This window comes from Arctopsyche grandis, chromosome 5 (genome assembly GCF_051622035.1).
Source record: "Arctopsyche grandis isolate Sample6627 chromosome 5, ASM5162203v2, whole genome shotgun sequence".
In the NCBI taxonomy this organism is placed as follows: Eukaryota; Metazoa; Arthropoda; class Insecta; order Trichoptera; family Hydropsychidae; genus Arctopsyche; species Arctopsyche grandis.
In genome coordinates, this window is record NC_135359.1 from 23,045,023 (window position 1) to 23,621,738 (window position 576,716).

At 35.0% G+C, this 576,716-nt stretch overlaps 2 protein-coding genes across 2 annotated transcripts; one reads left to right on the forward strand and one right to left on the reverse strand.

The window, feature by feature from the left end:
- Positions 1-13,146: 13,146 nt before the first annotated feature.
- LOC143912377 (uncharacterized) lies at positions 13,147-347,709 on the reverse strand. Its single transcript, XM_077431657.1, has 5 exons — positions 347,181-347,709; positions 124,820-124,879; positions 46,771-46,845; positions 21,230-22,360; positions 13,147-13,218 (listed from the first exon to the last, which is right to left on the reverse strand). The coding sequence occupies exons 1-5, from the start codon at positions 347,304-347,306 to the stop codon at positions 13,147-13,149; spliced, it is 1,464 nt and encodes a 487-aa protein (XP_077287783.1). The 5' UTR covers positions 347,307-347,709.
- Positions 347,710-493,290: 145,581 nt separating this feature from the next.
- Positions 493,291-494,140, forward strand: LOC143912378 (uncharacterized). The gene is made up of 2 exons (XM_077431658.1): positions 493,291-493,836; positions 494,033-494,140. Exons 1-2 carry the CDS (start codon positions 493,291-493,293, stop codon positions 494,138-494,140), a joined length of 654 nt encoding a protein of 217 aa, XP_077287784.1.
- The last annotated feature ends 82,576 nt before the right edge of the window (positions 494,141-576,716 follow it).

The following is a 576,716-nucleotide window of genomic DNA, read 5'->3' on the forward strand; positions in this document are numbered from 1 at the left end:
ACGTTTTTTTTAAATTTCAAAATTTTCATGTTTCATTTTAGTGAATAAAATGTTCAGTTTTAGTACATGTTTCTTTTAAACATAATTTTCAAAATAATTATCAATTTCGATACTTTGCAGTACAATTTATGAAATATGTACAATTTAAATATTAAACATTACCATTTAAAAATTATAAATTACAATTTAAACAATATATAGATTACAAAATAAATAATATAAAATAATAATTATTAAGAAATAGTACTGTGAGATAAATAATTTGAACATGTATCGTAAAAATGCTAATAATACAGGAATTACTTAAGGGATATATGTACATACATATGTATGTATGTGTAAATTAATAAAAGCATTGCTCGTATTGTATCCAAAAGAATGCAGAAGACAGCAAGTAAAGTCGAATGGACATTGAACAAATCTGATATTTGTATGTAGATTGATTAGAATGAAGTAAAAGCGGATTGAAGAAACATCCATCAGAATAATACGGAAAGCTGACTATGATGATGATTATTATTGAAAATAAATTTTGATTTAATATCATCTATACCTAGACAGCTATAGGCTATATCTGTGTAGGTATAGATAATGGTGAGGGTAATAATATTGAATTGACAATGGTTGGGTGAAGAAGTTATTAAAACGGACGATAGGTGGACGAAAGAAGTGTTCGAATGGTATTTTTACCCAAGAGAATGTAAAAGGGAGCAAGAGAGGCCATAGGAGAGATCATTATTCACAGCCATTCGCCATTTACTGCTAGATGAAAGCCTATCCAACATGTCTCCATTCGTCTCTGTTTTGGGCAACTATCATCTATTTCTATTAGCTATCAACTATCACACAATTTTTTTATGATTTCATCTACCCATCTCCTCTGTGGCCTTCCTTAGATTGTTTTACATTCTCTTGAGTACCGTTCGAGCACATCTTTCGTCCGTTTTACTAAATACCTGACCCGCCTATTGCCAATTAAATCTCTTTACTCTCCCAATTACATCAAACAGGAGAGATGGTTGGATGAAAGTAGAAAAAAAAGTGTGGGATGAGATGGATGAGAGCTGCCCAAAACAGAGATGAATGGAAGCGTGTTCAAGAAGTCTTTATCCAGCATTGGTTATCGAATGGCTGAATCCAGCAGATATGTACACACGTTACATATATCCATAATTGATAAACTTAAAATAAAAATAAAATGTTGTTGAGAAGTTGCGCTTTAGTACATAAGAAGTCATTGATATATTTAAACAGATGTTGTCCTCTTCTCCTATGCACAAGCATATCGCTAAATCTCCTTATGTAACTATTTCAGAATTCGACCTATTGACATCTTCCCGTTCATTTTTAGATGACAGGAAAGCTTTAAGTCTCAACGTTGATGCAACACACATGGTCTTTTCGTACACGTATCCCACATTTGTATATTTAAAACTAAAAATATAGAAAAATTAACAGAACACGCAGAAAATTCTTAGATTCGGATTAAATATGTTTATATGAGCAGGTTTCGCTTCCGCAAACTGCCTGTTACCAATTTATGAACGCTTTACACCGGCTGGTTATTATTGGGGAACGGGTGTGATAATACAATATTAAATATTATAATTAACGACCGGCGGGGAGGGGTATCGCGAGGATTATAATAGCGATCGTAAACTTCAATTTGAGCGCAATTACACGGGACGCACAAATTAAGAACTACATACATCTTTAATTATTACCCGCGCTAATACCGCCAAGCGGAATTTGGGAAACCGATTTTAATTACGTATTTGTTTAATGTCGTAATATGAAATTATATTTACACCTATTATTAAAATAATATTACGTATAGTATATACGCTATAATTCCTGTCTTTAGAATATACACATATTTTTGACAATATAATTTGCCAATATATGTATATGCAAATTGGTGGAGTTTAACTATCTATTTAATACTTAATTTTATGCCTGATATATTATCATTATCATTAGCAGTAATCACTGTTATCAAATAGGATTCCATATTTTCCAATCCTGTGCTTGATTAATTCAAGCGACTTTACATTTATATTTTATTACTAGAAATTGGCTCCACTTAATTTAGTTTTTACCTACCAACTCATTTTCATGTCACAATTTTAAAACTTAAAGAGCTCATTTTTATTAGTGTTACGACAAAACCTTCACGGACTTTGGGCCCAAATACTATAAGTCCACGGCAAAAAATTCAGCCAACAAAAAATCTAGCCGACTAAATCTCCAGACGACCATTGATCCAACGACATAAAGGCCACAAACACATTATATAATATAAAATAAAGATAGCATTGAATATTATTTTGCAAGCTCTATAATCATAATGTTCCTGTTAATAAAAAAAGTAATCTTTTGATGATAAATGGATGACGGCTGGAGCTTTAGTCGGTTAGATTTTTTGTAGGTCGGATTTTTTGTCGTGGACCAAAAGTCTGAGGAGCTTTTGTCGTTGAACCATTTTGATTATCTGTTAATGATTTTTTTATATATATATAAGATTCCATTCGAAAATTGCACCACTAATTTATTTATTTTTATATATTTCAGATATAATTTAAAAGTTAATTCAGAAAAGGTAGCATAATATTTGATTTTTAAATGATTTTTAGTATTACTAAATTATGTTCACAATACATCTTATATCTTTTTTATAGCTACTGATCTACTAAAATAGAAAATTTTTGAATTTTATTTTATTTTTTTAGTACATACATAATCATACTATTATATTATTCAAATGTTAATGTACAGCATAATAGAAATATAATTCAAACACCTATTTACAATTCTTATAAATTAATATTATGTATACGATGTATTATGAGCCATAAATTATGACTCACAATACATCTTATACATAATATTAACTTAAGATTCTTTAAAGTCGACGATCTAAAACAGATTGTATTTAGGTAATCTGTGTTTATACCTGACTCTTTACAAGTTTGTTAGTATGGTTATTAGTGATTATGTCATAGAATCTACTGGTTAGTTTGTTAGTAATATCTGTGACTAACGGAATGTTATTTATGGTATGCAGTTTTTTCAGGTTAGTATATGTATGTACATGGGTGTGTTATAAATAAGTTTAAGGGATTTATTTTGTATTATTTGGAGCTTGGAAAGGTTAGTATTGGAGGCGTTATTCCACACAAGTGCGGCATAGGTTAATAAAGGATAATGTGAGCGCGAGATATAATTTTATTTATAATAACAGCATAATATTTAGATTGAAGTATGTACAGTATATAATAATGTCGAAAGTATCAGAGTATGAAAGGTATGTTGTTTATTGATAGTCTTTATTTTTTTTCGTATTTAGCTCGTGCATATTTGCTGATTATTGATTATTTGACGTGTTGATCTTATCGAAAATGTACGCGGACGATGGGGGTGAGACGAGCATGAAAATCGCATTAGAGCAAGTTCGAGATTGGGCGAAAGCTTCCGCAGGTAATGTTCCAATATAATCGAGTCGGATAGAGCGAGAGGGAGGGCAGGAGAAGCGGAAAACGGGAGTGAGGGAGAGGATAAATGGAAATAGGCTCGCAATTTTATTAGCCATCAAAGCCTTACCTTTGCTCAGCGGGCCCTTCCGCTTCGCCGTACGAATATTATTAATCCCATAAAAATGTTTTGTTATTATAAACGTCGGAGAGGGCGCCCTCCCGAACCACCCCCATCGGCGCATTTATAACCCCGGGGTTGATAATCACACCGTGAAATAAAGGTCGGATTATTAAATGAATTATAACTTGAGGATTGCGACGGAAATTATCCTCGAATACATACGTACTACATACACACACAACATCATCCGCTGAAATATTCCAATTAATAATTAACCACAGCTATTCGCATACAACATACATACATATGTATATACATATAAGAGCATACGGTTTCATAATATACATACATACATATGTACTTCCATTGTGCAGTGGTCGGAAACCCACATCACCCGTGCCATAAGATCGTATGCTAATTTATATATAATATTTAAGAAATTACTATTGTCATATTGAAGTCTATGTTCACTTTTGGCGACCCTATGCTGTGTCACGTCAAAAGTTTTCTTCCATTCAATATGCTGGGATATTGACAGATTTTAAAATATAGAATTGAAATGTCATACATATTGAATATATGTACGTATTATATCATCATCTTCATCTATAGCCACTGCTGAAGAAGATCTCTCCAACACGCTTCCATTCGTCTTTTTTTTGTACAATTTACATTCATCATACCCCACACATTTTCATCATTTCACCTACCCATCCTTATAGTAACACTTCTTTTGTCAACCTTTCATCCATTCTTCTAGCTATATGATCCATGCATTGCCATTTAAATTTCTTCAACTCTCACTGCTGCACTGCACTATATCCACTATAGGTATTCCATTTTCTATATCTCCATGTTATGCCGAGCATACATTAAATAATGAGATCTTTAGATCTCATCATTTTTTTAATTATATTGTTGCGTAGGGGTGGATTAAGGTATCCAAATGATAGGCCAAAGTCGCTTCACAGCATTTATTCTATGACTCAGGATGTTTTCACGGAACCGACGCTCGCTCAAGAGTGCCCAGTCCATCGTGTGTTCTTCATTTTAAAGGCATTGTAAATAGGTTTTTGAGCTCTTTTTCCTATTATGCTGTAGATTAACATTAGAATAATATAATACTATGATTACTAACCAAATTAAATTAAATTATAAAATAGAAAATTATCAGTAGATCAGTATCTATTAAAATAGATATAAGATGTATTGTAAACATAATTTCGTAATAATAAAAAGCATTTAAAAATCAAATTTTAAAGATAGATATCCGAGTTTTCGGAAATGAAGTAGTCCGAACAGGGCCGGCATTCCCTATAAACATTATTCAATACAAACTTGGAATTTTCCACTTTGCATTTGGGCCGCAAATCCTACGTTTCAATATTTATCTTAATTCTAAGTACCTTTTTTATAATTCACATTTTTTTATAAATTGAATATGACAGGTACATCCTATGTAAAAAATCTAGATAGGCTTAATTCTTAGAATTTATCCGATACTAGAAGTACATACTCAAAATGAAGGTGAGAAAGTTAAAATGTGATTTTTAAATCGGGTTTTTGTAAGCTCACGAATGGTAGAAGTCAATTCTGAAAATATGATTTTATCTTGAAAATGTAATTTTATCCCAAAAATGTGAGTTGCATCGCAAAAATAATATCTTATGTCAAAAATATGATTTTTATTCCGAAAATGTGATTTTTTTAATATGGCGCCACTGCTTCGCTTCCGTTACGTTGTTTAATTTTCTACAGTCCACAAAGAAGTTTGCAATTTAGTTCACTCACAGGTGTAAAGTTTCGTCTCCAAATAAACAGAGTGCATTCCTGCGGAATTACCTGCAGCACAGGTGAGTTACTACGTTAACACTGACTAATAATGCAATTTCGTGGCATTCTGAAATGTTGAAACCCCGAAATTCACCACTGATCACCATTGAGAATGCTGAAATTTCTATAGATTCGTAATCGAGCGATTGCGTCGTTACTATGCCGCATATTATTATATATATAAAAGGGGTTTTAGAAGTGGAAGACCCACCCAGATCTCCCGAAAGGATATTTATGTCTGCCGAAACCCGTTAGTGGTTACACCTCTCGCTAAAGACCCTTTTAAGGTAAACGCTTCCGGTTCGTATAATTCACGCGTTCGTATGTGCGAAATGTGCGCGTCGAAAAAGTTAATTTGCACCGAATCGATTTTGATTATTCTTTTTTGTTTCGAACTCGACGCGTTGGTGTCTCTGGGGTGGATGCTTCGTTCGAGTTCGAGTTCGGGTGTATTTGATTAAACTTCAAGATTGACAATGTTTGAGCAAGATAAATAGGCGGTGGTCGCAGAGGTACCGCTCAGGATGCAACCGGATGTACGACACTTCTAGTAGATACATATGTAAATTTGCATAATCAAACAGCGACTGGGTTATCCAACTGAGTGTCAACATTGAACTTCGGTTGTTTTAATTAATTTTGTAGATTGTATCTCAATGGCGCACTTGGGAGGATGAAGCTATTTTTTTATTTGCAATAATAATAGTCGAATAAAAAAAATGTATGTAAAATCCAAACAAAATTAAACATTACACATAGAAGTAAGTATATGTATGTACATATGTAGTATATTTTATGCTTAGTCTTACCGTTAAAAGAACATTTTTTAATATCAAATTAGGTCATAATGACATTACAAGTCACCTATGACTATAAGTCGAATATTTATACAATAAAACGGGTAATTGGACTATTAGTCACATTGCGATCGCCCAAAAGACAATTTTTGGCATGAAAATCGCGAATACGGAATATTTGGAACTCGAGTTCTCGTTAGTATGATGGACTTTTTGACTGCCAGATGTTTCGTTATAGAGATTTTAGTGACTTTTGTTCGAGCGCTTTGTGACCAACAATCACCGAACCAATAAACCGCTTATCAATCAGTAGTCTGTAAATTGATTATTTTTAAGATTTTTTCTTATTTTGTTGAATATGTAACAGTTGAAGTGTATCTTCCAGTTGTAATATATATATTGATTAGTTGGAATATATTCCATCTAGCCTGGTATCAACTACCGTTATAGTTAAAGTTTATTTTCAGTTGTAATATATTTTGACTAGTTGGAATATATTCCTTCTAACCCACGTAATTTGATTCATATGGCGAATTAAGGTTTTCGTGAAAATGTCACTCGACTAGTAAATTGAATTGGAAAGTCACATTTTTGTTTTGAATACATTCTTAGAGCCATCGTAATAAGGTACTCATTACCTTTATTCAAAATGCCCAGCAAATATTATCGCTTTATTAATTAAATTGTAAAGCATTCGTAAAAACATCAGAGCTGTCAAAACTCAACTGTCATGTAATAACATTGTTAAAAGTTTATTTGTGCTTGTAGAGATATAATTTATTAGTTGAATTGTATTCGAATATGAATGGCCTATAACGCCAGTTGGAATATTTTACAACTGAAAATACACTTCGACTGTAGGATATACATACACTAACATTAAAATAGGATAATATTGTAGGATCTGATCACGGACAAGATGCATGTACATGTGTGTCTTCGTCTACGTGGGTTTCGTCAGAGTTCTCAACATAATGTCCTGCATTATTATAAACTTACTAGTGTTGTACCCGATGACATATCATTGCACGGGGTGTTGGCATATTAAGTCATTAAATAAAAAAAAATAAAAAAATGTGTCGTCGGTCATGTGTTCGATCCTCACGCGATCGAACTTTTTTTGAATACATTTTAAATATATTTAATTGTTTAATATGAAAAAAAAAATGGTAAAAACTACCTACCTATCTACGTATAAACAATATAAAACACAAAAATAAATTTTCAATAGATGGCGGTAAACTCTCTGCCAAGAGTAAACATTTGTAGCAAATAATATATATGTAGAAGTTTTTTTATTTTGTTATTGTATTCTTAAATACGTTTTGGCAGAGGTTTAGCTATTTCGTACACATGTATGTATGTCGAATCGTAACGAATATTATAGTACGGCGAGCGTTATCTCAGACAGACACACTGACAGAATAGCGATATTATGTATATGATATAATATATGAATAATTGTTATATTTATATTTTGAAGTCTTCATACTTTTCCACGCAAAAACACACACATTACATCCCTTCCGTTTATAATGAATATATGTATACATATGTATGTATAACAAGTATTTTTTGTTGGATATTCGAAGGCATTGCTTCTTGAAGCTTAAAATTAATTTATTTTTATATACAGTGGATAATTTAAATTGATTTTTTGGAAATGTAGCAAGCTCAGTGGGTTACTGGCACTAAAGACGGGTTCACATCAAGCATCCTCTTTGAATTTCATAACGAGCCGTGATTTAATTAAAAAAAAAAGATCAGGTGAAGTGGGGTTGTTGGTACGACCTACATACGAGGTAGTTGACGCGGTGGCGCCGAAAAACGCGTAAAAGCGTCGCTTTTTCTCGTGGGCCCGTTCCCGGGAGTTTTCCCGGGATGACAGCAGCTCGCCCTTTAGCCGCTCCTGGGAAAATTATGGTTTCCTTTTTACGATCGCACAAAAGAGCGTACCTAATTACAAAAATACATAAACACGTGCGTCGTTAAAGCGCGGGCCTCGCCGTAAAACTGCGTATGCAGATAAACCAAGCACCCGCCCCCCCCTCTCCCCCTCCCCTCACCCTTAAACCTATCCCACTTCAACCCCGCTGTCTCCTTAAAAACGGTAATGAACACGGCCTTTTTTCTATTTTTATTTTTATTTTATTTTCGCGCTACTGCGCGTTACGGCGTCCCGTGTTTTGTAATTCAGATAAGGCGAAAATATTCATTAAATTCATTCGCATTTTCTGCGAACACTTTTGTGTTTGCAACGCGACTATGTTGCCAATGACGCGCTTAATTTCATTTGTTAAATTTGCATTATCGTTTTTATTGCCGGCTGACGATGGGTTTCTATTATAAGACAGTCTATTACGGGTTCTGAGCACGTATTAAATTATAAAAGCAAAAAAATATTTATGTTTAAACAGAAATTAATCAAAATGTTATTTCATTCGAAATTGAAAACTAATATTTAAGTATCATTTGAGCCGTTATATTTGAAAATTTTAATCACTTTTTTTAATTTGTCCATAATAATTTTTATCACTTTTTTAAATATGTATGTCTAGAATCTCGGAAAAGCAGAATAAACGTATTACAGGCCACCAGTATTTTTAAATATTGTTAAACGCAAAATATTTTATTCAATGTTTTGCGGAATATTTCTTGAAATGAAGAAAAGTGGACTTATGCCACTTTAAAACATAACGGATCATATATGTACATATGTATGTATGTACATATTGTATATACATATTACGAAGGCTAACTCCAATGTGCCTTCCTGGCCAATTATAAAAATCGGTAAACAATTTAAAATCAATTTTAAATTTGATAAATTTGAGAAAAATTTTTGGATTTCTTTTATAAATTAGCAAATTTGAGATGATTCAAATTAGAATTTTGCTAGTAATAAAACGAGGTTGACAATTTTTTGGACACGTTTCAATGAAATAGGCAAAATCTGATGGGAAACGATCAACCTGGAGTCACATATCCGAGGTTTGGCCAGCAGCACCATTATATTAATCATTACATTTAATTTTTTGATTGATATTTCTAGAAATGAAGAAAAGTAGACTTTTGCCACTTTCAAATATGTCGGTTCAATTATCATTTAAGTCCTTTGTAATAAGTAAAACTCTGTTTAATTTCCTTATTGAATGTGTATCTGCATACATCCATTTTTATTATGTATGTAATTACTTAGTTTGTTAGATATTGGTGAATAACATACATATGTACATATGTTCTCCAGTTTCTACGTGATAATAAATACTGCGGTTGCTAGAAAAGTTGGAACTTTATGCCCCTAATAATTATATGCGTGGTAGACAGCATAATTTGATGGTTGTAGCTCTGCCCGCACAGTGCTTTATCGGATGGCTTCTATTCCAAGAGCTATCCGACTTCTCAATGAAATTGTTGCTGCTGTGCCTGAAAGTGATATTTTCCACCTCAGTAAGCGTAGGTTATTGGAGATTATTTTAACCTATCTGTCTGGTAGTCTGCGCTCATCGTTATTTTTAAAACTATATGTGATGTATGAGTGGAATCTTGATATTTTCTCTGCCATATGAGCCTCGCAGGGATGTTTTGTATTTACAGGTGTCGATGTAAGATGTTTTGTTTTATACATACATATATTGGTGCTGGCTGTGGATGTAAGACATTCCATTCTATTTATTCTGTTTATTTGATATTTTTACTTTACCTATTATTATTATAATGCTATTGTTTGTTTTATGATTATGTATAAATGTATTTTTGTATGTATAAATATATTTTTTTTCTCTTCTCTGTTATATTTTCGACCATTGTGGTCCATAAGGGATTCCTCTAATGACATAACTTAAATAAAATATGTGTAACTATCGAAGATGTGATGAGTTATGGTTAGAACAAATTCAAAATATGTGCCCGGACAAGTATGTGGACTCTAGCGATGAGATGCATATCTTCATGTCATTATTAATTCGTACGATTTTATTATTTTGACAAGTTTCTCCAACATTTCTTCAGATATGGGAATCACCGTTATCGATCAAACTCATGTCAATAAAATCATAAAATATTACGGAGAAAACTCCAGGAGGTAAGAGTTGCGACGGCACGCTACGGTACGGATTTGGCGTACCAGAGAACGTTAAGTGTTTTTATTGCATGTGCAAAACTATTTTTAAATAAACGAGTGCCGCGTACCTCTCAGTGTGTCTTTTACCTTAAGTGTCACGAAGGATTGGATCAGGAAATCGAATTGTACGTTGTTTGATTCTATGTACTTGCGTAATAGCTAAAGGCTGAAATTAGACGGAGATACAGACAAAGTCAGGAATGAAGTCTAAATTGGAGTCAATGTCCAAGATAGCATAAAAAAAAGAGTGGATACTGAGTCAGAGTTATAACCAAAATCAGAGTCCATTTTATTCATGTTGCTGGGTTGAGATATGCACACTTATGTATAATATCAAGACTTTATAAAGATAAATTTCTGCCTCATGTCGGAATTCAAATTGCAGAATTTTACGTTTTATATGCTTGTTTTATATTTTGAGATAATATTAACATGTATGCACATACACACTTACATATGTATGTATGTAATACAAACGAAAAAAAATGGAATTTCGTAATGTGAAGTCTCGTGCATAAAAATCACAAATATAAACATGTATTCAAGTGTGAACGTACTGAGGCTCTTCAAAGTCAAAGGGAATTTATACAGGGATGTTTTTAAAGTTAGACACCCAACCACCTACCCCTTTTCAGTAGTATTTAGAACGAAAATATTCGGCTCTCATTGTTTTTCTACGGACGAGAGAAAGAGAGAGAGAAAGGTTTCATCTGAAAGAGAATTCCTAAATATATCCATTAAGGTTGTACTGTTTGTTTTTAGCACTCCATCGTCCAGGGTTATTTCATTTGCGATGGGATGAAGATTCAGGTTTCAATATTATAATTGCCGAAAACGTATAAATTTATGGAAGAAAGGTACCGTTTCAAGTTTTTTTATCTTAATTTTTTTTTTAATAATTTAGTTGATCAGCGTCGATAAAGACAAGTTTTAAGTGCAAACCTTTGCTCGGTAATAACCGCCGCTTTTAAAACAGTGACTCACTTATAATTACCGAAGTCTTTTTTTCGGGCTCGGGAGATGTCTAATTTGCATTTATCGCTGTTCGATAAGTCAGCGCATCTAAAACATTTTATTTTTCTCACTCTATACTTGTATATATAGTCGGTAAAAGTTGTAAAAGTGGGGCATTTGTCGCACTTTACGTATGCGAGGCGCGTCAGCTGAACCCCTGCCTAGGTTTATCGCCACTTTTAAATTTGCAAATAAAGTGTTTTAGTGACCGTGTACGACCCGGTGTTGCATAATTTAAAATTCGCGAAGGGTGTGACTTTCACTGTAAAATTTTAAGGGAAAACACGTTTTTATAAAGATACGTATGTATTATATATGTATGTATATATGACAAAAAGTGCTTTTGAACAAATATAAAGGTAATAAAAGTTTGGAAAGCGATGAATGTCGGAGGAGGCTGGGCACCGAGTGCACTGAAGTTTATTTTACAATTATGCAAAATCAAAATTGTACCCGGTGGCGTTTGCATTAATTTGCAGCATTTTTATGCAGTGATCGAGCTTTCGAGTAATTTCTTGCTTCAGATAGGCTTTGCGCGATATCGCAACCCACAGCCAGCAATCGACAACATTTTGCTTATCGCAGAGTGAATATGCATGTACTTTTATGTTGTAAACTACATACATATTATAAACGTATGTAGCATTTGGTTTTCAACGTGCAGGGTGCATAGTACGGAGCATGTATGAGTGGTGTTTGTGTAATATGTAACTAGCTCGTGATCATAGACGAGACACTTGCCCTTTGGTAGGCCTGAAGTAAGACGTATAAAAAAACCGTCTGATCTAATCCACGTGCATCACTTGGAACCCCTTACATCCTGATCATACATGCATGTATCTAATATATAATTTCGAAAGATACTTTGGAAGGTTTAGTATATGCAAGTTTTAATGTAAGGTTTGTTTGATATTAATATTTTCTCTTGGAAAAAAATGCCACGAGCATTTAGCGCCATCTACTGAAAATTAATTTAATTAATAAATTCATTTTTATATTGTTTATATTATATGTAGGTAGGTAGTTAGTTTTTACTTATAATACACCCGATGAAATTTTCACCGGGTCTATCACTAGCGTATTATAATATTATGAGAATGGATTGAATATTACTAACCGTATCTTCATTTCAATACAAAGATTTAAAACAAGGACACTTACATATACAATCAAACACAATCAATGGTTAGCATGTAATGAATTGCATAATAATTAAGTGGTCACGGGTTCTATCCTTGATGTGTGCTGCTAGCCAAATCTTGGATATGTTACTCCAAGGTCGATTCTTTTCTATTGGAATTTACCGATTTTATCCGATTCCAGAAAAATTGACATCCATGTCCTAGTTTTTTTTTGCAAAATTCAGCATCTAGATTTTTGCTGATATGTAAAAAATGTTGCTAATTTGTCCATAGATGTCTTTGTGGATGTTAATCGTTGTTTGTATTTGCCTTGTAAATTACAATATTTCAGTAGAATGACTATAGATTTCGTGTTTAGTATAAAAATATAATTAACAATTTAATACCTTATATAAATAATTCTTAATCTCGTCGCATTGGAGTAATTGTTCACAAGTCGTCACATTGGAGTAATCTGTTAAGACGAGTGTGCATGATTGATTGAATAAAATATATAAATATATATAGTGCTAGGTAAGCCGGTTAGCGGTATATACTCGGCAAGTTATTAATCTTACCGGTTTATCAATACAACAAATTCGTTGCGTTTTATTACATTCCTCTCCTTTATTTTGTCTTCCGGCAATACTGACTCGACCCGATGCTACCATTTCACAAACTGCGCGCACAAATCAGCCCAAAATTCCCAACGAATAGTCCATTCAAATATACCATTCTAAAAAGTATTCAGTTTTCATCAATATTTAAACTGTTCATTGTATTTGTTTTTAATTTATGTATATTATTTAGATTTAACGACTGCTTTGATACAAAATTTATAAGCACGCATATTTCGTATTCAAAATTTTGAGCTTTCTTCATTTGTAAGACATCATTTTGTCGACATACATACATACATATGTATGTATGTATGTGTGTACATAAGATAAGGTCTCCGATCTCGCATTTACTGCGCGTGTGCAAAATTTTCCGAGACTCCTCAGGAGTTTTTCAATTTCTACGCGATCGTCTCAGCGGAATTTATTATTGAATAAAAATATCCAATAAACCCCAAAGTGCTTTGTAGACCTCTCACCCATTCCCCACCCCCACACACATCCATGCTTGCAAACATAGGGGGTGGGTTTTATATAGGTATAACAAATGGGCGCTACTTACGCGCGTATGTGCGCTCAGCCGGCGTCTCTTTGATCCTTCATCCCTCGAAATTTATGTGGCGGTCCTCTCGTCCTGCGAGCGCTGCACCGCAGTCCTGCAAGGGTCCTTAATCGATTCCATTTCTCAAATTAGTTTGGGAGTGAACCGCTTTCGAGTCGGCAATAAAATCGGAATCAAACGAGCAATAAAATCCACCATTTTGTTCGAAGACAGAACGGAAAATTGTTTTCTATTATGATCGGACAATGGATTTTGTTCGTCTTTGGTTTTATTTTCTAATTCGTATCTTGGTTATGTAAGTATATACAGGTGGGGTTATTCTGGAAGGTCGCAGATGATCGACGGAAATCTGACAATTAATAAAGTATGTCAATAAGATGGAGGACAAACAAATGGCCCCCCTTGCATAATGGGGGCCCGGCGCCCATTTGTATTCCGGCGGACGTTTTGTTTTGAGAAGGGTCTTCCCTGGCCCATTAATGTGTGCTCACGTACGTCGGCTGGACAAAGCAAATAGACGGTGGGGCCCACAGGGGCCCTTTTCGATATTTACGAATATAGTTTATGATGATTATGTGAAATCCTGCACCTTAATTAAAAACTCGATCGCATTCCGAGAGTTCCAAGCAGGATGATTCCAGATATGATTTTTCACACGAACACGTGTACTTATTAACCAGCGGCGTGGACTAGTGGTTAGCATATAATGCTTTCGAGCAGAGTGTCACCGCTTAGATTCCCACTAGAGTCCCAGATCTTGGTTTGTGACTCGAAGTCGATCGTTTCTCATTTGTTTTAAATTTTATTTTTAATTTATACCAGGAAGGCCTAACGGTAACCCCATTGCGCCTTCCCAGCCAGAAACATTGTACATCTGATACAAATATTATTAGTATTATACAAAGTACATAAATACATATCAATTAATATCCACAGAGACATCTATGGTCAAATTTGTAAATTTTCAGCATTTTACACAATTCAGTGAAATTCGAGATTGCTGAAAGACCGGGGTTTTGCTAGAAAATGGGTGAGGTTGCCAATTTGTTGAAACTTTTTCAGTGAAAATCGGATAAATTGGCAAACTCTGATAGGAAACGATCGACCTGGATTCACAAATCCAAGGTCTGGCCAGCAGAAACCAGTGAGGTTTGAACCCATGACCACTCTGTTCAAAGTATTGTTGCGTAGGGGTGGGTGGAGGATCCAAGTAAAAGACCTTAGTCGTTTCACAGCATTTATTGATGATTAATGAGATACACGCACTGGCAGTGCTCAGTCCAGAATGATATGATATCGCCTACGTACCGCCTTATAACGGGTAGATCTCTCAGGACGTCTAATCTGTTTACATATTGTATAGTCACAAATTCGGATATGTCTTCCCACGGTATGGGTCAGTTCTGCGAAGGGATTAGTAACGGTCATTGTTTAGCCTATATGCACTTAGAGTCTAGATATAATCGCTATCGCCTCTAAGTGCACGGTCACACAGTCTCTGGGATTCTATTCGCTTAATCCGTGGTGTACGTAAAAGTATTATATGCTACCCACTAGTCTATTCTGCTGGCTTAGAATTTGCCAATTTTTCTGATTTTCATTGAAAAGGTTCCTATAAAATTGGAATTCCCTCCCCTATTTCTCTTCCAAATCCTGAGTTATTCAAATCTCTCCATAGATATCTCTATGGATGGATGGAAAAAATACGTATTGTATAAATGCTTATTGATCGTGTTATATAAAAAAATGCTTGCAATGCACTTTGCTATGCTTGACCATAAATGTCACGTAGAATGTAAAAAAATATAATAATTATGTATTAATACATAATTTGGTATGTTTCTTGATCTGTATAGTGCACTCACATTGAAGCGATCTGTAAGACGAGTGTACATGATTAATTGAATATAAGCTATAGAGAGGGCAATAAAGACACAGAGGTACGCATGTGTGGTTTTTTTTTTTAATAGTTTGTACATGAAAAAAACTGCTGGTCCGCTAAAATTTTTCCCTTCGCAAACCTCACCACCTGATGTGTTTTCAGCGATATTTTATTCGTGTATTGACATGGGTTTAATAATAACATAAAAATACGTCTCTAACCACTGGAGAACACGTACACGTCCCGTGCCGCACTTTGGAGTGTTTTCTTACCATATGTATATAAGTTAATTCATGGGACTGGCCGTTTAACAATGTGTTACACAATGAAAAATACAGTAATTAACAAACAACCAGCGCTAGTGACTAGCGTAAAATTTTAATTTTATTATTATGTTTGTACAATTGTTCTTAAAGCAAACATGGAGATAAATAATTTATAAAGCCAGCAGGATAGCTTGGTGATTGCGTTAATGCTAACCACCAAGAGGTTGCCGGGTGGGTTGATCCGACTGCAACGAATTTATTTATTACTAGTTGTTTTAACCGGCTTCGCTCAGTATTTGTAATATAAACAGCTTAAACATAGCGAATATAATAGTAAATATTCATTTGTTTTTTTATTAAATTTATTTGAATCGAAAAAAATATATATCGGATCGTCGTCATAGAAACTATCATTTGTTTTCGATGTTACCAACCAATATTACATACCTGTCTCCGTGACGAGACAGAATGTTAAATTACAGAAAACGTAAATATCGGCAGGCAAAGATCGAAAATCGAAAGATCAAAGAAAATGGTGCATGGTAAACGGTACATACTCACTTAATTTGCGCGAGCAGGATACAACAGGAACAAGAGGAACAGGCTTTTCCTCCCGTATTAATGTGCGCGCGCAGAATATATGCACAAACATATGTATGTATGCACATACATATGTATATGCATATATGCACATACATATGTATGTATGTGCATATATGTATGTAGATTAATCGTGAATGTGTATGCTGAAATCGTGAAATATCTTGCCAACTTCTTAGCTAAATGATTTGTTTCGCACATCAGCATATTCATAAGAAATAAAAGGGTTCTTAAATTGTTAAAATATTTTCACCAGGCGTATTTGACTCATGTAATACATATATGTACGTGTGTATGAGTCACTTACATAGCTGCAACAGGTTGTGTGTGAGTTGTTTCTATCTCGAGAGGTAAATTTCAATAGCAATATTGCACAAATGCGGTACCGAAGCAGGTAAACTTTGGCAACTGTTTAAATTCAGATGGTTTTGCACTAAACGCGTAACATTTACAAGTTGAATCGTTTAATTAATGATGTTGAAGGTAGCAGTACCTAATCATAATTCCATACGTTAGATTTATCGACATAGAGTATTCACAGAGTATCGAATTACATATTGGAGGTTTCATGTTATTATTGGAGGAGTACTTTAATTAAATTAGCTTGATATGAATAAACGATATAGATATATTTCCGCTAGATATTATTTATTTTATGTTTTTATTTATCTATATCGGTGCTTGGGAATAGCGGTACAGTGGGACCTATTTTATATTTTCCTAAGATGTTGTCGAGCTGCCCCCGAGTGATATATATATGGTATTAAACTTGTACATATGTATGTATATACATACATTTATAGATTATTTTGAAATCATAGTGGGTAGGATGGGCTTTTGCCAATTCGATATGGAGCCGTTTCAACAACGAAATCAGATAAATTGGCAAACTCTGACAGGAAACGATCGATTTGTATTCACAAACATCCAGGTCTGACCAAATAAATCAATCACAAAATATATCTACAGATAAAACTCGGAATAAATTTTTTTAAATCGAGGTCAACCCACGAGATCGAACCTGGCAACCTTTTGGTGGTTAGTATTAACGCAACCACCAAGCTATGCTGCTAACTGATTATTTAATTGATAACTTTTATGATAACTTTAATGGATTCTTTTATGCATAAAAAATGCTTAACTATTATCAATAACTATTGTCCTACAAAGCAAGACAGCAAAAAAAAGTTTGATAATAGTGAACCATTTTACCCACAAAAAATGGTTCACTATTGTCAATATTGAACCATTTTTGTGGGTAAAAGCATCCTGGCCGCCTAAGTCTGTTCATCACACTGGTTATTCCTAGCAGTGCTGTGGAGTCGGAGTCGTGGATTCGGAGCATTTCAACTACAGTAGGAGTTGTAAAAAGTCAACCGACTCCGACTCCTGTTTATTATTTTCTTTATTTAATTAAATATATAACTAAGAGGTTTGGGCCGCCTTCATATCATTACATACGTACTTACGCGGCCCAAGCCTCTTAGTGATATATTTAATTACATTAGTTTAAGCCGGGATCATAATTTTGATTGAAATCCCAATCATTGAAATCTTTTTGATTGAAATCCTAATCATGAAATCCGACACATTTCATATATTTATAGTTTATATTGTCGTCCATTTTCTATGGAAATATTGTTTAAATTGTCTTTTTATTTATTTTATAATTATTTTTTATATTTCAGTACTTAGGTTGTTTATATATATTTATTTTTTATATATTGTCTTAATTTTATAAACAAAATATGGAAGAGGCTAGTTGTTAAAAAACATTTTGTTTTTACTATTTTTTTATCAAGTGCACTGGTTTCTGGTTATTTTATAATTCCTTGGTTAAATTTGTTGATGTTGGTTTTGGCATTTCATTGCCCGGAGCAGTTGATTCCAGTGCGCCGTTTTATTTTCTTCTTGATAATACACATGCATGTATGTACATGTGTACATACATACATACATATATAAACAAAATGAATCGAAATGCATAAATTAAAGACGTAATAAATTAGCTTGTGTTTGTGCGCTCAGGTCGGGACTCTAAATTATTCGCCCGGTGTGGACGGGTCATTAAAATTTATGGGGTCATTATTGTCGTGGATTCACAGAAAAAAAATATGTATCCGAAAGCCTAGGTGGTGGATCGTTTACGATGTGTCTGATTTACATAAAGCTTGTTTGTTTATAATTACTTTTGTTTAGAATAAATGGGTCCGGCTGGGAAACTGAAATGCTCCACGGTCCGAGACGCATTCTTGGAGTGAGCGCGTGCACCGATTAGACCTTTTGTTGAAACTTCACTATTTATGTGCACTATCTTTCAACTGTTAATTGTTTGTTTCGTTGTTGTCAATTGCGGTGTTTACTCGTGTGGGTGAAATGTTTTTGGGATCGGTTCAAGATGGGTGTGTGTGTGTCAAATGAAAGATGGCGTGCTACCACTGATATATTTAATTTATTCATTATTACTTTATTTGCAGCATTTTCGTTCATTCATGTAAAGGTTACATCTATATTTACAATGATACATTCTTCCTTTTTATTTGTTTACAATACACTTAACGTTTACAAATATTGTATGTATTTTCTATACTTCTTAAAAATCAAAAATATCGAATACATCACTTCTTCTCATCTTCAGCATTTTATTTATTTGTATTTATATCTATTTTATAATATAATTCGAAAATATAAAATAAAATGTGATTTTTAATATTTACATGTGTTTTTTTTAGTATTTTTTTTTCACGAATTTCATCTACTATTGTTTTACAAGTCGTCATAAAAAATGCTGAAGATGGGAACTTAATTATTTGCACAAATAAATTAAAAAAAATAATTAAGGAGTGAAATTATTAAATTTGTAAACCTATTAACTGTACAGCATTCTGACATAAATACTTTAAATGCAATAATTATAAAAATAATCCAGTCGGCATTCATACTTTAGTGGTAAGTTAGGTACAATTATATATATATGTATGTTTTAAACTACACTATACATTAATTTATTTATTAAAAAAAAACATGGAATCTAATTTTACGAAATTTTCACTAAAGACTCACAGCAAAGTCTACGTATGCAATTGTAGATTGAATTTTTTAAGTGCTGAAACTTTAAATGTTTGAAAAAATAAAGAAATTCGCGAACAGGCTATTTCTGTGTTTAGGCACATTTTTAAAATAAAAATGAGATTTGTTTTCATGAAATAATAAAACAAAAAAAAAAATTTAAAAAATGAGAGATTTCTTATTTGTTTTTAAAAGACTAGTTTCTTTTTTACATAAAATTTACATTCTTCTTGTGAAAAAAAAAGATCATAATTTAATTAAGATTATGGTAAGAAAGAGCCTATTTACATATCAATCGTATCGTTTTATTATCAGCATTCACATTTCAATAAGACGATGATTACAAAGTAGTCGTAATCGCCTTCTACATAATCATTGGTGTATCGACATTATCGCAACGTTAATTTTACGTGTAAAAATATATAGGGGTTAGACCATTTTCATCGATAAACAAATTCAAAAATCAAACGTCAATTCAGATATACATACATATATAGCAAGTTCGAATCAAAGCATATAATGTTCACATATGTAATGTACAATACATTAATCTTATTGACTATAATTACTAAATCCATTCACAAAAGCAAGCAGAAGAAATCGCTTTTTTCATAAATATTTGTTAAATACTTAAGGGATAGTAATTAAATCATTTTGTTCAATTACAAAACTTATGATTAACAGATTTTAATTTGAAGAATATATGTACTTGTTTTTTTACATTTATTTTTATTCTGTATATCATAATACAGAAGTCGATTAAATATAGGCCTATAATTCAGATATGATTTTAATTTTTTTTCATACATGACTTGAGCTATATTCAGGTATAAAGAAATTAAAAAATACAAATGACATTACTATACATACATATATGTAAGTTCTAATGCACAAATTAGAACAGGACAATGAGCAAAGTTAAGAATTTCATGTACATATATGTATGTATGTACATAAAGAAATTCTCATTGACTTTTGTAAAATATCAGGGACGGTTTATACATATGTATGAAATGATTGCGACCACGAAGTATATGTATATTACGAATGCTGAGAACGCACGCATTTAAAATAACGTTAAAATTTATACATGAATTATTTAGAAAATTAGAATATATTTTGGTTGTTATACGAAAAAAAAATATGATCTATATATCGTTTTCATAAGATGTTACAACGTCACATTTCACAACGAAAGTTCTTCACCACTAAAACTTGTTCACACTATTCGTCGAGTCCATACAAAAATTCAATTATTAATTTAAATATAAAACACAAGAGAGCATTCTAGCTCATCTTATTTGGTATTTAATTATTTATATTTATAGTTTAAATTTACATTTGACCCTTTACAAGGGATGGTTTCCCCAACACACATACCTAAAATTGGACAGATCACACTTTGACCATTCGAAGATGCGACAAATTGGTCCTAAATTTAACAGTCGATATCACTTAATATTTTGGCATCGCACACCAAACACTTGTGAGAATGATTTTATATTTTGAAATTTTGTTTAATTTTAATCATATAGATTTATATAATATTATCTGATTGGATGTGAAATTTTCCCCTTCACGTACATGTGATGGTCCATCATAAATTGCCACATACATTGCTAAGAACCATTCCTTAGTAAAATAAAATTAAACGAATCGAAATTAAAAATATCCTTTAGGAACTTTTCACTTTAAACCGTTACATCCTTGTCGTCGAAGAGCATCAGAGATCCCTGACTATGACGTCAGACCTGGACTTCAGGACGTCGCTCCTGTCGTGCCGGATGAGCAGGACTAGTCGATGCGGAGCAAACTCCTCGGGATTTGATTGGATCGTCCGACACCATGGTCAGGATGGGCTGGAAGCCATGGACGGGCAGGAAGTCCTCCACCAACTTCTTACTTCTGATGCTGGAATCGCCCACGTACACATTAGTACCGGGGAAAGTGCCTTGGCGCTTGAAACGCCAAATCAAAATCACCAACATGGCGACGAACATTACTACAGCCGTAGTACACCCAAGCATCAGCTCCATGTTCTGTCTTCCGTTGGACATGTGCTCTCCTCTCATGGAGCTGACGAACACGGAGTACAGGTGATCCACAGATTCCGCTTGGTCTTCAGTCGACCTTTTGTTTGAGTCTGGTAGTATCTTAACGTCTTCCATACTCTCGGTAGATACTTTCAAAGCCCGTCCCGTGTCTAAGGTCATCATTTCCGACTTTTCGTTGTCGATGCCTGGTCTCCTCGAGACTAGTTCCACTTGAATGTGATAAATTGTGTCGGGCCACAGAGATAGCGTGACGCAAGTGGAATCGGTGAAAAGATTTCCTTTCAAACCACCGCCATCCACCTCCCACGTCACTAAATATACACCTTTGCTTGTCCTCGGCTCCCATGCTATCTCACCTATGACGAGCACTTTTTGGTGGATGAGCGACACCTCCTTCAGAGTCCACAACTGGTCGACTGGATCCGTCATCATGGATTCAGGAGTAGTGGCTCTGATTTCAGTGTTGATCTTCTTCTTCTTTTTAAGCGATAAATCTTGTTTGTTGTATGACTCGTCCGGGCTGTATATGGTGACGAGGCCTTGAGGATCGACGACGAGAACTCTGAGGAGAGCGCCACCATTGTTGGCCGGTACCCTGGTGGCTAAGTCTATAGTCTGGATGATCTGCCTCCAAGGTCCGTTGGCTGATCGTCGCATCACTACATAGACGAGGGGTGCTCCAGGTTGGGTTGTGGGAGGAGGCCAGCGTGCCAAAGCACCTGACACACGCACAACTCCTTCTCCTTTAGTGTGGATGACAGGTTGAGATTGCTGCGCTCTAGTTGATGCTTCTGCGTGGAACCGACACGCCTCCTGACATCCAGGGAACTGAAAATAACAAAAATACCGCTATTAACATTCGGCTGCATTGTGGTAGTAATACATATAACATGTCGATACAAAAGAGATGAAAGGCAGTTTTAATGGCATTTCCTTTTGCATAATTGGCTTAATTATTCATAAACGCGCACTGAGAAGAGATAACTTTCCTCAGAAGCCGCTTTGTGCTCAGAATCCATTCTCTCCGGCATGCAATAGCGATATTGGTCTCGGTTCGAATCTGCCTTAAGGCTTTGCCAACGTTCGGTCGACGGTAATTGCAGCTACCATAAAAAAGAAGATTCAACACCTGACCAGTTTCGCATTAAAAAAAATGTAAATTGAAATTAAGCAAAGGTTTGTTATTGTGAAAAAAGAGTTAAGTGTATTGATTTAGTAGGAAAAAAGTACGGGAATAAATATCTTTATAGAGACACTGTTTGCTCGGGAAATAATGGCCAAACTTTTCTCGTTAACCTAGTCTAGACTTTCAAAGAACTCGGTTAAAATTTTTAGTTTCGGTTACACCTTGTAAAATTACATATAGCAATCGAATAATTGAAAGAAACAGAATATACATAGCAAAAATCCACATATAACATATGTATGTATGTATGTAGAAAGAAAACCATTTGAATAGGATTCGCGTGACTTATTTCTTTGTTCCGAGCCGCATGTTATTAGTTTGAACGCTTCAAAAATTCCACTATAAAATCGTACTTATTTACCCCATTCGTACGAAAAAACGCAGTCTTATTGTGGATTTAACCGCTAATTTTTAAATTATGGCATTTTATGCGGCAATTCTTCAAAGGAAACGAGTTCTATGCGATCGCGTTTTTATTTTGCGCAATTACGAATGTCGGCTTTATAATGCACATATTTTATACAACAGGGAATAAATTTTATGAGAATATACGTATATTATATTTTAATAAAAAGCAATTCAAATTATATCTTGCCGTGACCTCGCCGGCAATACGGAAAACTTATCGAGGATAGTGAAGGAATTCTCCCCAGAGAGAAAGAGTTAATCTTTATGTCAATAAAAAATCATAAGTTATAATACTGGGAATAAATCTTCTATTCTGCAGCATTGACATGAGGGTTTCCAAGCTCTAATAAAGAAAGGTCCAACTTGTGTGGCTTCATTGTGAAATATAAATTATCTGCCAATGAATCAATCCGCCTAGGAGAGAGGGGTGTGCCGCGAAAGTGGTTTCTTCTCACCCAAACCCTCCCCCTAAGCATCCCACACTTCCCCAACCCGTAGAGAGGAGCAATGCGCGTTTCCTTCTTCCTCGGAAGAAAAATGCCTCAATATAACAACTATCGAAAATAAATTACCCGCCATACTAGGATGAACTATTTATTTATATTGTGTTTTTTTTTACCAACTATTGTCGATTGTTATTGAAATTGAAGAAGGCGAATTCGTCATTGTGGTCCAAAATGAACACAACAACATGATACCTTAATATGGTACCATCCATTACGGCGTCAATCAATTTTATAACGGTATTCAAACGTCTCGGTGTGATTTTAGTTCGGTAAAGAATTCGCAACTTATCTATCGATAGCAAAATATTTAATGTATCGGAGACCAAACATAGCAAAAAAAAAACTTCAACGTCAAAACAAGCGACTTGGTCTTTTATGATGAATAATTTGGCTACCGAATCTTAATTTAATATCTTAATAACTTCACGTATGATTTGGCAACATGTTAATGGAACAAGTAATATTTGCAGAAAATTACATTTTCATTTTAGAATAGGAGCTCATGAATAGGAATTCCACAATCTTGTCGCACAATCAATAGCCAGCAGCATGGCTCGGTGGTTGCGTTTATGTTAAGCACCGAGAGGTTGCCCGGTTCCATCCTGTGCTAATCTTTAATGCTGCTGGTCAGATTTGGATAATTGTGACTCTAAGTCGATCGTTTACTATCATAGTTTGCTAATTTATCTGATGTCATTATTAAAACTGTTCCTCCATCAAATTGGCAAAAACAATTCTACCACTATCTGAATTTGATTTATGTACAATAAAATTAATGTACAAGTCTAAATCCACAGATGTTTCTATATATTGATTAATTAATTAGTTTTGAGTTTTTCAGCATCTCAAAATTCAGCGATTTATGTAGTAAAAAATGCTGCGATGTTTGTAATTGGTCAGGAAGGCGAATTGGGGTTTACCTGTTAGACCTTCTTGGTATATTATGTCAAAAATAAAATAAAATATGAAGTAACTATGTAAATACGAAACACAAAACAAACAACGTCAATATAAACTTCGCCTTCTATTGATAAAATATGATTCAACCATAAATGGACTATCGTAAAGAAGGCAATTTCTGAAGGATGATGGCATAAAATAATAAAATAAATCAGTTTTTAAAAACGCGTGGGGATTAAATGTTTATGATGTATGATTAGGTGATATCAATTTTGTTTAGTCATCATGAATAAAATTTGATTTAATTGATAATTTGTTTCATCAGGATTTTAGCACTATATCTTTTGGTGTAGAAGCATACGTTTTTGTGACTTGGAAGAGAACACCTTTTGTGAAGATGGAATAATCATACAATATTGCTAGTTCGTATCTTTGCGTTGTGATTTAATCAATAAAGATACATTCATTTATGGATCGACTTGTTTAAAATGAACTAATAAAATGCATAGTATAAAGCGCATCAAGTTGCACACAGTCAACTGGGCAACTTTGTTGCTCACTGCAGCGTCACAAAGTTGCACTCACGTGTGTTAGCCTTTACGACAATGAGATAAATAGGGGTTTTTATAGTCCAACCAGGGCGAGATTGAAGTTGTCGACCGCTGAGCGTGCAAGTGGACTCGTTGGGTATGTAAATCGGTAGCACCGCCCGAGGTAGCAAGAACTCTCTTTCGGAGGTGGACAGACATTCATTTGAGGTAAATTAAACAGAAGCAAGCCGGCGAGCAGCAGAACGGGTTCAAAATGAAATAATAGCGTTTTATTGAATTGAGACATAAATATTCTGGGTGCGCGAGCAAGGAGGGCCGCATCTTATTGTGTGTTGTGTGTGTGTGTGTACCTTTGGTTGTCCGACGAGCTCAACCTCTTAACGCATTCCGTTTGTTTCGTTCTTGTTCTGCGTTTGTTTCCTCTCTTTGGGATCCCTCCCCTCCTGGTATATGCCCATGGCATACATACGTGTGCATGCATATATGTATACTACGGTCGAGCTCTTATTATTTCGCCTCGACGGCCTATTTATGAATTCTGTTTACCCCCTCGCAAATAAATCAACACCGGTTAAGCGAAGCATTACGGCAGCTCCTAGGCGTCACATCAGCTCGCAGGCATCTCGGGAATACCGAGTTATTACGCCCATATACACAACCCCGCCGGTGAAACGTGTTAATTTATTCTCTTCAATAATTAATTATGTTGAATAATTCTAGATTTACATTCATTTTTTGGAGGTCTACGACGCGCGCTCACACCCATTCAATTTTCTAGTAGTACACCTCTCCGGAATGCACTATTGAAAAAGTTGATGAGCTTATTACGATAATTATGTACATATGTTCTGGGTGCTGGTGTTAAAAACGTCAAGTTGTATGTAGATCCCAAACTATTAAACGAGCTAATCTAGTATACATGTTTAGGTATATTTGTCAATTTTTTTGTAAAAATTTCAAACTAACCATATTTCCGTCCTGATAATTCAAATGATACTTTGAGATAATTCATTTTGACAATGAATTGCACAATTCAAACTCCATATGTGATGAAATCAGTTGACGGACATTTGGCCGAACAGACAGACATTCGACCGATTGACAATTGGTAGAATGAAGATATTAATTGAGCCGTTTTAATAAATAGTGGCATAAGTCCACTTTTCTTAATTTCGAAAAATATCTCGCAAAACATTTAATATAATGTTTTGCGTTTAACAATATTTAAAAATACTAGTGGCCTGTAATATGTATATTCTGCTGTTCCTAGATTCTGGACATATCGAATTAAAATAAGTGATTACAATTTGTGAATTAAGTCAAACAGAAATGGTGTTTTTGAAACTGAAAATTGGACTTCCGCCACTTTCAAATATAACGACTCAATTGTTTAAATTTATTTATAATATTATATGAAAAAAGGGATAAATAAAATAATTATCTCCACTGATATTTTCAATTAAATAAGTTTAAATAATTCATAATTTCACTCAAATGTCCGTTCGGCTTAATGTCCGTCAGTAAGTGTCCATTTGGCCAAATGTCCACGCGCGATTAAATCGTTGCCTAATCAACCCATAAAATAATTATTACCAACCTAATATAAAACGAACATATCTTACAAGTCAAATCAACACATTTTTTAAAATTGTGTATGTCCACTTCATTATTATGTAAAATATTAAAAATAAAAAATAAAAATGAATAGGTATATATCTTCTTTTTTAATAGATGTGTATGCTTGCTTGTTTGTTTCCGCTATGCAAATCTACAGTTTTCGATTTATAACTACTAAATTTGGTGGTGCCAAACTTGGGATGTCGAAGTTCAGGGTTAAGGGGCCCGGGCAAAAGCCGGGTAATTCGCTAGTGATTTATAAATACGTATGTATGTAGGTATATGTACATAGAGTATCTCCTGTAAAGTTTGCATTATTTGGATTATAATAATTGTTGGGAAGATTTCATATAAAATTGTGTTTTAAAAAAATATTAACTAAATTTATTGCCGCTTTACATTTTTCAAAACTTGGTAAGCGGTTTGATTTATGTTGTTATGTAACTATCTATGTATATTTGAAATCAACGATTCAATCGCTTATTGATAATGTATGTACATATATTCATAGAAGTAAGTTTGCCTACTAATTTATTTAGATGTTCGCTAATGTCTCAAAATTAGCGATATTATTTCATCCCGTATTTCAAACCGAGGCAAATATTATAATTGTATGTATGTATAATATAATTGTATGTATGTACGGCAAAGTCTGCCAATTACGTATTTATATTTCGATTTTATTATAAATCTGGAAATTCAGCTGGAAAAGCTTGTTGATTTGATGGCATTTGAATAGCCAAGGTATTATTATTTTCATGAATTTCCCTTATTGAAAAATAAAATTGTCGTCTTGTCGAAGTGAGTATGCTTTGCGCGCGTAGGTGTCGAGAATTCTAAGATACGCACAAAATAAAAAGGAAGGAAGGAAGGAAGGAACATCTAATTGCAATAAAATCGCTTTTAAAGTTATGAATTATTCATTGGATCCAGTGTAAAAACGAGTGCGCTCTTTTTCAACAGTGGAGTACGATTTTAACATAGGAGAGAAGCGTCTCAACTCCCCTCCACCTGTTTTTCGCAGTAAAAAATCCATTAATGAACCTTCCCTTTTATTGAATTTATTGGAGAAATTCCCCTCCCATACACTTTTCGTTGCTTTTCAATAATTTAATTTTACAGAGCGATTTCAGAGAGAAGTTACCCGCCCATCTTGCCCTTTTCTTCGGCATGGACAGCAGGGGAGAAAGTTGCAGTACTTTAAAAGCGACATCTTTTCTTTATTGGTTGAAAAGGCGAATTTCATTCAGCAATTCATTTGTAACGATAATAATATCTTTAAATTGCACTTCCTTTGATTGTGTTCTAAGTAATTAAGGAATGTGCAGAGCACATTACAGCAAGTGGCATGCATAGTCAGTCCTTCAAGGATTGCTTTCAAGTCATAAAAGATAATACGAAACTCCTCAGCGCGAGTGTTTCATCACCTATTTTATTACAGACGAAAACGTGTCCTACCAAAAGCCATCCCAACGTTCCAGTAACATAAAGCAAGGTCTTGAAATATGTACGTGTATCTGTACCATATTGAAATGTGAAGTAGAAGAGGGATGTTCTCAGTTCAAAATTTCCTCCCCTATTCGAAACTATTCGCGTGTTCGTTACTGAAACTATGTAACTTCTTCCTTCTTCTGGAGCAAAAACTGCAAACTGAAATAATTCAAAACTTATCCGTTCCGAAATCAATGGAGCACTTAATAAGAAATGAAGTTTTCCCATGGGGGTAGGATGGAGGGGAGTAACACGTTGGATACTTCGAAGTTGAGCAATATACCAAACTTACCCCTTGGTATTCGGGAGCACACGTGCGCTATAAAGTTGATACAACGGTGCATCATTCATTACGACCGTACAACATTCACAGGTGAAAAAAAAATAGCCGAAGAGATCGTTCACTCTGATCGACTTCAGTTTTCAAAATCCTTAGTGTGCAAAATATTGCAGTGGAGATTATAAGCAAGCACAAAGAGCAGGAGATGACAGAGGGGTGCACAATGATGTTTGCAGCATGAAAAGGTAAACTGTGATAGCTTCAAGCCGGTCACAATGCGATACTAAACTAACTTTGCCAAAGCGGAGCTTGGAAACCGTCGCATTGTTCTGGTCGCTTAAAATAAGACGTCTCGGTCAATTGTATGGACTGTTGGATGCATGGGAAGCTGCGGATTAAATAACCCTCTCTATATCTCTGTACTGTACATGTCGTTTGAAGTTTACTTTCTCATTGACGACACGTTGAATCACACAAAGAAGGATATTAGATGAAAAGTGAAGAGATGTGTAAATTTTTACTGATACATTTCCTGAAGAAGAATAGTGTTAAAATAGGTGTGATTTTTAAAAGCTTTTTGTTAGTTTCACTAGAAATTTGTTAGTGGATGGAAATTTTTGGTCTATTTTTGAACCACTACAACACTTTTGATCGATTTGAAACTATACAGACATACTTATTTGCTTTATTTCAGATGATGGAGAAGTAAATTGATCATTCAATTAATATTGCAAAAATAATAGCACAACTAAATTGGGAGTATTAAACTGAGTGTGCTTAACTGGATGCCTTAGCTAAAGGCGAGAAAAAAAGATAATGAGACTAAGAAAAAGACAATCAGACCAAGAATAAGATAAAACAATAGATAGATAGAAAAGGTGTATATGTATGCATTTGAAAAATAATAAGTTGGTAGACATAAGTCTACCAGAAGTCTTCCAGAAGGAATCAGAGCTTTTTACTTAGTATGGGGGATTTAAATGATTAAAAATTCGTAGCTACGAACGATAATTGGATCTCAGAGTTTACACAGAAGAAGTCGAAGAAGATATGTATGTATCGCGTTCTAAGAAGCATAATAGTGAAGGAAGTCCACAATTTAGTCAACTTCAGTTATGAATGCAGTTTTGGTAATATTAAAGAGTAATAAGTTTAAAAGCTTTCTGATTAACCGCAATCTTCAAAACATCGCCTTGAATAATTGGTACTTCGCATCCATTGCCCTCTGACGTAACGTGTATGTGGGGCTTGGTTCACTTTTGAGTTCAAAGTCGATGCTATCGTTCGAGTATTCAAAAATCAATTAAGGCAGTTGTATAAGGTGTTTGGCCTATATTAAAAGCGTTCGCCTAAGTGGAACGTTAAGCCTATACATTGGAGGGCGCCTCGCTAAGTCGACTCCCTTCTCACTTTTTGTCGAAGAAGGCGAATTGTAGGGAGGTACGCAGATAAGTAAGAGGGGGAGAGGTGGAAAATTTCCTCAGGAATGTTCATTTAATTTCGGCAGAAGAAAGTCAATTTAATTAATGCCGCGGCTGAGGTGAGCGAGTCAAACTTAATGGCGTTCCGATAGAAGCATACATTAATCGGGGGCGACATTGCCTTAAAAGTGAATTTCCAAGTGCGAAAACTAAACCGAAAGTGACGATCGATCAATGCCCGTTTGCAATTCGCTCCGTTTGAAAAGAAAATCGATGTTTACTCTTTTTTCTCTCTCTCTCGCTTCTGGTTGCGCAGTTGGTACATCGGCGATTAAGCGAGTGGAAAATTGGTGGAAGTGCGCGATCTAAACGAAAACGTAGACGGGAAAGAGGCGTCCGCAAGAAAAAATAAATGGAAATAAAAACAAAATAATATTTACAGGAAGTCAGGGTGAAATATGAGAAAATCGTGAGTTGATGTAGCGGAAACGGTTATCCGATGAAAAATAAATGATAGACTCTTCACCAACTTACATAAACAAGCCATAAATTTTCATTTTGCGTCAATCGTAGGGGAGGAAAACTTCTGAATTAGTCGGCGGAAAAGATTTTGATTTGACGTTCAAAAAAATGATCCCACATCCGACTTTGTACGATGATTTATCACTACTACCGTAGGTATATTGAAATTCTAAATATAATACGAAAAAAACACTATAAAATAAACAAACCAGGTCGATACATTTCTAAAGATTCAAAGATTACATTACATATAAATACTTTTTTTTAACTTTAATATATTATATTCTAATTACACACAATTTTGACTAATATTTATATAATAAAAAAATCCTATACAGTCTCTATACAAAATCACGGTCCCTTTTCCTTAATTTTTTTCTAGGAGGCTGAGGAAAATCATTTCAGAATTTCCTGACTAGACATACTACATACATATATGTATGTAGGTAGTTACGATCGAAAAACATTTGCAAAAATGTGTTCGAACATGTATGTATGTATGTAATATGTATGTATGTAGGTATGTGTATATAAAATCTTTCGTATACGTTTAATGTTTCGAATTTAGTTATATCTGATGGGTGTATGGGAGGTTTAGTGTGAATAATTTGGCATTTTCACACGTTAGCAGTCGGGTGAGGTATTGCCGCCATTACCGGACAAGAGAAACCTCACCAGCGGGCATCACTCTGATGGAAATCCGGGAAATTGCCGCATTTACATTGACTTAACGCCGTGATTTAGAATGCGAAGGAGGGAAAAAAATATAAAATAAACCGACCCCACTAGCTCCACCGCGACCGTGAAAGTAAAATAAAACGTTAATATATACCACGGAAAACTAGCGCAATAAAACCGGGGTGTTTGAAAAATGGCACACTGTTTAGCGCACTACTGCTCGTGATAGAATTTGTCGCGTAGCGAAGACGACGTGTCGTCAACGGCGATTTATCTGCGCGAAAATTGCGTGGTAGATTGGAAAATATTCGCAATTTTCGCACGCATTGTATTCTGCGCTCGTCTTCTAAGATGGCCGTCTCACCTCTGAAAATTTCCATTACGCACAACGGCCTGGGGAGTAGTTCAATTTTTTTAAAACATTCACTTGTATTCACATATGTACCTCTACATTCTCAAGGACCATCAAATCCAATCTATTAATTTTTACTATTATATAATAGTGTTGTGCCCGTTGATTTCAAAGGGTGGCTTCGGAAAGGAATTGATACACGAATTAAAATAAAGTTGTCATATGTGTTATATATAAATACAGTGTAAGTTAATTTATAGGCGCGCGCGCGTATTACATAATGCCCCTTTCGCCCGCATAAAAATGATGAATGAATGAATGTGTGTGTGTGGGCTCTACGTAGATGCTGACCCCACCCGTTCCAACTCGCTCAATATCAGGAGCACATGTCAGACGCTCAGATTCCCACTTCCCCCCTTATCCCGCGTCTCCTAGACACGATCGGGGGTCACGCCACACCCCTATGCATAACGAATACCCCTAGCATTCAAACTTTTTTTTAAAATCTCCATACTGGTCTACGTGTCCGCCACATACCCACATACATACATACATCGCGTTCGTTTTTATATATATTATTTCATACAATTATTAAATGCTGACTGTAAACATTTTGAATGACAAATTATGTATGTGTTTAAATGACATCTATATTATAATATAATAAATATTTCATTTCATTTATCCGTTATAATTGAAAGTCCATTATAAGACGAATCAAATCTGTTTTTAAATAAAAAAATGCCGCTTTGTATGAAGAAGAAATGTGTTTAAACAATGTTTATTGCCAGTAATGACGTATCGGGCCATTGAATGCCAAAATGTTCACTCAAAAAAACAATATTTGGTATAACGAGGATAAGATGACAAGAAATGCGTGGACAAAAAGTGTGACGGTGGTAGGCCGAAAGAAGAGATTGAAATGGCAATGGGCGGTCATATAGTTAGAAGAATGAACTAAATGATCAAATTGTATCCAAGAGGGTTGTAAAAGGTACGTACAAGGCTTAGATGTTGGGATTAGATGGTTGTGAATTGAGTATGCTCAGATCATATATGTACGATGATAATATTCTGATAAACACTGAAAACTTTGACTGTTCGGACTTTTTATTCCAATCTCATATTGTTAGATAAAAATGGGATGCTATCTTAGAGATATTTCTTACAATCCATCGTGGATGGAACGAGACGGGGTGTATCACACCCCACGGTGAGTTTCCAAGGACGTGATGAATCCGATAATGTGTGTGTGGAGACAGACAGAGAAGGGAACTCACACCAGTCAGCGTTTATTTATTGGCCGCGCTGTATCGTCAATACCTATTCGAGATATAAAAAGAATCCACGGATTTGGCTAGATCCCCCCCGTATCTCACTCGATAAGAGATTTCAGAATATTCGCGTGGACCATTCCCGGGAGGCTGAAAAGCGTGACGTCTCAATTCTTCATCAAATATTTATGACGACATATTTCGTAGGTTGTGCCCAGAGATAGAGGTGAGAGGTTGGATCAACATCGGTGACCTGCTTCCGGTGTCCGCGACACTAAGTGATGAGACGAGATTTGTTTACCTCGAAAGAAAAATACGACCTCCCCTCGCCGCTCTGGGGGTTGAAGCGGTCGCTCAAGACCTGAGTCAATATACTAGGGGGTTGAGTGGGCGGTCGGGCGATGGAAAAAGGGGGCAAACACAGCTCGCGGACCAGACAAATGCGAAAGTTTACGTGATCTCGTGTTTGAGAAGATCCGTTCGACACTTAAAGGTTATATTTGTCGCCCGCCACCACCCCCTGACAGCCACCCTTTATTCGATACGACCGGTTATAGTCGAACGCGCGTGCGCGTATTTGCGTCAACCCTCGACAGTTGTGTAAATACGTGTAAATTGTTAAATAAAACGAAAAACGCCCACGCGTCAAGAGTTGAATAAATAGATCGTTCGCGGAAAAAAACAGACCACTGATTTCCTATTTAATATCATACACACATCAATGTAAATAAACGGTGTGTGTGGGTGTGTATATTAAATTTCTGATTTTATCTGAATTCCGTTAGTATATAAATGTGAAGTTGATAATTTAAAATTTGATAGGATGATTTAATATGAATACGAATTTAGCCACCACTGCATTTCAGAAAAGAAAACGGTAAATAAATGTATGTATGTACATATGAGGTGCAATCAAATTTCTGACCACAGTTGAAATTGAACACAGTTGGTTAGTAAATTTCGAACTAAATTATAAATAACTACATATGTATGTGTATATTCGAATTTGTTGGATTTATCAGTGTCAATTCTATAAAATTAGAAAATAGCTCACGTACTTTCAGCTTTCAATTTGCGTAATAGAACAATAGATTTTCATATGTCAAATTACAATCGAACTGTCATTAAACTGATGATTTAATTAAAATACGCTATTATTATTATTATAGCTTTTAAATAGGCATATGAAGATATACTTTTTTGATAAAAATCTACTACATAATTCTACACTTGAAAGATAGTGAATAGATATAAGCTCGGCTTAATGTACAACTGATTTTATATAATAAAATAAACGCTCCAAAATTATTCTGTTAATTAATGCCACTATATGGCTGGGTGCATTCGTTGTCTGCAATGCTGCATGACGACGACTGCATTTGTCACAGTTTACCCAACGATGCATATTTTCATCGCTAACATTGAAATGCAAAACGCATCCACACACACACACACACCTACTTGTGCTCTTTTTCACCCTTAATAAAATATATCGTTCAACGAAGAAACCCGTATGGCATGATGTGTATATATAATACAAGGTCTATGATGATATCACGTAGTGTGGTCGTATATCAAAACCACCGGCGACGAGGCTAGGGACCTCGAGAGACTGGAGGGTTTTACGTGACCGGATTTATTTTACATGCAAATGACCGGTTATCTTTTATATCACTCAATTAACTGGAAAATTTATTTTTGAAAATATATACTTTCGCCCGGAGCGTGTGCGTGCCAGTGTGTGTGTGTGTGTGTGTGTGTGTGTGTGTGTGTGTGTGGAGTTTGGTAATTAACTTGAAAAGTAAACAACGTGAGAGATTCTCGAACAGGAGATTGGAAACTTTTCATGTGATGACTGGAACGTACTGGAAAACCGCAAGGAAACTTTAAACATGGCTAGGTAGTAATTTGGCGGGATAGAATGTGATTTTATGCAAACAATTACGGCCGCTGAAAGTTTAAGAAAGCCGAGACGTTGAAAGAGTGATTCGAATCGAATTGAATTTGAGAGAGAGCGCGCGCTCTTCTTCATTACTCAACGAACGGTTTTTGAGTATTCCCCGAACGAGATGGCAAAGTTGTAAGTTACTTTAACTCGGCAAATACTCGTGTATATCTTCAGAGCACTTTCCAGTCTGAATACATAATAAATTCATATGTGTGTGTGTGTGTGTGTGTGTGTGTGTGTGTGTGTGAATATGGTGATATTCGTAATAAGTAACCATTATTATTATTCGTCGGTATTTTTACTGAGTAATGGAAATATGCGAGTCGGAATAGATTTCCGTTTCCTTTCTTCGCTCGGCGAAAGTAAAAGCATCCCATCGGAATATCCCCCCATTCCATTTTCGTCTTATAAATATATTCCGCCGACTTATACATATATATTCTATTACATAGTAATGCATATTTCAAAACACATTATTATAATAGAGTTCCCGGTATTGGGTCTTGTCGTGGGTAACCTAATGGTAACGAGGCGGTAGTAATTTGGTCCTATTAAAATTCAAAGCGGCACTCCCCAAATGCTCTTCTCTTCCAAAGTGTATTTTTTTTCCTCGAATGTCGCCCCTTTTACGAAGGAAAACCTCTCGCAAAAGAAAAAGAAATACAGAACGGCGCAAAATTATCAGAAACAACTGTTTCAACAATTTTTTATATGTATATACTTTTATTATTGTATTAAACAAATTAAATTAATTTAAATTTATACTGTGTGCTAAAATGTGTTAAAAAGTGCTCATTGAACAAAAATACTTTGAGATAAAACCGGAGCGTAGAGTCGGAGTTCGAAGTTCATTTTAACATTTTACAGTTTGCTATGTAATAAAAGTCATGCTTTAAGTGTTTTTCTATTACTTAGGTCAAGATAAGAGGTAGGAATTAAATGCCTGAATTTTGTATAAAAACATTTTTGGTTTTGGTATATACAGAAATAGGATATTTTGAATTTGATTTTTTTTTAATTTGTTCAAAATTAATAATGATTTTTAGGTCATAAAATAAAGAGCTTCAAACTTCAATAATTTTATACGTTGGCAAGAAAAGTCCATCTTAATAAAATCATTCAAGTTGGAGGCGGAGTCGAATCATAAAATAAAGCCGGAGTTGGAGTCAGTAAATTTTGATCCGACTCCACAGCCCCGGATAAAATATTAATGCTTTTTTATGATTTTTTCTGCGTTACAATTCAGTATATTTTCAAGTTATTTTTTTCAGCGTCTACATTAATACAAGGTCAAACATTTCAGATGAATTCAATTCAAGTTGAAATACGAAAATGTAGGCTTTTACTGAAATCTGTATCACGTTTAAAAATTTCATACGAAGAATTGTTTAACATCAAAGCGCCGACGGTAAAAATCACAATATTCAATCAAGCGTATTTTTTGCATCACCGGTCTCCATATGAGATACAATACGCTGCCGTCGAGAGGATTTATATAATATGTATAAAAAATATTCGAGCGAAATGAGAAAGGATTTCTCGCATAAAAAGTCGGAATATTGTGGGTCACCCTGCCGCCCGTAGACCGAAAAGACGCGGTCGTCCAAAGGAAAGGAAACTTTTTGATTCATTCCTTTTATCCAATTTGCATTCACTTGAACAGTCACTCAGTCACTCGAAGGGTGGGGAGGGAGAGGGAGGAAATCGTGTCCCGCTGCCTTGTAGGGTCGCCTCTGAAATACCCTGGGAGGTAACGGTGGTCCCACTCGAGCGTGGAGCAAGAAAAATGTTTTCGATAGTGTTGTTAAGGGCGGTTGAAGGGGCTTCAGCCTCTCTTCAAGTGGTATCATGAGATTATAAAGTTTCACGGACGGAGGGCGAGAACAAGTCTGCGCCAGGAATAAGCAAGATATTCCCGATGACGAATCGCCTCCGTGACAAGAAAGCAAACGATATTATTTTTACATGCAAAACGGACGGGGTGGCAACGCACAAAACGGCCGCGTTGTAGATGTATTCGGTTGCATCGGCAGGAGGCTGGGCAGACTGCCGATTCAAATCACGTCCGACGGGGGGTCCAAATCCTCTTCCGTGCTCCTTCGACCGCAATAAAACCTGCATTTCCTCCGACCGAAATGATAACTGAGAGTGCGGAGGAGCCGCAGCGAGGGTGGGCTCGGGGGGATGAAGGACGAGGTTACGGGGGACGCCTTCGCCCCTGCCCGAGCCCCCATGGGGCAAAAAGAAACACCATTAAGCCGGCCCCTGAAGGAAGATAAATTCGCTGGTGTCAGATGGTGTTAAGTTGCCCGCCCCGATCACTGCTCTCCACCCCTACGTGTTTACGCACCGAAAGGTTTCCAGTAATGATCTGTCCGTAGCGAATTTTGTATCATCACTCCGTACTATTAAAATCGATAAACAATTTTCTAGAACGAATGAATACTCCTTTGGATTTGACAAAATCTATTGACCGATAGCTATACAATAAATTGCTACATTAAATAAGGTAATGCATAGTAATGAAGAATCAGATTGAACGCATTCATATGTTTCTTCACATATCTTTTACCAAATGATACTGCGTGGTACATTTCGACAACCTTTAGCTAACTTAACCTTTTGAATGCTAATCAACGCCGATCGGTGTTTTTCCAACAAGTCGATGGGCCTGAAAAACGCCGAGAGGCGTTGTATTTTGAGCATGTACAAAGTAAACAAGAATACTACCCGCTAAGCCTTTCCAGGTAGCATTGAACATGGGTCGTGTAATCGGTGTCATTCATTTGTCAACGTTTATTAAGACTGGTTTACACTGGAACTTCTGAATTTATAACCATAGCAGAATTTTCCGATGGAAATCTTATTTTAGATTGTGGCTTGTCATTCAACAATGAAGAAGATGGAACTAGTTTTGGAAAAATACATTCAATACATTAATAGACTTCTTTTGTTTATTTTATATTGTTGCAAGATATATTAGAGAGTCTAAACACACCTTTACAAAACTCGAAATCCTCGGCGGTAGTTATCTAGGGTAGTGATCTAGGGTTTGTTTGGATTAGCTACATTTTTATAACTGCTTTCTATTGAATTTCTAAATAATTCTAGTTGGAAATGTTGGCGAAATTTTCAGCGTGGCGGGCTTTCTATTATGCGGGTTAATCTATACCTCTCAATATAAATGGTGAGTGAATTAATTTATAGAGAAATATACAATTGTTGAAGTATGGAACATTGTATGCTTGGCATAATGACTAAAGATGGGAAACGGAATACGTGGGTGATCATAGCTATGTATACTGGAGTTGCCTGGCGTTAAACAAGCGGATAAATATTGAAAAAAATCCTTCAAATGACTGACCTCTTCCACAACCCGTCTAGGGTTAAGTATGTACAGTACAATGAGATCAATTTTTGTGGTCCTATGTTGTAAACTGTGGATTTGTATAGCGAAAAATCAAACATATGTATTGATATTAGATAAATAAATTTATGTCCATGGGTAGTTAATGGTATATATTGAATTTTCTTCTTATTCGACCTGTACGCAACCCGTATGTATGTACATATAATCGAATTTTTTAAATATATTAAGGCATCTTCCCGGGAATCAAATTCTCAAACAATAGAACGAATCCCTGTAACTGTTCATATAACCAGGAATATAGATTTTGTAAGTTATCAGAGAGGTACTTGGAAATTGACACTTCGCTTAGTTTGCAAATGACGGACAACAAAATTGCGCAAAGATTAGAAACTATTATATAATCTGCCGTTTCAAAGCGCCGAAGGCTTATAAAGGTTAAGTGAACAACTCGAGTTTAGATTCGAGAGTTTTTCAATGGAAACATCAACAACTGTAAAGGTAAATTTGAAAAGCGTTAATAACATAATGCGGGTAGCATTGCAAAGTGTAGAACGTTTGCTACAACTCGCTAGTTTCAACAACATCAAACTAAAATTAATATTACGAATAATGGCGTTGAAGTTTTGACGTTTTAACGTATTGCGGGTTGAACGTGTAAACCGACACAAGAAATAAAGTATTTCAACAATGTAGGCCTCTCGCTAGCTCGTCTTTTTATTATACCTATGTATGTACATATGTATGTACTATCTATCTGCATACTCCGAGTCTACAGTTGGGTTTTAATGGAAACGGCTCTCGGTTTCATTACACACTGCGAAATACTTCAGACGAAGAATTTTAATTCAGGAAGAGGCTCATTTTAATATGAAGAGATCTTATATCACGAATCGGTTGAAGACAATATATTTTTGTCATACCCCTCTCCAGTCAACTAATTAACAAATTATTTAAAATTTATTATGGAGAAACGGGCATACGACCGCGGTAATGTGAGTAGACGAAGGGGTGAATTCAAAAACCGCTTGATATATTTGAAACTGGATCCGGTATTCGTTCGCGGGGAAGCCTTCTGGGGGTTGTAAATTCCCCGTCCCCCCAATTAATTTGAAGGGCGTTTTGCCAACGCCTCCTGGTGTCTAATTAGGCGCGAGAACAGGAGAAGCAGAAGAAGGGCGGTTGATTATTATTGTTTTAAAGAAAGATGAAGGCGAGAAACGCCTGCGAGGGCTTAAATGGCCACCGACCCTCAAGTATTTCGCGACGCACTCGATTGAATTAGTAATTCGACGAAACTTTTGCGAGCAAATGGGCGAAACACGTAGGTGCTTTCGTTCCGAAAGAGAAGCTACTGCTCGTGAAGGTTGTTAATTAAAGCGATTACATTCCGGAGGCGTTGAATTAAACCGGAACCGGTTAATTTCTGGTTGTGTGTACGATGGAGATAGTTCATAGAAAATGAGACACTGCACAATATTCCAATGCTTTCGAGATTAATAAATTAGCAAACTAATAATTAGGGCTACCAGCTGCTGAAAATATCCCAAGAATTTTTATTCTTAAAATATAGCACATTGCTTCCCTACTACAAACATTTTATATGTAACTTGTGGAGGTGGATGAATGACATAAAGCCCCTTCGATGAGATGAACACATATCGAATTGAAGGTTCTACATACATATGTATATTGAAAACTGTGGATTGGAGCCCTTTCAAAACTCTTTTAGGGTCTAAGTTGGCGTAACATGAGATAGTATATCAAAATTGGTAGACCTAATATAAAAACTGAAGCTTTGCATAGAGGATAAACATACATACATACTTGCCCGGCATCACTCGAGCAATTTTAAATGGGAGTTCTTTGATTCAGGGCTCCGAGCGTTTTTGAAACCTGCTAAGGTTTTGAGTTCACCTTCAGACAGTATATACATACATATGTATGTACATAAAAACATTCATTTGTACATTTAAATATTGTATGATACATACACACGTACATGGATCAATAGCTATTAAAATATATGTAGTTAAAATATATTACGAACATAATATGTATGTATGTACATATGTATATGTGGAATAAAAAGCTTTTCAAAATCAAAAATATACAAATGTATAGCATTATGATTTATTAAAAATTGAGTAATAATTTGGTGATGACAGCTTTGTATGATGACAAAGACGATTTCAATGTGAGTAAGGTAAAATCAGATTCCAGCTGTGGCACAAGTCAGGTTCAACTGGAGCGATCTGTTTAATCGGTTAAGACTTTGACCTAATTCTTGAGTCTTTGAGTCAGAGGAACAGGAGGAAAAGAAGAAAGGATAATTGAAAAAATTCAAATAGCATTTTAGAATTTCACTATGAATTGAACCTTATTTTAAATTCAATACATCGAATCGCATACATTCGGTGGAAAAATGACTTCCTAACTATTATACCTATACATATGTATGTACCACACGTTTAATAATATTAATTATCTTTTTTTTAGATTTATAACAAAACATAAGTCTAAGAAAATGATTTTTTTTTGGAATTAAAGACGGTTGGCAGCCCCTTTCCATAGATATGTACTTACAATGCAAAGTCAATAAAACGTAGATTGTATACGTATGTATATGAGTTGAAAAAGGAGCCGGTTAATGAGAAACGCCATCATATTCGAAGCCGCGAAACATTAAGCAAGATTTAGCGATAGTATTCAGAGTTGTCCACACGTTCCGAAAACCGATACGAACGAGTGTAGCCCACGCCCACGCAGATTAAAACTCGAGCTCGAACTTGGCGCTGCGGTACACGAAAGATAACGAACTCGCAGCGCAATTTGTACATGTCGCAGCAATTACAACGGCGCTTATTACCCATCTGAAATGTGTAAAATCCTATTTCTAATGTCTGCGAGGAATTTCGCCTCGGCATCAATTACGGGGTGGGTTTTTACTTGTTCGGTTCCTAATTAAGGCAGACGGTGAATTTCTCACATTCCCTCAGCGCGCTGACAGTCTAATGGCATTCTGCGTCGGAGCAAAACGGGGGGATGCTGTGTGTGTAAGTGCGTTAAAACGCGCAATGGATAGATACGCCGGGAGATAAATCGACACGGCAAACCGACCGGTGGAAACAATTACGCAAAGTATTTAAATTTCGCAACATAGCCACAGAGATAGACCAGACGGAGAAAGACTCCGATTCAACGCCTTGAAACTGGTTAAAATAACAGTAGAAAAATATCCGGGTGAGATTTAAGGCAGAAACAGATAAAGCCGGTGTCAATGTCATTGACGAATCTGACGTAGTTACAGATATGTACATACATGCAAACATGGGACTAATGTATTACCGGAATCCATCAATGTCATCTACCTATAAATACGGTCGTAAAATATAACATATTGATTAAAACCGTCAACGCTCTCTATACAGCGAACAAAGATTATATACATATGTAATACATTCGCAAATCTATTGAAAATATGTAGTTATGTTGCTAAAAGTAATACCAGACGTAAAAAATTTAGTTTTTACTATGTACTCTATCGTTGATACGATTTTAGCTTGATTCATCATCATTATCACAGCCATTCACCATCCACTGCTGGATGAAGGCCTCTCCAACACGCTACCACTCGTCTCTGTTTTGCGCAACTCCCATTTTTACCATTTTGCATTCTCTCGGGCACCATTCTAGCACTATTTTGTTTACCTTTGGTCCATGACTTTTGTCCAATTTCGTCCAGTCAACGTGGCCCATCCATTGTAATTTAAATCTCTTCACTATATCCACAATGTACACTACCCTTGTCCTACTTCTCACCCACGTATTCCGCTTTCTGTCTTTCCTCGTTAGGCAAGCATATTAAAGACTAAAATATTCAATTAAATTCGTTGTCCTAACTTTATCTTTCTAGAGCCGGGCCAAACTGGGTGACTTGCGAAAATCTTGGTCGGTGACTTTGTTGCGCGTATGGAGCATGCCACACCGCGCAACTCACTGGTTATCCTGTTAATAACCTGACCAGCGAGATCGGTTTTTGACGTTAGGCCTAGTTTATTGCTTGGGAAAACATTACGATATGTCAAAATTTATAGAGTTACATAGTGAAAAAAACTATGAACATGTGTGACTGTAATGAGACCAAGTTGATTGCAAGTACAATTTTGTGGTCCGGCTCCAAGTAAATAGATACGAGATTTTGTGAGAACTTGCGAGACTAAGCTATCACATCAACCATGTGAGTCTCTTTAAAGTTGGCACATCGACCTTTGAACCTTTTGGCATTACGAGTGATACAGATTAGCAATCCTTGCAAGTCTGGTGTAAGACTTTAAAAAGTCTGAGTGGTGACCAGAATATAGGTGCGTCTCGAGTGAAATCCGCAGTATACTTTCTGTCTTTTTTGCTTGGCTAGGAAAGGCCGATGTTGGGCAACGTCTGCACATACCCCTAATGGGGAATAATAATTTAGTAAGAGAGGCTGGCGTACAATGAAAATGGCGCCGGGCTGGCCAATTCATTCAGGTTCAATGGGATTCCTAATGGAGCGTTGATGCCATTACCGCTGCTGTGGCAGAACATTGCCGCCGACCATTTTAATTTATTCCCATCACTTTAACACTTCCTAGGGGGGTGAGGGAATAGTGTTTAGGAGCCGGGTCTTCAGACCGGACTGACCATAAAGTGATGGTTTCACAACGACGTTCACCATTCGGTGTTTGTTTTCTGTAATTGCTCCCCCGAAGCGAAACGAAGAGCACGCCCCTCACTGTCCGCCCGCGTCAATGAAATGTTTTGTTTCATTTGCGAAATGGTCTAATATTAGTATGAGCAATTTAGCTTATTACACAGACTATTACTTTACACTCGTTTTCAATTTCCAAACTCATTATTTACATATATATCATATATTCATGTAGGTTTTACAGTCTGATTTGCATTTTTGATTTGATTTGTTACCAATTATATTATTTAGTGGCTTGCAGCTACATGTACATAGGTATATTTCCAGAAATATATTTATGATTTAATAAGTGTTGTACATAAAAGTAAGTACATATAGCTTAGATATATTTTATACTAAAGTTAAAGGGATAATAAGTGTATTTAATAAGTGTTGTACATAAAAGTAAGTACATATAGTTTAAATATATTTTATACTGAAGTTAACGGGAAAAGACATGCACGACTTGAAGTTTCCTGTTGGTCAAAGCTAAAGGCGAGGAGAGAAAGAAGTTATACCTTGGGATAATTAAGGACTTTTAAAGAAAGTTTTATGTGCTTTTTCAAAAAAAAAAAATGGTGGTCGCCACTCTTTGAGGTGAATTATTCAATTATTTAGACGTGTATTGTATCTATAGAAATAGTAAGATATTGGAGTAACTTGTTTATAGTTGGTGCTATAGAGGAACAAACATTGGTGCGATCTCTAATGCTCCCCATTGCATTGTATGGAGTCGAGACATGGACCCTGAAAAAGAAATAAAGGGACATGCTAGATGCATTCGAAATATACGGAGGGAGTATTGGAGACGGATGCTGTGCATCACATGGACCGCGAGACGCACAAACATTTTATTACTCAAAGAATTAGTAGTTTCAGAGAGACTTTCCATAATATGTAGGAAAAGGGTTATTTCCTACTTTGTCCATATTGTCAAGAATAATGTGGTCTGGTAGTCACCGGAACGCTAGATGGAAGGCGAGTGAGAGGACGATCTCCCATAAGATGGTCATACCAAATCAAAGAACTGACGGGATCGTCCCTTCAATGATTTGGCACAGAACCGGGAGGAATGGAGAAGGATCGTTCATCAAATTCCAGACGACATCAATGACCATGCTCAGCATAGAGCAAACAAGGAAGAATATAAAGGGAATAAGAAGAAGAGGTTCATACATAAATACATATATTTCTAGTCAAGTATTGGTAGATAATTCTAATCAAATGTCCACGATTGGCAAAATTATTTATATAGTTTTTTTTTAGATAAAGTCAACTATAAATTTCGTCAAATAATTGAATAGAATCCGAGAGTTTTATCTATATTTGAACCTGTGTATGAATGTAGGATGATACTTGTAATTGGTACAATACTCAATCAACCTGTTCAAGTCGGAAAGCGTCGCAATACTTGTAAACGAGTTGAAGGTAAAGTCCTATTTAAATTTAAACGAAACTTAGGTAACGAATAACATTGTGAATTATTTTCGGTGGCGTTTTATTATCGTGCATTTATATCGGCTTTGAAACGCGCGGAAGAGTTATTTTGCTAAAGTTTGCAATTTCAAACTCTCTCTACTTTCAGTCCCTTCACTGCCGAACCTTTCCCCTTCCGACCACCCACCCTTCTCTGCCTCGACATGCCGGCTGTAAATATTTGCCGGGAAGTTGTTCCGGCAAACACAATTTTCGAAGTTTTAAAATGTTTTGTTAATTCGCGCAAAGGCGAAGAAAGTGTTTGCCAAGACTGATGGTGGGGAAAATTTTCGAAATTCGCTTTGAACGGAAGTCATTTTCATCCCACGTTCACCCACCCAGCCCCCATCTTCGCACAACCTCCGAGATCAACTCCGCGGTCCAATTAAACCGTATATAAATAAGATTATTATATTATAATTAATACACGCGTGTAACAACAAAGTTCCGTAAGCAAATTTTCAATATACGCACACGCCCGAATCAATACATTGTTGCGTAAAACAATTTGCGAAAGGCTCGGTAATTAATCTTTGATTGATTTTCTAATTTAATTTGCTTCGAACGCTAGTTCCACCGAAGGCGTTCAATTATTGTTCGGATATCGGTTTATCAACATCAAAGGATAACTTACATCGTGTAATAAAATTAACCGAAAGCTCGCTTTCGCCCGTTAAGTGGAATACGTCACTTACGCCATAGCATAATATAATATATTCAAGCGAAAAGTGGCGACACACATGTACACATTGAATATATGTACACGTGATATATTTTGCATGCCGAAGAATCAACGAGGCCATCCACAGGTACTTGCTGATCTCGAGGTTTCGGCTTGAAGCGTGTTAATTTTTAATCAAAAGACAACATATGTATGTAGGTTAACGAGTGGGTTGGCGACCGCTGACACCTGAAGGGTTAAAGCCGTCTCGTTTTATCATGCAAATCCGGATGTATTCAATATCGATCGATGTAAAAGCTGGGCCATTTTTTGTTGTTGGGAACGTTGAAGGGTGTCGGATAAACATGTAAATTACTGTGCGTTGAATCAAAGATGCCGTCACTCTTGCCTACAAATACAATTAATTATTCAGGGCTCAAAGCCTTTTGTAAGACCTCCTTAGAGGGTCGTGAGGCTTTGCCGGATAGGTGGGGCTGTGATTTAATGTACCGAATATTCGTCATTAATTACTTAATCGTGATCCAAACACGCATATGCTAAAAAGGCTTTATTAAAATATGAATACTTCGATATATGTAGAATCTTAACATTCATTTGAAAGGGTTTGACCACTTTTGCATATATGTATGTAGGTAGTATAATACAATAGTCCTTATAAAGAATAGGGAAAAAGAAACAGGCGGCGATGCGCACTCAATGCACGGAATAACATTAGTTATCTCTTGCAACATTTCAATTAGCCTTAATTGAAATATTCATTTAAGGTACGAAGCAGTACCATTGTGCAACGAAACAATTACGATTGTCCTGCGTGAGCTTGAGAAGTGGTTGTATTCTTGTTGAATCTCATTTGGACTCAAACAGGTAATACAGCATTAACCCTTTCACCGCGCACCACTTGACATGTTCATATGTTAATTTTAACACTGAAAGCTCGCCGTATTGTTTAAAGTTATTTAATTAAAGTTCGAATATTGCGAGTCAAAGGCGAAAGATATTTTAGGGCGATAAATAAGAGGCAATATCAGAGGAAGAGATGCGTGAAAAATAGCAGTGAAAAAGGTCACAACGAATTTTCAGTAAGTGGTGCCTTTGGTAATTTAAAAGCGCGTGAAAAAAGTTTTTTTTGAAACGAAAAATAATAATAAAAAACGCTTTTTCTTACGCGCAGATATGCGAGAGAAAAGCGAAAAGAAAAAGCGGTTATTATAATATAAGCGGAAAAGAAAAGCGCGAACGAGTCACTAGTCAGTTAAACGAAAATTTTCATTCAAAATGCAAATAAATATACGTTGAAGGATTAAATGCATCTTTCGAAGATCTTTCGAAACAATAAACATAAAATATCACGGTGTAAGGATGACCCTTATGGGGTTCTTTGTTTGTCTAATCATTAAGTATACTGCGCACCGCCTAACGATAATGAACTGAGAGCATCAAGATTATACTACCCTAACGATAGTAAATTTGACCCTTGACAAAGGTCGTTCATGACCCAAAACGAAAACGTTCAGATAATTCGAAGATAGACTGTTATTTATAAGTGTCTATTCGTCTTATGTTTACTTTGGGAGAGGGTTCAAAGACAAAGCGCTTCAGCTAGACACTATCGGACCTCAAAGATCAAACAGGTGGCGATTGAATAATTAAAAATATACCATCAAGACTAGAACGATCTTATATTTATTTAAGGTAAGAAATGGAACAACTTCGCTAATGTACACAAGACGCATAAGACGGGATTTGTCGGTGGGAAAGATTTGAAACTGGATATAAATCAGCGAGAATTAGACCTAAATACCTCTAGGCGGATTTATAACGAAAGAATAATATAAATATTAATGTGTACTTACGCATATTTCTTTCTCTTGACACATTGAGCCCCACACTTGAAAATTGGATTGGAGCAGCTCGCAATTCTCCCAGCACTGCAAAGAAAAAAAAATCATGATTAAAATCGTAAACGGAAATCTGCTTCACGTATGATACACTCGCAGTAACAATTACGGTCAAAATGTTCTCTTTACTTTTTAGAGATCACGCTTATTAGTTACGAAGTGGCTTTTAAGCTTAATTATTTAGCGATACAAATTTGCGTCGACGCTCCACAGCCAATCCGAAATGAGAATGGCTGAGATTAAATTCACCCCGGTCGTAACCCTTCGCTTTAGGGCAGCATCGTTACAATATATTAGCAGATGAAATGCTCAAGAAGACGCGTGCATATATCATAGGGGTAATTTGAGCAAACGGCCTCTAATTTTCCGTATTCGACTCTATACGCGAAGGTAAAGATGCAATTTGCAAGAGCATCTACGGTCGACTCTATGGGGCATGGGGAGTTCAGAACCAGTCTAGCCGTGGCTCGCGAGCCTCGGGGTAGGCGTGATGATTTATTGAATTTAATTTTACGTTTATGACCGTTTGTGAAGTGAAATCCGTAGAGCAGGTGGCGTAAAACGGACGTGGCGGTCGACCGCCACGTTCTAAGTGATTTCCTATGGATAATATAGTGCGCAACTTGTGCATCGAAGGACTAAAGTTGCCTGGAAATTGGTGGGATAAATTTCTACTATGTGATAGTTTTACAATTCATTGTTAGATAACATTTGATAGAACATCAACCGTATAAATGTACAAATAAAATTCATCATGTGAAGAGGATTTTTATTATTATAATCTTAAGGTCTAGTTCTACCATCTGCTATACTGACTGACCAAAAGCATATACCATAACATATGTATGTATAGCATATGTAAAAAATTTCCAATGTCTTTGGACTGAATACGTTAGCTATGATCAATTTTCCTATGACCGTTATGCAACTACATAGTTCCAGAGTACCGCAAGGCTCAAACCTTGAGCTTCTTTTATTTAACCTCTTCATTAATGGTATTTCATATTCTATTAAACATTTAGTTATTATTATTCTATCTAAAGATTTAGTTCTACAATCGTTGACGGTGATCAGCGACCGCTACTGTGACTACTGTGCATACACATCTTCAAATTTTCTTAAAAGTGGTTTTTGAAAAAGTAAAAATTCAGTATGTTGTTTAGATCTATGTATGTACATATTCCGTAATATAATATTATTTAAGATGAATCTAATTTTAATTATATTTAATAAATTTAATTTAGTGAATCTTTTGATATTTAACGGTAATCGATTATTGAAAATCTCTTGAAGAATTTCATTTCTTAAACAGCGATGTCTGAGGTGATTTTTCCAATCCTAAAAAAACGAAAGGTATAGAGAGAAAGATAGTTTGAGCTACTATTAGTAGTAGAGTAATTTAGAGGGAAGAGGCAATTAATTAGTTATTCCACAAGCTGTGCTGGACCTAATCATATTTAGAATTGTATTCTGGTCAAATTGAAGTAAAAAAAATGAAGTATACTGAGAAAAATATTTTTAATAGTTCATTATTTTCTATTTTTTTCATAAAACTAAGTTTTATAATTGATCCACTTATGATATTAATTATAATGTAGAATAATTGTAGTCAAAGAATTGTTTTCGTACAATTTTCCCATAACAAGCAGAAGGACCTTTCTCGAGTCGTCGTCCACTGTAAACGTTGGTTAATTGCGAGATAAATTGCCAGCCGGAAAACGTTAAAACCGTGTGTATACATTATAAAACAATTACGAACGAGATGATCTTAATCGATTTTTAATACGCGCATAAAAAGTGCATCAATCTCCTCCGAGAATTTGACACCGTATGAAATAAGAGACGCAAGACGTTATTCAAACATTCCACAGTTACTCTTTGCATAAGCTTTATACCCAGTAATAGGTGAAAGTGGACAGGAATCGAGGAAAGAGGCGCCACGACTAGACCGGTTCGCAAATATAATTAACGACTACAACGGAAAATAACAACGCAGGGAAGCAAGTGATTGAGATTGAATTACCGGCCACCGAAGACCCGGCCCTAGAGCAACCGGGGTTATAAAGAAAAGTAGCAAAATAAAAGTGAGACAACCGGAGGATGCTGGAAGTGCGGGGAGAGCCACATAACGGTGAAGCACCTAGCAGGGATTATTGAATCGATTACTTGCACCTCGGGATCGGTTCGCATAACTCCCGTCGCTGTTAACTACGTGTGTAATTACAACAACCACTCCGGCCAAGTCGTTTTCTTATCGTTTAATCCCGTTTTAAATAGAAACTGCGGTCTGTGGAATCGCACAGTGCGGAATTCCAGTATCCAATTCCGCGAGAAAAACAAATAAATACATAGCTCGTATGTAATGTCAGACTGCTGCAATGCTACCAATGCTTAGCTCGGTGATTAATGATTGATCGATTTATGTACATACATACACCGGCTTACTTAAATAATGTATACGTATAATGCTGAGGACAATTATCATAATGACTAGCAATAAGGAAGACGAGACCATGAGTTGAACGAAACCAGGAAGGACGCTACTTTTTGTCCGGTGCCCTTTGTTTTACATGTGTTTTGTATATATGTATATACAAACTCGTCGACGAAAAACACCAAAAAAGTTGAGAAAACGAGCCTTGAGATATTGCTGGAACGAGGTAGATCCCTTTTTACAAGGTTTTTATTAGTTTCACTTGTACAACGTTAAGTGTTCCCTTCCTCAAACTCTTCCGATCGCTCTGAAACTTTGCCATTTTGCGAGGTTTGGCCCCCGATGGAGATTTAAATTGTGTCGGCTAAGTCGAGAGTGAAATATAATCGCAATGAATGTTTAAGATTAAAAAATTTTGGGGTCGGTGACAGCTCGCTCTTTGCTTAGAGCCCGTAGGCTTGTTTGTTTGACTTTTCGCGACCCACTCGTTTTGTCAGATTTTAATTGTTTAAATGCCCATAACTTCAACTTTTTCATACTATAACTTACAAAATTTGTATTATAGGCTCTCATTATCTCTCATGTACACATATATTTTTACTTCACTAATAGGTTATTGTCTAATTTGGACGCGGTTTAGAATTCAGTGCATTCTGAAAAGTGTGCGTAGTATTATAACTAGAAGAAATATATGGATAAAGAGTATGATGAATCGATTACAGATGAAGTTGGGACATTGGATGGGAGATGAATATATGAGTTATTTGAATTATATCCAAGAAGAATGTCTACTATTTGGGCTGATGAAGTTGGATCAATTGTGAAATGGAAAATGTCTTGACGACAACGGAAAAATTACCATGAATATATGTTGGTATGTTCCATTTAATTAAAAAATGAAAAGTGGGAGGGGACAGTGATATTAGGTAGTCAACTTTGCACCTACTTTTATATTCATTACTTCGCGACTTTTGATGTCCTATGAATAAATTACGTACACACAAGAGCCACACCTTTGTTCAATTATCCAAATACCTGTATATAGTTACTAGAGACACTGAAGGCCATTGCACAATGTGCAAAAACCGCAAGAGCCGAGGGACGACAAGGTGTAATTGTTGTTGTGCGTCTCGCATAATTGAAGGGTGCGGCAAGTGAACGCACAAGCGCACGTTTTAATCCGAACGAAGCTTTAATCGACAAAACAAACACGGCGAATTTATTAACTATTATAAGGGACGATAAGGCCTCGCAGGAGACGAGGGTACAGAGATATTTCCATCTCGCTCTAGGTCCGCCCTAGGAATCTGCGAGGGACCATAATAAATAATTATAATGAAAGAGTGCGATAGGTAAACGGGGAGGGTATAAATCATGAGGCGCGTACGTGAGCCGCTTCGAACGCCAACAATGAATGGTAGGCATTTTAAAAGACCACGCAAGGATGTATGGATTTATGCTCAATAGCCAATGGCCGCTATTTGCTTAAGCTTACCAATTCGACTATTCAATTAAGAAGATACGAGCGGGATGAGTGATTTATTGCAGGCTGTACACGCACGACCTGGGTACGAGTGCAAATTCGTTACATGTCGGTGGTTTTGTTTGAAAGAAAGTGAAAGAAATTAGAAAGAAATTCAAATTATTAATGATGAGTGCACGCGTTGGGATCAGCTACATAAGATTTGTCAAAAGTTTTACCAAAATGGATTGTATTCCTTCGCGAAGACAATTTTGTAATGAGCCTTTCACTTTCTACTATTCCTAGCACATCTTGTTATCTATTATGAATTCTCGTGGTTTATAAGCACTATCGTTTCAGTTATGATACTGAAAACCGCAATATCTCATCTTCGTCAAATGGCAAACATCTAGAAAGAGCAACCAACTGTTGAAATATATGTACATGTTTGAGATTTTTCTGGTTACAAATTTGATATAAGAAATATACTAAGATTTTATCTTATTTTTATTTTGCGAATTTATTCGAATACATATGAGCGGTTTTACTTAAAAGTGGCGGAAGTCCAATTTTCAGTTCCAAAAACACTATTTCTGTTTGGCTTAGTTCACAATTTGTTAACATTTATTTTAATTCGATATGTCCAGAATCTCGGAAAAGCAGAATAAACTTATTACCACCAGTATTTTTAAATATTGTTAAACGCAAAACATTACATTAAATGTTTTGCGGAATATTTCTCGAGATGAATAAAAGTGGCTTATGGCACTTTAAAATGTAACAGCTCGTATACATATGTACATATGTATGTATATACTACGAAGACCTTATAGTTATGTCCCAATGTGCCATACTGGTCAATGATAAACAATTTATAGAGCAATTTTGCAGGGCATTATAGACATCTATTGATAAATTTGACAAATATTTTGGGATTTATTTTATAAAGCACTGAATTTGAGATGATGAAAACTAGAATTTTGCGAGTAATAAGACATGGTTGCCGATTTGTTGCAACTTTTCAACGAAATCAGATAAATTGGCAAAATCTGATGGAAACCATCGACCTATATATACATATCCAAGGTTTGGCCGGCGGCATTGGACCAGGGATTGAACCCACTCAGTTGAAAGCATTTCACACTAACCACTTATCGAAAGCGAATAGTTAGAAAAAAAACTTGTTAAATATGTTGAATTATTGTATTTTTTGATTTCTATCATATTGGGTGTATCCAAGAATAGAATACGACGTCAAGGTGCTTTATAATGGGGTTTGAGGATTTTCAGTTCTGTCAAAAGTGACCCAGTGTAGTATAGGGTTAGGCGTTTTAACTAGATTTAATCGCCGAGTGACTTTGGGGGAGTAACGCGGGGGCGGGCCTTTATCAAATTTATTCAGATTAAATGTCACCGTCTTATCTGCAATCGAAATCTACTGGCGTCATGGTGATTAGTGTCTAAGATGACATTCTTCCATCAAGAAAAATTGACGCCGGAGATGATTAGTGTGACTGGGTGCGCGCATGCGTACAATCCGAAGCCCCATTTATTATTACACAACGAGAAAGGAAAACCTGAATCGTACATATTTAGGTAGGTAGGTAGGTACCCCTTTTTTTCGTTTATATATAAATCGATATCGAAGAGAATCTAACTAGCTACATATGTATGAATGTACAACATCTCGCATAATATCCGAGTCTGGAAAGCGGTACTCAAAGCAAATTGCACCTCACAAACCATTTATTATTTTTTACCTTTGTTATTATTAGTCGTACTCTTTTTCTTGCATCTCGAACCTCTTTGCAACGATATCTTAACTGTATTCGACGGTGGATTCATATTTAAATTTCCTATCAATATTCTTCTCAAACTATCTATAACTGAGTTGAACCTCACTATAAAAGCTTTCGATACGATTTAATTCAATTTCTGATATTGCAGTAATCGCCATAGTTGTTACATGAATGATGTCAATAAAATGTAAAATGTTTTTACTTTTGTTAAAATAATTAGCCAAAATATATGTCTTGTCAAAAAATTGAAACACGTCCAAAACACATACGTTATTTATGTCAGAAAGAAAAATACGTCTTAAATTTCAATAGACGTAAAAGATCAATTCTGACATAAAAATTTGATATTTATAAAGTCGGAGTAAGTGTATGCTTTCTAAGTAAAAGCTTTTACGTTGCGCTGTTATATACTTTTGTGTGTGTAAAATGTATGAGTTGAGTGGTTAATAATAAAAATAAATTTAATTAGGTTCGGAATGTGTTTTTTAAATCTCGATTGTGTCTTGACAAAAATGAATTATGGAATCATTTATGTAAAATATTGTGTTTATTTATGTAAAATTTTATAAAACTTTTATACACTTTTAAATACCAAATAAGTAGGAGTTTACGTTGAAGAAAAAAAAAGTTTGTTTGCAATGGCAACTGAACCAATAAATAAATAAAATTTAAAGAATATGTCTAAGATATTACCAAGACATAATAGATGTTCAAAAAGTTTCATCTTATAAATATTCCCAACTTTTTAACAGTCGGCATGACATGCAAGTATTTTATAAATATACATACTAAAATAGCACCGAATGATTAATATAATACATGGTCCGATAGGAGTCTGTGACACGTTGTCTACATTAGAAGGCATTCTGTTGGCAAAATAAGACCAATCTGTATTATTTGACGTGAATGCACGCTGATGGGTCGTTTCTTTTACAGATCCGATCAACGAAATCGGTTGTCAAGATACGTACCAGAGCAATATGTAAAAATTAAACGATATATTTTTTAAGGACACGTACATATACACAAGCATGGTGGAGCAGGTTCACAAAACAAGTTTGTACTAGCGGTTCCTAGAAAGGTATCAGTCGCTAAACAAATACCGAACCTCTTCCGAAGCTTATCTCCGACTCAGATCTGTCAACTGAAGTCGGAGGTGATTTGTTATTATTTTGTTAAATATTAATGCAACCGGAGAGATAACGTACCATTTTACATTACACAGATAAATGTACTACAGATGTAGTACATGCGACGCGAGACAAGGCTTGACATATTCGTCTTCGAGAGTCGTTACACCGGTACTTACATATTGCTTTTTTTTATTTCATTCTCAACTCATCTATTCTCCGAAAGGTCGAAGCTCTAAAAATAATGCGGGTAGGTCGGAACTCTAAATGTCACCTGAGCCGGATTATGTGCTTTGAAAGCCATGAAAAATGCGGTTCGAACGTGGTCACCATTATAGGGTAAAAGTTCAGACGAAACAACGCCTGTGCAAACAAAATAATGTAACAAATTGCATACACACATCTGTACTGTTCACAAGCGATTCACTTGACGCACGGTCATGACCGATTCTAATTAAACCATTAATCTCCGATGATTAATGACCAGCCTCGCGACCCACTACCGTACTCGATTTATTACCAAACCTGTTTTTATATTACGCCATATGAGCCCCATAGTACAGATTAGAAGTGCAAATAAAAAAAATATATACGCTTAGACCTTAGGAGAATTTAAATAAAAAAAAAATTGACGTGAGTTACCATTGACAAAGATAATGCGACACATTGTTCAACAGAGCGATATTCGTATATATCGAATACGAAAGAGACCGGAAAATTTGATCTGAGATTACGAAATCAGGTTTTTTTTTTAAATACGCATTATTATTATTATAATGGGAATGTTAATGAGACAGTGGAGGATTGAGGATTGCCCAACGATGCACACACAAATTATCGTAAAGTATGGGAAAAAGCACTACGAACCTCCCACAGAGACAATTTCAAATGAATAATATAATATGTGTATGAAACGCTATAAAATCATTCAAATTCGAACCTTACCAAAAGCGATAGAATTAATTTAAAGGCGGAATAAAAGACATTATCCACAATAACTAACAATAAAATAAAGTAAAAATTTTGTCACGACACGTACACCATGACGTTAAATACAGTCGAGACATGACATATGTATGTATATTATTCAAATGAACCCAAGTAGGATTTTAATTCGAAAAAAGATACGACGCATGTAATTGAATAATGTTTATAAAAATTTAGCGACAGTTTTAAGTATATGTATCAGTATATCAAGTACGTATAATATAATCAACATGTGTTACGCTTTTGTATAACAAGTCTTTAATATTAAAACTGGGTATACCGGTGTTACGCGTTATCTGTCTATTTTTTTTTGTATAAAAACGACAGGAAATTGCGTCCGTAAACCGAAAATAGATAAAGGGGATAAATGTCACCTTAATAAAGTAAGCCAAGCGTAATTTTACAGCCGCCTTGAAATAAAATGATATTATAATACAACAAAAAAAAAGGTTGATGATAACGTCACAGACGATAGTATGAGAGATAGTGGGAGTACTGTCAACTTCTGCTCTTAATTAAACCGGCGAGAAAGATAGCTGGTGTCTCGGGATTAATTTAATATGTTAAACGAACAGAACGATAAGGCAGAGAAAGCGAACCTTTTTTTTATATATATGTACCTACGTAGATAGGTATAAATTTGGAAAAGGCATAAATGTAAGTGGGACAGGTGAATCGATAAGGAATGAACTAAAGCGGCAGTCGACTTGTACGTATGATACATATATACGGATCTAGGGATCGGAAAGGAAGATAGGAGACAAAAGGAGAAGCCTGATGATAGGTCTGGTCTCGTTCATAGCCGTGGGGATTTGAAACCCACCCACTTCATCATAATAGCCCACTGCTGTGTGCACATTCAGCTACCATTCACTTGGCTTATTTCATCTACGTGCAAAGCGCGTTTATGCCAGAAATAAATTTAAAATATAATATATGCAGAGTCGTATTGTCTTATACATGTAGTATGTAGAACCAAGCTAAATGAATATTTTTTCAAATTGGGAACTTCAATATTATTTTTTGTATAGAAAGATAACATTTTAGTACAAAAATTGGTTTGATTTATTTTTAGTGCATGATTAGCTGTGAATAATTTTGCCCACTCTGTTGGTTGTACAAAGCGTTCATGCCTCATTCAAAATTGCAAGTGCACCTGTCAACGACAGGGATTACACGAATGTCATGTTAATTGGCGAATGCGGTGACAGCGTTAAATGTCCAGAGCAGATTTGCGATTGCGTTACCGAGAAGACGAATCGTAATTGTGGTAATTGGCTACTGTTGACAAATTTTTACGAAAGCCTACAAAACGTGAGAAATCTCGACGAAAAATATCCGACACAAAGGATATCGTGTCGACTCTCAATTATGAGTTGCAAATTACGACAAGCCACTGGCCATTGTCTAGTCTTGTTTAAATTGTGTGAATTCGACGAACGTTGCGTGGTTGGTTTGTTTTGTAATTATTTTTTTTTCGAAGATATATTAGGTACATACATACAACTAATTTTATTTTTTTTAAATAATTTTCCGAATTTGCATGAAGGATAGCGGCCGAAAGTAATTTAAACGCAAACAAAGCGGAAATAGTGTTCATTATACGAAATAGGATAAACATAATCTTGTCTCACTTAATGGGTTAATCTTCGTTTATGCGATGTTTCTCTATAATGGACAACGAAGTCGTAAAATGACAAAAGAATATCGTAAAAAGTAGCCTGCACTATAAAGGTGAAGATTTTATACAAAATTTTAACGAGATTACCAAGAACAACAATAAACTTACGCGAGTTAAAACCTTACTAAAACTTCATCCTCAGATTTATATCGCAGATAAGATTAATTCAACCATAAAGTAAGTTTAAACTACACGAACAACTAACACATTCGGAATGCAATTGCGTACTCAAACGTAAGCATGCAATCTATGTAGTATTGATTCTTATCGCGAAAGTACATATGTACATACATACATAGTATAAACAACCAAAGGATTTAATCTATATACATATGTTTAATCACCGAAATGAAAAACGTAAACTAAGAAAGACTTTTCTTAATCATATACATCATTTACAGCCATTCACCAACGATTCCAGGATGAAGGCTTCTCTAATACACTTCCACTCGTCTCTGGTTTGTGCAACTCTCATCCATCTCACCTCACACATTTCCTAATTTCGTCTACCCATCTTTCTCGTGGTCTTCCTTTTACCCCTTTACATTCTCTTAGGTACCATTCTAGCACTTATTTACTCCGCCTTTCGTCCATTATTCTAGCTACGTGACCCGCTTATTGCTATTTCAATCTCTTCACTCTCTCCACTATATCCACTAACATTGTCATACTTTTCACCCATGTATTCCGCTGCCTATATTTTCTTGATATGCCGAGCATACAGCGTTCCATATTTCTTTGAGAGCATTGGAATTTGTTCAATTTCCAAGTTTCACATCCATACGTCATCACTGGCAAAACACATTGATCGAAGATCATTTTTTCTCCAGGCAACCACAGATTGACTTTAAAAATATACCGAAATCGACTCTATGAAACTTCTTACTTCGTTATATTTTACACAAACTGATGAATTGAAATCGATTGTATGTAAATCCAAATACACACTAAACAATATGTCATTGTGTGACGAAATCAATAAAGACCGCATACAACAATAATAACAAAGAGTGTATGTGTATAGGTGGATTCAAAGCCAGACAGTTTTACTATCAATTTCAAAAATCTCTTTTGTATAACGTATTACATTATATTTGAAATTCTGATCGGATTATTTATTATGTGAACCAAAGGTATACTATTGCAGAGCTGGCCTTCGTCCAGGGTGCGTGCGAATGAATGAATGGGCGCGGATCAAAAGGGAAGCACATTGAAAAGAAGGGCTCGTATAAAAAAAGCCATCTGTACAAATATTCGCCCTTTATCCGGACACGATCTGGTGCTCCGGTAAATAACCGGTGACTGTGACGGACAGACGGACGGACGCGTCACAAAAATGCCGCCGATTCCCATTGTGTGGTCTCATTTCGACTGGAAAATAATAATATTAGCACCCCAACCACACGCACAGCCAATTCGAACGCACACACTAATAATTACAGAGCTTATTATACACAAATCGTAGAAAAAATAAATGCGTTGGTGGAAAATTGTATCGTCGTGAAAGCGCGTTGCGTTGAGTCACCATGGCCAAATTTATTAGATGATTGTGCGAAAAGTGTGCAGTGCCGATGTCATTATAACAATATAATAACTATAATAGTAATTGCTATTAGGCGACAAACACTGTGAATAATGAATATGTTTTACCCTCTTCAAATTTCTCTTTAGTCATTCGGCTTCATTAATTCAGTATAAATAATGAAAATGATATTTTCGTCACGATACATTCCATATTTATATCCAACTATGTATGTATGTACTATGACAAGTTCTCATTTATTATATTACATCATATTTGTTTTTGTCTGAATTTAACATTAACTAAACCCAATTTAAATTTCAATTCGGTAAAATTTTATGGAAATTTCATAGTCAGAATATGGTGTTCGTTAGATCACAATGAGCAACGCCATAATAGATTCACACATGCATTGTGCTCGGAACCCGTTAACTAATCAAAAGAAGCTTATTGAATTCAATATGTCCGGCTTTGGACGGACCGAAAAAAAAGAGAGCCAAGTCTTTATTTAGACACAAAAACCCCTTTTATCAAATAATGTAATCGTTTTTATTATTTAATGTATTCACAAGAGGGGCGAATGGTATCTTAATCTCGAATCGCACAGCGTGCAGTGTAATTGGGTGCATTCTTTTCATCATTCAAACGTATGTATGTACACACTTCACAGTATGAAAGTAAGTACGTATTATAGGATGCGAATATTTTTCGAGGTGACGACGGAAAATTTTCCGTGTTTTCCCGGAATCATAAGAAAATTGGAAAAGTTTTCCGACGCGCTCATCCGAATAAGAGTCTCAGTCGAGTCATACTCGAATGGAAAATCGCGTCGGATTTTGCCGAAATTAAACCTGCGAACTTTGCAAATCGCGTCTGTTGACCTTTGCAACGGTAAAAAATAATTAAAATCTGTTCCTTTTATATACGATACGAGTGTAAGTAGCATTAGAACGACCTTATTGTGTGTATCGCGCGCGATAACGACTTAGAGAGCCGGTGGGGTCGAGTCGAAAAGCCGGGAGAACAAAGCGAAGATTAACCCCGCGTAATCCCGAATCCAACCCCCTTACAACCCCTACGAAAAAAAGAGTACCTACATAGTTAATTTCATGCACAAAGCCTTCTGCGTGTGACGTCGGCGAATTGTAAATAAAGGATTGCTTTTTTTTTCTCGTTTAAACAAACCAAGTTTAAATAAACACCGTCGAACCGACGATACGTGTATCAACATATAAGATGTTTAAACGCCTTTCAAGCTATGATAAATGATCGTTTGAATGACGAATTGATTAAGAGGAGAGTTATTAATGAATCGACGGGAAGCGATGCTCGAATGTGATACCTTATTCATACAAAAGGTGGGAGAACAAAGCGCGTGTCCGGGATTATTCACTCTAGGGGAAAAATCGATGGTTCATTATTAGAAACGTATGCTCAAATCTATATAACATCTACTATACAAAGCTACGGTTTATAAATTTCATCAAAGTAACGACGAATAATTTAGCTGGTATTTTGTATAAACAACTCTCACATGTATGTACCATATGAGTAAAGCAATAACGCTTTGATATCGTTATAGTACAAAGTATCATTGAGAAGATAAATATATATCTGATCCATTAAATTGAATGTTGTTTTAATAAATATGACACACAGAACGTCGAGTGTGGGAAAAATGTTATAATCCTATTTGTGTAGTACTAGCACGGTTTCAAATCAATAAGATTAGTTTGTGTTGATGTTCTTCAAACAGTAAATTATCGTCTGTAGATAAAGAAGGGAATGTATCGATGTTTCAGGAATGTGCGATAAGACTATGGGTACGTATATGATATGGTATTATGTATATCTAGTTGGGTATCACAAAGCACAAAGTTCGTATGTGGGCGAGTCGATACCGTTTAACGGTTATTGTTTAAGCGGCGACCCAAAACGACCTCCAGCACTTTGATGAAATTGAAGGGGGTTGGTTCGATGGTCGGTGCACGTTATTTGAAATTCACCGTACACGAGTGGAAATTAGCCAGTATAGTACACAATGGGTCGTACCTTTATCTACCCCAAGCGGCGAAGGGTCGCTCGCTCGTGGCCCCTCATCAGACACACCCGACGCACAGTTTGAGAAACCGATCGGTCGCAATTACCATGTCAATACGTCAACGTGGATAGTAGCACTCGTATACATACATATGTATGTATGTATGGACTTATGTGAAAACAAAGTGAAATTGGAATTGTATTTTCGCGAGACGCCTTCAGCCTGTTATTCAATTTAACGGAAACAGACGGTTTGGTTTCGCCTTAATGAGTTCCGCTCACCGGCTTTCACAGGTGATGATTTATTGTCTACCTGATTGGTTCTAAAACTTTTGCAGTGATGAAACACTGCAAAGAGCTGTCACTAGAGCAACCTAATAGGCCGATTCAACGAATCAGAATCTACCTACTCTACATATTCAATATCTACTATGCAAAGTTGGAAAATTGACTTGAATTATTCCATTAGGTTCACAAGTATTGATTTGCTGCATCCAAGTCACCTGCCACCGAAACCAGCACCTTAAAGCAATCTAATCTTCATTTAAAAGTCTAAATTCATACTAACTACTTACAAGATGGATATTTAGATGTAGATGTAATTCAAATGGTATGTAACTTTATTCTGCCAAAATGATATCTTGTAATTAGTTAGCTATAATTCATATGAACGGATTATATTTATCCCAAGCGTAGTGCTCTGGTAGAGCTATTGCATATCAGTAGAGTGGTTGTGGGTTCAAGTCCTGGCCAAATACGCTGCTGGTGAGATCTTGTGTTTATAAAAAGATCGACCGTATCCTGTTAGAACTTAATTGATGTGACGGATCCAATAAACCAGTATTTTCCCCCTCAGTTTCTCGCAAATTAGAGTTATTAGCATTTCGAATTTGTTGAATCTTATAAAAATAAGCTACCTACATAATATATTTCTCGCAAATTTGCTGTGTATCAATTTTTTTTGTCTATTGTCCATAGATGTCTCTATTGTATTCTACAATGTACTGTTATGTTTGAAAATTTGTTAGCACTCATATATGTTCAAAAATAATCTCACCATATTTGTTGCCTTGAGGTAATTCCTATCATGGCACATATGATGTATGTATGTGTGCAAATATATATATATATATACATATATATATATATATATATATATATATATATATATATATATATATATATATATATATATATATATATATATATATATATATATATATAACACAGTACATACATTATTCGTCAAAATTTCTGAACAGTCCAACTGATATGTATAAGATGAAAATCAAACATTCATTTGAAATTCTGCATAATTCAATCACACTTGTGACCCAGTTAATCTGCAGACTTGCGTAAATCTACAATTCAAACATCACCAAATTGAAATTCATCCACCTGGTACTACAATAGGTATACAAAATTTGTCGTCGTTGCACCTTATCGTCATTGCTGATAAAATGATTAATCACACAATACCTACAAACGTCTTCATTCAACTGAATTATTAAGCGAGTCTGTCCAATCGAGATCATCAGGTGAAGAGGACTCCCTCGTCTATCTGATTGATTACGAGAGCCCGTCGCAACGTTGTCGGGTCATCATCGTAGATTTCAACACAACGCATCATCCATTATGCCCTATGGTAGGTCGTTTTAGTCCTATGACGATGGAGATCTGAAAATTCGATACCTAAACGATTATTACACTAATAGAATATCGTTATAAACTTATCGCAGCATCTAGTGTCGATATAATTGTACAATAACTATTAGACAACGAGTGTAGGCGTAATAATTTATGAATGTCAACTTGTACTACTACTAAATTTGACTCGGGTATTAGATTTCCTACTAGGGATAATGTCACATTGATATTCATACTTGCTAATTAAAGTTTATAAGACGCGATTGATGACTTACAGCTTATAGAGTGTGTGTTTTATGTAAACAATTCTATCCATTATAATATGTGTATAAAATTTGAAGGAGTTCTTTAATTAATAAAGATTTACATTTGAGCAAAAGGGTTTAGATCTCAATGATGAATTGAAATCTTAATTATAATCACATATTAAGACGTTTAGAGAGGTTTCCGAGATCTGAGTGAAAGACGCAGGAGTGTGATAGAGGTAGTTTATTGCTCTTGATCTGTCGGTATGCCAGCTCCGAATCAAGCACACACCGAAATCGCCTAATATTTATATCCATCGGGTATTCTTCGCATAGAGAGATTTTTTATTATTATTTTTATTATAAATTTATACCAGTAATCCCAACGGGCCTTCCTGGCCAGAAATATTGTACGTTTGATACAAATATTATAAGTGTAATTCAAAGTAAATATATATGTATCAATTAACATCCACGGAGACATTTATGGCAAAATTTGTAAATTTGCAGCATTTTATACAATTTAGCGAAAACTTGAGATTTGTGAGAAAATGGGTAAGGTTGCCAATTTGTTAGAACCGTTTCAATGAAAATCAGATAAACTGGCAAACTCTGATAGGAAAAGATCGACATGGAGTCAGAAATCCAAGGTCTGGCAAGCAGAAACCAGTGTGATTTGAACCCGTGACCACTTTATTCAAAGCATTATATGCTAACCACTAGTCTATTCTGCTGGTTAAATCATGAGACCTTAAGCTGGTCAATGGATCGTGAGACCTTATTATTTATTGTATACGGCTCAGGTGATCAGGGCTAGTAAACTAGTGGTCGACGAGTACCAATCAGCTAATTTCCACGTTACAATATCATAGTAGGCCGCTTAAAAAATTTTTAATACATCATCTGTAATATCGAAGTTAGGAAAAATGGGGAAGGGGAGGCAGATGTAGAGATTCGTCAAATGGTTCACAAAAACACACGATGGTCCACAAATAAAAGAGCAAATTTCGTTTCAATGTCACCATTCGAAGAAGCGTTCGTACGTGTAACCGTGAAACGACCGTGCGTTCGTTCACACATTTTTCACAATACACCCGAAATATCGGCGTCCTTTTGTAAACGACGGCAATTTGTCCCATTTTGTGTCAAATTATGGACAATGGCCGCGCACAAAAGGTAAACGATTTAAAACGGTACGAATTCCTTTTGTGACGGATCAAACGTGCACCAAAATGCCGGGGATAATAAGTCGTGCGTCGCAACTGAGACGAATCGCACCGAACGAGATGGTGAATTCGACACGTCAGATTCGCAGAGAGAGAGAGAGAGTAATCTGGATCCGGATAGGGTCCTTATGCGTAATTTGGTATGAAATTGAATCAATATTTTGCCAAGGACTTGCTTATCTCGAACGGGCCAAAACGGCTTCAATAAGCCGTCGACTTAGAGTGCGAAGGCATTTCGACGGTTAAGCCCTGCACTGTATATAATATATATATATATATATATATATATATATATATATATATATATATATATATATATATATATATATATATATACGTATAATATAAGCGAACACGGCAAATATAGAATATCATAATAATAGTATATAAGAGACTGAATGGGTGGGTGTTACAATGAACACGCCAGGTGTTTGGCGGAGATATCGAAAAAAGCTGACAGAATTAATAGTCCCTGCCCTTTCCCCGGTCTCGGAAAGCTTTAACATACCCTGAAAGCGGATAGGATGCTGTTTGCGATAAACTCTTGCATTGAATACAATATCGGCATATATTTTTACTGTTACTAAAATACTCGAGGAATATTAAAAAATATCTAGTAGTTGATTTTATACTTGGTAGTCATTATGACAAAAGTGAGTTTGTTTCCGTCAATAACAAAAATGTAATATTATATAAAAATATACATAAAGCAGCATAGCTCAATGGTTAGCTTGTAATGCTTTCAACTGAGTGGTCACAAGTTAATTTCCCGGCCCGGTGCTGCTGACCAAACTTTGGATATGTGACTGCTGGTTGATCATTTCCTAATAGAGTTTGCCAATTTATATGTGATCATTGAAACGGTTCCAATAAATTGGCAATCAGTCCTATCTCTTACCAAAACTCGAGATTTATAGCATCTCCAATTTGCTGATATATAAAATGCTGTAAAAATGTTTGTCGAATTTGTAGGTAATTGGTGCTCAGGGGCTCACCTTTTAGACCTTCCTGGTATATACTTACATATATTATATGTGTAAAATTTAAAATAAAATATATATGTACATACTTCAAATGTTAGGTTTTGTATTTTTGATAGTATTTTCTTTGCGAGGTATCGTGATAGACATTAGGTCTGTTCTTAGAGCTGTCAGTTAGTAAATCGGACTCAAGCTTCCGGTTGATTGTTCATCGTGTGTTCCGATTAGATGGTGTGACGTTGTAACACTTAAACTGAATGAGTAAGAAGGATGTTGGAAAACGATTTACAATAAGCTTTCATCTAGATTGGACTTGAATTTATTAGTCAATTGCTAACGTTGAATCTTTCTACTAGTTTATAGCTATTATGCGAGATAAAAAAACTTACCTTACAAAGAAAAATACAATGAGAAAACGAATGCCCAGTTACCAATAGCCAAATTGTTTGGAATTTAATTCGATTAAATTGAACCAAGTTTTGATTGAAATAAAATATATGTACATACATATCTAATCTATAATTTGGAAAGAGACTTTGTATGTATCCTTGGTCGTCGTTTTCGTCGTCGTCGTCCGTAGATCGGTGACGTCATCGAACACGTGATTCGATTTTTTTTTTTTCGATCCATGGGCGCCGATTTGTTTTTTTCGTTTCAATGGATTCACCCCCGCGGGGGCGCAAGGCGAGTAGCTTCATGGGGCCCCGCCAGGGGCGCCACAAGGGGCGCAGCCCCGTGGGGCCCCAGCCTCATGGGGCGCAGCCCCATGGGGCTCAAAAGGGGGCGCCACAAGGGGCGCAGCCCCGTGGGGCCCCAGGGGGGCCCAGCCTCATGGGGCGCAGCCCCATGGGGCTCAAAAGGGGGCGCCACATGGGGCGCAGCCCCATGGGGCTCAAAAGGGGGCGCCACAAGGGGCGCAGCCCCGTGGGGCCCCGAATGGGGGCCCGGGGGGCCCAGCCTTATGGGGCGCAGCCCCATGGGGCTCAAAAGGGGGCGCCACAAGGGGCGCAGCCCCGTGGGGCCCCGAAGGGGGCCCGGGGGGCCCAGCCTCATGGGGCGCAAGCCCTAATAGGCATTAACTAAGGGGGGCGAAGCCCTAGACGGCAATTAATCATGGGGGCGCGGAGGGGCGAAGCCCTAAAAGGCAACTGATCATGGGGGCGAAGCCTTAGACGGCATTTAATCATGGGGGCGCGGAGGGGCGAAGCCCTAAAAGGCATTAACTAAGGGGGGCGAAGCCCTAAACGGCAATTAATCTTGGGGGCGCGGGGGGCGAAGCCCTAAAAGGCATTAACTAGGGGGGGCGAAGCCCTAGACGGCATTTAATCATGGGGGTGCGGAGGGGCGAAGCCCTAAAAGGCATTAACTAAGGGGGGCGAAGCCCGAAACGGCAATTAATCTTGGGGGCGCGGGGGGCGAAGCCCTAAAAGGCATTAACTAAGGGGGGCGAAGCCCTAGACGGCTTTGAATCATGGGGGCGCGGAGGGGCGAAGCCCTAAAAGGCAACTGATCATGGGGGCGAAGCCCTAAACGGCAATTGCTCATGGGGCGTGGAGGGGCGAAGCCCTAGAAGGCAAAGGCTCAGGGGGGTGCCGAGGGCGAAGCCCTAGAAGGCAAAAAAAAAAAAATTGATTTTTTTTTTTTGATTTTTTTAAATTTTTTTTTTGATTTTTTTTTTAATTTTTTTTTTGATTTTTTTTTTTATTTTTTTTTAATTTTTCTTTTAATTTTTTTTTTAAATTTTTAAATTTTTTTTTTTTTTTTAATTAAATTAGCTTAGTCATGTTTAAGCGGTTTATATTATAAACACTGAGCGAAGCCGGGTAATACAGCTAGTGTATTATAAGCGAAGGAGATGATAATTTTGGACAGTTAAAAAAATTTTTTCAGATAAAAGTTAATGGTTGTTAAAGTTAAGAAAAACTAACAAATCTATCGATTTAAACGTGATTTAATTTAAAATCATTTATATGATTGAATTCACAAACATAATCAACTAATTGAAATAGGCTTTATATACAGCTGGGATATGTTTATGAAATAAGTAAATGTATTGAAATATCAAAACGTATAATGTAAGATTCCAAATGGTCTATTGATTGCGTCTTATGGGCAGCAAAGCGTGCGATTTAGAAATGGGATGGCGATATATTCGAGTTTATGTCGCTTTCAAAACGGATAACAATTATATATGGGGTGTATTAAGCCGTCGTAAAGCAGGATTTGGATAGGCAAAGATCGAGTCGAGGAGGGGTTAAAGCGCAACGCATTAAATACAAACGCAACTGAAAACATTTAAGTATTGTTTTGAGTTATAGTTAATGTTCCGAGGGGAAAACAAGAATAACGAGCGACGTAATATAAAATTACGACCATTGTGTGAGGGCGATGTTGAAAGTCGGAGACGAACTTTTCGATCATCCCTCCCAGCCGAGGAGCACGGAAGCTGGTGCACTCGCAGAAGCGAACGATGCTGAATCATCATTATCCGGTAAATGCATAATAATTGCACATTACTAACCGCGAGAGCATGTTAGGCCATGAGACTGGGATGTTATGGAAACGCTAATAACCGAGATTTATCTAGCCGACATCCGGGTGCGAGGGAAACAAAGAGAGCAAGCAGGTGCCAAGTTCAATGCGGGCGCATTAAATATCATTTTTCTGTGAATAAAGTGTGGTCGAGAAGTGTGAGCATTTTAGCCACTGTCGTTCCCAGTGTGTGGGAGTCCCGCGGGCCGTTATTTGTCACCCCTGTTAAATGTTGTGCAATAATTCAAAGATTTATGCGGTGTCCCTCCACGGGCAAGGAAGACCTCCTCCGGTTTTATGGGGGAACCTGACATGAAGCCGAGTGAGGTAAAACTCACATACGAACATTGCCCAAACACTGGAATGAATACCCTTTTAATGTCTATTGAATGAAATATTAGAATGGTATAAAAATTTTGCAACAAAAATCGAACTGTTGAAGTTTACGTTTTAATCGAAATACATGCCACTAAAAATACGAAAGGTGTGAAAAATTTATGGATTTAAACTTTATATAAATTAAAATGTTTTTTGAATTAACAATACCAAAATCAGAATCGTACCAAGGCATTGACAACGGGAAATTTATCAAACGCAAAAATCTGAAGAGCGCTCGGAGCGTTAAGCAAAACTTTCTTACGACGACAAATACAATATGAACAATACATTTATTAAAGGATAAGACTTAAAAGTATCATTAGGTACCCATTAAGGCAGGTCATTTTTTTCATACTATTTATCATATGGATATTTTGAATGTACTGAGCGAGTAGGATTTACAAGAATCTTATTCGAGTATTATACAAGCTGTACGCATATTTCTGACAATGCTAGCGACAAATAACCACGGTCGAAAGAAGTTTGAGCAAATTAAGAATGGTCAAAAATTATTTGAGATCTTTAAATAATCATGATTGCACTTCTGATTTCATTTGGGTCAATAGAACATTAGTGTGTGATTTAAAATTCGACAATATCATTAATGATTTTGTTAATTTAAAAGTGAGAAAAATAAAACTATACATGCGTTTTTTTATTTAAATATTAAGTATGAATAGTTAAATTAGTATCACGAATAAATATAATGTTTAATTATAAATTTGAGTTCTATGTACACGTCTATTGTTTTAAAAAATAGCTATATTTTGTATAACGTAATTTTAATACAATAAATAATTTTCATATAAAATTTATTTCTTCAATTATGTTTTTGCCAAGGGCGCCAAAATCATTGGTACGACTCTATCACAACTTATATAATATATTTGTAGAACTCGAAGGATATTCGTTTGATGTGAAACTTAAAAAATTAACAAAGTAAAGAAAGCCTCTTGTAGATTTATTTTGGAAAGTCAAGATTAAAAGTAGGTTAGAGCAATTCGTAATGTATTGTTATTTTTTATAGAATTATCTACATATATTTAGGTACATTTTTGTCAAGCTTTGCATATTGATTTCTTAAAGTCGATTATTTATTTATTTTATTTTAAACGCACAAACGAGAGCCTTTTAATTAGATTAATCTACACATGTTTGTATGTACTTTTGGAATTGAAATTTTATCGATTTTGTCAAAAGCCGTAGGATAAAAGTGGGTTTAACCTTTTATTTATTTTTTGCATTACTTTTGTAAATCTTTCAATATATCGTTTTGAGTGCAAGTATAGGTGTTTATATGAAGTTCTTTCATTGCGGTGTAAAGTGGTTTAAAGCGGTGTCTATTACGCTTCAAAGTCTGACGATGAATAAATCCACTGACACGAGAGGCTTTAAACTTGCTTAGCGATCAATCATTTTGCTGGAAAGCAATTTGTCTTTGCTTTGAAGCTTTCCCTTCGAATAAGTAACTTATATCATTCCGGATGGAGGGGGAGAAATCCGGCGAAATCCGGTCGCCGTTAATACGAAGGAAGATCCCTCTCAAAACCCTACATCGAGACAGGTCGCGGACTTGACATATTTTCTCCAAGTATTTATATACGATTAGATACGCCGAAAAAGGAACTGATAGAGATGCCGAACGACGTCAACAATAAAAGAGTTTGATTTCGTAATAAAATCGAACGATAAAATTAGGAAAAGCTTTGTATTGTATTTATCGTACAACGACCGAGAAACAATGTAGCACACGTAGAAACATTGTACGTATGATGTCACGTAGATTTTACTTTATTTTGAATGTATTTGATGTGATAAAATTGAAAACGGGCGGCGTATAAAAATTCAATTTATCGATCGTAAAATCGTAGTGTCATTAAGAAAAAATTTATATAAAAATTCAATATAATTTATTTTTTTACAACATCGTGTAGGAGTCATTCGTCGATGACGAATTACTATGAAAGTTTTCTTTTTGATAAAATTTTTAGTATGGCGGCTACGTCGAAAAGACAAAGGTTAACTCGAAGCGAAATGTCAACTAAATTTTAAAATAACATATAAACTTTTTTATATGCATTTTTTCATGGGAATAATATCAGCATAGTCATCTTGTACAGGTGACTAAAGTGGCGGTTACGGCGATTCGTCGTTTTTAGAGATGTCCGTACTAAACATTTTACGAGCGAAACATCGTGTTTCGATGATACGACGATAAAATGGCATAAAATTTATACAAGCGTAGGTATCCGAACATACATATGTAAGTGTGTATGGGTTCTATTTTTGGTTGATCTTTATGAGTTTGTGATCGAACTCGACGATAAACAAAAAGCGGGGTGATTTTAATTAAAACGAGCCAATTTCACCGCGTTAAAAATGCTCGTATACCGCGTAAAAAACACATTAAAATTTTGTCTTTTAATTAACGCGAAACTTAAAACGTCGTCAAACGCCGATGAAATGGAGACGTTAAAATTGGATATCTGCATATGAGATGTAGATTAGATGTGGATAAGGGAAAAATTTTACGAAACATGGGTGTCGAAAGGAACAAAACGAGAACCTTTCCGGTGTGATAAATTGAATAATAAAAACTGCAAATATTTCAACGCCGTAAAAACAAGAATTCAGCTCAAATTATGCGTGTATATCCTATATCTTGTACGGTGACATGAAATTTTTTCGAAAGTCAAAGAAATATTCTTGTTTTTTTCAATAAAGCAATGTGATCGTAAAAGCCGTATCATAAAAGTACGAAGCGAGAATAATATTAATTAAAGGTATATTTTGAGACTGTTAAAATGCACGTGTAATAAATATAAATGATTTTTCGCACTGCATGTATATACATACATATGTATATAATACTAATTAAAATATTATTCAGATCGTGAATATACCAGTTGATTATATTCACGATCTGAACATTCCATTGAAATTAATCTATAAATTTTAATGATCACAATAAACCAAACGTATTGAATTTCATAATATGTCAGACAAGCTGAACCGAACTTCACTAAATAGATTCATAAAATAAAAAAATTCGAGAATTTGAATTATTATTAAAAAAAAATAACGTTGGCATACATATGTATGTATGTATGTATATATGCATGTGTATATACATAAGTATACATATATGTGTGTATAGTATATACATATATACCGACAAACAATTGTTAAATGAAACGTAATGAAAATCTCTATAACCAATTGACTTGGTGACTTTGTAGCCAGTTCAGAAAATTGCTTCAAGTTTGTATGAAGACTCGTAGTAAATGAAAATATCGTAAATTCTGATGATTTTCACAACGTAAATAGGTATTTAAAAAAAATGTTTGTAAAACAGTTATATGTGTACAACTTCTGCCGTAAATACACATACGTCTAATCTACGTTAAATAAATAGCAACTCTAATTTTTTCTGATCCAATCAAATTCTGATATCTTATAAGTATGTATGTACATATGTATGTGTATTCTGATTTTGAATTGTCTATGTTGTAACGTGAAGATGAGGCGAATTGTGTATCACTGGTTTGTCCAGCATTGATCGCCTGATCGCGCGCTCGCACCAAAATGGCGTTGGCCTATGAGAGCGCTGCATGCAACAGCCAATAAGGTGTAGCGAGTATATCTGTAGTGCTGATGGTCAGGCCTGGATATTTGTGACTCCAGGTCGATCGTTTCATATCAGAGTTTGCCAATTTCTCTGATTTCATTGTTGAAACGATTCCCGATTAAAATTGGCTAAAAACCTTCCTACCTACTATGTCACCACTATTTGAGTATGATTATTATACATAGATGTTATAGAATTCATAGATGTCTCGTTAGTTTGGGAGTTTTTCAGTGTCACGTATTTCAGCGACTAGTGTAATTAAAATGATGCATTGTTTGTAATTGGCCAGGAAGGCGCATTGGGGTTTACCTATACGGCCTTAAATAAATAAAAAAGTCGATAAAGTACATATGTATGTACAATAAAAATAAATTAAATAAATTATTTCTTTATATTATATAATAACTTGTTTGGCGTCTGGAATAAAGTAATAAATTAAAATTCAAGATTTTATACAAACAACCTTTTGTATTTAAATGGCTAAGTCTGGGGGGCACATTAATTGCGGTCGGCCAATTAGGCCGTTGTCTTTTGCGACCCCTCTCGCTCGTTGCGTCGATGAATTTCACTTTTTCGCCGTGCGAATATCCGTCAAAGGAGGGCCGAGAACCACTGGCCGTAAAGTTAAGTTATATAATATTAACCCCGGGAGTTATTTTAGGGTTCAGTTGAGCGCATAAAGGTGAATGAGGTGAAGGTGCGGCCGCCCCGACTCTCGTGGCCGCATAATGGCCGAGGAGATGTGCCCAGGAGGCCGCAACGGCCAGCCCTCTACAAATGACGGGGTGTCGTCGCCGTGGGGGTGGCAAGGGGTTGGTGGCAAGGTGACAACCCCTCCTCCCCCAGCGCCCGCCCCCCCGGTCCATTGTTGCGAGCAACCGTGCTGGAAAATTCGTCGGGCAAGATTACGTGCTTGCGTGCTCACCGGTGGACATTTTTCCCAGAAGGATTCGACCGACGCGTGAAAAGCACTTGTGTGCTGTGGCTAAAAGCGACAATCCTTTTTTCACCCCCACCCCCTTCATTCTCCCTCTTTCGCTTTTATGCAATGTCTTATTTACTTTTATTGCTCGAATCTTATGGAATCGGTAGTTTGAAAAGACGCCGCCGCGTAAGATCACGCTAGAATAATCCCAATCGAGGATTTGAATTTTTTTTTAATATGAACATTCGAAATTGCGGTTGTTTCAAATTCATAAGATGGCTTGCATTAATTAAAAACCGACGGTTAACAATAGAAATACAAAGGAGAGAGATAGCTAGATGCAAAGCGTTGTAGAGTACGTTAGAATATTAAAAAGTCATACCTAACCACAAGCTTTTAGACTTGCACTATAAATTCAATTCAATAGAACAAAAGCATTGCATTTCATCTGTTTAAATATTTCAATATATTATTCTTTGACATCATAGCTACCTACCTGAAAAGTTTCATTGGAAAATTAGGAAGCAACTAAAACTATTGTCGCATTAAAATTTTGATTTGGTAACTTCCTTTCATTAAATAATAAAAACATGAAGTACCTAAGCTTGATACTGAGTACGCAATTTCGGCCAGGTATTTACTTTAATGTGTAACAATTTAACCTTCTAATCGGAAATTTTCAATAAGGAAAAGACTGAAAAATAGACTCAAATATACTACCAAAATATTTATTAAATAGACATTAAATGCAAACTTTATAGACACATCGGATGATTTACTATTAAATAATATTCACTTTGTATATACGCAAGCGTCTTGTAAATTGCATTCTTGTGTACATAAGCCGAGGAATGGAGGTGTGGGGAAGATGCAATTTCCACTTTGTGTACACAGACTTTAATCGGTAAATTAATACTTCCACCGTTCCCGAGCAGTACTTGTAAACATATTAGGTACTAAACATCCAGGTATGTAGATACGGGTAGATAAATCAACCCTCGGCACAAAATTAATACTCACCGTTTTGCATTCGAGAGCTCCGAGATTAAAACACTTACAATGAAAAAAAATACAACGAGAAGAAAAATTAAACAAGCGGATTCGAAGTGTAACCTTTTATTGGCACTTTAGAACAGTCGTAGACCCAGTTAGGACGGGTTTTACTGTGAGGGGGCAATTTATACAGACAAAGCCTTAAGATCGGTTAAAAAGGGGAGATGGGGGGGCTCAAGGCTGGCGTAAGGGATAATTATTTCCGAAATGAAAACTGAATTTAGTGACTGGCACAGCCGGGAGGGCTTTCTATCAAAACGGCGGGTCCTCACATCACAAAGGGTGCATCCGGAGTGATTTGAACCCATCGAAGCGTGAACCGAAAACGAGAGGGAGGCTCGCGTACATCTCCATTCCCACACACAAATACGCAAAATCCATAATACATTATCGGAACAGCTCTGAAAATGGGGTGGTACGTATCGGTGTTAAGTTCCAGTTGAGAAAACAGTTTGCTTTGTGTCATCACGGGAGTATACATAATTTGAGCATGTTATCATTCCGCAAGTACGTATAGTAAACTTTGCATTGTTCCCACGCAGTAATTTAAAATGATAAATAGCTTAAACAATGGAGCTAATTTTCTTGTTTTATGGGGATGGAAGATTGTAGGAATCGAACAAGACTTGGAACACTCGAACAGGCGTCCGTTTACGAGCGGTTCGAAGACCGGAAACACCACCCCTTTCCGTAATTAATTAGTGATTTTCTTCGAGGGTAGAGTTGGGGAGGCGCATGGAACAACTATTCAGAGGGCATAAAGTCTTCCGGAAAATTATTGAAGTTAATCGCCTAAGGAAATATTCCCTTTTGCCAACGAACATATAACTAAAATATCGAAAACTTGACCCGAACGATAAAAATAAACCAGCTTAACCGACAAAAGCTTTTCTGGTTTTTCACTAATGGATAAATATCAAAGAAAAATAAACTTTTAAACCCAGTTTTGAGCCATTAATTATATTTCTAGATATGAATCAGCGCTACATACTTTATTCAATTATAAAAAGTAACCCGCAGAGGCAACGTAATTCAAGCTTGCATTAAAACAAAATTAAAACATTCTACAGAAATATGCCTAATCTCTTGATCAAATGCAATATCAAACAATTAATTAAAAATTTAACAAACTTTTTATTTATTTTTTGAAAATATCCATAAATGAACTTTTCCTTCTAATAAAAAAGTCAAATTCTTAAATACTGCATCACATAGCGAGAATATCAAATATATGTACGTATACATGTATTTATTTAACCGCAGTGAAAATACAGATTGATCCAATGCGCCATTGTGCCTAAACATATTATATAATTATTTTAAATTAAATACGACATCTATGGTCAAACATTGCACAAACGTATTATATAAGCATTATATAAGGCAAATACAAATATCAATTAATATCCACATTTGCAGCATTTCAGCAAAAGTGTTTAGATCTCAATGATGACTTGAATCTTAATTATAAACACATATTTAGACGTTTAGAGAGGTTTCTGAGATCGGAGTGAAAGACGCAGGTGCGTGGTAGAGGTAGTTTATTGCTCTTGATTTGTCGGCATGCTAGCTTCCAATCAAGCACATACCAAAATCGTCTAATATTTATATCCATCGGGTACTCTTCGCATAGAGAGATTGTTTATTATTATAAATTTATACCAGGAAGGCCTAACAAGTAACATCAACGCACCTTCCTGGCCAGAAATATTGTACAAATATTATTAGTGTAATACTAAGTAAATATATATGTATCATTTTAAACAATTCAGCGAAATTGGAGATTGCTGAAAACTTGAGATTTGCGAGAAAATAGATAAGGTTGCCAATTTGTTAGAACCGTTTCATTGAAAATCAGATAAATTGGTAAACGCTGATAGGAAAAGATCGACATGGAGTCACAAATTCTGGCCGGCAGAAACCTGTGATTTGAACCTGTGACCACTTTCTTCAAAGCATTATATACTAACCACTAGTCTATGCTGTTATACAAATGTCTATATACATATATAAAATGGCCAATATCATAAATGAGATATTACACATTACAACTCCAATAATTCCAGTGATTGATAGTGTTATAAAATGGCAATAATTTCGATTATAAATCCGATGGCAAAAGCTGTAAATGCGTCGTGCCAAAAACACGAAATGGCCATAATTTCGCATTAATATTTTTGAACGATTATTTGGGGCAATATATCACGCAGATATATATACAGCGTTATATGTACATATGTATGTACGTTCGCATTCACATTTAACCAGCAGTGATATCGTTTTAATAATGCCGATACATATATCATAAAAGATAGCAAGCAGACATCCGCGTAGTACAGTAATAATAGCTAGTGTGTACACACACACACACACACACACGGAAACGTATATATACATAGAGCAAACACACTGACAATCTTCGGAAATTCCAATTTTCCCTCCCGGTGAAGATATTCACTTTGAAAGTCAATTTTAGCGAACAATGATAACGTAAGATGCCCCCGGGACAGATTTGAATAGGTCTGCCTTGCGATTCGGCTCCACAGACGCGCGCATAGCGAGCCCAAACAACAAATGATTCGTTATCTGCGAGTCGCGCGCGATATTCGATTTCGTTCGCTCGCAACTTCCGGATAAATATTGGCGAAGCTATCGGGGACAAAGCGAAAAGTAACGACGCCAGATCCGCAATACGGATAGAGAATGTGACAATGCACCGAAAACACAACGAATGAAACTATTATATGTACATCCATATGTAAACTGTATGCACATGTACAATGTGGGGCAAAACACAATAATTGTGACTAGGGATTGAAATAATATCGAAATTTACGATACTGGTATTACCGAAAGAAAAAAAGAACGATATTGATATTACCGGTACTTCCGTTTTTTTTAATTAATTAATTTTTGATAAACAAAATATTGCTTTTGATATCCTGAGCTCCGCTTGCATGTTTCAACATGTTTATACGCCAAACCCAAACATTCAAATACAGAATATTCGGGCACAAAACTGTGAAGTAAGTACGTCCCATGTATAATGGATTATAATGTTTCGTAGAAATAAGTATGTTTTCGTTTGATTTTTTTGTTTTGTTGTGCAATTCCGACTTAAGCTTATCAGATATCCAAACATCGCTCACTAGAGATGCAATAGTCAACCATCAGATGGGGAATGGGGAATAAATTATGAAAAAGACGCATATGGTCTATATTTTAAAATTTTAAGTAAAAAATTGCCACTTTAAAATATAATATAGTATTTTATCTCTATTTTAATTAATAAAACGTAATTTTGAAAAATCTGCATGTGACGGATTTTTCACTCGTTAATAAAAAAAAGTGCTAGACTGATACCTGAGAGAATGCAAAAGGGTAAAAGGAAGACCGCAGGGAAGATGGGTAGACGAAATTAGGATAATGTGTGGGGTGAGATGGATTAGTTGTGCAAAACAGAGTGGAAGTGTATTGGAGAGGCTTTCATCCAGCAGTGGATGGTAAGCGGCTGTAGCTGATGATTGGCATACTTATATAAAAGTTACGATTGTTTAGAATTTTTCTAGGAATAGAGTAATCCGCACCATATGATTGCGAAAAAAAGGGTAAAACTAGAGACTTTGTATGTAAGGTTTAATGTATGAAAGATTTGGGTGGTAGAATCCGTGACGTTACGTATGTACATACATATTGTACGAAACAATTTAAAACGAACAAAAAAACTCAGGAAACCCATTAACAAATCATCAAAGAGAGAGATGCAAATAATTAACCAACCAATTTCAATTATAAACGATGTATGTATTGAGGGTAGAGAATCCACTAATTAAAAATCTCATTAATAAACATATATTAATAGATTAATTACGAATATGAAGGGGTGAGTATACACGTATGTATCACATAATTTCATATGTTATATAAGATAGACGCTGAATTGCAAATTTCATTAAACTCAATTACGGATTATGTATCATACATAGTTCGGCAAGAGCGCTCGATATCTCAAGTTCGAACAAATTTATATAAATAAAATACGAATACGAAATTCGATAGCGTATAAAGTTAATCATATCTATATTGCAAATGTGATACTTCGTTATAAACGAACACCGTCTCCCCAGACTACGTATTTCGGTTTAGCGGAATCGACGAGGGGCGAAAAGGGCATCCGGAGAACGAGAACCCGTCGATATGGCGCGAATAGAATTTTACGTTCGTATAAAATGGAGATTTTGTATAGAAGTGGGAGAATCGTTACGGTATATAGGTTCTCCAGAGTTATGGTTATTAAAGAGGCGAATGCGAACGGCTTCACCCAGGAGTCGTCTCGACCTGCGCTCAATTTCGCCGATAAAAGGATTAAAGGAGCGAACACGTACGTACCGCCACAGGATACGTGCAAAGTCGGATAAAAATAATGTATTCATACGTATGCAAGTCGGCGGAGGGAAAAAAAAGATAAAACGTACGAATTTACGATGCTGGGATTCGCTCGCAGTGCGAGTTGTTAGGGAATAGTGTAGGTACCTTGCGGGCACTACACCTAAATATGTGATTAAGAGGATAGTCCAAGTACCCGAAGGGTGGTCCTCCCCCTCTCCCCTAAGCTCCACAAGGAGCTCTACATCAAAGAGGAACGTCTGGTAGCGACAGGCCGATGGATAAAGATCACTCGACGGCACATGCTTTATACCGAAACGTCCGACCAAGATTGGCCGAGGGTTCAACAGCCAAAGCAACTCGGTATAATATTTATTAATTCGATTTCGATCTATCTTAAAGGATGCTATTGTAGTTTTTTTGTTGTTGAGATTTTCGTCGGTCATTGAATAGTAATCGGTATCGTAAACATTTGTGACGGGTATAAGGTGCTTGCATAAGTTATCGAAATGTCGGTTTCGAATGTCCCAACTCTAGGGTTAACGATCCTGTTAAGTTTCCCATCACGAAGGTTCAACTGCCAACGATCGCACCGGAGGGACGTACTAAACATTTATTTTGAAGCAAAATTCGTTTTTATTTCGTAGCTTTTTGTTTTAATCGCACTGCAAATCGAAATTTTAGTCCAGAAATCAAAAAACAAGCAGCGTGGACTAGTGATTAGCACATTTCATTTCGAGCATAGTGGTCACGGGTTCAAGTCCTAATAGTTGCTGCTGGCCAGACCATGGTTTGTGACTCCAGGTCGATCGTTTCCTATCAGAGTTTGTCAATTTATCTGATTTTCATTGAAACGGTTCCAACAAATGTTCGGTTGTTGATACGGTTCCAACAAAATGACCCATTTCTCTCAATTTTTAAGTTTTCAGCATCTCGAATTTCGCTGAAATGTATAAAATGCTGCAAATTTGACCATATATGTCTCTGTGGATGTTAATTGATATTTTTATTTGCCTTATATAATGCTTACAATACTTCTGTGCAATATTTGACCATAGATTAAACTATCTTGGATTTAGCTGATTCATATAAAAATGCTGCAAATTTTTCCATAAATGCAAATTCCGAGTCATTCAGCAACTCAAAATTTGACGATTTATATTTAAAAAAAAAATGCTTAGGAAATGTAAGTTTATTAAAAATTTGGCAAAGTTTATCCATTGATGTTTCTATGATGCTTTGTTTAAATTACTCTAAAAATTGTAATTGGCCAGGAAGGCGCATTGGGGTTTACCCGGTAGGCCCTCATGGTATATACATATGTAAATGAATAAAATATATAAATATATTAGTATAGGATTTAAACAAACATAAATCTTTGAACGTTCAAACCTGTCCGTAGATGCTCATTATATAGGGTGAATTTTAGAACTGTTGATAGGTACATACCTGAAACAAAGAAAAAATAGCAATTAGTAAATAATAAATATAGAATGACGGTGCTTATATTATACTTGAATACATATTTGAATAATTTGAAGAGCGTAGCGGGGGATGAAAGAAAATTCGTGATACGTCCGTATAAATCACGGCAATGAATACGAGAGTGCGTACAATAATTGGCGGTTGTATGGCTGACCCAAAAACGAAACGCTCGACACAAGAGTAATTTTAAAAGGCTTTTCACGTGTGACTTATTAGGTGCGAAAGGCCGTTGAATACAGACGGTTAATTAAAGGCGAAAACATCATCAACTTTTACGTGTTTTCATTTCAAACCATACACACGCCCTTCTATTAGCTTAATTCGAAACAATTACAGCTTCGAATGAATACCTACAATATTTACGATACTGAAAAGAGCGCGAGACGGCATTTTCGCAGCGAATGCGGAGAAAGGAAAATGCGAATTTTTTCATCATAAATTGTATGTAAATTACTTCTCATACACTTTCCCTGTCTCCACCCTGCTGATATCACGGTTCTTTTAGTTGAAAACGTTTCGCTGAAAAAGCACATCATTATTGTTTGCGTCACGGAAATATGAAATGAAATTTTTCACTGACGTTTCGTGAAAGTGACGCTATTTTAATTAACACATTTTAAAATTTAATTGTGTCATATAAAACAGTATCTCTACCTCTTTTTGAAACTCAGTAGTGGATAAAAAAAGTAGTGATTTTTATAACATAGTATATTTTTATATATTATGTAAAAACAGTAAAAGTTTCGACATATATTTTTATCCATTACATATTAGCCCCAACCATAGGTGCCACTACAGGTTGCCCAAGGCGACATTTTTTATCAAAATTTTGTACATCAGTACCAAAACCATCATTTCACATAGATAATGATTGAAAACTATAATATATAAAATACCATAATTACACAAAATATGAGTTGAAAACACTGTGCGACTCGATTCTTCCACTGCGGAAGCCATTATAGCAGTTCCGTCATATGTAGGTGTTCCTCTTCCCAATTCATCAAGTAAAATGAAAGATTTAATTGCAGTGCGTCTTAATATTGCTACTGCTTCACTCAATTCAACCAGAAAAGTCAATTGTCCCGATATGACATATATTATCATGGGCATCCAAATGGGTCTTGCAAAAATTCCAACGATGACAGCCGAATTATATGTAATATAGTATTTTATATAGAATATATTAATAAAGAAATTTGTTTGAAAGTATACGGACAAAAAACGTGTGATAAGATACATTTTTATGAAAGTAAACGCCTGAGGGAGAGGAGGTCCATTTAGAGAGACAACTCATCCCAATGGTATATTTTTATCCTTGATCTTTCAGAAACATGGCGATGGCCACAGAGGGATCACATGACTACATATTGAAAGCCACGGTTTTAAAAAGTTCGATATAGGTCAATATGTATCGAAAAATTCATTTATTTAAGTAACATACATATATTCGAGTATTAGTGATTGAGTCTGTAATTTATGGACAGCGGACTAGCGGTCGTAATAGAAGTGGAGGAGAGGATTTTAGGAAAGGATCTATTTAATGGATGCGATCGGTGAGGAGAGGCATTAACGCAACGTTCGCTAAAAAGCCGGTTTGTCTTATTGAGAGATTTTCAGATACGCCAGAATAAATAGGCTTGCGTAATCTCACCCGGGTATTAAGACGGACGGGCGCGAATGAAACGGAAGAAAGCCAAAGGGAGGATAAGAGGTTTAGGACTAGATAGATGCAAGAAAGTTGCGAGGTTTAGCGAAACTATCACATACATACATATATGTATGTATTTTTTATAATTAGTTCCGGCGAATTTTTGATCTCCGTTTGAGTGGGTGGCAGGCAGGGAGCTACTGCGCCTTTCTTTCGTTTGAAGTAAACGCAAAAATTGCAATAAATCACTGCGGCGAGCTTCCCCGATTAAAGAATCGCCCGCTCTGAGGAATAAATACGATCGCTAGGTATGTCGAGGTTGGGGGTGGTCGGGTGTGCACTCCGGTCTGAAAAGAGGGGTGGTTTCGGGGTGAGTTTTTCCTTCTGGTCGAGAAAAAACTGCTGGCCGACTGATTTACTGCCACCCCCGGCGTTGCAGCCGAACGCTATTGCGACATCAACCCCTAACCGAAAACTATATATTTTCCGACACACCCAGAGACATTCCAAGTTTTCCGGGTGAATTAGATCGATGAGACGACGAATTTGACCGCATGCTTCAACACACGCGTTATTGATTCGTCTGCGACTAAAGAATAATATCAAAACCTGTCAAATAGTAAAAACCCTATTAATACATGTTTGCATTTGGCATAGATTATGTTTGAATACATGTATGTACATATGTATCGAATACAATGATATTGCTTGTATGGAGAAAATTCAACTCATATGAGTAATATTTTGAACACAACAAAATTAGCATCGTTTTGATAGAATTTTTCTATTTAACTCATAACAAATACATAGAATGGATGTATACATACGTAAATATGTACATACATCGTAATCATTGACAGCTATTCACCATAAATTGCTGAATGAAGAACTCTCCAACACGCTTACATTCATCTCTGTTTTGGAAAAATTTAACCATCTCATCCCACACATTTTTCTGATTTCATCCACCTATCTACCCTGTGCCTTCCTTGCACCCTTTTACATTCTCTCGGATATCATTCGAACACTTCTAGCTACCATCCATTCCCAATTCAAGATAAAAGCAATAATACAAAATCTTAAGGTTTTACTTTTGTATTGCAATCAAAAGATTTATGAAGTTGCTTTATATAGAGGGTACACTGCGTCATTGTTTTGACGTAAAGATACATTAATAAATTCGTGAAGGTACTAATTTGTAGTCATATACAAAAAAATCCTTACTCTTAATTCACTTTATTGAGATTACCTACGTATAGCATAGTAGTTGAAATATTTGAATAGAGAAATAACGACGTTATGTAACATAATGATTACTTAGTCAAATCGCACTGAATACCAGTCAAATAAACATAGGACGAAAAACTAAAGTTTGAGAAAGTTAGTTCAGTTGTGCATTCATAAAAATAGTGGAATCGGATAAATAGCATGCGATGGAATTCATTTCAGCTGAAAAACCCTTTGGTACAATAAAGTATCGATGGAAAAGGTGGCGCAGTCGCGACACGCCGGAAGGCCCTGTCTACCACCTCAGAACCAAGTTTTCCACCCCCCCCTCCCAAGTTTTCTACTATAAATATATATTTTATTTTCCTTATTGCTAACTGATCCTTTGTTGTAGAGCTTCAGCATTATGGGGCCGCGGTTTAAGCACAAAAGAAAATAAAGAAACAGTTTTTGTTTCCACGCGCATTTTATACGATTATATGAGAACGATTTTTTTCCCTACATAACAATCATACACATGAACATATATACAGAACGTTGATACAACATGGGGGAAATGCGCTAGAGAGAGAGAGAGAACGCCCTTCAACGAGTTACCTGTGAACATCCGTTACATTATCGGATGCATAATTCATAACGATTCTCAAGCGACTTATCCAATAACTTCCGCTACAGCATCCGATGCATAATTGAACGAAACTGGCATATTAAAAAACACTCAATAATATATATGTACATACATACGTGTATCGAAATTTCGTATGAAAAAATGTATATAGGATAGTTCTTTGGTCCGATTTAGCGTATTCGGTCTCGACGGGGTTTCCGTTTGATATTCGTTCGATTCGCAAAATACGTTTACGTTTTCCGCTTATTTTTCCAAAAAAGAGTGAAATAGATTTATGGCCGGGGGATAAGAAAAAGCGCCGTCATATAAGAAAGACAGCCGGGGAAAAGCGCGCCAGTACATTTTCACAATACAAGAAATACGGGAATATACCCCTCTTCTCATTCCTCTATGGTCTTGTACGTAAACGAATGCGAAAAAAGTACCAAGATTTTGTGTAAATTATTTTATTTTAAATACAATACGAGCACGTTCAATGCTTTTCCTATTGTATGGACAAATCAAAATTTTACGATAAATTTTCCAATATAACATCAGAAAGTTATGGTTGATGGTTATTTTTGTTTAAATCCTAATACTTTATGAATATAATACGCTTCCACTCTCTCGCATCGCATTAAAAATTTAGCGGATCATCGATCGTGTTCGTTTATTTATTTTAATTTTTCCATTAGAGTATCTTGTTGCCAAAACAAACCAAGCGCAAATGTTTGCATATTCAATAAACTTCTCAAGTCTGTATGAAGTTTCGCGAGCGAGCTTTTATTTCATACAAATTTATTATTCAGAGATGTAGACGCGTATTTATTTACGTATGATAATGGAATTGCAAGAAATGAAAACGGCGTTTAAGACACTTAAGAGCATTAGAAGACGCGTTAAACGGGAAAAATAAAATATCAGCGTGCTTTTTGTATACATATGTATGTATGTATAAAGCAAGAGGTGAAAATAAAAATAAAAAAGAACGAGGGTATGAGATAAGAAGCTTCTCGAGTGTACAATTTCTTATAGGCGAGGATTATGCATGTTACGATATACATTTCAGGGCATAAATATTAAGGATAAACCATAACACGTATCTTGACGACCTTTGTATGCAACAAAGGTTACGCAAGTCTTCTTATTTCGTACACTTTTTGAAGTACGCCACTTTAATTGACCATTGTTTCGGGGTCGGCCAACGGTATATATAAAAATCTTATCGTTAATGTGCTCTCGGGATAGGTGGAGTTCGCATCCAACGAGAAGGATTAATTACACGTTTTTCCACTATGTTTTCATTGAGGTCAATATTTCGAGGGCAACGAGAGATGTTAATTAAAAAAGAAACGTCCGCGAATTATTTGTGATTCGTCAAAAAATGAATTCAAAAGGGATTGATTTTGATTGCGATGTTTATCGCATAATAATGTGGGGGTTCAAGAATTTTTTATCGCTGAAAATTGTAGTGCCATCTTCGGAGTGCATCTTTTTGCTCCAGCATGCGCACAAAAAGTGCATGCTAAGGTAATCTTTTTGCAACGATAATTGCGATATAAATACGTATCCCATAATACTGAAAGATTTTTATATAAACATGCAAACTCGATGAAGATTGCTTCAAATTATTACACACCCAAGTGCTCCAAACTATTTTAGACGATTATAAATGGCAGGGTTATCACATGGTCTCACGGTCAAGGCGATAAATTAATCCTGTCGATAGCGAGTTAAACGTTTTTTAAAATTAAATTTACAATATATATGCCCAAGATCGACGAATTAGATATGCATTCGGTTTTGTCACCTGTGAGAGTTTAATTTTTATTACGACAAATAAGCGAAGGAGCGATATATCGTAAGGTGACAAAGTGTTAAATGTTTTTTAAAGCAAACTAGCAACTCGGAATAAATCACGTACGTAGATAGTAATCTGGTATTTTGTTTACTTTTTTGAAGAACCGGACTTTACTTATGGACGATGCTTTACAACACATATACAAATACTTTATTGCTGTATATTAAAATTCATACATGTATATTATATATGCGTATGTATATTATATAATAACGTACATATAGCAGAGGTGCAATCAAATAAATTTATATCCCATCACAAATAATAAAAAAAAGCGAAAAAGACAAAAAAGAAACGATGTGATTATTATCATCGACGTTCAAAAGTTGTTAACGAGTAGAAGTTTTTTTCATTTTTAAAGAATAGAACTTTTTTTAAAAAAGTTATTCTTAATGAAGGACTTTGGCAGACATTTCTTAAAATCAACGAAAAGCTAAAACCGCGATTTTAAAATTAAAAAAAAAAACGATTTTCACAAGATTCAATGACTTTCTTCAAGTTAGTTATAGGTACTAATGCACAAACGTTTATTATAATAGATCTGCCAAATATTAACGTATTGTTTAAAAAAAAAACATTAATTATATGCACATAAAAATTCGTGGCAACAACTAAAAAGTTTCATCCAGAATATGAAAATTTGTTTAAAAAAAAAAAAACACTAAAAGTGACACTTTCTACGAATGGGTAGAAAATCTCGTACCTGGCATAGTCGCCAGCAGAATATCTAATCCTTGCAGCTTTTTTACGATTTAATTGCCGTGTCGTAAAGTATGCAAATTTTAATGGGTTTCTCACCCCACCCCCCCTTGTGCTCGTCCTATTCTGCTTTTTTCTGACTGGCATAATTTATGTGCGGCTACTTTTAATGCGAACCGCTTCCTGCTCACCCTTTGAGCACTTTCTGCTTGTTTAATGAAAGATTGTCACGTCGTAAAGCTAACCCACACAATGAAAGTGCGACCCCCCGGTGTAAACAGTCCCCGTAGAACAATAAAAACGACACCCACATAAGTAGAAAATCCCATAAAGTAGCCTATAATCATTAATACGCGATTAAAATCTGACCGATATATAAATTTGTTCCTTGATATTTGGATTTGTATACAAGTGAATTTGGGATATATAGGCCAAAAGTTGCCATGTCCTTTCCGAGAAAATTTAAAGGTCACCGAAAAAAGATCATATATCAACGTCTCGTTAAGCTTCGATCCAAAACGATAAACGATTCTACCTGTTCAGTCTTGACGCACAGGTAAAACGGGGTCGTGATTCATACAATCGGAAATTTTGTAACGTATATGTATTTATCATAAAAAAATGGCACGATATAAAAGTAGGCATTTCCCGTTCGGGCCCAAGTAAATTATGACTATTCTAAGAATTCAGCCAAATGTATGAAAAACAGTGATGAATGGATTAAGATTCCGAATATTTATGGTTTTTGGTTAATTTCGACCACAATTAACTACGGATTATCATGCGATACGCTTGTCAAGATGACGTATATCTTTTGCACCTTTGAAGAATCCGATTCTATTCCAGGAACGGTCATCAAATTAGCTATTTCCTGGTGAATAATAGAATTAAACTAAGAAGACTATAAAAAAAATCATACTCAATATACTTAAATAATATGATAGCTGGTTTTCCGCCTGTCATATATGTATGTACATACATATATTATGCTAAGATATAATAATCCATATAAAGAATTAGAGCTTTTGTCTAGAATTTAAAATGATAATAAATAATTTATATACGTATGCAGACATGAAGATTATTGCTAAAATTAGTCTGATAAAATAAAAATAAAGTATTTCGGTCCTTATTAAAATATATGAAGAAAAGTTGAAGCGATTTTTTTTGTACTGCGAGGGACAATTCCGTGAATAAAGTGGGAAAAACTTTCCCCAGGCGACCGAGTTAAATCGGGAGTTATAATGTAAGGCGATTTTCCTTTTAGTTCTTCACAGTTTCCTACGCTTACGTATGTTTATTCTCGATAGTAAATTTTTGAAGTTATATTATTATAAAGTTATTTTAAAATAATTAATTTTATGAAAAGAAAGTAAACTTTCATACAAAAGTACACACAGATTACCTAAACAAAATCTGCTTTAGATTGTCAACTTTAGAGAATCTTTAGTAAATATTATGTACATATAAGATTGTGGGCATTTATAAGAATTGTAAATAGGTTTTTAAGCTCTTTTCCTATTATGCTGTACATACATTAACATTAGAATAATATAATATGTACCATAATTAGTAACAAAAATAAAATAAAATAGAAAATGATCAGTAGATAAGTAGCTATTAAAATAGATATATGTACATAAGATGTATTGTGAACATGATTTAGTAATAATAAATAGCATTTAAAAATCAAAATACCAAAGTACATACATAGGTATGTAAATAATCGAACATTTGAACCAACGAAATTAAAACCAGGGAAAGTATTCATGTATGTTAGGTATGACCGTAAAGTAAATACATCAACGTCACTTTTGGAATTTTAATCATTTAACACGCGTGATACTTTCACGCTAACGTTTTCCAAATAAAAATTCTTCAAATTCAATTGGAGACGTCTTTCTATTTTAATCTAGCAAAAAACATAATTAAATACAGATGTACTTGTGTAAAATATGATCTTTACATTCAGTGCCCATTTTAGAAACATGATATGTATATACATATGTACTTGCATATACTGAATATATGTTGTTTTATATTTAAAATTTAAATTAGCATCGTTCAACGAATCGAATAATAATTTGAGTCAGATGGGGCTATAAAGACGAGTCTTGGCTGTGACTTTCTATCGACTTTTTCATGTCAAATCTCTCTCCCCCAATGTAATTTCAATTTCAAACGCACACATTCCCCATTTCAACCCCCATTTGAAGGAACTCAATTTTATAATCCAACCGATAAATTACATATATGTGTGAGTAAAAGACGTCCAACTGATATTTATCAAAAGAATACCTCAAATACTGTTTTATGCAAATGACAAGACATAAACAAGTACCTATGTACATAACTATGTATATTTACATAGTATAATACAGAAAATTATATAATAATAAAAGTACATGGAATATTCATATTTTTTTAAAACTATTTTTAAGTGCATATTATAGCTATATTTATTATTAAAAAATAATAAATAAAATATAGCGTATCGGCGTCTCTGATTGATCTCTCTTTCAACGAAGTGTATCCGTCTATCTGCCTCTGAGCTATGTATCTCCCTACTATTGAATTTGCGTGTAATTTTATAGATCAGTGGTGCAAAATCTCATATTCAATCGAATTTTAAGTTGATTACGGCTCTTCTGTTGAAAAGCTGCCAATTAAATTTTGCGACGCGCAAAACAAAGGACCATAATTATGCATTCAATTTTGGCTATTATATTTATAAATAAATCTTCCAAGTCGAAGAGGAAATAACAAAATAAATTCGCTCAGTATCAAATTGGTTTCAGTCTCGGCTCGGAATGAATCCACTGTTTTACAATCGTTCATTCGGGAAACATCAAAGTGGCGTTAATTTCGCATTTGCAAGCGATTGAAGTCCCGATCGACGGGCAAAAAGGAGAAATCGCTCGAAACGCCAGATTCAGCATTACGAGCTCGGTTCATGGGTCGAGTTTGAGTAAAAATCGAAAAAAAGTTATGACCGCAAAATCATGTTCGTTAATTATGAAAAGTCGGGGACTTTGGGGATCACGGGAAAAGCTCAACAGAACGGAAACAGTAAAATCCCATTAAAATTGTCGGTTTATATTTATGTGGACGGTCATAGATCACGACAGAGCAGATCTCTCGGGAAGATAGTGTAACCAGTGTCTTCAGTGGATAGGCATTTTTATGTTTCCCGCGTGTGAATGTCGACATTTTCAGCTTGTTATGCGGAATTTATAAAGTCAAAAATGAAAACAAACATCACTTCAAAACATACCAATATAGGATTCAAAACATAGAAAGCTTCAGACGACACACACAAATTTACAAATAAACAAATAAATTAAGTATTCATATTTAAAACACATTTTGCAACGTTAATTAGTTGAATAATTTAAGATTGGGAGATGAAATATCACACGTGGCGCATTCTAGCATGTGTCGACTTTTATCACACGAAACGCATGTTGACTTTTTTAATGAAAAAAGTTTCTTGTTGAAAAATCGGAATGACATTTCAAATTAAATTTTCAATTCTTAAATTGATCAACGCTTTCGAAATACTGACAGTCGACAGGTCCAGACTTCAAAGAGAACTTCTTCAATTTGAAATGCAATTATTATTTGTCAATAGTTTTCAAGGAAAAAGCGAAGGATTGTCGTGCGAAAAATGGGAAAACTTTCACTCAAGTAAAAAAGGAGCAAATCAATAGCACACAGTTAATCACAAAATGACGCATTGTCTGTACATGTCAATTGCACATTTACATATATTTATTTGTGAGATTCGGTTCGGTGATTATTCCGCAGAAAGCGATCTCGCGTCACACGTCACTAAAATATCGATCACAGAATATCTGACACCCGAAAATTCCATCCACTGAGAGTTACACACGCGAACCATCATATTAATGCGAACTTGAGTGCCAGATATTTCGCATTCGCGATTTTTGTGGCAATGGATGTTGTGTGCCGACAAACATTTGATTTTCGAAAATGCATTCAATATGAATTATACCGAGCAACAAAAAAAATCACGTTTTTGAGTTACCAGAGCAGATACTAACCAATCTTTACTAAGTTTGACCCAATGAATTTGAATATGATAATGATTTTTGTTGTTTGGGTCTCCTTTACGAGATATGAGCGTTTAAAAATGCGCAATTTTTACAGTTTTTTGGCTTTTGGAGTCTTTAATTCAAAATCTAGTATTGCTGTGCTCATAGTGAGTATTGGAATCAACAGTCGGATGTTTTTTCTATTTATTGTGATTTTTTATTGTTTTAAAATACGTCACAACGACAACGACAAAATGATAAAGCAACATAATGTTCGCGGACAAAATGATTCCGCGACATACTAGATATTTGCATACACAAAACATTCATGAGTTAAGAAACGAGTTAAAAGGAAGTTAAATTCAAAACTTCTCAAAGGAATTAGTAAAAAAAGGACATTCGCGAGGTGAGGACAGGGGTGTCATTTCTAGAAATGGATGAGAAAACTTAAATAGTAATAGGAAAATAGTAAAATTTCAATTTATTTGAGAATGTATTTATAAGTTGACACAATCAAAAGCAAGTTACAAGTTATGAAAACCCGAAAATACAAGCATGACACGCCATCTTACAAAGGGTGAACAATGTCGGCGAGACGTTACGCGCGCCCTTTCGGAAGACTCATAGTTGGCGTTGATTAATAGAGAATGCGACCCCCCTGATAAAATCTCCACTTTCGAGACGACGGCGGATAACGAAGCCGCCGAATAAATTAATTTATGCGCATAAATTTATTTTCCCTTCGCCGTGAAAATTTTTAACCGAAATCTTCGAAATGAACGGCCGACGGATATAACTTCATATTTCGACGTGGGTGATTTACGACGCGATGGACACACAACATTATACGCAATTTTCCCGTATCATATAAATTCGCACGGATCGGTTTATAATTGTCGATCGAGGTGGGGAGGGGGGAGGGGGAGGATTTTTTCCTCTCATCTGCGGTAGTCACGAAACCGCTCCGGTCGAAAAAATGACCGGAACGAATCGGTCGATTGATTTGATCGATTCGCAACGTGCATCGCGTTAACGGTACTCGCATACACGTCTGCGGTTTCGTTTAATTGACCATTTTGAGGCAAGAATTTCGCCAAAATTGGAATGAGAGGGACAAGTTGAGTGCATGTATTAACGTCATAACCAAATTCCTGACTGCACGATTCAAATCGGTCGAATACTCGATATATATATATATATATATATATATATATATATATATATCATCATCATCATTTACAGCCATTCGCCATCCACTGCTGGATGAAGGCCTCTCCAACACGCTTCCACTCGTCTCTGTTTTGCGCAACACTCATCCATCTCATTCCGCACATTTTCCTAATTTCGTTCACCCATCTTCCTTGCGGTCTTCCTTTTACTCTTTTGCCTTCTCTCGGGTACCATTCAAGCACTTCTTTTGTCCACCTTTCGTCCATCCTCCTAGCTACGTGACCCGCCCATTGCCATTTCAATCTCTTCACTCTATCCACTATGTCCACTACCCTTGTCATATTTCTCACCCACGTGTTCCGCTTCCTGTCTTTCCTCGTTATGCCAAGCATACAGCGTTCCATACTTCTTTGAGTGCATTGGATTTTATTTTGCATCTTGGCGTTCAGTGTCCAAGTTTCACATCCATACGTCATCACTGGCAAAACGCATTGATCAAAGATCCTTTTCTTCAGGCAGAGTGGCATTTTTGATTTAAAAACAGCATTCATCCGTCCAAATGCACTCCACCCCAATTTCATACGTCTCTTTATCTCTTCATTTTTACTACCAGACATGTCAATTATTTGACCTAAATATAAATAATTATTTACTACTTCTACTGGTTTATCATCTAAGGGGATGCTATCAGGCATGCAATAACTATTGAACATTAGTTTAGTCTTATCTACGTTAATTTTTAATCCTACTTTTCTACTTTCCCTGTCCAGCTGTGTTAGTCTGATAAGTAGGTCAGCTGAATCACGAGCTACTAAAACTATATCGTCTGCGAACCGAAGGTGACTCAAAAAGCGACCATTGATGCTTACTCCGGCTGTATCCCAATCCAATTTCCTGAAAACTCCCTCAAGCACCGCATTGAATAACTTGGGCGAGATTGTATCTCCTTGTCTTACTCCTTTTCCTATGCTAAATCTATCTGTACCTGAAAAAATTTTAACTGAAGCTGTGGCATTCTTATATATTGTAGCTAACAGTCCCACATAGGGTTCCGGCACTCCCTGTGTTTTTAGAGCGTTAAGTACTGCATTATGACTAACTGTATCGAAGGCTTTCTCATAATCGACGAAACCTAGGCACAGTGGCCGTTGATATTCGTTGGCGCGCTCGATTAGTTCGCCAACTACTTGGAGGTGGTCCATTGTGCTGAAATTTGCCCTAAACCCTGCCTGCTCTATAGGTTGGTTCTCGTCGAGGATATTCTTCAGCCTTTCTGTAATAACCTTCGTGAAGAGCTTGTAGACCGCTGAAAGTAGACTAATGGGTCGGTAGTTCTTGATATCGCTTTTGTCGCCTTTTTTGTGTATTAAAATGATAGTTGCGTTATTCCATCCTTCTGGTATAGCTTGGTTCTGGATGCATTTGCTGAAAAGCCTAGCTAAGATATTAATTAGGGGGGGGCCGCCACATTTTAGTAAGTCGATGGGAATATTATCTTCCCCTGGGGTTTTACCATTCTTCTATATATATATATATGTACATACATATGTACTTGGGCATTTCATTATTTCATTTATATATATAGCCAGCAGCGTGGCTCGGTCGTTAAGCTTCTGCTTAACACTGAGAGGCGCCGAGTTCGATCCCTTGAGCTGACCTCGATTGAAAAGAATTTTTCTGAGTATATCTGTAATGCTGCTGGTCAGACCAGGATTTGTGACTCCTGGTTGATCGTTTCCTATCAGAGTTTGCCAATTTTCTCTGATTTCATTGTTGAAACGATTCCCGATTAAAAATTGGCTAAAAATCCTTCCTACCCACTATGTCACCACTATTTGAGTATGATTAATGTAAATATTACAATAAAAATGTATGTACAATTCATAGATGTCTCGTTAATTGTCGAGTTTAAGTCAGTGTCTCGTAATTTAGCGACTTATAATAAAAAATGCTGTATTGTTTGTAATTTGGCCAGGAAGGCGCATTGGGGTTTACCTGTAATGCCTTCCTGGTATGAAATAAATAAAAAAATAAAATTATATTATATAAAAGACTAAGCGTTCGTAAGTGCATCAGACCATTATAATACATTATAAGAATTGAAATCGACTTCAGGATAGTATTGTACTGAGTTAGGATTATTAATCAGGCTTATATCGCATTGCAAAGCATTGTTTGTTCAACCTACATAGTCGTTGTTGATTTTTAGTAACCTCTTCTTATTCATTCAAATGCAAATAAAGTAAACTAACCCAAATTATATACAATGTAGGTACAAAAAATTTCGCATATTATTACTGTTTGCTTTGGATGACGATGTCTTCTAAAATTATTATGTTGCGTGAATTTGTACAAATAAATAAACGTCTGTCGGGATTGTGTCCTGGGCTGTCAAGCAGCATCTGGAATACTTAGAGGATCATAAATAAAAATAAAAACAAATGTGAAGACACTGACAGAATAGTCTCGTTGTGTTGGTTGGACATTGGCGTTTCGTGGTGAGATAAAATAACTCAATAAAGATATCATCGCAAACGAAAGTAAAAGCAAAATAAGACAAAGAAATCAACTTATAAATAGAGAAGTCTACCATTATGAAATGAGATTTCGTAGCAGTGGCATTTCAGCGTTCACGCTCAGTCCCATTTTTCTCTCTGATAAATAAATAAATAAATAAATTAAGTGAAAACTCGAGAAAAAAATGCGACAAACATGACAAACGACGGTATTTTCGAAAATCTTGTTCACAAACGTGCCATCATAACAAACGAGTCGCGTCATAAATACGCGTGAAAAATGTACAATATTTTTGAATCCGGAGACAATTACTCGAGTCCCAAACAATAAAACTCAACGAGGAATAATAAATACTGTGTTATTTTGCGTGCACACACACTTCGGAAATAAACATGCCGAAATGGTAACGTAAATAGAGGGATAAATATTTTGTTACGTATGAGAGGCGGTCGGGAGGCGTCGTCGTTCGTTCTAATTTATTTCCGAAACGAGTGAAGGGCCCGAGGGGGCCGAAACGGGAGACAAATTGCCGTGAATAATGTAAGACCTAATCACGGCACAGAGACAAATGTCTCGCGTCCGTCTGTCCATCCGTGGAGTCAAAAATGCAACACAGAGGGCGAATCCCCTCTCCCCATACTCTGTGGGTTGTAAACAGACGCGAGATTCTGAAATAGCTACAACGAGCGTGTTCGACGATGACGATGACAAGTTACAAGCTCTTGAAGAGTGTAGTTTTTCAGCTGAACTACGCCCCTGTCACATTGACACCTTTGAACGAGTCAATTTCTGACTGCTTTGAATTCTGTAAACAAATCAACAGTTCACGCACTACATAAAGTCACCCAAGACTAGTTATCTCATAATACATATGAGCCAGTTCAAAACAATGAAAAAACACTTCATTGGCCATAATAAGCCAGTGTTTCTATGAAAATGCTATCTGAAACAAACAAAACACTTTTCTTGATTTAAAAGCAGAAAAGTTTCCTAGTCTGTAATTAGCTTTTAACATTAATTATTCGCTTGAAATAAGTGTATATTTTGAAGTGTGCCTTCCAGTTGTAATATATTTTGAGTAGTTAGAATATATTCCGTTTAACCGTTAACCTGGTACCAACTGAAGTTATAGTTGAAGAGTATTTTCAGTTGTAATATATTTTAACTAGTTGGAATATATTCCATCTGACCCACGTAAGTTGATTCATATGGCAAATTACATTCCAACTGATCAAAATATATTACAACTGAAAATACACTTCAACTATAAATTGGTACCAGGTTAGATGGAGAGGTTAGGTTTTCGTGAAAACATAACTCGAATAGTAAATTGAGTTGGAAAGTCACATTTTTGTTTTGGACAAATTCTAATACAATGCTCATTATCATACCTAGCAAATATTTACGCATTATTGAATTCTAAAGCACTCGTAACAACATTAGATCCACCAAAACTCAACTGTCAAAGATATTATATTATAGAGCTATAATTTACTAGTTGATTTGTATTCGAATATGAATTACTACGACAGTTGGAAAAAATCTATATTTCAAACTGAAAATACACTTTGACTGTAACACATATGTGTATATGTAGCTAATTACAGTCAAAGTTTTACAGACAGATTGATTAAAAAGGGCTAAATGAAATTGTTCATTATGTACGAAGTAAATATCTAATTTATTATTATTTTTTACAATTATGACCCACACGAGCAACGCTGGGTAATTCAACTACTATGTTAATAATGTGTATAGCATTATGGTTAGAACTCTTCCATGGTATCTAATCGTCTACGAACCTTTTAATATGCATTTTTGATTAATGAAAACACCTTTTGCAAATGCTAATAATATACATTTAGATGTCATTATTGGCTTGGCAATGTTTTTAATGATATTTTTTTTTGTGTAAGTTAAATGTTCCAAGCCACCCAGTATACGCGAGATTTTTAGAATATTTCCTGCATAGTTTTTAATGAGACAGCAAATTGGTCGTGACAGTCATTTTACGTGGTCCAATTTTGACAGCGCTAACCGAAACTCATCCGACATTGACAAACGAAGTGCACATCTCTGCCAAAACCCACACACAAATACGCAAAGTGTTGATTTCTTACTTGATTAACGACCGCCAAGATTGACCGGGACATTAACAATTAAAAAACCCATCAAAAATAGTCGAAAACAGTGCAGATGTTCGTCGTACGCGACGACCGTTTTATAATATTTTTGCGGCAATTAAACTTTTCAAATATTCGTGCCGCGGATTTATGTGAAATTTTGCATAAACTGTGAAAGTTTGTTGCACATGATCGACTACCCCATTTTGTGTATGAATTGTAAAGGGGTCGTTCGAATGGGACGATTTATGTAGCACAAACACGAAAAAAAAGTACCGAAAACACGCTAGTCGTTATTATTTTCGTTTAAATGAATTGATAAGTTTTCACAACAGGGCGGTAAAAGTAATATAAAATAATTTATAAGCATGCTAGTCACATTCGATGTTCTTTTTAAATGCCTTTTCGTCGGAAATTCGTACAGAACAAATGTCACGCTTGTCCCGGGAAAGTAGGACATTGATATAAATTTAATCAACGTTGCGAAACTTCCACGCCGATTAAAACTTTCAGCCGACTTCTGCGGAGAAATGTTAAAACAAGAAGTTATGTTTGTTTAGGAAACAGTAGACGCTACAGCGAACCTGCAAAAAAAAAGCTGAAGGGCATGAAAAAAAATGGAATGGAAATGAAAGATATTTCAGCGGAACGAAGAGCGTCACCTTTTACGAATATAAATTTAATAAAGTTTCGCTGAATAAGATTTGTGATTGTTGAGGAGTGGAAGTTTCCTCGCATCGGATTATCAAACTTTTCATTCTTCGCCATTTTTTCCTATTATTATTTTTTTTTATAAAATCGGGATGACTGAACTTTTTCCCGAAGGTTATCATTTAAGTCGGCGCTGAGCGTTTAAGCTCTGTGACAGTTTTGGATTTTCTTTGACAGTTGAAAGGAGAGATGATTAATTTCGCAATTTAACTGGTCGCAGATTATCATCTAGAAAATAAGAGCGAAAGGGGGAAATCGCCTTGACGTTTCCGGTGATTAATTCATCCCTTATTAAAAATTTGCCGAAAACATTCAATTCGGCGATAATAACAACCATCAAATCCACGCGTCGAAAATTCGAAACATCGCTGCATTTCAAATGCACCATTATTATATTTCCATACAAAATTGGAAAATGTCCGTGCGTACAATAAACAAACAAACACATCCATATATAAAACTAATCAATGCTCAACGGATCGAGTTGCATTAAGCTAGTTACGATGCGCATAAATTATTCCGCACAAAGGGGGGTCCCTAGGAATAATCAGTAAACGGCCACATGTTGTGTTCAATTTTGTCACACGAGATATGTACAAGTGCATTGGAGCGACCCACAGATTGACAGTCGCAATCCACGCTACAGTGACAACATACGCCAACTCGAATGATAGAATTGTCATGTTGAAATAAAATTTAAAAAAATCAACTACCCACCAGTACATATACATAAATACACAAAAGTCCAAAGATGTTGAAAAAATCTAATTTATTCAATATTTACATATTTTATGCACGCATCGACGATTCTATTCATCGAGTGTGTGTGCATTTCAAAGTCGAAAGTATCGACCTGCCTAAATGGCTAATGTTCGATTATTTCTAGGGGGACATAAAAGGGGTCGTAAACCTCGCGGGAATACGAAGCAACAGTTTTTAATTATTGAGTGCACCCCACACAGCATCCACTTTTTCAATGGGGTGATGATTCACGTGCGTCATCCGTTCTGAAACCCGTCGGAATTTATGAGTCTCTATGGAAGAACAATAATAATAATAACTGGCAAAGGGCTCGATCCGATTCGCAAAAAGCATCGCTTGCGATCATTCGCCGTCTAATGCTTGCGAGATTTTATTGTTCCGATAAACTGGAAAGCCATCAATATCAATTACCATTATCTGCATGTAAAACCCTAGAGGAAAATAAGCTCGAACGCATGCGTCTCGGCTATATGGCGAAAAATTAGTAAAACGTTCTAAAAGTTTGCATCTCATTTTAGAATATCATCTCGTTTACAATATAACAATATTTTAGATCCATTTTTAAGGGCTCTTGTTTATTGAATTTCATACCAATCAGGTATAATATCATTAATCATTACATTACTACTGGATGAAGACCTCTCTGAGAAGGCATATATTGGATTCCGATATTACATTCATACATCTGACTCCACACATTTGTATTACAATCCTCCTTTACGTTTCACTTATTCTTACCATGTACATCAGGCTCACTTCCTTCTAAAACACGTTCTTGAATACCATTTGAGTTTTTCCTTAGACTATTAGCCGTACGTTCTACCAATGACATAATAAATCAATCTCTTCAATACCACTCTTTAATGTCACAAACCAATCTAAGCTTCTCTGGATTGTATGCAGCAATCTAACACTATATTTATTTATAAATAATATGATCAACATTTTAAGCTTATGACGTATGTTACAGTCGAAGTGTATTTTCAGTTGTAATATATTCCAACTGGCGTTTTAGGTCACAAGATATATTAAAATACAATTCAATAAGTAAATTATATTTCTACAAACGCAAATACACTTTCAACAATGTGCGCCAGTTGTGATTAACAGTAGAGCTTTGATTTGATTTTTTACGAATTTGATTTGATTTTTTACAGCTTTGATTTTTTACGAATTCTTTAGAATTCAACAATGCGGTAATATTTGCTAGACGTTACGATAACTCCAAAAATGTTTTCGAAACTGTAGTTGAACTGTATTTTCAGTTGTAATATATTTTGACCAGTTGGAATGCAATTCGCCATATGAATCAACTTATGAGGGTAAGACGGAATATATTCCAACTATAACGGTAGGTGGTACCAGGTTAGTTGGAGTATATTTCAACTTGTCAAAATATATTACAACTGAAAGATACATTTCAACTGTAACATATATGTACATAGGTACATATGTATGTATATAGCACATTAAGAAAGGGTATATAAGCTAAGCATCGAGCATGTTCCAAGTCACTAGATACAAACATCGTGTATTTACCCAGCCGTAAACATTTTTATTGACATATTCCACTTTTTGAATGTTGATTAGGGGTCGTATAGTGCTAATTCGCATCGCACACGTAAATACATACATACATAGGTGCCCTTATTGTTTGGAGCGTCGCGCCGAGACAATAAAAGAGAGTTTCTTTGTTTACGACGCGGGGCAAAAATGGCCGAAGATTTATCGTTTTATGCGCAATAAATTAACCCGTCGGAGGGCGGCCAGGGGGTTAGCCGTGCCCCGTACGACGCGGACGGACAGACTGATGGCCGGCTGTAAAACAATTATCGTTCCGAGATTTATACAGGCTCGTCCCAGTTCGTTTGATACCTTTGTGTTTGCGTACGACGATGTAAATTGATCCGCGTGCACCTCCGACGTGTATAAAGCAATTTTGTAAAATAATACGTGCGCACCTTTTTCGACGGCGGATTATCGAAGAGATGCACAATGCATGCACGACGGACCAACCTGAAAGTGGACAGATAAAGTCACGAGATCTGAGCTTTTTGTCATAAGACTGCACGTGTCATACGACCAGTCATCTAGTGAAAATTACACTGTTTTTATATAAATACATATGTATGTAGATAATATGATAATGGCCATTATATTTGTGTGGGTATCAATATTTTTCAGAAGTATTAAATTTAATGAAACAGATTTTCGATGGAAGCGAATAAATGCCCAAAGCCTAATGAAATTTGTCAAAAATACATAAATAAGCTAAAATTAAACAATTTCATACGTACATATGTACATATGTATATTACAATCAATCAATGTACACTCGTCATTTCAGATCGCTCCAATGCGACGAGTGTACAAGAACGGTCAGAATACAATAATATATAGAATAAAATCAGAATACGTAGAATACAATAATTAATTAAGTACAGAAATAATAATCATAGAGACATCTATGTATTATTTTCAGATTTTTGTTTACAATTATTGTTACAATTTTATACACATAATAAACACGAAATTGTCGATTTCAGATTTCTGTGCATAATTTATACAAATTATACACATACATTTTTGTGACAACAGGAAATGATCTATTACCAATTTTCAGGAACCGTTTCAACAACCATCAGATGAAATCGGGAAACTCTGATAGAGAAACGATCGATTTGGAGTCACAAAACCACCAAATCTAACCAGCAGTTTATTGGCGAATCGAACTAGTGATCGTAGTGGTGCTAAATATATACGCTACCATTAAGCCAAACTGCTGGCTATAATATATATTTTTAATTGTTTTTGTTTTGATATGTATTTTTCAATGTTATTTCAATAATGAATAATAACAATAACAATAATAACAATGAATATTTCAATAATGTATAATTTTGACCGAGACAAAAAATATATATATTTGGAAAGGCAACTGAACTATTTCTATCTGTGTGTAGATCGCTATAAGAACTATAAGAACGGATGATAAATAGTCTAAAGAAGCGCGCGAATGGTACCCTAGAGAATGTTAAAAGGTGGCCAGGAAGGAAGGTCACAGGAGAGATGAGTGGATGAAACAGAAAAATGTGTGGGATGAGATGGATGGAAGTTTCCCAAAACAGTGACGAATGGAAGCGTGTTGAAGAGGTCTTCATCCAACAGTGGATGGCAAATGGCTGTGAATGATGATCCATAGATATATAAAATATCAGGATTCTCCAAAAATATAAGGTCGAGGACCAAAAATCAGATCGATTTGAACTTGGATACGCCTGTGTATGAATCAATATCAAAGTTAAATAAGATTGAAATAAATGAGAGGTTTTTATGTGCATAGGTATGTATAGAGAAGCACTGAGTTGGAAAATCAGATATAATAAAAGTTTTATTATTTTATTTTCAGCAATTGTAAGTTATTAAAATAAAAGCATTACTATGTAGATGAATGATATAAAATTGCAGCAAACATCTTATGTATGGTATCCGATGACGCATTTATTGCATTTTCCTGTAGTAAAAAATGCAATGAAACTCAAAGAGAATTCCTCATAAAAAAGTAAAAATCCAATGAGTAATCGGCCGTCGATCAGATCGTAAATAATACGACCAGGAAAAAGTAAAAAAAAGTACACACGGGGGAAGCTAGGTAAAAAATATCCCCGCAATTGCAATAATCCACCCTCGATTGCGGGAAATTCATGAATATTTATAATTGTATTACTGGGAACAATTCGGTTTAACGACACAATGACTGGCGGCGGGGGTGCTTAGAGATTTGAGCTGCGGACACGCAAACTGCCCTATAGGAATTTACACCAACGAATCGACTGATTTGAAGTTTATGAGGTTAGCGTGTATGCAGGGGGCCACACGACCACCCCCTAGCCAACGGGCAAACAACAATTTTTTTCATTAACTCGATAGGACTTGACAGTCGATGCAAATTTACGAAGTAGGAACGTTCACCGGTGCGATTGAAAATTGCCACGATACCATCCCCATATCTCACCACATACATGTACATACATAGTGTGTGACCATTCGATATTGGGTACGGGGGTGGGTCGTCGTCTGCGAACTTGGCCACATTTCATTATTTTTATTAGCGAAACCGGATTTATTTATGCTAATGTTGTGAAAATAATTCGACCCTTGCGGCCCCGCGCTAATTTCACGCTAGGGTGCTCCACTGTTTTATTCAGCTGCGTGTTGGAGGGTTGAGGGATGGGTGAGGAGGACGAAGGGTGTACCACGGCCCTCGCAGGGTTTATGGTACCCCTACTCTTTCGCTGTACTGTATACATACATACATACTCGTCCTGTCGTTTCAGTGCAAAACGGGACACTGTTGTTTTTGCCATAGGACACGCACCATTAAAAACACCATACGTTCCCATTGGGAGGTTCATGTTGAAGGCAAGTAATGCTGACACTTTTGGAAATTTGAATATACATATACGTATGTACATACGTATAAGTAGGTATCATACATATATGAACTCATCCAATTCAGTTTATACACAAATTGATTCGGGGAAGTACATATTGTAATGAAAATATTTGATACACTGCAGAAAAAGTACATAGCATATGTTTGAAGTTATTAATATTGTGATAATGTTTAATATTTTTTAATACACATAATATAATCATTAATATTATCTAAGCTCAAGTTTAATATTTGATCTGAAAGTCTTAAAGTGCTTACGTATTCACAAGCCTTCCAATGATAGGAAGGAAAATGGAATGCTCTCGAGAACGGCCATGAAACTTTTCCGCTGCGATAAAACACGTACGAGCCGAGAAAATATCGGACGACGAGTGAAACTTTAGCACGTGAAAATCGAACGATACCAAAAGACAAAGAAGATTTTCTCTACACACATAGTATGCATATGTATATATGTATGTACATTGTAGAACGAACGAGTTGAGATCAGACTGGGAGACCATATATTTCAAGTGGTTCCAGAGAAATAAGCGAAGAGAAACATACGAAACGATCGGACCGTATATCATAAACAAGCCGAGGACAAAAATCGAGAGGGCTCAATCTGTCCTCTTTCTCGTGAGATCACTCTGCGGAGTGTGGAGAGAGGAGAGCACATGCGTTCAATTCGAAAGTCACTCGACCAGGACCCGAAGCGTCGTCGTCTGCATTTAATAATCTGTCGAGTGTACCACTTGGGAGTTCTCGACTCAATATTAATAGGTCGGAATATGCTCCGTCTCATTAGTTTGTTGTTTTTTCTTTTAATTTTGTCGCCGTTTAGTTTCGGCGAAATAATTCCTGGGCATGGCAAGTCCGACGACAGAAATGTGAGGCCCGGGTGGAGCGTTTGCCAAGTGGATTAGTGGCGACGATGACACATTTATTAATTCATATTAATGACTTTGTCGACGGAGAGGTTACACGCCGGGGACGTTACACTTTTTATGACTACATCTCCTGGATGCAAACTTCTGGGAACGGTGCGAAGTTTGCCTTAGCACGCCCGTAAGGCAAAAGCGTCACTGTGCGTGTGGTAAATAATTTAATTCCATAAAAAAAGTGGAAAAAAGGGCAAATTGTCCGAACGGAACTGGCCAATTTGTTTTTGGGATCATAAAGATAAATCATACGGCGGAGGAGCGTAAATCTCGACTCGGGAGAATATAATAAAGAGGGCAAAAAAGCTCTACAAGCCGCCCGCGCGCAGATATGATGAAAGCTTCTTGCTCATTACTACACCGAAATAAACTACATGAAACGCCTCATTACGCATACACACACCTATGTGCATTTTTCAATTTGTATACCCAACAATTAAATTGGTAGGAAGCGCCAGCTAATTTATGTATGAACGTGTGGGATGTAATGAAAATGTGAAAAGAGCGAAAAAGTAATAACCTATTAGTGAAGTAAAAATATATATAAGAGATAATGCAAATGCTATAGATATAGTGTGAGAATAATTAAGTTTTAGGCCTTCCTGGTATATTCGAGCCGTTATATTTGAAAGCGCCATAAGTCCACTTTTCTTCATTTCGAGAAATATCTCGGAAAACATTAAATGTAATGTTTTGCGTTTAACAATATTTAAAAATACTTCTTCTTTTGATGTCATGTCAGGTCCCCCTAACGTTGACTACCACCTGTGAGTATGTGTCCCAGTCCTGAGCAGCTCTAAATAGTGCCTTGCCAGGCACTGTAATAGTTAATAGTTAATGCCTTACCAGGCAGACCTGGCAAAAGTGCCTTAAAAATACTGGCGGCTTGTATGGCGATTATTCTCCTTCTCTGGGATTCTGGACGTATCGAATTATAAGAAATGATAACAATTTGTGAAGTAAGTCAAACTGAAATAGTGTTTTTGGAATTGAAAATTGGACGTCCGTCACTTCAAATATAACGGCTCATATGTACATATTGTATTTATGTACTATGTATCTATAGATAAAAAATAAAGTATAGATTTGGCGTGTTAACTGATTAATTAATAAGAGTGTCGTGATCGTTATATGGACTGTTTGCAGACATCTTTCAAACAATTTCATCATCATTACTAACTTTTCGAGCTGTTTCCAACCGTTCCTATTTTGAATGTTTCTTTTTATGTTCTTTACCTGCAATACTATTGACATTTCGATCCATCACCTCGCTCTACTACAAACTTTACTTTACTAAGTGTTAAAATCTACTCGTTACTCCAACTCTATTTGTACATATGAAGTTTAGTTTAATATTCAGCAGGCATTATTCATATTAAACGTCAATTATTTTGTAGCTTTGGCACGATTCATACATAGTAATGGCACGCAAGGGCTTTTTTCATGCAGCAGAAACATTTTCCATAAAACAGCATCCTTTTGCAACGACTGTTGGGACAGCATCCGTTCCAATGACATCCCCATCCGTTGTTTGTTCCGCGCTAAAGCCTTCCAAGCGGACGCCTCCGGGATATATTGCATCCGAGCAAACACTCGACAACAATGGCGCTATACCGCCTTCTCGTATTTTCAATCCGAACGTTCCATGCAAAAAATGCATCGGTCGACTATGCAAACCCTCAAATATGCATCTCGATCGATCCGAAAACGAATATGCAGTCATTATTAAACGCTGTGTCTATGTATGCATGCGAAGTGGCATTGTTAGGTTTGAGATACACTTTAAAGCTTAGTCGGGAAACATTAGCGCCAACGTAAAACGGCCTTGATACGCGAAATGTGAGAATGCACTTTCCACAAATTACCACGCGCTAAGCGAAGTGCATCTTAACTGCTATAGAAGGATGAGTTTGTTTGTGTGTGTGTGTGTGTGTGTGTGTGTATGAGAGAGAGGGAGGGGGGAGGTAAGGTTGGTGAATGCTACTAAATTTTAAAAAGGGGCACGAAACAGATGCTGGAAAAGTTTTGGGGGATAAAATATGTCTACAACCTACTGGGCGAACTTTTCTGCCCGCGAGACAGGGCAAGTGAGTGTACCTTTTCTTTTTTTAATTCCTCACTTTATGGAAAAGTTCTCGTGAAATAAAATCTAACCTTTAACTACTGCCGCAATTCCTCTGGAGGGTGTTGTAAAATATTTACAAGGTACTTAAAAAAGTTGTAACTCACCTGAAACAAAAGGAAAAACATACATTAAAAAAATTATTAATGCAATAAATTCATAAGGATTCCGATCTTATTATAATTATATTACAAGCAATAAAAGCTATTTATTAATCTTTCTTTAATAATATATACATTGTACATAGCTACTAAGTTATTAGTATTTTTTTTTTAATAACATTTATATTTTACCATTAGGGCTGCATCTGAGCGACTCCTATGGTATTAAACTTGTATATCTAATATATTATAATTTCGAAAGAGACTTTGTATGTAATTATTTATATACATATGTATCTTTGGTTGGCAATTTCGTAAACAAGTCAAAATTTCTATGACGACGAGTCGACTTTTTTTCGATTCAAATAAATTTAATAAAAAAACAAATGCATATTTACTATTAGATTCGCCATGTTTACGCTGTTTATATTACAAATACTGAGCGAAGCCGGGTAAAATAACTAGTGTATATATAAATATTCCAATAGTGGTGATAAGTAGTAGGTAGAATAGTTTTTTGTGACAATTTGATGAGGAACCGTTTCAACATTGAAATTATATAAGTTGGAAAACTCTGATATGAAATGATTGACTTGGAGATATAAATATCAAAGTCTAACCAGCAGTACAACAGGAATACTCTGAAATAAATTATTTTGGGCGAGGTCAACCCAGGGCTCGAACCCGGGAACCCCTCAATGGTTGGCATTAACGCAACTACATATATACTATACATATGTATGTATGTAGGTTCTAAATTATACATACGAGTATAAAGTCCGTATGTACACATATGAATATATATGGGAATAACTTTTTACTACAATTATATTATATAATTAATATATTTATTACTTTTTGAGTCGTCTAGTAAGTTTCAAACTACAATAAGTCAATTTCGTTCACTTGAGTAGAAAATACGATTATTCGGCTACATAGTATGTACATACATAACTTGTTTGATAGCATTTAACAAACTTTACTTTATTAGATTTTAACAATTGAAATAATCTTTTGTGAACGCAATCAAATAAAAATAATTTAGTATGAAGCAGTATAACTTTTCATTTCTTACAATAAGTAAACAAAATTGACTTATTTAAATATTCTTAATGGCTTATTGTACCGATATGTATAGAAACAAATTGTAAAAATCTCTGAATATTGGGTATATTGATTTCAATGGGAGAAATAAATACGCCTTTTTAAATAGTGTGAATCCTAATGTTTACTGTACTTAATTGCAGAATGATTATCCAAATCAAATACACACACGATATTGCGTCATCTGCAATTTAACCGCGACAGGTGAGTGCGCAGGCGGACGTGCGCGTATTAACCCCTACCGCTAACACGCTGCCGGCAGGCGAATTACGATTAGTTTCATCAATTAGCGTTCGGCACAGATTAGCACAAGATCGAATCGCTGGGGCATCTCGAATTTGGAGCGATACAAACTACAGCCGTGGGAATGGTCCGGCAATGCGATGCGGCAGCTGGCGCGCGCACCGCACCAGTCGAATAAACGCAAATTATGAGTATCACGAGTGCATCCGCGATGGTATATAATGGTAATGGCGGGGTCGGGTTCACCCCGGCGCGGGATTCGAACCGGCGATAACCGGAACCGGAGGCTGGCCTATCGCGTAGATCGCGTCGCGGCGCATGCGCACACACGCCGTCATTATATACCCCAGATACCCGAAAGATAAATTCAATACTCACTGTAGATATGGTAAACCATGTTGCAAATATGTCATTGTTAATTTTATACAGAGATATAAAGTAAAAAAAAATGATCCACAAACATTGAAGATCAATTGTAAGTAGGTAATATTGCAAAATATTGAGATTGGGAGGTAAAGATTTATTTATTTATTTAAGTTTGGACCATTGTGGCATTACAGAAATCCCTAATACGCCAGAATGGTCGAAAATATAACAAAGAAGAACAAAATACATTTATAAAAATGATAGAATTATAATAATCTAATATATATGTAATTTCGAAAGAGGCTTTGTAACTATGTATGTAAGGTTTGTTGGGAACATGGAAAACAAATCAAAGTTTCTATGACGACGATATCGATATCGTTGAATATTATTTTTTTCAATTCAAATAAATTTATTTAAAAAACAAATAAATGTTTACTATTAGATTGTTTTGCCATGTTTTAGCTGTTTATATTACAAATACCGAGCAAAGCCGGTCAAAACCACTAGCACTAGATAAAGTAAAAATATCAAATAGACAGAATACATATGTAGTATGGAATGTCTTGCATCTATAGCCAGCCATAAATATTTAAAAAAAACTAGTGTTGTGCCCGTTGATTTCAACGGGTGGTTTCGGAAAGAAATTGATACACGAATTCACATAAAGTTATGTATATGTTATATGTATATAAATATAATGTAAGGTAATTTATAGGTGCGCGCGCTCGCACGTAATATTAATCGTAATAAAAAGTGCGCGCATTACACGCTCACCAATCCAACCCGTTCGAAATTATGAATGAATGTGTGTATATGTGTCATCGACGCTCCAACCCCCCTCCACTTCCCCACCACCTCGTTTCCCCGCGTTTCCTCGACCACTTGACTCTGATTGGCTGTATGTCCACGGTCTGGCACATACCCACATACATACATACACACATCGCGTTCGTTTTTATATGTATTACTAGTGGTTTTACCCGGATTCGCTCGGTATTTGTAATATAAACGGGTATAAAAATATGGCAAAACAATCTAATAGTAAACATTCATTTGTTTTTTAAAAAAATATATTTGAATCGAAAAAAAAAAAAATTCAATGATATCGATATCGCCGTCATAGAAACTTTGATTTGTTTTCGATGTTCCCAACAAACCTTACATATAATACATAGTTACAAAGTCTCTTTCGAAATTATATATTAGATATCCCTGCGAGGCCCAAATGGAAGAGAGAAGATCAGAATTCCACTCATACATCACTTACAATTATAAAAATAATGATGAGCGCAGGCTACCAGACACATAAGTTAAAATAATCGCCGATACCCTACGCTCACAGAGATGGAAAATATCACACGCAGGCTTAGCAGCAACGATTTCATTGAAAAGTTGGATAGTTCTTGGAATAGGACCCATCCGATAAAGGACTGTGCGGGCAGAAGGAACAACCATCAAATGACAGAAAAAAAATATCGAAAAGATTCAACTATCAAAACGAGGAATACATATATATATACATACATATTATGTTACAGTGAGCATCTGTTGTAATTGAAGTTCAAAAGACGCCTTGAATAAGGGGATGAACATTCTTAGGATGGTGGTAGCGTGAGGTACACAATAAGATATGGGACACACCGAAAGCTGAGATCGGTTCGGATTGTGTGGTACTTCTATGTACATATGTATGTACATATACACTGGGGAGCGGAAAATCAGGACCTCTCCTTATTGGAGTGTTATTGGGAACACGAGCGAGGTCCTATCTGCACTCACGCTCTCTCCGGAGGCCACACACAATATTATCCGTTTAACCTTTTCGCCGCTCGTGTTGCGAACGCTGCTACTACTTGCGATGACGATCAAGCTGTGCTTGCCCGTTGTGTGGTTTGTTTTTTCAGTAGTCTGGCCGAAACTGCGCAGCGTCTGATCCGAGGGGGATTGTGGGAAATTTAAAATGTAATGCTAGTTATATTATATAAAGAAATTAATTAACTATTCATCTCGAGTATGTGTGTAATATAAATTGATTAAAGTCTCGACTATTGTCTAGACCGGGAATCTACGATTTCTAATTTCATACAATATGTGATTTTTCTTAAGAAGCAAATCCACGAGTAGCAAATTAAGTTACACGCTATTGGATTGGACATTGGAGTGTCAACTGATTGGATGTCCATAAGAAGTGCCGTCACTGAAAAGAGACAATGAAGAGGATATTTTTTTGTTTTAAAAAATTAAAAAAAATGCTCATTATTTTTAATTTATAATAAATTCGGAATCAAATAAAACGTGCTGTAAAAATACGAACTAATGAAGGAAGTCTTAATTTAAAAAGCGACCCTCTTTAAGTTTAAGGCAAATTTACTCGTAATAAAATTAAATTCTACGTAAATTTTTATAAATATTTAACTTGATTTTTTCCCCGTATTTGAGGGAATATTTAATTGGATTTACATAATATAGCAAGAGAGGGAATGGAATTAATTACGCCATTGCTTTCAGATTATTATAACATCAATTTATACGGCAAAAATATAGACATAGTATTTATTACATATATTAATTTCAAAGACAGTAGTGGTTTCAGAAAATAAATGATATATCGAGGAATCCTAAAAAAATTGAGACGAAATGATAATTAATTTAGACAGATAATTTAAAAAACAATTTTCAATATTTCTGTAGTCATTCGACTGGAAAATTTGCCTCAAAGCAATTAGCAAAATATAAAATTTTGAATAATAAATAATGATTTTTTTTTATAGATAAATATATATAACAAGCAGCGTGTACTAGTGGTTAGCATATTATGCTTCAGAGCGGAGTGGTCACGGTTCGATTCTCACTAGTAGCTGTTGGTCAGACCATGGTTTGTGACTCCAGGTCGATCGTTTCCTATCAGTCAGCCAATTTTTCTGATTTTCATTGAAACGGTTCATGTAAATTGGCATTTCCTTTCCAATATCTCTTTTGCAAATCTCAAGTGATTTAGCGTCTTGAGGTTCGCCAATTTCCATAATAAAATGCTGCAAAAATTTCTTCATAATATGTCACTATGGATGATATTTGTATGAATTCGCACTGTATAAAAATGCTTGTATTTATTTTATTATTGCATTGTATCTGTATTAGTTCACTCGTCGCTTCAGAGCGATCTATAAAGGCAAGTGTACATGTTCGATTGAAATAAAATAAAATAAAATAAAAAATATATACATTTTGACATGGAATAGCCAGCAGTTTAGCTCGGTGGTTGCGTTAATGGTAACCACCGAGAGGTCCTGACTTCAACCCCTGGTTTGACCTCGATTGAAGATTTAGATATTTGTGACTCCAAGTCGATCGTTTCTTATCAGAGTTTGCCAAATTATCTGATTTCACTGTCCCATATCAAATTGGCAAGCCAACCTACTTACAATATATTTGTCACGGTAATTTGTAATATAATTTCAAATTTATAATCCATAAATTTATGTACAAGTTTAAAATCATAGATGTCGCTCAAGGCAACAGCAATGGCACCGTCGTAAAATATAAATAAAATTGAGCTTTTGATAGAGAGTTTCAAACTACACAGAATAACGTCATATTTAAACCCCATAGGGAAACTCCGATCGGCCGATGATTACGATACATATATTTTATTGACGCAAGACGGTGAATATTTTTCATATACTTATACATACATACATACATTCAGGAGGCTTCGAATCAAGCCACCCGCATCTCGACGGTATGCGATACGATACGATATTTATTATTTATAACCAAATTGAATTATAGTTATGTGCGTTTGAAGAGCCGGTCTCGGGGCGGTTCGATTCGCGGTGCCGATTGGAGATCACAGTTAAGGTCGGTAGCCATTTCCTAGAGCCAACTTGCCCCTGCTACTTGCTCTCCTCGTGATGTGAATTATCTGACCAGACGAGACCGCCATTTATTGACGGATGCATCAGATCCATCAGGACCCGCTGCGGAGTCAGGATGTTGCCCGGCCAACATCTCCTTCCGCAAACCGGCAGCCATAATCGTAACTCATAAAAGGCTATGATCGAACGAGACCGGTTGGCTTGTCAATCGAATCATATCTACGAGTATAATTTAGCCCTTTCATGTTGCAAAATTTCGAACGCCACTAGCACGTTATATACAAGTCACAATGACCGTAATCGTAATTTATAAAATTGCGATGATACGATCAGGTTGAATTTAAAAATTCACAATCGCGAAACAATTTGTTACGAAAGCGCACTTTAATGCGAAGGGTTCTGGGAAAAAAAGGGGAATTTCTCCCTGCTTTCTCCCTGCGGAAAGTCTTTATTTTTAGAGGCTTAAAAACCCCATCCCCGTGGCATGTACGGCCCCTCCTAATCCGAGACCACTATAAGTGGCATTTTTAAGATTTACCGTTGTACAGATTATGAAAGGTGGCAACAACGGGAATTAAAAATTAAAAAAAATAAAAGTAATCCAGAAAAAATAATCAAGAGAACCGCCTCGTGATATTTTGTAAAAAATGTTAGCGGTATGATAATTTGACGGCTACAGTAGTTGAATGTATATAATTGTAAATTTTCTTTAATCTTTTACGAACCGATTCAGAAAATGGTTAGAATTTAAATTGGATATCTAAAATAAGCATTTGGATTCAGCTTTTAACGTTTGACAATCAAAACGAAATCAATATGCTAAATATGTAGATTGTGAAAAATAGATTCATGAATTTGCACATTTTTATAATAAAGAAAACGATAATGATTTAATGTGTAATATAAATTAAAATACCGAATACTACCTTTTTTTTAAACATTGCGTTTGAGAATTGATTTCGTAGAGTGGAGTTATAGTATAAAATATCAAGTAGATGATAAAATAAATTTGAAAAATGAATTATGAAAATGTTATAATATGATATGTGTATAAAAGAATTGCAATATATAATACCAAATATCAAATACTATACAAATAAATCTCAATTATCCAAGACTCGTCGTAGCATATTGATGATAGAAAAGTTGGAAGTGTCTCAAGTGAAAATGAATTTAAATTTATCGCAAATGAATAATGGTTCCCAAAAGACCACTTGCCAAGAGAATTTTCCGGAGTGAAAAATAAGATTGAATCGAGTTTCCTTTTAGTCACATTAAAATGCAACGGAGACGTTGCACCACTACCCACTCTTGTTTTCAACGATGCGACACTGTCTGAAAAAAGTGTTGAATTTCAAATGCGTCCAAAAAGATTATCTGTTTCCCGGTCTGCCATTTGTCCACCCTTCCTTACATTCAAATCTCCCCAACGCCATCTTATGGGGTTTGTATTTTTATCGCCCTACCGCCGCAATCATCCGCGGGTTTTATGCCCATTTTTTCTCCTTTCCCGGGCCATTTTTCTCGCTCCTTCTTGGGGAGGTTTAATTTGAGACGCTTCAATGTAAATTATGCATTTCGGGGGAAGGGCGCGTTTTTGAAGGGCTCCCCTCTCTCTCTGTAGAGCTGTTATTTTGTTATTTTCGGCCGCGAAACGCGGAAAACGCGGAAAAGCGGGAGAGAGACCGTAAATTAACACTTTACGATCCGCGCGCGTTCGACACGCGCGATCTCGGAAAATCGCGGAACCGATATTATTTTCGCAATAAAATACAATGAATCAATGATTTTTTCCGTCGTCGTTTTGATTTCGCCGTTTTACGACACACCTGGATTATATTTATGTGTATGGAAACGTAATATAATATACGTTTCTCTCGGTAAAAATGTTTTATGTGCGATACGAAGCAGTTCGAGGAAAGGGCGGCAGAGCGTTTTAATAATAAAAATTCGACTTCCGTTTCCGCGCTTTCCATCCGTATTCGGCATACGTCGTAAAAGAGAACGGTTAGACGTAAAATGTTTTCCAAACCGAAAATGCACAATATGAGCACATACGTATAATATATAAAATTTCTTCACATATGATATATATTTCATTCAAACAGAGTCAGTCTTGTTCCAAATCCAATGAATAACTAAACTGCTTTAATAAATCATGTGGTATTTTAAAATAAATTATGCACATTGTATTAAAACTTCTTCGTGCATGCGTATGAGCACAATTTATATAATAAACTTTTACTTGCTTAGTATCCGTGCACCTAACAAATAATATCCGAGTTAACAGTACTACTCGAGCAGAATAGAGAGCTTTCAACTTCATATAATTTATTTATAGTTTAAATATAAATAAATAATAGAACCTAATGCGCCACAATGGCCTACATTTGAAAAAAACAAAAATAAAATAAAATAAAAAGAAAAAAACAAAAGCAGAAAAACATGATAAAAAAATAGTAAAAGAAAAATATAATAATATAAAAAAATATAATATCTAAGTAATATCATAAATATCATATAAACATGATCACATTGTACACAAATTAAACATACGATATAGTTTTTTGCATTTACAGTCAGTATGACAGGAAAATATAATTATAATAGTCTATCCAGTGCGAAACAACACAACAAAGGTCGCACAAAGAGAAGCAACGACTGACTTCCAACGTAACGAATCTAATGGTACAATATATTGCCCGGAAAGCTTTGGTTGTTTCGAAAGTTCCGCCCTTCAGATCCAGGTGTGATGTAGAGCTAACCACCTTGCGGTACACACCCTTTGCCGCCCTATAAATTGTAGAACTAAACTTTGCACACACCTCTTCAGTTATAAAATGAGCAAACACTATCGAGAAAAAATCCAATATAACACTTACTGAACTGTATATGTATATGTACTACACGAAGTGAAAATCATTTTGAACACAACGATTTGGTTTCACACAAGGAACTAATTGTATGGCAATATTGACGTCAAGCCATTCGTTAAGGTTTACGGTGATCGTAATTGATTAAATCTATAAGTTTACATTGGGATTTAAGTCGAAAAGCCGCGAAACTAAAAGAAGCAAAATGTTTGGTCGCCCAAGTAGTGGCGTTAAAGCAAATAAAGTTGGGAAAAATCCAGTTCGTAATCAGCAGTTCGAATTTAACCTCGGGCAAAACGGCGATCGTGTGTCCTGTGCGACAGAACGACGTCTTTTAAGTCGAAAATTAAGGCACTTACGTCTTTTGCGACATGTGAACGTTTTCGTTCGTTGGTTTTGCGTGTTGCAAAAGGCGTCGGAAGCGTCGTCGTGTGAAGGCTTTTGCGCCTTTTCGGCGTCGACATTCGTTAATCGCGGTTTTGCATTGAGAACGATCGCGTGACTAACACGAAGCCACTTACAACACCCAGTGGATGCTGAGGATTCAAATAGTTACATATGTACTTACATACATCAAACACAAACGATATATTAAATAACAGTTCGTATAATAAATTAGTAATCTTGATGTTAGAAGAAACTTTCCCTTGTATGAGATAAACACTCGTATGAAAAAAAATGAATAATCAAATGAACGACATATGACATTTGAAAGTGACATACGTCCACTTTTCTTCATTTCGAGAAATATCTCGCAAAACATTAAATATTACCAGCAAAATAAACTAGTGGTTAGCATATAGTACTTTGAACAAAGTGGTCATGGGTTCAATTCCTACTGGTTTCTGTTGGCTAAATCTTAGATTTGTGACTCCAGGTCGATCGGAGTTTGCCAATTTATCTGATTTTCATTGAAACGGTTCCAAAAAATTAGCAACCTTACCCAGTTTTTCGCAAATCTCGAGTTTTCAGCAATTTTGAATTTCACTTAAATGTATAAAATGCTGCAAATTTACAAATTTAACCATAGATGTCTTTGTTGATGTTGATTTTACTTTGAATAATAATTGTTTCAAATGTACAACATTTCTGGCCAGAAAGACGAATTGGATTTACCTGTTAGTCTTTATTTCACGTCAATCACACTTACTACGTATCCAGTTTTATAAACAAGATCGTAAGGAATTTGATCTGTCTATTTAACTTTGGGTATCCCATAGTAACAAAGTTCGATTAGTGCACAATAAATCTTTGAGCTAACGTTGCCGAAAAATACACGGCGTCGTTACAGGTTCATTTCAGCGTAGGTATACAAAGTTGAAAATACGATACGAAAGAGCCCTAAAAATACGTACACACGTCGAAAAGCGCGTATAAACTTTTGATGGGTTTTGATGTAGCCAATAGCGATTTAATGGATATTCGCGTGCTCCGCACAATAAAGGCACGCGAATGGAACAGAACGGATTAGTTTACGGACGCGGTCGTTATAAATTTATAACTGCCGAAACAATAAACCAGCAGTGAAAGAAATTTCAAACGGGGTCGAAAACCCAACCAGTCGATAAACAACCCCTAGTGCGAATCGTGACCGAAAATCTAACTCACACGAGGGCCCAGATAAGATTGTGCATGTTTATATGCGCTTTTTTCGTAACGGAAATCGCTCGACGATATACACTTCATAATATTGTATAAAAAAGCAAAAAAAAAATTACACACACATACAATATACAATATTATGAAAAAATGATAAATGCTTCCTAGTCACGGTAAGCTCCGAACGTGGAAAAATAGACGCGCGATCAATTAGAAAGCTCGACCCACAAAACTGGCGAGAGCTTTTTATTCCATGGATCGAAAAATTAATTAAAAATCCGATATGATGTAAAGCGTTCATCTCCGGGACAAGTATGTAAATTTGAATATGTAATAAATTAATCGGAACCGTTGCTCACTCGCAGGCGAGAGAGTCCTGTGGCCGAAGGAGTTGCGCTTTGCATAAAAAACGCGTTAATCCTATCGATTCGATGGACTCCCAACTTCTTAATTATTTGTTATCTGATCGTCATAAATCTTGAACGCGATCGAAGTATATTAATTACCCGCAAAAAAATTCAAACTCTAGGCCTTTCATTCCTACAACAAATACGTCCGATATAATTTCGATAAAATTAATGAAATTATTGCGATTCACCAACGATAAGAATTCTCATTAGGGTCATATGTAAGTACTCGAAGTAAGATCTGAGGTTTGTTTTGCCTTTATTCAAGTTTTTATAATAAATTAATTTACCTTGTTTGTTCAGCGTTGTCATACTGAATAATATATCGGCGCGTCTCGGGCTTAAAAGGCCATTAAAACTGACAGGGGTATAAAATTAGCGAGAAAAAACAATTCCGACAGAGGCAGAGGCGCATTTATCAAAGGATTCGTTCTCGCTTTGCGAAATAGATTAGACGAAATCTCTCAAATAAAAACCGATAAATAAGATTTAACCGTTCGGCAAATGCTATAATCGAATTTGAATATCGAAACGCGCACTAAAGACTCGCACGATGAAAAGATACATACGAGACGAGATTATCTAAAAAATATTGCGAAATTTAAACGCCCAATGGAATCCGAATGGGGCAATTTTGAAACTACTGGATTATGCAAATTGCTATGAAGTGTAACGCTTCAAGACGACTGTATCTATGTACATACATACATACATATATACAGTAGAGACTTAAAAGCGATACATCTTTTTCAAAAGCTTTTATTACCGAAAGTAATAACTAAATCTAAAATAAATCAATATAGCTGTTTTTTTACAGCAAAATGTATTTATTTTTAATGCAAATATAATCTATATAGTTTTATTTCCAATTAACGAGAGAAAAAAGCGTTTTAGTACTACAGTCGAACTAGTATACGCGAATCGAACCGGGCGTATTACAGTAGTTGATAATGACTAAACAAACAGGGTCAGGTGACATGAAAAGATTTATCACCCTCTTGCCGTTTACGATCCATCTTCACCTCTCCTTGTGTTCAAAGCTAGTTTCTGGTTTCGGCGTCGACGATGGACCAAAAACGGTATATTTATTGGCCCAAGATTGAATGTTATCTTCAGAGTAGGTACGACGACGACGACGACAGAGGTGAAGTGGAGGAGAGCACGATCGTTCGTTTTGTTCCAAGACTCGACAGTACGGCAGCGGAAGCCGTGTCCGAAATTTAATTGATCGTGTCGTATAAAATGGAAGCTAATGTAAGAATCAATAAAAGGTGGCAAAACAACGAAATCGTTTTAGTTGGTTTATGCGAAGCAGATTAATCTGACAATAAAAAAATAGCGATAAAGACGAGTCGTTATCGCAAACTTTGCCAAGTGTGTCAAAAAGACCCGTCGCCTAATATGGAATTTCTAAGTACGTGTCGCCTAAAGAAGAATGTCTATCAAATATGAACATTTAAAAAATGATAAATTTGGCCATTGCTTGCAGGAATACTGCATATGTAGCATTCAGTAAGGAGCGTAGTGTGTTAAGTATAACAAAGAAGATATATGTACATAGATATATAAGTGGAGCATGCCGAAGGTAACAGGCATAGTGGCATGAGCCGTTATATTTGACGTGGCGAAAGTCCAATTTTCAGTTCCAAAAACACTATTTCTGTTTGACTTAATTTACAAATTTTTATCATTTATTTTAATTCGATATGTCCAAAATCTCGGAAAAGATGAATAAAAATTACAGGCCACCAATATTTTTAAATATTGTTAAACGCAAAACATTATACATAGGTACTTAATGTTTTGCGAGTTATTTATCGGAATGAAGAAAAGTGAACTTATGCCACTTTCAAATACAATATGTTAGTGTATAATGCTTTCAACTGAGTGATCACGGGTTCAGTCCCTAACCCGCTGCTGCTGGCCAGACCTTGGATATTTGACTGCAGGTTGAGCGTTTCCTATCAGAGTTTGTCAATTTATCTGGTTTCTTTGAAACCGTTCCAATATATCGGCAATCTGTCCTATCTTTCAAAAAATTCAAATTAATAGCATCTCGAATTTGCTGATTTATAAAATGCTTGTCAAAATTGTCTATAGATGTCTTTATGATACTCTGTAAATTGTTTATCGATGTTTAAAATTGGTCAGTGGGCTTACAATATGTAAGCCATTGGTTTAGTATAAATTGATTGACGATGTAAAATATTCGAATGATTAGATTACGTATGTTTGTATGTACATTGTTCCCATTTTTAGACTGAACATGTTCATTAGCAAAATTAACAACTATCATAAAAATGCGAAATGGAGTGACTTACGATTCAGCCCAACACAGTGTAAATACAATAATAAAAAAAAACATAATATACACATTACATATGAAATATATTCATAGACTATTGACAATGATTAAAAAAACGCCTTTTTATAATATTCGGCTACTGAAATCATCATCATCATCATCATCACCATCATCGGCGGATAGATGTGCGAAACCGCCTCTGACAAAACTCGCCATAAAACCGCGTAATATATTACGAAATTCAATTAACAAGACGCTTATGTTAATAGACGTCTCCACCGTAATGGCGAGTATATTTTATATGCGCGCATATTTTCGCGGTTTTTGCAACGCATAAAATTCGACGGGGGTCTCTCTAAAACTCCCCCCGCCCCGCCTCCTCTTCCCTATCGATTTAGATAATTTACGACACACAGTGCCCGATTTTAATAGCTTCAGTGCTAAAATAGCCGATCGAAACCGAGCCGGCAATAAAACAAAAAAACTAGCGGGTTTTAATGATCGGCCCACCTCTTTCGTGTCACATATTCACGAAAAAGAATTTCACAACGAGGCGAAAACAACGAATTTTTCATCGCAAACTATTCACGAGTGTTAATTAATTTGGACAACACCAAAGTCATCACTCGAGCGCGCATATGTGTGTGAAAATCGTTTATTTAGATGACAACTTTCATATATTTTACATTTAGCTTTTTAACGGAAAGATATCCTAAATACATCTTCAAAATGTTCGCAATAGCATATGCTGTTTTCAATTAAAATTGGATGATATATGTATATAACAATTACTTTTAGAAGTAAACGGTGGTAGGAATGAAAAAAAAATCTTCTCTAAGTCAAACATACCAAAAAGATGAAATCATCGACACATATACATATGTAGATACATACATATCATCACCATTCACAGCCATTCCCCATCCACTGCTGGATGAAGACCTCTCCAATACGCTTCCATTTATCTATGTTTTGAGCAACTCTCCTCCATTTCATTCCACACACATTTTTCTGATTTTATCCACCGATCTACCCTGTGACTTCCCTTGCACCCTTTTACATTCTCTCGAGTACCATTCGAGCACTTCTTTCATCCATCTATTGTCCGTTCTTCTAACTATGTGACCCACCTATTTCCATTTCAATTTATTTATGTATGTACCCATTACAATATGTATGTACCTACATATATAAAAAGTTAATGGAACATAATGCCCTGTTTTATTTAAATCCTTCGGAAAAATTACGTAAGATCACTTCAATATAACAATTAAATTCCGGTATATACATATGTATGTATTACATTTAAATAGAAAAGTTGCACATATAAATCAATTTATTTGTTTCTTGGCATTACTAACAAAATACAAAATACTTAATACAAAATACAAAATACCCTAGAAATTGCCTCCATAAATTAGGTGAAGCGGTGAAGTTTTAACTGAAAATGTGATGCCAATTTAGTTATTTATATAGGTAGACATCAAAAATACTACATAGATGAGACTTGCTTATACGATGAATGAAAACAAGACAAGAAAAACCTTGGCTCAAAAACGGTTGATTGCATTCCACGTATATGAACACGGCACATGTAAGAAGCACATTATATAGTTTTTGTTGATTAGACTGGTTCATACAAGCAGATAGAGGTAGTTAGCTCGAGCGAGCGCGAATAAACACAACTTAAAAAGAAGATGAACGAAAACAAGTGCTCGGTGGGGGTAGACGTGCCGGGGTTTTCCTCGTGAAAAAGGGAAAACAGTCGCAGGATTTTGCATTAAGCGTCGGTTTGTTCGTGGCGTCCCGACGCCCGTGCTCCGGAACAGTCTTCCAGTTTTTGTACCGCCTTTTCGAGACGCTGCAACTGCACTCGTGTAGGTTTTGCCGTGTGCACCGCAATCTCCACAGTCGGCCAGATTGTAAATCCACTTTTTTCATTTCTCACAAAGCCGTTGGTTTTTTAGCAATTACAAGCGGGCTGACGGGGTGGGTGCTTCGGGTGCTCGCCTCCTTCCACCGCCCTTTGGACCGTTTCGGTTTTAATGATCTTCCAGGTTTTGACTCCAGCTCGGGTACGATTTTGCGAACATTTCGAGACCGACTGTTTATTCTGATTAATTTCGGGTGCCTTCTTCAAGACGTATTAAAAGCAGCGGTTGGAGTATACATACACATAATTTTAAAAAATAAACAAACCAGTATATACAAAAGTATGTATGCATATACTACTTATCATCATCTAAATATATACAGCCGCTCACCATCCATCCACTGGTGGTTGAATGCCTATCTAACACGCTTCCATTTGTCTCTGATTTGCGCAACTCTCATCCATCTCACACTACACATTTTCCGAATTTCATCAAACCATCTTTCCTTCGGTCTTCCTTTGATACCCTTTTACATTCTCTTGGCTACCATTCAAGCACTTCTTTTATCCATACTTCTAGTTACGTGATCCACCCACTGTCATTTCTATCTCTTCACTATCTCCACTATATCCCTTGTATATAAACATATATCCCACTATATCCACAATAACACTTCTCACCCATATACATATTGTGTTTCTTATGTATAAACTTAATGTCAAGCATACAGCGTTAAATATTTCATTGAGTGCATAGGATTTTGTGTAGAATATACCACATACATATACACGTATGTACGTGTATATGTATGTGATATAGATCAATGAGAATTTTCAACTTTTTTCTTCAAAACTGTGAAATGGAGAAACTGAAACGATTTTCCTTACAACAAAGTTTTAGTTAAAGCTTTTGATATAAAAGTGGTACTTTTACTCTTAAGTTTTAAGGTTTTACAGATTTTTCTCGAAAATCGTTGAACACATTAAATCGAAATTTGATATCGATTGATATCAAATGTTTCAGATTAAGATTAAATATAATATAATATAGTTCAATACATTTTTATGTACATATGTATTATATATGTACGAAATAGCTAATAAAAACTAATACTATTCAAGAAAATTCACACGACAATGATTTTCTTATTACGTCTATATCTACACATGTTTTTAAAAATGAAATATATAAATATTTTAATATATTTAAAAATGTATGCTGCGGTTAGGTATTAACACTGATATAAATAGAAATTGTAATAAAAAATACAAACCTTGTAAAAAGGGAACAAATGAAAATGAATGGTAGATTAAAAAAGCAACCGGCATAAACAACAATGTGTCCACTCAAAGTGAACATGTTTACATAGATTACAGCAAAGAGCCAAATCATTCTTCTGGCCAAATATTGAAACACCGGAACTGTATCGCTCGAAAATAATATAAAAAGGAAACCAATTTATTATTTGCAGAGCAGAAACCAGAATCAGAAAAAAGGAGAATTAAATAAATACGGCAAAGTCGGGGAGAGAGAGCGACTCCACGAGTGATAGAGGGGTGGGCGAGCGTTTGCGATAAAGAGTAAATATTTGCATTTTCCCGGTTTTTATTTGGGACGAGCGCGGGCGGTGAGTTTTTCCGAGAGCGCGCGGGGGAGGCGAGGGGAAAACCTCAATCGCACCGGAAAATTCTTGGGCGGCCCCTAATATTGCGCCAGTAGGAAAAAATGAGAAGTTAAAGAGGAGAAAAATATGAAAAAGGGCCTCGGCGCGTAATTGAAAAACGGTGTCGGACAGAAACGGCGAAACGGAACGAACAAATTTGAAAATTACCCATTTAAACGTACCATTACACGTGAAATAATATTAGCGATACAAACACACGCGATTTTTTTTCCAACTATTTTTACTACCACCCCCCGTGAATAAATATTATTTTTTATACACAAATCAACTCGAGAACCGGGAAATTGAACCGTTAAAGTTTGACAGTTTGCCGAATCGAATTTTCGTGAAACAAAATTGTGTAGGTGGATATATTTTCATTCTAAAAAAAATTAATTCACTCTACGATTTACCTCGGAAAATATATTCAATAAGCTGCCAATATTTGGTCGCATCTCATCCCCTGCCAGCTTCCCCGTCGCCACCCCAATCGACACTTCACGACGAGATTTTTTATATTAAAAATGTAAAGGCAATTTTCACGTTGACTGCACCCGATAATGATTTCCCACGGTGAGAAAGTCGAATGGGCGACGAACGACGCCCTCATGAAGTTAGTGAAAAATCGGCGAAAATTTCGTCCAATAGCGATTACCGTCGATTCGTCGCTAACGAAATATTTGACGATTTCCCCAATAAAAACGACGACGAATTTATATTTCCAATTTCTCAACGTACACCATCACAGAACCTTTGACAATGGACGCTATAAAATCAATAATTTTTTATAAAATATGTGAGTACAGCTACATATTTAATACGTATTTGATATTAGGAAAATGATATTTCGACTAATATCAACGTATTATGCTATATAAAGAACGTTTAGGTTCTTGGAGGAGGTACTTTATCAGATCGTTAAGCTGCCAGACGTTAGTGTTTTTGACAGTTCTGTTACGGTGCCGTCTCATCGGTTCAAATATCGCCTTTTTACCCGAAAAACGATATCGTTTTTCACGTGACCCGTGATAAGTCATCTGTTCTGTTTTTAATAGGCGAACGTGACGAAAAAGGAGACCTCTTCCAATGAAGCAAATTAATTGGAAAGAAAAATGGAAAAATATTTACGATTGAAATTTTCCCAAAATGGAATCCAACCGGATGTTATCACTGTCGAATAAAATTACACTCGTAGAGAAAGATTTCGTATGTGCGCATTCTCAGCCGAATATTGGCCATATCAAAGAACATTTTCACAAAAGAGGGTGCTCGTGTATATGTGCGCGTAATAAAATCGATGAAAAAAAAAGTTTCAGAAGCAATTTATACGATACTCAGATGACATAAAAACAAGTTTAGATTAACATTACTGCGCAAGTATGATGTTTATTTAAACATATCGCGGGATAACGACCGTTTATTGAATATACTTTGAAAGCTCGTTCGCATGTTATTGTACGAGGGAAAAAAATAATAGTGTTGAGGTACGTATGGAAGAATAGCACGCAAACATCGCATCACAAACAATGATTCAATTCTATAATATTTATTACACATGCACAACATCATTTCATTTATATATTCGATCATTATGCATGTATAACATGATGTAAAGGCATTCGATAATGATTTAAGCTTGGGGAAAACTAATTTCGGTGGCATTAAATAACCTTCGCAGGTAACGAGAGAATAAATCGAATTTGAATTCGATATTCCAAATCAAGGCTCTCAAAAGTGGGTCGTAAAATTACCAAACTTCTCAACACGACTTTACGTAAACGTAAATTAGGGGTTTTCTGTTCAATCAGTGTTTAAACTTTGACTTCAAAAGCGACGACGAAATGCACGAAAACATCAACAAAAATCGATTACTAAAAGAAAAGGCATTTTCCAGTCAAATAAATACTAGCCGAATTGAAACAATAGACTTGGCAAAATAAATACTCATCTTATATGTAGTATATATATATATATATGTAGTATAGTATAGTATATATAATATAGTAGATAACGAGTCAAATTTTACACTATACAATCATGTAATATAGTTCGTGTACGTACATACATAAGTTGTATGTTTTATAGATATGTGACGGAAATTAGACTCGGTGGTTATCGTTTGCTACCAAAGGAATTTGGCTACATTAAGTGGTTGCATCCCGACGTCTGGTGCAAGTGGAAGTGCAATAAAACCTAATTGATTCGATTAATCCGCGTCGCAATAACACGTACACGCTCCCATATTCTCAGCATTTTTTAGAAATAAAATTGAGACATTTATTACGAAAATATATCCTGTGTACATATACGAATGCATGGACGTATATTTTCCTTTTCAGGCAGCGAGTATTACCACGGTTAGCTTATCAACCGTTCATCTCGGCAGACTTGTAATTATTTACGCGTACACTTGCCTCTAGTATGATTTACGACCGACCAGCCGTCTACAGGTGTGATTCTCATACGAAATAACCTCAATTATAACACGCCGGTAAAACGGGGGAGGGTGTGTGGGAGGGAGACAAGGTGGGGCAAAAATAACAAAGCGAAATTTGGCAGGGGTGAGAATTCGCCGCCGCGCCATATAAATAAAATCCCTTTATGGCGTTCTCGTTTGAAGAACACTCAATTCGATATCGGCCGGCTATTTAGGATTGTTCCCGAAATTTAGTTTTCCTTTCGCCCCGTATAACTATTATCCTACTTTCGGAATGGCGGGGTTGGAGAATAAAAAAAAAAAGTTCGGCTCTGAAAGGCCGGAGGCCGGAAAATTAAAGGGAGCGAAGGTTAGAAAAAGGCCGTAACAGATGGCCCTGCCATTGATAACGTATCATTTGTATTCGGGGAGCGAAAGTGCAATAAAAATGTTTTACAGATAACTGTTCGCTTGGGAGAGATCAAAATAATATACGATTTGTGATCGCCATAAAGAGATAGAGGAACTCCCTAGATTTCCGTGCGTGAAAAGCCATTAAAAATACCAAACATCGAAGAATGCATATTATTCACTACGGATCAGATTTAATGGTCACATTAACAAATCATCTATGTTTCATTGCACTTACGACAATATTAAAAAATAAACAAAATTCAAATAAAAAATGACGGATTAAAAAAAAACACACGCAAAGATGATAAGTCACAATCGCTTAGCGTTTTCCTCTTCGATGATTTTATTTCCATTTTTAGTTCATTGTAAAAATGTATCATTCTTCGAACACAATAAGAAGGAAACGAATAAATTAAAAATATATATGTATATTACATTCAAGTATGCAAATCTGATCGCATTATCAAAACATGCCACTCCAACGAGTAAAGAAGGAAGCGTCATTGCGTCACAATCGCCGACAAAATGAAAACGGGATAAGCCGTCTTCTCGATAATAATAATAACCATAGTATAGGTAGTATAATGTATAGCGTGTTTCTCACACGTCTGAATCGTTTTCATTACACCTTGTTGCTCACGCTATATGCCAAAAGCGATATTGGCATTAAAACTACTGAGCGCTATTTTCCCGCTAACGAACTAAAGGTACATACTTGTATTTAATTAATACAAAACAAGGCTTAATGGCGATACTAGATAGAAGAAAGACAACGCCATCATTATCATTAGATATTTTAAACATACTGTATTTCATTTGCAACCGTTTATCATCTACTATTGGATGAAAGCTTCTCCCATACGCTTCCATTCAACTTTGTACTAAGCAATACTTATCCACATATGTAGAGTCATTTATATTGTTTTATAAAAATGGACGAAAGTTGGACATAAGAAGTGCTAGAATGGTACCCAAGAGAATGTAAAAGGTTAAAAGGAAGACCGAAGGACTCTCTTGGGTACCATTCGAGCACTTCTCTTGCCCACTTTTAATCCATTCTTTTTACCATATGTAGTACTATTACCATATATTTACCATATTTCTTTATCCGATTAACATTAAAGTAGTTCACGTAATTCAAATCCAGGCCGGAATCGAGTAATGACTTTATTATATATGGTGCTAGCGAGATCTAGGTAGTTATTCATACCCAAATTGACCGTCTCCTGATGGCATTTTCCGATTTTTTTAGCTTAATTGTTGTGACTGATCCAATAAAATCGTTATCCTCCCCCCCTTCAGTTTCTCGCAAATTCATCGCATATCGAATTTGTTGATATCAAACTGTGTTTACCTAAATTGTATGCATGTATGTATGTAGAATGTGTTATTTGTCGATTTTATGTTGTTGATGATTTTATATTGTATTATAGTGTTATGTTGATGATTTGTGTTGTATAGTAGTAATGTACAAAAAAATTGACTAAAGGTGTCACTTTGGGGCAACTTTTCATGGCACCTAAGGTAGAAATGTATATAATAATAATAAAATACTACGTTGTCTACTCTCACCTTATAAAATCGAGCATTGTATGCGATATTAAATTTTTTGATTAATTTAATTGTACTTATTTGTTTGTTTAATTGTACAAACACACTGATTAAAAACTTTTTTCTTCAGGCAAAGCGGTATTTTTCATTTCGTTCATACTAAAATATAAATTAAATACGTTTTTTTAATTGGACATACGAGTGGAAAACTTCACATGTGAAAATTTGTATCGAAATAAACATTATATTTATGAAGCGATCTGCGGTATATTAAAATGCCATCAAGTTTGAATTTAAACGATACGTTCAAAATTTCCAAAGTGAAACATTAAAAGAAGTTATTGACATTTTAAAATTGTCAGTATCTGTGTCGTTGTATTTTTAATGGCCGCATTAGGCGCATGTAATTTAATGCATTATTTGACAACGATTACGAGTCGCCGCATTATTTATACGTATTTCATCCGATACCCCACGGCGATCGGCGTGCACCGAGAGGACGACTAAAAAGAGAATTAATTATATTTTTAGTAGTGTACGTTTACGTTATTGTGGTCGAGATTTATGTGACGCAAAGAGGAGCACCCGGGTAATATACGACACGGGTAGACGTGGAGAGGAAGTCGTCCATTCTCGGAAAAGCTGTGGCCCAAGTGCATGATTAGCAGACATGCGCGGAGCTATGATCGATTTAGTGTTAAATCTAGTGCTGGTTTTCTTACTCGGAAGTCGGTTAGTAGTAGTAGTAGTAGTGGTAGTAATAGTGGTTTAGTTAGTAGTGGAACTCACCATGAAGCAGTCTGGTCCCTGCAGGCACATAGATTCCCCGCTGGGTCCGTCGTTGGAGAACTGAAACACCACGAGACCAAGAGCTTTATACAGGGGGAAACATTCGCTTGAGTGCCAGGTTAAATATAATCAATGCCTAATGGAAACTGCATGCTACATGTTTGCTTAGCTGATGCACAAACTGGCTGACACACGACACACCACATACTTTTGGAACTAATCACCTACATATTAGTGAAAGCGGTGCTTTTGAAATGTACATATTTGAATAACTCAATGAAAAATTGCCTCCATCAGAATATATGAATGATTAGTTTATAAAGATGAGATAAAAGTCACTTTTTCCTCATCTTTGTGTGATATTATTTGCAACATACATAAGAATTATAAGAACATGCATCAAATATCAGGCATTTGTCGATAAAAATGCATCGACGTCACAATTCGTATCAATTAAATGAATATTTTGAAAGTTTTATGCGACGATAAATGTTATATAAAAAAAATAGAAGAATGTATACGATTTTCCTTACCTGCGTGTGTGCTAGGCCGAGTGTTTTATGATAGAGCTGGTTATATAGAAAATATGCATATGAGTGTCGTTTAAGAGTCGAAGCCAAAGCACATATCATTTTAATAAATAATTTAAAAGGCCATATAAGCCAATGTTGTATGCATCGCAGCTCGCGGGTTATTTATGTCGAGACGAAAAATCGTAATGGGAAACGAGGTCGTAAATTAGCCATAGATACGAATGTAATCAAAGTGAAAACAATGCATAAATTTATACACACTCGTAATGTCGAACCGACAATAAAATGAGTTTACTTCGGTTTTGTTCTGTGATGAATCCTGTTTCAACGCCAGAGGCCTCACCTTGTCATCGAGCACGCGTCCTCGCATCAATTAGAACCGAAAAAGGGACTAAAGACTTATTTTATTTTTTTGTTTATTCAACGCCGGATCATTGTATACGTGTGTCTACATACGGACCTCCGAATGCGTTTTTTGTCAGAACAAATAAACTCATTTCCCGGGGCGAGGGCATTAAAATGTTTAACGTCCCGCTGACGCGCCTTTTTCTCCGATAATTACAGGTAAATTTTTACCGAAAACAAACAGCACCAGACAGACGAATAATCAAAGGTCGTTGATTAAAAGCACTCGCCTGACGTGCTCGTATGTTTAAATGGACCGTATGATATATTTTATAGACCTTAATGAAAGTTAGTTACGACTGAACCAGTTTCGTACGTCATGAATATAAAGTACGATACGATTGTTGCAAACAAAATAATAGATATATCATGGCATATGAAAAATTGCAGATGTTAAAAATAATGATAATCTGAATCAATACAATCAAACCTATGAGATACTGATTTGCAGAAAATGAACTATAATAATACAATAAGAACAAATACCATATAAGAATTTCATATATTTTCAATAACATGACCTAAAAATAGTTCTGTATAATGGATTTTTACTTTTGTATGAGCTTATAGAGAGTTGATGGGATTAATGGATGTAGTTTTGTTTAATATGGATATGTATTGTTGCTTATTACTATCGCATTCAATGAGGTAGCTTTTTATATTGTAGAAAAAACTACTTTGTATGTGGATTAGCTTCATTAGCCAAAATTACGTCCAAATAGTTGACCTTAATTAAGTTCACAAATGTATATGTAGAGATCCTTAAGTTGTTATGAACAGATATTAATTAATATGAATATTGAAAGCGATTAAATATAAATGAGAGGTTGAAAAGAACAAATCTCACAACACTGGAGACAAAAAAAATAAGAGGTGACTTAATCGAAGTCTTTAAAGTACTAAATAATCATTACAATAATCCTATGTCAAACTCTGTGTATTCAATGACAACACTCATCTAACAGGTCATTCTCTCAGACTCCTAATAGAAAAATCGAACAAAATGATTAGAGATTCCTTCTTTTCGAACAGTGTGGCTTAAGTTTGGAATAATCTGCCCTACAATGTAGTAATTTCTGAAAACCTTAATATTTTTAAACAAGCTAGATGTCTTTCATAAACTTAAAGGGTTTTTATAATTCTTCTTTTGCTATATCTTTATTACTTTCTATATTTAGATTTTTTTTGGTTTACATTTTACTGTTCTATTTTTTTATCCCTTTATATTTTCTTATATCTTTTTCTTCTCTTATTTTAGTATCGAATTTTATATCTTGAATACATATTTTTTTCTCATTTAATTTATATATATGAATAAGTCAAATCCCTTGGGTCTATCGGCTTTGCCGCCTCCCCCAAGTATTTTAAATAAATAAACAAATGTAAAATAATTAATCGTTAAACTATATGAAAAACTGAAATGGGTTATATTCATATACACATAATTATACATATCTAAGCGTAGTCAGTCATCATCACGGTGTCAACATACATATGTATGTATGTAAGTGGACGTCTGAAATTTAATACAAGTGAAAAAACCTACACGAACTTACAACGCGTGAAAGTAATACATGCAATGTTCAAAGCAGTCGACACTTCTGTGTGAAAATTAACGGACACGAGAGCGTTCTAATTATCGCGAAAAGAAAATCGAGAAAAACCTTTGAGGAAAACGAGAGGAAAAAAAACTGTGCCAGAATACAGGGGTAAGCAGTGGCCGTGTAATCCGCTTTGGTGCCAACATTAACACGTGACAGTGCTCACGTGTTTTGCGAGGGGAATGGTGTGTAGAAATCGAGCGCGTGTACACACGTGTGTGCATTCTTGCGAACGCGTGTACAGTTGCACTGTGCAAATGCACTTCTGCGATTCTGCGAAACAATATGCCGCCTATGCAAATACACTACAATAAACATCGCACTTTCGTAAAATTATATTCAAATGTTGATCATTTTCGATCATTAAAACATATATGGAATTGTAATAAACAAAATACCGTATTGTAACCATGGACGAATTTTTCAACAATGTTGCATTTTCTTCGAGTGCATACCTGAAACAAAAAGAAACGCAAAAATTAGTACAGAAACTCATTATTTTACTATACAATTAAATATACATAGTCTATGATATCATAAATACATAATAAGCAAGAGCTATAAATATGTATTCGGATTACTTTGAAGGAGACTCTAAAATAGTAAATCGTGAATATGATAATGGAATTTGGACATAATATATATGATATTCTAACATTAATATTGTTTTTGGTATACAATATACAATTTCAAATAATATTAGTAGGGGATTTGCTGTAAATTGAAATACTGTATGTTATATATTAAACAGATGTAAATAGATTTTAACTAGTTCAATTTGCGCAGTACGCTTCTGCGGACAGCCACCTCATCCCCTCGTTTGCATCGAACCAAAAGTGCATCGAGGAGCGCGTACAATTAATACAAATTAGCATATTGTGACTGGCGGTTGCACATTCGTTCATTTGACATCTCCATCTTCTTGCGGAGTCGAGTGTGGGGCCGCCCACGATTATATGCACTTCGTGATGCAACTCCACATGTGCAAGAAGATACACACGTACCTATACGATATATGGGGTAGAGTGAAATGTCATCTAATTAAAAGTCGAACGTTGTCTGTCCGTTCGGTCGGTGCAATCTTTAATCTGCAGGTCTCTCTCTCTGCAACGACAACAACCGCATTTGCCTTCGTTAAGAGAAATTAGAGAAGTATAGTAGGAAATGCACCCAATTATCGCTCGCTCGTGTTCGATTACAGGAAACTTTGGTTTACACGAAAAACAAAAACGTCTTATTTATGTTGAAATACGTGTACGTTGTGTTTTCCTTTGACCGTTACATTGTCGGTTGCTAAATTATTTTTGTTGTATTATTTGCGATAAGACTGTAAAGTTAACAGTCATTATACTATACACGGATGCAATTTTGCCAAAAATGACAAATATCACGACACGATTTTGATTAAAGTAGGCAACATTAGCAATATGTATTAAATGTACTGTCATTTTGAAAGTTTGCTTTGATTTGCTTTGATTGTTTAAAATAGGTAAATGTAATTGTAGTGATCAAATGTTATATATTAAGGTGGACTCTTAATATGAGAACTAATTATTGATAAATAAATGTATACATTGAAATTCGAAAGGATGGATTAAATCCTAGTTTTGTTTGTAAGATCGAAGTTACCTTTTAGTTACGGCTTACCATAGTTTATAGTTGATATGCAATGTTCAAGCTTTCAAAACAAATAATATATTTTATTTTATTACATAAATACATCATATGTGCCATGACAGGAATTACCCCAAGGCGATACATATGGTTAGATTATTTCTGTACATAAGTACTAACAATTTTTCAAACATAACATTGCATAGAATACAATAGAGGCATCTATCGACAGTCAAAAACATTATTGGTACAGCTCAAACGTGCGAGAAACTGAAGGGGAGGATACCGATTAATTGGATTCGTCACAACAATTAAGCTAGAAAAATTGGAAAATTCCAGCAGGAGGCGGTAGAACTGTGTTTTTAATAACCACAGGATCTCGCTAGCAGCGTATTTGGTCGGGACTTGAACCCACGACCTACATATCTACTGGTATGCAATAGCTCTAACACTACGCTGTGAAATGTATGAAAACATCTATGTACATATGGATACATACTTAGGACTTTAATAGAATATATAAACTTTTGCAGAGAAACATTATAGTGGTTCTTTTAAATTTTAATCAATTTTGAATTTGAACCCTGAGAAGGGTGGGTCAACTTCGACATGCAATACGTTGGAAAAATTTCATAATAAAGACGACGGGAATACAAAAGGGGTGCCATGTTGCAAACAATAATGGTGGGGTACGTGCTGCATGCGCAGTTTCCTAGAGTTTGTGATCTTCTTCAACCCTCGTAATCCTCGGCATCTGCAGGGTTTCTCACGCGATGGCCTCTCATCTGCGAGAGGAGACCACTTTTTGTTTACCCAGCGGGCGCTAACAATGGTCCATTACGTCATTGTTATGAAAATAACTAAAAACATCGACTGCCGCCTTTCATGCTCAACTTAATTACGGAATACTTAAAATTTAATTAAACAACAACACGGGCTTTCAGTTCATTTATCTTTTCAGACACATCCACGGCTCCGTGGGGGGATACCCGCAATTTACTACGTATATTCAAATAAACGTTGGCGCGCCGTAATAATATTATAATAGTGGAGGCACGCGAACGAACCCCGTTGACAAAATAACGCTTTTCGGGTAATTGTTACGGGACGAAAATTCCATAAAACAAATTATTATATCACATGGCGACCGCGTTATAATTAAAAGATAATAGCCGAAACGAGGCCGCACTTTAACCATGCATGTGTGTGTCTGTAAATAGACAAGAAAGCCTATTCTGTTGATTGAAACGTGCCAGATTTAATACTACATAATTTAAAATCGACCTGTTTTATATCATATAACTTGTCGAATTGATACATTCATCCGATTTAAGAACAATTGGAAGAGGATGGCGTGAAAGATTATATAAATATGTACATCTAAGATGTACATAAATATGTACTTAGTATAAAAATGTACATCTAAGATGCTAACGAAAACTCCATAATTTATTTTTAATTGAAAAATTCATCAAGTATAGAACAGATCTACGATACATAAAATGTAGTCTGACAATTGCATTATATGTATATTATGATTTTAGTATTTTTCTTAATCTACAAAGTAATTCTTCTTTCATAGCTACTTTTTTTATTAAAAATTCACAATGTTATTTAAAATCTAACCTGGCATCTAATATTAGAATTGGAATGAAATGTTAGTTGATTTGCGGAAAGCTAGAGATTATGCCTCATTTCAGTTAACTAAGCAGTAAGAATAGAAAACGCTATACTATATAAATAGTCCGACTAATTGGAATTGGGTTAGAAGTTCATAAAACAAAAGTACATACATACATATGTATATGGAATAGTTCTAAATATCTACTCTTCCAAGCAGGAGACAATTTTATGTCATATATCCGGCTGACATACATTTACATACATTCAACGTTTTTCGAATGAGCTACAGAACTTCAAACGAAAAAATTGGGGGGGGGGGGGAAATTGTTGATAAATATTCATACTACGGTATCGAGACATTTCAAATGCACCCAAAGCGCGAGACATCTCTAGACACACATGAGCGCAGCAATGGGATATTACGTTTAATTATAAAGTGCAACCAGAGTCGTGACTGTCGGGGTCAGGTTACCCAAAGGACGAAGGGTCTACAGTTCTACACTCTACCGTCTGAGTGCATCGGATAAAGCGACCAGAGGGAGAGGGAGAGAGTATGCAAATGCAGTCTATTGCAAAGCGGGTGTCAAGGAGAACGGGACCACTCGAAAACGAAGACATACCCTGTTGGTACACACATATATTAAATAAGCACCCAAATTTCCACATATGTACGTTCAAATATTGCATTGAGTATATTTATTTATTTACTATTTAAGAAATTAAAGTTTGTAACTACATACAATTTTTTGTGGGTATGTGATGTATTCATATTGCATATGTAGCGAAAAGCTTTGATGCAGTTTACAAACATAGCACTCAATTACTAAATGATGGTTTCCATGCATATTTGGGTACCGAATTTATGTGTGTGTTCGTTCAGGCACATTTTCATTTGCAGTTTCAAATTACGGATACGGGTTTCAATTAATTGGAACTTTATTTAATGAAACGTTGTGCTTTTAAAATATGCAATAATAATTAGACGCGAAAATACCGACAAAAACGGAGGAAATACAGATGTATACATACATATGTATATACGTAAGTACGGCATATTATGCGAAATTTGCAAATCAAAAGCTATTTACCTGTCAACTCGCGTTTCAATTTACGATTTGAATTGTAATTGCGGCAATATTTCATTCTAAATATATGCATATTTTATATAGGCGATATTATTACATTTCAATGGTTCAAATTTGCGGTTTTCAATCGGCGGTTCAATGCGGATAAACTCTCATTTAAAATGTTATGAGTCGATGAGATCATTTATTTGATATAATATTTACATACATAGTAATATTTTCATGACTAAAAGCTCTTCCAATATGACTCATTATCTTAATCAACCTTATATTATTCACTACCGGATGAAGTGTTATTTTTCATGTTTTATTTTGGAATAAATTCATCCATTGTCATCTTTCAATCTTAGTTCTATCTACAATATAATAAAAAAATTGGAATACCAATCAAGAATCATTTAAACATCACCCAATTTTCATTCAATCTGTAACCGACTGTTTTAAGATATTCACATGTAGTTATTTGTTTTTGGTTAAGCTTTTGAATTATAAAATTGATGGTCCTTATTTATTAAGCAAGATCCCATTCCAATGTCCAATCACATCCCTCCGTAATCCTTCAATATTTCAAATTTATCACTGTTCTACCAACTATTCCTTCCTATATAGAGATCTTGTTTCCTTTTTATATAGAGATCTTATTCTTCTTTTGTCAATATTCCCCTTCATATTGATCCTTTTTATTGTTCCTTTTCTTGCTTTAAATTTATATTTTTTAAATTATCACATATGCACATACCACATAACTATATATCACATATCTAGCACTATTCAATTACTTTATTCTTTGTTTTTATTTATTTTTTCATTTTTGTTATTAATTTTTACAAGCTTTTTTTTGGTGTCAAAGTTGTAATACTATTTATTTGTTTTTAAAATAAATAAATAAATATTTATCTATAGACAAGTATATACAGGTCTCTCTCTGGCCACGATACTTTTAAAAAGCTTTTAATTTAGTTTGTTCTAATTAGACACGCTACGAAAGACGAATATTTCAATTTTGTTCCTGAAAATCTTATATCGAAAAAAATCCTTTTTCAAATTAAATTTCAGGAACACGTTGATTTTATTTTGCGGTCCATTATTTAATAGTCTTTGAAAGATAGCAATGAATATATTATATACGTATTAGAAGATAAGTCGTCAGCCTTTGAGAAACCGATATGATAGAAAAATCTCTACATATACTTCCATATCACTAATGCAATCTATATTTATTATACTTATAACATATATATCGACTTGAGTGATTTTATAGAAAATTTTCAAATTGAACCCAATATGTGTACCTATGTGGTATTTGAAATCGAAAGCTATGACAAATTTGTTTCCACGGGAAACAAAATTTCATTTCTTACAAAAAATTCTAAATATAACACCACAGTTCGAGCGAAAGAAACCGGACATGGATGGAAGACATACAGCTGAAGAAATTCAATTGTTGAGATGGAAGACACATCATTGCTGTGTGGGAATGGTGCGAAGCGCCGTTTCGGTCCACGATGGTGTGGGGGTTTTCGGGGGAGGGAGGAGGGAGGTTTCAGGGGTGAGACAACGTAACGGAGTGGGTAACGTAACGCGCCGTTGACACTCGGCAACGGACGTTAATGTGTCATCGGAACAATGAAGATGTAATGGAAGACAAGTGGCGTGTCACGGCTCGCGCGTAATTGGAGGCGACCTGAAATGAAATACGTTTCAGCGTAACACACCTTGCCCCACTTAAAACAAACACACAAACATATAATATATTATATATGTACCTATGTACATATATATTATACATTCGGGTGTAACTAAAAGGTTGAAATATGCCCGTGGGTTTGGAGGGTGGATAGCCGAACCCGTAATCCGTAAACCCTCTTCAGTTCCCGCGAGAGGAACGTTTAATATTCGACCGTGTTCCGGTTTTACTTTTTCATTGGAACGAAATATTTTTCCGGCCGGAAGCATCCGGTAATCACCGGTCGCGTCGACGGCAACAAACAAACCGGATTTCAATGAAAACGCAGCCAATCATAAATTTGATTCCCGCTCTTGCTCTGCCTACCTACTCTCGAAATAAATCAGGGCTAGCCAATTTTAAGAAGTAATATACGACGGGCGGAAACCTTAAGAGGAATATAAATAGAGACGAAAAAGGTAGAAAAATAAATACATTTAATATTTATTTAAAAAAAAGATCAATCGAGTTCATTTCATAAAAGCGGGTGGGCGATTGAAAGAGTATATACCTACGAATGTAAGTTTTAATATCATTGAACGCGTTTTTATGAATGAATACTTTTCGGAAGTTCGAGCGCGTATACAGATAAGCAAACGAAATGGAAATTAAATAAAAACAAAAAATATATATTGAGAGCATCATCGGGCCAACTCTCCACTCGAATCTGCACGGGCAAAAATCGCCTAGGGAAATCACATATTCGACGTGAAATATGCTTCAGCGACGTCAGGTCTTTTAGGTCTTCGATTACGGGATACGTTTTCGTGTGGTTTTATTCGAAACTTAATGAAGCGAACGCGGTCATGATGTGATTGAAAATTTGTTGGATACGTCGTCGCTTCGCTAGAAGATAGGTCTATTTGAAATAGTTAAAAAAACCGTTGTTTTTTGTAGGTAACGTTTTAATCGCGACGCATTCGCCACAGCCCGAGGTAATAATCAGCGAGGAGCGTTTTCAATGCGTATTAAATGTATAATATTTTAACAATAACGAAATGTAGGCGAGCGAGAAGTTGTGTTGTGTTGAATTTTCATACGAAATAATCCAACCGGAGGAGACCTGGAGAGAATGTCAACAGAAATCATTTCCGTTTCAGTTATTGTGAATTACTTTTCGTAATGTTTTACATAGGAGAATGCCCTCGCCAAGAGTTTCCATTTCGGTAGCGTTCCCCGAGGATTTCTTGTACGAAATTCACCTCTTCTCCCCTGCTTTACATACTCTTCAGAAATAAATGTAAATTCTCCATTGTGAGAACCTCAAAATTTGAGTGCCACTACGCGAATAAATATTAAAACATTCTCAGTTTTCTGTCAACGACGAAACTTCAATTGTGTAGGTGGAACGTAATGATTATTTTCGAAACACAACACGGAGAGGGAAAAACGAAAGAAAACGTACACGGTATGTATGTACAAACGCACATATAAGGTCTCGGTGTAATAAAATAAATCCATACGTAATGGCGGGAAACTACGTCGGCGGTGAAAGCTCATTTTGAGGGAAACATTTGAGAAAATCGTTTGTTTTTCCAACGCAATGATGACCAAAGCCACACAATATCGTTAGGGGAAAAGGTTCTGGAGGAAAAGTACACACACGAAAAAAAAATAGCAAGAACGATTACAGGATATGGTACAATTATGTAATAAAATTGGCCAAATAAAATATCTATATTTATAATATTGTACATTTTCTTTTAGTAAATATGAGAGCTATCGGATTCGGAGTCGGATCAAAATCGTATAAAATTCTTAGTGGTAAAAATAATGGCGATTTTCAAAATAAATATTAAATAAGATTAAAGGAATTATTAGCGATGAAATATGAATATTAGTAATTAATTTCATACACAAATAAATCAATGTGAAAAATGAGACAGAGGCGACAATCGGTTTGGCTACAAAACATCAAAATAACTGCAATTCAACGATTTAATTTAAAATCATGATTTTTCATAAAGAAATTATTAAATTTAAATTTAACAGTGGCTTTACTTCAATAAAATTGGAAATCCTAGATGACACAAACCGTAATACTATTGATCAAAGAAAATACAAAAAAGGAGTCGGAGTTGGTTGATTTTTTTAAGACTCCGACTCCAATTTCAAAACCATGGTAATTATACACAAAATTGAATCAAAAATAATTTTACTATTATTTTAATAGATAGTAGGCACTTGATAATTTGAACAACAATTCAGTATGAAAATCAAAATTTCAAAGCTATGTTAGACAGACCGTATAATTTCAAAATATTTACTGAATTCCCAATAGTTGCCGAATTGTTAGTCGAATTACCCGGAAGACGGATAATTTCTGCGGAATTCGAAACGGTCAAACAATTCGACCGCAAGGCATGCCCGACAAATATTTAATTAAACATCGATCGTCGACGAAGATATATATGTAGTTTAACGTGACGAGTCGTGATTTTTCACCATTAAAAAAGCAACCCTCCTCATAAAAATAAATAAAAAATAAAACAACGGGTGGAAAACGAGCGTAAAAGTTTTTAGGGGCAGTTTCACAACGAAACGTCGCTAGTTAGAGCGGATTAAAATCCGTGCAGTGTAATTACTTTTGAATTTCATACCATCTTGAACAACATCTGTTTCCAACTCGAGCGAGAATGTACAAGAACGATAGAGACACGTACAAACTCGCAGAGAATATTTGCATTTTATAATTCAATGTCGGTGAAGTTTGCACGGATTTTTGTGCGGATTTGATGAACCGAGAAGAAAGAGATGCATAAAAATGCATTATTAGGCTTGTTACGATGTCGTACAAATGTCCGTATAGATTTGGCTCGACTCTGGCACTGCGCGACGGGTTATTTAACATCGAAACCGCGGCGGTCGCATTAAAGCGCGAATCAAAAACGCCAGCTGGCGGCGATCTCTCATTTTTATTGTCGGAGGGTTATTATTTTTGATAAAATGGCTGCGAAGTGAAGTATTGCCGAGCCACATAAAGCAATTGAATTAAACAACTGTGAGTGCATCTAATATCCGGACGACCCCGTTCTTACCACGGCCAACTCTTGCGTTTATTGGCAGCAATAAAGGGTTAAAACTACCCCAATCGTACATATATCATGCGATATTTTACCACAATTTATTTATTTATTGTACATATATGTATCTATTATAGTATATTATATAAAAGGAATGATAAATTGCTGATGCAACTATTAAGAGTATACAATATACATATGTATGTATGTACATACAAACAGTAGACCGGAGTGAAAAATGTCAGTTTTGGATTACCAACGATGGACTTGAGGGAAAACTTGTCATATCAAGGGAACTTTATATACATAATTATTTTGAAAATGAAATTTGTTGAGAGTTTTCTTTAGTATTTGTTTTTATTTAAAAAATAAAGATAAACTCCTCATTAATTCGTTTTGTTCTCCAGCTTCTACTTGGTAATACGTCATCACCGTTGTTGCAGGAATAGTTGGGACTTAATATCCCTAATAATTATCTGCGTAGTAGACATCATAATTTGATAGTTGTACCTCCTGCTCGCACAGTAATTTATCGGATGGCTCCTATGCAAAGTGCTATCCGATTTCTTAACGAAATCGTTGCTGACGTGCCAAAATATGATATTTTCCATCTAAGTGATAATTTAAACTCACTTTTCTGGTAGCCTGCGCTTATCATAATTTTTGAAAATGAATGTGATGCGAGTGAATTTATATTTTATCTCTTCAATTCCGGCTTAACGGGGATGTTTAGCATTCATGACTGGTTCTTGTACATTAGCGCTGACTGTTGATGCAAGACATTTCCAATTTTTATCCTTATATTTAATTTTCTCCTATTATTACATGTTTTGTGACTACTTCTATTATTGCTTGAACTTTTTGTATCACACCTTACGAACAATGAAAAGCTTTTAAAAAATAGGAACAAATTAATTTTCTTCTTGACTTTGACTTGACTTTTATTACAAGTAGGCAGCCGAAAGACAACTGAAACAGTACCCTTCTTAAGAAACTTCACAAAGAAGCTACACTCCAAATGTGTAAAAATAAGAAAAATGGAATGAATTACATTAATATTATATAATATGAGAGAACGGAATACATATGCGTGTGTCGGCCGACCTATTGACTGTATTTTTCGGGTTGATACGTAAAAGCGCTGAGTGGGAGAAGGGAGAGATGGGCAGAAAAAAAGAAGAGGAAAACCGCCGAAGGGAGAAAAGCAATAAATTCTCGTTAGTCACAAATCCCGTCGGAGGCGCGAGGGTGTCCATACTGCGAGACGGAAAAACTGTCGTAATGAAAAGAAAAAAGACCGAGAAGCTTTATTTAGTCCGCCTTTCATAAAACTAATATGCAAGTATTGGTAGAAACTGAGGGTAGGTACGTGCGGTACGTCGAACGGAAGCTTTGCACTGTTGGGGATGCACCGGAATGTAATAATGCCGGTGAGCCTCCCCTATCCTCCGCAGTGGGGTTTATGTTTAAATTGATATTTACGATAATGTGCCAAGTTTTTCGGGATGTTTAAAAGCTTTGAACACTGACATACCCCTTGACGAAAAAAGTGCCGAGTCTGCGTTTCGTTGCCGAAATGGCCAGATGGCTACTAGAAATTTTGATTTGATTTATTATGAATAATTATTCAATTGCATAATGCACTACATCTGGTTTTACCAAGAGAATCATACATATGCACATAATATAATTCAAATTTATACACTTGACTAAATATATTATATATATACACAGTATTAAAATGAAATATTGTATAACATACATATGCATGTATGTACATGCATACGTTACACACTAACTATGTATGTAGCATTAGTTCGATTGTTGTACCATTTCTAAACAAAGTAAAGGCAACTTTAATACACAGTTAATGAAAAGTTTTTCATGAATCATTTATGTAAATACACTGGCAATGATTGAGAAGTGCCGGTCCTCTGTTTGTATTGCATGCACTTTTTATTAGGGAAATTTCCGAGCATTCAAAAGTCACAAAGAGTGACTTCCCCTTCGACTTACGCAACGTAAGGCATTCGTGGTATTTGACTGAACTTAATTTAATTCGGCGATTAAGAGCAATAATGCTCTGCAGATAAATTCAAGGGGAGGGTCTTTCGAGGGCCTGTCTATATAAGACAAACAAAAATATGAGTACATACATATAAACTCATTCACTATAAATTCAAACGAAACCCATCCATACGTATAATATAATACATACAATTCAGATAGGTGGAAAATATTCGAAGATTGGTATGAAAAAGTTGGGTCGGAATGAAAGGTGCGGCAATCTGAAATCCGGCCATTATTGGATTGTGCTCGCGAAGAGAGCTTTCATATGGAGGATAGTACTTTTATAAGCCGGCGAGTACTTGGCGAGGAACTTTCAATCAAAAATTTTTAATCTATCCTCGGGGCAAAGCCACCGGGAGATTGCGTGGGTGCATGTGTGGGTGTGTGTGTCGATATTTGCACGTGCAGAAGCGTTGGTGCATTCGAGGCTGCAGGGCTCACATGTGTATGCAAATTTTTTTGATACATTCTCGTGAAATGTTTTTAGATCAAAGTCGAACGCATCTACCGTAGGAATTATTAATCTGTATTATATTGATTGGATTTTATTAGCACATGATTATGTATTTTATTCATAGGTCATTCGTGAAACGCCCGTGTTCTTATTATTAATTCTAATTTTAATAATTCACTTGGAGGTTGCGTACGTGGTTGGTTTATAGAAGATGGGAATTTAAACAGTCTGAAAAAAATATCGAATTATACGCGTTTCGAATATATAATTGTCGTTGAACACAATTTAATCAACATTACAATTTATTTATGTACATACAAAAGCATGAAATAAAATTATGTTTGGAATGTTTTAATTTACCATAGAGAATATATTCATTTTTTTCTACGGGATAAAGTTTCATAAAATCAAATTAGACATGTAAAAAAATGAAATATTCCCGTTCATCCTGTTTTTCAACGTTCGAATGGTTCGAAAGTGGAACGCCGTATTTGTGAAAACGTCATGAAATATATGAAAAGTTTGCGAATGAAGTTGAACATTCGTTACGGTTTTAGTCGGATCGCAATAGCTGACATCGAAATTAGTTCCAGCTTTTGCTAGTAAAATATCAAAATATACATACAGATGTAGGTAAATATTACACTGTCGAAACAGTGTTTCTATGCAATTGATCAATTTTTTCAGCTAACACACCGAAATCTATCATTTAATACACTCGAATATTCATATGAACATATGCACATATCATCCTATTTATTATTTGCCAACTCAAAAAAATGCATATATACGGAGGGGTGAGAAAGGGTTGATGCAAATATGCGCCGAGTGTTTGAGCATTTGCGGAACGTTGTAAATTGAGAAAGCGCTTTGGCAACGAACGCGTGCTGGTACCCAATTCGTGTAAATATTTCAAACTTACAAGTTTTCATAAAGTTTTCCCTCGTAAAGCTCTACAGTTGCAGAACGAGAATTTCACATTCCATAAAATATACAAGTGCATAGTTGATGTACGTAGTATATTTAAGAATGGGGCTCGCCCTTGTGAATACTATATACATACATGTGTACATACGACGTATTCTGATATCAAAAATCAAATTTAGTTTGAAAAATACAACCATGTAATTGGATTTCCGAGGTATTATATTATAAATAATACACACGATGTAAAAAAAATCACAAGTTTCCTATTACATATCACTGTTTAGTATCATCGCCTGTTTAATTAGACCAAATTAATTCCCATGATAAATTTGTGACCAGATTAATTACATAAATGAATATATACTATGTATTATACATACATAGTATATATTCATAAATAACAGCAAATTAATTAATTTCAGAGAACGTACATACATAGGTACATACATACATACATATATTGTTAACATAAAAAATATACCTCGTTTAATTATGAAGCCAATGTGTATGAATAATATTAATCTGAAATAACAAGTTAAATATAACTATCTTAGTCAGAATCGTGTTTTTATAATACAAAAAAAAATAAAAATCATATTGAATATCATGAAGGATCATTTTGTATCAACGCAAGTCCTTATTTATCATATGAAAGTATAATATTTCCCTTCCGATTTGTACTTCGTCTCTCACTGCCAAATTTTGGATACACAATGAAAAAAAGCTGAAAGCGACACTAATCAAAGTAACACAATGAAATCCAAAATAAAGCAGCATAGCTCAGAGGTTGCCTTAATGTCAACCACCCATAGGTCCTGAGTTCCAGCCTTGGTTTGACATCGATTGGAAATAATTTATTTTGATTATTTCCGAGTATTTTTGAAGTGCTGCTGGTCAGACTTGGTTATTTGCGATTCCAAATCGATGGCTTCCTATTAGAGTTTGCCAGTTTATCTGAGACGATTCCTCATCAAATTGTGAAATCAACCTACCGACATACAATGTAAACACTATTTTTCACCATTCCTTCAAGGAATGGTGAAAAATAGTGATTCAAATTTATAATCTATAAATTTATATATGTACGTACATATTTGAGCTACTCAGCTTCCGAGAATAACAAAGCGCACCGCATTTTATGTATGATATTTGTCAGATATCATACATAAAATCAGATATCATACAATACATAAAAGACTGAACCGATAAAATGTTTCGTTATTAAAAAAAGTTACTTTGTTTCCATTGTGTCCTTAGTTCTATGAAGATAATTAAGCTTACGAACGAAATTAATAACCCTTTTTCGAACTGCAAACAAGCACACACAAACGAATTGACTTTGCTCGAAATTCACGAAGGGCAAAGGTGACCGACCGAACAAAGGCGAAACACAAAAATTCATATCACGTCAACATTCTGAGTCGCGTGGATTACAATGTAACAATGCATAATTAATGTGCAGCTCTCGAACACGGGACATAATGTAGTTTCGACGTTTCGGACACGAGACACACCCCTCCCGTGCGACACCGTGGATGGGGTGCGGTCCGGGAACGCATTGTATGCTAAACTCTCCGATGCATCCAATATAATGTCATAGGTGCAACGTGCATCACCCACGTCGAAAGGCGAATATTCTCAAAAAAAAAAAACAAAAAAACAATGCATTTGGCATATTTTCCATAACAATTAGAGGGCGAAGGCATACATACATATGTACATATAATATGACGGTAGACTGCAACGTATAAATTTAACGCAACACTGGCACACTGCCCCGGAGTGTCTGTTGGCGTCAAAATGGCAATATCTCTCTGAATAGGTTGCGCAAACTGCATGTGCATGTGCAATGACATTACTGTCAAAACACGACGACACTTATCCGTGATGCACAGCGCTTTGTACCCGCACGCGAACTCAAATAAATCAGGTGCGGTCAAAGTTACAATTATGTATGGTCGCGTGTGTCTTAAATGTAAATACCAGAAATAAAATGGCATGGTGTGATATTTGTTAGCCAAGTCTAAGCCACAATTATAATTGAGTATTTATTGGAAATCGATTAATTATTAAGTTTTAATTTGAGCTGAACCATTCATAATAAGTGGATTTGTACACAAAATGAGAATAATCGAGCATTTTATTCATTATAAATTGAAATACCACTTTGCCCTAAGAAAAAGATTTTCGATCAATGTGTTGTGCAAGTGATGACGTATGGATGTGAAACTTGGATATTGAACTGATGCTACACAAAGTCCAATTCACGCAAATAAGTATAGAACGTTGTAAGCTTGGCATAACGAGAAAATACAGGAATCAGAATACGCGGGTGAGAAGTATGACAAGGTTGGTGGATATAGTGGATAGAGTGAAGAAATTTAAATGGTAATGGTCGGGAAACGTGGCTAGAAGAATGGACGAAAGGTGGACAAAAGAAGTGCTAGAATGCTACCCGAGAGAATACAAAAGAGAAAAAGGAGGACCGCAGAGAAGATAATTAGACGAAATTAAGAAAATGTGTGGGGTGAGAAGGATGAGGGTTGCAAAAAACAGAGACGATTGGAAGCGTGTTGGAAAGACCTTCATCCAGCAGTGGATGGTGAATGGCTGTAGATGACGATGATGATGATGATGATGAAATGTCTCGATTCTAGTTATAGTAGAGTTGTTTATAAAAAAATTTGAATGGTTTCTTTTCATCTTGCAATAACGTGAGAGCTTTGGTAATTAAATCATATAATGATATACATTTTTGCCGGTCTTAACTTATTTAATCATTAAGAAAGTTTTCATTATATAGAATGTCCATTATATTGCTTTTTTTTAATTTAAAAAAGACAGGACATCCACTTGATCAATATGAATTATTCACACATATGAATTATTCAATAGATCACATATTGCCAATAATGAAGCTACGACGCTCGAAATGAAGTCGATCGGCTTTTTTAAAATTGTGATAGGTCTACAATAGCATTAAACAAGTTTAATTTTATCTCCGATATACATACATACATACGTACATATTTAGGTTACGGAATGTTCTTATACATATGAAAGCCAAACAAAACAAACCCGCCAGAGTGAAAAGTCGGCTAAACCGAAAAGCACCGTTCGGCACTGAACCGAAGTTAAGTAAAAGTACAGAGTAACACAATAATAATAAATTGATTCGAAGTCTCGATCGGAACTGTGGATACATATAATATACAATATATACATGCATATTGTATGGCCAGTGATAAATCACCCTTTTCGTTTGATTAATGTTTGCTATGAAAGTGATATTTCTTCTCTCCTTACGTGTATAATATTGTATAAATTGGTCAATAAAGTAATGCGCCATATGTCATCGCCGCACTGTAATTCCATTAAGATAACATTGTAGTGCGATGGTGGCCGGATAAAGGAGGACACACTCTCTATGTACACATCTCGCATGGTGCTATTTATCACTCGGCACAGTTCCGAACACCCATGGGTGTTTTATGAGTGTTGCACCGAAATGCGTTCGCACTCCGATGTTTAATGAGTCATTGTTCGGAGCTGTCACATTAGAGAGATACACAACAATGGGAGGGAGAAAAGGAGTGCAGGTTACACCATAAACTGTAGAAGGGAGGGTGGGAAAAGGGGGATAATGATGTCTGTTATCTGGTCTGAGGCATCGTCGGCGCTTCTTCAACTGTTTCATATTGATTTTATCATCGCGACTGACGACTGGAATATAAATAAAAAATAAAAAAATACAAGACGAAACACTATCAATCATAACGAGAAATATTGCGTTGAGCGTTTAATGCACAAAATCATTAAATTCGTATAAAGCAGACAACGTTGCTGCAGGCTAGCTAATGTAATTATGAAAATTGCTCATAATTTATAGTGTTAAGTGTACAGACGATTTAATGCGATTTAAAATAAAATTACGGCGTGATTGATGATACGCATTTCACTTACTGACGGTTTGGAAGGCGTTGATTCGCTTCGAGAGAGGGGTCCTGGACACCCTCAAAATGGGTAATAAAAGAATGTATATTTGATAATGGGGCAGATGCACGGTGCCAATTGCAATATCTAGACGTAGGCTGTTTTTTTATTATACATGCGAATATAAATATCAATTTATAGATGAAATGAAATATTCATTAGCGTTGTGCACAAAGAAAGCTAGGGGGAGCGAAAGTAAAGGTGCCAAGAGTCAAATGAAGAATTGTTCCCGATACTTTTGACGGAAGTGAACATCAAAGGGGTGGAAATGAAACGTCCTTTGATTCGAATTCGTCTTTGAAGGTTGTTTGTTGCGTTTGACACCTCGGAAAATGATGGAAGATGTGACAGACAGCAGCGAGTGAAACGAACGACTTTCGGAAGTTCTCATCTTCTTCTTCCGACTCGTTTCATGTTACGCATCGATATATTGAAATTTCGTAATGACGCCGCTGGGGTGGGTAATAAGGAACGGAGGAATTTATAATTAAATTATTCCCAATTTTAAACAAATCCAACGTATTCATTGATCTACCATCTCTAAGAAAAGAAAATAAATGACACACGGAAAAAGATATGAAAAGAATACATATACATATGTACATACATTCGTACATATATAGATTTTCAAAATATGACAGCAACAAGAAATTATATTGAATGAAATTTGATATTATTTTACGCCCCTACGTAGTTTTTTGTTTTTATTACTTTCAATAAGTATAATATTAAGTCAAAATAAGATAAACATATACATAAGGTACAATAGAATAGCAGAAATAAAATATCATCCCCAGCCTGGTGTAGAATATGAGCTCAATGGGCCACTGTTCGAAGAAGAGTATCTTCAAAAGTAATGGATAGTCAATTCATAATAGATTGTCATGTTCGTGTGTGATGAGTCAGGGTTTCTCAAATTAATCATTACTGATTTATGTACATCAACAAATAATGCATATTGTCAAATTACAATACATCGATTTGGATTTAAATAATAAATATTATGAAAGACGAACGGTGAAATAATTCTTTTGGAAGAACAAAAATGATATTTTTGAAGAATATGCATTAAGAAGGCCGAGTAACCGATTGACTATGAATTTATGAAAATGTATGAACCGAATTGATATTGTATATGTGTAAGTACATATGTAAAGCACAGTGTTATACAATTATAACATTTAAAATCTACATACATACCAAACACTGCAAATCCTAAAACGACATCTAAACAAAATCGCGGCATAAATCGTCGGACTTGTTGATTTCAAATCCTGAAATATTAATACTCGAGCCAATCGCTTCAACCGTTTACATGCATATGTAGTAAATTCAATATGGACTATGAAATTTCCATGAAGTTATGGCAAAGACCACCCGTACATACGAGCAAAAGAACGGACGACCCCCCCCCCCCCCGCATTCATCAAACCACCATGGGTCATAATTGCCGGCAAACACCATCGAACGCCTGTAGACGTACGCGCGAACGTTTTCCTCGAAAGCCTCCCGGGGATGAACTGGTTACGTACGCAATGCCATTAGACACGAATTAGTCATTAAATTCTGCGGCGAAATGATCTCACCGTCCCTCCTTCCTCCGCGTCTTGCCAGGACGTGCAGCGAACCTCCCTTAATGGCCGCGAGCCGAACCACCACCCCCACAACCACCCCATCCCCCGGGCCGTCGAAACCGCGACGTTTCGCCATTAAAACCCGCGTTATAATTAATTAGAAACTACGTTGTAATTATCATCAACGAGGACGAGTAAGGATGGCGTCACCAGAAAAAAAAGAAACACCCCGAAAATGGACCCCCAACCCCAACATCCAAACTCCTTCGAATTCGCCGAATTTCCACTGGTGCGAAATGTGCGCTAAATTGCCGAGGGTGCGTAATTAATTTAAATTACGACCAATTGTGTCGGTTTTTGTGCAAACATGATATAAAAGACGCGACCGTAGCCTGTGAGGTTGGTAATTAGAGACGCGCATACTATATATAATACTTTATCGGTCGTGATTTAAAACCGTATCCGACCTAATTTATATTGCGAAAACGATTTAAATTTAATATGCAGATGATACGATTAGATATTTTGCTTATTGTCGTCGTTCGGTTCATTTGAATAAAGTCGAGCGGTGATTTAATGCACCGAACCAACACACACTGACTTTCGTTTCGGCACAAAGGCAAATAAATCGGCAATTTAAAAATGGAATTAATTAATTCTAATGTGAAATTACAGCATCGGATTGATGGTATCATTAGTTGCAAGATTAACTCAAATTAGTGATACTTAGTACATCGTTATGTTGGGTCGGACTGTTTTACACAAATTACACGTGTGAATCGATACAGTAATAATTACCAGTGCGTGTCAAGATCAATGATCGCATGTAACTTAGAAATTTTTATTATAATTTTATTACACGTTAGCACTTCATATTAATAATAAAAATAGCGTGATAGTATTTGTAGACCATTGTCGAATTGAGTGTGTGTACGTATATAGGACATTTCCTAGGAAAAGTTTACTAAGGACTGCGAGCCTTGCGTGCAGGCAGCCCTGGTGGGGTCTAGACAGCCAGAGATAGTTATCGATGTCGCACAATACAATAAATTAGGTCTTTTTATACACTGCACGCGTGTGAGGGCCAGCCCTGTTTCCATACACAAACACACACACACATGTGAGCCAAGCCCACACAATATGGGCCGGTTGGACACGTGGGGTAATGCAATGCAAATCATATCTCGAGTATATGGGCGAGATCGCGCATAGCCCATAACACCACGTACCCGAAGGACGAAATGCAAATAAATCTCGCATACTTTAACCCTGAAAGTGCCGGAGGTCGGTCGCGATATGAATGCTCAGATTTCGTGTAAATACATACATATGTACAATATACATATGTCCATTTATGCTACAGTTGAAGTGTATCTTCCATTTGTAATTTATTTTGACTAGTTGGAATAAATTCCATCTAACTTGGTACCAACTACCGTTATAGTTGAAGTGTACATATTTTAAGTTGTAATATATTTAAAAAAATTGGAATATATTCCGTCTAACACACATAAGTTGATTCATATGGCGAATCACATACCAACAGGTCAAAATATATTACAACTGAAAGTACAGTTCAATTATAAGTTGGTACCAGGTCAGATGGAGAGGCTAGGTTTTCGTGAAAACGTCATTTAAACTAGTAAATTGAGTTGGAATATCATATTTTTGTTTTGAACACATTCTTAGAGCTATCGTAACATTTATTCGTAATATCTAGCAAATATTAACACATTATTGAATTCTAAAGCATTCGAAAAAACATCGGAGCTGTCAAAACTCATCATTTATATTATAACTGGCGCACATTGTTGAAAGTGTATTTTCGCTTGTAGGGATATAATTTACTATTTAAATTGCATTCGAATATGAATGACCTTAGACGCCAATTGGAATATATTACAACTGAAAATACACTTCGACTGTAACATATGCATATGCTGGTAGAAAAGCGCCGTAGTGCATGCACGATACATTTTTTTATAAGCAGATAATTTGAAATAAGAACTGAATTTGCATACAAGGTTCGGTGTATTCTAAAGCGTCACTTAAAATTTTTACGGTTCCCAAAAACAATGGTTTCGAGGGTTTCTCACGACCGCGAGCCGAGAGGGAGAGCGAGACAAACGACCGAGATCTTTCGAAGGAGAAATAATCTTTAAAAACTGTTCGACAAAGAATGCCTGAAAAGAAATTCCATTAGTCTCGCGTGCGCTGAAAAATACAACGAAAATTTTCCATGTTTTACAATGGGCAAATAAACGTGAAAGTCGTCGCGGAGCTGCACGAAATCGTTGGCTGTGAAAAATTCAAATCAAAAGTACAAATATAAATAATAAAAAGGGTCAAATATCACAGTCGAAAATGACCTATGCGTCCTTCGCCTTAAGGCAACGCGTCCCACGTGCTTCCTTTCATTTTCGAATAATTGATACAAGGCAATTTTTTGATCGATGACTGGACAAACTGGCCGTTTGTTTCGATGCGAACAAACGCCCAACAACTTTTTAACGAACAAATGCGGTTCACAGGTCACAACACAACCGATCGCGCTTTAGAAAGTGATTGTTGTCTGACATTGTAGACACGTCGAACGGCGGAGGGATATTGAAAAAAAAAATGGGAATAAAAAATAAACAACACTACACGATATCGGCATCAGATTATAATAATACAATATGTGTGTCCATAACGTCGTAGCAGACAGTCCAAGTCTTTTTGGTCGAACGCCCAAATATTTGCTTACGCAATATGAGCGGCTAATATTGACAGAGGCGTCCGTGTAAATATTGTTCATACAATAAGCTCTATTTGCCCTAGTGTTGGTTGCTTCTATGTACGGTTGATTTTTACCATATAAACGGATGCACCTTATTGTTCATAATGTTTGTCCGTTACCGGAAAAGTGAACGCGTTTATCTATGTATGTACTTAAGTACTTTACCGACGACAGTTTTAGTTTGTGACAAATTTTGATACATTTAGGCCTGTTTGTATAGGGATGTTTTGTTACACAAAATTTTACGGAAACAATCACTAATTTAAACTCAAAAACACAAAGAACATGACATGTACATATGCTAAGTTTTACAAAAAATATTTATATATCTAACTGAATATGAGCCGTTATATTTGAAAGTGGCAAAAGTCCACTTTTCTTTATTTCGAAAAATATTAAATATACTGTTTTGCGTTCAACAATATTTAATAAAAAATATTGGTGGCCTGTAATACGTTCATTTAGCTTTTTCGAGATTCTAGACTTATGGAATTAAAATAATTGATGACAATTTGTGAATTAAGAAATTTAATACATTAAATGAAAATCTATTCAAACCATATAGACCGCAAAAATCAACCATTTCGACACATTTACATTACACAATTAATAAAATACCCATCAAAAACCGCAAAATTATACCACAACGCAAATAAATGCTTCACAACAGTTGATAGTACTCTCACCTGAAACAATATAAAAAGAAACTAATCAGTAATTTAATTAAAAATATTGCATCAACACTAAATAATATAATAAGATTGTTAATAAAAAGATAAAAATCGAGATTCAATATATGTAGTATGTATTTCGAAAGGGCCTCACAACTACCGATTAGTTAATAGAGCTGTTACAAAGCGTTCGCATTGAAAACGCACGCATTTGTCATAAATTAAACATGCTGCAATCGATCGCGCAACAATAACGATTTCCAGTTAATTAACCTCGATAAAAAAACATAACAAATCGATCGACCTATCGAGAGAGTTCGCTACGAAAAAAATTCAATAATTAACACATAGCCGGCGAAGTTGCGAGATCGACAATCAAAATCGTACAATTTTGGCACGGCGAAAAGTGAACCCTCCTGGGTGGGGTCACCGGGTGTGATGGATAGGGCGACAAAAGTCGAATAATTTAAATTCACATCGGCTGTATAATATGCATGTATGTATGTATGTGGCTTGTATATCTAAAATATAAAGCCGGTGGAGAGATTGATCATCGTTCGCGTAATGAATCGGCCGGTAACAGCCAGCCAATTTATAATGGAGGCGCTCGCATTTGTTATGGAAGTGCCGGCTATAAATTGATTGAGCTACCGATTTCGCGTGTACGTACAAAGCGAACATTGCCCTGAATGTGCCGAAAATGACGGAGAGAAAATAGGTCACAGGGTACGTATGTAGTTGTAGAGAGGTAGTTGGATGATCGATATGCATTTTGTCGAGGCTGATTTAATTACGGCTGAATGCATTTCGGATTTACCCGCGGTCGTATCGAGACTGAAGGTCATAAATTCATTAGGATTTGAATGGTGTAATCGATGCTGGTGATTTACATACATATGTATATGAAACTTGTGAGATCGATACGGGCTAACATTCTTAACAACGAGGAAGTAAAATAAAAAAATCTCTATTGGCACCTTCGAACCATTTAACCTTTCTGAACTCTGAAGTAAATAAGAAACTTTTGGATTGGAGCACATATGATATCAGCTTCATTGAAAAGGTATTGTTTTTTTAAAACTGAGGCAATGCTTTAAAGTAAATTCATAATTGAATAATCTCAAATAACACTGAACTACAAAAAAAATCATGTTTTTACTTACTGGAGCGGAGACTAATTAATCTTTACTATGTTTGAACTATTGAATTCGAACATGGCAATAATTTTTGTTGGCTTGCTCTCGTTTAAGATATGTGTGTTTAAAAAATGTGCAATTTTTACAGATTTTTGGCATTTGCAGTCTTTAATTCAAAATCTAGTATTGCTTTGCCAAAAGTGAGTATTGGAATCATTGGTAAGATATTTTTTCTATATCTAGCTATATAGCGAATTATGTGAATATGTAAAAAAAAGTATATTTTTGACTTTTAAAATTCGCTAAATAATTAATTATAAGTATATCAAAGCGATAAAAAAATCACAATCAACAGAAAAACATCTGACTATTTTTTCCAATACTCACTTTTGGCACAGCAATGCTAAATTTTGAATTAAAGCCTACAAATGCCAAAAATCTGAAAAAAATTGCACATTTTTTGAAATACATGTATGTATATCTTAAACGAGAGCAAGCCAACAAAAATTATTGTCATATTCGAATTCAGTGGTTCAAACTAAGAAAAGATTGATTATTTTCCCCTTCGGTAATTTTATTTGTTGCTCAGTGTAATTATTCGATTTTTGCGATGACTTAAAACGAAAATGTATACATACATACATACATATACCAAAGTCATATAGATCCAACTACATATGTATCTTGTACAAGCCATTCCCTGGACTAAGTTACTCCAGACAGTATTAACCTTGAGCTAATTCTAGAACCCGACTGCTTGCTTTAGGTTTTCATAAATAACAGCCTCATAATTTCAAACCATTCAATTAATTACCAGAAAATTTCTATGCCTAAATCTAATGTACTTCAGATTTCAAAATAATGCACGCATCTTTTTTTGGGCTGACTTTAGTAAAATATATATTTTTATATACATATCTATTTTCCATTTTATCTTGTTCAATCTCTTCAGCGGAAAATCACCCATGGATATTCTTCCACACTATTTTGATACATTTCATATGAGACGACGTTAATCAAAATGAAGCGAGCGTCAAAGAAGCCATAGCAAACTAAGCAAAACTCGCTGAAAATAATTTGCTCATAATAAAAGTGGACAGAAAAAGTAAACGCGAGAGTTTTAACGGTCGCATGGCTTATTAAACTTCAAATGAACGAAAAGGCGAAGCGTTCAAAAGCGCATACATAGTCGAGCAAAGGCGAGTTCAACATCGCGGATCTAGATAGCCGTACCGAGATTACGGGAAATATTGCCGAGTTTCAACAAATAGAAGAGACCGAGCCAACCCATATACACACACGGATCGTTCGCGAAAAAACTTAGCAAAAGCAGAGCGCAAAACTTTTAGCCTAGGAGCGGCGGGGGTATTTTCCAGCATTGATTCGAACGTACCCACCCGGAGAGATAAGGGGACGAGAGAGAGGAGGCTGAATTAAAATAAAATGTACTGGCGTGTATGTAGTAACGCACCGCATTCGTAGGCCACGAACCACTATAAATGGCTTATCTATGGATCTGCCACTGGCCGGTTTCTTAAAACGCAAAGAGAAATTCGCGCTGCCGCACTATTTGTTACCCCCCGTACGCTACGCGTGGGTCAAATTTGCATATCGAATAAAAATAAACCGTTTTCGCTATTATTTCGCTTTGTCGACACAAAAGGGCGAGCGGGTATAAATTGCGCTGTCGCCCTAAGTGGGCGCGATAACAATATAATCCGACGGAAAAATCGAAACCATTTTCATATCACTTGCTAATTGGCTTCGTTTTTATACCGTACTTGGATAATTTACGTACGAAGGGTGCACAATCCAAAAGGTGCTACCATTACTTATGCATGCACTAAATTGCAATAGCGAGCTTTAAACTTTCTATAAAAAAAATACGCACTAAATCTGTATGAGATGATAACAGATAGGTAACCTATCATTGGCATGATGTGTTATATAAAAGACCGAATTTTCTGTAGTAGCCAATAGAACATAAAGTGTCATCGAAAAAAGGATGAAATTTTACTAGCAATATACGAAAGTAGAATTTGATACTTTTTCGCAAGGATTCTCGAAAATACTGATAGAAAACAAAAGTCAACGACTATTGCCTAAAAGAGTGAGTACGTCGAACATCTACACTATCGATTTATACATTTAAATGAGGGCTGTGGAGTCGGAGCATTTTAGGAGGAGTCGGAGTCGGAGTCGTAAAAAACCAACCGACTCCCGACTCTTTTATTATTATTTTTAATTAATAGTATTATATTACGGTATGTGTCAACTAGACTCTCCAATTTTATTGAATTACTTCTAATAATTGATTTTATTTTAATGTTTAATGTTTTAATGTTTCGATTCAAGCCGGGATTCGAACCCACAACCCCACAACTGGAAACATCACTACTCACAACGCTTTGACTTGACCTTTTCTAGAGCTACTTATTCCACGTTGCAAACGCTGCACAAGTGCATGGCATACCCATGCAACACGGGGAGCATTTCGGCGTGCATTAATTTGTACTCATCTGTTTGGTTTCGCGTCGAGCACACGCTAGGATGCACAATGCGACAGCCACTGCACGAGGGCGATGTGAATATGACAGATGCAACATGCGCAAGGGCGTGCGGTCCGTGCAAGGGTAGGCGGGCGCCCAGGGCGGTTAACCGGACCGCGCCGCTTACTCTAATTGCACCGGGGGATACGTTCATATTGACACACACACACACGGCATCATCAAACGCATCCAAGACAAATAAACCACCGAAATAATTACACGTAGATATATAGCCGCGACGAATCTACCTTCGAGGCTTTTTAATTTCACGCCGTTCGCGGGAAAATTACTATATCGGGGTGACAGAGCGAAAAAATCAATCGAGCGCGCAACGAGTTTATTAGCGGCCATTTTGCCACAATCGAAGACCTAAGCGATCGTTTACCAGTCTTAAAAAAATTCACTCGAAGAACTTGGGGAAGCGGGAGAGGGGTGGGGGCTGGGGGGGGAGAATGTAGAAAAAGCGCACTCTAAAAGAAGTGATCGAAGTTTAAAATAAAATAAAAATAACCGTGAAAAAAAGCGATCGAACCGGCGAGATCAATCGGCCGATGCGGACCTGTGCCGTGCCGTGGAGAGTTTCGCTCGCGTTTTTATTTATTTACTTATTTTTTACCGGATTGAATTTGACGGTGTCGCATTATTTCCAAGTCCAATTGTTGTCTTCTTAATTCGCGGCGCAAATAAATACCGAATAGTTGCATAATTTGTGCGCTTGGGCCCCACGAAAATGTTTCGGGCCGAGCGTGCTCGTTGGCCCCCAAAAAAAGAGGAGAGGAGTGACAGAGGGCCGGCCGACGACGTGCCCTTTAAAATAAACACTAAATGTCGCCCATTGAATGTAAATCAGGGCTACGGATATTTATTTATTTCTATATAAACGATGATATGCCCGGGCCGGAGTATCCCGAAACGGTGCCCTTAACCCTTTAATAGCCCGCGATTTTTTTTTCATTTATTCGACCGGCTTGATTATTGAATATAAATATATTTAATGTGCGCTCAAATAACGTATTGTAAAGTCAAATGGGCGAAATATCAACCGGTCCCATCTCATTGCGTATCACATAAACCAAATTCGAGTCTAAACATTATAATACTGCTCGCAAAATATGTGTAGTATAATACATTTTGCGAATGACGACAGAGCGACTAGTCTGATAAATTTAAGATTTTAGATACATAAAGTATTTAAATTATAACATTTATACAATTTGATTCATCAAAAGTGTTTGTAATATGATTTAAAATCTAGATTCTTATAGAATAATTAAATCTAATAGAAACTGTCGTTTATATGAGCTATTGTGCTGTGCTCTAGCCGTCAACTGCTGGATAGTATGAATAGACCTTAAATAGGGGTTCGAGTTGATCAGAATTTGAAAACTCGTTTTATTGATGAATAAAAATCATTAATCGCAAAAAATATGTATGCATGTATTTTTTCCACATATGTACATATGCTCTATTAATCAATGGACCTGTAATTATGATTTCATAACATGACTTGAACTATTGTAATTACAAGTCTACTTATTCATCTATATACATACGCTTATTCAATTTGAACAAGTGAAATAAAAACGAATATGCATTTGATGAATTCAAAGCATTCCATTAAAATAATACAGAAAAACGAATATGCATTTGATGAATTCAAAGCATTCCATTAAAATAATACAGAAAAACCGCACTTTTTGATATTTGAAAGGATATCGGATGTGGTGAGACTGCAAAGCCGACACAAGGGAGGCAACCAACAGGATATATAATGCGAAAAGGGACCACAGTTGTTTGGCCAGAACATGCAATAAGTGAAAATGCACTGACAGCCCAGGTGGACCCGGCACGGTGCACCAAATGCAATTTCAGAAAAGTGCATTGGTGACAAGACACACACCCAAGTTTAAAAAAATTCAATATGTGGGTAATTCCCACCCGATCGACACGTATTATAGGTATCCGAATAAACGACTACTTGTGTGGGCCGCATTCCTACATACGCGATAATACGATCGCAAGAAACGTAACGCCGAAGTAAGAAGATAACGGTTGAATTTCGCTTATAGTACGTATTAAATTGATAATAGCAAAACTACGTATCCAATAAATAAGGCAATTTGTCCCCGGAGGTCCGTATCGAGTGCGCTCTAAAACGTTCCGGCATTAATAATATTCGAAATCGGTTCCGAACATCCCGCTCCATGTGTCCGAAAAGATACAAAATTATTTATAGGCGTATTGTGTACGATGCTTATATTATACTACTAGTTTGGACCCGTATACAGTTGAAAATCCAAAACATAAATCACCGACTGTGACCCAATTTGCGTACTACACACACACACCGTCGAATGTGCTACGAACGATTTTGACAAATTGAAAATTATCATAGAGCGACAGGCGGAATTGAATTTTTGCACGGAGAGGATTTCGGACGAAAAGGCTTTCGCGGGAGAGCGTCGCAGATTGGACGACAATGATGTCACATGGACATGACCATTTGTGGCAATAATGAACGAGCTCCGCCAATGTTGTCGTCGCCGCAGTCTTCTGTCAGTCCTTTATTTTATTCAGAGTCTACATGCTAACTGCCGTATTATGTTAAAAAAATAAAAATAAAAATAAAGTTCATATTTCGTATTGATAAGTATTGAAAGCGCGATTAAAATGCAATAATGACATCATCGCGTGCGCTGAGCGCCCTAATGAGACCCGCACACGACCCAACACTTGTATGTATGCATATTGCAACAGTTTACATCAATTTATAATGAATAACAGGCAAATTGAATATAAGAGACAACTGTTTTCATGCAAGACTCCAACATCAATGATTTTTCTCTCCTCGTGGAAATGCTAAATACCAGGGCTGTGGATTCGGAGTCGAAGTCGTGAAAAATCAACCCACTCCCGTATGCGTCAACTAAGCCTACAATTTTATTGAAGTAAATCGACTCCTTATAAAAATTTCTTTATAAAAATCATAAATTTAAAATTACATTATAAATAAAATCGTTGAATATTTTGATGTGTTCTGGCCAAAACTGATGTTTACTCCGTCTCATACTTTTTTATTAAATTGATTTGTTTATGTATGAAATTCATAAACAAACATAGGTATGTATACTATGAATGCACTTGCTTTTTATTTATACCTATTTCATTATCAATAATTCAATACATTAGTTTACATGTCAATTTTTAGTGATTTTTTTAAATTAATTATATTTCGAAAATCGCGATTATTTTTGTTACTAATAAACTTTATACGTTGGCAAAGAAAAGTTCATCTTACTAAAATCGTTCAAGTTGGAGTCGGAGTCGAATCATAAAATAGACCCGGAGTTGGAGTCGGTAAATTTTAAACCGAATCCACAGCCCTGTTAAATACTAAAATATTCAAATGTGAACGACTAAAAACTGAATTTCATTTCAAAATTAAAAAAACTAAAATTTTATTTAAATATATTTGAAAACAGTAATTTTGCTGATTCATTGCATCATCAATTTTGATATACATACATAGAAGCGTGTTTTCGTGATTGAAATAATTTAACATGATACATACATATGTATGAATTTCCCAATTTATAATTTGGAAAAAATCCAATGTAAACAAGTCAAAAAGTTGACGACGAAAATACAATGGTAACAAGACTGATTTCGAAATCAAACTCTTGACGAGTGAAATGACATTTTAATTACGGTGTCTCATATGTAGCAGGGTATCGTTTACTGGAATAAGTGAAATACTTTCTGGCGGTGTCCCGTGTCTCCCTTCAAGTCACTCGTTCGACGTAACGGGAAACTGCCCCCTCGACAATATCGAAGAATCATCATGTCAGAATGTCACAAGGAGCCACCAGATCATCGCACAACGACCGAACTTCGCATTGACATATTCGACCGAAAACAAAGATAAGATGGGAATTTCGCCCGCCTTGCAAAACAAAATTTCATCACAGGAGTGTTTTTACTTATTTTTTTCCGTGCTCGAGCGCGTGTTATTTTGTATTTGAATTACGACAAAAGAAGATCTTGATAATATAGACAAAGGAATAAAGGATATGATGAATAGAAAAACGGGTGGGCGGATTAAGATTAAGACTTTGGAGGTTATCGCCCGGCCTACTTAACTATACTGTATTCGCTCCTTGAAAAGATTCCGCGTTTGGGGAGGGACTGCGTTAATCCGCACGGGCCTGGACGATAAAAAAATCCACCGGAGGGACGACGACTACGGGGCGGCCGCCCGCCACAAAAGAAAGCTGCTGGACGAAACAGAAAAAATGTAATGGCGGCAGTAATGGAAATGAAAGAGATTAAGGATGGAGTAATTACTTTCCATTGTGTGGACGGAGGCTTTTGTGTGTGGCAGTCGGATACAATAACGACGAGATCCTGACTCCGACTCTGTTGCCTTTGGCCCTTGTACTGCTCCTCGTCGTCGATGAAACACCCTCTCCCTCCCATTACACCCCAAAATCTAATTATACGTTCAGACATTTGAAATTCTAATTAAAATTTTAATTGTATACAAATTTAATTTATAATAATAATAATGTTAATTAATTAATACGCAGATCGATCACTACTATATAAAACAACACATTGAAGTAATACAGATATTTTAAAAAGAAACAGATGCGCTTTTTCTATGAAGTCTACGACTTAAGTAGAAACGGGGTCGAGTGGAACCTGAAGATGGGTTCTCTTGGGGTCGCACTAATATGGTATGGTATCTAACTTTTTTTGGCCTAGGGCCAATAATAAAATGTTCTTCTTAGTAGCTACAATTATACGGTGCATTTTCTTGAATATTTCATATTCTTGATTTTTAGATGCTTTTTATTATTACTAAATTATGTTCGCAATACATCTTATATCTATTTTAATAGCTACTGATCTACTAATCATTTTCTATTTTAATTTTTTTTTGTTGTTGTTAGTAATTATAGTATTATATTATTCTAATGTTAATGGATAACATCATATTTTATATAAAATAATGAAAATATAATATTTTGCACATGAAAGTTAGGTATCTTTCTGAATGATAAGTTTCAGGACTGCGTGTATTGCAAATCCAATTTTGAAGAGGAATAGTGCAGTAAATTAAGTATAGGAATATGACACTTAATGAACATCCTAATTTCTTGATAGATTTTTTGAAACTTCAAACTTGTTGACAGTCATTATTTCTATTTTTTCATTTAAAACTTATATTTTCCCGTGATGCCATTATGGGTTGCCCCTGAGCGACACCTATGATATGAAACTCAATTTATAGATTATAATTTTGAAATGATATTCAAATAGTGGTGAATTTTATGAAGAACTGTTTCAGATAAATTAGCAAACTCTGTTCGATTTAGAAACTAGGAAACGATCGACTTGGAGACACAAATACCCAAGTCTGTCTAGCAGCACAGCAGAAATACATACATACATAGATTACTTTCAGTCGAGGTCAATCCAGGGCTTGAACCCGGTGGTTAGCATTAACGCAACTACCGAGCTATGTTGGCTGCATTAAGTAATTCATAATCATAACTTTTCTCTTAATGTATTTTTCACAGCTTATAATATCATGACATCACTACATAACAGACAATCAGACACTAAACAGCAGAAAAACATTCAATTTAAGTCAATACTATAAAAAGCCGAATTTTACAATATCATTCGATATGTTTATCGGATGATAAACATATCTAGCAGAGTTCTCTCAGAGGCTTTATTAAATTTTTATAGGGTGCATTTATTGGATTCAATTCAAAATCGTAACCGGCGAGAAACAAAAGGCCGATCCGTGAAAAGGGTGATAAAAAGCAGACTTTCAGAAGAGGGCAAATATCGCAAAGGAGACGAAAGAAGAATGGTTTGAAGATGTAACACGACGACCGTTCAACGGCGTAAGTGCGTCATTGCCATCTCTGAATAGATGGATAAAAGTCTGGAGACATCATAGCCAGACGCCCGACAAGATATCGAGTGGTTTTTTTTTTCCCTCCACTCACTTACTCGCTCACTCGAACACTTTTAAAATCGGAAATAGATATACATACTTACGTATGCAACTATATCTCTTTTTTTTTGTTTATTTATTTTGCAAAATCACTGACTCGCGACACGTACAAAGTTCCTTTTGTGCGAATAGTGGGCGACGGATGCAGCCAAGCCACATCCATTAGGGTTGAGTGTGGGCCATTATTGTCCAACGTCCTCGATGATCACGGTCGAAATGAGGAATAACATAGATTTTCAGTGACAGGCACCACACCACGGCCAACATCGCCAGTATAGAAATGTTTATACCCACCGGATAGGATACAACGACGATGTCAGTATTTTTTCGTGGGGTGGGTGGGTGAGCCCCCGGTGCGGCGACTGGATAATTATGGCAAATCACGTCGCGATCGAATTAGTTAATTACGGGCTTGTTTACGCACAAAACTGCTTTCACAAACAAATCAGTTAATTAATTAAACATAAGTAATTAGGTATTCACGAGGCGTCGACTTCTGTATATTTTAACCGCGGGGAGGCGTGGGCCGTACGCAACGCGCTCGCTTGCCAAGGAATTCGCCAGCTATTTTGTTTTACAATAAATTACACGGGATCTCCTCAGATATACACACAACACACACAGAATAATAAATTTTCGTTTATTTATTGCTATTAAGAATGAGCAGGCTTTGCGTCATCCCCATCCGCTTCGCCGTCGACACGGTGCCCTTATTTATACACTTATTGCTTGCACACGAATTTATTTATACAAAAACAAACAGACACAATATTTTATCATTGAAAAAATATTCAAATCTCATTATAAAAAAACAATCGTAAATAATTCGACCACTTCAAACTAAACACTAGACTTACATACATATGTACATATGGTATGGGTTTAGCTTAGGATTTTTCGCGGAAATTAAAAGAGTCGATCAATTATTTCCTTTAATATAAAAAATTATAGGTTTCCATACAAAAATTCATTTACTTTTAGCACGAATTATTGCAGGTAAATCACCCAAATGATGAACGGAATCTATATGACTTTATTCAAAGCATTACCCAAATGATGCTTTGAACAAAGTGGTAACGGGTTCAAATCCCACTGGTTTATGCTGGTAAGGCCTTAGATTTGTGACTCCAGACTGATCGTTTCCCATCAGAGTTTGCCAATTTATCTGATTTTCATTGAAAGGGTTGTAACAAAATGGCAACCTTACCCATTTTCTCGCAAAATTTCGAGTTTTCAGCAATCTCAAATTTTGCTGGATTGTATAAAATGCTGCATATTTACAAATTTGACAATAAATGTGTCTGTGGATGTTAATTGATATGCATTTACTTTGTATAATACTAACAATACTTTTATCAAATGTACAATGTTTCTGGCCAGGAAGGCGCATTGGGGTTACCTGTCAGGCCTTTTTGGTATAAATTAGATATAAATAAATGTGATATCTATCAACTATAAAGATTAAATTTCTAATTAGCAAGCTTCCATTTCAAACAATTACGCAATGCGATAATTTAAATACTAGATCTTACTTATACTGTAGTATAAGTAAGATATAGTGCATATGTACATTTATAGTAATCAAACTGAATTGTGTCGAAATACGCAGTTAATCTTTTGGAATTGTGACTCGTTCGGAAACATCACGAGGGACAATATATGTATAATATGTATATTTTTACGGTCGAGGAATTTCGCCAAGCGTTTCGATTGAATCAAATATGAAGATAGGTTTTGAAGACACGCAATAAAATCAATTCCAGTCTATTTTATGGAAAATTGAATCGAATAAAAACGCAATTTGCGGATGGTTGTTCCCCTTCGTGCAAAAGTTCAACGAGACGCTTGCACGTCCCACAAATAAATGCATAAATGTATATACAAATGTATAAAAATAATAAAAAGACGATCGTCCCACCGTGCACAACAAAACAAAATTACAATGATAAAAGGTCTTGTAAAGTGATACTTTTAAAAATGTCTAACAACAATGAAAAGGGAGAAAACGATCCGTCCGTAGGAATTTCCTTTGACCTATCGACACACACACACACACACACACACACAAATCGAACAATAAAGAATTTAATATAAACGTAATAAATATACACACATGCGATACGAACAGTTTTGAACGTGAACGTATCGTGTGCTTTTGATAAAGCACAATGAGAATGAAATGCTTTTACGATCGCGTTTTAAATGCATAATCATAAAACGCTCTCACATCAAACGGTTACTCGATACTTGAGCTTTCGTCGCTCATTCTTCTTATTTTCACTCCAAAGAAAAGCACACACACACATACACACACCTTTGGGAGCAAAAAGGCATATAAATTACATTCCAGACAAGCCGTAAGTAAGCGCGTGTTTGGCTTTGCAAAGACACTGTGATGATTACAGATAAAATATTACGGTAACTTGTGTCACACTCGAAGAACTGCTTCGAATATTAATGACTTCAAAGGAGATTAACAAACCTTGCGAACGATACGTGTACTTACACGTGGAATTTAAACACCTGAAATTTCAACACTCGCCGATTGTTAACACGCCGAATCGCAAACTAATTAGTCGCCAAAATTAATTAACTTTCTCGCCGAGTCGACAAAAAAAAATACAAAATAAAAAACGAGATGTACTTATCTTTGTTTTGCACGATTTGACGCATTTCAAGAAAGTGAACAACGACGTGAGAGAGGGTCATTAACTTGGCGGTCGTTAACGCGGTAAAATATGTATAAAGGCCGTATTACCATTTGACAAATTACCGAGCGAGTTCCGTAAAAACAAAAACTAGACTAAAGGAGAGGCAAAATAAAAAAAAAATGAAATAAACGGGAAACGACCAAGGATTTAACGGCGGCGAAAACGCGCACATAATCGCGCTTCGAACACATACATTATTCATACGGATCCTAGAAATTTTCACGCGTACGGCCGAATCCGGCCCGACGAATTTTCCCACGAATCAATTTTTCCCGATAAGGTGACGCGGAAAATGGGCAAAATTTGGCGAAACGCGAACGTCTTCGAATATTGAAACGACGATAAAACAAGTCAACAGCGCCGGTGTCCCCCGGCCGAGCGGACACTTTATTGTTGCGGTTGTGACAACTTACACACCTTTGTGTTGGGAGGCCAAAGGGAAACCGAGTCTTTGTGAAGCACAAAGGAACGATCCATCAATGGATCGTAATATCGCCTCGTAATAAAACCGCTCGAATTGGCGGCTGTGTCCTCGAGAAATTATCGCCAAAGCTCGCTAGAAATGGTAGTCGTAGGAGTACTGTTGTGGCAGATCGATTTCATTTCACTTGCGTATGCATTCCACGTCGGGATACGACCACAACGTTTTAGAGCCCTCTCAGAGTGACGGCAAAATTCAATTCGCCAAGCTACACACATACATATACAATAAAAATATACGGTCAAAGTGTTAACGAGTGCGTTTATTGTTGTATGGAATCGCGTTAGCTTTCAATCGAATCGATCTACAGCGCGTAAATAAACAGTTTTTGAAATCAATTTTTACGATTTCGTTAATGATACTTTAACGATGAGGTAATAAAATCGTATTCAAACTCGATCTAAACTATGCCTATATGAGATTTATTAGATATTTGCATTTAATTAATTACCGTTAATAAGATATTCCGCAACGAGTAGGATCGAATATCTATACGTGCATTGAAAAAAATATTACTTAAGAAATTACTTACATTGAGAAAACCTGATTGACATGATGCTTACTAAATTTTAGTATTTTTAGGACAAAGGTGAAGAAAATAATATGTGGTTGATTTGGTTCTGCACCCTTATAGTCTTTCTTTTTCTTTTTTAATTTATCTGTATCTTTTTCTTTATCTGTTTCTTTTCTTTTCTTTTCTTTTTTTTTTAAATCTTGATGTTTTTGTAATTTTACTTTTTTATATCACCATGTGGTGCGCACTGTAAATGGAATATTATATTTTTATTTATGTTTATTATTATTTTTTGTCTCATTATACAACTTTCTTTTTATATTTTATTCTGTATGTGTGCCTATTTAAATAAAATAAAATAAAAAAAATAAAAAAAAAATTATTCAAAACTTGGTGTTAAGCTTAAACTTCTAGATATGAAATTTCAGTTCAATAAACCAAAAGGTTTCTGAGAAAAACAAAAAATCACAATTCTCTAGAGTAAAAGTACTACTTCGGTTTTATACAATTTATCATTTCTAATGTAAAATAGTTTCAGTCCGATCCATTAATCTGATAATTTAATCAAAAAGCTTAAAAAAAGAAGACGCCTACAATAAGGGGTGGTACCACTTTCAGCCAACGTAAAAATTTGAAAGTAATCGATACTAAAGATTTTTTACATAGCGTTAAAAAAATCTCCAAAAACACAGACACGCGTACTAACACACTCATTTTTTCTAGACCGTGAAAACGTGATCAGTGATCGATTCTGAGTTTGAATCAGTGAAAATGTCGAGTTCGAATTTTGTACATGATCACAAAACTTCATATATTGTTACTACGTATACATATTCATTTCAATTTATGTACATGTTATTGAAAATAAATATAAGTAAGTCCATCGCAAACGTATTCAAAAACAATAGAAAAGAAAATATATTATTCATTTACTACAGCGTAAACGGAACCAACTTAGACAGCTGTAAAAAATATCTGGTTGGATTTATAGTTGCTACAGATAAATGACATACGGTTCGTCCAATTAAAAAGTGGATATAAAGTAAGGGAGCATTTTTATGACGAAAGTCTTCCCTTACCCAGAAATGTTAAAATGTCAAGGAGATGCGAAACCCCAACCGCACAATTATGGAGTTGGAGATTTATAATCCGGTCCGGTTGTCCCGAGTGTCTTGAAAATATTGCCGCCACGAAAGTGTTTAAAACCGTCGAGAAAAACATTTCAACACCCGTGGCAGGAGAAGAAGACGCACGCCGGAAAATAAAATACGATTGATAAGATCTTATTGTTTACAAATAACGTTAAAAATTTATCGCGCACTGGTGAAATCCTAATCGGGATTTAAAATTTCGTTAAAAGAGTGACCACGGGGGTCATCGCATTAACGACGCCGTCGAAATGCCCCGAAGACAGGTTTATCGTTAGGATTCGAATCGACGGCGGCGAGAGGAGCAACTTTTGCGGAATATCTTCTTGCACTTATGAAACTTCGGAGGCCTTTATTAAATTTATTTGTCACATTCCGGGTGCTGGGGGCCGCGAGCAGAAGCTCCGGAACCGGTCGTTGCCTAAAAACGGACGGCCATTATTCAAGCCCGGCCCAGAAGAGACTTGTCCGTCTCCCGTGTGCGCAACGACACAAAATACGAAAAAAAGAGAAGACGAAAAAAAAAAGAGATGAAATCAAATGACAAAAAAGTATGAACGCGATGGACCGTAAGGATTGAGACGTCGAAACGGTCGTCCACCGCGATATCGGAATTATAATGCAATAGTCATTAGGCTTCGGAGACATGTCAATTAGTGAGGATGAAAAGGGGGCCGGTTCGTGAGATCAGACGATTGAGACGAAATGCATCATCGGATGAATCGATTGGTGGGTATACCGAGTCGCGAACGTCGCCATTTTACCAATTTCGAATAAAAGTATACAACGGGAAACCGTTATCCAACTCTCGAAAGTACATCTTATATTTTATTAAATTACATACATGGCAGTTCTTAACCAATGATCCACAAAATACAATTGAAAGAAATAAAATAAACGACGCAATTAAAAATCCCTGAAAAATATACGTGCATTATACATGTGTTGTGTTATTATTAAAGAAGACAGAGTAAAGGATTCGCATAAAGACCTGCAATTCGCTGTCAAATTTCATAAACCGGTAAACGGTAAATGATTTTTCCTACTACCGTTATACCGGTATATACCGATGAATAAATAAAAAAAAAATCGTGTATTAGATAGATAACTGTATGGGGGTTACTTTTCCTAAAAACGTTAACCTAGATTGAATCGTAAAGAATTAAAAATACTCAGGTGAATAATGTCATATAAATGCATTAAATTAAATTTGTTATAATATTTTATTTTTATTTTTAAGCAATCATAGCCAGCAGTTTGGCTTAGTGATAGCGTATATATTTAGCATCACTGAGGTCATAGGTTCGTGTCCTCGCCACTGCTGGTTAGATTTGGGGGTTTTGTGACTCCAAATCGATCGTTTCTCTATCAGAGTTTGTCAATTTTATCTGATCATTGCTGAAACGGTTCCTGAAAATTGGTATTAAAAAATCTAATCCTGTTGTCACAAAAATCTGCCTGTGTATAATTTGTATTAATTATACACAGTAATCTGAAATCCATAGATGTCACTATAATTATTATTTCTGATTAATTGTTATATTCTATATATTCTGATTGTATATGTATGTATTACTGTATTTCTGATTTCTGATTGTTTATGTATTTCATTAACGTACACCCGTCGCATTGGAGCAAATCTGTAATGGCGAGTGTGTATTGATTTGTAACAATAAAATAAAATATTTATTTATTCAAAGTTTGTAACGTTTGAAAGTTTCGATCATAATTGAAACAACCGTCTGTTCGCATTTATAACGATTTGGTTGGTCTGTGTTGCTAGTGAATTTACCAATTTGAAATTGTCTCATTTAATACTGGTAATAAACAAATTCCAGACAACCTAATCCACAATGCGCAATTTGCATCGATTTTTAATGTAATATTATGCAGTAATATGCCTGTATTACTTCTTAATTCGCAATAAAATAGTTAAGGTAAATACCGATAAATTTTAAGATTTCCCGGTAAACCAGTATACCGGTATTGCAATCCCTAATTCGCATATCGATACGCAACCGGGCAATTTAAAATTTGCCCTACTTTGTTATGGAAATTTTAATACACTTTTATGTTACTTTAAAAACGCCATAAATTACACAAAATCCTCATAAAAACGTCGGATGAATTCGTCACCTAAGATTATGGAAAACTTTTGAGCGCCAAGTGAGAATAGATTTTATCCACAATTTTCGTGTTATTCATCATTCTTACGTCGTTTATTATTCATACGGAGAGGATTAAAAATTACTTTAAACTTCAGCGAACATTTGAAAGAAAAATAGCTTCCATTTTTTTTAATTTACAATTTATTTCCAATATACATATGTAATTTTTAATAATTAATTTTTTTTTCAGATTGATATATGAATGTATAGTAAACTGGAATGTCAATTCGAGCCGCTTGTCTGTTCTAAATTAGCACGTCTCCTATTGTTCGTTACCTATTTTAGAGTCACGCGCGCGAACCAATAGACAGTCAATAATAAAATAGTCACATAGACAATATTTGACAATGACTGACCCCGATTTCGAGTAAAAGCTTCCTTACAAAACACTCATAATGGGGGAGTTGCTTTACTGGTCACGAATTCGGTCACGAGCTCAACGATTCACATGTCTCAAAAAATACGCATATACATACATACATACTTATTTCTACATTTTATTCTTGAACTATTTCGTTCGATAAAAATAACATTGCGTGCATCGTATTTACTATGAATTAATTCACAAAAATAATCATAACCGATGAATATTCATTCCGAAAGGGATTTAGATCGCGTATCTGCAAAAAATGTCGGATGCATTACGTGACAACGGCAAAATCTGAACGATTCTTATCTGGAATTATCGCGTAATAGCATTAAGTTTGCGTGAGACGGTTTCGACTCACGATCGAGGAAGTCGATTTTAAAAATATTAATTTTACCGTTATACTGAAATCAAGGCGGTTCTGATACTTCGTTAAATGTTCAACTCTAATCAACACCCGAGTCGATATACAATGAAGTGAGAAACATTGCAATTGAAATGAACGCGCAGAGGCCACTCATTAAAATGTGCAGGTGAGATTGAGTCGTTAAAAAAAAGAAAAACGAAATTAAAAACACAATTTAACACGAAAGCGAATGCCGATCCACCCACATTTAGTAGAAATAATGGCGGTCGAAGAAGAAGACGAGGCGGGAAAAATAAGAAGAAATGTCATCATCGACACAGCTTGCAACAGAACCAACCAATAGGCGCTTAAAAGGATCGTGGCAGTCCGAGCTTTTATTGTCGGTCCTATAAAAGAGACCCTGAATTAAAATAAGGACGAACGTCTGACTGTCGTAGCCCTCAGACGGACATAATAGGCGATTCTCTCATTTTGTTCTGTAATTGCTCACGATGCGCATTTTTTAACGTGATCCTATCCCGCGTGCACTTTTTGCATCGTTATGGACGATGTCATGAACTTAGAGAGGAAAAAACTGAGGGTTTGAAAACCGTTGAAACACACGGGATAAATACTGCGGACGCTCGACGAGTCTGTTTTTGTGAAAGTGGTAGCTTTGCAAATTGCAACGGAATTCAATGGGATGTAGTCGGGAGCGAAATTAACCCTTTGGGCTACGTGTACTTGCGTCATCGGATCTTAAAGTGAAATACCGCATACTCAAAGATGCTCGAGGAAAATACCTGGAGGAACAGAAGCTACACGATGCAAACATTTAAATACATATTCAAGAATAGATATGTGTATGTTATGAAACACACAAACTTGTGTATTTACATACATATTATGATTTTATTATTAAGTGACAAACTCATAATGCCCAAATCAACAACTAACTATCCAAGGTTGAATGTTTTAAATCTACATTTCATTATTTGTGAATTATTTATTAACTATATTTAAAATTGTAATACAATTATATGAAATACATACTATATGAATCATACTTATGTATAGGTATATAATCTGTAATGTTAACATTTAAGTAGGTATGAATCATAATCAAAATCACAAACATACAAAAAATGCAATTGCAGAGACATTTGTGACAAGACTGACGAGTTCAACCAACTATGTCAATAATTAAATGAGATAAACTTGCAAATTATTTTTTATTGATTTTACAATCATCTCAATCTCACCAATTATTATTATTTTATATTATACCTATACAGCTCGAAGTCGTAAAATATTTTTTGTAACTGCAGCCAAGTTATAATTTATAATAAACCCTAGGCAGTGGCGTACCTAGGGATATTAGGCCCTCATGGAAAATTTATCCTAGACCCCCTCAACCCTCCCTTAACCTAATTTTTAAAAATAATTCAAATTGTTTGATGATACATACATACATACATATTTATAGTACATAGGACTATAGTATAATAATTCTACAAAAAAATAATTTAACTTGGCTCACTGATTTTAAAAATTTATATTTCTTGCAGAATTTTGTAATGAGTGTTATGGATAAGTCTTTTTTAAAAATGGCGTTACGTGATTAATTAACCCACTTGAACCCAAATGGTTTTTTTTATTTTTTGCAATGAGAAATATGTACAAGCCCAAATAGTTGCTTGGATCTTTTAACATTTCTGCGTTGTAAAATAAAGGTAATGCAAAATAATATATACCTACGTAAGTTTGACTGGAGTCATTTTTATTACAATGTTAAATTATATTGAGTGTGCCAATTTATAAATATAAAGCTAGGCTCTCATGCTTTGCATGACTTTGTAATGAGGTAGCTACGCCACTGACCCAAGGCTTTTTACTTGGTAGTAACACAAGTTACCCACCAAGCTCTCGATGCGGTTGTAGCGTACAAGCTATATAAAATATATAATTAATTGCAAAGAGAGAACAGTTGCTTGAAAAAACACTTCATGTGTTATAAAGTCATAAATAATTATCAGCAATGGCTGCATTCGCCGATGCGAGCGTTACAACAACTGCAAGGTGCCGTTGAAATGAAGTATTCATGGCTCGAGTTGCATTGCGACGGCTCTGACAAACGGTCGCAATTGCGAGGGCAGATCGTCTGCAATTGCAACTGAATTTTATTTGCGGTGCATCCTCTTTTTTTCTCCTCTTTGTATGATTTGCAGCGAGCGAGCTGCACCGAGTGCACCGTGACGTCGCGCCGGTCGGTCGGTGTGTGGGTGCACTCGCTGCGAAATGCATCATTACTGCAGCTGGAAGCCGACGCTGGATGACGGCCGATAACAGAAAGAACAGTGACGTCTATAAATCTAGTCCAGCGGGAGGAGGCAAAAAAAAAATGGGATTAAAACTGGAAAATGCGAGAACTAAAAGCGCAACTCGCCGCGGAATGAACGACGCTAATTTAATCTATTTGCAGTTTGAACTGCAGATAAAATCTGCAACGCTTTATACATCTCCATCAATTTTGTTGCAACTATTAACTGAACGATTAAACCACTTCTAGAGAGCACGATCGGCAAAACGATTCGAAATTGAATTACGAAAGAACTAACTAATTAATATAGTTGAAAGAACCAACCCATCGAGATGTTGAACATATTATACTTATTTGTATAGATATAACGGCAACTTATTGACATAGAACTACATACATACATATGTACCTTTATATTCGTGATAGAATGCACTTAAAGAAGTATGGAAAGTTCTATGCTTGGCATAACGAGAAAAGACAGGAAACGGAATACGTGGGTGAGAAATATAACAAGAGTAGTGGATATTTTATTTTATTTTAAGTAAAACCAACAGTCTTAATTTCAAAACAGAACAAATAATAAAGTACATAACAAAAGACCAATTATAGGTTTCCGCTGGTAGTAATAAACTAATAATATAGTAGATAGAGTGAAGAGATTTAAATGGCAATGGATGGGCCACGAGGCTAGAATAATGGACGAAAGGTGGATTAAATAAGTGCTGGAATGGTACCCGAGAGAATGCAAAAGACGAAAATAGGAAAATGTGTTGGGTGAGATGGATGAGAGTTTCGCAAAACAGAGACGGGTGGAAGCGTGTTGGAGAGACCTTCATCCAGCAGTGAATGGTAAATGGTTGTAGATGATGATGATGATATTCGTAATAGTATACATTAGAAGTAGTCATCTTTGAAATCACTATAAATCCAAAATTTTTTTATGAATTCTCATATACAAAACTATTTTTCATTGCAAATGATGTTTACAAAGGAAATGTACACATGTACATACAAGAAAATTGTAGCAACTATGAAATAAATGAAACTAAGAAATCTCAAGCTAGTGTAAATGTATAAAGTTGGCTACGTTGAATTAACTGTAGGGGTGATTATCATTCTACATCTAGGTTTTCATACGGCAAAAAGCGAATCCTCATAATGAAACACATAGCTAACGATGACAACCGTGAAAGATAAACGAAAGATAATTAACAGTTAAGAAGACCCGATGACGTAAGTGGTGAGAACGTTGAACTCAAGATGTTCACCAGGACGTGGAAACCATCCACCGTCACACGACACACACTCTATCGGGTACAAAACGAGCCGACAAAACTGCTGTCACACCTCGACCCCGACGAAAACGAATAAATAATAACATTATACATACATATACATAAATAGTACCAATCCATACATACAAAATGCGCGTAAGGAAAAGCGCGAGAGAATACGAAGCGCCAAAGCGGAGGTTTAGTGGGTGATGGTAGCAGTATATAATCCAGATAAAATCTTCTTAATGGAGCTATTGACTTAGCAATCGAGTCACCCTCCACACTCTGCGCATTATCCAGCAGTACATTAAAACGCCGTTCGACCCACACGTGACTCTTTTCAATTAATCAACACAATACTAATCCGACGGAATTGAAGCTTTCGCGACGGGTAATTTATTCTAGAAAAAGTCTCACTTCATATTGACGAGACGACGTTGGGAGCCAAAACGGCGTATCTTGGACGGTTCAGGTGTTTTCAATCGCGGAAATGCTGCCGTTCGTTTGTGCAACGGAAATGTTCCCAGTACGATTTATATGCGGAGACGCCAACATAACAGGAAGATCGTTGCACAGTGATAAATGTCTTCATCAACGTTGACAACCACTCCTAGATTGATATACTACATATTTCAAGCCATCGTCGACCGTTACTTTGCATGAGAGATTTGCTCAATTTAAAAATAAAAATAAAACTACACTTTCATTTTCACAACCAAGGGAGCGAACGTTAAGTAACGTTCGTCGAAAAAAAGAAACACGAAACGATATAGAAAGTGGTGTCAGAGGTTGTCGAGCAGCCAGTATGGGTCTCGTCTTAAAACTTGCACACATTAAAAGGGTCTAGAGGGGTCAATATCTATAATAATAATAATAATAATACAAAACTAACTAAAATACTTTTACTTATTACGAGGTCGAACATTAAAGCGGCATGCAAGGAAATGCTATAAATTACCAAAGAACATTTATCGACCTCGATCGTGATGAGCCTTTCTTTATCCGTCCGTTCTGGGACATTAACATTTTTCTTCTTTTTTTCTTTTTGTTGCTTTCAATTACTGAAATTCACTACGTAATGAATGGGATTAAATTCTTCGGAGCGTTTCCGATAAATTATACGGAAGATTTACGATGACGACTTCGGTGAAAATTCAGCTACAAAACGTTCAACTGAATAATATCCCCCCCCCCCCCACCTACATTTCTTATTATACATACAGCGATTCACAACAGCATACATTTCGGCAAGTTTTCGAATAGAGCCGCAGATCGCCTTAGTGTAAAGATTAAAACGCCTTACATTACAATTATACTACATATTTGTATTAAAAATTAATAAGCAACATCATTCCAAATCTAATGTTTAGCATAGGTTTATATATGTATAAACCATGAAGGTCTAACAGGTAAACCCTAATGCGCCTTCCTGGCAAATTGCAAACATCGATATACAATTTTTAGAATAATTTTAACAAAGCATCATAGAGACATCTATGGATAAATTATTGATAAACTTACATTTTCGGAGCATTTTTTTTTATATAAATCGACAAATTTCAAGATGCTGAAAAACTTCAAATTTGCGACACATTTAAGGACAAATTTGTATTTGTTGGAACCATTTCAATGAAAATCAGATAAATTGGCAAATTCTGGTAGGAAACGATCGACCTGCAGTGACGAACCAAAGTCTGGCCAGCATTAACCAGTGGGACTCGAACCCCGTGACCAATGTGTTCGAAAGCATATAAATATGCTAACCCTTAGTCCACGCTGCTGGTTAATATTAGCCTATGCAGCGGAGTAAATTAAATTAAATATTATAGGTATGCAATTTATATATTTTTGTGCGTACATATACGAACGAATGCAATAATATAAACAATTTTCGCTTAATAAAAACCGTTTTATAGAAGGATATTAAAATTCTTGGGCCAATAAACGTTCGAACATACTGTGAGTATTTCGGGCCGTGTATAGGGATCGAGGCAAGAGAAGGCCGTGTTCAATAAAAGCAATAAGAAACGAAAAGAGAAAAGGGCTTGGGAGCGAGCCTTACAGTGACCATTATTGAAATGCAATAAATTTTCGCATTAATGCAACGCGATGCACTGCGCGCGCGCACACTCGCGCCGCATTACCGAATATAACAATAATATAATATTAACACGAACCCTGTATGCGGCAAATACATATAATATTTAATGCTAACTTGATGCTTATTTGCACGCCTCCATAATGGCGACGATAAATAACAAATCGCGGAATTATGACCGTTAGCGTATAACTGCATATGCCTACACACGTATGTATGTACATACATTTATGTACATATTTCTATCACGATTTTGATTGCTACATATTTCGCGATTGAATACTAAAATGTAATTATTCCATAAACGTATACAACTTTAATTTGCTTTACTGTATGTATCAGTCTACCTTTATTAGTGATAAAGCTGTAGGTATATTTAAAGTTATATTTATATTGCGTAAAATTGCATACGAAAATACCTCGATTGGAAGTCGATACTGCTAATTATTAAACACCAAAGATTCAACATACCTGAAACAACACAAAAAAAAAATTGTTAATCATTTTGCAAAGCTACAATACATATTCAAGTGAAAAAATAATAATCCAAATATTGTACATTATGACGGCCACTACAACATTTAAGGTAGATTATATTTGGGTTGCAAACTTGGCAAGTAAAAAAATGTCATTTTTTCAAAAATATTTATTTATACTATAAAACAACAATTAGGCCTCGATATTAAGAACTCGTTGGTTCAAATATCCATTTTATTTATGCAAAATGCACTCTAAATGAAAAATGTTATCCACTAAGAAGCGTTATTTTTTTTACAAAATAGTGTAAAGCGAAAAATCGTAAATGCTTATTTATACATAACAAAATATTCAAAAGTCGGCTAAATCAAACAAAAGGAGAACATTTTGGGCATTTTGATGAGAGAACAAAAGAATTTTATCAAGAAGAGGACATGTTCTCTTGAAGAGAGACCTACCTGCTGGCAACTCTAAGACATAATATATGCGTTTATGAAAAATATGTACAATATGTGTGTATGTGGAATTCAAAGATAGAAAATTACTGAAGCTAATACATAAAGTAATAAAAATAGAAGAGGATGGTGAAAGGTTGATGATTAAATCATTCATCTGTCATTTTAAACAGTTCCACCAATTGATAATGGTTTTTTTTTTTTACTTTTTGATCTTTATTCTTTAATAATTGTGTATAAATAGTGTTTGTATTGGAGGCATAATTTTCACCTTTAAAAGTCTAAACTTCAAATATCATGAGCTATTTTCATATCATTCCAACCGAAGACGTACATACATACATACATGCATCGTGCATTTTGAAAGTCTGTAGAAAATCACTTATTTCAAACCCTAACAGCGGAAGATATATAGTCGTCGGCAAAATTGAACTATCCAATGAAGACAAATCCAAGAAAATAAATACCAATGTTAGAATAAAAAGGAAATCATGACGAGGTGAAGTTACCACTCGTCGAAAGAAGATGCTTCGCCCGAATTAGGGTATTTAAGGGGTTGTACTTCACCGCGTCAGGAAGTAGGCACATACACGCATACATACGTACGTACCGTAGTAGTGAGGAATATCGGGGGAGGTCCTCATCTCTATTCATAATGGCTCGGATGCAAAACAAACAAGTTTGTGTAGAGAAGAAGTAGCTGTTTGAGGTGCGCGTTGAATGGATAAGCAGCGTAGACGCCGGGGCCTCCTTAGCGGATTGTCTAAATCTCATTTCGCGAGCTTCCGCCGCTCATTAAGTTAACAAGCGAAAGGCGTTGTTCAGAAGAAGATACACACACACACATATACATACATACATATATATGTATATGCATACCTATACACACATAAGTCTCCTTTGAATTAAGCCTTCACTCAAAGCTCTGGCTCGTACAAAGCTCGGCCTGGACGTGATTCAATTTGCACCTAAGCGCTCGCGGCACCGAGGCCTGGCGATAAGCGCCAACTGAGAATAGCTTATTCAAAAGCGAACGTTCTAATTTGACGCATTAAAATAAAACCAACACGAAGAGGCAACAACGATCCGACCGTGCATTGATTGGGTGGGACGGGAAATTCAGCGCCTCTCAAAGTCCGTTACATATATGTACATTGTATGTACATACATATGTATATAACCAACCCTCCAATGCTGCGTAAATTTATCTGGATAGAAAAATAAAACAATGCTGGGGTGCAAATACGACACTAGAGCGTTAACAAATACGACACTAGAACGTTCAGGATCGTAAAGTCTGCACAAATGTGAGTAATTTCATGATTGAATAAATTTAATTAAAAGACCGGTTTACACATTACTAGTCGTTTAGTCGAGAAGCGCTAAATCCTTAACTTAAACGTACATAAGTACATATATACTATGTGTGAGATGCATATAATTTTATCAATTACTATTTCAATTGGTGCTATTGCATTTTAACATTTTGCAGTTTCCTATATAATTAAAGGCATGCTTCCAGTGTTTTTGTAACACCTTCAGGTTACGATACGAAGTGGGGATTAAATGCCTGAATTTTGGCTTATATAGTCTATATACCTACTGGCTGAAAAAGTTAAGTCGAAATTGGACGCTGAGAATTTGTTAAGAATTTTTTATTAAATGAATAATGAATATGAATAATGATTTAGGTCACAAAATAGCGAGCTTCAAAGCTCTTGATTTTCGAAACAATCGATTTTCTCAAAACAAGGATTTTTGACTTAAAACTTTCTGCCATAACAACGAAGATACACATATTCTAATACGTATATCTTCGTGTATGTACATACATACATATATAGGTCGTAAACCTTTTGTTTAGAATACACTCTATTTGAATCTTTCGTTTTCAAACTAACGACAATTTTAGATTTGGCTCTGCAATAATCTTATATGTACGAATGTAGATATTTTTAATCAATTACGTCAACTTTAATATCAATTGACCTCTAAATACAAAGGAAAGCTTTATGAAAAAGTCAGACTCGATCAGTAGAGTTTAAAAAACGGTGCTTTAATTGATCCGCCAATTTTTAGCAGTTGATTGAAAGGGTGTAGGGGGCGTTTTATTGCACCGACAATAAAAAAGTTTTATGCGGTAAGTGATTGGAATTTACTGCCGTGTGCTGTTGCATTTTTAACGTATGAACAAGCACGAATCCGAATAAAATAAATTAGAAAGAAAAAAAAGAACACTGGGAAATTATTAAATACAAAGAACACCCGTTCCGAGCTTTCGGCAGACGGAGGCGTCGATGTGTTTGTAGCTTAACCGAGACAAAACACAGACTCGAAAGTGCGACATTTCCTCAACGCTGAAAAACAATTTAACTGTGGGAAAACACACAATTTACATTAAGCAAACGCAATCACAGCCGCGGATTAGTTCGCGAGAGCTGAGTAAGTTTGTGTGTCAAATTATGTATTGCGTACAGCACAGCACAGGCACGCGCTAAGAGCGAGTGAGATTATACGCAAAAATCTACACATAATATGTACATGTCATAAAAATATATAAACATACCCAAAATATAGCCAAGACAACCAGCAAATTGAAAATAATACTGTAAAAGTAAAACAAAAAAAGAAATAAAGTAGATTAACGCGATAGAACATTACAAGGTTCGTTAAACCGCTGTGAATGCCATGTACTAGTACGGATACATTAAACGCTATCGTACATGACAATAAGAAATAACAGTATCTTTACTATGCAATGGACTTTAAGTACGTGACAATGGGTATGTTTAAGTGTTTTAAGTCGTAAATTGGTAATAGCACGCTTTAACAATATTAACAAGTGGTTACTGATCATTTTAAACGAATTTAAACGATCATTGAAAAAAACTACAGGTTTAAGCTATTCAATCTAACTATTCGATCTGTTCAATAATTTAAATTTTTAATGCACAAATGTAAAATATAAAATAGTTATCCTTAGAATCGTTTTCCGAAATCTTGTGTAAATACTTTGGGAAGATCAAGAAATCGAATTAGCAAAGTGTATGCACATACATTTATGTATGTATGTTGCAATCGATTCATATATCTAGTAAGATAAAAAAACGTTCCTCAATGAACAATGCTTTGGATATCCGTTTGGCGAGGCGGGCCCTATATGGCCACAATTAAAATCAGCGATATGAAACATTTTCCCCGAAGAGATAAGAACGAATTTCGTAACTTATTCCATAGGGGGAGACGAGCGGGATGATACGACATCCCTTCAAATCCATTACGGTTTATCGAAGTGGTTTGTAACGTTGGCACGCGATGCGTGTCACACAATGTCAACTATACTTATACATATGTAAATATTCAAACATACATATGTACATATGTATACAATAAGCAGGCTAATATGTTTGGTGGTACACACACACACATAGTATACAGCTTGTCTCTTTGAACGTAATTTGGTTGTCGCATCGTGTTTCGTATTCCGGGTGGCGTGCGATGACGTGTTTATACGTATAACGAAATATGCGTAACATCGTGTTGACGTTAAGTGATGTTCGTTAAATTCGCCTCGGAGAAAAACACGTGTTCGTTAGATTAGGATATTAAACTTTCATGGGATAAACACGTTTATCGAGCATGAGCTCTATTGAAATTTCTGTAAGTACAGACCGATAGAGAAATACGTAAGTGCTCGACTGGTTCAGATTCAATCCTACATACTATAATAATAAGGACTCGAGTATTTTTCAATTTTCTCAACGATTTATATTATTGCTGTAGCTACTTATGCACTACGATAATCACGATAATCATCAATTTATATTATTGCTGGATGAAAGTCCCTACAATCTTTGATTCCTGACTATCTACATACATATGTATATACAATATACGTAGTTCATTAGGCTTTGCTATTTAAAATGGTCAACTCATATAAATTATATCATAATAACTTTTTCATTTGGAACCTTCGTTTTAATAAAAAATAAGTTGTATCTATGTATGTACATATGTATGTATGTTTAGAAAAGGTCCAATGAAGAATCACAAAAATGCCTACCGAAATTAAATCACTTTCATATGATTTTTTTTCTTTCTTTCTTAGGTGCCATCTTATCAATTCCCGATAAATCCCCACTAATTATATCCCTGTTCAATTTTCATATGATATGAGATTGAAAAGAATGAATCTTTCCACTTTGAAGACGAGAATAATGAAAGGATATTTAATTGAAATTATAATGATTTATAATGATGATAATATTCTGATACGATAAACCATATGATGTTTAACAATAACAGTCATCTCGCACACTGCAAAAATGTATTCACTTCAAAATAATAAGAAAATCCTTCTTTTCAAATACAGTGGTTAAAATTTGGAATAGTTAATCTAATGAATTAGTAACTGAAAAATAAATGAGTTTTTGTAGTTCCTCCTATTTTTCCAGTTTATCTTTTCTCTTATTTTTTTAAATTGTTTATTATTTTATTTATATTATATAGAATTTATCAAATCTATCTTATAAATTTCTTACGGTATTCAGAATGGTATGGAAATTAAGGTTTTAACATTTTATAAGAGGGAACGGTTGTTGACCGCCGATTAAAATAAATCGACATACGCGCGTCAATCTAATCCGCGAGCCATTCTACAATCCGGTCACGAAGTCCCTGTCTTTTTATTATTCATCGACTCATAAACGATGCGAGATAAATTGAAAGTATTTTTACCGATTCTTTAACACACTCAAACAAAACTTCCGCATTTTTATTTACCCGCAGCTGACGAGCACGAGGGGTTGAAAAAAAAGGATATTACACGGACGACCTTTGCGATCGGCCAACATTGCGCAAATAAAACTCCACGGGGGTATACAATGTATACGAAGATAGGGAAAAAAAACAACCCACTGTGCACAAGCTGGCTTATTATAAAAGAGCTGAGTCACATTTTAGCAACGCACGGTGGCTTTTTTGTTCTATCATCGGCTCGGGCTAATTGATTCCATTACGTTCAAAGTTAAGCCTAATGTTGACGACGAGCAAAAAAAGAAAAATCCAGAACACTTGCTCATTATGAACACGAGGAGCGTTTCGTCCGCGGAATTCGTCTGCACTTATGTATATATATGTGGATTATGCATGCGTTTGTTTATTTGTGCATGATTTTATTGCTTTTTACGGTGCGAATCAATCCATACATTAATGTGCTTCCAAAAAGGCAACAACGAAAAAGAAATCAACAAAACGATAGAGCTTTGCGAGTGTATGTAATTTGGCGTATTTTTTACGTGTTCGTAATTACGCTTCACGTGGTGAAAAATCGTCCGCGAGATTGATAAAGATAGTTGAGCAGAACTAGTAATTAAGCGGATGAGAGATTGCATACGATTTTTCGTCGCAGTTAATACAAATCATTCTCGTCGGTATGTTCAGAACACGAAAAAAAAAACACGCGTTGCATAATATGACCATTTAAAATAAATACAATTTTCTCTGACGTGAAAAAATATATGAGAAAAATTCCCTTAAAAGTTAAAATTTTCCATTCTTCTGAGCATTTTCTTCAGCAGAATAATGAAGATATTTTCTATTGTGGGCTTTTCAAATTGAATATGAAAAAAAAAAAATTATTTAATTAAGTCTAAAGAACAATGGAGTATGTCGAGTGTTACGGGGCAGCCGCTCTAAATAATTAGTGAAACAGAATGACTGGGCTGAAAAAAATGTACGAATAATTAAAGTCGATTCTATTTTTAGCCGTCTCAATTAATAAACACATACATACATATATGGAGTATTTAATAATCATATATTATACTTCATACATATAAATTGGACCATTTTTTTTTTAAATATTGATGAAAATACAAGTAAGTATACGATACGTGTGGACATACTGAAGAAAAAAACGCAGAGGGTTAATACGAAAAGGCTCTTAGTTGTAAGCTTATCTAGGAGTAGTTATCTTTGGAGCTTTTTCAAAGAGAACCTATAATTAGGCGAGTTAGCATTAAGTGAAAAGCATTGAAGCGATGCTACCATCCATTTCATTTTATACCCACCGAAAGAGATGAAAACAGAAAAAATGCAGTAAATAAGCTTTAAACTCCTATACGCGTATTTAATAGCTCGCCCAATTTAATCTTTCGATTCAAATTTCACCGAACACCAACATATAGAAAAATGCAAATAAAATATTAAAATAAAATACATAGATCGTAATATAAAAAATATAATAAAAAATGCAAGTGGATTTTAACTACGATCAGATACATTACAACTCTAGGTGTTATACTGTCTATATGAGGCGCTCGTGCGTTCATCTCACCGAACAATCGCATCACGAAATCCTTTTGTGCAACGGGGTTGTAACTATTTTACGTGTTTTTTTGTTGTTGTTGTTGTATAATCACATTGATCCGACAGCGTTATGCAATTTCTAATTATTCGATCTAGGCGAAAAGAAGCGGTCGTGCATTGTCGATGGTCACAGTGGCCAAGGTCCCATTATCGGCTTCTTCAGAAGCGACGAGCGGCTCCGGAGCGGCTTACAAAGGCTTCGAGTGGTGGGTGGTGACTTGGCATTATTCAAAATTCAAGATTCCCAACCGGACCGACGGATCATTATTGAATTAGTGGAAGTGATAGGCAGAATTCGGAGAATTCGACATAATTGTCGGTGGCGAACGCGACGCGACTTCTTTCCGGTACACCGCTCGCTTTTCATTTCAACAAATGAGTATTTTCCCGACAAAAAATATGAACATATAACATAAATTCAATACACAAACATACCTACATACATATGTACATTGGGTTTCGTATGTGCGTGAATAAAAACCACTAGAGGATATATCGAACGGACTAATAAAGCCATTATAGAGCACTCGTATAAATTTCAACGATGCACTAAGCCAAATTGAGCATTAGAACTTAATGAAAGATAATTCTTTCGGTAGGTGCGTAATAACGAAGGAAATTGATCACGAATAAAAAATAGAACACATTCAAAACCTACACAAAACACATGATACATAAACGCAGTAGGAAAATGACTGGGCATTTGTATTTGTAATATATTACTGAACATATGTATGTAATGGAGAAGTAATATTGAATTTTGAGCTAATATCAATCGGTCAAAAATTGACTCAACACAAAAAAAAGCGTTCGACTTAATGCGTTCCGTTCGCGTGAATCGTAATTACGTCAATTATATCAATTTTTTATCGAATCGAATCGATAATGGATAATTTTCAAGATTTTTCACACGGATAAAACAGTTCAACTGTTTTTTGTCCGAAATCACAAACGTTATATAGAAAAGGGATTTTTATTTTTCACCGCTCAAACTGACCACTCGCTATTTCAGAATCACGCACTTTATAGTTTTACATCCTCGATAAAAATAATATGCAAAGTGCGCTCGCAATAAATACGAATAAACAAATGATAACCCCTCATGGTCCAAAGGGGCCTGAACAAATAAAGAATACTGAAATTTTATTGGACAATCTGATATCGCGTTGTTAATCTTTTATTGCTTCGAGTGTGCGACCCTTGAGCGAATAAATTCGCGCGTTTACGCGATTTCACGCGCGAATTTTAAAAGCGACGTTTACAATGCGGAAAATGGAAATTTATGCGGCGATAAACCGGAAACGGAAAAAGCCTAGTCAATTTTTATTTGAAAACATAAATAGGGGGTGGGGGGAGGGTGAGTATTGTGATGGTGCGGGGGCCGACGTTGGTCGATCGCTGGATTCTGCGACGTTTGAGTTATTGCGAAGCGACATCTTGCGGAACAAACTTGCGGTTTAATGGTTGAAGTTTTCACTTGGGTAATTGGACGCGCATTACTGCGATCAATTTCAGAACGGTTTTCTGCGGTTGAAAAGTCAGCTCAAAACCGACCGGTTATTATATGCATAGATACATATATACATATTAAATTACTCACACTGTGACGAGTCTCTTTATTCAATTTAAATTTTAACGACAAATAAAAAGAGCGCGTGTAAAAAAAAACTTTTACGGATACCCTTCGGATGATAAGCGAACGCGAAAAAAATCCTTTTAAGACGTTCGTCTTGTCCATGCCATTTATGCTCTATATTCGCCATAATAAGTTTTATACGTAATAAAGGAGCACAAAGGCGCCCCGGGATGGAATAGGTAAATTGGTCCATAAAAAAGGAGTAAAATGAAAACCGATACCCGGGGTAAAAAAAAGAGAGCGCCGAAACGATGGATATAAATGGGATATATGGTGAAAATTTTAAGTATGTACAAAGGAGCGGTGAATACAATACCCCTTTTAAGGGAGTAAATAAGGGCTATCAAAAATGCGCCGAAAGAATGTATCGCCCCATAAAACGGGCTGTTGGGATAGGAAATGGGCGTTTGAGCTAGGTAATGGTTCGTGTTGACACAACTGGAACTAGACAAAACGTTTGCAGCGTGCTTTTTCTGAAAGGTGTTGACTGGAAAATCGTGTATACAATGACAATCTGATTGTGTTTTCAGAATGAAAAAAAAACAATGCAGCCAAAATTAAGACTGACATTTATTCCTAACAGTATCTAATAAAAACTCATGGTTCAACGAAATACAAAAAATGTAATGAAATGGATAAAAATATCCTTTCGGGTCCAAAAAATTTGATTAATCAATGTTTCGATTTACATATGGCAGATCGCTTTTTTGTATGTACTGCTAGGTAAATTTAAAATTTAAATACTCGTCATCACCATCTCCAGCCATTCACCATCTACTAATGGATGAAGGCCTCTTGAACACGTTTCCACTCGTCTCTGTTTTACGCAACTCCCATCAATCTCACCTCACACATTTTCCTAATTTCGTCTACCCATATTCCCTGCGATCTTCCTTTTACTCGTTTGCATTATCTTGGGTACCATTCTAGCACTTCTTTCGTCCGCTTTTCGTCCATTCTTCTAGCCACTTGGCCTACCCAATTTCAATCTCTTCACTCTGTCCACTATATCCACGAACTACCCTTGTCATACTTCTCACCTACGTATTCTGTTTCCTGTCTTTCCCCGTTATGACAAGCACACAGCGATCCGTGCTTTTTTGAGTGCATTGGATTTTGTGTAGCATCTTGGCCTTAAATGTCTAAGTTTCAAATCCTTATATCATAATTGGCTAAACACATGGGTCGAAGATCTTTTTCTTCAGGCGAAGCGGCCTTTTTTTAATTTATAAACGGCATTAATTCGTCCAAATCCACACCATCCTAATTTCATACGTGTCTTTATTTCTTCTTCATTACTACCAGACATGTCTGTTATTTATCCTAAATACAAATAATAGACATGTCCGATAGTAGAAGTAGTCAAAATAATTATTAACAACTTCTACTACTTTATTATCTATATTGAAATGTATCAATATAGATAATAAATAAATCAGGCATGCAATAAATAAATAAATCAAGCATGCAATAGCTATTGAAAATTAATTTGGTCTTTATTTTAATTTATTAATCTACATTCATTTTTAATCCTACTTTCCTACTTTCTCTGTCCAGCTGTGTTGAAAATGAACTGCAAAAGTGCTCACGTGCGTAATACGAGCTTCCCGTCTACAATCATATACTCGTATATGGACGAAAGCAAAAAAAAATAAAGATCGACAGTAAGCAGGCCGTTCAAACTCGGGTATTTCGAAGCAAACGGTCGTAAATATAAGTGGGTGAGCAGAGAAGGGCTTCGAACCTGCAGGAAGGGACTACCGGTCCGGTTTTTACGTGTTGCTTATCTGCGAACAGAAGGAGCCAGTTGTCACTGGGAGTCACGACCCGCGACCCTGGCCCCGAACACGTCATGTGCCTTCTTCATCATGACAGATTCCCTTTTTAGATACACTCCAGAGCATTGCATTAAAGTGCTTCTGCGAACGACGAACATCCACCCCGGTCCACAAAAGTGACAACGTAAAAGTACACAAAATCGCACTCACGATTCCTATCGTCGACACACAAAACTCCCAAAAAACTAAGAATCGCGTCGGACAGGATGCGCCGGGGAACTACATATGTACATACACATACATAGGTACATCACTCGCAAAAGCGATCGCAAAAAAATGCGCATGTATATGTATTTGCCGGTAATAAATACGAAATCGAAAGAATCTTATCTAAGTACAAGTCGTTTCTGAGCCCACGCAATCCGGCGGCCGAATCAAAGGAAATACGAGTGGCAGCACTCGTTCAAAAGAGTGTGGGCGAAAAGGTGGACCCTCGACCCAATTTAGGTAAACATGAATTTTTGAACTTTCAATCTATACGTTTGTAAAAGCTTTCGAACGTTAATTGCGCAAGAGCGGGAATGTCGCAATTCGAAAGAAGGGACACGAAAATAACTCACCCGTATGCAAATAACTACATATGTATGTAACTTCAGCATTCATTGCAAGACAAATGGTTAATACAATTTACTTTAACATTATCGAAAATGTTTCATTGATTTATATATAGATATATACGTATATGTTACAGTCGAAGTGTATTTTCAGTTCACTATATTCCAACTGGCGTTTTAAAGTCATTCAACTAGGAAACATTCAACAATTCAACTAGGAAATTATAACTCTACAAACACAAATACACACTTTAAGCAATGTGCGCCAGTATATAACAGTTTTGGCAGTTCTGATGTTTTTATAAATGCTTTAGAATTCTATAATACGTTAATATTTGCTAAATATTACGGATAAAGGTAAAGAGTACCATATAACGATAGTTCTAAGAATGTGGTCAAAACAAAAAAAAATGACATTCCAACTCAATTTACTAATCGAGTGACGTTTTCACGAAAACCCAACCTCTCCACCCCAACCTGGTACCAACTTATAGTTGAACTATACATATTTTCAGTTGTAATAAATTTTGACTGGTTGGAATGTAATTCGCCATATAAATCAACTTACGTAGATTAGACGGCGTATATTCCAACTAGTTAAAATATATTACAACTGAAAATACACTTCGACTATAACGGTACTTGGTACCAGGAAAGTTGGAATATATTCTAACTAATCAAAATATATTACAACTGGAAGACACACTTCAACAAATAAATCAACAAAAATACCCATCCATTTCAAATTGTAATAAAAAGGTTCAGCTTTCAAATTCTCGATTGATATTGTTGCTCACCAGCAAGCAGATCGACGGTTTCAGTCGTGCAATTTACTATTAAATTAGAAAGTCGGATTGATGCCATTCGTCTTATTTAAACAAGATTTCGGTAGTGATGTTTTTTCCCCAGATATTTATGCGCCTTGTTTTCGTAGACAGTTCCGAATACTGTTCGGCGTTAACAAGTGATAAGAGCGGATCGTTTTAATGTAAAAAACCGGTCGTTTTATTCAAAACGGTGCGATTGACTTACGCGTCTACATACATACATACATACATAATTTCCATAGGAAAAACTTCGGCGGCTGTGGGCAATTTAGGCAATCGTCGGTTCTTACCTGAAACAAATAAAAATAAATCAGTAATGGAGATCGAACGAGAGAGAATACACAGGGAGGCAATACGAAACAAAATAAACAAACAAACGGTAAAAAAAAACACAGGTAGTCTTATCAATTTAATCAATGAAACAAAGGGGACGAGACCACTTTACCTGGACGAGTCGTTTTTTGTTTTGCCCGACGAGTGGATGAACGAACGAACGGGAGGAGGGCACAATAAAAACTAACGTAACCGCGCGCGAGATCATTATGCTTCATTATGGCAATCTGGTGAGAACGGTTGCGATTTTAACAATGTCGCTTCGGGTTCTGCACAACGACACAAAGGGACAACCCGAGGGCTTTGCCTTCGGGGCGAATTCGCATTTGACAACTTCACCTACTACATACATACATAGTTAACAACGTCGAGTCATCACGTGAGCGAGATTCTTTCGAAATGGGATCAATACACAAACGTACACATATTTACATACGTGACTCTCAAAACGATCCATCCATCTAATAATGGGTCGCGCGTGGGGAAAAAAAGTCAATTGAATGGGTCGTTAAACGGAGCGTTCATGACTCAATTACGACCTCTCCTCATATCTATGTGTACCTACGTGTATGTATGCACAAGTAGCGATCGTTAAGATCTGCACGCTGGATTTTAAATATTTCGTATATGTACACGCCTGTCAATTTCGTTGAATTGACGCCAAAAATTAAGCGGTTATATCGACGTTTGTGAGTGACTTTGAGATGTCTTCGTTAAATACGTGCTTTGACTACAACGCGAACGAATGAAAACACCACTCGAGACGAACTACCGCGAATAAGAATAATGAATATTTTTTATATCTATGTATGTATGTATGCTGCCAACAAAGAGATAAAACTCGATTGATTATACTTAATATAAACATAAACCAGTTTTAAGACAACAAAACCTCAGAAAAGATGAATGAGTGCTTATCGCCACTTCAGTTCAGGTCAAAATTGTAATTTTTAAAATTTGCAAAACCGCAAATTCAGCTAATTTTGTCAGATACGCACAATGTCTTGCTTTAATACATTTCGACCTTGAGTCGAGACATAACCGGGGTGACGATAAGTCTACAAAATAATTTATACAGGAATAATAATGAACGAGTTGCGTAGAAATGGTCAATATTCGGACAACTACTGTAGTAGATACTGTTATCATGAAATATATCCACCATATATTAGATATATTATACGAGTAAAGCTTATATATTATACGAGTAAAGCTTCATATCTTCCTGCTTCGTTTATGTTTTCCTTTCTATAATATGATAGATAGTTTTTCTTCTTTTAAATATACACATGTAGTCAGACAAAAAACTACGTACATAGATATAGTAAAAATGTAGAAATAGGTCATCGGCTGACCCAGGAAGTACAAAGTGTGTCATTGTGCACACAAAAGTACCACACTGTACTGCGAATTGATGGAGTATGCATACTATTTGCATAATAAATAGTTATGGCATTATCTCAAACGGAATTTTTTTATCACTCCTAATGGAATTTCAATGGACGTGAACAATTTACGTAATAAATTAAACAAAATATATCGTCTGTTGTTACATTAGAAAGAGAAAATTTTGACAAGACTCACAAAGAAATGATAAATTGAGAGTTGCCTTTTTGTAATTTTAATCGTCGATCGTTATTGAAACGAATGGCTGTTTTGAAACGTTCACCAAAAATATATATATATATATATATATAATTAATCGGCTGCATCGCGTCCCGGTCGCGTTCGGAAAAGTGTGATTTTTTTTTTAAATTGAGAAAGTGGCGTTCAACAGTAATCGCATCGATGTTATGAATTATCGTCATCGGAAAAAAACGTATACATACATACATATGTAGGTATAGTATTTCAATTTTAAAAAAGACGCTTAAGATTCGATTAATCGTCTCGAGACCGGTCGCACAGCCTAAGCGGGTTATTAAATGATAACCTTTTCATTCCCGGTCGACTGGTTTCCGCCACGCAATATATATACAATATAAATAATCGAATAAATTAATAAAGCACGCATTGTATGCATTATGCATACGTTTATACACGTGTATGTAAAAAATAAAAAAAATATGAATAAAATCGATCTCAATACGTGACGTGACGCCTTGCCGTCGGAAACGATATCAATGATGCAAAAGGAAAACGATAGCCGAGGCGTTGAACAAGATCTCGTTCTCGCGATGGTCAAATGATGACGATGACGTCGTAGGCCGTCCGTCCGTCTGTCCGTTCGTCTGTCGGTCTGTCTGTCCGTCGTTACTGAGAGGTAAAAAGAGAGAACGCGTAGGAGAAACCGCAGACGGGTGGCAAATGCTCTCCATACAAGCGCATATCAATAAACAACCTTGGAGATAATATGCGCTCGGAGAGTATATGCCATGTTATTTATTCCCCATCTTCATTAGCGTAGAAGATAAAAGCGACACGAACCACTCAACAGGCAGAAGAAGAAGACACGTCGCAAGTACCGGTTGTGAGCTTTCGAAGCCGACAAGGGCGCCAAAATAAGAGGGTCGCACGAATGGTCCGAAAGTTTCGAAAGAATCTCCTTTCAAAGCAGTGACTAACTACATATGCAGCAGCCATCGGTTTATTTTCACTTTAAATAGTTGTAAATTTAGAACCATCAAATCTATAGACGGTTTTTGAAAAGGGTTGGGGCCGAAGTTTAAGTAAAAGATCATTTTACAAATATGCTAACATTTTTCTATATCATTCTTCTGTACAGATTGATCAAAAATTGATTGAAAGTAGTAAAAAATTACGGTACTTTTGGGAATAATCTATAAGAGACAACCATTTTTCACCGAAATGACTTATTCACATATAAAGTGTGATTCGAAGCGTACTGCCGCCTGATTGTAAGCGGTTCGTTTGAAAAATATGTGGATGTATTTCGAAAATCCCACGAGAACTAGACGTTTTCTCGGTTCAACGATCGTGGTTAATTGAAATATTCAACTATGCACACTCATTATCCGTTCAGAGTTGGTTAGACACAATTCCAACTTCATACCCAAGTTTCTGCGAACAAAACAAAAAAATATGCAAAGGATACTTCCTAACAGTGTACGCCGTTGTGTTGTACAATATGTATGTATGTATATGCACATTTTACATACATATGCGAACAATATACAATTGTAATGCGGTAATTTACATTTTACTATCTAAGGTTTACGAGTCATACAAGAGGAATAAAACATACGTTGAGCGCGCGCCCGGTGGCAACGCAGTGCGTGTGCGTTCATTCATAATAAGTGAAAAACGTGATGAAGTCGCATTATGGCCGCATAAAAGACAGAAAATGTTTAAAGTTATATGTGCACAAGAGGGCGAAATGCTAAAAGGAAATGGATTCCGGGAGAATAACACGAAAAAGACATAAAAAAGTAAGGCGTTGAAAATTTTAGTGCATTGCGTAGTACCCAATGTATTTTGCACAATGAAATTTTATGCCGCAGTAGAGAAGCGATTTTCAGTGGATTGTTAATTTTAACTTAATGTACATAATATATACATTTATGTAATATTTAATATGAAAACAGTGATGGGTGTATAAAAAGATATGCATACTTACATTTTACATACATAAATTTAAACAGTAGAAAGTAATAGATTAAGAAATTGCATCCAAGTACATATGTTATACATAAAATAGGCGTATAAATAAACAAATGAATACTGAAATATCTATTTAAATTAAAAATGTTTTATATTTTACCATATAAATTCAAAGTCGAAAAATAAAATAAAAGATATCGCATAACGAAAAGTGGTTATATATTTTTCAAATTGATTTAATTTTTTTAATATTTTTTGTGCCCGATATTTCAACTACAACAAAATAAAGTTATATCAATTATTAAAGTTATATCCATTACATATGTACAGCAATAATTAAAATGGCGAAGAAATGAAATATTCAAAGGCGCTTTTTATTCAAGCAAATTTGATGTGCATAATCGACTGAAAAAATATTTAAAAATAGCACAAACTTGAAATAAATACGAATTTCCATAATAATAAATACCTTGATCGAACAATTCGAAAGCTTCATCAGAAATTCATCAGAAATCAGATCTAAACACGCGCTACATGAAGTTTGAATCGATAGAAAAAATCGACTGAAAAAAACAAACGAAAATTCGATTTTCAAACGAATATTTGAATGATTGTTTCAATATAATTTGAATTTTTCGTATGAAACAATGAAAATTAATAAATGGACTATTCATTCGATGAAAAGTGAGGAATGTTCTGTCATCTGAAGGACGGAACTTACACGCGGTCCCTCTCTTTGGAGCGCGGCGCGAATCCTTCCATCCAATGATGCATTTTTACTTTATTATTTGGACTCGAGCTCGCGGTGCGTTAAGGGCTAATGTAGGTAATTAGTCAAAAGAGGGGGACTGATACCAGAGAGCAGATAGCGCATAATGAACGTCTCAATAATAAGCACAACGCAGGGAGCGGTTCTCGTAATTGTGCTTTTTAATGGAACCACTTAATCACATGCTCGCCCGCCGACCGTCGTCGCACAAAACAGGGAAAGGGCATCGAATTTTTTGAATACGTACACAAAACTACAATTTGTCAGAGGTCACACACCATAACAGTACAACAACATCGACTATGGTCGGATACAAGCGAGTTTAACGTAAGAATCGGGGCATACCCATGACTTACTCCGTGAATGTGTTTCTGCTACGTGTGTGTTAATTATTCTGCTTTAATTTCCAATTTAAATCATAAAAAATAAACATTTCCAGTTTTAACGAACCTCTTCCTCTTACGAATCGTATAAACCTCGATCCGAGCAGCTTCCCACGACCGTTTTGTCTTCGATTGAGACGGCTGACCCAGTGTTTGACGTATGCGCTCGGTAATCAACACCGTGCCATTATTCCAAATTACAAATTAATACCGATGGACGTTGAAAAAATAGACAAAACGTGTGTGTGTGTGCAATACGAAGGAAAACCATCAGTCGTATATGATATATAACGTCAATAATTATTGCTTCATCTGCCCCTCTATAATCAAACCGTTTTGACTTATACGCTCTAATAACACTTCTCATTTTTTTTTCTCGTCCGAATGTTGCATATACGCACGTGAGAGATACACACGCGTTTTAAATTTATAGCTGTCGGTCAGATCACATTGATTTTCTAATTTTGATTCACGTTTTATATCATAATTTTGACCCTTTAACGCCGTGCGCGCGTATTATGAGTCTGTATGTCGGGCGAGTGATTTACTGGAAAAGGATGCCCTCAATAAACAGTAAATAACATAAGCATACTTCAATACATACATATATGAGAATGTAGTAAGCCTAACAGATCCAACCTAAATTAGTAATTTTTGATATTTGCAAATTTATATAACATTTTGTTGTAAAAGCAAGAATTGTATCCTGTAGGTAAAATCCAACGCTAAAAACTATAAATAATATACGTATGTACACAAGGAAAATTGTTGATTTTATCAAAGTCTAAGCGATTAATAAACACAGATGTTTTGCTACCGATATAATTATTTATAATATGTCAAACTTGACAATCGGCATAAATAAACAATTAATCAACATTCGTATGAATATTGATACTACGCATTTTTGATGAATAATGTATGTAAAGTTTGTTAGTGATATTTAATCGATTACAATGCGTCCATCAAATTCGCGATTTATTATGTTTGTAAAGTTTTGTAATATTCTGCACTCAAATAAACTCAAGATGCTTGATCTTTGGTATGGAAATCACGTGGTTGCATGATCTACACGGCAAAACGTAAATAATTGAAAATGACGTCAAATAAAAATAAAATGAAACAGGCCCGTACACAATCGGATACGCTTATTATTTGACGCGATCGTAAGCCATAATTTATATTTAATCCAAACAAATACTTGACCTTTGAATTCGGTGAAGCACCTTTAAATCATGCGGACAGCAATGAAAATCATTAATATCGGTTGTCGTAATGCATTCATCTTAGAAAACGGCACACACGCCGCCTAATGAGTATTTTGACTCTTGAACCTGTTCAAGCCGAAAACGTTCTCTTGTGCGGTTTTATTTATTAATTTGTTATTTATTACCGAGTGCGAAACGTCATAGCGGATAACATCAACAAACTTCTTCATGACATTGACTAGTGAGAAGTGAAAAATAAATTATAATTCAAATATATTATACATGAACATTACAAATTCCAGTTTTTTTTTCTATTTATAAATCGATGGATGCTTAAGATAATCAACATCATCATTTATTCATTGCTCTCCAATGCGATTTCATTCTTCTCCACTTTATGCTCTTTTCATTCACGTGATTCCACACTTTTATCTTACTTTGTCAGCCCAACTCAATTATGCTTTACCTTGCTTCTTTCTACATTATTTTGGGCACAATTCAAGTAAATATCTCTCATTTCCATCTTCTATCGAATCTTTTAATATTTTGCCCATTGTTATTTAGATTTCTTCCAAAGAAGAAGAAATAAAGAGACGTATGAAATTAGGACGGAGTGCATTTGGACGAATGAATGCCGTTTTTAAATCAAAATGTCATTTTCCCTGAAGAAAAAGAACTTCAATCAATGTGTTTTGCTAATGATGACGTATGGATGTAAAACTTGGAGATTGAACGCGAAGATGCTACACAAACTCCAATGTAATCCAAGAAGTATGCTCGACATAACGAGAAAATATATGAAGCGGAATACGTGGGTGAAAAGCATGACAAGGGTAGTGAATATAGTGGAGAGAGTGAAGAGATTGAAATGGCAATGGGCGGGTAACTTAGATAGAATAATGGACGAAAGAAGTGCTAGAATGGTACTCGAAAGAATGCAAAAGGGTAAAAGGAAAACTGAGGGGAAGATGGGTAAATGAAATTTAAACGAAAAATGTGTGGGGTGAGATGAATGAGAGTTGCAAAAGAGTTGAATGGTGAACGGCTGTAGATGATGATGATGTTGATATGTATATTTGATAATACACATATGAAAATTAATGTTTATCTAATACATATTTTAAAATTTGTGACCTTTTTTAAATTAGTGAATTTAAACTATTTTCCTTCAATTTTCATCCCCTCAGTAGCACTGGCTAGTTACATGTAAATTTAACACTCAAACACTTAAACGTTAAAAAGTTTCTTTTCAGATAGTTTTTTTGCATATGCAAAAAAAACACTAGACCTACTCCGGTATGCCAAATCTGTACCGGTTAGTCCCCTTGCAATCCTCAAACACCTATTGTATTGTATTGTCGGTGATATTTTATCCTTGTATTGACAGTGATCGATAACGGTGATTCCCATATTTGAAAGTAAATGTGAGAAACTTGTCGAAATTACATATAATATCGTACGAATTAATAATAACATGAAGATAAGCCTCCAACTGCTGGAGTCCACAAACGCATCCAGCGCCGCACTTTTGAGTCAGTTTATTAGTAGCACAAATTTTTAAATTGGCTCATTTTTTGGAATAGTTTTTAAATGGATTGAAAAAAAATCTGCATTCGTTTATCGGATTTCATTTCAAAGTCAATCAGTCAATGAAATTGACGGAGCTTACTAGTTGTTTTTTTTAAGTGATTGGTCGATTATAATCCTTATGTTAGTGCCTGATCATAAAAGTACTTAAGTTTTTAACGATTCGGTATGAAAATCTACTAAAAACGCATTAGGTTTAGATTAGACGTACGCAGGTGATCCGAAGCGAATTGATTTTAATTTGCAACTCGTGACTTTGCGGGATGTATTCAACGTCACGCGCAGGGGAAAGAAGAGTAATTAACCTAAATAAATAAATTTGAATATACACATCAAGCCGAGTTTGACGTCCGTGTCAAATGAATACAAATGGCCACCTTCCTTCGCATCGCGAAGATTTATTATCCCTTATGTCAGATATTAAAATGCCCGAGGAGCCGTCTGCGAGCGTGGGCCTTCTTCTCCGCATACTAGAGGAGAACGGCTCGAATCCTCACAGTGCTTTTTGTGCTCGAGAAAATTCATCGCGTGCAAATCCATATTAAATTATACCTAAAACGAATTTCATACGAAGAGACAACTTTGCGTTTGATTGAACGTCTCTGGCGAGGGGCTGGCTACCGGTGGGACTCCGACTAACAAAGGAAGGGAGTGCTCGTTAGCGAGGCAGCCCTCAGGTACCTTTGCACGTCCATCGGCCAAATAAATGATCGGCTCGTATAATAAACCCCGATGGACCGATGTTGTCGGAGGGACACGCACAATGGCCTGCTGTCTTCATTTGTCGACCGGTGCGATGGTGAAGTCGCTGCAACAAAACGCTATGACGAATGCTGCCGGCCGTTCGCCCTTTAATCAAAACCTTTCAAAACGAACCGACAATTGCGACGGTTTATTTAATCTTTCAATCGTTCGAATGAAGTTATTAAACGATCTCGAAGCCGCTGACATCTCAGAATGAATCGTGTGAGTGAGTGTCTCGTTTGCGGACGCTGACTATTTGACTGGGAAAATTGAAGTAGAAATACAGCAGCTTACATTCAGCATGTAATGATCGTATCACTTATTCAAATGCATCACACTAGATTGCAATATCTTGCTCAAATTCCAGTCTCGGTGATAGGTAAACAGGTCGCGGCTAATAAGTACCGTCAGGAATATGCATAGTCTTCTAAAGTATGATTTGACATCTAATAGTGAAAAAACGTTAAAATTTTGCATATCCATATATCAGATTTATGGACTGAATATGAAAAAGGGAGCATAAATCTTGAGGATTCCAATTGTGAAATTTTTGACAGATATATTTCAGCATATTTCGCCCCTCTGCACCTGCTAGCCATTTTCTGCGCTCGAACGTGGAATGAGAAAAAAAATACATAAACAAACACAGACAGATGCAAAAGCAGACCCCTTCTTTCACCTCAAGGCAAATAAACATCGACGGTAACAAACGCTCCATATGAATATGTACGTGTACATGTGTACGAATTTTCTTGAGGTTTTCTTTGGCCCGCGTTGGGAAAAGCGCAGCTCGTTTTGCACATGACGTGAGTCAATTTCGCAGCGGCTACGAAAACTAGGAAAAACGGAGGAAATACGAAATTTCCGTATAAATAACACCACACACACACATACACAGCAATAGAAAACATTCATATGCGCACATTTCAATGTGAAAATTACGCGAGTGGCACAAATGGGATTATAAATTTTATACTTATTTGGCATAATACTTATGCAGGGTCTGTGTGGCGTTTACCATTTCATCATTCAGCGCGACAGAGACGGTTTAAATCGCGTATAATTTCAGTTTCCCCGTTTTATTGAGACACCTTGTATAATATTCGCATGTCTGTCAATTACGCACGAGGCGACGTGGATAACGCGACTTGAAAATCTCACAATTTCCCGTCTGTTTTAGAGGAAACGCGTTAATAAACGAGTCGGTACGCACAATCGTGATTGACGTGACAGATCATTCCGGTGGTTTCATTTCCCTATTTAAATATGGAAGGTAGCCGAGAAGACGAAAAGTACGCAGATACAATCCGATGTATGCATATATGTAGGTATAATACGTCTGTTTCGTCGTTATCTCTCGTCTGGTGTCGTTTATAAAGCGGCGCCCGTGCTGCATTTCAGTGCAGTCACAAAATGCAAATGGGATGAATGGACTTCGTCTTAACAAACACAAGTCAAATCCAGTTCTAATTAACGTTAGCGTACTGCGCTCGACGGTCGAAACTTCGTCATGACAATATGACTGAGCTTGAGCAGATGTGTAATGTAGATTTAGGAACAAAGCCCAATAAAAATGTCATTTCGTTTGAGAAGATTTCAATCTGCGCATTGTCTAGGATAATCTGCATTCCGTACAGATCTCTTGTGTGCGTTTTTTCGATGGGCCGTGATGGACTGTATAAAGGATATTCCCGGAGAGGCCGCAGGACAATGTCTACTCTGAACAACGCACAGCATCTCTTCAACTGCCACAGGCATTGCAAGAAGAAGTCTCGAAACCGGTTCGCGTAATTCGATTTGTGATTATATCATTGCGTACGATTACGTTTTAGCATCGTGCAATAGCGCCAACTTCTTAAAGTGGCGTACTTGATTTCAAACTGTACATTCTCATATTTTGATAAGAATTATGATGACCTCGAGAAAGATATTACTACTTTAAAAAAGATAAAAAAAAAAATATTACATATACATAATTACGTAAATGTTATATGGAACATCTCAACAACTATTACAATATTAATATCATTCAAGTGTTTTCAGTAGTTGTATCACTACTCGAACTCAACTTAACACTTAATAATTGAATCAACTGTTTATATAAATGAGAATATTCGCTAGACCTTTATGCAATTTGAAACTAAACTAAAAAACAGGCAAATTATTAAAAATCATAACGGTAAGGTATGAGAATGTTTTTTTTAAAACTCGATTAACCTCGCAGACTTTGCATTATTTTTAAGTTAAAGCACACATTTTTAACCGGACACTTGGCGTCCAGCTCAGTGGATAACGGGATATTTTAGCACAGTAAGGCAAGCTAGTGTTATAAGGCATTAATTTTTCTTCGAGTAAGTGTGCGTCTCGACGACACATTCCGATTGGAGATTTTCCAGCGCATTTTCCTCAGTTTTCTCGCTCGAACCGGAAAGCGTTAAAGTGTAATACCTAATTTCCCCACACACACCCGGGTATAGCATATTTCCTAGGGCATTAATGTGTCGGCGAGCACGTTAGCAGCTTTGTGCGAGCGCCCAATAAGCCAAATTGCTTTTTATGCCCGGCATTTTGCTCACTTGTTTATTCCTTATTAAGCGCACTTTATATGCGCACGCCCCTGACTTTAATACAAGTACGTGCTTGTACAAGTGTGTGTGTGTATAATAAACGGCGACCGAGCGATTTTTGTTTGTTAGTAGGAGCAAAGTGCTATTGCCATTCCAGGAGAGACGTAGAGGGCGATTTAAATTAATCGGATGCCTAGGGAGCTAAGACGTGCTTGTTCCATTGAAGCATTGTTAATAAGAGAGCACAGTGATATACCCAAGGATTACATACATATATGAAATAAAACTGATTAATTAAAAATTGAAGCCGCCCCTATTTACATAAGCTGAATATAAAATGTATTTTATTATGTATTTTTAAAGCAGACATGTCTTCATTAATTCAAAAACATTATAGTATCTTATAATAACCATGTATATGCATGTACACATATAGATCCAGTCTAGTAATTCTACACATGTACTTTCTAGAGAAGATCATATGGAAGGAAGAAATTCCGAATGTTTTAGTATAAGTATATGTATTTATTTATGTTGAAAGGTAATTTGCCGTGTTAGCTTGTTAAGGAAATATACTTAGCCGTTAAATATATTTCAAATATTATGTCCCGAGTAAAAACCATATAAAAGATAGGTATTCATATTAAAATTTTATTAAACATAATTTAATTGATACAAAAGTTTAATTCATATTTTGTGTCTAAATATGGAATTGAAGATAAACGTAATGATTACGTAATGCATAACTTATAATAGGAAAATGAGGGAAGATATGAATCCCTTAATAGACCATATGTTATGAATGAGGGGGTTGTAAAAAAAAGAGAGCGTTTTGTGTATAATGATGTCAAGAGGGCGGTTATCGTTACCCGCGAAGTGTGTATAAAGCAAAAGTTCTTTTCTTGAGTGTTTTATGCCCTTTTAAGTGATAAAGCACCCCCTCCTGCAGCGGAATGTAACAATTTATGGACACTGCAACGTTAAAGTATACAACCTACTTAGGAAAATTATGAGAAAAATCGATCTTAAAATGGGATATTTTTTATGCGACGGCCATTAGGGGGATGAGGTTTGATATATATTAACGTTTATCAAAAGCCATAAATGGAGGACGCAGGCAAAGAGCAAAGAAGAGGAGGGGAGGGCATTAAATGATGTATGGATGTCCGCTTGTTGGCTGTTGAGGGTCGTAAAGTCATCAAGGGGCAATAAACACACCGATTCAAGCATTTTAGTAGACTCAAAAACAAACTGGATACAATGAGAATATGCGGACGCAAATTTGCAATATTGTCTTAACGACTTGTGATTTATAATAACGATGTATAAAAAAGTAAAAAATTGGAAAAATTTACAGTCGATTCGGGAATCGCAATTCGAAAACATGTATGTATGTATGTATGTATACAATGTATAATAATATACACTGAGTGCAATCGAAATGTTAGACGCGCACATAATGCGAAAAAGCACTTTGCGCTAGGGGGGTTAAAATACATTTTTATTCCATTAAACTACGGGGGCACAACCTTAAAAGGGTTGTGAGAATGTCGGCTTTTATATTATTTAGGGGCTGTTAGGCTCTTAAATATTAACAAATTGATTAAAATTTCAAACGACACCGCATAGGTGCCGGATAAGACATCTGTTTTGTGGGCCACAACGGAAAACGTTATTTACGACAACGTTCACCTTTTTTATTTTTAATTAAAAACCCATGTTTGATCATCCACACTCACATAAAATGTGTGTATGTGCGGAGTTTAATTTAGTGAACGTCGAAAACGAAAAAAAAGAGAGAATAAAAATGTCTACAACAATCACCCTTGGGAAAGTGAAATATTACTTACATAAATTATACCAACTTTTACGTACGCAGAAAGGTACACAATACGCAATGTAAATTTTGAATTAAAACTAGAGAGGCACCTTGGGATTTCATATTCAAAAGCTATGTTTCCGTAATTTGACGCAATGCTATTTCGGGCCACTGTTTGTGTTCTTTCGTTTCGATTTGAATTTTTCAACAAATCAATCTGGAAATTTTGTTGAAAAATACATAACACCCTGTAGAAAGCTTTCAGTGGACTCCAAACTCTTTCGGCAAATTAAAAGACTATTCAGATCGATTGTTTGAGAAATCATTCAGAAGATTAAATTTTGAAGACAAAAACAAACTGTTATTGACAAAGGTAGGCTACTTAGGATATTTCTATTAGCACAAACATTAATAATCATACTCATCGATTTTTTACATGGACAGATTATTATAATTAAAAAAATATTATTGTTTATATATATTATATGTCGATACCTAGTCCCCTGTTTTAAAAGTCACGGCACGTCACTTTTACGCTGTGATCTAAGCAATACTCATGTTTCTAATCCCACATACTTTCCTTATTTCGTTCATCTATTTCACTTGTGGCTTTCCTTAATTCTCTTGGGCACCATTCGAACACTCATGTACATACATACTTCAACTAGTCTTCTAACCACATGTCCTACCTATTGCCATTTCAATTTCTACGCTCAGTTACTCTTAAACACGTGTTACACATAATACATTGTACATAAATAAATGCTTCGAGACTGGCAGCTTTTTCAGTTCCGATTCAAATCCCACAGACACAAATATGACAAGACAACGAAACGAGCAAACAGAACATAGGACAATGTCGAGGACAAGTTCGCCACGGTATAAATCAACCGTTACAAATGCAAAAAGCCGTATCGGGTCAAAAGTCCAGGCGCGCGCGCGGCACTAGAAATAAGGACACACCGTTTCTTCTCTAAATGGTGTTGGTCGGTGGTTTTGTTTATGTCCTCCGGTTGTGTCGAGGTGCAGCAGATCCTCGAGAGACACCTTTGGCCGCCGGTCGTGACCTAACACCGACCGAGGATTTGTAACGAAAGATGTGCGCGCGCGATCGTGAACCGAACAATTTATATGTTTTATTGGGCGCTGGAGTTTGTTTGCTATTGCTGTGTGGATGCACGATTCTGTCCGACGACTCGTCGTACCGATGTTACTTCTATTCGACGACGTGCTGATTTATTAGCCGGGTACAATACAAGGTGTGTGCCCTTACAGCGAGAAAATTAATTAGCTGAAAGATCCTCGCAAATCATCCCGAGCTCGAAAAAAAACAAAGGTAGGATACATTCAAGTGAAGGAACGCAATCAGAGAATTTAAATTCAAAACCCCCTTTAAATTACATAATGATGATTACTTGTATGCCTTTTCTAAGACCAAATGTGTGTATATATATATACATATACATACATATATAGAGGGGTAGGTACACACTTGAGTAATGTTTGGACATTTTTAAGTTTACGAAAGTACTAAAATTTAATGATGTTAAACTAAGTAGATATATTGTTGCCTATTTGTAAAGGTGTATATTTTTATTACATTTTATACTAGGGCGCATTTGGCCTTACAGGTAAACCCCAATGCGCCTTGCTGGCCAATTACAAACAATGCAGCATTTTAATTACACAAGTCGCTGAATTACGAGACACTGAAAAACTCGCAAATTAACGAGAGATCTATGAATTGTACATAAATTGTATTGTACATTAAGCAAACTCAAATAGTGGTGACATAGTAGGTAGGAAGGTTTTTAGCCAATTTTAAACGGGAACCGTTTCAACAACGAAATCAGAGAAATTGGCAAACTCTGATAGGAAACGATCGACCTGGAGTCACAATTATCCAGGTCTGACCAGCAGCACTACAAATATACTCAGAAAATCTTTTTTCAATCGAGATCAGCTCATGGGATCGTACCCGGCGCCTCTCGGTATTAGGCAGAAGCTTAACGATCGAGCTATGCTGCTGGCTCTTTTTTATATATGTATGTATGTATATAAAAAAGAATTACAGGAATAGTTGGTAGAACATATAAATATACATATATCTCTATATCTGTTGTAACGTTTACATTATTATCGGCTAAATAATATTGTAAGTAAAAATTGACTGAACCAGCCACAAGATTCTTCAATCATATAGCCTTTCATAAAATATTTTGAAGGGTGCGTTCATCTCAAGGAGAAATCTTGCATGTTCACCTGTCCGAGTGTATTTAAATTTGATCGTACGAAAAGGACCTTTTGTTGACGAGGCGTCGTGAACACGTATCGATTGAGTTATAAATTGAAATGCGAGCTGGTATCGAGGAGAGGAGCCGAGCGGCATAACGAGACGGTATCTGGTACTGTCATCGCCATGTCATCCCTGGACTCAGTCCTGTCAGCGAATGTTGGACACAAAAGGACAAGCACTGACAAAACGCGGCAACGACACGCAAATCTGTCCCCGATACGAAAACCCATCCTGAATGGCGCTCATAAAACTGGTTTCGGAACGGACGTCGATACGATTAAAATGTCTCCTCGACTAATCGACTTGTAATACCGCCGATCATAATCCCCCGCGATCGGCTTTATGAAATATATAATGTGGATGTATTGATGTGTATTTAAAAAAAATAAATTAAATCAAAAATAAACGAAGGCGAAAGGATGCGAACCAAACGACTATACGTATATCGTCGTCAAACAGACGATGTCGATTCGCCGACAGGCGCATTTATTACCTGTCGGTACAACGACGCGTGCACGATTAAACTTATGTACATACATATATAAAACTGGATCGAAATTGACAAGTGTCGATGCCAAATCCGGTCTCCCTATATAGAGTGATTCACGGTATGTAAGTAATTCATATTGGCAAGAAAAAAAATAAGAAAATTACTCGTAGGGAAAAACGAGATTTTTTATTGAGGAAGATTTGCTTTAAATATTTAATATTTTGTAGAAGATTTGCCAACATTTCATTGATATCAAAGCAATATATGTAGTATGTACATATATATTTGTTTAAATTAATAAAATTTATCCGAAATGCTCGGCTTTGTTTGGGCGGGTAAAAGTAAGCAAAAAACTAAAAATTAAGTAAAAGAACCTTGTAAAAATGGAACTTTTTCTACACTCTACATATGTATGTATGTAAGTCAGATTATCACGAGATAGTCAAATAAGGTGGTATTAAATTTGAATACTGAATAATCGAACATTTTATATAGAAAATCAATATACATAAACAAATATGTAATAAAACTTTAAAGTGTGAATAAAAGACGTAAAATATATTATTCAATTTTAATGTAATTAAATATGTAAATTTCTCCGATTAATATATTTAAATTATTAATTAATTAATTAAACATCCGATTATTTTACCAGCAAAATAGCTCAGTGGTTAGCGTATAATGCTATCAACTGAGGGGTTATGAGTAGAGTACGGCTAGCCAAGGTGCCGCTCATTGTTCTAAATCCTTTGTAAAAAAGGTTCGGCAAACCTTTAACAATGCATTTACAACATTTTAACAATGAACGGCACCTTGGTAATCCGGGTTTTAGTTATGAGTTCAATATCTGGCCAGGTGTTGTGGTCTTTATATATACCTATGTGACTCCAGATCGATCGTTTCCTATCAGAGTTTTCCAATTTATCTGATTTCATTGTTGAAACGGCTCCAAATAAATTGGCAACCTATTCCTCATTCGTTATCATTATTTGAATATAATCTCAAATTTATAATATCAATGTTATATATTTATATAAAGTACTTATATACTTAGTGGCAAAGTCCGTAATAAAAAAGTTAACCCTACCTACCCCTTACCTTATCGGTCTTCTTAAATGTACATATGTATGTACATATTTAAAAACGTGAATCAGACTGAGAAGTATGTATCTACATATGTGTTGAATATAATATTTGAATTGAAGTGAAGATTTTTTTGATGTCTAGTCATGTCATAAATATTTTGATTCAGTAAAAAAAACGATCTTCATATGCGTTTAAAATATGAAAGCATAAATACGTATAGATATTCCCATGTTCTTTGCCTAGCATTTTTGGTAATACATATATTATTGAATGGAATCATAGGTGTCTGCTTTTGTATCGAATACCATCGTAATAAAAAATATACGAGTTAAAAATTGATTGCGTATACGTTTTGAATTTCCGTTCGATTCCGATCGCACACGTAAAGTGGTAACGTTGCCATTACATTAAATCAAATCGAAGCGTTAAACGTTGATAGTCGAAAAAGGAAATTGGTTAGTTCACCTGGCGATAATTTAAAACAAACATCGCCACAAAGGAAGAAAGAAATCGCTCCAATGTTTATTAAAAAAATAAATAATAAAAAAAAAACAACAAACGAAACAAATAACGGTGCCTCGTAAAATTTACACGGCGAATGAACAGTCTGGGAAACGAAGAGTGCGCGTGTTTAACATAATGTGTAACAAAAGCGCCATTTTCAATTCGCTTCAAAGTTAGATAAAATAAAATAAAATATGATAATGTGTGCATAATAAGCCCCACCCATGATATCAAGCTCCACCTCCTCTGACTGGCGATTGGCTAATTAATTCGTAATTACGTAATCGAGTAATCCGACTGGTTCAATGTCAATGCACGTTATATGGCTCGAGCAAAAATAACAGGTGGTGAAAAAAAAAATAGATAAAATTTATGAATGTCAATAATATAACGTCTAGAAAAAACTTGTCCACTAGACAGATGCAAAACGCTAATATAATATTTAAATGCAACAACCAAAGATCTTTTGAAATACCGCGTCCGAAAAAGTAATATATATTTTATATACGAACATAATTGGACGGCGGGGAAAAATTGTGACAAATTAAATGAAAAACGCGTTTGCGTAATTAAAATTTATATTTTTGTTTCGACGTTTCGTATAAAAAATAAAAACATGTTAATGTGACACTGCGAGAGATTTATGCGTCGAAATTAATCGTAGGTATCGGTATAGCAAAATATCGCGACGCTCGATCGCTATAATTTATTGTGCGAAAAATATCGATAAATCGATTAAAAAAAACGAAATGTTCAGTCTCATGGAATTATGTACCGAAGTAAGAACTAAGTTAGTAAAAGTACTTTCAGGGATTAAAGAAAGCTTACACTTTTCTCAGGACTGAACAGGACTGAAAGTCTTGGCGTATCACCCCTTTTGAAAGTTACAACCCGGAAAAATCCGTAGACAAATTGTCCCACTTACCTTTCTTTCACTTCGCTTAATAAAAACAACTTCTGTTAAATATGGTCGGTTTAAAAATTTCGAGCTTGCAAACAAGAGTGCAGTGTGATAGTGGGAAAGGAACGCATAAAGCTCTCTAGCATTGTACGGTGAAATTATTTATTTTAGGGAGTGGGGGTGGTGATAAAACTTGGGGCCGTTGTTAAATGAAACGCTGTAAGCCCAATTTAGGGTGTTATAAATCACCGAATAAAAACATTGGCTCATTTTATCTCGGCGATGTGGCTCTCGAGTTCGCCACGGAGAGGAGAGGACGCGCGGGAAAAAGGGTGAGGTAATAAACCAGGACAGAAAGAGAGAAAGAGCGTGTTAAAAAGACGAATCGGTCAAATAAATAAAAATAAGCCCGATATTATATTAATTAACAATGTTGGAAAATTGCGCACAGGGATTTGGGCTAACGGTTTCGCGAGGCAGAAATTGCGATACGTAAATGTTGAATTAATTACACATTATGTTCTTCTACTTAAAGCGTACACTTGTAAAGTGTACATTTTGTTGCGCCATAAACCCCCCTGCGAGGAAGGAATTATTTAATTTAATAATTGGATTTCCTTGAGAATTTTCCAAGATCTTGGACAAATTAAACAAGAGCCTTCCTCTCGTTTTTCGGGCCTGAAATTTTAATACAAGAGCAAAATAACGGCCTCGCGCTTTGCATTGTACCGCCTTTGCTGTTAAAATGCTCCCTTAGAAACAGTATTGGGTGTACATCGCAGTCTCTCAACCACCCCAACCCCCCCCCCCCCGGCACCCACCGACGACGACCTGGAAGTTACTTAAAACTGCTATTAAAATAAACTTAAAACAACGGGGCGAAAGGGGTGGGCGCACAACAGAAACAGGAGAGGAAAGCTTTATGACGCGAATAACTTCAGCGAAAGGGGTGAGCTTTCACAAAGTCCATTGGCGACTTTTAAAATTACACCCTGAGCACTCTCTAACACACCGGTTGCAATTAATTCCAGAAACTGAATACATCGGAATTATACAAAAGGATCCTCCTAATCCTACAAAAAAATACTGGAGGTTGATTAAGTCCCCAAAAAGAACTCAAAAGTGTAATGAGCTCGAGCTATGATGTTCAGAATGCTCACTATAAATTATGAAAGTATGGAATCGCAATATCAAAATCTTCAGAAGAAAAAGTGACAACCGAGAGTAAATAGTCTTTCACGTCTTGTCGAATTGAGGAAAGAAGTAAAGCAGTCTCTACAACAAGTGATAGAAGGCTAAGCTATGGAGTATATGTATATAATCTTATCACAGAACTTAACATTTCTCTTGAGGAGCTTTGCACCAATAATTTTTCACCGAGATAAAAGAAGGTCGTTTTCAAAAGAAGATATAAAAAAATGTTTCCACTTCCATTTGATTTTAATCAAAAATACACAAACTACTATAAAAATATGGTCTTTATCTCCTCCGAAGCAGTCAGCGACACGTCTACCGCTTTCTTTATATGTAAAAAGGTTGAAAGCTACTGTGATAGATCACAAGATCAAATCAATATAGACGTCTATATTTCTCCCCAGCCAAAATATACCGTGTTACTAAGCGAAGATACGCGTCAAGGGATATAAAAACATTCGATATTGTCCAAACGGTCGGTCGCACGAGATATTTTCCCAACGCGGTTCTCCTTCCAGAAAGATGATCTCGGCGAGATAAGAGTCCATGGCACAATGGCTGTCAAAGCGATCACGCTGCGAGTTATTATCGGCCAATTATAACCTTCTTACAGGCTCTATATATTATTATGTGAACCCTTCATTGTTACTTTGTACGACACAATGGACGCTCGATCGCTACGTATACAGTACTGCTACGAACGATTATAATAATTAGCGATAACGGTCGACAAATACAACAAAAAAGTAAAAAGAAAAAAAAAGCAAAGAATTTCGAAGCGTTATATGTATGTTATAAATACAAATTGGATTTTCGATCATATCTATTAATAGACAATGTGTAAAGATCGCGTTGTTTTATGTTGTAAATTAATATTGCAGTTGGAATTGATGCAAAAGGCATAGTAAACAATAAACATATTGGCAGATTTACTATGGTAATTATTATAGAGCTGGTTCAGTACTTTGATGTTTGAATAACATTTACAAGCAGATTCTTTAAATAAGTGAAGTCGAATAACAGACCAAAATACTTGTCGGTTAGAATTAAATTTCAAAAAAGAACGTTTTGTTTATTTTTTAAAATAATTTTTCATTTTGTACTTCGGACAATAGCTTCGACTACAAATTAGTCATTCCACTAGAATATTTAGAATTTCCTCTTGAATTTTTAGTTTGAATTCGGGAATACATAGTGCGTAGCCGTTCGATGTAAATCTTATTTATTAGACAGGCCTTTAAAATTTTGAGAAGGCAACCTATGAAAATACTATTTCTTGATACAACTGAATAAATTGAAATGTGCGTGTTTCATTTTTAAATTAAAGATCTGTAAATACACTCGTACATCTTTTTCATACAGTTTTTCACGTAAATACACTCATACATCTTTTTCATTCATTCATATGTAATCCATTTACTAGACATGGCTCAATACGGTTTTAAGGCATAATGTGGATTCAATATTGGTACGAACAAAGGCAGGATCATCATCATCTTCTTCCCACGGGTATGTAGTTTGCGACGGATGCCAAAACAATAAGTTCTCAAAGTTGACTAGCATTTTTTTACGTCGCTTTACGAGACAATTCAGCAGGCGATGTTCACGCGCTAGTGTTTGTATAATTTGCCCATTTGTCAAAATAAATTTTTGATTATCGTGGCGTAATTAAAATAAAATATGATTTATTAACGCATTTATTTCACTCGTGTGTGTCTGGTGTGTGAGCTGGCGCGCGCGCCGAGAAAACGCTTGGCTCTGCCGTGCATTAAATAAAGCAATTCCGGAAAATTTATCGTCCACGAACATAATTTCAAATTGCACTGTAATTTTCTCAGCATTTAAAACGCTCGAGAACGGGCTTTTCGGAGATTTTCAGTCACTTTGGAGTCCCATGGCAATACCGCATGGGAATTTTCACAATTATAATATTTTTATTTATTAATTAAATACAATTAAGTCACATGAGACTTTTTCCGATGAGTCACTTTGACCAACCGTGTGCATACATATATTGTATTTAAACATAATCATATTACGAACATACATTGTTTCCAAACGAAAGCAGACTTGCTGCAAACATTTTCTGTGGATCCAAGTTGAAAACCAATGCACTAAGACTAAGCTATACTAGTATAGAACGAATAATAAAAAGTATTAACCCTGATCCGGATTAGGTGAGTCCAACGCATCCACTCGTCTCTTAAAATTTCAATGACTCAATTATAGAAAAAAATTGGTTAATATCCTTCCACAACTTCCTTTATTGACTAATTACCTTATTTATTAATTATTATAAAACATTTTACGACTTATACGTCCATCAGAAACGAATACAAGGCAATTAATATAGAATAATGCATTTTTAAAATTCTGCTACATTTTATTGCATTCAACGATAAAAATTATAAACGAGGAGAAAAAATACAAAATTATTACTTATTCAGATATTTAAATAAAATAAACGACAATAGAAGAATATTTTATATCCAAATTCATATTATTATGAGTCGGAATGAGTTTTTAAATTTAAATTTCGACAATATGTTATCAAAAACCCAATAAGTATATGTATAATAAAATTAAGCTATGCAAGTTAACGCTATTTTAATTTATATAAATACATCCTTTTTATTTTTAATCCAAATAATACCCGTATAATAAGAACTAAGTCTTATCTTTCCTAATGTGCCATTTATTATTTTAAATTAAAATATATTTTATTAAATCAATAGAAATCTTATTATGCCGTGTATAATCAATTATCCGCCATATAAAACCATAATTAACAATTAACAATAAAGCAGGTCCAATGGACCCATCATATACGTTTGGTTAGAAAATTGTAGTATCCGTACTAGGGTTATATCGACTGAATATATTGTTTGATTTTCGGGTGATTTTTCATCGCGCAAAGATTTTCCGAAAGGAAATATGGTCGGGTAAACAGACTGGTCCTTGCACTGGGCGACCCGGACATAAAGCAGGCTTAATGGTCTACTAACGACTCGTCCAGGTAGTGTGGGGTGGTGCTGGCCAATTTTATTGGGCCATATCTGTCAAGAGTGTCAATAGTTCTGGCCGTAGCGCCAAGTAACGGGCCGTAACGGCCGTTACTGCCAGCCGTGGACAACACTAAACAATACCACTTTCGTTCTACGCGAGACTCGTGGACGCGAATTTTTAAACTCCAGGGAGTTAAAAGAGCTTTTAAAACTTTTGACTTCTCTAATGTACGTTTTATATAAGTGGAATTAACCGAGGCAACGTCTGGGGGGGGGGGGGTGTCGGGAGACAACCGAGAGACCGGCGGAAGTTTTTATACTACACTGGAAGGTAAAATTAATTGGGTACCTGGTCCAATTTGAGAAATAAATTCTCACAATATCTCTCTGTCTCCGTAGAGCAACGGAATTTATCTGGCGGCTGCTTAAACGTAGCGTTTATAATTTTAATTCAAAACTAACTCGTACATATCGTACTTATGTAACTGCGGTGGCAGTCACCGCATCGAATGTCGAAAAATCGAAATCTTTATGACGATGTTCGTTTACCATGCATACATATGAAGAGCGGGTAGTATATATACATATGTATCAGTGGGTAGTATAAAATTCTCTCTCTTTTTATTGTACAGCATTACTTAATTTGCGCGAGCAAGATACAAGAGGAACAGGCTTTTCCTTTTGTATCCTGCCCGTGCACATTAAGTAAGGCTGTACGACAAAAAGAGAGAGAATTTCACTGCACGCCACTGATATATATTATATATACATTTACCATGCAAACATTCTTTTCAATCAGTTGACTAGATCCCATTTTTTAATTATTTCAGCATTTGAGGATTTAAAATAATGTGTACTCATATAGAAGTTTTTATGACTATAAGAAACAATAAGTAACGTGCTACTATATGTAAATTGGTATACGAATATGAAAATTTATAGATATTTATAATAACTTTTAAAATAAATAATTAAGACATACATATGTATATACAGGTATTATGTTTGTACATATAATATTTGATGAAAAGAGTATAGCACATTAAGATAACACATCAGCGATGAATCAAAATTATCGTCTCCATGTCGAGCTCACCTTTCGCCGGGCAAATAAATAAAAATTATCAGCTCTAGTAACGTCTAGCTGCACTATTGCCGTGGCGCATGCACCGTTTATCTTGTTGCACGGGACGTGCGAACTATATCCAAGAGTGCATTCGCATTCGTTTCGCGCGCTGATACAATCTCGCGTTCAGATGCTGCCCTGCAGATACGGAGCGAGATATATGGCCACCGTATCGTCTCGACTTTTCTCTCCTAGAGCGAAATATCGACGCGAAAACACACAACGGGTCAAGAAATCGACACTTGTCAATGCGAATTCAATGTACGGGGTGGTCGCCAAATGGAAACAATGGCAATTTTCGCATACGTGCGCCACCACGAGGACACGTACTTAATGAAAACGGCTTAACGACCCTGTTTTTAGGAGTCCGACCGTACATTCTGCCGCCTAATTTAAACTGGTCGGATTCTGAGCAGATTCGTACGTTTTCGTCCGACCGAATTCCATTTTGTAATTACATCGGTAAACGTCCCGGCGCGAGCAAACAAGAAAAAAATTGAGCATTCTCAAAAGTTGCAGCCGTGCTGAATTCACACTCATCCAAATTATATGTAAGCCTCTTCTTTTTGTCTGTGTGTAATATGTGTGTGATTATATGGTATGCAATTTGAAATGCTTCACTTTTAATTTTTTTATACGTGTGTTCAAATGCGGGGATCTAATAACTCCCGGTTCTTTCGGAATCTTGAATTTAATTTCGTTGTACATAAAAACATATATTATGAACATTTGAAAGAGTCAGCTCGTAGGAAGTTTCTTACATTATAACAAAAAATCAGAAAGTAAAATGAGCACATAAAAATAGACACAGATATTATACATCTACTAAAAATGTACACACACATAAAGTTGAACGTTAGTTTCTTTGTTTGGTAAACAAATCTACAGTTGACAATTTGGTGCTCTAACTTAGACAGTAAATGGTTTTTGGAAAGCCAAGGTTCTACAAAGGTTAAAAGTTCACCTGCTTGAACAATTTAATATATAAAATATGAGCGGTTATATTTGAAATTGGCGTAAATCCACTTTTCTTTATTTCGAGAAATATCTCGCAAAACATTAAATATAATGTTTTGTGTCTAACAATATCTAAACACACTGGTGGCCTGTAATACGTGTATTCTGCTTTTCTGAGATTCTGGACATACTGCATTAAAATAAATGATAACAATTTGTAAATTAAGTCAAACAGAAATAGTGTTTTTGAAACTGAAAATTGGACTTCCGCCATTTTAAAATACAACGGCTCACATGTGAGATAGTCATCAACAAGCAAAAGCACCCCAAAACATATGTCTATGAAGATAGTTCATATATAAATATTTTAATCAGTATTTAATACTTCTCTCTAAATAAAATATAGGTACACGTTCTTGTTAGAAAAAAATAGTCAACTAACGTTCGTTGAATTCCCAGTGCATTCTGATTATAAAATTCTGAGCTTCTCAAACACAAACCGCATGTGTGAGTTGAAAAGCTTTTCACACTCAACACGAGAAAATATTTAGCACGGCAGGGCTTTGTGGAAATTCCAGCCCGCTGAAGCGGCGAAGCTGCGATTCAAGCGTTTTAATATGATATTTCCACAACAAACGGAAAATATTTGTTGACATTCCCGAGGAAAAGATTGCAATAAAAATGGCCTCGAACAAACTGAGCGCAGGGTGATATTGCACACATGAAATATAAACACGGCACGGAGACTATTTGTAGGTACATACAATACGTGCGACAAATCCGACGTCGTTTTCGAATAGTTCAGAGAAGATTCGAAACTTGAACTTAGTAATTAAATTAAAACGTTACTAGCGCGATGGTGAACGACACTTGAGCAAGATTGTTCGCCGCGGACAAACTCCTTTGGCATGCCAACAGTTTGTGAAGTTTGGACAGGTGAATGGACTTAGAGGCATTTAATTGTTACGAGTGGAGTGCTCCAGCGAATCCAGAGTTTTTGGCCAGTGTCCAAATTCGTCCCGTACACACGCACAGCATTAATATAATGAAAATGGGATTAATTTGCGAACGAAGTTAAAGTTGTACCTCGATTCTCAGCCTCTCTCGCTTTTATTAAAAACATTGCTTACATCAACTATTTAAATTAAGGATTAATATAAAATCGATATATAATATGTATTTACTTACAAATTATACAATATGTCAAAATATGACTTCAAATAATCCATAGATCTCACCTGAAACAATACAAAACACAGAACATTAGTAAATGGTAAATAAATTAAAGTTTGGAATATTATTTGTTTAAGTTTAGACCATTGTGGCATTACAGGAATCCCTAATGCGCCACAACGGTCGAAAATATAATAGAGAAGAGAAAAAATATATATACAGACAAAAATACATTAATAAAAAATCATTAAAATAGCATTAATAATAGTAGATACAATAAAAATATTAAATAAACAGAATACATAGTTTGGAATGTCTTGCATTAACAGCAAGCACCAATATATAAGTACCATCCATAAATACAAAACATCCATATCAGGCCCAAATTGAAGAGAGCAGATCAAAATTCCACTCATACATTACATATCCTCATAAAAATAAGGATAATTAGCAATGTTTAACAACCAACAGAATATGAAGATCAATGGTTAGCATGTAATGCTTTCAATTGTGTGGTTGCGGATTCTATACCTGGTGTGTGTCAGACCTTGGATATGACTCCAAAGTCGATCTTTTCCTATCAGAGTTTGCCAATTTATGAGATTTCGTTGAAACGGTTCCAGAAAATTGGCAAGCCTGTCCTATTTCTTGCGAAATTCTAGTTTACAGCATCTCAAATTTGCTAATTTATGAAATGCTGCAAATTTGCCCAATAGAGTCTTCCAAATTTTGAGTTTTGAGTTTTTCAGCATCTCGAAATTTGGCGATTAATATAAAAAAAATGTAAATTTATCAGATTTGTCAAATTTATTCATGTGTCTCTATGATGCGTTGTTAAAAATTAATCAAAAATTGTATATCGATGTTTGTAATTGGCCCGGAAGGCGCATTGGGGTTTAAGTCTTCCCGGTATATACATATGTACATATGTAATAATAAAGAAACAAATAATTCCTATTTACATATTCAACGAAATGTAAGATTAGTCTAAGGTCCATAAAAGTAGCTCGCAGTATTTGCATGACAATCCTGTAGGACGTGGTTTCAATTAATTCAAAGGCCAGCTTCGTACTGATAAGTGTGTGTATTGTATAGTTTTAAATGGTCAAGTGCATAGCGAAGAAGGTTGCGAATAGAACAAGAAGTGCATTTTTCTTCTCGTTCGTATAAAGGCTCATTTAGTGGGCGAGCACGACACGCCGTTTGTCTCGTCGGTGTCAGGCTGCTGATTTACAATGGTCGATCCTAGCTGTATATCCTGGCTATACATAGCTGGCTAACAACCACCTCTTTACAGCCTCGTATCCCACTCGACGAAACAAGACGAAGCAGAAACTCGCACTTCTAAAAAAGGTTCCATTTTTTAAAAGTTCTCAATGTTTTGAACCCGATTCGACCGCGTCCTATACAAGTGTGCACAGTTGGTCTGGGTATCTTGGTCAGCCCCTGTGCGGAAGATAAATCACGGGCGAGGGTCTTGTCAGAGGAGCAAACGCAGTTAGAGACGTCTTAGTTACCTGTCGGTTATATTTAACTCCCATTTGGCAGATATACCCTCGTCGATATTTTAAAACCGTCAACTAGATTTACAACTGCGCTTATTGGTACTTGAACCTGTTCTTTCGCGTTGTCACCACCTCTGTATAGGAACTACACAATGTATGACAGTGCGTAGAGATTTAAACGCTGCCGGCTGTGGAAGTACTTAAATATACGCAAAAGGCTCTCATTGTTAAATCAGGCCGTTGAAATTTCGAGGAAAGGCTCGATCGGTGGCTGCGTGTATTATTAAAATAGAAATTGGAATATGATTTATTCAATTCGGGGTCCGGCACTTGAAAATCGGTTTATATAATATTAAATTCGATGGACCGTTCTTCACCGACCTACGTACCCGTCGAGGAAATAGACTCGCGTTATTCCCGGTTTTACTTTATTAAGGAAATGACCAAGCCGTGACCGCTTCCGTTACCTTTGACTCTGAAACAATGTATAAATTTCCGTATCCGTTTCTCGCTCTTCCCCTCGCCTCGTACTGTTGGTCCTCATCCCCTCCCGAAACCCGTGTCATTTGCCTTTGAAAAGGCTTTCGGTGCCGACCCGGCTCGAGGGCCTAAGATTTATCTCGGATCCACAATGGAGCTCCGGTACCTTTGAACTTCTTCAAACAAGTTAGTTAATTAGCGGATTTGGTCGTGGACGCGAACAGTTTTACAACTAGACCGCGCCCTATAAGAGCCAATTAAAACACAATTTACAATTATTGAAATCAACGACGCTACCCTTATTAGCTCCACTGTAATCAAAGAGTAAGCTTGCTCGGAATTTTATTTCTCATTTAAACAGATGAAAATAAACTAGCAACTAGCCTACATATTTTATATTTACTACATACGCATAGGATGAAACTCATTATGGAATATTGGCGTAATATTTATCACATTTCTCCAGTATTTAAACAAGCATTAAAGGTATGCTATCACATTACAATCAGACTCATAAAAAATCATCGTTTATATCAGAAGTGCTTTAAGATAGTTTAATAATATGAGACGTAAACACTGTCTCATCCTCTTTTTATTTAAATCCCCTCTAAAAGACAAGTAGAGACACGTTTTAGTTAATTAACTATACATATATATATAGTTGATATCGTTTATCAATATACGAGGAGTAAACATTCGAAGAATGAAAACTTATATATTCGTATTATAGTAAGTATCGTGATATGAACTTGCACAGAATCAATCGTACACAGAGTCGCACTCCAGCGTTGGAATTCCGGATAAAGAGTGGGTTTTCAATTATGAAAACGAGCCGATTAAAAGACAGGAGGGATATATCCAGCGGCGGGCAATAAATCTCTCTCGACGTAGGAGGTATCAGGCGAAAAAGTTAGGCGCGTCACGGCTGCTGCCGTAATTGGCTTATTCGTCAATAGTTACCTTACATACCTACTGTAGATACGCGAGTGTGAGTGGTTCAGAATACAGGGAACACGAACGCTGGAGAATCATGATTCAGCGGGTGGTAAAAGGCTTAAATGCCCAGCGATTGTCAAACTTGAGGGGCGGCATCGCCGCAAAACCACCGACATGTAATACACCGAAAGCAGATAGCAAGTAATATGCATATGTTGTAAGAATCATCGGTGTAATATTTCCACCCATGTATATTTTAATAAGTGTTTGAGAATTCGTGGTACATGCTAGTTGGATCTGTTCGTGTGTTGTGCGCGGCTAATCAATTCCTAACGTTTAAAATGCATAGACGTTATTAAAAATGTGCTCCGGCGGCAAAAGTTAAATAATCGGTTTTACCGAACGGATTATACGGTTATTAATGAGCTTAATAATTTGCGATCACGCTTATCGCTGTTACCAACCCGGAAAATACACATCGTACGTAATTACATATTGAATAACAAACAAACAAGAAGCGAATGCTGGGGTATGTAGCAACACGGCCAAAACGCATTTGTTACCTATTATATTTACTACGCTATCGACAGATAATTTCGAACGTGCTTCGGAATTAATTCACCGATAAAAATCGGGCACTTCACAAATCGGAATATGTAATTGACGAAATGATTTAAGCGGTTTGGACACGATTTTTTGAGGAAATTTGTCAGTTTTCGTCATAATTTCGATCACAGATCATGCACACTCGTTTCAACAGATTGTTACAAAGCGAGGATATACACCCATATATTTATATTAAACACTACATATGTACAGAAGTTCAAACATTGTACAGAAGTATTGCAAGTATTATACAAGGCAAATGCAAACATTGATTAACATCCACATAGACGCGAAATTTGACAAAATGCTGCAAATTTGACAAATACTAATATTTCGCTGAATTGTAATATAACATATAATATAATCATATACAAATCAGCGAAATTTAAGATGTTGAAAAACTCAAATTTTGCGAGAAATGGATAAAGGTTACCAATTTGTTGCAACCAAATTGGTAAACTTTGATAGGAAACAAAATTAAATTTAATTTTTGAGTCATGGTTCCTTATTTTGAGGTGAGAGCCGAATCAGGTCAAGTCAATCTTTTAGTGCCTCACCAGTTATTTTAGAACATGTTGGATCGGGTTTGATGCATCCGCTCTAAAATCGCCAGACAAACGAACGACAGATTAACAGAACGGCAGCTTTAAACGTAATTCTCGTTTTCTCGAATGATAGATTGCACATCAGATGACGAGTAACCTGTCGATGTGCACAGATGCAATTATTAAAATGGTAATTATTAAAATTTAGTTGGATCTTTCTGGCAAGTTTAATAAGGCAAGATTCGGAACTTATCGAATCTTGCCTTATTAAACTCGCCTGAAAGATCCAACTCAATTTTAATAATTACCATTTTAATAATTGTATAAGTGCATATCGAAAGGTTGCCCGTCATCTGATGTGCAATCTATCATTCGAGAAGACGAGAATTGCATTTAAAGCAGCCGTCCGTTAATCTGTCGTTCAATTTGTCTGGCGATTTTAGAGCAGATGCACCGCATCCAAAATTGCTGCGTATATTTTAGAATAGGTCGCGATATACTTACATATATATAGTATAGTATTATAGTATTATATATGTACATGAATACATAGATTTAAGGAAAATTCTCAGGGTGGACTTTTTGTTTGTCTTTTTTGCACTAATGCAATTTCGCAACGCTGTGAAGTTCACCGTTCGAGTGCAGATCATATTTTGAAGCTGGATTTATTTATTTATGTACATATTTATACGGCGCGAACGTCCCACAACTCTTGGTGGCACAACAATGCGATAAGTGCGCGGATAAGGCTAATGCTCGGGTCAAAATCAGCGCGGTATTTACGAGACTGGCGACGGTATATATTTCATCGGCTACCTCCGTTTTAAATTTTCAATGAGGGGACAGCTTTACGTATTTGTAATTGGATTCCAGGGGGACACAACAAAGGCGAAACGACGCGGTATATAGCCGCGGCGGGACGGGCCCGGCGTATAAAGAACGTCACTTGGCCCTCCTTTAAAATAAAATTAATGTCCTTAACGAAGATTGGTCGCACTTTACGGGCGACTAAGTCCCTGTAAATAAGGAGATCAGTACTACGGAACGGGTGCCCTCGAGGGACTCTCTCCTCTTCCCTACCATTCTAGTCCTGCTTTGATATGCGCCAAAATGTGTATACACATTTCCTATATATTTCATTTTTTTATTTAACTGATACATTTCTACTTATAAATAATATCGTGAGTATGAGAAATACCAAGCATGAGAGAAGTCTTAGCTTTAATGTTGTAAATGTAGAAAAATAGCCCCCCCCCCCCCATGGACACAAGCGAGCAATACACGAATGAGAATGCGAGAAGAAGTGTCAGAGGTTAAAATTGAAAGTTGAAAATTGTCGAATTTTCTTAAACAATTGATATTCGTCACCACTGCGATCAGGGCCGGCTCAAAGAGGCAGCAGACTGGGCACGTGCGTAGGGGCGCTATAGTTAAGGGGCGCCGCGATTTTTTTGATTATAAAATTGTAAACAAAATGGTTTTCTTTGAACTAAATTTTTCTACTTGAAGTAACAGTATTAACTGTAAAATATTTTAATTTACGAGGAACGCAGGTGGTCGACTGTCACATATTAATGACGAATAAAACTTGTCAAACGATAAACTGTCATCGGTACAAATGGTTACTTGGAATTGTATTTGAATAAAATACTGATGAAAAGTGACGTTAAATGAAATATGTATATTGTATAAACATACATATCAGGGATGGATTTGCTTCACGAAATTAAATATCTTAACCAATCATATTTGAATGAAGAAATGCCAGTCGATAAAATTCTTCAATTCATTTTTATTAATATTATACATACATTGAATATGCCTATTTTGAATAAAAATTTGTAAATTTAATTTCGTGTTTTTTTTCTTAATATATTTTTCTTCAATATTTACCTTTTATAAAATTTATTGTTTAAAAAAATTAAGGGGGTAGGCACTGAAAATCACTCTGCCTAGGGTGGCCATACACCCTCTTTTTCATTTTATTTAATTTCAGGTTTTCATTTCATCTTCTAAAGAGGAAATAATAAGGTGCTAATTTTGTATAGAATCGTCTTTATAATAATTGATAACACCAAAGAATGTTTCCAGCAGCGATAGACGTAAAATCGAATGAGGCTTTTTATTTTGATCGGGATTTCAACTCGTGGGATCCAATCTGGTAAACAATTGTTCAAATATTGAGCTAGGTTGAGGTTCTTGAATAAAAGTATATGTAGGAAAGTGCCGTAGTTGAAAAATCGAATAGGACGAAAAAAAAGCGTTGAAAAATTACAGACCGGCGGGTATTCCGAAAAAAATTAATTACATTTCGAAAGATAAATGTTGATCACACACGACAACTGAACGAGATTGCTCGTTGGAACATTTTTTTTTAGTCTTACTAAAAGCAAAGATTAATTGTCTTTCATATAGTTTTGTCAATATTCATAGCATAAGCGTGCACACGTTAATAGTGTGACGTAATTTCGCAATCGAGCGCTAATAGTCTTATCTGCAGTTTGCTAATGTCGTTTCATACCGAGTCGAATCGTTCTATAATAAATCAGTGATAAGTGATTACAGTCAAATTCCAAGATTTTTTGTCTTTGCATAGGTAAGTATGTAGGTAAGCTGAGCTGTAAGTAACGTGCGTGGTTTTGCTTTTATAAAATTATTTTTTTTATTATTTTCAAGTTGGTGTTTGTGTGAAGAAAATCAATGTTGAAAATAAAGGATTTTAGGTCGAAAAGGGTTGCGCAAATCAGTCGCGAATTTTTCTTCCAACACAAAAACCAAAACCGACGATCCGTCACCGCGAGGGTAAACTCGATTTCAAATCCGACCCGCGTTCGCTTTTCCGCGGGGTTTTTCCCCAGATTCAGGCACGGGTATTTGAACAATCGTCAATTTTCACAAGTGATTTTCTCCGCTTTCCTTTTCGCTCTCATCTTCGCCGTCGAGAATTTTTATCGAAGCGCTCCCGTTTTTCGTCAAAGCGCACTTTCCATCTGCGAATTTGTTTGTTTGTCAACCCAAGGTAAGACTCACTTTAACGCCATTTATTTTCCTTATTTTTTATTTCCCTTCAACCGGGGAGGCGAAGGGAAGACCGGCCGTGCGAATTTGTTTATTTACGTTCTAACAATAAAATAAAATACAATATAAAAAGGCACAAAAAACAGTACACAACTCGACGGCAGATAACCGAGGATTCACCCTATTTCATCCTCCCTCTTTGTAAGACGTTTGTTGTTTTATTTTTTAAAAGGACTATTGAGGGTGAGATGAAGAAATATATACAAAAAAAATGTGAGAGATGGAGCTGTTCCCTTTTGTGAACTTTGTTTGATCAACTGGTTTCAAAATTATGTTTGACATGTAGCACAAATAGGTTTTTCTTAAGGTGTTATTTGGGAACACAGAACAGTCGTACACGCGCTTATACGCATGTCATTGCTCGTTATAGGCGAAAGCGGAATCCTTTTGAATCCGATCTTCACAATGGTGAATAAATTAACACGAAACCATAACTTCTGCTCTGATTGTTCCACGTAGGATGTAAACAAATGTGCTGGCACACAACGGCGTTTGTTGTTTGATTAAGATTGAATAGCTAATTAAAGCGAAGAAGAAACAATCTAAAGAACGAAATATTTCACACATGAAATCAAATGAGTATATTTTCCTCGGATTAATTTTTTGTATGGCAACACACCTACTACATTCATATGTACATATATGTATATGTAGAATATATGTACATACATACATATATGTATGTTACAGTCAAAGTGTATTTTTAGTTGCAAATATATTTCAACTGGCGTTTTAAGCCATTCATATTCGAATACAATTTAACTAGTAAACTATATATCTACAAGCGCTAATACACTTTCAACAATGTGCGCCAGTTGTAATAGAACAGTTGAGTTTTGACAAAACAAAGATATGACTTTCCAGTATGTATTAAATTAGAATAGAAGTATGTATTAAAATTAGCAAACTATCTTACGTTGTATAAATAAATCAATAACTCAATTAACTAGTCGAGTGACATTTTCTCGAAAACCTAGCCTCTCCATCTTTTTTGGTTGAACTGTATTTTCAGTTGTAATATATTTTGGCCAGTTGGAATGTAATTCGCCATGTATGTATGTACATACATTAACTTACGTCGATTAGACGGAATAGATTCCAATTTGTCAAAATATATTTTAAATGAAAATACAGTTCAACTGTAACATTTGTATACATATAAACACATTTCTGATAGAATGATCTAAACTTGTGAACTTAATAATTCTCACATCCAAATACAGTTGAAACGATATAACCAAACACATTAAATAATACTGAAAATCCAGTGTCTGAATAAAAAGCTGTTTCCACGTGACATCGTCCGCTGTTTCGGCTTCATTGTTTGGATAACAAGTGGCGGACCATTAACCATAAACTTTACATTTTTTGTACTTTTTTTGGGGAATGGGGTGGCTCGTCAGGGGTGCACAAAGCCGTGTCAGAGGTACTGAGGGGCAACAGTACCCCGTCAGCAGACAATGGCGAACTGCGGACGCTTCATTAAAACTTCAACTGCGATCGAGTGGAGGACCGGAGTTAGAGAATCGTGGATTTTTCGGGTAGACAATGAATGTCATTTCGCCTTTTGGAACTTCGCAATTATTACCATCGTCGGGCTCGTTTCGAATTTCGAACCCCCGAAAATAATAATAATCGGCGACAGTGCGAGATCTGATAGGGCAGCTATCAAAATTTTCAATATAGCGGAAATTGGGTCAGGGGTGGCGACCCGCGGAAAAATTCGGGAAATTGAGGCCATCATAACAAAACTATATATTTATGTTATTACTATAGATAAATTTGATACAAGCGCAACGCTTTCAACTACAACAGATAATCCAAGCGAATGGAACTAATTGGAATAAGCTACCTAGTCCCGGGATCTACACGACTTGCTTTAATCCAACCGTTCTAAAACGTCCATTTAAGGTTTCACCACACATATATCTATATAATCCGTTAAGCCGACCGCTCGTATATATTATAATTATTTACGAAAACAAAATTTAAATTGCACTCTAAGTTTCATAAGTTAGGATGTTAATAAGCTTGGAGATAAATTGGATAAAAACCGAACAAACATCTTATATAAATTTAAAAAAATCATTACACCATATAAACATTGATGGAGTACAATAATAATAAATAACACTAATATGGCAATCGCATTAATAATACAAAGATCGGAGATCAACCTTTAAAAGATAGGAAAAATGTCTTTTCAAAGTCATATACGAACTGAGATTGTATTTAGTTCACAGAAAATTTGGTTATCATATATTGCAGTCACAGTTATGTAAACTTTCTTGTTATTTATAGCGTTTAATTTGCGCAAATTACACAAAACAACATCAGAGCAGACGTTGAAAATTTCGCCTTCACCCTTACGGTGCGATTGCGTATAACAAAAACAAGAGCAAATATAATATTATCCACATCAAAAGGCAAGCTAACTCGCATACAAAACTTATCGCAAACATAATGTATGATAATAAAAGTGAGTTGGAAATAAACTAGGTAGTTTATAAAGGTAACCGAGAGGCGTAGATACAGTATGTGTGGAGAGCGCGACCAAAGCTATCCGGGCCTGGTTTATACGTGTTCATATACGCTTGGAAGTTGAGGTCGGTTTACCTCCGGTTGCCCCCAGGTAACTTGTTCAATTTCACTCTCTCTTTGAGGAAAATAATCTGGCTCGACCTTTGTGCCAGAGGCCGTAATGCCAAACGACTCACCCGCACGCCACGACTGAGGGATGACATTAACAGGGCGCGCCTCTCAACCCCCCATCGCGCAATATCCAACCGCCACCCCCCGGGTTATTTCTCCCAGCCACCCTCAAAATGGTATACATCTTCATTTTACCCGCCCGAGATTGCCGAAAACCATCATCAAGTTTTAACACGCCATAGCGCGGTCTTAGCTCGTAATCTCCCCGTGGCTAGATATCAAGACGTAGATGCCTAGTTGTGAGGTTTCAAACACGCTGGGACAGTTACATTTTATAACTACTGCAGAATTGATATAACCGAGATCAACTTAGGAACCCAACACGGATTAAACTTCGATTCAAAGATATAAGCAGTATGGCTCGGCGGTTGCGTTTATGTTTAGCATCGAGAGGTTATCGGGTTCGATCCCGTGCTAATATTTAATACTGCTAATCAGACTTGGATATTTGTAATTCTAAATCAATCGTTCCCTTACATTTCATTGTTGAAACGGTTCCTCCATCAAATTGACAAAAATCATTCTACTTGCTATGTCACAAATATCTGAATTTGATTTATGTGCAATATATATGTATGTATGTAAAAGTCTACATCCATAGATGTCTCTATGGATTAATCAATTTCGTGTTATTCAGCCTCTCGAAATACAGCGATTAATTTAATAAAAATGCTGCAATGTTTGTAATTAATTGTCTAGGAAGGCGCATTGGGGTCTACCTGTTAAATCGCATCAATAAAACGCTTTAATAACACACCGAGCAACAAAAAATTACCGGAGCGGTTACTAATCAATTGTTACTAAGTTTAACCTACTTAATTCGAATATCACAATGATTTTTGTTGGTTTCTTGAACGTTTAAAAACTGCGCAATTTTTACAGTTTTTTGACTTTTGCAGTCTTTAACTTCAATTATAGTATTGTTGTGCAAAAAGTGAGTATTGGAATCAATAGTCAGATGTTTTTCCTATTAATTTTTATTTTTATTGCTTTAAAATACTTTTAATTAATTATCTGGTGAATTTTAACAGACTTTTAGAACAGGCTATTTGCTTGTTAGTGCAGCAAACAGATTATACGGAAGATGCATCAGAATTTTCTTGAATTGTACACTGAGAGACTATGGGCTAACTTAGTAAGAAAAATGCGCGTTTTATCGGTCCTATTTATCATTTGGTAAAAGAATAAAAATGCAGAAAGTGTTCTTCTATGTAATAAATACTTCCCAACAAATGAAACTTAAAAATTGAAAAAAAATCTAGTCAAAGTTATAGGCAAAAGATAGATAATTATCAATTGAACATCAGTACTTCGTCTATTCAGTTTCAGCTTCACACCTCAGTGTCGAGATGGTGCAGCGATGCAATGTTCCGTCTATGTTGTCTCTCTATGCGCATCTAATTTCGCGCTATGCAGTTTAATATGGTGAATTGGCACGGCGGAGAACACACAGTGCATCGTGCATCAATCAACTTGCAATCGATTATTGATATGAGATGCATGCCATAATGATGCGCATACCGCGCACTTCAATTACTTCAATTGAAATGCGACGACAATGTATCTATTTTTATTACACAAGCCACAAATGGAGCGATCAAAATGCACGCTAATAATAAAATAAATTTATGGTAGTAAAAAATCATACGCATTTACAAAAGTTGCCCCTCTTCTTCTTGTATCTATAGAAGATAATTTCACAGATACAGATCAGCGGGATAGTGATCGAACGGCGTAATAAATTGACAAAATTTCGAAAAATAAACGCCAATGTGTCTAAAAAGAGGGGGTAGTCTAACAATGGGTTCCGAAAATGTGGGCGAAAGCTTTGGCACGAGGCACGAAGGGATGAATCTTTTATCATGTGTCCCTCGCGAGAGGGGGGATTCTCCCTTTCCCTTCCCGTGTGTGTATGGAAAGCACACGGAATATTTCGGCAAACATCTTTGGAGTGTGTGTACACAGGGCCGTTGGCGCACAAAAAGCAGTTTTTACGTAGTAGTGAGCAGATCTGGCTACCGTGGAATATGCGCTCTCAATTCTTTTTTTTCCTCTTCTCTGTGTAGGTATGTTGTGTTCCATGTCAGCAGTGCACGTTGGATGTGCGGTAATGGAACGTTTACATCGACGAACATTCTGTCGGCGAGTTTGCGTTATAAAGATCGGCCCACACAGAAGCAATATTTGACAACGTTAATACTTTTCGTAAATCGATACAATGATATAAAACGTGTCAGCAAGTAATCTACATATGTATATGTATAGTTGCCATTTGGCATTTGATTCAAAATGGAGAGGATTCAAATATAAATGAATTGGTCAAACTACCAAATTTTATTTTATTTATTCAATCAATCATGCACACTCGTCCAACAGATTGCTCCAACGCACCGAGCATGCTATACAGATTAAGAATTATTAATTAATTAATTGAACAGGTATACATCCACGTATTAAACACCATATCTATGATCAAACGATTAACAGCCACAGAGACATCCATGGACAAATTTTTGGAGCATTTTCTAATCGGCGAAAATCTGGATGCTGAATAACGTGAATTTTTGCGAAAGAGATAGGACAGGTTTGTCAATTTGTTGGAACCGTTTCAATGAAATAAGATAATTTGAAAAACTCTGATACGAAACGATCGTCCTTGGAGTCACATATCCAAGGTCTGGCCAGCAGTATACGGGATAGAACCCGTGACCACACAATTTAAAGCATTATATGCTAACCATTAATTGCTCTATGTTGCTTGGTACGCATTTAATATTTGTAAAATATGCAATTTCGTAATTTGAATTTTTTCAAATGCATTCAAGATATATGTGAGTGCATTGGCCGTAAGTTATCAAGCTGCATCGGTTTATTTATTTATGATCGGGTAAGTGCTTTCTTAGCTTTTATGTGGAAATGTGAAACGTTGCAACGATACTTGTATTATGAGTGTATTTATAAAGAGTGCATTTCCCCGTCTCTTGACCCATTGCAAGAAAATTGTGAGGTGTATTTGAAAAGTTTTCAATAAAAAATGTAAACTGAAAGATGCGTCGCACTAAAATATACATACATAAAATACATATGTATAATACGACAAATTAAAATTTAAAATAGTAAGCATGCGAGAACTTTTAGTGAGTGCCTCGTTTTGAAGCACACTCGAGCGTCACTGCAAGACGAAAGAGGTTTCTTTTCTCGTATATGGCGTACAAAAAATAATAATAAAAAAAATTGTAAAAAGAACTCGTCTCTCCAGAAATAGGTGATATATAATGTATAGAAACGTTGAATCCGTTTGGGCGCCTGGCACATACCGGTCGAGCACAATTTTCGCTAGTTACATTGTGCTCCTCAAGACGTGTTTGTGTTTCGGGAAAAACTTTTTGAAGGATCTCCAAAAAAAAAATGAAAATACGAATAATAACAGAAAGAGGACGTTATTCGACGGCGTTGAGGCAGGCTTTTGTGATTCGAGTGCTACTTTGAAATATCCCTACTGAACTATACAACACAGAGTTTTCACTGTGTTATAATTTTTCGATACATTAAGGTCGTTTGTTAATACGATGGGGGGGGGGGGGGGGGTGGAGTTACTGCAGACTCTTCTTCGACCGATAATATATCATCCCCCCGTTAAAAAGGTCTTTTTATTATTATATTGTATACACAAGAGGTCGGCAATAGTAGCCGCTCGAATTTGGGTCACCGAGAGATAAAAAGACCTATATTTCAAAGTAAATGATAACGCGTCACTTAGTACGACGCCTTCTATGAGGAAAAAGGACGTATCGAGCGCAGTTCTATTGAACATGTGAATGTGTACGTGTCCTTTTGAAAGCCTATAATGTCTAGGATATTAAGGCCTAAAGGACGTTTGAAGAATATATTGAACAAAATCCTAGTTGATCTTATTTATAAGTACATACATACATAAGTACATAGATATAACATATTTTCTACAGTACGGAAAAATTCGTGCGAAACGTTCATTTTTATTCGTTTACGTACAATGTTTTAAAAATTAAAAAATTAAAATATAAAAACGAGTCAATTATCGAATTGCCCTGAATTTTCTGGTTTCGTTAATTGAAAAGCCAATTTTCTTTCGTGTCTTTTCCACGAGCATTCGCGAGAAATTGGGCCGCAGAATTAATTTTGAGAGACGACAAATTGTTACATTTTAAATTTGACAAACTTATTTAAATTGAAAACATTTTTCACGACAAAGTAATATCTGTGAAGCAAACGGGAGTTAATTTTTTCGTAATAAATATATAATTACTCAATACAAAATAAACTAATAAGAAAAAGAGCAGTAATAAACGAAATTTGAAAAAATTACTTTTGATCGTACACAGACAACCTACAGGGAATTCAGCTCGAAATAATAACGAACAATCAAGAGTCAATTCCCAAAGTAACTAATCATACTTATTTTCGTATATTCCAAGAAAGATAAAATGATACATGTTCTCATTTGTATTTCGTACACACCTGTTAGGATATTATTCATTAAAATTTAATAATAAAAAAAACCTGCAACAAATGGATCCAGCTAAAAACTAGTTTCTTATATTATACTATGTATAAGCTGATTAGAACATGAATACACTCACATAATTCTTAATATTGGTAGGTATTATACATTCGACTTAATTACCAAAGAAAATTGATAATATAATAAACTGACAAAACAACGATTTGGCTGGCAACGTCAGAAAAGTTTCAAAATACACCTTAAGTTTCAATGAAGATTCCTTATCTGAACGATTAATCAAAAGTTGCACAGTGAAAACTTTAGCAATAAAATAAATCACATAAGCAACATTACGTGTACGGGAGGGGGCGTCCACGTCAACGGAAGCTTTAAAAAGCGTATTCGAAATAAAATTATTGAACAATAAAATTTATCGTCATTCTTAATATTTGGGCGTGAAAATAAAATAAATAAAATCCATCGCGTCGAATTTTTTTATACGCGCATAAAAAAATATAATGAATAAACACGCCGTTAGTTAATTGAAAAGCGAATGAGCTATGTATTCTCCGCATCGGCGTGTAAAACACAAAAGCTTTTTCGCGAAAATCGTGGTGAGGCGCGAAAAGCCGATCGAGCTTTGGAAGTTTTCCGAGCTTTCCGACCGGATAATTGAGTATTTTTTCATTGACACTGAACACTCGCGGAAAACTGATACAGTGATCATTAGGCATGCCACGCTGAAGCCCAAAGCTCGTTCGTTGAATCCTTTCATTTAAATGAAAATAATACATATATATAATAAAACAAGGACACACACACATAGACACACACACACAATATAACGACAAAACATCAAAATTTTATTAGAAAATTATTCAATTATTTCAATTTTAATTAAGATGGAAAAAAATTGCTACTGCTGTATGTAAGGGGATTATATACATTTAAATTTGCATACCTGTTCACAATGGCTTCAAACGAAATAAAAATGATTAAATCCTCACCTGAAACAAATAAAAATTGGATATTATTGGACAAGCAAATATAATACAAAGGCTATAAACGATATCAATAAAGTGAATCTGAATGCAACCGGTGAACAAAGAATACTAATAATAATTTGAATTTTCCTTGATAGCAAACATATAAAATACAAAATTGTACCGACACAACTTGTTCAATACAGGAAGGAGATCAGACGAGTCTTTATTAAAACAATAAAATCTTTCATCTGTTGGATAATATAATATAGTGAAACATTTTATGAAAAGCCTCATATTGTGCATTTCAGTTAATAAATAAATATGTAATCCGTATATACTGGGAATTAATAAAAGAGTATTCGAAAGAGTACTAATTAAATAATGCGGTTCACAATAAATGCCAGCCGAATATAAATGCAATAGCTCTGCAATCACATTGCGATAGGCAAATAAACCGTAATTTAGCACCCCCCATTCGGGCCAAAAATCTTTAATCAAACGCCAAACGTCGACATAATTAATTTTTCGAATGATAAATGCACGCAGCGAGCGGAGAGCAGTGAGCCGGATGGAAAAACGTCAATCGGAATAAACATAATTGCAAACTGGGTTCTTTGAAAAAGACAAATGGCCAACGATAAATAATCAACGTTATGCATCTGTCAATATGCAATGTTGCGCCAACAATATGAACAGTTGGTCCTGCAATATATGTAAGTTCTAAATGTTTATGCCGGAGGGATTGTGCTCATCTGACATCGGACCACATATATGTACATACATACGTATATATTATATTATATAAGGATGCTGGAGGGTCTAAATGTGGATAAATTTTGGGTTTACTTATCGCGAAATTTACGCGAGCACGCACCAACGGTATTTATTTGAACCAAGATGTATGTTCTGTACGTGCTATTGTCCAGTTTTTAACCCTTCGCATTTCGGTGAATTAAACGGGGTCCATTTTGTAATACGTGACGCAGATCAATCAAATATAAAGGTGGGAATACAAGGCACTCGTAGGGTCCATGCCTATAATATTTGCCGCAGCTGAAGATGGTAAAACAGACTCTACAAATGTCCCAACTGCATTTCTGAGCATCTTTCGTCGAAAAAAAAAATGTTTTTCTCAAATGCGTGCGTATTGATGAAAAAATAAAAAATTGCCGTTATATAAAAACATAAGGTTCAATGTTTAAAAAAAATCACTCGACTGAGGAATTGTCTTGTGAATAAATGTTTGGAAGCCAGTTGATAGTTTCTAAGAAACTGCTACGACAGATAATTTGTCTGCAAGCAAATCCCTATGTGAATGACCACAGTATAAACGGATAAGAATATTTTACTGATATAATTGAAAATAATTAACACAATAAAGCCGTAGGTAGGAATTAATTAGGACAAAACAAACGCAAAACTTTTCAACGCGCTCATATACATACAAACGTATGCAAATTTGGCTAAAATGTATTCTCTCGCCCCATATGTGGCACATCCGCAATACGGAATTTAGTTTAGCGCTTCCGAAGCGAACAAACTTCGCAAATATTTATTGCACAGTTGCTGCGAACGGTGTATGCAATATATTACGGCATACAGTGTATTCCGTATACATTAAAAAAAGTCAGTATCCGATCAGACGAGATAGATGTCAATTGGACGTTACGTCGGGGTTGGTTGGTTTTATTTCATTAGTCCTGGGGCGTTTACAATGAACGCTGGGGGTCCCCAGAGGGTCCCTCGGGACCCTGCCGTCGCTCGTCAAACGCATTTGTATTGCAAACGGGAAAAATGCAAATGACCCGCTGCAGCGCACAGTGATGCACTCCATTTCTAAATTGGTCAACGTGGACGAGATAACCGACGGCATTTTGTCAGCTCAAAAAGCAATGCAAACATTTAGGACAGTTTATCACAAAAGATTAAATAATATGATATCACTGATGCAAATGGTACCCTAAAATCGAACGTTAAATTCACTTTTAAGAAAATCCACCATTGAAATGGGAAATGTTCCAATTGAATTCCTCAACAAGTGCAAGCGTTTTGAAATTTTGGTCATTATTTAAAAATATACATATGTATAGTTCGTTAGAGGGGAAACGGTTATGAATCAAAACTATTACAATATATGTATATATATATATGTATATGTATGTAAGCGAATGTCAGACATGACACGTATGTACATGAATGTGTCATAGGAGAGGTCATGTCATGAATCAGATATTTTATAAATATAATATGAAACGAGAATAACGACGTACATTTGGTACAATATGAAGATCGAAAATTTGACTGAGATGGCGAAGTGGCACTATGTAGGAAGTGTGACTAAATAGATAGACAATGAAACATTAGAATATAATAGAATTCAAGAAGGCATGAAAAATAGTCAGAGATACCATTTGAAAAATTCAAGTGAAGTATGCATTATGTATGTAAAAAACGTTTGAAGAACTTTGCACAACATTAATAAGAAGACCAAAGAAATTGAGAATTCAGTAAAAAAAATCTAGAAACCATTTTAAATCTCATTTGATTATTTATTTAATAAAAAAAGCTCTTAATAAATAATAGCCGATGGACTAAAAGATAAAATGAGAAAAAGAGACTCCTGAAAGATACTGGATGAGCTCAATCTTTGAAAAATTTAGTGGGAGTAAGATTCAGTTGAGCCGAAGATAGTGTTGACGGACTATTGGCCGTATGGACACTTGGGCGATGGATACTAGGAGGATGGGCGTTTAGCCGAACGGACATTTTGATGAATAAAAATTTTAATGGTCAAAATTTATCAGAAATATCAAACTTTTATGATACGTCAAAGTGATTTCTGAATAATATATCTATTTTGAGTGAGTTTTGAATAATTTTGATAAACAATATTTGATTTTTATCGTTTTAAAAAAAAATGCGTTTTTTTTTTAAATTGATCAAAATACAAATATATTTGAATATTTGTATTTGTAAATAATAGATGATAAAATATGATGCACTTAATGGGCCGGTGGCACCTAGCAAAATTATGAATGTGTGCCTAATGTTTGTTCAGCCAAATTTCCGTTAGGTCAAAAGTCCGTTGGTTAAAAGTCCGCACACGGAAGATAGGTTTTATACATAAAAATATTAGAAATTTAAACAAAACGAAGAAGAATCTGAGTGATCTGGTGTCAGCGAAATGTAAATCTATCGAAAATTAGTTCTAGAAGACATTCACTAGATTTTATAGCGCACACGTTGAAATAATTCATTTGAAGCTCTCGCCTGCAAGAGTGGAGCTTATAAACGATTGTTTCCGGTCGGAATTTTTGCGTTGCGAATAATTGTAGGTACGGAATTCCGGGTCGAGCGAGGAGACCGCACGACCATTTTCGTAATTAAAATAGGTTAAATTTATGATTCCTGCGATATAATTTACAGCATGGGACTGCGTGTGTTTTTGGCGTTATCTCTGTCGACGACGACGCGAGAGCACTAGTACTGCCACTTTCGTTTGAATTTAATTTAATTAACAAACTTCGGTAAACGCTTTACACTTTGCGCTTTGCGAAATTAAATTCAAATCGAGCGGCTACAAACCCGCACACGCTAAAGTGTCGGCCACACATTAGATGAAAACAATTCACACATGGATGGCGAGAGTGGACTAAAGGGGACTTGGGACAGAACATACCCGAGTTCAAACAATCGTAGCACGTTAACAGGTCATTCGCTGCCATATTAATCTGCCTATTTAATATTTCAATAGAAGAACAAGAACGATAAATTTTGAGTGACTATCTGATCAGGTCATTCATGGTGCTGCATTTGGAGAAAGACAGTTTCGTATACTCAGTCATTAAATAATGGGTTTAACAATAAAAAGAGCGCAGTTAAAGGTAGGATTGCAAAACTACCATTATTTCAACTACAACAAACTTGCAGTTCTTCTCACGAGTTATTAAAATTAATCACTTATTATACAAGGCCAACTTGGATGGTTGCCGGTTGAGACGTTGCCGATCCTACATACAATGCGAGTTCTTAATGCTCAGCGTCAATGCACATTTCATTCATTTTAGGTGGCTTTATATATTTTCTGTTGTGAAAGTAACTTATCAAATACGACCTAATTAAAACAATGAATTTGTGATTTTTCAAATGATTATTTTTTTATTACTTCATTAGAGGTTTTTAGTCTTATTGTTTATTTAATTTTTTTAAGTGTACAAATATTATATTAAATAAACATATGTAAGACTTTTTGTTTGTTCATTTATTTTGTAACATAATTATAATGTTTTTCTATTACTGTTTTTTTTTAATATAGGAGAAATTATTTTTAAATTGTGCATTTATATATTTTTAAATGATACATATTTTTTAATTCACACAAATGTTTACGATGAATGCACATTTATTTTATATAATGCGCATTTAAATTGTCCACTTAAATAATAAGTGGAAATGGAACGATATGAAAATATTTATTTCTGAAGTGCTTTGCAATGATTATTTTCTTCGGCGTGCACAATACATCAAATATACTAGACTCTTTCAATTACGTCATACTATTATATCCTTTAGGTATACATATGTGCAATACGCAAAGATGTTAGTGTACTAAGGGACCTCTATGTCGGATTACGAACATGAAGGGCATCGCTTGAAGCGTAATCAAGAGCGCGTGGGAGTCCACATATACCCATGACAATGATTTATCCCTTCATTCTTTCATATTTCACGTACAGACTGGCAAATGAACTTTGAGATGTGCACCATAAAGGTTCCCCTCATGCAGAATTTATTTGTCATTGTTAGCTTCACTTTATTGAATCGCAGCCCCGGCAATTTCGTTTACACACATAAAATATACCAATATATATTGTAGACGAGCGCGCATGTAAGTAAATACCGTAAACCTTCCAATGAACAATCACAATTTATGTGGACGAACGATTCGGCCCCCATCGATTCGCTTCTGTCGCATTGTTGTCCGGGAAAATAATGCATTTATCTCACTTTATTGCATTTTTATTTGCAGTGCGGAAATCACCGTCCCTCCCCATTTCGAGTGTGTTATAAATGAATATTTTAAGCGAAAATATCCCCAGGCGAAAGTAAACCGTTCCTATTCCGTGACTCATTCAGAACATGTGAAAGATTCGGTTGACTTGATTCATCTCGACGTATGTACGTACGTACATACATAGATATTTACGTCAAAAAGTAAGTAAAAGAAAAAAAGAGAAAAGTTCCACAAAAGGAGAACGCAATATCAGATGCGCGACTCCAAAAGTTTTATATCGGAGGTTAGCCGTAAGATCGGTCATAAGGCGCCCATCTGAAACAATAAAGGACTTTTGACGTCGTATGCCATCCCCAACGATTACTTCCACGTAGGCGGCTAAAGCTTTCCAAAAACGAACGAAAAACGAATAAAAACACTCGAGGACGTGGAGAAAGGAGAGAGCACGAGGGAGAGCACTTTGTTGTTCTTTGCGTAACGATCCTTCGGAAAATTTATCTACGGTCAAAGTTTTGCCGACTGGGAAATACGTGCACGCATACTGAATAAAAAATAAGAATGCACAGTAATAAATCTATGATTTATACTTGGAAATATTAAATTAACGTCGGACAGAAGTAGATACGAACGAAACAATATTGGCGTCTTGCGTTTATACAGTATTGATAAATTCAAAAGTGCACAACATATCTAAGAATGTATGTATGTACATATTATATATACATACATATGTGGAAGTTTTGAAAGGTTTTCAAGAAAAAAAAGCATCGCTAATGGGCGAAGTTTTTCATGGCGAGAGAGGAAGAGCAGATAATTTGATTTGTTTACGCGTGAATGGTTGAGATAGAAGTTATTGACACGTGAAATATGACGAGATAAAACAATTTTCAGCACGCTATACGTTGTCCTTATATGGGAATTATGTTATACGAGATATTAATGAGCTCATATAAAATATTATTATATAATATGAACTATACTACATATATGTACATACGTAGGTGGTTAACCTCATATATCCCAGAAAATGCTCAAACAGTTCTACAAAAATTACTCTTTGAAAGATTCTCTTTGATTGAAAATATAATAATATGAAGTGATCAAATATATTATTCCCAGATAGATACATTGTATCGAAATTTAAAACGAATATTATTATAATTTACAGCCATTCACCATCCACTGATGAATGAAGGTCTCTCCAACACGCTTCCATTCGTCTCTGATTTGCGCAACCGTCTACCATCTGACCCCTCACATTTTTTTCTAATTGCATCCACCTAAATTCCTTGCAGTCTTTCATTCACGCTTTTAAATTCTCTGGGGTACCATTCCAGCACTTATTTTGTCCACATTCTTCTAGCTCATTGCCATTTCAATCTCTTCAATCACTTGTCATACTTCTCACCCACGTATTCTGTTTCTTATATATCCTCGTTATGCCCAGCATACAGTGTTCCACACTTTTTTAAGTGCATTGGACTTTGTGAAACATTTTGGCGTTGAATTTCCAAGTTTGAAATATAATATACATAATTATACATACATACCTGTATCTAAATGACTTTACACAAATCTAAATCGAATATATAGGGATGAGAATGACTGTTAAATTATTGACTATTGTTTACTAGAGCTGATGAATGATTTTGTAAAGTATTTTATTTTGATTACACTCAATTATTTTTATAAGATATTTTTAGCATCTGTTTATTTAAATTTTCACGTTTCATTTTAACGAACAGAATATTAATTTTCAGCTTCTACTTCATTACGATATATTTTTACAAGGCCTCTGCTTAGGTTTTTCAAAATAAAAATAAATTTCAATACTCAATTTTCAATTTGAGAAATACTTACATATGTATATGTAGTTTAAAGCTAACATATCAAAAAAATATAATATAAATGACAATTATAAGAAAATAGTGATATAAGAAAAGACATAAATAAATGCTGAAAATTTTCACACATTAGAATTGTGTGAAAATTCATATACTATTGCAAAATGCTAAAAATTAGACTGTTAAAGAATAATTCAAGAATTGAAAAATAACAGTATTACTAAAAGCAACTTTTCGCCCCTTAATCGCTCATCTAATCGCTCATCTTTCAATCAAAAGTTTGCACGTCACATTTCTTGCGGGGGTGTTTTTTAGAGGGAGCATCTAACCTCGTTAAGATTATTTTTTGTACGTTCGCAGAGATCGATATTGTCGTTTCGAATGCGTCGGAGCGTATATGGATTTTTGAATAATCGAATTTCACTGGAAAAATGTTGAACGACGAGCCGCAGGGGGTGTTTCGGACCCCGGTCGCGGTGTTTTCCCCGCGCTATCGCGGAGCACGTACAAAAACCCCACTGGGGTGGAGTACACCCCCGCGACTAACCCAATTACCCTGGGAGTCGCGGGGGTTTCGCACACCCCGGGGGTTTGTTTGGCCGCGCGTTCAACCCTCGCGCGGACTGTAATCCGGTGCTTATGCGGCGCGGACCTGACAGACCCCATCGCGCGCCGGCTGCGTGCCGAATTTCAAACGGGAATGTCAGGGGTGAATTCGACCCGTCTATACGTACGTTCGATTTCGGCTTAGTGACATGCCTAACCCTGCTCGTCACGGTGCACTCACCTGGGGCAGTAATCAATCGATTGCACATGTATTTTTAAACCCGGCTATAAAAATATCATACCAGTATGCTAAAATTTAATTTTCGCAATTTCAATTTGACATGCATCACTTTTTTATAAATCTTGGCTCATAGTATGAACTATATTTAGAAATAGGTTAAAACATTGCAGCTTCTATTAAACTATAAAAATTTTAATTAAAATTTCCCTATACCTCGATAGTGCTATATTTTAAGTTTGTCCGCTGTTCAAATTTACACTTTTCAATTTAATACTACCACATTTGATATTTGAAAGTGGAAAGTCCAATTTTCAGTTCCGAAAACACCAATTTTCAGTTTGACTTAATTCACAAATTGTTATCACTACTTTTAATTCGATATGTTCAGAATATCAGAAAGGCAGAATAGACTTATTATAGGCTAACAGTATTTTTAAATATTGTAAAACGCAAAACATTATGTTTAATGTTTTGCGACATTTTTCTCAAAATGAAGAAATGTGGACTTAAAATTGGATTTTTATTTCAACTCTTACAACGTACATAGTTTTTTTAATACAATATTATGCATTCTTATTAAAAAATTAAATTAAATTATTAAAAAAGATTATGGATTTTTATTTCAAAAACTTTCACCTACCCGAAAAACACCAGGCAATTTTGCTAGTACATATATAATAATAATAATAAGAATATAATGTTAATATTTCCATATAATAAACATACCGAAAGGTGTAAGTTTCAAGCTACTTAAAAACAACCGGAATTATAAAAAAAAAGTTACAAAGACTTTATTTTTTTTGTTTTGTTTAAGTTTCTCGTAAAAATATACCAGTACAGTTATACAGAAGCATTTTTATTTCACAGTAACCATTAGCGGTTAATGTACTATCGTATACATAAAACTGCTGCCGTAATTTATTTATGATTTAAATTTACGTAGCGAATAGTTGCATCGTTTAGATTTACAGCGTTGTAAAACGTAGCAATTTGTCATATTTTGCGGTAAACGGTTGTAAAACTCTCATACACAAAGCTGATTTTCTATATAATTTATAAACAGGTTACTTATATTATACATATATGCAACCACTTTAATACACGACTAATCAAATCTGTATAAACCTATTAATTTTTCGCCTTGTGGGTGGGTGGGTGCTCAGTTTTGGAGTCAGGTCTCGTTCGTTAGCAAAGGAGAGTATTGTTGACGGCACGTTTCATTGATTAAAACGTGGTTAGCAAGATTAACCCAAGGATGCTCTCTAGCTGCCGGCAAGAGAGTAAACTCACCCTGACACTGGCGTTACAGCCCTACGCCGAAGGGCGCATCTGAAGGGTGGTTTTGGGGCAATGCGAATTTCGCGAAACTTAGTTACGAGTTCCCCACGCTCGAAGGGGTACTTATTAAGGCGACATGTGTTATCGTCACTATCAATATCGGCGAGCACGTGTTGTCCTTGTATAATATAAACGACGTTAATGTTATTTTAAAAAGCGAATCTTAGAAGGATCATAGAATAATTATAAGCGAATGCTAGCATGGGGAGGGATTGATTGATGGACGAGTTTGTTTTCCAGGGCCTTCATTCGGCAGCAGATGTGAGCGAGATGTGTACATCCACAAGCAATAAAAAATATATATCTATCTACAATACAGATTTACTAATGAATTATGTATACGGACGCGGCAGACATAGACAGAGATATAAATGAACCCTTTGAACCCATCCCATCAAAAATGAGGCGGAAAGTAACATGTAAAGTTGGACTTGTAACTTTTGCGCCGAGGTGCCCGCCCAGCTGTTGTTCGCCCCTCCAAAAACAGTGGACACGTTATATAAATTTGCGATTCAAATCGACGGGATTTTCTATACCGAATTCGCACTGAGATGGTGTTGAAATTTAGCATTTTTACGTGCTTTTGAAATTTCGGTTAAAATTGACGTTTGAACGGGGAGGATGAGGGGTGTTTCAAATTTGTGCTCGAGTGAGAGCGGGAAGGAAGGGGAGGGGGTGTTGAAACAAAGTTGTATCGGGTTGTTCAAAACACAAACTGACCCTTTTCCAGGCACCAAACACGCCAAACAAACGGGACCAACTAAAGTTTAGGACCAAAGCGAAACGCCACGAAGACCTGCGATGGGTCGGTCGGTCGGTCGTTGGGTCATTTGATAATCGGGGCATTCGACTGGACCACTGGAGATGCGAGAAATTAAGGATAGTCACATTGCTTTAAAAGTCTAAATAGTTTTCAATTTACATCGGGGCGTCGAGGCAGAATCTGTAACTGGAGCGTGCAGCGGTGAAGGCGAAAGAAGAGCAGCTCTGCTTCACTATTCTATCGATTTAATATTATTTTATAACAAATAATGTTCTTAAATTAATGCTGTATCTACACACAACAGTTGTCTTTCAAAAGTATGATTGGAAGGGCGATAAGGGAAAGAAAAAAGAGACAAATGGGTGAAAAGTATTATGAAGGTGGTGTATTTGAAGAAATTTAAATGTAAATCTGTAGTAAATTTAGCTAGAAAATGGACAAGAAGATAGTCGTACCCAAAATTCTAAGATGATGAATAATAATAAAAAGAACTAAGTAGACTATACATAAGTAGGTTAGGTGACAAAGTAAGAAAAATGTGTGAAGTATGATGGATGAACGACTCGAGGAACATTTCAAAGTGCTAAATAAAATAAAATTTTATTTTTGCAAGTAAATTTGTTTAAATAGTGCTAGACATGCTCATAAATATGTAGACGTGTTTTGAATTTAAATCTAAAATGCTATATACATATTTGTCAAACAAATTGGCTAGAAATTTGAACTATTCCAAGTGTTCTTGATTAACGCAAAGTTAAATACACACATACATATTATAATCTAATTTGAAATTTTCATCTCTGTATATGGCAATTATATCAAAGACATTTCCGTTGGTTACCAAGGTACTGGAACTGAAGACGAAGAGGGTGGACGGGCGAGGTGGGGCTGTCGCCCCAGGGCGGCGCGTTTAGGACAAGACCCCGCCATAAATAAACATGGTTAGCGATTATCATTCAGCCGTGTCGTATATTTGAATACACAAACAAACCCTTTTGGATCCGCCTAATAAACAATAAGAGTCGGGCGACACGAGGTTAGCGGAGAGGTCCGTCGCCCCGTCTCGCACATCCTCCTCTCGTGCGCGCACTTGTGCGAGATAAATTTGCGATGCAAATTGATTCGCACAACCCGGATAGACGGACGGATAGATGGATGGATGGATGGTTGGATGTGGATGTGGGATGGGTGGGCGTATCGGCTGCGAAACGCTATACAAATGGAAACGGTATCAGAGCCCGAACACGTTCAATAGAACCGATTTACGCAACTTCAATCGGAGTCGTCACTAATCCCACAGTGGATATCCTCACATACGCTATATGAATATATACATACATACGTATGTATATGCCTATAATAAATGTCGATCGAGCTTTAAGATGCAAATTATCTACATTATACTGTCTCTTTAATTCTCGTTCGATACAGAAGTTTGCAATGTTCAATTGCGCGGAAATCAGAGAATGGTACGAACACTTTTGCACATTCAAACTTTACACATAGGCATGTCAGTAGTTTTTTTAACCAAATACAAAAACGATTCAATGCAGAATTGAATATAATTAATCTTTCCACTTTGGAGACGAAAAGAAAGAGAGGCGATCTAAGAGTCCAAAAAAATATTTATTACAAAATAATTAGAGAATCTTTCAAAAAAGAGTGGTTAATGTTTGGAATAGTCTATCTAATAAATTAGTAACTTCTACATAGTAACTCAACAAACCTTTTTAAAAATAAACTTGATGATTTCCTTAAAATAAATGGGTGTTTGTAGTTTTTTAAAGTTAAATTTACCTTTTGTATTTTCTCTCGTTGGTTTTATTTTCCGACTATTTTGAGTGGTAATATTTTCTTTTCGGTTTTCTTTGTTGATTTTAATTTTAATTACCTTAATTAATATTTGTATTTCTGTACTACTGTATGATAATCAAACCCCCTGGCTTTACTGCCTTTCCCAATTATCCTTAAATAAATAAATGCTTACATTATGAGGAGGACTATGACTTTATACATATTTAAGTCATATTTTCGAATTATTTGGATCTGATATTTCAATAAACGCAAGCATTATAGCAAAAGTTGAACAGTAATTATATTATTCCAAAGTTGCCATGTATTTTTTTCAAAATATTTTGGAGATAATCCATAATTGTCATGTTAGATGTGTGGAGGTTCGGAGATTCGTTCTGTAATAGGCAACTTTTGATGATAGATCTTCTTGTTGCTGAATTCAAAAGCAATTGGAGAGTCATGCAGATTATTAAAAATATAAAAACAATGTGATGCGTCTATATGTATATTCGAGAAGTTGAAAAATCGCCTTCATATTTTACGCAAGAAATTATTCGCGGAATCTGCGAAATTCGGCGAGCTTTAAAAGCCTGAAATATTTCCCTCGAAAAACCCAGAGAAAGCGTCGAGAAAAGGGAAAAGATGAAATGTGACATAAGTTAACTCCGAGCCGACCGACTCTAATGGACGCTAATTAAAAGTGGGGCGAGCGTTAAGATAGAAAATTGACTTTTTCAAACAGATGATTAATGACCATCCCGCAATAATAAACGCACCCGCCATTTTTCCTCCCGCCAATTCAACCGGAAGTAAACGTTCATCGAGAGGAAATCGAAACGACCGTGTAAGTCCATACACACAAACACACACTTAATAAATTAACGGCGAGGAATGTCGACACGGTCACGGCATCGCGGACGAATTGAATGTAAAAGCTCGACAAATATTTCTCATCCACTCGGCACGGTACTTCACGAGTGGACGAGTCGGTAAACATTTGCACACTTGTTCCGATTTAAACGTTCGAGTGTGTACGCTACGATTGCTCATTACGTATTCATCTGAACGTTATAATTAATGTGTACAGAGAGTGAGAGAGAGGAAGACAAAACTGTGGATAGATTTCCCATCGGATGGACGATTTTCTTTTCGGGTTTATGATTGGCATCACAGGGCGTGTCACGGGGATGGGGACACGTTTTCTGGAGCGGACGAGCAAATGTTGACCGAGCACACAAGAAGTGGAAGAACGACGACAAATCACAGTCTCTCCGGTGCTGTGGGAGGAAATGTAAGGGATGGGGGTCGACGAGGAAGATCCCTGAGAGGCGCCAAAAGGGAACGAACCCACCCACCCGACCCCATCCCGATTGTCGCGGCTTTTGTATCCGCTGTTTGAGTTACAAGGAGACGAGGACGCGAGAAATTAATTATGGATAACGCGATAACCGCGCGTTCGGGTTATGGAAATTACGCGGGAGTCCGAAAGCGAGGGAGACAAAGCCGCGGGATTTGCATTTGTCAACAGGATAAATTGTACAGCTTGCCCAACAGCCACTGTGCGTGCGTGTGTTGCCATCCATCCATCCGTTAGTATATGTATGCATGTATATACTGCTTTTTTCCCCTGTGCATAATATATTTTTATTTTGTGTTTGCTTTTTTCAGCCGTTCATACATATTTATGTTGGATTAAGCAAATACATAGGTACTTGAATAAGTTGATACGCAGTGGACTTTCCTTTAGCCTGTCTAACGGCCGGAACGAGCTTTCCCTATAACCGTCAAACTGTCGGCACTAGTCATGGTATGCGATACTGCAAATAAAGTACTCATATTTGTTCACACTCAGATAACAAGTTCATCAAACTTGACTTTTGCAGCATTTATATTCATGTTTTATGTAAATTATATATTGATTTACCAGTGGCGTACCGTCATTGGACTAGAGCTAGAGGCACTAGACTAGTCCCCTAAAATCTTTATCTAAATCAATACCCTAAATCTTATTTAAACATATCAACAATTCAATTACAATACATTCAAATTGATGTCCACATTGATATTGTTTTCTCGGACTTGCTTCAGTTCAGAAACCAGAATCGGCCCTACCTGAGGTAGTGGTAGTGGTATTGGAAGTGGATTGCTATGGTATGGCCCGCCGTGTTGTTCGCTTGCACAGACTCGCCGTCTCAATTCTGTTCACTTCGCGGTACTGGCGAATTATTATGTATAGGCGTTCCGTTGAAGACAAAACATTTTTTAATTTACTCGTTACTTCAAGCATTTGTGGAATTCTCACTAAGAATGTTCTGTTTTATGTGTATCAACAGTCTATCAATTTACATTGAACTTTTTGAGTACAAATATGGCAAGGGAAAGTTGAATTCTCGATTGTTCGACCAGTCTTTCAGGAACTTGAGTTTTGAAGACAAACAAGATGATATTAAGAAAGGTAGGCTACTTATTTCTATGGGCACAAAATTAAAAATTATACTCATAATTTCGGGATAGATTATTGATAATTAAGATAAGATAATTCAAAAGTTGAACACATTTTTTTATATACATATGTATATACATATATGTACATATATCCATAACTTGTCCTCAGTCACGGAACTGGTACCTGCATATGTATGTACAACAAAGCTATATGAGCCGAGAATATATAATCTTGGATTTGGATCTGAGCAAGATATTGAAGAATTTTACATTATTTAGGTAGCATATTTTTATAAAATTCAACAAATTCGAGATGCTAATAAATCAAATTTGCGAGAGAATGAAGGGGTTATACCGATTTATTAGATCCGTCATAATATTTAAGCTAGAAAAATCCAACAGATCTCGCCAGCAGCGTATTTGGTCTGGACTTGAACCCACAACCTCACTACTGATATGCAATAGCTTTACCAGTGCACTACGCTGTGGCTGTATAGAAAGAGGAATTAATGGAAATAGATTTTTTTTAATGTTGAATTGCTTTAAAAGCTTTCTTTAAGTATGAAATGCAGTACACACAGTGTAAACCAATTTAATTATGATTGTATGATCTGTACATGCTGGCTTTGTATGGCTGGAACAATAACTTTACCAAAACGAATGGATGACGTGTCCACGGATTATTCGTATTACGTTTATGTATTTTTTTTTGTTTTTAAATTGTTCTGTGTGTACATAAAATCGATCAAATACTGAAAAGCGATGGGAGTGCTTGTTCAGAAGCGCATTGTGAACGAAACAAAATCGTTGAAAGGAAAAAAAAACAAAAACAAAATAAACAAATAGCGAAATCGAAAACGTTTAAAATCCATTAACCAAAACGTCGGATTGATATAGGAAGACGAAGCCATGCAAAAAAAAGTAAGACTGACAGGTAACCATGTAGAAATGTTAATTAGCTACATTTGAGAACGTGTTTTGAATCCACATTGATATTTGGATTCCCTAGCCGAAAAAAAACCAGTTATGGTTTAATAAATCTCTCTGTATACATATATGTATATATGGTTTTTTCACTCTACGATATGCGAGTACGGCCCTCGGGATGACGAGTCTGGGTGTGATTTTTTTTCTCGGGGTCTACGCGGGTTATCTCGTTGTCGTTAGGAAATAACAGGAATTTTGACCGATAGAGAGGAGGATTCGAACAGAAGCCGGAGAAGAGCCGTGGCATAAATTAGGCAGCTTCGATTATAATGGCATTGATTAAACGAGACGCGACGGGGTCCATCGCGAGCCAAGTGTTGGGAAGTCGCGGTCCACGGCAAAAACTCGCAGACTCTCAAGCCTCCCGCGCCGCTTATGATTATTATTTATTTTTGGCCGAATTCATAATAAATTCGGGTCCGTTTTGACGTGTGCCCGGTCGCCGTACGTGATTTGTGGATTTATTCATTTATTCAATTTATTTTGTGGCCATCGACTCTCAAATGTTGCCCGACCGGCTTTTGTCCCCCGCCGAACGGATCCAGTTCGTTTTGTCGTAATTTCTTGATATACATACGTATATCGTATACATTTTTGACGGTCAAAACATCCAGACTTATTAATCGAAATTGTTTCGATCGATCCTGCGCTATTAAAGGATTAATTGTAATTTATTACGGCACCGTTACACTAGATATTCTCGTTCATTATCTTGTATTGATTGTGAGCGCAACGTTTTCGTACGTTTATTAATCGGACACGTTCCACGTTTTAACTTATTACATACATTTTTTATTGTGATATAGTGATTTCTGGTCTGCGGCGGGTCATTTGATTCTTTTTTTTTATTTTGGAACGAAATCTCACTTATCAATCGCTGTATCGAGACTCATTTAATTGCGGTCCCTATATACACGACACACTAACGAATTTTATAATTTTATTCAACCAAAGAAAAAGAGCCGTCGATTTATAAACAAAAATACTCACAAATGTATACTTGGCCGATTTGTAACATCTCCTTCGTGCGTCACTAATTTGAACCCGGTTGGTGACCATGTGACCTTTCTCGCAGTATTAAACGCTTTTAATCTAGTTCTACCACATTTTACACCCTCGTAACTCGAAGCTTTATAATAAGTAATGTTTGTTCATATATTAATAATTCAACATCATCAAGATTAACGTAAAAGTCGACGATTTATAACTGCAGTTTACGATGCCGTGAAAATGAACCGCCTCATTCATTTTTAATAAGGTTTAAATTAATAAAACAAACTGATTTAATGCAGCGTAATGAACAATTTCAAGCCTCACTAATTAATCTACAGTAGCTAAGGTTTACGAAATAATTAGTTATATTGTGAAAGCTCAAGGATGGAAAGATAAGGAAAATGAAAACAAAATATTAATAAACTAAATCATTCGCTGTCAAACAACAATCCAAGAACAGGCAAGCGGGCCGATGATGATGTATGAGAGTTTATATGCAAAATCAATTACTGGCGTACAAATACGTATGTACCAAATTAGTTTTGGAGGGCACAAAAAAAATCAAAAATCATTTTAACAATCGAAAATTCGTCTACAGCACAATGTTCATATTCCGAAGGAACACATGCGTCAATAAATAATACATATTGATTTTATGGAGGTGTACGATACTATTGAAAAATGCCAATACGGCTGATGATATATGAAATACTTACGGCCTACAAGGTATTTACAGGTGTTCAACGCTTAACGGATATTTGTTAGACAAAATCCCGAGCGTGTATGTATTCACCACGTAAAAAAGAGAAGGTGGAAAAAAAAATACCACGATGTAATATAGACGAGATTCGAACTCTGTAGATAGAGTGAGAACGAGAGAGGTTTGCGGTTGTGTAACTAACGTCTCTGATTTATAATTTCCCCAGTCAAATTCAATGTCAATAAGGCTCCTATAACAATTAATCAAGTCTCCAAGGTACACACAAGTATGTACCTCCAACGAACCAATCAAACAGACTACGCGCGTCAAAAGATCACCAGATCGTATAAATCACGCGCGTCAAGTGTGCCGTCTACGAATTACACACATACAAAACGAACGCTTTTTTAGGGCTTTCCGATTTGTAAAACGAAACGGCTTGGACGTGCAAAATACGTTTCCGTATCGTTAATCGTAATATGCATGCGGTAGTTCGATGCATCCGGTGCACTTTACGGCGAAGTTCAACACCGCCGATAAAGGACCGAATTCAATATACATATAATATAACTACATACAACGTAATAAAGGCGTTAATATCGCAAACTTTATAGCTCAGGCCTTCGTGGGATGCATATGAATGCTGTTTCATCATTTCGACAATGAAGGTGTGAAATTTCAGTATGCACCTATAGTATAATGGACAATGTATAAAAACACAGTGATGGAAAAGAAGATTGACAATCAGGTTCAGTTTGGATGCACCGATATTGTTTTTAATTCACCGTGGCGATTTAATGGATTGGCTCTTTTGTTCTGATGGGAGCAAGTTATCCATCGGAACGGCAACAACAAAAAGTTTCCTCATCAAATATGGGTACGTTGTTATGGTTTCTTTTTCGCGACTCGACATCCGCCAAGCGAAGTTTCGAAAAATTATAAACAATTCATCATATTTTCTTTCTCGATTCTTTCAGAAGTAATTATAAAATATCCAAAGAGGCACACAGACAATGCGAACGAAAACGGTCTTTGTTTAAACTAACTCGAGCCGAAATAATTGAAGAATAACTCGGGGGTGGTTACCTACACACAGCTCGCTGTAGGATAGGAACGGTGGCTCAATTTTCAGCCCTTGTTTAAACTTATTTATCTTTTTTTATTTTTGGAAACTTTGGTGTATGGGGTTATACGAAGGCGTCACAGTGTATTTACCTCTAGGCTTTTATATTTTTACCTTTTAAAAATTTCTCTGTGTGCGAATGTGTGCTGTAAAGGGCGCGTTTTGGATCTCGCCATGTTCGTTCCTCTCCCTTTCTAATCCACCCCAAGCTTTATGCGTGTGTGTGTATAAGGCCCTACCCATCCCTCTGAGAAGAATGGCCAATTTAGAAAGGGGGTAGGCGGCGAAAGCTCTCCCCCGCTCGCGGGCTTTCCAGCTAAGCTGTTTCTCTATCTTGCTGCCGAGGTCGGCGATGGGTTCATCTTTTTCGCGCCCGTCGAAATTATAACTTCAAATTCGGGAAAGCTCCGGAAGACCGTGAGGAATGCTATATAAGCCGCACCACGTCCCCGCGGAACGATGGGGTGGTGGTTGGGGCGAGGAAAAGTTTTTGGTAAATTTCATCAGGTATTTTTTTCGTTGAAGGGAAAAAAAGTCAGCCACGGGACGGATGGAGCTTACGACGAGCGAGCTTTCTGGAATTCTATCCTTTGAGGTAGAGAATGCGTTTGATCTTCGGTAACGCAATACTAGGGATCTTTATTGAATACATAGCCCATTTCTACATTAGGGCCTCGCGTCTTATTTTCGATTCGAAGACGCAAAGCGCAACGAAAATAGTTGGAATACGAATGAGTTCTGACAACACGTAGAATTTTTATTAGAGGATACAATCCTTTTATTGCCCACGTGCCCAGATCGATTTCACGGCAATTCTGTTTACTACCTTTACATATTATATTACACATATTGGTATAAACTAAATGCATACACACAGCTATATAATCAAATCAAAATTGACCAGTATAATATATAGGCACATCAATGTTCTTGCATGTTGCTTGTTTACCTAGAAACTAACAGTCGATGTTTTGGTCGTTCGTTATTCGTACTAAATTTTACAATATTCGAGTCACGTAAAAATGTTTGTGTTTCGCAAAATTTAATATGTATGTAAATAGTGTGCTTAGTTTTCGATTAAAATATCAGACATATTCTATTTTGAAAATATCAGACATATTCATATTTTGTTTATAATTATTAGATGTAATGATGATATTTGGTACTTATGTACAAAAGTTTGACTGTAGGTGTCTCATTGAGCAACCTGTAGCGTCTATGGTCGGATCTAATATACATACATATAATGGATAAATAAAATAGAAACTTTTTTGGTGTCGATGTTTTGAAAAAATATATTGACATACTGTATGTTTCTGTATTTAATAAATAAATAAATAAATCTCAAAAAATTGTTAAAATACGTGAAAATGTTATAAGGCGCTTAAAGAGCACAACAAAAATAACTTTACAAATATGGTAACTTTTCAAAATAGTGGCACATTTTCTTGATAAAAAACCAGTAGAGAAATGTGGCGATTACCAATGGACTGTTAAATAAAAAATCAATGTTGCAATCGGTAGATAGTTGTGTCATATGTATATGTAGTAAACGTAGATATGTCAATCGTAGTACATTGAACTAGCTAGGGGTATTTCTCTGGGGTTGACGTAATGCAACTGTCAGACTGCGTGGCTAGCGGGCACGGAGGAGTAACAGGATTTAACACGGTGGTCCCTCCGGGTCCTCGGGGATGTTGCAGCTAATGAATATGGTGCCAGGCTAACGGGCACGTGGGACATCTACCGAGGCTTACTTGGTCGTCTAGGGGAGCCGAGACTTCGGCATTCACCCTCAGGATACATTATAGAAGCAACTCGTGTTTTATCTACACGCGTGGAATACATACAACTACATATATACATACGTATAAATAATGTAAAACGCATGAAGATTAAGCTCGGACGTACATATGTACATATGCCTCATTGTGTTTTGTACATAAGATCGACTGGTTGTTCCGGACGAGGGGACGTGCGAGGGAACCAGGTGAACCGGTATGAAAATCGGGATGCATCTCCATATGCAATCGATCCTAACAAGTCTCGACAACGTCTCAATGCAATCAAAGAGCTATGACTGGCATCATGAGAATGCGAGCGAGATGCTAATAAGGCAGACTTGAAAAACTTGTCGCCGATCCTGTTCGCTCCACATTTTATTATTCATCGACGACATTTCTCCGCATACGCATCTGCCCCTTATTCCTATCGCACGGTTTTTATTTATTTTTATACGCCGAAGAGGGACGAGCGAGGACTCCATGCAGATTTTTTCGCCAGTCTAGGGACGAACTTTGATTGTTTGCTAGGGCTGTCCCGCCCATCGCATTGTTTGATCAAAGTTGTTCCAACTCCAGAGTTCGGGATTACTTGGAGGAGTTACAAGGGACCAACGCGCCGGGATTGAATTTATAATTCGAGTCAAACGCCCTGCTCAAGTTTGTGACAGGTGACGAACGTTCTGATGGAATAACCTACATATACTACACAAGGAAAAACATCAGACTGATTTTTTTTTTAATCAAGGGAAAATACATTTTGCAATTTAACGTGTGACGAGCAGCTAGAGCGAGAGAGGCTGTAATAAAATTTAGATTCGAATTCAATTATTTCCATGCCGGGTAGGTGTCGGGATTTCAATTAAACGTTTAGGTCGTTTTGCGTGTCGAGCCGAGGCCGAATAGCCAACTTTGTGACAGGTATTGGCGTCAGAGTGTCCTTCACATTTAGGAACTGATTCGTCCTTAATTTGGTGAGGTATGCAAAAGTCCCAAATCGGGGAAAAAACAGACGAGGGGACCCAATATTAATTAGAAAACGGTTCTACGTCACGATGTTGACAGCGGATTCAAATGAATCACTATAATTAGTATAAATTTACTGAACGGCGTTCTATGTAAAATCATCATATTAAGATCAAGAATCAACAGATTCCAAACAAAATATTCAATATAAAATATGATACCTGAGTCTGGATATTTTAAGCATGAAAATCACGACATACCTGAAACAAAGAGAAAAAGATTATTAATTTATATGTATATAATATGTACGATATTGTATCGGAAATTCTCTGCTAACACATTAGGCGATTGTAAATCGGGAAGTGGTGTAATCAATATGGCCCTTATAAAACGATCTCGCGTTAAAGTCGTTTCAATAAATTGATATCCATTTCCTCAATAAAACAATAAATCATCATGAGTGAAACAGCTTCCATAAATATCTGTCCTACAATGAAGAAGTGTGTGTAATAAGTGCACAATATATCGGACAAGGCTAAATTCTCATACGCAGCGCGAAAATTTCTATATGTATGTAGGTGTATAAGAAACAACGGATGTTTTACGACACTGTCGTTCGCATATAAAAAGATTTAGCGATTTATAACACGATATTTTACACTTGCAATAATCGTTCCGTTACAAAAAGAAACATGTGTTATACACAGATATTGTCTAGACATCGAAAGGCCATGGATTGGGAACGTAGGCGAACTATCTAGCCGTGAAGATAGCGCGATCATCTCACGTTCCCGCTGTCGATTAGCAATAAAAAAGAAGAAGAAAACAATTCCCATAAATCCGAAAAGATAAACATTCAAATATAAACCCTCTCCGAAAACACAGGGAGCGAATAAAGAAAAACGGCCGAGTCGCAATAAAGTACGGCTTGTTATAATACAATTCGGTATACGGGGAAAAACCCTCCCCTTTTCTCTTCCCGCGCCTTTCTGCGGAAAAGCTCGCGCTCTGCGGCGAAACGAAAGCAACGAGAAAATAAATAAAAAATATAAAAACGAGGCGCGAGATGAAAAACAGAGGCGATAATAATCTGCCGTGGAAATTGGGCTGCAAGCCTTTTCGAGTGTGAAAATTCGCAAGTGAAAATGGCGAACGGGGCGCTAGTGGTGGAAAGTACCCAAACCCGCATGGCGGCTGCAAATAAAACTACACGAAAGCGAATTTCAACAGTTTTGCCACAAGCACGCAATTTGAAAAGCATAAGGGCGGGATTGATTTTTGTTCGAGGACTTTTCAAACAACCATATAAAGCTTTCCTTTTTCTCAGAAATTACATTTTCCTAAACCCTTATCATACATGTAAAATTATGTCACATTTTGGAGATGGCTTAGAAGCTATGAAGCTTTATGAAGCTAACATCAATAGAACTTGTTTAAAACTAAAATTTTCTAGCAATCTAATTTGAAATGTAGACTCATTTTAATAATCGCAAAACGAAATATAAGTACAGTAAATAAACACGCCTATTCATTGTTATTTCCAAAATAACGTCACTACATGGGAAATTCTCCAAATGGGACGACTTGAAATAAATTTACGTACAGATTGACCATAACAATTTTCTTTCGATTAACAACATAATAGTAGGTTGAAGTGCAATCTCGTTAGTAAGAATGAAATTAACATGGACGAAGTGTGTTAGTTTGATGAGGGAGGTTTGGGTCAGGGTGCGTGTTTCAACATTTATCATTAGCATTCGGAAAATTGTGCTCGGATAAGCAAATGAAAAATCGTAATGGCTAAATTGGCGTATTTTGCCTCGGCCGTCGCAATATCGGTGTTCGGCCAATAAAATGTGTATAATTTTACAGGTTCATAATTCAACGGGAAATAATAGATTACGGCCTTCGGGTAAGGCGCACACGCAATTTTTAAATAGCGGCTTTAACGGCCAAATAGAGTCATAACGGCGTTAATGTTGCGACGCAACAATTTCACAAATGTTGTGGAAATGTTACGGAAAAATCAACGCCCCGATCGCTAACGACAATCCCAGTCCGAAAGTGCACCGAATTTTCCACAGCTTTCACACAATAATAGCACATATACACACACACACATACCGAATTTATTTGAATGGGCTTGTTGCTGTTCGTTTTCGTTATAGTACCGCCCGGAAAAAGTTCAGAAAATCGTGCAGAATTGAGAGACACGTGAGGCGGTCATTAAGCCTTGACGGAAAACACGATCACAATTGGTTTTTCCATTACGTACACACGTACGAGAAAACAAAAATTACCATTGATTGAAACATTGAACACACACGTGGTATTATTCCCACGGGTGTTATTAGCTCGATATCTAATCAGCAAAAAAGTAAACTTGCCTTTGTGTAATCGGGGAAAATGACGTCGCTTGCCATACACAGATAACGCTTGCTATCTAGCGGGTGAATTAATAAATTTGGAGAGATTGGAAAACGAGGAAACCCTGACCTATCCCGGCCTCAACCGAACGGGCTAATTGGGTAACGTTAACAACGTCTTGGGATTAATTCTGCAGACTAAGGTTGTTTCAGCACAAATTGGAAGCGCAGAGACGACGGCGAGTGTCTGCTATTTTTCGCTTGTATTTTTAATTGATTTTTCACGCTTTCGTGTTAGGAAAACTTCAATTACACGCGCGTACACAATGGGGAAAAGTCGTTTTCGCAACAGGATCCACCCAATTAATTCTCATTACTCCGGCGATAAATTCACGTTGATGTTAACGGCACGCAACCGTGTAAAATATGCAAATTAAAACGTATATTTTTTTTTGGGGAAACAGAAAGTGTTGTCACATTAGGAGAAATATTTTTGTTTAGTGTGCGTACCCCATAGTAACGCGGAAAATCGATAAAGGCGCCAAAGCGGATTTAATTAAAACGTACGCGATTTTCTCGCGCTAGCTCGTGAAAAACGGATTATTTTAACTTCGTTTCTAGATTTTCAGACCGATTTCAGAACTATTTTCAGTGGCAGACCGACGCGGGTCTTATCGCGGTTTAAACATCTGACTTTTGGAAACGACCCTCTTTTTCCGACTAAATTGTTTGGATCGCGTTACGCTCGAAACCACAGAACTGTTTGCCTAATTGTTATACTTATTCGATTATATTTCTCGATTAAACCGAATTTACACATAAAAATATTTACCAGAAATATACATTGATTGTTACCAAATATCAATATACATAATATAAAAAGGCATACACTGAATTGAATGCTTGTTATACGCACAAATACATAGAACGTTCCAAAGTTCCTTATTTGAATCTACATATGTATATATCTAGAAGAAATACCACATGGTTGGTAATATGAGCCATTATATTTGAAAGTGGCAGAAGTCCAATTTTCAATTCCAAAAACACTATTTCTGTTTGACTTAATTCACAAATTGTTATCACTTATTTTAATTTGATATGTCCAGAATCTTGAAAAGGCAGAATAAACGATTGCAAATCACTACTATTTTTAAATATTGTTAAACACAAAATATTACATTTAATGTTTTGCGAGATATATCTCGAAATAAAGAAAAGTGGATTTATGCCACTTTCAACTATAACGGCTCATACATACATACATATATTATTATACAAATATATGGAACTGTTTCATTTATTTTGAATAGTTCGAAAAAAATCAAAAATAATCTTAATTGGCTGAGAATAAAAGAAGGGGTTTTGCATATTAAAGTCAGCTTAATCCTGATTTATTTTAAAAATTAAGTTATTTCGTTCAGTAATGCCTACGATACCCACTGGATTGTACAAAAGTAAAACCAGGTCAATACGAATCCAGTCACATATGTACATAGAGATAATGCCACTGCACTAAGAGTTTGAATACATTTAGGATAAGTTTTGTTCTGCAACGTTTAATCTTGAATTGCGTATAGGACTTCACCGTGTCACACATTTGTACCATTTATTTGCAGTGTAGTGAATTCGCTTGGATTAGGGTTTTATCTGCAATGGTTTCTCGTTTACCTCGCAAAGCGAAGCTTTGAGAGAATGGATTATGACCTTGGTGGTGTCAAATTATTATATGAAACCGTCTCAACATTCAACAGATAAAAACAAAAATTCTAATAGATCTTACTTCGGCCGGGATGTAAGCCCATGATCCTCCTCAACCAATAGGCAATTGTATTGACCAATAAACTTAATTGGAGCACTCAAAATTAAATAAATGAGAGTGAAAAAAGCAACTGCTATAACTGCCTTGCGTTGAACAGTAATGGAGCGGTCTATTGTTATTTGAAAATCATCCATCCAACGCCGGTCTCTGATTAATGGGCGGCTAGTCTTAGTTGTTTTTGCAAATAACAATATATTTTTCCATTAGAAAGCAAAAAAATGTGGTTTTTTTAAGAAATCGACCATCAATATCGACCCTTTTTGTGCCAAAAGAATGCATTGACCGCCGAAGAATAGTTCAGCGGCCCTTCACAACTCTTTAGCCTGTGAGTTGTGAAGGGGCGGTAGAAAGACGTATTTGGATAGGTACAAACTGTCATCGCTTCAATTTGATTTTGATTTTTAAATGCTTTTTATTATTACGAAATTAGGTTCACAATATATCTTATATCTATTTTAATAGCTACTGATCTACTGATAATTTGCTATTTTACAATTTAATTTAATTTGGTTAGTAATCATAGTATTATATTATTCATGTTAATGTACAGCATAATAGGAAAAAGAGCTCAAAAACCTATTTACAATTCTTATAAATGCTCATAATATATCTAATACATAATATTAATTAAAGACTCTCTAAAGTCGATGACCTAAAGCAGATTGTGTTTAGGTAATCTGTGTTTATACCTGAAGGGTATATAGACATTTTGTTGTAATCACCGAGACTCTTCACAGGTGTGTTAGTATGGTTATAAGTGATTCTGTCATAGAATCTACTGGTTAGTTTGTTAGTAATGTATGTAACAAACGGAATATTATATATGGCAAGCAGTTTTTTCAAGTTAGTATATATGGGTGTATTATAAATTATTTTTAGGGATTTATTTCGTATTATTTGGAGCTTGGAAAGGTTAGTATTCGAGGTCATTTCGCTTCAATTTGATACACAAGATACCAATGTATTTAATGCATTGGTAAATGATCCTCTAGTTTTATGTCGGAGACATAAACTTACTTCAATATTAGCTAACCCCCAAGTCGGTAAGATATCAAAACGACCGATCAAAATCAGATCGAATTTTTTTGCCAGCCAGAAATGTCAATGAACTAACAGAGTGAAGATAATAAAAAGCTTATAACAAAATAGAAGCAAGCTGATACATTTTATATGTATGTATCATATGCACCTTTCTGCCACCCAGCACAATGCAGTTCCTCAATTCGGATGCGCGTAGTTACGAGTGTCACTATTCCGGCGGGCAAGCGGCACATAGTGCAATGTTATCTGCACATATGTCCTGGCGATTCTTATTTATTATGGGTGTTTGTTTGTAGCACACAGAGAACACAAGGGAACAGAACAATAGCCGAACGTGACGTCACGCGGGCCGCAGGAAGCGGACACAGGTGCGCGTGCCATTTTTGCACGGCGGCCAAAACAAAAGCCGATACACATCACGATCTGCCAACCGACAGTCCTCGGTGATAAAAATTCGCGTTGAGCCGTGTTCCGGCTCAACGCGCTCGTGTCGCTCTGAATTAGAGCTGCTATCGCGACAGCACCGAAAACGGACGAACAAAAAGCGAAAACGAATAGATTCGCATTCATTATATAAAATATTATGCGCACGTCGGAGGGCATATCCTGTCGCAGTGCAGTGAATGTGAATCATCGGCCAAGTCATTGCACTTTGATATGACTGATTCTCGCCATTATGTACTCGTACAAAGATAAGCATACAATGCAGTTACTTGCATGTATGTAGTATCTACATACAATGTAGATGTACCACCGATTATTTTATTTTTACCATTGCCATATCAGTTTGCCCCAAATTTTATTTTTTTATTTTTTTTATTTTACATATATACCAGGAAGGCCTTACAGGTAAATCCCAATGCGCCTTCCTGGCCAATTACAAATACAAATGCTGCATTTTTTTTTATTATAAGTCGTTGAATTGCGAGACACTGAAAAAACTCGCAAATTAACGAGACATCTATGAATTGTACATAAATTTTTATTGTACATCCATCAAATTTCAAATAGTGGTGACATAGTAGGTAGGAAGGATTTTTAGCCAATTTTTTTTCCGGGAACCGTTTCAACAATGAAATCAGAGAAAATTGGCAAACTCTGATAGGAAACGTGATAAAACCTGGAGTCACAAATCCAGGTCTGACCAACAGCATACTCTGAAAAATTCATTTTCATTCAGGGATAGAACCCGGCACCTTCTTGACGGTGAGCAGAAGCTTAACGTCCGAGCTATGCTGCTGGCTAATTGACATTTATGTCTTAACTTGAACATAACCAGCAGCGTGGACTAGTGGTTAGCATATTATGCTTTCGAGCAGAGTGGTCACGGTTCGATTCCCACTAGTAGCTGTTGACCAGACTTTGGTTTGTGACTACAGGTCGATCAGAGATTGCCAATTTTCCAGATTTTCATTGAAACAGTTTCTGTAAATTGGCACCTCCTTTCAAACCTCTCTTGCAAATTTCAAGTTATTCAGCGTTTTGAGGTTCGCCAATTTCTTCATATATGTACATAATTAAGATTTAAGCCGGTATAAGCGATACAAATAGGTCAATGTTGGAACAACAGGATCTTTGTAAGAAAGCGTTAGAAGAATAGAAAGGAATTTAAATATAAAATTGTAATATCATTGATCACATATTGAACTCACTATGAAGTAATCTTATCTTGCAGATTTTATTAATAAAAAATTCGTCTTAATGTGAAACGTAAAGGAAGTTTGTAAAAATAAGCTACATTGATATTATTTTTATAGTACGGTCGCAAAATCTGGAAATTCATTTTAAAATATAAAACGGTAAAAATAAAACGTCGATTATATGTATAGGTATGTATTTCTAAGAAATATTTGTATGTATATATGTATTTCAATATTCATTTTGAAATAATATTTAACAAATTAATTTTTCAATGAAAAATATCTACATATAAAACAATCTTATACATTTCACAAATACATACAAAAATAATAATTTAATTTATGAATGAGAATATGTGGAATCACTATTATAATAATAATACACACATACAAACATTTGACCAGATACAACACTTTAAATCATTTTGAATATTCTGCTAGATTCAGTAGGGATGGCTACCAGCGAACGCGCTAGGAAACGAGTTTAATGTCTACAATAAATATACATAAAATTCTAATGAAAATGAGTTAAATTCTCTAATAAGCGGTTAAGTGGCGTAAGCCCGGGCATATTTATTACGAGTCAAAACTTCGAAATCCCGCTAAGCCCGTAAAAGCCGGATAATAAGTAATTATTATTCATGTTTCGAAGATGTGAGAGGAAAGATCGATCGATCGATCGGTCCCGATCATCGATCGATTCAGAAACAATCTATTTTTATGTCCGACCGGGCACAAGAAGCAGTGTGTGGCTGAATATATACAATATCTATCTACACTACCGTCCATATGTTTAAGACCAAACCTATAACTCGATTTCTAATGTCCATTAAAATAATTTAGCGTAAAATAGTTCAAAGAAATGGGTATCATTTGTTTCCCTACACCCTTGGATTTAATTTGAGCAAAAAAAAGCAGGGATTATCCCATTGGTTTGTTGTTTTTTTTATATAAGGGTTCAAAATGGGCTCAAAGACACCGCGTGACGAATCGACACATGTTGCAATTCGACAACTCTACTATACGCAGTTTATGTTACGAACTTTTTTTGTTATTTTATTCTGCTGATATGACATCGAAACAGTTCAAAATAATAAACCCTAAATGAATTTGGTTCAGTTTAATCTGAGCAGTCAGACTTTGAAGTCGTATTAGCGAAAAATTTATAATACATAAAGAGGACAAAAATTTTTGAAGAAATATGGGAAAAAATAAAAATCTCACCATGGAAACTCAAGGAGCCATTATTGCTCTTTACAAACAGCAAAAAACCCAACGATATATCGCCGAAAATCTGAATATTTCGAAGACTGCAGTACAACAGACGATAAAAAAATTCCAAAATTCTAACAACATTATGGATTTATCAAAATCAGGACGTCCCAGAATCACAACTCAAGCATTGGATCAACAAATTATATTATTGAGCAAGCGAAATAGAAGGATAACGGCACCAGAAATCGCCTCTGACATAGAAAAGACAGCCTTCAAAAAAGTATCGGTCACCACGGTTAAACGTCGGCTGATGGAAGTGAAGCTGGGAGGGCGCATAGCAGTAAGAAAACCATTATTAAGAAGAAATAATAAAGCGAAAAGACTAGCTTAGGCTCTTCAGCATCGTAATTGGTCAATTGAAGATTGGTCAAAAGTGATTTGGTCCGATGAATCGAAGTTTGAATTGTTCGGTTCGAAAAGACGAGTTTACGTCCGGCGCACTCCCCAAGAAAAAATGATGCCAGACTGTGTGCTGCCAACAATCAAGCATGGTGGTGGATCCATAATGATATGGGGATGTTTCTCAAGAGCTGGAGTTGGGAATTTAATCAAAATTGATGGAATTTAAAAAAAAAAAGGGTATTTGAAAATTTTAAAAGAACAAGTTTTGCCGTGCGGCCGGAACTTATGTGGGCATGATTTTATATTCCAACAAGATAATGACCCAAAACATAAATCAAAGATATGCATGGACTTCTTACAACAATAAGAAGAAAAAAAATATTTAAAAATCATGAACTGGTCTCCTCAATCCCCCGATTTAAACCCAATAGAACTTTTGTGGGACGAATTGGACAGACGAACCAGAATCCATCGCTCAACATCCATAAATAAGTTTTGGAATCATCTACAGGAAAGTTGGAAGTCCATACCTCCCATCACACTTCAAAATTTAATAAATAGAATGCCGAGACTATGTGCAGCAGTGATTAAAAGTAAGGGTGGGTTTTTTGACGAAAGTTCAGTTTGAAGTTTTTATTTTTTTATAATTTTATGTTTATTAATTGTTGTAATTTCTTTATTTATTTTAATAAATGCGTATTTTTTGAACATAACTGAGTTTATATTTTTTAAATTGGTCCAAAATTGTGTTAAATATGCTCCAAAAACACTTTGGTCTTAAACATATGGACGGTAGTGTATCTCCTAATAAACATCAATCTATCTATATATAGGAAACTACTGGCGAGACGTTTATAATGCGCGTGCGTACGAAATAAATTAGGTAATTTATATGCTAATACTTTTATAATGGATGCCACTGGAATGACGATCAAGTTGTTATTAATTGAAGCACCTACCTGAAGTTACAGCCAATTTGAAAATATTACATATAAATAATTCACACAAGATACGCAATCTTCTATTGAAATACATACATATGAATCGGGTCAATTATGTATGTACATACGGATAAGAACAGAACAGTCAATGTATGCGTGAGGATCTTGAAAACTGTATTAAAAAGAAAATGAGATTATTACGTCTTGATGTGTATGATTGATGAGCGAACTCTGTAATGAATCTGCAATGAAGTTGAATACGGCAGCAAAAGCCAATTAAATAGAATATGAAAAAATTGTCTGATTCTATAGAAATTTTTAGCAAATTAAAACGTAATATAAGATTTAGTATAGCTTGGAGTTTTCAAAGTAAAATAAAAAAGAAAAAAGTGATAAACGACTGCAGGTAGCTGGCGTGATGCTGCGTTGACATTTCACTCGGCGTCTTAATGAGTTCTAAGGTAGCTCTAAATAGTGAAGAATGACGGGTCGGACGTTTTAATGTGTCCGAGATTACCTGAGCATAAAGAAGATAGAGTCGAAATCGTCGTTTTGAATCACTAAAGAGCGGTAGTGGTAAAACCCACGTAGATCGTGCCGACGCAGTTGCTTCGATCTCCATATCTATTATGTGCATGAAGATTTTATTTTTATCATTTCGAGATGTTTACAAATGCGCCGAACGAAAGAGACACTGGAGCACGGTGTAGAAAATAACCGAGCAAAAAATGAAAAATGCGAAAGTGTGACTCTGTGGTGAGAGATCTGCCAGATTAAAGCGACGAAACTGCACTGCGGTGCATCGAACAATAAGACCGTATAAACAGACCTGTAAAGAATTTCTACATCGGCTCGGTTCGGCCCGAAATAAAAGCGGCCTTAAATTCTGACGTGATGGTCATTGTATAAATAGTTTGATATGTAAAGAATGCCTGGGATGAGAAGACGTAGGAGTCATCATCGCGTCTGGTTAGTTAAGGAGACCGCGTAACGAGCTCGTAAGAGACGCCCTTTATGGGAGACATAAACTTACTTTGTTCCTTTGACGATACCAATGTTCTACAATTCCTTAACACATGCATGTCACAGAGGTTACAATATTTCATCCTCGTAATATTTTCTGTGTATTCTGTTTGAAATCGGAATTGAAGACGTTGACAAATTTATTCAGACGATTCAGGCATCAGTTTTATGCAGGCAACTACTAATAGAATTTTACTACCGAACATACATACCTACAGTTCACATATTAATAATAAAAGATTCATTCTTACTTATGTTAGAATATATGTTACAGTTAAAATTTATCTTCCAGTTGTAATATATTTTGGCTAGTTGGAATATATTCCGTCTAAACTACGCAATTTGATTCATATGGCGAATTACATTCCAACTGGTCAAAATATGTACATATGTATGTATATTATATTACAACTGAAAATACACTCCAACTACATGTTGGTAAAAGGTATGACGAAGAGACTACATAGGTTTTCGTGAAAACGTCACTCCACTAGTAAATTGAGTTGGAAAGTCACATTTTTTTAAACACATTCTTAGAGTTTTCTTATTACGGTACTCATTGCCTTTATTCGTAATACCTTTGCAAATATTAATACATTATTGAATATTAAAGCATTCGTAAAAACATCCGAGCTGTCAAAACTCAACTGTTATATTACAACTGGCGCACATTGTTGGATGTGTATTTTGCACTTATATTCGAATATGAATGATCTAAAATGTCAGTTGGAGTATATTACAACTGAAAATACACTTCGACTGTAACATACATACGTACATACATATATAGCTGCTGGGGTGAGTAAACACATTATAAATACAAGTAAAAATAAAACTTTTTCAGATTAAATTATAGTTCATGGTGTAAGTTAAAGTATGGTGAGATAAAATGGTGGTTCTTAATTGAAAGCTGTAGATTTACATAATGAACAAACAAATTATTTAACGTTCATATATATAGTATTCATGTTATACGTATGTATGTATGTATATTATAGTAAAAGAAGATATTTACATATATATATGTATATATGTGCGATTAATATTACTTTTATTTATTTATTTGTGACTGAAACCTAACGTAAAATAAGAGTATTGTTATGTAATAAAACTGAAATTAATTAAAAAAGTATAGGGTATTGTATGTAAAGGCGAATTCTTTTCTGTAACAGTAGTATTTTGGCACAGGTAAAAGTTCAAATAGAAGAAAGTTCCATAGAATGTTCATTGTTTTTAAGTTTCAGCCGCGTATATTGTTATAGTTGGATCGGTTTCGCGAATGGTACGCATTTATCGTGTTTAAAACGAAAATAAAGAAGTCGTTCGAAGGGTGGATGGAGGACGCAGAAGCCGAGAAGAGAATAGAAGCCGGAGAAACGCTTTGTTAATTTTGAGCGCAAAGTTTCCGCTATCGCAACAAAGAGGTTAAGGGAAAACTTTAAATTTAATTTATCAAAGCGGAACTTCCGATCGCCGAAAGGAATTTCTTCGATAAGGCAAACAAAAGGCAGGCCCTAAATCTTTTGAGGATATTTTATCGGTCGGATAAGGAGAGGGAGGTCGAGACGAGAGGAGTTTGCGCTCTGCCACCAAAAAAGAAGGATTCCGGCTTACATAATTCGGACACATTTGGACAAAAAACGGACAAGTGATAAATTGGTAAGTCGCAAACGCCGGACTAGAACCGCTTTCTCGTTTTTAAACCCCGTTTTTACCCACATCCGAAAATATCACCACTTTACTTTTTCAACCCAATAGTTTGAGCCTTAATTCAACCCCAATAATAATTAAGAAAATAGCAGAAAGCGCACGTAATAAATATTTTTATAATGATGGATGGATCTTCAATTTATCATCAGAGGGCTATCGCTTAGCATACATACGAACGAAAAGTGTTATCTTCATAAAAATAAACTTCACATCTATGCTATCTCGTTATACGATTAATTAATTGAAATTTGTGATACACACAACGACAAGTAAGTTCACCTATGTTGTCCCAAGATCAATACTACTTCATTAAATTTACGACAGGGTCCCGCTCGTTGGATGCTTTGCGCTTATCACTTCATTAGGCAGCCGAACAACGTATCCGAATTAAAATTCCGTTGGGGTTCTAGAGCCCTATTAGGGTGAGGAACGTATACAAGCCACCCAGAAGTATTATTATCTGTAACGGTTTCGATATAAATTTCATGACCGAATTCACTTCAATTCTACATTTTTCAAATGGACAACCGGCAGTATACTTTATTTAAGGAAGTGGGCGAGGGGCGTAGGGGGTAGGGGTCCAGTCCAATAAAATTAACAGGCAGAACCGGAATAAAATACTACCCCGCTTTCGTAACCCGAGATAAAATTCCTGGCTACCTACTTAATACAGCCTCGTGTAGGTTTTATTTTTTGTTCTACAGAAATACGGGGTGACATTTCTGGAAAAAGGTGCGCAATTAAGACTTTTTTATTAAAAATTGGTTTATAAAAAAAACTTCAAATTATACCATTTTACATACATATATAGATTCATTATTATTCTTTTGACTATTTATTGGAATAATATAATATATTACTTATGAATAATACAATATATTACTTATGATGTTTCACTGTTATAATGTTGATTGATTGATATGGTAACCAAGTAAACACACACTATTTATCCAACAAACTGTTTATGATTCAAAGACTTTTTAAATGATTTAGGGGGGAGAGGGGGGGGGGGGGTATAAATAAAATTTTGATGCAGTATTGTGATCAGAAATCTGTAAAATCGTGCTAGATTGTGTATCAATGGATAAAAATCGGCTCGAAAGAAGTGGGTCAGAAATTGAATACAATATTCGACCTAGACAAACAAAAACGCCATATTATAAAAAGAAAATAGTCATGACTTAAAATTATGAATGTACAATTTTTCTACCGCCCATGAAACCAGTCAAGACATCGCCTATTGAATAGAAATGTCAAATAAAGGGCACGGAGCAGCAGGCCTTTCTATTGTCCGTCTAGTAATCACCATCATCTTTTTTTTCTACTATGACACAATATAGTGAGAACTTAAACGCGCCATTATAAAATATGTATGTATATTGAAGTGACGTCTGCTTCGGTTCAAATCTTTAAATCAGAGCTCGCTACAAATCATCATTGCCGCGGACAGATGATTCGGTATCGTTACATCAACCACTAAGAATAGCCATGTTGAACAGGTTACGCACATAATTCTCAATCCGATGGATTTATGTTCCAATTAATCTTGATAAATTTATTTATGAGCGAATTATGAACCCACTCCCTCGATACGATGACAATTTTTTCGAATTAATCTAGTGAGAGCACGCTTGATTTATGAAGATGGCCGACAAACAGGAAGATATTACGTGTATAATGATGTATTAAAATGAATGCCGCTTTGTTTAAAAATGAACTTTGCAGCTGTATGTCATACTAATGATACATCATACAGATAGTTTCAACGAGAATGGGAACAAAAAATTGCCTGATCCATGGAAGAAGATTATAGAAAATTACGGAATTTATTTTTAAGAGTGAATTACATACTAGATACATTTCTTTTACCGAAATGACTTATTCCACTTTTATAATAAACGACACATGTGATCATCTTATTTTTGATATTTTCTACTTTAAATGAACACTTTTTGCTTCTGAGTGTGTATGCTTATGTAAAGTAAGTCAACACACACTTGGATAGTTTGATTACATGACTTTTATTAAAACCAATGTATAGCATAGCATAATATTTAGAGAAGCGTACATATGACCATATACGTAATTTTATTTTATTTTAAATATATTCAATATACCAGAAAGGCCTAACAGGTACACCCAATGCTCAAATTAATTTGATTTAATTTGAACAATTAAGATTTTTACATATTGTACATAAATCAAATTGAGATATTTGTAACATAGCGGGTAGGATTGTTTTTGCCAATTTGATGGAGGAACCGTTTCAACAATGAAATCAGATAAATTGGCAAACTTTGAAAGGAAAGGATCGACTTAGAGTCAGAAATATCCAAGTCCGACCAGCAGTATTAAAGATTAGCACGGGATTGAACCCGGTAACATCTCGTTGCTAAAAATAAACGTAACCACCGAACCATACTGCTGGCTGATATCTAAAGGTCAACTAATCAACGTCTCAGTTTTGGACTACTCATAAGCGTATATTAAAATTGCATATGAGTATTACGCTGACGTATGGACAAAGAACAAACAAGACAGTAGCACGGCCAAAAAAATAATGGAGTTCAACGAGGTGTGTGACCTGTATTGAACTAATATAGCATACTTAAGATTAAAATACTGAGAGCAGTAGTGCTACTTGTCTGCGCGTTGAAAAGTGGTTTATCGCCCCGCCAACCAAACCCATACGAGTGGAACATTTTAAAAACTGGTCCATCACGCGTGTGGCACTCCGTAACAACATCACCGCCGATTCCAAACGTGATGCACTATCATCGAAAACCGAAATCCAAAGTCACAGCCGTAGACGGATCTCGTGGAGTGGATCTGGAGGCAGTCACAGCCGCTTATTTATTATTTGCTTTCCCATGAATCAAACCGGCAGCCAGACAAAAATGAAGTCCCATTAAAACACAATCTGAAGTGGACGCGAGTGTGTGTATGGAAGTGAAAAGAACGAGTCACTCGCGTACGTCCATCTGACGGTCTGCCCCCGAACAATCCAGTCCGGTCCTGACTGATGGCCTCAGTGACTTGAATATAAATTAATCACGGCCCAGAAGTATACATGGGTAGTCTGTGGTACCCCTTTTCGGTGAGCTTCATTTTCGATTCCGCTCCTGCCCCGTGCACACTGAGAGAGAGAGAGCGTCTGACATTAATTGGACCATCAACTATTGTCGGTTGCGACGTCCTCCTCGTCCCCCCATCCGACAAAAGATGAAAAAGTAACGGACGACCCGTTTCAGCGACGGCTATGAAGATGAAAGATGAGCAATTTCAATATGAATGAAGAGAGCGAGACGTGGCTGGGAATAGCGAAAATGCACAGAAGAAAATTCGACTTCAGCATCACCAAGTGAGCTCGGACAGTACATATGTAGTATATGTAATAAAAATTACACTTGAAAACTTACACAACACATATTTTCCGAGTAAAATTTGCAATATATATATACATATATATAATTAATTGTACAAAAAAAGTGGATTTATCCGCTAATATGTACATAAAATAGCGCACGTTAGCCTTAGTTCAGGATTTTTTGAGAATATGAAAATGAACAAATCGCCGTTTAATAGCAACGATTAATTTAAATCAACATTGTCACAATATTGCCCTGTATTGTGACTAAATTGTATAAATTTGACGCAATACCGCGGACTGATTGAAAATCAATAGACATCTACATGTAATTATTATTTTTATATACTACTACAAAATAAACATATATATATTTGTTTAGAATCTGATGATAAATAATTATTTCTTAATTGTTATAATGCAACGAATCAAAATTATTTACTAACATTTAAGTTTTAATAATATTCGCAGAAAATGCTTTTAATCTGAAAAGGGAAATTCGATTCGTTAGTATATTTTCAGCGTAAACGGACACTGGAAATGAATATAAAGCAAAGATTCTGATAATATCGGATTTAATCTGTACTTATTAACTAAGGGCGAAACTTAAAAAGGACGGCAAATATAATTCGATAAATTAAATCGGAATGAATTTTCGTTAATATAATATGTAGGAAAAAATACATGTTATTGGAAGCTATAAAAATTCAAAAATTAATTCAGTACATTCTTTCAATTGAAAATATTACCCATATAAAGGGAAAACTGAATTTCTTACAAGCACTCATTATACAAATTGCACAAAAAGAAAATTCGACATATTAGTATGGTCTAAGTATGGTTTCCATTATATGAAGAGACGCTCGTATTTCGTCGGTCGAATGATAATGTAATAAATTAGTCCAATTCGGTCCCGTCCTCTTTTTCTTTCCGGGATGCTTTGGGAGGGAGGGGGAGGGCTTCGGCGACCTCAAAAATGGAACGGATCGGGATTTTCGAACCGAAAAAACTTCGCCATCTTTATAACGTACAGTGGCCGAGGAATTCGCATTAAAAATTCAGCTGACACAGAATATCGGGTGGATTTATTCATTCGGGGGACCGAGCTCGTATATCAAACGAACCTGTATGTGTGTGTATGTACGCACCGAAAACAAAAAGGCCAATAAAGAAAGTCCGAGGGACATGTCGACTCTAATGCCTTGGTTTTATAACGGGGAGGGAGAGAAGAGATACACTTTGTTTATTTTTACGGCCTCTGAGGGGGTTCACGTCCGTACGCCATGAAACTTAATTAGTCTAGACGTTTTATGTAATTTCATTCTTTTTTATATAAACACACTTACGCAGCTTCTTCCTAGTGAAGTTTGTAACGAAAGGGAAACTTTCGGAATAAAATTAATAAATAAAAAGTGATTAAAATCGTCGAATGATAAAATAGCATCCGGCTGAATGCGTTCGAATGAGTCGAAGGGCTATCATAAAATCGAATTATAAACGAAAAACAATACCGGATCGAACGATAAATCCGGTACAAAAAATAGGGGAAGGGTGCAAAGACATAAATAAAGATATCGCCAAACTTCTGCATCCCTTATAAAAAATAAAACAACGACGCCTGTAAATTCAATAATGATGTATAAGTCTGGGCGCGCGAGAAAATGGCTGCAAACTTTTTCCGCGACGGGAAAATCGAGCGAAAGTGGGATAAGCGGACGAAGGGTGAGGCAGTGAAAGTGGTGGGCAAGAAGGGCTCGTTACCCAGAAACAAGAAATATTTTGCCTCTAGGTGCTAAATTTGCAGAACAACCACCCACCCCCATCCCCATATTCGCCCATACCCGACAACAGCCTCCGTGGAAAACGTCTAAACAAAGGCGTTAACTTAGTTATGCATATGAATTTTATTATAGTATTATGCCGAGGGAAAACGGGTAACAATTTCCACGCTTTTCCATAATATATATGCGTATTTTCGGGGCGCTGTAACTGAAACGTGTTCCGATAAACGAAACGTTCAATAAAAAAAGTGAACCAAAGATATTTTCAACCACAAAAATTCAAATTCCTATAAAACGGAATTGAAATAACAACAATATTACTTCCATAACATATTCTACAGAAAACTCTAAAATATACGAATGCGATTAAAGTGAAAATCTATAAGTAAGTTTTGACTTTTGCAGACACGTTTCAGATATTCTTTGTTCACTTTTATCCTATGTATTACAGTTATTACGAATATAAGCTGAAACATTTTATTTTATTTCAATAATAAAATAAAACGTTATACTTCGGCACATGAAATATTGTACGAGGGATATCGTGACACGATAATATTTTAAAAAACAGCACGTTTTCTCAAGCTAGCCCAGTTAGGAAACAGCTGGGAAATTTGTCCGGTCCGAAGTTTTGTTTTCTTAAAAGCTGAGATACGAGAGGAAAATCCACCCCCACATTCTGCGACCCTTCAACTACGCGCCACATAAAAAAAATCTCGGAAATTTCCTAGGCATATCAAATCAAACTTGATGCGTGTGGGGGTATTCGTCGAGTTCGTACTAAAAAAGATACATAAACAAGAATGAAAATTAAATGGAATACAAACAAACTCGCAACGTACATCTTTCGCCTTTCTTTTTCGTTAGTTTTTATATTCCGCCAAACATACACAGCAATATATTATTTGAATTGAAAATACACTATGAAATTTAAAATGAATTTGAATTCTATTGATGTTTGATGATAAGTGGATGATACAACAGAAATTTGAATTGACGACAGAATTGGTGTTTATTCGGAAGTTGGGAATCTCCGGAGGAGGGTTACCAAAGGCAAAAACGTCTCCCCATTCAGTTGGTGCAAAAAGGGTCCGAACCCTCTCAGAAGGGAACTCGGGGTAGTCGAAGGCTCTACACAGATTCGCTCTTCGGGGTGATGCAAGAAACATTTTATGTTCATGTCAATAGTTACCGGAGAGGGCGAGAATGAAGAAAGGGTCAAGCCGTTAACTTAACTGCGACATAAACCTTATAATGCCGGCACTCTTTTCAAACGAAAATTTTAGTTCGCTACATAAAGAAAGTGGCGCGAGCGCGAAATAAACGTAAAACTTGATTGTTATTAGAAAATACAAAAACGAAACGAGATCGTCACACACCGACGAAACACTAAAAAAATCGTATACAGAATCACAAGACGAAATGCCACCGGGTTCGAATAAAATTACATATATACACATTCGTGTGTCTAACTAGCAGTTAAGTCGATTTACGATAATGGCGCGAACATTCCAATTTGTTAAATTATTGAGAATGGCTACTTGTCAGGATGTTGCTCGGATAAATTTAATGAAAACGCCGCTAATAAAAATTCATTGCGCGAAAGGAAAATCCGTGTTAAAGCGTTAATTATATCCCGTTTTTCCCGGTAGCACTGAAAATGCACACACACACATGAGATAAAACACCGAAAAACATTACGAAACGCGTAATTAATTAGAAATGGTAAAGGGAAAAATCATATTAAAAATTCCCATCGATGATTATCGCGAACGGGTTCGGCGGATTGTGTTAAATATTTTATGGCCTAATCAGTTAACACTTATCGCCCATATGAGAAATTCTCCATTTACACACAACCACCCGGGCGTATGAGAGTTGAAATTAAATTACGATCAATAAAACATTATCGCGTTTAAAAATATTTCTCGACATGTCCACAAATAAAAGCTCAACCGATCGAGAGATAAGCGCCGAGCCACCTTATTTGAAAAAGGCAATCGAATGATGCACTTTTGAATACACAAACGCGTATTAAAACGTTGATAATGGCCTTTAATAATAATCTACACTCGACTAGAGATTTCACATGCGTATAAAAGACTAATATAAGTACATATTAAAAGCTTTTAATCACTCTTCCGAACGCATACGTACAAATATACACACATCTCACGTTGATTTTGACTTACGTACATACTATGTACATACGTATTGAGACATAAGCAATGATTCAAAATACAAAAACCGAACTTTACATCCATCGATTGCCTATTTAGATCATATCGGTGTTACGACTACTATTCGGAAAAACAAATACATAATTTTACACGCGGTAATAACATTTTATTACGGCAATTTGCATATATTCTTTCGGTAGACATCTCCCGCTGATAGTGCCGCGTCGAATAAATCTACGGGGTTGATTTAACTAATAAACACACATAGAAATGACAGTTTTTTTTATATAATATATGATATATACCTATACAAACTTACATACATATATGTACGGGCTTATTTTTCACCTCAGCCATTATACGGAGGTCCGAGACTTAGTAATGGAACCAATAAAAAAGTTTTTCTCGTATACATCGTTTATATTTTTAACGGTGACGCCGCAAACGCTTATTGTGCTGAATTTCGCGAGTTTATACGGCCCATCCCTTATCTTATCCGATCTTTTCGTTTGGTAACCCAGTTTTTCTACTAGGTTGAGAGTGAGGGGAATCACTTTGTATACTGTCGTTATTCATGCTCAATAAAAACAGAAATACAGTTCAAAACGTCCGTGGAAAGAACGAGTTGTCTACAAGGCGCCAATGCCACCATTTAAACCCACCCTTTACATATAATTACACGAAATTTTCGCGGCCAAATATAAAAGAAAAAGAAATATTTAGAGCGTTAAACTGTGGCGTGGAGCCGAGCGGCATACGCGAACTTAATCATGCAGCATTACGATATTATTTTATAAAAGCATAAAATTATTCAAATTCCGCCATTAATATTCATACAGCTATATAAAGTCATTCGGCGCTCATTGCTCTCGGCCCTAAGGCTACAAGATTCAACAGACGATTTTAGTTCTTATGTTAAGCGATCGCAGAGTTCATAATCGAACTCGCTGATGCACACGTAATGTTAATTGTGATACATACATATGTTGAATATGAAGCAAGTTTGCATCGCGGCACACTAAAGACAACTGCGCCGATTGAAAACGCATTTAATTTTATTTATGATACGATTAATATTCAGATAATTAACTACGGAACAAGACATTAAATTTCTATAACATTTTCATTACCCACGCGCTTCAGATTCAAAAAGATCAATTTTATACGCGACGTCCAATTTGAGTGCTAATCATTATCCCAAACTAAAATTCCGACGAGCCCAAATCACGGACACTTCGGATTAGGTTTCATAAAATTTTATAGATCATTTGCATGTACATATGTACGTGTAATTGGTCATTTCACAACTTAAACTATAGTAATCATTACTAATAAATATAAAATTATTAATACTTTATATTATTACATACATATATAGGTACTAGCCAAATTGATCGGGGTGAAAATTGAAAATATAAATGCAAAAACCTTATTAAGAAAATTTGTATGGGGGCGCCTTCGAGCTCCAATCCAACCATCTTGGATGAAAAACAAATAAATTAAACCTATGTATAAATACGTCATCATCATCACCATTTACAGCCATTCACTATCCACTGCTGGATATAAACCTCTCCAACATGCTTCAATTCGTTTTTGTTTTGGGCAACTCTCGTTTATCTCATCCAATACATATTTCTGATTTCATCCACCCATTTCCCTTGCGGCCTACCTTGCACCCTTTAAAACTATACTTCTTTCGTCTGTTTATCGTCCATTTTCTAACTATGAGACGTAATAACGTACACAGTACAAGAAGATGTACTTAAATATCGCAATGAACTTTTCATTTTACAACTTCCAATTTAGCTCAACATTACCGCTTGATGATATGCAAAGCTCAGTTAATATGTAGCAAGCTATATTTGTAGAACTATAAAGTGACATACATTCCTAAATAATTGTTCTAAAATTTAATACAAAAACTCAACTACGAGTATGTGTGTGTATAATAGATATGGCGTCACTAAGATATCCCAAAAGTTTAAATTTCTTTTTAAATTTTAGTTCCTAGGTTTTGCGATACTACAACTATGGCGATTAACCCTTTCGACGATTCGTCTCGGGCAAAATGATAAAAAAAAACGAAACGACTACCCACCCACCCCTGCGTAGATAGAATAATTTCCTCGTCGTCCACGGCTTATTATGCCATTTTCATGAATATTGTATGGCAGTGAGTGGTTGGTCGGTGTGTCGTCGGCGCATCCCGCCCCGGGGCGGCAATAACACCGCACTGTTCGACCGATACATCTTTATAGCGATGGCGCTCGTTGCCTTTATGGTAGCCCCTGTGTTGGCAGCAATTGGGCAATGAGCCGTGCTGCCGTCGTCCTCCACGTTATTATTATTATTATTATTATTGTTGTTGTTGTCGCATCATTTTAATATTCATAAAACAGGAGATTCTGCACGCCCCTGGACAAGGCGGTAGGCGCCCGATCCCAAGTTCCCTTACCCCGCACGACTCAGATTCTAATGCTTGTTTGTCTCTTTAATGCTAGAAATCGAGACATTTGTTGAATACAGACCCACCCGAATGGATACTCTGATAATCGGTAAACTTCACAGGAAATAATAACACTAAGAATAAAAACAAAACGTGGAAAATAAAGTTCCACAATTGACAAATTGTAATTTTAAAAATTCAAACGAATATTGTAACAGGAATATCGATACTGATAGTATATGTCACTAGTGTTATTTCAACGGGTGGCTTCGGAAAGGAATTGATACACGAATTAAAATTAATTTATATGGTATATATAAATATATTGTAAGGTAATTTATATGGTGAGTCTTCGTGGATGTGTGTATGTGTGTACGCTCCCGAGCAGCGCATCTGACTCTGACGTCACCCGTTACAAGTTAGGTGCTCAATATCAGGAGCACATGTCAGACGCTTAGGTCCCAACTTCCCCGCATATCCTCGACACGGTCAGTCGTCACACCACATCCCTATAGCGGATGCTTAAAATGCACCCATAGGTCAGAATTTATCGTCGTTGCTCTAATTGGTCAAACGTTTTAGTCCACGTGTACATAGATATTTTGTATGTACATATATATTTTGTATTCCATATTGTATTAGTGTTGGTTTTCACCGTACTTGTAAAAAAACATACATATATTACAGGCTGGCTGTAGAAAAGTAACAGAATGTGTATAACCACCAAATCATTCCTCTCCCTCATTCGATTCCTATCAACGTTGCAGTACAGAATATCATATTTCCCGATGATTTCAAGAAGACAGACGTTGGGGGGTTGGAGCGAGGACAACGCCCTTTTGGGCAATGTGTTGCACAGGGAAAATCATGGGAATTTCGGGCAATACAGCACCCGAATCAGTGTCGCGCGACTGCGTCCGCCCGGATATCCGTTTTTGTTTTTCCATTAAAATTACGACATCCATCCTGTGGCAAATTTTGCGGAAACGCGGCCACCGAGAGAGCGCACGGGTCCCGGGGCGAAAAGGATTTCGCAAAATTATCTTAAACTGGATAAAGTGGGGAAACTTTTGAACCGAGTTCATCGGAGCGGCTTAAGCTATCTTTCCCCTTCCCAAAATTTTGTTTCGGCTATAATCGCAACGAAACCGGAGCCAGGCAGGGCGCAGGAGCCGTATAACTCCTATTGTCAAGGTTTATAGGGGTACTACCTTTATAGGGGCTTTGCCTATGATGGGTACCGGGGAAAATTTGAATATGCACGCGCAAGCCTATTATTCCGATCCCGGATACATTTATAAATACATCATCACACACACACAGTATAAAGCAAACGTTAAATACCTTCAGCTATTCCGAACACATCAGCAATATTAAATATCTCACCTGAAACAATAAAAAACAAACAAATTAGATAAAATACTCCAAGCATGTGTTCATAAGACCGGTATGTTGTATGTACGACACACAGACTGAAAGAAAAGATGAGGAGAGACAATAAAAACGAATCAACAATGAAGCATATCACTCCCCGTCAAATTTGACGGGCGGTTACATAAAAATTGCGTCAACGAATAGATGAAAAGGTTCAAGGGCGTATTTTGTCATTTTCTTTTTTGATTCGAATTCCTACAAAGCCGAATGCGGATAGGACTTGTTTTCGATGCGATGTCAACAATGTCAATCATTCGTTTGTTTCATTACAACTATGCGTAGCCTGTCAATTATTATACCCACTTACATTCATTTAAATACACAATTAAATATCTAATAAATTTGATTAAATCTGCAATGCGGCACGAATGATTCATTAGAAACACTTGACAGTTGAACGGCGTACAAATTAGAGTAAAGATAGTTTATTTAACAATTCAAATTAATAATAATTAGTGAATATAAATCTTGAGCGTAATGCAAACATATGTATATTCGTATGTGTGTGTTTTTTATTATTATTTTTGTTTTCATTGACAAAATTAATAGGGGTTAAATGTCGACGTACACAACTCATCGATTTGTTTAATTTATTAGTGGGTTTTTCGACGCCACGAAGTGTCAATACGAGCGATTTAAACCTGAGTTATTGTCTTACGATTTGAGTAATATACGCTTCGCATCAGATAAATTTAACGTCATATATTCCCAAGGCTCCATCGATTCGCCTCGGTCTGCCTTTTTTGCCTAATTTAGGATCTAATCGCGCGTAAGGCAATTTCGAAGTGAGCGCACACACACACGTCATTATATTTTTTTTCTTATTATTTATTTTTTCAGTTTTGGTTTCATCGCATGATAAATTACAAACATCTACGACAAATACGAGTGGAGACGTCTAATCTACGAGCGGTGATCTAAAAGCGCCGAGGCAAGTCGACGATGAAATAAGCTGTGGGGCGCGTCAACGATGACTACTTTTCTTTGGGGAATTTCATGCATCGTTTTATGGTGGATGATTTTAAAGTTGCACATCATCCTATGCGTATTTAAGACGCGTATTACATATTTTTAATTGAAATTTACTTACAACTAGACAGACAGGTACAAATTGTACAATTGCATATTGTGGTACATAAATTATCATCTATTATACAATATAAATAAAATAGATTTACATAAACTAAAAAAAATTACTAAAACTTTGACGAGTACAAATCGTTATAATATCGGATACAAATGTTATATACAGTCCAATTTTCAGTTACAAAAACACCATTTCTGTTAGACTTAATTCTCAAATTGTTATCACTTATTTTAATTCGATATGTCCAGAGTCTCGGAAAAGCAGAATAAACATATTACAGACCACTAGTATTTTTAAATATTGTTAAACGCAAAACATTGAATTTAATGTTTTGCGAGATATAATATTTCTCAAAATGAAGAAAAGTGAACATATGCCACTTTCAATAATTATAACGGCTCATATTCTTTCTAAAATAAACAACAAACGCTGGAATTAAATATACGAGCGGTTTAATTTAAAATAAATTAAAATATTGTATTTGCAAATTAAAAATCGTGGACTCTTGTGAAATAATAAGGCGGAAATATAAAGCTACCGAGATGAGTGAATCCTAAGCCGGAAAATTAAGTTTGAAATTAAATTTCCGAGAAGTACTTTTTTTCATTTGAAAAATTGAAGCTAAAAAGCGATACTTCAATATAATTACGAATCTCTTATAAAACGCATTTATTTTATGTATGTACATCTTATACCAAAAATAAAATTGAATCACATCGAAAAGATATGTAATATGCATGATACGAAAAATCAACTAGTACCTACGTACACACATCCAATCAAGCTAAAAAAATACCTGAGCTGAAGTAAACTGTACATATTTGAATGTAGAACTGCGTACGCTCTAACTTAGAATTTATTGCTTAAATGAAAATATCAAAATTTTATAAAAATTAATTTAAAAACTTCATGATTATCACCATTATATGTATAATAATTGTTTTCTATAGCTATAGTGTATTGGAATGGCAATAGACGGGTAGAAGAATGGACAAAAGAAGTGCTAGAATGGTATCCGAGAGAACGAAAAAGGGTAAAAGGAAGACCGCAGGGAAGATGGGTAGACTAAATAAGGAAAATGTGTGGGGTGAGATGGATGACTGTTGCGCAAAATACAGAGGAGACCTTCATCCAGCAGTAGATGGTGAATGGCTGTAGATGATGATGATGATAATATAACACTTTATACGAAATTTTCACCCACTGAATTAGTAATATGAATATGTTTATGAGAAAATGCGCAATTTTTAATTTTTTTGCTTTTGCATTCTTTAAACTCAAAATGTAGTATTGCTGTACTAAGTGAGTATTAGAATCTATAATCAGATGTATTTTCTATTGATTGTGATTTTTATTGCTTTAAAATATTTATAATTAATTATCTAGCGAATTTTTTAAGTTCAAAATATACTTTTTTCCTTGGTCTACTTAAGTTTATAGTCAAAAGATTATAGTTTTTAAAAAAATTGTCATTATTACGTTTTTCATAATATTATATTATATTACCAGGACGTCATCCGACGAACGTAAAGCGTCAACGAAAGCACGACTTGACAGAGAATCGTGTCTGGTCCCGAACGGGACGATTACACGTCGATTTCTGATTTATAATAATGACAGGGGGGTTGCGGTGGTTGTAAAAAAGCTCACCATTACGCGTTTCCCATAACTAGGCTCGGGGGGGCCCCCTTCACTGTAATTTAGCGTTTTGGCCTAATAGATCGAGGGACCCGAGAGGTCGGGGGCCCCCGTGGACACACCGATTATCCTCTCGCAGCCCGAAAAACGCACCCAAATGGCCCGGCGTTTATTGCAATTAGCCGTCTCTCTATACTCTTCTTAGGAGCCGCTGACGCCATTTGGCCGCGCTTAAAAAACGCTTAGCGCATGCGCACACTCGTACAAAATTGTCAGTAATTTATATAGGTATGTACCAAAAAAAAAAAAAAAAAATTAGGGATGTTCGTGTGCCGATGATGCGCGATTGGAGAGTCGCGACCCCCCTCGGAAGGTTCCCGAAGATCGTTAAATATTATTAAATTTTGATGGAAAAAGTGCCCGTCCGTATGTTGCCGATTCAGAAGGGGAGTAGATGATGATTTTTTGCATTTTAAGTGGACCTAATATAATACGAATACTATCGAAATGAATTCGGTAAGATTTTTTTCAAAATGATTTCATGTATGAAATAAATTAATATCCTACATATACATACATACTTTATTTATTTAGCTTTTCAATCCAAAACCAAATTATACCAACTAATATTCCTCACATTGTATCAAAGACATGCCATGACCTTTAAGTTTAAACCATCCATAAAACAATACAAATATTCAACATCGAAACACACTTTTTTCGCATTCTATCGAAGGTCGTCCTCGGCCCGAATCGCAATGTGCACAATGAAATTTTGAATAATTAAACAAAATTTTCCGGTCGCTTTGAAATAGAATAATATAATAATATTCAAATATCACAAGAGAAAAAATAAAAATAATACGACTTATTTTAATACAATTTTATAATGTATGGCTCAATTATTCAAAATGGCTCGTCTTGAAACAAAACGGGTCGAACCTCGCCCAATATTACATTCAATTACGAACACTCTTTAAAATCCTCCGACAATCTCAATTAACCGACGAACCCGGCCATAAATTTATTTATCCGGGTGAAAATAATTCATAACGCAATTAGGGACCACGCCATTACGGAACCGTACGCACATACGCACACACATAATCGTGCCAAAACAATAAACGTACGTATAAAATATATAAATTCACACACACATATATATATATAATACATACCCAACGGAATTAATTAATACTAGAAAAATCTCAATATTAGTGTAGAGACGATTAGGAATATTTTCACACGTGTGAAGGGTATTTAAAGACATAGCGAGACAATTAAAAACGAAAATAAGCACGCACTATCTAAAAGCCAATCTTATAAATCAACAACGTGGAAATAAGTTTAACGAGCCGCGTTAAGATAACGCGACGGTCGGTCGGTGGACTGAAAAGGTGGATGGATGTACCGTGTAAAAAAAGTATATACGTGTCGTTAAGTGTGAGATCTGCTGGCCCATCAAATTACGGGAAAAAATTGTCCCTTTGATTAGCCGAAACGGAGAGGAAATGATAAATGTTACTATGATGACCTGGACGCAGGAGAATCCTCGGGTTTCCTCATTATCCACCTAATGACTTATTGTTCGAAACTGTACCTGCTGCCTCTTCAGCTTGCAACACTTTTTTTGTCATTATAGTTACGTTAGGGTGACCAAAACTCAATGACTCAAACACAAACTATTTTTTTCGACAATAAAATATACCATCAATTGTATACAATGCACATACAATTTTGGATAGTTTGAGGAACAGTTTCGAAAATTCATAATGAAAGCACAGTCGCCCTACATCAGACACGTCCGGGAGTCGAACAAATTACTATCGGATCATTAAAACGCGCGTCCCGTTTTGAAATCATCAGGCCTGACATATCAAATTGGTGTGTCGTAATATTGCTGCCTGTGATGTGTTATTTTTTTTCGGTTTTTTTGACTGTCGTTATGCCACATCATAATTTTCCATCACACCATAACACTCCCACAATGAACGGTAGACGTACACAAATGAAATAAAATTAAACTTGATGTGTACAGACAAAAATATGAGGAAACTTCTACATATAGCCAGCAGCATAGCTCGGACGTTAAGCTTCTGCTTACCGTCAAGAAGGTGCCGGGTTCTATCCCTGAATGAAAATGAATTTTTCAGAGTATGCTGTTGGTCAGACCTGGATTTGTGACTCCAGGTTGATCGTTTCCTATCAGAGTTTGCCAATTTTCTCTGATTTCATTGTTGAAACGGTTCCCGGAAAAAAAAAATTGGCTAAAAATCCTTCCTGCCTACTATGTCACCACTATTTGAAAAATTTGATTGATGTACAATAAAAATTTATGTACAATTCATAGATGTCTCGTTAATTTGCGAGTTTTTTCAGTGTCTCGCAATTCAACGACTTATAATAAAAATGCTGTATTTGTATTTGTAATTGGCCAGGAAGGCGCATTGGGATTTACCTGTAAGGCCTTCCTGGTATATATGTAAAAAATAAAAATAAAAAAAAATATACAGCAGGTGAAATATCAAAAATGAGCCCACCCGACACTTACAGGGGGTAAAAAAGAAGAAAAAACCGATAATCAACGTGCGAAATGTGATAAACGATTATTTGAACGGGTAAATTGTAAACATCGCCGCTAAATTATAGACGAAACTGTATCATTTTTATTAAACGAATTCGTGTTATTTCGAATCCGCGTTAAACGATTGACTTTTTTTGCGCTCGCGCATTAAACGGGCCATTCTCGATGCCTTTGTTGCTTAGGCCGAAATTATACGAATTAACTATAAAACGATGGATTTTGTGATTCGAATGCCGGTGATTTGTGCCGAATTATTCATATATGTATGTATGTGTTCTAAGAAAAAAGGGGCCCAACGTAATTACTAGCCCCGAAGCGAATTTTTTCACAACAAAAGGAAAAAACGCACGTAAGAGAGTGTGGTCGAGAGCAGATATCATTCCCCGAAGGCGGTGAATTATACCCATTTCGGTTATTACAGCGTTATTAAATCGGGAGCAAACAATTTTTAATTGGCCAATACAATAAGGCGTCATAAATAATGCAAAATAACCATAAATATACACATAAAAGCAACTCATTATCGCCATCAAGCTACAAACATAAACCGGATTGAGTGAATAATCGCTTATATGTAATTTTAATGAAACAATTAGTACTATCACGATAAATTCTAAATACCATACCAATTACATATTTTATAAAACATTTTTTTATACATCAAGTGATTCAATAGAAAAAAATAGCATAATATGTATGTATGTATAATATGTATGTATGTATGTATGTTTAAAAAAAGATATAAAATTTTCTATACGCTCGCGCGAATTTGAATATCTTGACAATATCATCGATAAATTCAAAGTTTTACCGTCTGCTATGTCTATCCAAGTGTCTCGTACAATATACACACGTGAAATAAATTAAATTCACTACCATTGTAAATAAATTGGTAGCATTATCGATTCGTGCTGGCGAATTTATACGCGTGCGATCTCGATTGTTGAATAATTTATGGAGAATCGCAATTTATGCAAATGCGACGCGTCAAAGTTCAAATTTTCCCAAAAAAAAAAGCTATAAGCTTACGCGACACGTTCGTCGACTTATTCTCGCTATTATTATAGTTCATGTGTGTATTATTTTCGGATTTCGATTTCATTACACTCCCACGGCCAACCGATATGACGTGACCCGAAAAAGTTAAGAAAATGACGGGAAGAAACGGTAAATTGTTGACATTAACAAAGTGGTATTGTTAGGTAACTTTTTCTTCTCTTTTTCGGTTCAATCAAACGTCACGCGATACGTGTGACGCCACAACAAAAGATTTGATCCTACTTTTATGTCCCGAGAGATATCTTTTCATACAATTTTATTTCGCCTAAGGTTTGTTAGGTCCCGTAAGCAGTCTCCGGCACAATAATAACACACCGCGTATACCTAATATCAAGATTATATTTTCCTTTTACGAATATATTGGCCATAAACATGGCTTACTGTCGTCAAGGTATGTAGGCATTGTGTGTCCACCCACCATACGATTATGCATACATATGAAAACGTAAAATATTCGTTGATCTTTACGGCCGCGAACGTGTTGTATACAACTTAATAAAATTGCTCTATCGTGTTCGGATTAATCCAACATCTTCGACATTGATACATGGGCGATACGAATCCGTAATTGAAACGGAACCGATCGCTTAAAATTGAATCAAACCGCACGATGATAATTATGCGAATATGAAAAGGAAAAAAAAGGGTCACGATTCGTCAGTTTGATTTGGGGAATTTTTAGATCGAATTTGATTTACGTGTCCGTTGAGGCCTTGGGCTAGAAATGGCCGCTTAGGATCTGAGCGTCCAAAAATAATAAGCGATCCCATAACTCAAACAACGAGTTATGAGATTGCGAGAATTATGAGACACACTCGATTCCGTAAAGATTGTACATACACTGCTTAAATAGGGCTATTCATCCCGATTACATCGCCCTGGGGCCCAAATTGAAATCCCCGGCGAGCTATTTACACCAATACGACGTTCATTTTCAGTCATTACTTAGAGATAATGTCAGCTTTTATGACGGAAATAGAGACATTTAAAAAAGTATAAATTATTCAGTAAAATTTATTAAATGGTCGTTAGTATAATTGGATACCTTTTGATGAGACTTAGCTTGCAAAGCGATAGGAAATTCAATTCAAAGTCTATTAGTGCTTGATTTTATTTTTATTCGTTCAGTATCTCAGCCATGTAAAGCTGCGATTATCGTTGATTAATAAAGTTAACTTCCTTTTACAACCACATTCATTTAGCTGAAGCTCCGACATATTTCAAGCTAGCTTTCGTCATATTTTATTATTTTACTTGTAGTAATATAGCTGGTACAAGGTCCGGCAAAGAAACCTGCCAGATTTATTGTATAAATATTAGATAAAATTTTACTAATAATACAGTAACAATTTATTTTCAATTGAAAAAATAAGCAATTGAAACTAAATTGCATCTCATGCACTTTTTGAATTTATAATAAATTATGAATAGTTTAACCATTTTTGTCAACCTTTAAAATCCTAGTTTTTTTTCGTCGCACTCTGTTTAAGAATGCTTTCTTTGACATGAAATACATATCTATACTTAAATCTTAAGCATACGTATTTTTTCTGCAAAGTTTTTCGATATTAAAGAGCTGCTGCCTGAACATGACAAACATTTTCACTATCTGGCATGTTGTATCTGATTTTTTCAATACTTGGACAAAGTTAATTTTCCAGCAAAGTCACGTTCCGGAAAAACTTGTAACTTGTACAAAATGATATTTCGGGCTGTGTCGGCATGAAAAACAATATCGATTTCTGATATTTTCAGGGCGAGCAAAATAAAGATACGTGGAAACAAAGAGAAAACGCAAAGATCGACCGAAATTAAACCGTTTATATTCAAAAAATGCTTCTGCGCGCGGCCAGATAACACAACACGACTACGTAGAGCTCGGTAGCAGCGATTTTACAGGCGATTATAGGTACGTACTCCACCCACCGAGCCACCCACCCGCAAAACCAACCCCCACTCATACACCGTGACCGAAAAACCCGGTTTCGCAGGCCTGAAAACCGGACCCAGCTTAAGGGGATCTCCGTTGTTTTCGTCATGTGGGAGAAACTGCCGCCCCGCATAATATATTCGGTCCCGGGACTCGGGACTCTGGATAACAACGGCGTTTACGGTGTTTGTATAATTCGGAAATTCGGCTACTCTACCATCTCTTGTGTACGTATAGTATCTCCGGTGCACGGCTCTACCCGGTAGTACGTGTCTCGGCAATATCAAAATTGCGCCCGAACAACCGCACACTTTGCGAATTTTTAATGCGATTACGGCTATACATATTCCAACCAACCCTTTTGGTCGATCGAAATTGTTACTTTTGCCGCAACAACGTCGTAAAAATTACGAAAATTGCAATTCGGCGAAGTTTTTCTGACGAGTCGCACTTTGGTGTCATAATTGTAATGTGGTTTTTTACGATTAAATTGAAATTCGAACACGTACACGCCCGAAAAACATAAAAAGAAAAGTTAACTATAATACATCCAAATTTATACTCACTATAGATAGCAATATCCACAATAAAGAATCCTTTAATGATCATTTGCTTATAGAGAAAAAAAATAATACCAAAGCTACAAGGAAAACGATGCTTAGAATGGATACAACTTTACATTGTTTTCTTATAATATAATGTGCAGGGGCGGCTCGTGACACTAAAAACAGATGAGGCGCGAAGAGGCCAAAACCACCGTCCTAAATATTATTTTGTTGCCAAAAAAATAAACGTAATACATTTTTAGTAACATTAGTATGTGCAATAAAAATGAATTATTTTTAAAAATTATCGATTTCGTTCATTATATGTTCTATAAAAGCAAAAATATGATTAATAAAAAAATATTCAATGATAAAAATGAAATAATTGACATATTGTGATTGAGAATTTAAGCATGCCTTGCAAAATATAGTTGAAATGTTGACAAATGTTGACGGTGCTGTGTATTTTTCCAATCGTATGATGAATATTCTGCGCGCGCACATTAATACGGGAGGAAAAGCCTGTTCCTCTTGTTCCTGTTGTATCCTGCTCGCGCAAATTAAGTGGGTATGTACCGTTTACCATGCACCCATTTTTTTGATCTTTCGACTTAAGATCATTCGATTTTCGATCTTTGCCTTCCGATATTTTTGTTTTCTGTAATTTAACATTCTGGCTCGTCACGGAGACCGGATGAATATATGTGGACGACCAGGGCTGGCGTATTCTGCCCCAAAGAGGCCTTTACGAAGCCAACTAAAAATGAGCTTCTGTATATGGAAATACGAATCATTTTTCTCTGCCTCGATTGACTGTTTACACCCTACACACAGTATAACACACCATTCACAAGTGCCAGAGAAGTACGTAAGCTGAAGCTGGCAACAACGGGACGACAACTGTCCAGAACTGAATTACGAACCGGTTCCGCTCACCTTATGGCCATTTGAATAAAAAAAACACGTGGTGAATCTTGACGAATCATCAACAAAATACAAAATTTCTTTTCCTTTTTGGTTATAAGAAATGTGTGTGAGGCAAGCCCCGATTGTGAACCTCAATACGTAATTAATAAATGTGAAAGTATATTGTGAAGCTGAAGTATTTCTGAAGAACACTATATACTTACTATGTACATATATAGTGAAGGTACATGAATTTCTGGGCCTGCTGGCATCGTGCAAATTATATGAGGTTCCCCATTAAAATATCTAGACGTTTCGGATTTTATGGAAAATTTCGCTCCATTAGGTAAGTAAGTTTCCTTGTATCGGAGCGCATTTCGTATTCCCATTACATGTAAGCAAATATGCTCCTCCATAAAATTTTATGAAATGCCTCCGCAACCGTATTATATCAAAATATTCAGTTCACATATTCAAGACAAAAATTCTTTCGATATATATAAAAAAAAATATTGCTTCGAAACAAAAGTACGTTTTTACTAAATGTAACATGAGAAGTGTTATCACAAGCACTCACTACACACTCAAAGCTACTATGCGCAATGTTCGAATAGATATGTATTTTTAGTCTATCGTTTACTAAGGAAGGCGTACGTAAATGGAAAGTTTTACATATTCTTTCACGGCTCACTTCCAAAATTGTGTGTGCAGAGAGGCTGTATGTGCCATCTTGTAACCCCTTTGCATTATTTATGGCATAAAATGAGACGCAGGAGCAAGTTTTCCTTGGAACTATAGTTCTTATCGGCCCAGAGATCAGGTTTCCGATTAAAAGGGACTCCTCGCACATAAAACGGGGCCTTTCGTGCTGAGGCCCCACGGTGTCTGGTGATAACGGGTGGGACACCTAAGAAAGCTTCAGAAACTTTCAGCAAAGCCCGGTCGTCGACGGGATAAAATGTGTCAAGTAGAGCTTTAACCCTTTCACGGCTATGTCGTTACATAACAAGGCTAGTTACGAACCATTCACGCGAAAAATATCCACAACGACACACCCACATGCTTACATATGTACATACATCCATTATAAGTCTCAAAGAAACGGAAGCAGCCTGTAACGGATTAATATTTATTCTACAATCAAGTACATTTCTGAGGCTTTCGAAAGTCACCTACCATGCATACCCACTATCGAGAGATTTCTAGCCTTTGAAATATTACCCCGACTTTTGAAAATAACGGATTGTATTTTTCAAGCGGGTCGTATAAAGTTTGGCCAGCGTTAATTGCACCCGTACGCTTAGGATCCAATAAATAATCTACAATAAAAATGTTCGTCGTATTGAGAAAAAAATTAAGCTGGGGTAGAGGGGGTTATAGTCGTAGGTAGAGAATCGCTGTCAAATATCGACTAGTCATAAATTTTTTAATACATAAAAAAATAATTACTTAACACTGAAGTGTTTATGATCTAGCGCGTAGATCATGCTATATATTTATTTCCCTTTCATTGCGCGTGAATCCTACTTTATAAGACCTACACTTTTCAAACTTTCCATAGTAAACATGTACTTAAAAAAGAAAAAAATCAAAATGTTCAACGGAAAAATACAATATGTACAATAGACAGAAATGGTGAAGCAATATGATACTATCTAATAAAAATATAAAGAGGGAAAGATATGCGAGATATTGGATGATGCTAATCTTACCATCAGACATGTACATGGGATATAATATCCAGGATCTTTAGTTTATGAATCCAACGCTCTACTCGATACCATTTTTAGAATACCTACAAGAGATACGAAATATTATTGGTTATTTATTGTGCCATATATAATATAATGCAATATTCACGTGCTTATAAATATTGTAGTCTTATTATAGGTAAATTTAGAAATTTTATCATATTTACTTTAGTATGCTATTTCATATTGAGGTCACGTTTCCATTTGCATATTTATCTATTTTATAACATACAGTTAGCATATGCAAAAAAAGACAAAATATTTAAACAAATATGTATAGTTAGTTTAGATAGAAGAGGGGAAATAAAATAAAAACTAACTTATTATATCAATTGACCACACTTTGAGGATTGCGCGTACAATACAATGTATCCGAGTACAAATCCGACCAATAATACCTACAAAAAAATAAAACCAAAACAAATCTTAATTACGAGCTTTCGAGATATCGAACGATCGCCGGCCATTGCAGGGGTAACCGGGCGCGAGCACAGCCGCCCCCAAAAATATGGGAGCAATTTATGAATAATGACCGCGATGTTATTAGGGTAGCTAGTCGAGGAGACGATGTGTATAAGCAATAACTAACGGACGGGCATGATAAAAACCTGATAATGGAGGTAACCAGCAATTAGTAACGTTACTAATTGCCGCCATAAATCCAACCGAGCAAACCCGGGCAGGGGTGGAGGAGGACGAGAGAGGGCCAAGTGAGAGGCGACCTCGTGTAGAACCAGCCACTACTCTAGTAATACCGACGTACACAATGCACCGTGTTCGGGTTACGGTTCAGATGATGCACCGTAACTGCATCCAATGCATTGCGGATTCAAAGTTTCACTAACGATACCCGCTATTCGCTAAGCGAGACAATGATGTAATCAACCAACAAGGGGTGGGTAAAGCTCACCCAAACTTTCATTTCATTTTTTGCTCTCACATATGGATGTAATATGTACTAAGGTTTTTGATTTCCCAGACTTTTTCAATTCCCGGGATACGGGACAGAGTTCGTCTCCCGGGATCCCAGGAATCCCGAGACATATGACATGTGATGTAGACATTTTTTTTTTTCAATTTAATTTATTTTTTATGAATTTTATTTTTTTATTAAAAAAAGTAAACAATTTGTATTTTAACTGGAAAAAATGTAATTATTATTTTATCTTTGAAATAGCTTCTTAAGAATATCAAAATATTTCAATAAGAATCCGAAAGCTTCTAGATTTCATAGACAATAGCACAAATATTTCCCACGAATAAAAATATAAGGAAAAAATGATGTGAATAAGAAACTTACATTATTGTATGGCCAAAGCACGACGTACTTAAAAGGCATTTATTTAAACGGAAAGTCATGCAGCTCATTTCTATCATCTTTATGGTACGAATTACATATGTATGAACATATATCGATTTTGAAAATTTATTCAGTAATCCAATTGTTTACCGATGCTATATACTGATTAATGTATAAAATAAGATTAGGAATTACAGATTGTATACATTTGTTACAGTCCAAGGGTACATTTAGTTCGTTCATGAACATACTAGTTTGTTTATACACGAACCAATCTGGTCAGCTAAAGTATACACTAAATAACAAATTGACAAAGGAACTAGTTTGTTCATGCATAAACCATTACACATATGTACCTATGTTTAAGTATTCTCAATCTTTTGTCACAACCTCTATATACATATGTATGTATACTTTCTCCGGGTTACAATAATTAAATAATTAGTGGAAACGGGAATTATATCAACGTTTTAATGTGTATTCCATAAAATTTCCAATTTAAATACTTGGCGTTTTGACATTTCAAAGGTTTTAACAGCTCAAAAGTTTTGACAGTTAAAACTATCATGCCACACCTGGTGAGTCCGTTGGAGCTTTTGACTGTTAGCACTTAAACTAAAACCAATAGTCCATGTATGAACAAACTAGTATGTTCATCAAAGAGCTGGAGTCAACACTCGGACTGTAGCATTTATATACATACATTAATTATATCTAGCATACTTTCTAGCCAACGGTCATGAAGGAACAATTGAAAATCTACTTTAAATCGCATTCCCAAATAAGAAATAAATCCTTACGAAAAAAATAACAACAAAGATACTCCAATCTAAAATAAATAAAACGCTCCAATACAAATTCAGACGATACCGAAGCCTCTGGAGCTTTCGCAAATTACACATACATAATTTGAACGAACGAACAAACATATGGACGAACGGAAAATGCGATAATAATAATCCAGAACTCGTGAACCCACGCGTAAAATTTAATTTAAAAATCAGACCAATTTCGCATTTAATACGATTTATTTCACGAATCGGGTGTACAAAGAAAACATTGAGTGAGGCCATAGGAGGATTATTACATTTTGTCGTACACATATAATATAATATAATGAAGGGGCGGGCCTATCAGCATTGTCCTATTTCACCCTGATACAGGTCGTCGACCCAAATAATCCCCTAATCAGGCGAGGAGTAGATAATTACAGGGAACACTTTACACATAATACACCATTCCATGGATTATTCAAAGATATGCACGCGCCTGCAGGATAACACGAGCCACTCCACTTACAGACATACTACACCTAATATGTATGTGTATATATTATTTTAATAACCACGATCGTATATGTGTATATTCAGGACGAAAGGAGGTGGATTACGCTGTCCTGAAACACTATTTGCTAAAGCCGGACGCAAACATATATTACTTTTCAAAAGGAGCGTATTAAATTCCAAATGAAAACGGAACACGCGTCCCGAATTAATATGTGAATATGTAGGGGCATCCTTTTTAATTGAGACCGTTCCTTGCATAATATTTTTTAATCCTTTCAATAAAAAATATTATTTCATATACATATCATAATATGTATACAAAAGGTACATTGCGATCAGAGATTTATCCACTACGTTATCTTACGTCGACCATATTTTGCTGAGTTCCTTCCTATAGCATTCCTGTGAACTACTATCTTGGAAAGTTTGCTACATCTCTACCCAATTCATCCCATTCAGCAAAGTTTTAATCCGATTAGTTAAGGCGTGAAAAATTATGAGGAGCAAATGTATCTACAAATCGGATATATAAAAATGAGTTAACATTTCTGAATTAGATTAGCGAGTAGAATCCGTGTGTTCCAATACACATAAAAAGATATCCAACATATCTGAATGACTTTTGTTTATGAATTAACATGCACCAGTGCTGACTAGCCAACTTCCACAACACTGCAGAACTTGTTGATAAAAAAAGGTCGTTCACGCCCAACAGATACGAGAACAATGCCGGAGACTCTCAACCCAGAAACGATGGGGAGGGGAAAATGGGTGGTTGTAAAGAGAGAGGGGGCATGTGTATAGTATGGCAAATAAATGAGTGTTTGCAAGTTTGCAGAATTGTGTACGATATTAATGTGCTGTTATATTTGCATTACACCCGACGTACTCGAGGTAAATACGGGCGTTAGGAAGTGAAGGGATGGAGAAGGGAGCAAGGGGGTGCTTTCGGTGGTGAGACACTAATGGAGCGCCTGGCGACATCAAACGCCCAACACCTAACCCTTTTGGACAAGTTTTCGGGGGTAAGGATCGCAATAAACCCCAAAATATACAAGCTCCAAACGGCGAAATCAAAATTAACGACGAATAAAACAGCGTGGGTAATCTTAGAGCGCTCGCCCAGCTATGGAATGCTTTCCAAGTAGTCTACAAGAATCATTGAAGCCGTCAAGAAACCATTACATATAAACTATTCTTGAAAAGAAAGCACTATTTGAAATTTGATCTCTTTTACACAGAAATATATCAATAATTTAAATTTCATCAGCACATTACATTTCAGTGAACCTTATACTAAGCACACAATCTAAATTTGAGTGACATTACAAATTTCTCACGAAAATATTGCATTGTATAATATGAGCCGTTATATTTGTTTTCTTCATTTCGAGAAATATCTCGCATAACATTAAATATAATGTATTGCGTTTTACAATAATTAAAAATACTGGCGACCTGTAATAAGTTTATTCTGCTTTCCCGAGATTCTGGACTTGCCAAATTAAAAGTAGTGATAAAAATTTGTGAATTAAGTCAAACAGAACTGAAAGTAGTGTTTTTGAACTGAATATTGGACTTCCGCCACTTTCAAATATAACAGCTCATATATTGATACATCGTATGTACATATGTATATACTATTATTAAGTATCATAGGAATACATTAATATTCAATATTTATACATCAACATAGAAATTTCAATAAAAAAATGTGTCGGAATGAAGACGTGAAAGGCAAATTGCATCTCTCACAAATTAAAATGCGGAAAATCGTCAAACACCGTCACAATTCAACCGGTAAAAATTGCGGAATGAGATTTTCATACGAAAAGAAAGGAACAACATCCACACCTAAATAGAAAGACGCAATGTTAAACGGAAAAATAAACAATAATAGCAGCGATACAATGAACAACGCAATGTCGTAATAAAAAATAAGTTCGCGATTCGATTACATTACATTCACGGTTTTAAGAATACAATATATTTCAGCCATTGTCGACGTAATTAGCAATCATATTTCATATGTAACGCTTCAATCGGAACACTTAACCAACACAATGGCGAATCTTATGCGCCAGTAATGGAAAACTAACGTCGTTATACCGAGCCAGAGATGGATCAACACATCGAAAATTTAAATCGTGATAAATTTTGCAACGAAACGATACGCATTCGGTATTGATTTCGATGATTAGATTTGGGTACGAATAAGACGTCGAGCTGAAGGCGCCTCTGCGCCTACGAACATTGGCCGAAGGTTAAGGTGAGATTGACCTTTTCTCTGCTTGGTCTGGGTTTGATTGAAGGCCCCATCGGGCCGGTCGGTCCACAAAGACACATTGTCATCGTCGCGGCTGACATTTATGGCTGAATTAAATGGCAACAAAGAGCCGCTCGGTCGCTTATTATTCAGAACGGGAGATGAGCGCTGGCGCCGGTGAATAATGTACTCTAATTATACGGTGGGCTTTCCGGATTCAAATCCGGATCAGTCATGTGTGGTGAACGCCGACACCTCGACCTAATAGGTGAAAGTCCAGAATTATTCAAATTGGTCGTGTTTTCGTACCTGTGAGCGGGCGAGTGAGCAATTATGCCCCGAATTAAAGAATATGGTATATTGGCCCGCGTCCATTACTAAACACGAAGCAATCTCGTAATACGCTATTTCAAATTAAAACTTTGATAAGCTTCACTATACCAGCACTTTACGTTTATTCTCGCGTTTGAATATTTTACCTGTGAACTTTTCACCCGAAGATTACGTTTTTGAAAAATGTAAAAATGTTCAAAGTTCACATGGAACGGTTAGTTGTGACACTCAAGGTGAAATGCGATGAAATTAATTTCAACCGTTTCATACATTAAAATAAAACTACGTACACCTATGTATACATACATATTAGTCGTTATACATTAGAAAGTGGCATAAATTCAATTTCGCAAAACATTGAATACAATCAAATCAAAATAAGTGATAATAATTTGTGAATTAAGTCAAACAGAAATAATGTTTTTGGAACTGAAAATTGGACTTCCGCCACTGAAAAATTTAACATTTGTATTCGTTATATAATATTATATAACGGTTCATATAAGGATATGGATCCGTAGCCTGTTGTTTATTCTTAAAATAGTAGTACGTACAATAATAGTAAATTATCACGTAATTAATCCAATTATCATTTCCACTTTAAGTGAACTTCTATTCTTAATATTTATTCGTCTTAATCAAAAAACTGTTTACTTGAATTGTACATATGTGCATATGTACCTACGACATACTTAAGTGTACATCGAAAACAGCGAATTTTGGAATTTGGAAACACTAGTTGGAAAAGTTGTTCTGTATCATGAAATATCCGTTAAAATGTAATAAAAAAATTCTAAAAAAACATATATTCGCACAACCGCCAGACCAATTAAGTTTGTGAAAATCGTAAATTTTTCCCATTTTTGGAGGTTTTTTTTTTATTTAAGTTCAGCTTTGGTATTTAATTTTTTCAATCCACTTCATCATATAAATGGAATAATTTTACATTTAAAAAAACTCATGGTCTGAATCGTCACATTGCTAAAGTACAAAAAGAAATCTGAAACTTTGTTGTGCGTACATTGTCGATGTTCTTTAAACAGTGTTTGTCACGTCTACTAATTACTAATAATGATATTCTTTTGTATTTTGATCGATTTTGAAAGATATCATTATTCGTCGATGTGATGATCAGAATACAATCTTCACTATGTTCAAGATTTTAACCATTTGATAATCCTGTTCTAATCATTTCCTTCATCGACCAACAAATTATAAGCATTCTAACGTCGAATAGTATAACATTAAAAAAAAACTATTCAGCAATGACCAACTTACAAATCCCCTGATGAATTAATGTACGTTAATAATTTAAATACACGGATTACTACATTTAAAGTCATCTACTATAAGATGTTCGGTGATAAAAAAATCCAGATAGCATCCATCCCTACCGAGTATTGCATTTAATCGATTTTAAGTATGACCAAAGTTCCATTACACTGTCTAGTGGGTTACAGAGTAAATAAACAGTGAGAGGGTGAGAGCCCCGTAATTGCTCATATCTCGATTGGGGATTCACGAGCCGACGCCGTTTTTATTTTTTTTCTCGATTCCTTTCCTTTTCCTTTATTTTTTTTTGATGGTCCTCCGGGTCTTCGTTGCGTCTGCATTAAAAATAAACGGTGAGGAGCATTAACGGAGGGCAGCGGAGTTATTTATTGGGCGGTAGGGCTCGCCCGATCGCCCACTGTCCACTGGGGGAGCCCTGGCAACACCTCCTCTCTTTGTGATCGAATCCACAGATCCGATGGGGACCCCATACTCGAAACGGTAGAACTCAACCGCCACTGTTTACTCCTCGCATTTCGCAAAACAACGCTAATTAACACGGTCCATATATCAAACAAGTGGGCCAAGGTCAAAAAATTTTAACAACAATTAGTCAACAGTGAAAGCTGTTAATAAGTTTTGCGCTTAATACAAATCTATACAAAAAATCTCATTTAAAACTTATTTATTACAAATTAAAAATCACATATATTATTACAGCGCGAAACGCTATATCAATTTTCGCTCAGAACGGGAACGTTAAGATTTTGTGATATCTGATAAATTATGAAAATGAAAACATTAAACATATTTTTAGTAAAGGTGTTTCGCCCGGTCTATAAAAGTAATTGTTACGTGACAAAGCTTACTAAATTACATCCCCCATAGAAAAACGAGTGCGAAAGCTTATTTTTATTTTTCTACCGCCTGGAAAAGAACTCGCTTTTGGACGTCCCATATAGAATAAAAAAACCTTTTTAAAAATTAAATATTTCATATCGTATAATATGTATATAAAATCCTTCAATAAATAAGGTGTAACATTACCGTTGAATTGTATTCGGATTCATTCAATAGAGTGTAATTGTATGAAAGTTTACTGAAGAATATTGTTAATTAATAAATAAATTGAAATTTCAGCAAACGGAAGTTATTTGTGTTGCAATTAAAATTAATCGGTCATTGATTTACAATACCTTTGTAAAAACTTAACAGAGGTGTACAAACTCTGTATACATAAGTATAGGAACGAGAAGGTAGTGTAAATAATGAAAAATTCGCCCATAGTAGACACGATGGATTTTCCGAAAACTGCGTATAAATCTCGGTAAAGAAAGGTCGAAATTCGGAATTTCGCTTATGTAAGAGGACACATAAAAATTTGCTCGGCCTCGCCGAGAGACAATAAACAGGATTTATGATCATTCCGTATACGGCGGGATAATGCTGCGAGTAATATACGACAGTTAAAACTTCTCGCGGGAAGAAAAGGAGAAATCCTGAAGGAAAGACATCCATCTTGCCTGTTGGGGGATGAAGAAACGAAGACGCCACCCACCCACCCACCCACTATATAGTATAGTACTCACAATACAACCTTCCAGACGTTCACTAGCAGTAAACAAACCGAAACTATCCCCAGGAGATTACACAGAAGAAATGCTACACAGCGCGAACAATCGCAGCCGAATAATGACACATGTATGTATGCGGGACTGAAATATACACATATCTGTCAACATAACTTGCTGCAAATCTGACTGATAAAACTCGAGAGATTTCAACGATGCGCCATGCTTATTATTATGCAAATGTCGTTTGTGAAACGGATACGATGAATCCCCTTCTGCTGACGAATAAAATCAATTATCGTCATTGTGAATACCCGGTGGCGTAATTGCCATGAAAGGAGATGCAATGCCGTATATCTTTTGCCATCTCGAATCCATTTATGCGAGTGCAATTAACATGAAATTCAAACGAACAATAACCGATCACTCCTCGATCGCTTCGCGGTACATACATATGTACATACATACGTATATCGTTCGAGACAGCAAATTTAAGCCAAATCACTACGTGGATATACACAAAGAGATTTATCTTCAGACAAGCAGCAGCATGGACTAGTTGTTAGCATATAGTGCTTTCGAACAAAGTGGCCGCAAATTCGATTCCCACTGGTTGCTGCTAGCCAGACCATGGTTTATGACTCTAGATCATTTCCTATCAGAGTTTGCCAATTTATCTAATTATCATTGAAACATTGCTACAAATTGACATCCCTGTTATATCTATCACGCATTATTCGAGTTGCTGATTTGTATAAATGCTGCAAATTTCTCCATAGATGTCTCTGTGGATGTTGATCGTATTTACCTTGTATAATGCTTATAATGCTTCTATAAAATGTTTGACCATAGATGTCGAGTTTAATGTTAAAATATATAAAAATTATGTTTTTATAATTGATATTTCTTGATATGTATAGTATGTCGCATTGAAGCCATATGTAAGACGAGTGTGCATGATTGACTGAATAAAAAATAAACATAAATATGTCATAGCATCCCAGGCTAGGACACGACAAACCCTTAGAAGGATATATTCGTAATATACGTACATTGTTTTCAAAAAATGTTCTTGTTTCAAAATATGTACAGTTAAGACCACTTGACCGATTATATTCTGTTGCGAATAAATATTATTTGTTGATTGATAGTTGCTGTTTTCTGAGCGACCACTAGATCAGACTGGTTTGCCGATCAAACTGCAGACAAATCTCTAAATACATTTAATAAATATTACTTATCCATCAAGTTTTAATTATAAGTGTTGCCTGGCGTTTCGCAGAACTATCTTGTATATCTGCAAATGAAATACATAGAGATCGGCTCTTTTGTAGTAAAAAGTTTAAGTAAATAAAGTCATGTTTACATAAAATCATCTTCGTGCACACGTGTGAAAGTAAGACACACGAGTTCAAAGACGAAATTCTACGGAAGTCGGATCAGATGCGACTCGAGCGTTGATTAGATGACCAAATCAGTTGACAGGTCCGCATTGAGAAACGGGCTCGGCGTGTGATATTTAAATTCGACGGATACCATTTCGTGGTCGTTTTGTCGAATCGGCGGCATTGCTATCGCGGATAAAAGAAACTGTTTTGTCCGCGTCCATACAGACGGTGACAATGGATAACGGAATAGCGTTTTGGGACGCATCTCGGGCACATTTGGCGACCGTTGAGCCTTTTGTTAGAATTGACCGCGGTGTATATCCACAATATCGCGTTGATTATTACTCAGCAAAACGAAGGAGAATCGTTTCGCGATACATACATTCATACATACATGTACAATATACGTATGCATGTATAATACATACATAAGAGCCCTGGGTATAACGCGAATACATAAAAAACGTAATTGAATGTGTGGCTACTTGTAACGCCATACTGGAATCCATCTAGTAATTTTGAGTTGTGGGTTCGTCGGCCCGCCATTCTGCAAGTCATTTCCCTTATGAGAGCCCCGATATGTTCGGGACTTAACAAAACAAATATTGTGTTCGGCATTTTTTTACCAATTATTTTTTCCGTGTTTGCGGGCCCATAACGATTCTCAGAAATAAATGTACACTAGGAAAGGTGTGTCTTGCACATACGTGTGTAAACTTCAGGCGGGAAAAAAATAAGATAGCGCAACACCACTAAGAGCGTAATTAAAATTTGATGCGAAATGCACTTACAATAATAACCTTAGTTTAAAAAAATATATTTTAAATGATTAAATTCAAATTATCAAATTATTAAATAATTTTTTTTAGGTAGATTTATAAAACGGTGCTTTATTTATGTGTTACATTCAGATCAAAAAGGAGTTATGCCTCCGACATAATTCAGTAAAAGTTTTATGAGTTCAAAAGGCAGTAAACATTTAGTTAGCGAGAGATGAGAATGTCAAAACTTCCAGTAAAATTTGATTGACATCAAATATTCTAAAAATAATTTTTAGCCGATACATTTGGAACATTCCTCGGACTTGGTTCATTTTTACCCTGTTCAGTGTAACATCAAATTTAATCGATTTTCTCTTCTGAAAATATGTCTAAAATACGACCGAAAAAAATCGAGGTAAAAAAACCCATATTAAAACCCAATTTTGTCGGGTTACCGTAAAGTCATTAAATTGCCCTTTATTAGTTTTTCAATTCGTTCTTTCGATATCGAAATTTTCCACCGAGCATAAGGAGAATCATCGGAGGGGCTGCCATAATTAAAATCGACATTTTTGCAATCTAATTTCGCAAGAGCCCGTTACAAAAATAAACCGAAACGACGATAACAATCTCGAGTAATAAGTTCCAAATGAGTCGTGTTTGATACACGAGACTTTAACTAATTATTTAGAATTCTGGGGACGACCGTCTCTATCTCTGAAACTAAATCATGTTATCTGATGATCACAGGGAGCGGCCAGGTATACGCAGAGTCGATTGTCTCCTTGTCACGATGACAAGTTGAAATTATGGACGACAGGTGATCGGACATGAGGTTTTGGGCAGTGCCCGAGAGGAACATGGGCACTACGACTATTCTATTGCCTCATATTTGGATGACGAGGCTACATTAGAGGTCGTAGAGCAAGGAAAAGCGTACCAAGACCGAAACCCAACAATAAACACAACACGTTCTAACAAACACAAAAAAAAAACAACGGGCACAACATTTAGTCCGGACCGATGGAATTTTATAAGGAGCCATCTCAGATGAATAAAAATAAAAAAAGTGAAAATCCTATAGTTTGTTTAAAAGATAAATAAGTGATATTTATGTATATGATCATCGAAACTTATGCAGTTTGCAAATGTATGTATTTCAGTTGTAAGCGCAGTTGGGGGGCAAACGGTTCCAGCGTGTTTACGGATTGGTCACAGTTCTACAGACCGAAACTAAACACAAAGTAAAACATTGTAATGAGACATAATGAACGGTTGAGCAGATCCTAGGCTGGTATAGCTGCTGATGCTGCTCCACCGGTCTCCGACCCACTACAGACTACAGGAGCATTGTACGATTTATATATATATATATATATATATATATATATATATATATATATATATATATATATATATATATATATATATATATATATATATATATATATATATATATATATATAAAAAACATATTGTAGATACGAAATAAAAACGACTTCAACTACGTGACTGGGACACAACTACGCGTTAAATCAAATGGATTATGTGAAAAATCAAAGCGGTTACCTTCCAAGAACCAACCATAACCATTAGCCTCAAAACGCAAAGAAAATCGACTCGATTGAATTAAAACGCAGAGCCTTTTTCGGAATCATAAACGATACTAAGTTCAGATTAAATTGAACCATTTTAGGCGAGTAATATAATCAAAACACCTTACATGAAAATAAACTGACATAACATATATACATACACCGCTCTAAAATTAAATCACTTTTTAACAATAGTAGATTCTGAAATTTTAACAAGCATACACGAATTCAATAACAATTAATTTTACGCTCACGAAATTTATGAATGCCCACAGGGGTATACATACAGTAATAATAATATAAGGCGCATATTTTACACACACACAAACATAGGCCATTACACAGGGTGCACACGGTTAATTTTAACCGAAGCAAAAACAAATAGCGTCGTCGTTGAACGCCCTAATATCTGAACGCCAATAAATCTGACATCTCTTCCTACTCTCGAGAGTAGGAAATGTACACAATTCGGGTGGGCGACACGATTCGGTTTCTCCCCGCTGGCCCTTAGATGGGTACACGTTTGATATACGACGCCCCATCAGAGGTATTAATCATTCGTCTTAATCCATTAGTCACATTTGTGAGGTGAAAATGGGACGAGACTGGCTACATAAACGAGGTGTGATCAAAAAATACGGTGAGCGCGAGTGGAACAAAAACGAAAATTGCTTAGATGAAATCAGGCAGTGTAGTCGGTTCAAAATTCACCGACTCCGACTCCCGAATTTACCTTATGATTCAACTCTGACTTGAACGATTTTATTAAGATCGACTTTTTTCGCCAACGTATAAAATTGTAAGTAGTAAAAAAATAATAGCGAATTTCAAAATACAAAGAATTAAAGGAATTGAAAAATTTACATGTAACCCAATTTATTGAATTATGGTACAAATAAAATAAGTAAGTACTTTCATAGTGTATGTATGTGTATGAATTTCACACACAAACAAATCAATTTAATAAAAAAATGAGAATAAAAAACAATACAAGACGAATTTACTAGCCGATTTACTTCAATAAAATTGTATACTAGTTGACACATACCGTAATATTATTGATGAACTGTTTGGCCGCGGGTGACCGCTATAGAAGTCATGCGTAAAATACCAGTAGCAAGAATGGCGGGATTCGCTGTATAAACAAAATACTTCAGGCGTGATTCGCTATTTAAAAAAATACTTCAATTGACAAATTTGGTCACATGAATAAATCTTACAATAGATATATATTTATGTTCGAAAACTTAATTTAAAAATGCAAAGAGTTAAAATATATAATTATGACTCCGACGCCGCTTGAAATGCTCTGACTCCACAGCCCTGGATGAAATACAAGTTTGAATCAGCTGCCTTCAAAGTGGTGCGTTTGATTACAGACGAACTTATTTTCGGAGACTACAACATCAACACCTCTAACGAAAATTAATTACATATATCGTCAATTTGATTTTAAAGAAAATTTTGCCGAGCGATAAAATGCCAGTCTACATTTTTTTAATATAATCGAATTGCATTCGGTGTGATTATATTGACGATGTGTTTAGTCATTCGTATCACCGTAATCTTTTATCGCACACTTCGCACTTCCATTAATACGATACGGCGCACGGCGGATATCGGCCGAATCTGATTCCGATCGAAATTGATAGTAAATAATGAATGCGGATCGTATCCGGAACGGTTGTATGTAGTGGCAAAGGACCAAAACCCGGACTGACACTGTCCGTCTGTCCGGACGTAATTGCAGCTTTCGCAAAGGGCATAAATCAATCTCTTGCAACGTGTTACCGTGCCACCTAGAGCAAATACTCAACCATCAATCAGGACCTGTCCAATCACGAGCATTAGCACAAACCCTTCTGCAAACCCAGCGAAACGGCCAACCGCATCCACCTACCCGATAACCGCAATCTAAATCTCCAGAAATGAAATACACACTACACATAATATAATAGTAATAATAAAAATGAACACACGGAAGTCCGAGCTTCGGCGAACGGCGAGATAACCCACGGGTCAAATTGAATGTACTACCGTTCGACGGGCCGACTATAATAACACATCACTGGATGATAATTAATGGGGGATGAGCGCGGGAGATATTAACATTATTATTAAAGAAGAAGGGGATAGAACGCAGGCTTGGGGTTAATCTAGAGGTGCAAAGGAGACGAGGTGTGTAACAAATTAGTGAGGGTTGAATGAAAACGCCAGAGCGGTTAAGTGGATACCAGCTGTGATAAATGTATTATTATTGCATTTTTTTTTAACTAGGGTTGCGGGGTAAAAAAATCTAAACTTTAAAAGAAAAAACATTTGTGAAGATGAGTTTTCAATATATATCATCATCATCATCATCACCATCATCTACAACCATTCACCATCTGATGAAAGCCTCTCCAATACGCTTCCACTCATCTTTGTTTTGCGCAACTCTCATCCATCTCGTCCCACACATTTTCCTAATTTCATCTACCCATCTTCCTTGCGGTTTCCTTTTACCCGTTTGCATCCTCTAGGGTACCTTTATAGCACTTATTTTGTCCACCTTTCGTCCATTCTTCTAGCCACGTGGCTCGCCCATTGCTATTTCAATTTCTTCACTCTATCCACTATATCCACTACCCTCATCATACTTCTCACCCACGTATTCCACTTCCCGTATTTCCTCATTTTGCCAAGCATACAGGGTGTAATGCTTCTTTGAGTGAATTGGACTTTGTGTAGCATCTTGGCGTCCAATGTCCAAGTTTCACATCCATACGTCATCACTGGCAAAGCACATTGATCGAAGACATTTTTCTTTAGGCAAAGTGGCATTTTTTAACTCCATTCTAATTTAATACGCCTCTTTATTTCTTCTTTACTACCAATATTATATATTTCAAGGTATTCGGTAATGTAAAAACATGGCCCAACGGCCATGTTAGTTATTGCTTTATAAATGATGTATTATCGATGCTCATGGACTCATTAATTCTTCGTCGCTGTCTACAAACATGTAGATGACGGTTAACGCGGGGTCCATTAAAGATCATCAAAACAAACTTGCAAAAAATTAATAACATTTTTAAAACGGGTTATGCACGTAGGTGCGTATTCGGCGGTACGGAGCCGCGGTGCGACTCACATATGAAATATATTTTATGTGTTTTAGAACGAATTTATTATTTACTGAACGAGTTACGAATCGCCACTGGCTATTCGAACACTGCGTGGTAGGCACATCTAAGTTTATAAATGTAATATTTTAGATATAGCTTGTGTAATTAAAAATTGCCTGCACGATCTGTCTAGTTCACAGATACTGTTTTCGAATCGATTAATGAATTTAATGACCCAATAACCTAATTAGTTTACGACGCTAATTCGAAAAACATATTTATTTATTGTAATAAAATAAGAAGATACTTTTAAGGATTCATAATGCTCGCGAAGGTGAGCCACTGATGGTGATATTTATCAAAGGAAACGGAATTCGAATTAATGCCACCTACGGACTGTCATCGTACGTGAGATAGTGGCAGAGATTAGGCCTTAATTATTAGTGTGGTATACGACGAAGGTCCCTATACGAAAAAAAAGGCCTGATCAAACAAACAGTAGGGGGGGAGATTATTTATGAGAGACACTGCCAGATTTATGAAGAATATCCAGACAAATTTATGGATGAAAATTAAAGTCCGTTTTAATTCAAAGTCGCTCTTGATCTGACAAAATTATGGTAGATACATTGTGTACGTATAAGGTTCGTTTTTTTATACGGATTTTCTACGAAATGTGTTCGAAGGGGGTATAAAAAAGGCGTATAAAAACGAAACGCGAAAATGTAAGGTAACACGGTTGTCGATAACGACCATAGATTAGGCGCTTCGGGGTGAATCACTTAAGATTTTCATTGACAATAAATTTAATTAATTAAGGAACGCCTGTCCTTTTAACGACTTTTTTTCTCCGAGCGGCCAAAAAGGCCGCAGTACGTAATTGTTATTTTTTTTTTGATTTTTTTTCGTATGTGTCTTGCTTCCATTTCTCTCCGAATGTACCGTTAAACAACAATAAAACGTTAGTAATTGAATTTATATACATTGGCCGTATTATATTGTGAAGAATCATAATGTAATATAACATTTTCGAGATGGAAGCGGGACGAAAGAATAGCACGCTTTCAGAATATAAATATATTGTATTATATATATTTCATTTTTTTGTTTATTATTTATTCCCGTAGTGTTCGGGTTATAAATCTTGTCCTAAAAGCGCTTTATAGAATACGGTATGAAGATAAGGGATAGAAAGCGACTAAATTTCAAAGTACGTCATTTTATAACTGAATAAAATTCAAGTGAACATGATATTCGGACAAATATGATATACATACATAAGACATACATAATAAGTACGGGCCTCAAAAATTTTAATGAAATAAAAAGAACACGCTTTTTCAATGCATTATTCAGCTATTGGAAGGCATTAATCTTAAATAAGATGCACAATCATTAAAATATATGTACATAAAATTACACGCGAAATCACTAGCCTGCAAATTCGCAACCTCTGCATGCATAGCTAATTTTACCAAAGCATACATACAACGACGCCGATGATTTTGCACACTACAATCAGGTGCTTACAACCATTTAATTTAACTTTTTTTTTTAAAAAAATCCAATCATACCCTAGGATGACTTTCGACATTGGGCCGTCGAGAAATTTAAACGTTGGCGCCGATCTTTCATCGGTGCGCAAAAAAGAGTAAAAAGACACCCCGAACTTTGCATTTTCCGGCAAATGGGCACACAATAGAGGGTTCGCCCTATCGATTCGACTGGAATCCATCCCACTCGAAGAAACCCAATCGGACCCGACTTCCCGATAAATTTTACAATACCTCCACTTGCACAATTTGAGATCGTGACTCACGAACGTCGAGTTTTTCATTTGAAAGAGGCGTCCGTTCCTTGCGCTGTTTTACAACCGGCCCTTCCTCTCCCTTCCGCTGGCTCCGACTTCCCCAAAAGCGAATACCTAGTGAGGGCCTACCAATTTTATTAACCTACATATCAAAATAATTGTATTCATCATCGTAAAAGTTATTGCGTCGACGTTCGAAACGATTTATTGGGCTCGCGTGCAGCGCACGAGTTGTATTGTAAATATTACGGGCGGACGTTGCTTCCGGGCGTTTCAGACCCCAGAGAACGGGAATGACTTATTATTGTCATTAATGTGACAAAAGACCTATCATACCGTGGATTTCAGGAACGGGTCGGTGTTGTTGCACGTCATAATATTACGAGACAATTACGATCATCGGGGGCAAAGAAAATTGCGCGGCGAAATGACATCCGGTCCTTTGTGCCAACCGAGTGCGGAAAAAATAATACGTATAAACTATATTGACCATAATGAGGGCATCACAAGTGATAACGCCCTTCGGATGACGTCCTTTCGACTCACGCAACCTATAGGTATAAAAACAGACATGCTGAACCTTTTGCGGTTATTCTTGACATGTTAGATTTTGAACGATAATTGACTTGTACACACGCGTGAAACTCTACGAACAATGGAAGCTCGAGTGGAGGAAAAAATTGAAATTAACACAAATTTTCACAAGACAAAATGTAGCGTGAAATTAAATAATATACCTGCCTACTACCTATTCGTGGTATTACGAATTTCTAATATGTGTAAGAGAATGAAGCTATACCGCTTGATGTAAGCCGTTATGCTTATCAAAACAGTTTTAATAGCACAGCCTAATGCCTAGCTTTGATAAATCGTTTAAAACGAAAAAAAGAGAATCATTAAGTATTTTTCTCGAAAGGTAATTTTTTTCTTAATGCGGCATTTGAAAAATTTCTCTTTTGGAATACTTTGATAGTCTTCCTCATCTTTTTTTCGGTAGACTAATATAACACGGCATTGAAACGCTATACAATTTCATTATTTTTACAGTTACATTTGATACTAAACGGACGTCTTCTACGACTATCATTAGCAGGGTTGTGGAGTCGGAGCACTTCAAGCGGAGTCGGAGTCGTAATAAAAAATCAACCGACTCGGACTTATTTTTTAATCAATAGTATTTATCAACTAGTCTCCAACTCTATTGAATTAAATCACTTATAAATTTAAATTTAATAATTTCTTTATAAAAATCATGAAGTTAAATGACGTTTTGAATAAAATCATTGAATTGCACGTATTTCGATTTGTTGTAGCCAAAACCGATTGTTTCCTCCGTCTCATATTTTATTTTTATTCTCATTGATTTATTTGTGTATGAAATTCATACACGTTTACTATTAATGTAGACTTACTTTTTATTTAAACCTATTGAATACCAATAATTCAATAAATTGTGTTACATGCCAATTTTTAGTGATATTTTAAATTCCTTTAATTTTTTTTATGTTTTGATAATCGCTATTATTTAGATTACTAACCATTTTAAACATGGCCAAGACAAGTAAGTCGATCTTAATAAAATCGTTCAAATTGGGGTCGGAGTCAAATCACAAAATAAAGTCGAAGTCGGAATCGGTAAATTTTGAACCGACTCCGCAGCCCTTATCATTAGGCAATTCTTGAATGAAAAACTTAAAAATTTTCTGAAAATATTCTTAACTATACATTCATATTTTATAATCACAAACCTTTCTATTACGGTATGAATGAAGAAGTATTTCGAGTAACGGAAAATCTGCACAAACCTGAAACAAAAAAATATAAACATATTATTATTTTATTCATAAAAAATATTTGTGGGATTTCAGTTCATTCAAATGTGTCACAATATTCAATTAAAAAAAATCAAATGAATAAGATATTACATATAAATAAAATAAATTAACAGTAAGTCTGCTTACAGCCAGCACTAATGTATGTATTATACCAATGTCAAAATTATAATCGATTGAACTGATTTTGGGAACAGTTTCATATGCTTTTTTTTCATGAATATACAGTAGCATGTATACACCACTTGAATTTGCAATACGTGACAGCAAATCGCCCAAAAAAAAAGGTGAACGATCGCTGAAATTAACTAAGGCGACCGACCGCTCGTGCATCCTCACCAGTCATTTGGCGTCGATGCTGCAACACCACTACTTGCGTCGTGATGTATTTATTTTATAACGAAACTGGCAACAACAATGAATGGCACGACGCGAATTGATGTTATTATAATGACGGGCGAAAGGAGCCGATCCGCGAAATTTGCATTTTTGCATGCAGAGCAGCGTCCGAGATTCGATCGCGATTGCGACTAACGACAACGAAACAAGTGCGAATCGCCGAAATTACACACAATTTCTTTCTATTTTAATAATCAACCGAAAAAAGGTCGAAAATAAAGTCGACCCCCGCAGGTAACGACTCAATAAATGAAACCGCGTGACTGTCGAGCACCGATTTCGCATAATAACAGTGCTCGAGAATTAATTGAGATTTTGCACGCGCATGACTTTTGCATGATTTGCTTTCGGTACACACGACCGTGTACCAATTTGACTAAGTAATGCGAAAAGTTTGCTATTTATTGTTTACGAAATGGCTGCGACAACCAACTTGAGCATCGCAGCCGAAATAACAATGCGCCTTTTTATATAAACCTCCGCTTGTGCCAATTCAAAACCCATTTTATATACATTAAAGACAAAAACATTAAGCCAAGTCTTTATTTTACAATAATCCGAAAAATAAATACAAGTGATCATTGGATTAAATATCAACATATATAAAAGAAGAGCCTTTAGTTACAAATTTGTTATGCAAAAGTGCATTACTTCGATCATGCTCCAGATAAGACCTATTTTAAAATAGTTTTCAAAAGCCAAAATGCAATATACTCAATATATACAAATCCAAAATGCATTAGTACTCCGTATCATATGTATATGACTTGCTAATACGAAGCATTCTTAAGTTTTCTTCTATTACGTGGAGCCCTAGTGATAGGGTGCATTGCTTGAGAATTGAGAGAGTAAAGATGAGGTTTCTCAAATATACCTACATGATAGTTTACGGTCGCTATCCTTGGCTCTATCCTAGTTAATAATGCCAGAATTTTCTTAAGGAAACTTACATACATGTATATGTATGTAGATACATGAACTGTTAAAATGTAAACAATGTAGGGCATACTTACATAATTCCACAATTTATTTAATTGTAAACAGCGTATAAAATACAATTTCTAAATAAGATCCAATAGATTCGAAATGTACATAGGGTCAACTCTACCCTTTGTTTATTTTTTAAAATTAATTTCACCCTAAATTCCCATAGTCATGGCAGGTTCTAACATGCGAAGTTCACCCATTCGTTATGTGTATGCCGAAGGATGAATCAGGCTAAAAGTTTGCAAACGTCAAATATTGAAACGGGATGGACAGGGTTGCTTTCGCAGACCGCAAATTGCACGGATAAAATCTAATAGGATGTAATGACTGCGTGCGTTCTCTTGCGGCTGCGGTTATAGGGTTAAAACTCAAACTTCGAAAGCACTTTGTAGAAAGAGAAGCACGAAGGAAACCGTCCTATCGTACGAAGCTTCGAAAGTCATCGGAGGAATCGCGCGTGATAACTTCTAATAAATAAATAACAAAATATATATGTACATATATATGTATGTATAATATATATATATTAGAGGAAGAGGAAAATAAAAAAAGCAATAGCGAGCGGCGATCTCGGATGCGTTTAGTGGTCAGAACAGAATATATACCTAAACCAAGAAGAACAAAACTGTTGATGGGCAAAGCGTTCAAGCCAGGAGGTCAAGTCGCGGTTGCGGTATCGGAACAAACTCGACTCGTATACACCAACTAAGTACGTGAGGCTATTCACTCAAAATATACACATGCACACTCTGACTAGCAATTTTAGTTGTTTGGCACAGATGTGTCCACGCACGAGCGATTTTGAGACATCGTTTTACGCGACAATAAACCCGTACACGTGTACGAGATAGTCGCACGTTTGTGAGTTACACCTTTAATATAATACTAGCTTAAAGCACCAGACTCCTCAAATATGAAAAAAAAAACATTTTCCATCAGTTTAAACAGATTTATTTACCTTACACGTCGTAACGAATTTGCTTTAACCTTGTCTTTTAAAGACATTATAAAATGTGACTAGAATTTTCAAAACAAGAGAAGAAATAAAGAGACGTATGAAATTAGAATGAATGGTTTTTAAAACAAAAATGCCACTTTGCCTGAAGAAAAAGATATTCGATCAATGTGTTTTATCAGTGATGATGTATGGATGTTAAACTTTGATATTGAACGCCAAGTTGCTACACAAAGTCCAATGCACTCAAGGAAGTATGAAATGTTGTATGTTTGGCATAACGAGAAAATACTAGAAACGTAATACGTGGGTGAGAAGTATGACAAGGGTAGTGGATATATGGCATAGAGTGAAGAGATTGAAATGGCAATAGGCGGGTCTCGTGGCTAGAAGAATGGACGAAAGGTTTTCAAAAGAAGTCCTAGAATGATACACAGAGAATTAAAAAGGGTAAAAGGAAGACCGCAGGGAAGATGGGTAGAAGAAATTAGGAAAATTTGTTGGGTGAGATGGATGAGAGTTGCGCAAAACAGAGACGAGCGGAAGCGTGTTGGAGAGGCCTTCATCCAGCAGTGGATGGTGAATGACTGTAGATGATGATGTAAATAAGGTATGTATTTACACTTCAATAGTATATATGTACATACATATATGTACATATGTATATGAAATTGCATTGTGTCGCATTTCATATTGACCCTGACCCAAGCCACTTTTGCGACCGGCGATAATAACTGTTGACATTCAGGTGTGACATTTTAGGTCAATATCGTGGCAATCTTTTTCCATAAAATTATGAATACATACATACATACTTTTATTCATTGTAATTGTAATTCTTTCGATGTGTATTAAGCATGCATTCCGGCCTCAAGAAGAAACATCATTATGTATTGAAGAAACGATTCAATTTTCTCTAAATAAAAATCAAAGCATATATAATACAATTTTTAATAAACATTTATCGCTTAGGTATATAGCATGTTACGAATTGCAAATTTCTTATGCACGAATTACATATTCCGAGTTTTTGCGGTCGAACCGTTAACTCATCGCGGGCGAATTCGTCTCAGTAATACATAATAGTCGAATCTCGACCATGCGATATATTTTGAGCATCTCTTGCGGTATCGTATTAAAACTATTATCTCGCCGTTTATATATAGTAGATTTTTCTATTGCGAAAATTGCTCGAGTTAAAAAACAAATATAGCCCGAGGGGCAGTGTCGAACGCTTTCCATATGTAACAAATTATTAATTCAATAAAGCGACACCCCAAAGTTTCTAATTCGAGAATGATATGTATATACATATATGTATATATATACACACCGTTTAAAGTCATTCAGAATGACTGGCGTAAATTTTAAATATACACGAGAATGACTGTCGGGAAGTCGTTCAGATAAGACGCGCTTCACACCCTCTCGGCAACAATGACCAAATTAAAGATAATCCCTTAAAATGTCAAAACCTCACGCATCCGACAACGTAAACGAACAACTAACCCTCTCTTGGTGACTATTTATTGCTCGAAATTGAATTTTAAACGCCCCCATGGTGCACATGCAATGTCATCCTAAGTGCACCTGTCTTGCGCATCCTTCCCTTACAATTCCAAACAAAAACGTCGGTATATAGTTTATTATAAATAATAATAAACTCCCTCGAACACCCACAAGATAACATATCAGCAGAAGAAACAAAACGAGAGACAATCTACAGTATTTCGTTAATAGTAATTGTGATGGATCGGCGCCCCCACATTGAAGTGACAGTTTTTGAAATGGTCGTCTCTCACAGAACAACTCTTTCTAGTAACATCTTGTCCATTTGAGAGGTATTTACACTCGCACTATTAATTATACGAGCATTTAAATTACAAAAAAAACAACATTTGTCATAATTAATAACATTACTGGTTATTGATTTTTTATATGCTTGATTCGTTTAAACCACTAGTCACCGCTGTATGACATTACAAGTTTATTGACATCGTCGGTTCATTAGAACGAACGGCTTAATTACACGTGCACACAACCAGATAGAATGATTACATTTTTTTTTTCATTCCGAGAGGGTAATGTTCTAGCATTTACTACAAAATTGTAGGATGTATAGTAATAATAATAAAAAAAATTGCCAGTGAGCTTTTAATACCCGAATTTTCATAGCCCATTACCATACAAAAATACGATTAAAGCCAATTGTAATTAAGTAAGTATGCTTATGAGATTTTAAATTGGTAATTTTTATTTTAGCAAAAACTCAATTAATCTTTCATGTAATAATTTAGTTTATTTTATTATATCTTTAATATAAATACATCTTAACCGATTTCAAAACCATTAATGTTTATATAAAATAAAAGAAAAAAATTATAAATGTGATATTTAAGAGAATCGAAGAATTCTTGTCAATATAAAATCCTAAAAATGAAATCTATTGTAAATTATTTTTATTTTTTTTTAAGTTTGGACCATTACAGGAATTTCTAATGCGCCACAATAGTCAACAATATAAAAGTTTTAACAATATTATATATGTTAGTCGAAATGTATTTTCAGTTGTAATACATTCCAACTGGCATTTTAGGTAATTCATATTTTAATACAAGTCAACTAATAAATTATAGCGCAAATACACTTTCAACAATGTGCGCCAGATGTAATATAAAAGTTGAATTTCGACAGTCCTGATGTGTTAACGAATGCTTTAGAATTCAATAATGCATTATTAATAGGTATTACAAATTATGGCAATGAGAATCGTATTACGATAACTGAGAATTTGTTCAACGCATAAATGTGACTTTCCAACTCAATTTGCTAGTCGAGTGACGTTTTCACGAAAATCTAACCTTTCCATCCAACCTCGTAACAAATTATAGTTGAAGTGTATTTTCAGTTATAATATATTTTGACCAGTTGGAATGTAATTCGCCATATGAATCAACTTACGTGGGTTAGCCGGAATATATTCCAACTACATTACAACTGAAAATACAATTTAACTCTAACGGTAGTTAGTACCAGGTTAGATGGAATATATTTATATAAAGATACACTTTAATTGTGAGATTTATAATGAATCATTTCATCATGTTTTTATATTGAAAAAATTATAATTGAAAGAAAGAAACATTTATAGAAACGATAATGATATTTTTCCAACAGTATGAAATTACACTATGAAATCAAAATAATTTTGAAAAATGCGTCTCAGTCATTTATCCCTTCCGAAATAGTTCACACTGTACCGAAAAACAGAAGAATGACACAAATCTGGACCAAATAGGCGAACGAATCGTCGACTGCGGAGAGTACATGTAAAGACAGATGCGGGCCGGCATCATTCCGAAAACTCTAATTCAATTTCGGTGACGGCGAAGCAAATTAATTGTGAAGGATTGATGGAGTTTTAACTGTGGAGACGGCGTGACAAACCCAAGGGAACAAACCGGGAACATCACAACCCGGTCCAAAAACCCGTCTATGTATTTCCTACTGCCGAGTTCGCGACATCCCGACGACAACATCGTTATTAAATTAATGTGCACCGGTGAAAAATGAGGACACACACACACACACACAATTGGGCTGATGCTGCTGCTTCTGGTCCAACGGCGATGATTGATCACCGAATACCGAGGAAAATTGAGAAAAACCCACACACTCGAACGTATACATTAACATGATACGAAACCAGTTTGTCGCAAATAAATCGAATTGATTCAAACGAACCGCGGTAGTTATTTCGGGAGCGATTAATCCAGATCGATTATGCGCATAACATGAATTTATTAAATGTTAACACGTAATTTCTTCATTTGCATGTTGACTTTCGTATGCATACAGATATAAATCATAGTTTGTTTATTCACAATCCTGCGGAATGCAAATGCGACTCCGCTGTGTGAGGTCTATCTGCCTTTTTATATGTTTATTTCCACGGCTTTTTAAAAATTATATACATGTATACAATCATAGAGACCAAAGGACACCTTTCACAAGTGGAAAATAAAAAAATACCGAAGTAAATTGGTCAGCTATTTTTGAACGTAGAAATACGGACGTCCTAACTTTAAACTTCCTGCAGAAATGAAAATAGCATACATGTTTGCTATTACACAAAGGCTCGTAAAATCGAAATACATATTCAACTGTAGCCAGTATCCAATTTATAAATATATTTATTTGCCTTCTACAAATCCCCTGAAACTACTGTTCACATCTCGAGGAGTCTGCGGACCAATGTTCAAGAACAGTTATCGTCACATTTATAAAAAGTATACAAATTACTCAATCCATCCGCTTGGTATGCACGCGAAATCCTTACAGTTTTATAAAGCGATTAGGTTAGTACGTGTGATGAATAAGAGATGTTGGTTAATCGTTGCACGTTATTTATGTGTGAACTGGTTTTTGTCCCATCGTTCGGGCCTATACTTAACCGGCAGACCATAATATGGATTCATGTAATTTAACGCACGTAGGATCAACCTGTAGATGACGTAAATTTCGATGGCGTTTCCACTTGTTAACCGTACATATTAATATTATAGTCGCAAGACACATACTATGCCGAGCACGCGCTTTAAATAATGATGTCGCTTTCAGGACGAGATCAAAACTGGATCCTGGTCGGGAAGATCGATCTTTGAGATAAGAACGAGACATGTGTCCAACAATACTTTCAATATTATTAAAATTTTAAAAGACGAATGCATTTATTACTCAAATTTTATCAAAAGTCCTAAGATTTTTGTATACCTCACATAGATATTACATTAAAAAAAACTCAAATTTTGTGGTGTTGTAAATATAAGCATTTTAGTTTATAATTTAAATAATTTGAATTACAATAAAATGCAAAAAACAAACGGCAAATTATCCATGTATCTAATTAGCAGAATTCCACCTGTACAATGCAAAGGGTTTGCCATGTTTGACTCGCGCTATAATTTCGCGCTAATCTGTCGCATCTCCGTTGCAAAATTACACACAATTACCGCAAATTCACCCCCCGGGTTTGAAAAATTAAAAATCCGTCACAAATAATTACATGCCATTTTCAAAGAAGAAAAAACGGAGAAAGTCGATGTAAAATGCAACGATTTGACGAATGCAACAAAGTGGAAAAACTGTGCACGCAACCGACCCGACTACTGTCAATTTTCGCAATGGGACTCTTTCTCCAAATAAGAAATAAAATAAAAAGACAGCATTTACCCGGTTTCGCTTAATTATTGACAGCGGAATGAATGGGAGTCGTTATTAAAATAATTGCAGGGGAATTTCGTCCGTCAGCGTGGCTCCGACATTTGCATGAACAGAAATGCATACACCTTCTGAAGCGAAAGCCGAAACGAGAGGATAAGTACGTATGTTTTGAAAAATGCGACACATAAAGGCATGGAAAAAGTCACCCGAGAATGAAAATAAATCTCGCAAGCATAAAAATTACGAGGCCATTTCATGCTGATAACCAGTAATTATTACCGAGACGAAATGTCACCGGTATACAGTTTCCAAGTCATTTTAATACGCCGTGTTGTATGCATGTAGCGGGACGCTGAAGCAAGATTCGGAATTGGAGACACGCTTTGTTTAGTTTTTAATACGTGCCGGAATGAATAATAAACTAATTCATATGCGTGAACAAATATGCTTTGGGTTTTCTTTTGTTTATGCGACACAGCTGGGGTCCCCCTCAAAGCGATGCTTAGAAAACAATAAAACACACCCGAGAAGACATTAAAACACTCCTAATAATAAATTGCAGTCGGCTCGTAAAATGAACAATGCGAGCGGTAGGAGAAAGCCAAGTTTGTAATGCAAGCCCAAGAAGTCACCATTTATATAAAAATTATATAAAAGAAAATCAATGAATATCTACTAACGATGATAATAATTTCCATAATGAGTCGTATAAGTGTTCATTTTCAACAACAAAGAAAAATTTTGCATGCAAAGTATTTTAACGTTTCGCGGGAAGTGTAAAAATTTTAATCTGAATTGTGACTTATCATTAAAAAATACGAGATTCTTATCAAGAATCGTGTTCTATAATCGACCGTGCTAAGAGACGAACCGTAACGAATTTAACCATACTCATATGTGATTCGCAAGAGTTGTTGCATATTATAAATACAGTATAATACCACACGTCGACACAAACAAAAATATAAATTACTCTTGAAAAAAAAACCCCAAAAGTTATTCCAGCTATTTCAATTGAACGCGAATTTGATATGCTGCTTCATATAAATCTACTGTGTACATATGAGCCGCTATATTTGAAAGTGGCGGAAGCCCAATTTTCAGTTCCTAAAACACTATCTCTGTTTGACTTAATTAACTTATTTTAATTTGATATGTTATATTATAATCTCGGAAGTAGAGAATAAACCTATTACAGGTCACCAGTATTTTTAAATATTGTGAAACGCAAAATATTATATTCAATGTTATGCGAAATATTTCTCGATATGAAGAAAAGTGGACTTATACCACTTTCGAATATAGCGGCTCATGTATAAGGATATTAAAATGGGTTTGGTGCAAACGATCGAAAAGCGCCAGACAGATTGAACCACAGATTAACTGGATGGCTGCTTTAAACGCAATTCTCAACTTCACGAATGAAAAATTGCACATCAGATGACGAGTAACCTTTCGATGTGCATAGATGCAATTATTAAAATGTAAATTATTAAAATTGAGTTGGATCTTTCTGGCGAGTTTTTAATAATTTAATAAGGAAAAATTCGGAACTAAAGTATCAGAAGCACAGAACGTATACAGGGTAGGTATGTCGGGACTTCGGGTAGATTTCGCTTAGTGTAAGTGCGAGCAGTGCGCACGCATAAGGTACACGTGTCGTTAATCTGTGGTTCAGTCTGTCTGGCGCTTTTCGATCGTTTGCACTGCATCGTATTAAAATTTATAAAATTTCATGAAGCAGCATTGTATAAGTATGTGCACATAATCCAACTGCAACAATCTAAAGGATTCGCTTGCTGTCAGGTGGAAAATGGGATTTCGTGCACGGCGCGAATTCGGGATGATGTATAGTTTGGAGACTCGCACGTGTCGCTTTTTATCTATCTGAAAAATGAAAAATGACCGGACGACCTCATGTGCGGTCGACGGGGTCTACGACAGGGACGTAATTGTCCAGATAAGGTCGGTTGCATTGTGCATCCATCAAACGTGTGCATTGCCATGGGATTATGTTATTATAAGGAACTCGAACTGCTTGGCAGATAAGATTGCGCTGATAACGTGGTAAAGACAGACGATGGCGCCTGAAATCTCAATTTCATAAAATCATCTTACGCAAATTCGTCTCCAACCTATCCAACGACGATATTGAAAACTCTAAAATCTTCGACAAAGCATTTTTACACCACAAATATTCAAATTAATCGATCGTGAACGGAGCGAAGCAGTCGCCTTCCTATTATAACTAATAGTAGAGCGTATTCATCAGCATATAGATTGATCGATTTGAGACATCGAGCGGCTGATCGATGACAATATCAATAAATAAAGATCAGGGGCATGGAAGAGTGAGGGGAATCCTTGCTGACCCCTCATCCGAATAAATCAAAAGCCATAAATTGCACTCGTATGGTGAAGTGAAACTCGAAAACGACCGGTAATGGTAGGTTCTCCTTGCCTAGTACTACTGCCGTTGCTCTATTTATTACAACACGTGTTTAATCCTTTTTTGTGTACGTACATATGTATGTGTGTGTGTGCGTGTATGTATATAATCCAAAAAGTGTACTTTAATACACACATGCGAGTCATTCAAATTATAGGCGTCGTTGTAGCGAGCATTAAACGCGAGAAAAAAAACTGGTTTCCTTTTTCAGGCATTATAATCGATAGTCTAATAGGATTTTAATAATTGTAATAGCTCTCAGGATCGTGAATAAATGAACCAGTTAACATTGTTTTTTTTTTTTCTTTTCGCCTGCTTCTCCGACTTTACTTGGCCAGCACCTGGTCGCTGAGACGCATGATCACTAGACGTACTATTTGAGATAATTTTTAATTTATATTCATGTTTGGTCGATGTAAGAACGGTACTAAAAATACGCAGGGTCGATTTCGATAATAATTATTTTTTATGTATCGTATACGTACACTTGAGAGGAAAGGAGATGACAGTTTTGGCGATGTTAAAAGAGCATTATACAACGTTTTTATGATCGGAGCACTACTATGTACAGATGATGCCCAAATAACACGTCCACGAACATGAAAGAGCATTGTCGGTATTAAAGTTTTTAGATACGTAACGACAGTTTTTCCATTAAAATATTGATCACCGATAGCACTTACATGTGATGAGAATGCTGCTACATACTATGAGTATGCGCAGAATGGGTATTTTCAGGCATTTTACAGACACTGCTTGAGAGGATAAAAGTTAAAAAAATATATAGTAAGGAATTGAACTTTTTCAGAAAGTTTAATATGGGGCTTTTACTCAAAACTTTGATCCTTTTTAAAAACCATCCCCGGTCTAAGTTAAGGTGCGGACACACGGCATGCTTATACATGCGCGGCACGCGTTTATTTAGATAGTTTTACACATATAAAAAAACGCTAGCACGCCTGATTTATGCTATGCAAAAAATCACCCCCAATAGTGTTTTCGGTTATATGTATTTTTATCCCTATATTGACACAAGTTTGACAGTGATCGATAATAGTGATTCCCATATTTGAATAAATATAAGAAAACGTCGAAATTTAAGATCATACGAATTAGCAATGACATCAAGACACGCCCATTTAACCTTGGCATGCCGTGCCGTACGATTCTGTGTATCTACGCATTTAGGGTATTATAATATATGTAATATACCAAGTTTAACTGTCTATAGCTAAAAACTGTAAATATATACATATAATGGACAAACATACATACATATGTATTATATATACAAATAAATAATCATTTATATGTATATTTTTTTCTTTTTCAGAAAATTTTTGAAAAACCATGTGAACTGTATAAGAGGTAAGTAAAACAATTATTTTGTAAGATTTTCATTAATTCAAGCGACATTAATAAAATTGAATACCTAATTTGTTAAAAATAATAAGATCTTGCGAATTGATAATTAACTGAAGAAACGCCCTTCTCAGCTGGAAACCACGAGCACGTACATATATACAGTGCATATGATATGTGTTTGGGCTTTTAGACTACCATAAGAGAGTATAATAAATGTCGTGGTTCTTAATCAAAACAAGACAAATAAATAATTATCTTAATACGTACGTAAGTTACTAAATTGGTTAATTCTATACATATGTAGATGTCGAAAATGTTCAATACAAAGTTGGTACTAAAAGAAGTACATATAGTATTATTATTCCAATTATTCATATTTATTTATCTCAGTAATCACTCATATAATCATTGTGGAAGTGCTTGTCAAAGTGACGTCATCACATGGCAGGTAGGAACATGTACATGTAATAGCAACCCATTACAAATGTATAATTATAGAAATTTATACATATTAGCAGGACATAAATTGTCACAGTTGAGAAGTTAATTCTTTGAAGCACGCCGACAGTTCAGCGGTTGTTAACAAGTGCATAAGATCCTTCGTCCTTCGCCGGGAGAATAATTGGCGAATGACCCTTTTTTGCACGTGTCGGTGTGTGCGCGATCGAAAGGAAATGCAAAAAACGACCCAGTCGGTTCTTAATGAAGGCTACAATTAGTTGCCAGCTCGCCTATAACTATCCCCCGGCGAGAGATACACCCCGGCCGGGGTCATAATTACCCCAAAGCATATAATTATTTGTCGACGTACCGGCGGCCGGTGGGGGGGTAGGACTTTAGCCCTGCGCGTTAATAGCAACTACAGTAATATGTAGCTTCTACTATATACGCTGAGACGAGATGAAATTGTTATTTTGCACATATGTATACACACACACATATAAAATATTTTAATAATATATGTACATATAGTACAAACGCAGAGTGGCTCTAACTTTCAATAACTGCTGCTAATTACACATCGAATAGTAATATCAGACCAGTTGTGGATTGAATCAGGTTTTTTTGTGAGCTTCAATGACTTTGAAGTAACGAAAGGTGGGGTTAAAAATGAACAATGTCAAATTGTGACGCTTTTTACATGGAATAGGCGTTTCTGCTAGATATAATGTAATACACACACACATACATACATACATACATACCAGTGGCGTGCCGTGACTTTAAAACAGGGGACTAGGTATTGATAGCCTACCTTTCTTAACAACATCTTGTTAGTCTTTAAAACTTAATCTTCATAATGATTTGTCGAACAATCGATCGAGAATGAAACATTTCAAGGCGTCTTTATTTGCTTCCCGCACACTCCGCAATGATTTATTCTGAGAGAATCATTTCGCAAGCTATATTTGTACTCGAAAAGTTCAGTGTACATATGTATTATTTTAGCACAAAATAATTCAGAATGATGTTTGATAAATCAGAATATTCTTAGAGAAAATTCCCCAAATGCTTGAAGATACGAGTAAATTAAAAAAAGTTTTTGTCTTGGACGGAACTCATATACGTAACAACTCACCAGTTCTGCGAACGGAACAAAATTGAGACGGCGAAATTGAGTCCGTACAAGTGAATGACGCGGCGGACCATAACATTACAATCCACTACTACTACCACTACCGCAGATAAGGCCGATTCCGGTTTCTGAACTTCACTATTCAGAATGAACAATATCAATATGGACATCGATTTGAATGTATTGTTATTAAATTGTTGATATTTTAGCTAAAAGATTATGGGGGACTAGTCCAGTTCATCTAGTCCAATGACGGCACGCCACTGATATATATGTACATACATATGTACAAATTTATACAATTCTCAAACGGTTTTTTCACTTATTCGGGTGGACGAAATGGATGCGGCTAATGATTTTGAACGGGCAATTTTTGCTCTGGTAATATGAGGGTTAATCGAGGAAGACCGGCGCGCTAATAGCGCATTCTAAAGGCCCTTCCGGGCGGCAAACGAACGATACGTTTGATGAGAATGTGAAGCGATTTGTTTTAATGGGTCGAGGAACATGCGGATAATGGGGCGAATGCGTACCCAGTATCGCCCTCGAGGATGTGTTGTCGTTGTTGCGGTAGGTTTCGGGCATATTGTTGCGAAGAAATTACATGGTGAGATAAATGACAAGAGAGCGAATTTTCTAAAACGTGAACTTTCATACAAACATACATACATATACGATACGAATGCGGAAGCCATTCAATACGCAAAATCATGTTGGTAAACCAAATGTCAACATGTGTGAGGATTTATGTAAGTATGAGAATAACAAAAAATTAATAAAAACATGAATATTGAATACATATGTCGACATGTTGCACGTGTGCGCTACGAACTTTACATAGAAACGATTAGGGCGCAGACACACAAAGAGGCATGCGGCACGTGTTTTCTTTTTTAGATAGTTTTGCACATGTAATAAAAACGCTAGTACGCATAATCTACGACACCCAAGCTTAAATCCCTGTATTGACATAGATTTGGCAGTTATCGATAACGTTGATTCCCGTATTTGAAGAAATAAAAAAATAACCCATGCAGATTTTTCACAGAGGGAATCTAAGAACGTACCAGAGCCGTTGGAATTAGTGTGTTTTCGCCTTAAGCATGTCAATATTTTCGTAGTACATGTAAAAATACAAGATATTTTTAAAATGTTTATTGACAGATTTATGATATTAGTCAGCGGTATAAGTAGCTCGGTGTTTGCGTGAATGCTAACCACCGAGAGATTGCGGTGTTCGAGCCCTGGGTTGATTTCGATTGAAAATAATTTATTTCTAGTATTTCTGCAGTACTGCTGGTCAGACTGGGATATTTTTGAATCCACGTCGATCGTTTCCCATCAGAGCTCACAATCGATTTATCTCAATTCATTATTGAAATGGTAGATAGGTTTGAAGGACTTAAAATATAATACTGTAATATTTAAACAATGTACCAACGTTTCGCCTAATATTACCACCAATTGCAAATATTTTGTTGATTTGTGATATACAAATATGATAGGTGACACTGATCAGTCAGAAATGATTTGTAAAATTACTATTACAAGAGAAAATCGTGGTATATTTTTTATATAATATTTACTATAAAGCTGAATGATCTTTGCTGGCGTCAGTATTTCGTATTACGATAAATATACTCCGAAAGTTTCAGTTACATTTTTTATAAATTCTATTAAATAAAACAAAAATCGATAATTGATGGACTATAATATAAATCCATTGTAGACAATCGACTATATCTTTGGCGTATCATCGTACATCGATCATTGCAACTGCATATCTCACCCACTCATATACGTATCTAAATAAATTCATTCGTAAAAGGATACAAGGAAAGACAACAAATAAATAAAAAAAAATGCGTGGCGGTGTAGAAACAATAGACCAAGTCAAACAGTCATATCACAACTATGCACATATGTATGTAATAAGAGATATTTAACCATCATTTTAAAACTCCTCAAGCTTTGAATTTTAAGAAAGAATCAACCCCAAATTTGAAAACCGAAAGATTGAATTGATAATCCTTACAATTAAAAATAACAATTGGAGCACAGTACTATTAAAACTCGCACCGCCTCGAAACTTTTCAATTCAAACACACGAAAGCAAAATGCGACCGCTTTTTAATTAAACAACATTGACAATAGAAACCCGAGGCGAACAGAGGCGCTCAATTCGAGGCCGGCAGCCGCGCTAAAAGCGAAACACCAACATACATATGTATACAAATGGTCGCGTTGGTTTTCAATGATACGTTTTTAATTTGGAGTATAAATAACGCAAATTTAATTTTCGTCGAATTCGAAATCCCTCAACCCCCCCCCCCGCCCCTCCATCCCGCCATCCCCCGTCCCCGTTTAAAGGGCCTCGAACGAAATTAATTTCGTATGTGAGCGCGTTTCGGCGTCACTGTCGTCGCGTATCCGCGTAGGATGAGAAGGGGTTTGAACAGGGTCCAACGGGTTAAAATATTCATGTACGTACGGCAGGGCTGCGATAACGGTATCCTTCCCTCTCTCCTCTTCTCCCATTTCATTTCTCTTCCTATCCAACTCCTCCTAACCCCCCCCCCCCCCCTCCCCCATCGTAGTTAAATAAGTGACTAGCGACCGGGGAGATGTAAAGGCAGATGTCGTTACGAAGCGGACTTTGCAGACTTTACAGGCTGTATTCTTAAGTTTGATGTCAGTGTCGCTTTGTAATATGCGGTATTCTGCACAGTTTTAATACGTCATATTTAATATTGAAGGGCGGAGCCCTGTTTAAAATTTTAAGTCGGCGTATAAAGATCAATGTTGGGTTAACAAGGATATTATATTTAAGGGAAGTGGGATCAAGTAAACAAACTGTTTGCATAATTTACAATTTTTACGGATTAACGTTTTACCATCACTGAAATGTATATGTATATGAAGCAAATGAAGTATGGAACGCTGTATGCTCGGCATAACGAGGAAAGACAGAAAGCGGAACACGTGGGTGAGAAGTATGACAAGGGTAGTGGACATAGTAGATAGAGTAAAGAGATTTAAATGGCATTGGTCGGGCCACGTGGCTATAAGATTGGACGAAAGGTGGACAAAAGAAGTGCTTGAATGGTACCCGAGAGAATGCAAAAGGGTAAAAGGAAGATCGCGGGGAAGATGGATAGACGAAATTAGGAAAATGTGTGGGGTGACATGGATGAGTGTGGCGCAAAACAGAGATGAGTGGAAGCGTGTTGGAGAGGCCTTCATCCAGCAGTGAATGGTGAATGGCTGTAGATGATGATGATATGTGTATGAAGCAAAATTTCGTAGAAAGACATCAATACAATTGGCTTTTAAAACTTTATAAACTTTTCATAGTCTTCAATGTGTCAAAATATGTTTTTCTTTTAAATGAGTTAATAAAAAATTCACTAACTTTAGTTCGGAATTCATACTAAATTTCATCTAAACTCATATTCAGATGAAATCTGTTAATAAGATTAACCACCAGCATAGACTGGTGGTTAGTATATAATGCTTTCGAACAAAGTGGTCACGGGTGCAATCTCACTGGTTGCTGCTGGCCAGACCTTGGATATATGATTACAAGTCGATCGTTTCCTATCAGAGTTTGCCTATTTATTTGATTATCATTGAAACTGTTCCACATGAGTTTTTTAGCATCTCGAATTTCGCTGATTTCTATAAAAGCTGCAAATTTGTCCATAGATGTCTCTGTGGATCGATGTTTGTATTTGTCTTGTATAGTTACAATATTTATGTACAATGTTTGACCATAGATGTCGTGTTTAATGTCAATATATGGGTGTATACCTGTATATTGTATAGTTAATAATTCTTAATATATAAAGCACACTCGTCGCTTTGGATCAAAAAAATGCTGTCAGCTTCTATATAGGAGCCAATTTGTCACTAACTTATAGACTTTCATTAAAGAATAATTCCCATGGTAAGCGTAAAATATTATTTTTGCATAAATGCCTCATTTAGATATTTTAATTATTCGTGGAATATAATGTTGGCCAAACGATCGCTTCTGAGCGTCAAGTGGTTTCTTGAAAGAGCGATTTCACAATTTTCAGAAGGTATTTAAACTAACACCCAAAACATTATATCTTCAATTTTTCGATCGACGATACGTCTGTAAGTTAAACTTAGAGAAAAAAGGCTGTAGCGATTAAATCTGGAGACGGTCAATTAATGTCAAAAAATAATTCTCGAATGCACATTTTAAATTAAAGCTTGGGTATCTACGTGATTTTAACCCGGAACAAAGGACACGTCGAATATTGAATCGTAACAGTATACGTGCAAATGAGGAAAGACGATCTCGGGGTCACACGAATCATCACAACAATCTCTCGGTGAAAATTGACTTGTGAGAAGAAAATGCAAGAAATGTTTTTGTATATCAATATGCACCTAAGTGCACCGTTTTACCGGAAGATACGCGACTTGAAATTGTGCCTTATTGCAGTTCACACACCTATAGCAACATCATCGCTCTCGGGCTATAATTTAGATATGGCCATTGTGCATTATTGTGGGCTATTCGCATCACATTACCCGAACGATACTAACATTATCAATATACATACATACATACATAAATACGTATGTATGTGTGCACATGCACCGATTGCATAAATGACGACGCGTGGAACATGCATGTCAATAAACGCTTTATTCGCAATTAAAACTATAAATTTGTATCCTTTACCTGCTCGCCGAATGAAAACCCTAAACGTATGGAGTTACAATTTACCTGAAACAAAAAAAAAGATTATTAGTACAATAAAAACAAAATAAAATATATTTACGTTCACATTCGATTTTAGAATTGGAAAAATTTCAATAAAATAAATGACCGTTCGATTGAGTATTTTATACTTGGGCATTTTGTTTGATAAAGAAGTTGTAAAGTTACAAATCGCGAGTTTGTTTGGCATGAAGAAGAAATATACAAATCATTATGTATTTTCGTTTGAAAGAGTAGAAGTTTCGACTTTTATTACGATGAACTTTTCTTTTCTGCGCCCACATTGAAGGAAAGGTTCCAAATATGTATTCGAAAATATTATATACATAAACATAAAATAGCAAACAAAACATACACACATGTAATATTATGGGGAAAAATACCTCTCAATTCTCAAGCTGGCACCCTATAGTATTATTTTTGTGTTTCTCAACTATTCAAAAGGGTAATATGTCGTAAAACGTTCATAAAGTCGAATTACCTCAACTCGATATGGCGCACGAGTGGGTAATGAGCGTTTAAGAAAACGACACATCTACCATAATACTTTGAAAAGGTCAAAATCACGAAAGGTTAATAGTGTGCAATGAGCATTAAAAACTTCGACTTGATATTTCACTTAGCTACAATTAGAAATTTGAATAATCTTTTTGTAAAAATATGAAAAAACATATATGTACATATATTTAGTGTCTCAAATCCTTCGAATGAAGCGATGAAATATTATATTGAGAAGCGGGTTTATAATGTGCGCATTGCACAAAGAAAGAGTAGGAACGTCTTCGTTGTGCTGGGTTCCTCCGAACCTCTCTAAAAATTGATCGATGCACCTTTGTCATCTGGAGGGACCACACAATTATTGTACCGTTAGCCTTATTTTCGTATGCGCATATAAAACAGTGAAAATAATAAAAATAAACGTGCCCATCTAATGTCACATAATCTACGAAGAAATTGCTTATAAAGAATGCCCACTTTTTCAAAGTGGCCTTTGTTCCACACACACATACAAGCACCGTAAAAAGCTCTTAACCCTTTCGGAGCCATGGTTGCAATAATTCCAAACGATTGAGTATCGCGTGTCGAGGAGGATTAATTAATTAATCGCCCTTTTGTGTGAGTGCACGCTCGGTAAATTGAGAGCGAGTTATGTACTACTCGGGTTACTCCAGCTCTCTCTCTCTCGTAATGGCGTTGACATGGGCATATCATGGGGTCGAAGAGGACGTCCCCCACGAGGTTTTTCGAGTGGTTCTTTATCCAAAGCGAGGTTGCAACCCACCAGCGGTGGTAGGGCTTCCCCACATGGGCGTACAAGCGTATGTAGACATGAAAGAAAGGGCTTTTCACAATGAAGGACTACTGCCGCGCGCACAAGGAGAGAGAGATCGATTAATGGCCGTTCGCTTTTTTTTCTTTTTCATTGTTGACGCAATTCGCTATTAATGCGGTGGAATGGGGTAAAGGGGGAGTTGATGTTTGGACTACATTCCAATGTTGCTGAAATGGTCGGCCATTGTTCGTGAAAATCTATAGTTCTGAAACGTTGATTCAGGAACGGATTCCCTCAAATACTATAGCAATACTCAGTCTTTGAATTTAGGTATGGTTTACTTATAATATCTATACTTCATCATCGTCATCATCTACAGCCATTCATTCAGCCGTTATGCCCAACATACAACGATCCATACTTTTTTGAGTGAATTGGACTTTATGTGGCAACTTGGCGTTCAATGTCCAAGATTCACATCTACATACATATATGTCATCACTGGCAAAACACATTGATCGAAGATCTTTTTCTTTTTTAAGCAAAGTGTCATTTTTTTATGTAAAAATCGCATTTATTCGTCCAAATGCACTCCATCCTAATTTCATACGTCTCTTTATTTCTTCTTCATTACTACCGGACATCTATTATTTGTCCTAAATATAAATAATTATCGACTACTACTATTTTATCATCTATTGAAATGCTCAGGCATATCATAGCTATTGAACATTAGTTTGGTCGTATCTACGTTAATTTTGAATCCTACTTTCTTTCCTATTTTTACCCTTTTCAGAAAACTTTGTATATGTATCTCTAAGTCCGGGTATTGTGAACTAGTGATAACCTATAACTTATAGGCATCAAATTTGGTTGTTATATGTAAATTTAAAGCAGTAGATGAGATAGAAGGGATAGGGGACAATTTGAGTAACACAGAACAGTTCGTTACAATCTTGTGGTCCATTAGTCGCGTTGCCCCAGGTTGAGAGTCGCTAAAATACCGCACAGTAGCAAATCCGCGGAGAAGTTTCTATGCACAGCTCCATTTTCATATACATATGTTCATATGTACATATATATGAGTATATCAATGTATTTTTTTTGTATGCCGCGTTTGTACCGTTGTTGTCGCTACAGTGTGTCATGGCGGCCATTTCACCTCGGTCGTTCATTGTTCTCTCTCCGCTTTTATCTGCATCATTTTCTTTAATGGCAGTTATTTAGAATGGAGAATTGCATACCCTTCACAGCAGGTTGTGTGATACCGTAGTCTCGAACGCAGTTATTCTGAAATCTGCTGGTTAACATACGCTTCAATGGAAAAAATAACATTCGGTGAGCGAACAACAGAGTGCACTTCAAAAAACACACTAATCTAGAGAACACGACCGTCGTGGATTTCAAATTAGCAACTGGTCCCAGAAAGAGATCTCTGCGCTAATTCCACTCAATTAGCAGTTTGCGGCGCCGTGCTTTACACACAAAGGCATAAAACATAACATTTTACGTGTAGGCATAATATATGTATGTAGGTACATACGTAGAAGCACGATCAAATCAAAATTCGAAACAAGGAATACACATCATGCCTAAGAATACAATCATATACAATTCTCATATCGCAAAAGCAATTACCGAAAATGGGGGATGTAAAGCCCGATACCGTACATGGATGGGTACCTACCCCAAAAACTCTCGCGAAATTCTAATTCAATTTCGACAAAATGACGAAGATCGTATAAATAAACGATCCAGACACGGAATTCCTTAACGCGCCCTTAAACACATGGGAGTTTCGGGCAAGTTTAACAGCGATACAAAGTGGATGGAAAGATCAAGTTCGAAGTGACGTTTCGGGCTTTTACCTCAACGCTTACACCGACAAGTTCCGAATTCTGAAACACGTACACGTGTACAGTTTCTCAGAATACATATTATGTATCACCTTTGAAGAACTTTCACATCCAAAGTTCAATCTTATGACACATACAGGCAATTCCCAATAGATCTAGTATACAAATATGATAACGTTATTATGCACACATTCAACCAGTTTATACAACATATAAATGTCTTCAAATTTAAACACTGAAAGAAGCAACATCTCTTAGTTAAATCGAGTCGTGATTTAAATTCGACAATGAACGATGGCCGTATAAACAGTCAGTAATTATACATATGTATACGAGTATTATAAACAATACCACACAAGTAGACGGTGAGAGATTACGCCTGCAGCATGCAAAATTGAATCAATTAATATTATTTCCATATACCAAATCGTTATTGTAAAAAGAAAATTATTAATGCAGTAAAAATCATGCCGAAGCAGCGAACGCTCTAGTCAATCTACGTATGTATTAACATATTTGAACGTGCATATGTACATAATGATTGCTTACGCAACATCTTCGTACTTGATTTGAGACACAAACCATTGTACAAATATTAAGAATACATACGCGCAAAACATATAGTTTCGAAGGCGAACCAAATTAAACTCATCAGGCAACCATTGTGAAGGTACGTCGAAACGATTCGGAATTAGACGAGAGTGCGAAACGTAACGATTACGTACAGTTGAACGGCGCGAGCAAACAAGCTGCGGCTTTATTTATCCGCGGTTAAATTGAATACGTAGACGTCGCTTCCGGAGGGTGGGTGTTGTGGGCTTCTAAGGGATGCCTCATAATTACTTTCCCATTGGTAATTAAGGAGTCGAATGATATTCCACACGTCTAGGAGGAGGTGAATGTGTCCTCCGGTATGGATAACGAGGCGTGTTGCTCACCAGGCCCCACCAGAAACCATCGTCCCACGCCAACTCCCCCTCCCGTTAATTAATACAATTTCGTGCAGAGCGCTCCTGTAGTCGGTAGTAATTACTGGCAACAGGGTGAGGTCGACCCAGACCGCCACGAAGCTGTCGCCAGCTCTAAACCCAACTGCTACATCAGCTACACCAGTTAGAAGAAGCGCACAAACACATCTGTTGGCAAAAGTTCTAGAAAACTATCATTTAGTACATAATTCGCAATTCGAGTAATGGTTGAGTAGTAGAGAGTCTTAGTATACATAGATGTTACAGTCGAAGTGTATTTTTAGTTGTTATATGTTCCAACTGACGGTATATGTAGGTCATTCATATTTTAATACAATTCAACTAGTAAATTATGTGTATCTCTACAAGCGCAAGCACACTTTCAACAATGTGCGCCAGTTGTAATGTAACAGTTGATTTTTGACAGCTCTGATATTTTTTCGAATGTTTTAGAATTCAATAATGCGTTAATATTTGCTAGGTTTTACGAATAAAGGTAATGAGTACCGTATTACGATAACACTAAGAATATGTTCAAAACAAAAATGTGACTTTCCAACTCAATTTACTAGTCGAGTGAAGTTTTCACGAAAACCTAACCTTTCCATTTAACCTAGTAACGACTTATTTTCAGTTGTAATATATTTTGACCAGTTGGAATGTAATTCGCCATATGAATCAACTTGGCTTAGACGGAATATATTTCAGCTAGTCGAAATATGTATATTATAACTGGAAGATACATTTCAACTCTTACCTACATAGATTCTAATGATATTATAGTGTCAACTTCTGAAATAGACATAAAAATACAATGATGCAAGATTGCTGTCTATCAAATTTTTATTAGATAATGAACATTATAATCAAAATACATTTTTTAACAAATGTAGACAAATCGACATGTTCTGCAGAAAAGTCTGAAATTACCATTTAAATCATTAATTTCATACTGTATTTTAATTGTACTTTCGTACGAAAGCTTATTTTTTAAGTGAGCCGTTATATGTATTTGAAAGTAGCGGAAGTCCAATTTTCAGTTCGAAAAACACTTTTTCTGTTTGACTTAATTCACAAATTGCTATCACTTATTTTAAGTTGATATATCCAGAATCTTGGAAAAGCAGAATAAAGGTATTATAGGCAGTATTTTTAAATATTGATAAACGCAAAACATTACACATATTTAATGTTTTGCGAGATATTTCTCGAAATAAGGAAAGTGGGCTCTTAATTACAAGGGCTCAATTAATTCGGTAACAATAACAGTGCCTATGTAGATATATGGGATAGTAAATTTTAAATTCTGCGAAAAATATTAACATTGTAAATTGAGTTTGACTACTCAAAATTTAAGCCATGAACCTTGAAAGCATAAGCTTCATTGAAATCCTCAGTAAAATACGAGTACTTTTGATAATCAAGAACGAAACTCAATTTGTGACCTTACAATTTGTTAAAGACGAACTATATGTATACGGCCATAAAGCGTTAAAGTTGACAGGAAATAATATTACACACTGATTTGTGAGTTGATTGTTTCTCTCTTCCAATTTTGAATACTTCTCCTTCAATCTTCATCCTCCATGCAATTTGCATCATACTTCAATAACTCTCTCTCCCTCTGGCTCTCTTCGGTCATTGCCACGCCCAAGCCTCATATTAAGACGTTAATATGAAAACAAATCCTTCAATATACACGAACATATTGCATATTACGTACAAAATATTTTAAGCGTTCCGTCAGGGGGGTAAATAAATATGTATTTAAATTTATCATTATTTTTAATGACTCATTTGAACCGGAATGGAATAAAATTCACACAATGAAAGTGTTGAAGGATTCATTTTACTAAACGTCACGACCGATATGTATGTATGGTACGTGTTGATAAGAAATCGGCGTCGCATGACTCGGTAGTTACCTAGATTGGGTGGCATTAAATGACAAAATAAAATTCGAAAAACTCCAAATGTATATTATAATGTACGTATTAAATGACTCAATAATAAAAACACGCGACATTGCAATTCCGCGTTGAAAATTTGCATAGTGAGCGCGCGTTCACACGAGCGTTTACCGAATTAGCGATAATTTGACGGGGCGACAAAATTCGAGCGATTCGTATAGTCCTACTCAAGTAAGTATAATATGCACACATATATGTAGTATACTTTATATACATATGTATATATATATATATATATATATATATATATATATATATATATATATATATATATATACATATACGTAAAAAAGTGAGAAATTGCCGCAGTCGGAAGCATAGGTGAGAATGCGTTATAGGCGTTTTATTCGCATTTGAAATAAAATGGCGGGAGAAAAAAAATGTTAACCCAACGAGCGGAGATAACGCTATAAAACTCGGTTGCAAACAATGGCGAAATATCGAAATTATACAAATCGCTTTAGGGCATCCGCACTACCGACGTTTTCCGGTCATTTTCATCACAGATTTTCTATTCAACGTACGCACATAAAGAGAGGTGGAAAAACGCCTTACCTTGCCACTCGTAGAATTCAATTCCCCGTGGATTTCCATTTTGCGGTGCACGTCGGGTTCGGAGAACCGTGGAAACGAAAAGGATAGAATAGAATAAAGAAGGAAAAAAATAGGAAAAAAGTCCGTTTAATATTCACTAAAGATATTACCCCCGGCTGGACGTTGGGTTGGGATGTTGCCCCGTATCTTTTTCACTAAAAACAACTTACGACACTGTCGTATCTGCATACAAATCGCGCATTTAGTTCCCGGAACCAGGTAAAATGTTCATTCGTATAAACTAGCCCACTGCTTATTTGACAATACAAACACAAACATGTGTATAACGAAGATTAAATCATACATAAGCAAATGCATACAATAAAAATCACATCAAAACGTGTATCCTTCTTTTAATAGGATTTTTATATATGTATGTACATACATGTGTACAACAAACTAACTAATCACAAGAAATAGTCGATTTGATTAAGCCGCTATTTTGATTTTCTAAAGCTGAAATTTAAATTCGAATAATTCATTTTTCAGCATTGCATACGGACAACGAAAACCGACCGAGTCTGCACAGAAGCACTGTATTCGTATGTAGTTAAATTCCCACGCAACTGTGTAACGTAACATTTGTATACACGAATCGGTAAAAGCTTCCATTTATTCATACAGGAAGGGAAGTTTTCGGTGAAGACGTTAAAAAGCGTTAATTATTCTAAAACAAAGTAAATAAAAACGAAAAGGAGCGGACGCGCGTGTATAGGAAAAGTAACTCGTTATTCGAAATTCCGGATACAATATCGAGAGGTCTTCTAATTCAAATGCAAGAAATAAAGATAAAACTGAGCCATTAAAACTTTTCGAGCCAATTAAAAGTGGCCCCAAAGTAATGTTTTCATTTTTTTTCCTCTTACTCCTCGTCCACTTCTTCTCTCGGATATGTTTCGTGTACTACGCGACGCGACCGTTCACTTTGAAAGAATACGACGGTCCGTAATTAAAACACAAAGACTATGTGGGTTGGTCGATTCGCCGCTGATGATGGAGCTTTTAACTATTGTGATGTTTATGCGCTATAAATTTAAAAATTCGAAAAGCTAACACGAACGCGTGGAATAGTTTTTAATTAAGCCGTTTTTAACGCCAGTCTCACGCGTTACTTACCACTCGTACACCTGCGAATCAAAAGAATATCGTACGTCGATAAATTCGCACCATAAATAATAAAAGATTCGAACTATTTCGCAGAATGCAGTGGGAAAAGTCAGCTCTGCGTATAAATTATACATGTCAATCCGTAGAAGCACTTTTGACCCGTGCGTGTTGCCTGCGATGACACGAGATAGACTTTGACAATTTAATATCGGATTGAAGTATAAATTACAGTCTTCATACAAAAAAAAACCAATTGCTTTTGAAACGCATACATATGTATAATACATACAAATATACAGTACGATAACTGTATAAAATAACGATTCCCGTCATAGCTTAAACGCGAAGAAAAAATGTCAATATTAAACAACTTGGGATGGTATCAAGGGCGTGGGCTAGCATATCAAACGGCATTGTTAACGATTTAAGTCTCATCTTGAGGGCGAAAAAGAATTTTCTGGCGAGACGACTCATAGAATACAAATGGGGCTAGCCAGGTGGTGTTGGCTCGCTCCCGTGAAACCTAATTCGGTTCCAGTCATCCGAATTAAAAATAAAGTTAAAAAAAATGTTATAAAAAAGAGGAGGCACTTCTAAATTAAAAATTGTGTACATAATAGTAAATTTTATATTTTCCGAAACGAATTTATCCAGCACGTTAAGGAAGAATCCCGTCGGCGACGACCTCTGTCCAATTAAATTCCGGAGGAAAAAAAGGGACCTAGGATCAGCGAAGGAGATTACGCTTATCACTCCCGGAAGAGCTATTTCTTCCTCGCAAGTCCTCGCTACAGGATATCAAAGAGGAGAAAGCGGACGAAGGATGAGGGTAATATAAGAAGCCATTTTGTGCGGTAACGTAACGGACGGCGGGGGAGAAACTTCTAAATTAAAATGCGGCCGCGGAAACACCGGCGAATCCAGACTTTTTTTTAAAGCGAAATTTTATACATTATATATTTATCTTTGGCTCTTTCTTAAATCTTCTTTTTTTGCACCTTACACGAAACGGAAAGTGTAATCGAGGCAAGGGTTCGGAGCTTTTGGTTTCGACGTTCGCTTCGTGAGGTAAGATTGTCTAATGGCGGTTTCACAGACGATGGGTGTTCAATATGTTCGGGTTAAGCGAGTGAGCCTGCGGCTCGGTGGTTAAGCTATTGGCCTCTACGAGCTAGTTCTATTACGGCCACCGATTCTGTATGCTCCAAAAAACACGGTTTATGATTGAAGAAAATCGACTTGATTGGTCTGCGGTGAGCGGGTCGTCGCCATTAACCATCAGCGCCGACAAACACACCGCGAGCTCCCGTAACTCGTTTCCCTTCACTACTTTATTATTATATCAGAGTATAACAATACACCCGTATAAATCATTTAAATATTACATTATATTTATAATCAATAAGTAGAAGAACAAAAAAAAATCGATAATTGCTTTAAATATATACATAAATAGCTGCAAAGGAAGCATGCGAAAATAACTTTCGTAAGAATTACAAAGAGACACGTGTATAAAGAGTATAAGTTGTAGTTCCATTTATAAAGACCTACATATGTACACCCACCCCACAGAAAAGATGGGCACGTGAACTTATTCACTGCATTTTCCCACATTTTCTAAGGAGTGGGGGTAGGTCTTTATAAATTTAACGATCACTACTATATTATAGGTTTGTCTCATCACAGAAGAGTTTCTGATTTATTGCTCTTACATAAAATAGTTAATGGTGCTATTGATACATCTGTTTTGGCCGATATTAATTTTAATGTCAATACTCGATTCATTAGATGTTCCAAACTTTTTACCCGGCAAATTTTAATGATAATATTTCATCTAATGGTACAATTGCTCGGAAATGCCGTCTTTATGATTGCCCTGATTAGTTCTCTAATTACATCAGTATATATTTTTAGGGCTAAGGTGAAGAAGTACATTTGCGGTTGATTCTTTGACATTCAGTGTTTTATTTTATATTTACTATGTTTTTGTAATTTATTTTTATTTTTATTATAAATATTACTCACTTTAATAGGAATTTTATAATTGTCTTTTATGTTTATAGTTTTTTTTCGCTCTATTTCTCTTTCATTATATTTGTTTATGTATATGTGCCATTATATTTAAAAATAAATAGAATACAGTAGCACATGATAGAATCTACCAAATCTATCTATGGATAATGAAATATAGAGGCATATATCTACAAAGTACATATGTATGTATGTATGTCATCATCATCATCATTTACAGCCATTCGCCATCCACTGCTGGATGAAGGCCTCTCCAACACGCTTCCACTCGTCTCTGTTTTGCGCAACACTCATCCATCTCATTCCGCACATTTTCCTAATTTCGTTCACCCATCTTCCTTGCGGTCTTCCTTTTACTCTTTTGCCTTCTCTCGGGTACCATTCAAGCACTTCTTTTGTCCACCTTTCGTCCATCCTCCTAGCTACGTGACCCGCCCATTGCCATTTCAATCTCTTCACTCTATCCACTATGTCCACTACCCTTGTCATATTTCTCACCCACGTGTTCCGCTTCCTGTCTTTCCTCGTTATGCCAAGCATACAGCGTTCCATACTTCTTTGAGTGCATTGGATTTTATTTTGCATCTTGGCGTTCAGTGTCCAAGTTTCACATCCATACGTCATCACTGGCAAAACGCATTGATCAAAGATCCTTTTCTTCAGGCAGAGTGGCATTTTTGATTTAAAAACAGCATTCATCCGTCCAAATGCACTCCACCCTAATTTCATACGTCTCTTTATCTCTTCATTTTTACTACCAGACATGTCAATTATTTGACCTAAATATAAATAATTATTTACTACTTCTACTGGTTTATCATCTAAGGGGATGCTATCAGGCATGCAATAACTATTGAACATTAGTTTAGTCTTATCTACGTTAATTTTTAATCCTACTTTTCTACTTTCCCTGTCCAGCTGTGTTAGTCTGATAAGTAGGTCAGCTGAATCACGAGCTACTAAAACTATATCGTCTGCGAACCGAAGGTGACTCAAAAAGCGACCATTGATGCTTACTCCGGCTGTATCCCAATCCAATTTCCTGAAAACTCCCTCAAGCACCGCATTGAATAACTTGGGCGAGATTGTATCTCCTTGTCTTACTCCTTTTCCTATGCTAAATCTATCTGTACCTGAAAAAATTTTAACCGAAGCTGTGGCATTCTTATATATTGCAGCTAACAGTCCCACATAGGGTTCCGGCACTCCCTGTGTTTTTAGAGCGTTAAGTACTGCATTATGACTAACTGTATCGAAGGCTTTCTCATAATCGACGAAACCTAGGCACAATGGCCGTTGATATTCGTTGGCGCGCTCGATTAGTTCGCCAACTACTTGGAGGTGGTCCATTGTGCTGAAATTTGCCCTAAACCCTGCCTGCTCTATAGGTTGGTTCTCGTCGAGGATATTCTTCAGCCTTTCTGTAATAACCTTCGTGAAGAGCTTGTAGACCGCTGAAAGTAGACTAATGGGTCGGTAGTTCTTGATATCGCTTTTGTCGCCTTTTTTGTGTATTAAAATGATAGTTGCGTTATTCCATCCTTCTGGTATAGCTTGGTTCTGGATGCATTTGCTGAAAAGCCTAGCTAAGATATTAATTAGGGGGGGGCCGCCACATTTTAGTAAGTCAATGGGAATATTATCTTCCCCTGGGGATTTACCGTTCTTTGCAGTTTTTAGCGCGGCCTCTACTTCGCTAGGCAATACTGCAGGAACCCTTTGGCCGTGTGTCGATTCCGGAGCGGGGAATTGGCCGTTGTCGTTCTCGTATAGTTTTGCATAGAACGTGTAAACTCTGTCTATGATTTCTTCTCTATTCCTAATTATTACTCCGCTCTCTGATCTGATTGCGATCATTTGGTTTTTGCCTAAGAAAAGATCCTGTTTGCACTTTTTCAGGCTACGGTTATTCTTAATGGTATTTTCTATTAGCATGTATGTATGTATGCATATGTAAATACACGAGACCATTTTTCCATTATAAAGAAAGTATGCTACTACATTCATACGTAAATGAAAAGACCATTCCAGATGGCATATAAACCTTATCCAACTAATTATTTTTTACTACCCATTATATATTTTACTACCCATTTCAATTACATATTATAAGTGAATATAATATGTAATTGAAATATTTTTAAGCCTAATAATGAACCAAACGTCGACACAACTGATCAATAATCCAACTACGAGACTCACTGCTATGTGTCAAATATTAGCCATATTCAAAACTACTGTACTAAAGTGATTAAAACGGCAATGACTTCAACTGACTTGAAGTAATTTTAGCCCAAAACAGAGAAGAATGGAAGCATGCGATCCGACATCTGCTGATGACGGTGATAAATTTATTTTAATTAAGTCGAACTCATCTCCATTGTGCGCTCGTATAGTGCGAATATAATCGAGCAAATCCATTTCTGAAAAGATTCCAATTGAATGTATGTAAACAAACGCGAACGTGCCAAAAAACAACGCACAACAGAGAGTTTTCAAACAAACGTCAAGTAAAAATTCAAAACAAATCGACAATCGAATTTGATGTGCTTAAAAGAATTCCGAGACACGTTCTGAAGCCCATCCTATCATTCTAAATTCGACAATCAATGACATTCCGATTCTAATTGTAAGAAGCGTAAGAATCATCGTATAAATTCTCCAGCTATTTCCATCACCCGGGCGTATTTTAAACAAAAATTTGCATACGAATCGGCCACGGGTCACTCAGAAAATCATTCTCATAAGAAATTTGCATACTAAACTACGTTAAGAACCGCCGTTCAATCGGCCGTAATTAATTAATTGCGACGCACTTACCGAAAACGCTAATGCAAATGTAAAATTTAGCTACCATAATAACCCACGGTGTGTGTGTGTGAGAGAGCGCCGTTATTCAAATATGAGACCTTTCATTAAAAAATGTATATTTGTTTTTATAATCATAATTGTAAACGCAGAAAACTGATTTTAACTGTGGGATTATGCGCGGTTAACTGCGCTAACGTACTCGTCGCACTCCACGCATACACGTGTGTACCTACTTTATATTTTATAGTGTGCGGCACGTGATAATTTTACATTCAATAGTTAGACGAGTACATATCTGTAATCTATGAGTATGCGAAGTATTTCGTGTATTTTACAATAGTAATAATTACGATCGTGATTGGTACCATTCGTTAATTTACGCCGACATCGTAGAGAAACCCTATGGATTTTTTTTATTGCAAGTTATGTTTCATTTTATTTTCCACGATCTATTATTGATTATGAATATATTCAATAATTTATCTTGAAATATTGGTATGAATCGTCTTGTGACGGGCTGCCGGTCTGAATATTTTTTTTTTCATTTTATTTAAATTTTTTTGGTTGGCCCGCGGTCTTTGTTACACAAAATCTATTATTTACCATGCAAGAATGGCTGACTAATGAAGGCGGCGAGCTTGACCACGGATGCTGGTCGTCCCCCATGGTTAAAAGGATCGGACGACTTTAACCGTCAGGTGTCGTCAACCGTTGCACGCAAATTGCACCTGCCGAACCGCACATTATTGCGTTCGCGGACGTGGGATAATTGCAGACGAACACTCGTCGTCCATCACGATCAAATTTCCAATTCGGACACCTCAAATTGGATTATTAAATTAAAATAATAACAAAAAAAGCATTCGACGAGGCCAACACGCGACTTTCAAAGACAAATCTAAAAAAAATCCCACGATCGAAAGATCATCCACTGTATTTTACCTGAATGGAGAGCGTGCGTATATACATACTATGCATGAATGTGTCGAATTACCTGTAACAATAAAAGAAAAATAATGTTACAAAAATAAATCAATCATAAATTAACAAAATTGATTCGACACCTCTGCTGAGAGGTATAAATACGATACAACACAATAAAGACAACTAAATGTGGTCGTTAATTTTTAATCAATATTGACGTAATAGATTATTTGAACCAATAGAGATGATGGATCCTCAACAATAAAGCATCATTACGACGCAATTTGAACGGTGTGATTGCATTTTCAACAAACAAAAATCATAAATAGGCATTTTTTATGAATGGGTTTTCACACATGTGGTATCAGAGTGTCAAATACTGATGAATGACGCAATTTTCAATAAAATAGTCCATTAAAAAAATGAGATATTTGTTAATTGATTTTGACCCGTTTATAATTTGAAAACGGGAATCGGAATGTGTATACATACATATATTCAACAATTTTTTATCATAATAGGATTTTTAATGTTTTTATACAGTTCTATATACATTGTGTGCTAATTTAAGATATCCCAATAGCATTCAATATCAAAACTGTCAAAGCTATCTGTGTTAAGTTTTACATTCAAGCCTGTGACCATACGTCTGAAACACACTTACAATAAATTAAATCCGTAAAACTACACAAGTCAACCATTTGTTCGAAGCGTTAAAAATAAACTCGAGATGTAAATCTATCACTACACATCGGACTTTTTTTAACGAGACACATTCTAGCCGAGTCCAAAATGATATTGTCGCACTCTAACATAGATGCTCGCGTGTCGATACCCGAAACCGAGATCACCAATAAAGTCCCACCTTTATTTACACCTTCTCTAAATTTAAACGACAACGGCGCGTTGTCCGGATCGGTGTTTATTTGTCGACGGGCAAACGACCATTTTGTTATGCACGTTCGTACCGCGGATACTCGCGGTGCATTTCCAATCGGTGTTGACTTAACGGTACCCACCTGTGTGTCCGAACCGAGAACCAAACCGAAAGAGAGTCCACACGGAAGACCCCAAGACAGATAGATTCATAGATAGAGGATACCTACGTACGTTATTACACACGAGAGGACTCTCCTTCGGCGAGAGGCCATCACGGATGACATCGATCCTATCTCGGATCGGTCACAGATCTTATCCCCATCGGCCATTGATAATTCTAATAGATTGGGACCCATTCCGATTCCGGTTTTGAAGATAGATGGATGGTCCCCGAGAACCGGCCCCCCGATACGTCTGGGGTGACAAGTCGTTCGTGTCTTTCGGGGACAGCGAACGAATGGCACGCGTGCCGGACATAATACAACGCACTTTTTTTTATTTTATTTCTCATTTGTAGCAAAGCGACATTGCATAAATTTAGCATGAAATTCTAATGAATGACAGCTGGAGACCCACACGTGCGGAAAAAATGCAAATTTACCGATGAGATTCAATCAATAGCGGTTGAAAATTCAGAAAATTGTGGTTCACAAATGTTTTACATATTTAAACTTTTTTTTGATGATATCCTATTATCTTTTGCACGAGTGAAAAAATAAAATCCAACGATTTTGGTATCTAGGAATAAAATAAGGAAGTACTAATTTTTAATAGAATCTTCTCGACAACAAAGTGAGATAAAATCGTAAAATTCAAACAAGAGACGTAGGGCGTATCAAAGTTAGATCTGAAAGGTTGAAAGGCCGAAAGCTTTATTTAATTGTCTTGATGATTTTAACTACTGGTATAGATATTAAAGAAATTTATATTTTCAAATCAACCGAATGCTTTCACTGAAGATATGTGCTTTATATACATGTACTTGTAAGTACATTACAAAAATTACAGTATCAAATCTTCTTTTCTTTGAAAAGTTGTCCGCATTAGGCATATAGTACATACATATCATCATTATCTACAGCCATTCACCAATCACTGCTGGATGAAGACCTCTCCAACACGTTTCCCCTCGTCTCTGCTTTGTGCAATTCTCATTCATCTGACCCCAAACATTTTCCTAATTTCATCTACCCATCTTCTCTGCGGTCTTTCTTTTACCCTTTTGCATTCTCTCGCGTACCATTCTAGCACTTCTTTTGTCCACCATTCTTCCACACCTTAGGCACGTGGCCCCGCCCATCGCCATTTCGATATTTTCACTCTATTAAATATATCCACTACCCTTGTCATACTTCTCACCCACGTATTCCGTCTCCTGTCTTTTCTCATTATACCAAGCATACAGCGTTCCATTCTTATTTGAGCGCATTGGACTTTGTGTAACATTTTCAATGTCAAATTTGCACATTCATACGTCATCACCAAAAATTGGCATTGAGACGATACCTTTTCACTATAGTTAACCATGCTTTTTCGCACTCTTGCTTTGTACGTTAAATGAGCAGTCTATTGTTATTTAAAAAGCAACAAGCCAACACCTAAGTATAGACATCACTGGCAAAACACATTGATGTAAGATCTTTTTCTTCAGGCAAAGTGGCATTTTTGATTTAAAATCGGCATTCATTCGTCCAAATGCACTCCATCCTAATTTATCTTTACTATCGGACATGTCTATTATGTGTTTAAAATATAAATGATTATGAACTAGCCTTTATGGATATGGAGAATTTCCCTTGTTTATTCCATAGTAAATTTGACATCCTTCACATATGTAGTTATTTTTACCTAGTTACCTGGTAAGTTCATAATGTTTGTTCAATATCGAAGACACGATGCTTGATAGGGTATACGCCAGTAAGTACATAGTTTAAAAATATTCAAAAACGTCTAATAAATCTAGGATATAAACGAGAAACTTTAGTCCACAGTCACTCTGTCGTGACTTACCACTATTATGATTCAGGATTACTGCGAACATATAAACTGGGACTCACGGTTATGTGGGGACGAGAGGGGACGACACACACCCGTTCGTGCGTGCGAGGACCGCGAATGTCAAACAAGGACAATTACAAGCTACCTGGAACAAACACGAAAAGGATACTTCGGGACCTGTCAATATTGAATCAGATTGCGGGCACCGAATGCAACAGTCGCTGACATGCATTTTGAGCAATTGCCCGAGTGCACGCGATATTCCTCCAGCGGGCGACCCGGCCCCGGACCCCAAAGGTGCAATGTCACTGAACCCACGGATTTTAACCGTGATCCGAACCGCGTTTCTAGTTAACCCGTTAGCGTGCGTGTATTCAAATCCTTCCGGTTGTAAACTGCGACTGTCAAAGCGATACGACCTCGGCAAGTCGATCTCCGATCGGCGAACATCTGCAGGGACCGAGATCAGAGAGAGAGATAAGGAGTGCGCGTCCGTGGAGTAGCACAAGTCGAACGTGCGACCCACTCAATGTCCTCAAACGACCCAAGAGATGCCGCGCCAACTACAAATGGCCGCATAAAACGTGAACGTTCGACCGAGAAAAAAATATATAAAAAAAATAAAGAAGAAGGGTGCTCTTTTACGAGTCGCATAATAGCACCGCGAAAAAATTTGCGTAATCGTTTATTTTTCTCGTAAAGTGTTGCGAGCGAACGAACGAACGAACGTATTTGCTTACAAATTTTACCGTTTTAGCCTTAGCGCCGCGGCGTATTCGCCGGCATTGGCAAAAATCATCATTTTATGCAAACGTGACGTTATTGACGTTCCGTTAGACGGGAGACGTCAATAAAATAAAACCGGCAGCATCCGCGGAAAGGGGATGATATACCAGAGCCAATAAAATATTTTTGCAAGGGACAAGGGGATTTCGCTCCGCCAATGTCAGCCATCGTTTTTGGCTCAAATTGTGAAGACCTCGAATTTGTAGATATGGAAATGGGATTTTCCAAAGCTCATTTCCATTACTAGGGAAGAGATAGCGTACGCGCAACGACAAGATTGCTACCAAATTAATTTACATAAGCAAGGGAAATTCTGACCACAAGTATATATACATACATACAGTGCCGGCCTTACACCCTATGGCGCCCTCGGGAAATTTTTTCGAAATATTTCAAGTAATAATTTAATTAAAAATGTATAAAAACTTGATTCCATAGAGTGAAAAAAGACAGATTGAAGCCTTGCCCGGAGCATTTATTTGTAGTACTAAAAAGTGGAGAGGTCCAGTATAAATGCACACGCCGAGGTATTTTGTTATCAGAATGAATGAGACGGCACTGAAAGGGATTTCAATTGAATTTTTCAATTTCCCGAATTCTATAGAGGGCGCAAACTATAAAAGCCTAGGCGTCGAGAATCCCTATTCTCCTCTAACGCTCCCCTGCAAGATTAAAATTGTCAATATTTTAAATCACTTTCAAAGGGCGAGTGAATTCCCCATTACTTACTACAACAAGATCACATCAATTCAGAATGTGACACTTTTGGGTCACGATAATTTATCAACGAAAACTTTAAAATATTTTATAATACACAACATCCTACCGTATCAGGAGTCGCACGTGTATACATAGAGATATCAATCACGATCAGGTTTTGTACGAAGGATCACTTGCGGCGGCAGCATCCCAATGCACAAAGGCCCATCCACCGACAAGTAAAATAACGTCACGCTTAATTCCCTAGGTTTATATTAAGGTCAATAGTATAATGGAGCAAGTGGCCGGTTGCATCCACTGAACACGAGTTCGATTGTTATCGATAAACGTATCGATGCAACATACATACATAGGTGTGACCCTTCGATTATACACGGATGCCTACCGCGCTTCTGGAATGGGCTCGTTCAAAACGCTCCGCTCCTTATTCATCGTTAATTGAAATGAAACCCACATTTTAATAATCTCAACGACGAAAAAAAAGCAATCAAATCTGGTACAACATGTTCCTTTTTGTGTGATAGAACGTACCCCACGCTTAATTTATTTTTAGCGAATTCGACCCACAAATTGGAAGGGAGAGTTCTGGACTTCAAACAGGATTAACTGTCGCTTCTATGTTCATATTCATGTACATATGTATGTATCATAGTTTATGCTGTTTCCCCTCATTTCGTATGAGGCTCGAGGTAAACGCATTTCCACCAAACACAAAAAGGAAGCAAATAATGCACTTACACGTTTGAGAGGAAGCAAATTTTCATGTACATATACTACAAACGGAGTAGGCACGACAAACACGGTTCAAAGTCAAAGAACCTTTTCGTACAGGATACTAAAAAAATAACGCAAAGGCGAGATTAATACGGTCGTTTGAAAATCAGATCATTTTTGTGAGGGTCATAAAATCAAGGGCAATTTCACAAGAACACTCGCGAAATAAAACGTCCGAAAGGAAAGGTGGGAGGGGGAGGAAGGTCCTTTATGTACATAATTGCGAGCGGCGAAACCGACCAACTACTTCGCCTTGCGCAAAACGAAAGGACGAAAGGTCCTTTCGGCCACGGGAACCCCCCCCCCCCCCCCCCCCCGGGCCACCCCACGACCCCCATTCCGGTGCAGCCTAATTCGGTTGCCGGCTAATTCGACCGGAAACATTGTTACAAATTACTCCTCTATATTTTTTGCCGGGAACTACCATCGGAGCCGAAGAAGGAGAAGAAGAAGCCGTAGAAGGAGGCGGAGGAGGTGGAGAAGGAAGAGGCTTTCAGCCGAGGAATCGCTGAAGATCAAAAAGCCGGTTTTAGCAACATCAAAAAGCTCGAAGCAACTCACTCGTGGAAAAAGCGTAAAGATGTAAAACGGGAGGGAAATTCTACACTTTTTTTTTTTCGGCGGCATCCCTCTACTCTCGACGTTTCATAATTGCGACTTGACTTTTTTTTTGGCGCTTCCAAAAGTACGCATCGCACGATTTAATCTGATGCAAAAATGTACACAGCCAAATTGACAAATCCTCGAAGCAAGATAAGACATCGTTTAACTTTCCTTCACAACACTACGGCTCAATTTTATTTTTTTAATTGTGTCCAAATATAAAAAAAATAAAAATCCGCTGTTGTGGATTCGTTCGCGGATCAAAAGGGATACTTTTTCATTGTGTTTGAATTCGAAACAGGTACACCTACCACCTAACAATGTTTAATTTTGCGCCGGGGCAATTCCGTGGATTTCTTCTCTTTGTTCTCTTAATTCACCCCCGAGGCCGTATCTCTAGGACCACCGCGGCTATTATGCAATAATATGCGTCTGAAATTTGTGAGATTTTTACGGCAACTGTAATTTAGGCAGGTACAAAAAATAGGAGGGGATGAACGCGCTTAAAAGAACTCACACAGAAAACGATTAACAGGCGGACCTTAAATCTCGACCACCTTTTAAAAATGTTCCAAACACAGTTTACCTACTTAGAGGAGGTCGAAAATGGGATATATAATATTTTCGAGTTCTCTGTGTAATTTTAGATTAGTCGTAAAAGATTCACGCGCTGAGTTTGAACATAAAACTTCCCACTCCCTAGTTCAGGATTTATCTAGTTGCTATTTTATACAAAGATCAATTGATTTCATTACTGTCACCATTATCTTGTAAAATGACCCCCTCACCCTCGACGCATTCAACATACATAATTATATAAAATTACATTTTTTACACCGCAAATGATAAATTGAAACACCGACAATGTGTTATACATACATATGTATGTACATTGTGCAATTATGTACAATACGTATATACCGTGATTTCGTTAAGTGCTACTTGGCAATGAGTACATACATATACGAGTATACGAGTAGGTGTAATCTGCATGGATGCACCGGCACAGCGCTGCATCCTGGATGCTGCAGTTGAACAGTCTGCGGTTAGCCGCTAGCCATAGTATCCCAAACCGTTCCTGGAAAAGACCTTGCAGCAAACACAATACCATCAGAGTGACGGATTGTAACGTTCGTTTATACATACATACTCGTACATATTATATACATACATATACAAAACAACATGATCTGTCGAATTGTTCATTTCACAAACTGAAACCTTTGGTTAACCGAAATCGTAAAATTTGGCCGCGGATCGAGAAACAAGTGAAACTAATAAAAACCTTAAAAAAAGAAGATCATTATAAATGCGATGGCAGAGCTACGCATTTAAGTATCAATTTCTCAACCCATTCAATTAAAAACACGAATAAAACATTTCAAATTACGGTCGAAGATTCCACCTGAATGCTATATGTATGGACATGTACATATGTATAACGATCCTAAAATTGCAAAGCATAAGTGCTTTCAAAAAGAAATACAACATGCATTTGCTATGAGTCAACCAACAGACGGCCAGTATAAATACAATGTGTATTTTGAGATGCAACTGCAATTAAAAAAATAAGATCTACTTTTGATTTGAATTCTAGCAAATTGTTTAGCTTCCTATTGTTTTTTTGGGAGATGAAAACGTTAATTATGTTACAAATTTTATTACAGAATTTATTTCACGCACGAAAAAAACATTACAAAGTGCTTGTCAATTAAAAGCAATACTAATTGCTTGGCAATTAAAGCAATGAGAAAAAAACGTTGTTTCTAAAGCACAAATGAAATGAAGTAGAATCCTAAATGTACATATACACAATTTTAAGAAGAAATTAGGTACATATTTTTATTATTTAAGTGATTAAAATCGCAAATGTAATTTCATCCGAGCAAAATTAACTACATATGTACATACATCCTTTTAAAATCAAATATGTTAGAATTGTTATTTTGCAAACATACACGATTTGTGACATACAAGAACTTTATCGCAATTTTGTAAATACTGTAAATCAGTATAAATAAAAAACTGTAAATCAGTATAAATAAAATACATATTATGTAGATCATTCATTTCCATTTCATTTGACTATATTGCTATGCAAAAGATAACCACACATCTAAATCGATTCAAGACAACACAACACAACACATCAAGTATATGTATGTACATATATGTACTTATTTTATTTTTATTTTCATTCAATCAATCATGCACACTCTTCTTAATAGATTGCTCCAAATTAAGAATTACTAATGATATTAAGAGCTTTTATTTATACTAAACACGACGTCTATGGTCAAACATTGTACAGAAGTATCATACAAGGCAAATACAAACACCGATTAACATTCACAGAGGCATCTATGGAAAAATTTGCAGCATTAAATACAAATCAGCAAAAATCGAGATGCCGAATAACTCGAATTTTTTGCGAGAGAGATAGATAGGACAGGGTTGCAAATTCACTGAAACCGTTTCAATTAAATCAGATAAATTGGCAAACTATGATGGGAAACGGTCGACCTTGGAGTCACACATCTAAGGTCTGGCTAGCAGCACACACCAGGGATAGAACCCGTGACCACACGATTGAAAGCATTACTTGCTAACCATTGATCTACTGATATATGATGCCACTGATATATTTCTTATCGAAACTACTGTCAATACGTAGCTTCACAAATACTTGTATTATAAATACATTATTATCAAGGATGATAACATACATACATACATACATACTCATATGAACTATACAGGCGATATGAAACATGAGTATGTATGTAAATATGTATGCATATACAAAATCAAAATCAAAATCAAGATATAGACGACATTAACCAGTATACATACATATATAAGTACATGTGTATAGTGAATACTTGGCACAGTCGAATAAACATCATTCACATTCGCAAATCAGAAGATGCACGAGTGCGTACACGCATACATACATCCGCACGCACGCACAAAACGAGAGACAAATTTTAATTGTGAAAGATGACCGATTTATATCGACATTAACCGGGCAGCATCCCGTCATCATCCCGGGATTAGTCCACCGCACACACTCACTCGCTCACTCGCACGTACGTAAAAACGTTCCGCAATACACCACATAATCCACCTTTTGCGCGCAGCGTGAAATAAATTCCGGCTTAATAGGGACGCCTAGCTGCGACCATTAATCTTTATCGTATGACAGCGATCCAATATAGGGCTGGCGTGGGTGGAAATTGCAGTTAATTTGAACCAATATGTCGACGAGCGAGCCCCCTTACTTGTTCGCTCGGTGACTTGACCACAAATATCAGAACTCGACTTGAAACTGAGCCGTCACACAAGACGATACGCATCGCACCTAAATATGTACATAGATGCAAAAAGATGTAGAAGAAATCAAAATGGCAATTATTCTTGAAGATATCGGGCGGTACGCTATAAAAACACTCCCGAGTGTTGATACTTATTGACCGCGAGCATGCTTCGAAACTGCGGAGTTAATATGTGTATGTATGTATGTAGATCAGTTTCGGAAAATGTTTTCGCTATTTAATAGCGTAAGCGTTTCGCAGTTCAAAAACATAAGCGATTAGAATATGTTGTGATTTCAAATGCGTTAGGAACATCGAAAACAAAACAAAGTTTCTATGACGACGGTTCGATATATTTTTTTTTCGATTCAAATAAATTTAATAAAAAAACAAATGAATATTTACTAATAGATTCGCCATGTTTAAGCTGTTTATATTACAAATCCTGAGAGAAGCCGGGTAAAACAACTAGTACATTATAAATTTCAAATCATATTCAAATAGTGGTGACCGTTTCAACAATGAATTTAGATAAATATGCAAACTGATAAGAAACGATTGACTTGGGGTCACAAATATCGAAATCCGGCTCAGAAATACTCAGAGTAAATTATATTCAATAGAGGTTAAACCAGGACTTGAACTTGGAACCTCTCGGTGGTTAACCACTGAGCTATACTGCTGGCTTATAATCAATTTATAGACAACGATGACTTTTTGAAAATCTAATTAAAATAAAAGGTCATAAATGTAAAATTGATGATTATGCTGGTTATTTTGAAAGTAGTCGTTATAACAATCAGCAGGTAACGAAAAATTGCATAATTTATAATAAATTTATAGAAAATTTAAATGTATAGAAGGGTTACTAATTAGATTATTTATGTTGTTAGATTTTATTATCAAAATATCTTACTCTTATAAAAACCAGCACAATTAACCGCTAAATGGGGTGAAGATTTAAATGCACGAATTAAAAAAGAAAATCCATAGTATTTTTCCTACTGCAAATTCAAGTTACTTGCAATCAATAAACTGAGGTATTAAAAAAAATCTAATCGAGTGCTCTCCTACAATGATTATATATAAACAAATATATCTATCTGTTTATTTTGTTTCATTCATTTGAACCAAAATTTTTTCAAGCGTAGGCATTGATTTTTCTTTACTTTCGTTCTTTTTCTTCGCATCCAATCGTAAACATTCATGGATTATCTTTCCCTAAACAATTCACAACGGTCGACAGGTAAGAAATTACTTATAAAAAAAGGGAATAGTATGTATGGAAGTACGCCAGCAACTTATTTTCGACCACTCCGATTTGAGACTAAGAAAATTCGTTCACCGATAAAAACGAAGCTCACACCGGGAAACATCAACTCGCGCCCAAAAATAAGCATCGGAACGGTCGTAAAAGTCAAAGTAATGTCCGAATAAAAATATGTAAGATCGAGAGGGTGGGTCGAGGGGGCTACAAACAAGTGTAAAAAAAATCTGGTCATTAATAAAACAAAGTGCGGAGCACAGCCCCACCCCCTCGGTGCCAAAGACGGTGCGGTAGCGTTACGACGGTCATTACGTATGAATTTTCACGCGCCCTTACATTTTACGACAACCTCATTTATCCGGCAGTGCCCAGCTTCCTAATTTCACCCATCCATCAAGGGTGCGGCTTTCTTCGGGATATCCGGCAGCCTCTCTCTTCCCTTCCCCCCCCCCCCCCCAACCGGCTCCTCTCGGGGGTGCGATTCGGAAGTTTGCGAGTTTTGCCGCAACGTTGGCAATATAATCTTTCGAGCGAAACTTACAACGACTATTCGTCGCCAGAGTCTAATATGTATATGAGAAGAAAAAAAAATCATCTAATTAAAAATCCCACAACTAGTCGTAAACTTAAAGAGTTAACTGAGCGCTCTTCGAGATCTTCCTTGTACATGTGTTTTGATATTCGGGTCTATCGCGCGAGTGTCGGACGTAAAAGGCGTCGCCCCGGGCGGGCTATTTGTCGCGCTCGTCTCCCATTCTCGATTCAAATTTATGTGCGATCCGTGCCCGAATTGATGTTTTTAAAAAGTCCCAAACAAAACGACCCGGGATGAGAAGGGAACGGGCCGAGACGGCGGACGATACACCTGTGTGGCTCCCGGGTCGACGACTCAACATTTTCGGGTTCGTTCTAACCGTAAAACCGAATTTATTTATTCAGACAACACATGAGATACGAAAGACGAAAACTGAATACTAAAATTCGATATGTGCTCATCTATAAAGTTCTAGCATTAATTGAATGAATACATGGGAATTATCGACTATTCATAAATATATTATACGGATTAGTCAGAAGATTACGTATATGAATAAATACATAATTACACATCATGAAGATTAGGTATAATTTTTAGAACAAGTATTATTGTATTAAAAAACAAAAATTAAGATTTACTAAGTCCAAAAATTACGTCCACTTTTTTCATTTCGAGAAATATCTCGCAAAGCATTAAATATTATATAATGATTTGCCTTTAATAATATTTAAAAATACGGGTGGCCTGTTATACGTTTATTCTGCTTTTCAGAAATTCTGGATAAATCGAATTAAAATAAGTGATAACAATTTGTGAATTAAGTCAAAGCAGAAATAATGTTTTTGGAATTGAAAATTGAACTTCCGCCACTTTAAAATATAACGGCCCGCCCATATGTAAGTAGGTATTTGAAGGCGAATGAGAATTTAAAATAGAAATAATACAAAACAACTTGGACTATTTTGTTTTAGTAAGACTGTTAGATCAATACACTGTAAGAAGAAATGTGTTTGTATGTACATACATGCAGAGGTACAATATCTATATCTATATAAATGATTTATTTATTGAAAATTTGGATTTAATGAAACTTGCATTACAAATAACTCTACATATTGCGCCACAATGGTCAAATCGAAATTATACAAGCAAATGAACAATATAAATTATGCGCAAAATTAAATACAAATTCGATGATTTAAAACTATTTTTAGAAAAGTTATGCAGCCTAATTAATATATATCATAAAGTCAAAATATATAATATTATATGTGAATCTGTGAAAGGTCACCTTAAAAGACAAAGCCGTAAAAAATAGCAAAAAGCCCTTTTGCAAGTGCGTACACTCGTCCAAGCCGAACTTCAAACGTTTTTCCACGATCAGATCGCAACTCCCAATTTTATTTTAGCACACCTGATCTGAATTCGCGACAGGAGAAAGGAGCTTATCGCAGACGGGTATCTGTCAACGAGAATACCCGTTACCGAAACTACCAAAGAAGAGCCGCAACTGTTAAATGGCCGAAAACGATTGGATTCGAAAGAACGAAAGAGCTTTCAACCCTGTCGACCGCAGACACGAACAATTTATTAAACGAAAAACATCTATCCTTCTGTCTTTACGGTCGAATGTCAAAGCGAAAATGATTTAGCACGACCGTCGGGCAGAAAAAATCATTTTCTAGTGCGAAAACGATTCGATACGCCGTTCGCGAAATCCATCAAACGCGACGCCGTATAAAGGTTAAAATAATCGCGAAAATTCCGGTAATTTGTTCAATTAGTCACGTTCTCGATGTGTGCCAGTGGGAACTTACGTGTGCGACATTTTCGCTAATATCCGTAAAATTTCGGCAGTTACGTTTAATATGCAGGTACATACTTGCATACATATGTATGTAGTTACGTACAAGTAAAACTAAACCGAGCGCATATTAATTTTAAAATGATCGCGTTCTGCCAGTACAGTTATGAAACTTGGCCGGGCCACTTATAATATTCATTTCCCGGGCGCAGAAAACGTTTACCTGTTAATTGTGCGAAACGGCAGCCATCTTCATTTAGACTACGACGGCGAGGACGGCGACGATGGCGGCACCAAAGATAAATGTTAATGTCACAATAATAAAGATAAGAAAATGTTTAGGAAAATCGAGAGGATTCACGGTAGGAAGTGCGCTTCGCGGCTAACAAGATTTCGCCGGCAGATAAGACGAGAGTGAATCGGTCGCAAAGAACGGGAACGGTTTTATCCTCGACGAGGAAATTAACGGTAGGGATGATTTAGAAACAACGATCGGACGCCAGATTAACGGGAAATTTCTACAAACCAGAAAAGATTTGAAAGTCCCAAGAATTTTAAATAAAAACCAACAGATATGTATATGTTTATAAAATTAAAAAAAAAAGTATTCTACTAAAACTTCATGTTAATATTCTTACTTAAAGAACATTTTATCTTGTAATTTCAAGCTACAAGTTCATCGATCCATCCAATTATCAAATTTTTTTTTAAATTAAAAAAAATACTTCAACAAAATTAACATTTCATGAGTACTAGATGAACAAAGTGAATTTTAAACAAATTATACTTTACAATCAAACGAAAAAGCAATTTTAACGAGACATTTTGAAAATCAAAATAGGTTTTTCTATTGTGAGGCACAATTATTCATATTCTATATATTTTACTTCAATACATCATAAACTAATTCCATAGAAGCCAGTGCTGTGAAAAATCAACCGACTCCGCTTTTTATATTATTTTCTTTAATTAATAATATTACGCTATGTGTCAACTAGCGTAATAAAATCTCCAATTTTACTAAATTGAATCCACTAAAATATATTTTTCTTATAAAAATCATCATTTTACATTACATTGTGTATAAAAATTACACGCATTTTGATGTTTTGTGGCCAACAGCGATTGTTTCCGTCTCATACGTTTTTCTGATTTTTACTCTCATTTTTCGCATTGATTTATATATTTGTGTATGAAATTCATACAACACTGTGAATGTACTTACTTTTTATTTATACCTATTTCACAACCCGTAATTCAATGAATTGGGTTATATGTCAGTGTTTAGTGATTTTTTTTTAATTCCTTTATTACAATATTATATTTAGTAACAATTTTATACGTTGGCTACAAAAGTCAATCTTACTAAAATCGTTCAAGTTTAAGTTGGAGTTTGGAATTGGAGGTCGGAGTCGAATAATAAAATAAAGTCGGAGTCGGTAAATTTTGATCCGACTCCACAGCCCCGAATAAAACTCAATCAAATAGTTGAGTAATACAACAGTGATACGTACATATGTACGTACATACAAACATTATCCTTCAATACCGTAAATATAATAACTCCATTGTCCTATATTTAGGCCTAAAATTCCGAATCATGCGCACGAATATTATAACCTACAGGCATATTGTACATATGTATGTATATGTACATACTCATAGATATATTCAAATGAAAACAAATTGTTACTTTGTACATAAATATGTATTTAAATAGCAGTGATTAAAATTGTATTTGAAATTCAATACAATATTTATATGCATTTTTTATTAACTGTTTATATGGTGTTTCAAAATGAATAAGATGAACATAATAAAAATAATAATAATAATAAATATGCAGAAGCATGTATACTTGTATACCGAGGAGAATCTGAGAGTTCCATTTGTTATCCCTTGAAAAGATAATCGAGATAAGAAACATCTCAGGTGTTATTCTGCCAAAAATAAATATTTTCACAGATATTATCGAGTCGACGGTTTTGAGCATCCACAAAAAAATGGTTTTGGCGTTTGAATGCATACCTACATGCATATACATATATATTTTTCATATCTATAAGCTACAACATACATACATATACATATCTATGTACACAAAAACCAAATCGCACAAGCAAACAGACAACGACCACAGGGTGCGATAACCTCGTATGAGTCCCCCAAAAACGGCAGGCGAATTTTACATTATTTTGATGTTTGTATGACAATTTTGGACAGAAAGATGTATGTGTATGGGGAAAAAAGTGGTCCATCAAGATGGGTCGTGCAAAAAGTTCCTCTACCTGCAACCGGGCAAAAATAATGGCTCACGGACGTGAGATAGCGATCCACCATCATTCAAGATTATTACCGATGGTGCTCGTGCGATTATAGCACACACTGTGGGTGTGTACGCAAAAATGTGCGTTTTTATTCGCATATATACATACACACACACATATTAATCTATCTTTCTACCCATATAATATAAAGGACTCAAACAAGGAAATAAAAATAAGAATTTACGCGAAGATCTCGACGCGTTGACGTTAACATAGAGATTTTCCTTGAACTACGACACGCGTCGCAGCATTCGCAACGGGAAATTTGCATAAAATTAACGAATTTCTCGGAATTCGCATTCAAAGGGTCGTCCTGTTAAATTCAACGACGCTGTGCGAGCTCTATGAGAAGTTTTATTCTAATTGGCACGCGACAAACATCGTACAACGTCAATAAAGGTTATTGAATAAATTGATGCGAGATAAATTGTGTGGCATAGCCGCTAAATTAAGGTCAAATTCAGATATTTCCCGAAATCTCCGACAGAAAGTTGATAACAGGATTAGGCCTACGCTACTCAAATGTCATCTGCGCCTGACGTTCTGTTCCGTTCCTTCGACTCATTTTAAATCTAAATACAAGCAATTTCTTATTTTAAATGATATCCCACCAATAAAATCGGAATTATTCTGATAATTTAAATCCATCATCCAATTACTAAGGATTTAATCGAATCGACGACTATTAAAATGGATTGAAACAAATTCCTCATTAAGACAATAAATTTCATGAAAATTTCACATGATTAATTAAAAGCGATATATTTTCCGACATAAATCATTATTATTGTTTTAGACATTACATTTATAATCGGCGAATTGATAATAGATTTTTGTCTGGCATACTTACACTCTCATCCATAGTGGGTATGTAAAAATATATTATATTTTTTTTAATAAAAAATCATCACTGCATCGTATTAATATTAATGACAGCGAATATATCATACGAATAACCAATATTTTATGCTAGTAATTATGCGAAATTGACAGAAAACAATTAATAACCGCGTTCACAATTCAAATTAGTGAGCTTCCTTCACGACGAATAAATCTTACAATATGTGACTGATACGTTGAATAAATCAAACAATACGCTGAAGGCGAAATTTACACATGTTTTCCATTATTTATTACATTGAACGATAGTGAAAATCTTACCACCTATGTATACACATATATCCAAGGCGCACACAGAACCCAAACAATACCTACATATATATGCACATACATACATATATAAAAAAAAAATAAAAAAAAGCAAATAACCAAGCGAATCCTTCAAACTTCTCAAGTGACATCGTCTCATTCGCCGATACGATAAAGCCAAAAAATTACGATCGGAATTTCAGGACGCAAAAAGACATTTGACACAACGCAAAGTGGTCAACCGCACTCGCTTCGATCTAGATATAAATTCGAGACATTTTTAGTCGAATGTACATACAAATAATATATATATATATAGGTATAGAAAATGTCACGTTAAAAAAAATCCGGTCTCGGAACGCTATATATCCCCCGCGTCGGAGCCGGGATAGACGGATAGACAGACTCCGCGATAAGGATCTTTAGGATCTAATGCACTTCGCCCGGGCGACGAAAATCGCTCCGGTGGACATTGATCGTTATTTTTACGACTGGATGGATCCCGAAAAGCCACCGGCGAAAAGGATCGATAGACAGACACACAACAACACACGACGGATTAAAAATCCTTCACATGTACACACACACACACACACACACACACACTAAATAGTAAAAATTACCTTTTGCAAACAAGTAGCGCGACATTGTGCAACCCTCAGCGGCGACGAGACTTCCTGCTCAGCGACGGTGAAGCTGGACACGAAGAAGACGACCAGGGCGGTCGAGAGGACGACCCCGGATGCCATGGCGTATGCGACGATGGATTAATTATATAATATTTATATATATGTATGTATATATATAAAACACAAAAACAAAAACAAACTGAAGGAAAAACGGAAAAATCGCTAGAGCGCGCGATCAGTATTTGGCATGTGGGGATATTATGTTGTATTTAGTATGTGCAGGATTTGGATTTTCACTGTTTCATTCGTACGACGACGACGGCGATGATGATGATGATGACATTACGCGTTCGATAGAGATAGAGAGTGAGAGAGAGAGAGAGAGAGCACTGAGCACTGCACTTCCGTTTCGGGGGAAAACACTGTGGTCGTATGTCGAATCGTGCGGAAAATTCGCGTCGGCGGAAGCGCGATCTGGGACCGGAAAGTGCACGGCCAACCGGACGACGGTCTCGGTCGTACTGAACGTGCGCTGCACGCGGTACCGCGCTTCTCCCCGCCACTCTCCCGCACTCCCCCGACCATGGTGTATACCCCTCTGCAGCACACCCATACTATAGCGCCGCGCTCATACGACCCCCACCATCGTCTAACCATACTAACACTTTACAGCCGGACGACAACACTCCATGGCGTTTCGCGGTCCATGGTGGACGTGTGTGTTCCTTCTCCCCCCCCAACTACATAGAATTGCTTATTTCTACATATGCCTGCAAAATTAATTAATACGTATTTAATTAATTTATTTATAGTTTTGGACCATTGTGGCATTACAGGAACAACCTAATGCGCCACAATGACCTAATTTAATTTTTATATGTATATATTAGGGGTACCGGAAAGAAATCCATTTTTACTCTGTCTATGTTTTTAATAACCACAAAAAATTATCGAATTATAGAACTATCACAGAAACTTATAAATTACCACATGTCACATAGCCCTATATGCAGATGATACAGCTTGCTTCACAAGTAGCAAAAAACCAGACACTATTCTTAAAAATCTTGAATTTGCAATTAAAGCAATGACTGAACACTTCACTAAGTGGAAAATTCAAATTAATCAAACAAAAACAGACGCCATATTCTTTAGTGTTAGAAAGCATAAGCCAAGTTCAGATCTGAAAATCCCCTCTGGAGAAAGTCTGAAATGGCAGTCAGTAATAAAATATTTAGGAGTAACGTTTGATAAAAGAATGAGATGGGCACCTCACATTGAGGCAGCGAAATGCAAGGCGATGCCGGGTATATCCTCAATATATCCAATATTTAATCGCCATAGTTCTTTATGAACTCGAAATAAAATAAAATTATATCGCGCGCTCATATAACCATTATTAACCTACGCTTCACCTGTATGGAATAACGCCTTTCCAAACTCCAAATAATACAAAATAAATCCCTAAAAATAATTTATAATACACCCATATATACTAAACTGAAAAAACTGCATGCCATATATAATATTCCGTTTGTTACAGACATTACTAACAAACTAACCAGTAGATTCTATGACAGAATCACTAATAACCATACTAACACACTTGTGAAGAGTCTCGGTGATTACAACAAAATGTCTATACCCTTCAGGTATAAACACAGATTACCTAAACACAATCTGCTTTAGGTCATCGACTTTAGAGAGTCCTTAATTAATATTATGTATTAGATGTATTATGAACATTTATAAGGATTGTAAATAGGTTTTTGAGCTCTTTTTCCTATTATGCTTTAGATTAACATTAGAATAATATAATACTGTGATTAATAACCAAATTAAATTAAATTGTAAAATAGAAAATGATCAGTTGATCAGTAGCTATTTAAATAGATATAAGATGTATTGTGAACATAATTTCGTAATAATAAAAAGCATTTAAAAATCAAAAAATAAATTACCACAGAACTATCACAGAGAATATAGGAACATTTTAAAGGATCGGAAAAACAAACAATGGTTTTTGTCCTGCACGCACGAAAAATAAGAGTGATGGAACACGTGGCTTTTTTTCCAATTTTCAGGGAAAAACGCTATCCTTTTTATACCTCAAACCATAATATGGTTTTTTTATGGTTTTTCATTTACCAAACCTCGCTCCTTCTTACTATCACCTATTTAGTTCCATGTAGGCCACATTAAGAAGAAAAAAATTCAACAGCGTGAGTGATGTGGTAAACCAACTATTAACATTTATTAATTCAAAACTGGCAAGATTTTTCAAGAAAAGGATTGAAATATCGACACAAAGATTGTAAAGAGTCATGAAAATTAGAGGAGATTATATTTTGGAGTAAAATGTACAAACAAAAAAATGAAAAACTGAATATTTAAGTTGATCTGCAAAAAAAATGGATTTCTTTCCGGTACTCCTAATATATATTTAAGCCTATATGAATATATTTATGCCTTCGGCAGCATGGAAAATGTTTTATTTTGTCGAAGGTTGTCTATGAAATTGCGTTTAAGAGTCCTGCACTCCTATGTTTGGTCGGTGTTGCTGTACGGATGCGAAACGTGGCATCCATGAACAGGATAGAGTCCTTTGAAATGTGGTGTTATGCTAAAGATCTCGTGGAAGGAGCATGTAAGAAACGAAACAGTCCTCCAGCTTCTTCGTAAAAAGAGAGTGCTTCTTGACACGGTGAAGCGCCGTAAGATGGAATACTTTGGCCACATTATTCGCGGCCCCAAATATCACCTTCTACAAACAATCATAGAAGGGAAAATAGAAGGCAAACGGTGGCTTGGGAGAAAGAAGCTCTCTTGGCTCCGGAACATCAGGTAATGGATGGGACTCGGTCTCGAAAAGCTATTTCGGCTTGCCCATGATAGGGAAGAATTCGCACGGGCCATAAACGATGTCTGCCCGTGGTATATTTGCGTTTTCTGTAATTTAACATTCTGTCTCGTCACGGAGACCGATCTATTTTAATAGCTACTGATCTACTGATCATTTTCTATTTTGCAATTAAATTTAATTTGGTTAGTAATCATAGTATTATATTATTCTAATGTTAATCTACAGCATAATAGGAAAAAGAGCTCAAAAACCTATGCAAAAATTATATGAATTTTTAGATTTCTAACGGGTTTCCGGAAACTTTTGATTTTTAACAGCGGGTTTCCGAAAACCCGTGCAAACCATTAGGGTGACACCACATACATATATATATTTACATACAAAGTCTTTTTCGAAATTATATATTAGATTTATACACATATGTATATGTACATGCAAGACAACGCACATTCTGTCATGAAATTTTCATTCGATTATCAAGACGTGTACAGTAGAGGTTGTGATCGAGAATTCTCGAGAAATTTTGATTCTCGTTTCTCGAGAATATTTTATTATGAAAATTCGAGATTCTCGTTTCTCGAGATATCGTTTATTACAATCTCGAAAATATCGAGAATATTTTAAATTTATCACTACATATTTATGTTCAATAAACTGATTGATTAACTCGTAAATAATTTTGGGTGATATGAATACATATATGTGAAGCATGAAGTTTTTCTTACCAGGCAAAGATGTTTGATTTATTATTTATATATGTATTTGTTTCATACATATTGAAATATTTTTATTTTTTGATCAGTGTGTTATCTTTTCGCCAAAAAAACACGGGCAAAGCCGGGTAGCAACAATAGGAATTTTATGAAATTCTTTGTTACATATTGTTATTTTTACTAATGTTTTTTTTTCTTTTCATGTCTTCTTTTATAATATTTTTTTTATATACATAATTTACTTTTTTTTCTATTCGATGTTCTATACATATCTTTTTTTCATCATGTCTTTAATAAATTTATAATCCCTAATATATACTCGAATTCTCGAGATTCAAATATTCCGAGAAAACGAGATTCTCAAATCTTGAGATTCAAATATTCGAATCTCGAGAATCAAAAGAAGTCGAGAAATCACAACCTCTATATGTATGTATGGTAATACTACCCGCTCTTTATATGTATGCATGTTAACATGCTATTGATAGTAGATTTCTTTAAAAGAAGAAAGTGAAGCAAGATAAAAAAATAATTATAATATAATATTGTATTTTTCACTTATTTAAAAATAATTATTACGATGAAAATAATAGCATTAAGAGATTTCTTTTTCAGAAACATGTAACAAAATATTTAAATGTTACTTTAAATGAATAGATACATTATATGGAAATGCAAATATTTGTTTTTTGGGGAAAAAAACTGATCGGGAAAAATATGGAAACAAAAGCAATAATGAAAAATTGAAACGGGACAAATCAAACATTTTTTACGAAAACGACTGGACAACGCAAAGCACGTCAAGTCTTTCCTAATTATAACAGATCATCACAAGGTCACCCTAATTATAACTGATCATTTCCACCAAAGTCAACAAAATTCCCAAATAATTCCACCTACCTAACCTTAGACAAATATGCCGCGATATCGACGATCTAAAAGGAGTAAGTATAACACATGATGGGTTTAACAGTGGGCTCACCTCCCTGCTCCCTCACACCCCTTCCCTCGCATCCCGGACACAAAGGGGTATGTGCATATGTATATGTATTTATTTGGAACATTGGAACTACCGAGTCCACTACGGTAGCTGGCCGTCGGTCGGTCGCTTTTGGCCCTTTTTTTATCGGCTGCGCTCTCCTCTTAATGCAGCATTCATAATGCATCATGATGAAGGTAATAAATGCCGAAGGGCCGCCGATAAAAGGGACGACGCCGAGAGACCTAAAACAAAACCCACCCAAACTCCCCCTCCCATCCCCCCCCCTTCCGCTTTCGTCTCTATTTCCTTTCTCCAGTATAAAGTGAGCAGGCCGAGTAATACCGGCGGCAACCCGGTTCGAGTGAAGATTGACATAATAAACTGGACGGATCTTTTCGTATACATATTATACATAGATATTCGGTTTATTTTAAAATGCAAATGACTTTGCGCGCCTAATAAGTCAAGGAAATAATAATCATTTATCAATTTGAACAATACACATACACATGTATCGATGATGTGTTTGTATTTTGACGTTAGATTTTTTTTTACCAGTAAGTAAGTTCGTACATAAGATTTTCATTTATCATCGAACGTGGGTCGATCGAGAGGTTTATTCGGCGCGACACAATACTAATTGAGTGTCATAGTCTGAATAAACAGTGATGATTTATTCGACGAAAATTGAACCGCGTATAACGAGCTATTCTATTTTAATTGTCGATGAGATTTTTTACGGCTCGAATTTTGTTTGCATTTCTTCGAAATTATAACATCACGTCCGCCGCGTCGTTTTGAAAATATTAAAAGCGTTCACCCTCGAGCGATATTTGTAGTAGATTGACTATCCATGTATTTTATTTTAGTTGATAATTTTAATTAAAATAATAAAAAAAGCCATCTGTAAAAGGCATCACCTTGTAATCACGCGTAAAAAACCGAACCGCATTCCGGTCAAATCGACCCGGTAGCTAATTTCCACAGTATTGAATCCATTATTATTGGTTATTTATTACACGAGCGGATTCTTTTGAAAGTGAATGAAGGCTGTTTTTAATTGTTTTGAGATAACATGAGATTAGTCTCCTGTAGCCATCATTAAAATCATCAACAAAAAAAAAAAAACCGGGGACTAAGTGGTTTCGCACGCTGTGTCGAAGTAAACCATAGCTTAGAATATCTTACCGAAAAGAAAATACCAGAGATGCTGTTTTACATCCATTCATTTATTTTATCGCTCTCACAATTTTCTTCTTTGTGAACAACAGTTTCGCAATACTACAAGCTACTAACTAATGCTGATTGCTACTTGCTCAAAGATATACGTATTATTGAGAGATAATCTTGAATCTATGTATATCGATCTTAAAGGCGATATTTCCTTGGATCCCGGCTTCTGCTAATACAATCAATGTATATATCATTGGCGTGCCGACATTGGACTAAAGGGACTGGGCTAGTCCCCTAAAATATTTTAGTCAAAATTTTAAAATCTCAACAATTCAATTGCAATAAATTCAAATCGTTGTCCATATGGATATTGTTCACCCGGATTAGTGAAGTTGAGAAATCGGAATCGGCCCTACCTGAGGTAGTGGTAGTGGTAGTGGATTGTTATGGCATGGTCCGCCGAGTCGTTCGCTTGCACGGACTCACCGTCTCAATTCTGTTCCTTTCACGGTACTGGCGAATTGTTACATATGGACATGTCGTCAAAGAAAAAACATTTTTTAATTTACTCGTCTCTCCAAGAATTTATGAAATTTTCAATAAGAATATTTCAAGATTAAGTGTGTTTTTTTTTTGTTAAAATAACACATTACTACATAGAACTTCTTGAGTACAAATATAGCAAGGGATAACTCACGAAATGGTCCCCTCAGAACAAATCAGCGCGGAGTAAGCGGAAACAAATATCGAGGCCTTGGAATGTTGCATTCTCGATCGATTGTTTGACAAATCATTCAGAAGATTAAGTTATGAAGACAAACAAAATGTTATTAAGAAAGGTAGGCTATTTGAAATATTTCTGTTGGTACAAAATCAAAAATTACACTCATCACTTCAAGACGGATTATTTTAATTACAAATTTAAATTATTTTTTTAAAATATTTTTTTTTTCATACCTAGTCCCCTGTTTTAAAAGTTACGGAACTTGACTGGTAAATATGTATGTTGCCTCACGAACAGACGTCAAAATAAAAATTAAATCACGGCTCCATTATTACACGAACAAGTCGCGTGTGAGTTCAACGTACAAAATATCGAGCTGCAATGAAAACATCTTGACGTGAGGTGAATTGAACGGTAAAAAATGCAAGTGCACCAAGAGTGCACCGGTTCGTATGTACGACAGTTGTGCGAATGCTCGTCATTGGTGGAGAGCCGCACGCAAGGGGTTGACAATTGTTCCCCTATCCGCCCTATTTGTGTACCCCAGCGCCATAATAATTCAAAACTGTTCGTGAGCACTATTGCAAAATTACACACGTCCTACATATAGTATATAGCCTAGAGCGATTGCACTTGCTCCCAACATTACTGCGATCATCTGCTAATATTTTTATAAAATTAAAAAAATAACTATTTAATCATAATACCTACATTGTATATATGTACATATATCCATGTAAAAACAAAAGTTTAATTGTTAATTCTACCATAATTTGATTTAATTACATTTACATTAAATCTGAATTTTTGTTTCAAGTTATGTACATACATAGGTACATATGTTTATTGTGAAATTTGTCCTAAATAGTACTCTTGTACGTACTCAGAGAGTTAACCTAGCGTTTTAATAATGCGACATATGGATGCGCCATATTAAGTGAGCGTTTCGCCTGGGGGCAAATATAAATTAACTATCTGAGGTGAATTCCTAATGAAGATTGGTACCCAAGCATTTAACAGTCGTGTACATACCGGTACGTCACAATTTGACGTGACTAACTTCTATAACTCAATTTGGAAATATCGCTCGAGTTATAAGTTCTTAATAAATCAGTATTACATTTTAACTATGTACATACATATTTACATAATCGTATATCGTTAATGTTTTTTTCCCTAAATTATTACACACATATGTATGTTGGCAATCACAGAAAGCGTGCTGAAAGCTGTTGTTCAATTACAGAAACGTATAAAACTTTCAAGCAAGCATGTTGGTTCTCGTATTATAAATACTTATGTACATCCGTACATATGTGTACGTATATTATGTAGAGAAAATAGGCTTGGAAAACAGTTCATTGTCTCTGCTATAAGTAACGAGTCAAGATAAAATACTAGGGGATGTTAGCAGCCTCAGGGGTACCCAAAGCATTGTCGTCATATTTTCTAGTTTCGCGAGGGATATTATACAAACATAATGAAAACATAATTTATACGTTTCAGAAAATGAAGATAGCAGATTTTCCGTAAAAACGATATCTCAGTGTAGTTAAAAATCAAATAATTATTTCATTACAATTGCTATTTTTAAGAAGGAAATTTTCAAAACTTTCCTTTATGCTTATTGAAGTGGAAAGAAAGAAACAACAATTAAATGAGTCTGATTTAACATTTGATGAAATGAAAGATTAGAAATTTATCTCAAAAGATGACCAATCAAAACTTATTCAAAATCAAAATCATTACATATACATATGTATGTATGTATGTACATACTATTAACATATTTTATTAGTTAAAAAAACTACCTTCATATTTTACAAAAGGATTTTGATCTTAATAACGAAATGAACTACTTCAAAATATAAAGTAACGTCGTTCATGGTTGGCGCAAAATGCTATCAATGGAGGAGTCATTGGTTCTCAATCCCTGGCCCGGTGTTGCTGGCTTGACCGTGAATATGTGCAGTGCAAATGCAAAGTGCCAGAACACACTCCTTTTACTTGCACTTTCGAATTCATCCTCTTCATAGGGACACCATATTTTATCATTTGGCTTATTATATACGTAAATATGGATTGTAATTATGGACATATATTTTTTAATCTGATTGCTTTTGAAACATTAAAAATAACCGTGAATAAAGGTGCCGCGAATAAAGGTGTTATGTATGTCCGAATAAAGGTGTATATGTATGTACATATGTGACTCCAGGTCGATCGCTTCCTACCATAGTTTGTCAATTTGTCTAATTTCATTGTTGAAACGGTTCCAAGCAAATTTGCAATCTATCGTCATTTGTTACCATTATTTGAATATACCTTCAAATTTATAATAACGATGTTTTAAATGCATATATACACAGTACTAATGTTAATTTGAAAAAAAGTTAAAAGTACGCAATACAGTAACGTCAATCAACATGTTTCAGTTTAGAATACCTTTTGATAATCAAATCCGAATGTGGTCCTAGCTATGCAGACTCTCGACTGTACATTGATTGTATCCTCATCCATAGAATTTTGATTAAAAAGGAACCAGAATTATCACAGCAATTACTTGAAAATTCCCGAGTTCCACAAAGTGGTTAATTTGAGAGTAAATATTATATGTATGTACATTGTACACAGCCAACTAAAGTCGGTGCCGACGCGAACCAGCGGCTGTACAAGTGTGTTGCGCGCCCCTGGCGAAAACGTACGTGTCGGTCGTTAAGGAGAACGCACGGGGCGCGGTAACAGTGGCGGATTCCGGTCACGCTCTCGCTTCCCTGATAAAAAGCTTATCATAAATAAATGAAATCGCATTAAGAGGAGCGCCGATACACCCCTGGATGCGGTTCTAATGCGGCTGTGATAACCTCCCAGCTTACTCCTGTTCAGAACGATACAAAATTATCTTTCCATTCCTGAATGTTGGAACAGTCAAATTTCAAGTACATAGGTACATACATACATTCATATGTATGTACATATATACATACCTATATATGTATACATACATGCATACATGCATACATATGTACATAAAAATATATGCATACATACATACAAAATGTTGCATATAAACAGTATGCTTCATTTGCAATAAAAAATGAGACATATTCAATTATTGTGCTCAAATTTGTGTCCGAAAATTGTGAAGAAAATTCAGTAGGAAAAACGATTAAGCATCGTAATTTGTTTTTTCGTATAAAAATTCATTTGAAACATTTTCATTTTTAAATGATTTAATAGTATCGTATTAAAAATAAGTGATAATGAAAGGCGTATTCAACAGTTTGAATAAAATATCTAGTGTTTTGCAATTGTTAGTGCGCATCAATAATAATCTCAACATTTTTGCAAGAAGGGCTGCAGTGTGCAGTTTGGCTGTCATCGATGGAATATTTGCAAGACTGGCGATGACGATGACGATGTCGGAACAGTTGACCTTCCTGGTGGAATTGAGTGAAGCAGCAGCAATATTGAGGCGCATTATAACTATTTAAAATCTTAATGCTCGATGAATTGGGAAGAGGAACATCCACATATGACGGAGCTGTTTATGCGGCTACCACCGCAGTGGAAGAGTTGTTTAGAAGGGGCTGTCGCAGTGTTTTCAACTCACGTTTTATATATAATCATTATGTACATACACGTATACTAAACAAATGCATTCGATGCATCGAATAAATAATATAAATCAGTGCGCGAATTTTATAAACCAACATTGCAGTTCGATACAAATTTACGGTCGTAAAAACCAATGAAACGCGAAACCAGATGCACATCTTTAATTAAATTTAAAAAGAACACTTCACTCCGTTCTATCTCCATGTAAAAATCAACCGCTCGATTCTAATTTCAACATACAATTTAGAGTGCATCCGAGAAAATTCAAATTCAAATTAAAACGCAACCGAATTTTCACTCGAATTACGCAAAGAGCTAGCGAAACTACACATGTACATATGTACATATAAGTAGCTTTGCTACAATTTTGGCAAGGTCTCGGTCGAAAAGTGAAATTCGTTCGCTTTTCCGCTTCTGGGGGTAATATTGCAGATGGCTCTCGGAGACACAGTTCGAAGTGGAATAGTATAGCTCTCGATGCGAAAGGGTTGAAAGTCGCAAAGGGGTGTGAGTCGAGGGAGAAAACGGGGGTGCGAAGCAGACGGGGAGGGCGGAAGCTCTCTCGGGGTAAAAAAAGACGAGCGCTGTGCCATCTATCGGAGGATTCTCGCAGTTTGTATCGTGGGGACCCGGAAAAAGAATGGAGGGCCGCTATCTCAAAGCCTCCGACTGTTTAGTATTCATTGGGCGTACTACTAGCAAGCCAGCTATGTAGCTAGCTACGGCACCATTACCATTGCCTTTGCACATTGCGATTAAATTTGTTTCGTTTTTAATTAAATTTCGCCTCTCATATAACCCACCCCCCCTCTCCTCCTTCTTCTTCTCATATTACAGTGACAATATTGTCTATTTGTCTAGTCCTTAGATAAGAGGACTCAAAGATTTGTTGAAACTGGCGTGTCACGAGTTCAAAAGAAAAGTTTTGATATTTGGCGTTAAGAAAATTTCGGGAAAATATTAGATAATTATGAAAACTCTTATAAACGAAAATAATGAACTGTATTGGCCACTACATACATATATACATACATATTGTTTACTATGTAGTTGATTTACCCGGCTTAAAAATGGCGAATCTAATAGTAAATATTAATTTATTTTTTTATTAAATTTATTTGAATCGAAAAATATATACTATCGAATCGTCGTCATAGAAACTTTGATTTGTTTCGATGTCACCAACAAACCTTACATACTTAAATACATAAATAGTTACAAAGTATCTTTCAAAATTATATAGGTACATATATTAGATGAAGCACTGCTAAGATTGAAGTCGACGATCATCCTAAACAACGAGCGCGCTATGTAATAGTGTCTACACAAATTAATTAATTATACAACGCGTAAAAAGAAAAGGCAAGACCGGTGCTAAATTCGTAACAGAGAGCAATACACAGGAGTAATACACATTATCCCGAGTCTTTAATCTTGTGAAACAACTGACGTCCGTTTCAGACTCCGAGCTCCCGGGGGAGAAATCAAGATTAGCCGGGTCTGTGAATGGAAACCGAAAATAGCCGCAATCTGAAATTCAGCTTTACTTGGTTTAGGAACAGGACACGCTGTACAGAACCGGCACCTTTTATAAAATGTGTAATGTCGTCTCTCGTGCTACTAAATTTATCGGATCAATTAGATTAAAAGTATTATTATGTCTCATCGGTGACATGATTTCATCACGCGAAATTTTACACTAATGAAATTGTAATTGAATTACATACAATACATACATACATATGTACTTAAATATCACCTATTAATTGTGAGAAATGAAAATAGCATTGACGTACACTAGAAATATACATGAATGATTAAAGGAGTGATAGCTTATCGATCACGACATATTAAGGTCAAAAAGTAGACAGTTGACATATTTTTATTCACAAGCTTTGAATTGAATTGAGGGAAAATTTAATTAATACGGTTTATGTTTGCATTCAATAATATGTATATTATGAAAGGCAATGACTTTGGCTAAAATAAAACCTGGGTGTGGTTGCCAGGGGGTATAACTTTACAAACCAAAAGCGAGAAAATAAGTGCATATTGTTCGCTTTTATGAGCTATCCTTAGCGGTTAGCTGACATCCAAAAGGAGACAGAACTTGCATACTTAAAGATTTATTAAAAGAATAAACTTTCGCCCCACCTGGGTGCGGTGTGGTCCAAAATTCAAAACACGCTTCATTACCTCGCACGAAAGTTGGAGTGAGTGCCTTGGCTTGGGACAGGCACAAAAATACGATCCAATAAATTGACGAGATGAAAATTCCATTGTTTGAATTCATTTCGGACGTATTGTTCCAGAGCGTTTACGCTGCGAAACAAATTGTGACGATATAGAGCTAAATTCACGGTGAATTATCCCCGGTGGATAGTTCAACGTTACAATTCATGCGATTTAGAAATGTTTGAATTGTAAATTTTCAATATTGACGCATTTCAATTGAATCGAATACGGAAAAGAGTGAACGCGGTGCAATAAAGCGGGTATCGCAAACACAAAACGCGATCGCAAATTTTCTATGCAATCTGATAGATATCAAACGCTACGCATTTTGCAATATAGTATAATGTGTACCTACCCACTTTCATAAAACGAGTTGCAGAATATAGGTGCTTACTCACAATGCAATAAAATTCATTATCTAACAATTGCCATCTAGTGGGATCTGTCAAACGTTTTAGTCGCAGACAATCCGAATGGCGCAAGTTCATATTATATTAAATACGCCGAGACAAATAGTGTATCTTGGAATTTTCTTTCGTTTCGCATTCGAAGACAGCGGTGGGGGTGAAGAAAGAAAAATTAAAACCATAAATACAGAAGCCTTCGCCCGTGAAAATATATTTTCACGCGAAATTGGATTTTTTCTTCGTACTATTCGCTTTCTTTATTCAAGAATTTCACGTTGCGATTTTTCAACACGCACAAAAATTACACACGTGTCGACGCAAACGTTCAAATTTAACAATAGTAAAATTTTAATAATGAACTCTAAACTAAAGGTAAGTTTTACATAGAGCTCTTGCGCGATCGCGTTGTCTTGATGAAGTTGAGCTCGTTGTCCCATGATCTCATCTCATATTCTGATGGCACAAGTGCTCCATAGTCGCAGTTTGCATAAGTAATGCATAATATGCTTCTTTTCTATGAAGCACGACAGGGTACGTGCGTCGGGGGTGTGGGGAAAAGTCGTATTTAAAACGTTCTATGTATATTTATGTACATATATATATACACATAAGTTTTCCTTCACCCGACAACGCGACATTAAAAATTCATGCAATCGTAAATGGAAAACTCATATATCACAATGCACGGCGTGAAATAGTTCGCATGCAGTGTTTATATTTTGGCGGTTTTCCTCAACGTTAATCGAATCAATTTCCGAGCAGATGCATAAATATAATACAAAGGTTCGTAAATTACGTGTGTGCGGCTTTGCGGTTTTCTCGCGAGAAAACGTAACCGAGAAATAAAAATCGCTTTCAAATGCACCACACCGAATGTGCATTTCAATGTATGTATGAAAACACAATATATGTACATTCAAAATTTGTTTTTTAAATATTTTACTTAAGCATACATACATAAACATTTAAAATATAAATATGAGAGAATTAAATTAATGGTAGCTTAAATTAGAATTAGAATTAAATTAATCATCTAATGTATAATTTCGAAAGAGACTTTGTAACTACATATGTATGTAAGGTTTGTTAGGAATATCGAAACCAAATCAAAGTTTCTATGACGACGAAATCGATATCGTTCAATTTTTTTTTTTTCGATTAAAAAAAATTAATAAAAAGCAAATAAATGGTTACTATTAGATTGTTTTGCCATGTTTAAGCTGTTTGTATTACAAATACCGAGCGAAGCCGGGTAAAACCACTAGTTACATTATAAAATCAACATCTTAAGCCATCGAAATATATTGTCTAATACGGAGTTAATAAGTCCGATGAGACTTCCAATACGGAGTTAATTAGAAAATTGAATTTGAGTTTGAATTTATTCGGAAGTCTTGAATTGTTGAAATTTTCATCTAATTATGTACATACATACATATATCAGAATATTTCTAACTATGGGTATATAGTACAAAGTATGTATGTACATACACCAATTAAAATCCTTTTAAACTTACCGTTAATGAAAATATCTGAAAGCCTAGCGTCGGCTGAAGATAATTTTCTGTTACACACAAAAAAAATGAGAAAAATTTAATCTGTTAAGAACCTTTTTATGATATATTTTTAGTACATAAAACAAAACATTAAACGGAAAGCTTTTAAAATAATAAATTTCCATCTAGATAACCGCTTCAAGTTATTCGCATATAATTCATAATTTTTGTTAATTATTCTCGTTAAAATAAAAAATAAAAAAACAAAGAGTTGGTCGAATTTCCCTACATTTTTCACAATTAAAACTTTTGATAAATCTAAGTAAGTTTTAAAAGGTAACTTTTTGAACTTACTTTGTTTGCGTAATTTATAAAGCTTATGCGGGGGGTGGTGCGAGGACGACGAGGCATAAAAACAAAAATGGCAACACTCGACAAAATTAAATTCTGCGTACAAAGTAAGTACACGTATACGTTTCAAATTACATTAGAAATGCACACATACATAAATATGTATATACATATTTACACAATATTTCGAACTATTTTACATTTAAGCTAGTATATGTACATACATACATACAATCAGCCGAATATTGAATTTCCTGTACGCCGCGAGCCGCGAACGAACGATGCGTGCTCGCCTTTAAATAATTTAATACATATCGAATCGGGATTAATTGGTCGGTCAAGAAGTTACACTCGACCTAAGCGAAACGTGCGCCGATATGAAAAAGGTTGAGAAACGCTAATCGGAAAGATGTCGCTAGCACTCGTTCAAATCGCGACGCGTATCACTGCCATCGATTTCAATCTACATTAGATGTTTCCAATCAGCGACGTAACTAGGAAAATACCCGAATAGGCACAAAATACGATGAGGAGAGGGGGGGGGGGGGGAGATAAGGTTAAATTGAACCTGCAGAGGAATCTGATAATATTTCGACAAGTAAATTCCGCTCCAGTAAGACACTTACGTAAACGAAACATAAACTACATACGCACGTACGTAGATATATTAGACACATAAACTCAATATGAAACAATTTTAATGCTATCGAATAAGTGTTGGATATTTTCAAATGTTTAAACTAAGTTTGGTGCAAGTTGAGTGATACATAAACGCGCATACAAGTTACCAAGCAAGCATTTTTGGCATATGAATGGCGATTGAATGTTTGAAAATTCGAATGTGAGTGGTGGGGGGCGCGACTTAAACGAGAAGTATCAAAACCAACATAATATATGTACATTTTTATCTGTTACAGTTAAAGTGTATTTTCCAGTTGTAATATATTTTGACTAGTTGGAATATATTCCATCTAACCTGGTACCAAGTACCGTTATAGTTGCAGTGTATTTTCAATTGTAATATATTTTGACTAGCTGAAATACATATATTCTGTCTAACCCACACAAGTTAATTCGTATGGTGAATCACATTACAACTGGTCAAAATATATTTAAATGTATAAGTATTGATATCTATTAAATATAGCAATATAGCAAAATATAGCAATTTGTGAATTAAGTCAAACACAAATAGTGTTTTTGGAATTAAAAATTGGACTTAAAAATATAACGGCTCATGTTTTTTCTTTTTACATAGATATATACCAGGAAGGCTTGACAGGAAGACCAATGCACCTTCCTGGACAATTAATTTCAAACAATGCAACATTTTTGTTACATAAATCACTGTATTTCGAGAAGCTGAAGAACACGAAATGTACAATTATTTAATAAATCCATTGAGCATCTATGGATTTTTAGAATTGTACATACATTTTGACAAATTGTACATACATACATACATTAATGCAGAAGATTTGTGACAGCAGGTAGGATAATTTTTTTTTGTCAATTTTAAGGAACCGTTTCAACGATGATCAGATAAAATTGGCAAACTCTGATAAGAAACGATCGACTTGTACTCACAGACATCCAAGTCTAACAAGCAGTATATGTATGTATATTAAAGATTAGCCCGGGATCGAACCGGGAAATGTGAAAGTTTGATCGTAAGTGTCGATCTGGTGCAAACTTTAAATGGCATTATGTTAATAACAAACTAACCAGTAGATTCTATGACAGAATCACTAATAACCATACTAACACACTTGTGAAGAGTCTCGGTGATTACAACAAAATTTCTATACCCTTTCAGGTATAAACACAGATTACCTAAACACAATCTGCTTTAGGTCATCGACTTTAGAGAGTCTTTAATTAATATTATGAATTAGATGTATTATGAGCATTTATAAGAATTGTAAATAGGTTTTTGAGCTCTTTTTCATATTATGCTGTACATTAACATTAGAATAATATAATACTATGATTACTAACCAAATTAAATTAAATTGTAAAAATATCAAGTAAAAAAAAGTTTTTTAAAAACATACCTCTTCTATAATTTGTATATAAAATTATTATTTTAAATAAAAACACCAATTTTTTTTTCTACCGCCATCTTTGTTTAAAACTAATAAACAAGGGTCAACGGTAAACGTCACCGAGTATCTCGCCGGACAGATTTGAAAAGCTTCTTAAACGATACTTTATCTCTATCGTAATGGCGGAGGATCCATTTACTTATATTGATGACATTGATGTATAATACACTAGATCCGCCCTCACATATTATACTGGTCTCCCTTTTGGCGCATGCACAGTTTCTCTTAGTAGGTAGGTAGGTACCGCTGCATCTTAGGGAAAAAAAAACCCAATTTCGCAAAGTTAAACCCCCCGCACCCCTCAGTTAGTGAAGACAAGATCTCCGACCAAAATCACACGTCAGGGCCCATCTATGTGTATTATACATCAATGATTGATGACCAAAATGAGCAATATGGCAAAGTATGAAAACGATCGGATAAGAGGCAAACTTTTTCCTGAATTGTAATCGTAAGTGAAACGTAAAGGAGGTATGTAAAAAAATGAAACAATTAGAAAAACCAGGGCCCGTCTCGGCCTGGACCCGGGTGTTTATAAACGCATCAAAGCGTACCGACACCGACAAAGGAGACGGATCGAAATTTGCTCAATGGGCAGTGTGCGAACGAGTTTGCAGCCGTGCGCTACGGTTTGCGGCCACGGTTTGCACACGCACGCAAGGGGCGCATGGCCGCGGGCCGCATTCTCGTCGTGCATACTATTTTCTGCGGCGGCCATATTTCATGCGGCCCGACCGACATGTGAGCAACAAACAGCTTTATTGGCGCACTGATTCAATAAACAATCGGCGTGTCGGAGTGCGAGACTGATTGGATACTGCAACACTCGTGCGAGTGGCCGCGTACGTGCACACTCTCGCCAAACAAATGAGATACTATGTAGTGTGAAACCACCAAATCGTATCGGAGACATTTGCCTATTATTGCATTGAGCTTAGCTACTCCACGTGTCTGAAAAGTTTCAAATCGATCAGAAGTGTGGAAGTGTTTCAAAATTAGCTTACAAATTTCGATTCGCTAACAAACTTTTGATGATACTTAAAAAATCGGATGTGACCAACCCATGACTGTATCTACATACATACATATGTATAAGGAATATAAGGTCACAAAACAAAATTCGATGTTGAACCGTACAGACATAAATCACTGTATTTCGAGAAGCTAAAGAACACGAAATTAACAATTAATTAAATTAATTAAAGAATTAATCCATTGAGACATCTATTGATTTCAGACTTGTACATAAATTTTTAAAAATTGTGCATATATACATAATACAGAAGATTTGTGATAACAGGTAGGAAGATTTTTTTTTGCCAATTTTAAGGAACCGTTTCAACAATGATCACATAAAATTAGCAAACTCTGATAACTGATAAGAAACGATCGACTTGGACTCTCAAACACCCAACACTAACCAGCAGTATAGCGGGCTCGAACCCAATAATCACTTGGTGCTAAACATACACGCCACCACTGAACCATACTGCTTGTTAAATAATATGTTAAAATAATAGTATATTTTTTTAGTAAGCAATCTGTATGTTTTTTTTTGCTTTTAAATGCTTTTTATTATTACTAAATTATGTTCACAATACATCTTATATCTATTTTAATAGTTACCGATCTGCTGATCATTTTCTATTTTACAATTTTAATTTCATTTTGTTAGTAATCATAGTATTATATCATTCTGATCTTAATGTACAGCATAATAAGAAAAAGAGCTCAAAAACCTATTTACAATTCTTGACACATAAATATGAATGTATGCCTTAGATAAGGATTAGGAGTAGCTGTTCAATCATTGTTACAATTCTTTCAAATAAACAATAGTTTCATTAATCACGGAACTTCATACAAAATTTTGCATAATATTGACGCAATACTACGTTTTGAGTTTAACAATATTTTAAATACTGGTGGCCTGCAATGCGTTTATTCCACTTTTCCGAGATTCTGGACATATCGAATTAAAAAACGTGATAAAATTTTGAGAATTAATTCAAAATAATGTTTTTAGAATTTTTGAATTTGTAAAATTTTACTTCTGCCACTTAGTTGATATAACGGCTCATATATAAATTTTGAAATCATATTCTAATAGTGGGTATGATATTTATTTATTTTATTTTACATACATATTTTTACATACATATATACAAATATACCAGGAAGGTTTAACAGGTAAACCCCAAATGCGCCTTCCTGGTCCACATAATTATTACATAGATACATGTAAATCTAAACAATATCTGACATCTATGGTCAGATATTACAAACATCGTATTAATACGATAAATAACGATGAATAGCTTTCATGTAACAATATGAATTTTCATATTCGATAAACAACCACAGAGACATCTATGGTGAGCAATATGGCGAAACCTAAGATATAACAATAACTAAAGGTTCGCAACAGATAATTGGGAAGGAAACGCCAATTTTTACAGGAATCGTTTCAATGAAAATCAGAAAAATTGGCAAATTCTCAAAAAAGAAACGATCGACCTTGACAAACTAAGGTCTGGCCAATAGCGAGACTTAGCGGGAATCAAACTCGTAACATCAAGTACGAGATAATTCAACATTCACCACTAGACCACGCTACTGGATATGATGGTTTTTTGCCAATTTGATGAGGAACAGTGAAATCACACAAATTGACATACTCTGATAGGAAGTGATCGACTTTGAATCACAAATATCCAAGTCTGACCAGCATCACTACAGATTATACTAGGAATAAATTATTTTCAATCTAGGTCGAACCCAGCAACCCTCAGTGGTTAGCATTAACCATCGAGCTATGCTGCTGGCTGTCGTGTACATATGTACATACATTCATATATAAAACATCAAAGGAAACGTAATTTTATGTCAAAACTCTCAGCAGCGCCTGGAAATTAATTCGCTTTTTATATTGACATCTCACCGAGACGTTTAATTCTGCACAAACTGTTTCTAATAATATTTTTAGTGATGGACAGTTCAAAAGTCTCCATTCTCCGTTTCAATACGTACATATGTATGTATGTATATAGTCACCTTCGAAGTTACTCGATCTCATTGAGTACTTACTTACCGACTACTTGTCGGTAACTACTCTCTATCTCGATGCGATGGAAGGAAAAACTCTTTTAATTTTGCTCACGGACGCAGGGTCGCGAACTTTCACCGCAGAAACGAAACCAATATAAAGATATGAGCAAAAATTTCCCGCGGGACGACCGAAGGGGGGAGGGGGGGTGGCGATTCGTGTCGCAAAGTTCGAGTTTTGCTTAGTATTACGATTGTTTGGCAAGAAGAAAGTTGTCCCCGGTGCGGTGCCATTGTCAACCCAGAAGAGTCGAGGTACCGCTCCAAATTAATTTCGCACGGACCCCCCCTGTGGAAATATCGCGGTGAAACTTATAATTTCAGTGGCGAAGTTCAAAAGTCGTCGAGAACAATCCTCGGATGTGTTGAGCGAACGGCGAAGGATCGAATGGGCACTTCGATTGTTCGAGTAGTTGATACGTGACTTTGTCGATAATACCAAAATAGCCATTGTGACCACCTACATATGTGTGTATACCTATAATACCTACACAGTTATAAAGTTGGCTGCACATGTCGTTGAAAAACTATATTGTCCAGTTACCCCGCCCCCACCTCCCCCAAAAAAAAATAAAAATCACCAAAAAATTTTCCCAAACTACGATCGAAGTACATATGTACGTATTTCAAGGCATCTTTAAGAAGAAAATAAGTTCGGCTTTTTTTTAGTTTAATTTTTATGACCACTTTGCAGTAAAAATAATTCTCCGTTCAACCTTATCCACCTGAGATTAAATCTGAGTGCATTAATACACTTCATAACTTCATATCTTAAATAACCCTAAATATATTTAAACTGAGTCGTGATTGTAAACGTGTTTTTCTTAATGTGGAATGTGGTTTTCTTATGTACTTAAAATGCATAAGATCTTTTATATTTGAAAGTGGCGGAAGTCCAATTTTCAGTTCCAAAAACACTCTTTGACTTACATATGTAATTCACAAATTGCTATCATTTATTTTAATTCGATGTGTCCAAAATCTAGAATAAACGTATAGAATAAACATAAAACTAGAATACACGTATTAGTCTACCGGAATTTTTAAATATTATTAAACGCAAAACATGATATTTAAAGATTTACGAAATATTTCTCGAAATGAAGAAAAGTGGACTTGAAAAGTGCCACTTTCAAATATAACGGCTCATATTTATGTACAAACATAGCTTCTGATCATAACATTGTGTCATTAGCAGGGCCGTCGAGAGGAATCCCGGGCCCTGGGAAAAATAATTCTGGGCTCTATGACGAATAATTCTGGGCTCTATGCGAAAAATAATAAACATTTAGCATTAAACAAATACATGTACGTATGTACATATATTTACGTAGAATAATATAAAATATCAATATCGGTCAGTCGGAAGTCCCGACACGGGGCCCCTCAAGTAGTCCGGGCCCTGTAACTTTACCCCAGCTCCTCCCCCCCCTCTCGTCGGTCCTGGTCATTAGCAAAGGACAACGTCTCGATCAGGATTTAACTTATACATACATATGTACAAAAATAGCAAAAATTCGCTTCGAAAATTTACATTTTCAAATTAATTTATTTGTTACGAACGGAGATTAAAAAATATTTAAAAATTTTTACTCAAAAGATTCCTTATCATGTCAAGGTAATAAATTTTATTTAAGTTTTTACAGAAATTCCGTATATTCTCTGAACCCAGTGCACATCGTAACAAACTATACGATATAGTATGATGTTTTCCTTATTTTGATCACCCTCACTTTTATTACGGGAGTCTTCGGTTTCAGCTCTCGGATTACTCTCCAAATACCATCGTTAAACTATCCAAATACCTTTTTATTTTGTTGGTTGGTTAGAAGAAATATACGATCGCTAAGAATATTTTAAAGTCGCCGTACGACCTTTGGCACTATGGAGCAGCAGAGAAGAGACAAGAACGTAATGCGGGTGGATCCGTTTTAATGAAAAAAGTTTATGATTGTCTTTTTTTTTCGTTCTTATTCCAAAGTTGTCTCAGCAGGAAACATGTGTCCCTGCAAGGCGAAACAAAATTAAAAATACGCCGGAAACAGATGGTCCCCAATCCAACGATTGTACGACGACACAAATTAATATCAACGATGGACGACAGATAACTGAAAATGGACCCGTTCAATTAGATCCGTATCCGATAAAACGTACACTTTATGAACTCACCGCGAAAATCTTACAATATATGTATGCATGTATTCCTTTGACAAATTTTCCCAGCGTCGCGTCTTATAAACTCGCCTATAAAGTGCAGGCTTTTTAAGTTCATCGAACGATAGAGTGAACTCATAAAATTTTCCACATGATTGGAGATTTTTCCACTTACTTTGGTTAGACAGGCTTTACGTATGCGAGAGCCGCGATATCGATGCAAATTTAAAACACCGCGATATTATGCTAGGTAGCATAACATCAGGTTGCTAGGTAGCATAATAACTAGCTGGTTCGTTGTTTTGCTCGTCCGCTATTTGGATGCTTTTTTCGTAAATATTGTCGGTTAATGGTGTCGTGCTTTGCATATTGTGTAGAGTTATTGGTGTTGCTTTAATTTTTGATTAAAATTTTTGCAATTGTGATTAAATACAGTGGTTAAACTGATTTCTAAGGTTATATTTTAAAGATAATTTTCACTTGAAAAAAAAAAAAAAAAAAAGAAGAAAAAAAAAAAAAAAAAAAAAAGTTCTTTTGTTTCTTCAAATAATATTCGTTTGGCAACGAACGTGATCAAACTGATTTCTGAAATTATATATTAACTCTCGAACCCAGAGCATATTTACAATATTACAGCATAATGCAACATTGTTAAACAAAAAACTATTTATTTCATACATATTTTTGTGCGAAATTTTGAGAATATTCTCTTATTTAAATTATAAATTGTGACGCTAATAACTAATAATACTTAACAATGATTTGCTATAAATGCAAAAGTGTTGTGTTGTTGACTAATTATGTGCTGTGCGAGCTTTGTGAAGAACCTTTCCACCATGATTGTGTGGGGATTTCGGAAACAAAATACAAAAAAATGACGTCAAAGAATAAGGAAAAATGGCGATGCGTTTCTTGCCGTATCCATCCTAACCCCCTTCCGCCGTCTCAGTCCTCATCACTAATGCTCAGTTCTCAAGATTCAGTCATCAGTCCTCAGCCATCTTTATTTGATATACTTAATGAAATTAAATGCTTTCGAGCAGACTTTAATACCATGAAAAATGAGTTTGAAAACATAAAATCTGTAATCACAGACATAAACAATAAATTATTCACAATAGAGGCTAAGTCTGATGAATTTGATGGGAGACTAACCACTGCTGAAAAGAAAATTTCCTGCTTTTCTGATGTAAATAAAGGTTTAATTGAGGCGCAAAATACTATTGTTGAACTGAAACAAGAAAACAATCTGCAAGATCAATTCTCTAGAAAAAACAATGTAGAAATATCCGGCATACCTATGAAAAAGGGTGAAAATCTAGTGTCTATATTATATGACTTATGTGCTGTCGTGGGTCACAAATTGTGCGACACAGATATTGACACCATACACCGTGTGCGGCCGTACCCGTCCCAGGGCGTTGCAGGTTCACAGCAACAGCAACAGCAACAGCGAGAGGGCAACAGCGATGTGAGTGTGCGCACGTCATCAGTGGTCGTACGGTTCACTCAGCGCCGTCGTAAGGAGCTGCTGATGGCGGCCGTGCGCGCCCGCCGCGGCATCACCACCAACGACATCAATATTCCAGGCCCGCCCACCACCCTATACGTCACGGATCACCTTACACCAACGAATAAATTATTATTGAAGCGAGCACGCCAGTTGAAAACTGAATATAACTACGCCTACTTGTGGGTTAAAGATTGCAAGATCATGATTAGAAAAAGTGCGAGCTCCAATATCATACAAATCTCAAAAGAATCAGATCTTTGCAAAATCAAATGACTAAGTGCAATATTAAATTTTAATAACCTAATAATTATCTATGCATTTATTGTCTACTGGTCTGCATCACATATTATAATGTATGTGCAAACAATTATGTACGTATGGCTATATAATTTATTATTTTTATTATTACTATATAACTATGCTATTTACATATATTTTACTCATAAACTAAAAAAGGTACGAGTTCATTTTTATATTTGTGTCCATGTATACCTTTGTATTTCAACTGGTATCACCAAGGATGGTTTGCTTAATAATTCCATATCTTTATCTGTGTATGCAGTTATGTGTATGTTTATATGCATATATCTATTTTCATTTATGCATATGGATATTTATATTTATATCACTACGTGCTCTATCTACTTCCTTTTTTACAATGTCTTCTAATCGTCTTGTCATTTATTATCAAAATGTCAGAGGTCTCCGAACTAAATCTGACTCTTTTCTTCAAAATGTATTAGTTAATAATTATGATATTATCTGTCTATCAGAAACTTGGCTAAATGACTCATTCAATAATAGTGAGTTTTTTGATGCCAGATATCAGGTGTTTCGACGTGACAGAGATTATTCTCTTCATAACCAAATATTTGGTGGTGGTGTAATCATAGCTGTGAAAAATAATCTACCCTCTGTCATTCAAAATAATTGGTTAACTTCCACAGAAGACCTTTGGATTACTATTACCACTAAATTTTTTAAACTAAATATCTGTACTGTCTATATTCCTCCTGGTAATTCTCACCAAACTCTATTAGTTACCCATTTAAATAAAGTATCTGATCTAATAACCAATTATCCAGAGGATCGATTCATTTTACTCGGTGATTACAATCTTCCCACTATTGATTGGACAAAATACGACTCAAATCTGCATCTATTTCCTTCCAATTGTATTAATTTTTCTTCCCTTTCCTTTACTCAATTCTTATCTTATAATAAACTTTATCAATACAATTATTTGTCAAATACTAATAATCGTATTCTTGACCTAGCTATTAGTAGTTTCCCCTTATATATTTCTCGTGCTGACTCTACGCTAATCCATGAAGATTCTCATCATTTATCCTTTTGCATCTCAATAATTTACAACAAATCTTCACCCTTGAATTATAATTATAATAAAACTTTCCTCTTTAGAAAAGCTGACTATGCTACAATTATTCCAATTTTAAGCGATATCAATTGGAATTCACTTTTGTCCAATTTAAATATTGATTTAGCTTGTAAAAAATTTTACGATACCTTACAAAATATTATTGAATGCCACGTCCCTTTTACTCTTAAATCTAAACGTACCAAATATCCCCCTTGGTTTACATCGTCTCTTATTAAAATAATAAAAGAAAAAAACAAATTCCATAAAAAATTTAAAATTTATTCAAATCCCTTAGATTATCAAAGTTTTTCACTATTAAGAGCTCGAATTAAAAAATATTCTTTAATCTGCTTTAGAAATTATATTTCTCTTATTCAAAATAATATTAAAACTAATCCCAAATCATTTTGGTCATATATAAATTCAAAAAAAAATACCTCCTCTTCATATCCTTCCGTAATGTATTATGGAAATAAGTCGGCTTCACATGGTTCTGAAATCTGTACCATTTTTGCTGACTATTTTGACTCCACTTTCAATAGTGATTCTACCATTAACCTTTCTATCTCTAATACAGATACTTCTTCTTGTAACTTATCTACTTTTCATTTTGACTTATCTACTGTACTCAGTCACATCAACTCTCTCAATGTTAATCTTGGTGCGGGTTGTGATGGTTTGCCTTCTTTTTTCCTTGTTAAATGTGCTGTCCCATTATCTCTTCCCATAACAATCCTTTTCAATCTTTCTATGTCGAACGGTAAATTTCCTGACTATTGGAAATTATCTTACATCACCCCTATTTTTAAAAAAGGTGATAAGAATCTTATTGAGAATTACCGTCCTATATCTAAACTATCTGTCATTAGTAAAATCTTTGAAAAAATTATCTATAATTTCCTTTTCTCCAATTTCAAAAACTACATTATACCTGAACAACATGGTTTTTTTAAGGGGAGATCGGTAGAGACTAACCTGCTTAATTTCACTAGTACTCTCACATCTTATATGGACAAACGAATCCAAATAGACGTCGTTTATACGGATTTCTCTAAAGCTTTTGATAAAATCAATCACAACCTTTTACTCAATAAACTTTGGTCCCTCGGAATCCGAGGAAATTTATTTCGTTGGATCTCTTCGTATATACTAAATCGTCACCAAATCATAATTCTCAATGGTTTTAAATCATCACTTAGACATATTCCTTCCGGTGTCCCACAAGGGTCGCATTTAGGTCCCTTATTCTTTTTACTCTATATTAATGATATCTCATACATCTTCAAACATTCCTTTATACTTCTTTACGCTGATGATTTAAAAATTTACAAACCTATATACACCATAGACGATTGTCATAAGATACAAGAAGATCTAGATAGATTCTCTATATATTGTTTAAATAATGATCTTTTTATTAATCTAGAAAAATGCTCTATTTTAAATTTCACTAGAAATAAGTCAATTATTACTAACCAATATCAATTAAATCATTCAATCCTTAACACGTCATCTTCTATTAAGGATCTTGGTGTAATACTCAATGATAAACTAGATTTCTCTGAACATATTTCTTTTATTACCAACAAAGCATTTAAATCTCTTGGATTCCTACTCCGCTCAACAAAACCCTTTAATGATCCTTACGTACTAAAATTACTTTATTTTTCCTTTGTAAGGTCTCACCTTGAATTTGCCTCAATTATCTGGTCACCTTTTTATTTATCCCATATTAATTGTATTGAGAAAGTTCAACTTAAATTTATTAAATCCTTACGCTACCTTTTTCCTACCTATACCCATTCTACTGTTTCCGACATTTTAAAAATCCTTTCTTTTAACAATCTTTCTGTCAGGCGACGACATTCTGATGCTATATTCTTCTTTAAGCTCATAAATGGTTTCCTTGATTGTTCTGATTTACTGAATAAGGTTAATTTCAGAATCCCAGTTCGATACCCTAGACGCGTTGCACTCTTTTCACTTGATCCTTTCAATACTAATTCCCAAAAATATTTTTATCTGCAGCGCGTTTATCGTATGTTTAACGGAGAGCTGAATGAGGTTGATCTGTTTGGTATTTCCCTACATCAATTCAGGTCTAACATCAAGAGAATCTTGACCGATTGATTCATTTTTTCTTCTATTCTATTTTTCCAATATTTCCTTTATTTTTATACTTTAGTTTAGTTATGTAATGTGCTATTTAATCATATTATAGCTTTCATTCCTTTCCATTTCATTTGTTTATTTTGTATTTACCTTTTTCATTTGTTTTTTATATTTGTAAATTTCAATTTCTTCTTATATTCTATCTTATAACCTTTTCCAATTATTTTAATACTATAGTTTAATTATGCAATGTACTACATATTTTGTCATGCCTTTATTCTTTACTTTTTAATTTGTTTTCCTTATATTTATCTTTTTCATTTTTGTAAAAATCTATTATTGGACTCGGGTGTTACATATATTATTTATTTACTTTTTGTGTTTTTTATACCTATCTCTGTACATCCTGTCTGTTGATTTTTCAATTAATAAAATAAAATAAAATAAATAAAATATTATTTTCGTGGTTCACATTTAGAGAGTCAATTTTCCCGATTCTTCTACTACGGCTAGCGGTCGAGCAATTCTGTGATGGTATTAATTTTTGCAAAGGACTAATGTTACCAAGGAAACCCGAGAGGAAAAGTTGCGCGTCACGTTCCCGCGTAGCTACTAGAAATGTTGCCAGTTTAATACAACCGAAGTGTGAAATTTATAACAGAACGTAAGAAAAGATAAAATGAAATTTATGATTATTACGGGGGAAAAATAGTAACTTAATATGAAAGTCGTAAAAAGTCTCGTAAAAAACGCAATCAAATAGAAAATACGCGGCGATAAAAGCTCGTTTTCTGGTCAAAAATAAGCTTTGCGCACATTTTTGTTTTATTTGTTAAACCAAGTCGACGCGTAACTTGCCCCAAAAATACGTCGATTGAGCTTTAAAGATACACTTAAACTTATCGAAACAAATTGCCCTTAATAACACTCGGCGGTCATGTGGATTAAAGCGATAACGTACGGGGTAATAGTTTTATTACAGAAAAAATCACCTAAACAACAAGAAATCATTTATTTAATACATGGCATTCGAGGTCGTTCAATGCCTGTTTATTTTTCGCAATTGCACAATAAAATTAACACGCAAGTGTATTTATGTACTTCATACAAATGGCGATTTCATATCGTCGCACAGTGTGGCAGATCTACTTAGACACATTCTCACTTTGTTTTAAAAACGATATAATATATCTCAAAAACTGTACCACACAATAAGTTGAAAATTTATCTTCAGATATTGTGAGGGTAAGGGTTCAGATATTGTGAGGTTTAAAAATAAAGCCATGAACCGGAAATGGTAGTTTACTTCCCCGCAGATTTAAGTATGCATTGCATAGAAAAACAATACGATTAATATATGTACATATATTTAATTATAATTTTCATTTTCAGTAGGAAAAATATACAAATACAAAAAAAGGATATTTTTTTTTTATCAGCGTAGCAAATGACATAATGAAGATACGAGTTCAACATAAAAAATTAAGACCTTTTCAACTTGTGACAGCAAATTTTTGCAGTTTCTTATATCTGAAGAGTTCAACTTTAACAATTGAAATCATGGCGGAGTCGAGCGGAAGTCTACTTTATAAACCTGTGTGAAGTTTTTAATTTTTACAAAAAAAAGCCCAAACTCGGAGGTGAATATTCTAAATCAAATGTCTACAAAAGTAATTATATTTTTGATAAAATTTTTATTAAATATACTAGAAAATACCTTCTTGATTAATATTCATTCAAAAATTTATCCATAAAGCTTTGGGTTAGACCAAAATTGACCTCCAGTCTAGGAGTCACAAACGCATCCAGTACAAGTCTATTTCGTTACATATTAGTCATAGGTCACAAGTTTGATCAATTATGACGAACTTTTGCAATGATAACATCAAACAGTACATCAAATTATAGATATTCAAAAATATGAAACGATGATCTTTTAATAGTTTTTCGAAAAATATTAAAATCATGAATGTGTAGACAGTTCCACAACTGTCACGCTGTGCGTCAATTTAACATGCGACAAAACGAGCCGAATTGCATCTTCGACGCGTCAAAATAGATTTAAAAAGATGTTTCCCTGTAATAAAATTAATAAGGAAAATATTTTGAATCTGGATGGATGTTGTGGGGTCCATATTAGCTTTATACCGTACGATATTAACCCAGTTTTGGAACAGTGTCTCGTTAAGTTGTTGTCGCGGCCACTTGTGACTCCGTAGATAGAGCCACCGACCGACCTTAAGGGTCCATGAATATTTATGCCTTTTGTGTAGGAGGTGGACGTGCCGATATTGAGTAGAGCAAAGACTGGGGAAATTTTCAGAATATTTGCAATTTTTTCGTGTAATTTTCCGAGCCGCCTCTTAAGTGAGAAAAAAAAGACGTTCATTCGACTAGAACCGACGGAGGGAAATAAAAAAGCACGAATAAAAAAGTAATTTCATTTTTATTGTCAGAGGTGACGATGGACTCCATTCCATTTTGTCTTTCTTTGTTGTGTGCCCTCTGATGTTTGCAAAATACATCACAAGAAATATATCTGTCAAAATCGTTTTGAATACGTAGCGGAATAAGCATATGCAGTATGGAAAAAAGGGAAAACACACACAAGAAAAAAGTGGGATTCTATTTGTATGTAAATTGAACTGGTCACTGTACACCCGTCGCCATTTTTGATATCTCTTACAAAATAGAACGAATTTATACATTAAGTATACATGTATGTATGTATGTATATACATACATAAATATTTGTATAGCACGTAATTTATTACATTTGTTATTTAACCTGAATAACATATGTATGCGACAAAGCATGTGTACGTAACGTAGAGGGAAACTTTTCGACGTATACAACTTTCCAACACATTATATTCATTGCTGGAAATATAATATAGGTGCCTACCTCTGGAAATGGGTTGTTGAGGAATAGTTTAGCGATTTATTCGTAGGCTTGATGACCCGCAACGAAATTGTCGTTGTATTTTCGCAAAATTTAACCACTCAAATGTGTACGAGGCATAGCGACAAAGATAATAAATTATATTATATCATACTAACGTTGTCACATGTACTTGAAAATATTCTTTATATACCCATCATGTATGTATGTATGTATGTGACATATAAAGTTACCTTATTGTCTCGTCTTGAAGTTTCTTCAGATAATCAACAAATGTAATACACAGGTCACGAAGCGATTCGTCTGGAAAAATAATTGTTTCTATTATTTTTGTATCTAAATATGTATGTACAATATAAACATTTCAAGGCTGATACAGCTGCCATGCTTTGAATCCTAATTGATTTATATTGATTATATTTATTTATGTATATGTACATAATAAATCTATCTACATATACATATATATACATGAATTTTCAAAAGTAATTAAAATGTTAAAATATCGTTAAAGTAAAAGCGGCCATTTCAAGAAAAAAACAAATGAAAATTCTTTGTTCATTTTTAAATAAAATTATTTTCTTTGATTAAAATACTCTCTATAGTGGTATTAAATTTATGAGAAAAGGTCAAAATATATACCAATTTATGTGTAATCTCATTCGAAATGAAGATTTTGTATGGATGATAAGATTTTATCGGTTTTCATTTGTGATTTACGTACTTTAAGGAATTATTGTATAATTCGCAAACTATTAAAAATTGAATAAATATGTTATACAAGTTGATCACAATACATACCTTGATGACATAATATAAGTCAGTTGAGATTTTGACTCTAAAAACCACAATTTAGCACACACTCAAATACCGATCGACCGACAGAAAAATAACGACTAAAAGTGAAGAAAAAAAAACAAAAGAAATAACACGGACTAGTTATTGAATTATTTCAAATTGAATTTAAATCAATTATTTAAAACGCCGTTTTAAATCGAAAATGTCGCTTTGCCTAAAGAAATAATGTAAAAAGATCTTCAATCAATGTGTTTTGCAAATGACGATGTATCCATATGAAACTAGGAAATTGAATGTCAAAATTTTACACAAAATCCAATGCATTCAAAGATTAATGGAACGCTGCATGCTTGACAAAACGAGGAAAGATGGGAAATGGAACACGTGGGTAAGAAGTATGACAAGGTAGGGATATATTGGAAAGAGTGAAGATATTGAATGGACGAGTCGCGTAGCTAGAAGAATGGACGAAAGGTGGACAAAAGAAGTCCTGGAACGGTACATGAGAGAATGTAGAAGGCTGAAAGGAAGGCCACAAGGAAGATAGATGGACGAAATTGGAAAAATGTATGGGCTGAGCTAGATGAGAGTTGCGCAAAATTGTGAATGTAAATGATGCTGTATTGTTGACGAAATTGCTATATGTAACTATGTTTTTTTACGTTACGTTACACTACTTTGAAAATGGATCACATTCATTGCCAGAAATAACTAATTTTGCAATACATTGTTTATAAAAAATAGTATGTACCTACATACATATATATATGTAAAATATTCCGTTATAATGTTGTTTAATATTTTATTTAATACCATCTGAACCCGACATGCGTTACAATGCCACAATAACGCATGCAATTCCCGTTCCCGAGTTAAAGTCGTGGTAATCTGACTTATCCAGCGATTAACAGCGGAAAAACGCAGGCGGCGAACACATTAGAAATTATTCAATTGTTTGTTTATTTTACCTTAACAACGCAGGTGGCGACGTGAAAACATTTGAAATTATTGCTTTACAATACCACTCATTCCCGTTTTTCCCGTTTCCGTTCCCGTTTTTGGGATGTCATGCACAAAATAACTCATGTAAGTTTCGTCGCTATCGGTTCATTGAAATAGGAACGCATACGTGATAGACAGACATAAATTGATTTTTATATATGTTACAGTGAAAGCATATTTCAAGTGAAAATACATTTTCAAGTAGGGAAAATGTAGCAAACAACGAATTTACAACGATTAACTCTATAAATTTAACCCTAACAACCCAATCTTAAATTAATAGGGCCAAGCCTTACTTAACTTAACCTATCTAACCCTTAAATAATACCAACCTTAACAATCTAATATCAAATAAAAAAAACAACCCTGAAAATGTAACTGGTTATGATTTCACTGAAACATCTTTGAAAATATATTTTCACTGTGACATATTTATTTATTTTTATTTATTTTATTTTTTACATACATATATACATATATACCAGGAAGGCTTAACAGGTAAACCCCAAATACGCCTTCCTGGTCCACATAATTATTACATAGATACATGTAAATCTAAACAATATCTGACATCTATGGTCAGATATTAAAAACATCGTATTAATACGATAAATAACGATGAATAACTTTCATGTAACAATACGAATTTTTATATTCGATAAACAACCACAGAGACATCTATGGTGAGCAATATGGCGAAACCTAAGATATAACAATAACTAAAGGTTCGCAACAGAAAATTGGGAAGGAAACGCCAATTTTTACAGGAATCGTTTCAATGAAAATCAGAAAAATTGGCAAATTCTGATAAGAAACGATCGACCTCGACAAACCAAGATCTGGCCAACAGCGAGACTTAGCGAGAATCGAACTCGTAACATCAAGTACGAAATAATTCAACATTCACCACTAGACCACGCAGCTGCTATATACATATATAGATATAGTACTGTAGCATATGCTAAAAGAAGCCGCCGTTATAATTGATTTTCAAGGATTATCTCCAGGCTTAAGTGCTTTTGGCTAACAATGGAGATCCCCGAATGGACTTAGTGGTCGGTAACGGCACCCAGCCACTTCCCGCTAGAGTTTTCAGAACTGACAGCACGAAACCGTAGGACTGCATATCTGGTACGTGACTATAACAATAAGTAAACAAACGTGTCGAGGAAGATGCACTGAGCGACCTGCCCTTTATAATCGAGTAATTAGGCCATACCAAGGCATTCTGGACGGAGCACTGGTGGTGCGTGGATCTCCTTAATCACCCAATAAATGCTGTGAAGCGACTTTGGCCTTTTATTTAGATCCTCCACCCACCCCTACGCAACAGTATGTTCTATCGTGTATTTAAAACGTCTACTATTCAAGTACTGTACGATTAGTGTTCCGTAACCAATATGCGATGATCTCACTATTTTGACCGAATATTACAAGGATAGTTTTAAATATATGTATGTATATTTTATAAAATATAAACACGGAAAATATAACATCTTAAACCACTCTCAGTGAAAGCATACACTCGTCACGCCGTAGGTGGATATGTTGGACCGAAATGACTCGCAGCTTCGGACGAATTTGGAGTCTGGCGATGTCGCAAAGTGTCGTTTGGTGACTCTTGGGGTTATGGGCGTTTATATGTGTGCGATGAGCAGATGTCACGCGTGTCACTCGATGTTGAAAAGCGAGTATTGTTGGCTCGTTGCCGGCTCTGTGGCAACGGGATTGGCCGGTTGTGCGTTTGGTAGGCGGGCCAACTGGCCGCGCCCGTCACGCAACGCGTGACACCACTTTTTGACCGATCAAAGACAAAAAAAAAGTAAAAAAAAAACCCACCTACGTCACTCAACACTTTACCGACCGAACGCATTACCTAATTGCTCAGAGATCACCCAGGGTGAGCGTCAACCGTTGTTTTTCATGATCCTTTCGGAGCAACGTGTCGACCGTGTTACTCAAATGTATGGGGATGTTCAGTGCGTTTACCTTATGAACAGTGGTGTCACCCCAATTTTGGAACAACGAGTTTCCAATTTTTTTTTCAATAATACATTTATTTTTCTTCCAAGGCACTATTACATGAAAGTTCATTCAATTTTTTAAGATTTGGCATTTCAATAGGTATGTGAAAATTTAAACTGGAAATATTTGGAATCATCATCATTTATTTATTTTTTTATTTATTTTTTTTATTTAATTTACACCAAGAAGGCCTAACAGGTAAACCCAATGCGCCTTCCTGGCCAAAGACAATTATATAAACATATATGTACACCATTCAAATATACACAAATACTTCCACGTATACACAAATATAAATTTATAGCCATTTACCACCCACTGGTTGATTAAGATTTCACTAACACGCTTCCATTCGTCTCTGTTTCACAGTCAAAAGTGCGGCACGGTACGCCTAGGTTGACTCCAACTGTGAATTTAAATTCGTACCATATTATCAAGTTTCTTCAAATATGGGAATCACTGTTTTTGACCACTGATTGATTTTGATTTTTAAATTCTTTTTATTATTATTAAATTATGTTCACAGCATATCTTATATCTATTTTAATAGCTACTGATCTACTGATCATTTTCTATTTTACAATTTTAATTTAATTTTGTTAGTAAATATAGTATTATATTATTATAATGTTAATATGTACAGCGTAATAGGAAAAAGAGCTCAAAAACCTATTTACAATTCTTTTTGACCACTGATAAACTTATTTCAATGCAAGGATCGCGACAGACTATGTAAAAAAAACACTCTGCGTACCACTCTGTTTATCCATTTAGTCCCATACATATTCCTAGTTTCATCTTCTTTGTGACATAACCTTTACATTAGGGTACGATTTGAGCATTTTTTGATTTGATTTCAACTACGCAATTTCTAACAATGCAGAATTTAAGATAAAATTAGATGTTTTGGTGTATTGGATCAAATATTCGTTTTCAGGTAGGAATAGTTCAGTAATCGTCCTGTCTTAAGAATGTACTCCACTGACAAGATAAAATATTTAGAATAGGAAAATAAAGCCTGTTTGTGAATTATTGATTTTTTGTTATTCAAATTAAAATACATATCTAATTTCATCGATGGAGTCTATTATTTATGTATTTATTTATTTATTGAAAAATCAACAGGCCTCAGATGTAGAAATTCATAAAAATATAGAATAAATGTAACAAAATAACATTGGAGCCCAATTACAGATTTAAAAATAATTAGAAGATTTAAAAATTATTCTCAGATGCATAATGACATAAGTAATATTTGCATAAGTAATATTTGGTATTCTAATTATATATTATTATAAAATATATATTTAAAAAAAATTTCTTTTGTTTTTAAAGATTGATCTGTATCCGGACTCTTTTGATGTTTAAATTCAATTTCGTATATTAATTTATTATTACAATTTCATATTATTGTGTTGATATTTAGAGTATATTCATAATATGCTAAAAACAATCTAGTTTAAATTATTTATTTTTGTGAATTGCGAATAAACATTAATCATTTGCATATTGAATACACAAACATTCCTTCGATATTAGAAATTTTAAGAATTCGGTGAAACAACAATTATTTGCTATTTTGAGCGAACCTGTAGAATGCAACCGCTGTTTGAGAATAAATTAAAAATGTCAATATCACTTACAAATGTAAAATACGGCAGGTTAGTGTTTTGCATTTTGATATTGCAGTATTTTTCAGCAGTGATTCAGGCACTTGGTATGTATACGAACATGTTTCCATACAACTTTTCCAAGTTAAAAGGAAAAGCGCACTTAAACTTTTCGCAGAAGCAACATATCGCCGTACACATAAAACAATATGCTATACGCCTACCTGTGAGCGAGTACGGCACGGCATGTGCCAAATTTATTATGCGAAATAAACTGGCAGTCGTAAAATCCCGGTGGGTGACGTTGGGAGGATAGGAAGAGGGCATGATGTAAAGTGGAGATGAGAAGGGGATCGTGAAAATAATAAAAAATACGTAAAGCACATATTAATTTCATGGTTTCTTGGTCGCGGCCGTTACGCTGATATATAAACGTCATGGATAAATTTATTTTCGAAACCGCGGGTCCATTTTGGATCGCGACCACTCTCGTTGTTGCTGGACGAAATCGGAGACTCGATTGACCCCTTAGCAAAGGTTGTATTGAATGCCTTTTACGATGCAATTTGATATTCGAACCGACTAAGAACTTTTCCGAAGTCCTTTTAAACAAGACATGGTTCGTAAATATTAAATAGTTATTAAAAGTACAAGTACATAATTTATACTTTATATTACACTAGTTGTTTTCCCGGCGTCGCTCAGTATTTGTAACATAAACAGCTTAAACAAGGCGAATCTAATAGTAAATATTCTTTTTTTTTTATTAAATTTATTTGAATAGAAAAAAAATATATATTCAACCAATCGAATCGTCATAGAAACTGACTTGTTTTCGATTCCCAACCAACAATACTTACAAAGTTTCTTTCGAAATTATATATTATATATATGCACATATATGTATGTATATTATTTTGATGATAGACAAAAAATAATGATAATACCGGAGCGTAGACTAATCAACCTTTACTAAGTTTTGACAATGATTTTTGCTGTTATTTTTCTCATTTGAGAGATATGAGAATTTAAAAAAACTGACCATTTTTACAAATGTTTGGCTTTTGCAGTCTATAATTCAAAATCTAGTATCGCTGTACCAAAGTGAGTATTGGAATTATTTATTAATTATTACTTAATTATCTAGCGAATTTTAAAAGTCAAAAATATACTTTTTTTCTGTAATATTATGAGTAGAGGTAGGACCGGAAGCGTGCCGTTTATTGTTCAATTGTTGTAAATGCTTTGTAAAAAAGGTTCGGCAAACCTTTAACAATGCATTTACAACATTTGAACAATAAACGGCCCCCTCACGTTCCGGGCTTTAATTATGAGTTAATTTCGCTAATTTTTCACTTAACCATGCATTAAGGATTGCATTTTCTATGTAAATTTATTTTATTGAAACGTACTAGTTAAAGTGGTAAATAATTTTAAATTTAGATAAAAAAATGTTGTATGGGAATATGCAAGAGCAAGATGAATAATGGAAAGCGCATCACCCCATCTCACTCGCTCATGCTGGCTTTCGAACGATGAACGGTTCAGTCCGTTTAAAACATTTCATATCGTAATAATTAAAATCATTTACCGTTCGAATTAGTACGTTTAGATAAAATAAAAAATGTTGAGATAGAAAACCAACCCTTATAAACGCGGTAAAGTGGAAAATTATCGAAATTTGACAATAATATTACGGAAAAAAAATATTGAATTAAATACTGCAAAAGCCAAAAATCGCTCATATCTCTTAAACGAGGGCAAGCCAACAAAAATAATTGTCATATTCGAATTCAGTGGATCAAACGAGAATAATCAAAAAGATTGATTAGTCTCCGCTCCGGTAAGTGAAAAACGTGATATTTTGTTGCTCAGTGTAATCGTTTAGTGATGAATGTATTACATAAAAAAGTTTGGGAATAAATTCAACTGTAAAATATTATTTTTTTAATATGAAGAATTGCGGAATTGATTAAAAAAAAGGTAATAAAATTGGAAGAAATGGTCCATCCTAAAGTTTTTATTGCCGTACTTAAATGTAAAGGTTATCCACATAAACCCTGTTATCTTACCGTTGTACATGGGAGCGCATTATGAATAAAATACGATGCATTTTATAAAAGGCCTTCTAGCTAAATTTTTAATTTCGATTCGAATTGTCGTTTTTTAGCAGTTAAAGGACGACTGCCGAAAAAAAATGACAGACCAGTATGGCTAATAAATAAAATACCCTTAACTTCCTGCCGTATGTATACCTAGGTACTTAGCGTGTTTGAGTCTCGCTCTTCGAAAAGCTTGCAAACAAATCAACTAACAATCGCGTATTTAAAAGTGAGGGCCTCCTCCTCCTTTGGAACGTCGAAATCTAAACAAATCCCACAGGCGAATTGTCCCCACGGCCTCAGGATCGTATTACCTGAGAATAAAGTCTGTGAGCGGGAATTCTATGGGGTTTTGCGATATAAAATGCCCCTATAAAAACGATCGTTGGGGACATTTGCACAAAGGATATAGACATGTCGAGTCGCAGATGAAACTGCCCGAGTTGCCCCATATCTGATATAAAAGGCAGTGCAGAACTTCCAATATTGAAGATTATGCTATTATTGCATTGTACACCAATCGATATCAAGCTTCTAAGACGTAAAATAAAATTCCTCGATTTTAAACGTGCACTTTTTATTCGTTTCTTTGCGGCGATAAATTTTTAAGAGAAATGTGGCAATGGTGATCGGTCTTCAGGATTATTTGAATACAATCAATGCTTTCTGGCAGTGTGTGGAATTAGCCGAGACTTGGTCCATTGTCAGAGATGCTAATATTGAATATACGGGCAGATTGAGACGCCAGATAGTCTAAAGACAAATCACAAAGGTCGATAATTCACGACGCAACTCGCGCACGTAACCTTTAGAAGACGTTACGGTTTACCATTGTTCGAAGATCTTCTCAAAACAAAAGTAAACACGATGCAAAATTATACACGTTATTGGCGCGTGCCTCTTCCGCATTATACCGCAACACTATTCTATATACATACATAACAAAATGGTGTGTATAAATACCTAATTGTTCGCGATAGTATCGAAGCGTGCTCACATTATTGACAGTTTGATTGTATGCTACGGTTCAAATATCGCCTGTCTAACGCCCGGACATGCTATGTCAAATGTTAGTCATTACACCAAGGTTTTTAAATTAAGTCATGGATCTATATATCTATTTATTAGAATATTACTAGTTGACAGTTACGATGTTTCTTGGCTATTTTTTTACTGATTGGAAGTTTTCAAACAACGGACATGTCAAATTAGGATGGAATGCGTTTGTCACTTAAGAACTACATATTATAGATCTTCGATCAAAGTGATTTTTCGGTGACGACGTATGGATGCGAAATTTTGTCATCGAATGCTAGAATGCAACATAAAGTCCATTGCAGCATAAAGTATACAATGTAGCTAATGTAATTGAGATAGTTTAGTATCTCAATTACATCATTACATATTTAGGTCGCGTAGCTAAAATACTGGACGATAGCTGGATGAAAGATATGCTTGAATGGTATTCGACAGAATGTAAAAGAGTGCAAGGAAAGTGAATGGATGAAATTCGAAAAATGTGTAGGATGAGATGGATGATAGTTGCTGGATTGGACTTGGTGGCATGTTTTTCAACAACTATAGATATTATGAAACAATAGACCAGACATTTTAACTGTATTACAACCAGATATATGTAAATCATATGTCAATTGCATAACTATTGGTAGAACTGTGACAAAATGATTACAAAATTTCATAAAATATTTTTTGATTCCACAACTAAATCTCCGAAACGAATGTTTGAACAATTGATTAATAATTGAAATAATTCCTTTATAATAAAAATAATAGCAATTTTCAAAATATAAAAAAATACTAAAAATTGACATGTAATTAAATTTATTGAATTACTAGTAATGAAATAGTTATTATTGAAAAGTTAGTACATTCATAGTTTACATGTATGGATTTTATACTTAAACAAATCAATTTAATTTAAATAAAAAAGTATATGACGGAGGAAAATTTTATGTAAATAACTAAAATATGTGCAATTCAACAATTTTAATAATTTATAATTTTTATAAAGAAATTATTAAATTTCAATAAAAAAAAAATTGGAAACTTTAGTTGACGCATTCCGTAATATTTTTAATTGAAAAAAAAATAATAAAAAGGAGTCGGAGTTGGTTGATTTATTACGACTCTGATTCCACTTGAAATGCTCCGATTTCCCGACTTCGACTTCGACTCCACAGCCCTACTTTATACTCATCGAAAGAAGAGCTACTACATATGTAGATACGAATTAAACCAACAACAGCAGCTTCAAACCGACTTATGTACATACATATATCATAGTTTGAACATTGGAAATCAGTAATATGTTTCGGTTTGGGCTAACCGAATGTTTGAATGTTTAAAATTTGATACTATATACTAGTGCTTCCAATCCCGGAAGGTTTCTTCAGCACCGTGATTGCGGTGTTGGGAATTTCCGATCCCGGGATCAAGGTGCTAGCACCGGGATTTCAAATGTATAACAAAAAAAAGTTCAATTGCATGTTTTCATATTTCAAAATCGTTCAATTGCATTTTGCAAACTCTCCCGATGTTTCACGCAAAAAATACTCCCATATTGACATACTATTTTTGAGAGTTTGGCTACATTCTACATGGTTGACGGATGTTTACCAACTTTTATACATAACTTGGTAAAATTTCAGTTCAATAAATTAAATAATTTCTTAGAAACACACAAAAAAACCTTGATTCTCTAAATTAAAAGTACTACTTTAGATTTAGGAAAAAATATTGGGGTATAATATTAATAATTTCTATTACATGTAAGAAATTTTCAAAATACATTGACACTGAGATAATTTAATTCAAAAACTTAAAAAGAAAGAGGACACTTATAAAGGGAGGTACCATTTCCGGTCAACTTAAAAATTTGAAAAAAAAATTACGGTGTATCGATAAAAATTTCTGTAACCAATACTAAGTTTCAGTTCGATAGGACGAACAGTGCTCAAAAAATCCCCAAAATACACCGACACACAATAAACATACAGACACTCACACAGAAACACAGACACACACACATTTTTTCTAGATCACGTAAACGTGATCAGTGGTCGATTCTGAGTTCGAATCAGTTAAAACATGCTTCAAATATCATTGCGGTTGAGCATAATATCTGCGACCCAATACAGGCCGTTTTATTTTATTTTATTTATTGAAAACTCAACAGACAACAGGATGTAGATATGTATAAAAAACAAATAGTAAATATATAATATATATATAACATCCGAGTCCAATAACAGATTTTTACAAAGATTATAAAAAAAATGAAAAAGATAAATATAAGGAAAACAAATGAAAAAGAAAAGAATAAAAGCTATAACATGACAAAATAGAACATTGCATAATTAAATTATAGTATTAAAATATTAGAAAAAGGTTATAAAATAGAATATAAGAAGAAATTGAAATTTACAAATATAAAACAAATGAAAAAGGTAAATACAAAATAAACAAATGAAAAGAAAAAGAATGAAAGCTATAACATGATTAAATAGCACATTACGTAACTAAACTAAAGTATACAAATATTGGAAATATTGGAAAAAGGTTATAAAATAGAATTGGAGAAGAAATACCATTCATACCATTTCGTGGAAACGGCAACCCGGCGTCGAAACGGGTGGAAGAAACGGGTGGCAAACAAACGGACTATGACTTTCATTGCTCATCCCATCATTGTTCATTATATAATGTTGTTTTATGTTTTTTTCCATATTATTTTTGTAAAAATAATATTTTTAAAGAAATTTCTGCCAGCACCGTAATCCCGGTATTCAGACTAGTTTCAGCACCGGGATTCACGGTACCAGAAAACACCGGGATCCCGGGATCCCGGGATTGGAAGCCTTACTATATAAATATTTCGATTGGTTTTAGGTTGCGATGGGTTGAAATTAAGGGTGCGAAGTGGAATCTACTTAACATGTTCGATGCAGCCGTCGTCGTCGTGTCGTATTGACGGTGCAAATTCTCTCACTATGGTAGTGGCTGGTTCTAGTTCGTATGGCGGCTATATAGCCACCCACGGAGAGGTGTGCAGAGTTGGACCGAGGGGTCGAGAGCCCGCCCACTCGCCGGTGAATCGATTTGACACTTTGTCGCGTGTTGGCAAATGTTCGCGCGCATTCAATGGGAGATAATTCAAACGCACGAAGACAACCCAACAGGCACGATCGGCGGCGGCAAACGTGGACATTGCTGTCGGCTGTCGAATCCGACGTGGAAAATCTTTCTTTTGTTTAAATTCTATGCATGTTTAATGTGTGATAGAATGCGGGAATTTCAACGGCGTGGACAACGATTCTCCGGGTGCGAAACTTGAGTGGCCAATGCAAAGAACGCCGACTAAAACTCTGTATAGTTTGGAAAAACATACGCTTGGAAGAAATATTATAAAAGCTGGCATATAATGAGCTGAATAAAGGGTTTGAATGGTATCAAATTAAAAGCAATTATAGCAGACTGGATGTTGGGTAAATTAATTTGGAAAATGTGTGGTAGTATATATGTATGTATGTAGATGAAAAGGATACTCCATCATATAATATAACAGTGTATCTCGAAAATGTGATCAAGGTGAGTTTCTTTGTTGTGGTTTTGGTAATGTAATGTGAGGATTTGAAACGTTTAAATTCTGACGAATTAAAATATAATATATTTAAAAAAATTGTGTATTAAATTTAAAGAATGTCACTTGAATGATAAGCAGGGGCGTCATTTCATTTTTTCACTTCATTATAATTTTTTTATTTTTACAAATTTCTTTTAAATAAACAACATAACAAAATATATTAGAGAGTTAACATTTTTTTCTGGGAAAAATCGACGTGTTTATACCTGACAGTATTCTAAAGAATTTCAATATTCTATTTTTGTTCAATATTCATATTTTATTCAATATATTCATACAACGCGGATAGTCCCGTCCAAATTTAGGGGGGGAGGGGCTGCCCACCCCAGCTCTCCCAAATGACGCCCCCGATTATTCTGAAATTTCAACATTTGAAATAGAACAATCTTTATTTTGTATATATTATATGTTACAGTCGAAGTGTATTTTCAGTTGAAATATATACCAACTGGGGTTTTAGGTCATTCGTATTCGAATACAGTTCAACTAGTAAATTATATAGCTACAAGTGCAAATTCACTTTCAACCATTTGCGTTAGTTGTAATATAACAGTTGAGTTTTGACAGGTCTGATTTTTTAACGAATGTTTTACAATTCAATAATGCGTTAATATTTGCTAGGTATTACGAATAAAGGTAATGAGTACCGTATTACGATAACTCTAAGAATGTGTTCAATACAAAAATGTGACTTACCAACTCAATTTACTAGTCAAGTGAGGTTTTCACGAGAACCTAAACACCCCTTCCAACCTGGTACCAACTTATAGTTGAACTATATTTTCGTTGTGATATATTTAGAAAAGTTGGAATGTAATTCGCCATATGAATTAAGTTAAGGGTAGAAGGAATACACTTCAACTATAACGGTAGTTGGTACCGGGTTATTTGGAATATATATATATATATATATATATATATATATATATATATATATATATATATATATATATATATATATATATTCTAACTATAAATATATTACAACTGGAAGATACACTTCAACTGTAACCTACGTATACACATGTTCGATCTACATGTTTGATTTAAAATATTATTTCTTATTTTCTTATATAAAATTAAATTTGAATTAAGTTTTTGTTTGAAAATATATTTGAAATAATTCATGAAATAACAAATGAAGGCAATTTTCCATCCGTGGGGTGAGCACAAACCATCACGGTGCATCATCTCACGCCAATTAGACGTTAAAACCGGGAATATCCTGTAGAATAGCATCCTGGAAAATCCCCACCCTACAGTTCCAGGCCAGTATTATCGACTTACAACAGTTTCGTACTGAGTACGAAATACTTTTATGCGCGTTTTTGCTTCGTAAAATTTGTCAAAGAGGCCTGCTTATAGGCTAGGTGGATAATATCAAATACAATCACATGACAGACGTCCTTGTTGTGTCTGAATAGACAATCGGGAATATTTTCGATGAATTCTGAAATATCATATCCTGGAGCACGTGTGTACGCATGAATGGTTTAGTACTGATTAAAAAAATCCTCATTCGAATTGAAGTGAAAGTGAATGTTGGACGTGTGTTTATTATATTCGGCAGTATTATATCATCAATTTAATACACCAGCAGCATGGACTAGTGCTTAGCATATATGCTTTCACTTTTCTGAGTATATCTGTAGTGCTGCTGGTCAGACCTGGATATTTGTGACTCCAGGTAGATCGTTTCCTATCAGAGTTTGCCAATTTTCTCTGATTTAATTGTTGACACAGTTCCCGATTAAAAATTGGCTAAAAATCTTCCTACCTACTATGCCACCACTATTTGAGTATGATTACTGTACAATTCATAGATGTCTCGTTAATTTGCGAGTTTTCAGTGTCTCGTAATTCAGCGACTTATATAATAAAAATGCGGTATTGTTTGTAATTGGCTAGGAAGCGCATTGGGGGTTACCTGTAAGGCCTTCCTGGTATAACAAAATGTAATAAAATAAAAAAATAAAATGAAAAATAATAATAATAAAACAGGGATGTGCTTACATGCACTGTCGCATTTAAAAAAAAGTAAAACGTCATATTTCGTCAGAAAAGATTTATCAAAAAAAATCGTAATTCTCATTAGTAGTAGACATTTCATTCAGACAATACCACACCGATCATTTAGTTCGTTCTTATAAACAAACAATGGGCGAAAATCGTGTTAAAACAAAGCAAATTCACCGTTAGAGTCTAGTTTACAAATGTCGGCACGCTTCGATGCCGTCCTCACAGTTTATTGTTTTCCCGATACTGCACAATGAGCCAGAGCCCCATTGGAAATTTATCGCTAAACTACTATAATTATTTATCACGGTTCTAATAGTGCTAATTAATAAGCGTCTTAAAAGCTCCCATTCAACGCCTAATTAACCGGAAATATTACAACCCGTTTTCCGATACAATTTTACGAACCTATCCAGTCCGGTCCCGCTCACCTATTCTATTTCCGTCTTGCTCTCGAACAGTGTTGTTTAACAAACACCGGAACACCCGGTCGCGCAACTCCGCAAGAATTACTAGCACAATGTACGTATAATATGTACATACGTACATATTTATTTACACGTATTGCATCCACCTATGTATGTATGTATGTGCCACGTGCATTCCGAAGTGCACAGGGCGTTTACTTAAGTCGATACTCGCGTATTCGATATGCACTTTTCTGTTTGCAGTTTCGAGACGCGGAAAATGCAAACGGAAAGTAAATTTTCACGATTCTCTCGTGCTCGTGTGTATGGAATAGGTAGGCACGTCTCGGGCGTCACATTTGTTCCAATGCTTTACGTACATCGAGCCGGTTCATATCGAGGAAGTGCTCAATTCAATATTGGCTCAAGTCAAAAGAAGTACTATATTTACACTGATCAACAAAAAAAATCACTTTTTCACTTATGGACATTAATACTAAGTTTGAATTACTGAATTCGAATAAATGATATAATTATAAAGCAATAAAAATAGAAAAAACATTTGACTATTGATGCCAATACTCACTTTTGGCACAACAATATTAGATTTGGAAATAAAGACTACAAAAGACATAAATCTATAAAAATTTCCCGTTTTTTTTAAACGCTCATATCTCTTAAACGTGAAAAAGCCACAAAAAACATTGTCATATTTGAATTTAGTGGGTCTAATTTAGTAAAGATCGATAAGTACTGGTATTTGCACAAGTTAGTATTAGTTGCGTATGTAACTTAATCTTAATACATATACATATTCTCAGTCGATGTTTAGGTTCCGGTGTGTCATAATACTACTATCGTACCTTTCATTATTTTTATTTATGTGTATTTGGTTAGCCATAGTGACGTCCTGGGGTAATTATTATGGCAAAATTATACTAAATAGTAGCCATTCCCTATTTACTGTTGGACGAAAGCCTCTCCAACACGATTAAATTCGTCTCTGTTTTGAGAAACCCTCATCCATCTCATCTAGGGATTGAAATCGAATATTCGAATATATTCGGCCTTTTTTATATACTCAAAAAATTGAATATTTTGAATTTTATTCGATTATTATTTGTTATAGTTTGATTAGGTCATGGAACAAAACAAAAAGTATGGAGGAACAAAATAAAACTTTCGACCATTTTAAAAACAGAAGTGAGACGTTAAATATACATACATATGTACTGTATAATTCTTTATCAACTATTAAACCTACATCGACCGCAACTGAAAGAGTATTTCTACAGCGGGATCAATCAAGACGAAACTGCGAACAAATCTAAAATTTGAAACTTTTAATACACTTTTATTTTTAAAATATTTCTTTTTCAATTTTAAATACATATTGTTTTTATGAATATGCTCGTTTTTTTTCTTTTGGTTATTTTTTTCACCGTCTACAAATTTATATAACATTTCGAATATATTCGAATACTCGAATATTGATGTTGATTGATGATGATTTTAATTTTCGATATTCGAATAGCTAATTTCACGAATATTTGGAATCCCTAATCTCATCCGACATATTTTTCTCATTTTATCCACCTGTAGCATTCCTTGCACCCTTTTACATTCTGTCGGGTACTTTTTTTGTCCATCTATCGTTCGTTCATTGCCGTTTCAATTTATTTTCTCTCAACATTATTAAATCAACCACCACAAGAATGTTGATGGTAAACTTAAGTCAATAAGTAACTTAAGATTTAGTAACATGATAAATTTGAACAATATCTGTCAACTGGAAGTGGTAGTTTACTTTTAGTTGAATTTCGTACTATTTATTTGGGCAATATGAATGTTTATTGAAGAATTTATTTAATCACAGAGATTATGTATGTCATTTGTAGTGTATCTATAAATAGATGAAATTTTGAGTTCATTAAAAAATTCGACCTCGAGATTTTGACTGATTTTTTTTCTACTAACATTTTCCATGTACGTTGTCAACTTCTCATACTGTAGTCGCATTGATCTAGTTTCTATCTTTATAGTTTTAAAGCCAACTTTTTAAAGATTGATCTAAATCCACATCCTGCAAATAAGAATGACGATGTTAAGACGCATTCGTTCAGAAACTTGACAAAGTGTGTATTGGGCTTTAGTTTAGTCCGTATGTAATCTCACTCTTGGGGGGTCCACCGTCGAGTGCAAATAATCTAGAATTATGCAACATGATAGGTGAAGTGTTCGCAATTGTAAATGCACGTTTAAAAGAACACGTAGTTGACATACGACGAACGGTACCGAGGAGTTCGACTCGTCACGACTGGGCGATCAATTGCTATATTAGCGATGAATTGAGATGTTATATCGCGGCACTGTAATAAAGTCGTGATTTAGTGACCCACTGTCCTCTCCCACCCCCCACCCATCCCACCCCACCTCGCTGCATTAATGTGCATCATTATGATAAATGCATCGTGGCGGAAATTGCTGGCCTTTTGATGTTTGCATTGGGACGACCGTTACTGCCACGAATTATCCATTTGTTGCGGCTAGACATTTGCATGAGCGAACCGAGCTCGCGACGATACCTGGACTTTTTCCTTGTATCTTTAGAGTAGTTTGCGATCTTTAGACAAATGGTGCATCGTAGATGGTAGTCGGAAATGCACTTATGGTTAATGGTGATATATCGACGGAGGCGGATCGAGAGTGATGACTCCAGGAGCCGGACTAAATGGCCGCCTGCCGCGAACACTTCCAAATGACACGACTATTCCATTCGATTTGAGGGTTATCTGATGCCTAATCAATTTTAACAACAGTCTCTAGAGATCTCGATGAAAAAATATGAATGATTTTGTTGAAAAATATTGAGATTTCTACCGATAGACGGGTAGTTCGCGTTATCGAATAGATGCCATGAGATTGGGGTTACCATATGTTGGCCATCGACGAAGAATACACTAAATATGGTAAATGTTAGGAGATGCTTTATGTTTAAAGCAAAAATTTATATCAATACCATTGCTGGGTTAATGCCTCTCTCCAGCACGCTTCCATTCGTTTCTGTTTTGCGTTTTTCCATATTTTACTAATTTCGTCTACACATATTCCTTGCGGCCTTCCTTTTACATTCTCTTGGATACTACTGTAGTAATTCTTTTGTCCACCTTTCGTCCATTTTTCTAGCTACGTAACCCATCCTTTGCCATTTCAAACTCTCCACTTGGGGATGAAACAATCTATATACTTACATAAAAATGAACATTTTTATTTATATGTATATGTGGATAAATATGTACCTATCTACACATTTTTCAACATAGAATTACCAAATTTGATATTTATGTATGTATATCTCAAGCTATCCCAACATTCTCTAGACTGGTTTCAGAAGGGCTTTCCATAAAAAAACATCAACCGGATGATAACGAGCGAGTACGTTGTAGTTTTGCCGTTGTTTAATTATGCAATTTTTAATATATAAAACATAACATTTGAATTCAAGGGCTCACATACTTTATGATTAGCCAGAAAGGTCGCCCAAATATGTTATGTAATTGTAAATTTTATCAAATTTTATTATTGACACGGTTCTTTTCAAAATTACTCTATTTTCTGCATTGATTGTTTGACTGTCTGTCGATGTTTCTTCAAAATTATGATTATTTGTATATGATATGGCTAGCTATGTTTATTGATACTCTAGAGGTAATCTATCATGTACTTTCACAAAATAAATAAACAAATATTTAAAAAATTTAAGGCTCCAAATAGGACATGTCAGGTAAAAAGCCTAGTAAAAAAAGAGAACGCATGGTAACCCTAACATGAGATTGCACGTTTATAAAATTGAGATGCGTCAAGAAGGCTAATCGGATATGGTTTGTTATAATGTAAGCTATTAACCCTTTTAATACGTGACGCTTTGGGCGGCCTATCGTCATCGATTTCCCACTTATATAAGGAAAGTTTAGACGTGAATACTTGCTTATGAGCTTTGAACAACTTTCAAGGTATTTAGTTGTCTCATAATTATTTTAAAATAGAACAATTGCTCGTAACGCTTTAAGATTTGATCCTCTCATCTCGATTATGATCATGATGATGGTGATTAGAGGTCAAATGTGGGCTTTAAGTATAATGTTGACGCTGTATAGGATACATTTTGAAAGATGTGCAAAGGTGAACCAGGGCTGCGTATGCGCTTCTAAATATAATATAATGGGAACGATGGTGTCCGTGGAAAATCTGTAAAATTACACTGAAAACACTTCATTGCCAGTTTGTAATAATAACATAATCTCGATGTAATCTCCGTCAAAGTTTACCTCGTTTAATACGTGGTGGTGAAGCGATTATTGTGAAAAGCGAGTGTGTAAAATGGATGAAAAAATGTATGCATGTTGGGTTTGTGATGAATATTTTATTTTAATTTGTTCCCGGCAACTATTACAGCGTCGTCCCACATCGTAATTCCCCTTTACAGAGTTGCAGGAGTACTAGAAAATATTTAAACCACCCTCGCAGGGAGTCCAACGATGAATCCTTAATGCTTAACTACCCCACATACGAGTATGTGCCGTGATGAGTTTGTGCGTTTATGATTAAATTTCATTGAAAATAATTAAATACCATAAAACTGAAAATTTTCACATAATGTATGCTCAATTATTCAAAATTTTAGTCGGTTGATATTATAGTATAATTTTTTAAATATTTTATCTTTTTTTAAAATCCTAATTAAACAATATTAAATTAATAATTACAATGATTAATGGTACCTACAATCTTAATATTTATTGTTATGTTATATGGTAGAAAGTTATGGTTTACTTTTAAATTTCCATATCCTATATGCCATATGGAACGCTCTATGCTTGACATAATACGTGCGTGAGAAGTATGAAAAGGGTAGTAATATATATACTTAGTGGAGAGAGTGAAGAGATTGGAATGGCATAGGTGGGTCACGTGACTAGAAGAAGGGACGAAAATTGGACAAAATAAGTGCAGGAATGATTTCCGAGAGAATGTAAAAGGGTGCAGGGTGACCACAGAGGAGATGAAATCAGAAAAATGATCAGAAACCAGAAATTTTCTGATGAAATCAGAAAAATGTTTGGAGTGAGATGGATGATGATTGCTCAAAACAGAGACGAATAGAAGCGTGTTGGTGCGATCTTTATCCAGCAGTGGATGGCAAATGGCTGATGATGATTCGTGTATTTTGTCGTCATTTTTTTATAATTATTTGTTTTAATTTTATTGTTATTACATCATATGTTTTTTTTCATGGACTTAAAAGGATTTACTGTAATGCTACAATAGACTGAATTTTTAAAAATAAAAAATAACGAAATTAAAATAAAAAAGGTTAATAGTTAAATGAATATGTGGAAAAAGCTTACAAAAAGATTTAATATTAAATGAAATTAGAATAAAATGCTTATAAAAAAGTTTGAAGTATATGTTGCGCAAAAAAGAGACGAATGGAACCGTGTTGGAGAGACCTTCATCCAGCCATGGATGGCGAATGGGCTGTAAATTATGGTCTCATTGCTCCAGGGAATATGTATTGTATGTATTAATATGCGAATATGCATTCTTCAAAGGTCTTTTTACTCAATTTCTTATAGTACACCTGATAAAAATTTCTGCACCTGATAAAAGTCTTTCATTAATTAGCTGAAGCAAGTTTAATTGAGATATCAAAATTATTCGAATTTATCAATATCTTCAGTATAGCATTGGAACATCCCAATGCCTATGTTTATAATAAAAATGTGATTAAATTAAATGAATTATATCAACGCACATATAGGGGTATGAATCATCCTATAATCCTAGATTTACGCAAAACGCAATACGGTATTATCCTGAATAGCTAACCATGCGTGCACTTTGCGTCGATGATAGCTACTATTCTGTTCGCAAAAAGGGCTTAAGAGCCGTGCTCATATCCCACAGGAAGCCCTTCACCAGGAGGCTAAACATAGCCCCCGGTTGAGCAACGGTTATCTACTTGTAAACCGGAGCGAATTATTAATATTTACCGGTCGGGCAACGCAAGCCGCATTACTTACACATGCATCCATATAACACAAAGTGTAAAATAATTTATTTTTAGAACGTAAGACAGAACACCATTCAGAGTGATATGACGTAGAAATACGTCTATTTGGGAGGATATATTAACGGTAGACGCGAAATAAAAAAAGTCGCCTCTAAAACTGGTATTAATCCGAGATTATCTCTTGTATAAGTTTAAACATTCGTTGACTAACTACTTAATATGTGTTTAGTAAATTCTAGGGATTGAAATAATGCAAAATTTTTGATCTATTGTGTATTTTTTGATTCAAATTATTTAATCCAAACATGTACTTTGACGTAGAACTATCACAAGGAATATCAGTCGCTAAAATAGACCTTGTAAATATGTTACAATCCGATTATATCTTTCAAAGATATAATGTCTATACATATCGTAGATTTAAGTCAGTGTCGCTTTATAAAATTATTAATTATTTGATCTGATGATTTACAGTCAGTCCTTAGTAATGTGCCAAAGTTATCCCAAATATAAACTAAATGTTTGTATGAAATATATAAATGACCGTTATAAATAAAACTATTGTCAATTCCAAATTATAGACAGTACATTAATCTTTCAATCATCATCATAATTTACAGCCATTCACCATCTACTGCTGAATGAAAGCCTCTCCAACACGCTTCGATTCGTCTCTGTTTTGCGCAACTCATTCATCCCAGGTATTTTTTTTAATTTCCTAATCCAACTATCCTTGCAGCCTTCCTCTCACCCTTATATTCTCTCGGGTACCATGCCAGCACTTATTTTTTCCACGTTTCGTCGATTCTTCTACATAGCTATGTGACCCACTCATTGCCCTTTTAATCTATTTACTTTCTCCACTATATCCACAACTATTTTCAATAATAAAAATATATATGAGAAATAATAATAGCCTATAATGCAATTTTTATAAGATGTAGTATTTTTATTTTTATTTTTAAATGCTTTTTATTATTACGAAATTATGTTCTTATGCAATCTTATGTCTATTTTAATAGCTACTGATCTACTGATCATTTTCTATTTTACAATTTAATTTAATTTGGTTAGTAATCATAGTATTATATTATTCTAATGTTAATCTACAGCATAATAGGTGAAAATGTAGTATGTAGTATGAAAAAGATAAGTTATAGGCGTTTAAACAATTAAAATCTGACAAAACGAAAGGGTGGCGGAACGTTAAACATATAAGGCTACTGACCACTTAACATCAAGATGACCAAAATATTTGCATTTTTAAACGTGTCCATTACGATTATTTTTCACCATGGTATTGATTTAAATATCTATCGTTGACCAAACCACGCAAAATGGCAAAGTTTCAAAACGATCAGAAGAATGTAGGAATTTCAGCTGAATCGTTTGCGAAGTGAAATATAAAAGAGCCTTTGTAAAAACAGAAATATACAGGCGTAAGATGTTGCATGTTTCAACAACAGGCATATCACCTTGAAACTGACTCTAAAGAGTGATGATTTAAAAAAAAAATTAATCAGCTTAGTGACTTTCAGTCATTCTGTGTTCAAATTTTGTGAAAAATGTATGAGTTTTTTTTTATAAAATTCCATTAAGGACAGTAAAAACTGAAACAATTATTGATTTTGAAAATGTCTACAGCGAGAATGTGTGTACATATAGTACAAGATCATTCTTGCTACAACGAATCTTTGTTATATACATAGATCTATGATACGTATGTATATTTATTCATTTCAGCAAGAAATCCTAAGCTAAGGCGTTTGTAATTCTAAGCTTAAACACAACGGGTGACTCCAATTTGGCTCCGGTTATTTTTTTTTAATTGAGTATTAAATCGTTTAGTGTTCACGCTCTTAATTTGGCTTATCGCGTCCAAATTGGCTGTAGGCTTTTAGGCGGTTATCCCTCGCACGTCCTTTGTGACTGGATAACAACATTCAAAATTCACCGTAGGACGTACCCATCCTTCCAAATTATCGCCGGTGTCCTTTTTAACGATATTCATGAGTGTGTCGTTTGTGACCCAAAGAGCCGCTGTGACCCCCCCTTTTACTTATTATATATTAATTACGGACGAGGGCTTTTTAATTCGGAGCAAACATCGCAAATACGTATACGTGAAATTTTCATTACACGCTTCGCTTAATTATGTACATACATACATACAATCGTAAAAGTGTTTTGAAATACGAAATAAAAAAAAAATGGCGCTGGAATCTATTCCTGCCTGATTGTATGCATGGATGGAGCATAAAATGCATTCGGCAAAACTTTATTGCATTATACGATAGCAAATTGAGGGATTTATATACATATATAGTATATGTATGTTTGTATGTACGTTATGATCATCAAATCTTCGATCAAACAACCGAGAAATTGAAGGTAAACAATGAAGGAATAGAAAGCGCTCTGGTTTTCAAATTTTCTAGAGAATTTATAACGGGAAGGAGTTTATTTGTATAATATGTACATAAATATTAAAAAGCGTACAAAAGTTATGATGTATTTTTGAGATTTCTTTCCATTAAATTGTCTGGAATAAAAGAGATATTATTATTATTATTAAGCTGTATTTCATCGAGAGCTTTATTTTTTTGTTATACGCATACTTAAAAGTTTTTATTATAAGAAAAGGATTATATTATACATAGATATTTGAATTTTACGACCTTTTAATGTGTCTCACTTTGGTGTAAAAATATTGGTTTTATAATTTTCCAATAAGTACATAGGCACGAGTCTTATTTAAGTTTGTATCATTCATATTCTATATACAATATTTTTCTTCAAAGGATTTACTAGAATAAGTAGAAATAATTTTAAAGGTATATTTAAACCCAAAAAGGTTGCGATTGTCATGTTATTGGTATATCAATTTACTGTAGGTATAAACTCTAATGATTTGTTTATACATACAAGGGCTGTGGATATTGTAGAAAGAGTGATAAAATTGAAATGGCAATGGACAGATCACGTTGTTAAAAGAATGGAAGAAAGGTGGATAAAATAAGTGCTAGAATGGTACCCAAGAGAATGTAAAAGGGTAAATGGAAGAGTGCAAGGAAGATGGGTAGACGAAATTAGAAAAATGTGTGGGGTGAGATGAATGAGAGTTGCGCAAAACAGAGACATATTGGAGAAGTTTTTATGAAGTTTAATGGTGAATGGCTGTAAATGATGATGGTGATATATTGATAAAATATGTATAACACAACATGCATATTGTAGCAGTCATTCAGAATGTAGAATACGTCAATTAAGATCTACATCTGACTCCTTAATGAATCTGAACCAAATTTTGTATGTATGATGATAAATTTGAATCATATTGAACATGAATGTCTTGATTTATTTTTTATATACATAGTAACGAAGACGAGTAAGAGTTGGTGTAAAAATTGGTTTTTTCAGATGATTATATTCTGTAAATAGCAGTTTATGTAGACGAGATTTATATTTAAAGTTACAAGCAACAAGTCCAGAAGTACAATCACAAGTGTTGTAAAATAGACTTCCAACAGTATTCATACATTTAGTGATATATGTATGTATTTGACCAATATCAAAGCACAATTCAATATATGAGTCGTTATATTTAAAAATGGAAAAAGTCCACTTATCTTCATTTCGATAAATGTTTCGCAAAACATTACATACAATGTTTTGCGTTTAAAAATATAAAAAATGAGCAATATGGCAAAGTATGAAAACGATCGGATAAGAGATAAAAATGACCACTGACACGAAAGCCATGTGAAACGTGAAGGAGGTATGTAAAAAATACGTATATTCTGCTATTCCGAGATTCTGGACATATCGAAATAAAATAAAAGATAACAATTTGTGAATTAAGTCAAACAGATATAGTGTTTTTGTAACTGAAAATTGAACTTCCGCCACTTCCAAATATAACGGCTCATATGTAGAATAGCAATTTAATATTTTATCTAACAAACTTTCGTGCTGTTAATAAAGAAAGATAAAGGTTGTTGAACGGTATCCATCGAATACAATATTACAGATATAAATGTGATAATATAATAATAACAATGGACTGTGTTATGGACACCAATTGGATTATTAGTCACAAAAAGATCGCCCAAAAGACAATTTTTGCCATGAAAATCACGAATACGGAATATTTGGCACACAAGTTCTTGTTAGTATGATGGACTTTTCGGCTGCCAGATGTTCCGTTATAGAGATTTTAGTGACTTTTAGGCGAGCGCTTTGTGACCAATAATCACCGAACTGGGCACCAAATACAAACCATAAAAACAGAAATAAAAATTGTGGTCCAGTCTAGCCGCATAACAATATGATCAGTTTGATATATTAAGCTATTCAATGTCACTCTTCAATTATATGTAAACAAAATCCATTTCAATAGTTAGATCAAAGCCGGATTCTGGAAGTTACGATAGGCATTGATATGTGAGAATCGGAATTCGAATCCGAGTCCACCATTGCGGCAAATATAAACCGTGCAAAACGAAATTTATGCAAAAATTCGGCGAATTCGTTGTCTTTTTGTCGGTGGCTCTCTCCGGCGTTATCTTTCGACCTTGCGTCTTTTCTTGTGGTGAAAAATTCAAAGGTTCACCTGGTTTGACAGGTGGTGCCGAAGAAGACGATCAGCGCGAGATTACGCGATTTGTAGCCGAAAAGCGGCACTGTCGTCGGTAGCCGGTCATATCTTATCAATATGATAAACCCATAAAGGCCGCCAAACACGGGAACGCCATTAGAGAGCCGTCGGTGGACCACAGACGGTGATCATCTTTTTTATGGGCTTAACTGACTTCTTTTAGTATTTACAGAGCCATGAGAATCGGTCCGCGTTCGACCGCTCGCGCCGTGGTGGGGATAATATCGCGAAATACGAGCGATGACAGGTGAATAAAAAATAAAGTTAAAATATATGGCCCGACACGACAGGTGCTCATCGCACTTGCACAGCTTATACTTACGCTTGGTTAATTACGAAAAGTGTGTATTTTTATTTTTTCTAATTATTGTTTTTATTTTTCGTTATCTTCCGCTTGCTCGGTTTCATTTTGTGTGATGTTTTAACTTCGCTATATATTTTTAATAAGCTTTTTGCCTTACATTTTTGTTTTTCATTTTGATTAACGATCCACCGAGCATGCGACGAGTCTATTTCAAAGAAATGAAATGCTCAACCGTACATTTCCATTGTATAATAAATTTTTAATGCCTTTTTAAAATTAGAATTTAGTGCAGATAAAATTTTATATTTTATGATAAAGAACCGGTTAATATCATCAAACAAAGAATATAATGAAATACATACAAATTTTCTGTAATTATGAACTATCATATTCTTCATTTTCCTGATAAATTTAACTTTAACAAATCCGCATAAGTATAATCTCAATATTTCTCACTAATGTTATCTAATATACTGAGCAAAAAAATCTCGCTTTCGAGTTTTCAGAGTAGAGCTTTCATCAATTTTTTTGTGGAGCTAATCAAGTTAGACCCACTGAATTTGAATATGATAATGATTGGAATCAATAGTCAGATATTTTTTCTATTGATTGTGAAAATCAATTACCGCTCGAATTCATACGTTTATATAAAAAAATGAGATAGAAAACTTAAGAAACGCAGTTAAATGAAAAATAAACGCTTGTGTAATGCTCGGAAAAGCACAACTGTGGAGTCGAGTCGGAGTTGTAAAAAATCAATGTACTCCGATTCCTTTTATCTCTATTTTTTTTTAATTAATGCTATTACGGTATGTGTCAACTAGAATCTCAAATTTTATTGAATTAAATCCATTGAAAAATTTTATTATTTCTTTATTTAAATTAATATAAAATTTAATAACATTGATTCCAATACTCATTTTGAGTAAGAGACAGTATTAGATTTTGAGTAAGAGACCGCAAATCCATAAAAACTTTAAAAATTGAACATTTTTTAAACGCTCATATCTTGTAAACGAGAGCGAACCAACACTAATCATTATCGTGATCGAATTCAGTGGATTAAACTTAGCAAAGATTGATTATTGCTTTATTGTTTTTTTATTGCTCAGTGTTATTCTTTAATTCAACAATTTCACAATAAAAATGGGTATAAATTTGATTTATCGTATTGAATTGTATTTATTTTTAAATTTTGGTAATAGTGCAGATGAGGACAAAAACGTCAATTTTATATCGAAACATAAAAGATGGCATATAATAAGCATCATATGTTAAAAAAATATTTAGAACCTAAACGAAGAAAACAATACATAGATTAGTAATTTATTTTTCATGTTTTTGAAACTATACACTAAATAATTTTTTTTCCATTTATTTAAATACAAAATATACACTTTGACTAAAATATTTAGGCAAATTATTTACTAGTAATAGAAGTAAATATCCTCTGTATTTATTTTTATTTTTAAATGTTTTTTATTCTTACTGAATTATGTTCACAATACATCTTATATCTATTTTAATAGCTACTGATCTACTGATCATTTTCTATTTTACAATTTTAATTTAATTTTTTTAGTAATCATAGTATTATATTATTCTAATGTTAATGTACCTACAGTATAATAGGAAAAAGAGCTCAAAAACATATTTACAATTATGTATATCCTCTGTATCACTAAGGTTCAATCAATAGTTTATGGCAACTAAAACAATTCCGTTTAATTTAATGTTGAAGACAAACAAAATTACGCCATTTTGTGGATGATTAATACGACCGTTAATGGCGGATTAATTTTATATAAGTGTACTTTATGATAAAAAAAACACTGTTGTTCATCAATTTTACAAAATTATTCATACATAAAGATCGCATAATAGATACATACAAGCATATGTTCTAAGCATTTTTCCACGGAAAACCTTAAATGCTAATTAAATGAAGAACGAACGCGTAATTATGTATTTTAGCCCGATGGCCATCCAGGTACGCCGTGCCGTGTCCATTAATCATTTTCGTTCGGCATTTGTTGCCCGATTTGTCCACTAGCACTGGGTAGATAACGAGACACTGATTAAGCCATTGTAGTCCCTAATGTGCCGCGCAATTACCCGCACGGCCCTGGTCCCGACTCCATCCCTGATTAAGACCATTTTCCCGTGCGCTCGCACGGAACGAATTGAAAATTCGAGCTAGTCCCCGTGATTACCGCATCGAATTGGCTCCCTTTATTAGCGCATTTGTTTGATATATGTCTCCCTCCCCTCTATCTTCGAATTCGGTCCTATGCTGCCACCCACTTCCGGTTTGATTGAAGGTGACTCGGTCTTCTTCCGGCGCCACTTTAGCTCGGATGTGAAGCACCATTACGCGCTCGGATTGCTTTGGCGCCCCTGACATTTATCAAATGCAGCTTGCAATCAGTTGCATTCGTCCCCAGGTCGTTCAGAGTCAAATGTACCAACTTTCTGGAACGTAATTCAAGTCATTATTCCAAATCATAACTTAAGAAAATTGAAAATATTCAACCATATTTCATCGTAATTTCACTAACATCCTCTTCAATCTATGTACTTGTATGAATGGAATTGAAGGGGATAAAAAAAAAAAAAAAAAAAAAATGGTATAAGAAATTCCATAACAACTGAAAGCATGACAAGAGAACACATGACTATTAAAGGTACGACAATTGAACACAGCGACATCTGTTGTACATCATATTCGTTTGTCGTGCGTTCAAATGTCTGGTCACCAGTAAAAGTTATGCAATTTCTATTTACAGAAAGGTCTTGGAAGAATTCTTTTCATAATTGTCTTGGAAGAATTCTTTTATACATATGACTAAATATCCAGCAGTATAGCTAATGCTAACCACCGTGAGATTGCCGAGTTCAAACCCTAGGTTGACCTCGTTTAAAAATAATTTATTCAGTGTATTTCTGCAGTGCTGCTGGTCATACTTGGATATTTTTGACTCCATCTCGATCGTTTCCTATCAGAGATTGCCAATTTACCTAATTGTTAAAACGGTTCCTTATCAAATTGGCAAAAACTATTCGGCCTACTATTTGTCACCACTATTTGAATATGATTTTAAATTTATAATCTATAAATTTATATATGTACAAGTTTAATACCACAGGTGTCACTCGTACTAGCCCGTACTAGCATAATGGGAATTTAAATTAAAAAAATAAAAATAAAAGCTTGGGGGATAAGGACGTTTCAATACTGTGTTGAGGATTGAATTGTAAATTGAGGGAAAGCTACTTGCTGAATGGCATGATTTAAAGGCAATATGTATGACCCAAGCTTTTATATTTAGTCATATGAAGAAATTCTTCTAATTTTTGCTTCTTATGTTAAGGTGCGGATATGTGTTACTGAAAGACTCATTAGACTCATTAGAGTCGATGATTTGCAGTAAAGTTATTTATTTTATCGTAGATTTGCCAATACTTTTTGATTTGAACTGAATTTGATTCAAATTAAATCTACTCATTTGTCTTAACAACCAACTGTAGATATTTATTTTTATTATGAAGATCAATTACAATGAAATTGTAAATTATTATATAAACAAAACTTTATTTATTAATATAATATGTACTTCATATATGTATGTAGATATGTGTATGTAGATAAAGTAAAATCTAATGAATGTGCGGTGTAAAATTTCGAGTCGCGAAAATTGATTTAATGTCAAATTGAATTATAAAAATTGATACATATTTGCGACGAAATTGTTATGATAATTAACCGATTCGTCGCATTAAATGCTGGAGCTGTGTGTGTATGTAAATCCAATATGGATATTTTGAATAATAGGTTTTCAATATTGTGTAAAAAATGATTAATAATTAAATCTACTCATTATGCCTATTCACATAAAGGAAAATATCAATTGATTGCAAAAAAATCAGGCATAAAAATTGGTTCGAGCGTAATTGCATTGTTTCATTCGAGTGAATTTTAAAATATTGACGCATTTTTTTACTCACATTGACTAAAATTTTCACGTACAAATGTGGAAAATATATTATTTTATTTAAAAAAATGTGCGATTTATTACAAATATCTATATATATGTACATATGTACAATACCCATACGAGAGAAAGATTCTCGTTTAGAACCTTTGATCTTTCACAACGTAATCGAATACCTGAAAGTTGCGTTTTTGATAACACGTGTACTAAGGAAGGCTTTGTTGTATCCCTTTTCCACTTTACTGAACGTCCGTCCGGTCAGCAAAAATTACAGTCGAACAAAACAAAATAAAAATTGCTGCGTAAGAATCTATCGCCATTTCGGTCGGATATCTTTTCCAATTTTTTTTTCATATACCACTTCTATATACACATACCTCGTTTTTGTCCGAAAATTTCGAATTTCGAATCTGCTGCCTGCCCTTCGAGATTATTATTCCGGGCGTGTGTTGTGTTTCCTTTTTGTTTTCCCATATCTATGTACCGCAGACGCATTTCCTTTTCCGATTCAGCAAATTTACCGCAATTTTTTTTCCAGGCCGATTCTGTATTCATATGTGTCCACTATGGATGTTTTTCATTGTTTATTACGCAATCTGAAAAAATCGACTCGAGCGTATCTATTTTCAATTTCTCTACCTACATATTATTTTCGACCTAAAGTTGTACGATATAAGGCATAAGAAATGTACAAAACTGTTTAAACTAACTGTTGTACATAAATATGTACTAAGCATTACAATACATACAGTTATTATACTATACAATAGAAACATCTATAGACAAACTGGTCCAATCAATAAATTATATATACTACGAATTTGCGGGAAACACATTCTACAATGTACATACATACATATGTATGTACGTATATGTTACAGTTGAAGTGCAATATATTTTGATTAGTTACAATATATTCCAACTAACCTGGTACCAACTACTGTTATAGTCGAAGTGTATTTTCGGATGTAACATATTTTGACTAGTTGGAATATATTCCAGTTGATTTATATTGCCAATTACATTTCAGCTGGTCAGAATATATAACAACTGAAAATACAGTTGTATTATAAGTTGATGGAGAAGTTAATTTTTCGTGAAAAAGTCACTTGACTAGTAAATTGAGTTGGAAAGTCACATTTTTAGAGTTATCGCAATACGAATCTGATTTTATTCATAATACCCAGCAAATATTAACGTATTATTGAATTCTAAAGCATTCGTAAAAACAATAGCTGTCAAAACTCATCTGTTATATTACAACTGGCACACATTGTTGAAAGTGTATTTGCGCTTGTAGACATATACTTTACTAGTTGAATTTTATTCGAATTCTATATCACAAATGAAAATACACTTCGAGTGTAACATATACATACATATAATATGTTGCAACTAGTGAAATCTTCTGTTAAAGCACGTTCCCTCTTAGCTGAATTTTTACATGTAAAGTGTATGTGTTTGTTTGGAAACAAATGGTGAAACGTTGTTTATTTTAACGACGAACCTTTCAAGAAAACACGTTTGTCGGAAAGCAAGGTATTGGTATATGTAATATAAATTTGACACAGTAAATTTTCGACGCGTTCAGTTTGCCATACTTTTGAGTGGTCCAATTTGTCAACTTCCAGCGTTCGCGCAAAATTAACAAGTTGGTAATTAAAACAGGACCAAAGTACTCGCCCACCTTTAACGTGAACGAATCGTTATTATTGAAATTTTAATTACGATAGAGTGCATCACTTTCAATTACACCGGAGGAAGGGTCAACCACTCGACGATTGATAGCGGCCACTCCATGACTATTTTTTCAATTGAGGGCTCGAGTGGTGGCCCTTTGTGATGAGGGACCCCTTCGCAGCGTCCGCTCGCCTCCCCCGTTCAGCCCTTTTAATTTTGATTAAAAATTTAATTAACAAAGTTTTGAATCCAGATGAGGGTCATTTTTTAATTGACAATCGTTTCTAGAGGGACGTCGCTTTAATTTTCTCCCTTTATCGACCTTTCGAAACGTATTCGCCGAACGCGATCATCCCCTCCCAGTTCACCTCACCTCTCCTTTCACCGTGCAATATTTTTGCGCATAAAAGGCAAATAATTCGAGTGTCAATTTTTGTTTTCGAAAATTCGAATATTTCGTTAATTGGATTGCATATTAAAATCTCCAAATTGATTGATTTCGACACAGGCAGCTGGCGTTGTATACGTTATATAATATATGCATTGTGAAAAGCGTATAAGCCTTTTGTATGGTCATTCGAGATAGTAATGGGGGGTGACCTTTGTAAATTTATTCGTGTATATTTTATATAAATATGATATATGCGAGGTAATTTTATATTCATACATTAGCAATATTATTTTGTTGAGGATGTTTGTACATACACATATTATTTTTCTCGTTTTACTAATGTTTGTTTATTAAAAGGAAAATAATATTAGAGGTAGCGAATAATATAATACATATTAATGCAATACCCGAGGGTAATTCATCCCCAGATGTTGTTGCGTACGTATACATTGATTAAAATTAATTTATCGAATATTTAAAACTTAATGAAACGATAACATAAATGAAGTGAACTAACAATATTTTATTAAACTGTTGGATATTTATGAACCCAATAATATTGAAATTTACCGGAACGTAAAATAAAACTGGAATAATAAACTGGAAAAAGTATTACTTTTTTATGTAAAATTTTAGTATGCATTTAATAAAAATAGTCACGACAGATACGTGCATAAAAATCAAACAATAAATATAAGTATCAAAAAAGAGTTTATATATGAATATAATTTGTGCCAAAATTTTGAATATTCAAAATTAAATATTGTATTTTTTTGAATATATTTTGACTAGTTAGGAATTTTATTTCATTTTTACATACATATATGTATATGTATATGTATATATACGAGGAAGGCCTAATAGGTAAACCCCAATGCGCCTTCCTGGCCAATTATAAACCTCGATATACAATTTTCAGAATAATTTTAACAAACCATCACAGACATTCTTTTTTTTTTGACAAATTTGCAGCATTGTTATACGAATCAGCGAGATTCGAGATACTGAAAATACGAAAATTGCGCGAAATGGGTAAAGGTCACCAGTTTGTTGGAACCGTTTCAATGAAAATCAGATAAATTGGCAAACTCTGATAGAAAACGATCAATCTGGAGTCACAAACCAAGGTCTGGCCAGCAGCAACGAGTAGGACTCGAACCCGTGATCACTATGTTCAAAAGCATATATGCTAACCACTAGTCGCTGGTTTTTTTGCATAGATAATGAGAAAAATTTGCATCCCGCAAATTTCATAAAATATATCCCTGTCTTCATGTACAAGATTCAAGTATTGAAAACCGATCAGCACGACTTACGTGCATAATTCACGCAAACACCTCGTAAAAAATCAAAGTCAACGTCACGTTCAAATGGAATTGCGCCAAATTTGTTTACCTTTTCCTGAAGCATGATGATGAGACGTCGAGATTTATGGTGATATATATCCACCACATATTATATGTGTGTAAGATTACATTACGACGGCTTTCGTCGAATAGATTTTTACCGAGTGACTTGCAGCTGGCGCGTCGAGAAAAAATCCGGCTTTTCCGGAAGCGCCGGTTAGGAGACGACCACACATTTATTATTAAGTCACAAGTTTTCGCCGGAGTGTTTTCACGGTACGCAATTGTGCAAAAAGCCCCGGCACACGCGGCGATAAATTATAACGCGGATTCGTTAGGGGGCGCGCGCCCCGTACAGGTAATCTATTATCCCGGGGAGGAGACGGGGTACTGGAAAACGGGGTGGTGGAAAATGGGGTCTGAGGGTGTTGGAAAAAGCTCCCGACGACGGTCTGAGTATTTACGGCGATATGTTAATGTCTTCGCGCCGTTGAATAATGTGCGCCGCTTTTTAGATTGCCCCGAAAGGCTTTCTATTTTTTTTTTTAAATAGGTCACGGCTTAATACGCCCGTTCGCACATATACCGTATACACGCTCGGTAATAAGGGTTGTGTAGGAGCCGCTTTGCGTGAAAAGTGAATAGGCCGTTCGCCTTTCAGACGTTTGTTAAATGCTGCTCCCCCCTCTCTCTGTGTGTTCCTTTTTCTACTTTTTCTACGCGTTCGAGTGAAAAATCGACAAATCGGAAACATCGAGCTGGCTGACTGGCATGGTTAATTAGCTGAAAAATGTGTGGGATTGCTCGACACTGAGCTGGTGAAAATATTGCAAAATAATAGACGAATAATTTACAAATAATAATTAATATTAAAAAAAGTGTTCTATGTGGGCATATGTATATGTAACATTAAAATGTATGAAGATGAGTCAAATAGCTATTATATTTAAATATGTACAATAAATAAATTATTCATTTTGTCGTTCAATAACTATCATACAACAAAAAAATGTCTTTATGGAATGTTATTTATTATAATATAATAAAAAATGCAATATAAAATATCATTTGACTTAATTCGGTCAATAGCCTAAAGCGATTCATTTATACGCTTACAAATTGTGTTTGAAATTTTTTAGTGTTCGTTATCTTAAAACTTCTTAATCCTATGGTTAAACTGAGTATTTTATCACCGGCTTAATACCAATTTTTAAGCTTACTCAAGGCATAAAATATATTTTTATATTTTATGCCTTAAGTATTATATTTGCATACAATGTTACAGTCAAAATGTTCTCTCCAGTTCGTTCAGTAATTGCAAAGAGTCAAAAGCTATCTTCAAATAAGCTCACCAGGTGTTGAATTAAACTCTTTACTATCAAAACTTTTAAGCTGTCAAAATCTTTGATATGTCAAAACACCAAGTATTTAAAAGGGAATACCTACGGAAACCATATTATAACGTCACTGTTCATAATTCCCGTTTTTGCAATTTTTTAAAATACTTTTTTATCTCAACCAGAAGTAGTACTTTTATTCAAGTGAATCGAGATTATTTTCATGTTTTTCGCAGAAACCTTTGAGTGCATTGAACTGAAATTTCATGTCTAGAAGTTTAAGCTGAATACCAAGTTACACATAAAATTTAGTGGACACTTGTCAACCAGCAGTGGCAGTCTACTCTTGTTCACTTTTTCTTCCACCATTTTTTTCGACCCTTTAAATAAATGTGAACTCTTCACGATAAAATTCAAGTATACACATTGTATCAATGCGATGAAGGTACAAAAAAAATCATTAAAATCAAAGTGGGACTATTTTTTCTTGCAAAAGTAATTTTCTTTTTCGTACAGCACTGAACGATTTTTCTACAGTACATCTATATACAGATGAATGCATTTTTTTAATTTTCATATTGCCATACAAATTCCAGATCCGATTATAAAATGTCCAACATTTCTCCGTGTATTCAATTCCCTTTGATGTATGCGATTGAAAATCTTGTCGCTGAAAAAGAAAATAAATTATTTTCTTTTTCAGCGACAAGAAAGCATACACACGATGTAATAAATTGAAATCGAATTCAATTTACCTGATAAAATTGAACATCAATTTAGTAAATAGACACTACTTTATTCATCAGTTACGTTGATGAGTGTTTGACGTGCAACGAGTGCAAGTATATCCATGCACGAGAGGGGGGCAAAAAGCCAATATTTTGATTGTGCAACGTACACAAACTCTAGTATGGAATCGTCTGCTCGTTTTTATTCAATTTATATCGCACGAATTAAGGTAAAGAGAGAAAAGAGGAGGACCGTGTGCACGCGAGCGCAATAGCCATATTTATCCATCTGTTACGGGCGAGCCTGGGGAAAATAGTGTTTAGTTGTCAACGGGGAGGAAAAGCCCATCAAATATGTATGAGCGGCTGGCAAAAGCTCTAAACTTCCAACTTTGCCTATATTAAAATAGTTTTATCGATTCGCTCTTGTAAACTTGTACGCTCCCCGTGCAGTGGTGGGATCGCTTGGGTGTAAAATAAAAACTCGACAGGGCTTGGGGAGGGTTTTGTTTTAAAAAGCTTGTCCCTCCCTCTCTCGCTTGCGTTTCCTCACCTTTTGCTGCTAAATATTGCATAGCGGTCAGAGGGTCGAGCCGGATACTTTTTTCCGTTTTCGCGAAGCGTGTATTTGTGAAAATATTTTTCTCGCGTGGATGAAATTCGCGGTGAAAATTGCTCTGTGTATCGTTTCCTTTTGTTTTGGACGTATGTAAATTTATATGCCTGAATTTATGTACATATGTACGTTTACGTATTTTATTGCACCTATATTTTACAGTGCCAAAGGCCATTATTTTCTAATAATTTAACTATAATAAACCAGACAATTTAAAATAATTAATTGAATAGATTATTAATTTGTATCAATTATTTCAAAATGTTCGCAAGAAAGGCTCCAGAATGCAGTTTGACTGTCATTGATGGAATATTTGCAAGAGCCAAGAAACAGTGGACCTTCCTGGTTGAATTGAATGAAGCAGCAGCAATATTGAGGCGTATTGCAATCAACTCTTTAGTTTTTTTCGATGAATTGGAAAGAGGAACATCTACATATGATGGAGCTGCTATAGCGGCTTCCAGGGTGGAAGAGTTGAGTTAAAAGGGTTGTTGCAGTGTTTTCAACTCATGTTTTGTGTATAATCAGTATATGGAATTATACTGTTTGGTACTAATGTACAAAAGTTTGGCCATTGATTTCACATTAGCCAATATGTAGTGGCAACTATGGTTGAGGTTAAGATATAGTGGATTAATAAATAAATAAGGTAATTGAAATAATTAACTTCAGATATTTTGCGTTATTTTAATTTAAAACACGAATTTTTAATTGGACACTTGGAGTCCATCACAGTGATTAGTGGATTTTTTTAGCATAGTAAAGCAAGTGAATAAATGCGCAATATGAATATACATATTAATATATGTATAATATTAAATATTATAAATGAAATATGTTCGTATGAAAATGTGTCAATAAACCAAACAATTAAAAATTAAAAATTCAAATAAAAATTAAATAAATAAATGACAATCAGTTGTGGAAAAAACCAACAAAGCTGGTGTACATTCTTCGAACAGCAACTAAAATGGTATTTATTGTTTATTAAAATTTGTTAAATGATTCATAAATTATAGCCACATTGTAGTCGATTCACTGCCTTTCTATAGATCTATGAATTTTGACAGTTTGGCCCGTAATTTATTACAGAACTAGAGATAATACGCATTCAAAAACCATTAAGGTCAATTTAAAACTTTCCAGACTCATATGTATGATATGAAGTACCCATACTTGTGTATACTTTTTACAAACTTGGCGTCAAATGACATTTTGAATTACAACAGGTGCTATTTAGGCACGAGAGCGCTCACCAGCAAGCAGTACGATAGCAGTTTATAATTTTTTAAAAACCGCTGAAAATATTTCACGTCGCTGCTATCGTCGTAACGTAAAACTAACTGTACGTCCCTGGTATTATAATATATAATATATAATACCGGCTCTGCGGGCGTTTTATCGCGACCATTCGTTTCGCCAAAGTGTGCATTCGAATTTTTCCATGCAAAACTCCTTGCGTCGGTTATTGTTTTTCGCGTACAGTGGCGTCCCGTGGGCGGCAGGGGCGGCATAGAGCTTGCCTATAAATAATCGTCAGCCGTCGTCGGGACGATCCTGATATATCTGTATGTATGTATTCAGACCGATAACAATTCATATTCGTGTGGGCTCAATACTCGTTTGTCAACCGGCGTCTCATATATCTGTATTTAGTATGCAAATCTGCCGATTGGGCTCGAGCTTAGTAATATACCAAGGGTTGCCAACTAGGTGCTCGTGCCTAACCGGACAAATTTGCACATATTAAAACTTGTCCTAATTCTCGCCAATCTAAATGGTTATGTGTTATCTTAGGATTATTCCATTACTGTAAAACTGTTTGCTGATCAGGTATTGGGTTTGTTTCTTGAATGGGTTTTGTTATTATTTTTTATTTTAATATTGATTTAAGTTATCTTTATAAAGGTAACCCCTTTTACACGTGCCTCACAAGTGCGAGAGAGAGGGAGAATTCAGTACGCGCCGCGCTCAACTATCAGTGTGAGTATGATATCTGCTTTGGAACGATGGCTTTGCTTCAGCCGCTATTTTTATTTTTTATGTCTTGCACGTATTCCGAATTATTCGAAGATTAATACACGATAAAATGATTTTATAACTAATTAAAATAATTTACCGCGCAGATTTTGCATTATTTTAACTTAAAACATACATTTTTAATTGGGCGCTTGGCATCCGGCACGGTTTATAACGGAATTTTTATTTTTAGCACAAGTGTTAAAAAAGTTTATGAAGTTGTCGGTTTGATTTTGAGCAATTTGATATTATACACCAAAATTTGGGGGTTTTAAATAAAAAAAGTAGATTTATATATATACTTATGTGTGTGTGTAAGTATATAGTAGACTAGTGGTTTTACCCGGCTTCGCTCGGTATTTGTAATATTAACCGCTTAAACACGACTAATCTAATAGTAAACATTTTATTAAATTTATTTTATATAAATTTATTTGAATATTCTTTTTTTTTAATTAAATAATTGACTGTCACGAACAAACAAACATATATAATAAGTCTCTTTAGCAATTATATGTGTACCAGAATCCAGCGTTCCCCTCGGCCCCCCTCGGGACTTCGCCCCCGAGGCCTTTGAATCCTTTAAATCGAAAAAAAATCGAATCGGTGCCTATGAATCGAAAAAAAAAATAGAATGTGTTGTTAACGAATTCCCAACCAATGTTACATATATGCATACATATATGTATGTATATACAGTGAAAAGTTTTCGGAAACCCGTTATTCAATCTAAAAATTCACATAATTCTTGTCAAAAATTATACAAACCTTGAAAATTTAATGAACTCTCATGTAATAGTGCCTTGGACGCAAAAAAATGTATATATATATATTTTCAAAATAATTTGATTGAAAAAAAAATTGGAAACCCGTTTTTCTAAAATTGGGGTGACACCACTGTGTATATATAGTCTCTTTCGAAATTATATATTATATATCTATGTATGTATGTAGGTACATATGTACATGTACATACGAACGATGCGATGTCAAAAATCAGTGTAGTGCATAAACAACGAAAGCGAAATGAAATGAATAGAATTTTATTTTACGTTTTCGTTCGGATAGTGTATTTTGGGAATCGCATGCATTCAAATGCGACCGGAAACGGAATACAATTGCAGTTCGATATTGCCGTACCTACATTTGTTTGTATGCACCTCTTGTACCTCCGTTCGTTTATAGCATGATGTATACATATGTGTACACATACGTACACAGATATTCGTGGATGAAAATTCGAACGAATTGAACTGGCGCCAAAATTTGGATACGACCTAAAATTTTTAACTGCTAAAGTTTCGATAGTTACGGCTACGGGTCACGGCGACTTCACCGATCCCCCGGCTTTTGGCATAAGTTTCGACACGTTTTGCAGATTAAGAGACGCGAGAGCTTTTTCCCGCAAGTCGGAAAAGCGAACTTTCCCGCGAAGAGCGGATTTGCACTCAATTTCGCGCACGCGTTATCTGACCATAAACACTCTTTCGGTCCGTTTTTCGACTGTTCGTCGTTTTCACACAAAATTTTGCCAGTTCCAAAATTCAACAAAGTTTCGAGATTTTTCCTCGGAATACTCAAAGTGTGAAGAGTTTTACATTTTATGGAATTCATAACTTGAAAATCATAATCGAGAAAGAATATTACGAAATACAAAAACCTTGTAAACATAGAATGAATTCAAGACGATAAACGATATATAATAATAATAATTATTATTTTTAGTTGTTTGTGTATATATATGTTTTGTTTTTGTTATGTCTAATTTATTATTTTGTTTCTTGTCTTTTCTGTTATATTTTTGACCATTGTGGCGCATTAGGAATACCTGTAATGCTACAACGGTCCAAACTTTAAATAAATAAATAAATAAATTTTGGAGTGAATGCACGTCGGAACATCCGTGTGTATCTTTTCTTTTTGAATAAATAAACCTTTCTCAAATATTGTACTTATAAGTATGAAGGTAAATACATATGTATGTATGTATATTGAGTAATTTATTAGGTGTGGATATGTGTATTATGAGTTAGATTCAAGTAATAATACTTGATTTGAATTAAATTTAATTAACTAATAGGAAAATTAAAATCGAATGGTATACAAGAAATATACATGGAAATATGAGTTTGTGTTCGGAATATAAAATGAAAGAAAAGTGTGTATGTAGATTATAATCGATGAGGGTAAAAATGATTTTGATTTATAAAGTTGAAATTAAAAAAAAATATTTATTGCAACATATTCGAACTGAACCGCTCGACTTTAAAGGCTGTCCCAAAACATCACTATAACCGGAAACATATTTTTTAAACAATATTACAATATATCATAATACAATATGTATATGCAGTGGTGTAGTCGGGCCAGGTCGGGGCAGGTCACCGCCCTGGTACTTATTTATGAGCCAGGTCACCACCCTGGCAATTTGATTGATATGAAAATTGTTTTATGAGTAAAATTAAAAAATATTTTGGCTAATATTAATAACACTTGAGACGAAAAGAATAAGAGCGACCAAATCGAAGTTTTTAAAATAATAAATAATCATCATAATTGTCTCATGTCCAAACTCATTACGTTCAATGAAAACAATCATCTTAAAGGTCACACTCTCAGACTAAAAAAAAAAAAAATCGAATAAATTGATCAGAGATTCCTTCTTTTCAAACAGAGTGGTTAAAGTTTGGAATACCCTGGTTCTTTTTTATTAAGCACTAAATCACTGAATATAAATATGTATGTACATATACTAACAAGCAATATAGATGAACTGAGGGGCCATGGGTTCAATTCCTGGCCTGGTGTTGCTGGCCAGACCTTGGATACATACAAATACATATTTTTAAAATTGATTTTCTTTCTATATTTCATTTCATGTATATGTTACAGTTCTTCCAGGTTATTACCGCTTTATTTTCCGGTTAACCCACGTAAGTTGATTCATATGGCCAATTATATTCCAACTGGTCAAAATATATTACAACTGAAAATACAGCTCAACTATAAGTTGGTATCAGGTTAAATGGAGAGGTTAGGTTTTCGTGAAAACGTCACTCAACCAGTAAATTCAGTTGGAAAGTCACATTTTTGTTTTAAACACATTCTTAGAGTTATCGTAATACGGTACTCATTACCTTTATTCGTAATATCTAGTAAATATTAACGCATTATTGAATTCTAAAGCACTCGTAAAAACATCAGAGCTGTCAAAACTCAACTGTTATATTACAACTAGCGCACATTGTTGAAAGTGTATTTTGCACTGTAATTTACTAGTTGAATTGTTTTCAAATATGAATCAACTAAAACGCCAGTTGGAATATATTACAACTGAAAATACACTTCGACTGTAACATATAGATATATTTTATATGCTCTTTTGTTATGTATATTTTTTATGTATTTAACCCCAATGACGTATTGGGCAAACCTGTTATGTCATTGTGGTACTAGTGTTTTTCTATATGCTTATAAATGTGACTCCAGGTCAATCGTTTCCTATCAATTTATCTTATTTCATTGTTGAAACAAATTGGCAACAACCTATCCTCATTTGTCACCAATACTTGGATATAATTTAAAATTTAAAATGATAACGTTATAAAGGCACCATGGTAAATGTAAATTTCTATAAATAAGTTTTAAAATATTAGGTGGCACATTCATTATATAATATGCCTTATACAATAGCTTCGAATTTAAGTTGGAGATTTTTGTCTGGTTTTGTAGAAGTGGATATTACGAATCCAGACAAAGACACATTGAAAATTAATAATCGAGGATTTTTTAAATTAAAAACGTAACTGAATATTTTTACATGAGTAATTTTTTTATAAGGGTGTACTTATTTTAATTTCTGTAATTCCATTATCGCCATCTTTCGAGCGTCTAGACGTCTCAAAAACGGTACTTAAATACATACATGTATATCCTAATTATACATATGTATAATAAATATATATATACTTACGTAATATGTATGTAATTGTATTTTTCCACTCGACTTTTTAGTGTGAGAATTAAAATATTGCTCGTCGAGGAATATAATTCACGCAGAAAATAGAGCGTGTCGTTTGGACGCGTGTGAGAGCTCTATGGCTCGTTTAGACGCGTCTCACAAAAGGACATAAATAATACCATATCATTGTCGAAATAAGCAGATGCACATTTCGATCCATCGGAGCGTGTCTTGATATACATACATACATATTATATATTGTATGTACTTTTCACGACTGGCGAACGGGCTAAACCCTTGTCTTCGAAAACGTATTCAAAATTATTCAAACGTCCAAAAGAAGAAGACGTTGTTCGTCTCCGTTAGTATTATACATAAGTACCGGGTTACTTACAAACACACTAGTATTATATGTACATATATGTATATGTATGTATGTATACACCCACGTCATATCAGATGTATGAAATCAACGCGAGATATTGTTATTATGTGGTATCATTTTTTAATAAACGCCCACCATATAAAAATCGTCATTCAATGGAAATGTTGCTCTCGTATTTATAAGCGTTTAATTCGTGTTTCATACCCCGCGGGAACATTTGCATAATGTCTACATCGGGATGCCGACAATGGCGACACGGTCCATTATTTAAAATTATGCGGCTTTGTGTCCCGCGTTTCTCGCATTGCGTAGCTGCGTACTGTGAGCCTTCGCGATAAACGTTCCGTCAATCGAAAATGTATCGTGTCAACTTATGCATGTACATACATATGTACGATATATTGTATGCGAGTGTTGCGTATTCAATTTTCCGCAAATGAGTTTTTGGGTTTAATGAGCTGTACCGTTCCAATTATTACTTTTATTGTTGTTTATTATCATTGCATAATGCATTCATTTTTTCCGCGCTGCATAAGGTGGCTCGTTATCTCTTCATCGCTCCTTTGTTCCGTTTCGTTGTTTTGTGTTTGTTTGTTGCCTTGATTCATTCGTTCACAATAATCCCCGAGCCACTCGTTCTTTGTGCCCGAGAGGAAAACCTTTAATAATAAAATAAAAATAAATAAATATATAAAATGAAGCTTCCATATAATAAAATATTCCGCTTTCATAGTTGGTGGAAATGAAGTGGGAATACATAAAAAACGGTAAGTGGTGAATTGGAATTCCATATTTTATGAATAAAGAGGATTCTACATTACAATATTGAAAATCACTCTTTTGCGTTTTTGTTATGATACATATTTAAAAGCTTTTTATTTTTATGTTCAAGATACATCTGAAGCCGATTATTATAGCTATTGTTCAAGTTATCATTATCTATTGGAATATTGCAAAAGTTAAAGCCTGTTTGCCGTTAAAAAACATATGAAAATCGGGCATGAAGACATTTTACACAGTCTTGTTTTTAATATAATCATCATTCACAGCAATTTGTTATCCACTGCTGGATGAAGCACTCTCTACGCTTTCATTCGTCTCTGTTTTAAGTAACTCTCATACATTTCATCTCATATATTTTTCTGATTTCATCCACCCATCTCTCCAGTGGTCATCCCTGCACCCTTTTATATTCTCTCGGGTATCATTCAAGCACTTATTTCGTCCATCTATCTTCTGTTCTTCTAGCTAGGTGACCCACCCATTGCCATTTCAATATCTTCACTCTCACAATTACATAAACTTTATTTGTCATACTTCTAATCCGAGTATTGCATTTTCTAACTCTCCTCCCTATGCCAATCGTACAGCGTTCCATACTTCTTTGAGTGCACTGGACCATATGCAGTATTTTTACGTTCAATGCCCAACTTTCGCATTCCATGCATCATCACAAAATACATTGATTTTCTTTGGGCACGGTGGAATTTTTTATTCGAATACAGCATTAATTGGCCTTTTTTGTATAATATAATATAATTCATGTATGTATATTAAAACGAAAGGGATGTGTGTATGTGTGTTGGCGTGTTTTTTCGCATAGACATGAATGGAAATTAAAAAAAAATGTTTCATGTCCAAGGAGTATGTACATACATGTGTAGGAATATGGCCGTGCATACACTCATACACGAAGGCATATACGTACTTACACATGTTTATTTGTTCGCGGACGGCCAGGTGTATGGGTGAATTGACCGTGAGGGCTGTGCGTGCTGAAACTGCTAGCGACAATAGCCTTTGGTTCATGTATCAATTTATTTCCAAAATCACCCGTTGAAATATCAACTGGCACAACAATGGCTTACTTATAATATCATAATACTATTGATGTTTGTTGAAATTTATTTTACCTATGTAGATATATATTTATATATGGCCAAGTTTTTTTTATTCACAATATAAGATTGAAATTTGATAAACTTAAAAAAATGTAAATTGTCAAGTTAAAGCTATAATTATTCTTAGTTTAAAATACAATCTACATTCGTATAAAGTATCGCCGATCAAAGAGAGTGGAGAGTTATTGATTCGAGTACTTTTAACATTTGTATGTATGTAAGACTGCGTGCATAATGATGCGACACGACGTGACATGATGCGACACAATTCTGTATTTACGGTACTTACTCTGTATGCTTTGTATTTGACTCCCAAGTAAAGTCAATAAATTTCAGTGTCGCCGAGTGGAATTAATATGGTTTACATGTGTTTTTTATGTTTTTTTTTTATTTAGCTTTGTCGTTATTGGATTCAGAGAGTATAATTTATATATGCGAACAATGAACTGTGGCCAAAATTGGCACAATATTTATTTGTCCCCCGAAAAGCGTTCAAATCGCGTCAATCTTGTCTGTCAAGTGCGAGCGCACACAGCGCGCTGCGACGAATTCGTCGCCGCTGATTTATCGCCGCAATTTTGCATCAAAATTGCATCATGAATGCAATTACAGTCGCCGAAAATGCGGCGGCGCGACATGTACGCAAAAGAGACTCGGACCTGATTTCAAGGTAGGGGAATTTATCGTCGATTTGCATCGATTTACCGTCGATTTTGACGGGCGGGCCCGTCTTCGTCGCGGAATATGTCGCCATTGTTTTCGAATTGAAACGTGACGAAGTTGACTGCGACCATCCGATTTGAATATTTTGCGCATATCTGAATACCGAATTTTGAACGAGTGCGAAAAGTCCGTGTGTCGTAAAATGAACGACGTGTCCGTGTGGCCATTTAAGTCCATTTTTCTCTGTTTCAAAAGTATTGGAAATTTATATAAAGCTTTTGACAAGTGTGTCGGTTGTCTTTTTTTTGTTGACATGGAACTAATAATACATGTGTGGGTATAATCTGAACTGACAATATGGGTATTGGTATAGTCCCTATACACCTCTCACATAACAGTTGTACAAATATCGTTTATTAAAGCATGTGTGATGATTTTTTACAATGGTAATTGGTCGAACCGGTGATTTGCAATCAGTCCGTCGTTAGTAGTGTCAAAACTATGCTGAAAATGTGAATGCTTGTATGAACTTACGTATGTACATGACTTTCAACTGTAGTTAATATTAATTCCAATATTTTTCACAAATAGATATATGTATGAAACAACAGTGACAAGGATGAAATAAATTAATATTTCTAAAAGAGTGACTCTAGTCTAGTGTTTCCCGAAGAAGGGGGTGGGGGGGGGGGGTGGAGTTTCAATGTTGGGGGAAGGAGGGGGGCAATGAGCAAATCATTAATATTTATTATACATGTAGGTATATGCCATAGAATTCCATTTGCCGAAATAAAATTTTAATGTTGCAATTAGGAAATTTGTAAAAAGATCAACAATTTGTTGTTTTCAAAGGATGTACTATTGAACAAAAAACTTCAAGAAATGTACGATAAAGATGCCAAGAAATGCCACTGAGAAATAATACTATTAGTAAAAAATAAATTAGACGGTAAGGGACATACGGGTCCGGGAAAAAAATTATTTAGTGACCAAAAAAAAAAAATGATTAAAAATAAAAATAAAATAATTGTGCGTTTAATAAGTAGTGTATAAGTACTTGACTGTTTATGGTGCACTTTCAAGCAAAGTGGTTACTGTTCGATTCCCATTAGTAGCTGCTGACCTTGGTTTGTGACTCCAGGCCGATCGTTTCCTATCACAGTTTTATAAGTCAATTTTTCTGATTTGCACTGAAACGGTTGCTGTAAATTGGCATCTCCTTTCCAATCTCTCTTGGAAATCTCAAATTAATCAGCATCTTAAGGTTCACCAATTTTTATAATAAAATGCTGCAAAAATATTTTCATAGATGTCGCTGTGGATTATGTTTGTATGAATTTGCATTGCATAAATGCTTGTATTGATCGTATTGTATCTGTATTAGTACACATCTGTAAAGGCGGGTGTACATGTTCGATTGAAATAAAATAAAATAAATATTAATGGCTTATTCGTCATTGTCTTAATTTATTTTTAGAATTCGGTGAGAGATATAATTATGATGGGGTGCATGGAGATTTTTGAGGGATTGAAGTGGGGCATGCCACAAAAATGGTTAGGAAACACTGCACTAGTCTATTGAAACACAACGGGGGAATTCAATTATTTATCTCCAGTAATCATTTTTAGTGATCGGAGAATCAACTGTAGGTCCCATAGATATATAATAAGTATTTATAAAAGATACATAAGACGACATTTCTATATGTATGTATATCGATGGCAGGTCCTGATTCTATTGAGTATTTACTTACTGAGGCCTCAACCTTCGTCAATTGTGTTCTCTATTAAGACGCAATGAATGGAACAACTCTTTTAATTTTTCTCTGGAATATTAATTGGTAGTGACTATGATATAAGTGAATCGTTGTCAAATAGCAACACTGGTGTTTTTATTTCTGAAAAAAATCCTACGCTAAGGTGTACGTACATATGCAGTTTTACTCTGAAAGCATATTTTGAAAATGGATGTGTACCACTTTCATTTCAAAAGTCTTTTGTATGTATGTATACTGTCGCTGCGCATATTATTATTAGTACTGTATAATTATTATGATGTGGGAAAAAGGATGAAATAAAAATAGGTAGAGCGTGCATCACTCTTGGAATACAAATTAGCGGGTGTTCGAGCCACGCGCTCGCGGCTAATTATTTCGGCGACAAAATAACAAACCGTCCCCCACCCGACGTTTCGGCGCTAATTAACTTTACAGACTACACACAGACAGACCAGTGTGGTCTTTGTCCGCGTTCGTTTCAGCGCACTTGTGTGCGTTTTAATCCGACGGCAAGTTTTCCCAGTTGCGGATTTTCCGACGTCAAAGTTTGCAGCGCACGACGGTGTCGCTTTTAATTTTTGTAAATCGAATGTAAATCCGATAATAAATGTTTAAATTTTATTCCCTTATATATGTAGATACTTTTGAGATCGGTTTATATTATAATATTAATTTAAAGTAGGTGGTATGTCTCTGTAGAATCTGCTTCAACATTTCTCTTGTGAGCTGGTATAATTTTCAATCGTTGAATTCCACTTTAATGTTTTGTTATGCCTGGATAAATGATATTTTTATAATAAAGAATTGGATTTTATTACATTTCAGTTGTACCTAAAGTACTGAGTATCATCATCTCCTCAAACAAATACTTAAGTTAGGTGTCGTTTTACAGAAACTACAATCATTAAAGCATTTATGTATGGGCTTGGAATTTTTAATACGTTTTCATTGTCATATCATTTTTATGCCTACTATATGTCAACAGAAACATTATGGATTTTTCTTATATCAGTATATCAAAATACTCTTTTTTTTATTGAGAATTTTATTTTCTCAATTTTTAACGATTTTTTGTTCGATTAATATTTTGAAATTAACAAAAGTTTTCTTTCAAATTTTAAATAAATTTTTAAAATTACATTATTTTTAAAATTACATTATTTTTAAAATTACATTATTTTTAAAAATAATGTTATTTTTAAAATTACATTATTTTTAAAATAACATTATTTTTAAAATAACCCTCAATTTTTATCTAATAATTATACGTATAGTTATTTGTATATATGTTACACCGAATCCATGAAATTGTCTATTACAAGCATTCGGCAAGAGAATTACAGAATGCATGAAAAATGCAAGCACGTTGCCCAGTTCACGGATTCCGTAAATTATTTGCCGAATGCGTGAACTGGACAGCGTGTTATATTATAACCAAGTGTCAAAGTGACAGCTGAATAAGGATGTTTAATTTAGTTTAATTTACACATTATTATGTATAATATGACTACATACATATGTTTCACTGTTAAAATATTGATCAAATTGTATATAAATGACATTAATTTATGTATGAGGTATATGAGATGATCGAAACATATGTATGTAGTCATATTATACATAATAATATGTAAATTAAACATCCTCATTCAGTTGTCACTTTGACACTTGTCCACGCTGTCCAGTTCTAAAAAACAACACCGGAGAGCTGCTGTCTATTTGCCGACTCTATGCTTTGAGCAGACAAATTCTTGGAGAATACACGCATTCGCCAAAGAATTTACGGAATCCGTGAACTGGGCAACATGTTTGCATTTTTCACGCATTCGGCAATTCTCTTGCCGAATGCGTGTAAAAGACAATTTCACGGATTCGGTGTAATATATATATAGATATGAAATGTACATACATACATATGTATATATGTAGGAAAAAATAATATTAAGAATGTAGTCAAAATTTCCTCGGAAAAAGTTTGTTTTTCAAGTTTATGAATAGAAATTAGATACATTAAAAGTATGGATGTAATTTGTAGATGAAAGTTGACATGTCGCTCAGTAAACAAGAATAAAACTTTTGCTAGAAAAGCTTCATGAAATACTATTGTTTTCGTTCGTATGAAAAAGAATAAATTCGTGCGTATTTTTCCCCGAAAATATATATGTATGTACGTTGGTTACATTAGCTATTAGCTATGAAATGAAGTGTCGCTTTTTTTTATCGAAAAATCGAGAAAATTCGCCACCAGAATAATAATAAAAAAGCGTGTATAAAACACGTCATGTCCCAACAAATGTGGCGTACGAGTATAGAGAGGGAAAAAATGCAGATTAGGTTTTTGAATTTCAAATGCGAGCCCGACGACTGTGGCACAGACACGCCAAGGAGTTTTCCCGCTCCGGTGCCACATTTCCGTTTCCCACGTTACATTTTCCACAATTTTTTGCGAGCCTTCTAGCAATAATTAAATTCGGACGACGACGATAAAATTTTCGGAATTTCGGGGCCCCGAAATTTGCCATTTTTTATTTCGACATCCGAATGGCGGCGTATTATTTGAATTTTTATGAATTGAAAACTTATCGCAATCTCTCAAACATCCATTTTCACTCGTTGTTTGCTTTGGGAGCTTAGACGGAAGAAGCACATTGTCCGTGTTTTGCCCGTAGCGTTGCATTTGCGGCACAACAATGGAGATCTCTTCCGGTTTGTTCATCTGATCCGACATGTTAAACTTTGGCATTCGATGTGTAGACTTAATAATACGTATAAGAATTAGTACTCGTATTTGATTTGAGTTATTGAATAGTTTCGCCAAACAAACTTGTCGAGTTTCGTCTGTGTAATAAGCCCAACTATTTATCATTGTGCTATGATAAATAGTTGCGCTCTTGCGCAAAGTGAAATCATCAATTTTGAGAATTTGCCTAAATTGGACGTGGAATAAACAGAACAAAAGCTTGTGTGTGGTTTTTTTTTTGTGCTGTTGATGTTAATTGGCGGTGAAAGCTTCTGCATGTTCTCGCTTAACTTTAAGCTTTTTTCGGCGTGTCAGATGGGGTCAGGGAAAATACATCAACATATGTCCACGTCTGGAAAACAGGAAAAACATCATTTTTAACTAACGCGTATAGGATTAATTCTATAAACTTCCGCATCATTAATCACATAAATATATATATTTCACTCCCACAACTAGCTAGCTGGAGATTAATACGTACGCAAGGTCTCATTTCTTTGTTTAAATTTTTTCAGTGTTTTCTCAACTTTTCTTTGGCCCATTACTTCTATAGTATCTTATGAATGGATGGTTTATTTGTGTCGTCGATTCGAGCTCATTGAAACTGCTATTATTAGTCGAATAGTTGATGACGGGAATACATAGCAGCATGGACTAAATTCTAAGGAACGTTCAAAACCGTATCCGATTAAACTCAATATTGAATTTTGATATTGTGTCAATTTTATTTGTTCCGAACGCAATATGATTCAACCGCATATTCCCATTTACCTGGAAACTATTTGATGTAATCCATATATGGACTTACGTATGTACCGGTGTTTGACAAATGCCAATAATAATTTTACACCTGAAAAGGAATGCGATATACTATACAAATATTATAATATATTGTTCATTATTATACATTTTAATGCAAGCTTGATTATTTGGATAGTGGACTTTACAAGTTGTACTGTTTGACATGTAGTATATTACATTCGCTAACCATACGTCCTTTATTAACAGTATATTTCACTGCTCTGTCCTTTAGATTTATTTATATGTATGTTTTCTAAAATTGCCCTTTTATCCTTTATTTCGCATTATCGACTATTGCTAAAAATATAAATGGCGCAATATTTAAAAATGCAATTAATAAATTTTATCAAACCTGTATTTATATGATTTATAATTTAATACACTGAGCAACAAAAAAAGTACTGGAGCGAATATTAATCAATCTTTACTATGTTTGACATACTAAATTCGAATATGACGATAATTATTTTTGTTGTTTTTTTTAACTCAAAATCTAGTATTGCTATGCCAAAAATGAGTATTGGAATCAATAGTTAGATGTTTTTCCTATTCAATTCTTTTAAATACTTATGATTGATTATTAAGCGAATTTTAATGTCAAATATATATATTTTTTACATTTTTTCTATGATGTTAATATTATCATTTTATTTCGTTAATTTTTCACTTAACCACGTTTATAAAAATAGATTTTGTATCTCAATATTGTTTTTTTAATCTAAACGTACTAGTTCGAGCCGTAAATGTGTTTTTCATTTCAATAATGTGTAGTAATAATATGATTATTTAAAATTCTAAACTTTGTATGCTAATATTTTATAATAAATCAAAATTTTATAATAAATTTATAATCTTATAAAGCACTAGTGTTTCTACCCGGCTTCGCTCGGTATTTGTAATATAAACCTCTTAAACATGGCCGATCTAATATAGTAAACATTTTATTAAATTTATTTGAATAGTTTTATTTTATTTTTCATTTGTTTCAGTTTCATTTGTTCCATTAACAATAGTTACATAAATAGTTACAAAGTCTCTATCGAAATTATATATTAGAAGATGTTTTTAAGTTATAAAAAGTTTCTTTATATGGCCTTTATTTTCTCCAAAAATATATGTAAGTACATACATATGTATGAAAATGAGAATGGATTATGATTTTTGGTGGTTAAGTGGTTAAGTTAGAACGGTTGTTTTAAATATAGCCAGCAGTGATAGACATAATCGCAATCCTTGGAAAAAATTGAGCGAATTTTTTAATTTCGGAAATAACTAACCGTTTTCAATCGAATAGCTGAACAGTCCTTTCTGTCGCACGTTCAGGTTAAAGATAACGGACGGTCGTCATGTCATATTGTTTCGTATATAAATAGCGTTCATATCTGGAATTTTGTGCACGTGACTAGAGATTGCATCCCGGTGTGCATTCTCCGCGTCGGGGATTCATTGAGCCGTTCGCAGTTATTTTTACGAAAAGCACGTCGTCGAGATTAACGTCGTCTGAGACCGTCACTCACGAATAGTTCACCGTGCGACCTATTACTACTACTAAATGTCGATCGTGACGTATTCTCACCGTCACAATCATCGAAAATAGCCCGAGGATGTATGTACGTATCTCCCCCTTGTTTAGTCCTTCAAAACCCCGTTGAGGAAACTGCAACCGGAAACGTAGCGTCGACGCAAGATCAAACTGAAAATAATTTGTCGCTTAATAGAGTTAACGCGTTCCGGACGCGACACGACAATTCTAGAGTTTCTACGACCTATCAACGCCCACTCAAAACGATGATTGACTAATTGGATATGTTCAGAATAGATACGTTGTGTTTAGTCAAAATTGTAATTGTATGTAATTCCAAAGATATTATTCAATATTTGCATGTCATCAAAATTCGGGTACAAACTTTGGCACATACGATATTTTTCTGGATTGTTGAAATCCATATATGTATGTAATATAAAATATAATATAAATAATCGAAAAACACTGTAAAATTCATTCATTTAATTTTAAAAAATTTCCCAATAGCTTAAATTCAAAATTTACTCACATGCAAACACATACATATATACATATATAATCTGGGTTTTTAATAAAACTTCATTCAAAGGCCGTCAACACAGCATGTATTTTTATATCCTCAACTTCATACAAAATTATTATTTAAAAGATTTAATTTTGAACTCATATTCATAGATATAATACCAGCATATCTTTATCCATAATTCTGATTTGATCGATAATATTGCATAATAATAATATTCAGAATAATTTCAAAGCCCAGATATTGAAATTGACTTGTTTTTCTCGCGTAGTATACGAATTTCTCAAATTGAATCTTTCGTTGAAATTAATAGCACGACTAACTATAAGATAGATATCGTCTATTATGTGAAAATTTGTTGAAATGTATATGTGTAATTGTTATACAAAATTGAATACAGCAATCATCACAGTTTGAAAAATACTGATCTGATAATTCATACATACGGTCGAAGACAACTGTAAGTAAGCTGTATTCCAATTTTTAATTCAATTGACCGAAACGTTTAGGACTTATGTTTAATTTACAAAATCTAGTACTTTTACTGTTACTTTGTAACTACAAAAATACGCGGATTCGGGCGGTCAATAATGAGTTAAATTGTAGATTAAAGAGTTTTGGTGTTGTTTGTGAAGTTTGAACTATTTTTCCGTTTGCTTTTATGCATTTTCTAATTACTGATTTATGGTGTGATTTTTTGAAATGTTTATTTTCATAATTTCATGGTTAATACAATTTCAAATTTCAAATAAAATACGTTTATTAGCTATTACATTTTAGTAATTGAAATGGGCACAAATAAAAATATAAATTACTTTATTTGTATAGTATGAATGTATGTATGTATGTATGTACATATATGAAAATATGGAGATATTAAAGCTGTTTTGAATAAAAGTAAAATTTTAGTTGAAAATTGTAGTTTTATAATTAATATTTGGTATTCAAATTTCAGTCCGACTTATGCGCTTTCAGACGAATATTTAACAATTTTTTTTGAGTAATGAATTGAGTTTGGTCGCGTAGCTTTTAAGTTTTTTCTTTTCACGGAATTTTAATTTTCCGTCCTCGAGTAAATTTAACAAAGTGGCCTTGTATCATAGGAGATTCTTAAACTTCTACATATCTGATTCTTAAAATTCTCGTTGCAAAACATTAATCGTCGTATAAATATCTATCGAGATGATTTTTCATGTGGATGATACTTAAGTAATTGTTGGCGAGCTTGAAAATGGTTCAATTCTGGGAGCGTGAAAGGGGTTTTTTCGATCATAGAAAAACCTACATCGTAAATTCTTTTCGGGCGGAATGTTTCCAATAAAATTACTGGCTTTTTCAGAGTGGTCTCGAATAAAAAAGTTTGACTGGTAGCGCTTCTTCTTCGGGATATAAAGAACCGGTTGAATGGGGCTTCATTAGGGGGTTCGAGTCCCGGGCGAGAGCAAATTATTGTCAACCCTAGCTGTCGGGAAAATTGCATGAAAAGTGTCCAGGGTGAAAGGGTGCAAGACGCGGACACAAAAAAATAAAAAGTAGACGAAAAATGTTATATTCCTTAGTGAAAATACTCATTTAACTGGAACTTATAAAAGCTTCTTTTCGTGGAATTTTTCTGCGATTTCTATTATACAAAAATGTGAATTTATTTCGATGGAATATTTTCAATCGTAGAATGGATTTTTGAATAAAAATTCTGATCTACATAAATTGGACGTACGCAAATTGAACAATGTACACGTAATTCAAAAGGATAGGTATAAAAAGTCTAAAATAATTCATCCAATAATCTTGATTATTAAACATGTTGTGTGACTTTGATTTATGTATTATAATTTTATTCACTAATTTTCAAAAAAAACTAAATTTTTCTTTTGAAATGATCGTCATATATATAATTTCGCTATTCCATCTTTGTGTCTATATGTATGTGTGTCTGAGATAACGCTCACCGTACTATAAATAGTCGTTTCGATTCAACATACATATGTATGTACATGTGTGTACGTAAGCTAGACCGATGTAATACAAATAATAACAAAAGAAAAAAAGTTGTATATATAATGTTCGATGCGAATGTTTCCGCTAGGAAAATAGACCGAAATAATTTAAATAGACCGAAAATGTATTTAATTAATTAATTTTTCTATCGGTGTTTCATATTGTTTACACGTAGGTAGCTAGGTAGTTTTTACCATATTTTTTCATATTAAACATATACATATAAATATTAAATTAAATGTATTTAAAAGGTATATGAAAAAAATTGGACCGCGTGGGAGATCGAACTCATGACCAATGAATGACACATTTCTTTTATTTTTTTTTTATTTAATAATTAAATATGCCAACACACATGCGATAATATCTCATCGGGTACAACATTAGTTTTATAATAATTTTCTAAAATATTCTTTAAAAGATGAAAGGATAAGTCACCGTGAACATCATAATAGCATTTGTGTAATCCAGTGTGAGTTTATACATATATATAATATAAATGCCTCCAAATCAACTTTTGAACTTCATTGATGATTATGACATTTTGATGTCCGTTTCGACATCAAAAATGCCGCACAATTGTGTGTCCAAATGCGGTCGTCATTAAAAAAAATCATTAACTCTTTGGTGTGCACTCATTGTCTCTCGATTTGAGATTCGGTTCTTGCCCTGGTGACGAATCGATTATCTCATCCGAAAAGTCGACACCATAACGAAATGCTTCTGTGACCGTCTCGTTCGCCAGTGAGAACTTCACCCGACCGCCCATTGTCTACGTGTTAACGATTCGTCTTTAGTGTCTATTTAAAAGAAAAAAAAGAAAAACGAACTATAAAAAAGCTCAACTCTCGCCAAACGAAATTCTACCGGCTTCGATGTAGTATTATTTTGCATCAAAATTGACACATTTCAATGCTCCGGGTATTGACAGTTTGCACAATCGCACGAGCAACAGGCGCATAATCGACGCTGACCGCGCACAATTCTGCCATGCTTAATTCGCGTAATAGTCATACAATGAATCAGACCGTTCAACCCTCTGTATATATGTGGGGAAAAGGGGTGGGATGAGGGGGGGGGGGGGGAGTGTTGAATAATATAATGCGCGACAAAAAAGGCTTTTGCGGCGCTAACGAAGGCTTTGTTATGATGAAATGTGCAGCAGCGGCGGTGGTTGCGACAACGGCTCGGGACAATGCAATCAGTTGCACACATGCACCTTGTTTGTTTAGAGGATAATGAGGGACAATTAAGACTGTACCGTGCTTATATCTTGCATAATAAAATTCAACGGGGAAGTCGCCGTAAACGAGACAAAACCGTCTCATTTTGATTAGAGGAAACGTGCTCGTGCGACGAGGTTGAACTGTGAATACGAACGTGTGTATGGTAAATTTAAGCCATCGCATCATGTATGTAATATGAAACACAAATAGAATATTTAGTTATTATTTTCGTTTGATTTGAACATATTATATGAGTCGTTATATATGAGAAAGTGGCGGATGTCCAATTTTCAGTTCTAATAAGACTATTTATGTTTGACGTAATTCACAAATTGTTATCACTTACTTTTATTCGATGTGTCCAGAATCTCGGAAAAGCAGAATACACATATTACAGGCCACCAATATTTTTAAATATTGTTTACCGTAAAACATTATATTTAATGTTTTGCGAAATATGTATTTCTCGATGTGTAGAAAAGTTGACTTTTGCCACTTTCAAATATAACGGCTCATATGTATTATAATTAGTGTGAGCCTATTTTCCAAGACTCAAAACGGGATGCCCCGCAAAAAAATTATCCCTCCTCCCTCTATTTACCTAAAGGAAATGTATTTATAAATTTTCCGCCGAACAATGATTATCAATAACAATATTATCAAAGGAATTATAATTGTTTTCAGCATCTACATTTCTTGTTTTCAACGAAAGTAGAAAAAAAAGATTTAAAAAATTATATAATATGTTACGTTCATGCGGCTTTTTTTTCTGAATCGTCTAAAATCAACAAATAAAAATTACAAACTTTCCAAAAAGATATTCTTCGTTTCTTTTCATACCAAAAATTACGTAAAACTGAAAATTTCCATAACTTCTTTTGATAAGTAATATATTTTTAATCACAACGTACATTTCTTTAAAAGAAAAACATGAAACAAGATTTATATAAATTTAATTTAATATAATATTATATTTTACAGTTATTTTAAAGTAATTTTAATGAAAATAATAGCACAATGCGATTTTTATTATTCAGAAACATGTTAAATGAATCACATAACAAAATATTTAAAGTAAAATTCTTCTGTAGACAAAACGGGACAAATCTAACAATTTTGACCATCCCAGCCAAAACGGGACGTATGGTCACCGTAATTAACGTATTGAGACTATTATTAAAGCAGAGGAATGGATTAAAAACAATGTACATATGTATGTAATATCAAAATATTTTTACTGTTGATAAAGTAAAAACATATATACATATGTATGTATATACGAGTATACTCTTACGTTCAGAAATATATATATAATAACTTGGTTATGTTCCAATATTATTACTTTATCTATGTATGTACGTAGTAACAATAGATGCAGTTTTGTGATCATGCGAAAATTCGAAATCGAGATTTTTTTTGTAAGTGAATACATAAATATAATCTTTTTCATATTTTAATGTTAGTGTTTGAGAACCAAAGGGACAAAAAATTCATCAGCATTTTTACAATTCTTATCAAATATCAAATGTTATTTGAAGAAATTTTAGAAGAAACTATGCTTTGATAGTAGGCGTTGATGATGAACATGAATTTTTAACGCAAATATTTTTTTTTTTACATATAAAATCTAATGGTAGAATGTTGTAGTAATAATAACGATGAAGGGTGTGTATGTTAGGTTATATTTAAATAAGAGGAAAATTTAGAAAAATAATGAAACTATGATGGAAGACTGAACATATGTATTTACATATTTGCATAAGTGGAATGTTAAAAAGTTTTACATAGATACGTATATACACACATAGACAAAATAATGTACTAGTTTCCACTTATATTTTTAAAGATCTTGAATTGATAGCGTCAAAGGTTGTTATGCTGTCAAATGCACAATAATAGAGCAAGGCACACAAAAGCGAATTGTAGGTGTTTTACTAAGCTACCTCCTACACTGCGTTAGTGCACTTGTTGTTTTGGCTTGGATTCACTAAGTGTTTTCATTAATTTAGTTTGCAGACAAGCTTTTGTGATAGTGCTTTGCTGTAAACTCACACACATCTATAGTCATCAAATTTATATGAAATCGGATTAAATTGACTATCAAAATTTGGCCTTCCATTTTAATGCCATCGTTCAGATGGCACGGTCTAGTCTTTGAAAAATATAATGTAACAAAAACTGTGTGCCTTGAAATGTAATGCGAGTATTTTACCTTAACACACTCGGTGGGAATGTTGTATTTGTAGCAAATTAGACAGAGATGCGTCACTGCACCTTGGAATTCTGCAATTTGCATTCTTTAAAGTGATTAACTGTACGGAAAAATGCATAGCTTAAAATCGCTAAAGAAAGATTGTAGATGTTTTTACTCGCTTCCTAAGTAATGAGTGTAGTAAACCGTAAGAGCATTAATTAACGTGGAAAATTCATCACGCCAAATTTGAAATATTCGGAATTGTTCTTTTGACAAAGTAATGTTTTAAACAAAGTAATAACAATATACCTACACAATATGCGGAAGGATTTGACAGAATTTCCTGTCATTCGTTTATGCGTATTTATTTATTATAAAAAGAACAATGGAATTACAACGTGCACCTACATACATACAGCACGAACAAGCGTCACGTAAAGTTTGCCCAACATCTATTATTCATGTTATCGAGAGCAATTATGCAAAAATAACATATTGTTTTATTGTAGTAGTGCATAAAACGAGGCTTAGGAGCAACATTGCGGCACTTTTATTGTCAATTAATGTCTTTGTTATAAGTATTTTGAACGAAGAAGTTAATTATACTAATAGCCTATAGGTGTCCTTTTTTTAAGTTTTTGGATTTAATTATCTCCTAAACTGCTTAACGGATTATACTAAAGCTCTTTTACATGTAATAAAAATTAATATATATTTTTTATATTTTTACCTCTGCAGTATAAGTAAGTAGTACTTTTACTCGAGGTTTTTTTATGTTTATCTCAGAAACCTTTGAGTTTATTGAACAAAAAAGAATTCATATCTAGAAGCTGAAGCTTAATACAAAGTTATACATAAAATTTAGTGAAGACCCATCAACCGGAAGTGGGAGTGTGGTCTTTTTCGATTTCTCTTCCAATGTTTTTTCGACCCTTTAAATATGTGATCTCTTCACGAGAAAACTCAAGTATAATCCTTGTATAAATGTGATAAACATAAAATAAATCATAAAATTTTATATACCGGAAGTGGAATTTTTTCCTCTTAGAAAAGTCAAAAATGTTCTAACCACAGGATTTTTTCCACACCACTGAACGTATCAAGCTGAAGATTTATATTTGTATTCTTTGTTAACTTAGAGTTGATAAGGTTTTGGTTAGAGTTCGTAAACCGGAAGTAGTATTTTTTTTAAACAATATTTCATTATTTAATTTTGACCTTTTAAATTATTTTCACCCTCTTGATATTTTATGGTTATAATATTCATAATAATGTTGAATAATTAATTTTTTTTTTAGTAGTAACTTTTGTCTTGTGTAAGTTTCCCTTAATTTGTGCTCAATTCTCAATCGAAAAAGCTCTCATACCGGAATGTGTGAACGTGTATGTATGTATGTTTAATTTATTTTTTATCCTTCGTATATTCCTCAAATACATAGATAAAGTCATGGGTTGGTCACATTAAAATTTTTTCATTATACATTGAGTTTTTTCGAATGGTAAGCTAATTTCAAATTCATATTTTTTTTGCTGAACAAGACGTTGTATTTCAATCACATTTTAAATGTATATATTTTGATTATATTAAATGAGATAATATGTATATATTACATATACGTATATACATAATAATTTTTCCCCACAACGTGTGGAAAATTTTTAAAAAGTTGTTTCAAACTCCTGTTTTGTCGCAATACATCAAAGAGATTGTGTATATGCATATTTGAAATTATACATATGTAGTTAATACAACAATGGAAAATTTTATATTTATTATACTACGAGAATGAACACGATTAGCGAGCCAGCCCTTTTAAAACGTTGTCGACTGTAGTTCGGATTGAATTTTCTCGGTTTTCCTATTGGGCGATAAATTTCCGTTATAGCCCAATATAATTTGACGCTTTTCTACTTTCGTTTCGCACGAATTAGCACAGAAGTGTGCGACATGCGAGAAAGTTTAATGGGCGTCTTGGCCGCAAATAGCTTCCGACACGTCTTTTGCCCCATCGTGTCGTCTTCGGCTCCGTGGATTAACCGGCTCCGAATTTAAATTCGTCTCGCTTAAATCGAGAGATCACAATGTGCGTATAAATCTGCGGATCAATAGGGCCGCAACATTCGTAGACGCGTATTGCACCCATTCGGGTTCGGTTTTCGCATTAATTTCGATCGCGTATTATTGTAATTGCGGCGACTACTTCGGCTAACAGAGCAGATTATTTGCGAGAGGTCAATGCAAATTTGCGCTCCCTGGCCCTTCATTGTTTCATCTCATTAGCATCCACTTATCATAGGGCGGCCACGTTGCCCAATTAATCGATAATAGCATTACTGGTGATTAATTATGGCGATTAGGCCGAATTCGATTGACGTCGGGACGCGTCCACTCATGATCGATTTAATTGGTCTGAAGAGACAATCCAATTTCGCTTTAGGACAAAATGTGACACTATTTATGTATGTATTTCTGTTTATGTATTTGATACGCGTATATACATACATATGTATGTACGTATGTGTATGCACTTTGTATGATAAAAATATTTTCAAATTCTACTGTGAAAATATAGTGTCTGACTGGATAAGATTATTTTATTATTTTTATTCTTAAATGAACTCATAGTAAAATCATGCCCTCTCTCCTATTTTCACAATTTAATCCACTTATTCGTGTGTTTTGACTTACTTATCAGACTAACACAGCTGGACAGGGAAAGAAGAAAAAGGATTAAACATTAGCGCAGTCCAACTACTTAAAACGTTAACTAACGTTTAATAGTATTGCATTTCATTAGGTGATAAAATGGTAGAAGTTGTCAATAATTATTTATATTTAGGAAAAATAATAGACCTCATGTAGTAAAATAAATAAAGAGACGTATGAAATTAGGATGGAGTGCATTTGGACAGATGAATATCGTTTTTAAATAAAAAATGCCATAAATCTTAGATCAATCGGTTTTGCTAGTGATGGCATATGTATGTGAAACTTAGACATTGAAGACCAAGATGCTACAATCAAATGCACTCAAAGTAGTGTTGTGTAGGGGTGGGTGGAGGGTCCAAGTAAAAGGCCAACAGTCGTTTCACAGCATTTATTGATGATTCAGGAGATACACGCACTGTCACTGCTCCGTCCAGAATGACATGATATCGCCTACGTACCGCCTTATAAAGGGTAGATCTCTCAGGGCGCCTAATCTGTTTACCTGTTGTATAGTCACGTATTCGGATATGTATTTCCACGACATTGGGTCTTCCCGTACCGATTCTGAGAAATAACTAATAACGGTCATTGTTTAGCCTAAATGCACTTAGAGTCCAGATATAATCCTGGAAGTAAGTGCAAGCACTTACATAGTTAATCCGATAACAGATAACCCTTGAACGGTCACATAGTCTCTGGGATTCTATTCGCTTAATCCGCGGCGTACGTAACAGTAGTATGGAACGCTGTATATTTGGCATTACTAGGAAATACAGAAAGTGCTATACGTGGGTGAGATGTATGGCAAGGGTAATGGATATAGTGAATAGATTTAAATGGAAACGCGTGGGTCACGTATGTAGCTAGAAGAACAGACGATGCATGGACGAAAGAAGTGCTCGAATGGTATACGAAAGAATTCAAAAGGGTGTAGGAAAGACCACAGAGGAGATGAAATCAGAAAAAATATTAGAAATCAGAAGTTTTCTGATGAAATCAGATCAATGTGTGAAATGAGATGGATGAATGAAGAGCTTCACCCAGAATTGAATGATGGCGAATGGCTGTGAATGATGATGGTTCGTGTATTTTGTCATTTTTTTTTGTTAATTAAAATTAAATTACAATAAATTGTAATTATACCATATATAATATTTTTTATTCAACCACTTAAAGGACTTACTATATAATGCCATAATAATTTGAATTGTTAAAAATAAATAAATAAAAAGGTTAGTAGTTAAGTGAATATATGAAAAAAAGCGAACAAAAAGATTTAATATCAAATGTACATATGAAATGAACAAAGTGAAGGACCAAAGAAATTTAAAAAATATATTAAATTTTACAAGGTTATTTTTTTTTGTCTTTTGATACGGAGCACGGTAAAAAAATAAAGTAATAATTTTCATGCATATATAAGTATATAAATATGTACATACATTGTATGTATGTATGTATGTACGTATAAAATCTCAGTGAACAGATACATAATAAACATAGAAATAATCTCAAAGTTTTCGCAAAATTGTTTGCTTTCATATTCCAATTTAAAATGAAATTGTTTGTTAACAAATGTTTATCCTTGGAGACAAGAAGATTTTGTATATTAAAATACATAGTATGCACACTTGTATCATATGAATATTTATAACACGATCAAAATCTTGCAATAAATATTAAGTATTCAGTCAAATTGGAATTTAAATAATTCACATTCGGTTTATGAGTCCAATGTCTTAGGTACTCACGGTGACTCACTATTGCTCATTTAAACTTTCATGAGCTTTGTAATACAATAGACGTACTCAGTGGTGTAGTGCTATTTTTATGACCCCTGCCCCCTCTTTTTTCATCACTTAAAAATATGTATCCAAATATTGGTCGTTCAAATATTTATAAAAAAAAATCAAATGCTAGTTAGCAAATATTATTGTTGAAATTATGATGTTTTTTGAAATTGAAATTTGATTGTTGAAATTACATATAAAAACTTCCTTCCATCCATCTTTTTCAAACCAAAGATGTGTTTGTGTGTCAACAGCAACATTTGCTTCTAGCAATGCCAATATATGGTATACAAAAATGAATATATATATTTTCTTTTTGGAGTCTGAGAGTGTGACGTAGTGAGTTTAGACATTGTAGAACAATTATGATGATTATTTATTATTTTAAAGACTTCGATTAACTCGCCTCTTATTCTTCTCGTCTTAAGTGTTATTAATATTAGCCAAAATATTGTTTAACTTAATTTTTTTTCATATCAATCAAAGTGCCGGGGCGGCAACCTGCCCCGACTACACCACTGGACGTACTACATATAGATTACAATTTTAAACTGTTGGCTTTATAAATGTATTATATATTAGCATTAAATTTAAAATCATGAACGTGCGAAAACTGTACGAGTTGATGGATATGATTTATTACACCCTAGAACACAATAGGTTCAGTCTATGATTCTTTAATTCTGTGCTTTCGTCGTTTGGAGCTTTTAGCAGGGGCTTTCCGATACAATGCAACGTTTTCGTATCAGAATCGATGGATTTTTCTGGTTTTAAATGTGTCGAACGAGCGAATGCAACTCGGTGGTCCAATTAGGAATCGAACAGAAGTTGCCAGCGCGGGACATTAATTCGTGTCACAAAACCCGTTAGCAATAAATTCTCATTTTACGACGCAAACCTCACATTGTGGTCAATGTTCACCGTCGCCGTCCAGGTGAAACACTAAGTCATACTCTCTAGGTTCGATAGATAAATCTAATCGCACAATGGTCCAGATCGTGGGCGGTCAGCGCTTAACAAGTCGAAACTGACAAAAATCCGCCGCGTTTCGAAGATTAATCGCCTTCACAATCGTTTTCGATTTTCTTTTGTGCCAGTATTGATATTATTATTATTATACGTGCATGCGTATTGCACAAAGGTGCATGTGCACTTTGTGTAATTTTACATACTGCGTGCATACTTACTCGGTTATTGTGCAATGATTGAAACGGTCGCTGTAACAATTTCACGGGGGATTCGAACACGTGTTCTCGTCATAAAACGGTGAACGACTAAAATGCATCAATAAAATATGCATTTGTTGCGCTCATGATGTGCACGCTTTGACGTCTCTGAAGTGAGATTAAATTCTTGCGATATATTTATGATCGTGTGCAATATGGTGCACAAAACATCCACCTATTATGTATATAAATATGTACGAGTAATGGTATATTGAAGTCGGGAAGAATTTTATGTTTCGTCTGTCTTTTGATACATCTACTATATAGGGTTGAATATATGTTTTTTGTTTGACATGAAAATTTACAGTTTCGAATTTAAAATCACCGAATATTTTATATTGTATTTAAAAATATGTACATATGCATGAGCCAACATCTCTTCACAAATAATACTATTTGTCTCTTTTCATATAAATTTATCAGTCCAAAAATACACTTGTCTTTGTCAACATACAAATTTTACATTTGTGTCGTTATAATTGAAAGTGGCATAAGTCCACTTTTCTTCATTTGAGAAATATCTCGCAAAACATTTAATATAATATTTTGCCGCAACAATATTTAAAAGTACTGGCGTACCTGTAATACAGTCGCGGTTTCGGAAACCGGAACACCATAGAAAAATTTGATTTTGCGTGAAATTTCAGTGATCTTAGATAAAATAAACACCCAAAGTTATTAAAATCGGTTAAAGTCACTCTAATCGGTTTTTCATCATTTTCTTCGTAAGTAATGGTTTTTTCACAGGTTAACGAACGTACAGTCTAGCTTCTCTGAGTCGTCTTCTTAAGGTTACATCACTAATTTCAATTGAAAATTGATCCGAGATCTCTTTTCTTATCTCGACAGCAGTTTTGAACCGTTTCCGTAAAGATAATTGAGTTATCAGGCGATCTTGTCTCTCGGATGTGCATCTTTTCGGTCCTGTCCCCTTCTTACGAGCAAAAGTTCCAGAATCCTTTTTATTTTTCATTATTCTTGACACAGTAGATACAGAACGTCCCATTTGTTGAGAAATTGATCGCAATAAATGTCCAGAGTCTGCCAAAGCCGCGATTTTTATATTCTCCTCCAATGATAGTTGAGTGTATTTTTGCATGGTATTTTTATTTTCAACGATTTCGATCCGTACACCTCGAAAACTCACACTAAACTGAACTCAAATCGTAGAAAACAATCATATTTAAAAGACCCGATCGTTAAAAACCACACACCTAAAGGGACAATATTTTTATTGCCTAAAAATCGTAAAATCATAAGTGTTCCGGTTTCCGAAACCGCGATGGTACGTGTAATATGGTGGCTTTTGGAACTGAAAATTAAACTTCCACCACTTTCAGATATAACGGCTTATTTAAAGGAAACTTACTTTATCAAACAGACGGTTGATTTCATATTCCAATGTCATCGTCCGTATTTGCGTTTCTACATCGGGATTATTTTTACTATTTATATATTATATGTATGTATATAGCACACAATCATGTACACCCACTCACCATCCACTGCTGGATGAAGACCTCTCCAACAAGCTTTTAATTCGTCCCTATTTTGCGCAACTCTCATTCATCTCACACCTCACATTTACCCATCCTCCTTGCGGTATACTATTGTTACGTACGCCGTGGATTGAGTGAATTGTACTTAGACCAACGGATATCTGTTATCGGTTAACTAAATGCATGCACTTACTTCCAAAGATTATATCTGGACTCTAAGTGCATTTAGGCTAAACAATGACCGTTATTAGTTATTTCTCAGAATCGGTATGGGAAGACCCAATCTCTTGGAAATACATATCCGAATACGTGACTATACAACAGGTAAACAGATTAGGCGTCCTGAGAGATCTACCCTTTATAAGGCGGTACGTAGGCGATATAATTCATTCTGGACTGAGCGGTGACAGTGCGTGTAACTCCTGAATCATCAATAAATGCTGTGAAACGACTGTTGGCCTTTTTCTTGGATCCTCCACCCACCCCGACGCAACACTATTATAGCACTTCTCCTGTCCATCTTTCAGCCACTGCCATTCCAATCTCTTCATTCTGTCCACTATATCCAATACCTTTGTCATATTTCTCACCCACGTATTCTGTTTCCTATCATTCTTCATTACGCTGAACATACAGGGTTCCATACTTCTTTGATTGCATTAGACCATACTTCTTTGATTGCATTTTCTCTCCTGGAAATTTGGCTATTATGTACTTATGTCCTTCCCACGAAACTTAAATAGGTCTAATGAAGATTGAACGTAATTTGGTTCTACGTAGGTTATATACTAATTGATATCTGAAATAGAATATTAAATCGGTATTAATCCTAGTATTGGATGTGTTATTGGACTAGTGGTATATGTGTACATTTATTGAGCCGAAATAATGGCGTGTAAAGCAATGTAAAATCATCCTAACCACAAAACAGCGTCACGCGTACGCAACGTCATTTTAGAATAACAAATGTGTCGTTTTGACAGATTTGTGACATCGACGCGACATAACAGTGTACATGTATGGTTAAAATTTAAATTCGCTCAGCGTTGTGTAAAACTTTTAATGTATAGCATTAAAATATCGTTACCGATTTTTTTAGCGCAAAGGGAAAAATTCATGGCAAGTTAATGTATAATTTAAAAGTTTCGATAAATTGTGATACATTGGAGTCGGGATTATTTTACTCCGAGTTCCTTTTTTTGTTTCAGTACGTTCCGTAAAATTGTTTTAATCTGTTTCTACAAAGTTATGAGCTTCCTATAGTAATTCTTTGTTTGATCAATGTGTAAAATACAAGTTGGAGAATATAAATGAACGATTATGAAATATTTTTTTACTTTTTTTTTTTTGATAAATATATACGTTTGTACTTATGTACATACATAGTTTATCAACTGTTTGATTTATTTTCGGTTGGTTAGTAAATATACTTCTGGTGGATTAGTTAAGTTACATATATTCATAGTGACGCAACGTATCGCTCTGTGTTTCTTTTCACCTTATTAGGCCTATTGAAATATTTTGTGTGATTAATCAATTTATTATTTGCAATATAATAAGCGATACCCACATACATACATATGTCATGATTAATGCAACGGAATGCTTTTCTACGTCAGGTAGTAATGTGTAGCATGAGATTTTGACACATACCGTGCTAAAAAGTCCGCTAGTCATTGTGATGGACTCCAAGTGTCCAGTTAAAAATGTGTGTTTTAAATAAAATAAGATTTAAGTCCTGCTCAGTCATCACAGTGCGGCAAGTATTAAACAAAATACTATTTTATATGTACGTATTTCGTATTAAAATGTGTAACATGATAATTTATTTAAATAGAAATGTCATGGTTAAAAAACAGTCCATAAACATAAACTTTTTAATGTGAACACAGATTTTCTCCCCAGACAAGCAAACTAATGAAAAAGGCACTGGTTACACTTGAAAATACAAGTAGAGACACATTTCGTCCGATGTTTTAGTGACACTTGTGTAAGTTTTACGATGGCAGATCGTAAATTCCTTGCAGTCTAGGAAAACCGTAATTTTCTGTACATAATATAAAATCAAGTTAAGTATTACTATCGAAGTTTATACGATTAATTATGAAATAATTTTATTAAAATCGGCGTTGTTTGAATGACTACAACCTAGTTTGGTGGGTCACAAGTTCAAAACAAAAGTTTTGGACATATTTTGGCATTTTATAACATTGACACAGACATCTATGGATGAAAAATTTGCAGCACTTATACAAATCAGTGAAAATCGATATGCTGAATAACTCGAATTTTTGTGAGATAGATAAGATAGGGTTGCCAATTGGTTGGAACCGTTTCAATAAAATCAGATAAATTGGGAAACCCTGATAGGAAACGATTGACCTTGGAGTGACATATCTAAGGTTTGGCCAATAGCACACTCCAGGGATAGAACCCGTGACTACACAATTAAAAGCATTACATGATAACCATTAATAAATACTGCTGGTATGATAAAGTAAAAAAAAACACACACACAGCACATGGTAAATTTTCATTCAGTTGTCGGCATATGCGTTTGCATACATGTATCATTCGATATTAGCGTGTTCAATTAATTATGATAATCACACGGTTTGCGCAATATTTTCGATTCACGCCGAGTCGAGGGGATGTTAGGGGGTGGTATCTGATTACGCGGCGTGGCGGCTGCAATGCGAAACAGGGTCGTCCTCGAAATCACGTACCGTGTTGTTTACGGTTGTGGGCCGTTTGTCTAATTATTTATTTATCAAATTTTGTCGCAGGCATCCCTCCCTTCCACCCCCCCTGGCTACAAATCCACGACTACGAGCCGTAATGGCTGGCGTGGTTTGCGACCATAAACGGTTTTAGTGCCGGGAAATCGACCCCACGCGAACCCCCAATGGGGTACGCAAAGGGTTGTGTCGATGAAGTCCGCGATACTCGACCCGACGCTAATTCGTTGCGGAAAAATCAAATTAATTTAACTATCAAAAAGTCAAGAAGTCGTGTCGCGTTAAAGTTATACGTTTGTGTGTGTGTGTGTATGTGTGTTTTTTGATTGCGTATCGGGTTGTTTCGTTGAATATTTGAATAAATGTTTGCTTTTCGGCTACTCAAGTTTTCCCTAGTTTTCATTATAGGCAGTGGAATGTTTCTTGTTTAAGAATGTGTTATTGGGATATTTTATTTTGGTTTTGCGTTTCATGTTTAATTTAATTTTTTTTTATTTGGCTATTGTAATATTACGGGTAGCTAATATAATTAAAATTAAAATTATGAACATATGCAGGTACATACATATATTAAATATGAAAGGAAATAAAGTTAGATGATTTTTGTGATAAATGCGATTTTTATTTAATGAATACTATCTATGTATTTTGTTTTCAATGTTACATACAATATCACAAAATATTTTTAACATCTTTTGGGTAAGACAGATTTATCGATTGTTATTTGTTGATTTTAGGCGTATGATAGAAGAAGTAGTTGTAAAAAATTGATTTCTGATATTATTTGGTAGGAAGATAGAATTTGATATGATGTAATCAATATTGAATCCATTTTTTTAATGAAGCTAATAAAAAGCTTGTAAAAAAGGAAGAGATCTTTACGTATTAAATTCAGTACCACTTCCAGTGGTACTTCACCTGATACGATGAACCTAAAACCTAAAAATTTGAAAAAAATTAAATAGTAACGATAAACATTTTTGTGACTGAAGTTTCTGACGTGATAGAATTTATCGTAATCGTATTATTTCCAAAATACACAGACAGACATACATATACTAACACACACACATTTTTTCTAAGCCGTGAAAACGTGATCACTGATCGATTTTTAGTTCAAATCAGTCAAAATCTCGAGGTAAAATTTTCAAAACTTCAATTATTTTTATATCGTTCATATGTACATAGATAGAGTAAATATATTTGATAATTTTATAAATGCCGTTAATTCTTTTTCGAATGCCGAATCCGTATTCGCACGTAGTCGACTACAATGGGCAGACATCGTTTATAGCGAATTCCTCCCCATCATGGGCAAGCCGAAATATCTTATTCAGTCCGAGTCCCATACATGACCTGATGTTCCGGAGCCAAGAGAGCTTCTTTCTTCCAAGTCACCGTTTTCCTTATATATTCCCCTCTATGATTGTTTGTAGAAGGCGATATTTTACATACATATGACCATTGATTTTGTCTTTTTGATATTAATAGGCATTTTTGACATGCTTGATCGATTGTGATCAATAACGATCACACTCAGTCAATATTGCCGAATCATCAGCGAAACGGATATTATTTATAATTCCGCCGCCTATTCTTACTCCTATTCGACTATCGACTGCCTGTTAGAACACCATTTCCGAATATAGATTGAAGAGCATGGGCGACAATACACATTCCTGTCGTACCCCCCGACGATTTCCTACTTTTCGGTTTCCAAGCCTTCGACCTTCACGACAGCAGATTGATTCCAGTATAGGTTCTTCAAAAGGGCGATATCCTTTGCATCTATCCCAGTTTGGTTTAGTGCATGGAATTATGTCATGTTCTACTCTATCGAATTCCTTTTCGAAGTCGATGAAACAGATTAATGCAATGTTTCATATGTTAATCGAATATTTCATACATGTATGTATGTAATGAAAAGCAAAGTCCTCGTTCAATTTTGTGAAACATATGCATGTGGGAGATTTTGCACGTACAACGACGATGCGCATTAATTTGCGCATTTGCATTTTCACTCGATGAACCCACAGTCGGTAGAATACGTTTCAAACTTGAACACTTTCGTATTCCGAGCGTAAAAACGATACAGTTCTTATATTTAAATTTCATTGTGCACGTGGCGGTTCTGTCGTCAGTGGGTGGGTGGGGGGGGGGGGGGTAAGCAGGGTTGGGCGGTGTCCGCTTCCGGCGACGGCGCAGCCTCCGCAGTCTGCACCGGAAGTGATGCAATTATCCGTTTCAGACACTCCAATTATAAATTCGTGCGCGGCGAACCGACACACGAACGTACACGAGACGAACGCGTGGAAAAGCGGAAAATTGGAGCAGACGCCGTCAGCGTTGGTTGTTAGGCGTCCACGTACCTGTGATTGTTCGCTCGAGCTTTTCCATCGAGTTCGTATCAATCAATCTGAAGCCATCTATGGACGCAAAAAACCTTCAGCCACTTTTGCCCGTCTGTAAAAAATATGAACGGATCTGTTGAATAATCAACTGTTGACTTTTTGCATACAAATATTTCTATCGAGGGAAGATTTCAAGCCGAAGCTTTCATTTGTACTTTTAATAATATTATATTTGATTAACATTAAAATATTTCGCACTGTATTCTATTAATCTTTTTATATTTGTAACGCATTTTTTAAATATTTCTGTCCATACAAGTGGTGTTCCTCAAGGATCTCAATTTGGACCTTTATTACATAGCAAGATTTGGAACATATTTTAAAATGATTTTGTCCCTACGAATGGTGTTTCTCAAGGATCTCATTTTGGACCTTTATTATTGTTTCTATTCATTTATGATTTTATTGTTATTTTTGATCGTGAAATTGGTATTTTATTTTATGAATATGACATAAAAATTTCAAATCTATTTCATGTAAGTACATGTGTGCAACTAATTGCTTATTGCTTCAAAATAATTTATATAAATTACACGAATAGTACGAATGCAATAAACTTGTCTTGAATAAGTCTAAATTTATAACTTTTAAACGAATTAATGTCTGGTGATTTATGTACAGTCAGTATGCAGTTTTGTGTCAAATGGTAAACGGAGTATTTCCCACATTGCGATCGCGTAAACGGCAATTGTTGCCATGAATACGGAATATCTAGCACCGGAATTCTCGTTATTATGATAGTTCGCGTGGGTAGCTCTCGATGAATGGAATTTTCAGTTGCCAGTTGTTCCGTGATCGAGATTTTAGTGACGTTTGCGAGTTCACTTTGTGCGGAATATTCACCAAACCGTTTCAAAGTTGTGTGAAAAATGTACGAAATTTTGTATAAACTCCTGCAAAAGAAGCTATTTTTAACATTCACGATCTTGGTAAACCAAATCTACAAGAGAATGGTTAGAACTACATATGTATGTGTATGTATTCAATTAATCTTTGAAAAGTAGCTTTGGAATTTTTTTTAGTTCTACCTTAAAACTACCACTTTTTTAATGATATTTTGTATCAAATATAGTATTTACAATTTCAGTAGGAAGTTACAATAGGTAAATATATATGTACATATATGTATTCGATTTGGAGCTTTTTGCGGACGTTTTTTTTCAATAAACATCATTAAATTTTTACCGACCGAATTCCACATCATTTGTTCACGACATGACCCCAGTTCTAGCATCGTATTCATAACCAACCATTAATTAAGTTGATTATTATAGGCCGCAATCTCGCGCTTTGGTTTGAAATACTATGTACATACCTACATACATACATGTACATACGTCAAATATGGAGGAGTTCAAATACTCGAATTTCAGCGTCACGACTCATTTTAAAACTAAGCAATTTCTCGTTCGAGCTCTGTATGAAGTTTCAGCTTTCGGTATTCGTATCAGCACTCGCATAAAACGCGATTTAATCTCAGCACTAACTTTCTAACGAGGATGTACATAAATAATTCTGAAGACGTACGAATACCGGGGTCGGCCTGCTCCAACTTCATACGCAAAAGATTTAATTGAGACGTATCCCACAAGAGCTCACTATTCTGCACAATTCATTTTTATGGATTATCCCATAAATGCACCACTTTTAATGTAGCGATTCGATCCGGTAATAAATGCGCTATAATGTTTTGACTCGATTAAACCTTGTATGTATGTAGTATCCGCAAATAATCGTAGTTGTAAACTGTAAGTATTCGTTTTAAATCTTCCAGACAATTTGTGTTTAATTACATTTTTAATTTCAATTTGCTTTTTAACCCATTGCTCGGGCCCTACTTTGCTTGAATTGGGTCAACGATCAGACTGACATTTTCAGCATTTCACTGGACAATCTATCCACTTTTTAAATACATATACTTCCACTTTGGTTAAATGTTTGTTAAAATATATATTGTTTTAAATGTATTTTATGTGTGTGTTATTCTATATAAATATGTATATATTTTTGTCTGGCCACAGTGTCATATGTATTGGGGTAACCTGTAAAGACTCTGTGGTATGGCTTTTTTTAAATTAAATAATATATGTAAATAAATAAAATAAAATCTCAAAGAGACGTATATACATAATTAACTAAGGTGGAGTACATTTGGGCCACTTTGTCTGGAAAAAAATATATTCGATCAATGTGTTTTGCCAATGATGAAGTATATGTAGATGTGAAATTTGTGATAATTTAATAAATCATATTTTTTCCAAAGTAATATCATTACAATACTCTAATATATAATTAATGGGATACATGCAGGGCTGTTTTGGTCCTCAAGACAAATGCATCTCTGGACTCCGGAGAAACGTATGCAGTTAGATACAGCGTTTCACACCGGGTGATTTCTTAGTCGCTCACATTTTCATATGTACAATTGGTCTGGTCGGTGTAGCCCAGAGCTATGTTCTGGGACATGTGTAATGAAATTAAATATTTATAATATAATACTGATTCTTCACAAGGTATAAAACTCCGACTGTTAAAATATTGATCAAAATGTATAAAAATAGCATTAATTTATTTATAAGTTATATGAGATCATCGAAACATATGTATGTAGTCATATTATACATAATAATATGTAAATTAAACTAAATTAAACATCCTTATTCAGCTGTCACTTTGACACTTGGTTATAATATAACACGCTGTCCAGTTCACGCATTCGGCAAAGAATTTGCCGAATCCGCGAACTGGGCAACGTGCTTGCATTTTTCACGCATTCGGCAATTCTCTTGCCGAATGCGTGTAATAGACAATTTCACGGATTCGGTGTAACATATACATACATATGTATATATATAGAAAAAATGCATAATCATAAAATAGCATTATAATAAAAGCAGATAAAGCAAAAATATCAAATAATAAAATACAGCCAGCACCAATATACATACATACATATGTATAAGAACCAGCCGCAAATACAAAACATCCCTTCGAGGCTAAAATGATCAAAATTCCACTCATACATCACATTCAATTATGAAAATAATGATGAGCGTAGGCTACCAGACAAATATGTAGGCTTAAATCTCCGATAACATAATCTCATTTAAATTATTATAATATCTGGTTCATCATTTTGTGTCGATGAAATACGGTGGAAAATACAAAGTCTCTTTCGAAATTATATTATATATTAGAAGAAAGGTGAATTTTTAACAAAGGATTCTCATAAACTGTAATATAAAAAGTCAAATTATTTGTATCTAGCCATGGAAAATTTCTTATACGGCGATTTATCAGTAGACTTGTCTGTCTGCCAAAAACATTTTTCGAGAGTGGGGGGGGGGGGTCCTTTAGAGTCTGTTGTATAGTATCTAATTACAAAATATGTCGTAGCTAGACTTGTTTTATCTACGTGAAAGTCCACCTCTAGAAACTGATCTAAGACAATTAATATATAAATTATACAATGACATTTTGAGTATGTAGTTTGTATAGTATTATAAATCTGGGTTAATATATCAGTGCTGTTATTTAATACATAATACAATATTGATGAATTGTATTTGGATTGCAGAATTAATTCGAATTGTCCATTCTCGCTGTTTAACACGTTCCCGAACGGCAGCCGATTTCCGGATCCCGATTATAATTTTTGTCGCCATGCACCTACTAACGATGACGTGTGACCGGAGAATTGAACCAATCAGGATGTTGTAAAGCGGACAGAGTTTGACCATTACCCACCGGAACCCAGCCGATATCGACCATAAACTAAAACTCGAATGTAATCGTTTCGACATTATTACACAGATATTATAATGCGGAAGTCGTAAATCGCGCATTGACGTGGATTTTATATGTTATTTATTTTGATGACTTTAATTGCACCAATTAGCGGAGGAAGCAGGATTTATAACTGTTTTGGGAAATAAAAAAAAATGTGTTAATTGATTCACTTAAAGATTGCGTATGCATGTGCATAATTACATACATATAATGCGATTGTGTGGAATCCGCATGAAGCAAATAACTCTCTTATTATCGAAAAAGTGCAAAAAGCATTTCTTCGTTTTCTTTATAAGAAAGAGTATCGGTACTATCCATATCTCTAACCTACGCCTTTCCTTTTGGGCATGCTTGTGTATAATTCCCTTGAACTTCGTAGAAACTTCTCGTCAATTCGTTTCGTTCTCCAGCTATTGCGTGGTAATACGTCATGCCCGTTGTTGCTGGAACAGTTGGGACTTTATGTCCCTAATAATTATGTGCGTGGTAGACATCATCATTTGATGGTTGTACCTGCTGCTCGCACAGTTCTTTTTCGAATGGCTCCTATTCCAAGAGCTATTCGACTTCTCAATGAAATCGTTGCTGCCGTCCCTGAATGTGATATTTTCCACCTTGGGGAGCGTAGATTTTTGGATGTTATTTTAACATATTTATCTGGTAACCTGCGCTCATCATTACTTTCTTAATTTGAATGTGATGTATGAGTGGAATCTTAATCTACTCTCTTCCATTTGGACCTCGATGTGATTTTATTTTTTATTCATATTTTGTTTGATTTATTTTACTTTTGCTTTCTCCTTTGTACCTTTTGTTACTTTTTTATTATTATTTTATTTTACCATGTTTTCTGCTTTCTAATTTTTCTGTTTTTTATTTGTATTTATATATTTGTTAAATGTAGGCCATTGTGGCGCATTAGGTTCTTCCTGTAATGCCACAATGGTCCAAAACTATTAATAAATAAATAAATAAATAATAAATAAATAAATATATGTATCAGTCGCATGCCGTGATTTTTAAAATAGGTACGGACAAAATTTTTTTTTTCTTTGGATTAATAATACTGAGCAACAAAAAAAAAATCGATTCCGAACTAAGAAGAGGTTAGTAAAAATTACCAGAGCTAACCCATCTTTACTAAGTTTGACCCACTGAATTCGCATATGATAATGATTTTTGTTGGTTCGTGATCGTTTACGAGATTGACCATTTAAAAAAATGCGCGATTTTTACAGTTTTTTGGTTTTGCGGTCTTTAACTCAAAGTCAAGTATTCTGTGTTCAAAATGAGTATTGAAATCAATAGTCAGATGTTTTTTCTATTGATTTTGATTTTTTATTGTTTTAAAATACTTATAATTAATTGTCTAGAGATTTTTAAAAATCAAAAAAATATTTTTTTTTACGGATTTTTTCTCCATGCTATTTTTCGTTTATTTGGCCAGTTTTTTATTTCATCACGTTTATAAGGATTGGTTTTCTATCCCAATATATTTTTGTTATCTAAATGTACTAACTCGAGCAATAATTGCATTAGAAAGGCTTTCGTTCAGTTCCTGTGTGCGTACACCAGATACCGTTGGTGCAAGCGAGATGGCAAATCTGCCGCTTACGCGCGTAGGTGGTCAAACTCTCGCTTGCCATCTCGTAAAGATGGCAAGTAAAGATTGGTTAGTCTTCAAACGTGACTCAAAAATGTTTATTTTTTGTTGCTCAGTGTAATCTGCCTTTAAGTGTTGAGTGTTATTTTTCATTTTTATGCTAACGGAAATATCCTAAATAGCTTATCTTTCTTAATAACATTTTTTCAAAACTTAATCTTCTGAATGATTCGTCAAACAATTGATCGAGAATGCAACATTCCAAGGCTTCTTTATATCGTTCCACGTTGATTTGTTCTGAGGGAATCGTTTTACGAAAAGTTCTATGTGAATATATGTATGTTATTTTAACAAAAATAAATTGTTCAGAATTAGGTTTCATAGACTCAAATTAGAATATTCTTAGTGAAAATTCCATAAATGCTTGAAGAAACGAGTAAATTAAAAAAAAATTATATCTTCGACAGAATGCCTATACATATCAATTCGCCAGTACCGGGAACGGAACATAATTGAGACGGCGAGTCCGTACAAGTGAACGACGTGGTTTTCCAAACCATAACAATCTACTACCACTACCACAATCAGGTAGGGCCAATTCCGGTTTCTGAACTTCGCTAATCCGATTGAACAATATCAATATAGATAATGATTTTAATTTGTTGTAATTGAATTGTTAATAATTTAAAATTTTAGGTAAAATATTTTAGGGGACTAGCCTAGTACCTCTGGTCCAGTGACGACACGCCACTGTTATGTACATATATACTAGTGTTGTACTCGATGACATATCATCGCACGGGTGTTGGCATATTAAGTTAATAAAAAAAATTAAAAGAAATGTGATGTCGGTCATGTGTTTGATCCCCACGCGGTCGAAGTTTTTTAAAATACCTTTTAAATATATCTCATTTATATTTAATTGTTTAAAATCGTAAAAACTACATACCTATCTACATATTACATATATATACAATATAAAAAACCGATAGAAAAATTAATTAAATAAATTTTCAATAGATAGCGATGAATACTCGGAAAGCGGAAACATCAGTAGCGATCAGTATATATATATATATATATATAAGTTTTTTTCTTTTTTTATTGTATCGTATATACGTGTTGGCAGTGGTTTAGCTGTGACGTACATATGTATGTCGAAGCGAAACGATTATTATAGTACGGCGAGCGTTATCTCAGACAGACAGACGGAATAACGATATTATATATGTATATGATATGATAACATACACCATGGAGTAAAGTTCATTAACTAATTTTATATTTTAATTGGAATTAAGGAGGGCCTTGTTTTTTCCCGAATTTTTTTAACGTGATACTTAATTTCTGCTGTTTAGTAAAAATCGAAGGCCCATGCTATTTACATATGATATGCGTACATATGTATATTGATAAATTATACCTCGCTCGACGGAATGAGTAACCTGCGAAAGCAAGAAGGTAGCCCAAGTAATGAGCCTCACTATACACCTGATAATGAGACTGATAACGTCTACGGACAGACGCACAGACGGATGGACGGACGTAACAGAGGGGCCACCTGAGTTATCGTCGGAATTTCGGCGGCCCGTCTTTAAATTATCGCATCGTTAGGGGCCAACGGTGCCAGGGCCGGATCGGCGATCGGGCGCCCATTACGGCCTAATGAGTCGAGAGTTTGACATATAATGGGCGTAATTAACGCCCCGGCCCTGGTGTCGGGACCTGCGCCCGTCCAGACAAACTCGCCCGATTAACCGGTCACCTTCGCGAGAATTTAATCGCAGATGACCCTACGGATCGTCCTAGTCAGGACGGCAAGGGCATTGTTAAGAAAGTCGAATTTTTATTAATTAATTAAATAAATGTGTGTAAAATTGTTCGGTGGAAAAATTTTCAGCTACCAAAACATTGGCTTTATCTTATGTTTTATTTTATTGTATATATGTATGTACATTCTAAGTTGTTAGTGTATATATGTTATTGTATACTAGTGGTTTTACCCGGCTTCGCTCGGTATTTGTAATATAAACCGCTTAAACATGACTAATCTAATAGTAAACATTTTATTTAATTTATTTGAATTCTCATTAGTTTTTTTTTTATTAAAAAATCACGTACTACATATGTATATTTCGTTATATGTGAAAAAGGTCTTTATAGCATTTGTATAGCAGAACACTTAAAATATTGTAAATAATTATTTTTATATGTTTCATATATGTATGTATTTATCACGTTACATATGTTTCGTACGGTGACACGACAAGTCGTTCACAGATTTTCCGTAAACCGAAGATGCGCTCCAGGCATTACGTATACGGCCACCTCTTTCTCACCCCGTCTGTTCACCAAGATCTCGTTTACTATGCCATTACGTATGCAGCCATCTCTTTCACAGACCAGGGTTAAGAAAGAGATGGCCGTATACGTAATGCCTGGAGCGCATCCTCGGTTTACGGAAAATCTGTGAACGAGTTGTCAGGTAACCGTTTCGTACCCCTGAACTACTGGCGCACAGAAAATCACAATAAAATATTCGTATTCGACGATCATGACGTCAACAACGATCGTTGTTAGCAGTTTTCGACGTTTTCATAACAACGATATGTCGTTGTTGTAGCAGTCAAAGGGTTAAATTGACTGTCACGAACAAACAACCATACATATTAAGTATCTTTCGAAATTATATGTAAACCAGAATCCGGCGCGCCCCCCCCCCCCCAGCGCCTTCGACCCCGGTGCCTGCGCCCTCGGAGACTTCGGATCCTTTGAATCGAAAAAAATCGAATGTTTTGTCTACGAACCAACGAACGAAGGTTACATATGTATATACATACATACATATATAAGTCTTATATATTACATACATATGTATGTACATGTAGTTCTAAGACACGAAAATCAGAAAAATTTAAATAAAAATACCTATACTTATAATTAGAGGTAGGACCGGATGCGTGCCGTTCTTTGTTTATTGTTCACCTTGAATTGTTCATGTTTATGACGAACCTTTTTTTTGCATTCTAGCTTTGTAGTTCGCTCTATTTCCTGGAAAATAGACCCAAAACGCCCTGTTTTCTGGAAAAAGCACGCTTCCGATCCTACCTCTACTTATAATAGACCGTTGAATTTTTAAATAGGACTAGCCAAATTACCTGGATTTTCTCGGCTGGGCGATAAAATGTTGAAATTTTCCGTTCTCCGACCTGTTCTATGTAAATAACTGTCTACGGTCTAAGTTAGAGCACCGTGGGATAGAATGCTAAATTTGATGGCCTTAACTTGAAACAAACAAGCATTTATACTTATATGTAGGTATAGCACTTAATAATACATATGTATACACAGGTATAGCACATGTTCATAAGTAAATAGTTGATGTCTAATACCCTTCAGGTATGAACCCAGATTACTTAAACAAAATCTGCTTTAGATCGTTGACTTAAAATAGTTTACATATAGTTAAAATAATGTGTATATACATATTTATGTTTAAAATAGATTAGGAACATATACATATGTATAATCGTTTTAAATGAGTTTTTGAGTGTTTTTTCGCCAGTGCTGATACACAATAAGATAAAATAACAGTATAAATACTAACAAAAAAATTTGGAAGCTAAATATGATATAATAAACCTAATTTGTAATCAGAACATAATTTATGAACGGAAAAATGTATTTAAAATATAGTTCTCTAAGTTTAATAGGTTATTTATTTCTATGAAAATGCAAGTTGTGCAAGCACTTATTTAAATATGTTTATTGTTTTTTTTTTTAATATTCCTAGTTTGAATATTGAAAATAATAAGTAGAAATAAACCTTGTAAAAAATCATAATTCTTTCCCGCCACTGGTGAAATCAGATGGTGTTGGATAGGTAGTATCGATAAGTACGATTTTGAGAACCATTAACTGTAATAGGGTGGAGAAAAGTTGCCAAATACGATTAAGAATACATTTAAAATATCGGTTTATATATCTTTCCACTTTGAAACTTTCAAAGGTTTAGAAAAGGGAACATATTTTTATCCCAGAATTTATGTGAATTTTCGTATCAAGATTTTAGTTAGTTTTCTTTAAATTAGTAAAAAATATACATTATATTATATATTCAGGTATGACGTAATTTCCAAACCCAATAGGTAGCATAATAGAAATATATAGGTCAATCGGAAGTGGCAGTTCATTTAGGCCTCATACTCGGGCGTTTACGTACGTACATACATAGGTGTTGCAAAATTGTTTACAAATTAATCGAAATCCGATAAAAGCAGCTCAAATTCGACAACGGAAAGTGCGTGCTAGGCGAGGCAAATATTGGAATAAGACAGGATTAGGCCGTAAATCCTGTATCGACCGCAAGTTGTTAATTTGGCCGGGATTAGTTCATAGACAATATTTAATGTTTGCGCACAACACTATTCGATACGCGATAATATCGAGGGGTTAAAGCGAAGGGACGGCCGTAAAATATAATGGTAAAGCCTTAAGTGTTGACTTTCGACAAATTTAATTGAAAAGGGGTCGACCATGTTTCCACGCACGAGGTTTTCACAACACTCGATTAAGTATGTACATATGTATATGTTAGTTGGAGGTTCATAAACATGACGTTTAATCGGTACAGAGTCGTTGTGCGGTCTTCGTGTCACGCAAGTGTTCAAGTTTTTTTTTTCATTTTAATCTGGCGTCACTTATCTGTCGCAGCGATAACGATTCGGTCGGAAAAGTCGCTTTTTCTCGTCGTTAGAATATTTTTTTCATGCCGAAGGAAAGCGAACGTCGGCCTTGAGATTAAGCGTATGATTGACGAGAAATTCGTGGAATAATTTACTTTTGTGTGTATGTGTGTGTGTGGAAAAAGGGGCGGGAAACAGTTTGTTTTTCACAAGTATGCTAATCGGTAGATACGATCGGTGCGTTCAAAATAAAAGTAATCGACCATATTTTATATTATTGCTGGAGCTTATCGCCAAATTGTCAGACTGTTTCTAGTTTTTTGTGAACATATTAAGTGAATAATTTAAGTGGAGTTATTATAGAGGTATAAAGATTTGGTGTATAATGTTGAATATTTCATTGTCTCTTTAAATGTGTTGAAATATTTCTTGAATTTACTGTGCTGTAACTACATATGTATACAATATTTCAAACAGTACATTTTTTTTTAATGAAACTACAAATATATATGTATATTTAGATTCATACATATAATTTACTAATAGAAATTATGAAACATCATTTACAGCCATTCACCATACACTGTCCTTTTCAACAAGCTTCTCAATCATTCTCACTCATTTTTATTTCATCCACCCATCTTCTTCGTGGCGTTTTTTTCACCCTATTGTATTCTCTCGGGTGCCATTCCAGCACTTCCTTTGTCCACCTATTGTTCATTTTCCTAGCTACGTGAACCACCTATTGCCATTTTAATCTCTCCACTATATCAACTACCCTTGTCATAATTCTCACCCACGTATTCCATTTCCTATTTCACTTCTTTATGCCGAGTATATAGTGTCCTATATGCCCCTGATTGACACATATGGTATTAAACTTGTTCATATATAAATTATAGATTGTAAATTTGAAATATTGGTGACCAATTTTGTGGTGTGGTTTTTGCCAATTTTACGAGGAACTGTTTGAATGAAATCAGGTAAATTGGCAAACTCTGATCGAATTGACGTCACAAATATCCAAGGCTGACGTCCAGCACTGCAAAAATACTGCTGAAATACCAAATAAATTCATTTCTAAGTGGTTAGCATTAAAGCAACCATCCAGCTATACTGCTGGATATTTACCCAATATATGTATCCGAATGCACTCCATCCTAATTTCATGCGTCTCTCTATTTCTTCTTATTTGCACAAATAAGTAGTTATGTCTATAATTTTGCTCTTAATATATATAATTACTAATTATGTACATATACTATTTTATTATTTAATATAATGCTAAGAAGCATACAATAACTATTGTACATTAATTTGGTCTTCTCAAAGTTCATTAGAATTACAGCAAATTGTGTATTATTAGAGATAAGTAATTGTATTATATTTTCATTTTAGATGGTCTTGGTTCAGTTTTGCGTCGAGTCACTCCGCTGTGTTCTAACGTATGAAGCACTGTTTAAATGGAAGCAAGAGAAGCAGGTTGGTTTAAATAATTGATGCAATCTTCCAAACGGTCTTCATCAAATTTTGATTACGCCAAAGCAACACTCTGAAATATGAGCACGTGCAAAAGCGCGTTGTGTGAAATATATCACGTGAGTAAAATATAACATCCTACATTGCTATGCGGTGTCGTAAATTTATTCAAGTGGGTGTGTAATTATTGAATTTGAATTTCGAGTGCGGAAAATAAGTCTCGACTCTTTGCGATAGTTGGAGTTGATGAATGTGACACAATGCGAGAATTTATTTTCCACGGAGTGAAAACGTCGCGATTTGAAATGCTTCAGAAACACTTTTTTAAATGTCAGACGTTTTGATTTGCATATTTAAAACTCGGGAAACTTTCACACGTTCCGTGACTTTCGTACGACAAAACTGAACTAAATTTCAGAGTTTCGAAACGCGGAAATGTTATCAGCGGTGACAATGTGGCGTAAATCGAACGAAAATTTATTACTTGAAGAAGAAATTTTTATCGTTGACATGTCTACATATATGTATATATACATACATAAATACATACATACATTCGTGTATTCTTACATGTGTAAAATTGGATGCGTGTCTATATGTCTGTTCGTCTGTCTATATGTCTGTCTCGTTCGAATCGTAACTGATTTCACCCCCAATATACTTTTTTATTTTCATAGCAAGTAGCAAGTGATATAGTTAATTATTATAAATATAGTCATATGTACATACAATACATACACACATATACTGTAATGTACCTCGCTTATCTCCCAAGTTCTCATATTCTAATTTAACTCTTTAACACGGTCAAAACCATAAAAATATTTAAGATAAAATAAAATATATTATATAAACCGCACTTCAGTGCGACAGTCTGTTCTTATTAGTTATTTATAATAATTCATAGTCAGAACATCAGTTCAAACGAAATACAAGTGAAAGCTATTTATGAAAAGCTATTTAGCGCGTCTCTCAAGTTCATTGTTCCAAGTTCAAGTGAAAAAAATGTCTAATTAAAAGTATAATACATATAAGGATTCAATATTTATCTATTTTATTTATAATAATTTAATAAGGGCATAATCAGTACATATGTATTAATACAGCCTGTGGAGTTGAAGTCGGAGCATTTCAAGCGGAGTCGGAAAAATCAACCGACTCCGACACATTTTTATTATTTTCATTGATTAATATGTATGTAGTATTACGATTAGCCTCCAATTTTATTGAATAAAATCCACCAATAAATTTAAATTTAACAATGTCTTTATAAAAACCATGATTTTTAATTATATTATAAATCAAATCGTTGAATTGTAGATATTTTGTGGCCAAAACGATTATTTACTACGTCTCATACTATTTTTTTATTCTCATTTTTCACATTGATTTCTTTGTGTATAAAATTCATACACGTATGAACACTATTAATGTACTTACTTTTTTATTTAAATCCATTTCTTTACCAATAATTCAATAGATTGGCGTATATGTCAATTTTTAATGATTTTTCAAATTTTTATATTTTGAAAATCGCTCTTATTTTTATTACTACCAATTTATATGTTGGAAAGAAAAATAAATCTAAGTTGGAGTCGGAGTTTGGAGTCGTATTCGGAGTCAGAGTCGAATCATAAAATAAGGCCGGATTCGAAGTCGGTAAACTTTGATTCGACTCCACAGCCCTGGTACTAATTCTAAAAAGTTTTTATATGATAAGCCAAGTCAAAATTTAAGTTTGGACTTGGCGATATGTTATCATATATTCTTAGTCTAGTTATTTATAAAACTTTAGTTTAAGTATAGGTTGAAAATTAACCCACTGCGTGATTATTTTAATTAAAAACAAAAATACGGGAACTGTTAACCGTTTAACCGCAACGCCATTACACAACTGCAGCAATTTAGAGCTGAAAGTGCGCTCGAGCTAACAAGTCCATTAGCGGTTTGCAATACTAGAGTAAACCTTAGTTAACAATAATTTAAACTTCGCATCATAAATATCTGGAAACTTAACCGCTTGGTGCGAACAGAGTGCATCTGCGGAATTGAATATTAAATTAATTGACACACAAGTACTTGTTTGTGGGTGGGTATGAAGGGTGAGCACGATTTCTGAGAGAGAGAGAGGTATGACAGGTCGGACAGAATTAGCGATGCAACTTGCGGGTGACTATAAATAATAGTGAAGTATGCACCGTGTGACTTGGGTGCATTCTGGGGTTCATACCGTTGTCATCTGCAAATCCCGGGCACGTGGAGCACGCGGTCTCGTACCGGCCGTTGCGCATACGTGAGTGCAATTCTGATGCACCGCTCTTCCATGCCGATAAAAACGGTGTCCCCGTATTCCATGAAATGATATTGGATTTTTATTGGTCTTAAAATCAATGTCGGACAAATTGTGGAATTGCGCACAATTGTTTCGAAAATTTTTGGAAGTGTATCCTCATCCCAGTCCCCGTTTATCTTTCACGTGTACCATTTTGGTTTGAATACATTTTAAATGTATAGAAGTATATATGTATGGAGTAGTGTACGATTTTTCATAGTAGTGCTGGATTTTTTGTCGACAAGCTTACGTCGAAGGCTTTTTACGTAAGATCTGTATTGCTTTTATTTAATTTTTTGTCGCCTTCGACAAAAGGCAGTCGTCTCAAGCCGGCGCGCACAGGGACGTGCGTCGCCGGAGACTCACGTAGGCGAAAGGGGTAGGCGGCAACACACGAAACTGGATTATATCTGTCATCATAGTCGGTGCGTCAGTGGCTCTTTGACGAGAGCTACGGATTTTTTTTTCGGAGTCGCACGTGATTTGACTCCGATTTTCAGGGGTCGTCGAGACTGGCGTGCGATTCGTGACACCTGCTCGTAGACCGCTTACGTTAACCCTCTCCGCTCACTCTTTCTCTCTCTCTCTCCGCGCGGCTTATCGAACTCTACTAATGAGGCCGACGACGACATTGTTCGTTTTTTTTCCTCAATTTTTATTTTTCTATATAAAAAAGGATGTGTATCGACAATCTAGACGAAATCTCGTACTTTATCGATGCGTCTCGACAGTGGGTCGGACCCGTCTTAACCCCACTGCTGCCTCATTATCCTGGTCCACTGCTCTTTGTGACCGACGGTCGTCAGATGTGTCAAGATTGCGCGACACTCCAGTCTTTATGTGTTCGTCAAATGCTCCATATTTTATTTTTTTATATAAAAAAATCATATTTATATAATGATCAAATCATATCTATAGCCAGCATTATAAATCGGTGGTTGCGTTAATGCTAACCAACGAGGGGTCCATTTTTGACCTTGATTGAAAATAATTTATTCCGAGTATTTTTGGCGGTGCTGCTGGTCAGACTTTGTGACTCAAATTCCTCGTCAAATTAGCAAAACAATCTACGAATTGTGTATTTGTCACCACTGTTTGGATATAATTTTAAATTTATAATCTATAAATTTATACATACATATGTGTAGGTGTATATTTAAAACTTGAGGCGTCGCTTAGGGCAACTGTGATGGTATCATGGTAAATATAAACTTATTCATTTTTAAATTTTATATTTTGTATTATAACTGTGAAGTGAAAGACAGATATATTGTTATTGCTTTGCATTTAGCTTTGGGTTATGATTAGATCTGTCCGCAATACTGTCGGTAAAATGACAGAAAGTCAAAAATCCTTGTTTTGAGGAAATCGATGTTTTCGAAAATGAAGAAGTTTGAAGCCCTCTATTTTGTGACCTACATATATCATTACTCATTTTTTGAATAAACAAATTCAAAACATCTAATTTTCGACTTGTTTGTGACCAATGTTTTCTGCCAGTATACCGACGTTATATTAATGTGTCTAAGTAATTGAAAAAAAAATGTATCTGCTGTAATTATGAGAGCATTAATTGATGGAATCTTATCATTTAATTTTTTGCATAAAATAATATGTATCAAAAATTTTAAAGGAACAAAAATAACGGGTTTTATCATTGATTTTAATAAATACATTGAGCTGAGCTGAATTTTAATAAAAATAACTATGTAAGTTTGATAGGATTAACGGTCTTTGAATTGTCTTTAAATTACACAGCATATATACTAACACACACATACACATTTTTTCTAAGCCCTGAAACTGTGATCAGTGATTAATTCTGAGCTCAATCAAATCAGTTAAAGTTTTGAAGCTGAATTTTCGCATGATTACAAAACTTCATCCAAATGTTAACATTAGGTTCCCTACATTGATAAAGTAAAAACTGAATTGCATCATATTGGAATATGGTGTCAAAAATGCGGTGATTTCATTAAATTTTAAATAAACAAATTAATTAAAATAGAACTATTAGCGAAAGCGGTAAATTTTCCTTGGCGCTTTGTTACGCTATACCTACATATATGTACCTATCACTATGCAAATGTAGAAATTTCACTCTTATCGTGGATAGAACAAGAACGACCGTCGCGAAAATGAACAGAGTTCGCGGACTCGTAGAGGAGATGGGATGGCGACGAGAGAGATGGAGGGGGAGGGGGTGTGGGAATGTAAAAAAATATCAGAAGCTTTGTTCAATCTAGATAGAGTGTTTCTTTTAGCTATGAGGATTCTTTTGAAAATGAACGGAAAACGCGGCTTTTCATCGGACGTACCGAAGGTCTGCGCCTGAGACGTTCCCCTTATGTCTGAGACCCCTCATCGTATTCTATGTTTCTTTTATTTTATTTTCACCTATTTTGCAAGAGCTGCTCCACTTCTTTCTATTTATCGGCGAGACAATATTCAACATACACACATACACATATCTACATACATATATCCATTCACATAGTATCCTTTTGCGACTGTAAACAGCAATTTTCTTAAAAGTCCTGGCTAAGGTTGTCGTCGGCTTTTGTATGCTCGTATACTTCAAAGGCGTAATTTCTATAATTGCACACGTAGATAAGCTATGACTTGCTAGGCACATATGTATGTACATACATATAGTAATTCAATAAAAAATTGTACAGCAAGTATAATAGTTATATGGTGAGTGGCCTTTATTCGTCAGTTTTACCAAATTAAATTACGTTTCTTGTTATATTTTTATTCACGTAGGTTCGAATTTTTTCGGCACGCGCTAGCCACACTTTCAGAATCACATCTCTGGAGATACGCGCTTCTTGTTCGGCCGTTTGACACGTAGCAGAGGGCACGTGGGGACCAAATATAAAAAGGACATTCGGGCCGTGATAAAACTAGATTATTCCGCGCTCAAGATGGACGCTTTATTATTCGAATTTTGGGAGAAGAACCTCCGAGACATATGCGGAATTTTTATACGTTGGATAAACCTAGGGCGATTTCACTATAGGGGTAGTTTGTTAGAGTCGTTAGTGAAATGAAATCTTGGTGTCTTTTTTTATAACGGTATCATATGTCGTCACATACAAATTTTTTAGCAGTTTTTATGTTCAACTACGTCTATTTATGAGGCTATATCGTGGATACATCGTGGAGTAAAAGCTACGATTTCTAAATATAATATAGCATTTAGTTGACATACAGACAGTACACCGTGTTTTTTCAACGTTATTTAAAATAAATGACAACTTAAAGTAAACGCAGGTATCTAACTCGACACGATTGGTCGTTACGCCACATCCCTATGCATACCGTATATTCGGATGCGGTGCACCCGCTCTAAAATCGCCAGACAAATTGAACGACAGATTAACGGACGGCTGCTTTAAATGCAATTCTCATCTTCTTGAATGATATATTGCACATCAGATGACGGGTAACCTTTCGATGTGCACAGATGCAATTATTAAAATGGTAATTATTAAAATTGAGTTGGATCTTTCAGGCAAGATTCGATAAGTTCCGAATCGTGCCTTATTAAACTCGCCAGAAAGATCCAACTCAATTTTAATAATTGCATCTGTGCACATCGAAAGGTTACTCGTCATCTGATGTGCAATCTAACATTCGATAAAACAAGAACTACGTTTAAAGCTGCCGTTCTGTTAATCTGGCGATTTTAGAGCGGATGCACCAAACCCCGTATATTCCTGGTATTCTGAAATTTGTTGTTTTGAAATCCCCCTACTTTTCCACGCGTCCGCCACATACATACATACCCACATACTTACATTGCGTCCGTTTTATATATTTTATTATGTATTATGCAAAGCCAATTACAAACATCATCAAACGATCATCAAATATTACAATTGTCATAGAAACATACATATAAGCCAGCAGCATAGCTCGGACGTTAAGCTTCTGCTTACCGTCAAGAAGGTGCCGGGTTCTATCCCTGAATGAAAATGAAGTTTTCAGAGTATGCTGTTGGTCAGACCTGGATTTGTGACTCCAGGTTGATCGTTTCCTATCAGAGTTTGCCAATTTTCTCTGATTTCATTGTTGAAACGGTTCCCGGAAAAAAAAATTGGCTAAAAATCCTTCCTACCTACTATGTCACCACTATTTGAAAAATTTGATTGATGTACAATAAAAATTTATGTACAATTCATAGATGTCTCGTTAATTTGCGAGTTTTTTCAGTGTCTCGCAATTCAACGACTTATAATAAAATGCTGTATTTGTATTTGTAATTGGCCAGGAAGGCGCATTGGGATTTACCTGTAAGGCCTTCCTGGTATATATGTAAAATAAAAATAAAATAAAATATATGGACAAATTTTTGTAGCATTTTTAAATATCAACCAAATATAAGATGCTGTAAACTCAGATTTTGCGAAAAATAGGACAGAATTGCCAATTTGTTGGAAGCGTTTCAAATCAAATTAGATAAATTGGCAAACTCTGAAAGGAAACGATCGACATTGGAGTCACATATTCAAGATCTGGCCAGCTACAAAACCAGGAATAGAACCCGTGACCACACAATCGAACGCATTAAGGCCAAATATTGTTTGTATGAAATTGTATGAGATATAACGTACTCGCGTCACGCGACAGAGTTGCCTTTTGTATCAACTTTGCCATGTCGTGTCGTGCTGCAGCAGTCGATGGCCGTATAGTGCGGTCAGACCTTTAGACGTTATATTTGAAAGAGCCGGAAGTTCAATTTTCAGTTCCAAAAACCCTATTTCAGTTTGGCTTAATTCACAAATTGTTATTACTACTTTGAATTCGATATATCCAGTATCTCAGAAAGGCAGAATAAACTTATTGCAGGCCACCGGTATTTTTAAATATTGTAGAACGCAAAGCATTATATTTAATGGCTTGAGAGATATTTCTCGAAATGAAGAAAAGTGGACTTACGCCAATTTAATATATAAACGCTCATACATATGTTCCTGGTGAATCCGTATTTTTTTATATCAAAATTGTGGCTGGCCTGGTAGTTTGGCTTCTGATTTTCATAGCGTGAAAATTCAACCTGTTATTGATAGTCGACAAGAAGTCGTTGCGTCTTATTAATAGATATATCACGCAAATAATTCTTATTGAGACAGAGGACCCATACAATCGAAATGCCAGAATGTCAAATCTATTGTTGAGCTTAGCGATAAATGGTAGCCGCCATACGTCCGAATTAACGAAGTCGAATTCAAAGGACCCGACCCGCATGCCACGAATTGAAGACATAACTTATCAATAGCCTGTCAAAACTCGCTTCTGAACTACGCCTCCATGTATGTATGTATGTATGTAGATACATACGTATGTATATGCATGAAGACACATCGCGATGCAAGTTTAAAAACTTAACGGGAGAATTTAATATACGTCGAGACTAGAGGAATTTTGGGAATTCGACTTTTTGCCGATGGATAAAGTCATACGGGTTGACATATAGCACTGTATTATTGAATTTCAAATTGTCATAGTCGAGAATAATTCGTTTTTGCTATGTCGTTCCTAGCGCGTGTCGGATTCTGCGACCACGACAAAAAAGTTATGTCCTTCCATACCTGAGGACGTAATAAAAACGCCATAAATTCATCTCGAGGTCCTGGGTTGGTATGATGACGCGAAGAATTCAAAGCCCCAATTAGCATTTGCAAGCGATATCATATCTCGGCGGCTCCTTCTGCACACTGATTAAGGGTTTCTCGTTAGCAACTGGACCATTTCTTTTTATGAACTCGCATATTTTTGAATCGGACAAGTCGAAAGTGAACCAAGTCTATTCAATCCTAATTTATATATCGCGGTAGAAAATTAGTGAGTATCGTGTTTTATTATTATAGCAATTTATATATCGCGATAGAAAATTAGTGAGTATCGTGTTTTATTATTATAGCTTGTGATTATTGAGGATAAATTGTGCAGAATTTATATAATAGTATTTTTACAATTCTAAGGGGTGAATGTCATTCTCCTGAAGTTCTGTGTAATCTTAAACTTAGGGTACCTGAGAAACTGAGAGAATCTCGCTCCAAAACTCTATTCCTGCCTATTCGGGCCAGAACTAATGTGCTTGATGATTCATCCCTTTCAAGAGCCATTCGATTATTTAACCTGCTTTCTGGGAGCCTTGATGTTTTTACTGCATCATAGAGTTCTGTCAGGCAGCATATTTTAAATGACTTCTAGCTACATACATATTTACACATGTTGTTTTCATTTTGTAATTTTATTATTTAGCATAATGTGTATTTATGTTGGTTTTATCTTTATTTATATATGTATGCAATTTTTTATTTTTATATATATGAGTAATTTATCTTTATTTATGTGTATTAATGTGTTTATGTGTATATGCATGTATAATGTTTGTATGTATATGGCTGTATATATTGTATGTGTATATGTATATGTATGTATATGTGAATATATGTATATATGTGTAGGTGTGTATGTATGTATATGTATATATGTGTATTTTTATATTTATGTATGTATGTATGTATGTGTGTTTGTGTATACGTGTAAGTATTAGTGTATATATGGATGGTGTACATATATGTTTATATAATTGTCTTTGGCCAGGAATGCGCATTGGGTTTTATCTTGGTGTAAATTAAATAAAAAATAAAATATAATATGATGCGTAGAAAGGGAAATACCATGTTAAGAGATATTTCGTTATTGGTAGAGTGGAGAAAACGAGAGGAAGGGACAGGTAATTGTAGAAGTATCATCGGAAATATTCAATCCACAGTCATGAAGTATTGGAATTCAAATTTAGACGATGTATATGTAATAGCCCTAATATTGATTGCAAATATGTTAATGAAGTTTGCGAAAGGTTCTTGTGTTTGACGTGAATTCGACTATATATATATGTATACATAGAGTCTATGTACGTTAGTCTAGTTGGTTTTGTTGAAAATTCTGAGAGAAATCTTCTAGTAATGAAATTTGAAGATCGAAAAAGCCTCGTCGTAAATTACCGCCCGTGTAATTTTAATTACTTTTAGAACTCTATTCAGCGTCATCGACATGTGCGCTCGAAGCTCTTTATTTATTTTAGGCAGGTCGTAATTTTGTACGTTTAATTACGGATTCGCAAGAAAAAGTAAATAAATTAATCGAACACGCGTACATAAACATCGTGGAGCCGCAGTTAATTAACATTTTAATTAACGGCGGTTCTTTTGTAAAATGGTCTCGAGCTCATTTGAATTCATCGGTAAATTTGTCGAAGCCGATAAGACGAAATTTGATTCGATCGTAAGCGCGGCAAGTTGGTTTTATTTATTCGTTTTAAACGTTTTCTTCGTGTACGATTTATTTCAGCGCATTTTTAAAAGCTGTGGTAAAAATGCAACCATCGGTAAAGTTTTCAGGCGAAATTATTTTTTTGTGGACAACGAATGAGTGAAAGAAACGAGGCTGCGTCGCAGACGACTTGAGCTCAGGTTAAAGACCCCTTTTCCTTTGTAGGGACTTTTAGGTCTAAGCTTAGCATAGGTATATGTATGTATGTACATACATATGTACATATAACTCAACCTAAAAGTGACTGAATAACTTTTTGAATCACCGCTATGTGTCTATGTAAATTTGTTGTATTCGATTTTGGTCCGTTTTAATATCGAATTATTAACACCGGGTTTATGAACGATAATTACAAGCGCCGTAACTCAGCTAACGTTGAATTGATTAATTAGAGTAGATGGTTTCACATTATCGACTCAACTGTCCAATTGATCGTCAATTTGTCGCGATACGGACTCTCGCGGGAATTCAAACTCAGCCCGATACATGTTGAATTGGTAGGTATAGTTTTAGGCAGAACAATCAATAGGTTACGTACTCTGCGGAATGTTACATAACGCTTTATTTTGATTCCAAATGTAATGGCTAGATGATATCCGATACAAAATGTAATAAACTTGTGGGCTTAGAGTATCGTACAAATAAAACTGACTTAAACATACGTACTTTTGTAAGAAATTAAATAAAAAATTCTTTTCAGTTGGGTAAAAATTCTTTATTTCGTTATATGTATGAATATATACATAGAATATCTGTACTTACATATGTATATAATATACCAAAATATATTTCTATAGTAAGGCGTTTCTAGGTTTGATTTTTTTAGTATAAAACATCTGTTATTGCATTACTGTAGTGATTAAGATTAAATAATGCTCATACTCCATCCAGTCGACCGGAGTGAAAAACGACAATTTTGGATTTTCGTCGATGAACCTTGTGGAAAACTTTTGTCGTATCAAGGGAGTATTAAATAAAAAATTTCATTGATTTTAAACAATGTCCACTCGATTCATTCATTGATTCACCAATCGATTCATCTGAACAAAAAATTCGAAAACGTAGGTTTATTTCATATACATATCTCTTTTTAAAGAATATTTTTGATTTTTTTACTATTTAAAAAATAAATAAACACTCAATACTCACTAATTGAAGTTTGTTTGGGTCGATTATAATAGGTTTTGACTGATTACCGATAATTCAAAGTCGTCGTTTCGCTAAAAAGTCCCCATACAAAGCGCGCCGCACTCGCATTGGGTGTTTATATGGTGGAAGCGGTATTTTCAGAAAATCGTCATTTTTTATGTTCCCGTGATATTATAAAAATAAAAGTCGTTGAGAGCTTTCTTGGGTATACATCGACCATTGTAAAAATGACAAACTTAAGCAAACTTACAAAAAGTTGATCACAGCCGAAATCAGAATCCCTTTATTAGGATTAGAATACCTAATTTGTTTTAACCTGCCTACAATAGAATTGTAGCATTATATTTTAAGTAAATTAAGCATGTCAATATAAAATACATACACATGTACATATGTATGTTCAGATGTGAAAACTCGTAACTCAGACATTAGATTTACATAGTTTGTAATTGATTTGAAAGTTTCGTAAATTAATCAATACATATCATAAATTAATTAAAGTAAGACCAATATCGCGAAAGCTGTAAAGGTATTCGCCCATCGCGCCGCGAGCTTTTATCGCGCTCGGCGAACTTTTCGCAATATCGCCAGAGGAGCCTCAGGTTCATTTAAACTTGGTCAGATTACGCAGGGCGATATCCATACATCAAATGAAATATAGCCTTGGAGAGACTGGGAACTTGGAAGCTGTTTATTCAGGTTAAATTCATTCGTCACATTGCGACCCGACGTTCATCAACGCGAGATAGTGCAGCCAAGTTCAGATTTCGTCTGCAAATTTCATCTAAAGCTATTTCGCTTTGTGTGCAGATCGAATTTATATTCATTTGCATATATGTATGTATGTATGTATTATGATTTTCGGTTGTGTGGAGGTGTCGTATTTAAGAATGTTTACTTTTTGGCTTTTGGCTACGGTTAAATATGTTTTTGTCGGTGGTTTATTCCGTGTTGTGGAGTGTTGTTGGCACGCTGCGCTACGTCTAGGGTTCTTATATTAAACTGGGGGAGGTAGTTTTGCCCGCTGGAGCGTTTTGAACCCGAGGCGTGAAATAACGTAAGGCTAGCTTGGTACAACTTTGTAGGTCAAACTTATCTCTAGACACGTAACAGTCCGACAGTGCAGTGGTCTGTTGCGATCGCATTCGCGTTACATAGGCTGCGCCATACTATTGGCTTATCTTTGATAGGAGTTATGTTTCATATATTTTATACTGTGTAACTGCATACAGTTTTAAACATGCCGATTTAAACAGGAGTTCAATACTAGAATTAGATTTTAAGTTTATTTGGTTTAGCTTTAGCTTAAAGCTTGTTTACATAAATATCACATAATATTTAATCGCCATAGTTCTTTATGAACTCAAAATAAAATAAAATTATATCGCGCGCTCATAATACCATTATTAACCTATGCTTCACCTGTATGGAATAACGCCTCGAATACCAACCTTTCCAAGCTCCAAATAATACAAAATAAATCCCTAAAAATAATTTATAATACACACATATATACTAACTTGAAAAAACTGGATGCCATAAATAATATTCCGTTTGTTACAGACTTTACTAACAAACTAACCAGTAGAGTATATGACAGAATCACTAATAACCATATTAGCACACTTGTGAAGAGTCTCGGTGATTACAACAAAATGTCTATACCTTTCAGGTATAAATACAGACTACCTAAACAAAATCTGCTTTAGGTCATCGAATTTAGAGTCTTTAATTAATATTATGTATTAGATATATAATGAGCATTTATAAGAATTGTAAATAGGTTTTTGAGCTCTTTTTCCTATTATGTTGTAGATTAACATTAGAATAATATAATACTATGATTACTAACCAAATTAAATTAAATTGTAAAATAGAAAATGATCAGTAGATCAGTAGCTATTAAAATAGATATAAGATGTATTGTGAACATAATTTCGTAATAATAAAAAGCATTTAAAAATCAAAAAATCAAACATAATTAGGAACATTTCACCTAATTTACCCTCCGCGTAGGTGTTTCTTTACAACCCGCAAGATGATGTATTATAGAACCTCTGAGGCATTCAGGCAAGGAAGGAATTGTAAATTTGTACACCCCTGTGAAAAACACTATATCTATATGAGCCGTTATATTTATAAGTGGCATTAGTCACTTTTCTTCATTTCGAGATGTATCTCGCAAACATTAAATATTATATAATGTTTTGCGTTTTAAAATATTTAAAAATACTGATGGCTTGTAATAAGTTTATTCTTCTTTTCCAAGATTCTGAGGTTTAAAAGTAGTGATAACAATTTGTGAATTAAGTAAAATAGAAATAGTGTTTCTTTGGAACTGGACTTGGACTTTCACTTTCATATAGTGGCTCATATTTTGTTCTTTTTTAACACTAATTACAGTTAAATTATTCTTATTTCTTGCTTATATTACATTCCACTTCATCTAGTTTACTCTTAATACATACTTACAATCCCATTTTGTGATGAGAGTTAGATTTCTGGATTATTTTTCAAAAGCATTATTGTTGTGATGTTTATTTTCGGAGATATTCCATGTATCTGGTAGCAATTTAGGCAATTCTGATTTCTCGATGATTTTCATTTCTCGAGAAATGAAAATTCACAATTTCACTTCTCAATTTTGAAGAATGAAAAAATGAACATTTTTGGATTATTGAAAAATAATTTTTCATTCTGCTGATTCCCACGCGGAGTAATTTATTTTTATCGGAGCGGATTTTTAGATTTTCAAAGTGAAAAATCGGAAATGATTTTTAGTCATTCGAATACTCTCGACCATCCAAGAAAGTGTGCATATTTTTAAATTATTTTATAAGCAAAGATAAGACGAGTACGAGTGCTAGAAAATTGTTTACAAAATTTTGCAATCAAATACTACAAACCCATTTTAAATGTTATTAAAAAGTATGGATATTTTCAAACATTAGACGCGTACCCGTCCTTTCTTTTGCAGCGGTATTAAAAGGCTACCTATTAAAAAAAATCGTATAAACTTAACGTTTAATAATAAAAAAGTGCACTATAAAAATTCATTCATTCATTTTTACTCTTCTGCTATTATAATAATGCTATTGTTTTATATGTCTTTGGTCCAAACTGAAATACAAATAGACTTAAATTATGAGTATTAATGGAGTGCAACATTCAGGTATGTATACATACATATATTGAGTTGAAATGTCATAGGACACGGTTCATAGGTATACTTGTGGTCTGGTAGCACTCAAAGGTTGTAATCAATGTTTTTTTTGGTTTGTATTTTCAAAAATAGAAAATTCCGTTTGGCGTTTGGATTTTCGCATGGTAATCATCGGCAATTTGAAAAACTATTTCCCTCCTTTGTGATGTGTTGACGAGCGATACTTTCCTTTGCAAAGCGCCAATTTTTGGCGTCAAAGCCACGCGCCTCAATTCGCTTCCTTCCGATTTGTCTCGCCTTCCTTCCCGTTTTGCTAAACCCGGGATGCGCTCTCATAATATTGCCAGGACCCGGGAAAATATGTCACGTTCGCTCAACTGTTTCGAATCTTTACATCGTTCACGAAATGCCAGCAATTTGACTCACATTTTTGCACCGAAACCTCTCCGTCTCGTATTATTTATGTATTATTTATTTTCACTTCGCTACGAATATCTACGCTTTTAATTCCACACTCCTCTGGAATTATATTGAACGCGCAATATAATTCCGGCAACACTCTGTATATTCTGTTCCAATAATTCGCATTCATAAATAATACATAGAATATTGACAAAGCGCAGAATTGTCTGTTCAATTTTACGTAAATGTGTTTGATTCGTTCGGTGTGTAAATCGATTTTGTATTTGAACAGTGTGGGAATGATTTCACATTTTACATTTCGAAATGTAAACGAATGCGGGGGGGACGTTTTAGTTTGGTGCATTCATTCGACAGGTGAATGCTTTTCACTCGTGTAAATATTTGAACTACGTATAAATTACATCGAAATAAAATAAAATGATTTCATTATTGCGTAGGTATGTATCGGTTTGACTCAATTTTCGTCGCCCCCAACTATGAGACATTAGTCTTTGTAATACGACTTGAATATTCATGTATGTATATGAGTTTAATAATGTTGCATAAATCAATTCCGGGCATACAATGCGAGCCAAAATGTCAGGTCGCGGTTTCGATAAGAAGGAACAATGTTAATTCTCGTGCGGCGACTACATTTGAGTTCCCTTTATCTTTCCCATGTTCCGGAGGCCTTCACGGGTACCCTTTATGCTAGGTAACTTGCCAGGCAGTGTGGTTCAGAACATCATAAGTCCCACGTCCCATAGGACTCGTTCTTGGCGGCCGAACAAAGGAAACGTGAACGGGAATAAAGGACAAAATTAAGACACAAAGGGCAAGTGGTATCGTTTTATTGCGAGGAGTTTCGCCGCTGATAACAAGCCCTACCCAAAGCGTCAACGTTATTTATTTATAATTACATATATCAAAATGTATAGATGCGGATTTACAAGTATGTCAGTACATGCGTAGTCAAAAATGTCAACCACTTAGGTATTTGAAAGATTTATGATCCAAGTCTATTGCATATAGGAAGTCTTCATTGTTTAAATAATTAAGTCGAAATTTGGCAGTTATGCAATTTACAAATAAGTAATTCATTCAAATGCGGTTCGTAGTTGTATTATTTAATGCGACCCTAATTATACATTGTGGCTAAGAATGGTTAGTAAATGTAGAGAAAAGGGTTTCTGACGTGCAATTATTTCTAACATATATTAATATTCTAGCAAATATTTTTACATGGTTAAAGAGAATTACAATCAGTTAGGAATTGTATGTTCATATGTATGTAGCTCTACGACTATGTATATTATATTAAACTAGGTATCTACTTCGGCCTCGGTTATGTTATATTTAATTTTATTTTATTTTGTTACATAGATATATCCCAGGAGGGCTTAACAGATAACCCCAATGCGCCTTCATAGACAATTAATTACAAACATTGCAGCATTTTTTATTACATAAATCGCTGTATTTCGAGAGGCTGGAGAACACAAATAAAAAAATAATTAATTAATAAATGAATCCATACAGACATCTATGAATTTAGACTAGTACATATTTTTTTTACATATTGTACATAAATCAAATTCAAATATTTGTGACATAGCGGGTAGGATAGTTTTTTTTTGCCAATTTGATGGAGGAACCGTTTCAACAATGAAATCAGATAAATTGGCAAACTCTGATAGGAAACGATCGACTTGCTACACTTGCTACACTTGTTACAAGTCTAACCAGCAGCATTAAATATTAGCACGGGATTGAACACGGCAAGCTCTGGTGCTAAACATAAACGCAACCACCAAGCCATACTGCTAATGTATTAATACATTTAAATGAAATAAATTTTTAAATAAATATATTGCTTAGTTATTATTCATCGAAAACTAATATAAAATTAGGTGATATGGATAATTGAAGATTCATTATTCATATCACGAAATTCATATGTTTTTATATCATGTTATTATTAAAAGGTCTAAACTTTTTGTGCTCGTTGTATAAATATGTATTTACTTACATATGTATACTTACTTTCGATATACATACATACATATATGTATGTGTAGTGTCAGTTTTCTCGTACGAAATTTCTAACAATTTTCGGCGCACGCACTTCGCACGCCCTGAACGATGCAGCGAGTGCTCTCGAGACGGGGAAAAAGGAAAATCCAAATGGATGGATATCCTTATTCGCGAAAATGTGTTTATCTTTGTATTGAGGGGAACGAGTTCTCTCTTATTTAAAGTTACGCGAGCGGAACGAGTGTGCGCGGGGACACCCCCGGATTCCCATATACATGCTAATGCTCGGAAATACCCAGACAGAGGGGTAGGCGTTCAAAGAGGGTTAAAGAATATCCTTTTTAATTGTATTTATTTCGCTATTTTTTTTTTAATTTTAATAACATGAAAAATGATAAACAGTGTTGCCGTACTTTGGTATGATATTAATTTCAAAAATATTAAAGATTTAAATTTTTTATATGCAGAATAGTCTGTTGAGTATTTATTTAAATTTAAATGATTTTATCTTGTGCTGTAGTTGAGTGGAGTTATTTAATTTTAAATAAATCAGAAGTTGGTGAATCGATGGTTTAGATAAAAAATCCGAATGTGATGCGGGGAAAGCGACGAAATAAAATTGCTATGAGTGTGTCTTGTAGGCCTCCATCTTATATAAAGACCCATACAGAATACCTTTGCACAATTGTTCCCTTTCCGCTTTCACTACCATTTGTGCATGCCAATGGGAAAAGTTTTCCCCAAACATACTCGAAAATTCGCAGACATTCAAAATAAATGCAGTTTCAAACGTATTCCTCCGACTGTAACGTCTGCGATCTGTGAATACACATTTATTTTACAAGTATTAATATTTCTTTTTATTTTTTTGCAGGTTATAAGGGAGGGAAATCTTCGTTCGTTTCATCTGTGCGGTTATCCATCGCTCCCTCAGAGGTATAACGCAATTTCGCGTGTTTCATTTAGAGTGTCTTTTGTTATTGAAATCGCTTTTATATGGGGGTGTTTTAGAGGGAAAAAAATCCCGGTCGACAGGGAGAAATTGCTTTTTCTTTTTAAGGAATGTTTGCTTAATTTCCATTCCTGACAGTGATTTCTTCCCGGCGGGATCTCGTGGAGATGTGTGTAAATATCTTGCTTCCCTTAAAGTATTTCTTCAATCGCAAAAAAAAAAAACATTTTTCTTTGTAGTAATCATCGTACTGAATGTAAGAGATGCGTCCTCTATTGCTGTTTTGTGTGTTTATTTAAATATTCTTGGGGCGTGACGTTTTTATATTAATTTGAAATCATGAGAGAATTTCTTAAAAGGCTTAAAAAATAATTTATATTCGTTTAAGTGAAATTTCGGCGGTTTTTAGTAGGTCGTGTGAAAATTCATTTCGCAGGGGTTTTCTCTCTTTCGCTCTCAGCGTCGGAAAGTATTTTAAATGGGTTGTTTGAGGTCATTTCGACTTTTCAGCGGCTTTTCAGTCTGACGAAGGCAACTGCCGTGGAAAATTTCACCCAGAGGCGTTGTTTTAATAATAATTTCTCGCTCTCGCACTTTTTTTTTAGATCGTTCGAAAAAGTGAACAAAGTCTAAGGGCGGAACAAATATCACAGGCTGCTCACGCGCCACGTTGGAAAACTGGAGACAGTATTAATTTCCCACCGGGACAGTTGGCCCCGTCGGTAGGTGAATTGAGTCTATATATATATATGTATGTACATGTGTGTGTGGGTGGTGGGTGGGTGGGTGGAGAAAGTGAAAGTGAAGAAAACACACGAAAGTCACCCACGTGTGTGAAAGGGTGAGAATAAAACGGAAATGTCCCTTTCGAAGAAACCCTTTAATATTCAGCACTGGCTTTGTCAACTCAAAAAATACCGCTTCTTCTACGTCTCCTATAAACGCATTAGTAGAATATGTGATGTCCTCTGAATACTTCATATTATTTTATTTTATTTTTTAATAGCCGAATCTTCGACTACTAGTGTGCGAGTCGGTCGTGCTAGCTCTCGTACACGTATATAAACATTATTAAAACAAGTAGAAATGCGCCAGTTCCCTTGTTTACTGAGCTCTAGAGAGATTTTTTTCCGGTAATCGGATTAGTGTTTGGTATAAAAAAAAGAGAGGGAAAACACATAAAAAAAAGGTTCGCGATCGGCTCGGACTCGGGACTTTTCGAAGTAATCGAAAACGAGGGGGGAGGGAAGGGCATTCGCTAAAAACGGGAATTTCATTAAATGAAATCAGTTTAAGCGCTATGCGGTTTTAAATCCGGATTTTCCGTTTTATTTTATTTTTTTAGTACCGTGGGCGAATTTCAATTTTTGACTAAGCAGATGCTGAATATGTGTGCGAATAATAAAACGGCCGATGACTTTTTAAGCTCAAAATAAATTCAAATCAATATACACACTCTCGGATTATGTGATTCATTTTATCCGTTATATAAACAAAATAAAAAAATATATAAACATTTTTATCGCGATGAAAATCTTTTCATCACATTAAGCTTTGATTTGCAAATTGATATATCCAGACGATTCACTGAACATGTCACCGTCTATCTATACAAATAAAATCAAATGTCAGTATATTGTTCTTTAATACATTTCCACACCATTTGATTGATTTCCAATGTTATACAACTAATATATGTATGTACATATATATCTATTAATAAAGTAGGCTTCTTTTTTTATCTTTTCGGGTTTAAATAAACATACTTGTATATATGTTCATATATTTTTGAGTGTTGTGAACAGGGATTGCATAACCGGAATACCGATTTACTGGTAAATCGGCAAAATTTCGTCTTCGGTAAATACAAGTAAATTTTAAAATTTCTTCTTCTTCTTGTTAATGCCTTGTCCGCATCCGGACGTTGGCGACCACCTCGTCGATTATTTGAATATATCCGCATCGGTCTTCAGCGGCTCGGAACAGTTCTTCGGCGCTCATATCGGTCCATATGCGCATGTTTCGAAGCCAAGATAACTTTTTCCTGCCAATCCATTTTTTCCTTCTATTTTCCCCATGGTTATCAAACGGAGAAATTCGTATTTTGGACCCCGTATCATGTGTCCGAGGTGCTCCATCTTTCTCCGCTTGATGACAGAAACAAGTTCCCTGCCTCTCCCCATCATGCCGAGGACAGCTTCGTTTGATATCTTTTTGGTCCACGGAATCTTCAGCATACGCCTATAGACCCACATCTCAAAAGCTTCAATGCGGCTGATCATCTTGGTTTTCAGAGTCCACGTCTCACATCCGTGTAGTAATACTGTCCAGACGTAGCTCTTCGCGAATCTCAACCGCGTATGAAGATTAAGATGCTTGTTTGTAAGCGCCGCCTTCATTTTTACAAATGCTGTTCTAGCCATCTCGATGCGGATTCTTAGATCTTCATCTGGGTCCATCTCTTCATTCAGCCAGGTACCCAGGTATTTGAATCTTTTTACTCTTTCTATCACCTCTCCATCCAAGGTTAGATTCCCGGTGTCTGTTTGCATTCTATCTACTATCATAAATTTTGTCTTCTTTAGATTTATGCGCAGACCTCTTCGATTGCTTTCTTGATGTACACGGTCTAGAGATCCTTGCAGGTCTGCTAAATTTTCAGCGACTAGTGCCGTGTCATCAGCATATCTTATATTGGTGATCGTCTCGCCGCCCACCTTGATGCCCTCCGCCTCTTGGAGAGCATCGTGGAAGATGGATTCGGTGTAGGTGTTAAAAAGAGTAGGTGATAGGATGCATCCTTGCCTGACGCCCCGTTCTATAGGAATCTCATCAGTGAATTGATCATCGACACGTACTACTGCAGTCTGATTCCAATAAATATTTCGTAGCAATCTGACATCTCTGTCATCCAGGCCAATATTTTTTAATGTTTCCATCAGGCGAGCGTGTTGGACACGGTCAAAGGCCTTTTCAAAGTCTATAAAGCAGATGTACACAGGTTTACGGACTTCTCTGCATCTTTGGAGTAGTGTTTTCATACAGAAAAGGGCCTCTCGGGTACCCAAGCCTTGTCTGAACCCAAACTGCTCTCTGCTAATCGCCTAAACTGCTCTCTGCTAATTTAAAATTTACTGTTAACTATTTTGTCGCGAATTAAGTATGTACATATACAAGCATATTATTGCTTAATATTATTTCTAAAAATCGATTCAAATGGCGTATTGTGGATTAGGATGTCTGGAATTTGTTAATTTGCAACTTCAAATTGATGAATTCACTGGCAACACAGATCAACCAAATCGTAATAAATGTGATCAGACAGTTATTTCTATTATGATCAAAACTTTGAAATGGTCCAAACTTTAAATAAATAAATATGATTGGTTAAAAATAAAAAATAAAAATTTTATTTGTCATTCCAAATTTTCTTACATGGATTTAAATGACAAATTGACCTGAAATTCATTTTTACTTATTTACAATTCAATCTAGGTTAACGTTTTTATGAAAAGTTACCATATACAGTTGTCCACTATACGAAAAAATTTCTTTTCATTTACCGGTAAATACCGGTATAGTAGAAAAATCATTTACCATTCACCGGTTTATGAAATTTTACGGTTAATTGCAATCTCTAATTGTGAATTAAACTATACGATCCGTTATATTTATAAGTGGCGGAAGTCCTATTTTCAGTTCCAAAAACACTATTTCTGTTTGACGCAATTCACAAATTGTTATCACTTATTTTAATTCGATATGTCCAGAATCTTGGAAAAGCAGAATAAACGTATTACGGGCTACCGGGTATTATTAAGCATTATTAAACGCAAAACATTATATTAAATGTTTTGCGAGACATTTCTCTAAATTAACAGAAGTGTACTTATGCCACTTCAAATATAACGGCTCATTATAATAAACAATCATTTAAAATATGAAATCAGAACAAAAACTTATCTTGTTCAATAAATGAAACGTAAATACGAACTTGTTTTCAATACAAATCGTAGAATATGAATATACGAAGCATAAGTTTCTACCGCATATTCTATTCTAAAATACAAATTAACGTGTTTTTGAATAGAACTAAATAAAATCAACAGAGCCCGCTAACTATCTACATATTGTACTGTGCAAACATAAATAAAACACGGAATGAGTCGTTATATTTGCGTCGTAAAAAAATATTACAATTTATCTAGCACTATGTAGAGCGCGCCCCTGACCAAGGGACGAAACAAAGAGCGCGCCCGTGGAAATTTGTGTGTCGGTTGCGTTCGGCCTTCGGAAAAATGCGAAAATGTTTTTCCCGAAGACGGGATTAGGGGTCCCAGCTGCCCGGAGATGGTAAGAGGATCAGCGATGCCAATTAGCCGGTTGGCGAGCGGGCTTAGGGCCCCATATCTTGTGACTAATGTCGGCAACAACAGTGCGCGCGCAAACACCCTGTTGTTGTCGCAACCCGGTAATGGCCGGTTGATTCGTACGCCCGTCCGGATAAACCGGACCCCTCGTAAATATTTAATTTCGACAACGACTACGTCTACGAATCAACCGGAGCGTATAATTTCTCCGTTTGAAAAAAATGCTGTATAAATATTTCATTCCTGTATACGAATTACATACATACATTACATACTGTTGTACGAATAACATCGTATTTCGAAGGATGTATCTCGCATATGGATTATGTAATATCAAAATTAAACCAAAAAGTACCTGTTTGGATATTTTATATCTTATACCAATAAACGGGCAATTCTATGTTTGCCAATTTTATCTAGATTTATTTTGACTAGCCGTATTACCCTTTTCTATCCTAAAGTACATATATATTGAAATTTATATGTATGTACTTTAGGATAGAAAAGGGTAATACGGTAATACATTATTTTATTTCAATCAATCATGCACACTGATCTTAACAGATTTCTCCAAAGCGACGAGTGTAGTATACAGATTAATAATTATGAATTATATGCATATGTATACAGGTATACACCCATGTATTTACATTAAGCACGACATCTATGGTCAAACATTGTACAGAAGTATTTTAAGTACTATATACGGCAAATACAAACATTAAACATCGATCCACAGAGACATTTAAACAAATCAGCGAAATTCAAGATGAGAAAAGATGATAAAATGTGATAAATGTTACCAGTTTGTTGGAACCGTTTCAATTAAAATCAGATAAATTGTCAAACTCTGATAGGAAACCATCGACTTGGAGTCACACATCCAAGGTCTGGCCAGCAGCAACCGGTTGGAATGAACCCGTTATCACGTTCGAAAGCATTATATGATAACCACTTGCTGGTTTTGACTTAAATGGGTCTTAACTTTCGGGAAAACTTATTTAGGGAATTTAATTACCAAATTTTACCAGCTACTAATAATAATATGTTCCTGTGTTATAAACTACAGGTAAAATCCATTTCATTAATATCATATCTACAATATATTGTACATAATACATATATCGAACAATAAAGCGATTTATTAATATGTATGTATAGCCATCAGTATAGATCGGTGGTTGCGTTAATGCTAACCACCGAGAGGTTTCAGCGTTCGAGTTGACCTCGATTGAAAATAATTTATTCCGATTTCTGCAGACTTGGATATGTGTGACTTCAAGTCAATCAGTTTCAGGGAAAAATTAGACATGACTGGATCCGTCACTGATCAATTTATATGACATCGTTTTTAAAACGTTGCTTATTAAATTGGCAAAAACCACCCCACCTACTATCTGTCACCACTATTTGACGATTTCAAATTTATAATCTATAAATTTATATATAATATCATGGGGAAATATTAATTTAAAAAATAAATAAGTAAGTATGTACAAGTAAGACTGAAGCCCTTAAATATCTGATCTATTATTATCAGAGATAGAATGTTAAGGTTGAATGTACATATGTATGTCAATGAATACAATAAATAAATTAATATGAATTTTATCAATGCAATATCATTATTCCAGATGTATGCCTCTCGGGCATAAAACGGTTTAAATAGATCAGGAAAACTATTATGGGATGTTTGATAGGGGATTATTTTGGCTAATAATAAATAAATGAATTGAAGAAAATGAAATATAATCGTCTTTCCACAATGGAAAGCCACGAGGATGACATATGTAGTTTCATTTTAGTTTATTCATCTTTAACAAAAACTTCTTCAGTCTTCAAAATATTTTATTATAATATTATGTATGTATGTATGTATTTTCCATGTGTTCAATGATTAAAAACACAATTAAAATGACGCTTTTGTATATAAATTGTATGTGCACATTTCGGCAACGTCACGTTATACGATGCCGAGAGTCGATTGCTTTGTATGTGAAACGTCAGTATGTTGTCGATAAAAAGTAAATAGAGTCTCGTTTTATCTATGCGTATAATAGATGCCACGTATAATAATAGGGAAGCCGGTGCTAAATGGGCGCGTTTCCAGACACTAATTTAAAAATTTGTTCAAGGAAATGACCGTGAATGCAATTTACATAGTGGATTGCCGATTGATCGATTAAATTAATCGACGAGCTGACAAAGGAAATCAATTTGCCGGATGAACCTCTCCGTTTCGTACAAAAGTCTGGACAATATTTCCGCTGATTCATCCGGACGCAGACGGCGGGGGACGAACCTTCCTCCTTTCTTTCTTTCTTTATGTTTTTTACTTTATTTTTGTGTCAATTTTCTATCGTTTCGGATTGTATGCGGACGATCGTCTTCATCGCGGTGTCACGACAGACATGTTACATAGATTGGATATGTTTGATGTGTTCCGATTGTCGTCCATTGTATTGAAATCCAGTAGATATATTTACATAAATGATCAGTGGAAACGACACGTTATATAAAATGAATAATTCCTCAAAACGAGTGCCAAATCATTGCAAGCACGCGTGAGTTATATTTCATCGACAGAAAATGATTGAATGTTTGGTGCACTGTGTATGATGTTGTTATTAAAATTGTATACGCTAGATCTTCGTTTCATACACTGAGTTGTGTGGATCAATTTAAGTGGAACGATGAACTTAATCTAAAAACCACCTCCAGAATTTTTTTCCGTGTGGTACAGGCTTTATTGAAAAATTGATCATTTATGCTACAAATTTTGTATAGGTACATGAGCAAGATAATCCAAATAATAATAATCTAAACTAAATAAACAAATAACCATTTTTTTGGATCACAATATGATTATTACCTTGGACTTTCATCTTTATTTTATGTATGAAGTGTATCTTCCAGTTGTAATATATTTTGGCTAGTTGTTCCCGTCTAACCCACGTAGGTTGATTCATATGGCGAATTACATTCCAACTGGTCAAAATATATTGCAACTGAAAATGCGGTTCAACTATATATTGGTACCAGGTTAGATGACAAGGTAAGGCTTTCGAGAAAACGTCACTCCATTAGTAAATTGAGTTAGAAACTCACATTTCTGTTTTGAGCACATTCTTAGTCAACGTAATATGGTATTCAATTCATTTATTCATAATACCTTGCAAATATTAACGCATTATTGAATTCTAAAGCATTCGTAAGAGCATCATAGCTGTCAAAACTCAACTGTTATATTACAACTGAAGCACATTGTTGAAAGTGTATTTGCGCTTGTAGAGATATAATTTACTAGTGGAATTATATTCGAACACGAAAGACCTAAAACGCCAGTTGGAATATATATACATAACATAAAAAATACATCAAATTGTAACATATGTATGTATATCTGAATTACAATGACAAATCTTTTTTAATCATATTTACAGTAAGCTGTATTTAGAATGACAGCTGTATTTATAATGGCGTGTTTACGGTCGCTTTTTTTATGAAATGAGATCCACAGACTATTCATCTTTAAGAATCACTGAGTCAGACGCAACCATCAATATATAATGAACTTTAAAATTGTATATGTATTTGAAAACAATTTTTAGGTAATTCTACATATGTACATACTTACTTTATGTTTATCATTTCGAATGGTCTCAATAAAAGCGATATTTAAAGTTGTAGTGGACATTATGAGTATCATTGATACATGTATCTTCATATATGTAATTAATATAATGGTAAGGGGTAAGAAGTAAACTTCGACCGAATTTTATAATATTATCATCCCTAGTTCGATAAATGATTTTCTTTAAAGAAATGGAAGATTAGTTTTATTTGACTTCTATCAATATAAATGTTGTAGTGCTTCTGTATGGTTCGGCTTCACGTTTTTTTCAATTTTACGATATCGTAAATATTGTGATATCATTCTATGCCTGAGACCTATATATCTGGCTTTTATTACTAAAAAAAAATGAATCAACCAAACGCGCTAATTGAAAAACGTTCTATTATCCGAAACCCATCGATCGTTCGGTAATTCCTCGTTGAGAATTTCCGTTCATTGTGATTATTTCGCGTCGGTCGGTAAATCGTCATACAGATTAGTAAACAATTGAATATCCGCTCTTATTTCCAATCTTGCGGTTAAACATTGGTGATTCGTGTTTATTGAACCAATTTCATCGGTTTAGTGACTTTTCAAAATGAAGAAATTAAATCCGATCCGTTCAATGCCGGGCAACAAAAAATTCGCAAGCACGCGATGCGATCCCTAAAATATGCAACGTCGGAGTATATTACATTACGAATGAATATAAAAAAAAATACAATTTAGTTCATCCTTTAAAATGAACGGTCTCATAAATTTCATCGGTCGTTTCGAGTGAAATATTATAGTCTATTAGCGAGTTGATTAAATTTCGAGGTCCATTTCTGTCCCTATATTAATTAATTATGCCGTCGTAAAAATTAATCGCATCAATGAAATGAACGTTCGTTGAAAGATTGACGACACCTGAACTGGATTAACTGTCGTTTTATTTGTAATTTTTATTTTCTTAAACATTTTCGCCGTCTCGCGAGCCGCCTTTTGTTACACGACTTTTGTTAGACAAAGGTGTCACGAGTGACGAACGAATAATTGAAAAATATAGCGTGATGATCTCGTCATGTCATGACTAAATAAACTGCTTGGGTGTCGGCGATTTAGATTGAAAAACATGCTTATTTTAAAATAGGTTTATAACAAGCGAACTCACTCTTTAGAATTTGAGTATGTAATATTTGCCTTTTTTTTTTGCACTTTTATTACAGTTTTATTCATGATTAAAATTAACATAAAAAACCATTATTTTAGCGCTGGCGTTTCCCTCAACAGGAAAACGATGATCCATCTCATTTCAGAAAATTAAATGAGAATTTTTCATATACATCATGGAATGACTATAAAATGAATACGTTTCGAAATATACGAATGCGAAATTTATGAATATTTTTATTTTACTTTGGTAACATTTTTTAGGTATACTTTTTCCGTGCGATACAGTTAAATTACATTTAACTCAATAGAATATGATGAATTAATTCTGGAAGTTTCATACATACGTTTGATGATGGTAGATTATATTTTTTTTTTATTGAAATACAGCCTTTATAGAAATGAAGAAAATTAATACATTTTTACGTTTCAGAGATGTAATAAATCAGATTCCTTCCATGCTCAAAGGTCAACATTATATAATTCGAGGAAATTTTACCTCGACGCCATAAATCACGTAATTTCTGTTTAACCTATTCAGTGAGCTTCTCAAAGGTTCGTAAGTATGATTTTATTTCATTTTTTGCACAAATTATAATTAATGACTGCGCATCGCTAACATATTGCCGTTGCCTAAGCTGCTTATCTTTTCCTTGGAAGAAGGCACGATATGAATCGAACATTTATATAAACGTATATGTATGTATTAATAATTTATTTGTTAAAATAATTTACAGAGTGCAATTAAAATTCGTTATGACGTATAAGATGGTTATATAATTTGAAACCACTGAATTGTACGGTAATCGATATCTGGATTCAACAGCAATAATCATCGACTTAAGGGGGTCTACATAAACCGACGCATTATATAGTGATTGTTTATTATTTTTTTCACTTTTGTTTTCGAGACGAAACTTCGTAACCTTGACAGAATGATCCCCTGGTTGTTGGTCGATGTGTGTAATTATTACAAATATTGAAAATTAATAACAAAACTTAAAATCATTCACACTCGTATATATTCGACGGATAGTTTGAATTTAAAAAAATATATTTAAAAAATATTTAAGTTGATTTTCATACGAAGAGTCTGCATAGAAGTATCAAATTGCTTATACGATGATCGAAACCAGTTTGTTCGGTCCAATTTCTGTGCTAGTATCGTTAAAGGTTCGGATAATTTGGGTCAGGGTATGTCTGAAGTTATTGGGCTGTGCAATTTGTTTGTGATTAGGGTCCGATCGTACACTGAGGTCTGTGGCCATATTAAATATGAAAAAAATAACACGGAGAAAAAAAAAAAGCACCTCGTGTTTCCTCAAAGGACGACAGGAAGTTCGGCGAATTGCAAAGAATAAACCGGTAATCGTTTTATTGCTGATGATTTATGAGAAATATCGCTCTCAAACAAACGATTGCTTTATTTGATATTTTTATAATAATTCTTAGAAAACGTTCAATAGATGATCTGAGATCTTGGATTCAAAATGAGATCGAAAACGAATGAATATTCAACAGAAGCTAAATAAAATCGAGGAGGATGATGAAATTAAAGGATTTATTTGACTTTTCACATCTTTGTAACTCAAATACAATATTGAATTATTCAAACGAAAGTCAAATTAAATTAAAACTTTCCTCTGCGGGCGGTTCAGCATTGCCGAATTAAGGTTCTGTTTCGTAAAATTAATGAAGAACGCGTTCTGTTCCTCGCATCAATTATGTAAAAAGCACTCGCATATTGAAAACTAATAAAACACAGAAAAAAATCAGTGCACTTTTATTAGCGTAATTTTACAATTGAAAAGGTTCGACTTAAATGAAATGAATTTTTAACCTGAAACCTGATGTAAAGTGACCTTGCTAATTGTCTGTGTACTTTGTATTTTATTTTTTTTGTTGGATAGTCGGCCAATTTATCTGTCTGGCCAGCGTCTACCTCTCAATTGAACTTCTTGTTCTCTCTTTGGAGGATCACTGTATACATAAACATAGCGCAATTTAGAACGAATCGAAATATTCGACGGGGAAAAGATCGAGCTTTTTTTCTCTCGATATTAAATAATAAATTCGAGAAGAACGACTTTCGAAAGCGAGCTTATGTACATCCTCCGCATAATGCTATACTTTGGCCTAATTTCGCAATTTTAAAGCGGAGCATACTCGACAAAGCAATCGCCATGTATTTTTCATGCGGAGTCGGAGAAAAAAAGTGGAGCGGAAAAAAGCTGGAGCGCGGTCTATGCTATGATACCGCAGGACGAAAGAGAGCTGGTTCCATATCATTTCGTTCAATGAGTAAAATATTCATATCCACATAAGAGAGCTTAAATATTGAAGGAGGACGTACGGAGAAGAATCCCTGAGCGAAAGAGTGAGGGTACCATCCATTCTTCTTGGGCCGAAATCAGAGCACATTTCGCCTCGGGCAACAAGTATGTAAGATCTGGAGCGTCTGAAAAATGTAACAGCGCACTGTATAACCAAGCTGAAAACCACTTCTATACTATAAATGTATAAACCAAATATGTCACTGTATAATCGTGCTCCACATTTTACTAGGAAAAAGACCTCAATACATATAATACATTTTATACATAATATTAACAAAGACTCTCTAAAATTAACGATCTAAAGCAGTTTGTGTTTAGGTTATCTGTGTAATTTTATAAATATGTATGTATGTATGTATGTGGTTTCCAAAAAAAATGTAATTAAAAACTTATGAGAGAGAAAGAGAGTATGATTTATCAAACAATATGGGTCGAAATATTTCGCTTTGATTAAAATATAGTATTTAATAATGCATATCAATTTATCGAATTTATTTGATGATGAAATTTTTATCTCAGATCTGTATGCTTATATTATGAATTTAAATTAGTTGCAGTTTAATCAATTGCGTTTTTTTTTTTTTTTTTTTTTATTTATTTTTTTTTTCATACCAGGAAGGCATTACAGGTAAACCCCAATGCGCCTTCCTGGCCAAATTACAAACAATACAGCATTTTTTATTATATAAGTCGCTAAATTACGAGACACTGACTTAAACTCGACAATTAACGAGACATCTATGAATTGTACATACATTTTTATTGTAATATTTACATTAATCATACTCAAATAGTGGTGACATAGTGGGTAGGAAGGATTTTTAGCCAATTTTTAATCGGGAATCGTTTCAACAATGAAATCAGAGAAAATTGGCAAACTCTGATAGGAAACGATCAACCAGGAGTCACAAATCCTGGTCTGACCAGCAGCATTACAGATATACTCAGAAAAATTCTTTTCAATCGAGGTCAGCTCAAGGGATCGAACTCGGCGCCTCTCAGTGTTAAGCAGAAGCTTAACGACCGAGCCACGCTGCTGGCTATATTATGTGCATGCATAGTTAAATTAGTTTTCCTGATATAATATAATCCCGTGTAAAGCATGATTGCTGCTGAATTTAAATTGAAGTTCAGTGCAGTCTAATGAAATTTTAATATATGTACCTAATTTATATATATATATATATATATATATATATATATATATATATATATATATATATATATATATATATATATATATATATAAATATATAAATATATATATATATATATATATATATATATATATATATATATATATATATATATATATATATATATATACATATATATAAATCTAGCTTAAAGCAAAAATTCCAATCAAAACTTCTAACTTTTATCATAGAGCACCAAAGCTAACATAGCACAATAAGCTCGCCTCTCAGATTAGTTCTGTGTTCAATTTTTGGTAGTTTTTTTCGTCTTGCTCATTTTACACGTGAAGGTTTTCTTTGTGTCTAGCTTCTATAGTTCGTCGAAGAATTTCTCATTTAAAAGTAGCGACTTGGATCTTTGTGTTTTCGATTCCAACAAGCGTTTTGTTTGATGATCCGGTGCGATAACGAAAGCATCTTTGCAACAGAATGTGATACCACGCAGATCTTATTAAATATTACATAAATACCATTACGTAAATTTTATTTTATCAAACGGTATATACATATGTACATACATAAGTTTTTATATGGAAGTTTTATATTATTCATGTATACATTGAAATGAATATTAGATTTCATATTGTATATTCAAATGTAATTTGAATTCAAATAACATACATTTTTACTACAGTTATCAAAAAATTACTTTTTATTTGATTTTTAAATGTTTTCATAATCATAATATATATATATATATATATATATATATATATATATATATATATATATATATATATATATATATAATATATATATATATATATATATATATATATATATATATATATATATATATATATATATATATATATATATATATATATATATATATATATATATATATATATATATATATATATATATATATATATATATATATATATATATATATATATATATATATATATATATATGTATGTTCACATTACATCTTAGATTTATTCTTATAGCTACTAATCATTATGCATTATACACATTTTTTATTATTATTTTTTTACATATGATGTTGCTCTTAGTTGAAGCCCTCAAATCACGTTTAAAACTAGGCAATCGTATAAATTATTGTCGGTCACGAAACATAAATTAATATGGTCTCTACTTAGAAACTCCAACGAGAGACTAATCCTGACTTAATTTCTGAGAATGTTTTAAAAAAGTATTAAGATTTTAATGACTTATTCGTTCTGTATTTTTATATTTGTAATCCTTAGACAACGACGGACATAATTAAGAACACCCAACCGATTGTATTGTGCTGCAGAAAAAATGGTTCGGTGATCATTGGTCACAAAAATTGGTCACAAAAGTCACTAAAATCTCTATAACGGAACATCTGGCAGCCGAAAGGTCCATCATACTAACGATAACTATCATACTAACGAAAACTCGAGTGCCAAATATTTCGCATTCGCGGTTTTCATAGCAAAAATTGTCTTTGTGACCACTGCATGTGACTAATAATCCAATTACCGGAAAAAAATATCATATACATATGTACCTACATATGTAGTTCATTCGATTTACAATTTATACTTTGCCATTTGATGGTATTGATAGTTTGATTTTTTTTCATCTTAGATTCTTGTCGGGGGTTGATCCGATCGCGCGTCATTCTCACCCCTGCTGGCGGTCCCGAAAAGATAACATCGCCCTTGAATATTTAATGTAATAACGTTATCCGCTACCGAATTCATACCACCACCCCCAATACCCAGCCTTGTCTGCAAGATTAAACCACCCCCTTACGAGTTCCGAAGTCGCGGACTCCCGGAGTCCCGAGGGGAGGGACGGGAAGGAAGGTGGAGAGAGACGCGATTTTTTTCCCGTCATCTCGAACTCGTAATAAAATACATTCTTTTCAGCGCCGTCATCTCTCGGTGGAACGCCGAAGCATTCGCCCTGAATAAATTTACAATTCAAATTTCATATTTCACGGTGGGTATTATTCACTGTCCGCCCTTTTGAATAATTGACTCATTTGAATTAAATGTGTACACATTTTTTTCGGTTATGCTACTTTTTTTGTTGCACGGCGACGCTCTGTGGGGTGGTCCAATTAGGGGATGAGTGTTTAGGACTTCTTTGATCATCGGGAATTCTCGCCGATCGCCTCGGGAATACCAAGCGGGATCCCAACCCCTCCCTCCAGTTGCAATATCGATCAGAATGGGGTGGGTGGGTAAAGTCAGATGTCGACTTGGCTCACTCGAGCATTCATTAGCGCGGCTAGCCAGACTAAAACTTTGTACAGTTCGTCTCAGTCCATTCTGATATCTTCTTTATATCGTGATGACCACAAATTGGGATAAAGTTTTAGTAATGTGATACTATTTGATCATTAGTTTGGGTTCGTCTTCAATAATTTGAAGTATTAATTACATATTTATTTAAGCTCGCATTATGCAGAGAAATTACAAACATATTTTCATACATCAGATTTTTTGTTGAACTTTAAATATAGTTGACTATGTTTGATATATTTAAAATATGTTTGTTAATAGTTAAATATAGTTGACCTCTTCATTTACTTACTAAATAATTATTTTAAGCTAATAAAGATCAATACATTATTTAAATTTTCAATATTGTTTTTATTTCCATATTTTTCCTTATTTTCCCAAATCAATTTGCTTCCCTAAAACAAACATTAATATGTAAATATACATTTACGTACAATATATTCATGTATTTATATATGTTTATATATATATATATATATATATATATATATTTTTTTTTTTATCTTATTCCATTTTCCTTTTTTAAAGAAATCCACGTTCCGGTAAAAATTGTATTACTTTGAAAATAAAAGAAATCAAAATTTAGAGTTGCACTAAATCTTTGAAATTAAAAAATAACCGAGATCGTCTTTTAGGATTATTTCTAGTTATTTTATTTTTTAATTCCATACGTTTCGGAAAAAATCATTTTTTAATTTCGTTTCTATTTTCCTTGTATACAGGAATTGTACATTCTGAAAAGATATTATAATTCCATGAAAATATTGATATTTATTTGATTGAAAATTTATAAAATTTTCGGATACATTTACATGTACATTTTTATTATGTAGGGGGGGGGGGACAATTTTTTGCGGAGCATCGAGTTTTGAGTCCTGGGAAATATGGTTACTTTATGTATATATTATGTATATGTAAATGCATTTTTGTCTCTATATACATATGTATGTATATATTTATATATTTTCGATTGTGGCGCATTAGGGATTCATTTCACTGTATGCCACAAAAATAAATAAAATATAATTTTACTTATGTACATACATATATTACGATTAGATTTTATAAAATAAAAATGTGTTGTATAGAATAGTACAGTTCCTTATATAGATACGGTAATGTAGTGAAGACGCAATCTCTTTGGGACTTTCTCAAGGCTATTTGTGAGTCGGAAATATCTTTCGGACATATTAAAAAATATCACACCGAAATTCTGTAGTTCGTGAGAGGCGTCGCGTCGCGTTCATCCTCGATAAACTCTGAAATTACACATTCCCCGTTCCGACGCTTCGGGGTAGTTCCTTAATTTTATGTAAGTTCAGCATTTGAAGTACCCCCGGAATGCTATTAAGGATACTTTAGCCTTAAAAATACTCACTAACTCCGGGTAAAACTTGGCCATTAAGATCGGCGTAGAGAGCTTTCGGTCCGCAGTATAATCCGTACGAGGCGCGAAGCAGATGTAAGGAGCGTTGACTTTCGCTCGGTGTCCTTTCGCTTTCGCGGGAAATCTCCCGCACGAAGCCTTCGCCCATTTTCCCGACAAACTTTCGAATTTTGTTTACGGCCGACTACAGATGGCCTATAAATCACGCTAATGCCGCACCGGTCGCTTAGCACGCGAACGACGTTAAATTTCAACCCGTTTGTTTCCACGCTTCGTCATGATCATTATGATTTAAAATCGTCTAAACTTTCTCCTGAACATTCGGAAGTTGTAGCGCACTGTTGAGCACCCCTGTCTTTGAGTGTCTGCGCAACAATAACGTCGTTAGCGAGTTGTGGGGTCGGTGCCTACCCACCTTGGGGTCGTTCGTGACCAGCGTAGACCCGTTCGTAGGGGTCGTAGAGACTACGTGCGTAGACGAAGCGCCATCTGCGAGATACCTAAAAGCCAACTTGAATTTCCCCTGTAATTCATTTGCAGACACGAATTTATTGCATCCAATAGGAAGGGTTCCTTTGGGAATGCGTCGCACTCTATTCTCAATTTTTAACGTAGAACTACGCCCATTCGTGAATACACGTTAGCTGCAGCAGCACCCCGAAAAACTATCGAAGTCAAAAATATATTTATGTATTCGACTGTTTATTTTACACATATAGTTTTATTATTTTTCTACATGAGTATCCAGCAGTATGGCTCAATGGTAGCGTGTATTTTTTTTTTTCAGAGTTTTCTAATTTTATCTCATCATTGTGGAAAAGGTTCCTCAAAATTGGCAAAAAATCATCCTATGTACCAAATTCTAAATCCGTAGATGTCTCAATGGATTAATTCTTTAATTAAATAATTACTTAATTAATTGTTATTTCGAGTTCTTCAGCTTCTCGAAATACGTCTTCCTGTTAAGCCTTCCTGGTATATATGTATATATATATATATATATATATATATATATATATATATATATATATATATATATATATATATATATATATATATATGTATGTACATATATATATGTAAAATAATAAGTAGGTACTAACAATTTTTCAAACATAAAATTACATATTTATGTAGGTAAATATGTATATTTAATAGAAAAGATTTATAATTATTTCCAAAAATAAAAAACTGGAAATGCCTCCCACGCCACTAAAAATAAATGACAAAAACATTGAACTAGTGCATCAATATAAATATTTAGGATGCTGGTTGAACGACCAATGGGACCATTCACAAGAGATTAAAATCAGAATAGAGATGGCGCGAAACGCTTTCTTCAAGATGCGTGATCTCCTCTGCAATAGAGATTTCAATCTTGACCTAAGGATGAGAATTCTACACTGCTACGTTCTATCAGTACTTCTTTATGGGGTCGAATCCTGGACCATGACTCAAGCTACAGAGAAAAAGCTGGCAGCATTTGAAATGTGGTGTTTCAGGAGAATGTTGAGGATCCCCTGGGTGGACAGAGTTCGAAATGAAGAAGTGTTGAATCGAATGAAAAGAAAACGAGAGTTATTAAGCGTCGTGAAGCGCAGAAAACTCAGATACCTGGGTCATGTGATGAGAAATCCGAAATATGAAATCATACAGCTCATATTGCAGGGGAAAGTACAAGGCAAAAGAGGCGTTGCTAATGAAAAGAAGACGCATCTCATGGATGGGCAATCTCCGTGGATGGTACCAATGTGACTCCACAACACTTTTCAGGGCAACCATGGATAGAGAGAAGATATATGTCATGATATCCAACCTCCTACGAGGAGAGGAATAAAAAAGAAGAAGAAGAATAGAAAAGAGACATCTATGGACAATCAACATTTTTTATTTTTGATACACAGTAAATTTGTAATAAATATGTACATTATGTATGTAGGTAGCATTTTACAAGACTCATCAAATTCAAGATGCTACTAACATGATTTTACAAGCAACTGAGAGGGATGATACCGTCTTATTGGATCCGTTACGACAATTAAGCTAGAATAATTTGGACGTGGTTATTACAATTATTTTTCACCATCGAACTATCAGAAAAGATTTAAATTTCCATCGTTGACCATACCGCACAAAATGGCGAAGTATAAAACTGATCGGCAGACTTGCGAAGTAAAGTATAGAAGAAGCTAGTAAAAATCGGAAAATTCTGGCAGGATATGTGTTTTAATAACCACAAAATCTCGCCAGCGGCGTATTTGGCCGAGACTTGAACCCAAGACCTCTCTACTGGGATGCAATAGCTCTACCAGTGCCCTGCGCTGTGGCTATATGCAAAATTTACAACAGAAACAGGCTATATTTGGGAGATGATTCTCAATTAGGGAGAATTGGGTGGAGGGAAGATGATAGGGCACATTTTCGTGCAATGTTTCAGTGTTACAACGCTTCGCCACCATTAAAGCAATTCATTTTACCATGCGTAAAGGTAAAAATACACAGAGAACTATGTTTCACGTGTTTTTTTTAGATAAACGAAAAAAAAAGCTGCTAGGTCAAATCTGTACTGTCACTTCTTTTTGTAAACCTTTTCCCCTGGAGTTTTTTCGGTGATATTTTATCCTTGTACTGACTGACAGTGGTCAGTAACGATGATTCCCATATTTGAAGAAATGTGAGAGAAACTTGTCGAAATAATAAGATCGTAAAAATTAATAATGAAATGAAGACACGCCTATCACAGCTAGGTGTCCCGTTCCGCACTTTTGAGTGTTTTCTTACCATGAAGAAGTTTTACTGCAAAAATAAAAAGAAACGCTATAAATATATTTTTCTATTTGTGTATCTTTTAATTGCTTTTTTATGTATACATATATTCAAGCTATATAATCTGTAATGTCAATATAGCTTAACTGTAATAAATAAATATCAAACTAAATGGTATGAATGAAAAAAATCACAAAAATGTATTTATTTATATAAATTGTACAAAAAACATTCGCATGGAATATTTTGGTGGAATTTCAAAATAAATATGAAACGATAGTTAGAGAGCGTTTAATTTTTTCGCTCGCAATCGACGAATTGATTTGTCGCTGAAAACGTTATCGAATTGATTGAACGCGTCAACTGTTTCGAGCATATCAAAAATTTATGGACGATCGGGCACAGTTTGAAAACAATGTCAAATTTAAAGTGGACAAAAGTGATTTGAATTTAATTTCTCTATTGAGTAATACGCAATCAATTAAATAATTCATTACGTCGATATTATTTATTATGCTCCCAAAACTACGCTTAAAAGGCATTTATATGTGAGTATGGGATATATGTAAAATGTGAAACAAAGAACTATGGGATATATTTTGTATAACATTTAAATTCATTTTTGAAGACAATTTTACTGTATTCGTATTTAATTCCGATATATTCCGTATTTAGTAGAGCTTTGGATCAAACGGGAAGTGCGACAGTACATATGTACCATTACTCAATCAAGGCTCACGTACGAGCTTCTATGCAACTTTGCCATCAAATTCCCCTCTCCCCACCTATGACGGTTTCAAACCCATGTAAACTTTCTTCTCCGTGATTGAATCATCGAACTTGTGAAAGTTTAGCTAGTGGAGACGAGTTTTATAACCCGAGAAGGACGTTTTCCATGTGTTTGCAGACGCTCGCGCAAAACGACAATATTCATTGAATCAAACGAACACATAAAAGCTCTTATCGTCGAATAGATAATTTAGAGCTTTCGATGTGACATATATGCGCGCGTAAACTTTAACGACGTCAAACTTCCTGTATTTAAGCGACCGTTTGGCGCTCATCATCGTTAAAATATTTTAGCGCTCATTCACGAAATTGTCCATCGATCCGATTATCCGGCATTAAATTAAATTGATTTTTTTATTCGTATGCTTTGTGTGTCTGTGGGTAGTTGGGTGGGTTTGCGCGTGCAAGTCGTACGTTGCCCGGAGCAGTTTTAAAACCAAACACGTAAAGGTCCCGTGATTCGTTCGACAATTATGCACGAAAGTCGTGATGTTTTTGTTACACATTTTTAGCGTAAAAGCCTCTGGCGAGCTTTTGAATCCTCCGAAATAGCGTTACGGCTATCGGTTCGATCTGAAATGGCTGCAATAGGCGTTACAGTGTCCGTACAACGTCAATAGTGACCTATAAACAATGCTGAACAAATACTAGGAGCATTAAATGGATACATACAATTATGTTCTTAAATACATAAAATATGTACATTGTACAATATAATGTACATGTTTATGTTACAGTCGAAGTGTATTTTCGATTGTAATATATTCCAACTAGACTTTAAGGTCGTTCATATTCGAAGACAATTCAACAAATAAATTATATATGTATTTACAAGCGCAAATACACTTTCAACAGTTTTAACATAATAGTTGAGGTTTTGACAGCTCTGATGTTTTTACGAATGCTTTAGAATTCAATAATGGGTTTATTTTTGCGACATATTACGAATAAAGGTAACGAGTACTGTATTACGATAACTTGAAGAATGTATTCAAAAAAAAATGTGAGTCAAACAAAACTCAATTTACTAGTCGAGTGACTTTTTCACGAAAAACTAAACTCTCCGTCTTACCTGGTACCAACTTATAGTTGAACTGTATTTTCAGTTGTAATATATTTTCACCAGTTGGTATGTAATTCCAATGTGGGTAAAACGGAATACATTTCAACTAGTCTAAATATATTACAACTGAAAATGCAATTTAACTGTAACATATATAAATCCTATTCGCCTGAAGAAAAATAAATGTGTTTTGTCAGTGATGACCTATAGAGATAAAACTTTGACATTGAACGCCAAAATGCTACTGAGTCCAGTGTACTTAAAGATGAGTGGAATGCTGCATGTATGTATAATATATTTGGCATAACGAAAAGAGATAGGAAACGGAATACGTACATAGGTAAGAAGTATGACGAGGGCAGTTGACATAGTGGAGAGATTAAGAGATGGCAATGGCAATATGTGAGTCAGGTAGTTAGAAGAATAGATGAAAAGTGGACGAAAGAAGTGCTGGAATGGTAAGAACCCGAGAGAATTTAAAAATATGAAAGGAAGGCGGCAAGGATGATGATTGGATAAAATCAGTAAAATGTGTAGGGTGTGATGGATAAGAGTTGTGCAAAACGGAGACGAATGGATGCGTATTGGTGAGGTTTTCATCTAGAAGTGGATGGTGAATAGCTATCAATGATGATGATGATGCCCAATTAATGAAATTGATTATTCATTTAATGAAATCGTCCAAATATTTGAATTGTTTTGTTTAATATATAATGAAAAACAATTAAAATTTAGTTTGGATATTGGTGGAACTGTCTCAAGAATAATTGTCAGACACAGCCAGCAAAATCTTATAAGAGACCAATGACGACCAATTTGGATTTCACATTAAATCATCCAGATATTTTCAGGAGCGATAGACATAATCATAGACATTGAAAACATTGAGTAAATTTTTCAATTTCAGTTGGGATTTATTCACATAAAATTACTTAACAAGTGAGGCTTAAAAATAAAATACTTCGGTTAATAATGCACTATATATTTATTTATTATGCGTTAAATTTTGTATAATAACGGTAGCGTGTGCGCTGTTAAAATATTTATATTATACGGTAACCAACAGTGTAGAATCGTCTGAACAATATTTCACATGATGATATTGACGATGATGAAATTTGCATTTTTCAAACTAAAATTTTTATCAAATTATGAACCGGTCGCCCCATATCGAAAAATTACCAACGCGTAATTGACGGGTAACAAACTGTGTTTATTTTCGGAAAAATGCGCACACGTGAACCGATTTCGCACGAATCGCATACGGTATGGGTCCCGCGATCGTTTATTGGTCTAACAATCAATCCTTTTAGTCGGAAAGACTGTAATTATTATTTTTTCGAATTTTTGCCCATCTGATCGGTGGGCGTGCCCGACGATTTGACGGATTTATAACAGTAATCAATTGAGACCCGAATTTGGGCGAAGTGCATATTTGTGTGATGCGCGCCCTATCTCGCAGGTGCTATTCCTCTATCCTTGATATGTTAATTTTTTCGAATGGAACAGGTTGATTAATGCTCTGTAATCATCCATGGGCCCTTAGTCTATCGGTAATTCACCGATTTTTTTCCCCATTTTAACCTGATCGAATTTCGTATTCAACATTTTTATTTTCAAAATTTCCATACAAAATGTAATGGTTATGATTTTCGGATACAACAATATATAACGAAGGTAATCTTCCATAGCCGAATCTTAATCTCAACGGTGAAATAAATATCTTAAATATTTGCTATTTATTTTCGCGATTGATTTTTTTAACAAATGTAGATGTAACATTTTAATTTCATAAATATATAATGCAGAAAATATCATATTAATAATGTATGTAGTTGGTGTCAACGGCGCACAGTGTGGCCGTTTACAGATCTGCCTAGACGTTTGCTTACTTTGTTTTAAAATCGCTATATCCCAAACACTGTATAACATAATAAGCTGAAAATTAATTTTTGTTGCATTAATGTAAGGGTACAGATATTGTGAGATTTTAATACAAAACCATGAACTGAAAGTGGTAGTTTACTTCCGCGCAAAATTAAGCTTTTTTTATCGATGTAGTAATTGACAAAATAAAGATACAAGGTTAACGTAAAAAATGAAAACTTTGGTGATTCGTGGTAGAAAGTTTTTGCAGTTTCTTGTATTTGAATAGTTCAACTTTAATAATTGATTAAAATCAAGTCTACTTTAAAAAACATGTTAAAAATTTTAATTTATACAAAAAATGTCAATCTCGAGGGTAGATATTCTAATCAATATTTTTACAAAAACAATTATATTATTGGTAAAATTTTAATTAAATATATTAGAGCATACCTTTTTGAGTAATATTCAATTAAAAAATTATCAATTAAGCTTTAGATTAGACCACAATCGACCTCCAATATGGAAGTTAGAAACGCATCCAGTATTGCACTGCATATCACGAGCCACAAGTTTGATCAAGTGTGATGGACCTTTAACACGACTAAATAAAATTTTATTAACATTACATCAAAGTATAGATATTAAACGATATTTTAATAGTTTTTGCTCAATATTAAAATCGTGAATGTCTTGGTAGATCTGCAAACGGTCACACCGTTCAGCGTATGAAACTGCGTATGAAAGTACATCCATTGGAAAAAAATGTCAAAATAACTTTCAAAATAATAATGTTGATCTTACCTTGCCTAATTTACATCTTTATGTACATATGTAGCTCAGCACAAACTTTACTTTTTATATATTGTACTTTTTTGATAGAAAAGATACATAAAATCTACGGTATCAGAAATTGAATCGCATTTACTAAGTTCATTAGACAGATGATTTATCGATTTATACATTTTCGTCGCAGTTACTTTCATAAATCGTCATGAGGGTTAAATAAAATGTGAAAAACAAAATTTTGGGATAGTCGTTACATACATACACACTTTCTTTATACTATACAAATACAGAAATTCGGCAAATATTCCTTCATCTTCCATTTTTATATTTTTGTCTCTTTATATTTGCTAGGTTTGCTCAGACGTATATTTACAATTTCCATTTGCCCCAGGGACGGTTATATTTTGTGCAGCGTCTTCCATCCGCAAGAGACAACAAACGAACAGACTGCAAGGTCCCATTCTTATTCAGATATTCAGGACAATACGTCTGAAATCGAAATGTTTTGTCTTGAATAGCCTGAGCGTGAATACACTATAGGAACTGACCTCGCAAATAGACTATCCAACTAGAGCCAACATTTCGGAATCACGATCGCTTTTAAAATGTGTGCCACTTTGTTTTTTTTACTACTTTAAATTTAAGATCGACTCCAAGACAGGTTGTCAAACGCTTATCGACCGGTCACAAATTGGTTCCATCAGAAAAATTGAGGATTTCGTACGACCACCATCTGCCCCGCTGAGACCGCAAACGTCCCACATTGAACCTTTTGTTAAGGACAGGTAAACAGAACTCGCAACATAAATAGGGCCTACCTGTAATGGCAGATAATGAATACAAAGTATGTAACAAAATATCTGCACGCATAGCGTATTAGATTATGGAGATTCTCAAACTGTACGATTTATCAATATCTATAAAACCTATTCTACATAGAATATCAAATATACGTACATATGTATATGTACATACATGATGCCTTTTCTATTAATTATTATCTATTGGAGGTTGAAAAACAGTATTCATTAGTCTATTTGTTTTGATTTAAATTTCATTTTAATTCTAAACAGATAATCACCAACATTTCAAGTTACTATGTATGGTGGATTAGAAAAGTAAAAAGGACCAATTAATTCGTAATTTGAATAAGTTAGGCGTATTTCTTATTTGCAACTCTTAGGGACTTCTTCAGTTAAATATATCAATTTAGTAAATTCCCAACAATTTAGTAAATTCAGGAAACCTTAATATTTAAACAAAAGTTAGATATCTTTCTTAATCTTATAGGGTGTTTATAATTCTTCTTTTCCAATATCTTTATTTCGTTCTATATTTTTGTTATTTTTTAGTTATCATTTTGCTGTTCTATTTTTTTTATCTTTTTGTATTTTGTTTTATTTCGTTATTTATTTTTTATATTTACTTTTTTTTCTATTTCATTTTATTATTGTTATCTTGAATAAGTTTTACCTCATTTAATTTATATAAATTTATGTATAAATTAAACCCCTAAGGGTCTATCGGCTTTGCCACCTTCCACTAGTATGTTAAATAAATAAAAATAAATCATCACTACCATTTACAGCCATTGCTGTTGGATGAAGGTCTCTCCAACTTGCTCACATTCGTCTCTGTTTTACGCAACTCTCATTCTACTCATTCCACACATTTTTCAAATTTCTTTCACCCATCTCCCCAGCGGCCTTCCTTTTACCCTATTACATATAAAAACCTAAAAATAACAGAAAAGAAAATTAATAGATTGATTTATGTACCTATAGTATAGCGCAAATGACCAATAGATACGAATTTCATTTGTATAAAATCTTTCTTGAAGATTAAGACGATTAAACATCCGATAAAATGAATCTGTGGATTGTTTATATTTTTCCAATGGATATCGTCATTTCAAAAATTTAAATAATCCACTTGAATATATCTGTATATTGACATATGTATAATGTACATAAATATGTAAGCACATGCGCATTTTTATTGTATATAACCTGAACCCGGCATGCGTTTCAGTGCCACAAGAACACATGCAATTCCCGTTCCCAATCTCATTCCCGTTCCCATTTGTCGAAAAAACGCAGGCGGCAAACTTGAGTAAAAAAACTTTTTCAATTATTCAATTGTTTGTTTATTTTTCCCTAACAACGTAGGTTGCGTTCTGATTTGAAATTGTTTCCTATGCAATGCCACTCATTCCCGTTTTTCTCGATTCCGTTCCCGTTTTTGGGGGATTTTTTTTACAGAAACCGTCACGGACATGCACACAATAACTCTTGTAAGTTTCATCGCAATCGGTTGAATGGTATAGGAACGCATACGTGACAGACAAACAGACAAACATTGATTTTTATATATGTGTTATTTTATATTTTAATATTTGAATCAATATACATTGATTCAAATATTTAAAGTTTCTGTTGATGCGTATATTGCAAATTTTGTTGGATGCGTACTTGAACGGATAGTGCAAAGTATCCAACTGAAAGATATAAATTTATATCGTACATGCGTGTTTGTATTTGAAAAGTTTGAGAAACTGATGCATCTAGTGAGCACGCACAGATATCATTATCCATTGAACTCGTATGGATGTATGTATGTATGGAGTTTCGGGACGTTTGACGCACAGACAACACAAAAAATGTTAAACGTTTAAACGTTTTCGCCCCCAAATCGTCGTTATTATTTTCATTTTTAATTTTTTCCCTGCGCCTACGGCGGACACAACGTATCTGACCGATTCTAATGGACGAAACGAGCCTGGGGCCACGACTAGAAAATGCTTTTTGGGCGCCTATTAAACTATTGTACTTTTGCGCTTCAAAAGCTTCGCCAAACTTTTCACTCGCTCTCGTTTTTTTCACTCCTTTTTTATTTCATTCTTTATTTCGTTTCGTTCGACGACAAACATGTTGATGACGGTGTTCGCTTTTATCGACGTTGTATTTGAACAGGTGATCAAACACCGATAGATGGATTGAAAGCTGCCGATTTTGAAAGAATTTTGCATGTGTGTAGTAACACGAACACTATTAGTCGAGCCTTATCACAAAAATAAAATCTTTTTTATTTCAACTTTTTTTTTAACCTGCGTAAATACATATGTACACACATTTTGAACACGTGTAGATATGTACATAAAAAGATTTTCATTTACCAAATTTCAATTTGATAAGATTAACAGCGCTTGAATTATTTATCTCCAAAATACACAGACACATATTTTAAAAACCATGGAAATATGATCAGTGATCGATTTTGAGTTCAAACCAGTCAAAATCTCGAGGTGGAATTTTGAATCATCATCATCATCTACGGCCACTCACCATCTATTGCTGGATGAAGGCCTCTCCAACATGCTTTCAGTCGTTTCTGTTTTGCGCAACTCTCATCCATCTCACCTCACACATTTTCCTTATTTCGTCTACCCATATTCCCTGCGGTCTATCTTTTACCCTTATGCATTCTCTCGGGTACCATTCCAACACTTATTTTGTCCACCTTTCGTCCATTCTTCTACCCGCATAGTCGACCCATTGCCATTTCAATATCTTTACTCTATCCACTATGTCCACTACCCTTGTCATACTTCTCACCCACGGGTTCCGCTTCCTGTCGATCCTCGTTATGCCGAGCATACAGCGTTCCGTACTTCTTTGAGTGCATTGGACTTTGTGTAGCATCTTAGCGTTCAATGTCCAAGTTTCACATCCATACGTCATTATTGGCAAAACGCATTGAACGAAGATCTTTTTCTTCAGTTACTATTAATCAAAAACTTCATCTATTGTTATTACGTACATAGTAAATACGTTAATAAATTACATAAAGCTTCAACATATGTAGGTAATATAATAAATGACCAGTTTTAGATTTAATTATTATTACATTATACCTTTAATATTTAGTTTAATTCATAAAGAACATTTACACAAATAAGTAAAAGCATATGTATATGCATATGCATTACAAAAAATATATGTATGAACATATGTGTAGCAATAGACGATGTTACATTACTAGCAGTTTTCATATGTACTGTTCAGTATAAGTATATTAAGTCTGTATATTTAAGATTTAAAAGATATGCCTTATAAAGTTTGTCTGTTTTCATTGAAACGATGTTTTTATTGAAGTGAAAAACTATTGAAAACTTTTATAGCAATCAAATTAGTCGGAAACTGAAAGCTCAGAAGGCGTTGAAAAGTTGGTCTTATATTTTAAAGTTACTGCAAAATGGATACTACAAAAGTTTAATTATGAAAAAATAGCTAATAAGTTACTATGACCGACTTCAGAATAACGGATAATATTATATATGTATTTAATACAAAAGTCACACGTTATTCAGTTAATTTCAATATGTGCGAAATTGCCTGTTGTTTTTTTAATGTGACTGTAAAATAAAAAAGAAAGAGGTTGAAGTAATGAAATTGCCATCGAAATGAAGCAAAGATTATGCATGAAATCGCACAGGAAGTCTCACCGATGCAATTTTGTGCGCATACGCAATTACGATCAATTTTTTTTATCGAAAACGTGACCGCTTTGCGACATGGGCACATCGTGCGATTATCGTTTTATCACGTTATTAAAATTTTCGATAATGCCAAGTATTTGCCATGAGAATGATCGTCGGGATTACTCCACGCGTTCGGATCGATTTGAATTTGTGTTCTCGATATACATACATACGTAAATATGTACATATGTATAATATATTGCATGCTCATACTTAATGGGTGTATTTAAAATTGAAATAAAACTAGTCTGGGATAATTTACGACGGGTGTATTTAGCAAATTGCACGCGAACGTCTCATTTTATTGCGGTCGTCTGGGATGCAGGTAAGGATAATTTGCCAGAGACATTTTTGCGAAATCGTGCAATGATGGCGTTGTAATTGAAATTGTCGGCGTCGGATTACATTAATTATGTAATTCGAAATAGTAATGACGTATGTTAAATTTTATTACAAAATTGTATAATTTTGTATATTTATGTATATGTATATGTGTCTGTTTGTTTTTAAATGTTTTTTTATTGTTCATAGTACATCTCGGGTCTATTCTAATACATACAAACATACGTACACACATTCTGATTCAGTGATCATTTCTTATTTTACTATTATTTTATTTATTTATAATAGTATTCATTATAGATTTTAATTTACGGCCAAATTTCATAAGCCGGTAAACGGTAAATATATTTTCTGTAAATATTTTATGTAAATATAAACGGTAAGTATACCGATATTTACCGGTAAATGATTATTTTTACGTGGATTTAGATAACTGTATGTGGTAAATTCTCCTAAAAACGTTAACCAAGATTGAATCTTAAATAAATCTCATATGAGTAATGTCAAATAATTACATTAAAGTAAATTCGTAGATGTAAGTTTTTTTTTTGTTTTTTACCAATCATGTTTGTTTATTTAAAGTTTGGATCATAATTAGAACAACCATCTGATCGCATTTATTACGATTTTGATGGTTTGTGTTGCCATTGAAATTTTAAATTTGAAATCGATTTAATACTGAAAATAAACAAATCCCAGACTACCAAATCCACAAAACGCCATTTACATTGAATTTAATGGTATATTATGCAATAAAATGTACTAAATTCACGACAAAATAGACCGGTAAATTTCCCGGCAGTAACCGATGGCGAAATTTTGCCGATTTACCGGTAAATTGTTAAACAGGTATTGCAATTCCTGGTTAGTATTTATGGTATTATCTTATTTTATTGTTAATGTATACAGAAAAATAGGAAGAAAAAAAAAACTCAAAATCTTATTTATAATTCTTGCAAGAATTAAAAATAAGATTTTGAATGAATTCAATAAAATACAAGACGTAGAATGAAAGTGAGTCAAAATATATATATTATATTATGTGTATATCAATTTGATTTTTTTTAAATAATACATGTATTGTAATTTATAGGCGATACATTGCTATGCGAAACAAAAATAATGAGTCAATCATCAATATAATTTGATTTTTAACATTCAGTCATCGTCGTACACTTTTATGAATATATTTTCAAGCCTTATGTATTATACATGCCATATTTGTAACGGTTTATTTTAATAATATACCTGCCTTGAAGTATACGTTTTTCGAAATTTACATATACGACCTATTTATTTCATCAAAAGAGAATCAACAGTTGATAATATGTACACCATATGTATTTATATTTTGAAAAATTTAATAAAATAAATAATAATATATTTTTATTATGTTAATACACACATCTTCGATTAGAACGCAAGTACAAGTTGAACGTAAAATTAGTCTGATTTATGTATTATTTTTTTTTACTGTAACTTTTTCTTTTTGCTACTGAACAAAATTGAATCCGTACGGACGGATACACGTAATGCCGGTTATTTGAATACTATTACGACTATACGATACGAGATTGTATTAAAAAAAAACGATATGTGGCAGGTAATACCAAATTGGTCTGACATACACTTTTTGTATCAAGACAAGACTAAGGTGACTTTAATGATAGATTTATAAACGCTGCCGTTCGCCTCCTGTCTACCGTTGGGTCGGTCTAATTGTACGACCGGTCATAAAGTAACCTGACTTAATATAAACGTCACCCTGTAGGAATTCACCTGAACTGTGACGTAATTGTTAATATTTTCAATTATAATTTAATTTAATTTCGAGCTGTGTAATTGTTCCTCGTGAAGTAATTCACTCCTGTGCTACCAAATTGAAATTTTATTTAAATGTATGGATACGATGAGGTTACACTGCATATTAGAATATCCCAATATAATTTCATGGTAGAGTGTAGTTGGAAATTAGTAGGAGAACCGGTGGTTTGCTCTTGGAGGGTTCGCCGCGTAATGTAACTAGAAATTCACCTTAGTAATTATTAAAGGAGAACGGGAATACATAAAATATTATTACTCCATCGAAAAGGAGAGGTTATTACCATAATAAATGTGTGTTCAAAATTGGTTTTGAATCTTTCAGTTTTTTGAGTGTGAGGTGTTTTAGAAAAACTGTATTGGTGAATCTGTTGTTGTGGAAATGGTTTCATTCGCAATTTTTCGGAATTTATCGGCGCACGTCATTTCCAAACATTTCCGAATGTGCTAAACACACTTTTTTCCCAATAAACAATTTTGATGATAGCAGCAATAACATTTCGATACGGCCGACGGCTGCTGTTGATACATATTCTGTTTTTTTTTTCGTTCGTTATTTTGTAATATCGGGGGATGAAAATCACTCGAGCAAATCAATACATAAAATTTTATATCCATTCGATAGAGTTTCACCCTTCATGGGTTCAGAACAATTTCACTGTCCGTTTTTCGGGTTAATTTTTTTTTTGGAATTCTACAATAGAACGTATGAGCCGCTATATTTGAAAGAGCCGGCAGTCCAATTTTCAGTTCCAAAAACACTATTTCAATTTGACTTAATTCACAAATTGCTATCACTACTTGTAATTCGATGTGTCCGGAATCATGGAAAAGTAGAATAAACTTATTACAAGCCACCAATATTTTAAAATATTTTAAAACGCAAAACATTATATTTATTGTTTTGCAAAATATTTCTCAAAATAAATAAAAATGAAATTACATCATGTCATCTGATTCGAACCTTCTTACACTTTTTTTTTTGTAAATGAAAACCAGTGCTTGTGATGTAACAATCACGTATTATTGCGTTTTAAGTAAACGTATTAAGGCCCAACCACATTGAATCGTACGGCATGGATATGCTCTTGCTTCCAGTTGGGAAGGGCGTTTCTTCAGGTGCTGTTAATTCGTATGGTCTTATTATTTAGACAAGCTTCTCCTACATGTATTTAAAAATATGGTAATCACCGTTATCGATCAATCAAACCTTTCTTGTCAATACAAGGAAACCACTTCAGGGGATGAGTTTTAGGAAGATCTCGACGGCACTGACTTAGCATGCTGGCGATTTTTTTGCATGTAACTATCTAAAAAAACGTGTGCTGCGTACGATTCTGTGTGAATGCAGCTTTAAGGTCTATTTATATATGTATTACCCAGCAATGCAAGTCAACAGCTAGACCCTACTAAGACTACTTCTATTCATACTATACAGCACCGGTTTTCGGCACAAGGATTATATATATGTACATTATGTAGTACGACGATATGGCGAAATATTGCTTGCATCGTATCGTCGAGTCAATATTGTCACAATATGACATTTCCGAAATTGTTCACATGTCCATGTCCGTACTTTCGTTAATACGGGTGCACTCGCCATTAGACCTCACCTCATGCGTCAATATATCCACAATGGCCAAATAAAATCAGTTCTGCTTGATACGTTTCGGTGAAGTGCACTGCTGTATAATATTTATTTATTTATTTAAATTTAAGGTTGGAGCATTGTGGCATTACAGGAGTCACTAAAGCTCATCTTTGACAGAAAATAATAATTTGACGTCGTCACCAAACAAGAGATATGATGTATTGGATAAAACTCTAAGGATGTGATTTATAAGAATGGTAAATAGTAAGGGGCCCAAAGTGAACCCCTGAGTAACACCAGATCTAGTAAAAAATGGAGAAGATTCAAAAAGACCATTCCAAAAACCATACAAAAATTGCTTCGTATCACAAGATAAGAAGCAAAGAGTTTACGGGAACGTGGTGAAAATCCCACTTCGGCTAACTTGATCAGTGTCATTACTGACACAAATAGCCACTAATAATATGAATAGTCACTAATAATATGAATAGATGGTGTCGGTTACTGCTGTTTCGGATATGTTACGTATACATAACTGTAGAGGTAGAAGCGTGCTTTTTCCAGGAAACAGGGCCAACTAAAAAGCTAGAGAGCATAACAAAAAGGTTCATCATAAAAATGAACAATGAACGGCGCAAAGTTGGTCCGCTCTTTATACATAAAGAAGATATAAATGTACTAAATAATATTTTTCGTACTGCTTTTTACGTGTAGTTGCCGGCTTGAGCTGTACTGGTATAAATTAACTTTAATCTTTGTTTATTTGTTATATTTTTTGTTAATTGATAAAAATAGTTATAAAATTGATATAAAAGTATTTTTTAGATAAAGAAATGTTAAATTTTGTAAATATGTATTTATATATTGAATTTTCAGTTACATTTGATAACGGTTTTTCTAAAAAGGTGAATTCATATAAATTATCGCATGTTTCTTGTTGTATTTTCAGAAGTTTGAACTAAGACGTTGTATCGCCTGAACAATTTTTCTCTTGAAAAACTTGAACAATTTGCGTTTCCCGTCTCAAAACTCTAAAGATTTTAATTAACAGATGAATTATGATAAACTTGACGATTTACACAAAGAGAATAAGAAAGGTGCCGTTTATTTATTCACAACTTATTGTGAAATTTCACGACTCGTTTGCTCCCTTGAATATAAATATTAAAACTTTGAGAAAATCTTTCAATTCTCATCGATGTGAACGCGCCCATTTGAAAATTTTACGTGGAAAAGAGAATGAGTCTATTGTTTGAATACTAAAATAATACGTTTGTTCAGGAAAAGGTTTTCAATCTATGCAAGCTGGAAACACAATAACCAACCAATGCTCCGGTTTGGTTTTTCAATTATTTTAATGCCGGTACCGGTAGCTATAAGGCCCGATATTTATCTATTTAGAAGGGGTTAATAGTGCTGAAAAAAAGTATTATTACGTATTTTTCAATGGATACGTACAAATTGAAAATTTATTTTTATAACGCTTGTTAATACTTTCGTGTCAATATTGAACCGTTATCAATTCCAAACGATTCAACTGGATTTGAATTATTTTCAGAGAAATATTTAATGTTCCGTGAATCACTTTCGATGTTAAAATACAGTATGCTATTTATAAATATTCATACAAATTCAACAGTTAATATCAAAACCCTCAAACAAAGGCGCAATCTATCAAACTGCCTCCGGTGTTTTTTCGATACAAAACCCTAACAAAATTATTAAGTTTTATAATAAATTACAAACATGAGAGTATGCTAGTGTGAAGAATTCGAACGCGCCGGCTTCATAGACCAAAAAGTTGCCGGTCAATTTTTCGGTAAATTAAATTCGACCGTTGAAAATCGGCCGAAAAGAAGATTTATGGCACATTGTAAATAAGACGTCTCGCTTAAAAAAACCGATCTTTAATTTATCGCTCTAGAAATTAATTCCACATTTACAAATTCAAAATGCACACCCCTGAACAAAATTGTTTATCGTTCGATAGTACACATAAAAACATAATGTAATGTACTTAATTGAGAAGCAATCTATGGTCTTATTATCCAATCGCATTTTAATTGACATGTGATTGTTTAATCTACTATTTTATAGAGAACCATTTATACAATGAAACTGCAATAAAATATATTATTGCTTAGATCTACATACATAAGTGACCGACTCAGAATAGATTACACTTCATTGAACCAGTGGATTGTCTTTAAAGAAAAAACAATAGTAAAATATTTAAATGTACATATACCAGGAATGCCTAACAGGTAAACCCCAAAGCTAATTACAAACATAGATATACAATTTTTTTTACATGGAATAATTTTGAAAAAGTATCAGAGAGACAACTATGGACAAATTTCGACAAATTATTGATAAACTTACATTTTCGGAGCATTTTTTAATATGAATTCAAAATTTGCGAGACATTTATGGACAAATTTGCAGCTTTTTTGCAAAATTTTGCAGCGAAATTCAAGATGCTGAAAACTCTAAGATTGCGTGAAAAAGTTAAAGGCTGCCAATTTTTGTAACCGTTTCAATGAAAATCAGATGATAAATTGGCAAAAACTGGTAGGAAACGTTCAATTTGGAGCCACAAACCAAGGTCTGGCTAGCAGCAACCAGTGGGACTCGAACTCGTGACCACTATGTTCGAAAGGATATTTTATTTTTACATAGATACATATATACCAGCAAGGCTTGACAGAAAGACCCCAATGCGCCTTCCTGGACAATTAATTACAAACAATGCAGCATTTTATAATTACATAAATCACTGTATTTCCAGAAGCTGAAGAACACGAAATAACAATTAATTAATTAATTATTATAATTACAGAATTAATCCATTGAGACATCTATGGATTTAGATTTTGCACATCATTTTTACAAATTGTATATACAATAAATACAGAAGATTTGTGACAACAGGAAAAATGATTTTTTGCCAATTTTGAGGCACCGTTTCAACAATGATCAGATAAAATTGGCAAACTCTGATAACAAAACGATCGATTTGGAGTCACAAATACCCGCAAATCTAACCAGCAGTATAGCGGATCGAACCCACTGGTCACTTGGTGCTAAACATACACCCTACCTTTGATCCATACTGTTGGCTATATATGCTATCCACTAGTTTACACTGCTGATTTGAATATTATATGAAATTAATTTATTCTGATGAGTTTTCCCAAGGTCGAGACCTATTGAAATCGTTTGTATAGGTCTAAAATCGTATGTATGTAGTTTCATTTTTGAACAAAATCCTTAGATCGTTTTCAATATTAAATTAACAAACAGGCAAGAATGTATGAAGAATGCTTAAATATATTGTTTAGGATAGGATTTTATGATTGCATATTAAAGAGAGAGCGCCACTTTCGCCGCCAATGGAATGCCCCTTTAAACTATGCGACTACCAAAAGGACGAACGTCTCATCAGGATGCGTCTTGTAACAATTTGGCTACAAGGCTGTACGAGTCATGATACAACCCCGGCTATAAATCGTGCCGGTTTTGAATTTTTGATTGAGCGCAATTACGCCCGCGTTTCACTAGATTTATTGCCCTCCTTGCTCAGATCCTCGCATCGGGTCGGCCCCAAAGGAGTTTGTCTCAAATTGACGATAATTGCGCCCACGAAATATATTATTTATTCGCTGAAACAATTATTACACACATACACGTACGTATTATACATATACAAAATTCGATTTTAAAAAATCGTAATTATGCCGCTACGACTAACCTACATAAATTATTAGATTGGGTCATCTTTTTTTGTTTTGGTGTGTTTTTCATCGATATGCTGAGCTAGTAGTCGCGAACTGTTTTTAATCGTAGAACTAAAGTACATATATGTGTGTGTGAACAATTCTGATATTTATTGATGAATTTAAATTCTCGTTGCGAAATTCCGGTCCATTATTTGCCTTTTCAATTTATATTCGAGATTGTATGTCTGAACACAGTCAGATCATGCTGCCCCCAGGATAAAGTTTACTTGCTCGAAATCTGAACAAATAAACTTTGAACAAAACAATCAGAATTTTACGCGAGACAATTTATTATACGCCATAACATGGATGTATATATAATATACTTTATATTAATAATAATATTCAAATAATTCTGAACACGTATAAATTGACATTTTAATTTTTACTTAGCTTCTTCGGAAAGAAACTTTGACATAGGACTCCAAAAGGGACGCCCCGCAAAAAAATTTCCACCCCCAATTTTATAAAAAAAATGTGTTGCACGTCCAACAATTTTATAATTCTCCCCTCAAATAACCATTCATATTGTCAAAGACTTATGATTTATTTTCAGAATGTATATTCTTGTGTAGAAAGAAAATTGAAACAAGATAAAAAAAATGATATAATATTGTTACGTACGCCGCGGATTGACGAATTGCACTTAGACCAACGGATATCTATTATCGGATTAACTAAGTGCATGCACTTACTTCCAAGGATGATATCTGGATTAAGTGCATTTAAGTGCATTTAGGCTAAACATTGACCGTTATTAGTTATTTCTCAGAATCGGTACGGGGAGACCCAATGTCGTGGAAATACATATCCGAATACGTGACTATACAACAGGTAAACAGATTAGGCGTCCTGAGAGATCTACCCTTTATAAGGCGGTACGTAGGCGATATCATGTCATTCTGGACTGAGCAGTGACAGTGCGTGTATCTCCTTAATCATCAATAAATGCTGTGAAACGACTTTTGGCCTTTTACTTGAATCCTCCACCCACCCCTACGCAACAATATCTATGCCGTTCATAAGCAGAAATCGGCGGCCGGGATTCTTTAACCCATTTGAACCCACGCGATCAGTTATGAACTTACACGATGTATGCCAGCGCGGTCATTCACGGCATTTTACAATTTTTCGTCGTAAAATAAAGGGATCACTCAGGCCGGCCGTAAAACCTTTCGTTACGCTTGGTTAGATGTTGGTGATGAATTTTAAGAAAGTCACACGAAATTAAATCAGTTCCTTTTGGAGTTTTGAGGGAATAACATCGAGCGCTTTTCGACTTGCAGATATGTCGAAGAGAAAACATACGTAAGTTTTTTATTTTTACATATTTTTTATTTATCTTTATGTTTCTAATACAGTAGGACTTATTGTATAATATGCATAAGAGAAATTGCGTTTATATATCTCATATTCCTGAAAAAAAAAATCAAAAGTCGACGGAGTCGTATATGACTCCTTGGGATAATGACACATATTTTTTTCCAGAGAATGCAATTTTACTACTGCAGAGATACGGGAAGAAATTGATAATTGGGACGAGTCTCAACTTCCGGATTCCACATACATACATATTACCACCCCTGGAAACTGATATTCGGTTAAAGAAAAAAGTAGGGTGGAAATCAATCAACCATTTAGTATAAATATGTATAATAAATATATGGGTGGGGTTGATCAAATGGATAACCATATTTCTAACTATAATATAAGTATTAGAGGGAAAAAATGGTACATGCCTATTCTGTTTTGGAACATCGATGTAGCTGTGAATAACGCTTGGATTATAAGCAAAAGTTTTGGTTGTAAATTTGATAAATTAGGATTTATCAGACAGGTAACAGAGACGTTGTGCAATGGTTGTGGTCAAAAACGAAAACAATTGGTCCCATTCAGACCCGGCAAAGTTAATCAATATCAAAAGGAAGTTGGAAGACATTTGATATTGGTCAAACAGAAAAGGAGAAATTGTGGACACTGTAAAAATAAAACGTTTTCCGTTTGTGATAACTGTGAAATTCCATTGCATGACAAATGTTTTGTACCGTATCATAATAATTAATTATTTTGTCTTCATGTATTTTGTTTTTACGACTTTTGAACCCAAAATCTCGTTTATGACATTTCTTCTTTTAAAAGGGTGCACCCTTTTTTTTGTTGACGATGTGTATATGTCACAATATATGTACCTACGTGTGTTATGTTATGCGATTTGAAAATATCATTTTATCGAAGAGATGCGAGTTTGTTATTTTTAAAATTAATTTTATAAATTTCTTAACAATAAAATTACAAATAACCAGTGAGAAAGTATTATAACTGATTATGTGACTCCATTGTGATTTTTGTTTTATTTTAAAAAACATGTTTCATTAGCCCCAAAGGTCATTCACGACACCACCTTGAAAAAAATTAAAAATGTTGAAAAATCAATTAATTATCCATCCCTATCCTATAAAAAATATTTCCCATGAAATAACTCAAAGATTTTGGAAAATAAACGAAAAAATAGTCCTGGGCACATGGGACATGTGTTTTCACGCGAGCTCTGGGTTCAAATGGGTTAATGGACAAAAAATGGTTCACTCAATTACTATTGTCAAATTTTTTTTTGCTCTCTTGCTTTGTTGGACAATAGTAATTGACAATAGTGAACCATTTTTGTGCATTAAAGAATCCTGGCCACCGGTCTTTGTTCATAAGCAGAGATCGACGGACAAGTTGCTTTTGCCCACAAAAATTGGTTCACCATTTCTTATGGGCAAAAGCAAGTTGTTCGCCGATTTCTATTCATAAGCTGCAGGATTATGAACGAATATTGTTCTAAAACGTGTAAAACTAACAAATAAAATAACTACAAATTTTCCAAAAAGACATTCTCCGTATCTTTTAATTGTTTTAAATTTTGTTTGTTTAAAGTTTGCAAACCAAAAATTTTGGGCAACTGAAAATTTTGATTTCTGTAATTTCGTTTTGATAAGTAATATAATTTTTACCAGAAAGTACAAAGCCAACATAATGTACGAATATAATAACGAATCACGAAAAAAACCGATAACAATATACATATGTATGTATATACGTATGTTTACTGTTTGCTACCAATATTTCCTCTTGGAAAATAGTGCCACAAGCATTTAGTGCCATCTACTGAAAATTAAATCATAATTATTTATATTGTTTATACATATGTAGGTAAGTAGGTAGTTTTTACTTTTAATACACCCGATGAAATTTTCATCGAGTCTATCACTAGTTATGTATAAACAAGATGGAGACAATACTTAACAATTTATCGACTTGATAAAAAAGAACGGCACTTTAATTCGAAAATCGCTTATGTCTTTGATTTTCTTTTTATTTATTCTTTAAATAAATATTTTTCTTAAAATTTATCGAGGATGAGTAACTGGTGCCCCCTTCGAGGCGCCAGTTAACAGGTGCCCCAGACGACTGTCTGTACAACCGGCTCCTTCGGCTGGGTCTGCAGTCTATTGAATGATCAGACCAGAATGGTACATAGTAATTAATATATAATATTAATAATGTACATAGGTACATTATTAATATTATATATTATTAATATTTTGATTGGAAACGTCTAATTCTTATACAATAACCAGAAACATAGCTCAGTGGTTAGTGTATAATGCTTATAACTAATGCCCGGACCCAGAAGGTGCCGCGTATTGTTCAAACATTGTAAATGCATTGTTAAAGGTTTGCTGAACCTTTTTTACAAAGGATTTACAACAATGGAACAAAGAGTGGCCCCTTGGCTATCCTACCTCTACTTATAACTGAGGCATTACGGGTTCGATCCCTGACCTATTGCTGACCAGATCTTGGATATATGGTAGATATATGACTCCAGGTCGATCTTTCCTATCAAAGTTTACCGATTTATCTGATTTCATTGTTGAAATAGAACCTACCGAATTGGCCACCTACACTTATTTGTCACCATTATTTGAATCTGATTTAAAATTTGAAATAATAATAATAATTATTTATAGTATATATAAGTTTGGCCATATGTGTCACCTTTGGATAGCCCGCAACGCAACATGGTAAATATATGTACATTTAAAAAAGATTATAAATTTGGATTAAATCGATCAAATATTAATATGTGCAGTTGACCACGCTAAAATTATTCCGCAAGAAAACTGAAAAAAAAAGCATGAAAGGAAAATAAAAATAATGAAATTGTGAGAAAACATGATAAGGGATGTAACGTCTTCCTAAATATTCAAATGTTTTTTTTAATTTGTTTTTTTTTTTGTTGTAAAGAGATTGAAATGGCAATTGGTGGGCCGAGTGGCTAGAAGAATGGACGAAAGGTGGACAAAAGAAGTGTTAGAATGGTACCCGAGAGAATGCAAAAGGGCAAAAGGAAGACCGCAGGGAAGGTGGGTAAACGGAAATAGGAAAATTTGTGGGGTGAGATGGATGAGAGTTGCGCAAAACAGAGACGAGTGGAAGCGTGTTGGAGAGGCCTTCATCCAGCAGTGGACGGTGAGCGATTATAGATGACAATGATGATGATGATATAGGCGACATGACTGTACAAGAATTTTCGATAACTTATTTAATTTTTCTAAAACTTGGTTTTACATCCACATTGAAAGACATTTAAAATAAAGTAAAAAACAAAATACTATACACTATGCAAGTATTCACCTTTTCAAATTCAATGTTTTCTGATTGCTGGATTAGACAGTGGCTGCCAACAAGTGCGTCGTAAATAATTTGACGAACATTTTTAACGATTTATGTACACGTGCATATTTTATAGTTTTGCATATAATAATAATCAAATCATAATACATATTATAATAATAATCAATTTGCAGCGCAGCCTCCGTGGTTAAGTTGCCGGCATACACGTGTACCGACACAGCACGTACACGTGTACGCGAAGGCGTAATTAACGTCTGAGAAACGCGCTCATCCCAGCCTCGTTCGCGTGCTCGCATAACGCCGTTAAGATTTATACAAAGCGTAAACGGGATCGTTAACTGCGTGACACGGTAATGTGTCTCAATGAACATAACGACATGCCCGGGCCAAATTAACGTCGTTATTAATGAATCGCCCGGTGATTATGTCAATTGGGAACAATTTAACCCGCTCCTGTCTTCCCTCTATCCCATCCCCCCCCCCCCCAGCCCCCTTCCTCCATTCCGATCTTCCCCGTTTTGAAAGACGAGCTTTTCGTGCGACGCGCTTTGTTCGACATCGACGACGCGTCTAGCATTTGATCGAAGGCTCTATATGTGAGTTGAATACGGTTCGTTAAATCTACTAAACTCGAAGACATTCCGTAAATGTTGATGCTTTTATTTTATACGTCGGTGAAGCTATTATTTTTTTTAGGAATTTGAATGGGCGCTTAAAAATGTAGGAGTTTCTTTTCTAAAATGTGCTTAAATATATATGTACATATATATGTATTTTACTCATTTTTCTCTTGCCTTCTGAAAAGAAAAGAATGATGATATCAGATATAATGGATTAACAGAAATTTAAGCCGGTTTTCTGTGGATATCAACAAATTTCAAATAAAATCGGAAAGTTTTATCTGTGATTGGATTGTTTATATATGTATGTAGGTATAATGTACATATGTATGTACTTCCAAACTTGAAACTATCAGTGATATTTTAACAATTTAAACATCCATTTAACTTTTGTAAATAATATTTTAAAAATTTTGACTTCTTATGCATTTGGCACCCAAATAAAAAGTAATTTTTGATCAGTTGTGCAATGATTTGGAACACAATTAAGTGATATTTACTTTATTTTTGTAAATATGTACATATATATGTACTTGAAGGATCCAGGTACCTGTGTAAAAATGCATTGGTCAGTTAGCTTACACAAAAAATAAATATGGTAAAAATAACTTTTAAAAAACAAGCTTTTTATTAGTGTTAAATAATAAAATGCGAGTGAAAAAAGTAACTGTTTAGCCTGTGAAAGGTGGTAGAAAGACGTGTTTGGATAGCTGGTTGTCATCCCTTTAATCTGATCCAAGATTCTGATGTAATTTTTAATGGGTTGGTTAATGATTAAACTCATCTAGCTTCATCTAAAGTCATATGTCGGTAAGATAGCAAAGCAACCTTAAGAGTGGAAGTGGTTCAAAATCAGATCACAATTTTTTGAGAGGCAGGAATGTCACTAACTGTGAAGCTGAGTGAAGCTATGTAAATGAGTTTGTTTGATTTTAGGACTACCATTAACTTCGCAGTTGAAATTTTTGTTAATTTCATTCATAGTGTATGTCTGTATATATGTATATTATACTGTATGGAAAAGGATGCAATTCACACCATTATTCGAGGTTTCTAATTCGACGCGGGAAACTCGGGAAAATCTAGAAAACGTAATACGTAAATGTAATCAGCATTATTGTTACAAAGTTTAAGCGGAAGCGACCGCTTTAATTACAATCAAAATTGCAATAGTTCTCTCAAACTGTTAATTTTACTGCTAATAGGCGGTGGGCTTTCGATGAATTTAACGATAAAATAATTTCGACGAAGCGAAGCGTGAAATTTGCTACCATTATGTTTTCAGGTGACGGTCAGTTCCCAAGGCAATTACTTCCATCTTTCTTTATTTATTTTTTTTAACATTTTTTAAACGTTTCGACAATCTTTTGCGGTGCCACAGTCGCCACAGACCATCGCCGCAGATGATTGCTTATTGAAACCGACACAAAACAATGGGGAGCAATCGCCAAAATTCAAATCGCTGTCGAGACACGAATACTAGAACGGATCGTGTTTGGATGTTGGCGGAGTGTATATGTACATAGACATGTGTAGATAGAGTGGTTTTGAAGGACCACAAGGTGATTAGTCAGCATTGGGCCATCATCGATTTGCTTTAACCGCTTAGGTACGAGCGGATGCGGTTGTGGTGCCACGGTGTGTGCCTTCAAATCCGTCACGTCCATTCGACCGTGTGGACAGATGCTCCAAGCCAGCAGGAACCACTTCCAAAGTCTACAAAATGTGCTTCAAAATAGGGCCGAGCTATCTTTCTTGACGATTTTGTCACTATTTGAAAACATCCGGAACTCACTTTGGTAATGGTCACCGAGAAGTTGATCAATCATCAGAGTCACTCGTGGGTATTCTTGCAGGGGGATTTGTTTGGTGTAATCCAGCGGTCCCCAACCGTGGTACGCGAAAATCAATAATGGCGGACATACAGGAATGAATGATTTACAATCATAATAAATTATTATTTTGAATAAAAATACCAATAATTTTATTTTACTACCGCCATCTATGTAAAAAATTAAAGACTACATAGACGTCACCCAGATTTAACATTTGCAAACTTCAACCGCGTCTTAAACGATATTTTATCTCTATCGTAATGGCGGAAGATCCATTTACTTATATTGATGACCAAAATGAGCAATATGGCAAAGTATGAAAATGATCGGACAAGAGGCAAATCTTTTTCTGAATTGTAATCGTAAGTTAAACATAAAGGAGGTTTGTAAAAATAGAAATATTTTTTATATAATTAATAAACATTATCTTAATTAGTCATCGTCGACGTCAAAATGTACAGTTGATGATCGAAAATCTGGCAATCGATACGTTTTCCTCAGATTCGGCATGGATTTTGGAGTGCATTTTTAAATTTACCGCGTTAGCGCTCCAATAAATAAATAACTTGAATTTGACACTTGAGAACAATTCGATAATGATCTTTAATATTGCAGATAAAATTTAAAGTATAATTAGAAAATTAGATTTTGGAATATATGTATGTATGTATCGAAAATGATCAAACTGAAGTATTTGAAACTTTACATAATTTCTTATCTGAAAACAAGAATAGTATGTCTCGGTATATATGTATGTACGTGAAAAAATAATTGAACATTTAATAGGGATGAAATCGTCTTTTACGCAGTGCTTCCCCAAAGGGCCGGTCCGCACCGTGCAACTTTGTCGGCCGACTAGTTGCGCGACACGAAAAAATGAATGGAAATGTGTGCGACAAACAAGTTGATGGGTGTGGCATGTCCCATCTACCTGCATGCATTGGTCTGGTGGCTCGCAAGTCACACGGTGCGGCCCGGCCCTAAGAAGCAAACAATTGGATTTCAAACCCCTTTGATAATCAACATTTTCGGACAGCTACCAAGAAAAAATGAGAACTTGATTGAACTTATTAGCGATAAATGGTTTTTATTAAAACCATTTATCAATAATAGAAGTATGACAAAATAGTAGATAAATATATTAAACTTTGAGCATATTATAATTGTGACTCCGCAAATAACTTTTTTCCATAAAATTTCTTATCAAAACAGATCTACATATTGCGTGTATCCTGTCTTCACATTCCTTATCATGCAAATACTATATATAATAATTATACTTGCAAAAACAAATTTCATGAAATACAATCATTTTTATATGGTGCTACAATTTAGCGCTATGTACTACCAAGTGGTACGTGAGTCAAAAAAGGCTGGGAGCCGCTGGTGTAAACAATCAAAGCGGATATTGAGAGTTGTCGGTTCATCTGATAATGGTATCGGGTCCTTTACACTACTCATTGTGTGTTGGAATTTTACGGCACGTAATTCGTAATTTCACTAAAGAGTTTGTGTCATATTATATTATACTTTAGATAGTGAATTGTTTTCATAGAAATGAGAGTTTTTGTTTACATATATGTTATATAAAACGTATCGGTCGGCATTGCTCGAATGGGTTGGAAATAAAAGTAAAAAATATCAACTTTTTCAGAACGCTCTGAATGGGAGCTTTGACCAGACACTTCTGATCCCTTCCAAAACGGTATACATACATATACTCAAATATACTCAAAGTATCACATATACTCAAAGTTAGAATACCATGAGATATTACACCAAATTTGATGTTTTTGAATTGAAAAACCTTAAATTTGCATTGAAGACAAATAATCACATAAATGAACATTCAACTTATTTTATTTTTCTTACATATGTATATATGCCAGGAAGGCCTATAGGTAAACCCCAATGCGCTCTCCTGGCCAATTGCAAGCATGACATTAATGGACAAATTCCATAATATTTCGAAATATACGAACATACATTTTACAGATGCTAAAACTCGAATTCGCGAGATAAATAAAGATATCTTTTATGTACATATGTATATACAATAATACATAAAAAAAATAAAATATATATATTCATGTACTGTTTTATTTATTTATTTTTTAAAAACAGAAAGATTTTTATAAATTTTCTATATAACATAAGTACAGATTCACAAACAAAATACCTACTAGAAAGTCATTGTAAAATCAAATTCTATTAACTTGTTTATGGTATTTTAAACATAATTCGAATCATATTATTTCAAATGTTTTCTTTTTGATTTTTTACAATAGCTATCTTCAAACATGGGAAAATAATCTTCTACATAAATACGTTGGCATCTAAAATACTTCGCATTTTTACGCACAAATTATTATTTCATGATGTAAATGTCAAGCTATTATTATGATGTAAGACAAAAAATTGAAACTTAAATTTGAGTTTGTTTTATAATTCAAGATTTTGATAATAAATTTAAATATTAACATTTGGGCTGCCTAGAATTTGAAACAAATCAAATTTTATTCCGACTGCTTTGATTTCCACCTAAAATGATATTTTTCATAATTTTAAATGATTCTTTAAGTATAAGTATGTCAATATAAAATTATGCATCTTTATAAAAAGGCGAAATGTACTTGTGAAGATTGTAATTTAAATATGATTTATAAGGATTCTTTAGTGGTTTGGCTCTTGATCTTTGAGGGCGTTAATAATGCCACTGTCTTGGGTATAAACGAGATCCTTTTTTGAATATCTTTCAAAACTCTGTGTATGTAATTTTCGGTAGTGAAATGTGTAGTAGGTGAACTATATTTAAATCGGTAGCCCATCAAAATTTAATGATACCGTATCATATCACATACCTGTTATTCCAATCACACATTTTTATGTAATTGCGATACATACATATACATATACGCCATCATTACAGAAAATATTCACATTATTTTTCTTGAATAAGTTTAATAAGATGTTCGTATCGTAATAGGCGGTCGCAAAGTAATAAAATCTTTCGCCACTTTACGATTCTAATAGACCTATAAAGCCAGCTGCGGATTGCAATTAAAATTAATTTACGAAAATATTACCGCAATTTGACCGATCGAACTGAATCGATTGATTATATTTGTAATATTATTATGCTAATTGAATATTTTTTCGTATTGGAATTGTACAGTGCTCGCGCATTAACATACGCTAAGTATCGAATTTAATAACGAATATTCCGTATAATTAGTGGGCAAACGACCTCGAAAATAATAGCCACGACTTCAAATTCAACGCATAAAAACACTGATTATATTTTAAAACAGTATATATTATATGATATTGCAATTTCGCGAAGGTGATCGAGCGTCAGCAGTTGAAGATTTAATCACGAAATCGTTTAGGGACGCGGAATTGGAAATGGAACGATCTTGAGGCCTGGAAATCAACTCGGACACTCTTGATCATGATCAATCAGGCTCTGATCGATCACGTCAGATGCATTACGTCGAACAATTCAGTTAAGCCGACGTTACCTGAATGGCGCACATGAATAATCCAAAACGCGCCGATCTAGATGGATAGATTCCTTCTCTCGTGGTGTTTCAGTACAATGGCGCATTAAAATTCAGCAGCAACACAATTTGGATTTATCGCTGAAAAAGTACGTATAATGTTGAATAAATGCATCTCCCTGCATACTGCAACAATCCACGTTGGTGCAACGTGCGTAATACCGTTGCGGTTATCGTTTCGTTTCAGACAATTAACCGTCGAAATAACTCTCTTTCGCTGTTTTCGGTTTTTTTATGCTGTTTGTAAACGATTTTGTCGGGTGTTGCGTATAAATATTTATGGTTTTACGTTCTGGAATATGAGAGCGAAATCGACTCAATTGTGCGAATAATATCAAGAGTGGCTGCTTAATATTTATGGGTTATTTATTATGCATTGTATGCAAGTTTGATACGTTTTGCAAACGAGATTTAAACTTTTCGCGTGTGCACTTATCTCTCGGGTGGATCATTGTTTCGCTCGCTTCTCGCGAATGTGTTCTGGTGATGCCGTATAAATATTTTGTTCGAAATTTAGTTCATCTTGAAAATTTACACTTACATAAATGTGATTGAGGAAAATATATCTTAATACTAAGTTTGAACATATACTAAAGTGATCCTCACTCAAATAAAAAAAATGACTGCACTAAAATGAGAAAAATAAATTTTCTACATATTTCTACAACATATCTACTTAAATAAATATTATTTCCTTCCAGCAAATATCCTGCGAACATTTATTGTCATTTAATATAATATTTCTTTATATTTCCTAAATATAAAAACTTAGGACATGATTTAATGGAAATATGTACAAACGTAATATTAAGTTTCTACGGGTTACAACAAGGATTTTTTTCCACCACGACATTCAAAATATCTATGTCAAAAGGAATTTGAGGCAAAAGTATATACATATGTAAGTATGCTAAATATCAGATTTATTTGACGATCGGATATAAATAAAGTCCTTTTTAAAAAGGACAGAATTAAGAATCTATTTTTCTCTTTTGGGGAGTTATTAATTAATTTATTTTTTGTATATTTTTGCATAATTCCCATTATGCCATTACGGGTTGCCCCTGAGTGACACCTGTGGTATTAAATTTGATATAAATTTATAGATTATAAATTTGAAATCCTATTTAAAATATAGGATGGGATGGTTTTGCCAATTTGATGAGGAACCATTTCAACAATGAAACCAGATAAATCGGCAAACTCTGATAGGAAACGATCGACTTGGAGTTACAAATATCCATGTCCGAGCAGGAGCACTGCAAAAACCCTCCGAATAAATTCTATTTAGGACACGAACCGTGAGCTATGATGCTGTTTATGTTATAATGAATCTGTATTTCGCAGTAAAACTTTACTTTCACCAATAAAATTACACCTTAGCCAATTCGGTCAGTGAAAACATATCACACAAATCAGGACATTAAAAACATGCCGTCAAATTGGATACTAGGAAATATAGTATTTATTCATATTCCATGTGTACCTATATTTAATTTAATATACTTTTAAACTGAAAGATTGAATTATTCTGATATATTTACATATTTTGAAGAAAACAACGTAAAGAAATAGGCAAAAATTTATATGTGTACTTAGTAAGAACACTGTAGCTTAATGGAGTGTTCATTTAAACCCGTAATTATCCTCTGAGTAGGTACTAAATCTTATCAGTTTAACTCCATACTTATCCAGTATTAATATATTTTGGTTCTACTCTAGATTTTAAGACTACACTTTCTATTAGATGCGATTAGCAATTTATATTCTGTATCCTTGTTAAATGCCCTATACGTAGAATGTTTCGAAACCTTTTTTGAATCTGTTTTGAACTGTTATTAAACTAAATGTCACGCATACATAGTATAATGCATCATTATGTATGCACTTTGGACGACAAGTTTCGAAATTATTATAGTTATATCCCATTTGCTAATTGTATAATTCAGTACCTACGCTCTTAATGGATGCACACAAAGTGAGTTACGATTTCGGAAAATATGTTTAACAATCGCCGAGGGGTTGCAAGTGGCTTTCAGCGAGATGAATTATTGCTGAAGCCTCGGCGGTTAACCGAATAGAGCAAGTTGTAGCCGTGGAGTACGAGTCTGAGCAAACAGTTAACTTTGAGCCGTGTTCGAGCAGCAGGTGCACTCGCCAAACTAACACTTAAAATTACAATACAATATCGTCGTTTCCGAAATTGATCGAATCGTCCGAGTGGGAGGACGTGTGGTACATTCGAGAGGTGGTTCACCGTATTGCAGATTCGAGCCGGGCGATACGTACCCACTTTGTTCTCACTTTGGAGCTGTCTGTTGCACCGGGTCGTTGATGGGATCGACTCTCACGGGGTCTCGGTGCACTGGCCGGCCACCTCTTGTCTATCAACGATCGACAGGTATTGCAGGGAATGCAATTGCAAGGTGTCGGGATGCATGCGCAGATTTGCCGGTGAAAGACTCGCCGCCGTACCGTGGCTTAGAGAGCAGCCGCTTAATAGCTGAGATCCACGTTAAAATTGCGCGAATTATTAACACCGCTGTTTGCCTCGAGGCTATCGTATCTTCTCCACTAAGTTGTACGTTAATAATATGTAGGTACTTATTTTTAATTCGCCTTTAAGTGGTATGCTTGAGTTCATGTGTTGCGATTATTGCGTAAACCGTATTGAATTGTCAAAGGAAGGGACAGTCAAATGGTTACTGTCAAATGAATTATGAACTTATTCAGTCATACAAGACATACATAAGAAGAACGATATGATTTTTTTTGCATTTGTTTTTCTGACAGATTCATCTAATATACATATAATTTCGAAAGAGACTTTGTATATATGTATATATGTATGTATGTAACTTTCGTTCATTGGTTCGTAGACGACACATTCGATTTTTTTTTCGATTCAAAGGATTCAAAGTTCCCGGGGGCGAAGTCGCCGGGGGCGGAGGCTCCGGGAGCGAAGTCGCCGGGGCGAAAGCTCCGGGGGCGCAGGCGCCGAATTCTGGTATACATATAATTTCTAAATAGACAGTATATACATATGTTTGTTTGTTCGTGAAAGTCATTTTAATAAAAAAAAAAAACAAACGAGTATTCAAATAAATATATATAAAATAAAACTATTCAAATAAATTTATAGAAAATAAAAGTATTCAAATAAATTTAATATAATGTTTACTATTAGATTAGTCATGTTTAAGCGGTTTATATTACAAATACCGAGTTAAGCCGGGTTAAACCACTAGTAATGAATAAAAGTGCAAGAATACATATATGAAATTTAATGTAGATTGCTTACATAAATATATATGACTATTGTAGATATACAACGTATAATAACAGTACCTATAGTAATATTATACAGCATATTGATTTTTTTAGTGGTTTTTCGTTATAATATACAAACATATTATGTGTATAGGAATTTTCCATGATTTAATTATCACGAAAATACGCTTTAATATTGCAATATATGTACATACATTAATAAAACTATCCATTATAAGAAAATAATGTCAATGTTCATTAAAATTCACATAATATTTTTTTATGTGAGTGCAGTATGAAACATATATGCATACATACATATGTATATCAATTATGTATGCATCAAAAAACAAAAAAATACAAATGACATGTTTAATTAATTATTTTTATAATGTGTACATTACAACCGATGTACACATAATAAAAATAATAAATAAATATCGAATAGTTAATTTATGTAAATGTAAAAAAAATTAGCTATTCCATATATGCATGTATTTTATAATTATGTATATATACAGTATTTATCATATCATCATTTTTATCATTTACACCTCACCATCCACTGTTGGACGAAGGTCTTCCAACGGGTTTGGTGCATCCGCTCTAAAATCGCCAGATTAACAGAACGTTTTCTCGAATGATAGATTGCACATCGGATGACGAGTAACCTTTCGATGTGCACAGATGCAATTATTAAAATTGAGTTGGATCTTTCTGACGAGTTTAGTAAGGCAAGATTCGGAACATATCGATCGAACATAGCGCTCATATTACCATTATTAACCTATGCTTCACCTGTATGGAATAACGCCTCGAATACTAACCTTTCCAAGCTCCAAGTAATACAAAATAAATCCCTAAAAATAATTTATAATACACCCATATATACTAACCTGAAAAAACTGCATGCCATATATAATATTCCGTTTGTTACAGACATTACTAACAAACTAACCAGTAGATTCTATGATAGAATCACTAATAACCATACTAACACACTTGTGAAGAGTCTCGGTGATTACAACAAAATGTCTATACCCTTCAGGTATAAACACAGATTACCTAAACACAATCTGCTTTAGGTCATCGACTTTAGAGAGTCTTTAGTAAATATTATGTATTAGATGTATTATGAACATTTATACGGATTGTAAATAGGTTTTTGAGCTCTTTTTCCTATTATGCTTTAGATTAACATTAGAATAATATAATACTGTGATTACTAACCAAATTAAATTAAATTGTAAAATAGAAAATGATCAGTAGATCAGTAGCTATTAAAATAGATATAAGATGTATTGTGAACATAATTTCGTAATAATAAAAAGCATTTAAAAATCAAATACATATATCAACTACTCTTGTCGTAGTTCTCATCTTCGTATTCCGTTTCCTATTACTCCCCGTTATGGTATAAAGCTTTCCGTACATTTTTGAGTTACTTATCATATGTATATATGTAGATAGGTATCTTCATCATGGAACATTTTTGGTAACTAAGTTCTTCTGCATCTTTGACATAATGAAAACTGTTAAAAATAATTTTGATTATGAATATCCTTATTAATTCGGAGTCTCGAGGAATATCCACCTTTGGGAAATTAGCATTGTGTAATTAGCGTCGGTGCAGTGCGGCGCCTAGTTTGAGAATCGCTTTTCTCAAAGCTCGCTAGTTAACCGACTATGCCTTGGCAACTGTCTTGAGACTTGTACCCTAACAAAGTGTTGGCAACGCGTGATGAATGACTGCATTACTTAACCCGACAGGCCAACGTCTATGTTGCAGTCCGGTGCATTATGCGCTTAGAGAGAGAGCACATCTCCGAGCTTAAGGAGAGGAGCCCCGGCTTCTGAGCAAACTGCGAATTTCAGCTGAAAATTAGCAAACGCCACCGCACATGCACGATGCAAACAAGTTATAAATAATGGCTTTTGGCGGTCGTCGTTGTGTTGAACTTTGCGTAATTGTCGGTGTTCGGTGCATTGCACAATTGAAATTTACGTTTTGCCTTAACAAGTATCGAGGTCCCGCCGATCCGGAATGCATCTAAATTCATTACGGTTGGAATTAACGGCGTGCACAAATTCGTTAGTATTTAATGAAGTTATTATGACTGTTATTTTGTTTGCGTGGATTTTGCAGCGTGCGCATGAATTCGCAAGTATGTAGACGGTGTTCACGCCATTGGCGTTGATTTGCAATATTAAATTTCATTTTCAACGATTATAAAATAAAATTAATCATTGTTATCTTTCAGTATTTTATCATGAAATGTGATAAATTATCACTGATAATTTTCTAAAAAAAAATACTGTTTATTTAAACAAAACAGAATTCTCCAGAAGTGGATTTTACTGTGGCAACCAACGCTATATAAAATAATATTTCACAATTTTATTTGTTAAACGAAGATTGAAAATAAAATATTTCATTTGCATTGTATTGTGCATCAAAAAACCTAGTTAGCAAAGCAGTAAATTTTATAAATAGAAGATATGGAATTAACACTGAAAAAAGTATTGAATGCAATAATTAATACCGGCAGTAAATTATCAAAATATAGGCACATATATAATCTGGAACTTGATAAAAGGCTAGAAGAATTGATTTTTTTTTTAATTCTGAAACTTCTCCTATTCAGATGATGACAAATGAAAATTTCATAGGACCACAAAGCAGATTAGCATAATTTTTAGTATTCAATTTAATTGAATTTGGCCAACGGTAAATATGTATGCTTATAGAGAGCAAAAAAGCATGGTTTTTCTAAAAAATTGACAATAGTGAACCATTTTTTGTGCGAAAGACATATTCTTGATCATGACCAAATTATGATCATGATCATGATCTTTGGTCATTACCAGTCTTCGGCTAAGCGCATTCATTATATTCGTACAGACTACAGCCATTCGCTGTCCAATGCTGGATGACATCCTCTCCAACACACCTCCATTCGTCTCTGGGTAACTCTCATCTATCTCATCCCACATATTTGTCTAATTTCATAAACCCATCTGTTTTGTGATTTTCCTTGCACCCTTTCGCATTCTCTCGGTTATCATTCGAGCACTTATTTTATCCATCTATCGCCCATTCTTCTAGCAATATGACCCACCCATTCCCATTTCAATCTCTTCACTCTCTTCGCTGGCTTGGTCATACTTCTCACTTAGGTATTACGTTTCATATATCTTCTCATCATGCCGAGCATACAATGTACATATAACTATAATATTTTTGTAATCTAAATTTTGTTTTTTAGCAGAATTTTATGTGTATACATATATGTATTAATGTAGGTAAATAAGTACATAAATAGAGCTATAAAAATAATTTTAATATGTGCATATACTAATTTCTGAGAATGACCCCATTAATGCTAAATATGGTTTTGTTAACGTTATTTAACTGAGTTTCTCTTCCTTATTATTTTAAATCACGATACATAGTTGTACATATAATATCAAACATCACGTCATGTGCACTTTTTATGCGTCGGGTCGTTCACTCGCTACATTGTGTTATATTGTTTGACCGGACAGTTTATGGCTCGTTAATGTGTCTGGATCAAAACCCCTTACTCGACACAAAGCGAAGTTATTGTCCATATATTAACGAGAACCAGTGTTGGATAACAACACGTAGACACAGACACCCCTTGCTCACCTATTAAGGTTGCAACATCGGATGCACCAGTCGTTGAATGCTGCCAGTAAGCATTTGGCAAAGATAATATGCACATTCAAACGGTCCAGTATTACGAAACGAAAATTTAACTTTTTTTTTTATTTTAAATTCGGTGATTTTTAAAAAATGTTTGATTCTACCATTCAATTCATTATCTAGCGGTGGTACTTACGTAGAAATCCTAATAGTATGAAAATCATAACTTTATTGTAATTCTGGGACGATTTCATGGACTAAAACTGGTTTAGAACTGCTTTTAAGTAGTTGATTAGGTTAGTTAACTGATGAAACCAGATGTCTCTACACAGGCATCGGTGATATTTTTTGGCTACAGCTCAAAATCAATAAAGTGTGATTATTAAGAAAATGTTTCGGGATTATAACAGTCTTTTAGTGAATAGTTATGTAACATAGATATTAGGTGATTGGTCAAGCAACTACTGGTTTACTAACGCTGATCACCTGATCTCGCGTTCGCACTAAAAAAGGCCTATAAACGGGTCGTATACAAAAACCAATAAGGTCTCGCGACCCACCGACCAATGATCTCTCTGTGCGGAGATTACCCGATGGGTATGAATATTCGGCTGCTTTGGTCCGTGCGTCATTCGGAGCTGGCAGGCCGACCAATCAAGACCAGTATTTCTACTCCGATCTCGGACACCCCTCTACACGTCCACGCTATATTGTTATCAGACAAATGAAGTCATAACCGGTAAACTCAAGTGGGTCACCTGAAATCGTTAAGTGAGTTACTTGGTAACCCGCAGGTCATAGGTTGCCGATGTTGAGACCGTTTCAATTAAAATCAGATAAATTGGAAAACTCGGATAGAAAACGATCGAGCTGGAGTCACAAACCAAAGTCGGGCCAGCAGTAACCAGTGGGACTGGAACCCGTGGCCACCATGTTCGAAAGCATATACGTATGCTAACTACTAGTTCACGCAGCTGGTTATGTATACAGTTAGACAAAGTGTCTATTTAGGATGAACTCTCATCGCACTATGGCTTTATATTAGAAAAAAGTAAGGTATTTAAAGAACTTGTTTGGTATATTTCGTATATTTATATATTTTGTTGCTCTATCTACAGCAAATATTTTAGCCAGAGATCCTACGAGGACTTGCTAGTCGGAGAAACTTGTGTGAAGGGTCACCTATTTGAAAATTTTCCATCCCAGATATTTTTATTTTTTATTGTTACAAATCAATATACACTCGTCATTACAGATTTGCTCCAATGGGTGTGCGTTAACGAAATACAGAATATATAAACAATCAGAAATACAGTAATACATATACAATCAGAATCTATAGCATATAACAATTAATCAGAAATAATAATCATAGAGACATCTATGGATTATTTTTAAATTTTTTTTGTGTACAATTTTTTTTTATACATATAATAAATACGAAATTATAAAGAAGTCTATAGAGATATCTATAGATTTCAAATTACTGTGCATAATTATTACAAATTATACACAGGCAGATTTTGTGACAACAGGAATAGATCTAATACCAATTTTTTCAGGAATCGTTTCAGCAATGATCAGATAAAATTGGCAAACTCTGATAGAGAAACGATCGATTTTGAGTCACAAAACCCCCAAATCTAACCAGCAGATGGCGAGGACTTGAACCTTTGACCTCAGTGGTGCTAAATATATACGCTACCACTAAGCCAAACTGCTGGCTAAATATATGTATAAATATATGCTATATACATATGTAGGTACTGGAGCTTCAAACGTGAAAGATATTTCATAGAAAATAAATCAAACCAATAAAATAAACTTCTGGAAGGGATATGTGATGTATTGTCGTAGGTCGTAGGTAGATCAGAAAAATTTATAATTTTTATAGGTGTTGGAACCAAGGACTTGAACAGTCTGACCTGCAAATTTCCGAATGTCCCCCCTCACTATGATCGGACTTGTGGAGCCAATGTGGAAAATGTTTCAAAGGATAAAAATACTACAGGCAGTTGTTCGATTTAGTAGGGTGACCATAACACTTGACTGGGGAGTGGATGGGAGAAAAGGGGGGTCGATGTCCGGTCTGGGTTTCGTGTATCGTCCGGTACCCAGAAACGCATTCGGCGTAATGGTCCGGCACATTGATTGTCCCATTAGGTGGGCATTAGAGCCGCTGACCCGGCCCTGGCGACGGGGACAAACGGTATCCGAAATGTCGCCCTAATGACACACGAATTTACGACGATCGGAAGCCATGATTCCCTCGGCTGCCTCTCGCTACAAATAGCCTTTTCAATTTCCATTACGAAACCCTCAACCCTTCTTCGTTTCTCCCGATAGAAAACACGACGTAGAATCAGTAAACACTATAAATCAAATCCTTCGCAGTTCGTGCATTTCCACCCACAATCTAAATTTGAAATAATTACCCAGGACTTAAATCGATTACAATTTTTCTTCCAAATAATATCAACTTCTGATCAATTTATCTGTGCCTTCAAAATATATATTGCATTCGTTTGTAATGAGATTTTCTAATGTAAAAAAAAAGTGAAATTTCATAAATCATATATCTACATATATACATATGTATGTACGTATATAAAATTGAACGTCTGTTTGTTTGGCTTTCTGTCTCGTATAGGCTCCTAAACCACTCAACCGATTACGATGAAACTTTCAGAATTTTTTGTACATATGCTTGTCCGGGAAGCTTACTGTGAAAAAAAACCTCTTAATAATAATATTCGTAAATACGATTTTACTGACACGAAAGTTTGATACGTCATTGTGTAGTCAAGGAAATGTGTTCGTTAGTAATCACGTTACCAGTTAGTTTATGACGACACGGCGTTGAAGAGACGTTAGTTGATCTCCAACCATCACTTGAAACGGGAACGGAAACGCAACTGGAATGGGAACAGGAATTGCATGCCTTATTCTGGCATTGCAACGCATGCCGGATTCAGCTAGTTTAATATAATTTTTAATCTAAATATATACATATGTATCACTCAAATAAAGCATAATGAAGAGAGAGATAGAAAACGGAATACGTTGGTGAGAAGTATGATAAGTAAAGAGCGGACCGAGTTTGCGCCGTTCTTTTTTCATTGTTCGCCGTGCATTGTTCATTTTTATGATGAACCTTTTTTTTTGCACTCTAGCTTTGTAGTTTGACCTGTTTTCTGTAAAATAGACCCAAAACGCCCTTTTCCTGGAAAAAGCACGCTTCCAGTCCTAACTGTAATGATAAGTAAGGATAGGCGCTCGGGTTCTATTTCCCAGCCTATTACAACCTTTTTTTTTGCTCTCTAGCTTTGTAGGACAATAGAAATTGACAATGGGCAACCCCTCTTTCCTGGGAAATAGCACTCGATCGCCTATCCTGAATGATAAGTGTGGTTGATAAAGAAGATAGAGTGAAGAGATTTAAATGGCAATGAGCGGGTCATGCATCTAGAAGAATGGACAAAAGGTAGATAAAAGAAGTGCTAGAATAGTACCCGAGAGAATGTAAAAGGGTAAAAGGAAGGCAACATGGAAGATGGGTAGACAAAATAAGAAAAATATATGGGATGAAGTGAGTGATGGTTGCTCAAAACAGAGACGAATGGAAGCGTGTTGGAGAGGCCTTCATCCATCTGTGGATGGTGAGTGGCTGTAGATGATGATGATGTATTTCGAGTAATTTGACGTAAATCGAGGAGCCCTAGTACATTTGTATGTACATACATAAAAATATTCACGTTGAGATTTTACAAGCTGACTAAATATAATATAAACGGAGAGTAAGAGTTTGTCATTCAAAAAGAAATTAAGATGAAATTTTAACTTACATACTGTACATATGTACAAGAAAACCAATAATTATTTACATATAATCCGATTTTATATCTGAAGTCAACTATGAACTATCAAAATGGTCATTTTTCTGGTTTAAGAATATTCATTGTTAATTTTGTTTCTTTTAACTAAATAATAAATTTAATATTTATTCGCTTAAAAGCAAATAATTTTCAATGTACATATGTATATATATATATGTACATAGTTCTATGTACATATTTGAAAATTCGATTTTGTACATGTAAATACCTAATTTTCATATACATATGTACATATGTATAATTTTTTCAATACAGATTTTATTTTATTTTATTTTATTTTATTAATTGAAAAATCAACAGACAGGATGTACAGAGATAGGTATAAAAAACACAAAAAGTAAATAAATAATATATGTAACACCCGAGTCCAATAACAGATGTATGTATGTATGTATCATCAATCTGATTACTATACTGAATGCATACATTTTTATGCATTTATGTATATCGGTAACCCTTCAAACGAAAACAAATCTCGAATTATTTCAACATAATAATAAAAACTACGTACATAGATAAAGTAAAAATACAACTGTTGGTATTTTTAGCGAGTAGAATATTGAAACGAATGTACATATGTACATACATACATGTATCTATGCCTTTTAAAATCCTGAAAAATCCCTGTCATTGTCTGTCACTGTCACATAAAGAATATTGAAATACAATTATAAATTGAAAATTTGTGTAGCTTTTTCTACAAAAATGTCAATTTACTGGTATTTTTTGTACACTCGCGATTGTAAAGGGGGTGGTATGGTATAGTATATTGTGAACTACCTCCCCCTGGGGTTCTCATTACAGTAGGGGTGGTCTGTCAGTCGGTCGCGTGCTCTCATTTGTAAAGCGTTTCACCCCGCATAATATTTTAATGTCACCGAATCGTCTATCTGGATTTATATAACTTTCCAAATGTATATCTATCATCTCGTTAATGATGCGAAATAACAATCGCTTCCACACATATTTTACAACGACTCATTTTTCAGACAAAACTGCCGATTATTTTTTTTTACTTTCTACTCACATAAAGTGTAAATTTGGTTCGCCTCGAATGTGCGTCGTCACGCAATCTCATTGGGCGAATAATTTTGACTTTAAAATAATGTCATCAAAAAGTATAAAATAAAAGCCGCTATCGTTTTTACGATAGTGTTTATCCGCTTATTTGATTATGCAAATGTAACTAATACCGCGTATAAAAATAAAGTTTAATTAAACGATCGTTCCGATGGGCTATTTTGCATTAAAACGCTTTTAAACGTTGAAACATCGTATTTTTAACGATAATGCGTGATTTTTTCATAATCGAATCATTTATGCAGGCTGTCTTATAATGCAAACACTATATTTGCGAATTATTATAATTAATTAAAATGTCAACTGTCATTTTTTAAATTAAATTAATGCTATATCAGTTGCGTGTGGGCCTATACTTTTAACAATGTATGTTATGTATTTTTGATGAGTAATTTTAATAGTCGAAATTCAAATATTTATTGAATTAATCGGTTAGTCAACAGCCATAAAATACATTTATAATATATTTATATATTATATATAAAAAAATATATATTTTGATATGCGTGTCTTTATTGTATCGATGTAAAGAGTTTCTATAGATTTGTCATATGTATTGGTACTACATATGTACACTATCTATTTAACTATTACCTATACATACATGCAATAGGTGCCGTTGTTTGTTGTCTTCTCCTGTAGCATGTGCCAATTTGATAGCTCCATCACCTGTCACAAGGGGCATGAAGATACTCAACCAGAATGCTGTTAAATTGATTTTTTTATCTAATACATATACATATGCTAATCTGATTGAGGGATTGTTTAATTTGAGATCGAAAATCTCATGTATATATATATATATATTATTTTTGTTTTCAAATATACATATGTATATATTATTTTATTTTGTTTCTTATTTTATTTTTGTCTTCATATTTTATTATTGCTGAATATTGATTCGATGTTTTATTTTTATTTTTAAATTTTTATTGATATATTTTAATCATGCACTTATGTATATATATATATATAGTATAATAATAATCACACTCTGTATTAAATCTACATATAATGTCACTTTGGAAAAAGTGCAATAAATAATTTAGCAAATAAATATATTGTATGTATGTATGTATATTAATGTATTCATCTGCAATATTGAAATCGGTCCGAATGGCTAATAATATATTATAATAGCATAAATAAAGTCAGTAATCGGTGACAGTATTGAGTAACTGACGATATTCAAATGCGACTGGTATATGATAGCGAATCGAATCGGATCGAATTTCAGTTATAAAATTCGCCATTAAAATATATTAATCGGTCGCCGGAGTGCTTTTCCGGACCGTAACAATAAATGTCCGACTTATAATTTAATATTGAAATTCGCGGCTTATCCTAAGTTCGCCGACGAAACTGCGGAACGCGATTGAATCTTTGTCATTGGAGGGTTGGATTATTTTCATTGCGGACAATAAAATATTATTGAAGCCGTTCATGGTTGATTGGATCCGCTTTCGGATTGATAATAATTCTTCCGCAGTTGCTTTACGACGCCGTAAAAATTCGAAAATAATTTCCGCGGCGATTGAAATTATTCAAACTTCGACGTTATTTAGGGTTAATGATGATTTTTTATCGGCAAAAGGTCGAAATACCACTGCATCAATATGGAACGGCGCGATTAACCTTGAATATCAATTAGCTTGATTTTGATTGGATTGATTTTCGCTTTTGTTTATAAGACGCCGTTGGAATATTTTTCACTCGCACTGTGCGGTCCAAAAGTCATCATTTTATCGGATAAGCGTTATAGAAACGAATTAGTGACGATAGCATGGGTGATGATTGCTTTTAAATTGCTCATGAAAGAAATTATCGAGAACAATTTCTATAAAAAATATATAAAATTGTTGTGGATTAAAAATCGTTTCATTGCAGTGCGATTAGAAAACGTTTAAGATTTCTGTAACAAAATAATAAAATAAAGTAATAATCTATTTCTGTGTAAGTTAGTCATTAAATCAGTCACGATAATCCACCATCATTGTTCCGATTAAGCGGTTAAATAAAAATTTTATCGTATCATTCTATTCATTTAATTTGTTTCGATTCAATCGAAACAATATATATAAAAGGTTTCTACTGGCTTGCAATTTAATAAGATATTGTCTTTCGTATCGAATCGATTACGCCCTAAGGAGATATTTTGACGAAGGCAATTTTTACGGTCCGATAAAATGTTTCTGAAAAGTATTTCGAAAATCTTAATTTGATTTCCCTTATTATATACAAATTTTACGTTTCATTTTTCGAAAAAAATCTTCGTTTACGAGAATTATTAATTCTTTAGAGTTGGCCGATTTTGTTTAAAAATCACAGAATAATAAACATAGCACAATGTAAATATGTGCATTATATAGCAGCAGATGAAATTGAAATACTTACTTTATATTTATAATGCGGATAGAAGAAAACCTTAAACGATATTCTTAGGGGTGGGATAGACAGTGGCCCGAGGGCACAATTCCAAAGAATAATCATGTTTCTGAAGACAAAGAAGTTTTATTCTACAAAACGGATATTTTTCTTATAATGAAATCATCGCGAAGATGTCAGACGTAAAACGACGTTAAATTACAAAATATTGTCATTTAATATTAAATAATACGACTACTCACTTTATCTTTTATATTATAGCGCACCAGTTACAATCGATGTTAACTATTAAACTTTCAATTCATTTCTATATCTGAAAAATCTGTAATAAATTCAATTATATTATACGTATTTAATTTCAAACTCCTCTGAATATTTGTGTTTGTTTGAATATGGTTTCGTATCATAATTTTCATGTTGTCGACATGATTGTCGTTTGCTTTTATCGCGGTTATCGGCTCGGTTGCATCATGATAAAACACCCCCACCTATCTCGTTTGAGACGCTCATCCCTTGTTTCGCCACCCTCTTGAATGGCAATATCTTGTTACAAAATATCGTTTAATATAAGGGCGGTTGCTTTCATCTTCGCATCCAATCCACAACCAACGGCATGAGAAAAAGCACCTACATACATAGAGAGAGAGGATACATGCGTCAATGGTATAGAAAATTTTCATATTTTATAGCAGCTTCTCGTTTTTATTTTATTTTCATACGTAGTATTAAAAAATAAGACGACGTGGTTCTGTATTATTGCTGTTTTACGATTTTTAAATGGATACTTTTCATATGAGTAGTTTACTGCTTGTATTATATATAAGTTGTATGGTATGTACTACGTACGTCTTGCATAATCATTTATATTACCATATTGAATTTTTATGCGTTTTTCATTATTTTTTTTATTATTAGTACCTTATATGGCTTTAAGTATTCATAAAATAAATATTATACTTCTTTATTATGAGGGCACATGGTTTATTTTCGGCGCACTGTTCTTGCGTGCGCCCTCTTTGTTCTGATCGTCGTGCCCCGAGGACATACTCGAAAACGGAACCGTTTTGAAAATAATTTGCCTCCTCAAAATAATACCAAAAAAGCGAAATAATAATACTAAAAGAGATTTTTAATTTCCGTCCTGTTGCACCCCTCTCCTCAGTGTTCCGCGTAGAACTTCTAACAATAACATACCCGGAGAAGTTTCTCAAGAATCTCTCCCATTGATTTTAATTACAATTTTAAGCCAATTTGTGCAGGTGATGGTTCATTATATTCTAAAGATTTCGTATTCAAGTAGAATTTCCCACTGCGGGCACATCTACACTACTTAGTAAACTTTAATATAATACAATAGGTATTATAGGGCTTGGTCAGACTGTAAAGAAAACCTTCTCTCTCTATCAGTGCCAACTTCACGAGCAATTGAATTAATGTCGTGGTAGAATAGCCAGGCTTACGCACACTTGGAATTGGAAAAGATTTATGTATAGTAGTTTCCAAAGTGAGATAGGTGTGATTGCGGGTTCAAAAGAGTTTTCCTTCATTAACATAGGTTTATGTCGGTTTTTCAGACATTTTCCTGCTTGGAATAGGATTCATTTTTACACAAATCGATTTTTGTTAAATGATGTGTAATATATATGCAGTATAAAAATAGTATGTGATGCGTCTTATCGTAAGCTCACATACTGTGCTTTGTTTTCGTTTTTTTCTATATGAAGAATGTAAGCTGTCGTAAGAGACAATGTTACCTTACTTGGAAAATTGAGTTTTCATACTATAGTCGGGGTTGTGGGAACGTTCTTGCGAAACCGACGGGGAAATTGTTTTCCTAATTTAATATTTTCCCAGTTAGTACGGAAAGTCTATAAACGCATTGTCTGGAGAAAATTGAGAGCGCGCTGCAAAGTGACTGTAAAACGCTCGTTTAAACCGCACTATATCATACTTAAGATTATTATATTAAACTAGCAATATTTCGAGATATAACGAAAAAAATATGATGTTTTTAATTAAATTTACTCAATATCATGGTTGAATTTCTTTGCATAGGCAAAGGCGGGTGAACGTCAAAAAGAAAAAGTAAAAAGTTGAACTTTTTCATAAACTTTGGTGGTCTATGATCCATGTTAAGTTCGAGTACCGTGAGATAAGATTCGAAATTTGGCGGTTTCGTTCGTTTGTATATATAGGTAGAAAATGTTGACATCTCAAAGGAAAAATGCATATAAACAAATGTCAGAATTTTTGATAGCGAAGTCGTATGCGGGGTAATTCGTTGCAAATTCAATATGCACATTTATCATGTCTGCGGGAGAAAAATTCGAAAAAATATAATATTATACGTCTTAAAAATGTAATAACAAGCCCCTCGTACATCTATCATTGTCGGAATGATCCCGAGGGAATCCCCCGTTAAGATGTAAAATAGTTAACTTCGCGAGTTTTCCAAACTTGCATAATACACTTCCCATCATTCAAACGAATGCACCACACTTCATAAATCACCTTTTCGTTTGATGAATGATACGAAACTTTTCCTCGCTTTTGATTCGACGTAAAAAATGGACGCGTCGACAGATGAAACATTCCCAGTTCGACCCGATTTATAAATCATAAACATTTATAGAACGCAACACCTATGCATGTATGTTTGTACATTAAAAAAAGCTTTTCATTTCATATCAAATTTAAAATGAAAACTTTCTTTAACAAATTTTAATCAAATTAAAATATATTTTCATAAAAATATCTCAATGATATATAGATTCGTTTTAAATGTTCAATTCATTTCATTGATGTTGTTTGCAATTCAAATCCGTATGTTTGTTGGCCTGAACGTCAATGTCGCATCTAAGCATCACGTTCTACATTCAAATGATGTGGTTCTCTTTTTAAACAGAATCCACCCTTCCGGTTTACTTACATACAAACGGAAATTCAAGTCTCTCGTCCTGGTGGGTGCATTCGGCACATGCATCTATCCTTTGCTAGATTTCATCGAACCGCAAGCCGTAAAACTTGGATGCGGCGAAAATAGAGATGCGCCCGTTTGCGGTCTGAGCGAGTTACGCTAAGAAAGGACGTAAAACTTTTCAATTACCGGCTCTGTTGGCGCGCAAATCGACAAACTTGCTCGTCGTTGTGTCACTGACGACAAATGCGAAGCAACATTACAATAATAATTTGACATTCGAAAGCGTATACGACTCGTGTCGTTTTGGGATAGGGAAAAAAAAATTGAGATAAAATTTTAGTATTATAGATAGTAGTAGCGCTACGACTCAAACCAGCGTGATTGACGTTTCAATAGAAAGGTGTTTCTCTAAGTACCCATACCTTGCATTGTTGTCGGGGTGTCATATTCACAAGAGAGGTGTAAAAATACTCCCTAATGCAATTTTATGCCCTGATATGCATTATAGCGTTGACAAAGTGCATATAAACCGACGCAGGACGGGTGGCTACAAAGACTCTTTAATTTGTACCGTGAGATTAAAGTTTAAATGCGGAAACTCTACAAACGTGCCAGACTCGTTCCAGATGGAAAAAAAAAGTTCTCCTGAAAAATTTTAGTTAATTCAACTTTTAATGCTAGCATTGTATAATATAATAAGAATAAAACAACCACGTACATAATATTACACAATTTTATTTTACTGAAAACTTCTATGAACTTTTTTTTGTTCGGTTTAATTGAATACGTTTGTTTGTTTGTCATTATTGATAAAAATTAATCCATTTAAATACATATTATATATTTATATATGATACTTTAGTAGAATATTATTTTAAATACATACATATGCTACAAGTTAACATTTGGAGTCTACATGTATGTACTTGATTATCAACTTTAAATGCTTTTGGTCAATAATCATATTAAATGGTCAGTTATGCATATTGAATAATTTATTTTTAATTTACAATGTTGTCATATTAATATTACGGAATTTCTCCAAATCATTACTAGAGGTAGGATAGTCACAGTGCTATCCATTGTTCCATTGTTGTAAATCCTTTGTAAAAAAGGTTCGGCAAACCTTTAACAATGCATTTACAACCTTTGAACAATACGCGGCACCTTCTGGGTCCGGTGACTAGTCATTACTAAGGTTAAGCAAAAAACGGTACAGGAATAAACACGGTTGCTAAAACAAAATAATATAAGATAAAATAAATCAATATATTAAAAACAAATGAAATATTAGAACATTCTATTTACGATCTCAAATTAGACAATCCCCCAACCAGATCATCATATTTTAGTTTAAACAAATCCAATCTAACAGAAATCTGCTTAAGAAGCTTGATGCTTCTTGCGACAGGTGACGAAGCCATCAAATTGGTACGTGGCACAAGAGGAGAGAACAAACTTCGGCATCTAATGTACCTGAGTTGGCTGGAAGCACTGAAGCTCAATTCTGCAAGAATTTGAGAATTGCTCACCAAACCAACCAGTAACTTAAAACAATGCTTATCCAAATATAAGTACTCTACATTGTGACTCGAGGGAATAATTGGACAATTTATTTTGACAGTTGTGAAGATATATAGGTATAATAACTGATGAAGAATGTGTTGCCCAAAATTGGTTAAATTTAAGTTCAATTCATGGAAATAAACGCTTTACATGCTTATATTTTAATACATATGTTATGTATGTAGGAGCTTTGAGAATATTTTACATATTTAAAATAAATTTTTAAATGTAACAGAATATATATTTTGAATAAATTGGAATGAGAAAAGTGTCGCAGCGCAAAACTGTTTACACTGTATGTTTTTAAATACGATTATATAACTTTTGCGACTTCCGTAAAGTTCTCTTTGAGCATGATTTCCCAATAGGTTCAACTCTAAGCATAATATTCGATGAAAATATTAATTTACATTCGTATGTAACATTGACTTTGGTGTGGCACTGTAGTTTTTTTCTTCGCACTTTCGGATAGATAAGCCGTTTATTGTTACCCAGGTATTACATTTTACGAGAAAAATAAAATTCGTAGGAAACGAAATTGAATGAATATAATGAGGACAAGGGATATAAACATTCCAAACAACTGCACCCCAAATTTCGCATAAAAGTGTAGTGAATAAGGGGCGGTCGGCACAACCAGAATCAGCCATAATGGAATTCCTCGCGCGATAGATTCCCTCGGAAAGAAGCTTCCTTTTTATTTTATTTGTCGGAAATCGATTCAACAGTGGCTGTGAAGATTGAATCTAATAGACGACTAATTTTAAAATCGAATTCCGCAGAATATAAACGATTTTGGAAAACATGAGATCACATATATATGAGTGTTTTATTACATTGCATACAAACGTCCATTTATATGTATGTATATGTTCATATGTATGGATGTGTTCTCGTATATTATGAACATTAGTGGCACGCTTTCAGAGTTATCAAATAGTATTATACTTAGAAATATATGTATATACGTGTACATACATAATTTTAAGATCCCTAAATTAAAATAAAACGTATTCCTATATGTACTTATATATAGGTACATATGCCATGTATGTATGTTAAAACTCAAAATTAAACCAGTAATACTTATACATATGTATATACTACTTTATTTATTGTTATTTATATTTTTATTTTTATTTTATACGTTAGTATTATTCAAGGCCATTACAAACATCGACCGTAAAACATATGCATAGAGACATCTATGAAAACAATTTTGCAGCACTTTAAATAAAAAAAAATGCTGTAAACTCAAATTTTGCGAGGAATAAGACAAGATTGCCAATTTTTTGAAACCGTTTCCAGTGAAATCAGATAAATTGGCAAACTGTGAAAGGAAGCGATCGACCTTGGATCGCTCTGGTTAGCAACAAATCCAGGAATAAAACCAATGACCACACAATCGAAAGCATTACACGCTAACCACTGATATACATAGGTTGCTGGTTACTTGTTGTAATAAAAATATTTTCAACATTCTGGAGTCAATTCAGAATATGTACAGTCAAATCTCTTCCACTTTCTGAAGTCGATTCAGTAAAATACAGTCAAATATCTTGTAAGTTGTGACTAATTAAATTATTTCGTTATACTAAAAATGCATTTAATTGAACAGGATAAAATTAAAAACAATAAATTACATAATTCTGGACCGCGTATTATGTAATTTATTGTTTTATTGTAATTACTTATTTACTGGGAATATTTTGTTTTAATATTCGGTATAGCAAAATTTGATCATCAATGTGCAAATAAAATTAATGGATTTCTTTACACATTAAAGTCTAAAATCTCATTTACTTTGCATCATAGTCTGTTAAAAAATTAAATTAATCAATAATATATTAATATATATTATACATGTTATAAGTAGAGGTAGGATAGTCACAGTGCTATCCATTGTTTGGCAAACTTTTAACAATGCATTTACAACCTTTGAACAATACACGGCCCCCTCAGGCTCCGGTGACTAGTTATAAGCAGCTAAATAAATACTTCGTGAAAATTTTCAATATCAACCAAGGTTACTTGACAATAATTGAACCGATTGAAGTAGTACCAATCATTCAATGTTTACAGCTCATTTTCTATTCGTTTTTGTTCATTTCTACTAATATACGTACTGTAGAAGTACTCTTATCGAGAAAAAAATTGCCTGGTTATATTAAACGATCGAATTGAATCAATTCGACCTGCATTATCAATTTGTAATACGCCGAATTGAGATGTGGGCATTCGCCTGACGTACTCGGCGGAGTGAGAAAGACTTCTCGAATTTCTCCGCCGACAATAAATCATCTCCCGAACGATTAATCTCGAATCGGTTCATTCCTCGTCTCGGCTGCCTCACCTGGACCGCGAACAATTTGTCACCAATAAAGGCAGGCATCTGCGGGATGCCCCCATTGTGCGACGGGTCTCTGGAGCTCGCCAGGTATCCCCATCGATGCACCGTTGCACAGGGGCGCACACCCCATTGTATCGGCAGGATTAGTTCAGGTCTAACTAACGAGATACAGACTGTAGGGGCGCGTTCGAATCGAAAAGCCGCTAACACACCTCACGAATTTAATCCCTCTCTCTTTTTATTTAAGTCAAAATAACATTTTCGCAAATCGTATAGCCCGTATCATCAACTCCAGCGGTGCACAAGCGGGATGCCTCAGGTGTGTCCGAAGCTTCCCATCATGTATTTTATATTTTAATCAACATTAAAAAATAAATTTTTTTTTGAGGTTTTATCTATATACATACATATATGAATATAAAAACTTCGTCACACCACTAAATCGTTTATGAACTAAGAGGTTAGTAAAAATGAATGTCTTTTTGTCTGTTTGTCTGTCTGTCTCGTATAGGCTCCTAAACGGTGACACGACAACTCGTTCACAGACTTTCCGTAAACCGAGGATGCGCTCCAAGCATTACGTATACGGCACATCTCTTTCTCACCCCGTCTGTTCACCAAGATCTCGTTTACTATACCATTACGTGTGCAGCCATCTCTTTCACAGACCGTCTGTTAACGGTGAACAGACGGTCTGTGAAAGAGATGGCTGCATACGTAATGGCATAGTAAACGAGATCTTAGTGAACAGACGGGGTGAGAAAGAGATGGCCGTATACGTAATGCCTGGAGCGCATCCTCGGTTTAAGGAAAATCTGTGAACGAGTTGTCAGGTAATCCTCCTAAACCACTAAACCGATTATGATGGAACTTTCAGGATTTGTTTTATGCATGTCCGGAAAGCGTACTGTAAAAAAAATCGCCCAAAAACGGGAACGGAAACGGGCAAAACGGGAATGAGTGGCATTGCAACGCAATAATTTGACAAATGGGAATGGGAACAAGAACAAGAACCGGAACGGGAACGAAAACGAGAACAAGAACGCAACGAGAATTACATGCGTTATTGTAGCATTGCAACGCATGTCGGGTTCAGCTAGTTTATTTATACAAGCTACACCAATTTTTACTAATACGGAATCTTTTGTCAACATTGTACATGAATATTATTCAAAACCAATTACAAATATCTATCATCAAACATAACAATCATCATACATAGAGAAATGCACTGCATAATAACTCCGGATAAATTATTTTCAATCGAGGTCAACTCAGGGCTTGAACCAGGGAACCTCTTGGTGGTTAGTATTAACGCAACTGAACGAAATGTTAGCGACCCAGAGGTCCCGAGTTCGAGCCCAGGTAATAGACTTCGTTTGAAAATAATCATACGTTGTATCTGTATTGTAATATTTTTTCAGTGCATTCTGCTGGTCAGATTTGGATATTTGGAAGTTCAAGTCGATTGTCTCCTAACAAAATTTGACAATTTATATATAATTTAATTTTTGTGACGGTTTCCCTCAAATTGGCTACCAACCATCACTGACTAATTACATTTACTTAATTTCAAATTAATATACATATATATGTATGTATATGTATATATTTTTTGTAGTAACGTAATTCTTAGTAGGTCAATCATTTATTAAGTATTTATGCTTGAACCCATTTGAGTCATTTTTTTGTAGTCTGCAACTTTATGAAACGTTTTTGTACAATGTAAAAGCAAAATTAATAAAAAATGAACGTAAAGCAACAGTACATATTATATTGCATTGGCTCATGTTGCTTCATATTATTATGTCATGGTTTATGTATATGTGCACGTGCTCGTCATATGGCTTGGATCTTTTAAGCAGATATGTACATCCGTTTATAGGTAAGATCGATGCAGTAGGCATAGAAAGGTAGACCTACTTTCCGAATGGTACAGAAACGCGAGAAACAAAGTAACATATGTAGATACACTAAGACTTATCTAAAGGTCTATGTATTTTGCAACATACAATGTAGAGAGATAAATAATAATAAGACAGCAGTAAAAAAAATTGTTTTTTCAATATTATATATATATATATATATATATATATATATATATATATATATATATATATATATATATATATATATATATATATATATATATATGTGTATATATATATATATATATATATATATATATATATATATATATATATATATATATATGTATATATATATATATATATATATTTATTTAAATGCTTTTTATTATTACTAAATTATTTTCACAATACATCTTATATCTATTTTAATAGCTACTAATCTACTGATCATTTTCTATTTTACAATTTTAATTTAATTTTGTTAGTAATCATAGTATTATATTATGCAATGTTAATGGACAGCATAATAGGAAAAAGAGCTCAAAAACCTATTTACAATCCTTATACATGCTCATAATACATCTAATACATAATATTAATTAAAGACTCACTAAAGTCGATGACCAAAAGAAGATTGTTTTTAGGTAATCTGTGTTTATACCAAAAGGGTATAGACATTTTGTTGTAATCACCGAGACTCTTCACAGTGTGTTAGTATGGTTATTAGTGATTCTGTCATAGAATCTACTGGTTAGTTTGTTAGTAATGTCTGTAACAAACGGAATAGTATTTATGGCATGCAGTTTTTTCAAGTTAGTATGTGTGTATTATAAATTGTTTTTAGTGATTTATTTTGTATTATTTGGAGCTTGGAAAGGTTAGTATTCGAGGCGTTATTCCATACAGGTGAAGCATATGTTAATAATGGTAATATGAGCACGCGATATAATTTTATTTTATTTTGAGTTGATAAAGAGCTATGGCGATTAAATATTGGATATATTGAGGATATACCCCGCATCACCTTGCATTTCGCTCCCTCAATGAGAGGTGCCCATCTCATTTTTTATCGAACGTTACTCGTAAATATTTTATTCAATATTATATGTACATTTATGTATATGTATGTATGTGAATGACCCAGTTACGTATGTAATATATAGAATGTGATGAATTTTATTATTTGATTTTTGGGTATTGTTGCATTAAAAAAGTTTTTGAATCAGTGCTTTATTCATTGGATGCTGGAATTTTTGGATATGCGGATCAGCATTCGTGCGAATTGATTAGGACGATGGAGGGTGTGCGGTTGACTAGGTCTGACTGACGTCGCTTACATACAAAGCGATCGCCAACCAGCAGTACACGCACCGTTGATGAGAGCAGACATTTTTATTCGTTTTATGCACCGGCTGAAATGCACCTAGCATAACAATCGACCAGTTTTTACCTATAAGCGTATGCTTATGGGGCGAAATACGTAAGTGCATGCATCAATCGGGTGCATTTGTGCGGAGCGATGCAGTCCGTGTTTTGTGGCCGCCTTTGTGCTCAATCACTTAACTATCAACTCACGTCGGACAATTTGAATGCAAAATTCTTGGATGTCCAGACTTCAATATTCCAGGGGCAATCCGTCGGAAGCTGCGCCAGCTTCCAATAAAGCCATCAGCAGAATTCCAGGTATTCATCTCGCGAGTTCGTGTATGCGAAACGTTCGGTAAAAATAACAAGACCCGTCACCTTCGAATATAACGGGCGAAATTTCCAATTTAGTTTACACAATATTAAAATGCAAACATTTATTATAATATAACATATTATAAGCATTTATCGAAAAACATCAAAATACATGCATATTTTTTTTTAATTATAAAATTACAAATATATTTCTTATAAAGTACATATTATACTTACATATATGTGTGAAAATAAAAAGCTTTATCACTGTCCCTCTCCAAAAAAGAGACTAGCTCTTGTGCTTGGAAAGCGGTACAGTTATGTACATGTCGAAAAATACATTTTTTTTAAATATAAATCATACTTATGTCAATAAACTAATTAAATAGTTACTTATTTTCTGAAGTGTTCATTTAATTTATTTATTTTTTAACTATATCCTGAATTTTCTTGATTTCCGTAGGGAAATTATTGAAACTTTTTATGCCTAAATATGTGAAATTCTACTGTTATTGTTTGGTGTTACATTTTGGTATTTTATATTTATTTTGATATCTTAAAGATGTACATGTTTCAAGTTTTTCTTTGATATTTGAATAAATATGTATAATATTTGCCAATTATTTATAAACTGGTGTGATATGATCAGTTTTTATTTATTTTTATCTTAAGAGTTTTATATTATTGTAAAGTAAATAATATCTTGATTTTTTTTCTCATATGGAAATATTTCTCATATTTTTTCAATCAATCCTTTTGATTTTCATAAGCAACAATAACACCGATCAACAAAAAAAATCACGTTTTTGAGTTAACCGAGTGGAATTAATCAATCTTTACTTGACCCACTGAATTTGAATCATGATAATGATTTTTGTTGGTTTGCTCTCGCTTGTGAGATGAGTATTTTTTTTGTTGTTTTTTGGCTTTTTCAGTTTTTTCTTCAATATCTAGGATTGCTATACCCAATGTTAGTACTAGAATTAATAGTTAAATGTTTTTCAATTAATTTTGATTTTTTTGTCGCTCGGTGTAATTAACCAAGTTTTCCAAAAAAATATCTTCAATATTCTTTCATAAAATATAAAAAAGTTATCTTCTTTGAATGCATGAATAAAAGCTCATATCAATGAGATAAGTGAAAATAAAATAAAGCTGTGATAACACTTTTGTATGGAATCGTCATTCATTTTATATTGAAAAAAAGGTTTGTGTGTGAAAAAAAAATGTTGAAAAAGAAATGTTTTAATCTCGGAGAGTAAATTTTTTTGATAAATGCTTTCGATTTTATTAAGTTCCATCTAAGTCCAATGTAGGACTTAAACCATTCGATTTGCTAAATTTATTTAGTTAAAAATGATAAAAAAAACGGTTCGTCTGTAGTAACAAGACAATAAAATAAAATATGGTAAAAACAAGAATGTAAAATAAATATACATATGTATAAACAGAAATTGTAGGAAATAAAATATAAAAATACAAAAATTAACAGAAAAAAATGACTACAAAACCCATTATTAGGAATTACTACAAACCCATTTTAGGAAACCATCAAGTTTGTTTTCAAAAAGCTTTTTGCTTAGAAGTTACTAATTTATTTGGTAGACTTCCAAATTTTAGCCACTCTGTTTGATAAGAAGGAATCATAATTAATTAATTAGGAACGTTAGGAGGTTAATCATAATATTATGCCAATCGAATATTACCCCACGTGAATTATTTTTCGATTGATGTCATGAATTGGTCGAGGAAATCGGATGGTGTGATGTACTATCAACTATCAATATATGTAGATCAAATCTTACTCTGTTTAAATTGTGTCTTTTTAAAATACTAGCATAGATTTAACTCGAGCCTAAAGACTATATTTAGATAAGACACATCGAAGGGTGAATTCTCATATCGTCGCACGCCAACACCCGCATCATCTTGACTGATTGCCATAATCTCACATTACACCATAAAGGATTCTAACTTCGGCGCTCTAAATGCGTCGACCGCGACGACATCTCCCAACACGGAGATGACTTATCCGCGCCTCGGTTTCGATTTATACGGGTGTTTATTCGAAGACGTTCGCGGGTCGAAATTACGACGAGCCCTTTTTAAGCGGCCATCAATCAAGCGGGGGCCTTCTACATCTTTCACAGCTCCTTGTAGCCGAGTCGTTCGAATAAATCCTATTAAAGAAGAAGAAGTTGGCACTAGGTGGGCTATAGTGAGAGTCGCGCCTACGGGCGTGTAATAAACATAAATCCGCGGTTTCAACGTCGCCCGTTTCAGACTTGTCCCATAAACACAATAAAAAGGCGTGAAACTTCACGGTTTTGTTTTGAAACCGTAAACGCTGAATTTCCAAACGCGAAAGTTCAACGGGGCCGAAACGACCCGGAGGAAATCTAGAGATAACGACGACATCGTTATGGCGATGTTTGTTTTCGGGAAATTAGTATATGAAATTCAGCAGGAGGGGTGGTACGACACGACACTCGTCTACAAAGATTCGATACCGGGATACGTGTGAATAGATGGGATAGGCGATTGTTGAAACTTGGATCTCGAAGTTTGTATAGATCTAGCACGCGCTTTGTACTAGAAAACTTATAATTGGACTTCTTGTATCGCGCATGTGTACGCTCATACATACAATATACAAGGATTTCTAGTAAACTTGAAGCGTATATTAATTAGTTTATTCATAAGACTACAACACATAGTGTAACTATCGAAAGGAGAACGTGCTAGGGAAATTCTTAAACTTCGTAATACATACATAGAAACACTTTTCGGTACAGGATGTGTGGGCACATACAGTGTAAAAGCTCTTATATACCATGTATTGAAGGCAAGCTATTCAAAAATGCTTACTTATGTTGCATATATTATATCATAAAGATATTCACTTATCATTGTCAATCGTTAACCTGAAAAGCCTACACAAGTTCTACCCCAGTGGCTACCAACATGGGCGCACGCTATATACGGGGGGCAATTTGAATTTTTGTGGGGGGGGAGTAATATCATTAATTTCGTTAACTACTCGTGATTTTCATTTGGCATATTGTCTGCTGTGCGAACACTCTTTGACCAACTTTGACAAGAAACGTAGCACTCGTGTGTACCATACCTTGAATCAATTTAAGAATTTGACATAAAAGTTTGAAAAAAAATCAACAAAATAATCATTTTTCTCAGAGACGAAATTCTAGTAAAAATCGTACTCGTGAAGGTAGTTTCTATTCCTATATCTAAATTTGTATCATAATATAGAGATGTATTTAAGGATTTAAATCATAATATAGAGAAGTATTTAAGGATTTAAATCATAATATAGAGAAGTATTTAAGGATTTAAATCATAATATAGAGAAGGATTTACTTTAGCAAAGTATTTATTTTAACAACATAGCTCATTGGTTAGCGTATAATGCTTTCAACTGAGGGGTCGTGGGTTCAATCCATGGCCGGGTGCTACTGGCGAGATCTTGAACATGAATATGTGACTGTAGGTCGATTCTCTCCTATTAGATTTCTCATAAATTTGAGTTTCTACCAGTTTGAATTTGTTGATAATAAATATGCCAACCACTTACATATTCTGTAAAAATGTATGCATCTCTTACATTTCGACTTTCTCCATAGTTATCTCTATGGTATTGTACTTAAATGTAAATATAATTGTATTTAGAATTGTTAGTACATACTTATTTACAAAAAAATGGGTTTGTCTAAGTTTTTTTTAATTAGATTTACTTAAACCACTTATATTTATCAGAATTTCTCAAAAAAGACGTAGAAACACAACGTATTGAAAAGTTGAGAACAAGAAAATTCTCAAAAAAATAAAATAAAGGGGGCATGAAGATTGTTAAGGCATGAAGTGAGGCGTTGCACAAAAAAAGGTTGGGAAGTACTGGCAACTCGCTCAATTCCCACCACTGATATGACGTCACGTATATTTTATTCGATGGTAAAACATTCTTGCACGCACGTACATCTCACAATGCATGTCAAAATCTACTGAACTCTTTAAATATTAAAAAGTACGTTTCTGAAACAATGAGAAATATAGAAATACCGGAATTGGAGATCGTCATATTTGATTTAAAATATTTAATGACATGACGAACATACATATGTACCTACAGTTGAGGAGGCGTTGATTTAATAAAATCAATTCCGAGTCGCGCTTGAAAGCTTTTGAAAATGATATAGGCACAAATCTATCATATGTCATATGTACGTGTGTTAGTGTAATCCAAGCTAAGCGCTCGCAGTAATATTAGGCGAAGCGGGCCAAGTGCTAATGTATGACCCGTCAAAAGAATTATGGTGTAGAGGTCCTCTCATGGCGGCGACATGTCTCCACCAAAAGTGACGTTAATTGCTTCAGACTGGAACATGGCCGCCGAAGAAGACCCACGCGAGAAATCGGCTATTTCGGATTCAGACCCCTTCACCCTCTTCCCATTACTTGAAAGCCGTTTAATACGTTTCAATATCGTTTGAGAGGATATTTTCAAAACTTTCTGTCGGCGAACTTTGTCAATTTTATCCAGTGTATTTACGAAGTCTTCAGGTGAAGTCATATTGTTCGTCGCCACGCCGTCTAGTATGGCTGAGGATTTTGTTTCCAAAGATTACGACGGGAAACTCGCAGTAAATTCAGGTGCTATTCATACAGGAATCTTTTGTGTTGTTTTATTGTTAAAGTTTACATTGTTACGCTCTCTCTCTCTCTCTCTCTCTACGTCTACTTCTTTTAGTTACAGGTAAAATAAGAACGAAGACGGTACGTGGGCAACTTTCGTCGTACCTGCCTTTATTGGAGTGTATGTGCGTAGTAAATCTTAGTTATGAATAAGATCTTAACAATCGCAACGGAAAATGGAACAAAATTAACTTCGAAGTTTGTTTTTTCTTCATGTTTAATATTTGTTGTTTGATCCTTTGAAGCAAGCACACTACACTATCTTTGAAAAAAAAAACACACACACACACACAGGTATTTCATTCAATAGCTGGATACTTTACTTCAATAATAAATAGATGCCAGTTATATTTTAGTACACATTTAATAATAAAAAAACAACACCATATATGTATACATATGTACATACATAAACGCCATCCTCTTTCCAATTTCTAAATCCAGTTCTACCTTATTGATTCCGTATTAATTACATATTAAATATTGTTTTTATAATGTATTTGTATTTTTATTTTACTTTTATTATACGTACATTTCTAAGATAGGTGCCATGATAGGTTGCCCCAAGGAGACACCTATAGTTAATTTTTTGTACATAGGTACTAAACATTGCAACACAGTTATCATTATACGATTCAATAGCGTCATCTATAGACAAACTGGTACAATCAATTCGATATATGTACTACGAATTTGCGAGAAACACATTCTACATACAATGTACATAGGTGCATATTGTTAATATCAACAAATTTTCTATGCGGTAAATTTGCGAGAAATAAATTTATAATTATATTCAAATAATGGTGACTAATGAAGATAGGTTGCCAATTGGTTTGGAACCGTTTTAACAATGAAATCAGATAAATTGGCAAACTCTGATGTGAAACGGAGTCGCATTATGTTATATATACATATGTCATAAAAGCAATAAATAAAAGCGTACAAAAAAATATGTATATATTTTTACGCAATTAACAACAGTATAGCTTGGTGATTGCATTTATGTTGAGCACCGAGAGGTTACCAGGCTCGATCCCATGCTATTCTTCAATGCTGCTGGCCAGACTTGGATATTTGTGACTGCAAATCGATCGTTTCCAATCAGAGTTTGCCAATTTATCTAATTTCATTGTTGAAACGGTTCCTCCATAAAATTGGCCAAAACCACCCCACCCGCTATGTTACAAATATCTGAATTTGATTTATGTACAATATGTAAAAATTTATGTATAAGTCTATACCCATAGATGGCTCTATGGATTAATTAATTCTTAATTTCGTGTTCTTTAGCCTCTCAAAATACTGCGATTTATGTTATAAAAAAATTCTGCAATGTTTGTAATTAATTGTCCAGGGAGATGCATTGGGGTTTACCTGTTCTTCCTTCCTGGGATATATCTATGTAAAAAATAAAAAATAAAATTTAATTATTTAGTAAAAAAAAAGAATAAATAGCATTACAACGTATACGTTCATACACACATATAACATTGATACCACAAAAGTTTCTAAAAATTAATAAAAATCGAAAAAATATATATAAAATACTTGACAATTTAATTAAACGATATTCATCTCGAAAATTCTGAAATTACTTTTTGCAATTTGAATGTGCTGGTATATTTATTGTTTGATTTGTGCCGTTGGGTGACTAAGGACGTCAAAATTGGCACGGCCTTCAATTATTTCTGCAAGTCTGATTTCGAAATGCAAAAAAGCATCGTCCTCTGATCGAGGGACAATAATATCCTGTCCCTTTATGATGGAGCCTGTTCGTCAATCGAGAGACCATTGTCCCGGTGTGCCGGAAATGTGGTGACCATTGTGCGCGCAGCTTCATTCATACATTTCGCAAGGACGACACCATTATTCTTTGCTAGTATTCCGTTGTCATTGTTGATATTGTGGTCCTGACACGCCATAACATTATCCCATCCGTTTTATTGAATCACCTTTTTTTCGAAGGCTTTGACCGTACACTCGACTTGAAAAATCGCCGCTTTTCAAACAAATTAAATACAAAACATCATAGCAATCGGAATCCAATACGATTCTGATGAGAAATCAATACTTGATGTTTGAATGTTGACTGCGTTAGTTAAATTATTTTGTATTTGGTAGTTGTGTGCAGGAATCGGCCGGAACTATCTAATTGTGAATCGGTTCAAATAGTGAATGGACATTGAATTGATGATGATGAAATATGATTGGAGTGTAACGTTCAATTCGCACACCCCACGTACCAAATTATCAGCAAATGCACGCGTGTATTAAAACTGACCCCCTCACGTCCGACGTAACCCTTTCGCCAAATAATGATTGTTCCAACGTAATATTTCCCTTTGATGTTTTTTCATAACAATATTTTCTCCCTGCCATAATATTCCTTTGATATCCACCGGCGCATTGTTCTTTTGATGGTGCTTATGTTTAATTAAAAACAATTTTCTATTTGCGGGAGGAGGGGTTGAAACAGCCAACCACCCATTTTGCTTTTGGAAAAAAATTCACCCACCTGCCGTCGAACACAATGCAACCGCTGAGGACGCTAATTTTGTATAATGTATACATTAACTTATTTGGGTACGTGTATAATATGAAAACTGTTCGTTATAAAAGGTCAACAGAAGGTAAACATAATAGACCTTTACAACCATTGCGATGTTATAATGTATATTTTTTTAATCCATTGATACCATTCATATATTTTTAAGAGCTTTTTTTATACTCAAAAGGGTTCGACAGAAGAATATGAAGATTCTCAAAATGAAACAATACAATGAAAAATATTAAAAATAAATATTAATTAACCACCGAGTTAACCACCACGTCAGTAAAAATAATGTAAATAGCAAAAAAAAAAAATATCATAATCGAGCTATCTCTACATTTATGTATATTTGGATATATGTATTTTCCTTAATAAGCTACAACCCGAGGTACGAAATGTTGTCGGATCTTTTCCTCAAATAATATAAAATATATAATTTTAATTACTATATAACATTCATATGTTTATTATTTTATATTTTTTATATGAAACATTCCTCTTAAATTATTATTATGAATTTTAATTGTCTAAACAAAATATTTTCAATAAAATCTATAAAAAAAGAATTGAAATTCAAATAACAATGTACTATAGTTTAAGATTATGTACACATGTATTTATGTTCATAATGTTCTATGGAAAATGATACAAAATTTTTACTTTTAAAATATAGTGTATGTTTGTATATAGTCCAAGTGTACATTTTGTTTGTAGTCCAAGTGTACATTTCGTTCGTTCATGAACATTCTAGTTTGTTCATATACGAACCAATTTGGACAGTTATAGTATACACGTAAATGCAAATTGACAAACGAACTAGTTTATTTATACACGAACCAATCTCGCCAGTTATAATGTACACAAATTAACAAATCGTTAAACGAACTACATAGTTTGTCCATACACGAACTATTAGGCATAAGTTTAATTATTCTCAATCATTTGTTCCATCCTCTATATATGTTTGTATATAAATATGTGTGAATGCTAACCCTAGGTTGCAATGGTTTTGATATTAATGGAAACGGGAACTATAGCTACCATGGGTTATAAGTTTCTATAGAATTTATTTTTGAATTCTTGGCATTTTGACATTTCAATGGTATTGAAAGCTCAAAAGGTTTGACGGCAAAAAGTTTCATGTGACACCTCTATTTGAGTCTATTTAAAGATAGCATTTGACTGTTCAAACTGTTCAAACCGTTCAAACAAAACAGCATTCAAACTTAAACCAATAGTTCGTGTATGAACAATCTAGTAATTTCATAGACGAACCGGATTGAACACTTAGACTGAAACATATACACATGTAATTACATACATATAATATAAATTATGGAATACGACGATACAAAATCAATCACATATACTCATTATTTATAATGATGGTATTTGATACATATGTATGAACAAAAGTTTGTTCAAATGGTAGAAGTTAATATATATATATATATATATATATATATATATATATATATATATATATATATATATATTTTATCTATTTATTTTTTACATACATATATACCAGGAAGACCTTACAAGTAAACCCCAATGCGCCTTCCTGGCCAATTACAAACAATGCAGAATTTTTATTACAAGTCGTTGAATTACGAGACACTGAAATCTCGCAAATTAACGAGACATCTATGAATTGTACATACATTTTATTGTACATTAATCATACTCAAATAGTGGTGACAGAGTAGGTAGGGAGGAATTTTAGCCAATTTTAATCGGGAACCGTTTCAACAATGAAATAAGAGAAATTGGCAAACTCTGATAGGAAACGATCGACCTGGAGTCATAAATATTTAAGTCTGACCAGCAGCCTACAGATATACTCAGAAGAATTCTTTAAATCGAGGTCAGCTCATGGGATCAAACCCGGCGCCTCTCGGTATTATGTAGGCAGAAGCTTAACGACCGAGCTATGCTGCTGGCTATACATAATGTATAAGTAAATATGTAGAAACTTTTTTGGTGTCAATGTTTTGAAAAAAAAAATTATAATGCTGTATGTTTCTGTTTTTTTTTATAAATAAATAAATTTTATAACTTTAAAATTGTAATAGTGACAAATTTATGGACACGGTGTTTATAGCGTTGTTTTCGGTGACACTTTAATATTCTATTTTATTTGAAGTTCGAAATAGAAAACGACACACTGTAAGCTGTTTTATTTTATTTAAATGTCTCTACGACTATCTATGTACATACATACTATACATAATATAATAGCATTTTATGCAAATAAAAATCATTAAAGCCACTAACATCGTTACCGCAAATCAGGCGATTTGGATCGACCGATGCGCGTTAGTAAATTGCGTCAGTTGCGAATTATACTAATCCGGAACCGTAAATTACGACACCCGGTTTTCCCGCATAGGACCGACGCATAATTGTATTATTATGTAGTGCGCAAAAATTAAACCCGGTTTTGCGAGCTCACAATCCGGATAAACCGCCGACGCGAGAGTGCACGCAGCAGCTCGCACTGCAAAAACTTGACGCTCTAATTTCGAGCTTTTCGGCAAAAGCTCTGCGCGGATGAAAACTCGACAGAAAATATCCTGAAAACGTAAGCTGCCAGTTAGAGGGTACAGCTACGAATCGATATTATATTGTGGGGTTGGTTTTATTGCCCTGCGTTCCCTTGCACACATACATACATACACACCATTACGCAGCCGAGCCAGCAAAGTTTACTTTATTAGAATTGTCACACCTTCTTTCCCCCAAGTTCTTTGACGCAGACGTTTCATATTGCCCTTCGTCTGCCTGCCTCCCTTCTTCACATATATATTAACTTCGTCGTCGGGGAAAACGTTAACAGGAAGCACAGTTTGGATAGCACGCGTGAGAAGAAATCACAAAATTACGCACTGTCGCGCGCACGTTCAAATTAAGGCCCTTTAGCTTCTTCGACTCCCTTTTTGACGTTTTCTAACTTAAATATGCGAACAACATTTAATAGAATATGTGAAGAAAATTTAAAATAATTTCACAAGAGACGGCACTCTGTCGGCTGTTTGTCAAACTAATATTTAAATAGAATTTCAAATTGTGTTCTGAAAATATAATAAAACATATGAAAAACAATTTAGTAGTATTTTAATATGCATTTAAATTTTTTCACGTCGATTCTTTTGTTTTAATTGAAAAAAGTGTTTTATCGACAAGTATGGTGCAGTTCATCGTTTTACATGTAAAATTTATAAATAAATCACAATATATAATACAGAGTGCATTTTGCATAATGATAAATGTAGCAATTACTATTATATAACATTGATAAATACCGTAAAAAACTTTCTTTCTATATGTTTCAGATGTATCAAATTTGACAAGGTGAAGAGTAAATTTTCCTTTCAGTGAGGGTAATAAGTGGAAAACACTTCTAGGATTTACTTCATGTAAAGGTTTGATTATTTTAATTTATACGACTTCGTTGTATATTTTCATAAAATTTATGCTTTAATATGTATGACATCACACTCATCGTATTACATTGTAATACTAGATACATAGATAGTATATAAAAAATAAATTGCAAACATAAAATAATATATTATATTAGCAATGAAATAGTGTCCATTTTTATTACATGGATTTTATGTATATCTGCTTAAGTCAAATAATAATAAATATAGACTATTATTATAGAGGAATATGAAATTATCATTATATTATAAATCATATTATACTTGGAGTAGACGAGAAGAATGAGAGGCGATCTACATAATTGAAGCCTATAAAATTATAAATAACCATTACAATTGTCCTATGATAAACCTCCCTACGTTCAACAATAATAATTATCTGAGAGGTCAATACTCTCATACTCCAAAAAAATATTTATTAAAAAACAATTAGAGAATCCTTCTTTTCAAATAAAGTGGTTAAAGTTTGGAATGTCTATCCAATAAATAAGCTTCTACATATGTAGTAACTTAAACCTTTTTACAAACAAACTCGATGATTTCCTTAAAATAAATGGGTTTCTGTATGTAGTTTTTCTTTATTTTCAAAGCTAACTTTTTCTTTTGTATTTTCTCTCGTTTGCTTTATTTTCGTCTATTTTTAGTGGTTATTATTTTCTATTTGGTTTTCGTAGTTGATTTTTCATTATCTTATTTCATATTTGTATTTCTTTACTACTGTATGGATTATCAAATCCCTTGGGTCCTTTCCGCTTTGCCGCCTTTCCCAAGTATTCTTAAATAAAAAAATATTAGACACTCAAAATGTTCCATCATATATATTTAATATCAATTCTTTAATAACTTTCCACGTACATATATGAAGCAATAATGTTTAGAATATGACTGAATGCTTAAAATAAGGCATTATAACATGAATAATTAGTCTGATAGTATTACATTAAATAATAGGACAGTATAAATAGTTAAAAATTATTTATATATAGGTCAATTCATTGATATATTCGTTGATAAAGAAGAATATACAAAGAAATGTAAGAGATTAGGATGGAATGCATTCGGGCGAATGAATGCCGTTTTCAAATCTAAAATGCCACTGCGCCGGAAGAAAAAGATATTCGATCAATGTGTTTTGCTGGTGATTATGTATGGATGTAAAACTTAGACATTGAACACCATAATGCTGCATAAGGTCCGGTGCATTCAAATTATGAAACGTTGTATGCTTGCCATAACGAGGAGAGATAGAAAACAAAATGCGTGGGTTAGAAGTATGACAAAGATGGTTGATGTAGTGGTGAGGGTATAGAGATTAAAATGGAAATGAGCGGATCATGTTGCTAGAAGAACGGACAATAGATGGACTTCGAAAGTGCTCGAATGGTACCGGAGATAATGTAAAAGGAAGGTCGCCGGGAAATGGGTGGATGAAATCAGAAATCAGATGAGAGTCATGTTGGAGAGGCATTCATCTAGAAGTGGATGACGAATGTCTGTAAATGATGATGATGATGTACATAGGTGGGGATTATATTTAAAACGAAGCTTTCATAAAAATTAATAGCCTCTTTCGCATATACATATTATATATGTGCATATGTATATACAAAAGAGGCCATCGATTCATTAATGCGCAGACTTTTATACAGTGATTTTTCTTGTTTTTTTTTTTATACCGATGTCCCTAGAGTTTAACGTGGTGGTTAGTATTTATTCGGAATTAATTCGTCGAACCGGAATTTCGCGTTAATTGAAAAATCACCATAGGACTCGTGCTTCGCGTTCAGCATCCGAAATTGATTGGCCGCCGTCGGAAAATTTATTCGGCAGAATTTTCAAGATAATCGGATTGAGTCTGCGAACCAAATTTAAAAGTCTGAAAGACGCGACGTTTCTAATAGCTAATTGCGTAGTATACGACCCCCCCCCCCAATCAAAGACTTCGTTTCATTATACATAAACTTGAGTTTGGTAGCAGAAAAAATAAAAATCACCGCAGCATTCCCTCGATACTTCGTCTGAATATTTTGCATTTACCTATCCGAAGCATTTTTTTTTATTATTATATTGAAAGTGCCGCCGTTTCGTCGGATTTTAGTCTATGCGCTATTATTTCAGAGTGGCAATTTCCACTATCTAATATCGTCCATTTTTGCATGCTAGAAACGGTCTTCCCATGCCGTCGTAAAAAACTATCGCTTCGTAGAAACGGCTCACGATGGAAAATCCCCCAGTCGCTTTACGGACGCCCTCCAGCCTTCTAAATTTCAGTACAGAAACTGTAAAAAATTCTATCGATAGTGTGAATATTCCAAATTGAATTTGTCTCTGAGATAGTTCACATTCACCGAGATCAATGCTGGCTAAACGATTTCGTACATGCGAGCCTAAATAAACGTTGATATTGAACTCGTCGATGTCGATTGTAATATATGGAGGGTTTAGGAAGAGACGTTGCCAGAGACATAATGACATACACTGGACGTAAGTACATATGTATGTACGTATGCAAGTACTTACATAATATGTAAATGTATAAACCCGTGAAATTGAATGTCAGTTCCCTATAATAATACACTTCAAGTCGGTTTGACTAATCGGGAAAACACTTTGCAGATATCTTTGCAGTGCCTCAGTTGTTGTATTAAAGTGTGCGAAATTGATCGCATAAATGTACATACAAATTTGGTTTTTGAAGAAAGAGGTGATCGTTTTTTGGGTCAATTGAATTTATAAAATAATTTCAAAAGTATCTTTTTCCATTGATTTTCTCTAAAATTACTACATTACATTTTAATGATTTCATTTTCGATATCTACTTTACTGACTAACTTTACATCTATTTATTATCACTACATTTAACGCTGTATGCTCGGCACAACAAGGAGAAATAGGAAACGAAATACGTGGGTGAGAAGTGTGACAAGTGTAGAACAATTACATTGAGAGTTCACTAAAAATTTCGTATCGTAAAAATTCGTGACTTTGGAGCGCTGATCTATATTAGCCTTTTTTGTATGGAAATATTTCTATTTCACGTGTTGAGAACATTCCAGTGTTCTCATTCTCTTTCATTGGTTTTTGTATGGAGAATTTTTCAATAGGAGCGCAAAAAAACGCGCATTCGAAATATGTAGATCGTTGACGCACCAGGCTCGGCATAATTGAATTTACTATTGTCCTACCACACATAAATTCTTGAAAATACCCACTCAATTTTTTGGATTTTCATTTATTTTTCACTACAATATTGTTATAAATGTATTAATTTTGACTTGGGGTTCATCGAATCAGCGCTCCTTAGAACGAGCCAGTGGAGAGAGTGAAGATATTGAAATGGCAATGGGCGGGTCATGTATCTAGAAAAGTAGATGAAAGGCTGACAAAAGAAGTGCTAGAATGATACCCGACAGAATATAAAAGGGTGAAAGAAAAATAGACGAAATTTTAAAAATGTGTGGGGTGAGATGGATGAGAGTTGCGCAAAACAGGGACGAATGGAAGCGCGTTGGAGAAATCTTTATCCAGCAGTGGATGGTGAATGTCTTTAAATGGTGTCTGTCATCTCCTTAAACTGGAATCTGTCCTTCGTTTCTTAGGACCAACCCTAATAAAACCTACCCGAACTTAACCTAACCTAACCTAACCTTTAAATAAATAAGAGTTGGCTGCTAAGATATAACGATGTGTGGACCATGAGGAGGAGAGTGGGAATGGACAGGAGCGGGGCGACGCGCTATCATCCAACTGTCAAAAATTATAATTGCTCTGATAGGGGCCAGTGAAAATGTAATTGGATATGATTTCACTTAACCAATCCCAGTGAAAATGTAACCGGTTAGGATTTCACTGAAACGTCAAATTTTATTTTTGTTACTGGCAACCCATTTGACGTTTGATTTGCGGGCCGGACGCCGATTGGGTCGTGCGAGCTATTTTAGAGATGTTAATTAACATTAAATGTCGTTTGGACATACATACATATGTCGTGTAATTTATTTTACAGCCGTGCCAAAAATATTATCCCTATTAAAAAGCCTCATACGTATGTATGTATGTAAGGAGCAAATTTCGAGAGCCTCGAGTCTCTTCATTATGGTCGTTGTAAATCAGTTCAAGTTCGGTAGCATGCGAAATCTTCGATACTTCTGTATGCATTGAACAGTAAGGAATTTAAAATCGACAGAGGGCAACTTTCGGCATCGTGTAACGAGGCAACGAAACAACAGATTCGCGTGCGATTTAAAATAAAACGAAATTAATGTTATTTGGTCCGAATCGGCCCACGCACCGCGCTCACGCTTGATGAACGCGCATGCGCACTTAATTGATCGCCATACCACTGCGCAATAAATACATCAGCTTCGCGCACACAATAAAGTATCCGTTTTAATCCTTCAGAGATTACTCGCGATTCATTGTCGACGGGGGGTTGAGGGAGAGGACGAGCCTCCGGGAGGACCGCCACCACCACCACCCCACTTCAAATGTATATATTTATAAGTATGTGTGTGTGTGTGTGTATGGATATTGTAGTAATTCTGCGAAGAGTAAAAAGCAACGGTTCGTCCACAAAAGACGCGGTCCCGGGGGAGTGGCCGGGGGACTCGGAGATTTATTCCCGGCATCATATTTCACCGGTTCGCATCCTAATCCGGTTTCGGTAAACAAGATATCTCCCATCCCTCCCCCCCCCCCCAAAAACCACCCCCCGCGTTACTACAACGGCTCTTCTCTAGTCAGCTTCAGAGCTCCAGATCCCAGTGAATAACTATGTGAGTTTCCGCCCGCTGATATCCGGCCAATACGAGAGGGCGCGCAATTGTTCACGCACATATGTATGTGCTGTGTATTATCTGCTCACTTGACGTATTATTTATGTATGTAAGTTTGCTAAGAAAGCAAAAATGTACACATGTGTGTGTACCTATTCGTATTTGAAAAAGTTTCACCGTGGATACCAACGCTTTTCTTTTCTTTTGAAAGATTTGTGGAGTTTTGAAATGAAGTGAAAAGTGTAGTCAAAGCGGTGTTCTTTTTAATTTATTTTAGTCGAAGGTTTGTATTTAAAAGGTTCTTTTTATTAAAAGCTTTTTTTTTATCTTGGCATCCAGAATTGGGTCGTCTAGGTCGCGAGTTTGGTCACTTTCGATCGTCAAATCGATCTGAAATTTCTACCTGCGATTACTTTTGAAGTTGATATTATTGATGTCGCAGTGGATGCAACACGTGGATGATATGCCGGCGGATCAATGTCATCAACGCCGATGAAGATAGTGTTGCCATAGCAATTATTATTAGTCGATGTCATACCTATTTAATATAAATAATAATATATGCTATTTGTATTTATTGTTCAATCGAATATGTACATACATACATTCGCCAAAGCGACGAGTTTACTAACGAGTTGCAGCATTTTATAAATCACCAAATTCAAGACCAAAATCACAAAACTCGAATTTTGCAAGAAATAGGACAGGGTTGCCAATTTTATGGAACCTTTTCAATTACATCAGATAAATTAGAAAACTCTGATAGAAAAGGATCGACTTGGAGTCGACTTTGAGCAGCACTGTAGAAATACGCCGAATAAATTCTGTTCAATCAAGGTCGACCCAGGGCTCGAACCCGGAAAACTCTCGATAGTTAGCATTTACGCAACCACCGAGAAAAACCGAGCTATACTGCAGGCTATAGTTTCAAATGAAATCATTTACGCTTCATTGAGCCTTTTACGATGCAATTTATGTACATATGTATATTGCAAATGCTCTGAAGCCAACAATGGTTAAGAGTCCACAGGTTCGGTATAGCTGTGGAGTATATATGTAAATATGTATCTATACTACATACATGCAGTTTAATTTCAGAGTAGAAATAGTTTTCAATTCGTGCTTAATAATTTTCAAATTTATATTACATTATATCATATATGTAGAGTAGGGTTTGTGCTTTCGGATGGAACGTCTAACGTTTTAAGGATTTGATTTTAATTTGCGAAAAAGCTCTTTGTTTACCGGCGTTGTCTAGTAATGAATTTCCGGTCGGTATCTACATTATATTATACGTGAGCGCGTAAACACTTAAGACTACAGATTAATGCGGTCTTCTCTCCCCCACCATGCAAAACCCCCTTTGGGCGATTTTGCAAACGGGATTACACCCTCACCTCCACGTCTCCGTGGACCGTGTCAAAGAGTGGTTATAAAGCTGGAAGCCATGTTCTACCACCGCTAACCATCACGGCTCGGACGCCAAGCTTTTAAACCGCTCGTGTACTACGCCATGGGGTAGCTACATTTCCGGAACTGTGGTTTTTTTTATTTATTCTTATTACATTTAACATTTTATATCGTATGTAATAATTTAGAAGTGAGTTGGATATTTAATATAAAGAAGTTAATGCTTGTTTGTTCGGTTTGAAAATCTACAGTTTTTAATTTAGAACCACCTTATCTATGTATGTATATGTATATCTCGCAGTGACTTGTATCGTAGACGATTTTTAAAAGGGGCATATATTCGGTACTCATACAATTTTTTTTGATGAAGTTGCATTTTTACTTTATCGGCATACATACATACGTATGTATGTATGTAAATATGTACGAAGTGACAATAGATGAAGTATTGTGATTCAAACTCGGAATCGATCACTGATCACGTTTTCATGATCTAGACAAATATGTGTGTGTGTATGTATTTTGGAGACTTTTTGATCACCGTTAGTCGTTTTTTTTTTTTTTTTTGATTTTCACAGACCGTCTGTTCACCGATAACAGACGGTCTGTGAAAGAGATGGCTGCATACGTAATGGCAGAGTAAACGAGATCATGGTGAACAGACGGGGTGAGAAAGAGATGGCCGTATACGTAATGTCTGGAGCGCATCCTCGGTTTACGGAAAATCTGTGAACGAATTGTCAGGTAACCGATCTTAAGTAATAAAAAAATTGAACAAAATCCGACAGTCGGAAGTAGATCTTTTGTCTTGTCTGAGTTTCACTACAGTACCATTTCAAACTTGTATCGAAAATGCTCTCATAGCCAGTACATACATACATATGTGTAAGCGTGTTTTTGTCTAGTCTTCACCTTTCCAAGCAACGCCCAAAAATTCAGCTTATATATATATATATATATATATATATATATATATATATATATATATATATATATATATATATATATATATATATATATATATATATATATATATATATATATGAGTTCGGTTTTTCGTGTCATGCGGGGAAGACGTGCTTCTGCGTTCTCCCCGCTATTACTCGCTTAAACCCGGCTATTGCACGAAATTTAATCTAAAAACTTAACCATCTACTCACTTATTTTACTAATTGCATCCTAGTATAATTTAAGTGTAAAAATAAACAGCAAATCGGTCGTAAAAAGCGGTTTTATATCAGTTATTTCGATTTTTGTGTCGAATCTGAGCAAAAGCATATACGAACGAGATACATCTCCTTACCTGAATACAAAAAAAAGGGTCCTTCGTCAGTCAAGGTTCGGTCCCACAGAAGCAATAAATCTTCCACATAATTGCTTCCAGCCAAAAAATTTTTAACGAACTTTACTTAATAGAATAATAGCAAACAGAAACGGTGTTTCCCAACTGTCTATCAGTTCTTTTTCATATTTAAATTATATTAAAGTAATTCGTGTAATTTTATATTCTTTACTAAATTTATTATTAAAATATTAAATTGCAAACCGCACTCACACATATATAAATCCGTTGTCTCCAAAGAGGCGTCTCACGATAAAGATCCGTAAAAAAGTAGTATAACAATTGCTAATCTATTATTATCATAACTAACTACTTTCACTTACAAAGTAACCCTGTTAAATGGCATGTAATAATTCATAAGTGATCCAAGTGATACCTAGGATGACTATCTGTCAAAGCTGACCACAGAGAAGAGTCTATGGCGGTAAGAACTCACTCCTTGAATGGAAATCTCTCTCAAGTACCGCCTTTTTCTCAACACATCTTGGATAAATGCGAGAAAAATAATATCCAAACCTCCAACAAGGTAAGAGTGACGATGGATGATAGCTTAGCTAATAGAAACCTGTATTTAGCCACGTACAATGTAAGAACGTTATCGAGTGAAGGAAGTGTGCTTGCATTAGAGAATGAATTAGAAAATATCAAATGGGATATAGTAGGACTTAGTGAAGTAAGACGAAAACAGCAAAACCAAATAATCCTAAAAAGTGGTAACTGTCTCTACTGGAGAGGGCTACCAAATGGTAGAATAGGAGGAGTAGGGTTTCTTATCAATAAGAGAATAGAAAGAAATATTATAGAAATAAGCGACATATCGGAACGTATATGCTATATAGTATTAAGAATGTCGAGCAGGTACACTTGTCAAATCTTCCAAGTGTACGCCCCCACATCTAGCCACCCAGACGAGGAAATATAAGACTTCTACGAAAAAATACAGGGCGCATACGATAATAGCCGTCACCACTTTAAAATAATCATGGGCGACTTTAACGCAAAAATAGGACAAAAGGCAAATACAGAAAGAGCAGTAGGCAATTTTGGTACCGGCCAAAGAAACGACAGAGGCGATCGCCTCATAGAATTCGCAGAACACAACAGGCTCTTTATCACTAATTCATTTTTCAGGAAAAACACCAACAATCAGTGGACTTGGGAGAGTCCTAAAGGAGACAGAAACGAGATCGATTTCATCCTAACAAATGCCCTGCACTCCGTTAAAGACGTTAGTGTTTTAAGTAAAGTAGATATAGGTAGCGATCACAGATTAGTCCGTGCCAAGATGGCCATTAATATAAATTGCGAACGTAGGAAATTAATAAAAGGATGCAGTAACTCTCCAGATTTCGCTCAACTAAGGTCTAGGAAAAAGGAATTCGAACTCGAACTTGGAAATCGATACGGGAAATTAAACCCAGAAGCAGACATCGAGGAATTGAACACTGTAATTAGTTCGGTTCTAACCTCAACAGGTAAGAAATTAGGTGGATTCAGGAAACAGATTAAATTAAGCAAAATTTCAGCGGAAACAAAAAACCTAATTAAGCATAAAAGGAATTTAGATAGGGATAATAATAAGCAAGAATACAATCTAGTAAATAAGGAAATTAAAAAGAGAATAGTCAGGGATGTCAGGGATTTTAACAGCAAGCTAATAGAAAATACCATTAAGAATAACCGTAGCCTGAAAAAGTGCAAACAGGATCTTTTCTTAGGCAAAAACCAAATGATCGCAATCAGATCAGAGAGCGGAGTAATAATTAGGAATAGAGAAGAAATCATAGACAGAGTTTACACGTTCTATGCAAAACTATACGAGAACGACAACGGCCAATTCCCCGCTCTGGAATCGACACACGGCCAAAGGGTTCCTGCAGTATTGCCTAGCGAAGTAGAGGCCGCGCTAAAAACTGCAAAGAACGGTAAAACCCCAGGGGAAGATAATATTCCCATTGACTTACTAAAATGTGGCGGCCCCCCCCTAATTAATATCTTAGCTAGGCTTTTCAGCAAATGCATCCAGAACCAAGCTATACCAGAAGGATGGAATAACGCAACTATCATTTTAATACACAAAAAAGGCGACAAAAGCGATATCAAGAACTATCGACCCATTAGTCTACTTTCAGCGGTCTACAAGCTCTTCACGAAGGTTATTACAGAAAGGCTGAAGAATATCCTCGACGAGAACCAACCTATAGAGCAGGCAGGGTTTAGGGCAAATTTCAGCACAATGGACCACCTCCAAGTAGTTGGCGAACTAATCGAGCGCGCCAACGAATACCAACGGCCATTGTGCCTAGGTTTCGTCGATTATGAGAAAGCCTTCGATACAGTTAGTCATAATGCAGTACTTAACGCTCTAAAAACACAGGGAGTGCCGGAACCCTATGTGGGACTGTTAGCTGCAATATATAAGAATGCCACAGCTTCGGATTCAGCTGACCTACTCATCAGACTAACACAGCTGGACAGGGAAAGTAGAAAAGTAGGATTAAAAATTAACGTAGATAAGACTAAACTAATGTTCAATAGTTATTGCATGCCTGATAGCATCCCCTTAGATGATAAACCAGTAGAAGTAGTAAATAATTATTTATATTTAGGTCAAATAATTGACATGTCTGGTAGTAAAAATGAAGAGATAAAGAGACGTATGAAATTAGGGTGGAGTGCATTTGGACGGATGAATGCTGTTTTTAAATCAAAAATGCCACTCTGCCTGAAGAAAAGGATCTTTGATCAATGCGTTTTGCCAGTGATGACGTATGGATGTGAAACTTGGACACTGAACGCCAAGATGCAAAATAAAATCCAATGCACTCAAAGAAGTATGGAACGCTGTATGCTTGGCATAACGAGGAAAGACAGGAAGCGGAACACGTGGGTGAGAAATATGACAAGGGTAGTGGACATAGTGGATAGAGTGAAGAGATTGAAATGGCAATGGGCGGGTCACGTAGCTAGGAGGATGGACGAAAGGTGGACAAAAGAAGTGCTTGAATGGTACCCGAGAGAAGGCAAAAGAGTAAAAGGAAGACCGCAAGGAAGATGGGTGAACGAAATTAGGAAAATGTGCGGAATGAGATGGATGAGTGTTGCGCAAAACAGAGACGAGTGGAAGCGTGTTGGAGAGGCCTTCATCCAGCAGTGGATGGTGAATGGCTGTAAATGATGATGATATATATATATATATATATATATATATATATATATATATATATATATATATATATATATATATAAAATATACAGTTTTTGAAAGTAGTAAAATTCTGATTAAGTTTCTCAAGCTGTCAATACAATATAGAATAGAAATTCAGGCTGTAATATTGGCAATAAAATTCAATGATCAAATGAAACCGTTATGTTCGCACGAGCGATATTTTATTCCACGTATAATTGGAAAGTCAAACTTTCACATTCAACAAAAATATCCGATAATTATTTATAAAATACGAATTTTATTTAGGAAAAACTTCCACGCGAACTTTTGGATTCCCTTTATTTTATTTTTACGACGTAAATGATTTTATTAGACAGATATTTTATAGCTAGTTCGTGTGCAGATAGTTTAATCTTATCTCAACTGAACCTTGTTAATGTTTTATTATAGTGGTAGTTTGAAAAGTTGAAAAAATCTGTTAGATATTCAGAATCAGATGTGAAAAGTCGTTGTATTGAACATAACGCGATTTTATCTAAATTGCAACATAAAATTAACTTATGGGTGAAGTTTTAACGTTTCGAATTTTATCACCATTTTGCATAATGTATTCCATTCCTCATTATTATACAACCTCAACGATTTACGAAGGGAACCGAATTTTCTAAAATGAAGCCGTTCACGCTTCCGAACGTTGTTAATAATGATGAATCGTTTGCATAAATAATCAACACGTTCGATGGTGTGCGCGCAAGATTCGCCTCGAATTTTCCGAAAGAAACAATTCCTTCCGAAAGAAAAACATAAATATTCAGGCGGAAAAAATTAAATCGTGATCAGAATTTCGTTACGGGATAACAAAAGGAAATATTAAAAGTAGGATTGAAGCATTCGTTCGTACGTACGCACATACATATGTAGGTTTTGTGTAACAGTTGTTCGCTCAAACAATGGAAGTGTCCTTTTTGCGGGAGAGTGGCGTGTGGAATCGAACCCAACATCTCCCCCTCGTTCGGAGGCAAATAAAACCATTCGGCACTAACTTTCTGGAAGTACAAACACAAAGGGACGCCGAATCTAATAAGGGCAATAAAAACAATCATTGTCCCCTTCCCCTACGCGTTTTCGTCTCGCCGAAAAACCACATCGGTCGTAATAAAGAGTGAAACTCTCGTGAAATAACCGTCATGTCCTGCAAAAACTAACACTTTGATTAAATAAGATGGCGCACGAATCTCCACCGCAAATTCGCATCAGACTCTTTGAAGTTAAATAGCACAAAACTTTTCCTAAAAACTAATCCAACCGCTCGATTTGAAAAACTACTTAGTTTGAGCTTTCCATAACCTCGTTTATCTGAACGATGATTGGATTTTTTTTTTTTTGATTTTGAAATGCTTTTTATTATTACGAAACTATGTTCGCAATACATCTTATATCTATTTTAATAGTTACTGATCTACTGATCATTTTCTATTTTGCAATTTTAATTTAATTTTGTTAGTAATCATAGTATTATATTATTCTAATGTTTATGTGCAGCATAATAGGTTAATATAAAAGAGCTTAAAAACCTATTTACAATGATTGGATTGTTAGTAAGTATCATATAAAAACCTGATTTAGATTAATAACATTTATATTGTATCATGGTGCCATTGAATTTGCGACACCTATGGTTTTTAAACTTTTATATAAATATTATATATAAATTATTTATAATTTTAAATTACATAAATTAATATAGTAGTGAAAAATAATAGGAATTGGTTTGATTTGACGAAGAACCGTTTCAATGAAATCATATAAATTGGAAAACTCTGATAGCGAATGATTGACTCCGGTCACAAAAATCACAGTCACAAATCTGACCAAGCAACAGTGCAGAAATACTCGGAATAAATTCTTTTCAATCGAGATCAAACAAGGACTTGAACTCGGGAATTCTCGGTGATTAACATTAGAGATTTGTTTAGAGAATGTTTTTTTCATCATTTATTTATTTATATAAGTTTAAGTTTGAACCATTATGGATGGCATTACAGTAGTCTCTAATGCGCCCGAAAATTCGAAAAAATACAGAAAGATGAGAAAAATAAAAATATATAAATATTATATATCTATGTATATATATATAAATCAATGTTTGTCTGTCTGTCACGTATGCGTTCATATACTTTATTATAATATAATTTGATTATTAAGTATAAATTTGAAACTGAAACATTAACTTATCGAAACGCACCGAGAAACGGGAACGGGAACGGGAATTGCATGCGTTATTATACTATAGAACGATGGAACTTTCAGGATTTATTGTATGCATGTCCGGAAAGCTTGCTGTGAAAAAAAATCGGCCAAAAACAGGAACGGAAACGGGAATAACGGGAATAAGTGGCATTGCAACGCAATCATTTCAAATGTTTTCGTGTCGCGGCATGCGTTGTTAGGGTAAAATAAACAAATAATCGAATAATTTCAAATATGTTCGCTACCTGCGTTTTTCCGACAAATGGGAACGAGAATGGGAACGAGAATGGGAACGGGAACGAGAATGGGAATGGGAACGGGAACGAGAATGGGAATGGGAACGGGAACGAGAATGGGAATGGGAACGGGAATTGCATGCGTTATTGCAACGCATGCCGGATTCAGCTAGTACATAGATAAAATATACATTTATATATAATAATATAAAATAATAAAATATATTCGTACAATAGGGAATGTCTTGCACCTATAGCAAGCACCGATATATACATATAAGGACCAGCCGCAAATACAAAACATTCAATATATATAAAAATGGAAGATACAAAATCAAAATTCCACTCATACATCACATTCAATTATGAAAATAATGATGAGCGCAGGCTACCAGACGGATAGATTAAAATAATCTCCATCATCATCTTCTTCAATACATCATCATCATTTTCATTCTGCCATAAATCATCCACTACCATGTACCTACATATGTATATATATACACAGATACTCTTCAAGTGTGCATTAACCTCTACTCATATTTTTATTCCTACATCAAGTCCTTGTAACCTTATTTTCTGTACCACATTGCTTATGTATATTTCGGCTACTTCATTTGTTTTCATATTTTTAACCAATACTTCAAATTTCAGAAACGGTTCGAAAATTGTATAGTTTTCATCCCGTGTCACGTATTCAATTTGAAAATGATTATTTTTACTTTGGTTAGGTATACAGTGTTGCATATTAAATGGTTGAGTAGTGTTTGGGGGGGGGGGGGGGGGGTGAATCACACGTGTCCTGTCAATAATGAAACTCTCGACACCCTCGATATTGGACTTAGTCTGACGTGACACGGGGATATGCGTCACGCTTCTTGGCCCCTTTGTGTTGGTTCGACGTTGACATATCATTATGATCGGAGAGTGTAAGTACATACGAGTATATCGGAAAATCCGTGTAATTGAAAGATTGCGAGACGACGAGATGTGCAGTCGCGCAAAGTCCGCGCTCCACTGCCTATTAAAAGTTGTGATGGATTTATTTTTGTCAGCATCCGGGGGACCCGCCTTTCAATTAGAAAGTTGTGTTAAGTTGGTTCAGCTTTTCCGACTGCTGCGTAAGCCTTAAGTTGCATTTATTGCAACCGGAACGGCGGGAGCGCAACGGCTAGAGACGTCTCCGAAAATCGAAAAGAAAGTCTCTCGGACTTTTCAACTGGCGGGCAAACTTTGTTCGACAGGTTCTCTGAAATGTCATAAGCAATATTTATTCCATACATATCTCTCTCATAGTTTATATTTTATCCGAGGATGCAATCCAAATAAATATACGTGGTCGATACAAAACTAGGGAGGGTTATGTTTTAAGTATATTGTATGAATTAATTGTGCATATATGTATATGTAAATAAAAAACAATACAAACGTTAGTATGGTGTAATTATTTAACTATTCATTATTATTAATTGCAGTGCGTATTTTAAGATATAATGGGAGTAAATTTAATGAAATTACTGCTAAGTGTGATTTAAACCGGGGCTTCGAACCGTTATTTTTTCCGTTCCGGTTCAAGTAAAAAAATAAATCGGTTCGATTTCGGTTTTCGTTCCGGAAAAATAATGATTAATTCGGTTTTCGGTTCAGCTACGAGTGATTAATTTTTAAAAATTTAAAATGTTTTTATTTGTATTGAATATTTATTTTCTACCATCATTTGGAACGTTTTATGGTACTTGTAGGATAGCCCGGTGCCATGCTCCGAAGCCAATGGTTATGCTGTACCGCATGGCATTGGCTTAAATTGATAAAATCACTAGTGTTTTTACCCGGCTTCGCTCAGTGTTTGTAATATAAACATGGCAAATGTAATAGTAAATGTTCATTTGTTTCTTTATTAAATTTATTTGAATCGAAAAACAATATGCATAAATCGAATCGTCGTGATAGAAATTTTGATTTGTTTACGAAGATCCCAACCACAAATACTTACAAACATATTTACAAACATACTTACATACAGTCTCTTTCGAAATTATATATTAGATTACATAGATACATATTATATTATATCTATGAGAAATATGTGGAGATGCTTCAATCGATCGTGAAAAATTTATTTGCGTCTTGAGGTTGACACATATTTTAAATGTAAAACAACAGTATATTTATGTCGTATACATACATATACTCGTACATATGCTTGTCGAATAGGTGTTTCTGTCAATGACTAGAGCTGTCCAACTTTAAAGGATTCGCGGGCCGCACTGATATATATATATACAATATATACATATAAATGTTTGCGGGCCACACTCAAACGATTTTTTTTGTTTGAAAATATAAAAAAGTATTAATAATAAACTCACATATTTTTCAAATTTCATTATGCAATTTTGAGAGACATAAGACGTGCGAGACGTGTTGCGCTTTTGACGACTGACGACTGAAGTGGGGAAATATGTTAACGCACGTGCTTTAACATGTACGAACCGGAAAAATCAACTTAGTTTTTTCGGCCCGGTTCCGGTTTTTGTTCCGGAAAAAAAATGCTGTTATTCCGGTTTTCGGTTCAGTTCCAATTCGAATCCCTGATATAAACACAATACTTTGATCATTGTTACCTGAAAGTTGAATTATATTTTGATACATGGTTAGTAGTTGAACTTTTGAAAGGTTTTTCAAAGATTTTCTTCACATATTTAACAAAGTCTTTCTTAAACTCAAAGGGTTTTTATAATTCGTCATTTCATTCTATATTTGCGTTTTCTTTTAATTATCATTTTACTATTGTATATTTAATTTTTTTGTAGTGTCTTTTATGTCGTGATTTCTTTTTCTTCTTTTATTTTAATTTTATTATTGTTATCTTAAATGTTTCATTTATTTATTGAAACCCCTCGGGTCTATAGGCTTTGCCGTCTCCCCCAAGTATGTTAAATTAATACATATTTTGAGTATTCGAAAAAAATTAGATCCTAATATCTTTTCACAATTTGCTGGTTTTTTTTTTGATATTTTAACCATTTAATACATGCTTTCATGCCATTAAGATGTGTTTAAAAAATGTATTGAGCAGGTTTTAAATATATAGAAAATAAGTTGATTGAGACTCTTTACTAGTAAATTTATTTTGTGTGGAATATATAATTTAATAGAAATCTATGTAAAGCAATTTCTTTCAATTAAAATTGCAATCTCTTTTTATTAAAGCTCTTTAAAATATATTTTTATCGGAAAATACAAATCGTATTCGAATGCATTTTCAATGTATTCCTCAAAGTCTACGTACATTTTAGAATTTTCCTTGTGTCCCCTGTCCCACTTTGCAGCGTTGAAAACCTATTGTTTCGAAAGTATTCTAGATAGTCGTCGTGGCACGGTTTGGCGTACATTTTTTTTAACAATAAGACAGCTTGAAAATATGGCTTTCAGCAAAATAGCAGGAAAATGCATGTCCCATTTTCCGAACAACAATAAAAATGGGAACAATTAAAAACGTCATACGCTGCGAACCGCTCGTCATGATTTTCTTTGTTGCTGTGCAACAGAAAAAAGCGAAAGGTTTCACATTTGTTCTGCATCTTTTATTGTGCAGTTTAATCTCATACGTACAACGTTGGGGGTAGGGGGGGAGGTTAGAACTGATCTTACGAAGCCCATAAAATAAAATAAAATTATTAATTAAATTAAAATGTTCAGAAAAAGTTTTGCATGTATTTTATATCGTTCATCCTACAGTGTTATGTTTCATATACTCGGGAATAAGTTCATGAAGATGATATCACAACGAAGAAGCTCTTCAAAATACATTGAAAGTTGAAGATATTTTATATTAACATTTACATACATATATTTATGTATGATTATGCGGAAGGAAAATCATGAATCGAAAATATGTTGGTTATACGATTATATGAATAACTGTTGATAGCAAACGGATATATGGAATGTAGCTAAGGTTTCTATGGATCAATTTGACCAGCACTTGGTTCATTTTTACATCGAACGATACGTATAAAATGCAGTTGTTTTGTAGTTGCACTACTCGTTCGATTTGTGCGCGAGCTTATTGTTTTGCGATCGAAGCTGCGCCACGACCATTAGTTCCACCCGTATACTTTTTCACAATTTTTATCCCCCACAGGGAAGGCGGGAGGGGTAGCGAGTGGGTGGGAGAGATTCATTGTTTTCATTTTCAATGGGAGAAAAAGCTAAAATCCGTTGCATATGCGGTGCGATTTGTCAATTTCCTCTCATTGTTCGTCCAACTAGTTTCACTTGAAAAAAATCACAGTATCCTACGTCTAAATTAATTGAAAATGTAGATATCTGTGCGGTGAAAAATAAAATTCATTAAAATAAAAATAATTATACATTCATCTTTTCTCAACTTTCTCTCATTGGGAATTTTCATTGGTAGGGGTCTTCATCTACCAATGTAATATATGTATGTATACATATACTTTTATGTATATGTATATATATATACATATATGTATATGTATACAAAGTATATGTATACATATACATATACATTAATATACATATTCCTATTCCTATTATGTACAGCATAATAGGAAAAAGAGCTCAAAAACCTATTTTTAATACTTATAAATGCTCATAATACATCTAATACATAATATTAATGAAGGACTATCTTAAGTCGACGATCTAAATCAGATTGTGTTTAGGTAATCTGTGTTTATACCTGAAGGGTATAGATATTTTGTTGTAATCATCGAGACTCTTCACAAGTGTGTTAGTATGGTTATTAGTGATTCTGTCATATAATCTACTAGTTAATTTGTTAATAATGTCTGTAGCAAACGAAATATTATTTATGGCATGCAGTTTTTTCAAGTTAGTATATATGTGTATATTGTAAATTATTTTTAGGGATTTATTTTGTATTATTTGGAGCTTGGAAAGGTTAGTATTCGAGGCGTTATCCCATACAGCTGAAGCATATGTAGGTTAATAATGGTAGTATGAGCGCGCGATATAAATTTTTTTTTGAGTTGATAACAATCTGTATGTAGAACTTTTAAGTTCATTCTGATTCTTAAAAGTGGTTCAGCCTTCAGGTACATACTCGTACTAAAGAATTGTGTACTTCCTAGATAATTTATATATGAGTGAGGAATACAGCACACTTTTCAAAACAATAATGAATTGATTTGGAGTCGTCAAACTGATGGAAAATTAAAATCACAGTCTGATTGGAAAGTTTGTGTAGGTGTGTTGTTAAAATATGTATGAATGTATGTTTGGTCGAGCTGTGTCCGTCCGAAGACATTGTACATAAGTTGTTGGGTAACCGCTCCCGAACACGACACTCCCCGGGTGTGCGGCCCCGCGATTTACGGGCCCTGCTCATTACAAGCATTAATATTTTGTTAGTTATTGTAATTGCGGGATGCGGATCGAAAGGGGGCCGAGATCGGTATCGGCAGCCTCTGACCGACCCACACACGAACGCCACTTAACGCTTCTGTATATCTGTCCGCTCGTATAACGTCTTGCCATATGCTCCGCATACATAAATCGACGCGTTTTTCTTTGTAAATCAGAGAGATGACGACTCGTTACGTGATGACGACTCGTTATTCTTCTCGGCAAGTGATCGTATGATCGCTAACCAAGTATTATACATATATTTTATTTTATTTTATTTTACATATATACCAGGAAGGCCTTACAGGTAAATCCCAATGCGCCTTCCTGGCCAATTACAAATACAAATGCAGCATTTTTATTATAAGTCGTTGAATTGCGAGACACTGAAAAAACTTGCAAATTAACGAGACATCTAAGAATTGTACATAAATTTTTATTGTACATCAATCAAATTTCAAATAGTGGTGACATAGTAGGTAGGAAGGATTTTTAGCCAATTTTTTTTTCCGGGAACCGTTTCAACAATGAAATCAGAGAAAATTGGCAAACTCTGATAGGAAACGATCAACCTGGAGTCACAAATCCAGGTCTGACCAACA

Coding starts and splice junctions, on each gene's coding strand:
- LOC143912377 (XM_077431657.1), bottom strand. CDS start 347,306: ATGGCATCCGGGGTCGTCCTCTCGACCGCCCTGGTCGTCTTCTTCGTG. Junction 124,880..347,180: donor GCGCTACTTGTTTGCAAAAG/GTAATTTTTACT, acceptor GTGGTGTTTCAG/TTCTCCAACGACGGACCCAG. Junction 22,361..46,770: donor GTCAAGAGAAAGAAATATGC/GTAAGTACACAT, acceptor TGTTATTTTCAG/TTCCCTGGATGTCAGGAGGC.
- LOC143912378 (XM_077431658.1), top strand. CDS start 493,291: ATGCCTCCCACGCCACTAAAAATAAATGACAAAAACATTGAACTAGTG. Junction 493,837..494,032: donor ATGGGCAATCTCCGTGGATG/GTACCAATGTGA, acceptor TTATGTATGTAG/GTAGCATTTTACAAGACTCA.